Below are 456,509 nucleotides of genomic sequence, written 5' to 3'. Positions count from 1 at the left end.
GGGTATCAGTAACTAGAGCTACAGTTAGCTGATGAATTGACTCATATCTATTTGCAGTTGAATCGACTCATATCTATTTGCAGAGGCCAGCAAACCACCTTGTAACAAAATTGAGTGCATGGAATGGTAGCAATGTTGTTTGTGTCCACCAATGCCATCTTTGCATCCATTTGTGCTATGGCACCTCCTTCTGGACGCCGTTCATAGCCTCGCGGCAGTCTCTTGTCGAGCTTCTTGCATTGTTATCGGGTGTAATACACTTGTGCATATGCCATAGTGCATATGAAAGCACATGTGTCATTTGCAATGCACATAAGACATTCACCTTCACTTCTTTTGTTATGTGTGACAGAGCAAATTGTTCTAGTGCAGTTGTAATTTCTTGCCTCTCCGACGCCTAGGCACACAGCTGCTTTCATTAACCCACAAAATTTTTATTTATATACAAAGGCTTTCTACCTACTCAAATGAAAGTACTTGCAACATACTGGCATGGTAGTAATGGGCTGGTTCTGGGTGTTAAAATTTTCTTAAATGTGTAAGCATTTCTATGCTTACCAAACGTCCATCACGCAAGATAAAAATGTGGGCCGATCCCAGATATAGTGCAATACTGGGCCGACCCACGGCGGAGGTGAACAGCCTTCAAGCACCCAACAAAGTGAAAAGCGCATACAATATAGATAGAGCATGCAGCAGCGAGTGGCTTTACCTTTGTTCTGCCTGTCGCTACCACGAGATCGAAGCAGCGCTCGCAAATCTCTCAGCACACACCGCACCCTGCACCTTTCGCAGATCGCTTTCAAGATATGGGCCCGCTCTTCAAGGCAAAGCGACGAGAACACGGAGTTCAAGATATGGTCCACGCGGCGCATAATGGTTTGACGTGGGTGGATAAGGCACTAAAGAGCAGTATCAGCTTATAATGATCAGAACGTCATCAGCACACCTGGCGCCGCCGTCTGCAGCAGTCCGTGTTGCTGCGACGCTGCTGTTTATACCAGTCATATTAACTTCCATAACCCTAAAGAGCCCAGGAGGCATAGGGGTGGGGGATGTTACGATTGGCCAGCGGGGATAGTGACCTTCTGGCTTCACTGCAATGAATCGCTTCGTGAAGCCAACAACACGCCCCCTTCGAATAGCCCTTCGGAGCCCGTAAGGCTAGACACGTTTGGCGGACAGGATTGTTAGCTGGTTCGCTGTCACCTTCAGGGACCAATTGGAGCAAGAAAACTCCTGGAAATGTTTGTTCTATGGCATTCCCCCATGTACTCTGGTAATAGTCACGGTCATGACAGATTCAGCAGCAAACTGCAGAGTCAGCTCAGGAACGACATGCCAGCTTGAGTCAAGCGTGACAACACCTGTCTATGAGGCCTCACTGGTTTTGGTGTGTTCAGTAAAACAAAAGTGCAAGAGAGTGTGTGAACCTTCGCCCTCAAAGGCGGGTACTTCGACGACTTTGGACGCTTTGATTGGATGAAGGTTGGATGGCAGCTTTCCCTGGCTTAGGGATCTAGTAAGGACAGAGAGTGTTTAAGCAGACATTTTCGGCTGTTCAGTGTGCATTTCAGTCATGCTAGACTGATCAGATGTAATGTTCTCCACCCTTCATGTAGATATTGTAAATAAATCCCCTACTCCTCATTCCTCCCTTCAACAACATCCTTAGCATGAATGAGTCGGACGATGGTATGGGCCAGGTACCCTTTTCATGGCAGACACCATCTCTTACAGGGATTACAATGAAAGGAGCAAAACATACCAAAAGTACACAACTAAACAAGAAATATGAATTGGAACAACATGAATTAGTGCAAAAAAACGGCTTATTACAGGGTATATACAATGTGTGAAAAAACATAGTAATGACAAGGTTCAAGGTTCCTAAAATACTTGACTTATCACAATGAGCTGTTTTACATTACAAAACAATGGAAAAAAATTTAAGTATACATTACTAAACAGGAAAGCAAAATTGCATATTAAATAAGAACATCAAGAAATGCAACTGGAACGGAACAGCAGGGTAAGAGGTAGTTCAGATTTCTAGGAACTTCAAATTATGTACAAATGAGTCATGACAAATAGCGAGGAGAAGAGGTGAGTGGAAAAACGGATTAGTGTGGGTGAAGATGGGTGCGATTTTAAGTTGGTGATCAAGCCGTCAAGACACTTGTCACAAGCTAGTCTGATATTTAGAGTCACGTGGGACAACCGATTGGAGTAAAGTTTATGAAAGAAGGACAATAGTGTCAGAAGCCTGCGTATATTGAGAGGAGCTAAATTAATCTAATATTTGATTTCCGTAACTAGATGTATGCGAGTAGTTTCTTGTGATGAAGCGAGCAACATTATTTTGCAGAGACTCTAGTTTGTGTTCGAGGTAGGCCTCATGTGTGGATTCCAAATTAAGAAGGCATATTCGATTTTAGAGCATACTAAGGTGGTGTAAGCCAGAAATTTGGTCTCTGAGTTAGACGAGTGCAAATAGTGCCTTATGAAGCCAAGTGATCTGGTTGCTTTAGTAGAGTGTTCTAGTTTGCCGTTTTTACACTCGGCTAAGCAGCTGAGCGGAGCGAAAGCGTGAATGCACATGCGCCCTCCGCTTAGCTGCAAGCAGGCTGGTGGAGTCAGAAACACGGTCCGCTTACAAGCTGCCTGAGCAGAAGGTTGCTGCCATTTTTTTCTAGCAAGGGTGGTCGATGCACACACCCACTCTGGCACGTGCATCGAGGCACCTTGCCTGCCTTGTTCTTTACAAGACAGATTTGCACAGACGAAGACTTATGTCTGCTAGAAGGTGCGCATGCTGACCCATTTGAAAACCTCGCAGCGCGGGAGTATGTGATGCATGCTGTGCAACATGTTGGCATCAGATTGGATGCAAAATGCAAGCTCGCTGGCTATCACGTGGCATTTCCCCAAGATGGGGCTTTATTTTCCACTGGATAAAATGGACCAGTAATGCATTACAAGTTCACGTTTAGATGCTTTATGGACAAATAAGCTATATGTATTCATTTTACTTATAAAAGCTTTACTTATAAGTTTTACTTATAGGTGCTTTTATTTTGTTTCATTACCCTGAATTCGGCCAGAAGGCACTGCAAATACGAAAGGAACATCAAGCGGAAAGCCAGAGGCGCCGAGATAATCTCGTGGCTGGCAGCAATGGAAAATAAACCTGCTATGAGTAACTACTGAAGAGGAAATAACAATATCGGGAAAGAAACAATCTATTATAACTCAAAGGGAAGCTTATTACTTTCTGAAATGAGCTCGGGATGCCTTAGAACACGCACTTATACAGCAAGATATAAGAAGGAAGAAGCATGTGCTTGCTGCGGTAAAGCTAGGGAAACAATAGAGCATGCTTTACTAGAATGTGAAATATCTCCCCAGCAGTAGATTTAGGCACCACTGGCCTATATACCATTAATAAAATATATCCAGAGAGGGAGATTAAGATGGACTGCAATGATTGTAATGGCATCATTGGAATCAGACATATGCTGGCGGAGTGTCCCGCGACTCTCCCCAAACTCGTTGAAGAATGGACACAGTGGGAGAAAAAGATTCAAAGCCCATTGTTTCAGGACCAACTAAGGGCAGTCCAGGGGGCCCATGATGTCGCTGAAAGGCTTGGCCTGACAGTGCCAACGTGGGAGCCTTGGCTTGAGAAGTCTAGCCTTCGGACATCATTACAATAAAAGTTTTCACACACATACACCACTGGCCTGCTTGAAGCACTTGGGTTCAGCAAGAGCAGAGGGACAGTAAAAATGTATGCAGCAAAGATTGGTAAGCAGCAAATGGAAGATTGGTGGACAAAAAGTAGGGAAACGTCAAACAACACAGGCTTTCAAAGACAAAGTTCAGAAAGTTTGGTTATGGGAAGTCATCGTGGGTTTTTTTTTCTTTGTTAACATAGGTAGAACATTAGGCAATACAAGAGCTTCATGGCGCAACCCACACATCTCTCCAAAGGGGACACTCGTAGCACCTATCCATCCGTCCCTCTGCTCCGCTAGGCTAGACATACAACTAAAACATGCAATCACCCACCACTCCACCATGTGGCTTAGCGGGGCAACTTGGAGCGGGGTGGACCGTAATGACACTAAACTAAAACACTCTAGTGAAAATCACATCTACGCAAATGTTCCACGACAGATCGGATGACAAATGAACACCCAGATATCGTGAATACCGAGGCTACGGGCATGTTTTATAATTATGCAATTGCATAACACGGGTTTAGCTGTAGTCCCGAATCTGATAGCTTTTGTTATATTAATGTTGATTTCCGCTTGCTTACTGCCCCACTTACGGAGATTGTCTAAGTAAGATGGAAGGTAGCAGGTGTCCTCAGGGTTAGTAGATCACGCAATCATCAGCAAATAGTCTATGAAACGCCTACCATTACTAATATCGTTAATATAATCTAAAAACAAAATAGGCCTGAGCATGGAACCTTGCGGTACTCCAGATTTGACATGATTTAATGGAGACAAATGGTCATTGATGAAAACTGATTGCTACCGGTTAGTTAAAAAGATGGTAGTCCACCTAGTTATCCTCACATGTTAAGATCTGTCAGTTTATGAATAAGCCAGAATTGAGGAACCTTGTCAGAAGCCTTCGCGAAGTCTAGAGATATTACATCGATTCAATAAAAAGAATGAGTGGAATTATGCAAGTCATTAATTCAAATCAATCATGTAAAAGTCCATGCCGACTGATAAAGAAAAAGTTATGTTCTGTAAGAAACTTCATTAGAGCAGATGAAATGATGTGTTCGAGAAGTTTGCAGCACATGCTGGTTAAAGAAATTGGTCTGTAATTTGATGGGTTAGACGAATCACCATATTTAAATATGAGAATTATGCAAGCTGCCTTCCAATCATTTGGGACGCATCCCGTGTCAATACATTGCTGAAAAAGCTTGGCTAAAATGCGACATATTGCAGGTTTGGATATCTTAAGAAGTTTAGGGCAGATGCCATCACGACCAGGAGCAGAGTTAGTTGGAAGACAATCGATACAGGACTGTACTACTTCAGAAGCGATATTAATGTTGTGCATGCTTGAATGCAAAATAGGGGCCTGAAAGCTACTAGGTACAGGAGTCTCATCCGTGAAAATGGATGAAAAAAAACTTGTTGAATTCAATAGCAACACGTGCCAGAGAAAGAATGTTACCATCCTTAGATAACGGTACCGTCAAGTTCGATAATTTGGGTTTCCTAAATTTTTGTGTCATTGCTAAGCATGTCTGAAATGTCATGGTTGAAAAATTTATCTTTGGCTGTTGTTGTTACGGTCCTGCATAAGTGTGCGTGCTCACGATAGGGCCTCCAATCTTCCACAGATGCTCATAGTTCAGCTCTGCAATATATAGGTTTCACATGCGTCGCAAACCAAGTGCTTTCTGTGCAGGCTGTTATTTTGAATTTTGGAATATGCTTTTCTTTTTAAGTGTGATCAGCCCATTATGAAGAAAAACACAGTTTGTGTTTATGTTGCAATGAGGGAATGACTGCAAGAAGCCAACAGAAAAGGTGGAAAGGTCACTAACAAGCCCGCTGACATTCACGCGGGTGTAATCAAATATTAATTTCTTTCTATTTTCATGTTTCTTTAGGGCACCTATGAATTCACAATGCAAGATATTGTGGCCACTGATACCATCCAATACATTTTCCGTAACATTATTTGGTTCTGTGGCTGGTATGAGGTCAGAGTGAATCACCATGAGTGGGAACAGAAACAATTTGATGCAAATTGAAAGTTGAGACAGGAAAATATTGGCATTGACGTTTTTCTTGTGCCATACAGGGGTCGGCATCAATGCCATTCATATTGTGTCGATAAATCGCCGACAAGAAATATTGGTGATGTCGGGTACTTGTTCTAGACAAAACTTAAAGACTTGTTTAGATAATCCGGAAAGTAGTGGGATGGATCACGTGGACGATAGCAGACTCCAATGACAGAGGTAGAATGTGTAGGCAGACAGAGAGCAACCCTTACAATTTTGAGGCAGGAATTAGTTTCAATAACGCAAGCTTCCAAACTAGATTTTACTGCGATTAACACACCGCCACCTCTCGATTCAGTTTTATGTTTTCTAAATAATGAAAACTGACGAGACAAGGACGATCCAAAATGTCGAATGACAACCAGGTTTTGGTGCCTAGAACGTCTACTGAACAGGATTCAAGATAAGAACAGAGGTGATCTTGCTTACGAAATAAGCTGCGGAAGTTTGACACAAGAATTGACACACATGCATCACACCGTTCATTTTTTACATCACTGGGTTTTCACGAGGACGTGACGTTTCGTGAGGGCACTTACTTCATTAGTGGTATGGTCAAAGACAAATCGTGTTGTTTAGTAGAAGCTTGTCAAACAGAAGCTTGAACCTTTCAGCGGGCTTCTGTTTGGAACGTCTGAAATCTCGGAGTTTCTGGACTGCATCCTCATTGAAAAATCCTTATCAATCCACATGAGACGATTCAAACCCTTTTTTGTTTAAATGCATTTTTCAGTATGTGTTTTCTTTTTTTAAGTTTAGGAATTTCACAATTATCAGCCAAGTATAGCCTTGTCTTTTCTGTCCTATTCTATGGGCACGTTCAATTTCACCAGCTGCAATGCCTAAATATTTAGAAACTAACTCAGTTACAAGCCCTTCCTTTTCCTGCCACGTCTCTGAGTCTTGCTCAATGACTGCTTTAAAGATAAGGTTGTTGTGACGCAATCTGTTACTGAGGTCGTCTACCACCAAACTTGTGTTGCAATTGTCCTGATTTTATGCTTTCCAGTTTGTCCTGGGTGTCAAGCATATGAATTACCTCGTGACGCCAGAGGTTCCTTCCATTTAGGAAAGGAGTTCAGTAACATTCGTTTGGACGTCTTTTACTTTCCCTAGGATGTCTTTCTGAAATTTTCCATTACAGGCTGCCGTATCCTTGAAAATGGGTTGATAATGACATTGGGCTGCGTGGAGATGAGCAAGTGATACAATGCTTAAGCGTACTTAAGTCCCAGAGGAGTTTCTGCATGAATTTTTCAATTGTTTATGAAGGTTTCTTACCTATTCAAAGAAAAGTGTTTGCAACATACTGACGTGGTACTAATTGGCTGCTGCTGGCTGTTGGCCTTGGTGTCTTCCTTTGCTGTTGAGCAGCATTTAGTGAGTGCACAGTAATAATGAGCTGCACCAAATGGCTACACATTACTGCTGTACTACTCGAACTATTCCAAAAGGGCCAATTTTTCTGCTCCAACATGCACCATGACTACTTATTTCCTAGCCCAAATCCTTAACTGGCTAGGCCACCGCTGCATGCTGACACACCACCCACTGTGGGTGTGGGCTGTATTAGCCAAGTCTCAGTAAGACAAAAATAGCTGTGGCACTGTTCTTTTTGAGCTTTGTTATTTAATGAAAAGGCTTTGAATTCAGGCCACCAGTGCCACAATAAAGTATTCCTATTCCAGCCGCACTACTTGTTAGAGCTGCATGCCACCTGCATTACTAGCTGGGCCAGTCACTTGAAATCTGTGGACTATAAGGTTAGAGTAGAATCAAACAGAAGACATTTTTTTGATATACTGGCTTTGGACGTGCCCAAATTTTTGGGATGGGCCTGCTATAAATTTTACGTATTCATAACACGGGAAGGTTATGACGACATGTAACCCAGGCAGGCAATGCTTTTGGAAACGAACTTTAAACTTTGCCACTCCGACAGTGGTGAATAGAGTGATCTGTTGTCATGTTGAGCAGTACTGCTCAACATCTGACCGCTGGATGTATTGTGTCACTGTTCATTATTTATTACATGTGCTTATAACATGTGCTCCAAAAAGATGTTCCAATCATTGATGCAATCTACTAATACCAGCTACTTTCGCAATGTCTCTGTAGGCATCTCTTTAAATCTTTTTATGTCTAACACGATACACGAGGACTCCCCTGCAATCACTGACACAGAAATAGTACAGTGTAGTTCTAAAACAAATGTGCTTAACTCATATTGGTGACAACAAATAGTTTAACATTGGTGCTGTCATAGGTCTGGTTTGCGATTACAGCCGATGTCTTGTGGTTGATTATAGGAGTTCTTTAACAGCAAGGTCCAGCATTACTAGAGCTTTGTTTAAAGGGCAGCCACTTGGACAGTGGTACGCTTGGACTCGGGTGTAAGTAGTTTAATATTGATGCATAGGCTTTGAGGTGACCAGGGTCAGGCTAGTGTATATAATTTTTATCCTGTTCTATTTTCTTTCGCATCTCTCGCACTTCATTCAGTGTTACTGCATAGATGGTGTGTTGAACGATAGGAAGGAAATAGAATCATATGTATAATCTTGGCCAAGATGGCCTTGGAGTATGTTTAAGCCCAACTTTAGGCACACATGATTCCCAGCTTGGGTGAGCATACCGAGATAACTGTCCAGGTTGAGGTTCATTCCGATATGCTGTTAACGCTTCTTTGAGTAATCGTATAAACATGACTGAACAAAAATCTCTGTGGTTTTTAAAAACCCATCAAAGCCAGAGACTCAGACTGGTGGTCATGATACGGGCATTTCATGATACCTTGTGAAGCATAACTTCCAGACCGGTGACAGACGAAGTAGAAATGCTTCTTTTTCAGGTGGCCGCAAGTCTCTGTACCTGTCCTTGCAATGAAGTGACTGCGTGTGTCTTTCTCCACCTTTTCCTTCTATGACTTGAAAGCTGATCAGGATAATAAAATAAAGCAAATGTTACATGTATGCAGTGTGTCAAGGGGAATCAGTTTATTGTAAGCCCACGTTGGCTGTGCAGAATATCTTATGGGGTAATTTAGAAGAAGAAAGAAGATTAAGTACCCTGGACACTTGTATGTTCAGTCTGCATTTCAGGGTGTGTAATGCACAGAACTAGCGTTACAAAGTTGAATCGTAGACATGTTGAGGAACTCAGTAGTTATGAAGAAGAGGTTCAGTGACTTCTTTTCTCTTTTCCTTATGAGGATCAAGCATTTGTTTTTCTCAGGGCAAAATTTTGGAGCGAAGCGTAATGGAATTGAAGAAAAAGAAGATATAAAAAAGTGACAAGAATGATGTTGCTCCTTGTACATTTTTAAACTATGCTTTGTTTGAGTACATTTTGCAGCTTTCATACAGAGATCAAACTCCTGCGAAGACAGTATGTATAGAAACTGTAAGCTAATTTGCTTTATTAATTTGAGGTTGACACTGTGACATGGCGTCTAATTATAGCAGCACAAAGTGACTGACATCAAAATTTTTTTCGTGAGCAACGCCAAGAACTGCATGAAATGACAACTGAAAATGACAACTCTACATCTCACAAATTTCCGTTCTGAACGAGAAAGAAAATACAGAGAATCATACCTTATCTATAAGTTCAAGGCATTGCAACAAATAGGCATAAACATTTCAAAAGGAGCTTTATAATCTATCTGCTATGCTAAATTTCAAGCTATAGGCAACAACACTTAGTTTGGTTTCTTGGCGTATCCTTCTTTTTTTCTTTCCTCTTCTTTTTCTCAGCCGGCGTGTCAGACGCCGTTGGCATGCCGGCTAACACGCGTGCGTTGGCACGTGGTTGACACCATGTTTTCCCCGTGTTTTAACTGAACAATTAGTAGATTTAAATTTTTTGCACATTGGGGATTCAGGAAATATAAAACTTCGACAGGAGCTATCATTAGAACTAGTGTACAGTACTTCTAGCACTTCTTTAATCAAACAATGCAAAATTTGCGCTTTGGTTGACTCAGCTTTTACTTATTGTGTTAAGATTGATATGAAGTGCTACTTTGTTTTTTCTGCTGTGTGTACATGTTTTTAGACGCAATCCTTTCCATTGTATGGAGTTCTCGCTCACACAAAGCCATGTACTCGATTGCAGATCGACCTTAGGAAGAAGTGCAATCTCATACCTGTGCACTTGCCTCTATTCATTAGTGTGCAATACCGCGCAAGCCTGTGCATAACTATACGACGACTGTAAAGCATATGAAAGCTCCAGCACCAGTTTAAGGCACAAGATTAGACCAGATTTCTTGAACAGAAAAGCTGATTTAACACATTATTAATATACAAGGAGGCTTGTCCATGCTACCTAACCTGACAACTATTGCTTCTAGACCCTAAAGAATGCAGTAAAAAAAAAAAAAGTAGGTGCTTGCTGCAATGGGGAGAAACAAATTTTTCCTGTACCATACTATAGGTGCTTACCCATTTCCAAGTTTGCAAAGCGAGTGCTTTCCTGCATGGCATGGCCACCACTATGGCTAATATTCATGCTACCAAATCTGCATATATTGTATCGCATGGTTTACCTTACAGAAGTTGGGAACTAGAAGCAGGGTTCATACTTTGTATATTTGTTTTCTTTCTTTCATTAGTTAAAGTAAAAATAGCAAATCATTAACTTCATTCATGCTCCTCCAGTCACTTTTCTTTTATAGAATGTATTCTAGGGTTTTATGCGCTAAAACCACGATTTGATTATGAGGCATGCCATAGTGGCGCAGTCCGGATTAATTTTGACCACGAGGGGATCTTTAAAGGGACACTAAAGCGAAACAATAAATCAGTTTAGACTAATGAAGCATTGTTTGAGAACCCTGCAAGCAGTGATTTCAAAAAAATAGTTTGATTATTAGATGAGAAAATGAAGGTCCAAGTATCAGTATTTGAATTTCGCGCCGAAACCCCAGCACCGGTACGTTAGCGTGACGTCAGGGATTCCAAAGTATGTTTTCGCATTTGGGCCGCGTTGGCTGAATAAAGGTTCCTGAAACTTGCCATGTTTAATATTTGGTTCCTTTAGAACTCAATATAGTCAATCTGTACCGCTATATATAATTAGTAGGCCCTAGAAGATGCCATCAAAATCCACGACGTCACAGCCCCCAGGTGCAGGAACTCAAGTAGGCGTCGCCACCCGTATTTCGTTCTTGCGCTTTTTCTGGCTTACCAAACGTCTTATCATTGTAACAGTGGTGTTTTTGGTGTTGTAGAACGGTAATTTACTGATGCAGAAGAAATAATTTTTCACTTTAGTGTCCCTTTAACGTGCCACACAGGCGTTTCTTGCATTTCGCTCCCACCTAAATGCGGCCACCGCGGCGGGTACATTTTTTTAAACTTAAATATGCGATTCCTAAAAAAGATCCATCAGCAATGATTCTGTGTTGCTTCGATTCAAAACAGCAATGATAAGCATGCAATTTAATGAATGATGGTATAAGTTGCAGCTAGTGCATGGTCAGATAAAATGTTAAGCATGAAAGCACCATAAATGAGCACATTTCAAGCAATAAGTGAACAAGTGAATCGTTCACTCTGCAAGCCCGTAATGCAAAAATAACAGGTGCAGCGGTAATCACGCGTTGCTTTGAGAGAATAAGCAAGTGTCTTACCTGGCATTGTCAGAAAGTGATACCTCTCATATTCCGGCTCGAAGAAATGCACGCTGATATGGCGGTACTCTAGTTCTTTCAAAGTCAGGGCTACTTCACACTCGTCGCAGTTGTACTTCGGGTGAGTGATTTTGTGCACAAGTTTTATGTGCCTCTGCAGACTGCGATTGTTCGCTAACCGCCAGTCGCAGTACTGACATTCAAAGGAAGCAACTTTCGCCATTGCGAGACCGCGAAGAGAAGCATGGGGTTTCCTAAAAACCGATTACGTAACTATGCTCAGTGCGTGCAAGCGGGCCTTTTATATCTGCGGGTGCTCTGACCATGGAGGAAAGAAAAAGCTGAGAGATGCTGACGTCACTCTTTGCGAAGCATGAGTGACGTCGGAAGGCGTGGCAGATATCCTCTCTTGTGCATATCTCTCTCCTCCGGCCCGCAACCACGCACGAACTGCGTGGGCTGCACGGGCGCGCCTGTAGCAATCCGAAAGCATCTACTATTCTGACAAAAGATGCAATCGCGATGTAACATTGGCGAAGTCTGAGTATTCTGCCCTGGCATTGAAACAAGTTTAAAATAAACTCCTCACATTAGACCGTCATGTTGGACTCCGCAAAAGTTGCGGGATTTTGTGAAAAGCAATATGGTTTATTGGTCCAGCCAACTGAAACTGTCCTGATGGCTTTTAGACCCACCATGTTGTATTAGTGGTTTTGGCGTTGCGCTGCGAAAGTTAGGTTGTGGGATCACATCTCGGTCGTGGAGGCCGCATTTCGACGGCGTTCGACGAAGTAAAAATGCAATGCCCGTGTACCGTACGTTGAATACATGTTAACGAATCCCGCGCGGTGAAAATTAATCCGCAGTTCACCGCTACGGTGTGCCTCATTATCAGTTCTCGGCTTTGGCACGTGAAGTGTCAAAATTTGAATGTTTGATTAACCGCAGGTACGGTGGCTGCCTAGTTCCTGCGTCATTTTAGATTACCTTTATCGTTCATTTCTACCTTCGTTTCCTCTGTTTGGGCTGCCTGGGGCTAGACCATAGTGGTTATGGCTAAACGCGGCGATGAAAAAATCAACGAGTCTAGAAGTTCAGGACAACATTCATTTGGGCTAGATGGTGCATACTTGATTTAGAAAGGAACAGCGCCAACGAAGACGTTCACAAGCGGGGAGAACGACACAGGACAAGCACCATGTTAAAATTGGCTTCAAGGCGCTGTCAATACAGGTTAAGAAAATGTTATTAAGCACCGGGGCTACGCAGGATCCAATACAAATCCCTTGTCTTTGTCGATAAAACTTGTTCTCGAAAGAGATTAACGTCACATCAAGGTAAAATTCTAGCATTTTCATAAAATTATATATTGACACGCCAGAGGAGTTTTGGAACTCCACTGCACCGTTACTTTCTATAGCATCTCTGACAGAACGAAATAAGGCATCGTGGGGCACAGAGTAAAACAAGTCTTCAACATCTACTGAAAACACATAACCATTGGAAGTACATTCCTCAAGAAACCTAACAACATCTTTTGAACTCTTTGTGGCGTACGGACCTTGAACTTTAAGGGATGTAAGGTGCTTTTGAAGAAACTTGCTTAACACAATCAGCCAAGTTCCATTTTCGCTGACCACTGTTCTGAATGGCACGGACAGTTTGTGCGTTTTGGCCGTAAAGAACATGGAAAGGGCATTGCTTTTGCTGTTACCAATGTCATTGGCCAGCGTGCTCAGATCTAATTCTTTGCACATCGCAGCCGCCTTGCCTCTCACTCGCGTCGCACTAGCTTTCAGAGGGATGAAGTTCTTTGCAATTGCTTCGCCGGCTCTTTTTTGAAACTCTTCCTCGGTGAGCACCACAAACCCACCATCCTTGTCAGCTTGAAGAAGCCGGAGTCTATTCTTCCTGAAATACGACACGACTTTTCCCATAGAATCTTTGCTAGTCAACGTGTTAGTGCTGGTCGTAGATCTTATAAGCGTATCCACACCATCCAGAAGGCATCTTTCACGGTTTTCTTCCAACGCCTTTCCTGCTATGCGCCTATTAAGCGCCAGGAACTCATGTGCTTCTATCCGTGGCTCGTGGCTGAATTTCGGACCTTTGTTCAACACATGCCTGACATCGTTGGGAAGATCAACGTCTCCGATGACCGTCACCAGCCTTTCCGGGGGCTTCTTGTCCTTCTTCAGAGAAGACGACTGTAAACACTGGTTCAGTGTCTGAGCCCATCAAAATATATATGTATATATATATATTATAGAGAGAGAGAGAGAAAGAACAGCGCATTAGTAACTCCCAGTTATGGATATCCATACATTTGTTCCCGCGCGCAGGCATCATGTAATGAATGATTGTAGACCAAAAAATATTTCGCGTTTCTTTCCGGATAAATACATGAACATTAATAATGCCTTGGTTTTCATACTTATTAGGAAGTAAAGGAACATTACAGGTAGCGATTGCATTAGATAAATTGTTAGCCTTTTTGGCACGAGCCATCTATCCTGGCTGTAGTCCCGACAGTGATTTTACAAGTGAAGAGACTTTGTTAGAGGAAAAAAATATGAATAGAGTAAAGGAAAGCCATACAGATCTGGCAGTTTGAAATCGCGTTAAATTTGGTGAAAAGTGGTGATGTTGTGTGGAGGTATGGAACGTTAGCAATAATTCCGACGTGCACGTTTCTGAAGAAAAAGCTTGTGTTAGTGTTCACAGTGGTGCCCCACACATGCATGCAGTAGTTAATATGAGACGCAAATAGTGCCTGGTAAATTTGTAATTTCAACTGTTCTGGAAAGAAATAATATTTTTAAGGCCGTTGTGGCTGGACCATCCCAATGAAGTGGAAAGGAGCGTGTTCGCTTTAGGAATGACATCGCAAGCCTCCAGACCAGAGACAAACAGGCTGGTATCATCCACATATAGAATGGTTGTTGCCTCGCTTTCTGCAAGGGTTCATCGAGCAATAAGGTTCCCAAAGAGCTCCAGCCGCACGGGAAGGTGCGAGGTGAAATCCGGCAACACTCATGCAGGCGGCTGTTCCCCCACTCTCCATTCCCCCCAGCCGCACTTTGCTTCGCTGCACCGCTCATTCTTGGCTCAGCAGCCATCCGATATGGAGGTTCCCATTGTTGATCGCGCCAAGTACGAGATTTGTTCCGCAATTCGCTTTTTGCACGCCAAGGGGACTCCCCCGTGGATATTCATCATCAGTTGACAGAGGTGTATGGCGACAAGTGCATGTCCGTTCAACACGTCCGAAAGTGGTTTAGGGAGTTTAGTGCCGGTTGAAAGAAAGTCCACGATGAAGAACGGAGTGGAAGACCATCAGTTTCGAAGGTGGTTATCAAGATGGCCCAACGCAAAGTGCTTCGGAAGAGGAGGATCAACATCTGTGAACTTATTGCTCAGATTCCTGGAAGTTCTTACGGTACAGTGGAAAGAGCTTTGACTAAAGTATTGGGGTATCAGAAGTGTTGTGCTCAATGGATACCGCGGCTATTGACATCAGACTACAAGGAGAAACGCCTTGACTGTGCTCGCCAGTTTCTTCAAAATTGTCAAGAAGATAAGGAAGGATTGTTGGACTCCATTTTTATGGGAGACAAAAAGTGGGTGTTTCATTTCACTCCTGATATGAAATAAAAATCCCAAGAGTGGCGTCACCCAGAGTCACCAGTCGCAAAGAAGTTCAAACTCCTTCTGCTGGCAAAGTCATGGCCACTGTTTTTTGGGATCGTAAGGGAGTACTGCTGATCGATTTAATGGAACGTGGGACAACAATCAACTCTGAGAGTTATTGTGCAACACTATGAAAACTCAGGCAAGCTATTCAGAACTGCCGGCGAGGACAACTGGCAGCCAGTGTAACACTGCTTCACGACAACGCCCGACCTGACGTCTCCTGTCAAACCCAGGAACTTTTGACAAACTTTGGGTCGACTGTCATGCCCCACCCACCGTACAGTCCGGACCTTGCACCTAGTGATTATCACTTGTTCCCCAAGTTAAAGGAACATTTGAGTAGCCAACGCTTCCGGAGCGATGAAGTCGAAGAGGTGAAATGCTTCCTCAATGGGTCGGCGGCAGACTTCTACGACACTGGGATACAGAAATTGGAGCACTGTATACAAAAATGCATAGAAAAAGATGGCGATTATGTAAGTTTCATCTTTCCAATAATGTAAATTTCTATGAGAATAAACAATGTTCTCTACTTCTAAAATTGATGGGAGCCTTATTTCTGGATCAACCCTCGTATGTCTATCATGTCATTAACGTAAATGTCGAAGGGGACCTAAAATGCTGCCCCGTGGGACACCTAACAATATTGCCGTCCGAGGAAATACTATTTCCAATGACAACGCATTGCCTGCAATCAAGCAGATACGAACACAACAAAATATGTCATTCCATGTACACCGTTGGCAGTCAACTCTGTTAATAGAATCTTGTGTTGCTGACTGTCAAAATCCTTGCTGTAGTCAATAAATATCCGGACTACTAGGTTTCATTTTTCTAGCTTCTTGATTAACACCTGCTGAACAAGCAGTGCAGTTTCGGTAGAGCAGGTCATCAAAGCTGTTTCTCCATCGCCAGGGTTTGTGTCATGCTCTCCAACCATGATTCCTCGCTCCTTTGTGCCCTCCAGAGGGGCACGGTCATGGCCCCCCAAACAAGGGGCTTAAATCACCACAGCAATGAAATTGCCATTTTTCGCTTTTAATATGCTTCAGTGCAATACATTGCATAAGCTTCCCTGCTTAACTCAACTGTAATGCGGCAGAGGTGACTTTAGGAACACTTTCTAGACATGCCAAACAATATGTGCATTCTGGTCAGAACTACACCTGACTTAACATTCCGACACGTCGGCATATGGATGGCCCTTGTGCAGTTTAAGAGCACGAATACGCATGCTGGTTGTGGCTTGAGGAAATGTGATTTCTTAAACAAGTTTCAATGCCAATGCCCTAGACTGAGCTTCACCGCAATGCAGTTGTGTTATGCACTGGAGCTTCTGTAATGTATTGCGGTCCATCACTGCAGCAACGTCAGAACCAGCTTTGAATGGGTGTCATGTGAGTTATTAGATGTCTCGGTGCTCATACTGTGACAGATGATGGCACATGTGCGCATGTATAGTCGGGAACATGTGCAAGGCTGTGTTGCAGTCTCGTATATGGAGCTTGCAAGATGGGCGAAGCAAGGACCCAAATCACCACAACCCTGCCGGAAATAGCTCTAAATCCCTGCCTGTACACTTCTTAAGGGTTTCGGTGCTTTTACCGTAACCGGAGATTGCACATATAATACTATATTTTCAAAACTGAGCTCATTGGAACATCTTCCTGTTCATGCTATGCACACAAAAATGAGGAATAAGGGAAAAATTATGCAGATCCCACACCCTGTGGGAATTGATGTAAGTGAAGCTTTCCATGCTGGATGCTCTGATTGACGATAATTAGCAGTGTTGACGGCTAAAGCTTAATTTCTTCAACATTTAGGCTAACACGAGATTGGCGAATTGATGTTAAACGTTACCTTGTGGGCACCACTGCTGTTTGTCTGCGTAATAGGCAGAACACACAGGGAGAGGTGCTTGCATGAGGCATTGTTGTGGGCCATATCTTATAACCTGAGAGGGTTGAAAGTTGTTATTTCCTCATATGGCACATCGCGTTATGGCAGAAGTTTTAAACTTGAATTGGATTATGGGGCTGTACGTGCCAAAACGACACTCAGATTATGAAGCACGGCATAGTGGCAGACTCCAGATTAATTTTGACACCGTGATGTTCTTTAATGTGTCCCAAAATCTAAGTGCACATGGGTTTTCTATTTCGCCCCGGTCGAAATGTGGCTCCTGCGATTGGGATCAAATCCATGACCTCTCGCAATGCCATAGCAGCAGAGCTAATGCAGCGGGCACAGAAGTGTTGATTTGACGGTCAACCACTTCTGTAGTGTTTCCTGGACGCTGCAGTGTGCTTTAATGCGGCTCTGCTTCTGCACGCCCTGTGTGAATTGCCCGCTTGACATATTTTCATTGTGTTTATTTTTTCAGAAATAGCAGCAACGTATTGTATTGTGCCTTGAACATAAGCACACCGCAACCGCTGTTGTATGTTAGTGGAGTTTCCTTGCCTTCTCATGTCACTTCCCCCATCTTATATGGGAACTGCCTCTTCTCCTCCCTCTTCTTCTCTCTACAGTTCTATCTGTGTCCCCTCTCGCCTCGCACATAAGCGCTGCAGTTTCTTCAGTGCTTCTGAGGGGAGTCACGGATAATTGCAGCTGTCAGGTGGCTAATGTGACAACGGCCAGGGAGCTCCAGAGGGCATTGTGCACATTCGATGCGGTGGGGTGAAAGCAAGCTTCTCCCATCTCCTTTCCTCTCTTACTTGTGCCTGTCATGTATATACAGACTCTGAACACCCCCCCCTCCCCCCCGACGTGGTGTGTGTGACATCAGCAGCAGTCCACAGCAGCAGCTGGAGTGGGAAAGTCAAAGGAAGAGACAAAGAAAGCTTCACTTTAAAACAAAATGTGTAAAGGTTTCTATGCTTACCCAATGAGGAAACCCGTCCGTCACGTAAGATGATTGCTTTCAAGATAAGGCCCGCATGAGCGAGCGAATTGTAAGATCGGGCCTGCGCAGCCGTGCCATAAGCAGCGGCCGCTGATGTACAGTTGATAATGGTTTGCATCGAGAGGAGGCAGCATCATTGACCACATCTACTTATGACGTCTACCTAACGTGACACTGTTCAATTATGTCACGTAGAACAGCACGCATTGGCCAATGCTCATCTTCCATGAAGCAGCAACATCATCCAAATGCACCATGATATAAAAGGAGTGAACAGTGCTACTACTGGCCTCTGCTTCATACTCATGCTGGTCTCAGTTTAACATTTCGGTGTTGCAAATGCGCTTCTCCATTTCATGATTTTTTTCGTGGCGTTTCTCGCAATTATATGAAACGCAGCAGCATATGACGACAAAACAGTAGGTGATCAGTCGCAAATGCTTATGCATCATTTAGATAACTCCCACAGGATACTCTGCATGTAATTTTATCTTTTTCCACTTTCAGTATGCTTCAGCGCTATGGTATGCTTGACCGCGTAACCTTGCTATGTCCAGTGTTTGTGACCCCTTCCCACTGTTGGTATACTTCATCACAATGCTAAGTGCATGGTTGAATGCGTAACACCACTGTATTGGGATGAAGTTAACTTATTGGTCTGACATTACAGTTTTAATTTAGCGTACGCAACTATAGCGTATGCTATACGCTAAAGTATATATAGCGTATGCTAAGCAGCACACATTTCTTTAGGTTGAGTTGGCCTGTGAGATGTTCAGATCTTAGAGGCCATGTGCCGTCATTGCGGCTATCTCCCGACTGTAGCTATAGGTGGTGCTAACATGTCGGATGTTTCTTTCGTTAGGTTTCAACTCACTCGAAACGAGAAGCGATCTCGAAAACACCACAAGGTTATCCATAATACTCTGTCGTCGTAGCAGCCTGAGACTAAGCGAAAGCCATTTACACAGTCAGTTGCAAAGAACGAAGTCCATTTTACAAAAGCAACGCCAAATTCAATTCGAAGCTGGCAGCCGGGGCCGCCGCCATGTTTCACGCAAATTCCACAAACCACGCAAAGACACTAATGCTAAATCTGAGAAATAGTGCGCGTACGCTATACGCAATGGGTCGTTTAGCGTTCTGCGCATGCGCAGTGATGACCCACTATTTTATAGCGTACGCTAAACTAAAACTGTCTATTATGCAGCACATTTTAGATGCTTGCTGGTTTTAAAGTCCGAAAGCTGAGATAGTACAACAGCGTCGCACACTATCACATGAGGAAAACGAACTGCTGCATGCAGCAAGTAGCGTCAGCATAAGCACTAGATTACAGTTGAACAGCTCTACAATGAAGACCACAATTAATTTGCCTGTAAAACAAAGAAACTTATGCGTCCCTGACGGCTGATTTACGTTTATAAAACGAATGCCGCACCAGTGCCACCACTGCCCCGCGAAGATGTCACCAGGGTAAGCTGTGCGCTAGCGCTAACAGCAGTGTATTTGAAGAGCGTGCTGATATTACTAGTTCTGTTGCCTTGCTCCAGGATTCACTCACCTCGTATGCTACTTGTTGTGACGGATCAACGGCTGACGAATGCATGGATAGGCCGCGAATGTCAACGAAGGCGACCAAAAATTTTGCAGCAAGGGAGGCTTAGGGGCACTAGACAATCGGGGGCTTTGCTTTGCATGGTTCCTGCATTTGGTTGGAGAGCAAGCTGGGAACCTCAATGGAGCATAGGGTGGCTACAGTAGAACGTGCTGTCAGGGATATTTTGCAGAGAAAAATTAGCGGTCTATTTCATTAAGTCTCCCTTGAATTCTTGTTAAAGATTTTCTTTTGTTGAAAGTGCTTAGCTATTGTGAGCAGTGAGCTGCGCAACCTTTAAAACAAAGTGACCTGCATAGCAAAGGATTTTGAAGGTGCGAGCACTTTGTTAAAAAGGCGTTTGACTACATAGATACATTCAGAGCAGCGCTTTCTACCCTTTAGCCCATGCAGAATTTGTAGGTCCTATTTGCGCCACCAGGATCTGCCGATGTACTGCAGTGAAGCCTTTAATATGTGTCCCAATGTCCAATGCTACGGAGTTCAACATATCCATTTAATGTCTGAGCAAGTTTGATGTATGAAGTTTCATATACATGTAATTCTCGTGGTGATTCACCACCTGTTATTTAAGCAGTAATTCTATTTATAATTGTTTCATATAACAAGGTTTAATTGTAATGAATTATTGCTATACGACATTCTTTCCATTACTATAACTAATACTCTCAAGCTTGGAATCTCCCAGCTTCCTCATACAGTTGGCCAATGTGACAGTGCACCTGACACAACAAGCCATGTTGTACACTTACTCTGTGCATATTCACAGCCCATGCAAGCTTGTGCTGAAAGCTTGTTGCTGCTTGCAGAGGTAAACGTTTCACTTGACTGTTGTAATGATCTCGCTGACTATGTGATGGAATAAACAGTTACTCCACAATAAAACATAGTATGAGGCCATTTTGTAAACATGAGCTTGAAGTAAAACTGTGCCATGCATCGTCGAAAAAGGAAAACAACATTACAGGGATAAGCATACTTATCGTGGGCTTGTCTCTATAGCTTTTATGTCTTGCTTTGTCCACATTATGCTGCACAGTTTTAGTTGAAGTGGTTATTGGCTGGCAGACGTCTTCCCATCATGTTACTACGAGTTTTGATGAAAGCAGTCTTGGCCAGCCTCTCTACCCCTGGTTCTCTGGCTTAGGTGCTGGTGCCTCCAGTAGTTCAGATTTGAATGGGTGCAAATTAATTTTCCCTCTCAGTGAAATCATACCAACTTTCCCAGGTTACCGGGCTTCTACAATTCCTCCTAAGTTGAACTTGTTCAACAGCTTTACCGAGTACTTTAAGTAGGCAGTGTATTCTATGTCGTAGGGCAAACAGAAAATTAGCATAAGCACTCTTGCTTTCAGGCTGCCATAGACTTCGAGTTAAAAGTGCAGTCGAGATCAACATGTCCAACCTTGATCCCTCCAGCCAATGTGCCAGCCTTCCCTATGAGCCACTACTTGCGAAGGTGAACATACCTTCTTTGTTCCATGCAAAACGTTTTGTTAACTGTTTCCAGGAAAAAGTAGTTCAAGCATAAATGGCCAACGCATGCTCTTCATACCAGGTTGCCATGGATAATGGAGACGATAGGAAAGTACAGGCCAGCGTCGCTGTCCCAGATCCATCCGGCAGCTTTTCTGTCACAGGTCCATGTGTCCTAACTGCTGGTCTTCAATGGGAGTTGACAATGTCTCCTTCTATAGCGGGCATTTTCTGACATGCTCTTCTGTGGGAGAATGCCCCATTCATAAAAAGAAACAACAAAGATTGGACACAAAATGGTGCAGCTCATTAAAAAAAAATTACTTGCTGGGTTCGCCACTGGGCCGTATGCGTCGGCGCTCGTGACTCGACAAAAAGCAGCCGCAGTGGCACGCGCAAGCTCAGGCTTCACATAGTTTCGCGCCCATCGCAAGAGGGGCACCTCACGGCTACATTCGGATATCGCCGGCGCACAAGGAGGAAGTGCAGAAACATGCACGCTTGCAGTCTCAGAGGGACGCGCATGCGTGCAAACTCGATACCATGGGTGCACAGCTAGAAGGGAAGAAGGGTCGTTTTGCCACACGCTTGCGCACCCTGTAACATTTTGTGGGCGAGTGTACATGCTAGACATGTTGTCTGTAGTGCTTATTTTTGAAATGTGATCCTTTGGGATGTATAATACATATAATATGCATCTTAGCTTTGTTGTGCATTAAGAAGAATTTATTTTATAAATACTATATAATTATCTGAAAAGATGAATGTTTCTTTAGATTTCACACATTTCTTTTGCTACATTGTAAATGTATATCCTAATAGATTAGTGTTTCGTATGTTATACGTTTGCCGATAGGAGACTTACTGCAGCCATGCGAGGGCCTTCAGGCACATTAAAGCTGTATGTTGCAGCTTTTCACCTGGAGGACACCCAACAAAGTTTGTTGGAAATAAAACCATTTCTGGTATGGTAAGTCGAAAATTCTATTTCAAGTCGCTGCCTCTAGACCCTTCGTGCCAACCGCCATATTGGCAAGGCTGTGTGATGTCTGGGAATAAGGCTGCTTCGATGGATTTCAAGACCAGATAGCAGCCTTCCTTCACACACTCTGGCACCAAAAAGGGCAGCACAGGTGTCAGTGTTACTTGTGCTACAATTCCTTCACTTGTGCTATAAATAGCAGCAGCAAACTGCCAAGATGCAAAAGCAAAACAATGAATGAGGGCCATAACGTATTTCCCAGCTCCTGAAATCAGTTCCAGTTTTTGCAGTAGACAAAAGCATGACCTTCAAGATCAGCTTCGATTACCAGTGGGAACAGTTTCCGAGGGTGCCAATTCATTTCATCAAGACTCGGTGTTGCCACACTGCTTTTGATTGAAGTGTGAGAAAAAAATATTGAAGTGAACGTTTTCTAACACATTGAATGCAGTCAAATTTTCTTTCTGTTATGCTTTCCTTTTATTTCAAAGCAAAAAAAACCAAAAATCTAAGAAAGCAAGAAGCAAAACAGAAAGAAAAATATCTCAGTATAGGGCATCATTGCACAGTGTTGTGAAACCAGATGTGCACGCCTGTGAGGGTGATGATTGGCCAAGTGTGTGCACTATACATTCAGTGATGCTACAGGCATGCACTCTGCTGTTTGCGTTTCATTTGACGCTGATAGTACATCCACACAATGTAGCCACAGGGACAAGCAAGCAGTCAAGTGAAGCTTTTTGAGATCATGTTTAGTTGGATCATGCAAATAAAATGCATTAATTAATCATATGCCATGGAAGATACAAGCACAAGTACACAAATTACTGTGCATGACAGGAGTGGCTGCGAAGATGTATAAGGCTCACACAAAGGCCGGACAGCAGACAAAGGACGATGATATTTAACTAATTTCGCCAGGAAAAATGACTTCGAAGTTTGTGCATTAAGTACGAAGAAAATCCGAGGATACCTAAGCACTTCTTATGAGTTGTGAATACTTTAATGTCCAACTGAACGCCACTGAGCAGTCAGAGTTATGAACTCCTCGCGGGCAAGCGGGCACGTTAAGACGCTTGGCACATATTGATTTAGCCTCACCGAGGCGCAGTTAGAACACACACAAGAGCTTGAGTAGACAAGGAACAGGTGGTAACACAGGCTTGCGAGAGGGAAGGTGATGTTTTGTCGTAGCAATGCACTCTCCCCTCGCGAAGTAGCGCAGCAGCAGATGTTCCCCTTCACTCGCTTTCCTCTGCTGAGACACGAGCCAGCAAGTGCAAGCTAGTGTCATGAGCGCGCCTCGTGTGCTCACATGGCGTCACAGTCAACGGGAAATTAGGCACCGTTTTGCTGCTACAGGTGCTGCTGGCTTTTTCACTGAAGGAACCATTTAACATTCTTGCATAAAAACCTGTCACTGACCACATAATAAACAGCAATAAAGAAATTCCGTTAAAAGTATTGCATCAAACGAGCTCAGAGCACGAAAGATTGACCAAAGCTGTCAGGCTTGGCTGCTGAAAATTAATGTCTTGTAGCAAGGTTTAACGAGCAAAAATGATATGCAAGAATACTCAGAATGATGCGAATGCTCAGATGCTAAGCTCTGCTCTTGTGCAGGAGCTTGGCAATGCAGCTGGCATAAATGCCAGTCTTCTGACTACTCTGGTTTCATGAAAAGTAGGTTATTCTGGCAAGAGTATCACTGCAACATCACTGCAGTGCATTTTTACTTCACAGTGAGTAAGTACACTTTTACTTCACTGTGTGAGATAAACAAGTCGACAGACGTTTGAAGTGGTTCAACCACGATTCGCAGCTGGAGAACAGGATAGCAACCATAGAATTTGGCGAGATGATTAGACAACAGGCAAAGGAGAGTGGACAAAAGTTGGAGGTGAAAGCTGTTCTGTTTGACTGTGACGAGGTGTAATGGAGTCGTCAAGCAACAGGCAATGACGATGGCGCTACCTAGCGTGCTGATATTGTTCTGGCAGCAAGGCACATAATGGTGATTACTGCATTTTATAGTGTCCCATTTTTCTTTAGATTACAAAGTATTTAAATTTGTGTATTGGTTACATTTGCAGTGACATCCAAAATCTAGATTTGTACTTGGCAAAGACAATACTTAAAAATTAAGTTCAGTGGTTTTACATGCCAAAATCACTAAATGATGATGAGGGATGCAATAATGAGAAACTCTGGATTAATTCTGACTACCTGGGTTTAACATGCACCCAATGCAAGGCGCACAGCATTTTTTGCATTTTGCCCCGATCGAAATGTGGCCGCAGGGGCTTGGATTTGATCGCACGGCCTTGGGCTTAGCAGCCAACACCAAAGCCACAGCACCAGTAACATTAAAACAAAGCAGTGATTTGATAAAGCGTGTAAGAGCACAACGGTTTTTAAGCATTGCTTCATGCTAAGGTCTAAGTTCGGTACTGTCACACAACAACCACAATAATGAGATGAACAACGGGGGTAAAATGCTAAATTAAGCTGCAAAATTATGAAGCAAAAGCCTTTGAAGCTGTGAAGTTCTTTAGGAACTTGCAAGGTGTGGACATTTGGACATGCAAAGGATGTAGCCTTTGGAAACAACTTGCCAAGTTAATTAGTTGTTTTTTACTAAAGCAATACTTCATCACAAAGCAAATAGCTATAATTTCAGTATGCTCCAAGACTGAATGCCCTATGATGAAAATTTCTATTGCATTTCTAGCAAGTTATATGGAGCAACCAAAGGTAAGAGACATTTGATGCTAGTATTCAATAAATTTCAGTTATTAGACAGCACTCGTCCAGTGCCCTTCCGTGTGTCTTCCATTGTTTCCGCACTGATTAGTAAGTATGATGCTAGTGACTGCAATAGAATACGCGAAGGCCGAGAAAATAGCAATGGCAATGAAGAGCTATTGCTTGAACAAAAAAAAAAAAAGCATAGGTGTAGTGGAAGAAGAAGAAGAAGCCGTGGAGTGCGGATGCACATCGCGTCAGCTCCGCATTTTCTTATGATTCTCGGCGGAAAATCGCATTTTGTGGAGAAATCCATTGATCTTCACAAGAACAGGTGCCAAGGAGTCCAAAGACACCATTCTCTACCAGGTGGGCCCGTTTTTCGGCAGTCAATCGTTCCTTCCTCTCGCTACGCGTGACGGGAGATCTACACCTAACTAGAACGCCTCGACACCTCGAACGGCTCCGCCGCAGCGGTGGCTGAGAGAGGTCGGCCTACCGACGGAGATACCCAGGCCCTGCTCCATTATGGAAGTCGTGAGCGTGGAAGGCGAAGAAATGCAACCGGAGGAGTTCGGAAAAGAATCAGGTTGGTGCGAAGTTAGAAGAGGCACAAAGAAGCGATGCAGCGGTGGGGCCGGATCGGCGGGACACGAGCAGCAGGGAAGAACCTTCGTCGGGGAAGCAAAAAATAGAAACAAATGGAAGAACGAACGCAAGGTGCGACAAATCATCAAAGCAAGTAGGCTGCCTAACCTGCCAAAAGAAGACTACAGGGTTATCGTGCGTCCACGTGGCGGACTTAAGGTATCAGACTACAAGCTGGATCGCATTTACTACTGTCTGCGCAACGCTGCCGGGGTCGGCCGAGAGACAGCGGAGGAAGACAGCATATGCATAAACAGCAAACAAAATATAGTGGTGCTCAGCACACCTTCCGAGGAACGGGCCAGGAAATATGGGGCTATCAATAAGCTACGCCTTGGAGAACAAGAATTTGAAGCAAGTGCTTACAGAGCAGCTCCTGATAATACATCCAAGGGTCTCATCAGAGGAATATCCCAGGAGGAGAGTCCGGAGGACATAGTGACCAGTCTGGTCACGCCACGCAATCCTGGAGTCTTGCACGCCAAGAGAATGGGTAACACAGACAACGTGATCATTTTATTTGAAGGTTTTCACGTCCCCAGATATGTGAGGTATGGAGCGATGCTTATCCAATGCTCCTTGTATAAAAAACACATCGACATATGCTATGGATGCGGAAGAACAGGGCACAGGGCTGACGTGTGCCCCAACCCTGAAGACAAGATTTGCCGGGGGTGTGGGTGCAAGAATCCTCAGCAGGATCACAACTGCGACGCGGAGTGCCAACTGTGCGGCAAAAACCACCTCACGGGAGACAAGAAGTGCCAAGCAAGATACAAGATACCGTACCTGGTCAGGAGACGCCGCTGGGAGCGACGGAGGAGGGAAGAAGAAGAGGCCGAAGAGGAAGAGTACTCCTACCACAACTACAAAGAAACCAGAGGGAGCAACAACAATCATAAGACTGTAGCGAGCAAGCAGCCCTCAACCGACAGAGAAGAAACAAGCAGGAAAAACTATGGAAGACACCGCTCTGGTTCCTTCCCGAGACTGCCAGGGGAAGCCGGTCGCGAACGCTCCAGGTCCAGGACCAGATCGTGGACGAGATCAAGGTCGAGGTCCAGTTCGAGAACTAATCGAGGGGGAGACGGGAGCAAAGCACAGGTGAGCTGGGCAAGCGCGGTCTCCGGCACTGCTACTCAATCGCCTAAAGTTAAAGGGTCCGCCCTAGAACAGGAAATGACACAGATTAGAAACATGTTAGAACAGATTACCCGAGAGAATGCAACGCTTAAAGATGAGATCAAGCAGCTTAGGGCAGAAAACGCGAAGCTTCAGCAACAAAAGAATGTCAACGCACCCTCCGCCAGTACGACGTCGACGTGTAGTCGGGCTCCAACGCCCGTTCCCACGCAAGCGAACGGAGAAGCACCACCACACAAAAGGAGGGCGCAAGAAACGGCTGAAGAAAAGAGTGTATTTGCAATCAGCGAGGTTATGGGAACGTTTAAAGGAATGTTCGATGGTTTACAGCAACAAATCACAAACATGTATGTAGAGATTAAACAACGATTCGATGGATTAGAGAATAGAGTAGCGGCACTAGAAAGCACACCAAAGGATATTAGGCCGGCAGGCGCAGGACCGGTTAAAAGCAAACCGTATAGCAGGCCGAATGCGGTAGAAAATAGCAAGGCCACCGGGGAAGAACAGATAAATCAACATGGCGCCGCGTAACCAATACGCGATTTGGCAATGGAACTGCCGCGGGTATCGTCGCAAGCGAGGAAACCTGCAGCAGTTCGTAACAAGTAAGGAGGCGCCAGATGTCATTGCCCTGCAGGAAACCGGGGGGATCGCAAAATTATCGGGGTATAAATCGTACAGTGCTTCCGGCGAGAAGGCAACCGTCACGACGCTGATACACAGAAACCTCTCGGCTGTCGAGCACGATACTGGTGTGCGCGGCATAGACCACGTCCTGATTGAAATAATCCCCTCCCGTAAAGAAGAGGGAAGTCTATTTATTCTGAACATATATAGTCCACCCCGGCACAAGCCCAAATTCGGCCCACTCTTCCGCAAAGTGTTGAGCGTAGCGCAGAAGCAGGCACTAGTCGTGGTCGGCGATTTTAACGCCCCACACGCAGCTTGGGGATACAGGATAGAGAACATTAAGGGCCGAAGCCTATGGGCAGACGCTCAGCACGAAGGACTAACGCTCATAACTGACCCTCAGACACCAACCAGAATAGGAAACAGCGTAACCAACGACACGACACCAGATCTAACATTTACGAAGAATCTAACAGTTTCTCAATGGACAAACATGCAGGAAAGCTTAGGTAGTGACCACTACATCGTCGTCACAACGGTACAAGCAGGCCCAAGGAAAAAGAGGGGGAGAGAACTCAAGCTAGTAGAATGGGACTCTTTCCGCAAAATCCGACAAGATGATGCGGAAGACACTATAACGGACATTGAGAAATGGGCAGAGAAACTGCAAGAAAACATTAAACGAGCTACCAAAACTGTTCCAGAGGAGGCAGGTATAGAGGAGATGGATAGCAGATTATTGCACATGTGGGAAGCGAAAGGTAGCATGCTGAAAAGATGGAAAAAGCAAAAACATAATCGGAAATTAAGGAAGAGAATTGTGGAATTAAACAAGGAAATCGAGATATATGCAAACAGGTTAACCCAACAGAAGTGGGAAGCCACGTGCGACTTGATGGAAAGGCAGATAGGAATGTCCAAGACCTGGAACATTCTCCGATGTCTCTTGGACCCCGGAAGTACAAAAACCATACAAAGACACAATCTACAGAAGGTTATACACAGCTACAACGGTACAGAAGAAGAGCTCTTTCGAGAGCTCCAAAAGATGTACGTTGGAGATGCGGAGAGAGAACTACTTCCGGATTACCTAGGTAACGAGAATCCTGATCTTGATACCCCTATTACGGAGGCAGAAGTCAGATATGAACTCGCCACGCTCAACTCGAAATCTGCACCAGGACCTGATGGGATAAGCAACAAAACACTCAGGAACCTCGACAATGTATCCATCCGAGCTCTCACGGACTACATGAATAACTGCTGGGAGCAAGGCAGCATTCCAAGTCAATGGAAATCAGCCCAAATCATTTTTATACCAAAGCCTGGAAAGAAACCACAACTGACGAACTTAAGGCCGATATCACTGACATCCTGCGTCGGTAAACTCATGGAACATGTGGTTCTCACACGTCTCACGAGATACATGGATGATGGAGGACTTTACCCACATACCATGGTTGGATTTCGACCAAAGTTATCGACGCAGGATGTTATGCTCAAACTAAAACATCAGATCATAGATGCGGGTGAGAAAAGTCTAGACACTAAGGCAATACTAGGTCTCGATCTAACTAAGGCCTTTGACACCGTCACGCACAAGGCCATACTACAAAATCTCCAAAAGCTGGATGTAGGACGTAAAACATACGCGTACATCATAGACTTCTTGACAGATCGTACCGCAAAGATTTCAATTGGAAAATCCAAATCGGACGCGCTCAAGCTAGGTAATAGGGGTACCCCGCAGGGTTCAGTCCTATCTCCCTTTCTATTCAACGTGGCAATGATCGGTCTTCCTGCGAGACTTGACAAGATAGAAGGACTCGGACACAGCCTCTACGCGGACGACATCACCCTTTGGGTGGCGGGTGGAAGCGATGGTCATGTGGAAGAGATCCTTCAAACAGCAGTAAACACGGTGGAAGACTACATCAAAGACAAGGGACTGAGATGCTCCTCACAAAAATCAGAACTTCTGCTCTATAGGCCCACATGCCGGGGTCGAAAAAGCATTAGGGAAAGGCCGGGCATTGTGGTCACAGTAGAAGGCACCACGATACCGATAGTGGAGAGCCTGAGAATACTGGGACTCCGCATATCCGAAAACGGCCATAAAGGAGAAACCATTAGACTACTTGACAATAGTGTTCAACAAACAATCAGACTAATAAAGCGGATATCCAACAGGCACTATGGCATGAAAGAGCACAATCTCATCCGATTAATAGAAACATTCGTAATCAGTCGCATTGTATATGTGGTTCCTTACCTCAAGCTCTACGCTGCGGAGAAAACCAAGATAGACTGCATTATTAGAAGGGCGTATAAGCAAGCCTTGGGACTTCCGGCAAATACGTCAAACGAGAAATTCTTGGCGCTCGGCGTGCACAACACATTAGACGAACTTATTGAGGCCCAGAGAGTAGCGCAGTATGAAAGGCTTACACAGAGTTTGACGGGGAGACACATCTTAGATGACATCGGAATAACCTACGAAGCACAGCACGGAGTGCGGAGAGACATCCCAAGGAAAATAAGGGAACATCTATCAATACCCCCACTCCCCAGAAACATGCACCCGGAGTTTCACCAAGATCGAAGAAACGCACGAGCGAGAGCTCTCCACAAAAGATTCCGTAGTGCCAGGGACGTGGTCTATGTGGACGCAGCGGAGTACGCAAATGGACATAGTATGTCCATAGTTGCTACGAGTCTAGAGGGTGACTGCAGAGTTAGTGGGACGGTAAAAACATGGAAGGCAGAGGTGGCGGAGGAAGCTGCCTTAGCACTGGCAATAGCCTCCACGGAAGCTAACATCGTAGTAAGCGACTGCAAGACAGCCGTCAAGAACTATGCAAAGGGAAGAATCTCGCCGGAGCACTGAGAATTTTAAACAACTTTCGTGAAGATCGCGACATCCACATTATTTGGGCACCCGCACACTCCTCCCTTCCCGGGAACGAAATAGCGCACAACCTGGCTCGAGAACTGACAGGCCGAGCAGGTGACACGCAACAAATACTGGGAACGGAGAGAGACCGGATGACCAGCTTTAACGAGATCACCAAACACTATAAATTGGGAAGGGCCCATTTCCCCCCGGCACACTCCTCGTTAAATAGACGGCAAGCGACGGCATGGCGCCTCTTACAAACAGATACATATCCGAACCCGGTGGCCTACCTCCGCTACTACCCGGACCTTTACACGGATAGATGTAGATTCTGTGAAGAAAGGGTGGACCTACAACATATTGTTTGGGCTTGTCCTCGTACACCCATACAGAATAAAATAATTAGGACCAGAGAGCAGTGGGAGACCGCGTTGCTCAGCTGTGCACCGGAAGACCAACTCAAGGCAATCCAGCAGGCCGAAGATGCCGCCAGGGCCCAAGGGCTCGAGGCCGTCATTTAGGTAGAGGCCTAGGTCTCAAATCTGCTGTGCACAAATAAAGTTTATTCCTCCTCCTCCTCTTCCTCCATAGGTGTAGTGCCAAAGCAGAAAGGAGAACATGAACGAAAAGTATGTGCAAAGTCATACATGACAAGAGAAAGCAGCAGGCAAGATGTGGTGAGCAGGGGGGTGGGGGGTGGGAAGGAGTATTCTGTAAGAGCCCACCTAGTGGACTGTCCATTTCGGCCGCTACTGATTGGCTAGGGCTGCTCGTCTCCTCCTCTCACAGCTGAATCCAATCGGCAGTGGCCGAAATGGACAGCCCACTAGGTGTACTCTTACAGAATACCCCCCCCCCCCCCAGGAGAAAATGATGAGATGGATTCTTGCCTTGTGAAGTGCAGCAACTGTTCTTCTTTTTTTTTTCTGTTCAGAGCGAACGTGAGTGAGACTGGAGATGTAATGGTGATATGAGGATTTGATGTGGAGATAAGCTGTGGTCTGGGATGAAGCACGATTTTGGTTTCCAGCTGTGGATGAATTTCCAGGAGACCCTGCAGATAAAAGTTTTTTTAGCAATTAATAATTCACGTATCTGGCGAAGGAAATCATTACAGTGAACATGCGGCATAAGCAATCGACAGCCAGGCACATATAGCAAAAGACAGTGCCACTGTAGAGGAATGGCGACAGGGAAGAGCAACAAAAAGTGATCAAGCATGTGCAGGGAGAAGGGTACAGAAAAACTACAAGGGATCACACAAAGGAGATCAGTTTGACAGTGACGACAAGAGCAGCACTTATGAGCACAAATTTCAGAAGAAAGTAGCAAATTAATTGGGTCATCAGTTGCCAAAGAGCAAGCACTTTCTGTCACGAATGCTACTGATGCCAAGCATCAGTCCTGGCGCTGTTAAGGAAGTGACGGCGCAGTTGTGGCAAGGGATAGCAGCAGGTGTCTCATAAAAATGGCAGTACCGGGCAGTACTGGGCTACAGTGAGCCAAGTGTACCAGCCTGTGCTTCTTGAAATCTGTCACCTATGTTGAGTTGAAATGTACTGCTAAAGTGGGTGTACGTCGGAAAGACTTTCTCGCCCGTGCGGCGCTCGTGCCGAGTTGGTGATGGCGGATTATTGATTTAATGAGCCATCTTTCGTCTCATTAAAGATGTTTTGGGTCTCTTCCCGGGGGAGGAATAGGGGCCATAGTGTAGACCAGGCATGCTCTCCTGGAGCAGTACCTTCGCTCGTGCAACGCTTTTTGTACGCTGCTCTCTGACTTTTAAATGGAATATTTGAATGGTCCCCTTCGATATATATAAAGGTTCTTCAGCAAAACCATGTGCAATAAATCGGTAAGCGGGAGCCGCAGAGCTAGCGAAACGGAAGCAAAGCAGTCAAGTCGGACGTACATTTAAATTAAATTATGGGGTTTTACGTGCCAAAACCACTTTCTGATTATGAGGCACGCCGTAGTGGAGGACTCCGGAAATTTCGGCCACCTGGGGTTCTTTAACATGCACCTAAACCTAAGCACACGGGTGTTTTCGCATTTCGCCCCCATCGAAATGCGGCCGCCGTGGCCGGGATCGGATGTACATTTAGACAGAGCGTTATTATAAGCTCAGGTGCTCTCGTGAGGGCTCCGTTTGCCGGTGACGTATGCCGTCCTGTCGCAGTACTGGTAAAAATCCATTATATCGTCGGGACGAAAAAAGCACCCCGCCACTTCTATAACACCAGTCGGAACACTGCGGCCGCCATCACGTTTCAGAGTGGTCTACGGCCATAAATTGCATAACGACTTTCGCTTTTCCCAGCTACAGGGTGCTAAATGTGTTTCGACATGCAGACATGCATGTTCACGCGTATCTCTTGAAGGGTGCAGTATGCGCCGATAACCAACACATGATGGACACGGCGTAATGCTTTGGCATTACGCCGTGGCATTAAGTTATCCGTTTGGTCCTCAATATCACAGGTTCACTGATCCCGTCGCACGTTCCGTATGTTACCAAAAAGCGCAACAAACCTACCGGCAACATCCAAGGAGACGCAGGAGGAACACTTATGCACGACGCACGGCACGCACGGCTTCGTCAAGAAAGGAGACATTGATTTGAAGGATCGCCAGCCGACACACGGCAAAATGCGCGCCTAGGGACAAACGCATACGAAACAAGCAAATCGGCTTCTCCTCCGTAGTACCTAGGCAAAGGGAGAAATTTCAGGCGCAAACGCCCCCAGATTTTCTCTCTCGCACCCGCTGAAACGACTGGCCAATCCCGTGAACTGGCGTTTCCTCTAATGAGGAAATGAACAGTTACTGCGCTGCACTTAATCCCATATCTTCCCATCTCCTACTTTAGAATCTCTCTTTTTTCCTCTAATGACCGTCTCGTCGGGTCACCCTAGCGTTGTTGCGGGGTTTGCGGAGCTTGCGGGAAACATGGCGGCGGTCCCGGCTGCCCGCTTCGAATTGAATTTGGCGTTGCTTTTGTAAAATGCACTTCGTTCGTAGCAAATGACTGTGTAAACGGCTTTCGCTTAGTCTCAGGCCGCTTCGACGACAGAGTATTATGGATAACCTCGTGGTGTTTTTGACATCGCTTCTCGTTTCGAACGAGTCGAAGCCTAACGAAACAAACATTCGAGATGTCAGCGCCACCTGTCACTAATGGCGCGAAATAGCCGCAACAACGGCATATGGCCTCCGAGATTCGAAGATATCGCCGGTCAACTAAAATTGTAGAGAACGTGCGCTGCTTAGCGTACGCTATATTATAGCGTATAGCGTACGCTATAGTTGCTGACGCTAAACTAAAGCTGTCTAATATGTAACACATTGCTTAACGTGGCCGTTAAGCGAAGGCTAGACTGCCTTGAACATGGCAAGCTAGCAGCACTGCGCCGCCGCGACGAGACGCGCGGCTACGCGCGGCCACTCGTGCATCGTTTGGGTGCGCGCCCTCTTCCTCCGTCGGGCGCCACGCGACGTCGAGTCAGCGCGGCGTGTGCGGACGCATTGGAACGCGTACGTCTGGTTGAGCCTTAACTCCTCCGTAGTGCCTAGGTATAGTCGTACAGGCAAGAACGGCACCGCGAGCGGCGCTGCTGCACCGGCGTTGAGAGCGCCGCATGCGGGGCGAAGTTCAACTAGCGTGTGTTACGCCTCTCCCATCTCTCGTTCGCACCGCCTTGATCATAGAGGCCTTGATTGCCTCTGCACTGCGCGTGTTTGGGCACGTTTCGTACCGTGCGCGGTGTGTGCCTACGTGTGCGTGCGTGGACGTTTTATTCGAAGGACGATGTACAGTCTGTTTCACACTTAGGGGGAAACTCGGAGCGCATTGCATCGCGATGCGGCGAGCGCTTGAGTCAGGCGGTGGCGGCAGCTCGCGCGGGCGCAGGTGCTCCAGGGGCGGGTTCTTGAAGGCGTCGTATGCTACGGCGGCGCGCGCTGGCCGCATTGTCGGGAAGCGTTCTACTGTCAGTTGCAGCGCGCAGATCTCATCGTTACTGCGTGCGCCGCTGTAGCAGACGACGCAGATCACGACTCCGCCCTGTAGGAGTCAAGGAGGACGTCGGGATGAAAAACTTGGGAGGTTTATTTACATTATTTACAGTGAGAGTCAATTAACAGTCGTAGAGTCATTACGGGCCGGCAGCAACTCGGACGCTGCGGCCCGTGGCTCGAAAGAGATGAATCAAGGGATGCTCTAGGAATGCTGCTCCCGGCCTGCGTCTTTTGAGCCCTTCGGTGTCTCGAAGGCACGCCATGTTCGGCCAACGGGAGAGCCCGCTCAGGTGCCGCCATTTTCGGCCAATGGTAGGCGCCCGTGCGATGGAGTCACACCCGGCGAATAGAGTCGCTGTTCGTGTGTTTGTCCGAGGGTTTTCTTCTCCCTGCGGTCTTGCCTTGCTGACTTGTAATGCGCCGTCATCATAGATGGATGGGGCGACGCCGCCAGGTTGTCACGGCGCATTACAGCCGTCATGCTTCGGGACCCACTCTACCCGCGAGAGCCTGGCACAGGCTCTCGCTTTACTTTCGGGAAGAGGCAAGCAGTGAATAGCTCCACCGGCTACACACGAAGTGGGGTCCGCCAACTTGTTTGCACGTGCCGTGCCTCAGAAATGTGGTATCCGTGCTTCTGCGCTCCTCAATTAGCTGTGGTGCGATTCGATGTGGTCTGGGGAACTCGAGGTAGGCTCAGGAAACGGTCCCGTATCTAACAGCCCCTAGAGCGTCTGCGCCTGCTCGAGCTGCCGCCGCCGCACGACTCCATTGCTTGCCCCATCGCGAAGCAGTACGTTCCGAGTTTTCCCCTAAGTGTGAAACAGACTGTACACGCTTCTATTCGCCTTTAAGAAGATCGGTACGCTTGACGATTATCTTAACGCGACAGCGTTAAGGAGCTCGTGTCGCAGAAAAGCCGGTGTGTCGGTGTCGGCGGCGTTGGCCGTGAGCGATAAATCCCAGAAGGCACTTCATAAATAAAAACATTTTGCAAGATGGGCTGGTGGGAATCGAACCAGGGTCTCCGGAGTGTGAGACGGAGACGCTACCACTCAGCCACGAGTTCGTTCCTTCAAAACGGGACAAAATCGCCTCTAGTGAATGCGGTGTTCCCTTAGAAACGTGCCGTAGAAAGTTATACTGCGGTGTATATTGGTAATTACGACTATGTAATTTACAGAAGTCGCAGTTTCACGAGTAGCGAAGTACGTTTCCGTTACATTTCTTCTGCGCTCTGCGCACACGCAGAGTCATCTTGCGGCAAACCCAGAAGACCCCCTTCTCGCTATGTACGGCGGTGCCCCGACACGTGGCGCGCCACTCGCCCCGCGATTAATCATTTAAAAGTACCGCCAGGCTTTGATCCAGCCGACAACGCCTGCGATAGGCTGATCGGTGACATGTGACCTTGCTCCGCCCCTTTGCCGCCATGAAAGTTCCTGCGCGCCGTGCGAAGAGCGCGCGTTTCGCCTGTTGTGCTTTGCACATCGCTGCGATAATTTCGTTCCGGGAGGTCCGAAATGCCTTGTTGCTGTGCGGTTGGGTGCCGAAACCGGACGAAGGATGGCAAGAAGTTATTTTGCATCGCGCGCGGCAACCAGAACCTAACCAGACGAAAAGTATGTTTACACAGAATTGCACGGACGGACTTTGAACCGTCGGTAACAGCACGACTATACGAGGCAAGTAACATACAACGATACAAAGGTGCCATAGAAAGTATACACGTGCGTGTGTCGAGCGGTGATAGTATTTCACTCGCGTGCATGAATGTTGGCCGAAGTTTGTGGAGATTATTTATTTTAGTTCGCTGTGAGCCCGCTGAATAGATCGGCATGACCTAGGATGCGAAGGACCGAAATGCCTTGTTGCTGTGCGGATGGGTGCCGAGATCAGACGGAGGACGACAAGAAGTTATTTTGCATCCCGCGCAGCAAACAAAACCTAACCAGAAGGTAATTCTGGTTGCATAAAAATGGACGGAAAGACTGAACCGTCGGTAACTGCACGACTATGCGAGGAAAGTAACGTAGAGCGATACGAAGGTGCGAGAGAAAGTATACACCTGTGTGTGCAGAGCTGCAGTATTATTTCATTCGCGCGCATGAATGTTGACGGCCGAAGTTCGTGGAGATTACTGATTTTAGTGCATTACGAGCCCGTTGACTTAGCAAGTGCAGTATGACCTAGCATGCAAGTAAATAGTGGGGCAGAAACGCATTAGCTCGCTGACAAATATCCGCATTGCGTTACGTGCGATAAAAAATAAAATTCAGCAGCGAATTCTACTTTTACACTTTCCTGTGTTTGTGCGCGCGTTGTTAACTGCGCTTTACAACATGTCCAAAATGTAATTTCCAATATCCTAATCGTATTTTGTGCATTGCATATGTGAATAAATATATTGCTAAGTGCCTGCATTACTCTGTTTTTAAAAACGAATACTGCATAGCCACAGCTACTGGCCGTCAAATAATAAAGCGTAATACAGTATATCAAAGTACATTACATACAGCTGCGAGCTCGTTCCTTCCAAGTTTCCCTTACACTCGAAGATGATTCAGTAATCGGCAATGCTATTTTACTGATGAAAAACACACAACTGCAAATGAACATAAGAAAAACGCCACAAGCGATGCGCGGATTGCCAGCAAAACACAGTGCAGTAATAGCTGGGTCAATCCGCGTGCGTTTCGTATAAGGGCCCTCTAATTCTTACGGGGCTTTAGCGGTGCACGGAGGCGAAAAGGGATAAACACAACAATGCGCGTCATGATTCGAGTTTACGCGGCGACGTCGCACGGTTCACGAGAACAGTCAACCACATTCACACACGCGCACACACTACGCTCGATGTTGGTGTGCCGCGAGATAAGATCGCGCTGGCAGCCCGAACACGATCGAGGAGACACGCTGTCACGATCCATACCACCTCTTCATCATGTCATGACAGTTGCACTGGCTCGTAGCATTGAACCACAAGACACAGCAGTCGTAGTGTAATCGCTACACGACAGACACACTCAGCGACAAGAAGACTGTTGGCGCACTCGTTTCCACAAACACACAGGATGTTGTTCAGTTGCCGTGAGGGTCGCGCGCTTTGAGAATCGCACGTTTGAGCGACGTTATGTCGAAAGTTTTCCGGTCCAAGCGACTGTCAGCCTTCATTTTTACACGACTTCTTCGTTCAATGCAAGCGCTATGTGTACGCAGCACACTTACATGCAAAAGATTTCACAGAGCATACGGGATTAAGCGTAAGCAATCACCAAGGCTCGCGCGGCGATTGAGCGCAAACGAACGAAATGTAAACACGCGGAATCGAGGCGATCAAGCCCTCATTACGCTCTCTTGAGCTATTTTCTTGGAGCACTTATTTGAAATTAAAGGACTAAATTTAGCAGTTCGGGTCCTTCTTTCGTTTTTCGCCACAGTCAGGCACCAGAAGGTTTTATTTCCGCGCGTATGCAGATATTTTTTCACCTCACGAATGCCGCGGCGCCGCGGTTTAGCGTGGGCGCCGTCTGCTACAGGAACTTCCTAGGTGGCGCGCGCGGCAGATGGCGCTACCTTAGAAATTATAGAGGGACCTTACCCGCGATCGCGTCCGCCTTCATGGCGTGTCGGGGCCCGGCTATCTGTGCCGATCGCGACGTTTGGCTGGCGACGCGCGTTTGAGTAGGCGGTGCGAACGGGGTGCGATAACGCTATCGCGTTCCACTCTTGAAGGCGAAGCTTAAGCGTCCTCCAATTTTTCATGGCTGCAATGCGGCGAAAGGGCAGCGTCTGCTTAGTCATGTAAGTGACGCTGAGCAGGTAATTGGAAACGACATCATATGTGCCGCCGGAAAAATCGTTGGCACATACGATGCGGCACATACATATGCCCCATACGAGCTAAAATCATTTTTGGAGTTTCTCACAAAATATTTGCTACAAATCCGTGTTGTCTCTGATGGTGACAACGGGATTCCATCGACAATGTGCGGAAATAAACAAAATATATCGCTGCATAGCACAAGTACGACATGTGCACACAACTTTAACTAGTACGTCTCCTACAATATAGAATAGAGGCAGCAATGTAAATAGCTTGGCCATTTTTGCTCAAGAGACGGAAGTTGAAAGTATCAGTAATCGTTTCTGCTTCAGCAATGCCGGCGCGACCAAGACGCGGGCGTGTATCGTCCAGTAACTCGATCGATCGATGCAGTGGTGGTGCAGGAATGAACTCCGGTCATGTTCAATGCATCGTGCACATATTCAATTTCTCGGCACGCGTGAACTTCGGCCACTGCCAGTGCATACAACAGAAGTGGTTTCCATTCTTGGGCAGCGCACACACAAACGAAACATGAGAAAGAAGACAGTACAAGCGCTGGTCGAACAATTGAAAGATTTTATATGAATAAAAGGATTATATTAACTATTAAATTCATGTGGGTTAAATACAGAAACCGTCATACACTCAGGAGCGATCAATGAACGAGCTCGCTTCGTTTGCCAGTTGTTTACTTCGTTCGGCGCACCGCAGTAATCCATGTCTGTCGTCTGCTTTTTTCGTATCATTTTCTTATGAATCGGCAGAATTTCACTGGTGGCATCAACCCTTTCGTATTTACATTGCTGTCGTGACAGTTAACAACACAATAATCATTTCCGGTCATCCGAAGAGGCGCCGTCGCAAACAAGAAACGTTTCGCGCGCAGCGCGAACTGAACGCGGGCGCGATCGCGAAGGAAAGCGGCGGCGGAAACCTACACCCGTTGGAGGGGAAATCGTTCCGCCAGGGGAGAAACGAGCGCTGGCGTCTAGGATGAAATAGAGTTACTGTATTTGGTAGCATATACAGTAACTCTAGGATGAAATAGTGTGCCTGTATATGCTCCGGAGCCTGCGGGAGCATATCCAGGAACACTAGGATGAAACTTGGCGTGCGGACGTTCATATTCAAGGAGCAAAAGTCCCCACATTTCCTCTCTCGCAACCCGGTCTTACTCGCTCATGCGCGAAAACGTCCGTCATCTCCGCAAGTGCCACGCCCCGCTGTACCTACTAGGAAATAGGCGAGCGGGTGCTCGGGAGGGCTCGTCGTCGCTGTCATCGCACATGGTCGCATCAGCGGTAGCTTCACTCTCCATGCCTGAGCTTTGTTGATCCTTTTCGAAGTTCAGATACCCGGCGAAGCCGACGCGCCGGATTCGCCATCCTCTGCGCAGAGTGCATACTCGGCGCCTTCTTCATCAAGTGCACATGAATAGGCTTTACTTCGAGAAGCCAGTGTGTTCGAAACACCGCATAACGAAAGTGGGTTCCACTTGCTTCCTTACATACACAATAATACATATGGCCCCGAGGAGGTCGATGGAGTTCTCCTTGCCGTTGTCGTAGCAAAGGAGCATGCGCTTGAGCATGTGGAGGCAGTAAATCTTCCTCGTGTGGTGAATGACGCCTTTGTTCATTGGCTGCGAGATCGACGTGGTGTTCGGTGGAAGAAATACCATCCTGACAGCTTTCAGGTGTGGAATGTCGCCATACGCCGGGCAATTATCAATTATTACATTCCTGCCTGTGGCCGCGAACTTGCGGTCAAGCTGCCGAGCGTAATCTTCAAATATTGCGCCTGCGTCCCAGGCTTTCTTGTTGTGCCGGTAGATAAGCTCATCCCTTGGCGGCAGCCGTGCATTTTTAAAGCAGCGAGGCTTCCCACTCTTTCCAACTACGAGTAGCGGCAGCTTGTGCTTACCGCACATGTTCGCGCCGAACAGAACGGTAATTCTTTCATTGCCCTACTTTTGACCCTTGACCGCGGTGTCCTTCGCTGCGAACGTTTCTGTGGACAGCATCTTGTAAAAAAGGGCTGCCTCGTCAGGGTTGTGCACATCGTCTACTCGCTAAGCAACGGAGCCAATGAATGAATGTGTGGTGGTGCAAGGGCCAGGTATGGCCAAGGAGCGCCAACGGAGCCAACGTGTTTGTTCCAGTCGTCGACGACGCTCTCGCTGCCGCTCTCGCCACAGACGGCTACGAAGGTCCAACTCTTGGTGCCCAAGTTGTAGAGCCAAGTCGTTGGCCTTCTCCCGCAGTATCGTTCCATTGACGGGAAGGTGGGCTGCGTTTGCTTTCTGCAGCCAGCGAAGTAAAGCTGATTCCACATCTTGGTACGTGGGAGCCCGTACTCACGACCGCTTCGAAAAATATGTCTTGCTGTAGGCCTCCAGTACCTTCGACTGTACCTTCAATATTGTGGACGTCGAGAGGGGCACGCTGTGCCTTTCAGCCAACTCGGTCTTGGAACACGTGTTTTTACCCGCTTCTTGGATCAAGCAGAACTTCTGCTGCAGCGTCAAATTCTTGGCATCTTCGCATACAGGCACTTCTGCACAGTTCAGAAAAAAAAAAACACCGCTAGCTGCAACACCCCTAACCACCGCACACAACTGGCGTTGTGCGCACACACGTCGCCGCAGGCGTGGAGAGAGAATGGGTATAGTGTACTAGAATATATAGAATGGGCGAACGGCAGCCAGCGGCACGGAACACGCGCTGGCGCTGCGACCGCTGCGACTGCGAGGAGCGTGAGGAATGGGGAACGAGAGCACGTGACGAAAACCGGTATGCCCGCTGCGTTGAAGTGAAGCACGTCTTCCCCTCTGCAGGCGCGCGTTTCGGCGGTGCGCGGGGCCATCGCGGGGCGTACCGTGGACTGATTTTTGTGCTAGCAGTACTACTGGTCAGGCGCTTCGTCTATAAAAAATCGCGATTGATATGTGGCGTCGCCTCACGGCTCCGAATGGCCGTCGTTTCGTCGGGTTTGCGGTGAAATGGGGATCGGGAATTGCCGCATAGCATCCCAAATCTTCGAATTAACCGGCTTGGTCTAGGCCGCCGGTTCGAATTATCCGGTCAAATTTACATTAGAAAATACGGGACCGCAGAAAGCATTCAAATTATCCGAAATTTCGAATTAACCGAGTTCGAATTAACGAGGTTTTACTGTATTCACAAAATGACTGTTAACAATTCGGCTGCCATTACACATTGGTTGCGATTGATTATACCTTATTTTGTTATAGCGCAAGCTTGACAAGGACAACAGAAGGCACATCTGACACACACAGCGCAGTGTGTGTCAGATGTGCCTTCTGTTGTCCTTGTCAAGCTTGCGCTAAACAAAATAAGATATGCCGTACCAACAGCCCCTATTGCTATCCTCATTGATTATACCTGTTGATCTTGCTTCTGTAACAGCAGTATAAGAGCATAACAGCAGTAACAGAGTATAATCAAGAGGTCCAAAAAAAGCCATAAAGTAATCACTCAACTGTACTTGTCTTATTTCAAATAGTTTTTGCCCTAAACTATGTGCAAATGAGAAAAAAAGCATCAAAGTATTTGTGTCAATAAGACAATCGTAACCAAGCACTAAAAATTAGGCATTTTGCTATAACATCATTAGAATTGGTAGGTATGCTGCTAGAACAGGAAATAAGTGAGCTATGGCGAGAACAAAGGCTCAATACACCAGGTGTGAATGCAAAAGTTGTTTGGCGATGCCAATGGGGAGTTTTTGCACTGGCTATCTGTGATGTTGCAGATGGTGGCTGTGCCTCAGTGAAGGCAGTTAACTCATTATTATGAAACCCTGTTATAGTGAAGTTACTTTTAACACAACAATGCCTTTGTTATATCCGGTATTTGTTATGAGCATGTATTCAGTCGTCCTTAAATTAGCTAGAAAAAAGAATGAGTTCATAATATACAGTTTGACTGTATATATAAAGTGATTATATTTTGAAAGTCTGCAAAAGCAGAAGCTAGCAAAATTTTGCTGACTTTTTCTGCACCTCATGATGCAGAAAAATACCATGATGTCATTTAATATCATCAACATTGCCATTTGAACGCAAAAGGAAAGGGTATCTGTCATCATTTCTATTGCTAATTGGTCATTGGTATTTATCTACAGTGTATGAAACGTTTTCTGTGAAAGGAATAACACGGCTAGATAAGCTTGCTGGTATGTACTTGGGAGCAAGCAGCACTGAACACATGACTAAGAATGGGAAGCATCACACCTTGTATCCTCTCGTTTTTTGTCCTGTATTTAGCACTGTTTGCCTTTAGAGCACTCTACCAGTTCAGCCTGACTGAGCACTTAAAATTTCACTGAGTGATCAGTGCAATTTAAACCAGTGACCTTATTTACGTATTCACAATATCTTATAGGCCCATTGAAGGGCATTGAGTAAAGGGGGTAACACATTCCACAAAACAGAAAAAAAATGTTATCAAATACAAAGGTAACATATCTAGCACATACAATGGTTATAAGCAGAACTATAATACACTGAAACGTTATTATAGAATATTATTGTGACTTTCAGCGCACAGATTAGCTACAACAATGCAAAGGGATAGAACAAATTAAATGTGCGAGTAGCACATGACCAGATTAGATTTTTAATGCGATAAGCATTTTTGGACTACTAACCCCACTTTGGTGCGCCGCTACCTAACCGGTATTGCATGACTCTCTTTAAAAAAGAATATGTTGGGTGCTTTCGTCAGAAACCCAATCCACTCAGCATAGCAGCCCAATGCTGTACCCATCAGACCATGGACTCGCACCTAGCAATTCCACAGAACACCCTTTCTATGCTTCAAACGTGCAAGCCAGCGCTTTGAGACACTTCGCACATGAGAAGCGTTACACTGCAATGACTAATGATGAAAGTGAGAATGTGCACTGTTCTAGGTGCAATAAAACGAAAATAATAAAAAAAAGGTCGATGCAATCGCGCCATGGTTAATTGCAAGTGAGATATGCTGAACCCCAATCCTATAATGCCAGTGGGACAAAAACTGGCTGCAGCTGGGAGGCCGCACATAGTGAAGTTTTCTTTGTGGTGTCCGAAGATTCGGGCAGGGTCACCCAGCACAAGTTACAACAGCTGCACATTGTCCCTGCTATGATGTCATTAGCACAAATTACAACAGCTGCACGTTGTCCCCGCTATGATGTCATTAGGATGAACTGCAGCAGAACTGATAGTTGGGCGAGTTGGTGCGAATTCATAGTGAAATATTTAGCGCGCACAATTGACAAGGACACAGTGAAGGGGACACACGAGCGCTTACTCACAACTGTTTTATTTTCGGAAAGATACAGAACATATGTACCCCAGCTACCAGCGCTGAGCATGAGCAACAAAAGTTGACGACTCTTGTTGCACATGCTCAGCGCTGGTAGCTGGGGTACATATGTTCTGTATCTTTCCGAAAATAAAACAGTTGTGAGTAAGCGCTCGTGTGTCCCCTTCACTGTGTCCTTGTCGATTGCGCGCGCTAAATATTTCACTATGAATGTCATTAGAGTTTTAGAAGAGGGGCCTCAATAGTTTGGGGCCCCAAGGAGCTTTGCGGGTGTTAGCGTTGGGGCTCTTCGTTCTATGGTTGGGGCACGCAGGAGTGAAGAGCTTTAGAATAGGGTTTTACGTTTGCGGTAGCTGGATGGATGGATGGATGTTATGAGCGTCCCCTTTGGAACGGGGCGGTGGGTTGCGCCACCAAGCTCTTGCTATTATACTGTCTAATCTCCTACCAAGGTTAAACAACAAAAAGAAAAAAAAAACACTATGGACTACCATACCTAAATTTTCTGATACCCTTTTGCGAACTGTGCTTTTGTACGTTTCCGTTTTTTGTCGTTTCCCTACTTTTCTTCAACCAATTCTCCAATCGCCTCTTACTAATGCCTACTGCGGACATGTTTACTTTTCCACTGCTCCCGCTGAATCCAAGGGCTTCAAGGAGGCCAGTGGTGCCTAAATCGACCGCTGGGTAGACGTCTTCACATTCTAATAAAACATGCTCCATAGTTTCCCTAGCTTTACCGCAGCAAGCACATGGTTCTTCTTCCTTCTTATGTCTCGCTTTATAGGTGCTTGTTCTAAGGCATCCCAATCTCGCTTCGAAAAGTAGTGAGCTTCCCTTTGAGTTATCATAAATTGTTTCTTTCCTGATTTCGTTTTTTCCTCTTAAGTAGTTACTCATGGCAGGTTTCTTTTCTTTATACCGGTCGGTCACCATGCCCCAAAGTCCGTGAGCTGCCGTTGCTGTCTACGAGTGTAGGTCGATCTCACCGCTGCCATCCAGTTGTAGGAGTTGTGGTCTGGGTTGTAGGGAGGACCTGGCTCTTCGTTGGGACTAGGCGTACAGGATTTATTTACATATTTACATTAGAACAAGGGATACATTCGACAGTCTAGCGTGACTCCCAAATGGAGCACGCAAGACGAAGAATACAGCATACGAGCACGAAGCTCCAAACACACTGCCTCTCAAGCACGAGCACACCTCTCACGAGCACAATTTAGCAGCCGACAACAGCTGCTTATAAACACTCTGTCCTCCTTAGATTCCTAGGTGAGGGAAAAACGGCAGTTCACCGCCGATTCGTAGCCTCCAACGTCATCGTAGTCGACCCACCTTTTAGGGGAGGGTTACACACACCTCCAAACATGTTTTACTGACCACGTCGAGAAGAGTGGGTTCTCGTGATCACGGTGCTTGACCCGAGCAAGCGCCTCTTAATCCTCGAGCTGACCTCGTACAGCGGCCGCCTCGGCTGTCCATTGTCTGGCGTCTTCAAAGGCTCATGAGAAGGCACCGCAAAGCATCTCCTTCTAGGAATTACCCTGCTTCTGTCGAACCGTGAAGGCGTTGGCGATTTCACTAAACTAGTTGGTCCGCCGATCGCGTTTATAGTCATAGCGGCGCCGAGGGGGAGTTGACGCGGCACATCGTCGTCCCAACGAAACGAGTCACCGCGGCAGGTGGTGGAGGCTTCCATGGTCTCTTCGGGGAAGCTCGCCACGCTCGCAGCTGCAGCTGGCTGAGAAAACTTTGCATGTCGGCACCTCTACAGGCCGTTCCTAACAACATTTCGACGAAGACGCCGATAACCAAATCCACACTGACGACAGTAGCCTAGGCCTCGGTGCCGTGCTAGTCCAGAAGAAAGACGGCCATGAACGGGTGATATCATGCTAGCCAGTCGCTGTCAAAAGCGGAAGGCAATTATGCTACGACTGAAAAGGAATGCCTCGCCATCATTTGGACTACGGCAAAATTCCGCCCTTACCTTATGGCAGGCCATTCAAAGTCGTCAGCGACCATCACGCGTTGTGTTGGCTAGCTAACTTAAACGACCCTTCAGGATGGCTGGCGAGGTGGAGCCTCAGACTGCAAGAATATGACGTCACGGTAATCTATAAGTCCGGACGAAAACACTCTGACGCCGACTTCCTATCATGCACCCCATCGATCCCCCGCCGCAGGACGACGAGGACGACGACGCCTTCCTCGGAATAATAAGCGCGGAAGAACAAGCTGTGACAGCTTGTTCCAGACCCGCAAGGCCGCGCTCGGTTCTCCGCCCCGGTGTGCCTAAGATGGAACTTGGTGGTTTGGCTGAGTTTTGGGTGGATTTGACCTAGTGCTTTCTTTATCTTACTTTTGTAGGACTTATCCGTGATTGAAACAACGCTGATGTCTAAAAACTCTCCTGGGCAAGGGCCCAGCCCTTGGTCAGCCTCCCTTTCTCCTGATGATTTGCCTTTGCAATCTTTCTTCCGCATCGGTGTTGCACTGGTGCCCTCGAACGGTGGATTCATCCGGATGAACCCACAAGCTGTTCAGGCCGAGCTCCAGGCCATGACGCGTCATTTCCAGACGATAAGCGATGTCCGACAATTTGGAAGAGGTGGGATAGTTTGTAGGTCATCAGATTTGACCTGTGTTGCAGACCTCCTAAAGTGTAAGACTTTCGCATTTGTCCCGGTGAGTGCGTTTATTGCTCCTCATCTAGCATGCACTAAAGGCATCGTCCGGTGCGTACACTCACGACTGAGCCCAACTGAGACTCTGGAGAAACTGTCCGATGCTGGCGTCATAGCTGTATACCGATGTAACCGAGAGGTAAACGGGGAAAAAGTTGCCACAAAATCAGTTATTGCTATGTTTGCTGGCATGTCCTGCCCTTCTGAACTGAAAGTGTGGCCACTTATTTTTAGAGTGGAACCGCTCGCTTCCCGTCCACTTCAGTGTCGGAACTGTTGGCGTTTTGGCCATAGTGCAGGAGGCAGCAAATCAAATGGACGCTGTCGCGCCTGTGGTGACGATCAGTCTTCCGATGAGTGCACAGCTGAAGCCGAAACGTGCTGCCTATGAGGAGGAAACCATGCGGCTGACTATGGAAACTGCTCGGCTAGAGCTAACGAAATACTGGTACTCGAAGTGCAGGCGACGATGCTCGCGGCGAGAAGCTATTGCAGTCGTCAAGGAAAGAGCTTTTGGATACGCTGGCGTCACTGCGAGGCAATCTACTTTACATGAAGACAACTTGTCGAAACTTATTGAATCGGCCGTAGAAAAAGCAATGACAAAGGCTAAGCAACATATTGTCACAAGTGTTACCGAATGTCTTTCCCAAGTGTTTACTGCGCAGATGACACAGCCGTTGCAAACAGCTGCAACACCAATCGCCAAATCGCTTGCTTGTGCTGCAGAACAGGTAGCAGTTCAGTCCTAGTGCCGAGTACCACATCGGACCCAACATTTGTTGAATCCGATCCTTGTTCTTCGCGTCAGTCAGACTCACAGGTCGACATAGAAACGGGTCATGATGCCAGGCCGCAAAAGCGAACTGGGTCTCCAGTAACTGCTTCTTGTCCATATACCAAAAACAAAAAGGGTAATCCAATTTCTCATTCTGGCATCCAAGAAAGTTCATTGCGACGGTAGTCGCTGAAGTAATTATATCAATTAGATCATCACCATAGCTTCTTTAAAAGTGCTACAGTGGAACTGTCGTTCCTTGTTTTGTGCTTCAACAGACTTAAATTGCTTAACAACTCATCTTAATCCTGACGTCATAATCTTACAAGAAACCTGGCTTACTCCTGAGAAAAATTTTATTTTAAAGATTTTCGATCTTTTCGATTAGATCGCCTTCACTAGGAGGTGGTGTAATGATTTTGTTGTCATCTAAATTCTGTCATAAGGCGAAAATAGCTTTCAAGTTAATGTCTCCGGAATGTGAAATTTTGGTAGTGCACTTTGGCATCCCAGGCTACCGTTCATTCTAGATTATAGATGCTTATTTCCCTACGGGCATGCACAGTACATACCAATAGGATAGTGCACTTGCCAGCTGCAAAAATCCTTACTGCAAGTCATCCTTACTGGTGGCTTCAACTAGCATCATGTGTCATGGGGTTACAAAACAGATGCATGTGGGACACGTCTGTGGGACTGGACCATAGATAAAAATCTTTCATGCCTTGACTTGCACGTCAAGAAGGTTCAGATGAGTGGGCAACGTCAGGAGAGGATTTGGCGGCGTAGGGAGCAATGCAGCGTCACCTCGAGGCGCTGCATCGTCTAGTTTTCCGGCTGGGAGCGGCGTCCGAAGGGAGTCGGAGAATAGGAGCGACGGGGCTGGGGGGAGCGAGATTGTCGTCGTGGGGGCGAAGGCGAACGAGAATAGGGGCGGTTCGGCGCAGGATAATCGGTGGCGGCATTATCTGAGCGGGCAGCATAGGTACAGTGGCTAGAAAGGAGAAGTGTGATTATCCCCGAGCGGCCACTATGGGAGTCGCTGACGCTGCCTAGCGATGCCACCACCAGATGGCGCTCGATCCTGTTTACACGTCGTCGTCGAGTTGAGCGCTTTAAAAGCGGGTGACTGCGAGTTTCCTACACGTGTTGTCGGAATTTTTTCCGACAACACGTGGAGAGGTACTTGAGAGGTGACTTAGAGGTATTGGTACTTGAGAGGAGAGGTACTTGAGAGGTACTGGAGAGGTGACTTGGAGAGATACCAAAGTACTTCTCCAAGTCAGTTCCGAAGAAAAGAAAGCCTAAAGAGAGGTCAAGCTTGCATTCCCCAGTGCCATCAAAAAGGCGTCGAAAGGATGGGCCGCTGCAACCACCTTCGCAAAACGACGTTGATCACCTTGATCTACCTGTGCCTTCCGACAATGAAGACACACATCACTATAAGAATGTCCGTCTTCCGTCCAGCCGGTGGGGAAAGCACATTCTCAGTGAAGAACCGTTAAAGGTAGCTTACCGTTATATTTGCTAACTTCCCGCCTGAGCCAGGATCCCATAGAGAAGTTGTTTGGCATAATTCGCCAGTTTTCGGGATGAAATGATCATCCAACCTAAGCACAGTTCCTTACTGCTGTTAACTGTCTGAGCTTCAATAATTTAGTAAAAGCTCTAGACACAGGCAACTGCTCAGGTGGCGCAATCGTGTCATTTGTCGGACCAGCTGAGGCAGCCGACCAAGTGGACAACTTGATTGGTGCAGGAAGAATTGACGAAGCCTCCAGCGTGCTTGAAACATCATCCTTGTGCACTGATCATCCTTATCCGGAGAAGCATAGTGATGCAAGGCTGGTATTTTATTTGGCTGGCTATGTGGCCCGACGGAAAATACTAACAACGAAATGTCGGGACTGCTTTGAGCAGCTGCTGACATCGGTTGAGAATTCAGATGAAGCTCTCTCATCTTTCACCCAGTTTTGTGATAAAGGAGGGCTTCTGTATCCTTCAAGACAACTTTTTTCATTCGTGGAAGCTTTGGAGGATAGCTTAATTCACAATGTGGTTCAGTTGGAAGAAAGTCCAAAGAGATAGCGCCACTGATATTTTGCATTGTATGCAACACGTGCCTTCCATTGGTTGTGATGCCCACAAAGAAGCACTGTCAAGCAATATAGTGAAGTTCTTTATCTTGACACGACTTCACATTTACATCAAGTCTTTGAACAAAGAAAGAATATCAACGCGAGAAAAAAAGAAACATCTGTAGATGCGCCGCACTGCATAACCAAACATAACAATGCGGATGCTCACTTTGCCTAATCTTCACTTGCTGAATAAAACTGATAAAAATTAAGAAGCTTGTGTGGATCTCAGTTATCTTTTATTTTCATACACAGTGCTATGGTGTCTGTTTGTTAGGAATTAGTAGTCAACACCAGCATTCCAGCAATTTTGAATCTCCAGTAATGCAGGTCATCTCACAATGTGAACCGATTAACTAACTCAGACCTCACGGGTTAATGAGGAGCAAGATCGGCAGGCGGGCACGAAGGCAGTTACAATAAGGTCATTTTCGCAGTATTATTTAGGAGCTAATGCCGCGGTCGTGATAAATTAGTTTCGGATATAGGTCAGCCATGGCGCCGTTCAAAAGATCAGCGTCGCTTGTCGAATGGATAAACGCAGATCTCGGCACTAATACGCTCTCTGTTTAGTCTAGTAAACATGTGAAACTGCGATCGCGTGGCCTCCGCTGTAGAATCAACGCCACTAGACGCATGTACGGAATAGGCAGCTGTAGATGCATTTTGGACCGGCTTTTGCAACAGCGCAAAGCGAAGTGCGGAGGCCATGCGATCGTAGCTGCCTCAGATATGGCTTCATTATGACTGCAGCTAATCTAAAAAAAGGAGTGTAGAACACCAAGCTGCCTCAGTGCCGCGGCTGGAATGCCACAGTGCCTACAGCAGACCGCCGCCTCCGAGCGACGTGTAAGCGACTGCGAGCGCCACCTGAGCGGAACATCCGAGAAGCCCACGCGAGAGGCGGTGCCTTGCGCACACTTCCCCTATTCTAGCCACTGTAGCATAGGGACGAGAAAGGCCACCTGGAGGGCGAGAGTAGGCAGTATATGTAGACTGGTTCGGGGAACTCCAGCGACTGCGACAGTGCCGAGAAATGTGCCCAATTCGATGGCAGTGAAAACAAATTGGCTTGTCGTCTGCAGTGCGCCATTCAGAGGGGTTGCGGAAACGTGGCGGGTAAGAAGGTGCGGGACGGGGTGGAATCGAAGAAGCCGGGTGGGTATCGGGGCGATGGGCCGAGCAGATGGTGTGAATACCCATATTGGCGAACTCCTGGCGGACAACTGCCTGGATCAGGGAAACAGTGACTGAAGGTGCATTGGAGGGGCTGGAGTCGAAGGCAGCCGGATAGGCGGCCTCGATCTCACGCCGGACAATCCTGGTAACATCGCCAGTGTTGTTGGGACGAGGAGCGTCGGCACAGGAAGATGTCGCTAGGGTGTTGGGCAGACGGGCAAACTGTTGGTCGATACGTCGGCTTTTAGCGAGTTCCAGGCGGCGGCACTCTTTTATAACTGCATCCACCATCGCCACGTTGTTAAATACGAGCAAGTTGAAGGCGTCATCGGCAATGCCTTTCAGGATGTGGAAGACCTTGTCGGACTCAGTCGTGTGTGCGTCAACGTTGCGGCACAGAGCCAAGACGTCCTGAATGTACCTGACGTAGGGCTCCATTGACGTCTGCACACGACCGGAAAGCGCCTTCTGCGCGGCAAGTTGGTGACCGTAGGGGTTGCCGAACAAGTCTTGGAGCTTTTGCTTAAGCGAATCCTAACTGGTGAGCTCATCTTCCTGCGTCCGATACCAAACTCGAGGTGTGCCGCCGAAGACTACGTTGGCGAGCATGATAGTAGGGTCCCACCGGTTATTGCGGCTGACGTGTTCGTACAGGCTGATCCAGTCCTCGACGTCTTCCCCATCTTTTCCCGAGAATACGCCAGGATCACGGGGAGCGGGGAGAGTGATGTAGGTCGTCGAAGTGGCAGCAGGTGTCGGAGCCGGCGGAGTCGAGTTGTCGTCGCCGGGAGCCATGAAGGAAGGCTCGACGTACCGTCCACTGCGAAGCTCCGTGACCAGGTACAGGGAACGTCCACCTCCACCAGATGTGTTACGTAGGAAGACACCGACGAAAAGCTATTTACAAGTATATTTACAAGGCAATACGCCGCAGTTGGCCAAGAGGCAACAGCCCGCGCTAGCTTCTAATCGTCGTCGTCGTCTTACTGCTCGGCTCTTCGTCATTGGAAATACTATCCCGTAGCAATATCAGACCACCTACATTCCGTGGACAATCTCGCTCAGTGTTAGATTTGACGTTTTCTAGCACAAGTGTCGCTGTGACATCTTGGACAACGATTGATTTCTGTACAAACAGTGATCATCTCCCGGTATACATTAAAACTACATGCCCTTTAACATCAGTTGAACGACAAGGCAGAATATTTGTGAATTGCAAAAAACTTAAAGACTGCTTGCGCTCCACCATTGCGTCACTAACTAATAGTAATGACGAAGAAATTGGCTTGTATATTTGTTCAGCGTTACAGATGTCCCTACAAAAGTTTGAATTTGTAATTCAGACATCCAAGCGTTCCTCATCTAGTCCCTGGTGGAACAGAGTGCACACGAGTTTATAGAAGGAAAGCTGGTTGGAAAAAACTTCTACATAAGCAGAGCCCACAAAACTGGAAAGATTATCAATTTATTTCGGCAACTTTCAAACGTACCATTAAACATGCAAAAGATGAGTACGATAAAAACCATTTTGATTATCTATCTAAATCCAAAAACAAACGGGCTTTATTTAATTACCCTTGTTTTAGAAACAAACTCCCGATGAGCGTTAATGTAAACTCAATCATCTGTACCTCACAGGAAATGCAGCAGTCCTTAGAACTACTGGCTAAAGGACTGGAGAGCCGGTTCGCAACGCGCCTTCAAACTTCTGTTTTTTCTCCTGCATTCTCGGGCTACAAGGAGATATCCTATTCGGAAGTAGCACTTACAGTTGCCAACTACAGCGCCTGACCCGGACGGCATAACAAATGCAATGTTAAAGATTCTCTTTGAAGAAGCTCCACGTGAGCTTCTGAAGTTGCTAAACTACTCTGTTAGTAATGCATCGATTCCACAAGAATGGAAGATCGCCAAAATTATTCCGTTACTTAAACAAGGGGCAGGCTATACTACCGACAACATCAGACCAATTGCGTTGACATCAAACATAGTTAAACTTATTGAAAGAGTGCTTCTCGGACATATAATAGAGTTTATTGACGACAATCAATTGTTGAGTCCGCGTCAAATTGGATTTCGATCTGGATATTCAATATGGCACGCGCATGTAGACCTTGAAAGTCTCATTAACATCGCCAGACAGAAAAAACAATACGCGGCTCTAGTTACCTTTTTAGGTATATGTAAATTTTTCGTCGAGAACATCCTGCTGCGACATGCCCCAGAAGTCCTCATCACCGACAGAGGAACAACCTTTACAGCAGAGCTCACCCAAGCCATTCTGCAATACAGCCGTACAAGCCACAGGAGGACAACTGCCTACCATCTGCAAACGAATGGTCTCACGGAGCGCCTGAACAACACCCTCGCCGACGTGCTAGCAATGTACTACGTCGACGTCGAACACAAGATCTCCTGCCGTACGTAACCTTCGCTTACAACACGGCGGTGCAAGAAACAACACAGATCGCGCCGTTGAAGCTGGTTCACGGCAGGAATCCGACGACTATACTCTAGACGCCATGCTGCCGCGCGTCTGCGACGAAAATAATCTTGACGTCGCCCTCTATCTCCAGCGCGCCGAAGAAGCCCGACAGCTCGCCCGCCTGCGGATCAAGAACCAGCAGATCCGACCCGACAGCCGACACTACAACCTTCGACGACGCTACGTAGGCTACGTCGAGTACCAGCCCGGCGACCGTGTTTGGGTTTGGATCCCTATACGCCGACGAGGACTGAGCGGGAAAATTTTACGCCGCTATTTCGGACCATACAAGATCATCCGATGCATTGGCGCACTCGACTATGAGGTCGTGCCAGACGGCATTTCGCTATCACAGCGGCGCCGCTCACGACCTGAGGTAGTTCATGTTGTGCGACTTAAGCCGTTCCACCAGCGCTAATGAACTTTGGGGACGTCGCATAGCTGAACTTTAGCCTTTTTTTTTTGACTGTGTCACCTTATACTTTGTTTCTTTGTTGTTTTGTTACTATGTTAAACAAGTGTCCTTTTTTGTTTCACCTCCCGTTATGTTTGTAGCATTGGGACGATGCCTTTTGAGAGGGGGGACTTGGCACGTGAACTCGTTTATCTTTTACGGGTGAGCGCGTTTACCGTCTAAGAAATGTTATTGCTCAGCGCAGGACGCATCTACATGTATCGGAAGTTTCTAGAATGTTATCGATGCTTCTATCCGCTGTCTGTTGTCGCCGAACCTTGTGTAATCTGATTACATGCATGCGCGACGCGAATGGCGTATAACTTTGTGGAAGGCACGCGGGTTCCAGCGATTATTCTGAAACATTCGACGACTGATCTATAAAAGCCGACGCGCTTGACTAGCTGATCAAATTTTCGACGATCGCCGAGTGTGTTTGCCGCTATCGTTGTTCTTTTGAGTGTAGCTTGCTTTTGAGGGCACAAGTTCGCCCAATAAAACGCTAGTTTCGTTAATCACAGTTTTGCTGCCTTCTTCACCGTCATTACTACGCGTACATTTGGAACAGTAGATATTGAGTTACTAATATTAGTTATATCAAAAAAGTATTCCTACTATAGTGTCCCTTATGTTTTCTAGCACTAGGCGTGCGGCAATATGAATTTTTGTTGCGCGGATATTTTTCTCGTTTCTGCAAATGATGAACAATGAATTTAATTTATCTTCAGAAGTAAATGGCCTATTGGAAAAAGAATGACATATTTAAAATCAGCACGAAAATCTTAATAAAGTTCGAAGTTTCATTAATATTGGTGAAAAAATGAATATTATGTTAATAGCAGTGTCCCCCCTCAAAAGGACTGTCGTCGCATTGTTAGTGTGGAGAGATAGCGAATGTCCTAGGCAGCTTTTCAAGCAGCTGCAAAGCGGAGGCAGCGAGGAAATCCCCATCCCAATTATTCCCCTGGAGCCTAATTCTGAGCCATTGGTAGGGCCCGGGCGGACAGCTCGGGCGCGCTCTTCAGCGGCACCTGCGTCTTCCGCTCAAACCAGATGACAAGCAGACGACACGGACGTTCGCTTCAGCGGGCACGCCGTAACGTTGTGTTTGTGCGCCCTTACAAGTCAAACACCAGCAGTTCTTGTCGGTGTCTGTTAGAGGACCATAATACTAACAGCGATGCTACGCGCAAATGCCCTTCTTCAGAATTTGCTAGTGTAAGGATGGGACGTTAAGTGTTTTGTTGAAAACTGCAAAACCGAGTACAACTATTGGAGGGAAAGGTTAGCATAATCAAAGCTCCAAATGGCCTTGAAAGTCGGCAACCAAGGGCTGCGGCGATTCCTGGGGACGGCCGCCAGCTCACATGGAGAGATTACGTCTGTGAAAGCACTTCACGAGCAATGTGTGATGATGAGACAGGATAAATACTACGGCGAGTTTAGAGGCGAGGTAATCCTGGACTGCGTCCAGAGGCTGTTCCCTGCATCTTTCTTCCGTCTCCAGCATCTTTGACATCCCCAAAAAAGAAGAGGACTCACCGGGAAGCATCATCAAATATCAGTCATGCTACCGTTAAAAGATCAAGAATGAGCGTAAGCTATAAGCCAGGAACATCAACGGCGGTGAACGTCAGCGATGTTCACACAGTATGCGAGGCCCAGGAGCTTGACGAAAATCAGCCTGACAATACGCTAAAAAAAATCGAAGGCATGTTTCCCTTCGACGAATGCCAGCAGCGCTTACAGCCGTCCAGTCAAAGTCATCGCGTGGGTGAAACAACAGGGCCGTGTACAGCCGCAAGCTACTAGGTTACCTAATTATAGCGGTCAGCGAAAAGAATGCGTTTTATTTTTTTATTGAGCTCAAATGGTTGAGGCGTAGCACCAATCGCTGTCTAGGCTGCCAGCGCTGAAGAGGCGCGCGTGACTGCCCTACCCTCAGTAGAACTTGTGCCAGGCACGCGTGGGCCGAACGCAAGCAACACGCGCGACCGGTTGCCTTGGCAACCGAACCGGTGGTAATTTCTTTCTCGGCCGCCAGGTACCGCCAGCATGATAGTGGCTCCGCGGGCTTGTGACCTTTTCTGGTCGCCGCAAACAGCGGAGTTTCCACTCCTAAATTTTTCTTGCTCCGTGCTCCAAGCCTCGCAGCACAAAGCGAGCACGTCCTGGATATAAGCAACGTATAATTCTGTGAATGTTTGCACACGAGTCACTAGGTCTTTCTTAGCAGCGTTCTTCTGCCCGAATGAATGGCCAAACAAGTCCTTCAGCTTCTGCTTACAAGTTTCCCAGTCCATAAGCTCATCTTTGTGGTTGTCAAACCACAGTCTCGCCATGCCTTGCAAGTAGAACATCAAGTTGGCCAACATTACAGTGGCATCCCACCTGTTGTGGGTACTCACACGCTCATAGATGGCGATCCAATCTTCCATGTCGACGTTATCAGTGCCACAGAACATTTCTGGATTTTTCAGATATGCAAGGACAGTGGTTGAGGTTGTCGCCACTGGCGCAGGTCCTGCCTCCTCTGTCATGACGTTAACACCGAGGCGACGACTGCTGCGGAGCTCCGTAGTCTCTTGGGAGTACGCAGCACCTCCACCAAAATGCCACGGAACAAATAGTCAAATGAAGGTGCATTTACAGGTATCCACAAATTGCAGCAATGCTGGATACACAAGATGGCTGCCCGAAACAGCAGCACACTTGCTTCGCCAAATCGTCCTTTGTTCATAGCAACAGAACTGGAACATAGGTGGGACACAGCATCTTCAATTCTTATTTTCCAAAAGTCAGCGTATATTTCCAAATTTTTTATTTCCACCCCAAAATTATTAGGTTTTATTTTTTTCTCACTGGCTGTTTTTTTTTTCTGTTCTGGTGGATAGTTTAATTCTTTTTTTTTTGCATTCAGATTATTGTTTACTTGTGTTTTTGTTCACACTGGGGGGGGGGGGGGGATCATACTGTAAGTGACCATTAGGTGTCCACATTTTAGCGCACATTGATAAATTAGAGCTTCAGAGTTTGCAATTACATTTGGTGCCTGCCCCACTGGATCCAAACGATATTCAATCAGTGTGCAAGGAAATGGACAGTACACTTAGTGGACACTTTATGGCATTTTTCACTGGTCGATTCGGAGCAGGATTTCTTCCTCCGCGGCAACGAATCCGAATTTCACTGGTCGATCTGGAGCGGGTTCGCGCGTTCCACTGGTCGTTTCGGATCAACTCGCTCCGCGCTGGATCACTCTCACTTGCTCCGCCGCCGATGCGCGGATTCGGGCGGAAATAGCTCGCATCACTTCCGTCTTCAAGCGAAATCGGTACCCGGTTGGTACGCACAACATTGTGTTGCTTCGCAAAATGGCTGCGTTCGGTGCTGCTGCAGCGCTCGCGTTTAGCGATGAGAGCTCGGACGACAGCGATTACGAAGTGACGCAGGTGCTGTAGGAAGCCTTCTATGCACGTTGTCCATGCACAATCCTTGCGGGCGCGACAAGGAAATGACGGACTATGCCACTGCCACGGTCAAATTACACACGGGGGACGGCGAGTTTGATTGCCGTGGAAACGTACAGAACGGAAGTCGGGCATGGTTTTCGGAACCAGTTCGAGCGACGCGTTCGACGTGTACGCAGACTTCCTGTGTGATCCGCCGCGGAACGTTTTTGCGCTCCGCTGGCCGATTCGGATTTGTGAAACCCGCGCGCTCGCTCGAGGATTTCGGCGGCCGCTCCAGATCGACCAGTGAAAAACGCCAGAATTTCCCTCACCCCCATCCCCCTCATTGTGTTTATGGTGAAATGTGCTGCATAGCTGAAGATCTTGCTCTTCAATACAGTAGTTACAAATACGAAGAACAATGAAGTTTTCGAGATGCAGTCTAGCAAAGGCACAGTGCCATGTAGCAATGTCTATATGCTTGGGAGACGTGGGCCTCCAGCAATACCATTATTATTGCTGCTAGAGGAATGAAATTTGTAGGTAATATGTAATTTAATGTGCTTGATGCAAATATGAAATTATTTTTTCTCTGTATAATGAGATAACTATTTTATACAATTTTTCCTGTTCCCATGTTTCGGGATAACTGGCAGTAAATGTTTTGCAGGAAGAAATGTAAAAGTTATGTGAAAATATTCCTAAATGCTCAAGGAGTGCAATAAGCAGTCTCATGTTTCTACCTCTGTTCTATCCAAAATTACAAAAGTTCAAAGTTGTAACTTGACATGCAATATATATTCTTTTTTTACTTTCCTCAAAATTTCAATATGTTTCAAGATGCAGAAATGTCGTATTGTAGACTTATTGCACTCCTGGGAGCCTAGCTATCAGATAAAGGAAAAATTATTCAAATTGGATGGTTAGGCAAGTAACTATGCCTCCCGGAAAATTGCTGATTACCAAAAAATTCGTGTTGAGAAAAGCGGAAAAAACTAGCCACCATGTGAAAAAAGCATTTTATTCTCCTGGATGCATGAAATTGTCATAGCCAATGGTACGCTACCCGGGCGTCTGTTGTTTTTTTCCCCCGATATGGCTTGCATGACGCGCCGCAAGGCGCCGCCACAGCATGCGCACCCGTCGGCGTATGCCATTTTTGCGACTTTATCTGGTCGCCCGCGTGCGCCCTCACTCATGGGAGTTTGAACTCCTACAGATTCTTCCTCCGTGGCTTGGAGTGACCTATGTGAGTCGGAAAAAGTCGGACATGTTCTGAAGGGCATCACTGACAATGCTTTCAATTTGCTTACGTGTAAGAATTGTGCGACAGTCGGCGATACTATCAAGGAGTGCCAACACTTTGAGCAGGCAAAGAGCTGCCGCATTGCAACATTGCCAACGTCATTCGCCTGCTTGCTGAACACAGCTCCGACTTCCTCATCCGAGGACAGCAGAACGCAGTGACCATCGGCTTCAGAAGACGCGACAAAAATTGTTTGGCACGAAATTGAAGCAATGTCACCTGCTACCCTTTGTCCACGCATCGGTGATCTCAATAGCCTGCCCACTTGTTCAAGCAATAGTCCTCGAAGAACTCCAAAATCTCAGAGTTCATTCCATTTGCTGTATTGCAAACCTACGACTCGCTGATAGACCTTATCCTCCACCTAGCCAGCAGTATGCTCCAGGTTATCAAAACCCTGCCAAATGCCGAACTGCCGATAATCGACTAGTCTGTTTTGCCTCACGTTGAATTGGTCACATTGCCTGCCATTGCCGCAACCATATCACTGCTTCACTTCTGCGTCTGACCTTTGGTTACTACTGTTCCAGACAGAGCCCACGCTATCTCCAGCCTTCATTTGACAAGGAACTACGCAACACTGATGGTAATGCTACATGGTACAGTTCCTCGTTGTCATTCCAGCGTCACCAGTCCCGTTTGCCACCACCTCGTTGCCCGTCGTCCCGATCGCCTCAGGCTCATCGCCCGCCTTCCCCATGAGCCTCCAACGCCCTTCCCCGGAAAACTAACTGCTGCAGCACCCGGAGGTGATGCTGCACTGGCGACTCAACTTAAAAATTCTCTGCTCACTTTACTGACCAGACAAAACTTGATTGATATTAGAGTCAACGGTGTAAACATTCCGGCATTGATCGACACTGGTGCACAACTATCTGTGGTGAGTGCCCAATTGCGGTGCCGCTCAAACAAAGTGTTCACACCTGTCGCATCATGAACCCTTTGCATCGCCGATGGAGGAACGTCCACCATGCTCGGAATGTGCACTGCTCGTGTCAGCATCGCAGGGCACCTTACCACTGTTTTGTTTGCAGTTTTGAAATGCTGCCCTCACGACATTATCCTAAGATTAGACTTCTTACCATCTCATTCTGCCCTCTTTGCCTGCGCGTCTGGTGTGATTAAACTTCAACTGCCCCATAGCTGCGGCATTCCACAGGAGACACAACTGTGCTTATGTTCCCTCGATGACATCTGCCTGCCACTGCAAGCCACCGGGACTTCATTCCCACCTGTTCCTGACAGCATCTATGTGGTGTCCAACTGTTCATGTAATGCTTGAAAGGAACGTCACCTTTCCACACACCCTACTCACCGTGGCTGACACTCGGACCACACTCCTTCTCCTTAACTGGAACTGCTTTGCACAGGTTATCCCGAGAGGCATGTCACTGGCCAATATCTCGCCAATAGAGATATTTCTATTAGACATGGAAGTTCCACCATCATCCGCAGTTCCATGAATCCGATCCTACGCCAGACGGCCTAAGCAAGATGACTGCACCTGACCTTCTTCCTGTGCAAGCTGCTGACATGCAGTCTTGGAGGCTTATCGCAACATTGTTTATTTTGATGGCCATCCTTTAGGCCAGACATCAGTGGTCGCTCACAGGGTACATACCGGAGATGCCAATCCCATACGCAGACATCTGTAATGCGTTTCACATGCCAAAAGTCAAGTTATATAGCATGAGGTGGACAAAATGCTGACTACAAATATCATCGAACATTTATGTAGTGCATGGGCATCCCCAGTTGTCTTTGTTAAGAAGAAGGATGGCAGCTGGCGCCTTTGCATCTATTACAAACACCTGAATAAGATCACGCACAAAGATGTCTACCTGCTGCCATGTATTGATGACACCTTGGATTGCCTGCATGGAGCCAAGAATTTCTCATCCATAGACCTTCGCTCTGGGTATTGGCAGGTCTCTGTAGATAACATGGACCACAAAAAGACCACTTTGGTAACACCGGACAGCCGTTATCAACTCAAGGTTATGCCATTCAGCCTTTGTAAGGCCCCAGCAACTTTTGAGCAAATGATAGTTTCTCTAATTCACGGCTATAAATGGTCCACTTGTCTGTTATTTAGATGACGCGATAGTTTTTTCACCCAAGTTTGCGAATCACCTGACAAGTCTGTCAGCCATTCTTGACATTTTCCGATGTGCCGGCTTGCAACTCAACTCGTCCAGGTGCCACTTTGGATGTTGCCAGATTATTGTTCTCAGCCACCTTGTCAGTGCCGCAGGAGTTCAACCCGACCCTGACAAGATTTGCGCTGTTCAAAACCTTCCTGTGCTGCATCCACAGGAGATGTTGGAAGTTTTGTTGGACTGTGCCTCTTATTTCTGTTGCATCATCAATAACTTTACTGACACCGCTCGCCCACTCACTGACCTACTCAAAAAAAGGTGTTTCCTTCTCAGGCGGCCCTGCGCAAGCCGAAGCCTGCGTCACCCTCGTCCACTTGCTAATGGCTCCCCTTTTGCTTGCTCACTACGACCCATCTGCTGCTACTGAAATTCACACAGATGCTAGTGGTCATGGAATGGGAGCTGTTCTTGTTCAACATCAGAACAATGCACAGCGTGTAATTGTATATGCTAGCCGCTTTTTCTCGCCTACAGAATGGAAGCTTCCTATCATGGAATGCGATCGCCTGGCGTTGGTTTGGGCAGTAGCGAAGCTCTGCCCTTCCTTATTTGGTCACCCATTTTTCGTTATCATTGATCACCATGCCCTGTGCTGGCTCTCATTGCTCAAAGACCCTACTGGACGGGTTGGTGGGCACTGTGGTCGCAAGAATGCACTTTTACTGTTCTACACTAATCTGGCTATTTACACAAGGACATCGACTGTCTATCCCTTCACCCGGTCGCCAGTCTAGGCTATGATGCCCACGATACTGATGCTTGTGTCCTGGCCATTTCAAACTTGCATGACATTCGCAATGCACAATGCCGTGATGACTCTTTGCATGTCTTCATCAATCGCGTAGCTTCTGTGCATCCTAAACCCGCTGTCAGCACATTCGTAATTCGCAACGGCATTCTGCTCCAACGCAATTTTCCCTCTGACGGCCTGGAACATTTGCTCATCCTACCAAGTCATCGTCGGGCAGCAGTTCTTGAGCAGCTACATGATGCAACCACAGCTGGCCACCTCGGCGTCTCCCGTACCTATGATCACGTACGATGCTGCTTTTACTGGCCCAGCCTGTACCACTCTGTGTGCCGCTACGTTGCTGGATGCCTGCTTTGTCAGCTCTGTAAATGACCTTCCATATTACCCGCTGGACGTCTGCACCCCATCAATGTCCCTGCTGAACCATTCTTTTGTGCCAGCGCCTATATCCTAGGCCCTTTTCCAACGTCTAAAACCGGCAAGAAGTGGGTCGCTGTTATGACTGACTACACGGTGTGTTATGCCATCATGCGAACATTGCCAAAAAGCTGTGCTACGGACATTGCAGATTTCCTTCTGTATGACATCATTCTATATCACGGCGTACCGAGGCAGCTGCTCACTGATCACGGCCGCATCTTCTGATGCCACGTTCTCGAAGGTCTTCTTTCTGCCATGCACCGCATATCACCCGCTGACTAATGGACTAACTGAGCAGCGCAGCCTGACGTTGACGGAGATGCTATCCATGTACATTTCTCTGGATCATAGCTACTGAGATTACACATTACTGTGCATATAGCATTTGCATATAACTCGTCCCATCACGAGAGACCACTGATTTTTCTCCATTTTATCTGCCGTTTGGCGGCCACCCAACTTTGCCCTTCGACACACTCTTCGACGAACATTCCAACTGAGTATGGCTGTGACATCTTCGCCAGGGCTCACAAAACTCGCCAGATTGTCCACTCACGGCTCACTGCCTCATAGGTTGCACAGAAGACGAGGTATGACAGCCACCACTGGGACGTTCATTCTCCCCTGGGTCTTTAGTTCTTCTATGGACACCATGCCGCCGCATCGGATTTTCCAAAAAAACTTATCCCGCTCTACACAGGGCCTTACAGGATCCTATGCCAGCTCAGCGATATGAACTACGAAGTCTCCATGCTCGACTATTGATCCCCTGGCCCCTGTGCCCACCGATATTGACCACGTGTCTAGGTAGAAGCATTATGCCACCACAACTTCGCTCCTTGCAAGCGCCAAGACGGCGGCTTTCCAACTGGGCCGTCATGTTACGGAGCAGTGGGGCATAGTGTTACTGTGAACAAAGACGATTATTTGACGAAGCGAGCGTGCGGCTGTTCCGGGCAGCCATCCTGTGTATGCAGCATTGCTGTAATTTTTATATACCTGTAAATACACCTTCACTTGACTATTTCTACCCCATGGCAATATTAATTCCCGAATGTTGTGGAGGAATGCATTGGCGTTCCAGTTACTTTCTTAACAAAATGTCGTTTTATGCACGGAAGCACAAAAGTAACCGGAACGCCAATGTATTTCTCCGCAAACTTTGGGAATCAATATCTCAAAACTGGTGTCCCCCTGAGAATTCGTTCGAAGCGGATCCGCCTCGTGAACTCCACAGCTGGAATTTGTAAATTACAATATGGGCCATAAGGTAATTAGTTAATTTGTTGTTAATTAGTTGATTACGTATTTCAATTTGTTGTGCAAGTAGTGTCTGCTACTTCGAGTTGACCACCTCATGAACTAGAATTGTCCTATCTGCCAAGGCAGCCTTAAAGGGACACTAAACGGAAAAACGGTTTCTTCTGCATCAGTAAATTACCATTCTACAACACCAAAAACACCACTCTTACAACGATAAGACGTTTGGTGGCATCTTGATGGCATCTTCTAGGGTCTACTAATTTTATATAGCGGTACAGGTTGACTACATTGTGTTCTAAAGGAACCAATCATTAAACACGGCAAGTTTCGGGAACCTTTACTCAGCCAGTGCGGCCCAAATGCGAAAACATACTTTGGAATCCCTGACGTCACACTGACATAGCGGCGTCGGGGTTTCGGCGCGAAATTCAAATACTGATACTTGGACCTTCATTTCCTCATCTAATAACCAAACTATTTTTTTGAAATTACTGCCTGCAGGGTTCTCAAACAATGCTTCATTAGTCTAAACTGATTTATTGTTTCGCTTTAGTGTCCCTTTAAAATATTTTTTAAAGTGTTCGCTGAAACACCTTATATACAGTTACATGAAATGCAGTGCTCAAGGAATATACGCCTCTACAATAAATATGTCTACAACGAAATGACCTGTGTAACGAAGGATAAATTCTTTCCCAGTTCTATTGCGAGCGTTACTGTGTGCGACCTTTTGTAACAAATGAAACTGGAGGCTCCAAGCACTTCGTTACAAAGGTGCTTGACTATACAATACTTGGCAGTAGCACAGCTACCCACAATCAGGCAGAGCTATAGGCGCCGTGCACGCCGACGGACGCGCCACTGGTGGCGGCCTTGCGCAGAACACGCGGGAGAGGAGCATGGCGCGCGCCGTAGATTGTTGTGTCGTGCTTCTCTGTCTTATTCACGTTTTCAGAGCAAGATAGGCAACGCCATTCGCACCTGTGGAGTGGCCAAAGCTTCAGGGAATGTCGAAGAATTGTTGCAAGGTGGGGGGCTTAATTAAATACCGGTGAAAACGTGCCGGCGATACGGTTCTAATCATTCCCGGCAAAGCCTCATCAGCGGGAGCAATGGTAGCAAAAATGGATCGTCGCTTCGAAGGGAAATTTCTTGTTCTCATCCTTTCCTTTGTCTCGTCGGTGTTTTTTTCCACTCGATCATAGTTAGACGCGTGAGCAACGAAGTTCGTCTGCAGTGCAGCATGAGGTTTAAAGGCATTTCGCTAAAGTTCGGAATGCTTTTGCCGCTTATATTGTTTTCCGCTTCTTTACCGCGTTGCGCTAGCTACGCAGCACGACTGCACGAGCGCATTGCGTTGTATGTTAAAGCTACTGAGGTTTGCAAGAACTGAAATTGTTGGTTTCATGTGGCGCGGTAAATCCTCGCACCAGCTGTCGCGCACTTCATGTTTTTACATCTATTTTATGCGTGGCTTCGCACATGTTTAACTGTTGCTAGTTGCTCCATGCATAACTCTTGTCGATTCTTTTGAGCTGCGAAGTTTTCACCCTGCCTTGTTTGTAAAGGGTATAAATCACGCTGTGTCTTATCGGAATGATACCAACGAAGTGCCTCTTTAACAGTTTTATTCTTTTCGCCCGAGGGCATCTTAGATATTCTTTGCGTTTTTGGAAATGTGTTTCGAAAATAGGCAGTTGAGGGCGAGAATTGCTAATAGCTGCTGCATATGGTATTTTTGTTCCATTTCTCGCTGAAAAGTTCGTGTCCCGTTTGGGAAGTCATCACACCTCGATGCTGCCTGAGCAAACTTAACACGCCGAGTGAGTTGTTTGTTTCACAACGTAGTCCCTTCTTGCATGTGAGTTTTGTACTCAACTGAATTCTTTCTTATACTTACGCTGCAGACGACTAAACCGGGCCTTGCCGCCAGCGCTCATCTACTTTGACTGGCGCTGCTCTGCCTTTAAATATATCATGTGGCACCTCTCTCTAGTAATATAAAAAAGTACTGAGAGGCTAGTCAGTCTCTAGCTTTGTACGTTTCCAAGCAGCTCCCTTGGGGAATTTAAAATTGCACAAACTGCAGCGGGAACCGTAGTTCATCGGCGTATGCAGCAGAATTGCATCGGCGGTACAGCACCAACACGCGCTTTTATTAACCCGTGTGTTTGGTGACTTCGTTGGCTAGTGTACGCGTTTCCATCAATAAATTGGCAATTACTCTTCTTGAGGCGACTTCGACAGCAGTTATTCGGCGATGTCAACTATATTCATTGGCAAAAAAATTCACAACGGCATATGCAGAGATTGCACCGTGCGGATTTGTTTGATATAAGTCAGCACTATCGACGGGTGCTTATTATTCAGGTACAGAAGCAGCATTGCGGCAAGGGTAGAATAAAAAGAAACCATCGAGAGATCGCATCACTCAACAAAATTTATCGGCTAGTCAACATGAGCTCCACGTCATGTAAATGGGGTTCATGGAGTTTGTCTGCGGGACCCACCTTGCACGTATGGGGACCATGTTGTCCCAAACACCGGTAACATCGTGTTCATATCCGTTCGCACAGAGGTCAGCATCTTCCCTACAGCTGTCACCGCAGAAGCAGCAGCCTGGCACCCGAACAAAGGAGAAATCGCAGCCGCGAATTTCAGCCGTCCTTGCTGCAAAGGGCTGTCGTCTGCTACTGCTCCCGCGTGTACTGTTGGAAGCGTCCGCTAGGTGGCTTTCAGTGGCGCCTCTATAGGCGGTGCACGAGGCGTATAGTGTATAGCTATAGTGACAAAGCTATAGAGATATAGTGTTACCACACTTGAATAGCACTGGGCAATTTTAGTTTACCGCTAAAATATTTGAAGAAAAAAGAAAAACAAAAAAATAAGGATTCTGCACCATTGTTTTTGAAGCTGCAGGAAAATTTTCCCAGTTCTGACTCTACCGCAGTGTGTTCCATTGAAATGTAGACAGCACACAGAAGTGTTGTGTGCTGCGACTAGCTCAGCTCGACGAACCTTGCTTGTGCCACATATACCAGCCAATCCATGCATGCTGGCAGTATGCATACACGGCATTAGGACATTGCTAGCAAAAATTTGGGACACCTCTGCATGACACCATGATGCCCGACCTTTGCAATGGCAAAAAGCCATCTTGCCAGCCACCGAGTAACAACAAAATGTTGTAATATGTCTAAAGATGGTTTCAGACAGTTAAAACAAATTCTCCAAACTGTATCTGTTAGAGTATATAAATTGGACAAATCTGATAGTGCATGAATTTACAGCTTATTTAAAAATGTTCCAAAGTTTACAAATATATTGCAAAAGTCCTACTCACAAATTAGTGGTATACAGTAGAGCACCTCTACAATGAAATGATTTGTAGAACAAAGGAATAATTCTGTCCTGGTTCCACTGCGAGCTCTGCAGTACACGAAATTTACGATACCTGTGTGAGAAATTATTTCGGACGCTCGAAGCACTTCATGAAAAATGCATTCCACTGTATTTCAGAACAGTGTATTATACATCAATTTTGCCTGCTTTAGATGTGTTGTTAGGTGCAGTTCATATAATTCTGATATAATTTTATGTACTGATGAGTTGTAAATGTGATGCCCTAGCTTGTTCAATTATGCAGTTTTCAACAATTACTGTTAAAAGACTTATGAAATAAATAAAAAGTCCACTTCTTACAGTCACTAGATATTGCTTTTCTTTAACTGCAACACGCCTCCTCAAATTTGGTGCAATTGTTGCCAAAAAAATTATTTAATCGTTTCCATGTATTTTGATGGGAACCCGCAAGATAAGGCTTCTTGCATGTTAAGCTTTCTTACTGCTTGCTGAAAATGACAGGCGTGACATATTCAGGACATGTTCAGAGCCACACCTGAACATACCCAAATCATACCTGATGCCACTGAGATTGTTGCTAACAAGATCGTCCTGATGATTTGTTAACTCATTTTAGCACCAACTAACACATTTAATAAATGGAACAGTTTTGACAGCACTGGCCCAAATGGGCAAACTAAATTCTGACTTGTTACTTTGCAAAGCATTTAATTGGTGTGAGCCATGGGGTTTATTTGTAGAGAGCATTTCTGAAGATTTATCATTCCCTGTGCACATAGTATTTCTGTTTGTTTAGCTTTATTTTGCCCATCATGATCATTTATTTTCATTGTTATTCACCAATATTTCCCTTACTTGATACCCCCCCCCCCCAGCATGGGCTCTTTTTAGTCTTGTGGTATTTTAGTAATTAAGTTCCATTCATCCTGGAAGAACTCATGAACGCTACGTTTTAAAAGGCTCGAGCAACTTACCTGCACATCACTCTCACTTGTACAGTCAGCCACAAAAGTTTGCAGACTGTGGTATCTGTAAAAAAGCTGAATGTCATAGCAGCCTCAGAACAGCCATTTGGATTTCCAGATTGCAGTGGTATATATATGAACAACATGGTGCTGTACTGCTTTAGTGGCTATGGTGGCAAACTACTTGTAAAATTTTCTCAGATCTGTAAACTTTTACGGTTGACTGTACACACTGTGCACTGGCGCCTTCCATCGGATCCGTCCTCTGAGAAGCTGTCACGGGAAGCACTGAAAGCAACTGCCTTGTGTACATCATTACAGGCCAACCTTATTTTTCGACAGACATTGTGTGAAACTAGGGGCAGGGGCTGACTCTTAATCGTGGCCAAACAAGGTTGGTTTACAATCAAGATTGAACATGTCAAGTGTCATTTAAAGTACAAATCCTCCCACAGCCACCGCTAAATGTGACTCGTCTCTTTGCTATAAACCACTACAAGCTTTTACCCTCACTCAGCCTTCTTCAAGGACATGACAAAGCATTTGATGATGAATGGAGCTTAGATGGTGGCACTACCTCCGATAATCATTTGTGAAGTTTGGGCAAATAAACAGCTAAATATGAGGCATTTCTTCAAAATATTATCTATTGTCCTAAAAATAAGTCGTCCAATGTCTGAATATTTATTCTTTTTACTTCAACATGAGGCTCTGTAACTTATGAGACTGACCAACATTCATCATTAAATTGATTGAATAAATACTGCCTGTTGCTGCCCTGATAGTGAGCAATTTCAAACGCACCTCAGCAAAACCAGATGCATGCGCCAACTATTGCTATTGGTGTGATATCAAGGCTAGCTCTTGTCATTCACGCAGTTCAATGCTTAGTAAAACAATATGCCTTGTCTGGTGGAAGCTGAACAGGAAGAAAAAGTGGCTAAATAACTGACAGCAACTAGGACTGGTGAGCACGGCTATTCTTTTATTAGCATCACAGTTTCAGCTGGTACAAGACCGTAATGAACACTTAAGAACAGCATGTCTGCTTTTTTGTTTACAAAGTTTCTTCTTCCAAAGGAGAGTCAACAAAATGCAGTCAAGATTCCCACATCGAAAAGTGGCACTACCAAAGAGATTCCTAACCAACGCTGTACAAAAAATGCTAAAATAAGATTGAGCAAAATGCTGGCAAGACAACACCTGCCACTGAGCAGCAGCCACTGGATGAAGCCAGGCTTCTCCATCATGTTAATCACTTCAGGTGCCATGTACTGCCTTCACCCAAAACAATAGATGGAGCTGGTGATTATTCTGGCCATCATTCGTGCCCTCTGAAAGGATCAATGGAAGCAAAGCACGCTCTCTCCAGACCTGAGCTCAACAGCAGATGTTAAGCACGCTTGCCGAACATGAATGGCACCTGCCTGGCATTTGCAAATTGAACCAGCAGTGCTCTGGTGTCAATAGGGTAACGATCGCTGCCACACTGTTGCCACTACGACTGCCACTTTTGTTCAGGGCAAGAAAATCATAGGCACATGCTGGTAATATTCCCGGAGCAATGCTTTTGTGGTGCTCTCGACTGACCACTTTCGTGGACATCACTTTTAGTGGATGACCAAGCAAACAGTACGCCCGTTGCTATAGTGAGACATTATGCAAAAAAGTGCAAGTACCCATGAAGGTGATCAAACAAGAATACAGATCTGCGATTTCTCTGTTTCCCCTAAATGTTGACTGCAAAATGCTCTCAAGCAATGCTTCACCAGCTGGAAATGGCCTCACCGACTTCCATTTCATGTACTACAATGGTTTATTGGCAAAAGAGATGAAGTTAGGTCACTGTCATGTGACTGGCTCACCTTAGAATTCTAGGTTGACAGTTCTAGATTGTCCAGAAATGCTCTGAATGTGGCAGAGTGTAATGCGTGCCACAATGATAGCTTCGGGGCCACATGAACGAGTTTCACAGAGCAAACAAGATTGTGCCTAAAAAAGTACAGGCACAGTGACAAGCAAGCACACATAAAGTTGCTTCAAACAGTGGCACTGTGAGCTGATACCATGAGTCGTATGTAGGAACAGTTTAATGGCCAGCCATGGTAGCCACTCAATGAATGCTAAGGCAAAGATAGCCTCAGGCTAGCATATGACGTGCCATGGGTGTTTAAAGCATCAAAGCTGGTGGCTGTTGTGAATGGCAGCACCAGAATAGTCATAGACAGCATAGGTAGCCAATGTCGTCACTTAAGGGCATTTTCTGCACCCTTCCCTATTTTAACAGGATATTTACGGTGGCAGCAATAGTGGCTACAAGGCTTTTCACCTTATCAATACATGAAAATGACCTGCCTCCATTCTAGGGCACCTACAAAAGAAATCAGTGTGGTCACCTCATTCAAGTTTCTCTTGTCCCAACAGTGAAACATTTCCTATATGGCCATAACAGACAAATGCAAATGCAAACACAAAAGCACAAAGTAACAGCTATAAAAAAAATTTTAAAGTTGACTGCAGATGGAGTCACAAACAAAGCACCATTGGCCAGTCAGATCAGCATGTAGTCATTCCAGAAAATAGAATAGCTGCTGCACGTTCAGATCAATACACATAGTAACAAAATCAGACCGTCAAAATAGATGAGCTTGCTTAAAACTGAAAACATGGTCTTAAATCGCCAGTGCAGCTAAGTGCACCATACATTGCTCATGAGCTGTGTTTAAAATTCCCTGCCACAGTTAACAAACGCAGATAAAGAAAATAACGTCTGCAGACCATCTTGTGGGGGCATGAGCTCTGGTGGCATGCGTATGCCGCACATCAGCAGTGGTGTATGCGTCCTCCGTGAATGTCACCACCATCATAACTGCATATAACTGCTGTGGTGCTATAGGCACATCAATGGGTACCTCTGGCCATGGTGAGGCCAGAATTTAAATGCTTAAGATGATGATACCCAACTATACAAAGTAAGGCTGCGTGTTCTTTCCACATATCTGCTCCTGTAGAATGCTGTCAAGTTGATCTGACGCAGCTGTTCAGCTTCAAGCTGCAATATAGTGGGGCGTGTCAAATGTTTGTCATCACCGAGCTAATTTTCCACATCCGAGGGAAGCATTCTTGGTGGTCACGTCAGCCAAGCAGATGTGTTACACCTGGAGGGAGACATCTGTGGCTGGTGCAGTGGCGATGCGGATGACACAGTCTCAGCAAAGGTCTGGAGGTCAGACAGGCTTGTAGTGGCCGTGAGGTGTGTACCAGATCTGGCCAGTGAGCAGGCGGCGCATGATCTCGTGCCTCAGTAGACCCAACTCTTTGGAGAGCTTCTGCAGCAGACTGTTGTTCTCAATGGCCCGCCGGGACAGGTATGGCATTACCTCATCGATGGGGCCATATGGGACATACTTGTACACCGAGTAGCCAGCCTGGCCTGCAAGCAAAAGTTGGGTAACTTCTAGGCATGCTCAGAAATTTAGCCCTGCACATGGCCTGTCCTTGCGTCGCACAATTTCCCAGTGTGACAAACCTAACCAGACCAAGCTACTGCCTTGGTCAAACTGTTTGCCAAGTACACAATAGTCAATCCAGGCTGCACTGATTAAACATCCTTAGGCATGGCAATGCTGTGGTGTATCTCTTAACACTGCAATGCAGATCACCAGGCATGGATGTAGCAGGTTCTGAACACGGTGAGCAGGTAGTACATTCCGCGGATTCACTATCCTGTAGCAACTCTACACCCTTGAGGTTTATCCAAAAGCTGACATCCACTTAAGCCTGCAGATATAGATAATGGGGCTAACCAGAAGCACATGTACCTCGAGGCAGAGAACTTCCATATGAAATGTTTATGAAATGTTTTGTCAGTAAATATGATGCTGCTTTCTTGCTCCTCTGTGCAGAATGTAAAACTTCATTTACAGCCAGAAACCCACGAAAGAGCCTCATTCTCCACAGCTAAGCGAAGCTGTGTGAAGGCTTCTGCTTCTTCAGAGCCATCTATGGTCATAACAGAAAGTATTATATAAGGAAGAGTGGCAGCAATAATGTGCAGTGTATGCATAGACTGTTTTTCTTCAAGCTTATCTACTTGATTTCGTTTGCTTTGATTAAGACTGCCTGCAATAAACTTTAAGTGCGCTGCTTGTCTTGAATTTCGTTTTCTTTTGCTAATGCATAAGTTATCTGCATTGATGTTCTTATTTCCACCTAGCTACTGTTATAACAGTAACCTACTTCTTTATAAGATATGAATTGTTTGTCCAGGTGCAATCCATGACTCAGGAACATTCATTTTTATGAGGGATGGAGCAAAAACTGTAAGGCACGGAGGAAAGTATGTACACACACACAGAGCCCTCCCCCCATAGCAACAGGATTCATACTTCACTGCATGTTAAATTCCAGATGCAAATGCTTCACTAACTTGCCCAAGCTTCAACATTAGCAATGTATCTCTGAGCTTTATTGGGTGTTTCTTATGTAGTGTCACTCTTACTGCAACGAAAGCATTGGTTTACTTTTGGCCAGTGATTGCTCTCAGTAAAGTACCACTGTTATTGTGTTATTGCTCTTGCACAAGTTGCACTTGCTGTACTGGACCATTCATGAACATTCTTAAAGCGACCTAGGTGTCATCGACTGCTCTGGAATGCAAAATGACGAATGTATACATAACAGAAGGACTCAAACAATCTGGTTTGATTCAATGATCACCAAAAGTGCTCATCACTATCACTGTGCGCTTAAATGTTGATTTGCTTTCATGGCACAAGTCTGCATAAGAAACAGTTCTGTTCTTTTTAAACTCCTTGGCAACAGTCACATGACCTTTATAACAAAATCCAAGTTCAAAATAAAAAAAATGATGCCAGAGAGATTGGCAGAGGGTGTATACTGTCACACTGTACTGATGATGGAGTATTAAACAATGCCACAAGTATGGATTAAGAATGTAACACTTTCTTGGATTAGGAACCTACCTACATAACAAGGGTCTCGAATCTGGCAACATTGATGCTTTCAGGTAGCATATGTGGGCTTACTGATCAGTTGGTTTCACCCAAAAAGATCATGTACTCGTGACGCCTGCAGCAGAAAGGATGTTCTACATCTGTTGCCAAGGTTTGCGAATGGTGGTGCTGGCTAACACTCCCACGGTTGGTTATAGTAGTAACACATAAATATTCCAAAAAGTGGATGGGAAGACAGCGCTGCGGTAGCTCAATTGGTAGAGCATCACACACGTAATGCAAAGATGTGGAATCGTTCCCCACCTGCGGCAAGTTGTTTTTTCATCCACTTTCCATTCCATTAATTTATCATTTCTTAATTTCAATTAGTCAGTACAAGCAATTTCCCCTTGTGTTGTCCTTGGTGTCTTTGTTTGTTGGCTTCTTATGATACGTATCATTAATAAAAATCAGGCGCCTCGCTTAACCCCCTTTCCTCTCGTTTATTGGACTAGCTCGTTCCCAAGAAGAGAGGCAATACTCAAATCACAATGTTGGCAGCGAGCACAGTTGTCAGTTGTTGAATCTGATCTCACAGGTGGAGTTCATCTGCTATTTATACACGTCTCACTATATATTTCAGAGTAATTGCTAGTGTTCACATAGGTTTGAGAGTGTACAACACTATTTGTGATATGCGCTGAATCTGATCAGAACTTGTTCGTTATAGAATAAGTGACACCTTCTTCACTACAGAATAGACGACAAAATTAAAGAAATTTTCAAAACATTAGGCGCACCTAGTGCTGAGCAATCTACAGTAGAATTTCGTTGATACGATACTGTTACGTACGAGTTCTCGGCGGCAAAGTTCGCAATTGAGAATGCAAAAAACGACCCATTACAGTTAAGCTTATTTCTTTACCAAGTGATAAGTTCCTGGAAAACCCGATCTTTCAGCACCAACATTCAGTAGATTGCCAAAGTGTGATCGTACAATATATTTTCTGGCCACCAGATCCCATGTAAACAAGAAGAAATTGCAGTTTCGCTCGAAAGACAAAGCATCGATTGCGATAGCAAATTAGTGGGCAGCTCTAACAAGTAAGGATAGTAGTTTCATCGGCTGTATAAACTTGTAAACATAGGCACACTAATTGAATTAACAAGCATGGTGCCACGCGCGCACAAGCAAACACGAATACATCTCACTCGATGACCGCGAAAATTCGCTGCCAGAATGCTGGAGTGAAGAAGTGCGGCAGGAGCAGTGAGCAAATTGATCTTCATGCTGCATCTCGCATCAACACGAAATAAGCCTCAAAAACACAGCGTGCGGCGGACTTTGTCACCGTCGCAGATGGCGTTCAAAATACAGCGGCCCGGGCGGGCGCGCGCAGCGGCGCGGGCTGCCCGGCGTAGAACGCACCTCCTTCCTACCCTTTCCCCAGAGCCTTGTGCACGACGAAAGACAGTGCACTTCCTCCTCGCTTTCCTCCCTCACGTGCACAAGACTGAGCCACGATCACCGGCTTTCACTCACACATACAGCGTGCGGTGGTGATTTTATACGGACTTAATATGGAACCCCACGGTGATGGCGATGGCAGAAATGTGCCTGGAGTGTCCATATAATTGCTACCGCAATAAAAGTGTTAGGCGTGCGCAATCGAGAACAGTAGCCGCCCGCCACAGCAGCTTCCCCGCAATACTCGCCTGCCAGTCTCACATGAAAACGCTGGCACGCTAAGTTTCTAATTCCGGTACCAACAATTCTCCCGGTTCATCGCACACCACATTCATAGCTATCGCTGCCAACCCTATTGCAATAAGCACCTTCACTTATCTCTTTCACAGCGTGTGGGCCATAGTGCGGTTGGAAAAGTAGTATGCACGCTTTAACCTGAATGCACCACCGATCGCTGCTGCAAGCAGCGCAAAAGGAGCATAATGTATTGCTCTGGTGATATTGTAGGCATCCTATTTCAGTGTAAAACACTATGCAATAGGAAAACAGCAGCGTGTGTCTTGGGTAGCTTGGGCCCTACCAGCTCGATGTGTGTCCGTGTCTCATGCCGCAATGATTTGATTCATGCCGAGTGGACACGTTAAACCTTTCTACCAAAATGCCCTGCTTGAAGAAGCTGCTGACCCAGGCGGAACTTGAGGAGCACAAACATACACTTGCCTAAGCCGTAAAAATGACAACGCGCATCTTGGGTCACTCGAGCCCTGCCAGCTCGGTGTCTCTTGCTGCAATGATTCGGGCAACACTTTGCATTCAGTAGACGTCAGCTACAGTTGAGTCTGTCAATTCTTTTTAGTGTCTCCTCATTGCAAGTTTTTTTTCAGTTCGTATGTTTTTTTCTCGCTTCCTTTTTTCCAAAACGCATGAACGAGGTTCTGCTGTACAATGATGCTGTATGGTAATGACGGTGATAATCAGGTGAAGACAAACACTATCAAAAAAGTAAGACAATGACACATGGCAATACTAACCCAGAGGAAAGCTGACCTGGTCGCACATTCCCAACAGCTGGCCAAAGCAGACGACTCTGTCATCAGGCCGGATACCCAGCTCCTGCATCCTGCACAGCATGCGGCAGGATGATCAGGCACGGTGGTCAAACGTCCACTATAGTGTGTGGCCAGGCTAAGGCGCTTCCTTCATCATTTACACAACAGAGAAACCTTTATGTGATGAATGTTCATTTAAAACAAAATAAATATAAAATGCTTCTCACCAATATCATTTTATGTGAGTATATGATGAAAATAATTATGCCTCTGGTTTTTTTATGTTGTTTGTAGCTTGTCTGACAAGGTGTCACATGTTGTGATATGTGGGCTGACTATTTTTGTTGATGTTCTTCTGAATATTGGCAAACTACCATAAAAACCGGACTATAGGTCGGACCGGAATATGGGTCGATCCCCCAACTAACGAATTCTAAAAATGAAAAAAATCTTTTTCAATGGCAAAAGTACCGAAAGACACCCTTACCCTGAAACAAATGTGACTCATGCACAATAGTGACAGTATTTATTTAAATGCTGCTCGCATGTGCACCCGGCCAATTTTTAACAGTATCACGCGACCATCGACCCGCGTGCTTGTCAGCACCTTATTAACGGTGCTGAGCGGCGAAACAAACGAGATACGTGCATGTCTATGCATGTAACTTTCACTATCTCGCCGCTCTGTGGCGTGATGATAAGGAGCTGACAAACACGCTGGTCGATGGTCGCGCGATACTGTTAAAAATTGGCCGGGTGTACAGTACACAGAAGGGCACGAAGTGCACGAAGTGCGCAAGCGCTACTCCGAATCAAAGCAATGTTTTTGATCAGAGCCGTCCGAACTAAAGTCGGATGATGAGTGCTTCTCGCTGCCCAGTCCAGAGGCGCGCGCAATCTCTACCGCTTTCGAACGGATGCATTCCGCTGTCATAGGCAGCGATCTTACACACAGCTCCCGGACGAACTCCGCAACCTTGTCTTCCAGTTCTGCGGTCCGCACACGAAATGACGTTTTCTGTTGGTTCGCTGCTTCTGCCTCCGCCAGTACCGAATGCTTTTTTCGGATACTCCAAATTCGTGCTGTGCCGCGAGGTTGCCGTGGGCTTCCGCGCACTCAATCGCCTTTTTCTTGAAGGTGACGGTGAATTGCTGTCGGCTTCCGCTCATTTTGAAACAAAATGTGAAAAAACAGCCTTTAACCAATATAACTTTGTAAATAAATAAATAAATAAATAAACTTTGTGACAATGTAAACGCAAATTGGCGGTGCCACAATGTCGCCACGTCGCGCTGCTGCTGGTGGCGATGGCAGCGCTTTACTTCATCCGCCCATTCTTGCAACACTTCCGTAGTTTTTCCGCCAATGTCCGGTATATAAGACGAGGGTCGACTTTTCGCAATGGTTTTTTTAAAAATGTTCAACTTATATTCCGGTTTTACGGTACAGTATATTGCAACTATGTGGTCCAGTCTTCTTTCTTCCTAATATTTTATTTTTCTCTTTACATGTATGAATTCACTTACGTTGTACCAATGCCTATTTTCTGTATCAAGCACGTACCTAAGGGCCCCCCCCCCCCACCTCGAAATTAAGATGCATAGCAACCCCCCTTCCCCACCCACGCCACCACTTCACACACACATTCCTAAAGCGCCGCCAAATCAATGTTGAGACTTGACAGCTATTCAGCGGTCAACATTATGCTGCCTTTTTCCCTCCTTTTGGGTGGCGGTAGTTATCGGCGTCTCCTGGGATGTGAAGGTTGGTTTCCTCATCAATTCGGTGTCTGCACGATTAACTCAAGATGCACTCAGTTGTCACCGTCTATACAACGGTCATGCGCATCGTTGTTGCTTCGTTAGTTCAACCTTCTTCGTTTAGACTGATCCAGGGACCAGGAAAGGGATTCAGTCCATGGTCAGTTCGTCTGTATGCATGTGGAACGAGTTGCGGCCAGAGAAAATGCCAATTGCGCTTAAGTTTTCTTTTTGTTTCATTATTTCCTCTAGCGACGGCTCGCCGCAACGCTGACAGATCCTCAGAACCACATACCCGTGATATGGGTTAGATAAGGCGGAAAATAAAATAATGCGAGACAGTGTCCATCATCAAACAATGCAATAACCCTTAAACTCATGGGCAATATGACTGTAACCCATTAACTCGTCTGGTTTTTCCCTAATTGTACAGCTCTTTTCGTGCAAAATTGCCAACTGGGAACTAGAGTCGCAAGGATCTGAGAAATTACGCGATCTACTAAGGGAGAGAGCCAAGGCAACAGCCAAACAGCAAGGAAAAGTGAAAAATAACAAATATAACTGTTTTTTACGAAAATATTTATGGATCACCATCTTGTTTAAACAGGAAGTAGAGAAAACGCCGCTGGACGTGGAGGACAATTCCGTGTGTTCTCAATGACGCTTCTACAGTTATCATTAGAGCCGCCTAACATAGCCACTTCTCTGCTGTGCTTATATAGGTGTTTTTCTAGCCTTCCGCAGTTGTAGGGGACTGGCGGCCATGCATTGTTACGTAACTTCACAAATAACAATACGAGTCGGTTGTGGCACTTGTTAGAGCAGTAAACGAGGGATGCAAAAGAACTGTGATTGTTCCGCAAATATATATTTCTGTATAATTCTTCCAGAACTAATTAAAAAAACGCTACCATAGTCGGATACAACTTAAGTCTGCAATGAAGCCCCGTCCACGTCCTCATAACCGCCAGTCACTGTTCCTCCGCGAGGCTGCAAATAATTCGTACTTAAAACTTTTTCTGTTACCCAAATAAGCCGGTAACTACAAAAATAAAATTATTAGCGCGTAACTTTATACATTTTCCCTCGCCTGTTATAGTGGAATGGCGAATGCCTAATTCTTTATTGAACTAAAATAACATGCTTGCTTTGCTACAACTATTTGTTGTGAAGTTTCACTTCAGTTGGCAGTGAAGTTTCATGAGTAAAACGGGTGCAGCAGTGAAATGAACTGCACCGCAGACTTTTGAAGACTCCATACATTTTGTCCATGTCTGTTGCACGCCTCATTGATGAAAAGACTTTTCAAGAACAGCAGACGCTCCGGAGGTATCAAGTACAACGCCATTTTGAAAAGGCCGCATGACGACGATTTTGTTTGCTTCTGTAATTGGCTGGCACAGTAGCCCAACTCCGTGCGGTCCGTGTGCCTTTGTTGCCAACTGCTGTTCTATTAAGTTCTATTCTACTAAAGTAATCTTTATTTTACACTTTTGCTTGTTTACTTGTTCTTGGCAGTGTTCTTTCTGCGCTTCTTTCCTGCGTGAGTGCATTTGGCGTAGTTCTTTGTTTGCCAAGTAAAGGAGAGGTGTATCGCAGAGGCGTACCTGTAAAATACACCTTATTTCATTTCTCTTTTGCGGGTTTACGTGTATTTATGGCGAATGGTAGGTGTTATTCACATTTGTACTAGTAAAGATACCCCCCCCCTCATTTGCATAGAAAGGTTACCTTGAGTTGCGCCCTCCCCCCCCCCACCCCGAAAGAAAATCCTGGGAACGTGCCTGATCTGTATTCGATTTCTCCTCCTGTACGAGCCTGAAAAGGCTTACAGTATTTAAATAAAATTTTTTAATGCTTATAATAAATATTGGATATAACAAACATAATTTTGTGTTCGGTCCAACTTCATTTTAACAAGGTCCTGCTGTATTTAATTAATTCAGCAGCAATTTAATGTGGATCAGTTGGCTGGACACAGCTTTAGAATTTACTAGATCAAAGAGAACACGGACAAGAAGACACATTACAGCACTAAGGTGGCCACTTGAAGCTGTGATTTAGTTCTGGTAAAATCTTGGAGGGACACATGCACGAGTCAAGCTTGCGATCCCAATCATATATCAATGTTACACAAAAGTGTCACCTTACTGACTGCAGGATGGGCGGTGCACTAATACACATGCTAGTACTTCATGTTATATCCTTTCCTTAGCTCGTGTATAGTAAAATATTAGCAATCTATCATATAAACGAAGTGGGGCAGGAAGTGTACCAGCATGCCATTTGAAAGTCGGTGGTGCACGGTTGAAACCATGATGTGATTGAAAGATACCAAAATTAACAAAGAGAAATGCTTTATAAGCCAACAAAAACAGTGTGGCAAGTATGACTGGAGTAATGAAACAGATGTGTACTATGATCCACTAAAGTAGTGCTGGCATACGCAAGCAAGGAATGCATCAAACACTCATGCAGAGCCAGCTATCTTGAGCTCAAATCACTGTGATTGACCATCACAACTGAAAGTGAACTTACTGTAAACTATGTTTAGGTATTCACTTATAACTAATACACAGTGGGAGCAACAATGTGCTTTTCAGCAGTCGAGGAAGATAAGTGGACATGATGCACTGGCAAAACTCCCTTTCATGACAGGTAGCTGTGTTACACCGTGTGACCTCATCTAGTGGAGCCCTGCGACACCTTTTGACGAAGTTACTAAGTGTGTTTGACGTTAAAGGGCATCACAGCAAAAATCTAGCTCCAGCAAAAAAAGATTTTCAATATTTTGTGAGAAAGCAGGGTTCACATCAGCAATCAAAAATACACTTTCAACTCCATTGTGGAGCTCCCCATTTAACACCTTGCACAATTGAGTGGAGTGGTGCCTGTATAATGCTCTGCCGTGCTTGTAATGCTGTGCCTGGTATAAATAACCCCGCTGAAATGTTTTCATGGCGGTAGTCATTCTACATATCCCAAATCGATCTTCGTTTGGTTGGCATATCGGCCAGTTGTCAGTGAGCAGAAAAAGATGAGCCCCTGTCTCCCAGTGAGGTTCTAACTTGCAACCTTTCTGTTGTGAGCCAAGTGCCCAAACTACTGCGCCAAAGCAGTTCCAGCGACGTGACAGAATAGAAAGGACACGTTATGCGGCTCTACACATGCGCAGTGAGGTGATTATATTTGCACCATTTTGTGCTTCCATCATGAAGAACCAGAGCCCAGCATTAAAAGCACTGGAATGCTATATTATGCAACAGTGAAAATGCAGGCGCAATGAGATGTTGGTTGTGCTTTGCAAAGGAATAGCGTCTCACACTGGAAAGACTAGAATGCTATGTGTTACAGTGAAAAGGCACATTTATTAGTGCAAAAGCATTACATACCCCATTATGCAAAAATCTGGCGTTGTAGTCAGTAGCGTGAACAAATGATGGTACCAAAAATTGGCGACGGCAAAGAGTAAAACCACATAGAAACATACTCGAATTGATGTCAATTTCTCAGGGAGGTTCCTGTAAACAAAGTAAATTAATGCCTTTGAAAAGAAAATTAGGTGAATTTCCTTCTGGGTAGGAATTGAGCCCATACATACGGGGTGCGAGACGAACACCCTTCCCTGATGCCACGGCGGCTCCATGGTTCTGGCTGACTAAATGTGTGGCCCAGAGCTTGCACCGTTGGGCAGGTGATGGTGCAGCCAATAGGGAGGCGCCACGTCATGAGTGTATAAAATGAGTGTACAAAATAAAAAGCATTAATATCAAACTGAATGCTGATGAGTGGTCCTTCAAGTTATGAATTCTTCGCAGGCAAGCGAGTGGATTTAGATGCTTGGTGCAACTTCATTTGGCCTTACCGAGGCGCAGCTGGAACGCAGGTGAGAGCTTGCGTGGACAAGAAATGTGCAGAAGAAAAAAAAGATTTCACCAAAGCAACTACAATGCCTTCCCACACGTAAGCAGTCTTAAGTGTCTCTGCCAATTTTTTCTGTGTTCCTAGATACGTTTCTCGTGATGAATATAGCCTGACAGGCTTCTCAGAGGAAATGCCAGTGGGAAAGTTGCCTTGACACATTGTACAGTTTAATGTCAGTGTAATCGGTGCAATCTAATATTTGTTATATGCATAATTCATTACACTATAATATTGCCAAGAAAACATTTAGATTTTCTTTGTCGTACCCACTACTTCGTTATATCTGTGTTAGTTACATCAATGTTCAACTGTAATGTGGGTGCAACATACTGTAAATTATATACAGTAGAACCTCGTTCATACAGTTTGGAAAAAACTGCAAGATAAAACGTAGTAACCGGGGAAACGTATGATCCAAAATAACTAAAAAATTCAACAGGCTTAACTATTGTTGACATCTTTGTAATGCGAAATGTCCCGCGGATCGTTACGGCACGAGACACCAACGCACGTCGCACTGGTGATGCACTTGCGGCGCGTGACTCGTTCTGTTGTTTTCGTATTGCGTGATGTTTTAAACAGGCGACGGGAAACTGAAATGAAATCGAGCTAGTGGGCGACGCCGGATGCCGCTGAAGCGAAACATGATGCCCACATCGAGCTTGCCTACACAGGGAATGGCAGCGCGTTTGGATTATTGCCTGCTAAAGGCGTGCAGTATGGTATACCAATGGCACTACGCTTCACACACTGTAAAGCAGATAGGTGAAGATGCTTATTGCAATAGCTTTGGCGGTAATAGCTGTGAATGCGGTGTGTGCCGACCTGGGTGGAGGTTTGCTGATACTAAAATGAGAAACTGAGTGCGTGTTTTTACGTGACACAGGCGGGCGAGTGCTGCAGTGAAGCTGCTGTGATGGGTACCTATATACTGATCTCGATCGCACGTGCCTCGCGCATTTTCTTGTTTACATGGGATTGTTAGCAGCCGCAAAACATATCATACGATCACAGTTTGGCAATGTACTGAACGTTGATGCTGGAAAATAGTGTTTTCCAGGAATGTATGAACTGGTGCAAAATGAGCGTGACTCTACTGGGTCATTTTTTGTGTTCTCGGTTGCAAATGTTGGAGCCAGAGAAACGTACGTAATGGGAACGTATCAATGAGGTTCTACTGTATACATGTTGTGAAGTGCTTGTGGAAATGCCTTTATTGGAGGAAACATAAGTTCCCCTTGGCTACTGCTGTTACATCTTGTTCATCGTTAGAGGGAAACGGCGTAGGAATCTGAGAAAAACATCAATCAGAATGAAGTCTTCATCAGATTCCTGCACTCTTTCCCTGTAATGATGAACCACCAACGAGTCCAACTTAAAGCACTGCTCAACATCTTGCTAGCTCTCAAAAATAAAAGGTCTCATAGGTTTGCGCAGATATATCCACATGTGCATGCATGTACAAGTGAGTGTGCGTGTATGTGTTTCTGATTTAATAGGAAGACTACACAGGTGTGCGGTCTCCATTTGCAAGTTATGAAAGAAGGAGATATTTTATTTATTTCAAGTTACACTTTGTGTTACTGGGAAAGGTGAAAGAAGCAGTGCCAATGCATTGTGCCAGTGAACAGAAAGGAGCCAGTACTATAGTATTAGCCATGAAAGGCCTGCTGTCCCTCAAACATATGCAAACTTGCCAGACAGGAAAAATGTGCACACATTTGGCACTTATGTTTAAAGGGACACTAAAGGCAAATATATGTCAACGTGGACTGTTAAAATACTATCTCACAAACCACGCAGCCCAGTATTTGTTTCAAGAAAAGACTTAGTTTAAGACAAAATCGCATCTGAAGGGTTTGCATTCCTCTAGCACAATTAAAACCACCCACCCACGAGCAAGGACTTGTGATGTTGCGTACGCCATTACTGCTCTTTACTGCGGTCGGTTAGTAACATGCCGTCCAACAGCCAGCGCAATGATTTCTTTTTCTTCCTTTTTTTTCTTGTGTAATACGCAAAAGCACAACCAAAAACTGAGCGATGACACAGCCGACAGCATGCCAAGGCATCACATGGATGCAGAACTTTCTGCTGCTTGCACAAATTTTGCCCGCCTGTTTCTACACGATTGTGCGACAGCAGCAACCAGTGCACATGCCTCGATCCGAATTCGATCTTGCCACTTGCTCCCCTCCGTAAGTGACAGCAAGCAATAAACGGTAAAATCAGCCTTAGCTTTGTCTGATCTCACACCGAGTGCAAAGCGTTCAAGACCACCTGTGCAGCACAGCCTCGGAGGCCATAGAGCCACGAAAGTGTTTTGATTCATAGCTGTCAGGTGGCACCATATCATTTACCACTGGCGGCATGGAGTGCAATTTTACTGGCTATGACAGCACATTTAAACTAGATCTAGTACCTTCTGGTTAAAATGTCGGCTCCACAGCATGTATCAGATTTTTTTATGGCCATGCTATTATTTTCAGGCAACAATGAAATTTTGTCGCTACATTTAAAAATGTTTCCTTGATGTACGTAGTTCTGCCACAGCAGGGGGAGAGAGAAAAGCCGACAGGTCGGGCCCGAACCAGCTGCTCGGCACTGGGGGAAGAGGAAAGGGTTCAGGGTGGTGCACACTCCAAGACTCTCCAAGGTCTCTTGTCCATAGCAAGACACAAGAGTGCGACAGGGTCCACCAGTCACGTTGCTTGAATATTGCATGCATGTGGTTGCACCTTTATTACGAGCTTCGTGAGCCAGGAAAACAAGCACAGCACTAGTTAACACATGTACACAAACTACCAAAACATGAGAGTGCAGGTGGTGTGGAATCGAGTGGAAACAACCTTTTGACTACCCGCTGCATTGTTGTCAAGGGTACCATCAATCAGTTTTCTTTTTTTGAGAATCGAATAGCAGTAGACAAGCAGCATTTTTATCTGTGTTATAATGCAATGCAGTCATCTTTTTATTATCAGTGGTTGAGTACAAGTGACGAAATTATAATGAGGAGTTTCTATCTCATCGGACTAGTGTAGGATGTCCAAATGGAGCCTCAAACCTACATTGTGGGGATGCGAGACTCTCACGCATCCCCTGATATGCTGTTTTCCCGCACGGCTCGCGTGGCCTGGCGCCCGCGGCGGTCGGCGTGGTACAAGCGCGGTGCGAGAGATGGCGCGACCGTCGCGCCGCGGCGGGGTTACTCGGGCGCCGAGGGACAAGGAGCGGCTTTTTGCCGGCGGGTCGGCGAAGAGCGTGGACATTCCGCGCGCGCTGCGACCATGCTTCTGCGAGACCGCCTCGCGTGGCCGCCTTCGAACGCACGACCGTTGGCGTGACCGAACACGCGAACGACCAGGGTTGGGATCCAGCAGGGGGCGAACATATTCGCTCGCTTTGCGGTCGTGGTGAGTCGGACTTCTAGATTTGTCGCGCGCCCATCGGCATGTTTTGGGGATAGCAACTCGGCTAGCTGGCATTGATCTATGAAAGGTGCAATAAGTGCCCTTGTGACTGTTTGCACTACTGTGTTGTCGTTCCTTTGCCCCCAAGAGTACGGAGGAGAAACCCCGTATCTCCCACATCTGGCGCCCAACGTGGGGCTCTTGGGGCATCGGACGATAGATTTAACAGTTTTGCTTCGTTCAAGACCTTTGTTTGAACCGAAGCGTAGGCCTAGCGTGAATTTTGATCGCTAGCATCAGCGGCGTGCTTTCTTGAGCGAGGCGACGGAGGCTGTAGTGTGTTTGAACATGTCAACATGCTAAGCCTTTTCGCAAGTGTTTTTCTTTAATGGCATTAGTTGGTACGAGAGCCACGTGGTCTGCATCCTGGGAGAGCGAGGCTGAGCGCCCGCGGAGCAGTGGCAAGCCTGAAGCGAGTGAGTACGGAAGCCTCGTGGGTGGTCCGAATTTCTTATGTAAATAGCTTCTTCTATCTCTTTGACTCGGATGAAGTTGCGGCTCAGGGAGCCGGGTGGCCGCGGGCCACGGGTGCCACGACGGGCTGACTGGTATTGCGGCCTGGCACCGGGCGCTCCGACACTGTCTGGGACGGTGGGCGCCGTCAACTCGGATGCTGTGTGCACCGAGCGGAGTAGGACCACCTCACAGAGCTAACGTCTCCTCGCGGCTGCCTGTTTTGCGCCCATTTTGGGTGTTGTTTTTGGATGCCGGTTGTTGTCAGGGTAGCGACGCTTTAGGCCTAAGGCTTTACGAAGCTGCCTGTCGCACATGGAGGGACACAACCTGGTGGACCGTGGCGTTGAGGTGTTGCAAGTTGCTTCCCTCATTCTAGTTTAGCCTCGCACGAATTGAAATTATTCGTTCGGCTCAAGGAAGCGAGCTTCGTTCACGCGGACTTAGCATCTGAGTAGCTGCCCAATCTTTTGCTAGCCGAGTTGAACATCGTACCACGTGGGCGATGCGCATGCAGAATTCCTCTCCCTTGCACTACTTTAGTGTTTGCCGAGTGTGTTGAGTCTACGCAGCGTCACTGGAGTCACCCCGGGCGATGGTGATGCTGTGGCCAGTTCGGCGCAGCGACTTCGGCGGCGGACAAAGGAGCCAGCGGTCACCGACAGCTACGGCGGCTCTTGCCAGCAAGGCGCGTCGGCGCGAGCGACGCTTGCTCGGACCGACTACTGCGTCGTCGTTTCCGGAGTCCTGGCCTGGAATCGTGCCGTCGAGTCTGCAAAGCTGCTGCTGTGACCGGCGGACGGCAGCGGTATACCCAAGGACAATGTCGGCTCGCATGCTATGGACAGCGTGTGGACATTTCCTCAGCGCGACCACTGTTGCATGTACTATCTTGTTCGCGAAGCACGGGTTAATGTTAGACCGTGTCACATGTTTCGCCGGAATAAGAAGTGATTTAAGGTTGGGGGGATGTGGGGATGCGAGACTCTCACGCATCCCCTGATATGCTGTTTTCCCGCACGGCTCGCGTGGCCTGGCGCCCGCGGCGGTCGGCGTGGTACAAGCGCGGTGCGAGAGATGGCGCGACCGTCGCGCCGCGGCGGGGTTACTCGGGCGCCGAGGGACAAGGTGCGGCTTTTTCCCGGCGGGTCGGCGAAGAGCGTGGACATTCCGCGCGCGCTGCGACCATGCTTCTGCGAGACCGCCTCGCGTGGCCGCCTTCGAACGCACGACCGTTGGCGTGACCGAACACGCGAACGACCAGGCGTTGGGATCCAGCATGGGGCGAACATATTCGCTCGCTTTGCGGTCGTGGTGAGTCGGACTTCTAGATTTGTCGCGCGCCCATCGGCATGTTTTGGGGATAGCAACTCGGCTAGCTGGCATTGATCTATGAAAGGTGCAATAAGTGCCCTTGTGACTGTTTGCACTACTGTGTTGTCGTTCCTTTGCCCCCAAGAGTACGGAGGAGAAACCCCGTATCTCCCATAACATTTACCTCAATTTCTCAATTAGTAATGCCTTAGAAATTCTTGAGCATTAACTACCTTTAGCTTGACTGAATATTTGCCTTTAGAGTTCTTGTAAAAGCAAACCACACTGTACACAGCCTACCATTAGTGCCATGAATGGTGTGTGTGACATGAGTGTAGTACCATTCATGCCTCACCACAGTCATGTTTGCGCTAGATCCAAAAAGTGGTAACCAGCGATGTGCTGCAAAGGAGCAATGCGTCAGCTACAGCTATGCAGCATTGTTAACCTGTCCTAACCAGATGAGACGAAGAAGCACTGTATGGTAACTCGTCCTTTGCTTTTCTTCCTATGTTCTGTCTGTTTAACGCTACTTAACAATGTCACATAATTAAAATGACCAACTAGCCCAGCTTTCCTGTTCAATTCACCTTCGTGCTGTATCGCGTATTGTAAGCAGCCACTATCATACCATAGACAATATCTTAAATATTCTTGATAGCAATCATATTTCTGTAAGGAAAGTATAACAAGAAAAATCACTTCTAAGCATGCTTCATCTGCTTTATAGTGTTTAATAATTTCAGTAACACAAAGGCTAAGTTCCTTTAAGTGTTTAGCTGAATGTATGTATGAATTTCTGATGGATCACCAATTCCCTGATACACCGATGTCACTAATGCATTCTGTTGGAGTGTGTTACAAATTATTACTCACAAATATGCTTTTTCTCAGTCGCAAATTAAGTGAGTGCACCTATCGGCATCCTTATCTTTTTTTTCTTTGTGTTCTTATTGTTTTATTGTTCTATTTTGATGGGGTGGCAACACTGATTGTAATTCATGCAGGTAAACCTACAAACCTACGCATGCTCATGTACGGCTCTTATGTGCAAAAGTGGAGCGGAGTGGCTCTCAAGCTTATTGTAAAAGAAAAAAAAAGCCACTTGACTCTGGTACCACAATCAGAAATTCCTTTGGAAATATACAGCACAAATCAACAAAGGAAGCAGAAGACTCAATTAAATGTGGCCTTTGATTTGTATCCTTTGACATGAGTCAGCACCTCCTTTGGTTGGTGCAATTTGTTTCCATGTTCAACTCGTCCAGCTTGCCATTCTGATCACTGCCACGTAGGTCAGGGATGGGTCACAGCAGCTATTCCCTCTGTGTGTCTGTTCAAGGCTTTTCTGAAGTGCGCAAGCAACATCTGTGCCAGAAATAAAAGAAGAGAGGAAAAATTCGTGTTGCGTCTGCTCCAGTGCACTGTGTCGCCACCTCAGCACCTTGAGGAAGTTTCAAAGGAGCACAAATCCTGGGTGACTCACCTACGAGCCATGCACACCAGACAAATGTGACAAGTAACCCACAGATGGGTCAGCACGCAAAGGAATGAAGACATTAAAAGATGCTGCTGCAGCAAACATGTTAAATATGGTATTATAGTCAATGGCTCACTTGTTGACGGCGAAACGAATGGTGTCCTCATTGTGTGAGGCCACCATGATAGCAATGGAGCGCCGCTCCTTGCTTTCCACCACCTGTCTCAGGCACTCGGTGAGGGTGCGGTAGTACGTGGCATTGGTGTCCTCGTACGTGGCATTGACGGGGTCCTCATAGCCAAGGGTGCGCGCCCGCAGTCGCTCCTGCTCCAGGTAGGCACCGCGCACCAGCTTGGCGCCAAAGAAGAAGCCTTGGCGCCGGGCAAGTTCCAGGTCGCGCACCACGTGGTCATATGTGGCGCGCAAGTAGCACTGGTATGTGTTGAACACTATGGCCTTCTCCCGGTTGTACTTGCGCATCAGCTCCATGGTGATGCGGCTAATGGCCGGCTGGAAGTAACTCTGCTCTGCGTCTATCATCACCCGCACGTCGCGTGCCCGGGCTGCCTGCACCAACGTATTCCGTACACTACTTCAGAAGGCCCGACTGTGAGGCTAGTTGGTCTATCGTGCTGACGGGAAAAGTTAGCGCAAAAAAAAAAAAAAATTGGAGACAGACACAGGGAACAGATGAAGATGAATGCTGCGACCAACAGTTTATTTCTATAAACACACCCACCGATATGTAGCTCATTCAAGCACATGCATCATGCCACTTCTTCATACGAAAGCATGAATGTATATCAGAAAGGGCTGCCGCATGTGTCAGATACAAGCACTCAAGAACTCAAGCTCAGCATTGTGCATTGCAGTTGACGCCTTGCTTATAGAGATAATGGAATACCTGTTAATAAAGAAAGCTTTCCAAGCCAACTGAGCCACGTTACTTGCAGACCTGCCTAAAATCCTGGTTTCACTAAACTGTGCCTCGCATCCCCATGCCATAATATGGGTGACCAAATGAGCATACTTTTCATCTTTCCTTTCAATTTTTAGACCATGCTCTCCAATTTACCACGCTAAGTTTTCCAGTCAATATTTCAAATATAACAAACAAAAAGGAACACATGGCTGTGCACTTGTAGTACAAAGAACTGAAGGCTTCTCAAGAATGTCTAAGCAGATAGAAGTCATCATAACAGCCTGTTTGGTCCAGCACAAATGCTGAAAAGCACCTAGAGACAGCACCTAGATGTAATTAAAGCCTAATTGATCATGGATTAGTGATTCAAAAGAGTCTGCTAGGTTACTGGTGTCAGAGCGGTAACCACCGCAACATGATTCATGCCTCCTATTCTCATAACAAAGCTTTTGAACCATGAACTCCAAGGGCTGAGAGTAAAGTGCCCTTCAAGTGTCCACAGTTTCCTTACTTTCTTGATAAAGAGCACCCCCCCCCCCAACCCCCCTTAAGTTTTTTGCATTAGCATGACTAAGATTGTGCCCAGATGAGCAAAAAAATGATACATCATGTCCTTTAATCACCGCCACACTCAATTTCATGTCCCCTGGTAAAATTCCAACAGTTCTGTTCTACTTGGGAATGCCCGTTTCATGCAGCCATTCCTGCAATCCCTTCTTTCTATTCATATTACGCATAAAAGAGAGAGTTAAATAATTTAATACCGGTTTTTTTACTTCTATTTCAATCTGTATTATGTATTAGTAACACATTCACGTCTGACAGCTGGGCTTGCCCTTCCTGCCGGTTTTCTCAGCAAATGTGACGGTGGCCCAGCCAAGGAAAGCCTCAAGGCAGCACATCTTGTAAAGACCATACCATCATGTGCATTAATATTTAATCAATGACAAAGTGTGCATACTTCAACTTTTCCGTATGACACCATCTAGGTACTCGTAGCAGAACTGATAGTCGGGACTGATAGTCCTTGTCTAATGTGCGCACTACAAATTTCACCATGAATAGGTACTTGTTTTTTATCAGAAGACATGCTGCTGCATTCGATGCAACTCTGATGCTATCATATGGCATTACCATTCCTACAATATTGTTATTTTAATACCTAGCATCACAGTAAACAGAACACTTCCATTTGATTCTGGGTGAAACAGGAAGGTTATGCACATAAACATAGCATTAAACAGCATGGTCTGCAAAATGTTGCTTTTGTGAAAAATTTGAGCGCGAATGGGCTTAGTTGAAAGGGTCACATATACATGGTGCTGTTATTTACATAGCATTCAGCACTAATGCAAGCACGGTTTTTCGAGAGCTTGGAAAGTTTTACCTACATTATTGCAATTATCACATGAACTAACAATGTAAGCGACTGAGGTGGTTGGTACTTCATGACCGCCAAACCTGCATAGCATTCATTTTTTTTTTTACATAAGGACCATAGCATTTTGTTTACAACTTCATGCATTTATTAAGCAGCAGTATTTACTAACTCACAGTGAAAGACATGACGTATATATAGATACCATAGAAACATATCTGTAAACGTTGCAAATAATGTAACTCATTGTGGCCCACTATTTACAGAAATATTCTGCGCATGCATGAGAGATGTATTTTTTAATAAAATACTTTTGTCCACGGACTTGCAGTGCAAAGTATTGTCCCCATTCAACAGCATCACCATTGCTACCCCAGACCCTTCTGCTCTGCGAGGGTTTGGCAGTGGTAAGAGCTGTTGAATGGCAACAATACATTCCCTTTCGGTGGCTAGGTGCAGTGTATGAGGCAACCACAAGGACAAGAAATTTTCAGAGAAATTCTAGAAAACCCTTTGTGCTGGTGCTTGTTCCCTAGTGGGATCACATTCAGAGGGAGGAATGCAGCCTGCATATAAGAATTTTCGGTTAGCAAACAGCCGTGAAAGGCAGCAAACTTGAATTTTTGCAAATGACCTATAAACGTCTGCCATCTACCCCATTTCCGTGAAAGGAAAAGGGATGCCATCTCCTTCAATAATTATTTGATGCAGATAAATAAGAAAAGAAAGGGTGAAGGAAAAAACAAGGTACAAAGCAAAAAGTGATCCTGTTACAGCCCAGGTAACAATGATGGAGATAAGTGTTGTTTTTCAATCAGGCCTTCTAGTAAGGTGTTGAGCCACGGTTACGGAGGAGAGCACACACTATTTGGCAAGTCACCTATTACTCAAGAGTGCTTCCTGCATTGTGCACATGCTACGTTGTTCTACATTTAAAATACAGTGATAAAGCTTTGTGCCAGAACAGTGGTAGTATCAAATGATGAAAGTTCCACTCACCTTCAGTGACCTACTGCCTGACTTGGCCTCCTGCTCTGCTCAAGAGATGTTTGTATAGAATTTGAAATCATGGCTTTGTGGTCAGTAAATACTCACTGTAATCCTCATATTGTGACACATATCATTATATGATATGAGGCAGACAGTTTAAACTTCAAAGCAGGGCTACTTTTTGAGTTTGAAGGAGCCTTTGTCAGCCAAAAGTCGACCCCGAAGATTAGGTCATGAGGGCAACTGGTCAGCATGGTGAACAGGACTAGAACTTGGCAGCCCGCAATTCCTATGCGAGCAGTGCACATACCTCTGACGACAACAGTGGCGTCATTGGCGACGCGCACGGCTCGATTGATGGCAGGTGTAAGAACTTTTTTTGAGGCAACGACATAGGTTAGCGCTCATTATGGACACTTCGGCTCCGGTATCAATTAATGCTGTCAAAGGACACCATCTACGTCTACTTCAATTAGGTTCGTGTTGGTGAGGAGCGTCAATGAAGGATCTGGACAGGACGAATGGGATGCAGCAATATTATGATATGTCATCATGCATACTTCACAATGATGTTGGTACGAAACAGCTGCCACAGTGTGGCTGCGCTGAAGAGGAGGAAGACGACGTGTTCCCAATTGATAAAGGGTCGCCATCTTGGCCACCGTTGGCCTATGTGTAAATATATTGTAAATAGCCTTGTGCATCGGCTACATGCAACATTATTTGGAGGAGGTCGTCGTTCCCCGTACCTGCCATGGAGCTTCGCAGCGGTCATAATGCTGACAATGCAACTTTGGCTCCTGCTTGTGGCACTTCATCTACGCAAGCCTCTACACCCGAATCCACGACCTAAATCACAATTGGCCCCCCTCGCGTTGCTGGTGTATCCACCGGAGTTGGTAGTCCTAATGCTAACAACTGGCTCCACTTGTACGAACGTGTCAGCAACAGTCACAGGTGGGATCGGATTATTATGCTCACAAATGCTCTTTCTACCTCGACGGCTCTCCACTGGCATCGTTTCAGACTCTTGAAGAGGAGGTTACTTCACTTCACTTCACTTTATTACCTTAAAGGCCCCGGGGTTGGGGGTGTTACATAAGGGGTGGGTTACATGTATAAATCATATAATAAACAAAGAAAACACGTAATGAACATAAATTATTCGCTGTTAAATACAGTAGCTATATAATTCAGAAATTTAGATGTACAGGTGATTGCGGCGATGTCGTGTGGAAGGCCATTCCAGTCCTGGGCTGAGCGCGGAAAGAATGAAGATGCGAATGTAGCAATGCGCATACGAGGCCGTGCAACTTGAAGGGGATGACCAATGCGGGGGGAATACGTGCCGGCGGATTGATGTAGGGCGGATGACGAAGTGAACTGTAATAAAGTTTATGAAACAAGCACATACTAGTAATACGACGTCTACAAGCTAGAGATGTTAAACCTGCGTCTGCTTTTAATGATGATATACTAACATTATATGAATAGCACGAATATATGAATTTTGTGGCTCGACCTTGTAATGATTCTAGGGAAATTGTTAGATAATTTTGGTTAGGGCTCCAAATAGCAGAGGCGTATTCTAATTTAGGACGGACAAGTGATTTGTAGGCAAGTAATTTTAGGTTTTGTGGGGCATGTCGTACATGACGTTTTAAGAATCCAAGGGTTCTGTTAGTGGATGATATGATTTTTGTGACATGTGCGTTCCAGGTTAGATCATTGCGCAATGTTATGCCGAGGTATTTATAAGTGTGGGTTAATTCTACCGTGACGTGCGAGATTTTGTATGAGAAGAGGAGAGGATTACGTTTTCGGTTAAAAGACACAAGTTTACATTTATTGGGGTTTAGTTCCATGAGCCATTGGTTACACCAGTCCTGTAGGCTGTTTAAGTCATTCTGGAGGGCGAGCTGATCAGGGGTGTTATTGATTGTGCGATAAATGACACAGTCATCGGCAAAAATACGGATGTTACAAGAGACATGCGTTGGTAGGTCATTAATGTATATTAAAAATAATAACGAGCTGGGACCTCTTCAAAGAGAACCTCCATGACCTTTTTGGCAATCCATTTGGTCACCAACTCAATACAAAGAAGGCTCTTACTGCACGCATACAGGTGCCGACTGAATCCTACATGTCATACGTGCTCAACATCTTGGCCCTTTGTAGCAAAGTCGACCCGAACATGCCGGATAAGGTTAGTCACATCCTCAAAGGCATCGCTGATGACACCTTCAATCTGCTGGTGTTTAACAACGTCCCCAGCATCATTACGATCCTCAGGAATGCTGCTGTCTCGAGCATGCTAAAAGCCACTGAGTATCCCAACACATCACCCACCTTCCGAACTCAGCTGCTACGTCATCTTGTGATGACTTCTTCCACCAGCCTTCACGATGTAACAACAGCCTTCACGATGTAACAACTTAACCCACATCATTCATTGTGAGGTTCAAGCAGCACAGCAGGTGGCCACTTCATTCCCGTCATCTGATCCTTCTCCAGTGATGATCTCCTTGATACAGGCAGTCATACCCCAAGAATTGTCAAACATCAGCCTTCACTCCATTTGCCCCGCATGCTCTGAACATTTTTATCCACCCATGTTCCCATCTCACTCCTCTTACTACTCTTATGGACAACACAACCAGTCCGAATGGCACACCATTGATGACAAGCCGATACATTTCAACTGCCGACGCATTGAGCAGATTGCTCACCACTGCCATAGCTGCTGGCCTTTTCCAACACGTTATTCTTCTGCCAACCACCCTCGTCGCTCTAGTTTGTCATATTCATTTGCTCTCGCTATGCCCAACCCATCAACTGACCCTGCGACACCTCTGACAAGACCCCACTACGCCCGGTCACCTGCCCCCTCTCGCCATCAATCTCGTTCGCCTCAGTCCCGCTGTCCTCCTTCTCTGACATATTCACTGCACCTCCTACTGGAAAACTAGACAGTGCAGCTTCTGGAGGTGCATTGATGACTTAGGCACAAAATCCTCGCTTGACTGTACCCACGAACCACAATCTTTTAGACATTCTTGTTGACAATGCTCCTTTGCGTGGGTTGATTGACCGATTCTAGCCATTATGCTTACACATGGTGTTACTGTTCAGCACACTGTGCTGAAAATTACTGGCAACCGCACCTCCCTTCTCCTTGTCAATTTCGCACTAATTGCACAAGTCCTGGCACAAGGGATCTCAGTGGCTAAAATTAGTGCTCTGCAGGATGATCAGGTCGAGCCCTTCACAGTCAAAGCTTGTTGCAGCTCAGCCTGTGACGTCATCCCATGATAGTGGCATTGACATTAAGAAGATGGTTTCCTCCGACCTTACAGCTCCTCAAAATGAAGCCCTTTGCCACGTTCTTGAAGGCTATCACGATATCTTTTACTTTGACAATCGACCCTTAGGCCAAACGTCTGTCGTGGCCCATCGCATAAATACTGGCGATGCAAGCCCTATTCACCAACGTCCATATCATGTTTCTGCATTGGGATGAGCAGGTATCCAACAAGAAGTAAAAAAGATGCTTGCAAAGGACATTATCGAGCCTTCCTGTAGTCCCTGGCCCTCTCCCGTCGTACTTGTCAAAAAGAAGAATGGAATGTGGTGCTTCTGTGTAGATTATCGCCACCTGAACAAAATCACCAAAAACGATACTAAATTTTCTACCTTCCAACACTCATAGCACAGAGCGCTCCAAGAGGGCGTAACCAGCTTCCTTGGTAGAGAAACTTGTCTTCAGCTGCCGTCGTCGTCAACTCTCCTCTTCCATCGAAGATGGGACGCCATAGACATTTGCACTAGGAGAATAGACTTTATGTACACAATATTTACATCAACAGCTACTTACAGTGGGTCTGACGTATCAACTTGACATAGCCAATAGTGCATAGCACCGTTCGTACGTCAAAACCCTTTGGTTACACTGGGACCAGCGCCTTAACTCGGCAGAGCCGAAAGTGCAGAGCACCTTTCCTGCACCCGGAACCCCCGTGAGAGGTCGGGAGCCAGGTTTTAACCCTTCAGTTGCTCCTCCCGAATCCCCTCACGGCAAATCACGACACCCCAGTGACCTGATTGGGTCAGCTGGGCTGTCACTCATTGGATACTCTCTCACCCTCTCCCTGCATTCCTCGGAACATTCAGAGAGATAGAGGGAGAGAAAGGAACCACTAAACAACAATTAAACTAACAACATCCCAACCGTCCTGCTCTGCGACAAGTATGGGAAAGTCTCCTGACACTTTGAAGAACACTTACGGGGAACGAACATCTGCGTCACCCCGTTTTCGCACCTTACTTAAAACCATCGCGCACTGCATGCCGCAAAGGGCACCCCTGCAGAAGCGCACCCACCGATTCACCATGCTGTCTTGTGCATGGTTCGTCTCCTCCGGCGGGCCCATAAAACTAAGTGCAGAGATGGATTGTGTCTCCGGTGCCAGCCTCTTTCAAGAGACCGTGCATCGGGTCACCAATCCTTCTGGCTTTAAGTTGCCCCTTCGTACCCCAGGTATGCCCATTGACGCCCTAATGATGCTTTGCCCATGGTACGTCCCAGGCAGGGCGCCTTCGTCCGCGCTTCGGGGCCAAAGAGCCCCCAGCATCACACCCTTTCCCACATTTCCAGACAGCACGTGCGACAGGTTAACATGTCCAGAGATGGCGATGTGGGCTCTCTGCCGCCAAAGAGTGCCTCCTGACTCACTAACCAAGCGCCCAGCTGGTTTTGCTCTCTGCGATCTCCCATAATTCTGGGGCGAAAACATCTCTCAGCCTCCATACCGTTTGTCAACATCCTTTACAATGATCTTTACCCTCTGCTACGTACTGCCGATGCTCTAAACTGCCTGTACAATGCCACCTATTTTTCTTCTATTGACCTACAGTCCCGGCTACTGGCAGATTGCTGTCAACAACATGGACTGAGACTGCATTTGTTACCCCTGATGGTCTTTATCAGTTCAAGGTGATGCCTTTCGGTGTCTGTAACGAGCCGGCCACCTTTGAATGAATGATGGACTCTGCTTCAGGGGTTCAAGTGGTCCACCTGCTTGTGCTATCTGGACGGCTCGATTGTTTTCTCGCCTACATTCGACACGCATCTCGATCATCTCTGAGTGATTCTTGACATGTTCCGACGGGCTTCTCACCGGTTGAACTCTTCAAAATGTCATTTTGCTCGCTGCCAAATCACCGTCCTTGGACACCTTGTGGATGCAAGAGGCATGCGATCTGATCAAGAGAAAATTCATGCCATTATGAACTTTCCTGTCCCAAAGTCTACAAAGGGCATTCGTAGTTTTGTAGGGCTGTGCTCTAATTTCTGGTGCTTTGTAAAGAATTTTGCGACCATTGCATGTCCTCTTACTGACCTCTTGAAGAAAGACATCCCGTTTTCTTGGGTTCCTGATCATGCCGCATCTTTTTCGCAGCTCACTAATCTCCTTACCACGCCTCCAATCCTGGCCCACTCTGACCCATCTGCCTCAACGGAAGTTCGAACTGATGCCAGTGGTCATAGCAAGCAGCAGTGTTAGTACAACGCCAGCGCGGATGCGATCGCGTTATAGCCTATGCCAGCCGACTTCTATCACCCGCCGAGCGCAATTATTCAGTCACAGAGTGCGAGTGCCTCGTTCTTGTGTGGGCAGTTGCGAAGTTTTGTCCATGCTTGTACGGACGCCTATTCTGTGTCATCACTGATCACCACACTCTCTGCTGGCTAACCTGGCTCAAGAACCGCATGGGATGACTCACTCGCTTGTACAAGGATGAAGATTGTTTGTCCTGCTACACCATGGAAGAACCAGCCGATGCGGACACCATCGCTTTCGCTTTCTCAGAGTCACAGTTGCTTCAAATTGGTAACAAGCAATGCCACGATCCTTCATCAGGAGCCCTCATCGACCGGCTGGAGTCAACGCCCGGTGATGCCTCTCTCTGGATATTTCTCCTCAAGGAAGAGGCATCATACCGATGTAATTCTGATTCCCACAGCCTTGACCTTCTGCTCGTCATCCCATCACACCTGCATTCAACTGTTCTCCACCAACTTCATGACGGTCTCTTGGCTGGGCACTTGGGCACCTCTTGCACAAACGATTGTGTATGCCGTCGCTTCTTTTGGCCAAGTCTCAGCCACTCCGTGCGTAATTACATTGCTGCTCGTAAGCCCTGTCAGTGCAAGAAGAAGCCCTCCGCGTTTCCAGCTGCATGTCACCAGCCAATCAACGTACCACTCAAACCCTTTTTCCGAGTTGGTCTAGACCTTCTTAGGCCATTTCCTTTCTCGGGCTTCGGAAATAAATGGGCCGCCGTCACTACGTGGTACGCCATCACAAGAACCCTTCCAACAAGTTGCACTACTGACGTTGCTGACTTCATACTCTTCAAGATATTTTAGTGCACGGTGCTCTGCATCAATTACTAAATGACCGTGGCCATAGCTTTCTCTCAGCAGTCGTTGGAGACATTCTCTGCTCCTGCTTGACAAAGCACAAATTCAGCATGTCATACCACACACAGACCAACGGCCTCACGGAGTGCTTCAACGGAACCATCACCAACATGTTTTCAAAGTACACTGCGGCTCACCACCATGAGTGGAATTTTCATATACCATTGTGACGTTCGCATATCATTCGTCGCATCATGACACTGCCAGCTGTTCATCATACTATCTTCTATATGGCCGAGAACCAACGTTGCCCTTGGACACCTTGCTGCACTCGCCTGCACGTTCTGCCACTGAATATGCCCACAACGCGACTGCATGCGCCGGCCATGCGTGGCAGCTTGCCTGCACATGTCTAGAGGCCTCACAGAGCATCAGAGACGCCTCCACGGTTACCGCCTACGCTATGTGCTCTTTTCTCCGGGTCCTCTGGTGCTTCTATGATCACCATTCCACCATGTGGGCCTTTCCAAAAAGCTGCTGTCACGTTACACTGGTCCATGCTGTGTGATTTGAAAAGTGACCGATGTCACATAAGAAATCATCCCCCTGGACCCTTCAGCATTGTCGCCAGCTGCAAGTGAGATCGTTCACATAGCGAGACTAAAGCCCTATCACACACCTTTCACCACGGATGTGTTGCTTAAGCACCTGGATGGTGCTTCTACTGCCGGGGGTGGTGATATGGAACAGCTGCCACAGAGTAGCTGTGCTGAAGGGGAGGAAGACGACGTGTTCCCGATTGCTATAGGGTGGCAATCTTGGTCACCATTCATTATCATCACCATCATCATCAGCCTGCCTACGCCCACTGCAGGGCAAAGGCCTCTCCCATACTTCTCGAACTACCACGGTCATGTACTAATTGTGGACATGTTGTCCCTGCAAACTTCTTAATCTCATCCATCCACCTAACTGTCTCCCGCCGCCTGCTACGCTTCCCTTTTCTTGGAATCCAGTCCGTCCTCCTTAACAACCATCGGTTATCTTCCCTCCTCATTACGTGTCCTGCCCATGCCCATTTCTTTTTCTTGATTTCAACTAAGATGTCATTAACTCGCATCTGTTGCCTCACCCAATCTGCTCTTTTCTCATCCCTTAACATTACACCCATCATTCTTCTTTCCATAGCTCACTGTGTCGTCCTCAATTTAAGTAGAACCCTTTTCGTAAGCCTCCAGGTTTCTGCCCCGTACGTGAGTACTGGTAAGACACACCTGTTATACACTTTTCTCTTGAGGGATAATGGCAACCTGCTGTTCATGATCTGCGAATGCCTACCAAACGCACCCCAGCCCATTCTTATTCTTCTGATTATTTCAGTCTCATAATTCGGATCCGCAGTCACTACCTGCCCTAAGTAGATGTATTCCTTTACCACTTCTAGTGCGTCGCTACCTATTGTAAACTGCTGTTCTCTTCCGAGACTGTTAAACATTACTTTAGTCTTCTGCAGATTAATATTTAGACCCACCCTTCTGCTTTACCTCTCCAGGTCAGTGAGCATGCGTTGCAATTGGTCCCCTGAGTTACTAAGCAAGGCAATATCATCAGCGAATCACAAGTTACTAAGGTACTCTCCATTACCTCTTATCCCTAATTCTTCCCAACCCAGGCTCTGAATACCTCCTGCAAACACGCTGTGAATAGCATTGGAGAGATCACATCTCCCTGCCTGACGCCTTTCTTTATAGGGATTTTGTTGCTTTCTTTATGGAGGACTACAGTGGCTGTGGAGCCGCTATAGATATCTTTCAGTATTTTTACGTACGGCTCGTCTACACCCTGATTCCGCAGTGCCTCCATGACTGCTGTGGTTTCGACTGAATCAAATGCTTTCTCATAATCAATGAAAGCTATATATAATGGTTGGTTATATTCCGCACATTTCTCTATCACCTGATTGATAGTGTGAATATGATCTATTGTTGAGTAGCCCTTACGGAATCCTGCCTGGTCCTTGGGTTGACAGAAGTCTAAGGTGTTCCTGATTCTATTTGCGATTACCTTAGTAAATACTTTGTAGGCAACGGACAGTAAGCTGGTCAGTCTATAATTTTTCAAATCTTTGGCATCCCCTTTCTTATAAATTAAGATTATGTTGGTGTTCTTCCAAGATTCCGGTACGCTCGAGGTCACAAGGCATTGCGTATACAGGGTGGCCAGTTTTCTAGAACAATCTGCCCACCATGCTTCAACATATCTGCTGTTACCTGATCCTCCCCAGCTGCCTTCCCCCTTTGCATAACTCCCAAGGCTTTCTTTACTTCTTCCGGCGTTACTTGTGGGATGTCAAATTCCTCTAGACTATTCCCTCTTCCATTATCGTCGTGGGGGCCACTGGTACTGTATAAATCTCTATAGAACTCCTCAGCCACTTGAACTGTCTCATCCATATTAGCAATGATATTGCCGGCTTTGTCTCTTAATGCATACATCTGATTTTTGCCTATTCCTAGCTTCTTCTTCACTGCTTTTAGGCTTCCTCTGTTCCTGAGAGTATGTTCAATTCTATCAATATTATACTTCCTTATGTCAGCTGTCTTACGCTTGTTGATTAACTTGGAAAGTTCTGCCAGTTCTATTCTAGCTGTAGGGCCAGAGGCTTTCATACATTGGCGTTTCTTAATCAGATCTTTCGTCTCCTGCGATAGCTTACTGGTATCCTGTCTAACGAAGCTACCACTGACTTCTATTGCACACTTCTTAATGATGCCCATAAGATTGTCGTTCATTGCTTCAACACTAAGGTCCTCTTCCTGAATTAAAACCGAATACTTGTTCTGTAGCTTGATCTGGAATTTCTCTATTTTCCCTCTTACCGCTAACTTGATAGGGTGTGGTTTCAATATTGAAACCACACCCTATCTTGCTCCCAGGCAGGCTAGAAATGTCAGATCAAGCAATCATTGCATGTTCTCAATTCCAAAAGCATATCTGGACATGTACGCTTATTCATTTTTTCCACGAACGATTAAGAAATGGAACAGTTTGCCGGCATCTGTTTTGTAGTCGAGTAGCATTAAAATCTTTGAGAACGCGTTAAAACCTTTATGAAATTGAATCTTAGTGGTGCCGTGCAAACATTGTCACACTATTCTAGAAATACATACAATAGTCTTTCTTTTGTGCTGCTTCCAATATCCCTGTCACAATGTTAGAAACATGTATTTCTTAGCCAAACTATTGTATTTGTATTTCGTTATTTGTTTTGCATTGTATTTCCAACATTCATTGCTTCATGTCCTATTTACGTTTGTGAAGTGTTTACATTTTTTACGCTATGTGCAAACCTGCTGTACTCACCCTGTTATGGCCAAGATGGCCAACAGTATTTGAAAATAATGAAAATAATAATAATAATAAGCTCATTGATTGGCTTCTTATGTACCAGTTTCTTCCGTTCCCTCCTCAAGTCTAGGCTAATTCGAGATCTTACCATACTATGGTCACTGCTGCGCACCTTGCCGAGCACGTCCACATCTTGTATGATGCCAGGGTTAGCGCAGAGTATGAAGTCTATTTCATTTCTAGTCTCGCCATTCGGGCTCCTCCACGTCCACTTTCGTCTAACCCGCTTGCGGAAGAAAGTATTCATTATCCGCTGATTATTCCGTTCTGCAAACTCTACTAATAACTCTCCCCTGCTATTCCTAGCCCCTAGACCTATTTCTATCTATCTGGTCACTGTTTGCCTACAGTAAATATATTGGAAATAGCCTGGTGCATCGGCTACATGAAACAATATAAAGGCTAGCAGTTGTCAGAGATTTCAAAGCATTCTGTTTCTTGACACTTGCTCCTGGCCGATGCTACGGCTGTTCTGAAAACTACAGAGATGCTTTTTAGGACACGCTCTATAGTAGCAAACTGTGCTGACAAACACAATTTTCACCCTGGTGGGGGCGATGCGGGAGGAGCCTTTGCTAGGCACAAATGCTTCCCATCGGTCTCTGTCATTGTCCTCATGAATGGTTTTGATTGCTCAAACTGTGGCCGTTCCCCACTCGTCGCATGTTTCCTCTATTTTTCTCCCCAGAAGCAGCACACGCTTTGCGGCCATTTGGCGATATGAGTGTCCCATGATGAGACAGGCAAAAACACTGAGGAAGCGATCATCCCCAATGGCCCTCCCCCCAACCTTGGGGCAGCCAGTGCATGAAGCGCTATGTTCAAAGTAGTGATAAGCAGCAGTGAAGATGGCAAAAAGGTTGTTACATAAGGAGTTGAGTAGGTCTGGCAAAAATATGCAGCCACAGAATTAATGCCCCTGACACTGGGTTGATCAACGTAGATGCACCTTTGCTGCAAAATCTGCTTTCTGAAGAATGGTTTCAATTGCTGAATTAAGAAGTGAATTTTTTTTTATGCTACTAGTCATATGCACGGATGCCAACAAACACACACGCGCACAAATTGTAATGGACATACATGCAAATACAGCAATAACTGTGCTTCTATCTTTTAAAACAACATCAAGCCAGTGCTTCCAAGGGAACCCCGCACTCACAATACATGCCCTGATGACAGGCAGCGGACAGATACCAGTAACTGTACATCAACCCCCGCACCCAGTATAGTATGCAACAATAGCATATGTACACGATGCAGAATAGCCTACTCACTTTGGCAATGGTGTGCACCCGGCGCATCATGTTGCGGAACATCTCCTCTTCTTCCTCAGTCAGCGCTGAAACAATCGGTTCCATGCGCCCCGTCTGCAGTGTGGCACAAAGAAAAATAAGAAACGGACGGGAAGAGAAGAAAAATCCAAAAGCTGATTGGTCACCGTAAATCATAACAGCAGTAACAGAGCGATTCCAATGAAAAAGAACATTATTTAAAAACATTTTGTGCACAAACAGACAGGGACAAAGAAGAGGGGCAACACAAGGACGAGTGCTTTCTAACAACTGGTTTTATTTTCGAAGAACTTCCTGCTTGAATACCCACAGATGTGCGCGATCTAGTCAAACAGAGCACGCCTATAGCGCACATAACTCTCGAGATAAAATGCCGTGGACCAAATCCACCCGGTCAACATAAAAACATCAAGGCGCATGTAACAAGCACTTACGATGAAAATATGTTATAGATGTGATGACAACAGCGAATTTTATTTATGCAGCAATGAAATAGAAGGATGGCTGATGCATTGTTCCTTTTGTTTTTAAATCCAGTGCGCTTCCACAATTTCTCTCGCGGTTTGATTCGTATGCCTATACAAAATTACGGTGCTACTAAGACACGGTGAGCAATCGTGCTCTTGACAATGCATAGCCAAATGCGTACCAGGCCGACCTTTCAGGCTAGATAAGTGTTCCCTTAGTCTCGCATTGATGCATCTAGAAGTCTGCCCTACGTATACCTGACCACATGTCATAGGAATCTGATAAACAACGTTTTTCATGCAATCAACAAATTGGTTCTTACACGCATGTCTATTCTTTACATTCATTCTTTGCATCATACTTTCTTTCGAACATATTTTTAACCTTAGAACAGACACTACCTATTTTGTTTTTTGCCGAAAAACCATTTGCCATTTGTTCACATTCTTGCAGCCACTGTCTACACTTGGGTGTTGGTTGAGTAATAGGATGCTGAGAGGCAGGCTTAGTTGGTTGAAATTCTTTGCAAGTGCTTTAAAGTGCAACAAGAACAGAGTGACAGATTGTTACTTTTGCTTTGCATACCTATTAATCAACGTGAAAACGATCTTCAAGGGGAGTACGGTAGCGCGATTAAAAGACGGGACAAAAGAAGACACATAGGGACACACACAGCGCTAAACTTCCAACAATGTTTATTATCGAAAACCAGGTCGTACTTATACACTCAGCCAGTATGAGTCACAGCCACGTGAACAGATTAACAATAAGAGCGATACATTTTGTGATATGTTAAGCCATGCCCAAAAATTTCAGTTCTTTTTCAGAGAGAGCCAATGATGCTTTGCTGATACATGAATCCCCTAGGGCATCAATCTGCTCGGCTTCCATTATAAGTTTACTGAGTTCGCACTTATTTCTACCGGTAATGATTGTTGATTCGAAGAGAGGGGAGCACTTATGTTGCTTACAATGAAGGGAGAGAAACCCATCTGATACAAGTTTGTCGACTTTATTTTTGTGTTCGCGCAGTCTATCATTAATGCATCTGCCCGACTGTCCGACGTAATACTTCCCACACGATAAGGGCATACGATATATAATTGAAGTCTTACATTCTCGAAACTTCTTCCTGTGTTTAACTTGGCAGCTAGGGCCACTTTCTTTCTTTTCTGGTCTTGTTTTCCTGCACAGGCTGATTAGTTTGTTGGGTGCTGAAAAAACCAAATCAGTGTTACCTCGGCGGGCAATTTTCTTTAGGTTGTGCGACAACCGGTGGATATAAGGTATCACTGTTGCTCTTTTTTTCTCTCGGTTACTATTTCCTTCCGCTCGTTCAGCAGTCCCTGATTGCTGCACTTGCCTAAGTATTCCCTCTGCAACTGATGTCAATACATGATTGGGATAGCCTGCTTCATGTAGCCGCATGGCCTGTTGTGCGAATGCTTCGTCAGTGCAATGATGGCATGATTTAGTAAGTGCGTTAGTAAAACACATTTTCGCAATTCCTCTTTTTACTAGTTTAGAATAGGCTGAATGATATGACAACAACGGTTTATTTGTCCTGGGACTGCAACACCAGCAAGTTAGATCATCACCAAAGGTAAATTTAACATCCAGAAACTTGATCTTTTGTTCTATAGGCACTTCGAACGTAACTTCTAGTGGACAAAGGCACTCGCGTATAATATTACTAACAGCTGAACACTCTGTGTCAAAGATGTCTAGCTTAACATTGACAAACACCAAAAAATCATCAACAAATCTAAATATTTTAACAACTTTTGTATCATTGATGTGCGAGCACAGGTCCCTGTCTAGCTTGGCTAAGTACAGATTGCTTAAAACAGACGCTAAGCAGGATCCTATACGGATCCCTTGCAGCAGGATCCCTTGTTTTTGAAGGTACGCAATGTCATTTCTTTGGACAAATGTTGACTTCATGTACAAGTCTAAAAGTTCTACATGCGGCTACATGAAGCAGGGGCTACATGAAGCAGGCTAGCCCAAACATGTACTGGCATCAGTTGCAGAGGGAATACTTGGGCAAGTGCAGCAATCAGGGACTGCTGAACGAGCGGAAGGAAATAGTAACCGAGAGAAAAAAAGAGCAACAGTGATACCTTATATCCACCGGTTGTCGCACAACCTAAAGAAAATTACCCGCCGAGGTAACACTGATTTGGTTTTTTTCAGCACCCAACAAACTAATCAGCCTGTGCAGAAAAACAAGACCAGAAAAGAAAGAAAGTGGCCCTAGCTGCCAAGTTAAACACAGGAAGAAGTTTCGAGGATGTAAGACTTCAATTATATATCGTATGCCCTTATCGTGTGGGAAGTATTACGTCGGACAGTCGGGCAGATGCATTAATGATAGACTGCGCGAACACAAAAATAATGTCGACAAACTTGTATCAGATGGGTTTCTCTCCCTTCATTGTAAGCAACATAGGTGCTCCCCTCTCTTCGAATCAACAATCATTACCGGTAGAAATAAGTGCGAACTCACTAGACTTATAATGGAAGCCGAGCAGATTGATGCCCTAGGGGATTCATGTATCAGCAAAGCATCATTGGCTCTCTCTGAAAAAGAACTGAAATTTTTGCGCATGGCTTAACATATCACAAAATGTATCGCTCTTATTGTTAATCTGTTCGCATGGCTGTGACTCATACTGGCTGAGTGTATAAGTACGACCTGGTTTTCGATAATAAACATTGTTGGAAGTTTAGTGCTGTGTGTGTCCCTATGCGTCTTCTTTTGTCCCGTCTTTTAATCGCGCTACTGTACTCCCCTTGAATATGCATTACCAACAAGCCTACATTGCAACCCTCGTGAAAACAATGGAAGACACAGAGTTAGAAGAACACAAGATGAGCAATGCTTTTCTTTCTATGAGCAGTGACAATAGACTCCTATAAAAACGAACCTGGTTCAGTCAAATTTTCAAATGTGAGGAACAACATATGAACATTTGGTTGGCTTCTTAAAAACCCAATGCAAAAAAAGAGAAAGTTTGGTTAACATGAGTTGCAAACTTAGTCGAAATTTCGCAGCCACCACTGATGCCTACACTTCAGCTCAGTGGATATTGGTAGACCTGGAATAGCTAGGAGACTTGGAAGAGATGACAAGCATAGACAACTGTTGGAGCTTCGATGGGGCGGCTGGACAGACGACCTGTGGCATGAGGCCTAAACGGCCGGGGTGCGTAGCGTCGCAATAAAGAGCCGGACTGCTCAAGTCGGGGACCAGGCAAAGAATGAGTTTATTTCAGCGAGGGGAAATGCAGCAGGCAACTTACAGCGTTTGGCGCTGAGTGGTGCCTTGACGTAAATGACCCAAAACCAAAACCGGAAGCCAACACAGGATACCACATCACCTCTCCCTTGATGAAAATGCACTACTCGCTCTCCTCGCAACAAAAGCAACTCGTGAGTTACAGAAGAACACACATGTTAGCACTGTGACATGCGTGTTTGGTGATGACATCTTTATGCAATAGAAAATGACATCTTTGGCTTCCCCATTTTAAGAGAAATGCACAACATGAATACTGAAAATAAACATGATTGCCTTACAGTTCTGAAGAGTTTCAGTACCTGTCTTGGGAAGACGACGAGATGCACACTCGCACACACAGATCACACATGAAAAAGAGTTCACCGAGTACAAGTAGACAATGCGAACACCTGTGTGCCCTCTGGGACAGCACTCCACCTTGAAATTCTTAATGGTAGCTGTCCAGGACCCTTTGAAGATAGCAATGCGACTAGAGCTTGGTGATCACTTCGTAGAGTGAACTGTCGACCCCACAAGTAAACATGCCAGTGTTCACACACAAACAGACAAGCCAATGCTTCCCGTTCGCCTATGGAATACCGTCGTTCTGCGGAAGATAACGTACGAGAAGCAAAAGCTACTGTAAAGAGCTCATTTCTGCATTTTTGCTGCAGAACGGCTCCTATGCCAACGTCAGAAGCATGAACCATCAAAAGAATAGGAAGATGCGGTTGAAACATGCGTACCACTGGGCATGATGCAAGTACGTCTTTATTCACCTGAAAGCTGTATTCAATATCCCGATCTCAGACAAAGGCTTGTCCTTGCCTTAGGAGTTTCCTTAGTGGTTCCACTACGTTGGCATACTGAGGAATAAATTTAGCCTAATATCCCGTGAGGCCCAGAAATTAATGTAGAGTCTTTTTGTCCTTAGGCTGTGGTGCCTCCACGTTTGCCTGAATTTTGCTATCCATTGGCGAAATGCCGTTTGCAGAAATTTTATGTGCTAGGAAAGTTAATTCTGGGACACTGAATATGCACTTGTGGTCAAGCTGCATGCCTGCATTACTTATTCTAGACAGGACAGTTTGCAAATTTCTGTTGTGGTCACTTTGAGTGTTGAGGCATTGGATTGCTAATCGAATGAGCTTTGCCTGCGTGGGTTCCATCCTAGAATCCCATCCTCGTCGCCAGTTTGTTGTAGTTTCGACGGGGCGGCCGGACAGAGGACCTACGGCATGAGGCCTAAACGGCCAGTGCACGGACCGCCGCAATATACAGCCGGACTGCTCAAGTCGGGGACCAGGCAAAGAATTATTTTATTTCAGTGAGGGGAAACGCAGCAGGCAACTTACAGCGTTTGGCGCTGGGTGGCGCCCTGACCCAAAACCGAAACCGGAAGCCAACACAGGATACCACAACAACCTGTAAGCCTAGACAACTATGGAAAAACCTGCAGGGCTGACACCTTATTGAGCAGAATCCCATTGAGCAGGTCCTCAAGATGCCTTCTGTAGGTTGGTAATGTTAATGAGCACACTGCTCAGGAGCCACAAGAACCAGGGGCCATTTTCTGAAACGATCCACTTCGGTGATACTATCGCCTCGGCAATACTATCGCTTTGGCAATAGTCACGTCCAATAAATCAACCAGCTGCTTAGCCATGACGACAGCATGCACTACCAACACACACTCTTGAACGCTTCACAACACATGAGAGAGCGCCCTGTGCGAGTGCAGAGAGGCTAGGGTGTGTTGTTTTTAAGTGTAATGGCCGCAGTACAGATTCTGCGCACTGACTACGGTTGGCTACAGCGCTTCAGGTAAAATAAATTGAAAAGTGTGAGATGTTTTATTTCAATGAACAAATTGTGCTACAACTCATGCAGTTGCGAAACACAATTTTGATCATAGTATTATAAAGCTGTTACTGTATGCCTGTGTCAGCTACCATTCACCGCCAGAGCGGCATCGTATTATTTGTCTCTACTACATTTAACCACCAACCAGTGAACACCAACCAGTGAACACCAACCATGCAAGCACATTTTTCATGGTGCCACTGCCAGCAGTTCCATGACACCGTCAACAAAAATTGTCACTTACACAAGGCAACACAGTGCAGTATAGTCGATCAACAGTCAACAACTATCGCTGTGCAAAACTACGCATAAATTGCCATCAAAATATACTATATACTGCCAATGCTCTTGTCTCTACTGCACTACACCACCAAGCGAACGCGAAAAGGCCTGTTTGTTTACGCAATATATGTTGGGAGCACCTAGCAACACTCTGACGTCAAACTGACGCAGGCCAGAACTACTAGATGGCACTATTTATTTTCTGGTTTTGCGAAAACAGCCAATCAGCATGCGACAATGGTGGAGGCATGGCCAAGGCTACAGTATCCTCGAAGTAGATCGTCTCAGAATGCAGCCCCAGAAGGGTGAACCCGTAACTTCCTTACTACTGTGCTGAATTTTACTCAATGTATGAGGACACTGAAGGATGTTTTAACAAGCTAGGTGAAATTCAAAAGTTTTACGTTTTGGGCAAGTTGGTTGTACATGGTTCTTATTAGACTTTTGTGCGCGTTCGACGCCCTGTCTTTGTGTGCACAAAAGTTTAATAAGAACTAGGTGAAATGTCAGCATTTGTGACAGTGCACACATTTTGAAGAATGCCTACAAGCAACGATTACACAATAGCTTTAACCAGGCTGCACAAAGCAATACTCTGTATAATGCAAATAAAATAAATGTAACTTTACATCTGCCATATTGTTTTAGTGCTGTTTCATTCACTGCTTTGTGTCGTGAATATCTAGGCACACGAGGAATAGCCCATTTTTAGCTTTGTGGATCAATTCCACAAAGATGAATTTCTGATAAGACGAACATTTTTTCCCATACCTTCGAGTTCATCTTCACACAAGCTTGCTGAATTCGCTATTGGTGCATACCAAATGTTGTACCAATAAAAGCACGAAGTATGCATCATCCTTCCAGTTAAACCACTGGCTCTTTTACATTCGAAGTTTGCACAGCTCAAGGTACATTTTGGTGTGCTACTTGCTTGTTTTGTCCAGAATAAGCAAAACATGTGCATTGTCTGTGGCGATGCCCGACAAAAAAAATTAAAAAATTGCTGGAACAGTAGAATGGCACCTTCAGCAAAGCAAGGCGTATGCCATAGTTCACCGTGACAATGACGGATGGTGCCACTGTTCCAACAAAGGAGCCAGAATAGTTTCTTCAAGTTCTTAATAGTTTCCAGTCAATTCAGACAAATCAGGGTCATTTTTACAAGTGTGACATACCCTGTTTTGCCTAAAAAACATGGTGAGCATGCATTACGGCGCAAGCATTACGCAGAATGCATTATGGCATGCATTTTGCAGCAAGCGGCGAACATGCACGAGAAGAATATCGGCATCTCTATAAAATGCTTGTTTCAATAAAATAATGTCGGTTGATAGACAGTAGATCACTGTGTCATTTTGTGTCTCTCCTTCGTATTTGTATTTTACGCTGTAATAATTATGAATCAATACCAGCTAGTCCAAATCATAATTCTCTTAGTGCCAACCTTCAAATGATACTCCACACCTCAGTGAAGGAACCACATGAAGGGAACTCACCTTAAGATTGGGCACCTTGAACAAGTCCGAGATGAAATAGTTGGTGTCCACAAGGCCACTCCATGAGAAGATGTTCATCAGCCTAGAGGAGAGCGGCACGTCGAACTCTGTCATGCTTGCTCAAATGCACAGCTCTGAGGATCACGCTCAATATGGAGCTACTGCGAATTTGAATAAGTTACAAGTAACCATTTCATCAAAGCCATGGCCACTTACACTACCATGCATCCTCCTGCAATGATCTTGAGTTTACCAGGAGATTCAAGTCACTCTGCTATACGAAACTTGAAATGCTAGTTAAAATCAGCTTACGGAACAGCTTACCTATGTGCACATCGGTTGAGCTCTGATTGCGTCACCACTTCGGTGCTACTTTCAATGAACGTGCAAATGTTAAAATCTGGGCACCTATTACTTACTAAGAGAAAGTCTCTATCTCTATCATAAGAGATGAATGCTGGCACAGTACTGGCCTCTGAAGGCATGAACATGAAGAAGTGACAGAAGTAGAGTAATAAAAAAAGGGTTGAAAAAACAAAAGCGCCTTTTTGGAGAAAGAGCAGGCATCACCACTGGGGAAGGACAAGCCTTGAGACAGAGTCAGCTCGTATTCAGCTCGAATGTGTCAGTTTGTATTCAAATTTCCTTTTTTCTGTCTCATTCTCATGCACCGCATTCTGTGTGGTAAGCATGCTCCTCAGAACCTCTTCTCCTTTACGTCCATGCACCATCCCATGTAGCAGACGACGCTACCACAATACTTGAAACAGATGTTTCAACAAGGATCAAATGATCGAATGACTGAAACATCTTCAAATATGGTCATCTGCTGCATAGCGCACAGAAATATTTTGCTACTTGCATTAGCAAAAACATGAGCACCTGGCCCCAGCCTTCCTTTCCTTCATAATGTATTGTACCAAAAGTAATGCAAAAGTTGGCATAACTTTTTTTTATTACTGCCATATGTTTTTTGTATTCTACATGTTTGTAGAGTGAATATAATTTCCCATAATAGCCCTTCTTTTTTACTGCAGGTAACTAATGGGTTCAAAGCAGAAGCAAAGAGCTGTCATTCAGCTTTTGACCAAGGATGAGTGCAGGCTGTCTGACATTCATAGAAGGCTACTGAATGTTTAGGGATATGACACAATTGACAAGAGCAATGTGCAAAGATGGATAAAAAAGTTTAAAAAGAAGTAAATGAGCATGAACGACAAATCACACAGTGGGAGACCATCAACCATGACCACTGACATGAATCATCAGCGAGTGGACGAATTGATTCGTGCACACCCGAATTTTTTTCAAAGAGCATTCAAGCACTTGATTAAACACTGGCACAAATGCATCTCATGTGACGGAGACTACATTATGAAGTATCATTGTATTGAGAAAAAGTTGCTCTACAAGCGTGTAAAATTTGAACAATGTATGTCAGTAATGAAAAAGTTATGCTAACTTTTGCAGTAATTTTGGTACAGCCCTCGTAATACTGAGAATGTTGAATCATGGCTATTGCAACAGCTGTTATTTACATGTTAAAAATTTCTTCCATTAAGATGTTTTAGGATGCATGCAATATATGTTTGCTGCATCAGTGTTGGTGCATGCTTTCTGTGAATAATGGGAGTTCCCATAGGGGAGTGCAACCTATCTGGTACACTCAGTGGGCAGTAAGCGTAGAAGCAAAGCACTGCTTGTAGCCACACTTAATCATTGTGTGGGGCATCCCCAACCCACAGCGCAAATAAAGTACAACCACGGTGGATTTGGGTGAATAAAGCAAACCAATGGCATACATGTGAGACAATATTTATTGCTCTGGCAACATGAATCGGCCTTAAGCAGAGGGGCATCCTCTCCATAAATGATGGAAGCGAAGGGGTCGGCTCACCTCTCATAGGGCATGGTTGGGAGATGCGCTCATTTGCGGGGCAAGAAATCCATCAGAAGGATCCGACAGCAAGCGAAGTGCATCCCTGTTCGAGTCTCATATCCTTCATTCAGCAAGAGGCCCACCTTCCTCACCAAGGGGACTGCCCTCTTTCCCGTGAACCTGGTGCAAATGCACGCCACGGTGTCGCGAAACAAGTATCCTCTCCACATTCCCACAGGCATCCTGTGTACGTCGTCTGGTGCAATCGTGCACTGACTTGGTGCATTTCGGTAGCAGGCCATGCATGCAACCCTGCAACGTCCGCTTCGATATTATTCAGTTACGCTGCTAAAACTTTAGCCTTTAGTTCCTAACACATGAAAAAAAATTTCACCACATATGAAAATGAATATGTGTATAGTTGTAGCAAATCTCCACCTATAGTGATTTCCCTCCTTTCTTGACCAAAGGAAAGGACAGCCAGGAGGTTAGCTCAGCAGAGGAGAAAGACAAACTCTTCCTAAAGGAACATTCACAAGGCAGATGTGAATGCAGAGTGTTCAGCAACATGACAATAAATATGCAAACTGTCTCAATGTTAGCGCAACCAACTTAGTTTCAGAGTACTACCACAAGGGTGGCCCAAGTGGTAATCACACGAACTAGCAGCACCGAACCCAAGCCTCAGTTCTAGTTGGAGAGAGTTGCATAATTCCAGTGTGCTGATGAGGTGATGGTGTAATGAAAAATCAGAGGCCAGTGATGTGTGGAAAGAGCCATGTGTGGAAAAATTGTGTGAGGGTGCTCCGAGCGAACTGGACTGGGGTGGAGACGTGCTCCACAGCATATTCAACATGCTTTCGCTACGGGCATTGAGGCCGACTGCCCATTGTATGCTCTTAAAATAGTGCTTTATTTAAACTACAAATTTATATTTACACCAATCTGCCAAACATATATATCTGAGTCATGAATTATATAACTCAATGTTTTCAATTTTGCTGTCATTATGAAGTGCATCATCTGCCAGCGAGCACGCATTCTTTGCACCCTGTTTTTATTGTAGAGAGACAGTGCATTTTTTTTTAAGTCTTCATTTGCTTTGGTGGGCCCATGGCTCTTGTTGGCTGTTACCAATTGTAATTTTAGCCCAGTGAACTGCTGTCTTCAACACAGATTTATAAAAACAACACGTAATTTTGTCACAGCAGCCACCAATCTGCAACATGAAGCTACTTCAGAAAATTTCATTGTGTTGTATCACGCCCGTTTCTTGTTGGTGGAGTATTAAATAGCACAGACAATAATCAAAGAAAACAATATCGTAGCGAAATAAACTAAGTTTATTAAGTGCGTGATGCAAAGAAGAGAAGCGGTTGACGAAACTTCTCGATAAATCATATGGTACATATTCATGACATCTATATATAATAGAAAAATTATCAAATACTCTAAATACAGTAAATGAAAAATTGAGGACTCTCGACTGGAATGAGCTAGTTTGCAGTAACAAACGTGGCATCACCATACCTTTCTTCATGGTGGTGCCGCGTTCATAGGAGCGCGTACGGCAGATTCGAGCAATGGCCTGTGGCTGGAGCCTTGTCACGGATGGAACTAGAGTGTACAATTCTCGTACATTCTAGATGGAACTGACCCCAGGTATATCAACGGGCCTTCTGAGAGAAGGAATCATGTCAATGATTGGATGCTAATATAAACAACTGTGTTAGAGAATGGATATTACCTACATATACTCAGACTGAATTGGGGTGCCTGGGACGTAAAGACCAACATAATCTCCATGCTTGGTCTGGCAATCTTCTTCAATGTGCCAGCAGATGAAATCAAGTAGGAACATACAAGTCTCATCGAATGCTATTTCCTATATTCAGATCTTATGTGATTCCTGAATCCCCTATTAGATATGATCGAATAGTTGTTTTTGTTATAATGTAATGCATAACAGCACTTTGAATTCTTGAGGGCATGTCCGATACAAGTGAGGACTGTTCCGAATGATTTCGCTGCTGGCGCGTCACGGATGTTGCGCAGAGGCCCAACAGTTCCTGAGCGAATTAATGCATGCTGTTTGATAACTTATTTTTCTTTTTTTGATAACTTAACTTTGAAAGCTTAATCGTACACTAAGATCCAAAATCACGCTTCTTAACAAGGAGATTGAAACCTATTCGGCCCAGCTCACCCGGCAGCAATGGGATGAGACGTGTACCGAAACGGACGGGCGTATGTGAAGAGGTAGCAAGTGGAGCTTATTGAAAAGTCTCCTCAACGATAAACAGTCGAAGGACACCCTTAGCCTTGCAACGGATAGGCTCATTAAGAAGCAAATTGCAATCAGTCCCGCCGATATGGAATTGGCCAACAACTTAGCACATACTTATCTCCTCCTCGCTAAAGATGCGGATCGCCCGGTAGAGCGTGTGAACTACATGGGATTTTCGGCACCTGATCTAGACGAACCTTTCACCGTGTCAGGGATCAGACACATTCCCTTCAATCTAAACGGCAGGTCAGCCCCGGAACCTGATGGAATAACGAACAAACTCCTCAGGAACCTAGATGATAGGGCAATCGAGATAGTCACGGCCAAAATAAATGAGGTATGAAAAAGTGGAGAGGTCCCGATAGAATGGCGTACCGCAAAAGTGGTACTCATACCCAAACCAGGAAAACCCCCACATATAAATAATCTGCGGCCTATTTCCCTTACATCATTCATCGCCAAGGCTGCAGAGCACGCGATACATAACAGGATAACTGAACACATTGAAAACAAGGAGCTCTTTAGACACAACCTAATCGGCTTTAGACAGGCGCTGTGCACACAGGACGCTATGCTTTTGCTTAAGAAAGCAATCTTTGATAATCCGACTCGCGACGTGAGAGGGATCCTCGCAGTGGACCTCTCCAAGGCCTTCGACAGGGTCGCGCATAAACACATACTGACGGAGATTTCGTTTCTCAACCTGGGCCAGCGGTTTCATGATTACACTGGATCTTTCCTCGCAGATCGCAAGGCACACCTCCGATTAGGCATGGTCACACGAGGACCCTGCGAACTAGGCACCTGCGGCACCCCGCAGCGCTCAGTCCGCTCCCCACTCTTGTTTAATATAGCCATGCACAAGCTCTCCACTCGCCTCGCTGCAATCCCAAACATTGGTCACGCCATTAATGCGGATGATATCGACACGTGTACTTGTCTTTATCGGACGATACATTTCACCGCCTAACAAATGTTATCACACAGCGCAGGATGCGCTTGCATGTGTGGGAAGTTTCTGGAATGTTATCGACGCTTCCATCCACTGTCTGTGACCGAACCTTGTGTAATCTGATAGCATGTGTGCACCTCGCGAATAATGTAGAACTTTGTGGAAGGCACGCAGGTCCCAGCGATTACTCTAGAACAATCGACGACGCTTGTATAAAAGCTGACGCGCTTGACCCACAGATCAGATTTTCGCCGATCGCCGACTGTGTTCGCCGCTATCACCGTTCTTTGAGTGTAGCCTGTCTTTAAGGGCACAAGTTCGCCCAATAAAACACTAGTTTCGTCTTTCCCAGTTTGGCTGCTTTCTTCACAGTCACTACTACGTGACATCTGGTGGAAGTGCTTTGCGTTCATGTACTGGACGCCCCCACAAAGCCGTGACCCAAGCCCGAATGCGGAAGACATCACCCACGTCAACAAGAACCAGCGCGGTAGCCGCAGGCTGCAAGGACTGCCCCCAGAGCACGGACTTTTGCCTGAGACAAGCAGGAAGATTGCCACCAAGTCAACCCCAATGGCAGCCTGAGTGTCCCCCATCGTGCTGCAGCAGCACAGGGAGCCTCCGACGTTCCGCGGTTCAACGTTCGAGGACCCGGAAAGCTGGCTTGAGACGTATGAGAGAGTCGCTACATTTAACAGCTGGAACAGCGACGACAAACTGCAACATGTCTTCTTCGCATTGGAAGACGCTGCCAGGACGTGGTTCGAGAACCGAGAAGCCATTTTAATGACCTAGGACCTGTTCAGAAGCGGCTTCCTGCAGACATTCGCAAGCGTCGTACGCTGAGAACGAGCTCAAGCGCTATTAGAAACCCGGGTGCAGCTACCTAATGAAACAACCGCGATCTTCACAGAGGAAATGAGCCGTCTATTCTGCCATGTCGACCCTGAAATGCCCGAGGAGAAGAAACTCTGCCAACTCATGCGTGGTGTGAACAGGAAACTTTTTGCTGGTATGGTACGAAGCCCACCAAAGACAATCGACGAGTTTCTTCGCGAGGCCACCAGCATCAAGAAGACACTCGAGATGCGAAACCGGCAATTCGACCGCCACACGAACTCGACAAGCTACGCGGGGATTCAGTCACTGGCCACCAACGACCTGCGTGAGACTATCTGAGCGGTCGTGCGGGAGGAGCTGCAGAAGCCGTTCCCGTCATCACAGCCTCAAGTGACTTCGATTGTCGACGCCGTACGTGAGGAGCTCCAACAACAACTCAAAGTAGCCCCTGAATCGCCGCAGCCTCAGCCGCAAGCGATGACATACGCCGCTGTAGCCCGCCGTCACGTTCCCCCTCTGCGCCCACGGCCGGGCCCAGCGACAACACAGTTCCGTCGTCCACCACCAACCCCGCCGCCAGCACGCCAACCTGTCAACCCACGCAGGATTCCAAGGAAGACTGACGTTTGGCGTTCCCCCGACCACCGTCCACTTTGCTATCACTGCGGAGAAGCCGGGCACATCTACCGCCGAGGCCCATACCGGGAGATGGGACTCCGAGGGTTCGCCATTACTGTGCCGCGACCACAGACTGGCGAATGACCTCGTGATATCGCCGACTACCTCGCCGCCACTCAGTGGAGCCCTCGATGACCGTCCCGCTCGCCGTCACCAGGCCGCTACCTGTCGTCGCAGCACCGACCATACACCGGCCCAGCCCGGGGTCGCTCTGCGAGCCCATATCCGGAAAATTAAAAGCAGCAACTGATGGAGGTGCGGTTGCTGTTCGTCGAACTGACGAAGATGCTCCACCGCCGCCGAAGACGCCGAAGAAACTACCTCGACGACATAACGACACGCCGCCGTCCCGACGAAGTCTGGGAGCAAAGAATACGACGACGAAAGACAACCTGACGACGCGACGTTCCAGCTTCAGTTCAACACGACGCAGCCGTGATCCGACGCCAAGACCTAACTGCAACGCCAGACAAAGAAGCACCGACCTCGACGTGCTTCTCGACGGCCACGCAGTTACCGCCTTAGTGGACACAGGGGCCGATTACTCCGTAATGAGTGGACATGAACACGTGATAGCTTACGCTAGCCAGTCGTTGTCAAAAGCAGAAGGCAATTATTCTACAACCGAAAAGGAATGCCTCGCCATTGTTTGGGCTACAGCGAAATTTCGCCCTTACCTATATGGCAGGCCATTCAAAGTCGTCAGCGACCATCACGCCTTGTGTTGGCTAGCAAATTTAAAGGATCCTTCAGGACGGCTGGCACGGTGGAGGTTAAGACTGCAAGAATATGATATCACTGTAACCTATAAGTCCGGACGAAAACACTCTGATGCCGATTGCCTATCACGCGCCCCCATTGACTCGCCGCCGCAAGATGACGACGCCTTCCTTGGCATTTTAAGCACGGAAGACTTCGCTGAACAGCAGCGAGCAGACCCGGAGTTGAAAAACCTCGTCGAGTATTTGGAAGGGCACACTGACGTTGTCCCTAGGGCATTTAAGCGAGGATTGTTTTCTTTCTCTCTTCAAAATAACCTACTCGTAAAGAAGAACTTCTCACCAGTGCGCGACAACTACCTTCTTGTTGTCCCGTCAGGACTGCGTCCAGAAGTATTGCACGCCCTACATGATGATCCGACCGCTGGACACCTAGGATTTTCTCGGACACTATCGAGCATACAAGAAAGGTATTATTGGCCGTGCCGGACCGCCGACGTCGCCAGTTATGTCAGAACATGCCGAGACTGTCAGCGACGCAAGACACCACCGACAAGGCCAGCCGGATTACTGCAGCCAATCGAGCCTCCATGCCGACCATTCTAGAAGATCGGGATGGACTTGTTGGGACCCCTTCCGACGTCAACAACCGGAAATAAGTGGATCGTCGTGGCGATGGACTACCTCACCCGCTTCGCTGAAAATAAAGCACTGCCGAAAGGCAGCGCAACCGAAGTGGCGAAATTCTTTGTCCAAAACATCCTGCTGTGACATGGCGCCCCAGAAGTCCTCATCACCGACAGAGGAACGGCCTTTACAGCGGAGCTCACCCAAGCCATTCTGCAATATAGTCAGACAAGGCACTGTAGTGTTATCGGTTATCTGATCTGACTTAGCACTCATGTGCACAGGCTGTGATGTCATTGAGCAAAAGGGATAAAAAGCAGCTGTCTAATAAACACAGGGCTTTTTGGGTTCGTGGCTACATCGGAGTGGCGTCAGTCTTTTGCTTGCATCACCGCTCCGGCAGCGGACACGACAAGGTGTCAGAAGCGGGATCGACCCCCCCATCCTAGTTGCCTTTGCGGCGCTCACCCGGCGTTCTATCTGCGCGATGACGGCTCCGCCACCGGCAGCCACTGACACCCTTCAACTTCAACCGGACTTCTGTATGGCCAGAATGGATTATGTCATTCGATGAATACCGCTACACGTCGGGGCTCAACGACAGAACGGAGGAGGCCCAGGTGCGAACGCTTTTGTACACCAGGGCAGGCAGGCAAGAAAAATTTTTCAGACATTCGGCCTTACCGAAGAGGAGCCTCGAAGCTACGAGACAGTGAAGAAAAAGTTTGCCGCCCATTTTATGGCCACGAAGAACATAGTCTATGAAAGCGCAAATTTCCATCGACGAAAGCAAGAACCCGGGGAAAGTGCGGACAACTTTGTGACAGCCCTGCACGAGCTTGCAGACCGCTGTGAATTTGCAGAATTCCGGGATCGAATGATCCGCGACAGATTTGTGGTTGGCCTCGAGGACGCGCAGCTGTTGGAAGCGCTCCAGATGGATGCCACCCTTATGCTAGCGACCGCTCTGGCGAGGGCCAGGCTAAAGGAAACAGTTCACCGACAGCAAATGGAACTCCGGGCCATCAGCAATGTGGCGAATACAGGCGAACCTAACGTAGTCCGACGAACAACGAGGAAGCCGTCCAACCACTGGGAGCCTGGCTGGCGCCACACCACAGCGGCGAACGCAGGCGTGCCAGTTCTGCAGACGGTCGAGCCACCCGAGAGCCCGGTGCCCTGCACGTTCAGCGCGGTGTGACCACTGTGGTATCAAGGGTCACAAGAGAACAGAAAACAACCAGGTGGGCGTGTCTATGCTAGAAGGCGATGGACAAAACTTTTTTGTTGGGACACTCAACAGCTCAAATGCCAGATACGCGGAAGTGTCTATCAATGGTGTACGCGTAAGTGCAAAAATTGATTCAGGAGCCGAAGTCACTGTTGTCCCGGCCGATTTCCCCGGTGTACCGCCTCGTATAGACAGGTCACAAGCGGTGTTGAGAAGCGCTGCGAATCAGCGCCTCGAAGTGAATGGTTGTTTTTCAGCAGATATTGTTTGGAAAGGCAAAACAACGCGACAAACACTGTACGTTGTAGAGTCGCTGCAGTGTGTCCTATTAGGGCTCCCAGCCATTGAAGCACTTGGTGTAGTCAAATTTCTTGATGTGGTTGACGATAAACAGTACGAGCACATGTATCTGCAGCTCTTCTCTGGACTGGGCATGATGTCAGGCGAATACACCATTCGCTTGAAAGAGGGTGCCGTCCCCTTTGCAATTTTTGTGCCGCGACGGGTACCCATCCCGTTAAAGAACCCCATCAAACTAGAGTTGGCCAAAATGGTCAAAAGCAATGTCATTCGTAAGGTAGATGGCCCAACTACATGGTGTGCAGGAATGGTTCCAGTAGTCAAACCAAGTGGGGAAGTTCGAATCTGTGTGGATCTAACCCAGCTGAACAAGAGCGTCCTATAAGAACGGTTTGTCTTGCCGACTGTAGACGATGCACTGGGGCAATTGGTGGGAGCCACATACTTTTCGAAATTAGATGCCAATTCAGGATTTCACCAGGTTAAATTGGCGAAAGAAAGTCAAGAACTAACAACATTTATCACCCCCTTTGGTAGGTACTGCTTCCAGCGACTGCCGTTCGGTATCACCTCGGCCCCGGAATACTTTCAAAAGCGAATGGCGGAAATCTTAGATGGCCTTCAAGGAGTAATGAACCTGATGGACGACGTTCTGGATTACGGAGTTACTAAGCGTGAACATGATGAACGGCTGCACGCAGTGCTCAAAAGGTTGGTTGCAGCGGGGATAACACTCAATCGGGCAAAATGTTCTTTTTGTGTCAGCAGAGTAGCGTTTTTAGGCTACGTGGTCGATGCGGCGGGAATCACGCCGAATCCCAAGAAAGTTTGAGCCATAAACGAAATGGCTACGCCATCAAATGTTGCTGATGTCCGCAGGTTTTTGGGCATGATAAACTATCTGGCAAGGTTTGTGAACAACCTTGCCGACATGTCAGCACCGCTCCGTAGTCTTCTCTTGAAAGGCCGTGAGTGGCACTGGGGCCTGCCTCAGCAAAAATCATTCGAGACTCTGAAAGAATTGATCACCTCGGCGCAATGCGTCGCAAAATTCGACCCTAAGCTGCACACTATTGTGTCCGCCGACGCGTCGTCATTCGGTCTCGGCTGTGTGCTCATGCAAGTGCAATCAGATGGGGAAAGGCGGCCGGTTGCGTACCACTCTCGTTCATTAACGCCAACAGAACAACGGTACGCGCAGATAGAAAAGGAAGCACTTGCGCTGACGTGGGCGGCAGAAAGGCTGGAAGGGATTTTGATAGGGCTGGAATTTCAATTTGAGACAGATCACAAACCGCTCGTATCGCTACTCGGTCAGTCACCCCTTGATGTGCTTCCCCCTAGAATACAAAGATTTCGATTGAGGCTCATGCGATATCGCTTTTCAGTCTCCTATGTCCCAGGAAAACAGATTGGCACCGCCGACGCCCTTTCTCGGGCACCTTGCACGGAAGCGGATGTAGAGATAGGGGAACTGGATTGCTGTGAAGTATCGAGCCATGCACAAGGCTGCATCAGCGAACTGAAATTTTCAGCCCATTGAAACAAAATAAAGTTCGCGCAAGAAAAAGACTCAACCTGCCAACAACTTCGGTTGTATTGTAAGCAGGGCTGGCCTCGTCTCGCTAAAGTAAGCAGTTGGCTAAGCCCTTACTGGTCGAAGAGAGCAAACCTTACAATATGTGACGGTGTGCTTCTGCATGGGTCTCGTCTTGCGGTGCCTCAGAACCTAAGAAGTGAAATACTTTGTTCATTGCATGTTGGTCACCAGGGCATTGTGAAATGTTGTGCAAGGGCCCGCGAATCTGTGTGGTGGCCCGGTCTCAGCGCTGAGCTAGGAGCTCTGGTAAACAGTTGTCGAGAGTGCGCGAGACTGCGCGTTCAGAAAGCCGAGCCCATGATGCCATCAGAGTCCCCTAGCTTGCCTTGGCTGAAGGTAGGAGCTGACCTTTTCCATTTGCATGGTAGATCGTATCTCGTGGTCGTAGACTATTTTTTGCGCTATCCAGAGCTTGCCCTTTTATCTTCCATGAGCTCGGCGGCGGTTATTGAGCAAATCAAGAGTATATTTGCTAGGCACGGGATTCCAGAACTTGTCGTAACAGACAACGGTCCTCAATTCGCTTCCGCAGAATTTGCATTGTTTGCGACTAGTTATGGCTTCCATCACGTCATGTCCAGCCCCAGGTACCCACAGTCAAACGGAGCTGCCGAACGTACAGTGCAGACGGTAAAACGGATGTTGGAAAAAGCGGTTGACCCATACCTGGCCCTCCTAGCTTATAGGGACTCCCCAGGTCCTTTGTGTACAAGCCCAGCCCAGCTATTGATGGGCCGACGGTTGTGCTCTACGCTTCCCGTGCACCCGAAAAAGCTAGTACCGTCAATGACGAGTGGTCTCAGGAGCCTCCGATACAAAGACAAGAAAGCGTGGATTAAGCAAAAATTCGACTACGACCGTCGCCATGTGGTAACGCAGCTACCGCTGCTCGCCCCGGGAAACCAGGTATAGATAAAAGACAGCAAAATTCCAGCAAAAGTGTTGAGTCGAGATATGCGACCTCGGTCTTATTGGGTGCGGAGAGATGACGGGGTTGAACTAGAGAGAAACAGACGCGCGTTGGTCCAGTACAGCGAGCGAACCGGCGTGCATGACCCATCCTATGAGTTTCCTGTGACTACGGACGCTGCAGGCCAATCCGAGGAAAACAAGGCCTCAGCAGAGCATTCTGCGCTTAATTCAACGCTGGCTGCTGCCTCATATGAGGACGGGAGACCCGGTGGTTATATGGCACGCTACGGTCGAGAAATAAGGCCGCCACAGCGATATGGCTACACTTGAGTGCCGTATACTCATCCTATTTGTATCTTTCATACTGTTTGGTTGTTTTGTGGTTCATTTGTTTTCTATGTGTTGTGTAAAAAAAAAAGGTAGATGCAGTGTTATCGGTTACCTGATCTGACTCAGCACTCATGTGCACAGGCTGTGACGTCATTGAGCAAAAGGGATAAAAAGCGGCTGTCTAATAAACACGGGGATTTTTGGGTTCGTGGCTACATCGGAGTGGCGTCAGTCTTTTGCTTGCATCACTGCTCTGGCAGCGGACACGACAGGCACAGGAGGACAACGGCCTACCACCCACAGACGAATGGTCTTACGGAGCGGCTGAATAAGACCGTCGCCGACATGCTAGCAATGTACGTCGACGTCGTACACAAGACCTGGAATGCCGTCCTGCCATACGTAACATTCACTTACAACACGGCTGTGCAAGAAACAACACAGATCACGCCGTTCAAGCTGGTTTACGGCAGGAACCCGACGACGACGCTCAAAGCCATGCTGCCGCACATCACTGACAAGGAGAATCTCGACGTCGCTACGTATCTCCAGCACGCCGAAGAAGCCCGACAGCTCGCCCGCCTGCGGATCAAGAACCAGCAGAGGACCGACAGCCGACACTACAGCCTCCGACGACGCTTCGTCGAGTGCCAGCCCGGCGACAATATCCGATCTGGGCGCCGGGCAGATCGCTTGCCATGCTCGAACACTCGTTACAAAGTGCGTTGGAGGCTACTGAAGACTTCCTTTCAAACACGGGCTTCGAACTCTCCCCCGCTAAATCAGAGCTACTGTTATACCGCCAGTCCAGACAGGGGGGTGAGAAACCTTGCGCTTCTGGAAACTCTGCCGATAGAAATTCGAGCTAGAAATGGGCATCCCATACCGAGGATGGACTCGGTCAAGATTCTAGGTCTCCTCATTGATGCCAAGGGCTGTAATTGATGGCCGTCAACAAGCTCACTGGACAGGCTAGTAATGTCCTAAGGCTTTTAGCCCGCGTTTCAAATCGGAGAGGCGGTCTCAAAGAGGACAATTTGCTCAGAGCTTATCAAGCATTCTTCCTGAGTCATGCTATGTACATTGCGCCGTACCTTAATTGGGGTAAAGCGGAAAAGGCCAAGCTCGACTCCTTAATCAGAAGTGGCCTCAAGCGCGTGCTCGGCCTTCCGCAGTCCACAAGCACTGAGAAGCTGCTGGAGCTAGGACTCCATAACATCATCAATGAGCTAATAGAAGCTCACACAGCGGGTCAAATAATGTGACTTTCATCCACTAAGCAAGGGATCAAGATTTTAGAAGAAGCGGGAATCGAACCCAGACATGAACAGGCGACCAAAGTTAGCTTGACCCGGGAAACCAGAACTCGCATCATGGTTGACCCCGTTCCGTGAAACATCCACCCAGTGCATAACGAGGGTTAGGAGATTCGCGAGAGCCAAGTCCATTCTTAAAAAGATAAATCAGCAAAAACTAGATGCCTTCTTTGTCGATGCTGCCAGATATGACAGTGGGGATAAGTTCGCTGTCTCGGTGGTAGACGCGGCAGGCAACCTGGTCAATGCAGCCTCTGTATATACGAAGTTTGCCCACGTGGCGGAGGAAGCGGCGATTGCTATGGCTTTTCACAGCTCGCAAGTTCCCGCTATCGTCTTCTCGGACTCGTGCACTTCGGTTAGATCCTTCTCGTCCGGTCTCTTATCTGAACAGGCGAACAGTATTTTGATTAAAGCACTTCAAAGGACTATGGAAGCAGCGAAGGAGGATACCACATCTCGTGGTTCCCAGCCCATCTGGATAGCTCAATTAACCCGCATGGATGTAATCCTAACGAGCAGGCCCCCAAGAGAGCGCGCCTGAAGCGAAAAATAGGAAGACAAAGGAAAGTAAAAAATCGTGGAAAGATATCTAACCTATCAGCACAGCTTCGAATAAAGCTTAGGCAAGCAAAAAAGAAATACTACGAGGAAACCCTTCCTAACTTCATGGCATCTTCTCCGCAAAAGTTTTGGCGTCACTTGTCGCAAACCACTCAAAGCCAATACAGCATTGTTGTTAACAATGAAATCATAACTGACTGTTCAACAATTGCGTCTTACCATAACCAGTTCTTCCAGTCTGTCTTTTCAAATGTTTCTAATTCTACTGCTCCAACTACAGTAACATCATTTTCAGACGTGTCAGATATGCCAGATGTATGAATTAGCTATGAAGGATTACTATCGCTGCTGCTAAATATCAGAGAGCATAAATCTGTAGGTCCGGATGGAATTCCAAATGCCTTTTTGCGAAGATACGCTGAATGGGTTGCTAGATACCTAGAAGTTATCTTTAATGCATCCTTGCAACAAAAACAGGTCCCAGACGACTGGCTTGTTGCGAAAGTTATCCCGATACACAAAACTGGTGACAAGCAGAAAATTGAAAATTATCGACCAATTTCTTTAACCTGCGTCTGCTGCAAACTCCTCGAACATATAATATCGAAAGCAATATATAAGTACCTAGAAGATAAGAAAGCACTACATTCGAACCAACATGGCTTCCGGCAAAAACTGTCAACTATCACACAGCTGGTTGAAACCATCCACGACTTTTCAAAAGCAATAGATAACGGAAAACAGGTTGATGCAATATGCCTTGATTTCTCAAAAGCTTTTGATAGGGTCCCTCATAATGAATTAATTATCAAATTGAAACAGCTTGGAATAAATAACAATAGAGTGGAATGAGTCAGGTCATATCTATCAGGTAGGACGCAGTACGTGGACGTAAACGGCTACCAGTCCGATCGTTTATTTGTCACTTCAGGCGTTCCTCAAGGGTCTGTCCTTGGACCGATATTATTTCTCGCTTATATTAATGATATTTGTTCAGATATTAATGAAAACGTAACTGTGCGACTGTTCGCCAACGACTGTTTAATTTATCGCGAGATATGTAACCACAAGGATAAAAAAATGCTCAGCGAGGCACTGGCGTCTGTTGAAGAATGGTGTGAAACATGGAAAATGCAAGTAAATAAAGAAAAAACTGTTGTTTTATGTGTTACAAACAAGGTTAAGCCTGTCCTAAATTTTGATTATCAACTAAGTTCCACTGTGCTAACTACCGTTAACAAATGTAAATACTTAGGAGTAACAATATCTGAAGACCTCAACTGGACTCAACATATCACTAATATTTGCTCTACCGCTGAAAAAAAGTTATGGTTCTTACGTCGCAAATTAAAACTCGCTCCAGCCCCCGTAAAGCTAACAGCGTATTTAACAATAGTAAGGCCTACAGTGGAATATGCAAGCATCATATGGGACCCCTACCAAAAAGGATTAATTCATAAAATTGAGCGAGTGCAAAGAAGGGCGGCTAGATTTATTCTTTCAAGGTGCTCCCGTACTGATTCTGTGACAGAGATGGTGCAAGAACTAAATTTACCCCCCCCTCTTGGAAAGCTGTCGCGTAGCCAGACTTAAATTCTTGTTTTTGCTTTCTTAAAATTTATTTAACTTTGATGCAGCGCAGTACCTAATTCCGCGACAAGTCCGGAGCCTACGAGGTGACCACCACAGCAACTTTCTAGTATGTCAATCTCGTGTTAATACATACACATACTCTTTTTTCCCTAGAACCATAAGAGACTGGAATGATTTACCGAACGCCATATGTGATTCTCAAACTGTAGAACATTTTGAAACTGATGTTACAAAATATTTTCTACATGGATCCTCATGATCTAACATTTCTCATGTAACTTGTAGAATCTAGTATTGTTATATGTATAATGTTGCTATGTATGTGATGTAATATGTATCATGTAGTTGTAGTATGTAGTACGTGATGCATTTTTCGGCTACACATTGCTGCTTTGTTTCACATAACGGTTGTTAAGTTAGATTTTGTATTATATTTATGTATAATGGCACGCTGTGATTAAGTATTAGCTATACAGTGCTGCTTTATGTAAGCCGTGATGCGTTTTGTGCCATATTTGTACCCCACCCTTGTAACGGCCCAATCGGCCAACAGTACCTGCAAATAAATAAATAAATAAAATTTCATGTACCGCGCTGTCGCGGGTAGCCAGGCTTGTAACGAGGTCAACATCCACAAAGATCCATTGTGTACTTTGCACGAAATTGTTTCCCATTATCGACTGGGCAGGAGGACATTTCCACCCCCTCACCCTAAATTGAACAAACCTCAGTCTAGCACACTCAGACTTCTGCAAACCCGTTCGTATCCCACTCCTCGGTCTGTTAACAGGATAGATCCTGCCCACTCACAGTCGTGCCCCAAATGTGGTCATGACTCATGCTCTTTTGAACACATGCTCTGGCTGTGCCCAGCCCTTAACGCCTCTCCACCCATAACGAAAGAACAATGGTAGGAATCTCTCAAGAGCAGCAATCTCCACATTCAACTACAGGCTGTCCAGAGGGCCCACGATATTGCGGCGGAACTTCATCTCCCGGTCCCATTGTGGGCGGCGCCACCGACTTGATCTTTGAGAGCCTTCGGTTTTAGCTCCCCAAGATCACAGTCCCTCAGGACTCAAATAAAGTTCTTGTCATGTCATGTCATGCTTGATAACTTCTGCTTAAAATGTCCCTAGCTGTCAGTCAACATTGTGACAGAGGTGAGATGTAGGCGAAGGATGCATTTACAAGATATTTACATAGAAAGCTAGGGCAAGGGAAGATATCTGATCTGACCCACGTGTAAGCAACCTCATCGTCATCTTCATCACTCTGCCAAACCTTGCATTTATCCATGTATTGATCGCTCCGTAACATCACCCTCCGGTGGCAAAAGCGCCATCCTCGCACTTGCTACGAAGGTGAGGAGCGAGAAGGGCAATAGGGCTTCAGCCGGGAAATGTGAACATCATCAGTTGGTAGTGAGCAAGTCGAATAAGCAGTGCCCAGGGGTGTAATCTCGTAATTGATGTCACCGAGTTGATGCAGCGCCTTGTAGGGCCCGGTGTAATGTGGAAGGAGCTGCTCTGATAGGCCAACGCAGCGACATGGCGACCATAGGAGGACCAGAGAGCCAGGCATGAAGAGCACACTTCTGTGTTGGCTGTTCTAATGGAACGTTTGGGAGTCTTGCGGAGCACACAGTCAGTTGTGGGCAAGTTGATGAGCTGCACAGGCTCGACCAACAATGCCAGTGGCGTATTCAGTAGGCGAGTGAGGAGCCGATGGAAGGGAAGTCTCGAATGGCAATGCAGGATGTCAACCAAACAGTAAATAAAATGGTGAATATTCAGCGGTGTCATGCTGCAATGAATTGGACGCAAAGGTAACAAATGGTAACATGCTGTCGCAGTCATGGTGATCAGGTGGCAAGCATCTCAGCGTTTGGTTCAGGAGCTCGGTCAGTCCATACGTCTGTGGATGATCAGCGGTGGTGAGTTTATGTTCAGTGGAGCAAGCACGAAGGATATCATCTACCACTTATGAGAGGAAGTACCTCCTGAGATCGGCAAGGACCTGCCGAGGGGTGCCATGATGTAGAATTATGTCGTGGAGGAGAAAGTCGGTGATGTCTATAGAACAGCTTGTCAGCAATGCCCTGGTGATTGCGAAGTGCGTGGCATAGTATGCCAACATCGCAACCCATTTATTCTCCAAGATGGACGTAGGGAAAAGGCCTGGAAGGTCAAGGCCAATGCGGAAGAATGGCTCTGCAGGGATATCAATACGTTGTACCAGGCCTGCAGGCAATGCTGAAGGACGCTTGCGGTGTTGGCAGTGTTCACAAGCAGCGATAATAACTGAAGGGTGCGCTCGACCATTCTGCCAGAGCCCTTATCGAGTTTCGACACGAGAACGTGAAGCTATTAGGCAACAAGTTGACGAAATGCTGCGCGACGACATCATCCAGCTGTCGAAAAGCCCGTGGACATCTCCTGTAGTCCTGGTGAAGAAAAAGGACGGAACCCTACACTTCTGCGTCAATTATCATCGACTGAATAAGATCACGAAGGACGTGTACCCCCTTCCACGGATAGACGACGCATTGTATCGGCTCTGCAACACTAAATACTTCTCGTCGATGGACCTCAAGTCTGGCTACTGGCAAATAGAAGTCGACGAGAGAGATCGCGAAAAGACTGCCTTCATCACGCCAGACGGCCTCTACGAGTTCAAGGTCATGCCATTCGGACTGTGCTCGGCGCCTGCAACGTTTCAGCGCGTCATGGACACGGTGTTAGCAGGATTGAAGTGGCAGACGTTAAAAGGCGGAGATATCGATGGCACATAAGCAAGATGGTTCGCAAATGTAGTTTTTTCTGTTACCAACGAAGTGGCGGCTGCAGATTCTTGAATTTTCGCTTAGTTACCATGGTCCTCCGTCAGGGCTACGCAACACGATTACAGAAGAACAAAATTGTCGCACTTTCTCATGCGAGCCGCTGTGTTGGGGGGGATGCAAGTAATCCGATTACCCAAAAGGTTGAACGGCCTGTATCCAGAGCTCTCACCTTTCCCCTTCATACGATCGCAATGGAAAGTTTCTGGAATATTATCGATGGTTCCATCCTCTGTTTGTGACCGAACCTTGTGTAATCTGGTTGCATGTGTGCGCGACGCGAATAATGTAGAACTTTGTGGAAGGCACGCGGGTCCCAGCGATTACGCTGGAACATTCGACGACTGATGTATAAAAGACGACGTGCTTGACCTGCTCCTCAGATTTTCGCCGATCGCCGACCGTGTTCGCCACTATCGTTGTGCTATAAGTGTAGCCTATTCTTGTGGGCACAGGTTTACCCAATAAAAGTTAGTTTTGTCTTTCACAGTACAGCTACTGTGTTCTTAAACGTCACCACCACGTGACAATACATTCTAAAGTTGCTGGGGTATTACACAGTCCGAACGGCATGACCCTGAATTTGTACAGGCCATCTGGCATAATAAATGCAGTTTTTTCGCAGTCCATAGGGTCGACTGAAATTTGCCAATAGCCAGACCGAAGGTCCATGGACGACAAATATTGGGCTCCATGAAGGCAGTCGAGGGTGCCATCAATGTGAGGCAAAGGGTAGACATCTTTATGGGTTGCTTTGTTCAAACTCCGATAATCAAATGCAGAAACGCCAGCTGCCATCCTTCTTCTTCATGACAATGACAGGGGAAGCCCATGGGCTAAACGAAATTTTGATAACGTCTTTTGTAATAATTTTGTTGACGTCATTCTGGATGACTTGACGTTCATGATGTGATAGGCGATATGGATGCCAGCGTGGGTTCGCATCACCAAGGTTGATTTGATGGGTCAAGACAGATGTTTGGCCTAGAAGGCTACCATCAAAATCAAAGATGTCATGACAGGACACCAGAGCACGGTAGAGATCTTGAGCTTGCACCTGGCTCAGATCGGGATCAATCATCTTGTTAATGTTGTCGAGAGACGAAGGAGTGAAGTTGGCGGAGCAAGAAGGCGGTGAAACATCTGCATCCAAAGCGGCAATTTTGCAGGGACCAAGCACGGAAATGGTGGCCAGCAACATGCCTTGCGGGGTAATCTTAGTCAACAGGCTCATGTTGAAAAGGGGAATGACCACTGTATTGTCAGCAATGGAAACAATGGCACGAGTAAAGGCGACATCACGGGCTAACAGAACATCGATAATCAGAGACAAGACATAGTCGCCATCGGGAATATCACGTGAAGATGTCAAAGTAACGTATGTAGCAGCTTGAGGTGGCAAGTGAACGTGATGGTGGAAACATAAGTGCGGTGGTATGTTAACTGTAATATCGGGAAGATGGGGCACCTCAAGCTGAAGAGCACCGGTTGCACAATCAATGAGGGCAGAATGACTGGACAAAAAATCTAATCCAAGGATTAGGTTATGGGGGCACTTCTCAATGACGGCAAATTGGGTGGAAGTGGGATGATAGCAATGCAGACATGGGTGACACACACTCCAAGAACGGCAGGATCAAGTCCCTCCATAAGTGAGGTCGAAAATGCGGGAGGCGGTAGGTGTGAGCCCTTTATGAAGGCGACGATGAAGGTCTGCACTCATCACAGAGATGTGCGCCCCAGTGTCGATGAGCACAGAAATAGTAACACCATCAATGTCAACGTCTAACAAGCTTCGTCTCTTCGTTAGCGTCAGAAGAGGATTTGTGGTGGGAGTCGTCAATGCAGCATCACCTCCGGGCCCTGCACTGCTTAGTTTTCCTGACAGGCATGTGCAGGGCTAAAGGGGGACAACGGGCAGCGAGTCTGCGGTGAGTAAGACGACGGGCTTGAAGGCGAGCATGATTGGTGACCATGTGGCAACGGGGAGTGACTATTTATCCTTGTGGGAGCATCAGCATTGGGGAAATACGACTGGGCTGAAAGTGGGAGGCGGTTGCTGTCCAGACGGCGGTAAGGGGTAGATGGCATTCAAGGTGGCAAGGACCAGCGGCTGGTGCAGTAACGGATGACGTGGCTGATAGAGTGACAAGTAAAATATATCGATCGTCAGGAGTTCTCCACGCAGCAGCGCTGCAAGATTCCGTAGCGAATCGCTGCTCTCGATAGTATGAGGGCAGATGCCATGAAGTTTGTGTTGGGCTGGACGTGGCTGATACGGTGACAAGTAAAGCATATCAGTCGATCGTCAAGAGTTCTCCATGCAGCAGCATCACAAGATTGTGTAGCGAATCACTGCTCTCGGTAGTATGAGGGCAGATGCCATGAAGTTTGTGTTGGGCTGGCCATGGTGCACACAGAGTGAATGCAATGTTGGCAAGTTCCTGCCGGACAATGGCTTAGACGAATGGAGTCGTAATCGAGCTCGAGTCACCGGCGTGAACTGGGACAGGGGTGATGACCTCAAGTTTACGGTGTATTATCCGTGTCAGCTGATCTGGTGGAACTCACAGCTGTGCTGCCGTGTGGTCTTCACAAGACGACGTTGCCGCTGTGTTGGGAAGACAGGCAAATGCATGGCCAATGCGCCGGCTTTTAGCCTGCTCAAAGTGCTGGCATTCCTTTGCAATAGCGACGACTGTAGATAAATTTTAGCAGGTTAAAAGGTTGAAAGCGTTGTCGGTGATCCCTTTCAAGATATGCCCAACCTTGTCCTCCTCTTGCATCTCGGCATTTACCTTTCATCATAGCATCATACATCTTCAATGTATGAGACGCAACATTCTGTAGACATCTGCGCATGTGACACGAGCATCTTTTTCACGGCGATCTTCTGGCCAATGGGCTTCCCAAACAAGTTTCTTAGTTTTTCTTTGCAGGTGTCCCAGCTCCCGATCTCAGCTTCGTGGTTATCGAACTATACTTTTGCAGTGCCTCTGAGGTAGAAAAATAATATTTGCCAACATCAAGGTAGGGTCCCATCGGTTGTTAGCACTCACGCGTTCGTACTCCATCAACCAGTCTTCAACGTCTGCTTCAACAGAACTGCAGGACATGCCAGGATCCCAGTGTTGCACCAGCACGACTGTTGAAGTAGTGAGAGCTGCTGATGTAGGTGCCGTGTCTTCCACCACTGCAGACAGATATCCAACATGACGGCCACTGTGAAGTTCCGTTGTGAGGCATGATGACCCCGCACTTACACCAAAGTGTGACGGAGGCGAGAAGTAGGTAAAGGATATATTTACGAAATATTACAAAGAAAGCTAGGGCAAGAAAAGATGTCTGATCTAGCCCACGTGCAAATGAACTCATCATCGTCTTCATTGCTCTGCCGAACCTCGTGTTCATCTATGTATCAATCACTCCGTAACAATATAAACGTCCTGTTTTGGGGCAGCTTGTAAATCTGCTAACTCGATTCAGGCAAGAAAAGCTTTTTTTGACAGTCTCACCATGTTTTCATCCCATTAAAACAGAGTGGTGCAAGTTTTAGCACACTTATCTCCTTCAACGCACGAAGCAAGTCTGCATATACATTTACGTGTATGTGAGGCATGCCATTCATTTCAATGCTCCACTATTGTCGTTATGATAGTGCATAGAATACCTGAAAGCGGTCATTTGTATATACAAGCTGCTCAGTTGAGCTGACGTGCAGTTGGGAACAACATTAGATCCAGGTTTGAAATATAACTTAAGAGGAAGCTTTAGCTCGGGCCGAACTCCGACGCGGCCTATTCAAATACATGTAAAAACGCAAAAACGTTTTTCTGAGATAACCCCTGGACCGACTTCAATGAAATTCGTTGCATTTGAGAGAGAAAGTTAAATTCTAGTGACTGTTGGAAGCGGAATTTTGATTTAGGGCTTGAATTTTGTTATAAGGATTTTCAAAAATTCAGACGTTTGAAAAAAATAGAAGCACGAACTTTACAAACTAATAGCTCTGCATAAAGAACAGGTATCGCGATTCTGTAAACGGCATCCATTAGACCATTCAAAGCGGACAAATTTGATATGTCAGTTTACATCTTACGTGAATTTGTTACGTTGCTTACGAGGGTTCTGCAAAAGTTCTAATTGCACATTACTCCATTTTTTGAGGTTCATGTGTAACATATAAATTTTGTCCGCTTTAGATGTGCTATAAGGTACAATTCACAGAATTGCGATATCATTTTTCGTTGCTGAGTTACGGAGTTGTAAACTTGATAGTTTCGTTTTCTGAAAATTTGCAATCTTTGCCAAATTTTTATAAAAAATTGACGACCTAAATCGAAAATTCGAAACCAACAGTCACTAGATTTTAAGTTTTTCTTTTAAATGCAGCAAACCCCGTCATATTTGGTGCAGTGGCTGCCGAGAAAAACGAATTCTCCTTTTACATGTATTTAGATAGGAGCACCCGAGCTAAAGCTTCCTCTTAAGCATAACCTGTTTTTCTGCAGACTCGAAAATAATTTCATTTTGATTAAACCCCTCGAAAAGAACAGAAGGACAGAGCTTCCTTCCTTTCTTTAAATAAACAAGTTCTGGGGTTTCATTGGCAAAACAGCGATATACGATTATGAGGCACCTGCGGCATTTGAGTTTTCACCACGTAGGGTTCCTTATCATGCACATAAATAGAAGTACACGTGTGCCTTTCCATTTCGTCCCCATCGAAATTCCGCAGCCTGGATAGAACCTGTGAGCTCCAGTTTAGAAGCCCAATGCCATTACCACTATTGCCACTAATAAGGCTACAGTGCCGGCTTCTTTTTGGGGGGGGGGGGCATGAAGGGGCAAAAAAAGATATGTAACGTGGCTTACAGGTTAAAGATTAGTCTACAGAATAGTTAAATAAAACTTTTTGGCGCCCAAGGTCCAACCCAATAAATATACCCATACCAATTACTATGCATTCTGTTATGTGAGGAAGCACTTGGTATTACTGGTCCTGCCTTAACTCTATTAAAAAGATACTTGTTGGATAGGCAGTACGTGGTTTCTGTATTGGGTGCCCTTTCTCAAACTAAAATAATTAACTTAGATGTACCCCAAGGGTCCATTCTCGGTCCATTACTATTTATCATTTACATTAATGACCTACCCGACCTTTTACATTCATCTCACTGCGTTTTATGTGTCGACGACACCACCTTATCATTATCAGACACGTCGTTAATCTCAATAACATCAAAGTTAGATGCTGTGCTAACTGACGTTATAGAATGGTGTCACAGTAATTACCAAATTATTAATCCCAAGAAAACTAAATATATAATATTCAATAGTGGTCACAGGGTACTAACTTCTCCACTAGCGTTAACACTTGGTGCTCATCAAATTCCAGTCGGTGACTTGGTTCTATGCCTTGGTGTTCTCCTGGATGCTAATCTCAAATTTTACCCCCACATTAACAATATTAAGAAAGAAACGGCATTTGGCATTCACGCTCTAATAAGAGCACATGCCTTCTTTTCACACAAAGCTCTTTTATCGCTTTACTTTGCTTTTATTCATAGTCATATTAACTATGGAATTGCTGCCTGGAGTAACACGTACAATTGCCACCTGTCATCAGTTCAGCATTTACAAAATCAAGCCATTCGTATCATTACTAGCAGTCCTCACCAGTCAAATGCATCCATTTTGCTCCTTCAAAACCTCATTTTAACGACCGTGAACTTGTTTCAATATAATTTAGCAACCTTATTTTTCAAGTTATTTAAAAATCAATTGCTTTACGAATTCATTGACTTAAATGATTTACATAACTACAACAGAATTAGGTTTGCCTTTAACAGAAATTTTTTACTGCCTCATGTTTGTACTAATTATGGTAAACTAACATCATGTTTTGCTGGCATATCTTTATGGAATCACTTACCATTAAACATAAAATCACTCACTTCGTTCAATGCCTTCTAAAAATCCCTTAAAGATTTCCTTTTGATGCACTGATGCAATTATGGTTCCGAATATATTATTTATTTATTCTTATCACTGTTTTTCTTATCTTTTGCTATTCACACGCTTCCCATTGCCTTTAGTCGTTTTGTTTATAAATGCTTCTTTTTATGCATTCTCTTGCTTTTAATGTCTGTGGAAATATTTTATACGTATATTTTTAGCACACTGATATCTTTATGTTCATTTGGGTCTGATGATTCTATTTTTCTCTATTTTGTACTGTTCCTTCTTAACATAATTTAAAGGCTCTGTTCTATGCCGAATTTTTTAAAAATTTTTTTTTATTGTAATACTGTACATTGTAGTCCTAATTACGTTTCTGCTGTTGCACTTCACCTCTTTGTTTCTCACAGTGTACATTTTGTAAATTTTATTTCTGTCCTGCCACCTTTGTAATTTTTTTCTAATAATTACCCACCAAGGGTCCCGGTTACAGTCTTTGACTTTGGGAGCTTCATCTGTAAAACAAAAATGTAACCGCTTCCTTTTTTTGTAATGAATAAACTTGATTGATTTGATTTGACACAAACATGACCGGAATGTTGCGCTGGATTTTTCTTTTTCTCTCGGTATACTTCACGTAAGTCTGAGGACAGGGCCACAGGCAACTGAACGAGGTAGATATGTTTTATTTGTTCAAAGTGGCAAGCAACAAGTTTACAGTCAATTTTTTTTTTTCATCTGCGTTTCGCAAAAACTGCTGATGGAAAACTAAATGCGCAAGAATATACACGAGAGACACCTGCTGCTTGTAGAACAAGCAAAATAAGTGCCCTCCAAGGCAACTACGATAACAGCAGAGTTAAAGCCGACAGTATGGCTGCAATGCATGTGCAAACACGTGGGAAATATGACTACAGAAAGGAATTTATTCTTAGACTTAAATACATGTCACCTGTAATTAAAAACACAATCTGAGCGGTCTGATCACAAACAGCAGCACGCAAAGCAGTACAAATGACCCCGCCAAACAGAATCGCCAGCAGTTTCCAACTGCACGACCTTGCCCAATTCACTCTGATTGCAGCACCACAACAATATCTTTAGTAGTTGGGCGCCTCACTGCAAAGCATGCACTGCTCAGGCTGCTCGTCCCACTCAACCATATTCTAGCACACTCTATTCTCGACCAAATGCAGTATCCTGTATTACAGAAACATGGCTTGACCCAAAGCTCATTCTGACTCACAAGTAAGTCACGAAGAACCTGATGATTTCACACCAAGAAAGCTAACCTATTGCTGCTTTTCTTTCTTTTTTTTAAATGCAATTAGCATTCTTTGGATACTTCACTCCCTTTACAGTATCTATACATGTCCAAGTGTATTCCTTTCCCACCAATTGGCATCACCGAGTATGCGCCACTTGGCATGCTCAAGTGGGTATGTGCTGCTCTTCATAATAATAATCATCATCATAACTTACACAACATACCATCATGGATTAAACACCCATCATAAGATAGATTGGTAATCATATTAACATTGCCAATCATACCCATAGGATGAATGAGCTGCTAACCTTTTTTTTTTCACAGTACTCGAGAGGAGCTTCCATAAACATTGGAACATAGTAGTGTGAAAAGATTGATAGTGCACAGAAAGACTACAGAACACAACATCTTTGCCGATGCAGGTTGTCCCCATTCACACGTCTCACCTGGCAGACAATGTGCATCGCCACCTCAGATGATGAGGAGCTAGAAACCAAGAGCTGACTGCAGAGCTGTAAATTCAAATGCTAAAAAATTCTAACTTTGGGCAGTTGGTACATGTTAAATGGTATAACACTGCAAAGGACAGGATGAACAGAAGGAAACGAACAGAAAGAATAGTACAGCAGCACTTTGTCCATTTCTTTTCATTCTCTCCTGTCCCTTGCGGTGTTATCCCATTTAAATTCCGCAGTGCAATTACCCACTGCTTGCGCTTTTGTTGCACTTACAGCGTACGAAGCAGTGAAAGTGAATTGGTTCTAGTAGCACTGGTCTAGCTTCAGTGAACACTTGTACTGCAGACGATAGTGCAGGTGCATGAAGGAAATTCAATGGCACATTTCATAAGAAGAAATGCCCACTTGAGCTTTATGTGTTCACTGGTACTTCTATCATTTGCGATTGCTAGCGTTGGTTAGCAAGTGGCATGTAAGCATTTTTCGTGCACTCTCTTAAAGGATCCCTGAAACGATTCAAACAAATTTTGTAGATGCGTAGGGTAGAACTACAGCAAAACATCCGCGCTGCAATGTAAGTGAAGCGTCTCATATTAAGAGAGCTACGAATGATTCCAAGTTACCCTATTCCCTAGTCATACTTTTTCTTCTCAACTCATTTGCTGAGGTCAGGGCTAAGCTCCACCTTCACTGGCTCTGCGTCATGATGTGACATCACATCGTCTACTTCTGGTTGTATTGGAGCCAGCGCGAAGCCTCTCCAACTTCTCCGCTAGCCGCCTGGCCGTCAATCACAAGCAAGAGCGATCCAAGCAGCATGCATTGCGATCCTTCTGTCACAGCGCCGAGCCCATCTGGTATTCCGGTAATCACAGGGTAGTTGGGCGTTTTGACGGATGGGCGGAGGCATAAACTCAAGCGCCTGCCTCCATACTACTGCTGTATGGAAGGAGCTTTAGCGTAGATGTATGTGAGCCCTGATCGGCATGCGTGGTCCAGACACCTGGTGGCGCAGAGCTTAGCCAGCCAAACACAAAGCTAATATTTTTGTGACCAAGTCTAAAACATTTTAAGCATGTAAAAGACAATGTGTTCCTGATTACGTTCTTGGCAAAAATTTACACTAGCAGCAAAGTAGAATACACTTGGTTACTGCTATATTAGCTCTGTGTTTGGTTGAGCTCTGTGCCACCAAGTCGCTGCACCATGCAGACTGTTCGCGTTTGCACCTTCGTTTATTCCATAAAATGCCCAGTCCACTTGCACTTGCATTTACCTGAATACTGGACACGCTAAACTTTATTGTGGTAGTAATACTCCAGCGTGAAGAGATGGCTGCAAATGCCAAGATTCTGGTGCCAATCAAATATCAACAGTCCAATGTGTTGCAACCACTCCACTCATCTCTGCTGCCTTGCAGAGGGACACACTGTCATCGCTTGGCATATGGCCAATCACTACGTTTGTAGCCTACAACACAACAAGGGTGAACCATGGTGCTCGCGAGATCAACATTGACTGCGCAGCTTGCCTCAACACGGAGCATGTTGTAACACAAACTGACAAAACTTGCTGTGTGCAGGAAGTGCTTGAGTGTAGTGATAAGTTGTCGTTGCGCATTCCCTCTCTGTTGCTTTTTCTTCTATACAAACAAATTAACCAACATTCCAACTACTAGGAACAATATTTGTTCACCCTAATGTTGGAAAGATTATTGATGACGTGACCTGGGTAGCCAATCGGATAGCTCGCCCCACGTCAGACGGACAACATGCGTCAATAGGGGCAGGGTGGCTGAAAACTCAGGGGAGCACCGCCACTGCAATTGGTAGCAATAGACATTTTTAAAACCTTATAATAATTTACATGCTTTATGAGGAGCACTTACATGCGTCACTTAATGATCAGAAGAACCTACCCTAATGACTCAGTACCTTGTACAAAATCATCAAAATTGTTTCAGGTTCCCTTTAAGGCTGACATGTATGGAGTGTTTTTTTTTTTTTTTCAAGCAAAATCACACTATGTGCCCCACAAACAGTGCCGCTGCCACTGGGTGCAGTGTCCACATGTAGCCAATGACAGTGCAGCATGATATGTGATTCTGCTATGGCTGCTGCTCACCACAAAAGTAATCTTGATGAAAAAAACAAACCATAGTAATAAAAGATCATTAATTCTGTGTGGAAAAATTATGCAAATGGTTACCCTCAGGCTGCAGCCGTGAAGTCACAGTGTTTTCACTGCCATGCTAAGCCTAGAACAAGGGCCGAGGCATGCTTTGCATCAGGTTGCTGGATTCGAGTGAACTGCATTCCACTTTGTTTTAAAGCAAGCAAGGTATGTTGGGCACCTCCAACATTGCGCAAAATTGTGGCTCCACTGCAGTAACCTCTTCATCACCCATCACTATGTCGACGATTTCTGCATCCGTGGCAGTAGTAAAAGGAGAAGCATCGACGTCGGCAAGCGCATATGATGTGAAATAGTCTTTAGTGCTAACATATGGGGCAGAGACTTGGAGACTGACAAAGAAGCTTGAGAAGAAGTTAAGGACCATGCAAAGAGTGATGGAACGAAGAATGCTAGGCATAACTTTAAGAGACAGAAAGAGAGCGGTTTGGATCAGAGAGCAAACGGGTACAGACAACATTCTAATAGACATTAAGGGAAAAAAAAAGGCATTGGGCAGGTCATGTAATGTGTAGATTAGATAACCGTTGGACCATTAGGGTGACAGAATGGGTACTAAGAGAAGGGAAGCGCAGTAGAGGACGGCAGAAGACTAGGTGGTGCGACGAAATTAGAAAATTTGCGGGTGCTAGTTGGAATCAGTTGGCGCAGGACAGGGGTAATTGGAGATCGCAGGGAGAGGCCTTCGTCCTGCAGTGGACATAATATAGGCTGGTGATGGTGATGATGAGTCTTTAGTGTATTTGTCACCAACATGGTGTAGATGATTGTACAGCTAACTACGGCTGCGGATTTTGTACTCTCCCTCTGTGTCATGTAGGGTACTTTATGATGATCACTCACAAAGTTTCATTGATGACTGACTTGGCAGGTGCACAGCTCCAAGATGGTAAATGACGAAGCATTTATATTCATTGTAGCTATGAGCCTATGCTCATAGCCTATGACTCTATGCTACACTGACTGGTCATGTGTAAATTTCCCATTTCATGCTAAGTAGAATGCAGTGCCGCTGCACTTTGAACAATCTGGCTTCATATGCATGCACTGCAACTGGAACTACAGAAACCTTCAAGTGATTTCATTGTAACCAGAGTTTTCTGTACATTTATGCACATAATGCACAGTCATGCTTTGAGTAGGGCATCACCATTTTATGTTCACCGACATGGACCAGACAGAGAAAGATGCAACAAAGTGCAAATCAGCTACTGATGTTAAAAAACATTTAACAAATAAAAAGAAATAAATACCATGCCTGTTAGGATGTAAGTTACTAAAAGAGCCTGTTACATATTGCTATGGGGAGAACAGAGGTTTAAAATATATTAACAGGTGTTGGAACCGGACCGCTGGCACGAGTTGTTGGTATCTCAGTGCTGACGCCCGTTGTTGCAAATGGGTCGCAAGCCCCAAGGGTAGCGTTGGCCTGGCGGCCTGGGGCACAACTGGAAGCATCCGAAGGTCCCGGCAAAGCATGAGTCGACTGGTAACAGAACAACTGGTTTATTCTAACATCGCAAAAGAGCGGGCGGTCAGGTCGACCGAAGTGAGAGACGGGAGAGCACGTAACTCGACAGAAGAAATCGGAGCCTCTCTCCTGGCGTCCGGGGGCAGCTGCTCTTATACTTTCGCAGTTGAGGGCAAGAAGGAAGGCCTTGTGACGAGACCACGTGACAGCGGGTACGGACAGACTGAGAGACACGTTGAGACGAGTGTAGTGACGCATCGCCAAGCTGGCGCCTGTCAGACCTCCTCGCTTCACACTTGGGGAGCTCCTCTCCCCGGCTGCCGCGCTTTGACAAGCGTGGGCACACACACACACACGCACACACGAAGACACGTGGCACTGAAACACGCCTGGACGCGCTTGGCGGGGAGACTGCGGGAGCTCCGAACGGGCCAAAATGTCCGCCGCTTTGAACGAAGCTCCGGCGTCCGTTGCATCCGCGCCGGCTATACCGCGCGTTGTAGGCGAAACGTAACAGACCGCCCCGCCGGGGGAAGGAGATCCCGATGGTCAGGGGACTGCATCCGCTGTCCGGAGGGATGTCGCTCGATGATGCTCATAACCGAAGTCGGGCGTCCTTCGGCGTTTCTTGAGCGCAGCGCACAGAGAAGGCCTCGTTCTCTCGTTCAGGTTCACCCAGGACACTGCAAAGTGACTTCGGGAGAGTTGACATTTTTGTTCTCGTTCCCGGCAAGCGTTAGAACTACGCCGAAACTCAACCGCTCAGTCAGCAAGCACGGCACAACCCTCACTAAGCCCTGCCAGGCTCTTTCCCCTTTTATACTACTGCCTAGTTCCTTACAGTAGTTTAGCAGCACTCAGAACACGTCCACAAATCGGAAAATTGCACTAGAAAGCACATCATCACTTTGAAACACTACACAAAAGCAATATGTTAAAAATCCTGCCTCAGGAAGAAAAACATCAGTAACAAGCAATTTTGAGGCTGATTCCCACGTTAGGGGCTTCGACTTAAGCCATCGGCGTTACCGTTGAGACTCCCCTTTTTGTAACGCACCTCAAAGGAATAGTGTTGCAAAGCGAGGCTCCAGCGCAGGAGGCGGCCATTTGTGGAAGAGATAGTCTGCAGCCATTGGAGAGGGCAGTGATCCGTCTCGAAGCAAGCGAAGCGGAGAACGCAGCGAGCGACCGTACACTAGCTCAGCTGGCGAAAACCCCGTAGCCGCATGCGGCGCGGTCTTTAATGCCAACGTCACCCCAGGCAGACACAGCTCCCAGTCAGTTTGTTGTTCAAACCACAATGCTCTCAACACGCGCTTCATGACGGAGTGGAGCTTCTCAACGGAATTCGACTGTGGGTGGTACACTGAGCTGTGTAACAGCTTTACCCCGCACCTTTCGAGAAAGGCTGTCGTCAAAGCGCTAGTAAACACTGTGCCCTGATCTGATTGGATTGCCGCAGGAAAACCAACTCGCGCAAATATGGACAGTAGTGCATTGATTATCTCAACTGAGCTGAGTTCTTTAAGCGGCACTGCTTCAGGGAACTTTGTCGCTGGGCAGATCACAGTCTGAATGTGTCTGTACCCCGTGGCTGTTACCGGCAGAGGTCCCACTGTATCAATAACGAGCCGTCTAAAAGGCTCCGTAATGATAGGTACCAACTTCAACGGCGCCCTCGATTTGTCCCCTGGTTTGCCCACCCGCTGACAGGTGTCACATGTCCTCACAAAGTGGTCTGCGTCCCGAAAACACCCTGGCCAATAGTACTCTTGCAAGAGACTGTCCTTAGTTTTCTTAACTCCTAGGTGTCCGGACCACGAACCCCCATGCGACAAGCGCAACAGATCCTGACGATAGCATTGAGGCACGATCAGCTGATCGAACTCCACTCCCATGCGGTCTAGATACTTCCGGTACAGGACCCCACCTCTTTCCACAAAGCGAGCATTTTTCTTGGCGACACCTTCCTTGACAATGCAGCGTATGTTTTCTAGGCTGCCATCCTTCTTTTGCTCGGCTATCAAAGCCGCCCGGCTGACTTTTAGCAACCTATTAAGTCCGTCTGACGTAGGCGCGATGAGCAAATCTGCAGATAGCTCTTCTAACTTTCCCGCATCGGGAATTTCCTCTCCAGTATCTGGTGCCTTTAACGCTACAGGCTCAATTTTATTCAGTTCGGGCGTGCTCTGAATATCAGCTTGCTGCGCTTCTGACTCTTTCTCATTGTTCGACAACGTCGGCCCCGCAACTACTGCCTTTGCAGCGAGCTCCCGAACTTTCGATCTGGTTAAGGCCTGAACGCTAGCCTCACCAAACAAAAGCCCCTTCTCGCGCAGGAGGTGATCGGACCTGTTCGAAAATAGGTACGGGTACTGGGGGGGGCAGCATAGATGACACTGCCGCCTCCGTCTCAAGCGCTCCGAAAGGTCCTTCAATCAGCACTTTTGCTACGGGCAGACACACGCTGTGAGCTTCCACGGCTTGCTTGATCCATGCGCACTCGCCCGTGAACATATCGGCTTCTACGTAGGAGGGGTGAACTACATCCATCGTAGCTGCGGAATCGCGAAGCACTCGGCACTCTTTCCCGTTCACAAGGAGGTCTCGCATGTAAGGCTCGAGAAGCTTCATGTTCTCGTCAGTGCTGCATAAGGACAAAAACACGACTTTTGTTTTTGTTTCTGGACACTGCGCCGAAAAGTGACCCGGCTTCTGGCACGTATAACAAACGCGCGCTTGCCTTATCTCGAACCGCTTTCTGCGTTCGGCTTCGGGTGCCGCCGTCTCCTTACGTTCGGTCGGACTGCTTTCACTCGCATCCGCACTACGTGTGTCCCCCTTTGCTCTCATGGGCGTGAACTTCGGCCTCTCAAACTTGGAGCCAAATTCACCCTTTTGACCGTCCTTAGCTCCGCGAGCCCGACGCGTCACAAACTCCTCGGCTAGCTCGGCGGCTCTAGCCACCGTACTAACGTCTGGCCTATCCAAGACCCAGTACCGCACGTTCTCAGGTAACCGACTATAAAACTGTTCTAGCCCGAAACACTGCAGAACTTTCTCGTGGTCACCAAACGCTTTCTCTTCTTTGAGCCACTCCTGCATGTTTGACATTAGCCTGTAGGCAAACTCTGTATATGACTCACTTTTGCCTTTCTCATTTTCCCGAAACTTCCGACGGAACGCCTCCGCGGACAGCCTGTACTTTTTTAGCAGACTCGATTTCACTTGGTCGAAATCCTCTGCCTCCTCTCTCTTCAAGCGAGCGACTACGTCGGCCGCCTCGCCGGGTAACAAAGTGAGCAAGCGCTGTGGCCACGTTTCCCGAGAGAACCCCTGCTTCTCGCACGTTCGCTCAAAGTTAACCAGGAACAAACCAATGTCCTCTCCAAGCTTAAACGGCCGCATCAGGTCAGTCATTTTGAACGATACTCGTTCTCCTGCACCGTGTGCCTGACTTCCATTACGAGCGCGTTCCATCTCTACCTCGAGACGCTTCATTTCCAAAGCGTGTTCGCGCTCTTCTTTTTCTTTCTGTTCTTTTCGTTCACGCTCATCTTTCTCTTTCTGTTCTTTTCGTTCGCGCTCCTGTCTTTTTGCCGTCTCCCTCTCCTCAATGGTCTCAAGGCATTCCGACAGCTCGTCATCCTCAGCTTCTAACTCAAGCATAGCCCTTAGCAGTTCTGGTTTTCTGAGTTTGTCTGAGACATCCAGACCCAACTCTCTTGCAAGCTCCAGCAATTTCGGTTTGCGCAACGACTTCAAATCCATGGCTGCTCTGAACGCTGCTTTCTCTACTGCCTACTATTGTCTTGCCGCAAACTAACCTGGCAGCAACGACAACCACAATTACCAGCTCTGTTTCTGACACTAACAAAAGCCTGGCAAAACTCAGAAGAAGAAAGTCCCGCACTCACCAAACCTCGCAGCCAAGACTTCAGCGCAGTCGTTCCGCTGCAGGCAACCAGTCATCACACAGGGCTCGTTGCACTGCTCCCGGATGGCCGTTGTGCTGCTCAGCATACAGTCAACCGCATATCTTCGCTGCTGGCCTCCGTTGTCGCGATCTCACCGCTGGCAACCAGCTGTTGGAACCGGACCGCTGGCACGAGTTGTTGGTATCTCAGTGCTGACGCCCGTTGTTGCAAATGGGTCGCAAGCCCCAAGGGTAGCGTTGGCCTGGCGGCCTGGGGCACAACTGGAAGCATCCGAAGGTCCCGGCAAAGCATGAGTCGACTGGTAACAGAACAACTGGTTTATTCTAACATCGCAAAAGAGCGGGCGGTCAGGTCGACCGAAGTGAGAGACGGGAGAGCACGTAACTCGACAGAAGAAATCGGAGCCTCTCTCCTGGCGTCCAGGGGCAGCTGCTCTTATACTTTCGCAGTTGAGGGCAAGAAGGAAGGCCTCGTGACGAGACCACGTGACGGCGGGTACGGACAGACTGAGAGACACGTTGAGACGAGTGTAGTGACGCATCGCCAAGCTGGCGCCTGTCAGACCTCCTCGCTTCACACTTGGGGAGCTCCTCTCCCCGGCTGCCGCGCTTTGACAAGTGTGGGCACACACACACACACGCACACACGAAGACACGTGGCACTGAAACACGCCTGGACGCGCTTGGCGGGGAGACTGCGGGAGCTCCGAACGGGCCAAAATGTCCGCCGCTTTGAACGAAGCTCCGGCGTTTGTTGCATCCGCGCCGGCTATACCGCGCGTTGTAGGCGAAACGTAACACAGGGTATTTACAATGCATCCACTGGCATACAAGGCATAAATCTTGTCCGCTCTATCATTGTAGCATCAAGTGCGCGGCCGGTATTCATCGGTGTTGGAAGCAACCGTCGGCGAGGAAGGCAGGCAGCGTGACGACGACAGTACGCCGGTGACGTCACGTCCACCAGGGAAGCGCCTGCTACAAAAAGGGCCGCGCTTTCACCGAGGAATCACTTGGCAGCAGCAAGGGCAGCCTGACGAGACCATCTAAATCTTGTCCGCTATCATTGCAGGTTAGAACGTTTTCCATACAATGAAGTGCCATTTCTGTCCTTTCTGCCCAAACTGCTGCCAACGCCGTTGCTTGTGTGCACTCTTTTGTTGCATTTGAGATGAGTGAATCTGCTGAACTTAGGAAGGAAATGTGCGAATTTCAATCTAAACTTGAATGGGATCTAAGAAAAGACCTAAGGGAAGTCAAGGCAAGTCTCGAATTTTTCAATAAAGAATTCGAGGACAGAAAGAAAGAACGTGATGAGCTGGCAAAAGTAAACAAAGAGCTCCAAGCGGCTAATGAAAAGTTATTAGAAGAATGCCAAGCACTCAGAAGGCAAGTTTTACAGCTCGAGGATCGAGTGACTTTCTCGGAGCAGTATTCAAGGAATCGGAACCTTGAGATTAAAGGGATCCCTTTCTCTGAAGATGAAAACCTTCCTGATGCTCTTGATAAAATAGGGGAGGCTTTAAAGGAGCCTATTGCGAAAAGCCACATTGAAATTAGTCATCGCGTCCCTGCAAAAAAACCCAACACTGTACCGAATATCGCTGTACAATTCAAAAGCTGTCCCAAGCGAGACGCTGTGCTCCAAAAAGCACGTAAAATGCGCCTATCAACTGAGGACCTGGGTTTTTCACCAAACTCGCCCCTGTTCATCACCTATGCCCAGCACTAAAACGAGTACTTGGCATGGCTATTGAACAAAAGAAAGCAAAAGGGTGGAAATTTGTCTGGACAAGCAATGGTAGGGTTCTTGCACGGAAGGATGAATCGTCATCGATTCTGTACCTTCGCAATGCTCAAGACGTGGAAAAAATGGTTTAAGTGTCTTCACTTTTTTATATTTTGCATCTCGCCTGTAAAATGGCTCAGTCTCCGCACGACATAAACACCACATTTAATACATCGAGGAAAATCGGCTTGAGCTCTTTTCATCTGAATATTAGATCAGCGAGGCATAAAGAAGACGAGCTTTCTATTCTTCTAAATGAATTTGTTTTTGACTTCGATGTAATAATGTTGACTGAAACGTGGTATTCATCGGATACAGAGGTTTACAGGCGTGATGGATATAATAGTTTCTTCCTAAACAGACCTAATAAACAAGGTGGTGGAATTGAAATCCTCATCAAAAATAATCTAGAATGTGAAATAATTCCTGAACTGTCTCTATTGACTGAAAATTTTGAATGCCTATGCTTGAAATAGAGAAAATACATCTACTGTGTGATCTACCGACCGCCAAACGGTCAATTCAATCAATTCATTTCCCACATTGAATTGCTATTCAACTATGTGAATGTAAATAATTTGGAATTACTACTTGCGGGTGATTTCAACATTGATGTGCTAAAACCTTGCCCTGTGCAAGAGACCTTTCTTTTGGCAGTAGAAGCAAATGGTCATGCTATCACTACTAAAACTGCAACACGTGTTACAATGTACACACAGACTTTGATAGACCTTTTTATCACCAACATTGATGTAAAAAATGTAATATCAGGAGTTGTATGTAATGGCGTAAGTGACCACTTTTCGATATACCTTTTTGTTGAATGTGAAGATAAAAGAACACATGCACAAACTTCGATGACAGTAAATATCCAGAACATCACCCCTGTAACTTTGGAATCTTTCTACTCGAGTCGTGTGAATGAAAACTGGGATGGTGTATTCCATTGTGACACTGCAGATGAGGCGTATGAAACATTCATATCCATTTTTAAGCGCATTTACTGTGAAGAATTTAGAGAAATTATTTTAAAGCCACATCATAACAACCGAAAGCCCTGGATCAGCCGTGAGTGTTTAAAACGAATAAAAAAGAAGGGTAGATTATATAAAAAGTTTGTCAAAACGAAGTCACTTTTAGATTTGAAAATATTTAAGCAATATAGAAATAAGCTGAATTCCTTCATGAGAAATGAGAAGCGGCGCTTCCTGCAGCATCAGTTCCAACAGGAATCCTGTAAGGATAGTGCAGACGTGTGGAAAAAACTAAACAAGTTGCTAAACAGAACCCCATCGTTGCCAGTTATCAAAGATCTCGTTTTTCAGGGCCGCCACATACATGGCACAGAGCTTGCCGAAGAATTTAACACATTTTTTAAAGATGTTGTCAGCAGTTCTCAAAACCCTCAATCTCTGAGCAGCACTATTCCTAGGAATAATCGCAGCATTTATTTTGATCCGACAGATGAACGCGAGGTATGTAATATCTTCAACTCGTTGAAAAATAGCAAATCACGCGATATTGATGGCATACAAATTATTCCAGTTAAATATGTGCTGAATGTTATTGCCCCCCTACTGACTTATATATATAATCTGGCGTTATCAACAGGTTGCTTCCCCAAATTAATGCAAATCTCCAAAGTAATTGTACTTTTCAAGAGTGGCGATAAAAACGATATGTCCAACTATCGACCTATTTCTATTCTGCCGATTTTTTCTAAGGGCCTAGAAAGAGTAATTCATAAAAGACTCATGAACTTTTGCAATAAGCTTAACCTCATTAATCCGTCACAACATGGTTTCCGCCCAAACAGGTCCACTGAAACAGCCTTACTAATGCAAAAAGAGATAATCCTCGAGGCACTTGAAAACAGGGAGATATGCAAAGGTGTGTTTGTGGATTTCTCGAAGGCTTTTGATCGCCTAAACCATCAAATACTACTCACTAAGCTAGAAAGATATGGAATCCGTGGCACTGCAGCTTGTCTACTAAAGTCCTACCTACAGCATCGATATCAATGTGTAACAATAGATCAGCATGTTTCAACCCTTCAACCAATAACCACTGGAGTTCCACAAGGAAGTATCTTAGGACCGCTACTGTTTATTATATACATAAACGACATAACAGATATCAGCAACCTTCCAAAATATCTTCTGTATGCAGACGATACGAGTCTCTTGTTTAGGGGTAATAACATTCCATTGCTCATTTCAAGCATAAACAGCGTATTAGAAAAGTTGAAATCATGGAGCGCAGCAAATTCCTTGATAATAAATAGTAAGAAAACAAAAGCGGTACTTTTTCATTACCGGCAGAGCATCATTACATCAGACATTAGGCTAAAAATAGACAATTCTATTATAGAGGTAGTAGACACAGTAAAAACACTAGGAATTTTCGTTAACAAGAACATGAGCTGGGACCCTCATATTAGCTCCACTTTAACCAATTTATCAAAAAGCGTCGGAATGCTCGCGAAAGTTCGCTCCTATCTACCTGTGTCGATTAAATTAATATTATACAACACATTATTCATGTCATATGTTAACTACTGTTTCCTTGTTTGGGGCACTACTACTCAAACTAACCTGCACAAACTACACATGCTGCAAAAGAAAGCAGTACGTTACATGGCAAATGTTGACTACCTCGCACACACCGAACAATTGTTTAAGCGATTCAAAATCATACCCGTTCATAAGCTATACGAATTTTTCTTAGCCGTAAGATATAAAAAATCCATTTTTCACAATGACAACTTCTTGATAGCATTGTCATCCCTCGAAGCAAACTCAACGCCATACTCGTGTCGAAAACACGAACGTTGGACCATTCCCTTTTGCCGTACAGAACATGGTCGACAGATGATGCGTCATGCAGTTCCAAGGTTACTAAATAAATTCATATTTGAACGTTTTTCTCTTGAAACATCTAGTACACAAACTCTAAGAAATCATTTTTTGTAAGCCGCTGTATTCCCTTTGCATTAAAGTCTGACACGAATGACATTTGCATCTCTGTTAACACCTATGCATTGTGTATTAATGAGCATGTACGACGAGTTTATATCCATTGTTCTGAATTTCACTAATAACAATTTTTCCGAATTGTTCCGCTGTATTCCCTTTGCGTTAAAGTGTGATGGGAAGGACATTTTCATCTCTGTGAACACCTATGCATTGTGTATTAATGAGCATGTACCAAGAGTTTATATCGACTGTTCTGAATTTCTTGTATTATATTCTGTTATGTAGTGTGTGTGGAATTTGTACTTTATTTTAAAACTTTTGACCTTGCTGTATGCCATGTAGGGGGGCTCGGGCTTCCTCAAGCGAAAATCGTTCGCTTTTTGCCTGAGCCTACCCACATCATAATGATGTAAATAAAACTGACTTGACTTGACCTGACTTGACAAGATGGAAGACAGTCTGTGCACCATAAGCGAGTGTCATTGTCTTCTGTATTAATTCCTCAGCTTCATCTCTAGAAGTGTTTGGTAACATGACCCTCGGCGGCAAAGGAGCTGTCCCGGTGTTTGCTAGATCGTCCGAGATAGCGATAGCTTGAGGCAGGTTATGTGGACAATGTCGGTGGAAGGTCAAGACCTGGTGGAATCGAGAGGCGTGATTTCATATGTGACGTTGGAGATTTGGGGCAAGACACGGTACGGGCCATAGTAATGCGACATCAACTTTTCGCAAAGGCCAACTCGCCGTGACGCTGTCCAAAGATGGACCACATCACCAGGGTTGAAGTGGGCATCACAGTGGCAGGCATCATGGAAGCGTCGTTGCTTTTCCTGTGAAGCAGCGGTAAGGAGCAGACGTGCAATTTAGTGCACCTCTACAGATCTGAAGATGGCGTCACAGGCGTATTCTGATGACGTGTCAAGAACAGTGGGAAGAAGTGTGTCAAATGGCAGCATGGGATTTCTTCCGCACAAGAGATAAAATGGAGAAACACCCACAGAGTCATGTCGGGAGGAATTATAGGAAAATTTTACGAAGGGCAGAGCAGCGTCCCAGTCATGATGGTGGGCAGAAACTGTGGAGATGGGTTTGCGTAAGGCTCACCCTACGAGCGACGGTCAGGGAAGGGCCCGACGCTCCTTCACTCCGCAACACACAAAGGTGCTATGGCGGGGTTCGTCGACTCTCCGACATGGCGAAGAGAAGGCTCCAGAGTCAGATCGCCAACAAATGCAGGGTTTATTCACCCAAGATACTGCACAGTGCAACAGTCACAGCACTTACTGGCAAAGGCCATCAGGCAAGACCGATCGAGCATGCGCGCCCGCTGCGCTAGGGCTAACCAGTAAGTGGACCACCAAGCATGAGAAAGAGAAGTCGCGGGAGCAACGGTCCCATGTAGCGAACTTGTTGCAGACCTGTGAGCATCTGCCGCGGCAATGAAGCGCTCAGCGGAAGAGAGCTTGGGTGGAGAGGGCACCCGGGGTCCGCCACTCGGCAGGCCAATCAGGGCGCGTCCCAGTGACACTTGCTCATGCAGTGATTCTAGCTGGGGAGATAGAAGCACGGTTCGTGCTGAAGATTAGCTCCAGTGCGCTAGCCGCATCTGCCATGTTGCTGCTACAGCGGCGGTTCCCGGAGATCAAGCTAAGCACAACGAGCGAGCTGGCGGACGAGGTCAGGGAGGCACAAAACATACATAGCAAGCATGTCGTTAATGGCTCCAGTAAGATGCTCTGTGAGGCCATTGGTCTGAGGGTGGTACGCTGTTGTCGACTTGTGCTTTGTGGCACAGGAGTGCAAGAAGTCCTGGACAATCTTTCATATCAAATAGCAGCCCTGGCCTGTGAGGAGCTGTCTAGGAGAGCTGTGCTGTAGTATAATGCCTTCGAGGAGCAAGTCTGCCACGCCAGTTGCACAGCTGGTTGGGAGAGCCCGAGTGATCACGTACCGAGTTGTGTAGTCAGTAGCGACTGCTATCCACAAAGGGCCAAGAAGGTCAAGACCAACCCTAAAAAATGGCTCCGATGGTACGTGAAGCGGTTGAAGGTGGCCAGCTGGGAATACTGCTGTTTTTTTGTGCTGCTGGCATTGCTCACAGGAAGAAACGTAATGGCAGACGGAACGGTAAATGCTGGGTCGAAAGAAATGATGCCGCACACGGTCACACGTCCAAGAGACTCCGAGGTGACCCGCGATAGGAACATCATGTAGCTGTGCAAGGACAGTTCGATGCATACGTGTGGGGATAACCAAGAGCAGTTCAGGACACTCAGGGTGCATGTTGTAGCGATACAAGACACCATCCTGCAGCACAAACATACGCAGAGAAGGGGAAGGTGTCTCAGAAGTCAGCCGAAGAATGAGGTCTCGCAAGTAGGGGTCACGACGTTGCTCATCTCTGATGTTCTGAAGCACAGTAAGCGACAGCACGCAGGTAGACTCGCAGCTGTTAGGAATCTCTGGTGGGGCTACTGGATGGCACAAAACAAACAATCAGCATCTTCATGCAACCGGCTGCTCTTGTGCACAACTGTGTTGTGCACAACTCTCGGAGTCATAGAACCCACCGAATGAGATGTCCAGTAGGATCCTTTAGGGAGGAAACCCAGCATAAGACATGGCGGTTGTTGATAACTGTGAATTACCAGCCAAACAAGTAGGAGCGAAACTTATCTAAACGAGGGCAAGGCACTCGCATTCAGTAATGGAGTACAGTGCAGTCCCCTTATAACAATATCAAGAAGAACCAAAAATCTGATCATTATAACCGATCATCGCTATATCTGGATGCCCTAAAAAAAGAAAAAAAAATAAAGCTGCCAAACATACCTTCGTAGCTCTGAGACCAAATTTGCCACTTACGATAAGGAATTGACATTGTAGAAAGAAGGCTGTGAAAAATGAAACGTTTATTTATACCTCTAAACAGTATGTCAAGCGTTAGGCGCACTGGAATAGTCAGAAGTCTGCACTTGCTTTCATGGAAGTTTCAAGTTCACAACCATGGTGTGCATCGCATCCAGTGGCTGCGCGAACACTGGCAGCTACAACTTGGCCTACATGAAATCAATGAGCAACTCTATTGATGACAGCACACTTTGCATGAGCATTGGGGTTGGTGTCAAAGACGGGCCACTGTCAATCTCGTCGCCTCTATTGCACAACTCTGCCATCTGTCGCGACAATGATCACGCCACCGGAGATTCTTCGCAGAATGAGACAGCGCTATGTGAACTCAGAAACTCCTCCATTGAAGCACCACCTATTTTATCGCCAGTAGTGACGTGCTCCCAGAGTTCAGTAATGTCAGCGGCTGCCACCATGTTGGTTTTACACATGGGGGTTTTGCCCTGGTGCGCAAAACCTGCCGTCTCCATTCATCGGCATGGTCACTGGTTCTAGCCTTCATAATTGTGGTGCTCACGGTTTTCAGAATCTTTGATCTCATCGGCTGAGCATGCTGATACTTTGAGTCTTGTAAAATTTGCAGCTTCGTCTCAAGCTACAAAGTTTGCACTTTGTCGGGGCACCTACCGCTGCTTCCGCGGCGCATTTCCACGCTCACTGAGGAAAAGAAGGAGATGGTAGAAAGGGAGCGCAGGTGCGGTTCACTTCTTGCTTCCCCCCCTCCCCTCTCTGGACGCTCACCGGCGACACAGACGTGAAGCAGCTGGCGCCATCTTGTGGTACGCTGCACCAACTTGTGATGCTCTCTGTGGCTTTCGCAATCAGCACGCTGGTGGGACACGCGTGTGGTAATGGTGGCAGATACGAACTCGCGTAGGCAAGCTTATCGCCCCGTCTCGGTTAAGAGGAACTTAAGCAAAGCAAATTTCATGACTATTCTGCATGGCAAATGCCACCCAAAAGGCAGAATTTCAATCGTAATATCCGATATGCAGTGAATAACATATCGTTATATATGTTTTTTTTTCTTGTTGCCCTAACGCGTAAGTTGATACCATGAAATCAACTCATCGTTATAACCGATATATCGTTACATGTGGTATCATTATAAGTGGACTGCACTGTAATTGTGCTCCGCTTGGGACAGAAGATGGCTAGTATACAAAATAACACAGTCTCAACCTTGCTGGTGCTGAGTCAAAACTGCGCCACTTCTATGACCGCTGGCATCAGTTCGAACTTAACATTAGAGCGGTACTGCCGAAATGGGCGAGAACTGATGGTGAAGTGAGCAGCACGGTATAAGCACAGCGAACGCAGCAGCTTGTTTAGGACCCTGGACAAAAGCTGCATCTTTCTTGAGATCTGTGAGAGGACGTGCAACGTTAGCGAAATTGCGCACGAACCGACGGAAGTATGAGCAGAGGCTCACAAAGCTTTGAACGTCATTGGCACAAGTCGGCACGGGAAAATCCTTGACGTTGCGAACTTTCACGGGATCGGGGCAGATGCCGGGAGAATCGGTGAGGTTTCAAAGCACACTAAGTTATCGGTGCCCGAAGTGACATTTTGATGAATTGAGCTGAAGCATAGCCTTGCAGAAAACAAAAAGAATTGTCGAAAGACACTCAAGGTGTGTGGCAAAAGTTGATGAAATGACAATTACATCATCGAGGTAGCACAGATACAATGACCACTTAAAGGCATGAAGGAGAGCGTCCATCACATTCAAATATAGCCAGAGCATTACATAACTCAAACAGCATCACTTTAAACTGACAGAGGCCATCAGGTGCAACAAAGGTGGCCTTTTCACAGTCCATGTCGTCAACTGCAATCTGCCAGTACCCAGAGCAAACGTTTATTGAAGAAAACTATTTTGCACCATGTAAACAATCGAGGGTATCATTTATCCCCGGGAGCAGATAGACATCTTCTTTTTGTTATTTTGTTGAGATGGCGATAGTCGACACATAAGCGACAGCTGTTATCCTTCCTTCTCGCGAGGACGACCAAGTAAGCCCAAGGGCTACAAGAAGGCTCAATGATATCTTGGGCAAGCATCTCGTCGACTTCCTTCTGTGTCACTTGGCACTCAGCAGGGGAGACGCGTTAAGGCTGTCGGTGAATCAGGCTGTGCATATCTGATGTTTCGCAATGGATGTTTGACCCAGTGGCCAGTCATCAAGATCGAAAATAAACTGGTACGAGGCAAGAAGGCAATGAAGTGCGTCCACATAGTGGGCAGGAAGGTCAGGAGCGATCATTGTCGTGAGAAGTTCTAACACTCAACTTGTAGGGCCCGAACCAGCAGAGGTAGGCGACCGAGTGTCACCATTTAAGGCAGAAATATGGTAGCCGGAAGCTGGGGCCATGGTTGCAAGAGATATGCCCTGAGGTAGCACTTGAGGACAGGGGCTGAAATTCACCACAGGAAGACAGGTGGCATTGTCTTTTATGCAGACGACACTGTGGGGAAATGGGACATTCTGCGACAGAAGGACGGTGGCTTTGGGTGACATGACGTAATCGCCGTTGGTGACAGGTGGATCAGGTGAAGCGGCAATATAGGTTATGGCTTCGTAAGGTAGGTGAACATAACCAGCGGAACATAGTCGACTCGGCATAGAATCAGGAGGGTCAACGGCAAGGCGAGTTCGACAACACCCGCAAAGCAGTCAATAACAACCGAATGTGCCGACAGAAAATCCGGGCTTAAGGTGATTTTGTGCGAGCACTGCTCAAGGACATAAAACAAAACAGAACTATGGTGTCCGGCTACAGTGACACGGGTGGCAGACATCCCAGTGACAGGTGGAGTTTCACCATCGGCAATGCGGATGACAGCGAGCGGGGCAGAAGTTAGAACTTTCTTTAGCTGCGTACGGAGGTTCGAGTTCGAGCTATGCCCGTTAGCTTTCCGAGGAGTGGTGGGAGTAAGAAGGAGACGGAGAGCAACGAGGCAGAGGTGAGCCGGAAAGACGTGGGCATGGTGAAGGGGAGCTTTTTGGTTGCATGGGCAGAAATGTTGGAGCGGTATTTTCTTCGATAGGTGTCGGCGGGCGAGGACTACCAGACGGACGCTGGGTATTTCGATAGGTCGGCCAAGGCTGAGAGTTCCAAGAGCTGCACCATAGGCAAGAAATATGTCCAACACGTCCACAGCAGAAGCAGATAGGCCTGTCATCAGAAGTGTGCCATTCATCTGGGTTTCGATAACGAGGATGAGCGTACAAACTTCGTGGTAGATCAGGTATATTGGGTGAGCGGTAGTTGGGTCTGTTGATTGGGCAAAGTGACTGGAGTTCAACTTTGACCAATTATTGCCGTACAATAGTCTGAATGAGGAATATTGTTGCGTGGAAATCATCCGGGGCGCAGACCTGGGGAGGAACTGGAGAGGCAGCTTCAATCTCCCATTGGACGATGTACACAACACTGTTGGATGCAGCTGGCACGGGTGGGAGACGGAGGTTCTCGCAGGTAGATGTGGCAGCCATGTCAGGAAGGCGAGAAAAGTAGTGGGCAATAAGACAGCTTTTGGCTTCTTCGAAGAGGCGGCATTTAGCAATGATGCCTTGCGCTGTCAAAGAGTCCAGTGAACTCTCGTTAAAATGAACTCAGTTAAGCCAAATTCTCACATATAACGAACAACATGGGAACGTTTGTTTGGTTTTCCATAAACTCAATGCAAAAAGAATCCACTTAAGATGAACCACCTCAGATGTGCTCTCCGGTTAATACGAACATTAGGAGTGACCGCCACCGCTACCAATCCTAAAGGCTAGGGTGCCTCGATGCATCACGCCTGAGGGCGCGTGCATCCAGGCACCCTACTGGAGGCAAACACAAGAGGCAAAAACAAGAGGAGGAAACAAAAAGAGACAGTGACGTTTCCCTTCGTGAACGTGGGTGACATGCAAGCGTATGGGTGCTACAGTGCATAGGAAGCAATCGGTCCTCGGTGCACTGTCTGCATTGCAGATTGTATTCAAGATAGGGCTTGCGTGGCCATACCCTACATTGCAGCCACTGGAGTAGAATGCCACCTTGTAAATATTCGCTTACTAACTAAATTCACAGGCATGGTGTTAGCACGCACAGGCAAACATGATCACATCACACTCAATAACCGCGGACGCTCGCTGTCAAAACGCTGGAATGAGGAATCGCGGCAACAGCAGCAAGCGAAGTGACCTTCGCACTGTTTATAGCTTCAATGCAAACTGAGCAGCGAGAACACAGAGCATGCAAAGCTACAAGCCATCGGCCCACCTAGACTGAGCCCCCAAAGCAGATTGTGTTCAAGATAAAGCTTGTACGACCACACGCGGCCGAAGTACAACACCCCCCTCTTTTCCCTTCTTGGTGCCATGCACACGACAGAAGACAGTGTACTTGCCCCCCTCCTTTCCACCATTGTAGACGTGCCGCCATTGTCGGCTCATCATAACACACTTAACACTCACACAGGCAGCATATAGCATGCAAGGACGATGTTATCATGAGACGAGCCCGGCATGTCCGTATTGCAAACAAAACCTGTGGCCACTGCCTGAGGACGTCAACCCAGCATGCATTCGCCTACCTATCTCCTCCACGACACTTCGCCTTGTTTCTCCCTCCCCACTTTGCTCAATGTCACCTAGAGTTTCTTCTAGGTTGCAGTGCTTTGCCATGCAGTCAGCGCGCTCCTGCATGCTTTCGCTAGCTCGGAGCCTGCACTGATGACCTCTGAGGGAGCAGATGCCTGCTTTAACTCCCTAGTGAGATTTTTTTTCAGCAGCACAAAGGCACAGAAGGATTATTAAAATTATAAGGTGAGATGACATTGTTTGTAGTTGCTTGCTGATTTGCACAGAACATCCATCACGGACTGGATGAAACCAAGCAAGAGTACCACTTGAAAACAGTTTTTTATTAAGTTCAGCTAAATATATGTAATTTATGTCATCTTTAACCCATTTTATGTCTACTTCATTTACCGCTGTAAAGTAAGATAATTGGATGCACCTGGTCACGTTGCCAATTACTCTTCTGATAAGACGAACAAATTTTCATGGTCCCTTTGAGTTTTTCCTAAAGGGAGTCTACTGTGCTTGAAGACGAGGAGCATAAATGCATTGTCCACAATCTCTTTGCAGATATGTGCGACATTTTCCACTTCCGGCATCTTCTCGTCAACCTTGTAACAAAGCGCAATCACCACACATTCACCAAAATGTTACAGTGAGAAGAGAGGTTTAAAAATATATTTACAGGGTATTTACAACGCTTCCACTGGGATACAACACGGAAGACAGTCCACGCGCCATCAGTGAGCATCGTCGTCTTCTGTACTGTCCTCAGCTTCGTCTCTGGCCATGCATGGTAACAATATTTAGGGTGCCTTACAAGGACATGTTATAAGAATTCTTAGCAAAATGTAGACATCTGTTAAGACTGCAATTATGTAGTAAAAGAAATTCAAACCCTAGAGAATGTTTTTTCTTTACTCAATTACAGCAAAGAGCAGTCTGAAACTTGGAATAAGTATGCAAACTGCACTGAGTGTTGGATAAATAAGAGTTCCAGGAATACCGTATTTACTCGATTCTAATGTGCCCTCATCTGTAATGCACACCCGTTTTCAGTGACCAAAAGAAAGGAAAAAAACTGCCCTCGATTGTAACGCACACCCATTTGCCATGACCTAAAAAAAAGAAGTCTTTTACAGTGGCATGATTAAAGATTTGACAACTTTCTTAAACATTTTGGGGGGTTTGGAGCACACCTGTGTAATAGTGTGCTTTGCTTTTGATCTGTGTCGACTAGGCCACTATTTTGTACGCATTCGAAAAGCAAATGTTTGGTTTCGTCTCACCCGACTGTCCTGGCTAGGCCAATATTGTTGCTTAGGTCAACCTAGGTAAATCGTGTAAGGCAAAACCGAACGTCAGCCTTTCGAACGCGCACAAGATAGCGGCCCTGATAAACAGGCATGCTTGCAAAGAATATACTTTACTTTAAAGTCGCACTTGCCCTGCCTGGAGTTCCTTCTTGTGTCCTCGTATTTTTGTGCTTCAAGTCAAGTATGAATTCCTACAAACTCACTCAAATTTCAGTTACTGTTACAGTTCAGTGGAACGATTGCATCTGGTTTGGCATTTTATTGTTATACCCATAATGGGTAATAGACACCAGGTTAGCGTCAAACCTAACGAACTAAAAATACAAATAATTTTCATTATCTGCACACTTCTTTAGACCAGAGATTTTCCTGAAAAGGAAAGGAAACAGCAGCAGCAAACGAGAAGCTAACTTCAAGAGTACATTGTGTAAAGCAAAGAAAGAAATGTTTGGAGCTGAATTCTGGTCATAAGGAGATGTTCTAATATTCCTTATTAACATCTTATGTGGTTGCAGCATGCCAAAATTACAATAGTTTATTTTATTAGTCGTTGGCGAGCACTCATCGAAACAGAAAGCGGCAGCTTCAGAGCCGCGGCTGCACACAGCTACATCTTTCCACTTGCAATGGCAAACAAGAACACGATGGGTACACAATATACGTTTCGCTCTTTACTGCTTTTTCGCTTTCCACCTCTCTTGAAGAAAAAGGGACACATGCGCGTCATCAAACTTTTTTAACGACACGAGAGTGAAAGTGATGGTCAATGGTTCACTCTCTTAATGGCTCGTGATAGAGAACAGGCAACGATGAGGCATGCCACAGTGGTTAAATAATTTGATTAGTATGGAACACATAGAGTGGTTTGAAGAAACTGAACAAACTGTGCGTCGGGAGAAATGTGCATCAAGGAAAGGGTTCGTAGTGCCCACCGACGCCACAGAGCAGATATGTTAAGGTCAGCAGTGTCAGCCGGCACCTAGATGCCAGTTGCGAAAGACAAGAAAAATAAAGATGGCCAGTGCACGCTTGATGTGCAAGCATAGCATGTGCAGTGTTGTTCTAGAAACCTACTGTGCTGGTCCTCTTAGTCGGGCGCTCCGCCACGACTTCTCGGTACTTGACAGTGGTGGCCCGAGTGAATGCACCTTTCACCGAGCGACGCGCTGCCACGGCTAGCTGGCGGGAGCCCCAGTTCAGTGCACCACTGCCACCATTTCGGTTCCGCTATGTCGACGCATGGTTCATGCAGTTTGAGGGGGCTCTGGAGCTGAACAACATTTTGATCCACGATTTAAAGTATGAGGCACTCCTCTACGTCCAACTCTGCCTCGTCGTTCCATCGCCTGGTGGAGTGACGAGCTACGACAGGCTGTGCTGAACTTCTATGGTGCTAGGTACTGCCCTCTTCCCAAGATCGACCGCACAGTATGCAACTCATCTCTGCCAACACCCTTATAGCCAGCACCGAGCGCATCTCTTGCTGCCCCCGTATACCATCATCATCAGGCCAGCTTTCTTCCCACGACCTGCCATGATACCACCTCATCGACCAACATGTGTGCTACCGCACAGTCACCAGCCTCGGATTTTCACCAGAGGTCTCTTTACTGCAAAGTATGTGCACAAGTATGTGCAAAGTAGGTGCAGCGGTGGCGTAGAGGTAGAACACCCGCCTCGCGTGCAAGAGGTCCGTGGTTCGAATCCCGGTGCCGCGCAATTTTCCACCGGATAAAAAAAAATAATAATAATAAATCCGCGTGTTGATAAAATTGCATAAACAGGCCTGGAGTGTGGCCTGATGCCGGTGACCAGAACCGGTAACGCACTCCCTCACCAGAGCAGGATTGGCCACCCTGGTGCAGTACTTGGCCACAACCTCCTATATGAACACTACAATCAAACCCCGGCCCTCAGTCCCCAGCAGCTGTGAAGCAACTGACCACGGCGGCGGTCAGACCTGCGACGCTGCAGAGGGTGCTAAGAATCCCTGGCTCCGGACAGGCCGCCATTGGAATATGAACCTGGCAACGTTTAACGCAAGAACATTATCTAGTGAGGCGAGTCTAGCAGTGCTATTGGAAGAATTAGAGGGCAGTAAATGGGATATAATAGGGCTCAGTGAAGTTAGGAGGCCAAAAGAAGCATATACAGTGTTAAGAAGCGGGCACGTCCTGTGCTACCGGGGCTTAGCGGAGAGACGAGAACTAGGAGTCGGATTCCTGATTAATAAGAGTATAGCTGGTAACATACAGGAATTCTATAGCATTAACGAGAGGGTGGCATGTCTTGTTGTGAAACTTAATAAGAGGTACAAAATGAAGGTTGTACAGGTCTACGCCCCTACATCCAGTCATGATGACCAGGAAGTCGAAAGCTTCTATGAAGACGTGGAATCGGCGATGGGTAGAGTGAAAACAAAATACACTATACTGATGGGCGATTTCAATGCCAAGGTAGGCAAGAAGCATGCTGGAGACAAGGCAGTGGGGGAATATGGCATAGGCACTAGGAATAGCAGGGGAGAGTTATTAGTAGAGTTTGCAGAACAGAATAATATGCGGATAATGAATACCTTCTTCCGCAAGCGGTATAGCCGAAAGTGGACATGGAGGAGCCCGAACGGCGAGACTAGAAATGAAATAGATTTCATACTCTGCGCTAACCCTGGCATCATACAAGATGTGGACGTGCTCGGTAAGGTGCGCTGCAGTGACCACAGGATGGTAAGAACTCGGATTAGCCTAGACCTGAGGAGGGAACGGAAGAAACTGGTACATAAGAAGCCGATCAATGAGTTAGCGCTAAGAGGGAAAATAGAGGAATTCCAGATCAAGCTACAGAACAGGTATTCGGCTTTAAGTCACGAAGAGGACCTTAGTGTTGAAGCAATGAACGACAATCTTGTGGGCATCATTAAGGAGTGTGCAATAGAAGTCGGTGGTAACTCCGTTAGACAGGATACCAGTAAGCTATCGCAGGAGACGAAAGATCTGATCAAGAAACGCCAATGTATGAAAGCCTCTAACCCTACAGCTAGAATAGAACTGGCAGAACTTTCGAAGTTAATCAACAAGCGTAAGACAGCTGACATAAGGAAGCATAACATGGATAGAATTGAACAAGCTCTCAGGAACGGAGGAAGCCTAAAAGCAGTGAAGAAGAAACTAGGAATTGGCAAGAATCAGATGTATGCGTTAAGAGACAAAGCCGGCAATATCATTACTAATATGGATGAGATAGTTCAAGTGGCTGAGGAGTTCTATAGAGATTTATACAGTACGAGTGGCACCCACGATGATAATGGAAGAGAGAATAATCTAGAGGAATTCGATATCCCAGAAGTAACGCCGGAAGAAGTAAAGAAAGCCTTGGGAGCTATGCAAAGGGGGAAGGCAGCTGGGGAGGATCAGGTAACAGCAGATTTGCTGAAGGATGGTGGGCAGATTGTCCTAGAAAAACTGGCCACCCTGTATACACAATGCCTCAAGACCTCGAGCGTACCGGAATCTTGGAAGAACGCTAACATAATCCTAATCCATAAGAAAGGCGACGCCAAAGACTTGAAAAATTATAGACCGATCAGCTTACTGTCTGTTGCCTACAAAGTATTTACTAAGGTAATTGCAAATAGAATCCGGAACACCTTAGACTTCCGTCAACCAAAGGACCAGGCAGGATTCCGTAAAGGCTTCTCAACAATAGATCATATTCACACTATCAATCAGGTGATAGAGAAATGTGCGGAATATAACCAACCATTATATATTGCTTTCATTGATTACGAGAAAGCGTTTGATTCAGTCGAAACCTCAGCAGTCATGGAGGCATTGCGGAATCAGGGTGTAGACGAGCCGTATGTAAAAATACTGAAAGATATCTATAGCGGTTCCACAGCCACTGTACTCCTCCAAAAAGAAAGCAACAAAATCCCAATAAAGAAAGGCGTCAGGCAGGGAGATACGATCTCTCCAATGCTATTCACAGCGTGTTTACAGGAGGTATTCAGAGACATGGATTGGGAAGAATTGGGGATAAGAGTAAATGGAGAATACCTTAGTAACTTGCGCTTCGCTGATGATATTGCTTTGCTTAGTAACTCAGGGGACCAACTGCAATGCATGCTCACTGATCTGGAGAGGCAGAGCAGAAGGGTGGGACTAAAAATGAATCTGCAGAAAACTAAAGTAATGTTTAACAGTCTTGGAAGGGAACAGCAGTTTACGATAGGTAGCGAGGCACTGGAAGTGGTAAGAGAATACATCTACTTAGGACAGTTAGTGACTGCTGATCCAGATCATGAGAGTGAAATAATCAGAAGAATAAGAATGGGCTGGGGTGCGTTTGGCAGGCATTCGCAGATCATGAACAGCAGGTTGCCATTATCCCTCAAGAGAAAAGTGTATAACAGCTGTGTCTTACCAGTACTCACGTACGGGGCAGAAACCTGGAGGCTTACGAAAAGGGTTCTACTTAAATTGAGGACGACGCAACGAGCTATGGAAAGAAGAATGATAGGTGTAACGTTAAGGGATAAGAAAAGAGCAGATTGGGTGAGGGAACAAACGCGCGTTAATGACATCTTAGTTGAAATCAAGAAAAAGAAATGGGCATGGGCAGGACATGTAATGAGGAGGGAAGATAACCGATGGTCATTAAGGGTTACCGACTGGATTCCGAGGGAAGGGAAGCGTAGCAGGGGGCGACAGAAAGTTAGGTGGGCAGATGAGATTAGGAAGTTTGGAGGATCAACATGGCCACAATTAGTACATGACCGGGGTAGTTGGAGGAGTATGGGAGAGGCCTTTGCCCTGCAGTGGGCGTAATCAGGCTGATGATGATGATGATGATGATGTGCACAATGTTCTCGTCAAGGGTATCAGTACGACAATGACAATAACCGTCATACCTTGCTGGTGAAGCAGCGCACTGACACGGTCACGGTGGAGACACACAAGACGATACTCGCTGCACTCCCAACTATCTTAGTCTTGCGAGTGCAGCGAGTGTCGTCTGGTGTGTCTTCACTGTGTACGTGTCAGTGCGCTGCTTCACCAGCAAGGTATGATGATTACTCACCAACTAGCCCAACTTTCCACATTACTGAATGACACTAACCATTTCAGTGCTCTTCTGGCCACCAACGCTGGCACATGACAGTGGTGACATCGCCAATAAACACTGGCTCCCATTCCACACGCCATCGGGTATGTCTAAAACAGCATTGCACCTGCCACTCAGCCCCCAACCAACCTTCCACCCAATACGTCCACGCCATCCACTGAGCCAGCCTCCGAGTTGGCATGTGAGCTCTGCCCTTTGCCGATTCCGCTGCCTTCGACCATGCCAACTATTGCCACTGTGGACACAAGCCGCGATTTTCTGCGACCCTCGAGATTGAATAAGCCAGCGGTCAGCAACGTCCCTATAAGGTCTAAGTACAATGAGATCCTATCATCCCCTTGTGCACTGTATGCTTTCAGTACGAGGGCGAGCCAAGAAGGATGGTGGCTTGATGAGCGTCATCTTCCCGCACAAGCAAGGGAGCGAGATTGCAGTCAAGCAGGTGCCCGCAGGGGGAGGGGGGCCTCTTCTGGCCCCGCTGTGGCTGTGCATGGCTGTCAGTGGTGGCTCAGCACATACGCATAGTGTGTGCCTTGCTTTAGAGGTAAGCTGCCACGTGTACCGCGTTTAATGCCGGTGGTTGTGTAATCTCGACTTTCGGAAACGCACTGAAGCAAGAGGCAGACGAAGCATTTACGCCTTGCTGCTGGCACTTTTCCTGGTAGCATCATCCCCCTGCAGGTGACAATATCATCTGCAGGAAAGCAGCTGCTGCGGACAGGAAAGCGTAGCTGGCTTCGCTTTGTACCGCTGATGTGAAGATATCGTCAACACCGCATGACACCGTATCTTTCATTGCTGACTCTCCAATTAAACAAAATAAGTTCTTTTGTCATCCAAATTTAGTTTTTCTGATTGTCTTATGATGCGGACAAATTTACAGCCCCTCCCATGTAAGGAAAATTCATCAGCGAAGCCCCTCCCATGTAAGGAAAATTCATCAGCGACTGTACTTATTTCCATAAAAGGTTGAATTTCAATATAAAGAAATTTCAATATAACACAGCAAATTGCAGATTTTACTGACTTCGCTATATCGTTGTTCCATTGTCGTGTTTGCATATCTACATATGGTCACATCAGAATATGTGCATAATTTTAATGGGGCATCAGTGCACAAAAGAGAATGTGTTCATGACTGTGCACATTCAGTGTGGTTCCTTCTTTGTTCCTTTTCTTTTTTACGCTAATTTTCTCATTGGTGAGTACATGCATGCATGCTTGATGTCAAGCATACTGAATTTCCCTTGATGGCTAGTTTATTGCTGTTTCCACTGCCCTGACAGTGGTATTCATTTACAGTGTGAATACCTCAGTGTGGATTTGAGTAGTATTCATTCTCAACAAAAGTATCTATCTATTAGCTCAGTCCCAGCTTCAATGACATTCCATTTTAAAAAACAACGTTGAATAAATCTGTTTTAACAACATGCCCTGTCTATGCATGTAGTAGTGCCATGTTCTGTGAATAATAATATACTGAAAATCTGAAGGGACTGTTGGTATTTTGTCAGCGTTCTGGTGCAGCTACGATGCATGCTACTTGCTCCGTTGCTCTTGGCATCGTTACCTTTTATGGCTACTTATATTTTCCCAAATCATCTATGTTATAGTTAGTATTTTACAAAAGTTGTTGCAACAAGCGTTAGGCAGCTGTTGATGAAATGCTTTCATTGTCGTAATAAATTAAGGTCTTTGAAGTGCTTGTAAACACGCATTCCAATGGAGTTTGCATTGAAGGTACTGTATAAAGTGGAATGTAAGTCAACCCCTGACCTTGAGTTGACCAGACAACTTCCAATATGCTAAAGACTGCTATAGTATAAGATGAGGTGGAACATTATTTGGTTTCTCTTTCTTTTTTTTTGTAAGATATAGACCTACATTGCGGTTTATATGGTATTTATACCGTGGATATACTTGCACTTGAAAGATATACCAGGTTTGAAATGGCTATAGCTTTGTTTTACAAGCTTTTCTAAAATGCGTGAGGGACTTCCTCACGAAATCAGCGCTTTATAACTGTACTGCCTAATGATGAATTAAATTGGGAACTTCTTGGGCCGGGACAAAGCCGGTAAACTCTATCGGCCATCGCTGCTACCAACAGCATCACCGCACACTGCCTACATCAACAACTGCAGTGGGTCTACAGCACTCAGCAACATACTCAATTTTATCTTTCTGTAGTATATAAGATGTTATTGCTTTCTTTTCCCCAGCTTAAACTAACAAGAATGAGAAATGTGGGACTTTACTCAGGAGCACTCTTACTTGCATGTGCTTTGCCTTTGTAGCTTCTCCTTCATTAGCACAGAAACTGGTCCTCACATATATCGACATTATCACTACTGATAGTTCTAGCAACTATAGAGGAAAGATTCTGTATCAAATTTTTTCATTCATCTTTCAGGGTGACTGCAGGGATAAGCTTTTTGTTGCGCTATAGAAAAAAAGGGCTCAACATGCAGATTGTCAGTTCCCTTTATATTTAGAATCCTCAGTTACCAACTGGTCAGCATCATAGAGAGGCACCCTGGGTAAATTTTGGCTCCCAGCGATTCCTTAATGTGCACCAAAGTGTCAGTGCCTAAGGGCCTTTTCTTTCCTCCTGCACCAAAATGCAGAAACCGCAACCAAGAATAAAGCCTTAGCTGACAAACCACCACAGCAGGTAGCAGCTGTGTGGTTAACAGAAAGCTAGGTGGCAAATGTAACAATGGCTCCTCCTCACACTGCCAAGCATGCCATGAGGTCCCAATGAATGCACACTGCAGTAGCCGGCAACGTACCCTTTGCGGTCATAGTCCATGCGCTCGAGCCATCGTTTGAAGGATTCCTGGTCCGCAGGTGACACATTCAACTTCTGGCCAATGGTTGATGGAGTGACGCAGGACAGAGCCATGGCCTTGTCGGCACCGGTCACCTCCTGGAAGAACTGCCGCGTGTGCACCACCACCTCGCTCAGCTGCATCTGCGTGAACAATGTTGCCAGTGTGAGCTTGCATCACAGCTCCCACAGGCAGACATTGGTACTACCACTGATGGTGAGCAAGCCTAAAGAATGACCATATGCAACAAAATCATGCAAACAAGGTAGTGCAAACAGCTAAGAAGAAAAAAGAAAGGAGGGTGTTTTGTCTCAGTTCTCAATGACTGACATTTGCGAATGGTCATTTGCAAAATGCGTGTAATAGACATTTAATGGTTCTGGTCATTAGGGAGATTTTCTTAGCATTGCTGTTAATTGGAACATTAGTCTCATTGAAAAGAATATTCTCTATAAGCAATTTCTGTTAGCCGAAATTCTACTGTAGCTCATCAACACCCTGTTTGCGTAACGTGTTACAATAAACAGCCTTACCGAGTTTCTGTCCCATGACATCAGTTGTACAAGAATGAAAGAGCCACCTCACATATCACGCAACTGACATTCATCTTACATTCTGTTCTATGAAATATGTCCTGCAGGAGGCAGTTCTCTTTGTGGCAGATGGCCTGTCAATCAGACACTGCTCATTTTTGCACTTACCAGTAGCTGTGGTCTGCCCAGGGCTGTGAGCTTAATGGCTGCCAGACCTGTACCTTCAGTGGCACCTACAACAAGAGAGGCAGGCTGCATTGCTACAGCTAGCTTACATTACAATGCACACGAATGTCGTACTGATATGGAAAACATTATTTCTAGACTGAAAGACATCAGACAGTATTCAGTAGTGTGCTACAAATAAAGGACAGTCTTTCTCTTTTTTTCTTTCCGGGGGGGGGGCATTGCACTGGCCTGAGAAAGGAAGCCAACACTGAGCGTTGCACAACATTCTGTAAGCACACTTCCTGTACACCTGCTAAGTGTACAGGCGCCTGGCTGATGAGGACATGTGTATGAATTGTAGCTGGCATTAGTTTTGCTCTCAGTCTCGAACTTTAATTTGTAGTGGTTAGCAAACGGTGATGATGAAAGTCGTCAATGGACACAGCCACATGCAGTAAAAGCTTGTTAATTTGAATTCCGCAGGGATGCTACAAAAATTCGAATTACACAAAATTCAAACTAACAAAAGTCGGAGAAAAAAGTCACTCGGTTAAGGCACGTACACAGTCCGACATGGCATGAGCACGCGCGCACACACACTACATCTCGTTGCTGTAAACAACACCTATACTTTGAATCACTGGCACAGACAACTTAACCAGACGTGGCCAACATGGCCGACGTCGAGACGGCTCTTGCTCCATGCGCACGTTCGTCGCGCTGAGTGGCGCAGAGAAGAAAAAAAATGCCGCAGTTTCACCAGAAAAGTGAAGCATCAATTGCGATAGCTAACTAGTGGACAGCTATACGAAATAAGGATAGTGGTTTTATCGGCCATATAAACTTGTAAACATTCACTTGCTAACTAAATTAGCAAATACGGTGTCATGTGCCCACAGGTAAGCACGAATACATCTTGCCTGATGACCGCAGACGCTAGCTGAAAAACGCTGGAGTGAGGAAACGTGGCAGTAGCAGCGAGCGAATTGATTTTTGTAGAGCTCTTGCTTCAACGCGAACGAAACGTAGAAAGCACATTGCATACAAAGCTACCGGCACTGCGCGCACTCTGCAAACATCACAGATCACTTTCAAGGTACGGCGCCCGCATGGCCGCGCAGTAAGCAGCAGCCGCCGGAGAAGAACATCCCCCCTTCCCTCACCCCCATGCATCGCATGCGACAGAAGAGGGCGCACCCCGCCTTCCTTGCTTTGAGATTGAGCCACGCATTCGCTGGCTCGCCCTCGCATGCTTTCACTCGTACACAAAGAACATGGCACATGGTGCTGTCGTCCTTGCCACTGATGGAAAAAGCAAAGCTGTGCGGCCCCCGCAGTGATGGCAGTGTCGTCCACATGCTCCTATGCACTAGCACTCTCCCCATTCACGATGGTGCGGAGTTCGAATCATCGGTGGCGGTGCGGATTTGCAGTGTGAATTGGCGGGATGTGTTACATATGGCTTTCAATACGTTGTTGGACGGATCGCGGCTGCTACTTCGAATGATCCGAAATTTCGAATTAACGAGTTGCCAATTAAGAAGCTTTTACTGTATTAGCAGTGTGTGAGTAGATCGCTTCGATTATCAGTCCCTGACAGTCCTGGACTACTTGGGACTGCTGTCCCACATTCGATTTTCTTCAACTGCTTCAGAAGCTCCACCCACTAGACCGAGAGCTGCTAGAATCGTATTCATTTTTCATAGACTGGAAGCCATGAACTGTCTGCCGACTCCCGGAGCTGTCGACTGATATTTGTTCAAGCATGCACAAGCAGCTGGCAGATGTGGCTGTCTTAAAAGAATGTGCGCGGCATCTGACGCAATGTTGTGAAAGATGCCGTGTGCTCCTGCATACTTTGAGCTTTCCAGACAGCAAATATTGTGCATGCGAGTGCTTCCATTACATCGGTGCTTTGTGTGCCATCATGCGAGTTTTTCACGGGCAGTCTAATTGCTGCAGCTTTAGTCTTCTTGTTTTTTAAGAGAGAAGCACAGCGGTCAGGTGCACATGCTTGCTTTTCTTGGATGTATTTCACGAAATCTGTCATGCTCATTCCTATACGCATAGCAAACAGGTAGATTTCGCTTTTCAGGTGATTTTAATTGCATGTGGCTATTTCGTGCTGGCAACTGGGGTGGTGTATGATTGGAGCTTTGCCAATTGCTGTTGAAATATATGTTGATCCCTTCTGTTACCAAGTTCTAGCATTTGAGACAAATGAGACAGAAAATGCAGTCAAAGATAAAGTTGTTAAGGATGTATTTCATGAAAAATTGAATGTACAGTGTAATTCTGTCAGTCGGATTCACAGATTAGGAAAGCAAGGTGACAAGCGACCGGTAATTCTGTATCTTCAGAATTTTAATGAAAAGAAAGAAATACTGCAAGATGCAAAAAAACTGAAGGGAACTACTATTTTCATTCAGAACGATTACTCACAATCTACCTTAAAGAAGCGCAAGCTTCTGTGGGAAAGTGCAAGAAGTGATAAACTTCAAGGAAAGAAGGTGTCACTTATACAGGACAAGCTCAAAGTAGACAGGTATGTTTTCTTTTGGGACGAATCGCAAAACAAACAGGTACAGGTTGCAGATTGTCGCTCTTGGCAAACACAGTCGTGAAACAATGAACCTTCAAGGAATAAGCAACTACGATTATTAAATATTAATACTAGAAGTATTGTAAATAAAACAGATTCCTTAGAAATACTGTTGCTTCAACAGGACCCTCACATTACTGTTATTGCTGAAACATGGCTTCGCGAGGATATTAATGACCAAAACATCCTAAACTATTTATCACGTGGATAGGTATTCTAGGGGAGGAGGTGTGGCGGTCCTAATTAAGGATCCAATAGAGGCTGTCGTTCTGGACATAATACCTACGTTGGAATGTTTTTGCATTAAGGTATCTCTTTGGGGTTATACCCTCGTTATATTCGAAATCTACAGACCTCCTGATTCCGCTCCTGAATTTTTGCATGAATTACCGTCTTGTGTGAATAAATATTTACACGGTAAGATTATCCTACTAGGTGATTTTAATTTGCCCAGTGTAGACTCGATGCGCCTTCAGCCTGGGCCACATCAGAGTCAGGATATTAATGTACTCTTTGATGTCATGTTAACACATGCTCTCAGACAAGTTTTTACTGAGCCAACATGTGTGCAAGGTTCTTCATCTTCAGTTTTGGACTATGTTTTCTTAGCTCGGAAATTCGCTGAATTCACAGTGGTGATTGAGCAGGGTCTATCTGACCACTATCTTGTTTGTGTTTGCTTACAGCTTGTTTCCTGTGCTAAAACTAAAAAATCATCTGTCCATTTTGTCAAATATTATTCTCGTGCGAACGACGCATGCGTGATTGATTACTTGGAAAATTGTCTAACGGATTCTGATGAAAATAATGTTAACTTACTTTGGACCTGCTTTAAGGACATGTGTCATTTTTGCCTTGACAAATTCATACCAAATAAGAAAAAACAAGTTCACAAGCAAACACCATGGATCAATCGCAACATCATTCACATGAAATGTAAAATTAAGAGATTAAAGAAGCCCCGTATGCAGTCAAACTTAATTTCTGAAGTACAAGACAAGCTTGCACTTGCCGTGCATAGATCAAAGGATTATTATTTTAAGTCATCTCTTCCTAATTTTATTACAAACGATCCAAGTAAATTTTGGAAATACACTGTCGAGAAGAAGAAACCAATATCCCAAATGACAATAAATGGACAGATGGTTACGGAGAAGGCCGAACTTGCTCATCACTTTAATACGTTTTTTCACAGTGTCTTCTCGAATCCCAGTGATTCTTCACGTGACTGCCCAGTGTACCAACCGTTTGATGTGAATTTTATATTGTATGCTGGTGTACTCTCTATGGTGCTGAACTTAAAACCAAAATGTTCAAGTGGGCCTGATAATATCACTAATTTGTTTCTTCGTAGATATGCTGTAACCTTATCAAAGTTTCTTGTTATAATATTCCACACTTCATTATTGTCGTCTGCATTCTGAATTGGTTCAGAAGAGGTTATTCAACTGTGACACAGCTGGTCACTGTAGTTAATTCCTTTGCATCAACCTTTGCATCAACCTTTGACAAGAACGGACAAATGGACATAATTTTCCTTGACTTCCGTAAGGCATTCGATGTAGTCCCTCATGATAAATTAATTATAAAACTTCAAAACGCAGGAATCCCTCAGATGTTTAATTCTTGGGTTTCTGCTTATTTGTCTAACAAGAAACAATTCGTTGAGATAAATGGCAAAAAATTGGGCTGCCTTCCGGTCACATCGGGTGTACCCCAGGGCAGTGTGCTCGGTCCTCTTCTCTTTGTTCTATATATTAATGATGTTGTTAACACGGTTGAAGGTAGTGCACAGACTCGATTATTTGCCAACGATTGTGTGCTCTTTAAAGATATTGTTTCTCTCCTTGAACAAACTAGTTAATATTGTAGTTTAAATAATACTCATGCATGGTGCAGGTGCTGGGGAATGACACTAAACACAGATAAAAGCGTACTACTGCGAATGACACATGTATAAAACTAACGAGACACGAAGAAACCAGACAAAGAGCTATTCATTGTTCCAACTTCTTCTTCTCCTCACAGTGCCCGCCTGCTCCGTTTATTCGTCTTTCTCAACACACTCCCACCCCCCAGTAGTGTTGTCCAATTCAAGCTTGTACAATTTCTGCACTGGCCTTCTTATAAGCTTGCCATCTTGAGCTTTCACACGGCAGGCTCGGATTATTCCATCTTGACCAGGGAAGATGTCCACGACTCGTCCCAGTGGCCAAATACCTCTAGAGATGTTAAGATCCTCGATGAGTACTACATCATCTACTTCTAGACTGCTACTAGGATGCGATGGGTAGAGGTGAAGTGACCGCAGCTCGAGGAGGTATTCTTTCTTCCACCAGATCCACAGGTGGTCCACTAGCTTCTGGCGGTATCACAACTTCTTGCTGACGTCACGTCGCGTAGCCTGTGCACTTCGAGCTTCGTCGTCACTGTTGGTTCGCTCTGGAGAGGCAAGAAATGAGCTCCCAACCAGAAAATGAGCAGGACATAGTGGAGAGGACTCTCTAGCGTCCGTATAGGTTAGGGGTCTTGGATTGATAACCGCCTCTACCTCCAGCAGTACAGTCTCAGTTTGTTCGCTGTTGAGCGGGCTCTTTCCCAGCACTTTGCGTAAAGATGACTTGACTGATCGGATAAGTCTCTCTCACCAGCTGCCGCCCCACCAAGGCGCACCTGGCATAATAAATTTCCATTCTATGTGATGCGTCAAGAGCAAAGATGCAAATGGAGAGCTCTTCATGGTGTTCCGAATGTCCCATAGGTCTCGCGATGCTCTCTTAAATGCGAGAGCATTATCGGAATACAGTGTTGCGTGAACTCCTCTACGCGCCAAAAACCTATGGAACGCTAGTAAGAAGGAGCTTGTAGAGATTTCACTCGTCAATTCAAGGTGTACAGCTCTCGTGGTCGCACATGTGAACAACAGAATATAAGCTTTGTATGTAACTCCATCAGTCTCATGTTGCCTTAAATATAGTGGGCCTGTAAAGTCTAATCCCACAACTTCAAACGGCCATGATGTGAGAAGCCTGTCTTCAGTCATTGGCGCAAATTGCACCTTTACAGGTTTGCCGTTGTGTTTTTTGCAAAGAAAGCAAGCATTGATGATTCGTTTAACTTCTTGTCGAGCACGTATAACCCAGTAACGCTGTCAAATCTGCATCATAGTGCTTGCCACACCACCATGTAAAACTCTGCAGTGAGTCTCAGTAACAACTAAGGCCGTGAAGGGATGCCTTTGCAGTGAATAACTGGGTGCGGTAGAATAACTGGGTGCCGCTGTGATTAAGGTAAGGGTGGAGATCGTGCAGTATGGAGTGTTTCTGGACAGTGTCTCTAAGCCGAAGGTGTTCAATGTCATTCTTGAATACTTCGAGCTGGACACGACAGATCCTGAACATTTCAGCCTTGTTTAGCTCTTCTGTCGAAATAGTTCCACCAAGCGACGTTTGAATACGACGACATCGATCCACAAATCAAAATACCCAAGCGGTGATGCGCATGAGCTTCTGTAGTTTGCCAAACTACCTTAAGTCAATCAGGGTGTCCGCTATTCTCGGCGCTTGGAGAAGTACATATTGCGTGTCCCACTCTGACTCGTCGTAGATCGGTGCGCTCATGTCCGAGTCTGTAGGCCAGGTTGATCTTGGCTGGGATAACCATTCAGGTCCCCTCAACCAGCTGCGACATGTACGTAGAATCTTTAAACATACGCTCCTAGTCAATAAATCTGACGGGTCGTCTTCTCCTGGACAGTAATGCCATAGCAGTGGGTCAGCAATTGCTGTGATTTCAGTCACTCTGTGCTTTACAAACTGACCCCACTTGTTACTATCACCCCGGATCCAGCTCAGTGTGATCGTTGAGTCTGTCCACATGACGCAGGGAAAATGCGTTAAATCCCACGATGAGCGGTATTTTAATAATCTGGCTCCTACTACCGCAGCCATAAGCTCGAGCTTTGGCAGTGTTAAATTCTTGGTAGGTGCTACTAGAGACTTCGCTACTATTAGTGATGCAGCTGTATTTCCGCCGTCATCAACTGTTCTCAAATAAGCACATGCTCCATAAGCCTTCAGGCTGGCGTCAACGAATATATGCAGCTCTGCCTTCTCGACCGCTCCATATAGCACATCTCTCACGCAGCGCGGAATCTTGATGATGCCAAACCGGATTGTGTCTGCGCACTATGCTGTCCACGTCGTCTTGATCTCCTCTGGTAACTGGTCATCCCAAGACTGGCCTAAAACCCACAGTCATTGAAACAAAAGCTTCGCAGTGATGGTGAAAGGCAAGAGAATACCAAGAGGGTCGAAAATTCGGGAAGCAGCCTTGAGAAGTGTACGTTTTGTGTCCAGCTGCACAGAGGCTAAGTATTGGGCTATAGATTTGGAAGAAAATTTGAAGTAATCAGTTTCGGTATCCCATTGCATTCCCAAAACTGCAGTTGGTTCCCTTGATACACCTTCCACTTGCTCCTCCTGGCTGTCGAAAATGCTTTGTAGTTGCTGATTATTGGTCTTCCATTATCTGAGACTCATGCTTGCATCTCTGCCTTCGATAGCTTATATATGCTCAGACCATCTTCGAATACACCCACCAGTAAATCATCTACATAAAAGGACTTCTTCAAAATAAAAGCAAGCACTTTGTCCTCACAAGCGGTGTCCAAGTGGTGATGAATAGTCGCCATGAGCAAGAAAGGACTTGATGTTGATCCAAACGGTACCCGGGTCACGCGCCATTCGACAATGTTACTGTTTTGGGTGACGGGAATAGCATCAAACCAGAGAAACCGGAATGCATCTTGGTCGATCTCCTGTATATCAATTTGTAAGAATGCCTTCTCGATGTCCAAGTTGATGGCGACCGGAAACCACCGAAAGCGAAGCAGTACTTCTAGTAACTCTAGGTTGAGGTTCACTTCTTTATCCAGGCAGTCGTTGAGTGATGGAAAGCTTTGCGCATGTGACGATGCATCAAACACACCCGGAACTTGGTGGTCAGCGATTCCTCTTGTATAACTTTCCGATGTGGCATATAATAGGTGGCCCGATCAATAGGAACACTCTTGGGTACCACTTCAGCGTGTCCTAGCTCCAGGTATTGTCGGATGACTGCATTGTATCACTCCAATAATCCTTCATTCGTTGATAGCCACTTTGCTAGTTTTTGTAGACATGCAAGCGCGGTATCAAGGTTGCTTCCAAGTAGTTGTTTCTGATCTTCTTTCCAAGGCAGCACCACGGTGTATCTGCCATTTTTCTTGTGAACTGTTCCTCGGAACCGTGCAATGGCCTCAGGAGAGGGAGGTTCACCAGAATCTGTGATGCCCATTACTTCGAGCTGCCAAAATGACTGTAGAACCTGCGAGCTTGTGTCATCGTCAGTAATTGTTTCCACTCGCAAAACGCAGAATGCATAACGTTAGTGTCGCAGTCAAGAAAGGCTTTTTGGCGATTCGGTCCTTGCAGTGTCCATCCGAATGCCGTGTTGATTGCGACCAGTCCTGGAATTTCTATGCTCCTTGCAACTTCTGCCGTTATGATTTCCCAAGAATGGTCAGCTCCAATCAACAAGTTGAGGCTGTTCTCAGAATACACTTCAAGAAAATTCTTGTCGTCAGCAAGACATTTGCTCTCACATCGCAGCTTCCGAATGAAGTTGTTATCAGCTGTCGGCGCAACAATGTTGCGACAGATAACTGGAACTATAATTGCTTGAACAATATGGATGTCGCAACAGTGCTGACTACGCAGTGGTACTTCAATAACCTTTCGTATTTCAGCAGAACTTGGGGATGCGTTGCCAAACGTGTTGAATGAAATTCTGGTTTCTCCCGGTACCTGCAGTTGTAGTTTTACAGCCAGATCTTCTGTGATAAATGACCTCTGGCTGCCTCCATCCATAATCCCTCTGATGTATCTGGACCTGCTATTTTTAACGACAAAAGCGCAAAAAGTCTGCAGGTACACTTCTCTGTCCGTCTTTGCGCAAGCGTTTATGGAATCTCTGTCGCAAAGCATTACTGATTGGGACGAGACTATCCCTGCCGTGCTACCTGAAGCCACCGCTGGTCTCGAAGTTTCTGCTGTAGTATCTTCCTTTCTGTAGTTCGGGTCACACATACTCGAGGCGTGTCTTCCGTGACAAGCTGAGCACGTGAGTTTGACATGGCAAGACCATGCCTGGTGACCTCGTGATGTACATCTATAACAGCGAATATCCTTAGCTAGCTTCTCTTTTTTGGAAACAAGAGATAGGTTGGTGTTCGCAGGCACATGTACCGTGATTCTTAGATCAACAGAAGAAACACTCGTTCCAGCTGTATGATGCACTGTGCAGTATGGAAGCGGTGCTGCTCCCTCGAGTTCTCTCAGCATGGTCATTGACAGATCGTTGTGACGATATGTTGCACTGCTCTCGGCTTTCTAACTGAACACGTGTGAACATGAGCAGCTCTTTTAACTCCGCTTCCGATGTTGCAGCTGCCAGTGCTGGCTCCGAGAGGTTCGTATCAGGCCCGTGTTGACGTAAAGTCTGACTTCACACTTTACTTGCGTATATGCAAGAACAATCTCGTATGGCAATGCCTTCTGTAGAATATCTATCAGCATTGCATAAAAACTGAGAGCGGGTACTTTTAGTGCAGTAAGACAGCGGATATTTAGTTGCGCGGCATCATACAGCTGCGTCAGGCTGCGTACGTCGCTTTCAGATTTTACACGAGGTAGATGGCAAAGCGCTGTCAGGTGGTGCTGCACTATCCTTTGACGATCGCCAAAACGTTCTCTGAGAAGTTCTACGGCATCTGAGTAGCAAGCTTCAGTGGTTGGTAAACCGGCAATGGCTGCTGCCGCTTCCTTGGCAAGATAATGCCATAAATAGAAAAACTTCGTCGTTGTCGATATAGAATTATTGAGATGAACAGTCTGATCGAACTGCTCCCAGAAAGGTGCCCATTTGTGAATGTCGCCTTTAAATGTTGGCATATTAAGATTCGGTAGCCTTGGGCCAATTCTGGTCATAGCGTCAGGAACTGTCGGGGTTGCGTTCCGAGGAGCAGACTCCGCTGTACTGTCCACACGTCCCAAAGCGTCAATCGTGCACCGAATCTCGGCAAGCATGCTGATAGCTTGATCGTTATATTCTGCAGCTGTCATGTATTCTGCTTCGAGCTCATCATCGGCAATGTGCTCTTCAAGTGCATCGTTAAGTTTCGAGAGCTCGTTGTTGCTAGCAGATAGACGGTCAAAAATACCTGAAAGCTTGGGCTTGTCCACGGTAGGATCTGTAAGTAGCAACTGTGCTTCCTGCAGAATCTTCGTATTCTGTGCTCGTCGAGCCAACTGCTTAGTCTTGAGGTGATCCATCCGATTAGCTCTTGATAGATATCTGGTCTCCACGCCGAACACAACGATGCATTATCCGGTCATTCCTCACCGCTCGCAGCGCGAAGCGGTGGAGTAGAAGGCCCTTGGAGACATGTGACGAAGGTAACGAGTCCGCACAGAGGTTTTTGGCACGAAAAAATGTATAAAACTAACGAGACGTGAAGAAATCAGACAAAGAACTACTCATTGTTCCAACTTCTTCTCTTCGCAGTGCCTGCCTGCTCCATTTATTCGTCTTTTTTCTACAACACATATGAAATCACCCCTGCTTTATACATATAAGTTAGGTCCATCACCTCTTCATGAAGTCACTAGCTATAAATACCTAGGACTACCTATAAATACCAATACACTATCTTGGAATGATCACATCACTAACAGTTGCGCTTCAGCCTTCAGAAAACTATGCCTGTTGAGACACAAACTTAAGAAAGCCCCATCTAACGTTAAAATGCCATGCTACATCTCCTTAATTAGACCTAAGCTGGAATATGCTTGCACAGTTTGGGATCCATAAATAAAACTAATATCAATAGTCTTGAGAGAATTCAGAGAAAAGCGGTCAGATTTATATTTAACAAATTTTCCAGATGTGATTCCCCCACCGAACTTATGGAAATTAACAACCTTGAACCACTCGAACTTAGAAGAAAGAAATGGAGACTTCAATTCCTTAAACTACTTCACACCAACAATTTATCCCTTGAACCATCAGAACATTTATCGCAGTTATCGACCAGAACTACACGCCACCGCAGACATGATGCATTAACCCCTTACTTGGCAAGGACAAACACACATAAGTTTTCTTTTTTTTTTCTTGAACTGTAACCAAATAGAATTGTATTGAATCCACTTCTTAATCTTGCAATTTCATGGTTCTGTTTGTTTTGTCACTCTGATTTTCATTCTATGTACCATATGTCGCCCTCCCTGCTTGGACCATGTGTCCACAGTATTTAATAAATAAATAAATAAATAAATAAATAAATAAATAAATAAATAAATAAATAAATAAATAAATAAATAAATAAATAAATTTGCTTTTGGACGTGCAGGATTAGCAGACTGTGTACATGCACTCTGTCTTAGACACACAGAAGGCCTTTAGTAGACGGTGTCATGAGCTTTGACGATACTGGCAGGTGCTTTCTGCAGGAACAGCGACAGGGCACAACCACGATCTTGCTTATGTCCAAGTGGGAATTTCACTTAAATTTTACATGCAATAAGCTAGCTTGAATAAAGTGGTTAAGGGTCACGAAGATCGAGAGCACGACATAAACTGCGTTTCGCGAACACATTCTATGCTTTCAAGCTGCGATTCCACCGTGCAAGCTTTATTGGTTGTGTCAGCGACGTGGCCTCTTGAGACTCCACCATTTCAGAGGCTACACTACTGAATTTGCTGGGCTATTGACGAGTAGTTAAGAGCAGACAACAGCAGCCAGGAGAGTGACTCAGTCACGGTGCTTTTGAACGAAACCTTGGACAGAGCTGGACAGATCAAGTGACTGTGATACACTCTTCTGCCAGGGCAATGCCTCCTTTACTAGATGCCTGCCGCGTCGCTAGTCTTCCCATTGGAGCAGAGGTCCCCACAGTTCAGGGTAGTCGTGGAGAGACGGCGCTCACAGCTGACCCACTTCCTGTTGCGGAGGAAGTGACAATTACTAGGCTAGCGTGTACTCGACCAATGGCGTGACGACAGACCACGAGTCCTGCCTCCGGGATCGAAAACAGACGCTGCTAAAATCTCGGAGGCAGGGCTAGGTGATTTATGTTTGGAGCGGCCACCGCAGCTAGCGCTCGCAGCCAACCCGGGTTAACCCGGGTGGGGAAGAGTAAAGAGGAGAGGGGCAGGAACCAGCTTCTCGGCTTACGCGGCAGGCATCTAGTAAAGGAGGCATTGGCCAGGGCTAGCCAGACCAGAAGTCGCAGACAGTTTGCGGACAGCCTGGGACTGCATTATCGAAGGGGCCCAGTGTGATATGCAATGATGACATGGCACGCATGCAAGCAGTGGCAGGAAGAGAACAACAAAAGTAGAAAGAAAAAAGTTAGGGCTATATAATTTCTGATTCAAACTAGGTGACGGCAGAATCTGAGGCTGGTGATAGCCGTAGGAAAAAATTTCAAGTTGTCCCACCCCCAAATTTAAGTTGGCCCAGTCCAAAATTTCAAGTTGGCCGACCCGTACTTTTCAAGTTTGCCCAACCCCAAATTTCAGTTGGCTCACCCCTGAATGTCAAGTTGGTCCATTTTCAAATTTCAGTTGGGCCAACCCTAAATTTCAAGTTGGCCCACCGACAAATTTCATGTTGGCTCACCCAGAAATTTCAGTCGGCCCAATCCTACTATAGGCTTCCCCATGCATTTTCTAAGGGGCCCTATGTATCCCTATGGGTATGCATAAATCTGATCATATGGTGTTCTCTCTGATCAATATTTTTCTTTTAAATTCTTCCTTTTCACTTATAAAGCTACCAATCATCTACATTTACACTTATAACGATTAAATGTCTTTGCAAGTTATGTATTTTTGCGCAGGTACAAGGCATATCTATAGGTATATCTATAGCGGCCCCACAGCCACCGTAGTCCTCCATAAAGAAAGCGACAAAATCCCAATAAAGAAAGGCGTCAGGCAGGGAGATACGATCCTTCCAATGCTATTCACAGAGTGTTCACAGGAGGTATTCAGAGACCTGGATTTGGAAGAATTGGGGATAAAAGTTTATGGAGAATACCTGGAGAACGGAGAATTATGGAGAATGGAGAAGGGTGGGTCTAAAAATTAATCTGCAGAAAACTAAAGTTATTTTTAACAGTCTCGGAAGAGAACAGCAGTTTACGATGGGTAGTGAGGCACTGGAAATGGTAAAGGAATACATCTGCTTAGGGCAGGTAGTGACTGCGGATCCGGATTATGAGACTGAAATAATCAGAAGAATAAGAATGGGCTGGGGTGCGTTTGGCAGGCATTCTCAGATCATGAACAGCAGGTTGCCATTATCCCTCAAGAGAAAAGTGTATAACAGCTATGTCGTACCAGTACTCACGTACGGGGCAGAAACCTGGAGGCTTACGAAAAGAGTTCTACTTAAGCTGAGGACAACGCAACGATCTATGGAAAGAAGAATGATTGGTGTAACGTTAAGGGATAAGAAAAGAGCAGATTGGGTGAGGGAACAAACGCGAGTTAATGACATCTTAGTTGAAATCAAGAAAAAGAAATGGGCATGGGTAGGACATGTAATGAGGAGGGAACTTAACCGATGGCCATTAAGGGTTACGGACTGGATTCCAGGGAAGGGAAGTGTAGCAGGGGACGGCAGAAATTTAGGTGGGCGGATGAGATTAAGAAGTTTGACGGGACAACATGGCCACAATTAGTACATGACCGGGGTAGTTGGAGAAGTATGGGAGAGGCCTTTGCCCTGCAGTGGGTGTAACCAGGCTGATGATGATGATGATGACAAGGCATTAAACCTTTTGCGTGATGGGCAGATTTTGCTGGGGTATTCAGCAAAGAATGCTTACGCATTAAAATGAACGTAATAATCAGAAGGTGTGAGCAAGAGGTTGGCAGTCCCAGCCTACATGACTAGTGCAGTCATAGCTATTCTTGCTTGTTTTGAACGCTGTCTGCTTGACGCTTCCGTTGGTGGTAGTATTAACCAGCTCGCTCTTTAGAGCTCTTTGCCATTTCTGTAGCACCTTCTCACAACAGATTCACAGCATTTGTGCTATGAAACACCATTAAACCAGAATATGTATAGAAGCACTCTAATGCATTCCGGCATTTGTAAATGTCAGTGAGCATTTCAATCATCTCAAGACATGAGCTCCCGTGAGCAAAGGAGAGCTGAAAGTGTGAGAATTGTTCATTGCGTTCCATGCCTGTATATGTAAATGTTCTGTAGTAGTACTGAGCCTTGGGCTAGCTGGTGCATATTCGAAACGGATCCAGTGAATATACAAGGACGTAAAGATGCATAGTGGAGCTTGTAGCGCACATTCTAACCATTTTGATGACTGTATGTAAAACAAGAAACATGTTTTTTTATGTCCTTGTTTACTGTGTGCCATTGCACTTATTAAGATCAATCGTACTGGTGCATTCACGTATTTGTATTTGTCAATGAGTGCTTCAATCTTTTCAAGGCCCAAGCTACCCCGAATGAAAGAGTGCATAAGCTCATGGAGCCATGCCAATTTAAGTCAGTAATGTGGCAAGCTGCCAGAATGTTACCATAGGCTAGGCCTTCACGCCTCGACACCAATAACTAATCTCAAGAAAACTGCCATGGTCTTTGCTGTCGAAGTGAAGTGAAAGGTAATGAAAGTCTAGAACAACATGCACTTCCTGTGAAAGGGGAAAATGGGTCAAAAATAGCTACGCATTTGGCCTGAAGAAAGCAGGCCGGGCGCTGCCATGTCAGTACATGGCATAGTTTTTGTTTCGTTCCTATACCAGAAGTCTGTGCAAGAAGAAGCGCTTATGTAAGAGTGATTGCGCAGAGAGAAAGAAACACAGAAGGCACAGAGGCAAGTCAATGAACAGCATTTGTAGCATGTTGCAAGCATAAAAAAAAAGCAGAGCACGAGGCCCAGCAGGATGCTCACTACTTATAGTAGCTGGCTCGATGCAATAAGAAGAGCGCTTGACGAGCAGGGTTCTCAAGACAGCTCTCAAGAATGAGCACACAAAGAGAGCAGTAAAATTAAGTGAGAAGAAAGTGTTCAGACGGCACGCTTAGAGCACCAGGATGAAGCTCAAACTCCTTGAACAACAGACAAGAAGCACAGAAGGAGTTGTCCTACACATAACAAACCTAGCCATTGCTAATGAGCTACAGTGCATGGAAGGTAAAAGGTGCTGTCCATGCTCATGTCACGTAAGCCCATTTATGGGTGGCGATAAGGGGGTAAATGAGGATGCTGGGTGCGAGGTACCAGTGTTACCAGAACATGTACAGCCTTCATCAAAAGTATACTCCATGCATTCACCATTGTACATGTCATTCGGCTGTGTAGTCCTGTTACCCTTGTTCTACTGATGCTCCAGACCTCTGGATGGTGAGTACAAGAGTTCTTTTCACTCCCCACGGTGTTGAAATTTACGGTATAACCACAGGTACTGTATACCGTAAAAGTGTAATGGTACACAGTGGTACTGTATACCGTAAAAGTATAACCACACTTTGTCGAAGAGGAGAAATGCATTTGAAGATTAAAGAGGCCATTTCAGAAATACTTTGCCGTAAAAAGCACTTCAATACGTTCAGAAAAAGTCGAGTTATTGGCAATAAAACACCCTCTTCGCTGTGCTCCCATTCCTTCTTCAATGCCTTGCACTGCGAAGGCTATGGCGGGGTGGGGCGTGCTCCACCTTATAAATGCCACCGTGTTGCACAGTTCAAATTTGCTTTTGGATGCTGACATAGACACCCCTATTTCCGATTTTAGCGCCTACGACATGCCAAATTTAAGTCAAATGTGGTTGTCCTAACCGAGCCACAGCGTGCTTAGTGAGTGGACTTCTGGCGGCACACCACAGCGGTCGCAGTATCTACGCAACGTAGAAGACTGCAACTACATGCAACCGTAGTGCTTACTTCTCTCCACCTTCCAGGTTTCCGCAGAACTATTATGCCAAACTCTTGCCTTTGCTTCGAGTTGTTGATGAATTCGACTTCGCCCTGCCATCTGCTAGCCGCCTGGTTAGCTCAGATGGTAGAGTGGCTGCTCCGGAAAGGCGGCGGTCTCGGGTTCGAGTCCCGGAGCAGGACGAATTTTTCTTCAACTGCACGGCTTTTCTTTAGAGGAACCTGTGTAAGTTTTCGATTGTAGCAACTGCTACGAGTGGGCGGATGTCTCATTTTCCCTTTATTAACTGTAGTGCATATGGGAAGTGTTTGCTTTGTGCATGACAGGGCTAGAGTGCATGCTTGCACTCATATGCTACAGCCTGACCATGCTACGTGGTGCGAACCAGCTTTGTCCTTCACCACCTTAACCAACGAATAGTAGAAACATCCAATTTGTGCATTTTTCAAGCACTATCAATTAGTATGCCAAGGCGTCCAACCAGCCAGGAGTGAGCATGCGCTGGCAGGAATGTGTGTGTCTAACCTTAAGTTTTGCGTGGTTCGAGACTAGTTCAGGGTTCAAAACTAGTCAAAATTAGCAAGACCTGCCAGCTACGACACCGATAAGCAGGATGGCCAAAGTTTAATTTCTACACGGGCAGCAGCGGCCGAGCGTACGTGAGCAGACAATAGTTGGCTTCTTGCGGGAGTATGTAATTATTATCAACATTTAGAAGCACATTTTTGCTTACTTCAGCCTGTTTATTGAACTTCGTCAACGTATACACACAGTAACAGTAGGAAAAAGAACACTGATCCAAACAACCTTCTTGATTGACATCAGCTATTGGCTAATAGCAGCTGCGTATGGAAATCTGCCTTATTACAAAACAAAGCATCCAGAAAAGAATGATGAGTAGGCTTCTGTTGAAAACAGAGCATTTGAGAGAAAGGTGACTTCGCCCTCCGCTTGCAAGCTCCATGTGCTGCGTACGACAGCAAAACTTGGATGAGATGTTCATAGCAGCATATCATATCTTCAGACTATGTTTTTTCACCGAGCCCGAGCAGTGGTTCAGGACCCCTTTAAACAGCCTGCAGTCGGACTGTTGGTTGCAAGCGACGTAGCCCATAAACTTTTGACAAATAGTGTACATATTTTCCTTGGCTGTTGTCGGAAAAACACAGCATAAGACTTGCTACAGGTGTAATGTCATTTTAGACCTCGGAAGGTTCACCTTGATGTGATATTTGTACACACAGCTCAGTTATGGCCTCACAGCATGTAAGGTGGAGGCAGAAACAGAATAGTCGCTGCCTCTACCGCTTACCAACCGGTACGCAGGGTTGCAGTGCAAAGCCAACACAATCACTGCCGTGCCCCACCTGCCACAGCATCGATGCACTCGAGGAAGATGTCCATGTTCTTCTCACATTGTGCCTCATTCAAGTAGAAGTAAGTGCGCGCCATGACGTGCGGGTGTCGCCGGTCAGCAAATTGCTCGCTAGGCTGGAACTGACGAAGGTGGCCTCCTGCACAGTGCGGTGACATTAGACATTGGGTTGATGAAAAAGTAATATCCATTTGTGTGAAAAAAGAACATGGTTTACTTACACTAATTTCAGTTTAACGAGAAAATGGGATGAAGTGAAGACAACCACCATTTCTAACTTGCTTTCTTTAATGAAGAAATATGCACGAATTTAAGTATTGAACAAATATAGAAGGATTCTATAAAGAAGAGCACTACTGGCAGCTACTGTATTAGAAATTTTTCTTGAGTGTAACAGAAAAACCAGCAGTACTGTGCACAATGTAACACACTATATTGAAGTCAAGTCTAACATGCGCAACGCAGATGTGCCTCTGTTCAAGAAATGTCTATTTAACAGGCTCCTGCCAAAGGTGCAGAGCAGCAGATGAGCCTAAGCCGTAATAAAGACTGTATCAACAGTCAAAGCTACTTTGGACAAACCATGACTGTGTTTCACATTTTCAGGAAGTATTATACTAGTAATTCATTTTATTTACTACAAAGGACAAAACAGAGGAAACAAGAAAGAAGTTGTCCCCTGAACTGTACAGAGACCACGGAAAAGAAGACAAGGTAAAGAAATAGAGAAATAGGAGAGGAAAGCTACAATGTAAGAGATGTGAAAAAATAAGAAAACTTAAGTGAATACAGGGGCACGATCAGAGATCTTTGTTGGATACGCGTTCTGTTCGGTTGCTGCAATGTCACAAAGTGGCAGTATGCGAAATTTGTGAGAACAGGACAGAGATAGCAGCCAATCGGCAAGCGGTGAACTACCCGGAAGTTAACTTCCCTCGTTTGTCGTCTGCTTGCAGACAGTAAACTACAAAACGAAATGTTTTTCGTCTTCCAGTGAATGAAATCTTTACCTAAAAAATCTTTACCTTTACTAGGCAAAGCCTCCTCGACGGCGTCATCCAGCGACGCCTTGTCGCAGATCGCAACATTGTCCTTGGCCTCCACGTACTCGGCGAAGGTCGTGGTGAGGTTTAAACCCTTGAAATCGTCGTCGGCAAAGCCTGCATCGGCCTCGAGTGGTATCGAGGTTGTTGTGTCCCCAGCAGAGGAGGCAGTCTCTCGCGTAAAGCCACAGTGCTTGAACGAGTTAGCGATTGTGCTTCGGGACACTGGATTCCATGAACTGGCAATAAAATGTATGGCGTTGAGCACAGTGATCTTTTTTTCTGACTCGCTGTGCTCCATAGCCGCCAGCCAACGCTGCACTAACCACTTCTGGTACCCTTGCTTGACGCACTTAATGATGCTGGCATCCAGCGGCTGCAGCCGGCTTGTGAAGTTGGGCGGGGAAAAAAAACCTTTATGTTCCTCAGGCTGGACATATTGGGTGGGTGTCATGGTGCGTTGTCCATGAAAAGCAATATTTTCCTCGCCTTAGCACCCATTTTGTTATCCAGCTCCTGCAAAAAATTGCTGAAGAGCGAAGACGTCATCCATGCCTTCTTGTTGAAGTTGTAGCTGCACGGCAGCATCTTCAAGTTCTTAAAGCACCCTGGCTTTACAAACTTTCCAACAACGAGCACAAGCAGCCTCTCGCAACCGCCCTCGTTAGCACAGAATAGTGCTGTCACATGCTCTTTACTACGTTTGCCACCATGACAGCTGTCACCCTTAAACGGAAGGGTTTGGTCGGGCTGCATATGCTAAAATATACTGCTCTCGCCGGCGTTGAAAACGTCGCAAGGCTTGTATGCAGCAATCATCTCCGGCAGTGACTCCATACACTTGTTCACCGTTGAAATGTCCACGGAAGTGCTTTCTCTGCAGGAGCAGCTGTACACAATCCTGTTTCGTTTTTTAAAGCAATCCAGCCAATCGTTCGATGCCTGAAAGTTGTCGATACCCAGACACAATGCCACAAGGTCCGCCTTTTCTTTTAGAATGGCGCCGTCAACGTTGATCGCAGAGCTCCGTGCTTGATGCAGCCAGTTGAGGAGAACTTTTTCTAACTTCTCATGCTGTCCTTCTTTTGCTGCTTTCCGCTTGAGCCCAAACTTGTTGGCATTCTGCAATATCACCGCTTTGTTTGCCAGGATCGTCTTAAGCGAAGATTCGGGTATCTTAAGGTACTAGGCAATGCTGGCTTTCGTGGCTCCATGCTGCTTTTCTGCTTCCTCGATAATATTCAGTTTATCGCTGAGCGACAGTCTGCTTTCGGGACATTGTGCGTCGCGTTGCTCCACACAACTCAAGACCTCCGCTGAATGCTCGTCGCTAGGATTACGACGAAGAACACGTGCGATAAACCTAGGTGCTACCTTGTCGGCGATCTGCTGCTGGGAAACTGGAAGGAGAGAAATGCTTCCCCAATGTGACGAGAGGCGATGCCACCAAGAAGAGAGTGAAAAAGTGATTGTGGAGATGAAAAGGTGCTATTTCAGCACAGTGGGTGTCACGGGCGGCTGCTGGTGGAGGAGAAACGAACGATGAGACGAGGCAGGGAAGAAAGCTGCACTGAAGCGAACTGGTCCAGCGGTGCCAAGCGCTCCGCGTGTGGAGAGACGGAGCGAGGAAAGAGACTCGCAGCACTTTTCTTTCGTATTAAAGTGGAAAGTTGGGCGAGTTGGTGTACATCCATAATGAGAACAGTGCGAACAAGATCATGACGGAGTGCAGTCCGATGGCCTGTGTGCTTTCACTCCGTCGTCGTCTTGTTTGCGCTGTTCCCATTATGAACTTTTCTTTCATCCACTATTCTGTCCCGCGCTTCGTAAGGATCGTCGTATAACGTGGGTCAGGCGTAAAATTGCATTGGATAACCGGGGTTTTTAATGCATTGCTTTTACGGGGATTTCGTCGTGCTAATGCGTCGTAAAACACGGGTCGTCGCAAAACCGTAGGACGTATAACCAGGGTTCCACTGTACTTTTTTCTTCTGAAGCTTAAACACATTCTCAAATAGTAATACGTGTGACTACTACAATTTATAACTATTAGTTTCTCTGCGTCGTCCCTAGGTGGTGTCATGTACAGTGAGGAAAAAGAAAGGAAAAGAAACGACAGGAGCAGTGGCGCACTTTTCAAGAGGCAATAGCAGCATTCCAGTGGCTCACTGCCACCCGATGATGGGCCGAGTTCGCCACACAACCAACGCACGATTTGTTTCAAGAAACGAAAGCGAAGCTGAAATTTGCTTTCTGCTGTTTCTTCAAACACGTTTTGCACCTCCAATGCTCTCGTTCCTCCTCAAGCAACGCCAATGCAACAACTGAAGTTCCCATTGCAAGCGCCATTTTCTCGAATTAAACTATGGATTGGATTTGAATGTGCCATTCCGAGGCCAAAGCCGCCGCTTGGATCCAATGCATGGATCCAAGAGACGCAAGCATGCAGACGCAAGCATGGTGTGTCTGGTGTACCACAACATGCGCCATGCGAAGCCGGTCGCGTAACAAGCGTATGATCCCTCCAAACTTCCCAACTCCTGTTGGGTTTGGTGCCTAGCAGATGACTTGCTCAGTTGCAAAATGATTGACAGGAGCGTGTCCTCATTTTGACGTCGCCAAAAACGTGGCTGCACCCCGCGGCTGGTGATGTCGGTGCGAAGTAGGTCAATAGTGCGCGCTAGTAACCGAATGAATGCGCCGAACAATGATCTCTGATCGCACCCCAGAAGGGCATAGCTATAAGTAATGAGAAACTACCACAAAAATAAAAAACATACATGCAGACAGCACTCCCAGTTATTAAATTAATACAGACACATGTCCACATGCACACAGAAGCATGCACCAATACACAGAAATAGAAAAGTAAATGTTCAATGAACTCAGCTTGTCTTCAATTCGGAAAAGGTTAAACACCATGAAATGTAGTTCATTTGTTCATTTAGACAATATTTTATGGGAACACCACTATGATCAGCGACAGCAAAGCCATTGGTGAAAGAGGTGGAAAAGGAAGAACGCGCAAGCAGTGGTGTGAGCCATAGCTGGGTGATCTAGGTGCCGCATGCCAGGACTGGAGCCTGCTGGCATGTACGGTGGAACTAAGTCATTCCCACATTGGTACCTGCAACGTGGGGCCCCAGCTGCAACAGACCATGGCCGTGGGGGAAGGCAGCCAGCACCTGTTCCACAGCTAGTAGCGTCTCGTACCCCAGCCTGGTGTACCTCTGGTGTTTGATGAGGGGCGCCTCTCTTTCGCCATCATCGGGCCTGGCGTGGGACCCAGGAGCAGCGTGGTCTCCTACGTGCTGCTGCAGCTGCCGTTGGAAAGGACACTGCCAGTGCGGGTGACGTCATCAACGAGATGGCTTCGACACCACCTCTGGGAACACCTGTGTCCCTTAACGGTGCAGGGTGCAGACTTCTATGCAGTCGCTTTTGCGCACCTAGTGAGCAGTGTCCGATACTTCGGCGAACTTCGCCACAGTCAGCTAGGGAGCACATGGTGAGCAGTGGCTGGCGTTCCTGGACCTCAAGAAGGGAGATCTTCCCCTCCTGTTGCCTGCATGCCTAAGTGGCTGGCACTGGTCTCTGTGCGATGACATGGCTGTGAGCAGGCGACTGCACCTTCCAGCTATCTGCTGTGCGCACGTATCAGAACGAAGTTGATGAGGAAGACAAGACCAGGTGTGCATCCAGGAACGGTTGAGGACCTTCATGTTTCTGCAAGATCTCGGCAGCTTGGAGCCTGCACTATCTGGTCTGCCCCAACTTCACAAGGTGTACATCCGGGAAGCCCACCATGTTTAGGACCTTCGGGTTCCTGGAAGACTTTGGGGACCTCGACATCGCCTGCTCTGCCGATCCCAGTTTGGTGCAGCAGTCTACAAGATTTTGTCCAGCCATGTCGTCGCTGCAAACTCCTGTGAGCCAACGCCACCATTGCCTTCACAGAAGGAAGGGCAGTATGAGAATGCCGCTATGTTCAGTGACATCAAAGCCACTGATGGAAGAGGTGGAAAACTAGAAACTCGTGAGCAGTAAAACAAGCCGTGGCTGAGCCCTCTTGGGCGCAGCCGATCAGGACTGGGGCCTGCTGGCGCAGACTGCAGAACTGCGCTACTGCCACAATTTATATTGTTGCAGTGAAGAAGACGATTAACAAACTGAAACAAGGAGGACAAAGTCCTGTGTCACCAAATGACGGCTGCCGGTGTCATATTTTAAGAAGGAGTGCAGCCTTCTGAGTGGGTCGTGTTGTTCCAGCCTGTGTGAAATACTAGTGCTTGCTTCTGCCTCGTAACATTTTTTTTGGTGGAGGTGCGAGGTAACCAAACGAAGCTTCTCAGAGGACACCGTGGAAGTCCTACCATGACCGCTGATGGTGCATCCACGGACTGTCCGCCCACGGCACAGCTGACTCTGACCTCCATCATCTTGGTACAACCTGAGAACCTGTAACCTTCCATGGCACTGATAACACTGAGATTGAAAAGACTGGATTTAATGGCACGAGCGTATAAGCGATCACAACCGGTGGGAGCCAATGGTAATGTTGGCCAACATTATACTTTATCTCCAAGGAACAGCATGAGTTTGGTTCAAGGTGCTTGAAGTCGACATAACAAGCTCGGACATCTGTAAGGAAAAGCTACGAAACCATTCTGGGAAGCCCTTTGGTCACCAGCTCGCAGCTAAGAAGGAGCTTGCAGGCTATGCTCCTACGTCATTGAATCTTATGTTGCATACATTTAGGATGCCCTTGTGTTCTGTGGTAAGGTCGACATCAACACGATGAAGTCGGACAAGGTCGGCCACATATTAGAGGAGATTACACATGATGCCTTCAACCTCCTCATATGTAAGAACTGTGACTCAGTAGACACCATTATAAAAGAGTATCGTTGTTTTGTGCAAGTGAAGAGCCATCACATAGCTCATCAGTTCAGCAGGCCACCTAATAGGTGTGCAACATCTTTTTGTAATGACCTGCCATCTGTACATCACACAACCAGCCAGGAATCTTCGACACTGATTGCTATGCCTCCTGCCGGGTTTCATCTAGACTGTCTTCCGGAATAATGTGACCTCCACACCACTGACACAAGCCAATCGCCAACTTGGTTATTGCTTCCCTTCGTCCCATTCTTGCTACTACCACTATTCCAGACCCTCCAATTGCTAGCTACCTGCGCCCTAGGTTTCCTGTTTGTCGCAACCCAGCCGACTGGAGAACACAGGATGACAGCCTGGTTTGTTTTCATTTCTCTCGTGCTGGACATATCTCATGGCACTGTTGCATTCGTTGGCCATCGTCACCCCAGTATTCCGAACAACCGTTTGGAGCAAAGTCCTCACCATTTTTCTGTGCATGTTCAGCCTTCTAACAATGACTGCAGAAATACAGCTTTTAGGACAAGCTGATCACCACATTATCCTAGACCTGAGGAGGGAACGGAAGAAACTGGTCCATAAGAAACCGATCAATGAGTTAGCGGTAAGAGGGAAAATAGAGGAATTCCAGATCAAGCTACAGAACAGGTATTCGGCTTTAACTCAGGAAGAGGACCTTAGTGTTGAAGCAATGAACGACAATCTTGTGGGCATCATTAAGGACTGTGCAATGGAAGTCGGCGGCAACTCCGTTAGGCAGGATACCAGTAAACTATCGCAGGAGACGAAAGATCTGATCAAGAAACGCCAATGCATGAAAGCCTCTAACCCTACAGCTAGAATAGAACTGGCAGAACTTTCGCAGTTAATCAACAAGCGTAAGACAGCTGACATAAGGAAGTATAATATGGATAGAATTGAACATGCTCTCAGGAACGGAGGAAGCCTAAAAGCAGTGAAGAAGAAACTAGGAATTGGCAAGAATCAGATGTATGTGTTAAGAGACAAAGCCGGCAATATCATTACTAATATGGATGAGATAGTTCAAGTGGCTGAGGAGTTCTATAGAGATTTATACAGTACCAGTGGCACCCACGACGATAATGGAAGAGAAAATAGTCTAGAGGAATTCGAAATCCCACAGGTAACGCCGGATGAAGTAAAGAAAGCCTTGGGAGCTATGCAAAGGGGGAAAGCAGCTGGGGAGGATCAGATAACAGCAGATTTGTTGCCTCATGACCTCGAGCGTACCTGAATCTTGGAAGAACGCTAGCATAATCCTAATCCATAAGAAAGGGGACGCCAAAGACTTGAAAAATTATAGACCGATCAGCTTACTCTCAGTCGCCTACAAACTATTTACTAAGGTAATCGCAAATAGAATGAGGAACACCTTAGACTTCTGTCAAGCAAAGGACCAGGCAGGATTCCGTAAAGGCTACTCAACAATAGACCATATTCACACTATCAATCAGGTGATAGAGGAATGTGCGGAATATAACCAACCCTTATATATAGCTTTCATTGATTACGAGAAAGCGTTTGATTCAGTCGAAACCTCAGCAGTCATGGAGGCATTACGGAATCATGGCGTAGACGAACCCTACGTAAAAATACTGAAAGATATCTATAGCGGCTCCACAGCCACCGTAGTCCTCGATAAAGAAAGCAGCAAAATTCCAATAAAGAAAGGCGTCAGGCAGGGAGATACGATCTCTCCAATGCTATTCACAGCGTGTTTACAGGAGGTATTCAGAGACCTGGATTGGGAAGAATTGGGGATAAGAGTTAATGGAGAATACCTTAGTAACTTGCGATTCGCTGATGATATTGCCTTGCTTAGTAACTCAGGGGACCAATTGCAATGCATGCTCACTGACCTGGAGAGGCAAAGCAGAAGAGTGGGTCTAAAAATTAATCTGTAGAAAAATTAAAGTACTGTTTAACAGTCTCGGAAGAGAACAGAAATTTACAATAGGTAGCGAGGCGCTGGGAGTGGTAAGGGAATACATCTACTTAGGGCAGGTGGTGACGGCGAATCCGGATCATGAGATGGAAATAATCAGAGGAATAAGAATGGGCTGGGGTGCGTTTGGCAGGCATTCACAGATCATGAACAGCAGGTTGCCATTATCCTTCAAGAGAAAAGTGTATAACAGCTGTGCCATACCAGTACTCATGTACGGGGCAGAAACCTGGAGGCTTACGAAAAGGGTTCTACTTAAATTGAGGACCACGCAACGAGCTATGGAAAGAATAATGGTGGGTGTAACGTTAAGGGATAAGAAGAGAGCAAATTGGGTGAGGGAAGAAAGCGATTTAATTACATCTTAGTTGAAATCAAGAAAAAGAAATGGGCATGGGCAGGATATGTAATGAGGAGGGAAGATAACTGATGGTCATTAAGGGTTACGGACTGGATTCCAAGGGAAGGGAAACGTAGCAGGGGACTGCAGAAAGTTAGGTGGGCGGATGACATTAAGACGTTTGCAGGGACAACATGGCCACAATTAGCACATGACCGGGGTAGTTGGAGAAGTATGGGAGAGGCCTTTGCCCTGCAGTGGGCGTAGTCAGGCTGATGATGATGATGATGATGCCAACGACAAGATCCTCACCTGATGGCTGTCTGTCTTCCTTCACTGGTGCTTGTGAGCTGCATGCCCTGCAAAGCCACACATTGATTTTGTTATGCCATAGTTCACAGATCACAGGACTTTTCTGCAAATTCTGTACAACTGAGGGACGTGCAGCAGGCCAGAAGTGTGGTAGCCCCTTTTGTGTGACTCGCACCTTGACATCTCACACTACAGTAAAACGCAGCTGATTCTCAATATACTACAAACCCCAATCTAACAGAATATGCTAGCTGCATTGAATGCAACATGTATGTTGCTGTAACTTGCAATTTTGCGTGGCCATTCTGATATAATTAAGTCCACGCATATGTATTGCAAGAAAACACAGAGATATTTGGAAACAAAGTTTTAAAAAAAGGAAAGAATAGGAAAACTGCAGCGAAAGAATTCACCATTTGCAATGTTTCTATGTACAAATGTTGCCAGCAAGCACAGCCAAGCAAGGAGCTCATGAGTGTTGGGTAAAATAGTGTTGCTGCTTACTGAGTGTTTAGGCTGCAACTATAACTTTATAGAAAATAGAATATTTGAAACAAAATGATTTTCATATTGTAATGTTCACAGATTAACTTCTCAGTTATAAATTTAGGGAGCTTGCTGTAATTGTAGAATTGATGTGAGCCAGTTTTAAAGCATAACTATTTGCTAGAAACTGTGCCAGCATATATTTTGAATAATGTAGACTCAAGGTACATTAAACTCCCATTAAGACAAACTCAAAGGTACTGTGAAAATCACTTTATTGTATCAGATGTTTATCTTAATAGAATAAATTTTCAAAACGAAAGTTGGGCTCTGCTGCAGCCTAATATTCACGGCACAAAACAATGAATAAAACAGCATTAAAACCAAAAGGCAGACGTTAAAAAAGACATACTGATTTGCGTGATACAAAGCATCATTTTATGCACTCTTGTTTAGGCTACGAAGTAAGTATTTCTTGGTGGCACTCTGAAAACCTGTGCATTGGCCAAAACACCGACATTTCACCTAGCTTGCTGAAAATTCTTCACTGTCTTTGTGTTGCTGACAAAACGCATGAAAGCACCGTACTTCTACAACTCTAGGCTGATCCCTGAAATTTGTAAGGTTGGAAAGTAAATGAAACTTTCCTCGCATGTAAGGTGAACAAGAAAAAAAAAAGGCATTTGACTGTAAAAATAACATGCAACATCATGCAACATCATAGAGAAGTTTATTTTGCTATAATAGCAGCTTGGGGGCTTGTTGGTTTTCCATTTTGGTGTTAACAGCGCGAAATGTAGATGAGACATGAGACGAGAAGACGACACCACAAGCGCTGTGGGAAGTTGAGAGTAAAACATTGAAAGGGGCCCGAGATATAAGAAATGTATTTCGCTAGGAGAGCAGCTTGAGCTTGTTGGTTTTCCATCGTGGTGTTAACAGCGTAAAATGTAGACTGGACACGAGACGAGAAGATGACACCACAAGCGCAGCCCTCATTGCCCTCATTGTGAACACTGTCTGCTGACCGAGAAGTGGTAACAGCATTGAGATGTAGCATCTTTAAAATGCTCACATAATCCAATAAGTCAGCATTTCATCCTACACCACTGCTGGTGTAGGATGAGGATGTAGCATCCAGCTGTCCCTATTCACTACCTGACTAAGCAAACAAGACAAGTTGAAGTAGACAGGAGTCAAAACTTGAGATCAATACTTTGTTTGTCTGCAACATTCTTCCCCTTCTCCTGCATGATCACCCTCATTACAAACATTCCCGCTTCTCTGTGTCCTGATAAAATTAGCAACATGTTTTTTCCACCTCAGAGTATCGACTTTTCTTCAGCAGGTCTGGCAGTTGCAACCAAACTGCATTCTCGAATCTAAACAAGCCCACAACTGTCGTACATTATTTTTAAAGAAAAGTGTTGGCCTATACTTGACACCATTTAACCCACTTCTGTTCATAATGCAGGAATTCGTTTGTGCTATCTCCTGTGTGCTGTTCCCCGTTCTTCTGGGCTCTGCATCAGCCATCCACGAGAGGTGCCCTTTCCCGGCAAGGCTGGTCACCGTGGACAACCAGCGCCTACTTCCAGCATTGGCAACTGCGGTTTCTGCGATGCCGGAACCTGGAAACTGGTTGCTCGAAAGGGAATTCAAGGCCATACCGTCATCGACTTGATCAGGCGCACTGTGTGTAAATCCTCGCCAGCTGAACATGCTCTGTGGGCTCGGTGGCTGTGCCACGACACGGTTTAACCCACTGCTGTTCATCATGCAGGTCAGTAACCAGTATCCCCTTTTTGCTAAAAAATCTAGCAATTCATGCCTTATTCAGCTACTGAGCCCTCAGTGCTGTGTTTGTATCAAGTCTGATTGTATGAACATTGTTTGTTCTTTGCTACTGATGTTATCCAGAGACATTGAAACTAACCCAGGACCCCCCACCCTAAATGAAATACTAATGAACTGATAGGCTTCCAGTCAAGCTCAGCTCATTGGTAACGTGCTGAGCCTAAAAAGCCAGCTCTCAAGCACCGATAAAACCATTTCCGAACTAGGCAAAAGAATCGACAGTTTAGAATCCCACTACCATCAGCTTCAAATGCTCCGAACGGAGTTAGACACTGTTGCAATCACCACCTCCCAGACTGCTCGACAGGTTTCGGTATTGGAGACTCGGCTGGACGACATGGAGAACCACTCCCGATGAAACAGCTTGTTGTTTTACGGCATAGTGGACGACACGCCATCCGAGACTAACGCTCAGTCTGAGGAGCTAGTCACTGCATTCTGCAGGGACCGTTTCAAAGTATCTATTGAATCAAAGGAAATAGAGCATGCCCACCGTCTTGGTCACCACTTGCGAGACCGGTGCTGCCCCATAATAGTAAAATTTAATTCTTTCAAAGCCAAGGAAATTGTTCTTGCTAATGGTCTTCAACTTAAACATACAGATTTTAGCATTGGGGAAGATTTCTCGCCTCATGCCCAGAACACACGGAAGCACCTTCATGCCTTTGCTAAAGAAAAATCTGGTCCTTTTATTTATGGTATAAAACATTATCTATGGGCTCCAAAAGTTACGTATTCGACGATGCCACTGAAACTGTAGAAGAAAAATTGTAGCTACCCCCTTCCCACCCCAGATCATTAAATGGTTCTGTTCTTGGTCACAAAGCTAATCTTTCTTTTCAATTATTTTCGCAAACATTCGCAGCTTTCTTTCTAAACGCGACCACGTGTCGAACCTTGTATCTTCATCCAGTAGCAATTTACTTATACTAACTGAAAGGTGGTCAACTTCTGACGTCATCGACGGTGAAGTTTTATCCGACTTGCCCAACTTTAATCTTTTTAGAAACGATCGTCCTGGCACACGTAGCGGGGGCGTTCTCATTGCTGCAAACAAAAACTTTCATGCTCTGCTATAAAAATATCCTCCTACCTTGAAATATTATGGTTGATCTGTCGTTCCGCACCACAGTCGGTGCTCTTAGGTTTTTGCCGCAGGCCTCTAGAAGTAGTCCAGAGTTTTCACGCGAACTTTATAGTATTTTAACCAAACTTTCGACCAAATACCCAACTGCTTGTGTTGTTCTCTTTGGAGACTAACTTTCCGAACATCGATTGAATGAACCTAACCTCGTCAGAACCCAATGCAAAAGAAGCTAACGAATTTTTTTACGTCTGCCTAAACTTTAATCTCAATCAGCTGATATCACAACCTACACGAGTCACTCGTGATACCGCCAATATTCTTGACATAATTTTAACAACGGATCCAGGCAGCCTGTCTTCTATAACATTACTAAATGAAATAAGTGACCACAAAGTAATTCCCGCTAATTTTGCATTTGTTCCAAAAGTATGTCAAGCTTGCAGTAAAGCAATGAGACTATATAACAAGGGGAACTATGCGGCCATCATTCGTGAACTTGATGCCTTTCTTCCATTGTTTCAGGACAATTTTTGGGAGTGACCTATTAGCGAAAACTGGTTACTCTTCAAAAACAAAATCAATCGGTTAGCTGATGAATTCATCCCTAAGGTAATTTTCCGTCCCACCCGCCAAGAACCTTGGTTTTCTAAGTCATTACAATCACTTGAAAACAAGAAGAAACGCCTTTTTCGTGTCACGAAGACTAGAAACAGTGTTTGCGCATGGGACAAATACAACATTGCAGAAAAAGCATATTTAAGAGAAGCGAACAACGCCAAGTACTCATTTTTTCACAATGAGCTGCCAAAAATCCCTGCTGATTCACCCAAATGTTCCTGGCAAATTCTAAACCTACATGACACCCCTCCCATTATCCTTACTAATCAATCTGGTCAAGAAGCAAGTTGTTCAGAAAGTGATATGAAGTGCTGTGCCACACGTGTCAAACATGATTGGTTCTTTTTATGTTACGTCATAGGCAAGCAGGCTATATATATAGTTCGCTGTCACTGAAATAAAACAGTGCGGTACGTGCTCTTGGATCGTCTCCGTCACTCTGCCACCCGCTGCAACAGTGGCGACGAGGGTGACCACCCCGCAGAACCCCCGCCACAAACAGTGGCGTCTCGGAAGCGCTGCGAGTCTTGCTGGGTACTGAAAGCAATCGAGTCTATGGAGCATCGGCGGTCATGGCCCTGGCTACGAACCTCGGTACCCCAAGTTTCGACGAAAATCAAGATAAGTGGGATATTTACTTGACTCGACTGGAGGCATTTTTTGAAGCAAATGATATTGACAGATGATAAGAAAAGGGCGCTCTTGGTTTCGACACTGTCAACGAAGATGGTAGGCGTTCTTGCTGGACACTGCGCCCTCCAGAAAGTAAATGGCTTGAGTTACAAGGACGCACTTACCATCCTAAATAACCACTATGCGCCGAAGACTAATGAGGTTGCTGCAAGTTACAAGTTCTTTACAAGGGATCAGGCTGCAAGCGAATCTGTCCGGGACTATGTTGTTGAGCTACGCAAGCTTGCGGATAATTGTCACTTCGGCACCAGTTTGGACCGTATGTTCAAGACCGCATTGTTTGTGGCATCCGGAATCGGGCAGTGCAGCAGACGCAGCTTGAAAAAACTGAGCTCACACTTGCCCAAGCTGAAACGATTGCCATAGCAGCAGAGACAGCCGCATTCGAAGTAAGCGCCATGACTCGACCTGATAATGAGGCAGCGGTGTGCACTATAGCGAGTAAATCGCGCCGATATCAGACCTTCACCAAAAATAAGCAAAACCATACTGATTGCGCACGCTGCGGAAACTACGATCACGAAGCAAGCGACTGTCCGCACAAAAAGGATCAGTGTTTTCGCTGTCGGAAGACAATTCGCAAGAAAATGCCGCTCCCAGTCGGGGCTCCGGGCTGGTCGTAGGCGCGATGGCATCGCTAACGCAGTTCATTATGAGAGCGCTGTATCCGAAACGAAGGAAGGCGATATTTCATCAGTCTTCACATTGCAGGAATCACGGGAAAAGAAATCTTTGGTCCAGGCTTTCCGCAGAGTTATCCACTGGGGTGGCGTGCCCTTGAACATGATTATTGACACGGGATCACCGTTTTCTATCATTCCGCAGGAGGTGTATCTAAAGCACCGTCTGAGTTGGCCACGCTTATCGAAATGCAAACACACGCTCAGCTGTTACTTGGGCAAGCTACCCATTGTCGGTGAACTGCACCTTGAAGCCCATTTTGCGGGGAAGACTGTACCTGCCACATTGATAGTTACAGGTTGCTCGGGTCCCAGCCTTTGCGGAAGGGACTTAATCCAAGCGTTCTCGCTTTTGCCGTCCGGATTTCTCGCTAGGGTTCAATCGACGTCAGCAGATCCCGACAGCCTCAAGACCGAGTTTCCTGCCCTTTTTGAGCCAGGACTGGGAAACATTCAGGGGCCACCTGTGAAATTCCACATTCGAGAAGGCGCCCAACCGAAGTTCCACAAGGCGCGGTCAATTCCTTATGCTCTTCGTGAAAAAGTGGAAACTGAGCTGGACCGTTTAGCAGAGCAAGGCATATTATCGCCCATAGCACATTCTGAGTGGTTGAATGGGCTCTGTTTCTAAGCCAATATAGCTACCGCATAGACTACAAGGCCGGCAAGGAAAACGCCAATGCGGACGCACTCAGCCGCTTGCCCGTGCCGATAACAGACGTTTGTCGATCGGGCACCTTACCAGAATACGTGTTGTCTTCAGAGACCCTTGACAGCTTGTTCGTGCCAGCGGATGCCATACGGGTGCTGACGAACGGAGATGAAAACCTTAGCGTTGTGCAGCACTTTGTACTGAATGGATGGCCTAAACGCATGTCACCGTGTCACAATCACTTTCAACCTTATTTTTGCAGAAGACTGGAGCTGTCAAGCGTAGAAGGCCTGCTCTACTGGGGTCATCGCATCGTCGTACCCCGCAAAGCGCGAGTCTCCATGCTCGCTGAGCTACATCGGTCACACCAGGGTGCATCTGCGATGAAAAGACTGGCTCGGACGCTGTTCTGGTGGCCTGGGTTGGATGGTGAGATCGAAAGCCTTGCACGTTCGTGCATCTCATGTGTACAAGCTCAGCCAATGCCCCATCGACAGGTTCCTATCTGTTGGCCAGAAACGGGCACCAAATGGTCAAGGCTTCACATTGATTACGCCGGACCGATAGAGGGACGCATGCTGTTGATAGTCGTCGACTCGCATACTAAATGGATTGAGGCACTTCCCGTCAAGTCGGCGACCACAGAAGTCACAATCGCGCGGCTTCGAGAATTGTTTGTGCGTTTTGGCTAGCCGCAAACAGTTGTATCAGATAACGGGCCTCAGTTTGCAAGTCAGCAGTTTTCCCAATTCATGACTGTCAACAACATAACTCATCTACATAGTGCGCCGTACCACCCACAATCTAATGGTCTGGCGGAGCGTGCGGTCCACACAATAAAGGATGGCCTTCTTAAGCACTCGATGGTGAACGATCTCGAAACAAAACTAGCGCGAGTGCTCCTAGGCTATCGACGTACCCCACTACCGTGCGGCAAGTCTCCTTCAGAGATGCTGCTGAACTACCAAATTCGTTCGCGCTTGGATACTTGCGTCCCGTCTCTACCTCGAAGTTACTCGCAGCCTCCCAGATTCCAGTCCGACGACCAGGTGTGGGTGCGCAACTTTGGCCAAGGGAAGCGTTGGCGTCCAGGCATCGTCAAGAGCACAGAGGGTTCACGCCTTGTAAAGGTCGACACTCCAGATGGCCTAGCCAGATGTCACTTCGACCAAATTTTCCGTCGCGTGCCTGTGTCACCCGTGACCCCAAAAGAGGAGGCTCCCGACTCCCTTCAACCCAGCCCGGACAACAAGAATCGGCCCACGTCCACGCCAGAAGGCCGGTGCAGCCTGGCCACTCCAGAAGCAACTGGCGCCGCGCCTGTTCCTTTGACAACACCTCCAACGTCCCTCCCAGCCGAACAGGCTCTCTGTCCCCCAAGTCCGCCGGTCTTACGGAGGTCTACCCGACAACGAAGACCCGTGCAAAGACTGAAGTTTTAAAAGAAAGGGAGAAGTGATATGAAGTGCTGTGCCACACGCGTCAAACATGATTCGTTCTTTTTATGTTACGTCATAGGCAAGCAGCCTATATATATAATTTGCTGTCACTGAAATAAAACAGTGCGGTACGTGCTTTTGGATCGTCTCCGTCACTCTGCCACCCGCTACAACAGAAAGTGCCAGTATATTTAATGCAGCCTTTTCGTCTGTCTTTATGGAAGAACCTAACTCTACTGAAACAGAACTGTTTTCTGTTGGTCTACCTGAAATGCCACCCATAAGCATAAGTTCAATTAATTATGGGGTTTTATGTGCCAAAACCACTTTCTGATTATGAGGCATGCCCTAGTGGAGGACTCCGGAAATTTCGACCACCTGGGGTTCTTTAACGTGCACCTAAATCTAAGTACACGGGTGTTTTCGCATTTCACCCCCATTGAAATGCGGCCGCCGTGCGCGGGATTTGATCCCGCGACCTTGTGCTCAGCAGCCTAACACCATAGCCACTGAGCAACCACGGCGGGTGATAAGCATAAGTTTCTCTCGTATCCTGTCCTTAATTGAAAAAATGAAGTTGTCAATTTCTACTGGTACGGATGAAATAAATTCCAAGCTCTTAAAGACACTAAGTACATATCTGCCAAATTTTCACTATTGCTGTTTTCCCAGTCACTCTACTCAGGAATTTTCCCTTACAACTTGAAGTGTGGGAAGGTCATTCCAGTTCACAAAGCAGGCAACAGAGACTGTCCGCTAAATTACCGCCCCATATCACTAAACTTGCAAACTCATGGAACATATCATATACTCTCAAATCATGCAGTTCCTGGATTCTAACAGCTTTTTTAATCCCTCTCAAATTGGATTTCGAAAAGGCCCCTCATGTGAATTCCAACTAGCCTTTTTTCTTCACGACCTGAATGCTAACCTCGACACTAACCTACAAACAGATGCTATTTTTCTTGACTTCACCAAGGCTTTAGATAAAGTATCCCACAAGCGTTTACTAATGAAGCTTTCTCAACTAAATCTGCCACCTGACATTCTAAACTGGATCGCCCAATTTCTGACTAACCACTCTCAGTTTGTTTCCCTTAACAATGTTAAGTCTAACTCACTCCCTGTAACGTCAGGCGTGCCGCAGGGATCTGTCCTCGGCCCGCTTTTATTTCTAATATATATCAACGACTTGCCTAACAATTTATTATGCAACATCTGCATGTTCGCTGACGGCTGTGTTATCTACCGCAAAATAACTAACACATCTGAACAAATAGCCCTACAGAATGACCTTCATAAAGTGTTCGACTAGTGTAACTGCGACTAATGACCCTTAATCCTAACAAATGTAATTTAGTTTCCTTCCACTGCCACAAAAATCCGCTCCAGTTTCCCTACGAAATCGCTAATATACCAGTTGAAACAAGTGAATCCTATAAATGCCTTGGTGTAACACTAACTCCTGATCTTTCCTGGCGCATGCATGTCACGAATATCATTTCATCGGCTAACCGCTCATTCGGATTTCTAAAACGTCATCCGTGTCACTCACCCTACCACATAAGACATTTGGCTTACCAATCGCTCATTCGGCCCAAACTTGAGCACGCATCACCCATCTGGTGACCTCACCAATTTTATTTGATTAACGCTATTGAAGCAGTGCAAAATTGTGCTGTTCGCTTCATTCATTCTTCTTATTGATATGATATCAGGGTGTCATCCCTAAAAAATGAATCTGGTCTGCCCACTCTTTAGTGTCGCCGCAGGATCGCCACACTATCACTTTACCACAAGTCTTATCACAGTTCTTTCAGCCATCCACCTTACATCGCTCCCGCCGCGCGCACTTCCCCCCCGCATGCACAATCCACTTCAAGTCACCCGACCCCGTTCTGGCACCACAACTTTTTCTGCATCATTTTTTTGCCGCGCAGCTTCAGAATGGAATGGCCTTCCCCATGACATTGTTTCAACCACCTGTCCATCATGTTTTATTCAAAGTGTATCCATGCACCCGTCTTGTTAACCTGTGGCATTTGTAACATCTCTCTATAACCCACCCCTTATGTAACACCCCCTTGTGGAGTCCGTCCTTAAGGAAATAAAGTGAAGTATTAGAAGCATTACCAGCTGCATCATGTCAGTACTGCTGGGTCCTGTAGCTCATGAACAGTGTGCTCACCAACACAATGAGCCTGCAGGGGCTGATAGCAGCGCTCTGTGCACCTCTTTGCCACCTACCATGTCCCCTCTTTTGTACTGTGTCATTCAAAGATGTTGCCTTACCAACTAGCTCAAAATCAGACTTTACTGTAGAATCATCTCGAGGACCTCCTAAATTATTGTTTCTATGGTGTCAGTTCTGCGTATTTCCCCATAATTGTTGACGTTGGCATAGTTGTTTAGGTCCAAAGAAAGGCCATTTATCGTATTTACTCTAATCTAATGCGCACCTTTTTTCTGATAAAACGGGTCCGAAAATTGCATGCGCGTTAGAATCGAGTATGACCATAGAGTTTCTAAATAAATACCCTAGAGGAAAATGTGGCGCTAATGTCTACAGGGGCTCTCCTGAGCGTTGCCTCAACCTACATGGGAATGATGGGGAAGTACAGGCTTCAGGCTGACTTCGATCTTTAGACTAGCGGCGTTTGCTTGTGGCGCAGTAAACGAAGCTATACTCAAATATTATTGCGTAAAATCTAATTTTATTTCTGCAGTATGTTATATAATGTACAACACATTACATAAACTTTGTATGACTTTAAGATGGAAGCACGGTTTACTATGGTTTATCACCAGGGCACACCAGGGTATGCATTCTTGTGCAATTCTGTTCCTGATTTAACGCCAGTGAATCATTCATTATTTATTTATTTTTACAACAAGTGTCTACTACGACGCCTGCTCGCTGCAAACACGAGACTTTTCTTGCAGACGACCGGCACTTGCGAACTCTCTCGCTCTTTAGAAGGGCTGCGTTGGCTGTCACGATTGCTGAACGTCTTCAAGTACTTTTAAGCACATCTGCTGCAGTACTAGCTAGGACGCTAGTGGCCTCCTACGAGTATGCTTCATTATATTTTATATTGACATACCACTTGTGCAGCATTATGGTGTGGCTTTGCACTTACACATTTTGTGGCACTAGACTACAGCCAGGAGGCAGCAACCTTTCCTACCACAAGTAAGTTTCTGTTCTCAAAGTCCTAAAACACGCATTTCAATGAGCACATAAACGAGCAATGCATATAAAGCCCTCAATGAAATTTGATTGTTAAGCCACTAGAAGTACAACTGTATATGTCTTGTATCAGTAATGCCTTCTTTTTCCTATTCTGAAGTTTCATAAAGCACATAACGCTACAGCGCCAACCTAACACACTTAACAAACCAAGGCCCAAACGGTCAAAAAATGTTCTTTCAACGTTTACGGTGCCGTCACTTTCTCGTCAGGGCTTCGACACCACACCACGACACAAACATTGTCCCAACCGCTGGCCTAGCACGGTATCGCCACTTCGAGCAGCATAACAAAGGCAGAGAGCTTTGCGTTGCACTGTCCCACTGCAGGTTATAGCAATTGCACTTGGAGCGAAACCAAAACTAGAGTGTACTAGAATGGAGGAGTGGGTGCAACGGAGACCTCGGCAAGCAGTAAGAGTGAAGCAAAATATGTTGAAATTTGTGGCGGCACTGCAGTCGCCTTCTTCTTAACGCTCCTCCTTTTTCTGACGTTCCGGCCAATCCGGTGCCTCAGCGGCGCGGCGAAACCATGCCTACCGACGGTGGTTACGGCGGCGCCAAGCTGTCGTCTGCTCGACGCACCACCATTTACTGAGCACACTGTTGTTCTTTTGTTTGTTTCGTCAATTTTTGTTCCTAGTATGTGCAAAAAAAATAAGAATACAATAAAATTACTGCTTTGCCATGAATTGAGGTTCCTCACTTCCGTCAAACGATGCCGTCTGCACGATGTTTACGCGCGCAGACGGCCCTCGCATATGTCTATAGTTTGTCTCATAACTCGGCGATTTGGCAGAGTGAATGAGAGGATGAGCACACCTCGGCGAAAGAACTACTGTTGTGTAGTGTGTTGCATAACCATATACAGTAGATCGAAAGGACAGGCCAAACACTCGTGCTTCGGAGTCCCTAAAGATGAAGAAAGGCGACGCGTGCGGGAGCTCAATCTTCACCGCACCGATCGGTCCTTTGGAAGTCACTGATTCCATTTATGAGCTGCACTCTGATGTAAAGTACGTACTGAGGCATTATGTGCATATCATTGAACGCCAGAAAGTATCTACACAGCATGGAAAGCCTGCGCTTCGGTCTGATGTGGTACCCACAACTTTTTGCCGTATTTTCTGGAGTATCTCTATGAGCAGCCTACACCCGAGCAACCTACACAAAAAAGAATGGCCTCACATGCAACAGATGAAGGCTGGTCATCAAAGAGAACCCTCCCGCTGTCAGTTGAACCGTCACTGACATTGGAGGCACGTGACAATGGAAATCTGCACGAGCTCGAAGACATAGACAACCGATAACATGCTTCCTAATCTAAGCAAATATAAAAAAATGTGTTTTTCTTTATTCACCCAGGGGATCTAGAAAACCAACTATATCTCAGGCGTATGATGCATAAAAATAGGTAAGAAAGCGGCTATTCCGTAAATATCTTCAAAACACACAATGAACCTACAAAAAAAAAAGTGCTGCACGTAATGAATAATGTGACCCACATGCTCCCTAAATGTCAAATTGCTGCCGTTATTCAGGCATCAGGGAAATTTTGTTAGCGTTCAATATATTACATCTTGAAGGGGCAGCGCAAAAAGACGATGACAGAAGGTAGGAACACACAGGACAGCGCTGAACTCACAACTAACTTTATTCGAAGGCATACATACACTTAAGTACACAACCCTAGCCACGTGCTCTCCCATCTATGGCGTCATTATCAGTGCGCAGGCAAAAAACACGCAAAAGCATTTAATCTAATGCTACGCTATGAAGCGGGAAAAAAATTCAAATTCACTATCATGCAAATTTATCGATGGCATGCTTACACAGAGCGACCTTTTTTCTGATATAGAAGGCCTCAATAATCTCCCTCATAGTCTGATTTTTTTGCGTGGAAAGTATTGTGGTGTTCTTATATATTGGAGTGCACCCATGCTCAGAGCAATGCCGCGCGACATGCGAGTAGGCATTACCCGTTAGTGAGCGCCTATGTTCAGACAATCTAATATTGAGGCAACAACCTGTTTGACCGATATATATGTGACCGCAGGAAAATGGAAGTTCGTAAACAACTCCCATTCTACAGTGCACAAACGGGGACGTATGCTTAACAGTCAAGCCTTTCCCAGCATGAGTGGTGGCAGCCTGGGCCAATTTCCTATCGATCTTACCACAAATATTGATCAACTTGTTAGGGGCAGAAAAAACAACCTTTATATCAAATCTGCCAGCTACATTCCTGAGATTATGTGATAGTTTATGCAGATATGGAATTACAACCAGTTTTTTCTTCCTGTCAGCAGGCTCTGGGTTATTCATTCTTGAGGGTGCTCCTAATTTCACACGTTTAACAAGCTTCTGTACTATCATGCGGATAGCATCCTCTCGAAAACCTGCCGCTCTCAAACGCTCCAGTTGTGTTAAGAAACTCTTAGACGTCTTGTGAAAACACGATTTCGAAAGTTCGGAAAATAAAACCGAAAACGCAATGCCGTTTTTTACAACCTTGGAATGTGCGGAGTGAAAATTTAAAATTGGTTTTTCTGACCTTGGGCAATACATCCAGCACACATGCGTATCAGTTAAGTTGAGCCTCATATCTAAAAATTGTTACGCATGTGTGCTGGATGTATTGCCCACAAAAATCAGACTACGAGGGAGATTATTGAGGCCTTCTATATCAGAAAAAAAGGGTCGCTCTGTGTAAGCATGCCATCGATAAATTTGCATGATAGTGAATTTGAATTTTTAAGCCGCTTCATAGCGTAGCATTAGATTAAATGCTTTTGCATGTTTTTTGCTTGCGCACTGATAATGACGCCATAGATGGGAGAGCACGTGGCTATGGGTTGTGTACTTAAGTGTATGTATGCCTTCGAATAAAGTTAGTTGAGAGTTCAGCGCTGTCCTGTGCGTTCCTGCCTTGTGTCTTCGTCTTTTTGCGCTGCCCCTTCAAGATGTTCAACCAGTACCAACTCGCCCAAATGTCGATCCTTCTTCAATATATCGCTTTGAGAAAGGAAGAAAACAAAGGTTTACCAATTTTTATTTAACCCCTAATTATGCCATACAGTTCATTTATTCCTGTACGTCATCCGATTACTGCACATGATCGCCATTTCTTCGGAATATGAGCTCTGCATTTCGTTATCTCATTACACAATGAAACACGCACATAAGGATTAAAAAGTAAATCAAACTGCAAACACGATCTATCTGACTGTGTGGCTCCGGCTAATCTAGGCACGGTCATCGTCGAACGCAACTGCAACACTGCGCTTGACCGCGGCCGTGCTTTTATTCGGCACGCTCTGACGCTGCCGACCTGCGCCTCCACCGCGCGTGGGGGCGTGGCGTCCAGAAGAAGGCGATGGTGGCGCCATCTGGATTTTCAATAAAAAATGCCTCAGCGCGGAGCCCTTGTTGGACCCACTCTGCCAATCTAGTACACTCTACCAAAACTGACAAAAAATACTTGTAGACTAGTTCGCCAGTCAACAGAATGCCAATCCGAAGCCTGTGCTTCCCATTATTCCCATGATGGTTGAATAATCGCAGTGCCAGATTTCCCTCTAGTTATACTGTGAGTATTCGTAAGCAAATGTGATCAATTTCTCTCAAGTGTACGCACTCCTGTATGCAGAAGCGAACCCGCAAATGACTTAGGCGACCGTATTAGGTATGGGCAAACACTCGCTCAGTATTCTTGTGCGGTAAGAATGTTTTCATTCCTCTGCGTATCTCCATCAAGAAGCAGCTGCTTGTAGCAATAAATGCCCTTTTTTGTATGTTCACACTGCTCTGTGCTGAGTCATTTGTTGCCAAGAGCATGCTCAATCCCAATATCATGTGGTTCTATGTAAAGGAACTCCACTAAAAATTTTAGCTACTACTCACGTATGATTTCTTCTACATATTCATTCAGCAGCATTATGCGTAAGTGGCCAGCACTGAATACATGTCAAGAAATAGCTAAACTTACTTTAAGCACTGCTTAATTAATTTATGCATTTGCAAACAACTTCACTATTTTATTCTATTGAGCTGTGCTTCGTCATAATCTCTATGCAGGACTGTAGCCGAATAGGCCCTTAAACAAAATGGTAATGCATATGGACAATAGCTGACTGAACACAAATATTGCGTGAAACACGTAAATTGTGTTTTTTTTCAGCTTCAGTAGAAAAATATTCTTGGGGAGAAAAGACATCAAGGCTTCATTCTACTGTCCTACAAGACAATTCCAAAATCGTACTGAACTTCTTGCAATTTGCGTTTATTCCGCTAAACTTGAGTCACTCTGTAGCATTGAGCAATGTGCGCCACTGAACATTTGGGAGTCTGTGCACCATGTTGACTGGTAATCACCCAAATAACCTTTCACATGTGGCTCCTCCTGTGCTTACGTCTATCTGTGCTTATACTATACATTCAATATGAGCTGCAATGCACCAGCCGTGGCCACGAGGGTGCTCTTGAGAAAAAGAGGAAAGGGATTTTCCATTCGAGCAATGTCGTCCTTCATCTGCTTTCTTCGTGGAGCAATAATACACTGGCCCTGTGAGCAGCACAGACGTCCTTAGGCACAGCATGCGTCGCCGTGGCGCACCCTTGCTTTAGATTCGCAACTATTCTCTGTTTTCCTCTCTCTACTTTTTTTTTTTCATAATAAAGCAATAGCTGCATGGTGGGCCAGTGTATTATTCCTCCACAAGGAAAGCAGATGACCAACAGCAATGTGTTGCCGCTCATACTGAACGGGAGAGTACACATGTTTGTCAGCTGCACTCGCTGCTGCAATGACTCTCTTCAGGTGCAACTGGAGGGAGCAATCTCACCCCTTGAATTTTCCTCCTCATGGCCCATCAATCCAAGTGAGTGGAAGTCTGCATTTTTCAATATCAGCCCTGTGCTCCTACGCTCTCTCATCCTCTCTAGGTGACATTCTTTCCCTATTTGTCCCTGATCATACTGTGTCCTAAGTGGGAACCAAGTTCCCCAGCAAACACCAGCATTCGCAGGTCAATGCACGCAGAGGTTGGCCATCACGTACGCCATCTCAGCCTCTCTGGCCTCCTGCTCGGAGAGGTCCTCCTCGGCACTGTAGTCGAGGATGGCCTTGACGCCAAAGGACTGGAGGCGCTGCAGGAGGGGCTGGATGGATGATGCCGACTCGCCACCCACAAAGTGGCCGTAGAAGGTGTTCCGCATTAGTGCCCGAAACATCCGGCGGCCTAGCACACGTTGGCCTAGCCGGAGGAGCTGCACAAGTGAGAAACGACAGCAATATATTGCAATGCACGTTCTTTCGCAGAACATAATGTTCGTTACCTTGGTGAATTCATGCATGGTACAACACTACCTGTGATAGACTGACCCCTGCAACCGAACGCTTGGTAGACAGGCTTTCAAAAACAAAATGGGCATAAAAGCAGGGGTGGCGTCAGAATTTTTTGACAGGGAGGGCACCCATGACAAGCGAGTTCCTTCGGGGGAGCAGGGAGGCGTTGGAGGCGAGCAGGGAGGGGAACTTAGGCGTTGTGTTTGGCTATGTGTAACTGGGCTGAAGGCCTTCTAAACCCACCAGTGTGAATAAGCTATTCCAGCATCACAGTAAGATTTAAATAAAAATTTAGCATATTTACACAGCAGGGCTTCTGCTAAGAAAATGAAAATTTATGTGATACATGGCACAGCACTTACATAAAAAACAGAATTAAAGAAAAGAACAGGTACTCAGCAAAAATAAAATACCATCAGTTAACTAGATCACAATATAGCTTCAGCAGAGTAATTTCACAACAGGAGAGAGAACTAACACCACTAAGCAATGTGCCTATCAATTCCAACTTCGGTGAAGATGCGCTAGATTACTAAAAAAAATTATACACTTTTGTGGCGCTGATTGGCAATCCTAAGCACTGGAAATGGGAAAAAGAATAACGAAAAGGGTACATGGGAAAAGAATAACAAAAACAAATAGAAGGGAGGAGAGAACTGCAAAAATTGAGCACACAATAGGCATTTCAGTCAATGTGACATTTGGCCATACAGTACAGCAGGTTTCACAAATGCATATAACAGCTCTCAGACTATTAGACTGTTCACTACACAAGCTATGCCACCGACATGGCCTGGAACAGCACCCTATAAGGAGTGTCTTTCAGAGTGATGACAGGGAAGGTTTCGTCACAACCACAGATGCCAATGCCTGCGCTGTGACAGTATTTATTTATTCGATGGTAAAGCGGGTGTTCTAATACTGGTATAGGTGTCGGTCCTATGCCCGTGCCGCAGAGATACAATGGGGTATCACTATACCGGCATACTAGTGCAGACGCATATGTCGATTAGAGGTGCGCAGCATCAAACATGTCGACAGTACACTGAAGATCTATCTTATTGGCAAGAGATCACTCGACTGCAAGCACAGCTAAGTCACTCAGACGGTTATTCGTCATCTTGCTGCCAAGATAAGTCTTCAATCTTCGAAGGCCCGAAAACATGTGCTCGCAAGATGATGATGACGCCAGTATCGTCAGGGCGATAACACCTAGCTTGTGCAGTTCTTCGAAGGTTAGCTTATATTCTCCCAAGACAGTCACCAGTTGCAGCAGTGTCTCAATCTTGCACTTCCTTTTGGCTTCTATGCGCCGAAGAAGCTCCGTTTTCACAGCTTGCACTTTACTTCAATGCTTTCGATGTCGCATGCATAGTGCTTGGCAAAAAGCTTGAGCCAGGAGATGTCCATAAAATTCTCACTCCGGAGGTGGGGCAGGCGGAAATTTGGAGGGGGGGCTCCTTGTGCCCCCCCCCCCCCCCCCTGGCGCCGCCCTTGCATAGAAGCACCGTGAGATACCACCCAGCATTACGTCTTATGTGCCGTTTACGTTCATGTTGACAGACATATTTGCTGCAAATAAGACAAACACACACAAAGGAAGACACAATGACACAATTGCCGCCCGTGTCCTCTTCCTCTGTGTCAATGAGTCTTCCATTGTGCATGTGTCTTATTTGTGCCAAACATGTCTTTCAGCAAATACCAAATAGGCCAAGAAGCAGTTCTCTCGAATTTAGGTCCATGTCATTGTGCACGCACTACAACATATTAGAAGAAGACTCGCCAACAACCCAATACAGCCACTGTCATCGTCAGCATGTACAACCACTGCAATTATTCATGCCAGCCCCCATACGCAGAGAAGGGTTGGAAACTAAACGATGGCCATAGTTTCGTTTTGCACAACCGCATATGTGTGCACGCAGAGGGGTTGTTGGTGCCAGGGGGTAACACTGGCCATCTCTCTTCAACCCTTGAAGGGGTCCCTCACAGCCTCTAGAGCTACCATGTGACCTGCATCTACTACAGCAAGCTGAATGGAGTGTGTGCACTTTCTCTGGAACGTCGACAAGACTTCAAACTAAATAGCCTGACTCTACTACACATACAGTACTTCGTTTTTTTTTTTACATTTTACACGCTTCATTTTCCATGCTCTTTTGCTAACTGTTGCAGCACATATCTGCCATCGAAGACCATCTTTCCACCTAAACTGACACGCCGTTTCTTCAATATGTGCCCACCCCTCATGTGATGTCCTGTTCAGGGACCTTTGAGGTATAATAAATAAATAAATAAAATCTCATTTCTGCTTCGTGCTATGCTTGGTTTTATGCTTTTGTCATCAAATAACAGCACTTATGCTGTACACCTTAAATGTTGCTGTTGCCTTGTCACCTACGCTTCCTATAGAATGTCGAAAAATGGCAGCCTAACTCCTTAAGTTCATATTTTATGCACTGGACCCTTTTGCACCATTTTAATCAGCAGACGTGTCGTCCCTCTTGAGTATTTATCTTGTCATCCGCATTTTTTTCTTTGCTCTAGAATGTCGATTTTAACCCAGTCAGCTCAACTGGGTACACACGTGCAGATGACTGTGGACACGGGCGCACCTGTATTGCTTTCTACTTTCGACACAAATACCGGACGCGTGTTTGTCTAAAGCTGGCTTCTCTGCACTCAAAGGCACAGTGGGGGGAAGCCCACTTTTATAAAGCGGTTTTGTGACCCGTTCACTGCGCAGACAGTACATCGTAAATGCTTGCAACAGAGAATTCGTCACGAGGCCAGCAGTAGGCAATGCTTTTTTAATTAATTGTTTAAAAAGGCGAATAAATAAATAATAAATAAATTTGCTTCATCTGTAATAAGAAGAGCTCGCCTCCCTGTCCATCGTGCCGGGTGGCGTATTTAGAATTGCTCGTAGGTACAACGGGGCGTGCCACTTTTGACGGAGCTCGACGTTTCTGCGCAGGCGCGAGTAAGAGCGGGCGCGAGAGAGAAAATCTGGAGGCTTTTGCTCCTTGAATATATGACTCAGCCTAGGCACTACGGAGGAGGTTTCTTAGACTGCGTTGTATTCGTTTGTCCCCTGACATGCCGGCATTGCGGAGTTCGGTCGAGTTGGTTTATACGCTCCGCCGCTGGCTGCCCGCGCGGTGAGGCAGTGGGCGCGGACGCCGCTTGGTGATCGCTGTGTCTGAAGGGACAATGTTCTGACTGGTGTTTTATAAGTCGCGGGTCGAATTTTTCGTCGCGACGATAGATCGGATTTTTTACAAGCACTGCTCCAGGAGGGCACATGTAACCGGCAAACGGAGGCCTCAGGAGAGCACCTGAGGTTATATTAAAGCAGGCGGCGCAGGATCTCCGGGGCACCCAAGCGGTAGCGGGGGGATCAAAGCTGGAAGCCGGGCGGCCCGTGGGTTGGGGCCGCAGAGGCCGAAGCGTGCCTGGGGGTGTTCGCATAAAACATTGGCTGTCCGCGATAGCGGACAGCCGATCTTATACTCCCCTGGCACGCGCAGGCCTCTGCGAGCCCCAACCCACGGACCAGTCCGGCTTCTAGCTTTGATATCCCCGTTGCCGCTTTGGCGTCCTGGAGGCGCCGCCAATAATGCGAAATAATGACACGTTGTTTTCATTAGTAAAAACATGATCGATTAAATATGATTGCGTCGAGCCGCCAACTTGCGATGCTAAGTTCAGCACAACCGCGCCCCGCGACTTCTGCCGGCACGGCGCGCCTAGGGACAAGCGCATACACCGCGCCCCAAGGGACTCCTCCGTAGTACCTAGGCAGAGTCGTATTTTCAAGAATCAAAACTCCCCACATTTCCTCTCTCGCACCCGCTCTCACTCGCGCATGCGCGCAAACGTCCGTCGTCTCCGCAAGTTCCACGCCCCGTTGTACCTACGAGCAGTTGGAAATACGCTGCCGGGTGTGCTGCCGCTGCTATCATGAACGAGGGAAGCACGTGGCTGGCGTAAATCGAGCAGCCGACGCCTTCGTGAAGTGGCAGCACGTCCTGCTACATGCTACGTTCGTTTGTATGCGGACAGTTTGGGAGTGCTGCCATCACGTCGCGCAAGCACGTATGTCACGTGGTACTTTTTTCTTTTATTTCGCGGGCATGCGCAGCAAGCTGAAGAAGTGTCACACTTAATAGATAGAAAGTTAGCAACTGTCTAATCGGACGTTCTCCAAAGCACTCTACAACTTACTAATAAGAATTATTTGCCTAAGTTCGTTGCTTCAGAAGCTGGTTAATTAATCTTGACTAATTATCTAATTCAGCAAAATCAAAAATATAGTCTGACGCACTACATACAAAAGTGAGCAACATGCATTTGGTGGCGTCGTCCTAGATCCCATCGGCATATTTTTAAACTCTGGCTAAAGTTACCTGAAACACTCTGTATACTAGTAAATGTTTTACACGCTCTAATAAAGTATTTTAATAGCACTTTGCCTCTTACCAGGAATTATGGGGCACAAATGTAGGTACGCGTGTCCAGCCTCGTTTCTGCCTTCTTGAATAAAAGGAAAATGTGTACGCTGGAGGGTCTCGAATTAGGGTCCCCCAGATGTTCTACACATTCGGCCACAGATATGAAAAGAGTGGATAATCATTCAACCTCACCGCGACTCCTAACGGCACCTTTGAGTTGACTGGCCTGTGCGTAACGTTGCAGCGCATCGGCGCGCACGCGCGAGTGGTCCGAGGCGAGAAACTGGGTTGGATGCTCCGAGCGTCTCCTTTGGAACGGAGCGGTGGGTTGAGCCATCAAGCTCTTGCTATTACACTGCTTAATGTCCTGCATAGGTTAAAAAAAAAAAAAATACACTATGAACTCCCACAACCAAATTTTGCTTTTGTACGTCTCCGTTTTTTTTTTTTGTCATTTCATTACTTCCACCAATCTTCCAATTACCTCCACCGCGGACATGTTTACCTTCCCCTTGCTCTAGCTGAACCCAAGGGCTTCAAGGGCGCCAGTGGTGCCTAAATCGACTGCTGGGCAGATATCTTCACATTCTAATAAAACATGCTCCATCATTTCCCTAGCTTTACCGCAGCAACCACATGCTTCTTCTTCCTTCTTATATCTCGCTTTATAGGTGCGTTTTCTAAGGAATCCCGATCTCGCTTCGAAAAGTAATGAGCTTTCCTTTGAGTTATCATGAATTGTTTCTTTCCTGATTTCGTTTTTTCCTCTTAAGTAGTTACTCGTGGCAGGTTTCCAGTATTTGAACCATATACTTTTTCTCCCGGTATATTTCCCATTTACTGGCTACTTCATCTTGTGGCAGCTGCGCCTTCTTTGTCTCCCTGCGCTCTCGGGATGCTTTCTGTCGTTCGGCGATCCCTTCTCGTATCTCCATGTTCCACCAGCTATTCGGTTTCTTTTTTCTCCTCCAACGAAGATGTTTCTCTTTCCATATTTCTGTCGTTATTACACTTAGACGCTCACTATATTCCCACTCTTTACTTGGCCATTTGCCAAGCTTTCTCGACTCTAGTGACTATATTTCTTATTTGTTCAGTGTTCAAATTTGGACTGGCCATTTTGCACTACTTACTCTCTTTTCCAACTACATATGCCATTTTCGAAATGATGCGTTTATGGTCACTCCCTATGCTCTTATACCCTTCCTCATCAATGACCATTTCTCCCAACTTATGAATTCCTCCTGTCATCAGAGAGTAATCAATGGTTGATTGCCGGTTTCCCACTTCCCACGTGATCTGCCCTTCACACTTATACCCTGTATTCACAATAACGAGGTTATGTTGCTCACAAAGGTCTAGCATCGACTTCCCGTTCTTCTCGGTATAGCCATCTAAATGCTGCATGTAGGCATTCATGTCAACTAATAGAATAATTTCAGCATCATTCTCGAAGCCCTTAATATCAGCACTTATGCATTCCACTAACTCTTTATTCTTTTCTGTGCAATTATTTCCGGTCCACAAATATGTAACGCCCAGCCAAGTTTTTTTCCCACTCATTGTACCTGATAACCAAAGATGCTCCTGACATTTGGATTTACTCTTTTCCATTTGCCAGCCTGATGAATGAGCATTCCTCTCCCTCCCTTTCTTTCCGACTTAGTTCTGTTGCACCCTTCCCAAACATAATTCTCAATCACTGGCGGCTCTTCCAAGTCTCTAAGGTGCGTTTCTGTAACCGCATACACTCCTATTTGTTCTCTATTTAACTGCTCCTCAATCTCTGCCCACTTTTCCTTTCTTCTGCCGCCCTGCATGTTTCTGTAGCCTATTGCATGGCGACCTCTCTTTCCCTTTTTCCTCCTTTTTCTGTTATTGACGGCGATGCTATGGGCGTCTTGCGCTGGAGTTTGAGGTATAGTTGCGGCGCCTGGTGGCGGCGCGGGAAACGACATTTGGGTCGTACCAGCTTGGGTCGTATTGAGCCCTGGCTGTGGCGAAGCACGTTTCTAGGCCGAGTTTTGCGCCGATTCGCACTTTTTTCTGCCCTGTTGCGAGTGCGAAAAGGCTCGTCACTTGTCACAGACCACATCGACCACGCTGCGAGCTGGTCGCAGCCTATATTTTAACGAAAACGGACTATCCGTGTGTCGTGGGACGTAATGCTGGAAGCAGAAGGAATCGGCGACGCCGATCTGGAGGGACCTAGCTAAGCATCGAAAAAAGCGTCACCGTCGATACTGCTGCGTCGTGGGCTCCCATGAACCAGAAGGCCTGAATCCCAACATCCGATTCTATCGTTTCCCTTCGAGGCCTCACGAAGCGGCCGGAGCGTCGGGTGCGCTGTATAACTGCAGTTCGTCGCGCTGGGTAAGCGAAACTTCGCGCCATGCTGACTGCTTCACCTGTCTTGAAGCTTGCTTGATTATAGATCTGCGTTCTAAAATTCGGTCTTTTGCACCTACAGTCCCGACGGCAGACCGACATAGCAGCAGGCATGGCTGGTGATTCACGATTCGAAACCCGGCCACAGCAACAATTAACAATTCGACCGGTGCGAAGTGGTGAAGTGCCCAGGTGTGTGCAAATGACCACAAATGGCCGGGTTGATTCGGTGATAATTCACTACCCCACTACGAGCAGCACAGGTTAGAGAGTTAAATGCGCTCATACTTGACCTCAAGCCAGCATGTTGAGGCAGCGCAGCAAGATAGTATTGATTACAGCAGATCGATTTTCGAGCGTTGTCATTAAAAGTTACATCAAGCGAGCAGCGCACGAGCTCGCGCTGCGCGATTCGCACGTACGTGCGAGCTCATATGCATTGCATCAGTTATTACCAGTTACTAAAAGCGACAGATGGCCGCTACTACAACGCAGGCCTAACTACTTGTTTAGCGGCATGCAGTCAACAAAGATTGTAGGAGACCCGCCGTTTCGCGGCGTGTCGAAAGACCGCTGCCGTCGCGGCGCGTACCGTCGTGTGCTCGAGCAGTTCCGTACACATGATGTCTGCTTATCGCTGCTGTGGATTCATTTATAGAAAGCATTTCCTCGCGTTTGTGCGCCTGAATCTAGCAGCGTGCAAGCCTTACCTGAAGTTCCACTTCGTACGCGACTTGCTTCACTTGCGATTGACACCGCGCTAAAGCTTCGCCGCTTAATTCTTGAACGGCATACACGTATTCGGCACTGCATAATTTCTTGCCTTTACGCAGCGTGCCACTCCTGAAAAAATATTCGGCGCCCGATATTCACTGCAGGCCGTGATACAACACAACCGAAAGTGGCGGGTCCATATTGTAAACGTGCTTTCCGAAGCAGACGACCGAGCTTGGTACGACCCATTTTAGGACAGAGGGCGCTTTTTAGCACCTTTTTCGCAGCGCCCCCTGGGCAATGCAAGAGCTCCCCTAGGGGACCTACTTCATTACTATCTACTCTGGCCTCCTGAGCGCCCGTGGTAGGGTGGCTAGCCACCCTACCCGTGGGCCCCCTAAAAAAGCAACAGCGCGACCAGCAAGTTGCCAGCCCACTTCTCGTGTAAGCCTGTAATTGAAGTGGATCGCATCTCGTTGAAAACCACCAAACCTTCTCACTTCCCTGTTTACTTCGACAACCTCGAAGCCTTTCTCTCGGCTCATTTTCCATATCACCTCATTAGCAACCACTACGGCTCTTTGTACGTGACTGTCACGCACAGGCACATCCGGCACCGTGCACACCACGATCTGCATTTGAGGGGATAAGTCACGCAAGTCGTCCACCCCTTTCGCCAAGCGCTGGGCTGACACACGGGCACTCTAAAGTCCTTTAGGTAAGGGGACATCTACCGGAAAGGCGTTCAAGTGCAGTGACACACGACAAAGGAGCATCTCCTTTACGGCAAAGTTCCTTTTCGGGAAAGGAGATCGCGCAACTACTTTTCGAGCGGAAAAGGAGTTACTCTCGCACACAGCGTGCACAACTCGTCAATAGAAGGAAACCTGCCACACAACTACGGTGCCCATAGGTATTTTTTTTACCTTGCGAAAATCTTTTAATTGTTAGCGGTGATACAATTTGTCGAATAGTGAAGATTTCCTCTAGCTATACTCTCAAACACTCGCATAACGTCGCTAGTGCCACCATGTTGAATTCCGGCAGTGTCGTCGTCGTTTGCTGCGCGCATGTGGTGTGTTCGCGTCGCGAGATGGAGACTGCACAATCAGCGCCCGCAGGAAATACCCAGAAGAAACCACAGTTGTTGGAGTAACATATTGAATAAAACGCGTTACGCCTGCGCGCACAAAGGAAGGGACGACAAAGACGTGAAAAAGGATGACAGAAACGTGGGCATCGCCAGAATAAACAGCAGGCACAGCAAAACACCGGCTGCACATAGCTGCTGGACCAAGTTAAATGGCTGCTAACAACGCAAAAACGCGAATAAAATAAACGACTGTAAGCATTATTAGCCATCACCAATGAAAAAAGAAAATATTTTTAGGATCTACAGTAGCTAAGTGTAATTAAATACGCAGTTTTTTAAGAATGTTTGCTCTCTTGCGGCTTTAACAGCCAGCGCTATTTTTCTTGCGGCGTTCATCTGAGGAACTACCTAAAGAAGTTCAGTGCGTTGCCGTGTGTCATCGGCGTAACTCCTTTCTGCAAAGGGTCCTTCAGAGTAGCAGAAGGGGTTTGCTGGAAAGGACTTTAGTTTTGCCCGTGTGTCAGGGTATTAACGCCCCTCCATACACGTTTCCGCCGGCAGCGGCGGTGGCGCGTGGATGCAGGGGCTTTAGGCTAGCCTAGAGTTACTGTATATGCTACCACAGGTAGCACCTGTGGCAGCATATACAGTAACTCTAGGCTAGTCCAGTCCCTTTCCTGTTTAGGACGTCAGTTATACCCCTGTCACACGGCAAATCTAATGTCATTTCCAACAAATGACATTTGTTGCGATTAATGTCATTATCACAGCGCGCTGTCACACGGCGAAAACTAATGTCATTTGAAAATGATGACAATGACGATAGTAAAAAAGGAAGACACGTCTCAAACCCACTTTTGTCCAATAATTATTTTCCAATATGCTAAATTCCACTAGAATATGTGATCGTTGCCTTCAAACCGTAGCGTTCGATCACTAACTTGTCGACATTGCCAACGAAGTCGAGTCGAGCCAAGCCAAGCCAAAGCTAAGGCAAGCAACAGCGCGAAGAGAACGATAGGCGCGTCCGCTACATCTGCTGAAGTGGTATGAGAAGGGCAGTTGCATGTCATCGCCGTTCTGATGTGCATGCAGCCCACCTGCTACTACGACAAGGTTGCGCATGTGGGCATTTTCCGCGAGCTTTTCTTTTGCTCGCTCCATGACAGAACCCAGTGTCCGCCCCGGAAATGTCCCTACCCGCAACTACTCATCAAGCGATGCATGCCGCACAGTGTGTTCGAGTTGCGCATCTTTCTTTGCTCTTCTGTTAAACTGCCGACGTACTTGTAGTTTGCATACTGGCTTTTGCTTTCTTTCTCTTCATTCTCTACACACATATTTTCGCTCTTGTTTGCCAGTAGGTGACGCGTTTCCTCGATGTAGGTCTCAGTTTTAGTGCAGCTAAGTCCGGTGGGATGTTTTTCAACGATACAACTGATCAGGAGCTTACAATACAAGGCCACGAAATACCCCGAGTGGCCGAATACAAGTATCTCGGGGTTTGGATAAACAAAGGGCACATGTACACGGAAAAGCACGAACAGTCTCTAATAGCAAAAGGGCGAAGAGATGCCGGGATAATGAAACATAAGGCATTGTGGGGTTACAACAGGTATGAGGTACTGAGAGGCATTTGGAAGGGAGTAATGGTGCCGGGGCTTACTTTCGGGAATGCGGTCCTGTGTTTAAGGGCAGACGTTCAGTCGAGACTAGAGGTAAATCAGAGAGCTGTGGGAAGGTTAGCACTAGGTGCCCACGGGAAAACCACAAACGAAGCAGTACAGGGTATGGGCTGGGCGTCATTCGAAGCACGGGAAGCTCAGAGTAAAATCCTATACGAAAAACGTCTGAGGAAATTGGATGATAACAGGTGGGCAGCTAAGGTGTTTAAATACCTATACAGAAAGAGCGTTGACTCACAATAGCGGAAAAGAACTAGAAAGCTAACCAGTAAGTATGCCAGACACGAGAACGAAGAAAGACAGAACATTAAACGACAGGTTAAAAACGCGGAAGGTAAAAATTGGATAAATTCAATGGAAAAGAAGCATAGTGTTGAACTATATCGAGACTGGACACAGCAGATCAGGAAGGAAGCGTTTTAGTATAACTCAAGAGGCAGTGCCCTACTCTTTGAAGCTAGATCAGGATGTCTTAGAACGCGGAGCTATAAAAAGAAATTTAACGAAGAAGAAGACACATGCACTGTGTGTGGTAAATATGTAGAAACAATGGAACACCTCATACTAAAATGTGATGGTATCAACCCCGATGTCGATGCGGCCACAGTCACCCTTCCTGAGGCCCTAGGGTTCAGAGATAATGATAGTCATGTAAATAAAGGTGCGGTGGAAATTAGCAAAAGGCGATTGGAGGATTGGTGGCTCAAAAGCAGAGAGGTGACATAAGGTTAAAAGGGTAGGAAGATGTATTTAAAGAAAATCGAGAAATTCAATAACACACAACACAGATAAAAATAAAAGGCAAAATAACAATCTGAGCATGGTGGCAACTGCCATCGCCCCGTTTCAAAGGGGACGCTCCTACCTTCCTTCCTTCCTTCCAAACAATAAATGGATGGATGAATGTTATGAGCGTCCCCTTTGGAACGAGGCGGTGGGTTGTGCCACCAAGCTCTTGTTATTATACTGCCCAATGTCCTACCTAGGTTAAAAAAGAAAATAAAAAAAAAACACACAATGAATTCCCAAAACCAAATTTTCTGACCCCCTATCCTGAACTTCGTTTTTGTATGTCTCTGTCTTTTGTCGTTTCCCTACTTCCACCAATTTTCCAATCGCCTCTTACTAATCACTATTGCGGACATGTTTGCTTTCCCCCTGCTCTCGCTGATCCCAAGCGCTTCAAGGAGGCCAGAGGAGCTTAAACCGACCGCCGGGCAGATGTCTTCACATTCTAATAAAACGTGCTCCATCGTTTCCCTATAATTTTACAGCAGCATGCACATGGCTGTTATGACTTGTTCTACCTCACTTTACAAGTACGCGTTCTAAGGCATCCTGATCTCGCTGCGAAAAGTAAAGGGCTTCCCTATTTCAGTTATAAATTGTTTCTTTCCTGATTCCCTTTTTTCCTCTTATTAACTTACGCATAGAAGGTTTATTTTCCATTGCCACCGCCCAAGAGATCGTCTCAGCATCTGTCTCACATTGCGTTTGACGTTCTTTGTTGCGGTGTTGCTGACCATACCGGTCGCATAGTTGCTGGTAAGGTTCCAAGTTCTTTTCCTCCGCTGTGAGTCAATATTTTTTTTCTGTACAACACTTGAACACCCTCGCAACCCATTTACTTTCTTTCATATTCCTCAGTCGTTCTTCAAAATCAATTTTATTCTCAGCTTCCCTAGCTCACTTCAAAACTTGTCCAGCCCTTATTACCCTGCAAAGCTTAATTCGTAATGTTCCCGTGAGCGCCCAACGCGAGGCGCCCCACTGACCTCTGGTTCCCATCGAGTCCTAATCGTAGCCTTGACTTCAAGCAAACAACCGCATTTCCAAATGTAAGCCTTATAACTATTACATCTTTCCACATACCCCGGAGCACCTCGTACCTATTGTATCCCCATAGCGACCAATGGGCCATTATGGCCGCATTTCTTCGTCCAGACTGTGGGGAGGCGTACTGCTCCTTGTCCCATATGCTCTGGCAATGCCCTGCGTTACGCAACTCATCGCTAACCACTCTAACCGACTGGAAGGCAGCCCTTAAGAGCGGCGACCTCTCAGAGCAACTACGGGCTGTCCAGAGGGCCTGCGACAGGGCGGAGGACCACGATCTTCCGACCCCGACGTGGGTGCGGCCCGCGACGGCTACGGGGACTCCCTGAAAAGGGAGGTACCCTAACGCCGGTTCCTCAGGACCATTAATAAAGTTCCTTGTCTGTCTGTCTGTCTCTTCCCTTTTGCTATCATTGTTTTTTTCTTCTTGTATTTACATATATTTATTGCCTTCGTTTATCCATACACCAAGATATCTGTATTCGTTTACCCGAGGCATTTTCTGGCCCCCTACTGACACTGTCTGTTCACTGTTTTCATTGAATGCCATAACCGGATTTTTAATGCTAAATTTTAATCCTAAATTCTCGCATTCCTGTCCACAGATATTAGCCAGACGTCGCATATTAACTTTTGATGTTCGCAGTACGTGCTGCCTCGGATCGCTCTGCCGCCGCTACCCTGTCGGCGCCACTGACGCCACGCCAGCAACAGAAGTTGCGCGTCAAAGGGGCATATAATTTGCCCCTTTGACTTTTGCAGCACTTGTTCGTTTTTCGTGTGCTTCACGATAAAGCCTGATACCTCCTTTTACACAATTTTCACTGGAGAACCTCCCGCTCGTGACTGGGCGAAGCAAACTCGGCGTGAGCCCGGGCGGCACATACTGTAAAGATCGCCTCCCTTGCGGATTACCCGATTGCCACTGCAATAAAAAAGGCTTTAGAATGCGTCAGTGAAAGTTATCTCTGTCACTGACAAATCTGATTTTCAATCGCACATTAAGAATCATTAGTCTAGTGTTGCCAATATTTTCTGAAGCCACTGAAGTGAGACAAAAAAGTCACTAAAATTCTAGCTAAAACTGTAAACTAAAAACACTTCAATTTAAGCCAACGTGAAGTAAATCATTTACCTAGCCGTTCATATTGGTCCATGCAGCTGAAGCAAAACAGTAAATTTACCAGCAGGGTATGGAGGGCTTTAGCTATACTAACATATTTGCTATAGGGTGGGCGAATATTTGAAGGTTCGGAAACGAATAGTTGGTGTGTTGTATTTTCTTCCGTGTACTATTCCGTATTTTTTAAATATCAAGACTCATAAACTATTTCACAACAGGCGGCTGTTAAAATCGGCTTACTGTTCTCCACCTGCTGAACAAAGTATCGGAAATTATAATCATCAGAAGTAAAACAGCGACCAAGCTTTTGACACAATGCAGGAACAAGAGCACTAAAGCAAGCTTTGTTTTCGGTGTTGCGGTGGAAGTGTGGCGCGGGTTAACTCTCCTTGGGTTAGATCTTGTACACGTACATAAATACCGGAGAATGCACGGACGTGGGAAATGCTGGCACGCAGTAGCACATATGGTAGTGCAACGCGCGCGGAATTCGGAGGTTGTGGTTTCGGCTCTCAACATCAGCCCCCATGTTTGTTTTTTCCTCCATTTCCCCTTAGCTTCTCATTTTTAGACCAAAATAAATATTCCTGCTGCAAATACGTGCATCTGCGTTTGTCTATTCGATATTCCATACTTAGTATTCGTATTCGATTTGTACTTGAAAAAGTCGATATTCGATCATCTACCTCTAATATTTACATACTGAATTATGACAGCTTAAAATTTTCATTACCTTCAGACTAGAAGTTTGCAAATACAGCACGATTCAAAAGAACACAAGCAACATAGTTTTCCTAGCATGAAAATGCATTTAGTCTGCAGACAGCATTATCCCTACATTTCTTGTGCTCCCCGACATTCATGGGAGCAGAACTAGATTCTGTGGAACGTGCTTGGCCGCATGTTGCTAACGAAAATGACAATTACTCGAGCTTCGTACAGGTTAAATACCATGTTTCCGCCCTTGATCGAGCTGAAAGCCGCCGTGAAGTACTGAATGGTCCAGAAGGCGTGAGAAACGGAAGCAATTTCTTCAGTCGTGCGCGAACGAGCTAAGCTGTTCCAATATTTACGGCTTTTTTACGCAGTCCGTATGTCTTATTCGTCTGCTGTGTTCTACATCTGAACAGAAAATTCATTCCATTTCGTTTCGGCAAATTGTTTGCGTCTGACATGCGTGCGCACGTCCACCAATTGAATGGACACCGCTGAGACCACAGCGTTTAAATGCATTCGAATAGGTTTTGTAGATAATAAGGAAGTGACTACAGTGATGGGGCCAGGCACTTTAGCATCCACACTGCAGTGACGGGGCCAGGCTGCAGTGAAGCTTCATTCTGTTATGCTCCATTTAGTTAAACAAAAGTGTGCATTAAGAATCACGATGCGCTCGAGAACCGATACACCTGCAGCAGGCCACTATTCAATCAACTAAACGTATTTCCATTCGATCTGACGCGTGAGTATAAAACAGCTAGCTACATAAACAGTGTTGTTAAACGTAATCATCATTTTCCTGTTTCAGTCGTCGTCGGAAGGCAGCACTCATAATAGAAAGATGTGCTCCTGTATCGATAAGTGCCGTGACAGGATAGCCGTCAACGTCAAGAAGGTTTCGGTTAGTAGGCAACGTGAGCAGAGGATTTGAGGGCAGGGTCGACACGCAGCTTCACCTCCAGAAGCTGCAGTGCCTAGTTTTCCGGCTGGGCCCGGGAGGCGATAGGCGGCGAAGAGAAGCGGCGGGGTTGGGGCGAACGAGACTGATGGCGTCGAGGTGAGGGCGAGCGGCTGTAGCTGAGGTTAGGAGCAGGGGCATGAGCGGTAGTGGGTTCATGGCGGGTGGCATAGGGTACAGAAGGTCCAAAAGTGCGGCAATAAGTGGCGGCGTAAGTCCGAGGAGGTGGTGGCCATCGGTTGCGGCAGAGACGGGCGACGTGACCGATGCGACAACAGTGGAAGCAGATCGGCCTGTCATCAGGGGTACGCCATTCGGACGGGTTTCGGCGAGATGTGGCAAGGATCGCGTTATTGCTTATGCGAGCCGCCTCCTAGCACCATCGGAGCGCAACTATTCCATTACGGAACGCGAATGCCTTGCTGTTGTCTGGGCGGTTGCAAAGTTCCGTCCTTACCTTTACGGTCGCCCTTTTTCCGTAGTCACTGACCATCATGCTCTTTGCTGGCTCTCATCGCTAAAAGATCCTACAGGCCGGCTTGGTCGATGGGCTTTGAGGCTACAGGAATTTTCATATTCCGTGGTGTACAAGTCTGGCCGCCTGCACCAAGACGCTGACAGTTTGTCGCGTTTCCCTGTTGACGACTCTGACTCCTCCAATATTGCCAGTGCTTCTTGCGTATTCTCGGTATCCCAGCTGCTTCATTTCGCCGACGAGCAACGCCGTGACGCCTACATCAGAGCACTCATCGACCGTTTTGAACACACTCCAGCCGATGCTGCTCTACGCCTCTTCGTCCTCCGCGATGGTACTCTGTACTGTCGTAACCTTCATCCGGACGGTTCTGAGTTCCTGCTTGTAGTACCTAAACACCTCCGCTCCACCGTTCTAGAAGAGCTTCACGACGCACTAACGGCAGGACACCTCGGCGTATCTCGAACATATGACCGTGTACGTCGCCGTTTTTTCTGGCCGGTCCTTGCCCGTTCCGTACCACGTTACGTCGCCGCTTGTGAACTTTGCCAACGACGCAAGAAGCCTTCCCAGCTCCCCACTGGTTACCTGCAGCCGCTCGACATCCATGCCGAGCCCTTCCATCGTGTCGGCTTGGACCTTCTCGGCCCATTTCCGGAATCTACATCAGGAAACAAGTGGGTTGCAGTCGCGGCGGACTACGACACCCGCTACGCCGTAACCCGTGCTCTTCCGACCAGTTGCGCAACTGATGTTGCGGTCTTCCTCCTACATGATATCATTTTGATGCATAGTGCTCCGCGTCAATTGCTTACAGACCGCTGCCGCACCTTTTTGGCCAAAGTCATTGACGACATCATGCGTGCCTGCTCAATACAGCATAAATTTAACACCTCCTACCACCCCCAAACGAACGGCCTCACTGAGCGTTTGAACCGCATCCTTACAGACATGCTATCCAAATAAGTTTCAGACGACCACCGTGACTGGGACCTGGCTCTACCTTACATTACCTTTGCATACAACTCTTCCCGTCTCGGAACTGCTGGCTTTTCCCCGTTTTACCTCTTGTATGGCAGCGAACCAACGCTACCACTGGACACTGTGCTTCCACCCACCACAGCTTTAACTAGCGATTACGCCCGTGATGCAATCGCCCATGCTGACCATGCTCGCCAACTTGCGCGCGCTCGTCTACAAGTGTCTCAAGACAAGCAGAAACAACGCTACGACCTCCGTCACCGCGTGATGTCCATCTTGTGCCCGGCGCCCTCGCGTTGCTTTGGTCACCATCGCGGAAAGTCGGCCTTTGTGAAAAACTGCTTTCCTGTTACACAAGTCCATATCGCGTGATAGGCAAAGTGACCAATGTCACCTATGAAATCGTTCTAGCCACGCCCACTACGTCCTCCATTGTGACAACCAGTGACATTGTCCACGTTGCCCGACTCAAGCCCTACAACTCTCCATGCACCTTGGATATTTAACAGCACCGTGACGGTGCTTTTGCCGCCGGGGGATAATATTACGATATCATTGAGCGATGCTCAAGAGACGAGCCGCCGCGTGAACGACGAAGAGGTTGGTCGATGCCCTTGGCACGAGCGAGTGTCAGCCTGGCTGCCTGGCTCCAGTGTAAATAGCGTGTAAATAGCATCTTTCGTCTGTGTCTTTCCACACGTAACAATATTGTTTTTATCATCACGTGCTACCAGAAGTACTGCGGCGGGAAATTTCGACCTGCCTCCTATACATAATGTAAATGGCAAAAGACTACTTGAATCTGTTGGGAGTTAAGACATGGAACAACATATCTTTCCAAATAAAAAAAAAACACAAAATTTCAGCAAAGCACTATTTATTAGCTATAACTCACTGATTTTGTGCCTGTATTCTTGCTTGGCGTTCTAGTTGTTTGGGGTTTGATAATTTATGTAACTGGCGAGAATTTTTATGCATGCGCCGTAAAAAAATCTATTTTTTTCTGTTTTTAATGTGCTAATGTGTTGCATTCATTCCCTGTATTGATCTCCTTATGCTTGTCATCATCATCATCACCATCATCATCATCACCACCAGCCTGTTTACGCTCACTGCAGGGCAAAGGCCTCTCCCATACTTCTCCAACTACCCCGGTCATGTACTACTTGTGGCCGTCTTGTCCCTGCAAACTTCTTAATCTCATCCGCCCACCTAGCTTTCTACCGCCCCCTGCTACGCTTTCCTTCCCTTGCAATCCAGTCCGTAACCCTTAATGACCATCGGTTATCTTCCCTCCTCATTACGTGTCCTGCCCATGCCCATTTCTTTTTCTTGATTTCAACTAAGATGTCATTAACTCGCGTTTGTTCCCTCACCCAATCTGCTCTTTTCTTATCCCTTAACGTTACACCAATCATTCTTCTTTCCATAGATCGTTGCGTTGTCCTCAGCTTAAGTAGAACTCTTTTCGTAAGCCTCCAGGTTTCTGCCCCGTACGTGAGTACTGGTACGACATAGCTGTTATACACTTTTCTCCTGAGGGATAATGGCAACCTGCTGTTCATGATCTAAGAATGCCTGCCAAATGCACCCCAGCCCATTCTTATTCTTCTGATTATTTCAGTCTCATGATCCGGATGCGCGGTCACTACCTGTCCTAAGTAGATGTATTCCCTTACCACTTCCAATCCCTCGCTGCCTATCTTAAACTGCTGTTCTCTTCCGCGACTGTTAAATCTTACTTTAGTTTTCTGCAGATTGATTTTTAGACCCACCCTTCTGCTTTGCCTCTCCAGGTCAGTGAGCATGCATTGCAGTTGGTCCCCTGAGTTACTAAGCAAGGTAATATCATCAGCGAATCGCAAGTTACTAAGGTATTCTCCATTAACTCTTATCCCCAATTCTTCCCAATCCAGGTCTCTGAATACCTCCTGTAAACACTCTGTGAATAGAATTGGAGAGATCGTATCTCCCCACCTGCCGCCTTTCTTTATTGGAATTTTGTTGCTTTCTTTATCGAGGACTACGGTGGCTGTGGAGCCGCTATAGATATCTTTCAGTATATTTACATAGGGTTCTTCTACGCCATGATTCCGTAATATTTCCATGACTGCTGAGGTTTCGACTGAATCAAACGCTTTCTCGTAATCAATGAAATCTATATATAAGGGTTGGTTATATATTCTGTACATTTCTTTATGACCTGATTGATAGTGTGGATATGGTCTATTGTTGAGTTGAGTTGAGAGGCAACAGAAAGTAAGCTGATCGGTCTATAATTTTTCAAGCATTTGGCGTCTCCTTTCTTATGGATTAGGATTATGTTAGCGTTCTTCCCACATTCCGGTACGCTCGAAGTCATGAGGCATTGCGTATACAGGGTGGCCAGTTTTTCTAGAACAATCTGCCCACCATCCTTAAACAAATCTGCTGTTACCTGATCCTCCCCAGCTGCCTTCCCCCTTTGCATAGCTCCCAAGGCTTTCTTTACTTCTTCCAGCGTTACTTGTGGGAATTCAAATTCCTCTAGACTATTCCTCTAGAACACTAAGGTCCTCTTCCTGAGTTAACGCCGAATACCTGTTCTGTAGCTTGATCTGGAATTCTTCTATTTTCTCTCTTACCGTTAACTCATTGATCGGCTTCTTATGTACCAGTTTCTTCCTGTTCCCTCCTCAGGTCTAGGCTAATTCGAGTTTTTACCATCCTATGGTCACTGCAGCGCACCTTGCCGAGCACGTCCACATCTTGTATGATGCCAGGGTTAGCGTAGAGTATAAAGTCTATCTTACTATTAGTCTCGCCATTCGGGCTCCTCCACGTCCACTTTCGGCTATCCCGCTTGTGGAAGAAGGTATTCTTTATCCGCATATTATTCTGTTCTGCAAAGTTTACCAATAACTCTCCCCTGCTATTCCTAGAGCCTATGCCATATTCCCCCACTGACTTGTCTCCAGCCTGCTTCTTGCCTACTTTGGCCTTGAAGTCGCCCATCAGTATAGTGTATTTTGTTTTGACTTTATCCATCGCCGAAACCAGGTCTTCATAGAAGCTTTCGACTTCCTGGTCATTATGACTGGATGTAGGGGCGTAGACCTGTACGACCTTCAATTTGTACCTGTCATTAAGTTTCACAACAAGATCTGCCACCCTCTCGTTAATGCTATAGAATTCCTGTATGTTACCAGCTATACTCTTATTAATCAGGAATCCGACTCCTAGTTCTCGTCTCTCCGATAAGCCCCGGTAGCACAGGACGTGCCCGCTTTCTAGCACTGTATATGTATCTTTCGTCCTCCTAACTTCACTGAGCCCTATTATATTCCATTTACTGCCCTCTAATTCCTCCAGTAGCACTCCTAGACTCGCCTCACTAGACAACGTTCTAGCGTTAAACGTTGCCAGGTTCAGATTCCAATGGCAGCCTGTCCGGAGCCAGGGTTTCTTAGCACCCTCTGCTGCGTCGCAGGTCTGACCGGCGCCGTGGTCAGTTGCTTCGCAGCTACTGGGGACTGAGGGCCGGGGGTTTGATTGTTGTGCTCATATAGACGATTGTGGCCAAGTAGTGCACCAGGGTGGCCAATCCTGCTCTTGTGAGGGAGTGCGTTACTGATTCTGGTCACCGCGATCTGGCCACACTCCAGGCCTGTTTTATGTAATTTTATCAACACGCGAATTTTTTTTTAATCCGGTGGAAAATTGCGCGGCACCGGGATTCGAACCACGGTCCTCTTGCACGCGAGGCGGGTGTTCTACCTCTACGCCACCGCTGCCGCTTATGCTTCTACCGAATGTCTATTAGATTTGGCATATTCGGACTCATCCACTAGCCTGCGGCTATTGGGTCCAACAGTGTTTTGTGAATGCACTAGTGTAACACCTATGATGATAATAATAGAGAAAAGAAGTTCACTAGAATTCTGATTCTGGTTCCGCATGGAAAGGGAACGGTAAAAAGCTCATTTAAAAGAAAGCATGGACTATGTTCATACTTGTGTAACACCAGACAACGAATATTGTATTGGATTAAGAAGTAGCTGGCAATTGCATGCTCGCCGATAAACCGATAAAGACCAATAAACATACAGTGCGATGCAACTTGAGAAATAATTATATTGAAGCTTCGAAGACTTTAGAAGAAAAGAAAAAGAAAATAGTAAATCGTCGCGACGGTACATCGCAATTATTACTAAGTCGCCGTAGGCGTCGAAGCCTAGCTATAACAAAATTATTTTTGAACAGCTCTGAAAGTGTCCATGTAACAATGGTTACTTGCGTACTGTCAAATGCTCATATACTGCGACATAAAGCTCATGGCACGGTGCGAAAACGCGCTCGCAGCGAAAGCGAAAATTGTCTGCGAACATGCATGCAGACGCGCAGTCGGCCACCGCGAACCTGCGCGATCGCTGCATTGAAGCTTCACTCTGCTTGGCTCCATTTGGTTACACAGACAGCTCACTATAAGAACATATTGCACATAGTTTTTTTCTTCTCACCGATTGCCTAGCTCTCACGCAAGAAACCGCTTCGGAGGAATCGATTGCGGCGACCGCGCAGTGTCCCAGCTTACTGCACGTAGTAGGTAAAGAGATAGCGTCTGTAAACCATTCTGTGCTTTCTTTGTCCAAGATTATTATTTTAAAGGTGAAATACTTCTGTCCTTTCGAGAGTACTTGCAAAAATGTCCAGGAGGGCTCCCGCGTAGTATCTTTATTTAGCGTCGATAGCCAAACCTATGCGGAGCATGCCGCGTTATCCCTCAGACTACGCAAGTAGGTTTGTTAGTAGTCCTTTTAACACAGGGCAGGCGTTTTAGGTGCCACAGGAAAATAAAGTTTTTTGCTGTCTCTCACAGTTCTGTTTTTTTTTTCGTGTACTGTAGAGTTTCACCACAATTTCGCATAACTATCTATGAGCACTCCCCCCCCCCCCCCCCCCCCTCGTTCGGCGTTCCGCAGACAATGCTGCGCCAAGACGAGCCGCGTCAAGCCAAGTTCGGCGTCGTCAGTGGCATGGCGGCGCATGGGTGTTGTCTCGTAGCTCTCGTAGCCTGCAGCCAGCCTACAGCCAACGCTTTGGCTACGGTCGCATGGGTAGATCTAGCTCGGCTCCACCAGGCATAGAGTTTCCTACAAAAATTTTTGTAGCAAACTCTATGCCACCAGGTGTTCTGTGGCTCCACTCAGCACTCTGCGCAGCTGTCGTCTATGCATCGGTGTTCAAGAGGTGGCGTGCCGGTGTGTGAGGTTGGCAAAGGGGGTGTGTTGGGGGTTAACCCAGCCGGTCTGCTTTCGGTTTCTCTGCAGAGCCGTTCCAACAGCAGCAATAGGCTCTTCGTTGACTGGATCCGATCGATTTGTGACTCGTCCATTTGACCGGACAGGCCCAAGAGTTCAGTCAAACTTGGCGGTGCTCGGAGTTTATCATGCAGGCGTGGGCAGACTTGCAACACGTGGGCAACTGTTTGGCACGAACGGTCCAAACTGTTCACTTGCAACTTGCAACACGTGGGCAACACGTGTTGCAACAACAGTTGACTTGTAGACTTGCAACACGTGGGCAACACGTGGGCACGAAGGGTCCGAGTCGAACAGTTCGTGTCGTCGTTGGTGAGTGGCCAAAGATCATGTGCGAGCTTGGAAGAGTAGTGCGCTCGGTCTGTCCCCCCTGTAGTATGGGGTTCACTGCCAGGTTCCAGCTTATGTTTCGCATAGCATGATAGACTGTCTTTTTTTTTTTTTTTTGCGGTCGCTGTGCGCCAGATGTCTGTCCTTGTCTGTGTTATCCATTTGTTCACTTCTTTACTCCATTCACTTTCACTTTTGCTTTCTTGGAGCTTTGGGTTAGGGCCGAATTTTGTTTCGATAGAGGCGAGTCGTTGCATCCAGAGGGTCTTTATGCCCTTATACCGCAGGTGTAAGTATATTCGGCGGCTGTAATTGGCTTCGGGCATGAATTTCAGCCTACCCACGTATTGTAATTTTGACCTTGCATCTCGAATTTCATACGGTGACCAGCTCATTTCGCCTGTTATTGCGGCACTGGCTGTGAAGATGTTTCCTCACAGCAGCCATCGTCCAAGTTTGTTCTGGTGCCGGTTTAGGCATTTTATTGTCTGTGTCGAATACGTTAGTGTGTCAGTTGCGTATGTTGTTGCTGGGACTGCGAGTGAGGCGCTTCCGACAGATGGCGTCTCCGTAAATCCTCGCCCCCATAGTTGTATGAAACTCTATGCTCGCTCCCAATACGACATCGTTATAGTGACGTCGCCGTCGCTACAATGTTGTTAAAGTGACGGGCCCCGTCACTGTAGTGCTCATGTTAAAGTACCGGGCCCCGACACTGTCATCATCATCATCATCATCATCAGCCTGGTTATGCCCACTGCAGGGCAAAGGCCTCTCCCATACTTCTCCAACTACCCCGGTCATGTACTAATTGTGGCCATGTTGTCCCTGCAAACTTCTTAATCTCATCCGCCCACCTAACTTTGTACCGCCCCCTGCTACGCTTCCCTTCCATTGCAATCCAGTCCATAACCCTTAATGACCATCGGTTATCTTCCCTCCTCATTACGTGTCCTGCCCATGCCCATTTCTTTTTCTTGATTTCAACTAAGATGTCATTAACTCGCGTTTGTTCCCTCACCCAATCTGCTCTTTTCTTGTCCCTTAACGTTACACCAATCATTCTTCTTTCCATAGATTGTTGCGTTGTCCTCAGCTTAAGTAGAACTCTTTTCGTAAGCCTCCAGGTTTCTGCCCCGTACGTGAGTACTGGTACGACATAGCTGTTATACACTTTTCTCCTGAGGGATAATGGCAACCTGCTGTTCATGATCTAAGAATGCCTGCCAAATGCACCCCAGCCCATTCTTATTCTTCTCATTATTTCAGTCTCATGATCCGGATGCGCGGTCACTACCTGTCCTAAGTAGATGTATTCCCTTACCACTTCCAATGCCTCGCTGCCTATCTTAAACTGCTGTTCTCTTCCGCGACTGTTAAATCTTACTTTAGTTTTCTGCAGATTAATTTTTAGACCCACCCTTCTGCTTTGCCTCTCCAGGTCAGTGAGCATGCATTGCAGTTGGTCCCCTGAGTTACTAAGCAAGGCAATATCATCAGCGAATCGCAAGTTACTAAGGTATTCTCCATTAACTCTTATCCCCAATTCTTCCCAATCCAGGTCTCTGAATAGCTACTGTAAACACGCTGTGAACAGCGTTGGAGAGATCGTATCTCCCTGCCCGACCCCTTTCTTTATTGAGATTTTGTTGCTTTCTTTATGGAGGACTATGGTGGCTGTGGAGCTGCTGTAGATATCTTTCAGTATTTTTACATACGGCTCGTGTGCACCCTGATTTCGTAATGCCCCCATCACTGCTGAGGTTTCGACTTATTCAAACGCTTTCTCGTAATCAATGAAAGCTATATATAAGGCTGTTCGCGAAGTTAGGCTGCTTTAGTTATGTTTGGGTATTGGTGTTTGAGAGCCTCCGGTTTAATTCTGCGTAAACCTTAACTCTTGTGCAGCGCGACGGTCGGGTTTGGTCGAACTCAAGAGGAACGTGAACGCTCGCTTTGGCGGCACGAAATTTTGGGGCAAAATGTGGGGATTCCCAGTTGAGTGACATACACTGAAATTTTGATAGAAAGCCTGGTGGGTTAACAGCTGATTCCGGGCGTTTGCACGCTGAGTGGTATTGTGTTGCCGGGTCGACTCTTCTGTGCCAGTTGTTGTGAGATAGTTGATGGCATTCCAAGTGCGCAGGGGTTGCAGAGAGCAAAGCCATCGTCTTGATCGCCAGCCATTCTCTTCCTGCCCAGCGGTTGCCAGCACTGGACAGTCGACATTTTCCGGGCCATGGAGGCGCTGTTAAGAACGGCCAGCTGCAGTGCAAGTTTGCCAGCCATTTACGCCAGCGGTGGTAACCTCATCTTGGAAAACCGCCACCGTTACGCTCTAGCCTGCCTCGTCGCCGTTGCGAGTGAAGGAGTTTGACGAAGCAGGCTTTGTGCGCAATACGACAACGCCGCCCTGTTCTGCTATGAGTGGGGGAGTTGCCGCGGTAACGCCGACAGGGGCTCCTTCCCGCGTTCCGACCAAGACGCCAGACAATGTGCTACCCGGAACGGCTCAAAGTTCTACGAAGCCCCTCTGACGTCGGCTCCGGACCATTACACCTGTGTGTATGTGCGGCACGTGTATGTCCGCCCTCATCCTCCTCCAAAAGGGCTGGTCTACGGTGACGTCAAACGATGACTGGACGAACGTTTCCATCCGCTTGGAATCAAGGCGGGACCAAGTGCGTATAAGCAGCGATTGTCGGCTGCTAGAGCGTGCTCGTCGTCGTGAGCTGTGTGCTCGTTGTCGTGCTCGAGATGTACTAGTGAGCTGTGTGCTCGTAAGCTGTTTGCTGTACACGTCGTCTCGCGTGCTCCATTTGGGAATCACGCTACATTGTCGATGTATGTCTTGTCTAAGACGTAAATAATGTAAATAAATCCGGTTCACCGAGTTTCTCTCTACGACCTTCAACTCCTTCAAATGGTGGCAGCGGCGAGATCGTCCGACGACTCCTACATCTGGTTGACAGCGTTGGGATCGTCCGACAAGTCTTACACCGGCAAGAGGCATGCGAGTTCCTCAAAGGGCCGGTTGAGGACTTCTGCTGCAACATGCCACTAGCCCGTCTTGACGCAATGTGCTATTAGCAAGACGGGGCCCAAGCCCACAGTTGCCGTCAAGCACGAGCTTGACTTCATGCTCCCAGAGCAATGGATAGAGAGAAACGGGCCAGTCCTGTGGCCGGCAACGTCACCCGACCTCAACCCTTTTGACTTTTTCTTGTGGGGCTATATTAAGGATCACGTATACACGACGGAAACGACGACTCCATCAGAAGCCTTACAGGAGAACTGAAGTCTGCCACAGCATTTCGCCGACGGCGCTCGAGGCAGCGAGAGAAGATCCCAGCATTGCATCGCTGCAGAAGGCGACCTCTTCGAGCGCTTGCTGTGAAAGCGCATGAAAAATAAACGTAAATTCAGTGAAACACTGCGTCTGGCGATTTAGGATACTCTTCTTCTACCATTTTCAGCCTTCTGAAAACTGATTTTCTTTAATTTAGAGATGTTCAATTTGCTGACAGCTATCGCGAAATGATGGACCTGTTGCTTCTGGCAGCATAAACGATAACCGCTGCGTCTGCTTATCGCTATAACGAACTTTCGCGAGGGTAGCACATGGCTGGCGTAAATGGCACAGCCAATTAACGTCGCTGCCCTGTCGCCTTTTAAGCGGCAGCGCTCCATGGCTGTTTGCGCGCGGAATGCTTGGAAGCAGTGCAATCACGACGCACATGTCACGTGGTGTTGTATTTTGCGGGCATCATCAGTAAGCTGAAATACACGAATACTTAATAAACAGAATGACAGAAACTGTTTATTCGGACGTTTTGCAAATCACTCTGCAACTTTCTAATCGAAATTTTTTCTCTAGCTTCGTTACTTCAGAAGTTGGTTAATTAATCTTGACTAAAAATCTTATTAAGCAAAATACAAAAATAGCGTGACGCACTACATACAAAAGTGAGCAATATGCATTTGGTCGCGTCGTCTTAGAGCGCATCGGCATATCTTTAAACTCGGGCTAAAGTTAGCTGAAACACCCTGTATTCAGTGACTTTTGCTTAGATACGTAGATTTAAATATCTTGTTGCGAGGTTTCGTGGATATATGCAGTGAACTTTGTTTCCAGTGACACTTTTCTTGCTCTTTATCAAGCTTTATCTTCGCATTGTGTATTCCATTGTATCTTCGCATTTCTAACGTATATTTTGCAGAACTCTTGCTTTTTATATGTGATCTCTGTTGCGACTATAATTTAAGTGCAATTACAATACACGACCGGTGACAGCCGCGCCTGCGCAATACATTGGAACGAAGGACAGCGTCATTGAGATTTTCCCCTGGCCGTTGCATGTTCTCAGGATTGGGGGCTCAATCCCATCGCTCGTAACCTGTTGTCAAGATTGGAGTCCGGCATGAATTAGAAGGTAGCTGGCCCATGCCATCGTCCAACTTATCCACGCTGAGGACGTTGATGAAGGGAAGGACTGCTTCTCATCGAGAACAAGGAATTTGAGTTTATTTACAGTATTTACATGCAGTTCATCAGTCTAGCATGACTGCGAGAGAAAGTACGTCAGTCTAACATGACTGTTTGAGTGAGAGTGTATCAGTCTAACATGACTACCCGCCGTGGCTGCTCAGTGGCTATGGTGTTGGGCAGCTGAGCACGAGGTCGCGGGATCGAATCCCGGCCACGGCGGCCGCATTACGATGGGGGCGAAATGCGAAAACACCCGTGTACTTAGATTTAGGTGCACGTTAAAGAACCCCAGGCGGTCGAAATTTCCGGAGTCCTCCACTACGGCGTGCCTCACAATCAGAAAGTGGTTTTGGCACGTAAAACCTCATAATTAAATTAATTTAATTCTAACATGACTGCTTGAGAGAGTGTCGAACATGGCTAGAGGCTTGCGGCGACGCTCCGGGAAAAGTTGACGCCCGCTGCCGCAACTGGCCGGCAAAACTTGTATCTCAGCAGGCCGTTCTTAACAATATGTACAAAAATGCAAACAGGGTTGTTGAATGACAAAGTTTCATTAAAATATTTCTCCTCAACTTGTTCATTTCACGTCCTTTACATTTATCATATCAGCGGCACGCAGTGCTTTGCTTGTTTCGAACTGATATAGTTGTAAAGTTCATGTGATATTTTCTTTGCTTATTAAATAGACAAAATATATGGAAGCATTGATGTCACTTATTTCTGGTGCAATTTTCGGGACATATGTATATATTCTCTTATGAAAAAAATACATACTTGTCTTGACAGTGTGTAGCGTCCGAGAATTCGCTTGCAGTATCTTTGGCAATGGCGATGCAGTTATCATTCATGTATTTGATCCCTCGACAAATTCTGTAAGGAGGAGGCCGAGCTCCAACGACGGGGCCCGAGAGGCACACAAAGCGCTCCCTATCTGCCCCTCGCTTATTGTCCCATAGTCTGCGCTGTTGCCTCGAAATTTACAGCCTTATCAACTAGCTCAGATTACGCAGTTGGTACCTGCGATGATGTATAATAAACCTGTCCGATTCGACGCAGCAACACTGAATCACCACAATCAACACAAAAATAAGACCACGGCGTAGAGCGCGAAGAGTTCGGGCGTCCTCGTCCCGTCACGAGACACATATGAAACAACTTGAAGGGAAGAAGTGCGGGGCCTTGGAAATTTCCGCGCGTCACATAGTGTTCCTTCGGAGTCCCGACGTACAAACTCCCTCTGCATGCATGTTTCACCGAGCAAAGTCGTTCTCTTCGCTGCGTTGCGGCAACCACCACGCGCGTCTGTTAACAGCGCAGGCTCTCGCTGCGACGCCGTCCGCAGGCAGCGTGCACGCGGCGGCGGTCGGTCGCGTCACTCTTTTACACCGAGGAGCATAACTGCCATGGACTCGGAGCAATTAATCGCCAGAAACTACAAAAATCTTGAATCTTTGGGGTTTGCGCGCCAAAACCATCATTTGATTATGAATGGTGTGGGCACGGCGGACCAAGCATAGGCGTGTGGCCCAACACGCGTTTCCTCTGCTTCACGCAAGTCAGTGATTATTACTCCACAATTGTGAGCGATTACGCTGTCTCTTGGTTCTGCCGTGCCCACGTCAGTGCATTTCTATTATTTGTCAAGTGTTTAGTGCGTGCAAGCTCATGCTCTGCGGGGACGTTGAGTTAAATCCCGGTCCGAATACGGGAGACCCCAGTACAAAAGATCTACTAAGGCAGTTGCTGGCTGGCCAGAATAAACTTACAGGCGAGGTTGCAGCTTCGGGTACAACAGACAAACATGGAAAAACTGATGTCTGATTTCACCTCCAAGTTTGCCGACTTGGAAAGCCGTATAGCAAGAATAGAGGGCATTGCACATTCATACACTTCAGGCGAAAGTCATCAGTTTAGAGAAGGAAGCGCTCGAACTTGATGGTTTTCGGTTTGTCCGATTACGCGGGTGAAACTGCGCTGGAACTAAAACAAAAAGTTGTCGATACATTTACTGAAAAGCTTAGCATCACGTGCGAATCAATCGGAGGAATTCACCGGGTTGGAAAACCTGGAAAGCAAGGACCAGTTATAGTATTCTTCCAAAACTGCAATGAAAAACAGGAAATTATGAAAAACGCTTCCGAACTTAAAGGACCGGACTTATCGGTTCAACACGATTACTCACGCGAGACGCAAGCGAAAGCTTCTTTGGGCTAGCGTCAAGCGGGAGAAAAAAAGACGGAAAGCGGAAACTGGACGCGTGGGACGACGCCACGTGTGCGAGGGTCAAACTGCCCGGACGTCAGTCCAGTTCAGGCAGTGACTGACGTCAGGCTTCCAGCGACAAGGAGCTACGCCTACTGAACCTTAATGCCCGTAGTATAGCTAATAAAAGCGACCAACTTGAGGCTCTAATCTTAGATTATAATCTGCATGTTGTGGTAATCACCGAAACTTGCCTCAAAGATGAAATACATGACGAAGACGTTTTTACTCCGTTGTATAACGCGTTTCGTTGCGACAGACAATCAAGGGGTGTAGCTGTGTCGGTGAAGCAGGGTATCCAAGCTTTTGTTTTACCGCATCTTATTCTTCACGAGAGCGTCTCTTTAAAACTGTGCTGCTGGGGCTGGTCTTTGCTTTTATTTGCGGTTCACCGACCACCCGATTCACCTCAAACGTCTTTTCACTACTTGGCTGATGACATGCCTAAGTACATTAACGATAAAATAATTCTTGCTGGCGATTTCAACCTGCCTGGATTGGAATTGTCCTGTTTCTGGTTCTACCCCTGGCACGCATTACATTTTCGATATTATGTTACAACACAACCTTCAACAGATAGTTACGCAACCCACGCGCGTCCAGGGTACTTGTGCTTCCATACTTGACCTGGTGTTTATCAGCCGATCGACTGAAAATGTTCGTGTCTCGGTGGAAAACGGCCTCTCCGATCACAATATGGTGTATTTTTCATGCAGCGTCCAAAATCCCAACTCTCCACCTACAAAGCCTGTCTCTGTAAGAGGCTTTTCGCGTGCCAGGGACGAAAGCGGGCTTGATTACCTTGATCTACGCTTGAGCGATTTTAAAGGAAATGGTGTGCATATACTATCGGATAAGTTTAAAGAAATCTGCACGTACTGCATAAAACATTTTATTCCTAATAGAATAAAGAAAACGCAAAGAAAGAATCCCTGGATCTCGCGTAGCGTCTTGCATTTAAAACGAAATCTAAAGCGATTGAAACGTACACGTGTCTGCCGAAACGCTATAGCAGCTGCACGACTTCCACTGCGTCAAGCTGTGAGCCAATCAAAACGTCATAACTTTGAACACACGCTGCCGAGCTTTATTCAAAACGCTCCGCAGAATATTTGGAGACACTTGTCCAGGAAGAACAAGCCTATCGACCAAATTATGCACAATGACGTTCTTGTCACCGATAAAGCAAGCATTGCTGAACATTTTAATACATATTTTTACAGTGTTTTCTCGAAATCCAAATCCCAAATACGACAAACAGCTCCATCACGCCCTCCCAAACCAAGCATTGTATCTTCTGCAGGCGTGTTATGCGTGTTGTTAAATCTGAAAACAAAAGTGTCTCCTGGTCCTGACGGGATTCGAAATATGTTCTTGCAGCGTTATAGTTAAATGATATCCAAATTTCTTGTCATAATTTTCCGTGCAAGCCTATCAACTAGCAGCGTTCCTTCGGATTGGAGAGTTGCACGGATTGTGCCAATACTTAAGAAAGGTACCGCATCATCTGTTAAAATTTTCGTCCAATATCGCTTACATCTTCTTGTAAACTTCTTGAGCACATTGTAGCCACTTATATAACTACCTTTCTAAGTGACAGAGACATTCTATCTCCACTTCAACACGGATTAAGAAAGGGACTTTCAACAGTCACCCAACTAACATCTGTCGTGCATAGCTTTGCTGATACACTAAACGGGTCCGGCCAGATTGACGTTATTTTTCTAGATTTTAAGAAAGCGCTTGACCTTGTTCCACATGACAAACTAATATGTAAGCTTGAATCTACTGGGCTTCCTTCTTTCATAATTAACTGGGTGTATGCTCCCCTTTCTAACCGCACACAGTTCGTCACTATTGATCCTCATTGTTCCAGCCACCTCCCAGTCACTTCTGGCGTGCCGCAGGGAAGTGTGCTGGGACCATTACTCTTCTTAATATACATAAATGACATTGTTGATATGATTAGTGAACCAGTGCAGATTAGCCTTTTTGCCGACGACTGTGTGTTGTTTAATGATATGAGGTCTACTGAAGATCAAGTCATCCTTAATTCTAACCTTCGGAACATTCATTCTTGGTGCAATCGATGGGACATGAAGCTTAAGAATGACAAAACAGTCTTCATGAAAGTTACCAATTAAAGGGCAGCCTCATATAACCTTCCATCCCACCCGCTCGAGGAAGTTAATGAATACACTTACCTAGGTGTTACTATAACCAATATTCTTAGTTGGAATAAACATATATCAAACATAAGCACGTCAGCTTTTAAGAAACTTTGCTTCCTAAGGCACAAATTAAAAGCTGCCCCTACTAGCGCAAAGCTCTTAGCCTACACCTCAATCATCAGACCTAAACTCGAATATGCATGCACCGTCTGGGGCCCTTACACAAAACATAACATTGAGGCATTGGAAATGATCCAGCGAAAATCTGCCCGATTTATTTTTAACAAATATCACTTTACTGACTCGCCCACTACTCTCATGGCACAACATAACATACAGACACTGCAAATACGAAGAAAAATTCAAACATTGAAGTTACTTTTCTTAATCAAACATAACGAACTCTCCAGGAGTCCTGGTCCATTTATAAAGTCCACCACAACACGCCTAACAAGAAATCATCACGCGGAATCCCTAACACCGTACAACGCTAGAGTCAATGTTCTTAAATATTTTCTTTCCGCGCACAATGACTAAATGAAATTTACTCCCGACTGATCTACTAACCAGTATTGATGCCTTTGACAAAATTACTTATTGAGAGTTGCAGTGTTGTTTTCTGTTCCTGCTATGTGTCATTGTTTATATATTCTTTACTGCAATGTAATTTGCTGTGCTTTTTGCAGTTGTTATTGTCGTTCTCTTTTTGTTTTTGCTCCTCCTGCTAGGACCCATTTAGGGTCTGCAGTATACTGTAAACAAAAGCAAGCCGCAGTGGGGGGGGGGGGGGGGGGCGGCGGCTCCGGAATAATTTGGACCACCTGGGGTTCTTTAACGCGCACCTAAACGGGCGCACTTCGCCCCCGTCGAAATGCGGCCACCGTGGCCGGGATTCGATCCCGCGACCTCGTGCTTGGCGGCCCAACACCAAAGCAATCGCGGCGGGTAATCATCACGATGAGCAAAATGAATTACGTGGGTTCCTTTCCTGGGGCGCGAAAATTAAGAGGGCACACATTCTTCCGAGCATACCGAGGGATTAAAAAAAGGAAACACGATCGAGCCAGCGGACTTGTGCGACCATGCGGACTGTTTCTTTCGAGCACTCTGCATCAAGTATCACCCCAATATGAGTCACCAATACGTTCGACCCGTTCCTTTAAAACGTTACCGACGTATAATGCTTCGGAGCATTTGTGAGTATACCGAGGGATTAAAGGAAGAAACACGAGCCAGCAGACTTGTGCGACCATGCGAACTGTTTCTTTCGAGCACTTTGCATCAAGTATCGCCCCAATATGAGTCACCAATACGTTCGACCCATTCCTTTAAAACGTTACCGACGTATAATGCTTCGGAGCATTTGTGAGTATACCGAGGGATTAAAGGAAGAAACACGAGCCAGCAGACTTGTGCGACCATGCGGACTGTTTCTTTCGAGCACTTTGCATCAAGTATCGCCCCAATATGAGTCACCAATACGTTCGACCCATTCCTTTAAAACGTTACCGACGTATAATGCTTCGGAGCATTTGTGAGTATACCGAGGGATTAAAGGAAGAAACACGAGCCAGCAGACTTGTGCGACCATGCGGACTGTTTCTTTCGAGCACTTTGCATCAAGTATCGCCCCAATATGAGTCACCAATACGTTCGACCCGTTCCTTTAAAACGTTACCGACGTATAATGCTTCGGAGCATTTGTGAGTATACCGAGGGATTAAAGGAAGAAACACGAGCCAGCAGACTTGTGCGACCATGCGGACTGTTTCTTTCGAGCACTTTGCATCAAGTATCGCCCCAATATGAGTCACCAATACGTTCGACCCATTCCTTTAAAACGTTACCGACGTATAATGCTTCGGAGCATTTGTGAGTATACCGAGGGATTAAAGGAAGAAACACGAGCCAGCAGACTTGTGCGACCATGCGGACTGTTTGTTTCGAGCACTTTGCATCAAATATCGCCCCGATATGTGTCACCAATACGTTTGACCCGTTCCTTTAAAACGTTACCGACGTATAATGCTTCGGAGCATTTGTGAGTATACCGAGGGATTAAAGGAAGAAACACGAGCCAGCAGACTTGTGCGACCATGCGGACTGTTTCTTTCGAGCACTTTGCATCAAGTATCGCCCCAATATGAGTCACCAATACGTGTGACCCGTTCCTTTAAAACGTTACCGACGTATAATGCTTCGAAGCATTTGTGAGTATACCGAGGGATTAAAGGAAGAAACACGAGCCAGCAGACTTGTGCGACCATGCGGACTGTTTCTTTCGAGCACTCTGCATCAAGTATCGCCCCGATATGAGTCACCAATACGTGTGACCCGTTCCTTTAAAACGTTACCGACGTATAATGCTTCGGAGCATTTGTGAGTATACCGAGGGATTAAAGGAAGAAACACGAGCCAGCAGACTTGTGCGACCATGCGGACTGTTTCTTTCGAGCACTTTGCATCAAATATCGCCCCGATATGAGTCACCAATACGTGTGACCCGTTTCTTTAAAACGTTACCGACGTATAATGCTTCGGAGCATTTGTGAGTATACCGAGGGATTAAAGGAAGAAACACGAGCCAGCAGACTTGTGCGACCATGCGGACTGTTTCTTTCGAGCACTTTGCATCAAGTATCGCCCCAATATGAGTCACCAATACGTGTGACCCGTTCCTTTAAAACGTTACCGACGTATAATGCTTCGGAGCATTTGTGAGTATACCGAGGGATTAAAGGAAGAAACACGAGCCAGCAGACTTGTGCGACCATGCGGACTGTTTCTTTCGAGCACTCTGCATCAAGTATCGCCCCGATATGAGTCACCAATACGTGTGACCCGTTCCTTTAAAACGTTACCGACGTATAATGCTTCGGAGCATTTGTGAGTATACCGAGGGATTAAAGGAAGAAACACGAGCCAGCAGACTTGTGCGACCATGCGGACTGTTTCTTTCGAGCACTTTGCATCAAATATCGCCCCGATATGAGTCACCAATACGTGTGACCCGTTCCTTTAAAACGTTACCGAGGTATAATGCTTCGGAGCATTTGTGAGTATACCGAGGGATTAAAGGAAGAAACACGAGCCAGCAGACTTGTGCGACCATGCGGACTGTTTCTTTCGAGCACTTTGCATCAAATATCGCCCCAATATGAGTCACCAATACGTGTGACCCGTTCCTTTAAAACGTTACCGACGTATAATGCTTCGGAGCATTTGTGAGTATACCGAGGGATTAAAGGAAGAAACACGAGCCAGCAGACTTGTGCGACCATGCGGAGTGTTTCTTTCGAGCACTCTGCATCAAGTATCGCCCCAATATGAGTCACCAATACGTGTGACCCGTTCTTTTAAAACGTTACCGACGTATAATGCTTCGGAGCATTTGTGAGTATACCGAGGGATTAAAGGAAGAAACACGAGCCAGCAGACTTGTGCGACCATGCGGACTGTTTCTTTCGAGCACTTTGCATCAAGTATCGCCCCAATATGAGTCACCAATACGTTCGACCCATTCCTTTAAAACGTTACCGACGTATAATGCTTCGGAGCATTTGTGAGTATACCGAGGGATTAAAGGAAGAAACACGAGCCAGCAGACTTGTGCGACCATGCGGACTGTTTCTTTCGAGCACTTTGCATCAAATATCGCCCCGATATGAGTCACCAATACGTTTGACCCGTTCCTTTAAAACGTTACCGACGTATAATGCTTCGGAGCATTTGTGAGTATACCGAGGGATTAAAGGAAGAAACACGAGCCAGCAGACTTGTGCGACCATGCGGACTGTTTCTTTCGAGCACTCTGCATCAAGTATCGCCCCAATATGAGTCACCAATACGTGTGACCCGTTCCTTTAAAACGTTACCGACGTATAATGCTTCGGAGCATTTGTGAGTATACCGAGGGATTAAAGGAAGAAACACGAGCCAGCAGACTTGTGCGACCATGCGGACTGTTTCTTTCGAGCACTTTGCATCAAGTATCGCCCCAATATGAGTCACCAATACGTGTGACCCGTTCCTTTAAAACGTTACCGACGTATAATGCTTCGGAGCATTTGTGAGTATACCGAGGGATTAAAGGAAGAAACACGAGCCAGCAGACTTGTGCGACCATGCGGACTGTTTCTTTCGAGCACTTTGCATCAAATATCGCCCCGATATGAGTCACCAATACGTTTGACCCGTTCCTTTAAAACGTTACCGACGTATAATGCTTCGGAGCATTTGTGAGTATACCGAGGGATTAAAGGAAGAAACACGAGCCAGCAGACTTGTGCGACCATGCGGACTGTTTCTTTCGAGCACTCTGCATCAAGTATCGCCCCAATATGAGTCACCAATACGTTCGACCCATTCCTTTAAAACGTTACCGACGTATAATGCTTCGGAGCATTTGTGAGTATACCGAGGGATTAAAGGAAGAAACACGAGCCAGCAGACTTGTGCGACCATGCGGACTGTTTCTTTCGAGCACTTTGCATCAAGTATCGCCCCAATATGAGTCACCAATACGTTCGACCCATTCCTTTAAAACGTTACCGACGTATAATGCTTCGGAGCATTTGTGAGTATACCGAGGGATTAAAGGAAGAAACACGAGCCAGCAGACTTGTGCGACCATGCGGACTGTTTCTTTCGAGCACTTTGCATCAAATATCGCCCCGATATGAGTCACCAATACGTTTGACCCGTTCCTTTAAAACGTTACCGACGTATAATGCTTCGGAGCATTTGTGAGTATACCGAGGGATTAAAGGAAGAAACACGAGCCAGCAGACTTGTGCGACCATGCGGACTGTTTCTTTCGAGCACTCTGCATCAAGTATCGCCCCAATATGAGTCACCAATACGTTCGACCCATTCCTTTAAAACGTTACCGACGTATAATGCTTCGGAGCATTTGTGAGTATACCGAGGGATTAAAGGAAGAAACACGAGCCAGCAGACTTGTGCGACCATGCGGACTGTTTCTTTCGAGCACTTTGCATCAAGTATCGCCCCAATATGAGTCACCAATACGTTCGACCCATTCCTTTAAAACGTTACCGACGTATAATGCTTCGGAGCATTTGTGAGTATACCGAGGGATTAAAGGAAGAAACACGAGCCAGCAGACTTGTGCGACCATGCGGACTGTTTCTTTCGAGCACTTTGCATCAAGTATCGCCCCAATATGAGTCACCAATACGTTCGACCCATTCCTTTAAAACGTTACCGACGTATAATGCTTCGGAGCATTTGTGAGTATACCGAGGGATTAAAGGAAGAAACACGAGCCAGCAGACTTGTGCGACCATGCGGACTGTTTCTTTCGAGCACTTTGCATCAAGTATCGCCCCAATATGAGTCACCAATACGTTCGACCCATTCCTTTAAAACGTTACCGACGTATAATGCTTCGGAGCATTTGTGAGTATACCGAGGGATTAAAGGAAGAAACACGAGCCAGCAGACTTGTGCGACCATGCGGACTGTTTCTTTCGAGCACTTTGCATCAAGTATCGCCCCAATATGAGTCACCAATACGTTCGACCCGTTCCTTTAAAACGTTACCGACGTATAATGCTTCGGAGCATTTGTGAGTATACCGAGGGATTAAAGGAAGAAACACGAGCCAGCAGACTTGTGCGACCATGCGGACTGTTTCTTTCGAGCACTTTGCATCAAATATCGCCCCGATATGAGTCACCAATACGTGTGACCCGTTCCTTTAAAACGTTACCGACGTATAATGCTTCGGAGCATTTGTGAGTATACCGAGGGATTAAAGGAAGAAACACGAGCCAGCAGACTTGTGCGACCATGCGGACTGTTTCTTTCGAGCACTCTGCATCAAGTATCGCCCCAATATGAGTCACCAATACGTGTGACCCGTTCCTTTAAAACGTTACCGACGTATAATGCTTCGGAGCATTTGTGAGTATACCGAGGGATTAAAGGAAGAAACACGAGCCAGCAGACTTGTGCGACCATGCGGACTGTTTCTTTCGAGCACTTTGCATCAAATATCGCCCCGATATGAGTCACCAATACGTTTGACCCGTTCCTTTAAAACGTTACCGACGTATAATGCTTCGGAGCATTTGTGAGTATACCGAGGGATTAAAGGAAGAAACACGAGCCAGCAGACTTGTGCGACCATGCGGACTGTTTCTTTCGAGCACTCTGCATCAAGTATCGCCCCAATATGAGTCACCAATACGTGTGACCCGTTCCTTTAAAACGTTACCGACGTATAATGCTTCGGAGCATTTGTGAGTATACCGAGGGATTAAAGGAAGAAACACGAGCCAGCAGACTTGTGCGACCATGCGGACTGTTTCTTTCGAGCACTTTGCATCAAGTATCGCCCCAATATGAGTCACCAATACGTGTGACCCGTTCCTTTAAAACGTTACCGACGTATAATGCTTCGGAGCATTTGTGAGTATACCGAGGGATTAAAGGAAGAAACACGAGCCAGCAGACTTGTGCGACCATGCGGACTGTTTCTTTCGAGCACTTTGCATCAAGTATCGCCCCAATATGAGTCACCAATACGTTCGACCCATTCCTTTAAAACGTTACCGACGTATAATGCTTCGGAGCATTTGTGAGTATACCGAGGGATTAAAGGAAGAAACACGAGCCAGCAGACTTGTGCGACCATGCGGACTGTTTCTTTCGAGCACTCTGCATCAAGTATCGCCCCAATATGAGTCACCAATACGTGTGACCCGTTCCTTTAAAACGTTACCGACGTATAATGCTTCGGAGCATTTGTGAGTATACCGAGGGATTAAAGGAAGAAACACGAGCCAGCAGACTTGTGCGACCATGCGGACTGTTTCTTTCGAGCACTTTGCATCAAATATCGCCCCGATATGAGTCACCAATACGTGTGACCCGTTCCTTTAAAACGTTACCGACGTATAATGCTTCGGAGCATTTGTGAGTATACCGAGGGATTAAAGGAAGAAACACGAGCCAGCAGACTTGTGCGACCATGCGGACTGTTTCTTTCGAGCACTTTGCATCAAGTATCGCCCCAATATGAGTCACCAATACGTGTGACCCGTTCCTTTAAAACGTTACCGACGTATAATGCTTCGAAGCATTTGTGAGTATACCGAGGGATTAAAGGAAGAAACACGAGCCAGCAGACTTGTGCGACCATGCGGACTGTTTCTTTCGAGCACTCTGCATCAAGTATCGCCCCGATATGAGTCACCAATACGTGTGACCCGTTCCTTTAAAACGTTACCGACGTATAATGCTTCGGAGCATTTGTGAGTATACCGAGGGATTAAAGGAAGAAACACGAGCCAGCAGACTTGTGCGACCATGCGGACTGTTTCTTTCGAGCACTTTGCATCAAATATCGCCCCGATATGAGTCACCAATACGTGTGACCCGTTCCTTTAAAACGTTACCGACGTATAATGCTTCGGAGCATTTGTGAGTATACCGAGGGATTAAAGGAAGAAACACGAGCCAGCAGACTTGTGCGACCATGCGGACTGTTTCTTTCGAGCACTTTGCATCAAGTATCGCCCCAATATGAGTCACAAATACGTGTGACCCGTTCCTTTAAAACGTTACCGACGTATAATGCTTCGGAGCATTTGTGAGTATACCGAGGGATTAAAGGAAGAAACACGAGCCAGCAGACTTGTGCGACCATGCGGACTGTTTCTTTCGAGCACTCTGCATCAAGTATCGCCCCGATATGAGTCACCAATACGTGTGACCCGTTCCTTTAAAACGTTACCGACGTATAATGCTTCGGAGCATTTGTGAGTATACCGAGGGATTAAAGGAAGAAACACGAGCCAGCAGACTTGTGCGACCATGCGGACTGTTTCTTTCGAGCACTTTGCATCAAATATCGCCCCGATATGAGTCACCAATACGTGTGACCCGTTCCTTTAAAACGTTACCGACGTATAATGCTTCGGAGCATTTGTGAGTATACCGAGGGATTAAAGGAAGAAACACGAGCCAGCAGACTTGTGCGACCATGCGGACTGTTTCTTTCGAGCACTTTGCATCAAATATCGCCCCAATATGAGTCACCAATACGTGTGACCCGTTCCTTTAAAACGTTACCGACGTATAATGCTTCGGAGCATTTGTGAGTATACCGAGGGATTAAAGGAAGAAACACGAGCCAGCAGACTTGTGCGACCATGCGGACTGTTTCTTTCGAGCACTCTGCATCAAGTATCGCCCCAATATGAGTCACCAATACGTGTGACCCGTTCCTTTAAAACGTTACCGACGTATAATGCTTCGGAGCATTTGTGAGTATACCGAGGGATTAAAGGAAGAAACACGAGCCAGCAGACTTGTGCGACCATGCGGACTGTTTCTTTCGAGCACTTTGCATCAAGTATCGCCCCAATATGAGTCACCAATACGTTCGACCCATTCCTTTAAAACGTTACCGACGTATAATGCTTCGGAGCATTTGTGAGTATACCGAGGGATTAAAGGAAGAAACACGAGCCAGCAGACTTGTGCGACCATGCGGACTGTTTCTTTCGAGCACTTTGCATCAAATATCGCCCCGATATGAGTCACCAATACGTTTGACCCGTTCCTTTAAAACGTTACCGACGTATAATGCTTCGGAGCATTTGTGAGTATACCGAGGGATTAAAGGAAGAAACACGAGCCAGCAGACTTGTGCGACCATGCGGACTGTTTCTTTCGAGCACTCTGCATCAAGTATCGCCCCAATATGAGTCACCAATACGTTCGACCCATTCCTTTAAAACGTTACCGACGTATAATGCTTCGGAGCATTTGTGAGTATACCGAGGGATTAAAGGAAGAAACACGAGCCAGCAGACTTGTGCGACCATGCGGACTGTTTCTTTCGAGCACTTTGCATCAAGTATCGCCCCAATATGAGTCACCAATACGTTCGACCCATTCCTTTAAAACGTTACCGACGTATAATGCTTCGGAGCATTTGTGAGTATACCGAGGGATTAAAGGAAGAAACACGAGCCAGCAGACTTGTGCGACCATGCGGACTGTTTCTTTCGAGCACTTTGCATCAAGTATCGCCCCAATATGAGTCACCAATACGTTCGACCCATTCCTTTAAAACGTTACCGACGTATAATGCTTCGGAGCATTTGTGAGTATACCGAGGGATTAAAGGAAGAAACACGAGCCAGCAGACTTGTGCGACCATGCGGACTGTTTCTTTCGAGCACTTTGCATCAAGTATCGCCCCAATATGAGTCACCAATACGTTCGACCCATTCCTTTAAAACGTTACCGACGTATAATGCTTCGGAGCATTTGTGAGTATACCGAGGGATTAAAGGAAGAAACACGAGCCAGCAGACTTGTGCGACCATGCGGACTGTTTCTTTCGAGCACTTTGCATCAAGTATCGCCCCAATATGAGTCACCAATACGTTCGACCCGTTCCTTTAAAACGTTACCGACGTATAATGCTTCGGAGCATTTGTGAGTATACCGAGGGATTAAAGGAAGAAACACGAGCCAGCAGACTTGTGCGACCATGCGGACTGTTTCTTTCGAGCACTTTGCATCAAATATCGCCCCGATATGAGTCACCAATACGTGTGACCCGTTCCTTTAAAACGTTACCGACGTATAATGCTTCGGAGCATTTGTGAGTATACCGAGGGATTAAAGGAAGAAACACGAGCCAGCAGACTTGTGCGACCATGCGGACTGTTTCTTTCGAGCACTCTGCATCAAGTATCGCCCCAATATGAGTCACCAATACGTGTGACCCGTTCCTTTAAAACGTTACCGACGTATAATGCTTCGGAGCATTTGTGAGTATACCGAGGGATTAAAGGAAGAAACACGAGCCAGCAGACTTGTGCGACCATGCGGACTGTTTCTTTCGAGCACTCTGCATCAAGTATCGCCCCAATATGAGTCACCAATACGTGTGACCCGTTCCTTTAAAACGTTACTGACGTATAATGCTTCGGAGCATTTGCGAGTATACCGAGGGATTAAAGGAAGAAACACGAGCCAGCAGACTTGTGCGACCATGCGGACTGTTTCTTTCGAGCACTTTGCATCAAGTATCGCCCCGATATGAGTCACCAATACGTTTGACCCGTTCCTTTAAAACGTTACCGACGTATAATGCTTCGGAGCATTTGTGAGTATACCGAGGGATTAAAGGAAGAAACACGAGCCAGCAGACTTGTGCGACCATGCGGACTGTTTCTTTCGAGCACTCTGCATCAAGTATCGCCCCAATATGAGTCACCAATACGTGTGACCCGTTCCTTTAAAACGTTACCGACGTATAATGCTTCGGAGCATTTGTGAGTATACCGAGGGATTAAAGGAAGAAACACGAGCCAGCAGACTTGTGCGACCATGCGGACTGTTTCTTTCGAGCACTTTGCATCAAGTATCGCCCCAATATGAGTCACCAATACGTGTGACCCGTTCCTTTAAAACGTTACCGACGTATAATGCTTCGGAGCATTTGTGAGTATACCGAGGGATTAAAGGAAGAAACACGAGCCAGCAGACTTGTGCGACCATGCGGACTGTTTCTTTCGAGCACTTTGCATCAAATATCGCCCCGATATGAGTCACCAATACGTTTGACCCGTTCCTTTAAAACGTTACCGACGTATAATGCTTCGGAGCATTTGTGAGTATACCGAGGGATTAAAGGAAGAAACACGAGCCAGCAGACTTGTGCGACCATGCGGACTGTTTCTTTCGAGCACTCTGCATCAAGTATCGCCCCAATATGAGTCACCAATACGTTCGACCCATTCCTTTAAAACGTTACCGACGTATAATGCTTCGGAGCATTTGTGAGTATACCGAGGGATTAAAGGAAGAAACACGAGCCAGCAGACTTGTGCGACCATGCGGACTGTTTCTTTCGAGCACTTTGCATCAAGTATCGCCCCTATATGAGTCACCAATACGTGTGACCCGTTCCTTTAAAACGTTACCGACGTATAATGCTTTGGAGCATTTGTGAGTATACCGAGGGATTAAAGGAAGAAACACGAGCCAGCAGACTTGTGCGACCATGCGGACTGTTTCTTTCGAGCACTTTGCATCAAATATCGCCCCGATATGAGTCACCAATACGTTTGACCCGTTCCTTTAAAACGTTACCGACGTATAATGCTTCGGAGCATTTGTGAGTATACCGAGGGATTAAAGGAAGAAACACGAGCCAGCAGACTTGTGCGACCATGCGGACTGTTTCTTTCGAGCACTCTGCATCAAGTATCGCCCCAATATGAGTCACCAATACGTTCGACCCATTCCTTTAAAACGTTACCGACGTATAATGCTTCGGAGCATTTGTGAGTATACCGAGGGATTAAAGGAAGAAACACGAGCCAGCAGACTTGTGCGACCATGCGGACTGTTTCTTTCGAGCACTTTGCATCAAGTATCGCCCCAATATGAGTCACCAATACGTTCGACCCATTCCTTTAAAACGTTACCGACGTATAATGCTTCGGAGCATTTGTGAGTATACCGAGGGATTAAAGGAAGAAACACGAGCCAGCAGACTTGTGCGACCATGCGGACTGTTTCTTTCGAGCACTTTGCATCAAGTATCGCCCCAATATGAGTCACCAATACGTTCGACCCATTCCTTTAAAACGTTACCGACGTATAATGCTTCGGAGCATTTGTGAGTATACCGAGGGATTAAAGGAAGAAACACGAGCCAGCAGACTTGTGCGACCATGCGGACTGTTTCTTTCGAGCACTTTGCATCAAGTATCGCCCCAATATGAGTCACCAATACGTTCGACCCATTCCTTTAAAACGTTACCGACGTATAATGCTTCGGAGCATTTGTGAGTATACCGAGGGATTAAAGGAAGAAACACGAGCCAGCAGACTTGTGCGACCATGCGGACTGTTTCTTTCGAGCACTTTGCATCAAGTATCGCCCCAATATGAGTCACCAATACGTTCGACCCGTTCCTTTAAAACGTTACCGACGTATAATGCTTCGGAGCATTTGTGAGTATACCGAGGGATTAAAGGAAGAAACACGAGCCAGCAGACTTGTGCGACCATGCGGACTGTTTCTTTCGAGCACTTTGCATCAAGTATCGCCCCAATATGAGTCACCAATACGTTCGACCCATTCCTTTAAAACGTTACCGACGTATAATGCTTCGGAGCATTTGTGAGTATACCGAGGGATTAAAGGAAGAAACACGAGCCAGCAGACTTGTGCGACCATGCGGACTGTTTCTTTCGAGCACTTTGCATCAAATATCGCCCCGATATGAGTCACCAATACGTTTGACCCGTTCCTTTAAAACGTTACCGACGTATAATGCTTCGGAGCATTTGTGAGTATACCGAGGGATTAAAGGAAGAAACACGAGCCAGCAGACTTGTGCGACCATGCGGACTGTTTCTTTCGAGCACTCTGCATCAAGTATCGCCCCAATATGAGTCACCAATACGTGTGACCCGTTCCTTTAAAACGTTACCGACGTATAATGCTTCGGAGCATTTGTGAGTATACCGAGGGATTAAAGGAAGAAACACGAGCCAGCAGACTTGTGCGACCATGCGGACTGTTTCTTTCGAGCACTTTGCATCAAGTATCGCCCCAATATGAGTCACCAATACGTGTGACCCGTTCCTTTAAAACGTTACCGACGTATAATGCTTCGGAGCATTTGTGAGTATACCGAGGGATTAAAGGAAGAAACACGAGCCAGCAGACTTGTGCGACCATGCGGACTGTTTCTTTCGAGCACTTTGCATCAAATATCGCCCCGATATGAGTCACCAATACGTTTGACCCGTTCCTTTAAAACGTTACCGACGTATAATGCTTCGGAGCATTTGTGAGTATACCGAGGGATTAAAGGAAGAAACACGAGCCAGCAGACTTGTGCGACCATGCGGACTGTTTCTTTCGAGCACTCTGCATCAAGTATCGCCCCAATATGAGTCACCAATACGTTCGACCCATTCCTTTAAAACGTTACCGACGTATAATGCTTCGGAGCATTTGTGAGTATACCGAGGGATTAAAGGAAGAAACACGAGCCAGCAGACTTGTGCGACCATGCGGACTGTTTCTTTCGAGCACTTTGCATCAAGTATCGCCCCAATATGAGTCACCAATACGTGTGACCCGTTCCTTTAAAACGTTACCGACGTATAATGCTTCGGAGCATTTGTGAGTATACCGAGGGATTAAAGGAAGAAACACGAGCCAGCAGACTTGTGCGACCATGCGGACTGTTTCTTTCGAGCACTTTGCATCAAATATCGCCCCGATATGAGTCACCAATACGTTTGACCCGTTCCTTTAAAACGTTACCGACGTATAATGCTTCGGAGCATTTGTGAGTATACCGAGGGATTAAAGGAAGAAACACGAGCCAGCAGACTTCTGCGACCATGCGGACTGTTTCTTTCGAGCACTCTGCATCAAGTATCGCCCCAATATGAGTCACCAATACGTTCGACCCATTCCTTTAAAACGTTACCGACGTATAATGCTTCGGAGCATTTGTGAGTATACCGAGGGATTAAAGGAAGAAACACGAGCCAGCAGACTTGTGCGACCATGCGGACTGTTTCTTTCGAGCACTTTGCATCAAGTATCGCCCCAATATGAGTCACCAATACGTTGGACCCATTCCTTTAAAACGTTACCGACGTATAATGCTTCGGAGCATTTGTGAGTATACCGAGGGATTAAAGGAAGAAACACGAGCCAGCAGACTTGTGCGACCATGCGGACTGTTTCTTTCGAGCACTTTGCATCAAGTATCGCCCCAATATGAGTCACCAATACGTTCGACCTATTCCTTTAAAACGTTACCGACGTATAATGCTTCGGAGCATTTGTGAGTATACCGAGGGATTAAAGGAAGAAACACGAGCCAGCAGACTTGTGCGACCATGCGGACTGTTTCTTTCGAGCACTTTGCATCAAGTATCGCCCCAATATGAGTCACCAATACGTTCGACCCATTCCTTTAAAACGTTACCGACGTATAATGCTTCGGAGCATTTGTGAGTATACCGAGGGATTAAAGGAAGAAACACGAGCCAGCAGACTTGTGCGACCATGCGGACTGTTTCTTTCGAGCACTTTGCATCAAGTATCGCCCCAATATGAGTCACCAATACGTTCGACCCGTTCCTTTAAAACGTTACCGACGTATAATGCTTCGGAGCATTTGTGAGTATACCGAGGGATTAAAGGAAGAAACACGAGCCAGCAGACTTGTGCGACCATGCGGACTGTTTCTTTCGAGCACTTTGCATCAAGTATCGCCCCAATATGAGTCACCAATACGTTCGACCCATTCCTTTAAAACGTTACCGACGTATAATGCTTCGGAGCATTTGTGAGTATACCGAGGGATTAAAGGAAGAAACACGAGCCAGCAGACTTGTGCGACCATGCGGACTGTTTGTTTCGAGCACTTTGCATCAAATATCGCCCCGATATGTGTCACCAATACGTTTGACCCGTTCCTTTAAAACGTTACCGACGTATAATGCTTCGGAGCATTTGTGAGTATACCGAGGGATTAAAGGAAGAAACACGAGCCAGCAGACTTGTGCGACCATGCGGACTGTTTCTTTCGAGCACTCTGCATCAAGTATCGCCCCAATATGAGTCACCAATACGTGTGACCCGTTCCTTTAAAACGTTACCGACGTATAATGCTTCGGAGCATTTGTGAGTATACCGAGGGATTAAAGGAAGAAACACGAGCCAGCAGACTTGTGCGACCATGCGGACTGTTTCTTTCGAGCACTTTGCATCAAGTATCGCCCCAATATGAGTCACCAATACGTGTGACCCGTTCCTTTAAAACGTTACCGACGTATAATGCTTCGGAGCATTTGTGAGTATACCGAGGGATTAAAGGAAGAAACACGAGCCAGCAGACTTGTGCGACCATGCGGACTGTTTCTTTCGAGCACTTTGCATCAAATATCGCCCCGATATGAGTCACCAATACGTTTGACCCGTTCCTTTAAAACGTTACCGACGTATAATGCTTCGGAGCATTTGTGAGTATACCGAGGGATTAAAGGAAGAAACACGAGCCAGCAGACTTGTGCGACCATGCGGACTGTTTCTTTCGAGCACTCTGCATCAAGTATCGCCCCAATATGAGTCACCAATACGTTCGACCCGTTCCTTTAGAACGTTACCGACGTATAATGCTTCGGAGCATTTGTGAGTACACCGAGGGATTAAAGGAAGAAACACGAGCCAGCAGACTTCTGCGACCATGCGGACTGTTTCTTTCGAGCACTTTGCATCAAGTATCGCCCCAATATGAGTCACCAATACGTGTGACCCGTTCCTTTAAAACGTTACCGACGTATAATGCTTCGGAGCATTTGTGAGTATACCGAGGGATTAAAGGAAGAAACACGAGCCAGCAGACTTGTGCGACCACGCGGACTGTTTCTTTCGAGCACTCTGCATCAAGTATCGCCCCAATATGAGTCACCAATACGTTCGACCCGTTCCTTTAGAACGTTACCGACGTATAATGCTTCGGAGCATTTGTGAGTACACCGAGGGATTAAAGGAAGAAACACGAGCCAGCAGACTTCTGCGACCATGCGGACTGTTTCTTTCGAGCACTTTGCATCAAGTATCGCCCCAATATGAGTCACCAATACGTGTGACCCGTTCCTTTAAAACGTTACCGACGTATAATGCTTCGGAGCATTTGTGAGTATACCGAGGGATTAAAGGAAGAAACACGAGCCAGCAGACTTCTGCGACCATGCGGACTGTTTCTTTCGAGCACTTTGCATCAAGTATCGCCCCAATATGAGTCACCAATACGTGTGACCCGTTCCTTTAAAACGTTACCGACGTATAATGCTTCGGAGCATTTGTGAGTACACCGAGGGATTAAAGGAAGAAACACGAGCCAGCAGACTTCTGCGACCATGCGGACTGTTTCTTTCGAGCACTCTGCATCAAGTATCGCCCCAATATGAGTCACCAATACGTTCGACCCGTTCCTTTAGAACGTTACCGACGTATAATGCTTCGGAGCATTTGTGAGTACACCGAGGGATTAAAGGAAGAAACACGAGCCAGCAGACTTCTGCGACCATGCGGACTGTTTCTTTCGAGCACTTTGCATCAAGTATCGCCCCAATATGAGTCACCAATACGTGTGACCCGTTCCTTTAAAACGTTACCGACGTATAATGCTTCGGAGCATTTGTGAGTATACCGAGGGATTAAAGGAAGAAACACGAGCCAGCAGACTTGTGCGACCATGCGGACTGTTTCTTTCGAGCACTCTGCATCAAGTATCGCCCCAATATGAGTCACCAATACGTTCGACCCGTTCCTTTAGAACGTTACCGACGTATAATGCTTCGGAGCATTTGTGAGTATACCGAGGGATTAAAGGAAGAAACAGGAGCCAGCCGACTTGTGCGACCATGCGGACTGTTTCTTTCGAGCACTTTGCATCAAGTATCGCCCCAATATGAGTCACCAATACATTTGACCCGTTCCTTTAAAACGTTACCGACGTATAATGCTTCGGAGCATTTGTTGCAGGAACTTTTCAGCAAAAGCCGCGATTCACTGGGGCGCGATCGGAGATCTTTGTTCGATACGCGTTCTGCTCGGTTGCTGCAACGTCACAAAGTGGCAGCATGCACATTTTGTGAGAATGGGGCGGAGAGTGCAGCCAATGGGCAAACGGTGAGCTCCCCGGAAGTTTACTTCCCTCGTTTGTCGTCTGCTTGCCGACAGTATACTACAAAACGAAATGTTTCTGGTCTACCAATGAATGAAATCTTTATCGTAAACAATTTTTTTTTTCTTCTCAAACTTAAACACGTTTTGGAATATTAATACGTGTGAGTGCTACAATTTATAACTATTAGTTTCTCTGTGTCGTCCCTAGGCGGTGTCGCGCACAACGAGAAACAAAAGAAAAGAAAAAAGAAACGACGGGAATAGTGACGCACTCTTCAAGAGGCAACAACAACATTCCAGTGGCTCGCTGCCACCCGATGATGGAGTCGAGTTCGCCGCACAACCAAAGCACCGTTTGTTTCGAGAAGCGAAAACGACGCCGGAATTGGCATTTCTTCAAACGCGTTTCACACCTCCACTGATCTTGTTCTTCCTCAAGCAACGCCAATGCAACAACCCAAGTTTCCATCGCAAAAATCATTTTCTAGAATTAAACTATGGACTGGAGCCGCCGTTTGGATCCAATCCACCAGACGCGCCATGATAAGTCGCTCTTGTAACGAGCGCTCCAAACTTCCCAACTCCCGTCGCGTTCGGCGCCTAGCAGACGACGTGCTCGATTGCAAGATAAGTGACAGGAGCGTGTAGTCATTTAGACGTCACCAAAAACGTGGCCCAACGAAGGGGCCGAAAAAGGGTCTCCGATCGCACCCATGTTTAACTTGGCACGCACACTAATGTTCCCTCCATTTTAAGCAAACTTTATTTAGGTGGTTGTTATACTTGTTCCATTACTCTGCGGCATTCGTAAAGCACGCTCACTGACACTGCTGGGGCTCTCGAATAAGTAATCCGCTGCGCTCACACGCACGTCGCCCGCCACCTTGAACACCCGTGGACTCTGGCGACCGTGGGACCGTGATACGTGGGAAAACGGCTGTCATTATTTGCAAGCGCTCAAGCCGGGAACGTAAACCTTTTTCCATACGCATAACACGACTCCCATTCAACCGAGTGTGAACTTTGGGTGACGTAGTCCTCTAGGGACATCGCGCGATGCATGATGCTGGACGACGCGACACATGCGAGCGCTCGGCGAAGGAGGCCCGTCATTTAAGAGGTGGCCAACGGATTTCGCTACCCAATTACGCGTAAAACGCAGATAATGCTTTTGTGAGACAATTGCTGGACAGATTTCAATCGAAGTTGTTGCACTTGAGAGAGAAAGTTGGAATTCTTGAGAAGGCAGGAAAAAATATTTATGTACGGCCTGGAATTTTTACACAGACGATCTAAAATTGGTAATATTCAAAAAAAAAAAAAAGGTAACGCAAGGTTTCCACGTATGCAGCTATTGTGCGATAACCATAGTTCGTAGTTTTGGAAACTGTCTCTGTCAGAACATATAAAGCGCAGAAATATAGGCGAATATAGGTTACAGCTTCGTAACGCACTAACCGTACAGAAATACCCTTTACAAATAATTGACGATGCCCTTAAACGGGCCGACTACCTCGACCGGAAAGAACTGATCTGCACGGACAAGCGATCGGTGCCGATTTCACGAACTAACCTTATCCTAACACACTCTGCATCTATGCCTAATGTGTCGCACATTTTCAGGGAGCATTATAACTCACTGACAAAGAGCGACCGTCTTAAAAACATTTTCACGGAATCGCCAAGAGTGGTCTATCGTCGCTCTAGGAATCTGCGTGACACAGTAACGTCTTCCAAGACTAAAGCGATTGCTCCTGCTGGTTGTCATCCCTGCAATAAGCCCCGTTGTAAAGTTTGTACACATATGACCACATCAAAGGCTGCTAGAAGCACAACATCTAATTTTTCTGTTAATATCAACGGTGACTTCACTTGCGACAGTACTAACATCATCTATCTGCTTGAATGTTCAGTGTGTCATATGCAGTATATATGTCGGTCAGACCGAAACATCTTTTCGTATCGGATTTAACAACCACAAAGCACACGCTAACAGCTTGCCGCACCTTCCAATATCTAAACATGTTCGACTGCTAAGTCATACCTTTGACAACAGCACAATAACAGTAATACAATCAGGTTTCAAGTCGCACCATGATCGAGAAGTACGAGAATCCTTTCTCATTCATAAACTTAACACTGTGTCATCCGGTATCCACGAGAGCGTAGGAAAAATGTCGTGCCTTTCTGCCATATCTTGATGTGTATATTCTTGTACACATCAGGAGGAGGAAGAGAAAGAAGTGCCCTGAGCTCACTGGTGTTCTGGGCCTCTCGCGGTTATGCATTTTTTACGTTCTTGTCATTTTCGTGAGAGTCATTTCATCAAGGATGAGCAAGAAGATGTTCCCACGACCACCTGAACAAGGTCAGTCGTCTACTTCATCGCTCATTTTTGGACGAAGTGCCTTTGGAAGCTCGGACCAGCTCGATTCCTGGGAGAGCTGAACGCCAGAAGCCATGGACTCTGACAGCGAGTACACCGTAGTCATGGGCCGCCGTATGAAGAAGATGCGCCGTATGTCGACTGAAGCGACTTCATCGTATCAGAGTGAGCAAGAATCCTTCATGGTTTCTTTCGTGCCGCTCTCGACGTCACACAGCATGAACTCCCTCAGCAGGCAGTTTCTAACCGAATATTTTGAAAGTGTGGCCCCTGGGCAAATTAACGAGATCAGGATCAACGCTCGCAAGAACATCCTGACAATAGATGTGAAAAATTCCGCAATACTTGAGAAGTTAAAGAACATTCCACAGTTAAGCACAATCCCCGTCCGCTCCTTTATTACTTACGGGAAGGAGACAACTGGAGTGATTTCCGACGTAGAGCTTGAAATCAAGCATGCGGACCTCAAGGGTCTTTTGAGGTCAACGGCGTCTACTGATACTTCAAGGTCGACGAGAGCACGCGGCAAACATTCACCTCCACCGGCTGATACATACACGGAATGGCCTTTGCTGCCCTCTAGGCCCACGGCCATACCAGCGAGCACTAGCGGTCCTCTGCGCCATGAAGCCAAGAATTATAGGGCCAATGAAACCGGTGACACTACGGGCAAGCAAAGAGATGAACACAATGAGGAGAGTGTACAAAAAATGCTGAAGCACCTAGTAGAATCAATGCGCGTGATTCTCGGTGGTCTCGAGACTCCGGCCGCTAAAAGTGCCCTACAAGTGCTCGCCGTGCTAGAGCCCCTTATCGCAGCTCTTTATATGCTATAAATATTGTGTTTGGCGCTTGTGCTCTTCATGCAGGGGAGTCCCACACCAGCTTCGTCCTAACGCCTCTATTTTTATGTTCACTCAAATTGGTGACTACAAACTTGATGAGAAACCTGATTGTGGCTTCGTGGATGACATTTGTGAATGTTTATCATCAGAGTTTTGAACTTGCTTTCGCCTTAGCGCATCCCTCTTGCTATGTCATCATCATCCCTCATCACATCTTTATGTCCCCGTTCCCCCTCCCCCTGTGCAGAGTAGCAGGCTAGAGAACCTTAGCTCAGGCCGACCTCTCTGCCTTCTTTCAATTAAATTATCTCTCTCTATCTATCTTGTACAGAACTGACAAACCATGCCAAATCAATTTGTTCCTAGTTTTGCCGTGTCGCAATCGATATTATTCTGTAACTTCATGTACCATCACCGTGATACATTAATGATATATCATACATATCATTTATCGTGCTTAAGTTATACTTTCTGGTGTACTTTTTCTGTTATTATTTGCAAGTGCTCACGTGCATGTACTGCTGATTATGCCCACGTGTGCATGCCCATAAAAGCGCGTGCGCACTTGTGTCTGTGTGCATTCTGACGAAGGCCATGCCACGGCCGAAACGTTAAAACAGAAGGCAATTTTCGTAAGTATTATTCAATTAACTATGCACCAGACTTACAGAACTTTTCCTTGAATGATATATATATATATATATATATATATTTAGCGTGAACTTTTTTACAACGTTTACAAGGGTTTTTCAAAAGCCATTCTCACCAATTTCAGATATATTTCAGAACGGTATATAATTAGTGCATCCATTTTGTCCGCCTTACATGTACATTTGGTGCAGCTTACAGAATTGTGTTATCGTCCTTTATTAATGAATTACAGAATTCTAAACTTGATCCACGAGCTTTTTCTTATTACGCAATTTTTCTAAAATACATGTCCAAAAATGCACATGAAAATTTTGTGCAGAAGCCATAGAGGACGATTGTCAAAAGCGAATAGCCGAACGCTTCAAGATCCGCTTTATTAAAGGAACGTCGCCGCGAAGAACGACAGAAAGCTGAGCTAGTTGGTAAAGATTCATTATGCCAAAAAAAAAAAAAAGAGGTGAGGCGTGCAGAAAGGACACAAGAGTAGACAAGTGGACAACAGGAACGCCGACTATCAACTGAAGGGAGCACTGAGGCGAAAAAAGAAAGGAGACACGAAACTCATCTGCGCAAGCTCAGGAATGGTAACACCACGTGTCAGTCGGGTACACGTGCCGGTCTACGTGAGATATAACTGTTAAGGCACTTAATCTCTTCCTTATGTAAAGTAATCGAAGGCTGACTCACGCAGGCACTTCCACCATTATAGATATGCCATGCCTCTACCATAAGGCGTGTATCTTCATTCTTATGCCTGTACAATATCGCGCATTCATCTAGCTCTGGCGCGCAGTTACAATCTTGGAAATGTAGGGAAAGATTAGAAGGCGATCCACCGGTTAACGAACCTTTACGTTCCATTAGCCTCTGATTGATACACCGTCCCGTTTGCCCTACGTAGAACTGGCCACAGCTATAAGGGGAATTTTATAAACTACACCCATACGACAGTAAGTAATGCTGTTGTGTCCTTATTGTGCTTCACTGGACAAATATCTTTTCTTTTTTTGCCTTTTACTTGCTCCTTTTTCCTCTGTACGGCAGCGCATATCTTACATAGCTTATTGGGAGCAGTGAAAGCAACATTAACATCATATCTACTTGCAACTTTTTTAAGCCTGTGTGACACTGAATGAATGTATGGAATAGCCACTACTCTTTTTTTGCTATTACTGCTTTCTGTAATCACGGCCGTCCCCCTCGAAACTGACTTCTTTAGGCGTTCATCCACAGTGGCCACTGCTACACTGATTTTCTGCAATAGGGAAGAATTCGATTCCGCTGCTACCTCAGTAAGTGAGCAATTTAAACTTTATGGAGGAGGATTAAAGTTTACCAAGGAATTTCCTCAGCGACGCGTAATTAAGTTTCTTGACATTTCCTTGGTCTTCGAACAAAATCACGTTTGTTGGCAGTACTCCCCAAGATCTTCGAAGACGTTGTTAAAATTTAAATCCAAGCATTCCAAAGTAGTAAAAAACGGAATTGCCATGTCGTGCCTTAAGTCTTCTCTCACCAGATTCTGCATGCACAAAATGAGCACCAGTTTTAAAGCGCAGGTCCGGCGCCTATAGGAAGCAGGTTATCCTAGTGTAGCCGTGGCCACTGTGGCTCAGCGCCTAAAGAAGCCGGTTTCGATGGTGACGAAGGTGATTACAGAAAGCAGTAATAGCAAAAAAAAAAAAAAAGAGTAGTGGCTATTCCGTACATTCATTCAGTGTCGCACAGGCTTAAAAAAGTTGCAAGTAGATATGATGTCAATGTTGCTTTCACTCCTCCCACTAAGCTAGGTAAGATATGCGCTGCCGTGCAGAGGAAAAAGGAGCAAGTAAAAGGCAAAAAAAAGAAAAGATATTTGTCCAGTGAAGCACAATAAGAACAACAGCTTTACTGACTGTCGTATGGGTGTGGTTTATAAAATTCCCCTTATAGCTGTGGCCAGTTCTACGTAGTGTAAACGGGACGGTGTATCAATCAGAGGCTAATGGAACGTAAAAGGTCGTTAACCAGTGGATTGCCTTCCAATATTTCCCTACATTGCCAAGATTGTAACTGCACGCTAGAGTTAGATGAATGCGCGATATTGTACAGGCATAAGAATGAAGATACACGCCTTATGGTAGAGGCATGGGATATCTATAATGGTGGAAGTGCCTGCGTGAGTCAGCCTTCGATTACTTTACATAAGGAAGAGATTAAGTGCCTTAACAGTTATATCTCACGTAGACCGGCACGTGTACCCGACTGACACGTGGTGTTACCATTCCTGAGCTTGCGCAGATGAGTTTCGTGTCTTTTTTTCTTTTTTCGCCTCAGTGCTCCCTTCAGTTGATAGTCGGCGCTCGTGTTGTCCACTTGTGTCCTTTCTGCACGCCTCACCTCTTTTTTGCATAATGCCGCCGCGAAGACGCATCCAGTGCGGGCGTCGCAAAGCCGACCACGAAAAAGGGCAGGGGGGCGAAAGAGCTTTAAAGGTCATAAAATTCGCCGCAGCGCATGGTTGCCGAGAAAAACTATTTCTGGATTCACACGTATTTAGACAGGAGCCCCGAGCCTTCCTCTGGAGATCGCGGGCGGCGGATAACGTAGGAGGAGAGAGTAAATGCATTCCTCCGGCCAAGTTTACCCGCAAGCGTCTTATTTCACGACAGGGTGCCTCACTACCACGTGGCATCGAGACACCCTATTTCACTATGAGCTTGGCAGCGCACCCTTGTTTACAAACACCACCGACAACGCAGAGAGTGCGTGTCACGGAAAAAGAAGCAAGCGGTCCCCGCTTCGTGGCTCATTTTTTTCTCTATTTAAAGTGCATTTTGCGGCGGGACTAAATTCACCCAAAGCCGCGTCACGTGGACCGTCGCCAGGTAAACAGCTGCGACACCTGCCAGCTGCGGCCGCCAACTTGCCACACGAAGCTGCGAGAGGGAACACGGTCTCCACAGCCGCCGGCTGCGCCGTGATCGGCACCCGAATCGCGAATTCGTTTCAACGCGCTTTACCAATCACGTGAGGTGCGGAGAAAGCGTTTTTACAGATTGCGTACACATCAGAACGGGTTCCCCACTGACGGGACTGCTTTCTGCGGAACGCCGACTGAACGGACCATACGGGCGACAGAACACGGCCAATTTTTCATTACTCGCTGGTTCGGAGTCTGTGGCGCGCAATTGGCGAGACGCACCAACAGCGCAAGTTTCCTACACGGCAGCATTTCCAGCGAGGGCGCAGGCAAGCACACGCATGGTATAAGTAGCCCTGCGCCGAGGGCGCCGCGCAAGACCTTGCGTTTTTCTCGGTTCCACCAACGTGCCGCGTCGAAGGTCGCCGTTCCCAATGTCCAGTCGAGCAGCCGTGTGCAGCGAATCGGTCGGGACTCACGGCGCTTTCTTTCTTTCTTTACGCGAGCGCCGTGTGCCTTTGTCCTAGTGTTGGGCTATAATAGGCCCCAATACGACTGACCGACAAGCCCGCATCGCCACCCTCGTCAACTTGGGTCCTGTTGGCACGTACAGCGTTGCGCGTACAAAGGCCGCGAGAAAGCACGGGGCTCAATTTTATTTCGGATAGAACCTTTTGTGCCGAGAAATATCTGTACACTCAAAATGGCCACCTTCTTCTAATTTGGAGATCGAGCGCGCCATCTCTGCAGGCACCGACCGTCGCGTGACGCACGCGATGCGCGGCTCAATTGTTTCCCTCTTTCTTGCGGCCGTCATTTTTCGCAACTTCGCCAGTTTATCGGGGGCAGAGAACAACACGTTGGGCGTCCTTCTTTAAATTGTGCGATGCCCTGCGAAGGGATAACCGCGTAGTCTTTTTCTGTGTGGGCTGGACGTACAAAGGTAGCTCTTGTGACCTTGAGGCCAGAGAAATAGGATACCCGTGAAACGTATCGCGCAACACTTGGCGGACCACGTGTATTGCAAGCCGATAAAGAGGGCGGTTTCGCACTCTTGAAATCCGGCACGCTTGGCTATAAGGCCAGACAGGCTGTTTCTGTTTACTAGCCATGAGAGCATATTCTTGCAAAAATTGAAATGCGAAGCAAAGAATACATGCACACGACTAAATCTTCCTACACCCCGGAAAAGCATGGAAAAGAGCACTAATGATCACCTAAATGTGCTTTTTAACGTGAAAACACATAAAATTGGCGCGCTCCTGAGGCTTGTAGTTTCCTAGCGCGACACTTGGCAGAAGCCTTGCTTTTACAGGAACATCTAAAGCTCCTATTTGTAAATGACCTATTTATTATAAAGAATTCATACGACGTTTTACACTTCGTAAGCTCGCATCCAGAAAAGATTTTTAAAGAATTTACAATCGACATTACCGCTCTTCACTACTTTTCAGCTCATGACGTCATTCCTCTCTGCGTAGAAAGCGCTACTGACGAATTCGGAGTGCCAGACTTCCAATGCGAGGTCGGACTTGCGTGCGGAAATTTTGTTTGAGCTTCTTGAATTTTACCTTACATCAGCATTCATTACGTGGGAGGACAGCTACTTTTCACAAAAGATGGCAGCATGTATAGGGTCATGTATAGCACACATACTAAGCAATCTATTACTATCACACCTGAACAGCACTCTTTGCTACCGAACTACTAACAACAGAGGTGTGCAAAGGTTTTATCGTGGTAGCAAGTATGTGCACACACCAAGCGAATTTCTGCCGTCGGCGTGATGTTCCGTATAAAGAACAAGGGCGACAACGCCGCGCGCCCTACGCCGTGTGTGCGAGCGTGCGACGGGAGTCGACGATCGCAGCTCGACTGCGCGAAATGGACGAAGATGTCTGCGGAAGCTCTTCTCTCGCGGCTGCAACTGCGCGTGTAAGCTGTTTCACATGGCGCGATTGGGGCGAAAAAAATTGGCTGAAGGCTTAGCTTGGTTAAGCCTGGAAGATTGCGAAAGCAATACCCTTGGCTGCGCCTTGGTTCGGCTGATGGTGTGGACATGGTTGCCCTTTGTTAAACTTATGCCTATACATCATCCGACATAGCGCAAGGCAGCGCGCCGACCACTGCGAGGAGCCAAGCTGTAGCCCCATTTATCCTCCTAGCGTGACGTCACACCAGCGAGCGCCCTCTCTCGGTAGCGCCGCAGCAGCGGCGCGCAAGGCTTCGCCTCCACCATCAATGCCGCGAGCTGGGGCAACACCACCTAGATAGCACAAGGCCTGTTCACTTCTATCCATGACGTCATGCTACCTGGCCCGACTGCCATAGAATCTAATGGGGATGATCCCGAGTAAGCAACAGCGGCTTTGACGTCGCCCCTTTCGTCACGCCAGCCTTGGCAATGGAAATTTCGGGCCAAGTAGCATGACGTCATGGAGCGTAGTGAACAGGCCTTGTGCTATCTAGGTGGTGTTGGCTGGGGCCCCGTCTCTCGGTCTGGCGTGACGTCACACCAGCGAGCGCCCTCTCTCGGTAGCGCCGCAGCAGCGGCGCGCAAGGCTTCGCCTCACGGAGGAAGGAAACTAAGGAGAGGCCCTGACGTCACCCTTTGTGAAGCTAAAGTGAAGCCGGAAGTTGGCGTTGCTCATGGCGTTGCTCCGCCTATCGGGCCAGATCTCCTCTCTTTACATTTCTCGCGAAACCACGCCACGCTGCGCGCAACCGTGCTGCTCGGACCCGCGCGCTCCACAGCAATACTAAGCAATCGTTAGCACGTTAGCATGATTCCACGAAAGAGGGAAACATTTCCCGCGGATATTCCTTCGTCCGTAGCCATTGCCGTGGCGCGGTACATTGCGTACAGCGTTGCATGCGCGTTCATTTCACGAACTTTAGTGCCTCCTGTCCCACCTGGCCACAGCAACATCCGGTAGAGCACGGTCCAGATAACGCAGCGCAACAAAAAACAGAGACCAACGAAAACCTGCCCTCACGGCGCCTTTGCCACGGTACGAAACCTACGGAGCAACACGTGTGAGCGCACAGAACCATAACAAAGCCGCCATTGTGGCCCGATAGGCGTGGCCGCTACAGCAAAGAAATAAAAAAACAGCAGAAAAGAGGAGAACCTACTACGTCATTTCCTCCACATTTTTCTCCTAGCGCGCGGAGGGGGTAGGGCCTCTCCTCAGTTTCCTTCCTCCATGCTTCGCCTCCACCATCGATGCCGCGAGCTGGAGCCCCGTCTCTCGGTCTGGCGTGACGTCACACGGTCACGTGACGCGCAGCTGTGTAAGGAGGCGCCACGACCTCCGATGGGCCGAAAGTGCGAGCAGTATTGCTTTCGCAATAAAAATCGTTCTGCAGCGCCCGTCGCAGAGCGATTTTCGCTGACAGCTTTCACATGCGTTTGCGGCAGCGCGATGTCCGTCGCAGCGATGCGCACCTGCTCACGAAGTATCCATGGCCGCATCGTAAAATACGAACATGGAAAGTAGCCAAATATTCGAACTTTCCTATTATTATTCTATAATGGAATGAGTAGACAATTTTTAACGTTTAAAAGCGTTGAGACTACGACAGGTTGCAGATGCGGTGAGTGAGACGCTGCACAACACCGCAAGTATGAGCGTGCGGCTTGTGCGGCGTCGGTGGTTCCGTTGAGTACACTCTAGTTTCGTTGCTACTATGGAAGCACAGCGTTTTTCCTGGATGAGTATTTGCTTTTGCAGAAGAACAAGCTACCATTGATTGTGCGCGTATAAGCACCTGGCACAACTTGTAGCGATGAAGAGGTTGACTACGGTGGCGCTCAAGTGGGTACGTGCCTTGTGTCGGTCTATCTCCCAACCTGGATAGCGAGCAGCTTCTCCTTTAAAACGAATTTCGTAAGCGAAAGAAAAAAAAATGTTTACCAAGCTCCTAAGCCGCTTGTGGGTAAGCCCTATTAAAACATAGCTAAAGGTGGCGCGCGACATTGCTCCACAGAGTTGCCAACACGCAGTAAAACAGGAAAGCGCCTGTTTTGACGGCGCTTTGTTTCGTCACACACATTTGCCCCTCCCTTTGGAATGCAGTCGCGGAGAGCCCACGGCGGCCGCTGAGCTGCGTCGCTCAACAGCCTGGCGGCTGCGCGCGGTGGTCGCGTCTCGAGAACGATCCGCGTTGGGGGTCGAGTAGAAAAAAAAAAGCCGACGCATCCACCAATGGGCGCACGGACTGACGTCACGAGCCGGACGGCCGGTGATCACAAAGAAGATGGCCGCCCGCGCTTTAAAACCACACGCGGTGCGCCTGTCCTACGAGGGCAGACGCGCAGGAATCGCGCGCGTCTTCATCTTGGGCGTCATTTTGAGCGTACGCGAAGGAAGTGGAAGCTTGTGCACCGACGTCACGTGGGCCGCATGTACACTTCCGGCGGTTTGAAAAGGTTGAAAAAAGTTTCAGAATCGTACGGATACATCGGGAGTAGCTGCTGGTTTCGTGTCGCTAGAGCACAGAGGCTATGGACGCGATCAACAACGAAGCGCTGATCGCCTGCGTTGAGGCTCGACCTGCGCTTTGGTGGAAGGCGACACACAAGCGCCACAAGAACAAGCACATGGCGAGGTGCTCGTGGATCGTCGTGCCCAACGCAACAGGTGACTGCTCGGAATTTTATACGGGCGTCATACCGGAGCAGTTTCAATCGCGATCGAGCCCGATCGGGGTTGGGTTTTGTGATCACGATTGCCTGTACTGCGCAATCTGCGTAGAACCGATAGAGAAAATAGAGAACGATAGAGAAAGCCTGTGCGACACCGCTATAAGCTGCCTCTCTCATCAGCCGACTCGTAGATGCCGAAAATGCGTTTCATCTTTGCAGATGACGTTATCACAGCGCTGCAGAAGTGATGCAAGCCCTTGGGGAATAAATTACGGCGCCTTGGAAGACGCTACAGAAAGAAAAGAGTCGCGCCGTGCCAGACGACGTTCAGCACGACGTCACCTGGCTGTTTTTCGACCAGATGATGTTCCTGCGCTACAGAATAGAGTGTAGACCATAAGTGATTTTGAAGTTTCCATCTTAGCCCCCGTGTTAAAAATGAAACACGGGATTCTAGTGACTTCCCTTTACCAATGTCGACCGGCGATGCCGTATGTTTGTATTGTAGCTGGCAATGCGCCGTATTTATGGGGATCGACTCAAAATTGTGCTTATACAAGTAAATCGACGCGCAGTATGCATTATATTCAGCTTTGTCTAATTCGCGATAAATGATTTGTGCGGCATCGTTGCTCCGAATTTCGCATATTTCGTTAAATGTGATCCGGTAAGGGGACATATAAGCAGCACAAGGATAGCTTTGCATATTTATTTATTTAGATACCCACAGAGCCAGTTTGGCTTTGCAGTGGGGAGCAGAGAAAGCAGAAATACAGGTACAAAGTAACAAGTAAAATAGCACATAAAACTTAACAATAAAGCATAAGAAAGAAGTACAGAGAATATCACATACAAACTAGCAGGATGAATAAAAAGGACTTGCATGATGCACACACAAAAACAAAACACAAAAGATGCAAATAGTTTCTTTTGATTCTGTGCACTGATCCTAGAAGGCAGCATGCAAGTCAATGGGCAGTATTTAGCCGAGTATTCAATGTTGCTATATTCACATGTGTCTTGGGCACTGCAATGAAGAGCTTTAATTTTGCATTTTGTTGCGTTCCAGCAGTCTGCAAATGTGTGCTTCGTCACAGACCCTCAAATTTTACCTAGCTTGCTCAAGGATTCATTCAGTGCCATCATGCTGTAGGAATAAATGCACCATAGTACTGACGACATTGTCAGCTGTGTAATTGATAATGCTTGTTTTTGTGTCTGCTCAGCAGTGTCCTTACCTAATTATCAGCCTGAGGTTATTCTGCAGATCCGAAGTGCTGTGGTTACTGGTTTAAGCGAAGCTTTCACAATGTTTGTGGAGAACGCTGTTCCTGCTTAGCAAACTTTCGAAGAAAAGACTGGATGATCCAGTTAAACACATTTTCACTGTGCAAAAATGATGATTGAAATTTTACATGCCAAAACCGCGATCTAGTTACATTATTATATTCGGTATTTGCACTATGTCCGGCACTGGTCACTCGTGCAAGACAGCAGCCAGTAGTCAGCTGGGATGACAATGGTTCAATGACGACATTAATATCAGTATGAGGCATTCAGTAAGAGCTATTTGGCAAGACAGTAGCAGCAGTGGTGGGAAAGTCCAGCGAAGACGCAAAAAAAGTTTTAAGAAGCATTCTGGAAGGGTTTGCTCACTAAGATCAGCTTTACTAGGCCAAAACACTCTTTACAAGGCAGATGGCAAGATGACAAGCATGATTATACGTAACTTCCTAAATACAAACAACTAATGCACTGACTACTACGTACACAGCTTCACACTGTGTTTAGGCATACATTCAGGTAAGAAAAACAGTTTAGAATGAGATGGACTTTAAAAACAAATGAAAGGAAAATAAAGTTACAAGCCAAGAATGTTTGAAGTAGAAAAACTGGAACAGGAGAGAGCCCTTATGCTAAAGCAATACCTAACAATACTACTACTCTATGTTTAGAAAGTGCAAGCATAGGTCTTTCAACATGAAATTTATTAAGTGTTATTACTGATTACGTGTAGTGGAATGCTTGCTGCTAATTATTTCAAAACTGAAACATTCCAAATATCATGCACTGTTTTGAGTAGAAGTTATCACTAAGCTTTAGGCTTGCAGATCTCATCATCATCAGCCTGGTTATGCCCACTGCAGGGCAAAGGCCTCTCCCATACTTCTCCAACTACCCCGGTCATGTACTAATTGTGGCCATATTGTCCCTGCAAACTTCTTAATCTCAACCGCGCACCTAACTTTCTGCCGCCCCCTGCTACGCTTCCCTTCCCTTGTTTAAATGCATCTGTTTAAATGCCACTGCTTAAATGCATCAGAAGCAAAAACAGAAAAAGATACAAAAGCTACACTTAAGCGCATGCAGAAACTGTTCATTCTGGTTGTGTAGGCAAGCCACTTTTGTCCCTACAAAACTGACTCAGAGCTTCGGCGTTCTCTAATAAAATCACACATTAAAACAAATGTGGATGGATTTGAGCTTTCATATACTTTTGCATTCAGACTGGCACATTATATACACGTTGACAATATGTGCAAACCTTATTACGCTCACATGCAGGATGTCCGCCAACCTTCCACCAGTGCCCCCATTGAGTGAGGAGGGAAGTGCTGCAGACATCTTAACGAAAAATGTGCCAGTTTTCTGATCTGGCAACACTTGAAGTGCCATCACCGTCAAGTGAAGAGTCACAAGCGCCAGCATCGACTCTGTCTTCGGCGTCGCATAAGTCTGTGGAGTCTCAGGACATTTTGGAATCTCTTGAATCACCGATGTTCCGAGAAGTTCTGGTTCCTGAGGCTTCTGAGGCACACCACAGCAGGCCGCAGTCACAAGTATCGCTGGCTTCAGCAGGCAGTCGCAGGCTGGATACGTTGGGAAGCATTGCTTCCGAAGCAACGTCAAGAGGGAGGAAAAGGAAAAAGAAAGGTGAGAGTCAGTTAATATTAGAGGAATTAGGCAATGTTTCAAGTGCAATCAAAAGATGCAAACCACAGGATGACCTCAAACTTTTGCCGTCTCTCTGCTCAAAACACATGAGAGGGGTCAGTGAGGATAAGCATCTTGATATAAAAATTAAATTGATGCAAGTAGTAAAGTAATTCAAAGATTAATGTATACTTTTTGTATAATAAAGCCAAGAGACAATGAAACAAAAGGAAATCGTTGATGAATTTAATTACTTTATATCGAAATGGAGAAATAATGAGGAAAATGAAAGCATATGAAAAGGTAACATGATCTTGGATTGTAGCGCGAAGTGAAACGGACACAGAAAGGAGCAGACAGGACGAGCGCTAACTCTCAACTAAATTTTTATTAAAACGAAGAACAAATATCTATAGGTGATTGCAAAAACCGCAGCATAAGAATGTGACAAGGTAAAAAACATCAGTTAAACCTATCAGGAGGTATGGAAGTCAAAGAAGGAAACAACACAAAAAAAAAAGATTACTTCAGATTAATACACATATTGTGAAGATACTTAAATTCGCATTCTAACAGAGACAAAGATGCATGGCTAACGCAAGTGTCTCCTAATCTTTTGATGTAGAATGCCTCGATTATTTCCCGTGTGGTTTGGCATTTGTGTCTGGAAAGGATTTTGGTGTCTTCAACGAAAGGTTTACAACCACAATTGAAACAATGTGACACTAGATGTGATGCATTAGGGTTGTTTAGTGAATGTTTGTGTTCGTTTAGTCTAATATTAATGCACCTGCCACTCTGTCCAATGTAAGTTTTCCCGCACTTGAGTGGAATCTGATAAACTATACCAGTGTTACAAGGCACTAAAGGGGACACTCAAGTGACACTCAGACACAAATGCCAAACCACACGGGAAATAATCGAGGCATTCCACATCAAAAGATTAGGAGACAGTTGCGTTAGCCATGCATCTTTGTCTCTGTTAGAATGCGAATTTCAGTATCTTCACAATACGTGCATTAATCTGAAGTAATCTTTTTTTGTGTTGTTTCCTTCTTTGACTTCCATACCTCCTGATATGTTTAACTGATGTTTTTTACCTTGTCACATTCTTATGCTGCGGTTTTTGCAATCACCTATAGATATTTGTTCTTCGTTTTAGTAAAAAATTAGTTGAGAGTTAGCGCTCATCCTGTCTGCGCCTTTCTGTGTCCGTGTCACTTCGCGCTACAATCCAAGATCATGTTACCGTACCAACTCGTCCAACTTTCTACCCTTTTGCATTATGAAAAGGTAACTTCCCATTGATGGGAGACGAACCCACAACCTTTGAATTATGCTTGCATTGCTTTACCAGTAGAACTGCAGCAATGGCTATCCCTCTGCAAACTTTCTTGAGCCTGTATGTGCATGTACTAGATCTCACCCTGGTAATGTTAGCCAGCGTTACTCGTGCAACGACACTCCAAGAGCCTAATCTAGCACAGATGAACATTCTAAGAAATTGATGGTGGAATAGCCTCCAGCTCAATTGGTTTTGGGTTTAGCTCCCACCAGTGACAAGTTATATTTTGTCCACTTTCATTTCCCTTCTCCTTGTGATGTCTACATTACGAATAAAACGACAGTTATTTTCCTTTATGCTTTACTATGTTTCCTTGTCTGTTGTCCTATCAAAGCCCCTCAGCTGTTCCTTTTTGTTCATTTTACATTGTTTTTACATTTTACATACATATTTTTGTGCGGTATTATTCTAGAATTTCATAAAGTTGATATCTGTGGGCCTGGCTGGTTGGCCATTGCTGCTGTAGAGATGTGTGAACATGTTTTAGCAACACACCTACGATAGAGAAGCAAGCACTGACTTGCAACTAAAGGTTTGTTGTTGCAAGACAGATATTTATCGCTTTCATCTGTCTTTACTCATTCAGCCTGTCTTGCAGCAATGAACCTTTTTGAGTTCACCACCTGTGCATGTGGAGTTTGTGCATGCATCTAGAGATGCCTGTACATGCCTGTAAATAAAAAGAAATGTAATGGACCTTCAACCAGTCCCCACTGAAAATTTCGGTTATATGCTGCAAGTTGTAAAGCCTGTTAGGGCGTTCTAGAAGCTCAAGCATGTTTCAAATTGTTTTATTATTATTAGAAGAGGTAGTAGAAAGGGAAAAGTCTTGCCACCACATAGCCAGGAGGCGAGGTTCACTACCAACATAGACAACCTCTACCTCTCCCACAACTATCATCCACAAGCCACATTCCTTGCAATTTTCTTTTTATGCGAAGCATATTAACGTAGGTTTTGGGCCTTTGCGCGACGCCCGGCGGTGGCCACCATTGACCCTGAAGTGGGGTCACGTGACATGACGTCACGTGATGACGTCACACCGGCTGCAGATGGGGCCTCATATCGCGCCGTCGGACGTCGCCCGGCGGAGGCCTCTACGCTTCGGTTCGCGCCGTCGCGCGCGACGCGGCGGCGGCGCCACCATCGCTGCATCACGTGATATGTGACGTCACGCGAGGGATGAAGCGGCGCGCGCCCGCCGTCGCGTCAGTCTCTGTGCCCGCAACCGCGCCAGCGTCTTTGCGCCGGGCGTGTATGCGGTCAACATGCCTCCAAACGCTAAGGACGTTAATAATAGGAATGCAAAACGAAGGCTGCAGCGTGCTACGGAAACCGATGAAGAACGCGAAGAACGCCTAGCCATTGAAGTCCACGACTCAGTGGGGAAACAGTTTAGACTTGGTGTTGTGCAGAAATGCTCAAAGACAATACAGAATAAGTGACGTGCAAACCAAGAGTCATGCATTTACGGACCATAAGAGTGTGTTTGTCGGGCTGCAAAGAATAAAGTACGACGATTAACGTAAAACCACGCCTCCGTTACTTAGCCCCATCCGCACTGAGGCAGCTGCTTAACATGCTTCGCATCCACTGGGCTTAACCTTGATAAGCCTCCAATTTTTTTTTGATGTTGTGTGGCTCAGTACCAGAGTTGGCTTTGCATGTTCTGCATTGGATGTTTGGCCAAAGTCTTTGTACGTAATCAGTGACATTGAAGGCAGTGCGTAAATGAGACATTTATACGTATGACCCTGCTTCTCTGGCAGGAAGCAGGGCTACCGACGGGAGTCGTCAAAAGCATGTGAGCTTTAAAAAAATCCTTAAGCTGAAAAAACTGTAAGGAATTCCTGCAGCTGTCGTGCTGTTCTGCAGTTGTTTAATACTTTGCAGGCACGATCGCCGCAATACGACTGACACGCCACTGCAGAGTCTAGCCGCCTCAAGGCCCACACAGTAAGCCAAGGCAACGTCTTTTATGTTTGGCCCGGATGCCAAGTAGCTTGAATGCAAGTTGAAAAAAAATTAGTACCCATGTCTCAATTGTTTGCACACTAATTATGATGACATGACTTTTCTTTACAATGATCTCCATGGCTGTGGGGGCCCTTTTTGGGTGACATATGATCAAAATTCATTTCTGTAGGTTAGCTACTACCTTTGTTTAATACTACATGTACAAGCATTCCTCAGTGCATGTTTCACAGGTTGCACAAGGTCAAAAGCACTGAGGTAACTTTTGTGCGATGCCATTCGATGGCAGTTCTTTTATTAAGTTAGCCATAACTTCTACACTGGTGATGCACTAAGTTGAAGCTTTGTCTCTGTGATCATATTTTTTCTGGTATTTCTTTTCATGCGCATTGTCGGTAACTTCATTACTATTTCTCGTTTTGTATCAGCATTTTATGTCCCATTTTTTATCTGTTTATGAGTTAATAAATATTTACTTGTGTATAATGAACTAGATTATGTATTAGTATTTTTTATGCTCTCATTGTCAGTCGTTTCATTCTTCTTTTTGTTTTGGTTCAATGTTTTGTGACCCCTTCCTGATTTGGCTGCCAAAAGGCGGCAGGCAGTATTATGTAAATAAAATAAAATAAATCATACATTAAATGACAAAGAAACGCTGTTCTTCTGTATTCCTGCAATCGCACATGATTACTCTAGGGGCAACTATCCTTTACAAACCTCAATGCTACAGCAAGTCGTTCTCCAGGCTCCAGGGGTTTCTCGAATGTGGTACTGCCATGTGAGGTCCTCTGCGACAAAGCTCAATAGCTTGTCAAAGAGCTGTGGCGTCTTGCGAAAGAACTTGTAGAAAAATTCGTGGTCATCCTGACATATTCGTTGCATCTGTAAAAAAATTGAGCATTATTACCTGGCAGAAGGGCCGTGCCCTGCCCACATACATGCGCAGGTACCGTGAGCTGTACACTTTTCACTGACACACACGCATAACCACTAGCCATGATTAACTTTACCCCCTGCTTTGTTTTATGCTTGAATACAAACAGTGTGTCGGCAAAACAGGAGAGCCAGTCAACGGTATATTAGAGAAAAATCGTGCGGCAACTGCCACGAAACTTCCGAAATTAGTTGCACAACATTTAAACCTGCCAGGTCACAATTTAATTACATTACACTTCATATTCTACAGTTACACTTCTGAGAGACAGAAAATATGGGAAATTGTATCTCATCCACAAGCTTCATATAGGACAACTAACAAGTGTAAAAAGGTGTTCTTGAATCTACGTGCTATACTAATGGCACAAATATAACTAGCAGTCCTTAACTTTTTGTAGGGGTGTGCTAATACCAAAAAGTAGATTTAGAATCGAATATAAAATGAAATGAAGAAAAAATAAGCTGGATATCAAATAAAATATCGAATAGCAGAAAATGTATTACAAAAGTTAATCCTACAAATTTTGTGCAAGAAGGTGCTACACAAGACCTGTATAAACAGTATGGTCTACAGTTAATAATGGAGAAAGCTCCAAATTAGTATTACAGATCGTCTGTTAAATAGAATCAAGTGCTTCTTCCCCTCTGAAGCTGAAGAATTAGTGACGGTATGTTCTACTGCATACACGGGTTAGACAGACGGCCGTTGAAACGTCGTGAGGTGTCGTCCCCACGTATCCAATGTACGATCTGTGTGCCTCCGGCGGCTAATCAGCCCAAACTTCGCCTGTGCGTTCGCGCCTTCAGAACTACACCCTGCTCTTGTCGTTCCCTCCGTTCGCGTACGTCACGTTATCGATCCGTTATCGATCACGTTTCGATTGGTGCTGTCAACCTGGACGAACCTTGTCCCGACGACGCGATGCTGTTCTGTGAAATTGGGCGTTCGCGCACTGCGAGTACGATCCCCGCATTGCTACTTTAACCCTTTCACCTATGCCTCCTATACGCGCGCACTTAGAAACGCTGATAAGTAATTGCTGTCCCGACGAAGATAAGTCTCCGTGTCCAAACACTGGCTCCTACTACCACTGTGGATCATCGAAAGGAAAGAAGTTACTCACAGCCGTTAAGTCCTTTTCTTTACGCAGTTGAAAGACTGGCCGGACCCTCCAACGTCGCCGCAGACGCTTTTTGCGCTCCCGCCGCCTTAGCCAGAGCAGCAAAAGCTTCTTTCTCGTGTGGTACATTGCGGGAAGAGAACGCTGACGCCGGCGAAGGAAGCGGCTAAGCAAAAGCTCGACAGCAACGTCATGTGTGGTCGCGCGCAGATGTCAGCTGCAGCCGTGGGCAAGCAGACGCTATCGCGCGTTGATCATTGATGTAGCTTTTTTTGCCATAAGGATGTGTCAATAAAAACGGCGTGCACTTATCAACTTAAAAACAATGCACTAGCTCTAATATTGATAAATAAAAATGGCTGGCCATAATGAAATTAAGGATAAACTTTTCCCAAAAACGAACGTCTGTCAGCCCTGTGCTACGCGTATCGTGTGGCTGGCCGCCCTTCATCGCACGCGTATCCCGTGTGTGGTTGGTGCGAGGCACCGGCTGCGTCCTGAGAGCCTGCAGGTTGCGCCGCTTGGTGCGTGCTCAGTTGCACGAAGGTGCTCGCTGCCGCTCACGACAGCGTTTACCGTGCTTGTTAACTTAGTCAGCAAGCTAATGTTTAAAAGTGCCGAAAAAGTGCAATCCTACTTCGTATGGCTGTCTGCTAATTTGCTATCGCAATCGATGCTTCGCCTTTCTGGGGAATTTGCGACATTTTTTTACAGATGTCCTGCAGCGAAACCGTCGATGATGGGCCAGAATTGACAATAACTCTCACTACAGATATCCCACGCAAAAAGCAGGCCCTTGTCGCACTTTCGGTTTGCCCTCAACACACGATCCTTGTGACAGAAAAACAAGCCTTAAAGGACTTGCGCACGCTCAGAAATATTTAGAAAGACGTTGTGCTCGATTGAACAATTAACGTGCAACATACCAGAACTTGTCCAGCATTTCATAATTGCTAAAATAAATGAGACCGCCTTGGCCAGCTGATCTCGTCATTCGTGCAGCAGAACAGGAATCGATTGAGGGTGTTCACGTAAGAAGAGAAATACAGCTGTCGCGAACATACTTTCGTTCTTGAATGAATGTTTTGTTAGATAAAATGTCCACACCAAGGAATCCCCTTTATGGTCCGCGAGAAATTAGGAAAATCTTCAGAACTTTCTTTTTTACGTGCCTTTCCCTGCCCATCTCACATTCATGGCAGCTACCCCGAAGAAGAGGCACACGCCAGCAAATGAACAAAGCCACTGGCGGCTTGCGCACAGACTGCGATCTTCAAGAAGAAATGGAGGCTTTTTTGTGCTTGCTTGGTTGACTTCAGGTACTGATTTACATTTCCTGCTTCTCATTTCCAGCTCCTCTGATGGCCCAAGACCATGTTCATGTTCTTCAAATACAGTACAACTGAAAACTGACCTTCTTGCGCTTTTTTTCTTTTTTCAAAAGCTATGCCGGGTATTCATGTAACTTTTACAACAATGCTGCACAACACAGAAGGAGTCGCACACACGAGCACATGTAGCAATCGCTATTGTTATGATTCCTTCCGTGTATTTATGTCGCATTACTTTATCACGTTTTCATTAATCATTAAAGCTGCTGTACAGCACAGCAACCACACAAATTTATTACGGTGTCATTAAAATCACATTATCTCAGAGGTGAGATCCCTCATGCGCCAGTTACGGTTCCGACCCTGAACTAGCATGTTACATTTATATAACCGTTTGCCCATTGCACGGTATTGACAATGTCGGTATGTAACTACGGCTTCAAAAGTTTTCGTTCGTGGTACCGCAATGGCAATGTTGGGAGGTACTAAGGCTTCAATGGTAGTTTCTTGCGGTACGGCATTTGTAATGTTGGTAAATAAGTACGGCTTCAGATGTTTTTTCTTGTGGTACGGGATTGGTAATGTTAAAGAGGACTACGGCTTCAAAAGTAGTTTCTTGAGTTACGGCATCGGTAATGTTGGTAACTACGGCTGCATAATGTATCATTACGGGAACTTCCTGGCGTCAAGAGTTTGCAGCTTGTTATACTGTAACGTGACGGCACATTTTTAACAGTGCACGAGGAGCACCCAGGCTCAACATCGCGTTATCACGTAGAACGAGATTAGGAATCTGCCAATTTAATATCACTGTTTCGTTTGTAAAGTAAAGCAAATTACAGCGAAAACAAGATTTGCTTCACGTCCACGGTTGCTAAGCAACCACTGAATATCCCGCCTTACATACCAGGAATAGGTGACTGCTTAACAGCAAAGCACTGCTGGCTGCAGCTGTGCTAACCAGCGGATGGATGGATGGATGGATGGCGGCTACACCCTTTGTGACGGGCGGCGGCTGGCGCCGCCTAGCCTTTTTCTCCCCCTCTTATTTTCTTTCTTCATATCCCCTTCTCCTTAAACTAGTTTTCACTCCCCTCCTCCCCCAAAATAATTTTTTTAAATAGTATAGAAAACATTGGCGCCCCGATTTATGGCATTATCTCTCCCTTGACTTCCTCCACCAATCCTCTAGCCTCCCCTTCGTTACTGCCACTCTTTTCTCCTCTATTTGCCCTCGTTCCCCGGGAACACCTAATGCCCCTTCCATATCTGCCACTGTTCCCTCTGCCAGGGTCGGGCGAAGGTCTGTGCATCTCAGCACTATATGCTCAGTGGTCTCCAGTTCGGCTCCGCAAGCTGTGCACCGAAGGTCCACGTCTTCAAATTTAGCCCTGTATGTTTTCGTTCTCAAAACCCCCGTCCTAGCTTCGAATAATAGTGAGCTGCCCCGCGAGTTATCAAATAAGAGCTCCCTCTTTATCTCCTGTTTTTGTGTCCTATACATAGATAGCGCTGGCTTTCCGAGCATTCTTCCTTCACATATTTTTCTTTCCGTCTCCTTCACCTCCTTTCCGACACTCGAACCACGTAGGACCCCCTCCCTCGGCTGTAGGTATCTAATCCTCAGAGTTCTGAGTGTCCACTTCGTGTTCAAACTTTTCACGTATAGATGTTTGTATACTTTTCCCGCCCACCTTTCTTCCCCCAGTGCTGCGAGTCTCTGTTCATATTTTAGCTTACTTATTGCCTCTCTACCTTCGAATGACGTCCATCCCATGTCCCCCTGCACTCCCTCATTAGGGGTGTGCCCGTGCGGTCCTAAGGCCAACCTGCCTACACTTCTCTGTCTTGTTTCCATGCACGCCTGAACTTCCGATTTCATGCAGAGTACTGAATTTCCGAATGTGAGGCCGGGTACCGTAACCCCTTTCCATACCCCTCTAACCACCTCGTACCTATTATAGTTCCATAGTGCCTTGTGTTCCATTACAGCCGAGTTCCTTTTCACTTTTTCTGTCATAATTTTTTCATGTTCTTCCAAATACTTTTTGCCCTCGTTTAGCCATATGCCCAAATACTTGTATGTTTCAACATGATCAATCTTAGTGCCTTGTATTTCCAATGGTTCCCCCTTTCTTCATTGTATACTATTATCCCAGACTTATCTCTACTGAATTGCAGTCCCAATTTTTCTCCCTCGTCTCCCCATATCCTCATCAGTTCCTGTAGCCCTACTCGGGTGTCAGCAAGCAGTACACTATCATCTGCATACAGCAGTCCGGCAGCCTTCTGCCCTTCCAGCATATAGCTTATGTCGGTTCCTATTGTGCTCTGTTCTAGCCTCTTTTCCATTTGGCTCATGTAAATCATAAAAAGCTGGGGCGACAAGCGACCCGCGCATTGATCGACCCAGAGCGACCCGCGCATTGATGTTTACTTCATATACAGGCCAGCCGTGTACAGTACACTCCAACACTCGCAATAACGCTGATGTTCAAATGTCCAATATCAAAAGCTATTCGGATCGCAATTGATACGTTCCTAATATTGGCACGTGCATTAGCACGTGTGGTGCTAGGATCTGTGAATGTTTGGTTGCACATGTTTATTTGCCTTGTTTGACGCATTATATATAATGACTTTTTCTTAGACACGTATATTTATTGGAGACTTATACGTATATTTAAATATCTTGTTGCGAGCTTTTGTGTATACGTGCACTGAAGTTTCTTTCCAGTGACACTTTTTTATTTCGTTTATTTACATCATACTGCAGGCCGTGTGGCCCAAGCAGGAGGGGCAAATATTTCATAAAAAATACGCGTAGAAAAGGCAGAATTGCAAGGTATAAAACTTAGGAAATGAAACAATATAGCAAAAACAGCAATTTTGCTTAGGAAATACTAATGAGTCTGAATTGATTCAGGGGAGTTCAGAAGATCGAAAGGGATGAGGTTCCATTCTTCTATAGTTCGAGGAAAGAATAAAATTTGAAGAGGTTTGTCCTGGCAACGGCCCCTCTATCACTTTATCAAGCTGTATCTTCGCGTTTGTGTATTTCATTGTGTCTTCGCATTTATAATGTCCGATAGCGAGCCAAATGAAAGTGAGCCAACCCACTCCGCGCAATAATGGTTCGGTTCATTATGTGCGAGGCATGCGCGTAGCACACGGGCATCTCTCATTTACAAAAGTGACACACAGGTTTGAGGATAAAGGTTGGTTAATGCTCTCATACACTGTGCTGAACATGGTTGCGTGACATAATGGACACTACAAAAGTTGAACAGCGTGATGTCTTGAGGTTATTGACAGCTGAAGGTGTTTCCCAAAAAGAAATTAGTTGTCGTATGTCTGCCAAGTACGTTGAGCATTGCATATTATTGGCCACTGTGAAGCGTTGGAGCAAACGGTTCGAAGATGGATGTGAAAGTTGCAAAGACGCTCCAAGACCGGGCCAAAGCAATCGTGCAATCACCCCCAGCAAAATTGCAAAGGTTCATGAGTTGATGAGACAAAAATGGAAGATAAGCATAGATGAACTTGCAGAGCGTGTAAACATCAGTCACGGTTCGGTTCACGCCAGCATTCATGAATATCTCGGTTATCGGCTCTTGTGTGCGCAATGAATGCCCAAGATTTTGAACCACCGCCAGAAAACGGAGAAGTTCGGCGCTGCCTTGACCAATCTGATCCGGTATCACAATGAGGCTGACTTCTTCTTGTCTGCAATTGTGATTGCGGAGGAACCATGGTGCCACTACTGCGAGCCTGACACACGACGGCAACGCTTACAGTGGAAACATTCCAATTCACCGCGCCCACAGAAAGCAAAAGCCGTCATTTCCGCCGGAAAGCTGTTGTTGACTTTTTTTTTCGATCATCAGGGGCCATTACTGATAGAAATTGCTAAATCTTGAGAGTCTATCAATTGTTTCCGATATGGTGAAACGCCGGAACGGCTGCGTGTCGCAATCAGGAACAAACGATGTAGAAAATTGAGTAATGGAGTCATCTTGCTCCACGACAATGCCCGTACCCACGTCGCTGATCTGGTTAATATAAGACTGGTAAAGTTCAAGTGAGAAACGGTGCAGCAACCGCCATGCAGCTCAGAACTGTTGCTTTGCGACTTCCACATTTTGGGGCAACCGAAAATACAGCTCAAGGGAACCAGATTCGTGTGGGGACGATGACTTGAAAGAGAGTCAGTTGTAGACTTTTTGAAGCAGCAACCCAAGGAGTTTTATGAGACGGGAATGAAGCGACTGGTTAATCAATGGGACAAACGTCTAAATGCTCATGGAGACTACTTTTAAATAAAGTACCCCATTTCTCATATATTAGCATTGGCTCACTTTCACTTGACTTGCTCTCGTATATTTTGCAGAACTCCTGCTTTTTATGCGTGCTCTCTGTTGCGACTATAATTTCGGTGCAATTACTCACGATACACGATTGGTGACAGCTGCTCCTGCGTAATACTTTGGAACAAATGACAGCGTCATTGAGATTTTTCATTGGCCGTTGTATATGTACAAGAATCTAAACACGATTCTTGAATGGCAGTTTCAATAACATATGTGTCCTCAAGTGCATTTTATGGCCTTAACATTTTTCATATCAACGGCATGTACTGCTTTGCTGGTTTCGAACTGATATAGTTCTAAAGTTCGTATGATGTTTTCTTTATTTATTAAATAGACAAAAACATGGAAGCATTGATATCAGTTATCTCGGGCAAAATTTTTGGCACATACGTGTATATTATTTTATGAAAAAATACATATTTTACTTGTTTGGACAGTGCGTAGCGTTCAAGAATTCATTTGCAGTATCTTTGGCAATGGCAATTCAATTCATGTATTTGATGCATCGACAAATTGTTTAAGAGGAAGCATTAGCTCGGCCCAACTGTAACGCGGCCTACTCAAATACATGTAAAACGCAGAAACGCTTTTCTGAGATAACCCCTGGATCGTTTTTAATGAAATTTGTTGTATTTGAGAGACAAAGTGAAATTCTAGTGTCAGTTGGAAGGGGAATTTCGATTTAGGGCCTGAATCTCGTTTAAAATATTTCGAAAAATTCCAAAGCTCGAAAAAAATAGAAGCACGACATTTACAACAATCTAATGGCTCTGTATCAAGAACAGATATCGCGGTTCTGTAAACGGCGCCTAATATAACCGTCAAAGCGGACAAATTTGGTACGTTCAATTTGTATCTTACGTGAATTGGTTACGTTGTGTACAAGGGTTCAGCAAAAGCCGTATTTCCATAATACTATATATTTTTTTTTAGCTTCGTGTGTAACATATCAATTTTGCACGCTATAGATGTACTATTAGATCCAACTCACAGAATTATGATATCATTTTTCATTGTTGAGTTACAGAGTTCTAAACTTGATAGTTTTGTTTTCTGAACATTTGCGATTTTGGCCAATTTTTTTATAAAGGATTGACAGCGTCAATGAAAAATTCGAAGCCAGCAGTCACTACAATTTGTTTTTTCTTTCAAATGCAACAAATATCGTGAAGTTTGGTTCAGCGGTTGCCGAGAAAAACGAATTCTCCTTCTACAAGTATTTTCCGAGATGTGAGCCCCCCCCCCCCCCCCCTGCACCCCCCAACGAAATGTGTGGCTACGCCACTGCCTCATACCTGTTGTAAACACCACAACACCTTATGTTTCATTATCCCGGCATCTCTTCGCCCTTTAGCTATGAGAGACTGTTCGTGCTTTTCCTTGTACATCTGCCCTTTGTTTATCCATACCCCGAGATATTTGTATTCGGCCACTCGGGGTATTTCATGGCCTTGAATGGTAAGCTCCTGATCAGTTGTATCGTTGAAAAACATCCAACCGGACTTAGCTGCACTAAAACTGAAACCTAGACTGTCTCCTTCGTTTCCACAGTAAATAACCAGAGTTTGCAAATCTTCCTGCCTATCTGCTAACAGTACAATATCGTCCGCATACATTAAACCCGGCAGTCGTTGCTATACAGCCTTTTCGCCTAATCTGTACGACAGATTATACCCTAGACTGCTTTCTTGTAGCCTTCTTTCCATACTTATGATAGAAAGCATGAACATCAGCGGTGATAGGGGACAACCTTGCCTTAATCCTTTGCGTACCTCGACAGTTGTCGTACTCTTAATTCCTTCTCATGTTATTTCAACATTATTTTCTCGATATATTTCCTGTAGAAAATCGATTACCTCATGACCGATACTTTCATCTTTCAATAAGTTCCACAGGAGTTCCCTGTTCACGTTGTCGTATGCACCACTTATGTCCAGGAAGGCTAAATACAGAGGTCTATTTTGCGCCTTAGCTATTTCTATGCACTGGGTAAGCACGAACAGGCTATTATCTAAGCGCCTACCACTTCTGAACCCGTTCTGAAGTTCTCCGAGTATTCTATTACTTTCTACCCTTGACTGCATTTTTAATTTCACCGCCTGCATCGCTAGCCCATATATAACTGATGTCATCGTAATTGGTCAGAGGGATCTTATGTTCGTCTTATCGCCTTTCCCTTTATAAATCAAATTCATTTTACTCTGTTTCCAGCTGTGCGGAATTCGCTTATTTGTTATGATTGCCTCCAATGCTTTTATCAGCGTTTCCTTGATTCTTGGGCCAAGTTCATTAAGTTGATTGGAATTTCGTCTATCCCTGCGGACGTGCATTTTGGAACATTTGCTTCCGCCTTTTTCCAGTTAAGATATTGGTCAGTTCTAAGCTGTCTTCTATTGTGCTATACTGTGTTGCTCCCTCATTTGGGGCGATTACCCTATCGTCTTTCCTAAATGACTCTGCTGTAATTGAACCAATTTAGTTCACAGCGTCATCTCCCTCTAAACGATTTCCCTCGGCATCGTGTATCTGTTCCTGCTTTCTGTGATTCGCTTTACCGAGCCAGCTTATATGGTTCCAGAATTTTTTTGACCCCCCTTTACTTGCATCGGGAACTTCAGGCAGCCAACGATCAGAGGACTGCTTTATTTTAGCCTGGACGAGGACCTGCACTTGTTTCTTTTGTCGATAATATTCCCATTTTTTGGCCTAATTCCTCTTCAGATAACTGCGCCCTCTTTGCTTCTCTGTGTTCCCGAGATGCCCACCGTCGTTGTTCGATGGCCTCTCTAATTTCCTTATTCCACCAACTTCGTGGCTTCCTCTTTTCTCTCCAGCAGTTTACTCCTTTTACTTCTTTTATTTTTGTGCTAATGAGTAGTTCTAACTGATTATAATCTCACTTTTCCATGGGATGTTTCTCTATTGCTTCCTCTATGCCGGCCGCTATTTGCGCTATTTGTTCGTCATTTAATATTGCGTACTCTTTTTGACTTCTCTGGATTTCTCTTTTGAGCAGGGTTCCCAACTGTAGACTAATACACTTATGATCACTTCCGAGGCTGTACTTCCCCTCTTCGTCTATTTCCATTATTGCGAGCTTGCTATACATCCCCTGCGGCATTAAGCAGTAGTGTTAACAACAGCCAGCTGCAGTGCAAGTTCTGCCGGCCAGTTGCGACAGTGGCCGCATCTTTCCTGGAGCGCTGCCACCGTTACGCTCTAGCCTCGTCGCCGTTCTGATTGAGTTTGGCGGGCCAACTATTGTTACCGAACCCACCAACACGGACCTGATCTGCTATGAGTGGAAGAGTTGCCGCGGAAACGTCGTCGGAGACCTCTTCCCACGCGCCGACCAAGACGTAGGACAATGGCAACCCGGGCGCACTGCGAGGGTCCGCTCCGAGTTATACGAAATCCGTGTTATGTCGGTTTCGGACCATGAACCTGCGTGTGTGTGTGTGCGTGTGTGTGTGTGTAAACCGCCCCGCGGAGAGGCGGCGTGTTTACGATGCCTGGACGAACGTTTCCGCCACCTTGGAATCGCGGGAGGACCGAGTGCTTATAAACGGCTGTTGTGCGGATGCTCGATACAATTTCTTAAGCAGTCATGTTAGACTGAGGCACTCTCTCAAGCAGTCGTGTTAGACTGACGTACTTTCTCTCGAAGTCATGCTAGACTGATTAACTGCATGTAAATACTGTAAATAAACCGATATTCCTCGTTCTCGATGAGGAGCAGTCCTTCCCTTCATCAACGTCCTCAGCGTGGATAAGTTGGACGACGGCATGGGCCAGCTACCTTCTAATTCATGCCGGACTCCAATCTTGACAACTGATTACGAGCGATGGGATTGAGCCCCAATCCTAACAGTAGTCAATGGTCGTTTGCCTGTTACAGGATTCCCACGTGATTTGTCCCTCACAGTTAGTTTTTCTATTTACTATAACTAGGTTGTGTCGCTCACAGAAGTCTAGCATCAACTGTCCGTTACAATCTGTGTATCCATCCAGATCCTCGATGTGGCCATTCATGTCACCCAGCAGACAAATATCGGCACCTTCTCCAAACTGCTTTATATCGTCATTGAGACACTTCACTAGATCTTTGTTCTCTTGCATGCATTTGTCCCCAGTCCCTAAATAAGCTACTCCTAGCCATGTCTTTTTACCGGCAATCGTACCTGATGCCCAGACGTGTTCTTTGCAAGTTGACTTTATTTTTGCCAATTTGTTCCTTGATGTATCAGCATACCTACTCCCACTCCCTTCCTCTCCGTTGTTGTTCTATTGCTCCCTTCCCAGACGTACCCCTCAATAAACGGTGGGTCTTCTAGATCCCCGAGATGTGTTTCGCATAGCGAGTATACACCTACTTCTTCGTCATTTAACTGCTGTTCTATTTCTAACCACTTCGCTCTCTTTCTACCGCCTTGCATGTTTATGTACCTGATCGTGGTGTTAAATTTCTTTTTTGTAGTTTTCTTCCTGGACCTCCTAGTGGCCATTTTATTGGCGTCAGCCTCTATTGTTGCGCTCTATTCTACATTGTTTCTACCTACCCCTACGCCCTGAGGCGCAGTGGACCCCCTAAAAAAGCTACTGCCCGACCTGCCAGGCGCCAGCCGATCTCGGCTCCTAGCCTTCCATTAAAGTGGATGCCATCTCGTGTAAAGCCTCTGCCAAAGCCTGCTCTATGCACTTCTCTGTTTATGTCTGCCACTTCAAATCCTCTCCTGGCTTAGCTTTCTTATCTCACAATTAACAGCCACGACATCTTTGGCAATTGCTGCGTTCCTTCCTTGCACCTCCGGCACTGTGCATACCACGATCTGGACTTGCTGTGCTATCGCCCTTAAAAATCGTCAACAGCCTCCGCTAATGTTTCCACTACTTTTGCTGCTTCACTATTTAAGACATCATTTAGCCCCGCCGCTACCACTACCAAATTGCGCTCTGCAACATTCTCAGAAAGCTCGCTTTTTGTTTCTCTCAGTACTGCGTCCATTGTCCTGCCTGGGAATGTCCCGACTGCTACCCGCTTATCACCCTTTGCACGCTCCATTATAGCTCTTTTGCACCTCCTCATATTTGAATCATACGTACTACTAGGGCATTCTTTCCCTCCCTCCTAACTTCCAGGTTATGCTTATCATTGGCTATGAGCTCATTCCTTGGGGTTAGCTTGTTCCCCTCCCCTCCTCGCGCTCGCTGGCGCCCCTGTGGCTGCAGCGTCGCCTCATTCGGGGCGTGTTGCGCTGCTTCACTATAACTATGCCGATTCACCGGCGGCGAGCTGACTCCCGCTTGCTCTGGCTCCCTGCCTCCCACAGGCGCAGTTAAGAACGGTCCAGCTGACGTGCAAGTTTTGCCAGCCAGTTGCGAAGGCGGGCGTCAACTTTCTAGGAACGCCATTGTTACGCTCTAGCCTCGGCGCCGTTGTGACTGAATGCGTTCGGAGGACCAACTATTGTTACCGAACCCACCAACGCCGACCTGTTCTGCTATGAGCGGGGGAGTTGCCGCAGGAACGTCTACGAAGGCCCCTTCCCACGCGCCGTCCAAGACGCAAGACAATGGGCACCCGGCCGCGCTGCAGCGGTCAGCTCAGGGAATAAAAGGCACCTTTCCTGACACAAGCCCCGAGTTCTACGAAGTCCGTCCGACGTCGGCTCCGGACCGCGAACCTCGCGCAAGGAAGTGTGTGTGTGAGTGTGTGTGTGTAAACCGTCCCGCAGAGAGGCGACTTGTTTACGATGACTGGACGGCCGTTTCCGTCACCTGGGTATCGGGGGAGGACCGAGTGTTTATAAAGCGCTGTTGTGCGGCTGCTCAGTGCACTTTCTCAAGCAGTCACGTTAGACTGATGCACTTTCTCAAGCAGTCATGTTAGACTGATGCACTTTCTCAAGGAGTCATGTTATACTCATGTACTTTTCTCTCGCAGTCATGCTAGACTAATGAACTGCACGTAGATACTGTAAATAAGCCCATATTCCTCGTTCTCGATGAGAAGCAGTCCTTTCCTTCATCAACGTCCTCAGGCTGGGTAAGTTGGACGACGGCATGGGCCAGCTACCTTCTAATTCATGCCCGACTCCAATCTTGACAACGGGTTACGAGCGATGAGATTGAGCCCCCAATCCTAACACTACCCGCTTATCACCCTTTACACGCTCCATTATAGCTCGTTTGCACCTGCCCATATTTGAGTAACCACCGATAATTACTAGGGTATTCCTTTCCTCCCTCCTAACTTCCAGATTATGCTGCCATTGTCTATGACCTCATTCCTTGGGGTTAGCTTGTTGCCCTCCTCTCTTTGTGCTCGCTGGCGCCCCTGTGGCTGCAGCGTCACCTCACTCGGGGCGTGTTGCGCTGCTTCACTATAACTATGACGATTCACCGGCGGCGAGCCGACGACCGCTTGCTCTGCCTCCCACTTCGCCTGTAGGGTCTACCCTACTTTCTGGGCTTTTGCCACCGGCTTGGTGTCCCGACCCATCATTCACCGCTGCCCGCGTCTCAAGCGCATCGAGCCGCCTTTCCAGTTCGGCGCTCCTTTCCCTCTCTTCCCCAAGCTCGGTCACGGTCCTTACTAATTGCGCGGCCTGGACCGTTTCCACCTTGACCAAATCGTCGACCTTTGCCTGCAACGTGTTACCCGCTTCTCCCTCAGGTCTGCTTTAAGCTCTTCGAACTTGGCTGCCCAAGTTCCTTCCAGATTTTGGACTGCTTCCCTGACACCCTCGCGCGACCTGCACGTGAATCTAGATCCCTCCGCGTTTGCTGAACTCTGGAAACAGGTCTCGTTGAGGAAGCACCAGCGCAGGCACTCGTCGCACTGCACTTGCTCCCCGTCCACCGCGGCCTTCCCTTTCTTCGGTTTCATCGCTAGGCGTACGTCCCTAGGCTCAAACGAGCAAGTCCACCAAATCACTTGAGCAAAGCCGACCTCGACCGCTATCCCAAACAAAAATAAAAAAATTAGCACTCCCTACTCCATGTAAGAATCACTTCGAAGAGCTAGCTGAGAGAATTAAATAAGCCTATTAAATAGGTCCCGCCTACCACCTAGGCCTAGACCTAGACAAAACCGGTACGTTTACTATTCTTAACAAGAATTCAAAATTTGCGCCCCTGCTCCATGCAAAAGAAAACACCAGGAAAACACTAGCTAATAAAAAGGAAAGAGCACTTAGCTACGAACAACGTCGCTGAAGCCTCAACACAGGAGCGTCCGCCACATTCACGCTAAAAGCGACCATGTATCGCCATGTAAATAGGAACGAATGTAGCGACCATGCAAATGGGAATGCGGCAGCGCCCTCTGCCGGCGTAAAGTGTCCACAGGAATCGATAATTCGTGCAATCTTTTCCTGTAGAAAAATTTGCGAAAGCGCTTCTTGGTACGCGCGCTTACGAAGTAGCTAACACGAAGTTCATTCCGGTGAGCCTGAATTCACCCCTCGGTTTTGTTGGACGAACCACCTGAAGCGGCGGGATCCGAATCTGCTGACCAACATTTTAATTGCAGAGAGTCGCTCTCGTCCGCCTCCGTCAGGACAGCAATTTCTGCTGCAAAAGAATTTATCCTGGATGATACCGAGAAAGAGGAAAAGTGCGCCATTTGCGAGGCGAGCGTGGCATCGGACTTGTTTTGCAGCTGAAGACTGGACTTGCCAAGAAAATAGACGCGCTGAATGCTAATGAGTGGAACTACAAACGCATACTTTTCCTTTCAGTTTATGTTCGTTGGACACTTTCCATCCGCGCGAACAAAACAGACAAGCAAAGCCAGCGTTAAATTGAAAACAACGACGAGGACACGACATAGCACACTCTATGGTCAACCGTTTATTTTTTATCCCCATTCACTCGGGATTCGCAACTCTTTCGAAAGTTGGCGACGCTCCCATTCGGAAGTCGCAATTATGGCACGGGCGCAATTATGGCCCCCAATTCTTTCGGGTTCCGAATGAACGCGCGCCGCCGCTGAACGTCGGCGCGCTTTCCTTGCTTCCACAGCACAGCCGCTTCTATGTGGGGCTCCCAGACAGCGCATGCACATCCCGAAACATTCTCGTCTCTACGAGCACGGTGACAACGCACTCCGTTATCCGTCAGTTACCGCCACAAGGTTAGGGATTTGTTTCTGAGCGTGTTAAACCAAGCGACAGCACTCTCGCTTCGGGATTTTCTTTATACGGCGCCTTTCGTATTTGGCCGGTGGACTTTTAAAGATTCCTGTCCGCAAAGTACTCGTCAAATCGAGAGCAAACACCACCCACAGGGTAGCATATTGTAGTCTAAGTTGATTGAGATGCACTTGCCTGCATTTTGTAGAATGAAGCAGAAACTGCTTTCGGCTACGAGCACCGATTTTGCAGACGGGAGCCAAGCTGCTGATCCGATAGCTTGCGCCATCTCGCGGACGAACTGCATCTGCTGCTGCTTCGAAGCAAGCGCGCTTCTCTCCTATCCCTTCAGCCGAGAAGTTGTTTTCCTCGCCGTCCACCAAATGGCCCAACCTGTCGGACAGGCCGCCATTGGAGTCTGAACCTGGCAACGTTTAACGCTATAACGTTATCTAGTGAGGCGAGTCTAGCAGTACTATTGGAGGAACTAGAGGGCAGTAAATGGGATATAATAGGGCTCAGTGAAGTTAAGAGGACGAAAGAAGCATATATGGCTCAGTCACACCGGCGACTTGAGAAGGTCGCGCGACCATTTGCGACTCGCGATCAAAAAGCGACCGAAGGCGACTGATGTTCACACCGTCAAGCTCGGCTGAGCGCGACCCGCAAGTCGCAATCCCGGAGATTATCGTTCTCAGCGAGAACTCTCGGAATCTACGCGGAATTTAAACGCGACGCGGGAGGAGGCCGGATGTAGACACACGAAAAATCCCTTCCGGTGCGCCGCTGATTGGTTTATTAGTTTTGCCACCACAGTTGCGCGACTGAAAAATCGCGCAGAGAGCGAATGGCCCAAAACGGTCGCTTTTCGAGAAAAGCGACCGTTTGCGACTGGTCGCTTTGCAACCAACTTGGTCGCGCGACCACTGTCAGTCGCCGGTGTGAATGAGCCCATACAGTGCTGAAAAGCGGGCACGTCCTGTGCTACCGGGGCTTAGCGGAGAGACGAGAATTAGGAGTCGGATTACTGATTAATAATGATATAGCTGGTAACATACAGGAATTCTATAGCATTAACGAGAGGGTGGCAGGTCTTGTTGCGAAACTTAATAAGAGATACAAATTGAAGGTCGTACAGGTCTACGCCTCTACATCCAGCCATGATGATCAGGAAGTCGAAAGCTTCTATGAAAACGTGGTTTCGGCGATGGATAAAGTCAAAACAAAATACACTATACTGATGGGCGACTTCAAGGCCAAAGTAGGCAAGAAGCAGGCTGGAGACAAGTCAGTGGGGGAATATGGCATAGGCTCTAGGAATAGCAGGGGAGAGTTATTGGTAGACTTTGCAGAACAGAATAATATGCGGATAATGAATACCTTCTTCCGCAAGCGGGATAGCCGAAAGTGGACGTGGAGGAGCCCGAATGGCGAGACTAAAAGTAATATAGACTTTATACTTTGCGCTAACCCTGGCATCATACAAGATGTGGACGTGCTCGGCAAGGTGCGCTGCAGTGACCATAGGATGGTAAGACCCTGAATTAGCCTAGACTTGAGGAGGGAACTGAAGAAACTGGTACATAAGAAGCCGATGAATGAGTTAGCGGTAAGAGAGAAAATAGAGGAATTCCAGATCAAGCTACAGAACAGGTATTCGGTTTCAAATCAGGAAGCGCACCTTAGAATTGAAGCAATGAACGACAATCTTATGGACATCATTAAGGAGTGTGCAATAGAAGTCGGTGGTAACTCCGTTAGACAGGATACCAGCAAGCTATAGCAGGAGACGAAAGATCTGATCAAGAAACGCCAATGTATGAAAGCCTCTATCCCTACAGCTAGAATAGAACTGGCAGAACTTTCCAAGTTAATCAACAAGCGTAAGACAGCTGACATAAGGAAGTATAATATGGATAGAATTGAACATGCTCTCAGGAACGGAGGAAGCCAAAAAGCAGTGAAGAAGAAACTAAGAATAGGCAAGAATCAGATGTATGCGGTAAGGGACAAAGCCGGCAATATCATTACTAATATGGATGAGATCGTTCAAGTGGCTGAGGAGTTCTATACAGATTTATACAGGATCAGTGGCACTCACGACGATAATTATAGGAAGAGAGAATAGTCTAGACGAATTTGAAATCCCACAAGTAACGCCGGAAGAAGTAAAGAAAGCCTTGGGAGCTATGCAAAGGGGGAAGGCAGCTGGGGAGGATCAGGTAACAGCAGATTTGTTGAAGGATGGTGGGCAGATTGTTCTAGAAAATCTGGCCAGCCGGTATACGCAATGCCTAATGACTTCGAGCGTACCGGAATCTTGGAAGAACGCTAACATAATCCTAATCCATAAGAAAGGGGACTCCAAAGACTTAAAAGATTATAGACCGATCAGCTTACTGTCCGTTGCCTACAAAGTATTTATCAAGGTAATTGCAAATAGAATCAGGAACACCTTAAACTTCCGTCAACCAAAGGACCAGGCAGGATTCCGTAAAGGATACTCAACAACAGACCATATTCACACTATTAATCAGGTGATAGAGAAATGTGCGGCATATAACCAACCCTTATATATAGCTTTCATTGATTACGAGAAAGCGTTTGATTAAGTCGAAACCTCAGCAGTGATGGGGGCATTACGGAATCAGGGTGCAGACGAGCCGCATGTAAAAATACTGAAAGATATCTATAGCGGCTCCACAGCCACCGTAGTCCTACATAAAGAAAGCAACAAAATCCCTATAAAGAAAGGCGTCAGGCAGGAATATACGATATCTCCAATGCTATTCACGTATTTACAGGAGGTATTCAGATACCTGGATGGGGAAGAATTGGGGATAAGAGTCAATGGAGAATACCTTAGTACCTTTTGATTCGCTGATATTGCCTTGCTTAGTAACTCAGGGGACCAACTGCAATGCATGCTCACTGACCTGGAGAGGCAAAGCAGAAGGGTGGGTCCAAAAATTAATCTGCAGGAAACTAAAGTAATGTTTAACAGTATTGGAAGAGAACAGCAGCTTACGATAGGTAGCGAGGCACTAGAAGTGGTAAAGGAATACATCTACTTAGGACAGGTAGTGACGGCGGATCCGGATCATGAGACTGAAATAATCAGAAGAATAACAATGGGCTGTGGTGCGTTTGGCAGGCATTCTCAGATCATGAAAAGCAGGTTGCCATTATCCCTCAAGAGAAAACTGTATAACAGCTGTGTCTTACCAGTACTCACTTACGGGGCAGGAACCTGGAGGCTTACGAAAAGGGTTCTACTCAAATTGAGGACCAACCAACGAGCTATGGAAAGAAGAATGATGGGTGCAACGTTAAGGAGGGATAAAAAGAGAGCAGATTGGGTGAGGGAACAAACGCGAGTTAATGACATCTTAGTTGAAATCAAGAAAAAAAAATGGGCATGGGCAGGACATGTAATGAGGAGGGAAGATAACCGGTGGTCATTAAAGGTTACGGACTGGATTCCAAGGGAAGCGAAGCATAGCAGGGGGCGGCAGAAAGTTAGGTGGGCGGATGAGATTAAGAAGTTTGCAGGGACAACATGTCCACAATTAGTACATGACCGGGGTAGTTGGAGAAGTATGGGTGAGGCCTATGCCCTGCAGTGGGCGTAACCAGGCTGATGATGATGACATCTCAAACAACTTAGACTACAATGTGCTACCCTGTGAGCGATGTTTGCTTTCGATTAGACGAGAACTTTGTGGACAGGAATTTTTAAAAGTCCACCAGCCAAATACGGAGACGTTGTACTTGGCGTAGTTCGAGTATACCAGTTCATCTATGCCTTACGAGGAAGCCCTATAGCACCAGCTAGGCAGACACACGCAAGTGATGCCTTATCGCCCTGCTGGTCCCCTAATTTTGCCGCTAGGCCTTCTCGTTTGCTGAGCCGGCTGTGTTAGAGCAATCTCGCCCAAGCGGCAGGTGTGCGGTGGTAGGCGCTGACGCACGCCGTAGCGGACCACCGATCCCATGTTCTAGGCAAAAGTGGTGGAGGCTGTACAAAGGAAACATAAGCCACACTGTGCAGCAAGTAAGTGTGGTCAACTATGTCCAAAGCTGGTATAACGTAGCGATTTCATTCCAACTCTTTTTTCTTTTCGCACTTCCTCGGTGGTTCGAGCAGCGCTCCGGCCACGTTATCAGCCGGGTCCGCCGGTCGAGAACAGTGCATGATAAGAAACGAATACAATGGAGCGATAGGAATGTTTACATTAGAGAGTTTTAGAATAGCGTTTGCAACCAAACGTAAATACATTACGTACGTAAACGAGTACTGTTGTCATCACTACGCATGCTGCGAACGTGATTGGGTTTCTGTGGTTTACGTGCGCTATGATAACGTACTTTATTTGACGAGTTTGACGTTCTTAATGTTTACGTCCACTAAGAAATCGCGTTTTCGAACATGGCGGTTCCCATGGCACCCACTTCAGCGTGAACTTTTATGATGGCTACGTTCTCGCTCTCGTTGACCGCCAGCTACATTTAAAATGAGCTTTCGCTGCCGCTAATATCACCTGAAACGTCAGTTATGAGCGCATATAGCAGGTCGAATTTCTGAGACAGTTCGGCGATCCCGCCGTCCGTAGGCCTAAATGAGACGCGTCCGCATAGCAACAACAGGATGGTTGCTAATGAATTGCCTTGGCTTGGATACGTTTGGCACAAGGCACCAGACGGCGCCCTGTCTAAGGTCTTCACGTACAAAGAGCCGTAATGGCTGCCAATGAGGCAATATGGAAAATGAGCCGAGAGAAAGGCTTCGAGGTTGTCGAAGTAAACAGGGAAGTGAGAAGTTGTGGTGGTTTTAAACGAGATGGGATCCACTTCAATTACAGGCTAGCACGAGAAGTGGGCTGGCGACTTGGGGGTCGCGCTGTTGCTTTTTTAGGGGGCCCGCGGGCGCTCAGGAGGTCAGAGTAGGTAGTAATGAAAAAGCTCCCCTAGGGGAACATCAGCTGAGCATCGCCGTCGATAATAGAAAAAGGAGTAAAGCAAGAACAAGAGCTCGCCATGCAATAGGCTACATAAACATGCAGGGCGGCAGAAGAAAGGAAAAGTGGGCAGAGATTGAGGAGCAGTTACATAGAGAACAAATAGGGGTGCATGCGGTTACAGAAACGCACCTTAGAGATTTGGAAGAGCCGCCAGTGATTGAGAATTATGTTTGGGAAGGGTGCAACAGAACTAAGTCGGAAAGAAAGGGAGGGAGAGGAATGCTTATTCATCAGGCTGACAAATGGAAAAGAGTAAATCCAAATGTCAGGAGCATCTTTGGTTATCAGGTACAATGAGTGGGAAAAAAACTTGGCTGGGCGTTACATATTTGTGGACCGGAAATAATTGCACAGAAAAGAATAAAGAGTTAATGGAATGCATAAGTGCTGATATTAAGGGCTTCGAGAATGATGCTGAAATTATTCTATTAGTTGACATGAATGCCTACATGCAGCATTTAGATGGCTATACCGACAATAAGGGGAAGTCAATGCTAGACCTTTGCGAGCAACATAACCTCGTGATCGTGAATACAGGGGCTAAGTGTGAAGGACAGATCACGTGGGAAGTAGGCAACCGGCAATCGACCATTGATTACTGTCTGATGACAGAAGGAATTCATGATAAGTTGAGAGAAATGGTCATCGATGAGGAAGGGTTTAACAGCATAGGGAGTGACCATAAATGCATCATTTTGAAAATGGGATATGTAGTTGGGAAAGAGAGCAAGGAAAGCACAATGGCCAGTCCAAATTTGAACGCTGAACAAATAGCAAATATAGTCACTAGAGTTGAGGAAGAACTTGGCAAGTGGCCAAGTAAGGAGTGGGAATATGGTGAGCTTCTAAGTGTAATAACGACAGAAATACGGAAAGAGAAACAACATGTTCGTTGGAAAGGAAAAAAAGAAACCGAAAAGCTGGTGGAACAAGGAGATACGAGAAGCGATCGCCGAACGACAGAAAGCATCTCGAGAGCACAGGCAGGCAAAGAAGGCGCAGTTGCCACAGGATGAAGTAACCAGTAAATGGGAAATATACCGGGAGAAATAGTCTGTGGTTCAAATACTGGTGCAAGCAAAATTAAAAGTTGAAAGTGAACGTTGGTTGTCAGAAATATGTGAGAAAAACAAGGCCGCAGCTAGAATATTTTGGAATCACATAAAATTATTAGGCAGTAACTCAATAACAATACAACAACCTATCCTAGACGAAGATGAAAACAGACTGGAAGGAGAAGCGGCAATAAATTACATCCAAAAAGTAACAACCGGATCTTTCCAAGGCAAGGACGAGGTTGTATTTGAAGAAAAAAAGAGCATGAAAGAGACCCAAGTGGAAAAGGAGCTGGTGCTGACAAATTTAGACTGGAAGAAAGCGGAAGAGAAAATTCCTAAGCGCACAGCCACAGGGCTAGACGAGGTTCCCGTTAGGCTGATAAATGAATTGGGACCAAAAAGTAAGGAAGCTCTGGTGAAAGCAGTGGAAAAAACTTTAAAAGATATTAATTTATAAAGGTAAAGGGGAGAAAGACAGAATTCACTCGTATGGACCGTTGACCATTACATCGGTAATATACGGGCTAGTAATGCAGGCAATCAAATTAAAGCTTCAAGCATGGGCAGAGAATAATGGCATTTTGGGAGAGCTTCAGAATGGCTTCAGAATAGGTAGGCGTTTGGATGATAACTTGTTTGCTCTTACTCAGTGTATTGAAATATCAAAAGCAGAAAGCAGACCATTGTATGTGGCCTTTTTAGACATTACAGGAGCCTAAGGCAACTTAGACCGCAACATTTTGTGGGATATTCTGGAAGAGGAAGGATTAGATAACGAATGTCTACAGCTTTTGAGAGAGATCTGCCTAGAAAATGCTGTTTGTGTTGAATGGGAAGGGATGAGGAGCGAGGAGAACGTTCATATCAACAAGGGACTCAGGCAGGGATGCCCTTTATCCCCGCTGCTGTTTATGATGTACATGGTGAGGATGGAGAGGGCGCTAGAAGGAAGTAATATCGGGTTTAATCTCTCATACAAACAGGCGGGTACAGTAATAGAGCAGCAACTCCCAGGTTTATGTTATGCGGTCGACATTGTGTTGCTAGCGAACAAGCAAAGTGATTTGCAACGTCTGGCTAATATCTGTGGACAGGAAGGCAACAATTACGGAAACATAAACGTAAAGAAAACGTTATAAAACAGGGCGCCAGTCTGGTGCCTCGGGCCATAACGCATCCAAGAAAAGAGGATCCATTAGCAACCATCCTGCTGCTGCATGTGGACGCGTCTCCTTAGGCATACGGGCTCCAGAATCGCCGAACGATCTCAGAAAATGGACGCGCTATGTGCTCATAACTAACCTTTCAGGCGAGTTAATTTAGAGAAAGCGAAATCTCATTACAATAGTTACTGGCCATCAACGCGAGTGAGACCGCAGCCATCACGAGTATTCACGCTGAAGCAGGAATCATGGGTGCCGCCATGTTCGACAACGGTATTTAGCGTCCGTAAGCATTACGGCAGTTAAACGCGCCAAATAACGTACGTTATCATAGCTCGCGTAAACCGCAGAAACCCAAAAGCGTTACGAGCATGCGCAATGAGGACGACGCTATTTCTTTACGTACGTAATGCTTTTACGTTCGGTTGCAAACGCTAAACCGTAACGTCCCGCAGTAGACAATAGACAGTTTTAGTTACACGTACGTAGAGGCTTCACGTACGCAAACGTGAAAAGCCTACGTACCTTACGTGCACGCCATCTGAAACGCTTTTAGCTACACGTACGCGACGCACGCCAATAGGGACCCCGTAGCCACATCTATCGGGAAATGTGAACACGGCGGTAGCCAATTCAATCCTGTCGCCGTGTTTCGATGCAAGCCGTCTGCGCGCGCGCGGCCCGCTATCGCTTGTTCGTGATCTCGCGGAACTCCCACGCGAAGCTGTCTACGTGCGCAAGAAACGCACGCAAAGAATTGAATCTCACGTACAGCTTCGCGTGGGAGTTCCGCGAGATCACGAACAAGCGATAGCGGGCCGCGCGCGCGCAGACGGCTTGCATCGAAACACGGCGACAGGATTGAATTGGCTACCGCCGTGTTCACATTTCCCGATAGATGTGGCTACGGGGTCCCTATTGGCGTGCGTCGCGTACGTGTAGCTAAAAGCGTTTCAGATGGCGTGCACGTAAGGTACGTAGGCTTTTCACGTTTGCGTACGTGAAGCCTCTACGTACGTGTAACTAAAACTGTCTAATATAAGTGCTTGCGTTTAATGTACATAAGGTGACAAACGCTATTCTAAAACTGTCTATTATATCGGACCTGCACTATGTGTAATCACATAACGTACGAAAGAATGCTGACAGCCACGAAAGCCATCAGCAGAGAGGAACGCCTATACTGCGACCAGGACAGTGAGAGCCACACCATTATATTGACACACACAGCGCAGCGAAGTGCGCATTTTTATCGGCGGTATAAGCTGCAATTAAAATTGGCTTACTAATTAGGTTAATAAACATGGTATCACGCGCGCACAGGCAAACATGAACAGATCTTACTCGATGACCACGAGCATAGAGTTTCCTACAAAAATTACTAGAGGGAACTCTGGCGCTGCAGTCGTTGCCCTACCACGGGAATGATGGGAAGTACATGGATTTGTCTGATCTTCGTGCTTATGGATTCAGACGTTCTTGTGGCTTTGTATATTACGCTATATAAATCTTATTGTCGTATATTTCATCGCAATCTATATTCTTCGAAGTGCAGAACACGCCGGCAACGCGTACAATTGCTATTAATTGCAACGATTGAGCTTGTCCAGGTGGCCAAATCGAAACGCGCCAAGCGTCTCAAGGCACTGGCATGCCCGCGATAAATTCATAAGGGCGTTTCCTTCGATGCGCCCGTGGCTTAATGGTTTCAATATCAGGCTACTGTGCTAGTCCCTGTGTAAAATCCTGCCGTCGGGCAATTTTAATGATGTTTATTTAATTATTTATTACGCAATACACTGTTCAACATGAGTTTACAAAGTCACAAAGCCGTTTGAAGCCAAACGGACGAAGTTTAGGCAAATCCATGTACTTCCCATAATTCCCATGCTGGGACAACCGCTCCCATTGCAGCTCCCGTAGACACTAGCGCCAGAGTTCCTTCTAGTAATTTTTGTAGGAAACTCTATGACCACGAGCTCTCGCATGAATTTCGACCAGCGTGTGCTCGCACCCGCCCTGTGCCATGACATGTTGAGTTGCCGCCACGTTGCTGCAGACGAGCACCGCTGTGCCATTCTCCGTGGGGTTCGTGTAGTAAAAAAGAAAGATGGGTCCTGGAGGTATTGGTGTCGACTACCGGCGTCTCGAGTCTGTGAGAAAAAGCATGTGTATCCACTTCCCAGATCGATGACGTTATCGACTGCCTTCATTCCGCATCCTGTACTTCTCCTCTGTAGACCGATCGGGCTACTGGCAAATAGCCATGCATTCAGCTGACAAAGAGAAAACTGCTTTTGTGAGCCCAGACGGCTTGTTTGAATTCAACGTCATGCCAATTGGTTTATGCAACATGGCTGCAACATTTGAAAGGTTTGTGGACACGGTACTGCGCGGTCTGAAATTAGAGGTTTGTTTGCGTTATCTAGACGACACGAGGGTTGCAATGTGGGCTTGTTGGTAATGCATCTTCAAGGGGTGCACGGTAGCGCAATTAAAAGACAGGACAAAAGAAAACACAGGGACACACACAGCGCCAACTTCCAACAGTGTTTATTATTGAAAACCAGGTCGTACTTACACACTCAGTCAACATGAGTCACAGCCACGTAAATAGATAAAAAATCAAAGCGAAACATTTTTGTAAATGATATGTTAAGCAATGCGCAAAATTTTCAGTTCTTTTTCAGAGAGAGCCAATGACGATTTGCTGATACGTGAATAGGGCATCAATCTGTTTGGCTTTATTATAAGTCTAGTGAGTTCGCACTCATTTCTACCAGTAATGGTTGTTGATTCGAAGAGAGCGGAGCAGTAAAACACGTTGTAGGGCTAGTTGGTGCTTAGCTTTCAATAGATGAAGCGCCAATAGTGACGGCACACAGGATAGTGACGGCGCACCTGTCTGTATTCCTTCCTGTGTGTCGCCACTATCGGCGCTTCATCCAGTGAAAGAGGGGAGCACTTATGTTGCTTACAATGATGAGAGAGAAACCCATCTGATACAACTTTGTCGACTGTATTTTTGTGTTCGCGCAGTCTATCCTTAATGCACCTGCCCGACTGTCCGACGTAATACTTCCCACACGATAAGGGTATACGATATATAATTGATGTCTTACAATCTCCAAACTTCTTCCTGTGTTTAACTTGGCCGCTAGGAGCACTTTCTTTCTTTTATCGTCTTGTATTCTTGCACAAGCTGATTAGTTAGGTGCAGAAAAAAACACATCAGTGTTACCTCGGCGGGCAATCTTCTTAGGTTGTGAGACAACCGCGGTGGATATAAGGTATCACTGTTGGTCTTTTTTTCTCACGGTAACTATTTCCTTCCGCATGTCCCTGATTGCTGCACTTGCCTAAGTATTTCCTCTGCAACTGATGCCAGAACATGATTGGGATAACCTGCTTCATGTAGCCGCATGGCCTGTTGTGTGAACGCTTCGTCAGTGCAATGATGGCATGATTTAGTAAGTGCGTTAGTAAAACATATTTTTGCGATTCCTCCGCGTTCTGCAAAAATGTTTCACTCTGATTGTTTATCTGTTCATGTTGCTGTGACTCATGTTGGCTGAGTGCATAAGTACTACCTGGTTTTCGATAATAAACATTGTTGGAAGTTAGCGCTGTGTCTCCCTGTGTGTCTTCTGTTGTCCCGTTTATCAATTGTGCTACTGTACACCCCTTAAAGATCTAGACGACGTCGTGATTATAGACCACACTTTTGCAGAGCACAACCATCAACTGGACGTTGTTCTGACGTGCCTTGAACAAGCTGCCCTTACCCTCAACTCTAAGAAATGTCACTTGGGCCAACGAGAGGCGCTAGTACTTGGACATCTAGTGGACAAACAAGGGGGTACGACCAGACCCACAGAAGGTCGCTGCAGTTAGCGGCTTTAACCAACCGCAGTCACAACGCAAGCTGAGGAGTTTCTTGGGTCTTTGCCCGTATTTTTGACGTTTTGTGTCCAACGTTGCTGATACTGCCTATCCTCTGACTTTATTGCTGCTCAAGGATAACCCTTTCATCTGAACAGCAGATTGTGATTCCTCGTTTCATCAACTGAAGTTCTTGCTCTCTTCTGGACCCATACTTCGCCATTTTGACCCCTCTGCCACAACAGAATTGCACACCGACGCAAGTGGAATCGGCCTCGGCGCCGTCCTCGTCCAGCGTTTTGGTGACGCCGACCATGCCACTGCCTATGCCAGCCGTTCGTTGAGCAAGGCCGAACAGAATTACACCGTCACTGAGCAAAAGTGCCACGCTGTCGTCTTTGCAGTCCAGAAGTTCCACCCATATCTCTACAGGGCGCCGCTTCACGATCGTTATTGATCCCCATTCACTATGTTGGTTGGTTGGTCTTTGCGACCCGTCTGGCTGCCTTGCTCAATGGGCGCTACGTTTGGAGGAATTTGACTTCGCAGTTCGTTACAAGAGTGGCCGACATCATGCGGACACCGACTGTCTTTCGAGGCTCCCTCTACCAACAAGTGCATGTGACGCCGACAATTTCGCTGAGTTTCTGGCCGCCATCGACGACATTCTTTTTCCCGACCTGGCCACTTTCAGGGAAGAGCAGCGTGACGACCGCAGCCTGGATGCCCTCTTCGCCTCAGCTGCTCAACCAACAGGTGAAAATCGCTTTGTCATCCAAGATGGCCTGCTCTACAGGAAGAATTATGCGGCTGATGGCACCCACTTCCTCTTAGTGGTCCCTAAAAATTTGAGAACCCACGTGCTCCGTGCTATGCACGACAACTCGACCGCTGGGCACCTAGGTTTCAGGAGAACATACCACCACATCCAGGGCCGATTCTACTGGGATATTATGCGACGGGATATAGAAAAGTATGTGGCCAGTTGTAACAAGTGCCAGCAATTCAAGCGCCCTAATACTGCTCCGGTCAAGCTCCTTCACCCTGTGGCGTCACCACCATCTGCTTTTGAAATGGTTGGAGTGGACCTTCTCGGCCCATTCCCTCGCTCAACAAACGACAACCATTGGATTATGGTCTGCGTCGACCAACTGATGCGTTATGCTGAAACCGCAACGATGCCGATGCCCATGGCTCTTGATGTTTCGAGCTTCCTCCTGTCCTCCGTTATACTGCGTCGTGGATCCCCTCGTGTTATTGTGAGCGATCGTGGTCGCCAGTTCGTGGCCAACGTAGTTGAAGAGCTGTTGTGTCTCTGTGCTTGCCAGTTCCGCCACGCAACCCCATATCACCCACAGACAAATGGTCTCGTCGAGCGCACTAACAGAACTTTCACCAACATGCTTTCGATGTACGTCGATTCAAGGCACAAAAATTGGGATGACATCTTGCATTTTATCACGTACGCCTACAACACTGCAAAGCATGAAAATACCGGCTGCAGCCCTTTCTATCTTCTTTAAGTCAGACCGCCCCGCAGCTTCCTTGATATCATTCTACCTTTTACTCTTCATGCGGACTCTTCTATTGCCCGGACTCTCTGCCGCGCTGAGGAAGCACGCCGCATAGCTCACCTCAGTATACGTTCGCATCCCAGGACCACTCCAAGATCAGTTACGATTCACACTATAAGAATGTGTCGTACGACATAGGGGACACCGCTTCGCAAGCGCAGCCTTTGCCCTAAGTGTCTGGCTCGTTACACCGGGCCTTTCATAATCACTAATCGCCAAGTAATATGACCTATTCGATTGCTCGTCTCGTTTCTAATGTCTACCGGTAAAGAAGACGTGGCTTGTTCCCGTCGCCCTCCTGAAACGCTGTCATCCTCGTGACAACGAGTGGACGTGACAGTTGCTCGCCCAGCGGGCTTCGTCTGTGAAGGGAGCATATCCAGCTTTTCTGGACACGAGGGGTTAGTTCGCGTGAGTGCCACCACGTGGTGTACTGACCTTAAACAATTCAAACTTCCCGCGGTGACGCATGATGACGTCAACAAAAGGAAAATAAATTAATTAAAAGCTATCCCTGCTCACTGAACTTTGCCACAATTCCCTCCAGCGTTATCAGTGTTCTTGATAAAGCGTAGCCGCTTGTTGCCTGGAAATGACTTATCATCCTAAGAGCGTTTAGTCGCGACGAGCGATAATGGATTCTGGGCTTTTGATACGGTTCTATTTTTTCTTTTTCTTTTTTTCTTTTTGATGCTACGGAGTAAACAGGCTAGGCTAACTGTCAGAAGCACTGCGTGACAGCCTTTCTTCATTCGGCACACATTGTTAACGTTCGAACATCACACAGCGTCTATGAGAGACGCCATCGTGGACGGCTTTTGATTTTGACCTATCGATTTCGTTAAGGTGCCCCCAATTATTTTGCTAGCGACTTTGCTGTCCGCACTCACGGGCTACCGCCACAGCTGCAAATCGAGATGTGCTTAAGTATTAAGACATATACATGGATATGTTGGTTTTGCACCTTGACGCAAAAGTCACGACACAAGAATTGAGCAAACTGTCTCTGTGTCATTGTCTGTAGGCATGCAATGGCCGAAGCTGCTCGTGATCATAATCATCATCATAATAAGCCTGGCTACGCCCACTGCAGAGCAAAGGCCTCTCGCACACTTCTCCAACTACCGCAGTCGTACTAATTGTGGCCATCTCGTCTCTGCAAACTTCTTAATCTCATCTGCACACCTAACTTTCTGCCGCCCCCTGCTACGCTTCCCTTCCCTTGGAATCCAGTCCGTAACCCTTAACGACCATCAGTTATCTTCCCTCCTCGTTACATGTCCTGCCCATGCCCATTTCTTTTTCTTGATTTCAACTAAGATGTCATTAACTTGCGTTTGTTCCCTCACCCAATCTGCTCTCTTTTTTTTCCCTCCTTAACGTTACACCCATCATTCTTCTTTCCATAGCTCATTGCATCGTCCTCAATTTAAGTAGCTCCCTTTTTGTAAGCCTCCAGGTTTCTGCCCCTTACGTGAGTACTGGTAAGACACAGCTATTATACACTTTTCTCTTGAGGGATAATGGCAACCTGCTGTTCATGATCTGAGAATGCCTGCCAAACGCACCACAGCCCATTGTTATTCTTCTGGTTATTTCAGTCTCATGATCCGGATCCGCGGTCACTACCTGGCCTAAGTAGATGTATTCCCTTACCACTTGCAGTGCCTGGCTACCTATTGTAAATTGCCGTTCTCTTCCGAGACTGTTAAACATTACTTCAGTTTTCTGCAGATTATTTTTAGACCCACTCTTCTGCTTTGCCTCTCCAGGTCAGTGAGCATGCATTGCAATTGGTCGCCTCAGTTAATAAGCAAGGCAATATCATCAGCAAATCGCAAGTTACTAAAGTATTCTCCATTAACTCTTATCCCCAATTCTTCCCAATCCAGGTCTCTGAATACCTCCTGTAAACACGCTGTGAATAGCATTAGAGAGATCGTATCTCCCTGCCTGACGCCTTTCTTTATTGGGATTTTGTTGCTTTCTTTACGGAGGACTACGGTAGCTGTGGAGCCACTATAGATATCTTTCAATATTTTTACATACGGCTTGTCTACACCCCGATTCCATAATGCCTCCATGACTGCTGAGGTTTCGACTTAATCAAACGCTTTCTCGCAATCAATCAAAGCTATATATAAGGGTTGGTTATATTCCACATATTTCTCTATCACCTGATTGATAGTGTGGATATGGTCTATTGTTGAGTAGCCTTTACGGAATCCTGCCTGGTCTTTTGCTTGACAAAAATCGGAGGTGTGCCTGATTCTATTTGCGATTACCTTAGTAAATACTTTGTAGGCAACGGACAGTAAGCTGATCGGTCTATAATTTTTCAAGTCTTTGGCGTCCCCTTTCTTATGGATTAGGATTATGTTAGTGTTCTTCCAAGATTCCGGTACGCTCGAAGTCATGAGGCATTGCGTATACAGGGTGGCCAGTTTTTCTAGAACAATCTGCCCACCATCCTTCAACAAATCTGCTGTTACCTGCTGCTGGCGTAGGTGTAGAGCATCCGCCTCACGTGCGAGAGGACCTTGGTTCGAATCCTGGTGGCGCGCAATTTTCCACCGGATTAAAAAAAAATCAGCGTGTTGATAAAATTGCATAAACAAGGCCTGGAGTGTGGCCTGATCCCGGTGACCAGAACCGGTAACACACTCCTTCACCAGAGCAGGATTGGCCACCCTGGTGCAGTAGTTGGGCACAACCTCCCTGCTCGCAATATTACGTCACATTTACTGGCCACCAGGCCAGGTACACCCTTGGGTATGAAATATACAGTACTTGCAGTTAGTTTCCATGGTAGTCTCCTAAGACGGTTATGCACCTGCGTGAAGGAAGACCACTATCTGAAATAATTGTGCAGTAATATATGCGGGATATGTATGCTCTCCATATTGTCTACCATGTTGCCGTTCCGCCTTTATAATATAGCTGCAATGTAGACTAGCATTTATCGAACGCCATAAAGGCTACTGACATACTCAAAGACCTCGCGCACACCTCCAGACAATTAATTGTATTGAAGAGTTGTGCGAATGCCAAGGACATCCTTAACAAATGTTACATAACACATTATGAGGTTTTACATGCCAAAAGTATGATCTCATTATAAGGCACGCCATAGTGGGGAATTCGAGAATAACTTAGACCACTTGGGGTTGTTTAACATGTGCCTAACCTTAAGTACACGGGTGTTTTCGCATTTCACACCCATCGAAATACGGCTGCCGTGGCTGGGATTCTATCCCGAGACCTCGTGATTAGCAGCCAAACCCAATAAAAAAATAAGCAACTACGGAGGGAAAGGAATGTTGGCAGTTCGGGGAAGGTGACAGTTGGCACGTGAGACAATTTGTTCCCATCCTCATTGCACGAGCATCGGTACTAGCCGTCGAAGAATGACACCGTAGAATGCAGTGTATATAATATGATGGAATCCGCATCCAATATTTGACCTCTTTTCAACACTTGCCGCCATTCTCTCCTTATTTTGCACCATCGGGTTTCACCTGAACTGCTTCAACAGCCCATTTATTTTTGCCAAAATTTGGCCACCCTGTCAACATAATGGTTTCTTATTTTTAGGTCATTTTCTACATTTACGCTAATGCTGTCCTTAGATTTCCAGCGGTTTCACCTTTCCCAAAATGCCCGCATTATTGTCGGCCTCTGTTCAGATTTTGGTTTTTAATCGACACTGAAACCACTGCATGGCCCCCTGACCACGCTGCTCAATACGTCATTTTATTTCCCTGAGGTCTTGTGGAAGTTTCTGCCTTCTTGCCGTTCATCAACCTCCGGGTTTCCCTGTCACTTGTATCCCATTTTGACTACAATCCCAAGGAAGTTGGCAACGATATAATGTCCATGGCATTAAAGCCATTTAAATCAATTCTACCATGGAGACGACAGCTGCTTTTGCTCACTCTGAATGCAAATATTGCATTAATGAGCGCCATACTTAAGCATATAAATTGATAGTCTAAAAAGTTATGCGGATGTCACGTATGTGCGAATTGATGTAAACAAATGTTTCTGTGTTATTTGTTGTCATTGTCGTACGTAATCTCCACAGAGTAGTCAGGCACCCTCTAATGAAGTCCTGTCAATGTTTGCCTGATTACGGCCACCATTGTGATGCAAATAAATGTAACTTCAACTCATTTTCTTAGAAATAAATGCTGAATGAAACGCTGACGCCATCCTGAACAAGACCATCAAGCGCCGTAGTGCTCGATCTTATGATGCCCCTATTGGCAAGTTTATGTTCGTGTTTATTTTTTTTGGGGGGGGGGGGGGGGATGTGCTCTTGTATCGTAGAAACGTACCTTGGACGTCTCTAATGTGCTCGTTTTTATTCTCAAGCACCCAATGAAAATAGTCATTGCTGCAACTTCAAGATGTCCTGGTGGCAGGCCACCATGGCGTGTCGCGCAAGTATGACCAGGCTGATTCGTTTGGGTTGGCATATGCTATTTTATGCATCATACTTTGCCACATTCATTTTTCAAACTATGCCGGAGCTCGAAAAGGCTGGCCAACTCACTAGGTCCCTTTCCTCTGTTTACTGCCACAAAGTATGCATCTATCACTGTGGTTACCAAATATGCCCAACGGTATGCTATTACTCAAGCCTTTCTGGTGACCTGAGCAACTGAAGTCGCAGGCTTTCTTCAACCGGCGTCGACGTTCAATATGGCTATCCTCAAGTACTTTTCACGGACTTCGCTCACCGCCTTCTCTCCAGTGTCATCTCTTACACTACTCGCTCCTGCTAGACAAAACGCAAACACGCAACGACCTTAATGAAGTATCAATTACACGCTAGCTGACATGCTGTCGATGTACCTTTCCGCTGAGCACCGGGATCGGAGCATGGTCCTGTCTATGGGGACATTATCGGTCTACAGCCTCGCTCAACAACACTGCTCGTTAGTCATCACTTTTTTTTTTGTCGACAGCAGCATACTGTATTTCCTCTGAATATGCTTTCGGCTTTAGGTGTGACTTTGCACGCCCGCTTATTCTGTTACTTTGACGGCGACCGTTGTCGTCAGGCTGCCGCCTCATTTTGAGCTTCGCCCTCACCAGAGAGCACGGAAAGTTGTTTTCACAAATAAACCACCGGGATTCGAGCCCATGTATTCGCAGCATCCTCCATTTCGGAGCTGGGCGCGCTAACCATTTCGCTACTACCTCCCTCCACAATGGCCAGCAGCGCGGCGTGCAATTTTCGGTGGGTGTCCAGACAGTATATCAAGCGCCTTCTCTGCCACATCCACATTTAGCGCTCTGCTCCGTGAGCTACTATTAGCCGCTAGCACGCAGTACGAAATGAAACCTATCTGGGCTGGTTGGGGGCAGCTGATTTCGGATTCGTGGTGCGTCGATTTAAAATATATATTTCTTATCTAAGCCTAAATGACAGTAATATAGGCGATGTGAGTTACGGTAGCTTGTTGGTTTGGACTAACGATGCTCTTCATGCAGCACTTTCGTCTTACGCCTGTTTTCGAATAGGAATGAAAGGCAGGAGGGTAACACGCCTTCCTGAAATGAAACATTCGGAATAACTTTTTTTGACGGTTGGACATATGTCAAGGGCCCCCGATATGAACCACCTGCAAGTCGGTATCAGCTCGCGAAGGGGAACTCACATGAAACGTTGTCAAGCGGATAGGCTTTTAATTATCACAAGGATATCTTTATTGAAATTCCTTAACATGAGGTGAAAGCCGACTAATAAGCATTTAAATTTTCTGTGTTATGAAGACCTCATGTTAATATTAGGTTGCTGTCTTTTACAGCCTCCTAAATTAAAAAGTGAGTTATGACTAACAAATTGTTGCGGTAAATGTGTAACCGCAGACGCCAAGAAGAGTCCTAGTCCGTTTCCCGGTATTCCCTCAGTAAAGATGGAGAACGTCTATACTCTCACCCGTTGTAGTGATGTGAAGAACAGAACACTTTCAAAAGCGTGAGTAACGAATATAACATATTATAAAAGGTGAGCTTGCGCTGGAAAACACTCAAAGCACAACGATGGCTGCGCGCATAGTAGTGCTTCCTCTGGATCTGATCTACGGACGAAGACATCGGTTCATCAGATTGGAATGCCCGTACATTGCAGCGTAATCTCGGGTCCTCAAATGTGATGGAAATGTACACCAGTATTCGCTTCACGCGCACAATTTGATAAGATAACGCTCCTTCGCTATTGAATCCGCGACAACATACTGGATATTAGAAACACATGCAGGTGCGTCTTGAGCTAACCTATAACTTTGGAACAGTGATTGGACGCTAAACAAAGCTGCCCCTCAAAGAAGAAGAAAAGAATACAGCTGCTTTTATTATTTATTATCTGAAGCTGTAAGGATTGGGGGCTCAATCCCACCGTTCGTAACCAGTTGTCAAGATTGAAGTCGGGCATGAATTAGATGGTAGCTGGCCCATGCCGTCGTCCAACTTATCCAAGCTCAGGACGTTGATGAAGGGAAGGACTGCTTCTCATCGAGAACAAGGAATATGGGTTTATTTACAGTATGTACATAAGGACGTTGCAGTTCATTAGTCTAGCATGACTGCGAGAGAAAGTAAAGAGCAGCCACACAACAGCGGTTTATAAACACTCGGTCCTCCCTCGATCCCAAGGTGAGGGAAACGTTCGACCAGTCATCGTCAACAAGTCGCCTCTCTGCGCGAGGGATTCCACACACACACACTTCTTTGCACGAGGTTCACGGTCCTCAACCGAGGTCAGTCGGTCTTCGCCGAACTCGGGGCTCACGTCAGGAAAGGTACCCTTTATTCCCTGAGCTGACCCCCGCAGCGCGGCCGGTTGCCCATTGTCTTGCATTTCGAACGGCGTGTGGGAAGGGGCCTCGAACTACGTTCCCTCGGGGACTCCCTCATTCACAGCAGACCAGGTTGGCGGTGGCGGGCTCAGGCACAAAGCCTGCTTCGTCGCACTCATCTTGGCTCCAGCGACAGAGAGTCGAGGCGCGCACCATTCTCCACACATAGTCGACTTAGTCACGCAATGGCTAGAGGTTTGCAGCAGCTCTCCAGGAAAAGTTGACGCCCGCTGTCACAACTGGCCGGCAAAACTTGCACGTCAGTGGGCCATTTTTAACAAAGCATAGTGCTTGTGGTAAAAAGGACCCCCAAGGACTGCACAGCAGCGCCGACATGCAGAAAATTCAAAAGTTAAACACTTTCCAATTACTGGTATTTATCAAACCAGCATTTCGTGGTTCAATGTAGCCCTGTAGTCCAGGGGCCAGTTCCACCACGCGTACTGTGTCGGAGCTCATATTTCATGTCAGCATTAATTGTCACAAAATCACAGCATTTTTTTTCTTTATATCTTAACATTAGACAGCCAAAATACATGCAGCGAAACCGTCATCTTTATGCTTCAGTACTTTTCGTTCTAACGTACATGTCCGCACTGATCCATATGTTACAAAGTACTGAAAATGTTTCCAATGCTTTATCCCAGGCGCGATTCCTGGTGATGGCACGAAACCGAGCCTGATGCCACCAGCGCTCAGAAATCTAAACAAGAGCGTGGACAATGTTCTCGCACACCCTGTATGATGTACCGTAGCGCTGAGAATAGTCCATTGTAAAGGCTGAAGTGAATGGTTGCGCACATGTACTTAAGAGGAAGCTTTATCTCAGATGCTCCTGTCTAAATACATGTAAAAGCGGAATTCGCTTTTCTCGGCATCCACTGCACCAAATTTCACGAGGTCTGTTGCATTTAAAAGAAAGACTTAATATCTAGTGACTGGTGGCTTCGAATTTTTGATTGAGGTCGCCAATTTTTTATTCAAAATTGGCAAAATCGAGAATTTTCAGAAAACGAGGTTATCAATTTACAACTCCGTAACTCAGCAATGAAACATGACATCACAATTCTGTGAATTGCATCGAATAGTAGATCTAAAGCGGACAAGATTGATACGTTACACATGAACCTCAAGAAATTCAGTAATATGGAAATACACATTTTGCAGAACCCTCATACACAACGTAACAAATTTGCGTAAAATTTAAATTGACATAGAGAACTTGTCCGCTTTGAATGATCTAATGGATGCTGTTTACAGAACCACGGTATCTGTTCTTGATGCAGATCTATTAATTTATAAACTTCACGCATCTATTATTTTCGAAATTCTGAATTTTTAAAAATTATTTTCACAAAATTCAGACCCTAAATCAAAATTCCGCTTCCAACCGTCCCTAGAATTGAACTTACTCTCTCATATGCAACAATATTCATTATAATTGGTCCAGGGGTAATCTCAGAAAAATGTTTTTGCGTTTTACGTGTACATGAATAGGCCACGTCGAAGTTGGGCCCGACCTAAAGCTTCCTCTTAAGCTCATGAAGTTAATTTGCGCCAAGATAACCAGTCCACACTTTCATACTTACTTTATAAGAAGCCTACCGCACCACTAATATTCCGGCTGCTTCTAACTGCACCAAACAAAACTATTAAACAAATACAAGCAATGGTGACATTTTATCATGCGAGTGTTCGGACTGGTAACATTTTGATGCGGGGTAAGTTGAGAAATTGTGTGCATAATTAACAAGGCTACATTAATTAACTTTTCAGTAATTTATCTTACATGGCTAAAGAAAATGAGCAGCTTGCAGCCCGTCCTCGAGATTATGCAGCCAAGCAAAGAAATTATGATTAAACATGCTTCTGTAAGAGGCATGCGAACAAAAATTGTCTAAGTAAACGCTCTCGGAAGGCCTAACTGATGCAGGAAAAGAACATATGTAAAGTCACAGAACAGCACTTCAAGATGGGAGACAAAGGAGGAACCACACACAAACTGCGCTAACAACTTCAAGCGCTGTTCTTTCTGTGATAATGAAGCAACTAGCCCGTCAGTCATTACTTGCAAACCTGTAAAGCCAACCTGACCGCACCTAGCCTTTTGTGATGCTGTCATCAATAGTATGGCCCCATGAGCATGTTCTTTGTTGCTGGCCAGTCCGCTTTTGATTTTTATTCACGCTGTTATTTCGAAGGGAAGCAGTTTAAATTGTTATTGTCAATATAGCAGCGAACGCCTGCCGCCGAAAGCTTGCTTGGTCGCAGAAGCGATGCATGACGCAATGATCGTGCAGATATAGTGCGTCGCTGCCATCAAGACAATGCGCTGTCACCAAGGAAAGGAATATAACAAAAGTGAACAGCTTGGTAGCTGCTCACGGAGCCGTGCCGATGGTGACGGTGCCATCGCAACGAAATCTGGGGCGGCGGTATTGACGACTGAAGCATTTATTCTCTTTATTTTTATTTTTTTTTATATAGCGAAGCCGTTAAGAGGAAGTTCTAATTCGGGCCCAACTCTGGCGCGGCCTATTCAAATAGATGTAAAACGCCGAAACGCTTTTCTGAGATAACCCCTGGACCGATTTTTCTGAAATTCGCTGGATTCTAGAGAGAAAGGTAAATTCTAGTGACTTTTGGAAGCGGACTTTCCATTTAGGGCCTGAATGTTGTTAGAAGAATTTTAGAGATTCGAAAGTGCGAAAAAGTTAGAAGCGCGAAGTTTACAAATTAATAGCTCCGCATCAAGGATAGATGTCACGGTTCTGTAAACAACATCTATTAGATCGTTCAAAGCAGACAAATTCGATATGTCGATTTATATCTTAAGTGAATTCGTTATGTTGTGTACAGGGTTCTGCAAAAGCTGTATTTCCATATTACTAATTTTCTTTTGAGATTCATGTGTAATATATTGCATGTGTAATATATCGTAATAAATTTGTGATTTTTGCCAATTTTCAATAAACAAATGATGACCTAAATCAAAAATTCGAAACCAACAGTGATTAGATTTCACGTTTTTCTTTAAAGTGCAACAAACCTTGTCAAATATTGTGCAGTGGTTGCCGAGAAAAACGAATTCTCCTTTTACATATATTTAGATAAAATCACCCGAGCTAAAGCTTCCTCTTAAAGGCGATTTTCTCCACTATCGTGTCCGCACGTAGAACAAAATCCCGAAGATAGTACAATGCCGGACTGACCCACGGCAACGGTGAAGCAGGCGTTAAGCACTCCCCATAAGTAGGCCGATCCCGAAGATAGTGCAAAACCAACCCGACCCGCGGCGGAGGTGAAGCAGGCGTTAAGCACTCCCCATACGTGGGCCGATGACAAAGATAGTGCAGCACCAGCACTCCCCAAAAGTGGGCCAATCCCGAAGATAGTTAAATGGCGGGCCGACCCGCGGCGGAGGGGCAGTCCGCCATTAAGGGGCACGCCCAGCCCCTGCGCGTACTTATATCTGCATTTACATGGGTTCGTGGTAGTGATAGCGACCAAAGCTCTCCTTTTTCTGCGCGCTCTAGCGATTGTGAAACTAAGGATGTGGTTAGCATGCCCAGCCATGAATGCAAATTGTAGCAGTTACGAGTGGTGGAATCCTGCTGGGGCTGATTGTGAAGAAAGCTTCTTTTCTATGTCCGCTCTCGTGATGGTGAAGCTAAAAATGAGGAGGAGGCCCGACGGACACAACGTTGATCGTCACCATAACATAATGGATGGACGACCTGCGGAAAGGGAAAGGCACATCGCGTTTTTAGCACTTCACTTGTCCTACAGTAAAGCGTTACAATGGCTAGTATGCCCGCATGGGTATGGTCGACCGAACTGCTTCTCAGTGCTAACACTGGACTGATAATAAGAAAATGCTCCGTTCGCAGACACCTCGCTACACTGAAATTAGCAAAACAATATGAGTTTATAAAGTCATCATCATCATCATCATCATCAGCCTAGTTACGCCCACTGCAGGGCAAAGGCCTCTCCCATACTTCTCCAACTGCCCCGGTCATGTGCTAATTGTGGCCATGTTGTCCCTGCAAACGTCTTAATGTCATCTGCCCACCTAACTTTCTGCCGCCCCCTGCTACGCTTCCCTTCTCTTGGAATCCAGTCCGTAGCTCTTAGTGACCATCGGTTATCTTCCCTCCTCATTACATGTCCGGCCCATGCCCATTTCTTTTTCTTGATTTCAACTAAGATGTCGTTTACCCGCGTTTGTTGCCTCACCCAATCTGCTCTTTTCTTATCCCTTAACGTTACACCCATCATTCTTCTTTCCATAGCTCGTTGCGTCGTTCTCAATTTCAGCAGAACCCTTTTCGTAAGCCTCCAGGTTTCTGCCCCATATGTGAGTACTGGTAACACACAGCTGTTGTACACTTTCCTTTTGAGGGATAGTGGCAACCTACTGTTCATGATTTGAGAATGCCTGCCAAACGCACCCCAACCCATTCTTATTCTTCTGGTTATTTCAGTCTCATGATCCGGATCCGTGGTCACTACCTGCCCTAAGTAGATGTATTCCCTTACCACTTCCAGTGTTTCGCTACCTATCGTAAACTGCTGTTCTCTTCCGAGACTGTTAAACAGTACTTTAGTTTTCTGCAGATTAATTTTCAGACCCACCCTTCTGCTTTGTCTCTCCAGGTCAGTGAGCATGCATTGCAATTGGTCTCCTGAGTTACTAAGCAAGGCAATATCATCAGCGAATCGCAAGTTGCTAAGGTATTCTCCATCAACTTTTATCCCCAATTCTTCCCACTCCAGGCCTCTGAATACCTCCTGTAAACATGCTGTGAATAGCATTGGAGATATCGTATCTCCCTGTCTGACGCCTTTCTTTATAGGGATTTTGTTGCTTTCTTTGTGGAGGACTACGGTGGCTGTGGAGCCGCTATAGATATCTTCCAGTATTTTTACATATGGCTCATCTACACCCTGATTCCGTAATGCCTCCATGACTGCTGAGGTTTCGACTGAATCAAACGCTTTCTCGTAATCAATGAAAGCTATATATAAGGGTTGGTTATATTCTGCACATTTCTCTATCACTTGATTGATAGTGTGAATATGGTCTATTGTTGAGTAGCCTTTACGGAATCCTGCCTGGTCCTTTGGTTGACAGAAGTCTAAGGTGTTCCTGATTCTATTTGCGATTACCTTAGTAAATACTTTGTAGGCAACGGACAGTAAGCTGATCGGTCTATAATTTTTCAAGTCTTTGGCGTCCCCTTTCTTATGGATTAGGATTATGTTAGCGTTCTTCCAAGATTCCGGTACGCTCGAGGTTATGAGGCATTGCGTATACAGGGTGGCCAGTTTCTCTAGAACAATCTGACCACCATCCTTCAACAAATCTGCTGTTACCTGATCCTCCCCAGCTGCCTTCCCCCTTTGCATAGCTCCTAAGGCTTTCTTTACTTCTTCTGGCGTTACCTGTGGGATTTCGAATTCCTCTAGGCTATTCTCTCTTCCACTATCGTCGTGGGTGCCACTGGTACTGTATAAATCTCTATAGAACTCCTCAGCCACTTGAACTATCTCGTCCATATTAGTAACGATATTGCCGGCTTTGTCTCTTAACGCACACATCTGATTCTTGCCTATTCCTAGTTTCTTCTTCACTGTTTTTAGGCTTCCTCCTTTCCTGAGAGCCTGTTCAATTCTATCCATATTATAGTTCCTGATGTCCGCTGTCTTACGCTTGTTGATTAACTTAGAAAGTTCTGCCAGTTCTCTTCTAGCTGTAGGATTAGAGGCTTTCATACATTGGCGTTTCTTGATCAGATCTTTCGTCTCTTGCGATAGCTTACTGGTTTCCTGTCTAACGGCGTTACCACCGACTTCTATTGCGCACTCCTTGATGATGCCCATGAGATTGTCGTTCATTGCTTCAACACTAAGGTCCTCTTCCTGAGTTAAAGCCGAATACCTGTTCTGTAGTTTGATCCGGAATTCCTCTAGTTTCCCTCTTACCGCTAACTCATTGATTGGCTTCTTGTGTACCAGTTTCTTTCGTTCCCTCCTCAAGTCTAGGCTAATTCGAGTTCTTACCATCCTGTGGTCACTGCAGCGTACCTTGCCGAGCACGTCTACATCTTGAATGATGCCAGGGTTCGCGCAGAGTATGAAGTCTATTTCATTTCTAGTCTCACCATTCGGGCTCCTCCACGTGCACTTTCGGCTAACCCGCTTGCGGAAAAAGGTATTCATTATACGCATATTATTCTGTTCTGCAAACTCTACTAATAATTCTCCTCTGCTATTCCTAGAGCCTATGCCATATTCCCCCACTGACTTGTCTCCAGCCTGCTTCTTGCCTACCCTGGCATTGAAGTCGCCCATCAGTATAGTGTATTTTGTTTTGACTTTACCCATCGCCGATTCTACGTCTTCATAAAAGCTTTCGACTTCCTGGTCATCATGACTAGATGTAGGAGCGTAGACCTGTACAACCTTCATTTTGCACCTCTTATTAAGTTTCACAACAAGACATGCCACCCTCTCGTTAATGCTATAGAATTCCTGTATGTTACCAGCTATTTCCTTATTAAGCGTGTGCCAATTACCTGGTGTCCTTCTTTTGTGTGTGGAAGGCATAAAGGTCCTGCCAATGAAACGGCAGTATCGACGTTTTTGCTGCAGTTGCACACAAACAAAATTCGTTGAAGCGATCGCACTGCAATCTGCCAACCGAGAAGACCAACCCGCAAATTTAAAAATAAAATCGTTGGTTTCCGATCTGCCAAAGTACTTTGCGCCTAGCTACCAAACGTAATATTTTTCTTTCTGCGCTCTTATGAAGAGGAAAACTCCACATTACTTCAATATCAGCAGCAGTACACAAAATAGACTGGCTTTGAAGCTTTGACCACGCACCGAACTTTTGTACATTTAGCCAATGTAGTATTGGGGCAACACGTTTGAGCAAAATGTTTTCGGTCAAAGCGCTGTGACAGGCGGGAAGAAATCGTTGTCATGCCCGGTCGAAACAATACTATCTGAAATCTTATTTACTTATATATTTTTTTTTTGAAAAATCACTATAACCCTTTATAGATTTGCTTCGTATGAGTTATACGCTAGCTTGCCTCGTCAATCTCAAATATGTATTCTCGTTGCGGGAGAAGGCCTTCGTGAAAAACCATGCAACATAACAGTAAAACAACCAGCAAGGTTCCTATCCAGATGATTGGCGAAATTGTGCACTGAGAGTGTGTCGACTAGCGTGCGATTGAGAGTTGAATTATGATCGTTGTAAGCTTGTGTTGCGTCTAGCACGAGCAAGCAGTGTTAGCGATGACACAGATGTGAAAATGGTCAGCTCGGTCTGCGATAAGTTCTTGTGGATCTCCACATCGAACATTGCAGTCGTCACGATGAAAGCACTCCTGTGACATTATTAGCCCAGTGAGCTGGAAGGCTCGAGTGGTAGCTCACCTTGAGGGGTATTGGCTAACAATTATTAATATACGTACTTTGCGATGATGAAAAGGATGCAGAAACACCACTGGTGTCGTCTAAATATTCGTAAACAGGCCCCCAAATTTCATGTTGGCACACCCTCAAATTTAAGTTAGCCACCCCCAAATTTAAAGTTGGCCACGCCCGGTTTTCATTTTGCGAAGCCTTAAACTTCAAGTTGGCCCAATCCCACATTTCAATTGGACCACTCCTAATTTAGGAGTTGGTGCAGCCACTAATTTCAATAAATCGCCCCCAAACTTCGAGTCGACGCACCCCACAATTTAGGTTGGCCCACCCCCATATCGCCCCCAAATTCAGATTGGCCGACCCCGTGATTGCCCCCACATTTAGGTAGGACCAACTCCATATCACCCCCAAATACAGATTGGCCCGCCTCCAAGAACAACCAAATTTAGATTGGCCCACTCCAATACCACTTGCAAATCTAGGTTGCCCCACCCCTATATTAGCCACAAACTAACGCTGGCCCACCCCTCGATCACCTCAAATTTAGGATGGCCCACCGCAAATCACCTCCCAATTAAGGTTACTCCACCCATATATCACCCTGCAATGCATGCTCACTGACCTGGAGAGGCAAAGCAGAAGGGTGGTGTAAGGTCGTTGTGAATGTTCGGCTTGGTGAAGCTCATATGTGCATTATTTTTGTTGCTTAAGTGCGTGCTTCCCCGACTTCTCCGAGGCCCACTCTGTTTTTGTGTATGTGTTTCATGGCAATGTTGTTCTGTTGGCTCGCACCCTGGCCGCTTCCAGAGAGCACCTGCTTTGGGAAGGCGGTGGCCAGACGCTGTTCGGCGAAAAAGGGAGCGGCAGGGGTTCTCCCGCACTGGTTCTGGCGAGGGCCATAAATCGCGCAGCGAGCCGCTGTAGCGGCATCTGGAGAAGGGAGTAATTGGGGAGTGTTTTGTGTCGGGCCGAGGCGCCGCGGGGGGCTCGAGCGGCGGCCACCGCCGGTGCGAGTTACGCAGCCCGAGGACATGGTCCCGCGGCTGGCTGGGGGGTGATAATGGGCGCGGCTGAGCGGGCAGTGTGAGCTGAGGCCTGAGAGACGAAGGACCGTTCTCATCAGGTGCCTGATCGGAGCGACGGACTGCTCCGAGGCCTTGCTCAGCCGCATTCGTAAATGTGAAGCCGCTTTCCTTGTTTGCTTGTAACTCCTTGTACTCCATATACTCCTCGTAACCGTTACTATCTGCCTGTAAATAAATCAGTTCGAATGATTGACATCAAGCATCGTTAGTGCCGAGATACCGAAGCAGAGAGCAGGGAATCGGCTCAGGAAGAGCCGAGAGCGAACAACAACCACAAAGAAGGAAGAACCCGGCGGAAGAGGACGATAAGAACAACTTTACTGGTGGGTCTAAAAATTAATCTGCAGGAAACTAAAGTAATGTTTAACAGTCTCGGAAGAGAACAGCAGTTTACGATAGGTAGCGAGGCACTGGAACTGGTAACGGAATACATCTACTTAGGACAGGTAGTGACTGCGGATCCGGATCATGAGACGGAAATAATCAGAACAATAAGAATGGGTTGGGGTGCGTTTGGCAGGCATTCTCAGATCATGAACGGGAGGTTGCCATTATCCCTCAAGAGAAAAGTGTATAACAGCTGTGTCTTACCAGTACTCACGTACGGGGCAGAAACCTGGAGGCTTACGAAAAGGGTTCTACTTAAATTGAGGACGACGCAACGAGCTATGGAAAGAAGAATGATAGGTGTAACATTAAGGGATAAGAAAATAGCAGATTGGGTGAGGGAACAAACGCGAGTTAATGACATCTTAGTTGAAATCAAGAAAAAGAAATGGGCACGGGCAGGACATGTAATGAGGAGGGAAGATAACCGATGGTCATTAAGGGTTACGGACTGGATTCCAAGGGAAGCGAAGCGTAGCAGGGGGGCGGCAGAAGGTTAGGTGGGCGGATGTGATTAAAAAGTTTGCAGGGACAACATGGCCACAATTAGTACATGACCGGGGTGTTGTAGCGGCGGGTGCCGCCCAAGCACACGAACTGGCGAAGTCTCTTCCGGCTCACAGCCGGGCACTGGTGGCATAGGCGGCTGCTTCGCAGCAGCCACAGCTGAAGTTCCGGTTGGCGCTTCTGAAACGGGTCTCTCCAAGGTAGGCGGTGAGCTGCTTTTCCTAGCGGTGTCATTTGTGTCACTCCTTTGCCCCCACCCACAGATAGATGCAGAAGCTTGTGGCATCCTTGACAACTTTGAAGCGTTCCACGTTTTTCCATCATTAAGTTGGAAAGACGATTGCCCCTGCTTTCTTATCACTTTTCTTGGGCGGCTAAAAGCCAGGTCACCTTTAAAAGCAGTTGTTTGTCTGCGTACTCGTACAAGGTCACCAACATTCACTTTGGTTTCCCTTGCGGCCCTGCGAGCGTCTGTGTATAGTTTACTGGATTGCTGCTTTTGTTTCACCCGTTCGCGTAGGCGGTGGAGCTCTGAAGTAGGGTCGGTTGCAAATATTGCTGACGGATACCCAACAACATCGAGCCGAGTCCTTGGCAGACGTCCATGCAGGAGAAGTGCTGGAGCAACTGCAGTTGTGGCATGCGGTGTACAATGGTAAATGCCCAACTATTCTGTTACCGTTTGGCGTAAGGGACGCTGCTCGAGTGTGGCCACTTGAACAAAGCTTTTAAAAACTCTGTTGAACCATTCTACCTGTCCGTTTGCTTGCGGGTAGTATACGGACGAATGCCGCAAGTGGATGCCGCGATCCTGCAGAAAAGCTTGGAACTCTCGAGATGCAAACTGTGGCCCGTTATCGCAAACAATATCCTCTGGGTAACCTTCACGTGCGAACACTGACACCAAGAAGCCTGTTGCTGTGCGTGTTGTGGCTTGGTTGCAAAAGTATACTTCGGGCCACTTAGAAAAGTAGTCGACCAGCGCGATCGGATATCGACAATCGTGTGGTGCTCTCTCAAATGGGCCAACAATGTCCATGCCAAGCTTTAGCCACGGTTCCTTTGGTAAGGGGACCGGGTTCAATGGTGCAGCCATAACCTTCGTGCTCTTGTCCGCTGCCTGGCATATACTACACGTTTGAATAGCTAGCTCGACTTGCCTGTCCATGGCTGGCCACCAAAATTTTCCTCGCAGACGTGCTTTCGTTCGTACAATTCCAGGGTGAGCCTCATGAGCAGCGGTAATTATCCGCGCTGTAAGTGATGCGGGAACCACAAGGCGTTCGCCACGCAAAATCAAATTGTCCACTACTGACAGTTCATCGCGAAGTTTGAGGAAAGGTTGAAGCTCACCCGGCAGAGATTTTTGCGCAGGCCAGGACGATTCAATGTAGGCCTTGGTTCGTTGCAGCGTGCTGTCTTCCGATTGGGCCTGTTCAAGCTCTTCCCTGGTAATGCAAGAAGATATAAGGGCAACTGATACAGTTTCATCTGGAAAAGTCTCTTCTTCCTGAGGAGGTGACGTAGGGAGACGAGAGAGCGCATCTGCTGCTCGATTTTGCGAACCCTTCCGGTACTTTACTGTATAGTTGTACTGCAGTAGGCGCTCTGCCCACCGTGCTATCCGCAAAGGACGCCTTCCTGGCCCTTGAGTAGACAGCAATGCGACCAAGGCTTGATGGTCAGTAAGCAATGTGAAATGGCGTCCCCACAAGTAAACATGCCACTTCTCGCACGCCCAAACACACGCAAGTGCTTCGCGTTCTCCTACTGAATATCTCCTCTCTGCAGATGAAAGCGCTCGAGAAGCAAAGGCGACCGTGTGTAGTTTCTCTCCCTCCACCTGTTGGAGAACCGCTCCAAGCCCACAGTCTGAAGCGTCAGTGGAAACAACAACTGGAAGAGATGCATCGAACATCCGCAGGACTATGTTGGACGCAAGTGCCTCTTTGATCTTTCGAAAACTGGAGTCTACCTCGCCAGACCAAACAAATGGTTGCCCCTTTCGAAGCAGAACGCGCATCGGTTCAACCATATCGGCAAAGTTGGGAACGAACCTAGAGTAGTATTCGACCAGTCCCAGGAACGATCGAAGGCTGGCTGTATTGGTGGGTGCCGGTGTATCCTTGATGGAAGCAACCTTTTCCTCCAGCGGAACAATACCACTTGCTGTGATCCTGTGACCCAAAAATGAAAGTTCCTGCGTATCGAAGATACATTTGATGTTCAGTTTGAGTCCTGCCTCTTTAATGCGTTGAAGTACTGCTGCAAGGTTATCTATGTGCTCCTGCCGGCCCCGCCCGAAGACTATAATGTCATCTATATAGAAGAGCACGCCCTTACATCCTTGCAGGACTTTGGACATCATACTCTGAAATGCAGAAGGCGCAGAAGCCAGTCCGAAGCACACTTGTTTAAAACGAAAGAGGCCTTCGTGAGTTATAAATGCGGTCAAATTGCGACTCGCAGGGTGAAGCATGACCTGGTGGTAAGCTGATGCGAGGTCTAGCGTAGAAAAATTTGCAGCCCCCACTAAACTATGCAATAGCTCTTCTGTATGAGGACGGGGAAAGCTGTCTATTACGACAGCTTTGTTTGCTTGTCGAAGGTCTACACAGAGGCGAATACCTCCCTCTTTCTTCTTAACGACCACAATGGGTGACACCCATTCAGATGCCTCCACCCTCTCTATCACGTCCAGATTTTCCAACTGATGGAGCTCTTCCGAGAACAATGGTCGTAGCGAGAGCGGAAGGCGCCGAAGTTTGGATTGCACTGGCTGCACCGTGGATCGCGTTTTGACATGATGCACAAAACCTTTCGCGAGGCCAAGGCCTGGATCGAAAAGAGATCCAAACTTGCCAACTAATTCCTTTGGGAGGTTAATATCCTGCACGGCTTTCGTCGGGTCAGGGCGCTGTTCCCTTCGAGAATTAGAAGTTAGCGTCGTTTCAAGGCATTGCAGAGATGACCCATCAATCTGTAGACCGAGGGCCTTGATGGCATCGATACCCAAGAGTGAGGTGCCTTGTTCTACGACGTAGAGAAGAAGGCTTGTTGTGCTAGCTTTGTACGTAACGTCAGCGAAGAAACAGCCACGAACCGGAATTGGCTGTTTTGAATAGTCCAGTAACCGAACAGTCGGGGCCAAAAGTACTTGGCCTTCCAAATACTGCTTAAAAAGATCGTGTGCAACAATGGAAACTGACGACTTAGAATCTACAAGGAAAGTTATGTCCGCACGGCCAATCGAAACTGTGACGTGAACAGCGGAGCGAGCGGCCGTCGTCACAGCCAGAACGCTCAAAACTTCCTCGCTCGGAGAGTCTTGGCTGTCTACCTCACGCACCGGAGCGGAGCCTCGTTTCTGGCAAACAGAGCGGAAGTGACCCATGACACCGCAATGGTGACAACGCTTGCTTTTGGCTGGACAGCGAACTGATGCTGCATTGTGCTGGGATGAAACGCAGGGGTAACAATGACACTGGCGGTTGTGCGACCGCTTCGAGCTCTCGTCGGATTCTGGCGTACGCGTAGGCATATTTCCACGAGTATTTATGCGTCCAACATCTACAGAAGGAAATTCTTGCAGATCATTGTACGCCTGCTCAAACTGCCTTGCCAGTAGTACTGCTCTAGCGAATGAGAGAGACGATCCTTCAAGCAGAAGACGCTCGCGCAAGCTCCGAGACGAAATACCAGCAACGAACTGGTCACGCAGCGAATCTTCTTCGACGGGAAAAGAGCATGTAGCAGAAAGCTCCCGCAATGCAGTGATGTACTCATTCACTGATTCACCAGCTTGCTGAACTCGCCTACTGAAACGATGCCATTTGGCAACAACATTGCTTGTTGCCGAAAAATGAGCGTGCAGAGCGGCGACTGCGATATCGTACGACGATACTTCAGGCCTTGTGTCGCCTGTGCCCTTGCTATCTTCCGACGTTTTCTCAGTAGCAGTTTGCTCACCGAGCTTGACGTTGTCCAACGATGGAAGTGGTAATGTATAAAATATGCGCTGACCTTCTACGCCGAGGTTGTGAAGAAGTAGTGCTTTGCGACGATCCAGCGTGCAGTCAGAGGCCCATGAAGCAAGCAGGTAGTTCTCGAAGATGCGGAACCATTGCGGCCACGCAACAGCAGGTCGACCAGGCACAGGCAGGAACGGGGGGGGGGGGGGGGGGGGGGGGGCGGCGCGAGTCCAGAAATGCTCATGGCGCCGGAAAGCAAGCGGCGAAAGTCACGCCCCCCGAAATGATCCCATCCTCGTCGCCAACGTTGTAGCGGCGGGTGCCGCCCAAGTACACGAACTGCTAGCAACCAAACAATCCCCCGTTTATTGCCACATACAGTCATGTATATACACATAGCGACACTGGTGCCTCTGGCGGCAGGTGATCCCCAAACCGTAACCGAAACCACATATACAACACGGGGTAGTTGGGAAAATATGGGAGAGGCTTTTGCCCTGCAGTGGGGGTAACCAGGCTGATGATGATGATGATATCACCCCCCAATTCAGCTTGGCCCAGCTGCACATCACCCCCATGGTTAGGCTAGCCCATCCCCATGTCACCCCCAAATTTAGGTTGGCCCACCCCTGTATCATCCCCAAATCCAGGTCGGCCTACATGATTAAACGGAGATTGTACGAGCTGTTCTTCGACTGTCCGTTTGTCCTTTCCATGTCTTCCGCACCCCCATATCAGCTCCAAACTTAGCCTGGCTCACACCTCTATCACCTCAAATTTAGGATAGCCCACCGAAAATCACTGCCCAATTTAGGTTAGCCCACCCCCATATCACCCTCGATTCAGCTTGGCCCAGCCCCATATCACCCCCATGGTTAGGGTGGCCTCCCCCCATATCACCCCCAAATTTAGGTTCTCACACCCCCATATCATCCCCAAATCCAGGCTGGCCCACCTCCCATATTCCCCCAACCTTAGGCTTACCCACCCCTATACCACCTCAAATTTCAGTTGGGCCACCCCCATATGAGCCTCAAATTCAGCTTGGCTCAGTACCATATCACCCCAAATTTTTCAGCTTGGCCCATCCCATCCCCAAAATTCAGCTTGGCCCATCCCTATATCACGCTCAAATTTATGCTGATGCCACTTCCAATTTCAAGTTGGCCCCCCAACCCTTTTTATGAAGACCTATGCATGTATATGGGAAATGCGTCAAGTTTTTTGGCGTTACAGACACGATTTTGCTACCAAATTGCTCGGGTACTCGACAAAAAATGCTGCGCATTAAAAGCAAATACACCGAACGAGGGTCGCCATATGTTGATCCTAAATACTGACGGATAGCCAAGCTAGCTTCTTTGTAGAGCGACCGGGGCAGACACAGCACGGGACATTTATTCAAATGGTTTTTTTTACGGCCACACCTACGGATTCATACCACTTGGCTGTAGGGAACACATTAACAGTAGCTATTAATCCACACGCTCACATCTTCTCCTAGTTGGTGCATTTCTTATTTGGATGAATCTTTAGAAATAATTAACGTTCGGGCAGCGACTCAGCCTAGCAGACCATTTGTTCCACACGAATGTCGCATAGGAATGGCACTGGCCACCGGGTGGCATTGTGGCTTAGGTGGACCTGATTCGCTCGGAGTGTGCCATTAAGGACAGCTGAAAGGCGAAGAAAACGGACCTTCCAGAAGAACGCAATAAGAATAGCCATTTTGTTCTCCCAGGTTCCAGGCTACAAAGCACGAACGTTTTTTTTTTTTTTTTTGCATAACACAAAGCCGAGTGCAAGTTTCTAGTTATGATGTCCAGTGAATAAAATCTTTCTAAAATGGATGACCTAACAAATGAACACGACAATGCTACGTTTTAGGAAGGAAATATAGAAAACATAATATTTCAAGAGCACCACTGGAAAACCAGAACTGAAAGCAAATCTTGAGTTTTGTGTTTCTGCCATTGGTGGGAGACTATAAAACTAAGTCCTATGCGGCTTTAAAAAAAACTGCGCCGCTGAAAAACCAGGACCGAAAGCAAATCTTGAGTTTTGTGTTTCTGCCATCTAGTGAAAGACTACAAAAGTAGGCCTATGCGGCTTAAAAAAAAGTGCGAAGCGGAAATCGAACCGCGGCCACCGTGCGCGATTCTAACACTCGGCCACGGCTTCCGAGGCTCCGCCAATCGGTACGCTTATGTTTTTATAGATACCACGTGAATTTTCACGACAGTGTTACAAAAATCACTTTTGGGAACAGTGTTACGCGATGTGTGGAGAGTCGAGATAGGTATCAATCGAAAGCCGAGTCTCCGGACCACATACGCTGCACTGGGTATTACGATAGACGCCGTAGTTTTATCACAAGCATCGTTCTTGCCTCGAAAATCTAGTACAAATTTTCGTCGTTTCCATAAGCTTCCATTGCGAAATCTTTAACCGCTGTGGGAACAAAATTCTTACGTGCCATAGCGTGATCACTGCATTTGGCTCGTGTGGATTGTCTTCCAGAACACGTCTGTCAGCTGCCTTTTTCAATAATCGACCTGCAGCTTTTGTTATTCCCGAAAAAAACGCTTGTTCCGTTGAAAACGCGCTAGCTTCGTACCGGGCCAGCTTGGGCTTTTTTTCTCAGGGGGGGGGGGGGGGGGGGGGGGGCAACCCAACGTAACTTTTCTATACAAACGAGGGGGGGGGGGGTACCTTACTAGTACAAATTTGAATAACGCCCACCATTCGCCATAAAAACGCGTAAGCCCACAAAACAGAAATGAAATAAGGTGTTTTTTTACAGGTACGCCTGTGCGATACACCTCTCCATTACTTAACAAAGAACCACGTCAAATGGACTCGCGCAGGAAAGAAGCGCAGGAAGAACACTGCCAAGAACAAGTAAAGAAGCGCAAGGGTAAAATAAAGATTACTTCAGTGGAATAGAACTTCAAAGAACAGCAGTTGGCAACCAAGGCACACGGACCGCGCGGAGTTAGGCTACTGCGCCAGCCAATCACAGAAGCAAACAACATCGTCATCATGCGGCCTTTTCAAAATGGCGTCGTACTTGATACCTCCGGAGCGTCTGCTGCTCCTGAGTCTTTCTATCGGCGGAAGCAATGAGGTGTACAACAGACATGGACAAAATGTATGGAATCTGAGCATTTCACTCTTCAAAAGCCTGCGGTGCAGTTCATTTCACTGCTGAACCCGTTTTACTCATGAAACTTCACTGCCAACTGAAGTGAAACTTCACAAAATAGTTGTAGCGAAGCAAGCATGTTATTTCAGTTCAATAAAGAATTAGGCATTCGCCATTCCACTATAACGGGCGAGGGAAAATGTATAAAATTACGCGCTAATAATTTTATTTTTGTAGCTACCACCTTATTATGTAACAGAAAAAAGTTTGAAGTGCAAATTATTTGCAGCCTCGCTGAGGAACAGTGGCTGGCGGTTATGAGGGCGTGGACGAGGCTTGATTGTAGACTTAAGTTGTATCCGACTATAGCAGCGTTTTTTAAATTATCTCTGGAAGAATTATACAGAAATATATATTTGCGGAACAATCACAGTTCTTTTGGATCCCTCGTATACTGCGCTAACAAGTGCCACAACCGACTCGTATTGTTATTTGGGAAGTTACGTAACGATGCGTGGCCGCCAGTCCCCTACAACTGCGTATGGCGCACGAAGCTTTGGTTCTAGACGTCTTGCACACACTGCGGAAGGCTAGAAAAACACCGACACAAGCACAGCAGAGATAACTGTAGAAGCGTCATTCAGAACACACGGAATTGTCCTCCACTTTCGGCGGCGTTTTCTCTACTTCCTATTTAAATAAAAAGATGTTGATCCATAAATATTTTCGTAAACGACGGTTAAATTTGTTAATTTTCGTTTTTCCTTTCTGTTTGGCTGTGGCCTCGATCTGCTCTTTTCCTTAGTAGATCGCTTAATTTCTAAATTCCTTGCGACTCTTGTTTCCAGCTGCTAATCTTGCACGAAAAGTTGTGTACAATTAGGGAAAAACCAGACAAGGTAACGGATTACAGTCATGTTGCTTATGGATTTAACGATTATTGCGGGGTTTGATGATGGACACTGTATCGCATTATTTTATTTTCCGCCTTATCTAACTCATATCACGGGTATGTGGTTCTGAGGATCTGTCAGCGTTGCGGCGAGCCGTCGCTAGAGGAAATAATGAAACAAAAAGAAAAGTTAAGCGCAATTGGCATTTTCTCTGGCCGCAACTCGTTCCACATGCATACAGACGAACTGACCACGAACTGAATCCCTTTCCTGGTCCCTGGATCAGTCTAAACGAAGAAGGTTGAACTAACGAAGCAACAACGATGCGCATGACCATTGTATAGACGGTGACAACTGAGTGCATCTTGAGTTAATCGCGCGGGCACCGAGTCGATGAGAAAACTGGGCTTCGCACCCCAGGAGACGCCATAACTACCGCCATCCTAAAGTGAAAAAAGCAGCGAAATGCTAACCACCGATTAGCTATCAGGTCTCAACATTGATTTGGCGGCGCTGTGTGAGAAGTGGTGGCGTGGGCGGGGATATGCGTCTTAATTTCGGGGGGGGGGGGGGGGAGTGCTTCAATGGGGGCCCCCCCGGAATTGGGTACGAGCGTGGGAGGAGTGTTAGGCTAAAGCTACATGAAGAACGGAGGAAGAGGAGAACGAAGTGCGCTTGTCCTTGCAGCGGCTCGGTGTCGGCGCGGCCCCGTTACATCAATTGATCTTTAAATAAAAGCACCACATCGCAAGAATATATTTTTTTTAATGTTTTCAAAGGCCACTAATGCCAACTCTATTTAGTCTTTAACAAATAAGAGATTACTCTTTACCAACCATTATACACTTCTAACTTGGTTCCGCCTCTCAAACATTAATGTCAATGGATAAAAAAGGCCTGCATCAAATGCGATCAATCGCTGAAACTAAGCGAACAAAAAAAGAACACGCCGTCCGGCTGCCGAAGCCAGAGCGGACCGTGCGCTCCTCGTTTCGGGCCACGTGCGGGCTCGTCGAGGCGCGGGGGGTTCTGCGCCACCTGCAAAACGATTCGCGTAGCTTCGACTCCGACAGCGCGTGGGTAAGCAACGTGACGCCCTTCCGGGGGTCGTCGCGGGCAGAGATGCAACATTCGGATCGGGCACAGCAGATTGAGTGCAAGGTGTGCAGAGAGACGCCGTCCCTCGGCAACGCAGGTCGCCACTGGCGCACAGAGGAGAATCGACGCGAGTGCCCGGATGAAAAGGGGAGCGTGCGCAATGACAGAACGAGCGAAAACTACGTCTAATGAAGTCTCGTCATTTAAATTTCACTCGTTCTGACCCAAGTCATCGTTAAATAGAGAAACACGTGCATGCAGGCAAGAATTGCCTACGTGTTCCTTGCTCCGATCTTTACTCGCCCACATATTTATTTATTTATTTATTTAAAATACCTTACAGGCCCGGGCATTGTGTAAGGGGGGTCACAAAATCAAAAGCATAAAAAAAGACTAAGCAGCCTTCTGTTGACGTCTGGTGCAAGATACGTCCCAATGCAGGGCTAAACATTACTAGAAAGAGGAAAACATGAAAAAGGAAAAAAAAAAAAGTCAAGTGATAAAATGCCACAAAGGCACATTTCAAGGAAAAAACACGAGTAAAATTAACGTGTGGCACTAATACTAGAAAGTACAATACAGGAAAAATGAACAGACCAAGCAATACAATGCTTCGAGGGATATTTCGGGGAGAAGACTCAAAACAGCAATAATATATACAGGGCATACAAGTGAACACGTGACGCAGCATAAAATACCAATTGATAAGAGCGAGGTAACAATGCATCAATAGAAATAAAAACATTGCAACAAGTTCCAAGCACATTGCGAAGTACAAGAAACAAGATAAAGTGATTTGTCAGTGCCATCATGAAAAATGCTCATGTAGGAGACGACGAATCTGACTCGAAAGCAGGAAGATTGTACCGCAAGCGAACGGCCGTCGGGAGTGCGGAAAAGTTAAAAGCACGTGTCGCGGCGTACATGCGCGCGAAACTTAAGCGGTTATTTAGTCGGCGAGATGTGTGCGATCTAGATATGCAGTGTGGATTCTGTGGCATTATAAGCATATTTGTGAAACAAGGATAACAGAGCGATATTACGGCGAAGAACCAAAGGCTGGAAGGCATGATCGAGTTTGATTTGCGTTACGCTGGAGTGGCGGCTATAATTACGCGAGATGAAACGGGGAGCTCGGTTCTGGACTGTTTCAAGCATGTCGATTAAGTGGGTAGCATGTCGGGACCAAATGGATTATGCATACTCGAGCTGTGGACAAACGAATGTCTGACAGGGCAATTTGCGGATGCTGGAAGGTGAATTACCTAGATTACGACGTAGGTAACCTAATGTCCTTGAAGCTTTTTCGCAGATGGCTGCAATGTGGTCTGCCCAGGAGAGGTTTTCGTTTAGGTGAACACCCAATTATTTATATGATAGTGTACGTAACAATTCTTTATGATTGACGGTGTATGAAAAAATGTGAGTGTCACGCTTACGACTAAAAAAATTACCTGGCATTTTGATGCATTTACAGCCATTAACCAGGTCTTACACCAATTATGAATTAGGGTAAGATCATTTTGAAGGGCCAGGTGGTCGTCAGTACCGTTAATTGATCTGTAAACAATGCAGTCGTCAGCGAAAATACGTAAGCGAGAAGAAACATTAAGTGGCAAATCATTTATCTAAATTAGGAAGAGTAAAGGGCCCAGAACGCTGCCATGAGACGCACCATAAGTAATGTAAGGAGACGAAGCAATATTGTTAACTACTATTTGACGTAGTAGTTCTGCTGTTGGCATTCCGCCGACGGTCCAAAGGGGCCCACGCAGACAAGCCTCGAGTGGGACGGCGATGTTGTGGCGCCGTGCTGGTTAGAGACGCCGCAGAGGGGAACGCGTTGCGCGTACGGTCCGTCCGGCCGGCAACCACGTGTGTTTTGAGAAGAGCCCGCGAGGTGTCGAGTGACAACCTGCAGTGCGCGCCGTAGATAGAGGCGCGGCGCGGAGATCGCGTTCGGAGAACGTCGTCTCGAGAACACCGCGTCCGGACGCCGCCAACGGTCATTATCTTTTCCACGCGGAAAAACCTTGAGGCGGGACTGCGGTACGCGGCGTTGTGACACCAGCGCCCCCTGCTGGCTAGAAATGCCGCTGAGGTTCGAGATGGCCTCAATAAATCGTGCGTGCCTGGCGTGTTTGCTAAGGCCGTCACTGACCCCGTGGAAATAGGAGAGTGAAACGAAGTTGTGGGAAAAAGGAAAACAGGGTTGTTTTCCAATACATTTACCTCTCAGAGTAAGGCCATCCCTTAGGGTTGCGGCTTAAGCAAACTTTCAAATCCCACTGGCAACTGCTTCTGCGGGATGGGCTACCGCCCTTTGTCTCACCTATCACAATCGAGACGAGGTGCTTGTTCCTCAGTCTAGACCGTAATCACTAAACCTGATAGATCAGTAAGACTCCGTACGACGCAACGCTAGTCTGGGCCGTAACCACTTAGTGGTAGAACAGTGAGACTCGGTTGGTAGTGACAGTTGACCTAGGCCTTTCTGCGAGGCTATAAAGTTTGTTTCTTACAGTTTTACGTCTTTTTCTTTCTTTAGCCGTTTGGCATGCGGACGTCTTGTGTGACGCAAAAGTGCTACTTCTTGGGCGAGTACTGTATACCCAGCACACACGATATGTGTCTACGGACACGCGAAATAATCTCGACGAAACTTGAGTTGCCAATGTGTGCATGCCTCACTCTGACATATTCTTTAGCACACTCCCTGCACAGCGTCACGTATTTAGCGGACCTTTCAAGTTTTTAAGCACTGACGCTTCCAAAAGATTAAAACGCTGCTGCACGTCGACGCTATGTTTTCATCCCACATTTTCCCTCTTGCGTACGTGTGCTGGTTGCACGCTTAAGCGTTCAGGTGAGCAAACACTGCCCAGCAAACAATCGACGCGACTTTGAGGAAAATTCTACGAGGCAACCACGTAACGGTGCCAGGAATACACGTTGCCGAGTGCGTAACCATCCCGGCAATGACAGCAAGCAGTCTGGCAACATCGCGCGGAGGCTGACGGGAACGGCCCACGAAGCGCGTGGCTCTCGCAAAGCACGCCGTTCTCGGGACGATCCGCTGAGCCATCAGGTTTGTCGCAGCGGTGGATTGGCTTACAACAGACTTGCCGATGCCTGCCATCGCCGGTAATAACGCGTCGTCAGAAAATAAGTAACGCACTCATTGCACTGACTTGGAAATTGGTTACATTCGTAGGAGACGAATAGGAGGCTTCCTTTTCCCGCGTGGGCAAAAGGAAGCCTCCTATTCGAATTCGAAAATTACGAATTTGAACGAGTGAGATTGCGGCGCCTAGCACTCGTTGCAGTGCGCTCTTGCTATGTCACGAAAACCGACTTCCGTTACAGGTTGTGACCGTATGTACGTATACTACAAGACGCCTCTTTATTTTCAAAGAAAAAAGCAAAAATAAGACATTGTCCGACACGCCTGGCAATGTACATAAATTAAACAAATGCAACTAGCCTTCCTATGAAGAAGCGAAACCTTTATTAATCACCGCATATGAAACTAAATCAAGCATGCTTGGAACACCACAAACACAAAATGAGGTAAACGCCAATCCGAAGTGCAAGCCGGGAGCTTTTTCAGCAGCAGAGGAGTACGGCGACAAGATAGCACTGGCGTTCTAGACGGAAGTGATTAGTTTACTGAACTGAATGATGGGCTTTTACGTACCAAAACTACGATTTTATTATGATACACGCTATAGTGGGGGACTCGGGAAGAGTTTTAACCACCTGGGGTTTCTTAATGTGCCCCAATGCAGGGAAAGGGCGTTTTTGCATTTCGCCCCATCGAAATGCGGCCGGGACTCGATCCCGCGACCTCCTGCTACCATGGCGGGTGCGATCAGTTTACTATGTGCTTCACACTTTCTAGGAAAACTAAGCGGCCGCTCGAAGCGGGCTAAAGGCTAAACCCCATTAACGCGATTTTGTGCGCGACAGCGACGACTTCGAGCGACGGATCGGGCCGTCGCGTGAACAGATCGCTCGGTCTTGTCGCGCGATCGCTGGGTTCTGCAAATCTAGAATTCGTCGCTCGTAGCCCGGAAGTGCTATGAGCGACAAGCCAATAGCGCGAAGCCGGAACTGGATGTACTTAACTCAAGTCTTCCGATTCTCGCACGGAACGAGCTAACGATTGAATTTTTATACGTGCAAGTATAAGAACCTACTGCAAGACTTTCAGAAATAGATTATGCTGCTTTTTACAGCAAAACACATCAACTGAAGTTAATAAAGCACACGTCACGCTAGTTTCGCCGCATATATTGCTGCCCTCATACCGGCAACACTGGGGAGACGTCGCTCAAAGTCGTCGCTCGCACGGGGTACGACTTGTAGGAGACGAGCGAACGCGACAGCCATCTCCATCGCGTCGCTGTCGCGTGCAAGATCGCTTGCATGGGGTTTATACTTAAATGTCGGCTGGAAGGCCGTCCTTGAAAGGACGCGCCGATTGTGCGAAGAGCTGGTGCCAAAAGCTGTACATTCAAGTGCGGCGAACCGGGCCCGGAGACCTTGAGGCGTCCATCAGAATGCCCACCTGCAACAGGGCACAGGCTGTTGCATCTGGGGGCGATCCCACCGCTGCCACCAGTTGTAGGAGTTGAGGAGGACTTCGAGATGAAAAACTTGCGAGGTTTATTTACATTATTTACAGTGGGAGTCAATTAACAGTCGTAGAGTCATTACGGGCCGGCAGAAACTCGGACGCTGCGGCCCGTCGCAAGAAGTTCGAGAGAGATGAACCAAGGGATGCTCTAGGAATGCTCTGCAGCTCCCGGGTTGCGTCTTTTAAGCTCTTCGGTGTCGCGAAGACACGTCACGTTCGGCCGATAGGAGAGCCCGCTCAGGGCCATTTTCGGCCAATCGGCGAGCCCGCTCGGGTGTCGTCATTTTAGGCCAATGGTAGGCGCCCGTGCGATGGAGTCACACCCGGCGAAGAGAGTCGCTCCTTGGTCCCCCTGCGGTCTTGCCTTGCTGACTTGCAATGCGCCGTCACCATAGCCCCCTATGGTGACGACGCCGCCAGGTTGTCACGGCGCATTACAGCCGTCTTGCTTCTGGACCCACGTTACCTGGAACAGTGCCTGGCTCTCTCTTCGCTTTCGGAAAGAGCCAAGCAGTGAATAGCTCCACCGGCTGCACACGAAGTGGGGTCCGCCAACTTGTTTGCACGTGCCGCGCCTAGGGAATGTGACATCCGTGCTTCTTCGCTCCTCAATTAGCTGTGGTGCGATTCGATGATGTCTGGGGAACTCGAAGTAGGCTAAGGAAACGGTCCCGTATCTAACAAGGCTTGGTGTTTGTTTTCGCGTGGTCTTTTTAGTGTGACGTGGCTACGTGGTTCTGCGAGACGTCGGTGTGGCCGGACTTTCTGCTGGCGTTGAGGCGGACGCAGCGCGATGTGTGCGCGCCCAAGTCTCGGAGATCCATTTCTGAAAGTTCCATTCACAAATGTTGCAGCATTGTTCTAAGCTGCGGTTTAGGAGCAATGAAACATACGCGACGATCGTAACAGCCTGCGTACCGTTCTGCTACGATAGTCCTCAGCTGTGCTGTTATAATGTGACAAGCGTTCAAACTGTTAGCTGTAGATTAAATTGCGTGACTACTTGGTTCGGTGGACGAGGTTTCCACCCATGAATAAAATAGCTTTGGTTAGTAACAGCAGCATACTTCACAGCGTGTATCGAGCTTGTTCAGCAAAGGGACCGTTTACGAACTGCGCGAGCGTCCTAAGATGTGGTAGGTGGTGGATTACAGATACCTGTTCTATATAACGCATGTCCAAGCATGCGGCATCAACGTTTATAGATCTATAAAAGTTGTGCGGCATGGACCATGCATGGTCTTATTGCGGCGTTGGCCCGTTTTCTCTATTTCTTTTCGATAAAAGGGATGACATCCTATTTCTTTTTTCGGTTTTGTTCGTCCCGTTCTCTACGACGCAATTAAGGAAATTTTGTCCTCACAAATAGCCGTCTTTTTATGCGATCCTTATCGGACATTACGGCTTCACAGGGCAAAAAAAAAAAAAAAAGAGAGGCAATGCCGAAGCACATATACATAATGCTGGTTCACCAACCGCAGTGATCGCTGTGTTGAGCAGCTCCATCGACCTCATACAGGAGGCTAGCGTAGACTTGAAATGTCTCAATAAAATCTTTCTAGTCTACTAGACTTGAAATGCATGAGAACGATGCCGGTGTATCTCAAATATTTGATAGCGCCTGGCGCTCAGCTGTTGCCTTAGGTTGGCCGTAGATGAGCTTGCGCTCATGTTTTATTTCCTACGCCAAGCGATCAGATTGTCAGCAGATTTTGCGTTTCCTCGCAATACACAGACGCCGGTTCTCTTTGTTGGATTCAAACCGATACACCCAAAATAGTTCACAACACATACACACACCACGGCTGATGATACGCGTCACAAGTTTGCGCTTCCGTGAGGTATTTACACATATTGTAGTTACCGATGCACCCAAGGGCTACACAGTGGTTGCCTGACGACCTTGTATGAACTGACACTGCGTAAATTTCACAAAACGCGAGCTAAAACATCTTCGAATCGTTCAGCAGCACGCGACAGCAATATTATAGAGTTTCAGGTTAGGGGACGCAAGCCGCTTGCGTCCTAAAGGAGGTTCTTAAAGGGCCCCTCACCAGGTCTGGCTATTCTGAGCTGACAAGCGCTGAGCATACATTGTGCGATAGCAATCGCGTCTGCAAAGTATTACATCGCTACGCGCCGCGGAAAGACCTGAAATTCCAATCCGAACGCCCTTTCCCTCTTCACTCGCGGCCGCCGCGCTCCGTGCCGGACGATGACGTCAGCGTGCCCCTGCGCCTACGTAATCGTGTCCGCAGTGTTACGTCGCTCGTGGTGACACGTGACTTCAATAATTATTCAAGACAACATCTGTTATCTATGCTAATATCTGTTATCTATCTATCTATAATAAAACACACAAACTGAAGGTCTGCGTGTTTTTGTTTTGTTTTACTTCGCACCGACGCAAGAGAGATGTACTTCCGCTTCGTCAGCTTGCTCCCACAGTCGTGCGGTCACGTGCGCAGGTACCGAAACTATGCCATTTTCAACCGTGTTCAAGCGCGTGATCCCGCTCTGCGATCCGCTTGTTCTGCCTCAGTATTCATGTAGCACTGAACTGTACCGCTAGTCATGTTTCCTTTCGCACAGCGCGCAAAATCGTGCGCTGCGCGAACGAGACAACAGCTCGGGCGCGACGCCGTCGGCGGAAGTGTTGCGTCGAATAAAAAGCGAGCAATATGAAGGCGGGGCCTGTGACGTATGCGTCACGCGATCCTCGAGTTCCGGTATGAGAGAACGCAGGGAAGGAATTTCGCTTGCGCTGGCTAGACGGGGTGAGTGGAGAGAGCATCTTGCTTGGCGGTGGAGCCTGCCTGCTGAAATCATGGGGTCGCGGCACTGAAATATTTCTATCTCGGCTATTAAAGAATCGATTTGAAAAATTTTGGCGGCAGAACGCTCCCTAAAGGACACGTTATGACTTCCAGCGTATAAGCAAAATTTGCTACGGGGCCCTTTAAAGGAGGGTTGTGAAGAGTGAGGCGCAGTCTCTCAGTCAAGCCGGATCGCACAAGCGGGAGAGGCCGAAAGGCTCGCCGCGCGCTCTTTTTTCCTCGCCCGATGAAGGACAGGAGGACATGAACGACATCAGTCCACTCGCCGCTCGTCATCAGGTCGCAGAGACGGTTACGGCAACAGCTGTCACTATTAAGTGGCGAAACCTAGTCCTACATGTGCCGGTGTCTGCCGTTCCTTTGCTTTCGTTTTTTTCGACTGAAGCGCATCAGCATTCGAATGTTAACGTGGGCAGAGACCGAGAGATGTGCTCTTGACATCGCTCTAGCACCGGGAATCGCCCGGTGCAGTTCACCGGGGGCAAAAATTACTGCGAGGTTGCCGGGGCTTCGGCATCATTAATCGTGTCTTTCCGCGCTGTCTGGCAGAAGGTAAAACGAACGGACGGTTCGGCGAAACAGGAGGTTGGCCCGCGTCGACCACGCCTCTCCGAGCAGCCGCCGGGCGGGCGCGCAAGGGAGCGGACAGATCCTCCTCGCCCACAACCCTCGCTGGGGGAGAGTGCCGCCGTTTTCTCGGAGAAGGCCCCGCCATCGTCGGGCGAGGTCAGACCATTGAACCCATGCGGGGCCGCCGGAGGCTCGCGCCTCTGCTCGGCGCGCTCGTGGCGGGACTGCTGCTCGCCGCGCTCCTGCTGCTGCTGCGCGGCACGGCGGCGGTCGGCCCGGGGCACCGCGACGGCGACGACGCGGCCGAGCAGCGGCGCCGGCAGCGGCGGCTTCGCGCCGCCTGCCGCTCCCAGGGAGACCCGGCCGCCCTGGAGGACCTGCCGGAGGGCCGCCTCGACCACCTGCTGGTGGACGACGAGCACGCGCTGCTCTACTGCGCCGTGCCCAAGGTGGCCTCGACCAACTGGCGCCGCGTGCTGCTGGCGCTGCGCTCGAGCCGGCCGGACCCCGCGCGCATACCGGCCAACCGGAGCCACGAGCCGAGCGCCTTCCGCAGCCTGGCGCACATGCGGCGCCAGGAGCAGCGCCGCCGACTCGCCACCCACCTCAAGTTCCTGTTCGCGCGACACCCGCTCGAGCGGCTGCTGTCCGCCTACCGGAACAAGTTCGAGCGCGCGTGGAGCGACTACTTCCCGCTCCGCTACGGCCGCCACATCGTGCGCCAGCAGCGCGGCGTCAACGCCTCGCGCCAGGCCCTGGAGACGGGTCGCGGCGTCACCTTCGACGAGTTCCTGCGCTACGTGGCCTCGCTGGAGCCGGGCGACCACGCGGCCGCCTTCAACGAGCACTGGCGGCCGCTCGGCGACCTCTGCTTCCCGTGCCAGCTGCGCTACGACGTGCTCGGCTCGTACGACACACTGGAGCGCGACTCGCGGGTCGTGCTGCGCCGCGCGGGCCTCGAGGGCCGCGTGGCGCTGCCCAGCCGCCGGCGCACGTACTCGTCCGAGCCGACGGCGGCGCTCATGCAGCGCTACTACGCCAACGTGAGCGCGTCGCTCATGGCCCGGCTGCGCCGCGTCTACCGCGCCGACATGGCGCTGTTCCGCTACGAGAGGAGCTACCCGCACTTCGGGTGAAGTTTCGACCGAAAGCGAATGACCTCGAGTGAGTGCTACACGCAATGCTGTGCCGCGTAGAAAGTATGCGCCACAGTCGCAGTGCTTTGTCCGAGATGGCCACGAACACTTGGCCTTGACCGGGAACGCACACGGTGCTTTTCGTGCGACATAAGCGCGAGTGTCGAAATTCGCAATGGCCGGTCGTCGATTTGTGGACATGTCCCATGCGATAACGGCCATGCAGTGAACGGAAAACGACCACGAGGTTTGTTTCGCGTACGACGCTGTGGCCATCCATTTTAACGATCGATCCTTTGCGGGAAGACACGTGACTAAATAAAGCACTCGGCGGACGCATTTCTTGTCGGCGTTGTCGTGTTCCGTCTTGCTCCTTGAACGGAAAACGCTTATTTCGGAAGGGCTGCAGCGTCGACAGAGTAGCGTCAACACATCGCTACACGAATCCCACCTACCTCACGACAGGCTGCGCCAAAAATGATCCATCAGGAATTCGAGCACGGCGACCGTGTGGGCGACATTTGGTGCTGCAAAGTAGCTGACCGGAAATCACGCCGTGTGGCGCCCGAAGTATCCTGCACGATTCGGTGCGCATTCATTTCCAGCTGCGGCGGCTTCCCTCTTTCGTCCTTGAACCGAGTTGTGCCGTCGCGGTGCCTCCCTCGAGCAGACACGCGCGATTCACGTAAGTGCGTGTTTCCCAGTGCATAAAAATTTTATATCGCGACACTTTGCAGAATGCCTCTCGCGAACTCTACAGATGGTTTGCCAGCTACCACGTGTAATTCTTATTATTATTTGGCATTCTAAACAACTATTCTTGTTGGTAATGTTTCAAGTTGTACACTATGTAGAAATTGGAAGCTAAGTGAGAATAATCACCGTCACGCTACTAAGGCGCAATAGCAAAATCAGCTTCGAAAACGTTCACATAATTCGGCATCGTCGTAGGTACAGCAAAAAGAAAACTTTAGGCAAATCTACGGACTATCCGTAATATTAGCGCTGGCGGGGCGCACAGACACTATAGCATCGCATTTTCATTCGTAATGTTAGCGTGGAACTCGGGTTCAATAACCTCGCATTAAAGCAGAGGGGTCAACTGCTAGGACTGTAAGGTATTTCACGAAAGTCGCCGCCTTTGCGCAAGCTTCTACCGAGGACGCGCGTTGCGCTGAAAGCCGTACTGTTCCACCAGTTTATTTTTCTCAAAAACATTTCCGACATTGTGTACGCAGTCTCCGAAGTCGCGGCTAAAGGCGAAACGAGGCCCGACAAAAGCCGCACGGCGCCGAAAATAACACTGAAGTGGGCCGACAGCAGAAACAATTGACTCCACCACTGAATTAGGCGCACAACTGACGCCAGTGGAGCGACGAGCGCTTCTCGGTCGGAAGGATTGAAGCGAACACACATTCCGTGAAGGTGGATGACCAGTGAAGCTGTTTAACGCACGACACGCAGGTGACCCAGAATATTGAACAATATGTGCTCAGCGTGGCGATACAGGTACGCACACACATTCGCCTATCACCTCTGTTTATTAAATGCCAGGTAAGACAACGAACGGCAATTGTACGCTGGAATGATGGGCGGGGGCAACGGAGCAGCCGGCTGTGGAAGAAGACGACGCTCGATCCACTGCTGATGCTTTCGTGCATAACGGAGGCAGCTGTGCAAGACGAACGCGCGATCAGTGGCACTAGCGCGGTTGGCGCCGTGAATTTGTTAAATGTTTTAGAAATGGTTGTAGGCGCAAAAAATAAGACACGGACACGCGCACTTTTATCTGTTGTGCGTGTCTTATTTTTTGCGCCTAAAACCGTTTCTAAAGCCTGTACCAAGTACCCTTCCAGCAGACGTTACTAAACTATTCTTCAGTCATTTTTTTAAAGAAATTGCACAAAACGATCTTGTTTTGTTTTTTTTTTGCAAGAACATCTGTTCTTACCCTTGTACCTAGGACCTCTTGGGTCCCACGTGTGACAGTCGTAGTTCAAGGGCGCGCTACAGGTCCCCAGCCCACAGGGGTATCTGCCTTAGAGCTTGGACCCTTTCTTCACTATCACCAAGATCGGCACACATGATGATCCGTTTTCGACAACATCTCGGACACATTCTTTACCATATCCCATAGGCAGCTTCACTGTAAAGGAATTCGGCAGAGACTCTATGGAAATGCGAAAGCATCGCAGTCGTCTGTTGCTGCGCTCTAACCGCGCCAAACGAAAACTCGAGGGTAACCCGAACGAGCGGCGTTCGAGCTTGGCCTCCAGCCTCGCCGCCACCCCCGGTTCGACCCCCCTTCGCTGACCGCAGGCATCTCGCTCCGCCTCGAGCCGCGCGTCTTACGACCCTGGCGATGTAGCCTGTGTCGTTCGGGGGGAGTAAAGTTGCGTTTCAAAGAGAACGGTTGTGTGTCTGTTTGCTCCCCCGAGTTCGCGAGGCGCCCTTTTTTTGCGTGGGAGCCGCTTGGGACGAGTGTACGCGTGTGCCTTACTTTGCGTCGCGTGTTTCTGGTGCACAGTGGCACATTCGCGGGCCGCTGTCGACCAGAGCTTGTTTCTTTAACCCTTTCGCTGTCACGGACGTACCGGTACGTCATCGCGCTTCCCTCCCCCCCCCCCCCCCCCCCCCCCACGGTGTCACTGACGTACCGGTACGTTCTCTATCGTGCGTTCAAAATTTCGCGCCTGAGCGCAAAGTTGGCGCTCCTAAATTGGCCGCGCCATCTGTTGACTCTTTCTACAAGTTCGTATATTCTCCCCGACCTGTGTTATCCCATGTATTGAAGAGTACGGTGCGACTGCCACTCCCCACTTTCTCTTTGCTGAGTGGCGCGGTGGCTCCGCGTTCGCTGGATCATGCGTCGCGCGCGTGTGGTTATGGGTTCAAGGGTTGTTCTGCCATCTCCACTGGTTTGAAGGTTTTTATTTTTCTTCTGTTGGTGTGTCGGCTACGCCGCGTCAAGTTCAGGCGCACGTGCCGTGCCGTTGCCTCTCCGAAAAGGGTGACTCGATTGCTGCTTTCGCTCTCTCGCCGCACCCTCGCTTCCGACTTGCAGCAGTAAACGTAAAGCCCTTCGAACTTTGTTTAGCCTTTTTCCATCTCCCTCTGTCTTCTTGATCACGCAAGGTCCCATTTCTCTCCGTTGTGCGGGCGACTGAAAGCGCATCCTCCCAGCGCGCGGTTACTTTCGGATGGCTGAGCGCGCGGGACCTTCGTCTGCTCATTGGTGTGGTGGCTCAATTCCGATTTAGAATACGAGCCGAGCTCGGATTCGGACTCGGACGGAGTCGCATGCGAGGAAGAGGGTTCCGCATCGTCAGATTCGGATGTTGAACAGGTTTTATAGTCAGGCTGATGATGATGATGTTTACTAACAGCAGCTGCAGAACACTGAAATGTGCATATAGCATTGACTACGTTATTTGTATACCAATCATAATCAAAAATAAATTGCTACGTTCATTCCCTGTTATGCTCGTTCCCTGAAACCAAGCCGACACTGGGGGTGCGTCACGGCCAGAAAGGTCCGACAGCGAAAGGGTTCACCAAGTGCGCGGTTAGCTAGCTGAGTCCGCGGCAGAGTCCGCGGCAGACAACCTTTTTTTACTTGTTGTTTACACTCAGAAGTGGGATAATCCCAACAAGCCCGACAAGATGAGTCAGGACGGCGAACATCCGTACAACACACGTCTTGCTGCCCAGTCGCGCGCTGCTGAGGAGGTGACGAGCGCCACCGAGACACCAGGCAACGCAATGATCGCGGCGCAACAGACCAGCTCCAAGAAACAGTCGCCCAGCTTTCGCGACTGCAGGAGGACATTGGGAGCTCGGAGGCTCTACTTCTGCTCCCCCAACACCGTCGTTCCAGCCGGATCAAGGCCCGAGCAACGCCATCTTGGGACAGCTCACCGATGCCGTCTCTGCAATGGCCCGCATGAGGGAGGATGAATCCGCCCTCGACAGCGACAACTGTTCATGTGAGTCCGGACCCCTGTACCGCAATCACAAGCTTTAACGGAGACAGCGCCCAGATCAGTGTCGAAGACTGGCTGGAAACATTCTCGCGCATTGCGGACTTAGCCAACTGGTCTGAACAACAACGCTTTACTGCAATTCTCCTCAAGCTGCAGGGCCCCGCTAAGGATTGGCTGATCTCGTCAGCAGCAAGGCGTCAGTCATGGCAAGAGTTCCTAACTGCATTTAAATGTGCCTTCGTGAATAAAGAAAGCTTCCCGGATTTATGGAGAAGAATGGCCGATAGAGTTCAGAGTCGTGACGAGTAGGTGGCGAAGTACATTCGATAAAAGGAAAGAACGTGCGCCAGTGTCAAGCTAAATCTGCCGGACACAATTACAGAGATTGTCAGAAGCCTCTGGTCGACTAAAATGAGTTTTGCGCTGCGGGACAGAAGCTACAGAAGTGTGGACGAGCTGCTTCAAGCCATCAAAGCGTATGCAAATTTTACAGAAAGCCGAGAAAAACAATTCACATCGGCACAAAGATTCAGCAGCCGAAGCTGACCGAGCAGTGGCCACCAGCCATTTCCTTCGTCAACACAAGTAGACGATGACGTAGTAGTTCTGCGGAAAGCCGCAAGGTGGAGAGAAGTAACGAATAAAGGGAAAAATCAGACATCCACCCGTTCGTAGCAATTGCTACAAAGGAAACCCATACGGGTTCCTCGAAAGAAAAGCCTAATATTTTTTTTCTTCAACTATGAGGCTTTTCTTTCGAGGAACTTTTGGATGGTTCCTCGAAAGAAAAGCCTCATAGTTTTTTTCTTCAACTATGAGGCTTTTCTTTCGAGGAACCCGTATGGGCTTCCTTTGTAGCAATTGCTACGAAGGGGTGGATGTCTGATTTTCCCTTTATTCATTACAAGTAGACGATGCTGTACGCAGCAGTACCGTGCGAGAAGGAGTGCGACACGCGGACGGAGTACGTTGTTACAACTGCCAAAAAAAACGGGCCACCTGTCGCGTCAGTGTTCTGAGCCACGGCGCCCACTTGACTGCACGAAGTGTAATTGCGATGGGCACAGCGCGAAATTTCGTCCGAATCAGGGCCGCTCAGAGAACGTGACCAATATTGTACGCACCACGCCTTCAAAAAGGTCGCACAAAAGCGTTTGCAATGACGGCGAATGGATGGTCGCTCTTCTCGATACGGGTGCCGATGTGAGCTTGATCAAGCTGGCGCGTGCCGTGCAGCTGAACAGGGAGCTTACGGCGCCTCCCGGGGCGGCCATACGCGGTGGACAGCAGTCATCAATCGGCGAACTAGACTTAAAGGCGCGCGTCGACGACGTTGATCTTCCGGCCGTCGTCTTCGACATAGTCAGCGACGACGCCTTTGTTGGACCGGACGTCATCATTGGCATTGACATGATCGACTTGCCCGATCTGCTCGTGGTCCGTAGTACGGGGTGCACCCATTTGCTGAATCAAGGGCAAGCACAAGAGCTGACACGTCTTGTTGCAGAATTGCAGGGACCGAGAGAAGTCGTCACGTGTCGCGAGAACGTTGAGGTTCCCCCGCGAACGATTTTGTTTGTGTCAGGAACGCCTTCCCTTGGTGCAACCGATGTGGTCAGCGTCCCCGTTACAAGCTACAGCAACGTCACGTTGCAGCTGAAGCAAGGACCGATACTCATGCGTCCACCGGCTTCTTGCAACATATCAAAGCAAGTCCCACTGGCCGTCAACGAGGAGGCCTCAGCGCCGCAACCAATTAACCGAGGCGATATTGATGTTGCCTCGATCGTCTCTGACGAAGAGAAAACACAGCTCTGCGCGTTACTCAACAAGCGTAGCAATTGCTTCGCTCTCAAAATGGAAGAATTAGGGTGCACCGGCATCGCTGAAATGAAAATCGTGGAGCTCCTTGGAAGCAAGCCGGTTTTCCAGCCACCATACCGCAGCTTTTACTATGAAAGGCGAGTACTGAAGGACATTATACTGATGAGCTGAAATCATGTGGATTCATCCGTGACAGTACTTCCCAGTACAGCAGCCATGTTCTTCTCGCGCAGAAGACAGGATTGCGCATACAAGAGGGTGATCGACTACCGCCGCCCCCGCGGCCACAAACAGTTAAGGACACAGGACAGTCCACGAAGACGCAATCTAAACACAGAGGCCCGCACATAGTTACAGAGGTGCTGCCCGCCGACACATATCGCATCTCGAAGCTACGAATATCGAAGGGATCGACGCGGCCAGACTACGCCACGAGAGCCCATGCAAGCCAGATGAAACAACTTCAGTTGGCGTCGGACTGACGAGACTCTCTCGGGACGAGATCGTGCAGGATGGCCGAGTGTAAGCAACGAACACCGGCGCCGTCACTACCAGGTCCTGTTTTTCTCAGAAATCGAGGTGCCTCGAACACATTGAGGAGACAGTACCGCAAGCGGCGGCCTGCATGCCTGCAGCCTCGCCGCCACCCCCGGTTCGACCTCCCTTCGCTGACCGCAGGCATCCGCCTCGAGCCCCGCGTCTTACGACCTTGGCGGTGTACTGTAACCTGTGTCGTTCGGGGAGAGTAAAGTTGCGTTTCAGAGAAAGGTTGTGTGTCTCTTTGCTCCCCGAGTTCGCGAGGCGCCCTTTTTTTTGCGTGGGAGCCGCTTGGGACGGGTGTACGCGTGTGACTTACTTTGCGTCGCGTGTTTCTGGTCCACAGTGGCACATTCGCGGGCCGCTGTCGACCAGAGCTAGTTTTTTTTTTTTTAACCAAGTGCGCGGTTAGCTAGCTGAGTCCGCGGTAGACAACTATTTTTTACTTTTTGTTTACAGATGTGGTTTTACTATTTGCCGTCGGCCATGTTTGGTACCATTATTCGGTCACGCCGCTGACAACAACGCCAGATTTTTGCGTAACGGGGCATATAATTCTTTCGCACTAAAGATACGGGCTTTTACGCGCCAAAACGACGATTACGAGGCACGCATCTCGAATAATTTGGCCCCCCGGCCCAAGCGCGGCCGCCGGAGCAGCGAGTGAGCGTCAGTCGACACCGCGTGTCCTCGAGGCGCCGAAGACGCCATCCGAGCAAGCATGCAAATCACAGTCCAGAACCCGTCACGCAATCTGCGTAACACAAACGGCCCAGCGGCGCGTCGGTGTCTACGCGTCTCCTTTCTCGCAGTCGTGAGCAGCAAACTCTTGCCGAATCCACACGTAATCGTGTTGGGTTTCGACAAAAGCTCGTGGCGCCCGCAAGGCAATTAAACGGCTATAGTTCTCACCGCAAGTCCCGCAGCAACGCACAGTGTGCGTGTCACTTGTGATCGCTGTGCATGATTGCGCCTAACAAGAGCTTCGCGCCTGCGAGCACCAACGGCCAGGATCGGTTCGTTCGTTCGTTTCCTTTTTCCGTGCACTGCTTCCAGGCGCACGATGTGCTCCGCCAAGTATACAATTAAGCCCCTGACAGAGAGCAGCGTAGTCGCAGCTGCGCGTCTACAGTTGTACTCAGCCGCTGAAAGAAAATATTAAGTCGAGCAAGATTAAAGGATTAGGCTTCTCTTACAGCGAGTTCGTAGCGAGAACACATCTTTTGTAGGCTAGAAAATGGAAAATCGTACTGGCGCCACCTGTTGTAGACTATCATGCGGCGTCAGCACTTGCTTATTCACAGACAGCGGCATAGGGGGAGGTCAAGCGGAGATTACGTCACTCGTCCCTTTTGGCGCGGGCATTTCAAATTGAGCGGCGGCGGGACCGCCGGGGCAATTTTCTACGCAGCAAATTAAGTGTCAAAAAAAAAAAAAAAAAAAACGATGACAGCCTTCTCGATCGTCTCTGACGGAAGAGAAGGCTGCGCGTTAACACAGCTCTGCGCGTTACTCAACAAGCATAGCAATTGCTGAGCGAAGAATCTCTAGATCCAGATCGCTTAACCGGTGCTGATACAAGCCGATTAAACAACCGCGAGAAGAGCCTGCCGATTTCCAGCAGCACAGAGAGGATGAAAAATGACGTCACGGTCCTCCCGCGTACCCTTTCACCTTTGTTGCTGCTGCAGCATAAATGAAAAGGCGACGTGTACACCCCCCACCGAAGGTTGGACCTGGCGACAAAAGGGCCGAAGGCGTGAGGAACGATGCTGGAGCAAAATGCATCTGCGATTGTACAAATGTGGTGTGCCGTGACCACGTATTATACGCGTTGCACGAGAATCCCTGTACACCGCATGAGAGAACAAAACGAATAAAAACAGAAATCCTCCATTCTTCTGTACATAATGCAGCATTATACGCCAAGATTCAGCAGGCACCGCTTTCGAGCGTCCGGCGACGCCAGCTTTGCCCTCCCTTCTGCGGCGAGGAGAACAGCAGCTTGGTCCACCGCCCTGTCTGACTGCTGCAGCGGTGTACCGCAATCCGCTGCACATTCATCGTCGTCACATGTTTACTGCAACACGAAAGCCTCTCCCAGCAGTCTCCAGGTGTAGCCATGCCGAGTGACAGCAGACTCCCCATCGTGCCTGTAATTTTCTTAATCTCAGCATATCACCAAATCACCTCCCCGCTGCGTTGCTTGTGCTTGTTGCTCAACCGCCAGCACAGATTACGCCAGGTGGGTAAGGAGGCATGTAATGCCGTCTATTTCGCTGGCTGCAGTTGCGCAAACAAGAATGTTAAACCTCGTCAGAGCGGCCGCGATAGAATGCTCGCTCGCCGTTCTGTTGCGTCGGCTTTCCCCGCGGCGCTCTTCCCTGTCCCCGTCAGGTGAACCCCTGCAGTCCGAAATTCCACAAGTGTCCCGGCGGAAAGTTCGTCCCGTTCTGTTTCAGCGGGGTGTCACGTGATACAAACAAGAGGGCACGCGTGCGCACACAAATGTCCACTGCTCTTCGAGTATACTCGTCCCGCACTGGCCGATGCGGTGCTTCCAGCCAATGAGCGTTGCGTGTCTGGGCAGTCAGCGGGGAATTCCGGGACGACAAATGCGAGACACACGCTAGTGACAGCTTACATCACCTTTCCGCGTGACAAGGACTTATTTGCTTGCTCTCTTACAAATATATAGGGTCATGTCGGGTCGTTCTACAGGTGGGGCATGGAACGGTACGTTAGGTTGTCTCCATTATTAGATTTGTCGGACGATCCCACCGCTGTCAAACAGATGTAGGAGTCGTCGGGCGATCTCGCCGCTGCCACCATTTGAAGGAGTTGACGGTCGTACAGAGGAACTCGGTGAACAGGATTTATTTACATTATTTACATCTTCGACAAGACATACCTCGACAGTCTAGCGTGACTCCCAAATGGGGCCCGCAAGACTAACATAAAGCAAACAGCTTCCGAGCACACAGCTCACGAGTACATTTCTAGCACGACAACGAGCACTCAGCTCACTATGACGAGCACACAACGAGCACACTCTCGCAGCCGACAACCGCTGCTTTTAAGCACATGTCCCCCCCTTGATTCCAAGCGAACGGAAACGAACGGAACGGACCTCGCCGAAGATGACCCGCCCTTTTGGAGGAGGCGGGCTCACATACTCGTGTTGCACACACGCACAGGTGTAAAGGTCCGGAGTCGACGTCAGAGGGGCTTCGTAGAACTCTGCTCCGTCCCGGGTGGCGCGGCCGGGTACCACATTCCTGAGCTGACCCCGCGCCACGTGGCTGCCGGTTATCCGCAGTTCTCTGAAGTGCGCCCCGTCTGGTTGGATTGGAACACGTGCAGCGGGCTGAAATAGCTGGCACCCCATACGGCCATTCCTAACACCATGCGTTGCATCCAACAACACTGGCCGTTTCTGCATACAGTGTGCAATCTTCGCGTACCCAACAAGTTTGTTAAAAGTAAGGTCATCCGCGTTTCATTCCAAAAACTCAAAATTTCAAAGTGACACCACTGATCTCTGCCCTGACTCGCGTGTGGCACGTCTAAGAACCTAGGAGTCCCAAAGTCGTTATCACTGCATCGGCACGAGCATCTGCAAACTCGATTACCTTTCATCGATTAGTTCAAACCACTCAAACAGAATCTCACCCTATTGGGCAACCACCACAAAACGGAGACAATATAGTAATCGTCAAAATAGCGAGGAGTCGTATAAAAAGGTAAGCCGGCAGAACGAAGCGCGTTACGCAAGTTACGCGCTTCGTAACGTAACGGAGTTGCGTAACGAAGTTACGCAACAGCGAGTGATGACTCCGTGAATGAACTATCAACCCGTAGCAAAAACTATAAATATTTCGTTTAAAACGTCGCTAGAATTCAGCATAACATTAGCTTTATAAGTTTGTTCACAAGTTTATCCTGCATTAAGTGTACTATCGCGCTCAATATAAATCCCAACAAGGGAGCCCGTTACTGAAGGGGCTGCGATAGAGCTGCGAGAGTGAAGGGCAGCGCCTACACACTGTTGGGATGTGCGACTCTCATGCGTCCCCTGATATGTTTTCCCGCGTAGCTCCCGTCGCCTGAATTCCGGCTTCGCCGCGTGGCTTTACGGCGGCGGTCTGTATGCTTGCAGGGTAGCACGAGAGATGGCGCGAGTGTTGCTCTGCTAACGTCACCTAACGGCGGGCTTCATCGTCATCAGCCTGGTTACGCCCACTGCAGGGCAAAGGCCTCCCCAAACTTTTCCAACTACCTCAATCATGCACTAATTGTGGCCATGTTGTCCCTGCAAACTTCTTAATCTCATCTGCCCACCTAACTTTCGCCGCCCCCTGCTACGCTTCCCTTCCCTTGGAATCCAGTCCGTAACCTTTAATGACCACCACCCGCCGTGGTAGCTCAGTGGCTATGGTGTTTGGCTGCTGAGCACGAGGTCGCGGGATCGAATCCCGGCCACGGCGGCCGAATTTCGATAGGGGCGAAATGCGAAAACACCCGTGTACTTATATTTAGGTGCACGTTAAAGATCCCCAGGTGGTCGAAATTTCCGGAGTCCTCCACTACGGCGTGCCTCATAATCAGAAAGTGGTTTTGGCACGTTAAACCCCATATTTAACCTTTAATGACCATCGGTTATCTTCCCTCCTCGTTACATGTCCTGCCCATGCCCATTTCTTTTGATTTCAACTAAGATGTCATTAACTCGCGTTTGTTCCCTCACCCTCTCTGCTCTCTTCTTATCCCTCCTTAACGTTACACCCATCATTCTTCTTTCCATAGCTCGTTGGTTCGTCCTCAATTTCAGTAGAACCCTTTTCGTAAGCCTCCAGGTTTCTGCCCCGTAGGTGAGTACTGGTAAGACACAGCTGTTATACACTTTTCTCTTGAGGGATAATTAGCAATTCTCACCCTGAACTACCTATTTTCTAAACACATTTTCAAAAACACAAACAATATCTAAGATGCCCTCGGGCGCAAAGAATAAAGCTGTTAAAGAAGCACTTCCTTGGTGTCATTCCGATAAGACACAGCGTGATTTATACCCTTTACAAACAAGGCAGGGTGAAAACTTCGCAGCTGAAAAGAATCGACAAGAGTTATGCATAGAGCAACTAGCAACAGTTGAAAATGTGCGAAGCCACGCATAAAATAGATGTAAAAACATGAAGTGCGCGACAGCTGGTGCGAGGATTTACCGCGCCACATGAAACCAACAATTTCAGTTCTTACAAACTTCAGTAGCTTTAACATACAACACAATGCGCTCGTGCAGTCGTGCTGCCTAGCTAGCGCAACGCGGTGAAGAATCGGAAAGCAATATAAGCGGCAAACAGCATTCCGAACTTTAGCGAAATGCCTTTAAACCTCATGCTGCACTGCAAACGAACGTCGTTGCTGACGCGTCTACCTATGATCGAGTGGAAAAAACACCGACGAGACAAAGGAAAGGATGAGAGCAAGAAATTTCCCTTCGAAGTGACAATCCATTTTTGCTACCGTTGCTCCCTCTCATGAGGCTTTGCCGGGAATGATTAGAACCGTATCGGTACGTTTTCACCGGTATTTGAGCCCCCCACCCTGCAACAATTCTTCTTCGACATTCCCTGAAGCTTTGGCCACCCCACACGCGCGAATGGTGTTGCCTATCTTGCTCTGAAAACGTGAATAAGAGAGAGAGAGAAGCACGATCAACGACACAACAAACTACGGCGCGCGTCAGGCTCCTCTCCCGCGTGTTCTGCGCAAGGCAGCCACCAGTGGCGCGTCCGTCGGCGTGCACGGCGCGTATAGAGGCGCCACTGATAGCCACCTAGCGGGCGCTTCCAACAGTGCGCGCGGGAGCAGTAGAAGACGACAACCCTATGCAGCAAGGATGGCTGAAGTTCGCTGCTGCGATTTCTCCTTTGTTCGGGCGCCAAACTGCTTCTTCTGCGGTGACAGCTGTAGGGAAGACGCTGACCTCTGTGGGAGCGGGTATGAACACGATGTTACCGGTGTTTGGGACAACATGGTCCTCATATATGTCAGGTGTGTCCCGCAGACAAATACCATGAATTCCATAATGAAAAGATTTTGCGCCAAAAAACAACACACACAAGAAAGACGACGATACCACGGGCGCTACTTCAACTGTTTAATGAGGGTGAAAGCACTCGACATATATAGCCCTCCACAACACCGCGCATGCGTACAAGGCAACATGGAGTACAAGGTTTTATCAGAGTAGGCGCGATAGAAACTTCAGCTCAGCCTCGTAAAGAAAAACCGACGTATCACTAACACAGATGGGACCCGTTTTTCTTTACGATGCTGAGCTGAAGTTTCTATCGCGCCTACTCTGATAAAACCTTGTACTCCATGTTGCCTTGTACGCATGCGCGGTGTTGTGGAGGGCTATATACGTCGAGTGGTTTCACCCTCATTAAACAGTTGAAGTAGCGCCCGTGGTGTCGTCGTCTTTCTTGTGTGTGTAAATATTTTGGCGCAAAATCTTTTCAGTATGCAAGATCACACTCTAGGCCAGCACTTAACTCTTCTAAACCATGAATTCTATTTACATGAAGTGGAATTTGTGTTAACTAGCCGATAAATTTTGTTGAGTAATGTGATGTCGCGATCGTTTTTTTTTTTAATTCTAACCTTGCCGTAACGCTGCTCTGTACCCCAATAATAAGCACCCGTCGTCAGTGCAGACTTATATCAAACAAATCCACACGTTGCGATGTATGCATATGGCGTTGTGATTTTTCTGCCGATGAATACACGTGACATCACCGAGTAACCGCAGTCGGCTCAAGAAGAGTAATTGCGAATTTATTGATGGAAACGTGCACACTAGTCAGCGAAGTGACCAAATGCACGGGTTAATAAAAGCGCGTGTTAGCGCTGTACCGCCGATGCAACTCTACTGCCTAAGCCGATGAACTGCCGTTCCCGGTGCAGTTTTTGCAATTTTAAATTCCCGAAGGGAGCTGCTTGGAAACGTACAAAGCTAAAGTCTGACTATCTTTTCAGTACTTTATTTTTAATGTCACTAGAGAGGTGCCACATGATACATTTAAAGGCAGAGCAGCGCTGGTCAAAGTAGATGAGCGCTGGCGGCAGGCCGAATCTAGTCCTCTGCGGCGTAAGCATAATAAGAAAGAATTCAGTTGAGTACAAAATTCACGTGCAAGAAGGGGCTACATTGTGAAATAAAGAAATCACTCGGCGTGTTAAGTCTGCTCAGACAGCATCGAGGTGTGATGACTTCCGAAACGTGACGCAAACTTTTCAGCGAAAATTGGAACAAAAATACCATATCCAGCAACTATTAGCAATTGTCGCCCTGAACTACCTATTTTCTAAACACATTTCCCCCAAAACCACAATATCTAAGATGCCCTCGGGCGAAAATAATAAAGCTATTAAAGAAGCACTTGCTTGGTATCATTCCGATAAGACATGTGCACAGCGTGATTTTGACCCTTTACAAACGAGGCAGGGTGAAAACCTCGCAGCTCAAAAGAATCAACAAGAGTTACGCATGAAGCAACTAGCAACAGTCAAACATAAGCGAAGCCACTCATTTCCGACAGCTGGTGCGAAGATTTACCAGACCACATAAAACCAACAATTTCAGTTCTTGCAAACTTCAGTAGCTTTAACATACAACACAATGCGCTCGTGCAGTCGTGCTGCCTAGCTAGCGCAACGCGGTAAAGAAGCGGAAAACAATATAAACGGCAAACGGCATTCCGAACTTTACCAAAATGTCTTTAAACCGCATGCTGCACTGCAGACGAACTTCGTCGCTTACGCGTCTGTGATCGAGTGGAAAAAACACCGACGCGACAAAGGAAAGGATGAGAACAAGAAATTTCACGCCGAAGCGACGATTCATTGCTACCGTTGCTCCCGCTGATGAGGCTTTGCGGGGAATGATTAGAACCGTATCGCCGGCATGTTTTCGCCGGTATATGGGTCCCCCACCCTGACAATTATTCTTGGACATTCTTTGAAGCTCTGGCCAACTCACACATGCGAAGGGTGTTGCATATTTTGCTCTGAAAACGTGAATAAGACAGAGAAGCACTATCAACGACACAACAAACTAGGGCGCGCGCCTGACTCCTCTCCTGTGTGTTCCGCGCAAGCCCGCCACCAGTGGCGCGTCCATCGGCACGCACTCGCGCACTACGCGCGCACCAGAATGGACGAGTACGATCGTTCGAACGCACCACAGTTCGCGTGACCGTACGCGCGAACGACCAGGCGTTGGTGTCCAGCATGGGGCTATCATATTCGCCCCATGCTGGACATCATAGTCTTTTTCACCAATACGCCGTTGTCCTCTTGGAGGGCGCACGAACCTGCGCCCGTTGTTTGAAGATGGTTTCTGCCTTGCATCAATATAGGAAGAAGCAAGCGGACACGAGATAAAAAGATCATTTTTGGCAGCCGCGGCTCACGTACAACCAGCTACAAGAAATTATGCGATAGCTCAAATAGACTTGTTGTTTAACAAAATGCCAAATTTCTTATGTAGTCTCTTTACCGCGCGCGCTGCATGAAATTGCAATGTTCAAGTCGGGCAGTCAAGCCATATCCACTAAGCATAAATTCCGACAAACATACCGGTTTCCAGATACATATACATATTGTTACGCTTCCCTTCCTTTGGAATCCAGTACGTAACCCTTATTGACCATCGGTTATCTCTCCTCACTACATGTCCTACCCATGCCTATTTCCTTTTCTTGATTTCAACTAAGATGTCATTACCTCGCGTTTGGTCCCTCACCCCCCAATCTGATCTATTCTTATCCCCCTTAACATTACACCCATCATTCTTCTTTCCACAGCTCGTTGCGTCGTCCTCAATTTAAGTAGAACCCTTTTCGTAAGCCTCCAGGTTTCTGCCCCGTAGGTGAGTACTGGTAAGACACAGCTATTATACACTTTTCCCTTGAGGGATAATGGCAACCAGCTGTTCATGATCTGAGAATGCCTGCCGAACGCACCCCAGCCCATTCTTATTTTTCTGATTACTTCAGTCTCATGGTCCGGATCCGTGGTCACTACCTGCCCTAAGTAGATGTATTCCCTTCCCACTTCCAGTGCCTCGCTACCTATCGTAAACTGCTGTTCTCTTCCGAGACTGTTAAACATTATTTTCTGCAGATTAATTTTTGGACCCACCCTTCTGCTTTCCCTCTCCAGGTCAGTGAGCACGCGTTGCAATTGGTCCTCTCAGTTACTAAGCAAGGCAATATCATCAGTGAATCGCAAGTTACTGAGGTTTTCTCCATTAACTCTTATCCCCAATTCTTCCCAATCCAGGTCTCTGAATACCTACTGTAAACACGCTGTGAATGGCGTTGGAGAGATCGTATCTCCCTGCCCGACGCCTTTCTTTATTGAGATTTTGTTCCTTTCTTTATGGAGGACTATGGTGGCTGTGGAGCCGCTATAGATATCTTTCAGTATTTTTACATACGGCTCGTCTACACCCCGATTCCGTAATGCCTCCATGACTGCTGAGGTTCCGACTGAATCAAACGCTTTCTCGTAATCAATGAAAGCTATATATAAGCGTTAGTTATATTCCGCACATTTCTCTATCACCTGATCGATAGTGTGAATATGGTCTATTGCTCACCATTGCCTATTCCACAAGGTTTATCACTCTAACCACGTGCTCGAGAATAAACTTATGACCCCACCTTTCCACGTTTCATCCCGTTCTGACCACAGATATAAAGTTGCCGTCCCATCCTCCCGAACGAACAAGTATCACGATTCTTTTTTACCCCGCACAAGTGTCGACTGGAACCACCTACCTGCTTCCATCATTCAGATCACAGATATATCTTCATTCAAAACAGCAGTCTACCACGCTGTCACTTAACGTTGTCTGCCTATCATTGCCGGCCTTTTGGCAACACAATAAACCCACCTTCCTTATCTGACTGCAACAGCATGAGCTCATTATGTTTGAAGTACTTCACGACACCTAAGCTCTTTTTTAACATGAACGTCTGTGGCCCTGCTTGAACACTTTGTGGAGATGTGTTGCTCCTATTTTGTGCGACATCTTTTGTCTTTTGTTGATAATCTTTGGAGCACGTTCTTAATGGAGGTCAGGTTTTAAAAGTATTTCAATTCATTTCATTTATTTACCTTAAGGACCCCACTAGGGGGTTTTACATAAGGGGTGGGTGCACATAAAGAATAAATAAAACACTCAAATTTGCGACAACAGGCACTCAGTCACATTGGCAGAAAAAGATGATGGACAGGTGAAAGCGACGATATTGCGAGAAAGGCCGTTCCAGTCTGGCTGCACGAAGAAAAAAAGATGCTGAAATATTAACAGTTCTCACACGTGTACGGGAAACTTGCAGTTGGTGACCAGTGCGAGGAGATATGTATGCGGGCGGTGTGACATAAGGAGCACTGTTAAGTGATGAACAGCAAAGCTTATAGAATAGGCAAAGTGTCGCTACGCGTCGGCAGAGGGATAAAGCTTGCAGCCCAGATTACGCTTTCAGGGCGGTAAGACTGACTTCGTGACAATAAGATGAATGAACGAATCTGGCAGCACGATTTTGTACCGCTTCAAGGTCATCTACGAGGCATACTTGATGCGGGGACCATATGCCTGGCGCATACTCTAGTTTTGAACAGATAAGTGACTAATAGGCTAGTAAATTAATGTGTTGGGGTGCGTTACGAAGGTGACGTCTCAGAAAACCGAGAGTTCTATTTGCTGATGATACGACGTTTGTAGTATGTGCATGCCATGACAGATCACTGGACAAAGTAACGCCTAAGTATTTGAACGATGTTACTGCTTGTATAGCTTCGTTAGCAATTATGTACGGGAATGTAGCGGGGCGCTTTTGGCTAGTAATGGAAAAAAGTTTACATTTAGTCGGGTTAAGTGTCATTAGCCACCGGTCGCACCATTCCTGAACACGGTCTAGATCATGCTGAAGTTTTGCTGCGTAGCAATGGTTAGAAACTGATCGGTAAATTACAGTCGTCAGCGAACATTCGGATTTGGTGTTGAGGCAAGTCGTTAATATATATTAGAAATAGAAGAGGACCGAGAACAGAACCCTGGGGTACACCAGATGTTACAGGAACAGGGTCAGAGATATGATCATTAACAAGGACGTGTTGGGATCGGCTAGACAAGAATTCCTTGATCCAAATAAGAACGTTGTGGTCCAGGCTTAACTGGTTTAGTTTTAAAAGTAATCGTTGATGCGGCACTTTACGCAAAAGCGTTTGAATATCTAAGAAAATGGCATCAGTTTTTATGTTGGTGTAGAGGTTAACATGCAAGTCATGAATGAAAATGGCCAGTTGTGTCTCGCATGAGAAGCCCTTTCGAAAGTCATGCTGAGATGGATGAAAAAAAAAAGCTATTTTTATTGAGAAATGCCATATGAGAATACATTACATGCTCCATGATTTTGTACGGGACACTTGTTAATGACATGGGGCGGTAACTTGGGGAATCTTTTGTACCAGATTTGTGGACAGGAACAACCTTCCCCACTTTCCAGTCATTTGGTATGTGACCTACAGAGAGCGAATGAGAAAAGAAAATACACAGATACGCAGTAATGGTATCTCTGGTGTTCTTTAACAGCTTGGAATTAATTTCGTCGACGCCTGTCGATGAAGAAAGCTTAATGTTATCTAGCAAATATAAAATTCCATCATGAGTTATGATAGCAGGCATAGTAGACATAATTCTAGCCGGTGTCGTAGGCAAAGATGTGCTGGATTCTTTGGTGAAAACTGTGCCAAAAGCAATGTTAAAGGTGTTAGCGCATTCGAGGTCCCCGACGGTTTCTCCCAATTCGCTGGTCAGTGATAGCACGTGATTCGATAGGGTTGATTACCTTCCAAAATTTTCTCGGGTTATTGCTTACCAATTTTGTCAAATCGTTGTTGAAAAATGTGTACTTAGCATTTCGCACAGCAATCAGGTAGGCATTCTCGGCAGCATAATAGCACTGCCACGCATTAGACGAGGCTCTCACCTTATCAGCACGAAAAAAGCGCTTTTTTAGAAATGAATTTGTTGGCCAAGTCCTGTATTTTGCATTTGAATACCTCCCAGCTCTCCTGGAGAGGCATGCTGTAAAATTGGGCTTCCAATAAAGGGAAAAAATTTCTTGGCTAATTGTTAATTGCGTCATAGTTACCTTTTTCATATAGAAGGATTGTTACGTTTTTGCGCCGTTCAAGGCAGAACGAAAACTCGGCGTGGTAACTTTGTGATCACTAATTTCTTGAAGGAAGGTAAGTGATATGCGATAAGCTCTCAGGATTCGTAGTTTGTATAAGATCCAAAATATTAGCACTGACGCCAGCAACACGCGTTGTTTCCCCTACTAACTGAGTGAGACTGGCATTCGAACATACTTCTATAAAATCTTTTAATTATCTGTGGTTCGCACATGAGGGAGCTGGTTTCTGCTAGTCGACATCGGGATAATTGAAATCTCCGAATAGCAATATATGTGAATTTGGATGTGCAGTACCGATATCACTCAGAATATTGTTCAGCTCACTTGAAAAGTTAGGTGAAGTATGCGGAGCGCTGTAGCAAATACCAAGTAAAACGGATTGCGTCAATGAACGAAAAATTAGCCATAACATTTCTAGATCAGAGACGATGTCTATTGGTGTGCACGATAAATTAGTGCCCACGGCTATCAAGACATTCACCGCCCCCTCAAGTGCATCTGCGGTCATTTCTGAAAACTTGAAAATCTGCCAAGTCAGCAGGTACTTCTGTGTCAGTGACATTAGGGGTAAGCCACGTTTCGGTTAGTATAAGTATGTTGCTGTTTGAAGAAAGCATGATGTTAGACACGAGTTCACACTTAGGTAGGTAACTGAGAATATGACAGATAATGAAAGATTATTTCTGGACGTGGTTCGGGGGCGGGTAATCACATTTTTCCTGGCGGACGATTGCTATGACACTTCTCTTACAGTTTGAGATGCACTATCAAACACGTAGCGCTTCTGTCCGATGTGCAGGGTTTTGTAGCGCAGATTAAATGGGGCAGATTGCTTTCTTGCAAATGCAACGAGGTGGCTGCGAGGAATTCGAACTGCATGAGAAAAATCTTCGCCAACACTATAATTGGTTCCTTTTAGTTTCCAGGCGCTCGACAGGACAGTTTTTGTTCTGAAAAATGTGAATTTTGCTATTATTGGCCGGTTTGTCACTCGAATGACGTCCGTGACGATGGGCGCTAAATGCTCGCGGCAATGTCTAATGACAAGTTGTTCTGATTGTGCGTACGATTCAGGTGTAGTTTCAGGGAGTCCGTAGAATGCCAAGTTGTTCGGTCGCGTTCGGTTTTCGGCATCATGAAAACGTGCCTCTAGTTTTGAAATTAAGCGATATCTTAAGTTGCGTCGGCGCGGATAACTTCTGTATCTGTTTTAAGTGTTAGAAGGCTTTCGTAATGGCTCTCAAGTTCAGCCATACGTTTGCCGAGGTCAGATACATTTCTGTCTGTCGCTAATAACTGAGATTTTAGATCTTGAACTTCAGAAATAAGCTTGGACTGGCTAGCATATATCGTCTTTAGCTCAGCGAGGATAGCTGCAGTATCCGGACCGGGGTTAGTTCCTGTATCATAGGAAAGTAGGAGTAGCAGGGAAAAAAACGACATGAAAAGAATCAGCAACAGCGTTAATGCACTGTAGACTTGGCAGCTGTACTAAGAAGTAGTTATTAGACTTTTGGCAAGGAGGCTGAAACGTTCACCAACCTGCATTACGAAGACGAAAGGATTAGTGGCCAGCGCAGTGGCAAAGCCGCCAAGCCCACAAAGTGCCACAGGTGGCTGCTCCTGTATTATAGCTGGCCCTAGTAGTGATGTCGGATGCGATGGCGCTTTCCATTCTGCTGCGAGGGATGGGTAATCCGAGGACGAGTGTGCCGTTGTTTCAAAGACGGGTGAAGCGTTGGCAGTGGCTCGTTGACGGGCGCCTGACATATCTACGCTGAGAAGGGTTGGCAAACTTGAAAGTGCGGTTTCCCTAATTCGCAGTTATTTACATGATCGAAAACATGTCGTCTCTATTTCTGATACTCATTCTCGTACCAAACTAACTAACATAAGGGTTCCACAAGGCTTAATACTTGGACCAATTTTATTTCTCGTGTACACCAATCACCTTCCAGAATACATTACACATTCTGAATGTATTTTATATGCTGACAACACAACAATTTATTCTTCTAACACTTGCTTGGAATCACTAATATCTTACCTTAATGCAGACGTGGCTAAAATCATTAATTGGTGCAGAGATAATATGCTCAATATTTATGCTACTAAATCGAAATTTGCAATTTTTTCATCCCCGCCAAAAAGTGTACAGGAGAAGCCAAGCATTAACATTGGTCCGACTTCGCTTGAGGCTGTTGACCACGGTGTTAGAAGTAAGTACTTCTAACACCGTGCTGTTGACCATGCAACATTTCTTGCAGTTGAACTCGACAATCACTTGAAATTTACAACTCGCATATCTTTATTAACCCGTAAAGCGGCATAGGGTATCAGAATACTAATCAAAGTCCACCCCTATTTTCCTGTACGTACGTTAATTTCACTCTATAATTATAGTACGCATTTCTTCACAGCCACACATCTCTTGCTGCATTTCCTCTTGGGGAAAATACCTGCGCAACTCACTTGGCGCCGCTGCAGCGCACACGGAACCAAGCCTTGAGAATAATCCCTTACAGCCATTTTTCATCCATGCTCTGCCATTACTGCGCACATGTAATATTTTGTCAGTAGTGGATTTAAATAAATGTTCTCTTAGTGTCCTGACGTATAAATTTTGTCGAGGAGAATTACCAATTTTGTTGATAACAAAGGACCAAACCCCACATTTCACTGGCACTCAATTTTCACACCATAATAACTCATCATCATCATAATCATCAGCCTGGTTACGCCCACTGCAGGACAAAGGCCTCTCCCATACTTCTCCAACAACCCCGGTCATGTACTAATTGTGGCCATGTTGTCCCTGCAAACTTCTTAATGTCATCCGCCCGCCTAACTTTTTGCCGCCCCCTGCTACGCTTCCCTTGGAATCCAGTGCGTAACCTTTAATGACCATCGGTTATCTTCCCTCCTCATTACATGTCCTGCCCATGCCCATTTCTTTTTCTTGATTTGAACTAAGATGTCATTAACTCGGGTTTGTTCCCTCACCCAATCGGCTCTTTTCTTATCCCTTAACGTTACACCCATCATTTTCCTTTCCATAGCTCGTTGCGTCGTCCTCACTTTAAGTAGAACCCTTTTCGTAAGCCTCCAGATTTCTGCCCAGTAGGTGAGGACTGGTAAGACACAGACCCATAATAACCTTTCCCTACTGAAACCAAGGGCAAACTACGGCAAATTTACTGCGAACTTTTCGGCAACATCAATATGGAATTCACTACCGCCCTCCATTAAATCATCTCCTTCCATTCATTTATTTAAGAGGAACCTTTGCCACCACTTGTTGGGAAAGTGATTGTTTTTTTTTTTACGCTTCTGTATGTGGAATAATACTCCTATCTGCCTTTTGTGTTTACACTTTATTGTTATTACTATGACGACTTTGTTTGTTAATACTTTCTTTTCCATAGGATTGCTACTGCTGTTGTTAACCGTATTAAGTGTACTTTTTCTATGTACTTATTGTTGGAGGTCCCTCCCCAGTCTTTGACTATGGGACCTCCTAGAGTTACTTTTTCTGTAAAAGATGAATAAACTGAAACTGAAACTAAACTGAAACAATTAACGAAAGTAGAGCTTCCAAATTCGGGAGTTTTTTTTTTTTTTTGCGACTCTCCAAAGGGAGACTACGCGTGACTGATCCAAGACTTCTTAAATACGGAAAGCGTCGGTGTACTACCATCACTGGAGTCCTGGAATAAGCAAAAAAAGAAAAAAAAAGAGCCGCAACCACGAAACACAGCTTCCAAGTTCCCGCTCTAGCTCCTGGTCATCTTCATATTATTTGGACAGCGTCCTGTGAAAATATAAACAAAGATAACCTTGCATTAAAAAAAAAACTGCATATTAAGCCTAATTAGCTTTGAGAACTTTTTTCTGGACTAAAACGGTCAAAACACGCAAGAATGTACTTTGAAGTCCCGCACTGGCACTAGAGTTCCCGCGAGAAATTCAAAGTCGGGGTATATAACCTTGCCCTTCGTATTCTGCGAGCCGCCTTCAGCAGAGCAAACTAAAATGCCCGTTCGCTAGTTCAACGAACAAAAGAAGAAAGCTTTCCAGGAGCTCGCCGATAGCACGGCGCGGGAAACGCACGCCGATGCATTCGAGGACTGCAGGCGCGTGGTTGGCGCCCACACTCGGCGCCGCGACAAACGAAGCGTGTGCACGGCGCACTGCAGCTTCCGGGAGCCGACCGCAGCTGAGGAAATAAAAGAAAGAATCTCTGTATCCTTTATTTTTCTTTTTACATCACGGGGAAAGCGGGTAAAAGGCGCAAAATTTCCTGGTGCGTCCGCTACATGTACAGGGCCTCGTATGAAATATTGCAGCTGACAAATGTCACCTAGATGTAGCATCCTCGTACGTGCTCGCTGGATTGTAGCATTTGGTAGGCTGCCAAATGTTCCGCAAGAGGTCGAACATGTGGCAACTCTTCGGTACGTTTCGGTGCAATAAATGTTCAATGTGCAAATGGCTTTGATCGAAGCCAAGCAACACTGTACACAAAGAGTGCTGCAGTACCAAGGATGGCATCGCCGCTAATATAATCATCCTTGTTTTGTCAAGTACGGCGAGGATTAAATATTTGTTTTCATGTATTCCATAAAATTAAAGTACATATATATATATATATATACTTGGTACAAGCGATTCGGCTTCAGGCACGACGTCGTTTTCTTGGGGAAGAAAGAAACGTACAGTGCCCGTCCTACGTGACAACACTTCACGTATAAAGCTGGCCAAAAGCACCTGCTGTGTACGTACGGGCAGGCCATTTTATGCATTTAAATTTCATTGAATTAGAAATTTGTATGGTCGCATACAAAGTAAAATAAGCGGGGGATGCAAACACAATGCGCATGCTTACGAATAACAAACGACATCCTTCACAAAGTAGGCAAATCAGCCTAAAACATAGTTGAGTAGTTGCACTGGAGCCTCATTGATGATTTAGAGACAAACCAAAGCAACAACAAGCGATAGAATGAAGTACTGTATTCAACAAAAGCCAAATAAAACGGACAAACCAAAAAATTTCAGTTACGTATACAGAAGTAGGCAAATACAGAGCGTAAGACGCATTTCTGGCAGTAGCAAAATGTGTATACAAAAAATTCTGGTAGAACTCATTCACGATGATTATTCAAGCAGGCTAAGAGAATTTTCTTGCGAAGGAAGGAAACGACGTTTTTAAAATTGACGCTTTTATACTTCCTTTAACCCACGGATGCACGCCGTAAACGAGTTTCGGCCTAGACTTTGAGACTATATTCAGGATGGGCCCAGAAAACGACAGCCGCGGACAAGACTGGTCCGACGGAGGTTAGGACGCGGGGCGGCGCTCGAAGCACGAGCGACACTTGTCGCGGGTTCTAAGAGCAAGCAGACTTTTAACGAGGAGCCCCTCACTAGTAGCAAGTATCAGTGTTCTTTCTAATCTTTTTGTGCAACTGTGACATAGCTTGCTTATTTAACAGGGATAGGCAGGCCAGTTGGTGGTCGATATTGGATGTATCATGTAAACGCGCGCAAACAACAAAGGACAAAGAAGGAAACACACAGGACAGGCGCGGAACTTCAACAGTTGAAGTTCCGCGCCTGTCCTGTGTGTTTCCTTCTTTGTCCTTTGTTGTTTGCGCGGTTACATGATGCATTCCAACATAGCTTGCAAGGGTTATTACAAGTCCTGCCCTCAGATTAGCGATACAACCCAGACTTGCGTATAATACATTAATGTTCTCCGCTTCAGATGTATTATTAGGGCCAGTTTACAGATATCGTTATTAGTGGTGAGTTACACAGTCGAAAACTTGGTACTTAGGTTGTTTTCGTTCTTCTTCTTTTCGTTTTGAATTTTCAACATAGCTTTTTTAATTGGCAGTCTAAATAAAAATCTTTCTTACACGCACTAGATATGCGCTTCTTGCTTTAAGATACAAAACAAAACAAATTCAACTGATCGAACTCTGGGCTTTCACGTGTCAAAACCCCTATCTCATCACGAGGCACGCCGGCGGGTTCCGGATTAATTCCGATGGGTTCTTTAAACGTGCGCCTAAGCCTCCCGAGAGTTTTTGCATTTCATCGAAATGCGGTCGCACCCTCAACGTCAAGCTCAGCAGCGGTCGTCCGGGACGAATGGCCGACGGTGCGAGCCGTGCGGCGCCCCACGGCGGCGCTGGGACGCTGCGGGCCGAGCACGCGGCTTCTTCTTTCGTGGCAAGAGCGCGGCGCAGAAAAGGCCAGAGGCAGCGTGACCTCGACAGTGAACAAAAGCCCGCATGCTGTGGTGGGAAACATTCGCAGAGCGTAGGGAACATTCCGCTGGGATCCAGAGCTGATGGAAGCATTTACTCGTCGGTGGTCGAGATGACCAACAGACGTGGAAGTAGGGAAGCGATCGATAGAACCGAGGCCGTTACAGGCATATGTACAACACAGAGGTCGACGCTTTCGTGAAGAGAGAAAATATCACGGAGAGATAAACAAAACGCTGGACAGCAATAGGGGCGGTAGTACTTAAAACCGGATTAAACCGAGCAGGTGACCAGTTGCCGCCGCCCCGTTTCAAAGGAGACGCCAATCAATTATCATCAGGGCTTCTGTAAGAAAACTCCCGTAATCGAGAGTAGATGTAGGCATGAAATGGAAACCGGCAAATCAGATTAGTTAGAGGTGATTACTAGCCACAATCTTAAAATGCACTGGCGCTCCAGTTAATTTGTTAACAAGACGTCGTTTTGTGTATGAAAGCACACAGGTAACTGGAACGCCGATAAATTCCTCCGCAAAGTTCAGGAATTAGTATCTCGAAACTGGTGTCATCCTCAGAATTCGTTTTAAATGCATCCGCCTTGCGAACCCAGCGGCTCCAATTTGTAAATTTCAATATGCGCCATAAGGTATTCTTTTTTTTTTTATCAGGAAAGTGTTCTATGCCGGGGTACACGCTTGACTTTCTTTAATAGATGTGACCAAGGAGTAAAATAGCTCGCTGGCTGGTTGCAGCACCGCGGAAGCTACACGAATTCTTAGCCAATAGGAAGGCCCTCGAGATGTGCTCATCCGCGCCGCGTCGTCTGCTCAGCGTCTGCTCGCCATCCTGTTACACACTCCATGGTTGGTGGATTGACGCGAAACATGTTTTGACGCCGTGACCATTAGCTGCGTTTACATGCATGCGACAGCACGGCTTCGCTTTGGCTGTACGCTTTCTCTGCACTTATTTGGCAACCTTCTTAGCAAGTAGTACGGGCGTACGCCCTCACAAATGTTCACCTGCGCCACAGCGTGCGCTCCGCGTCTACTTGGTGTTTGCTCGCTAGCGTCATCACGTACGTAATTAATGAAGCGGTAAACAATTAGGCTTTTATTGCGTTCCGCATCGTCAACGTATTATCAAAGCTAATACTGTAGCGCCATCTGCTAACCAGAAATCAAGCCAGTTTTACGGCTCGTTGCCGTGTCTGTAGTCCTAGCAGCGTGAACACGAACAACCGATCTCAATAATTACGACAAAACATACCTAATGATTTGACCTCAGCTTCAGATGAGGCCTAGCGATGACGGATTTTGCCGCTTGTTTCTTGCTGACAGGGCGGAGAGCCAGTGACAAGTGCGAATTCGAATCGATGCGGGTGGTCGGCGCTGTATGGGCGGTGCCATGTTGCTATATAGTTGATAACGGTTGGGGTGGCTATTACTGTTACCGGCAGTACCTGCCATAGTAGTTCTCGGTATACGACGTGCATGCGCAAACGTCTTGTCACGTGGCACTGTACCGTATCATGTAGCGCTATCAAAAATAAAACTCACTAGTGTATACCCAATAATCAGCCAGTTACGCCCGGAACTATACACCGCTGCGTAAGGATATTACCTGTGTACGCCTCGTACTTCCCGCAGTGCTGCAACCAGCTTGCGAGAGGGAGACAGCAGTGGTGAAGCATCGTCACACTAAAGCCAACGCGGAGCCTGGGGTCGGCACTTGCAGCACATGGTTTGTCCTTCGCGTCGGATCAGCCTGTGGCGCCTCGTCGCCCGCGGAGCGCAGCTGCATCGGCAGTGCTTACAACGATGGCGAATCCCGCGTCGGTCCGCCGAGAGACGCGCGAAGCAGAACGCGCTCGCGGCCCACGCTGCGGACTCGCTTTCCTGAAGCGACGCGACTGGCTGTCGGAGACACAACGGACCAAAACGCTCGTACCGTCGCGATCTTGTGCGCCTTTCCCTGCCGCTGGTTCACAAAGCAAACATGCAACAGCTTCTGCGAAGACGCGTTTCATTTTCGCGTTTTACCTATGAAAGAGGGATCAGCCCTAAATTTTAGTCGATTACGCATTTTTTGTGCAAGCAGTGAACAATGCAGTACAGCCGAACCAAACACCAGCTTGGGAGCCGCTGCTGCGAGCACAAGCGAACGAACGATGGCGGCGCCGTGGCGTGCGATATCAGCGCTTGCGTGCACGGAGCGCACTGGCTGCGGTTGGCCCTAACCCGACGCCTGGCTCAACAGACGACCGCCGCCATCGCTGGGGTGTCGATGGGGGCGAAACGCCGGGGACATTTGAAGAACACAATCTGCGCAAGGCGGCGGCCCGCGCACAACGGACTCCTTGAAACACACACACACACACACACACACACACACACACACACACACACACACACACACACACACACACACACACACACACATATATATATATATATATATATATATATATATATATATATATATATAGAGAGAGAGAGAGAGAGAGATGCAAATGAGGGAAAGTTAAAACCTCCGGTTTGCTACCCTGCACTAGGGGAAGGAAAATGGGAAGTAAAGACGGAAATAAGAGCGTGACAAAAATAAAAGCGTGAGAAAAAAATATTACATGGGACGGAATGGGGTCATTATAGTCTTTCTAATAGGTCAATGTCATGTAAAAAGGTCAACAAAGCTGCTTTCGCTGCGATGACAGTTCCTGTCGGCATTCCATGACTGTTTTGAAACATAGCTTCTCACTATAACACTTGGAGGGAAATCTGGCGCAACCGTCTATGGGAGTTTCCTAAGGGGCGCTGTGCCGTCATGGGAATGACGGTATATGTATCTGCGAGGCTTGTGTTGGCTGGTGTTGTAAGAGGCTTCGTCTAAAACGTGGATATGGCTACACAAATATCGCGTTCTTAAAGTAAAATCTTCATAAAAGGTGTTCATTCACGCATATTACATCTTTCAGTGAAGTTTACTCACCTACAATGCATAAACAAGCGAAGAAAAGCAAGAACAGACGACAAACTGTTCGAAAACAAACACGAATCTCGTCGTCTGTCCTCCAACTTTAGCGGCCCGCTGATACTTTTTACGTTTCATATATTTGTACATGCAATAACAAGTTCTCATAGTTAAACAAAACATGTGTTTGTGTAATAATAATGTTAAAACACCTTTTTACATGCTGTTTTAGCAGAAAATTAACCATTGTGACAGATGGAACGGTGCTTGCCTAGCTCTTCGAGGACGATGCCAATCCGAAGTCACAATATACCGGCATTCCCATGCATACCACAGCGCAGCAGCGCCAGATTTCCCTCTAGGTGATAATAGTGAGAAACTCTATGCCTTGAAAGCAGTAGAAAGCCCCCAGAAAAGGTACTTGGCCTGATGACAAGTCGCAACAGACGACTCCACCGAAAAACTGTAGCACTGCAGAATGAACACGCGGGTGGCGCTGGCAACTGCGCAGCTCCGGGGTGTATATGTGGAAGGGTTTAATGTATCCAGGACTTACATTTGGAAATGCGGTTGTTTGCTTCAAGTAAGGGGTACAATCAGGACTCGATGAAAACCGAAGATCAGCGGTACGCCTCGCATAAGGCGCTCACGGAAAGACTGCAAACGAAAGCTGCGCAGGGTGACATGGGCTGGACAAGTTTTTGAGTGAGGGAAGCTCTAAGTAAAATTGATTATGAAGACCGACTGGGTAATATGGAAGAATGTAAGTGCGTTGCGAGAGTGTTCAAATATTTGTGCAGGAAAAATACTGATTCACATTGGAGGAAAAGAACTAGGATGCTTACTAGCAAGTATGGGTCCGGTGTGGTGAGCAACATATGACAAAAAAGAACGCTAACCCGAAAGTGAGAGAGGCTGAGATAATGGATGGCGGCAATAGAAAAGAAACCTGCTTTGATTGACTACTTAACACGAAAAAACAAGATCATGAAATAAAAAAATTAGAATAACTCGAAGAGAAGCTCATTACTTTTCGAAGCCAGGTCAGGGTGCCTTAGAACACGCACTCATAAAGCGAGATACAACAAGGAAGAAGCATGTGCATGCTGCGGTAAAGCTAAAGAAACGATGGAGCATGTTTTATCAGAATGTGTAGATCGGTAAACCGATCGGCCAGCGGTCGGTTTAGGCATCACTGGCCTCCTTGAAGCCCTTGGGTTCAGCGAGAGCGGGGGGAAAGTAAACACGTCCGCAATAGAGATTATCAAGAGGCGGTTGGATTGGTAGAAGTAGGGAAACGACAAACGGAACCGTACAAAAAAATAAAGTTCACAGTCACCATCATCATCAGCCTGGCTACAGCCACTGCAGGGCAAAGGCCTCTTCCATACTTCTCCAACTACCCCGGTCATGTGCTAATTGTGGCCATGTTGTCCCTGCAAACTTATTAATCTCATCTGCCCACGCTACGCTTCCCTTCCCTTGGAATCCAGCCCGTAACCCTTAATGACCCTCGGTTATTTTCCCTCCTCATCACATGTCCTGCCCATGCCCATTTGTTTTTCTTGGTTTCAACTCAGATGTCATTAACTCGCGTTTGTTCCCTCACCCAATCTGCTCTCTTTTTATCCCTCCTTAACGTTACACCCATCATTCTTCTTTCCATAGCTAGTTGGTTCGTCCTCAATTTCAGTAGAACCCTTTTCGTAAGCCTCCAGGTTTCTGCCCCGTACGTGAGTACTGGTAAGACACAGCTGTTATACACTTTTCCCTTGAGGGATAATGGCAACCTGCTTTTCATGATCTGAGAATGCCTGCCAAACGCACCCCAGCCCATCCTTCTGATTATTTCCGTCTCATGATCCGGATCCACGGTCACCAGCCGCCCTAAGTAGATGTATTCCCTTATCACTTCCAGTGCTTCGCTACCTATCGTAAACTGTTGTTCTTTTCCGAGACTGTTAAACATTACTTTAGTTTTCTGCAGATTAATTTTCAGACCCACCCTTCTGCGTTGTCTCTCCAGGTCAGTGAGCATGCATTGCAGTTGGTCCCCTGAGTTACTAAGCAAGGCAATATCAGCGAATCACAAGTTACTAAGGTATTCTCCATTGACTCTTATCCCCAATTTTTCCCAATCCAGGTCTCTGAATACATCCTGTAAACGCGCTATTAAGAGCATTGGAGAGATCGTATCTCCCTGCTTGACGCCCTTCTTTATTTGGATTTTGTTGCTTTCTTTATGGAGGACTACAGTGGCTGTGGAGCCGCTATACATATCTTTCAGTATTCTTACATACGGCTCGTCTACACCCTGATTCCGCAATGCCTGCATGACTGCTGAGGTTTCGACTGAATCAAACGCTTTCTCGTGATCAATGAAAGCTACATATAAAGGTTGGATATATTCCACACATTTCTCTATCACCTGATTGATAGTGTGAATATGGTCTATTGTTGAGTAGCCTTTACGAAATCCTGCCTTGGTCCTTTGGTGTCAGTAGGGGTTCACAATAGGGGTTCAGAAACCTTGGTCATGAGAATTCATCGTGTTTTTTTTTTTCTTTCTCTCCTTTTTTTTCTCTTTTTAACACAGGTAAGACATTAGGCGATAAGAAGAGCTTGATGGCGCAACCACCCACCCCGTTTTATAGGGGACGCTCATAGCATCCGTCCATCCATCCACTTACCCACCCACCCATCAACTCATGCATCGGTCCATCCATCCATCCGTCCGTCCTTCCATCCGTCCATCTATCCGTCCGTCCATCCATCCATCCGTCTGCCCATCGATCCGTTCATCGGTTCATCCATCCGTCCATCTAACCATCCGTCCGTCCTTCCATCTATCCATCCATCCATCCGTCCGTCCATCCATCTATCCGTCCATCTACCCGTCCGTCCGTCTATCCATCCATCCATCCGACCGTCCGTCCATCAGTCTATCCATCCATCAATCCATCCGTCCGTCCATCCATCCGTCAATCCATCAATCCGTCCGTCCGTCTATCGGTCCATCCATCCATCTGTCCATCCATTATTGCGCCCATCCATCAATCCATCCGTCCGTCCATCCATCCATCTGTCCGTCCATACACCCTTCGGCCATCCATCCATTCTCAGGCAGCTGCGATTGCGATGATAAGCACCCGCCCGCACGCCTCAGGACATGCCTGCGCAACCCCGAATCAGTCGGCAAGAACGGACGGTACTGCTCAAGCAAGATGACAAGAAAGCTGCCATGGAGCAGATTACTCATAACCGCAACCCAATCGGGATACCCGGAAAGCCCAAATTCTCTTCATCGGGGTGAGAGCTGCGGTAACAAAAAACATTCCAGAATGGCAGCGGCAGGAACAGAAAGCACCAGATCACAAAGGCGAAGAGAGCGCCCAGCGCAAGTCCATCGGCTGGCGCTCCTGCGTTACACAGTCGCACATTAACCATCTCGTGTGGGAATGTCCGGGGCCTGAAGGAGTGCGCCGCGGATACACAAACTTGCAGAGGGCTCCATTCACAACTGCATCTGCCCGCCCGCACACCTGAACGCCCGGGCTATTATCGGCTCCCTCTGGCAGTTGGTGAAAGCTGCGCACCTTCAGTGCAATCCCCACGCAGCCCCGTGTGCCAGCTGTTAGAATCTGGGTCGCAAGCCCCAAGGGTAGCGTTGGCCTGGCGGCCTGGGGCACAACTGGAAGCATCCGAAGGTCCCGGCAAAGCATGAGCCGACTGGTAACAGAACAACTTGTTTATTCTAACATCGCAAAAGAGCGGGCGGTCAGGTCGACCGAAGTGGAGAGACGGGAGAGCACGTTACTCAACAGAAGAAATCGGAGCCTCTCCCGGCGTCCGGGGGCAGCTGCTCTTATACTCTCGGAGTTGAGGGCAAGAGGAAGGCCTCGTGACGAGACCACGTGACGGCGGGGCACGGACGAGCTGAGAGACAAGTTGAGACGAGTGTAGTGACGCATCCGCCTTGCCGGCGCCGGACAGACCTCCTCGCTTCACACTTGTAAAGCTCCTCTCCCCGGCTGCCGCGCTTTGACAAGCGTGGGCACACACACACACACGCACACACGAAGACACGTGGCACTGAAACAAGCCTGGACGCGCTTGGCGGGGAGGCTTTGCGGCAGCTCCGAACGGGCCAAAATGTCCGCCGCTTTGAACGAAGCCCCGGCGTCCGTTGCATCCGCGCCGGCTATACCGCGCGTCGTAGGCGAAACGTAACACAGCCCATAATATTTTCCTCACTCACGATCCCCATGACAACGCGCGCCTGGGACATCGAACTTGAAGCAAGCCGCGGCGTTTGCATCGGACATCCGAGAAAGGCAACTACCGTCATTCCTGCACCCAGCTCAACGTACTCCAGTGGAAAAAGTTGAAACCCACCGAGGCAGCGCACGAAGGCGGGTGATGATGAACGACGTAGTGCAATGGCGACCAGCCGAGTTTCTTAAACGCGCACTGAAGTGTGAGTGTGATGGCGACGGAGTGCGCGTTTCTTGCACTCTGTCGCCATCGCCGGAATCCGGACGCCGAGGCCAGGGATCGAAACAGCGACCTCGCGCTCAGCAGCACAACGCCGCAGCCACTGAGGGGCTCGGCGGGGGTGCTGCACGCACAAAGCAACAGCGGGAGACGCAAAGGCGAACAGAGAATAAGCACGCTGGAGACGGGCGCGCGTGAGAAGCACTCTCAAGTAACAGGTGCACCTTATTCAAACGCCGCCACTCATTACATTGCACGGTTCCTGGATGACGGTGCCTGTATATACGCTCCTTCTCCGCGTCTTTTGCGAAGGGGCTTTCGACGGCCTTCTCCTCTGCTCAGCGAACCTGTCATTGCGACGGAAGCGCTCGACACGTGCGTGTTTTCGCGCTGTCCCGGGAGAGCTAGATCATTCGCGGAGTTTATTATATTCAGAGGGAACTTTGCCAGCATCTTAGGGGTGATGTTCGGGAAGCTTTTGAGGTGTGCCGGTTAAGCAAGGGCTAAACGAATATCGCTAAAGCCTCCTTTTTGACCCGTTTAGAGATGTTATATATGCAATGCTCACAAAGTTTCCACGTTATCCTGGGAGAATAAACAGTAGTAGAAATGTATTCGCGGAGAACGGGGATATGCTCTGGGTGGCCTGAACCGAGACCTTGAAATGCGTAGCTCAAGCATGGGCTTGAAAATAAAATTATTACCAAGCATTCGTGTTGTTGCTTCTGTATTCTTTTCAAATTTGCGTGCGTTCTACTACAGGCGAGTAGTTGGCTTTCCCGGTCACCTGGGTGAAGTAAACAAGGTATAAACAAGGTAGTAAACAAGTAAACAGGTTTAAACAAGTTATACGGCCGATGCAGGAAAGACGTTGTGGAGCGGCCCCGGCGTTCTGGCCGTCCAGCCGAGGCACCGTTCAAACAGAGTTTGAACGACGTAGGTTAAAATTGCAACATTTGCGTACGCAACAAAAGGTGAAGGAAGTTCGCCAAGTGTCCTGAACGAACTGGAGGTGCCAAAAAGTTGACATTTGTAGGGAATTTTGGAATTTTTAGGAAACATCTTATGGGTGATTTGTGAGCGATAACTTTGAAGGGCGTCAGTAAATTACAGCAATACCTTGGTTTGGGCGAGTTGTTTCGGTTTTCATAAGAACGCCGCTAAAGACGAAAGGAACACATACGACTTGGACGCGTTTATATAGGACACACCGGCCAGTGCTTCAATGACCGGACAAGACAGCACAATAAGGACGCCAAAAAAGGATACGGTAGTCACTTGGCCGAACACAATGCGCATGCGAAACGACTTTGAGGAAAGAAAACAAAAACAGAGCGCGAAATAGTTCAAGCATATAGTTAAGCAGTCGACAAGTGCATCAGCTGTCCGTCTTTGGTTTCGCAAGAGCAAGAAGTGACGTTTCTTTCGAGGTATCTAAGCACACGAACTGATTGGCCACACAATAGTGTGTATGACATGATTGACTTATACCATCTATTGTGTGTACGAGGTGCATGATGTACCTGATGCGCAAAGCATAAATAGATGATCATTCGAAATAAACGCCAGTTGGAGGTAACGCCAGTCCTGTCGTATGTGTTCCTTTCGTCTTCGTCTTTAGCGCGTTTCTATGAAAACTGTTAAATTACAGCCCTTGCAAAAAAATTCCTTGAATCCACTCAGTGCTTGAAAGTGCTACTTTGCGGCTGTTACCCGCAACGTTTCTCAGTGCCCCAAGAAAACTCTGTCACACCGAGTTCGCGTTCGGTGAAAATGGAATACACATTAACTGTAATGTGTGGTAAAACTTTAGCGTTTGTGGACTAATTATAAGACTTGCAAATAATTACAGAGTACTCGTTTTCTCCCTATTCTCAAGCTTTATACAAGGTTCGTAGCAAGTTCCCCCGGTGTCCTTCGTGAAATAAGAGGCCGTGTTTGTTCGTGGCATTTATGGTTAGTTTACACGAATGACGTTGTTGGATCTCGAGGACAATCCCAATTGCTGTCCCCCAGATTTTCGACCTTCCCGTTGGGTGCGGGAGTTAGCCGAGGTTGAGGAGGACTTTGAGATGAAAACTGGAGGTTTATTTACATTATTTACAGTGAGAGGACCAAAAAATTAAGTCACAGAGTCATTACGGGCCGGCAGCAACTCGGACACTGCGGCCAATGGCAAGAAGCTCGAAAGAGATGAATGAAGCAATGCTGTCTTGCTGCTCCCGGTCTGTGTCTTTTAAGCCCTTCGGTGTCTCGAAGTAACGTCACGTTCGGCCAATCGGCGAGCCCGCGCAGGTGACGCCATTTTCGGCCAATCGGCGAGCCCGCTCAGGTGTCGTCATTTTCGGCCAATGGTAGGCGCACGTGCGATTGTGTCACACCCAGCGCACAGGGTCGCTCCTTGGGCCCCAATTGTCCGAGGGCTTACTTCTCTCTGCGCTATTGCCTTCCCGGTCTGCAACTGCCTTCACAAAGGCGGATGGGGGGATTGCTGCCAGGGCTTCACGGTGCATTAAAGCCGTCTTGCCTCGGGACCCACGTTACCTGGAACAGTGCCAGGCTCTCGCTACACTTTCGGGAAGAGTCAAGCAGTGAATAGCTCCACCTGCGGCGCACGAGGTGGGGGACGCCAACTCGTTTGCACGTGCCGCGCCTCGGGAACGGGGTAGATGTGCTTCTGCGCTCCTTAATTAGCTGTGGCGCGATTCGATGTGGTCTGGTGAACTCGAAGGAGGCTCAGGAAAAGGTCCCGTATCTAACAACGTGCAGCGGAAGCTTGTCAGGCCTACGCTGCCCGTGTGTCTTCAATGCACCCGACAGCTTTCTACAACGGACGCCGTGATTATTAGGCATTCGATATGATGAATGTCACGTTTATGGAGAGCTAGAAAATGGCAACGATTCGGCCAAACGCCAGCAGTTAACACCTGAAGCCACAGCGGCGTAATTATATCTCGCTGACTGAGCAACCTTGCGGTAATCTTGGTGACAACAATTCGTCCAAGGAGGCGGAACGAGCACGCAGAGGAATAGTTTTCGCAAATGCCATCTAGCGCTCTATAGATGTCTGTAGCTAGTACACGGTCGTGTTGGTCTTTCCGACATTTTTAGTTATTGCATAAGGTATGCCACGGTTTCTCAACAGCGTTTGGCATCATCTCGAGAAAAAAAAGATACATGCACAAATTGTGAACAAGTCTAATTTGTTACCGCTTGCCTTTGGTTTAATTATACTGCTTTCTTATTGTTTCTCTGTGTGCTTGTTGCTATCCGCCTCCGCGCAGTGTACCCGGGGTGTCTTCATCGGGCATGCGCTTTTAACCTCTTCACGCCAGACTATCACTCGCCGTGGTTGCTTAGTGGCTATGGTGTTGGGCTGCTAAGCGCGAGATCGCGGGGTCGAATCCCGGCCACATTTCCATGGGGGCGAAAACAGCCGTGTAGTTAGATTTAGGCGCACGTTTCAGAAACTCAGGTGGTCGAAATTTTCGGAGTCACCCACTACGGCGTGCCTCATAATCAGAAAGTGGTTTTGGCACGTAAAAAAAAAAACAATTTAAGTAAGCGCAGACGATAAATAAACAAATTTAGAAATAAAACAACAACCGAAAAGGAAATTTCTCGGAATGTTTACAGTTTGAAAGAGCAATCATAAGGCATCCTCAGAACAAGCGAGGCGGATAGGAAAAAGAAGGAAAACGGCGCAGGAAGTGGCCACGTACTGCCCATTCGGGAACTTGCAGTGCCGACACAAGAAGGACCCGCGGCTCGAGCAACTTGAGGCGCACGTCCTGCTTCCTCCTTCGCAGACGACACACCGCGCGCGAGAAAGCGGACAAGTGGGGATCGCATCGAGCGTCGCCGTTGCAAACCTCATCGTCCGCAAGTTCCTGGTTCAACGTGTGCATATACACCATACATATATAGTTCTTTTTTTAAACCACACGCGCGCGCGTTCAGGACGGCAAACGTCGTGCTGCACACAGCGCCGCCCCCTCGTTCGTTTCGCAGACGCAGCGTGGTCTGTCTCAAAACACGCAGCGCAAGTGTCGATCGTATTTTGCTCTTTATTGAAAGTGCGTGCCAATCGAAGGTGACAAATTCACAATTCTGCAATTGTACATTTGCGGCGTATACATACATAACTGTTTTAGATCTTCCTCAAAACTAATAGTTTACGCGTTATCGTACGTTCACACGTACAGTGTAGAGAAAACCGCGGGACCAAAATTTCAGTTTACAGTGCTCACTACTGCGCAACATGTGACCGACCGCAGCCTCCATTCGACAAACGCGCGGAAATCGTCGCACTAATACAGCGGCCACAATTACCACCAAGCTGCGCCACGTGACGCGAGATCAGCAACAAATCGAACGCTTGCAAGTCAACGAAACTCGAAGCCGCGCAGTCATCACGGAACGGCCGCTCCGCCGCTCAACATAGGCCGCGCGCAAATGTTGAAGGTTCCTGCGCAGAGCTGGGAAAGCCGCGCGTACACGTGTCGCGAGGCTTGGGGCAACATCGCGATTGATGATGTGCCTCCGGCAACCACTGGCGTTGATATAGCCCATGTTCTTCTTTCCCCCCGTTTTTAGAGCACTAGAGAATTTCCACATTTCGCCTGTGGCAGAGATGTAGCGTAATTCTAGCCCTCAATAGAGCTTTACTACCCGCAAAGGCAGATTCCACTTGCACGAAAAATAGTAATGCATAATCGAGTAATCAACAAAAGTTCGCACATTAAGCGCTTCACTAATTACTTTGCGGTGGCAAGTTTACGATTCTAACCGACGAGTTCGCAAGACGCATGCACTTGGAATGAATTCACAGGATGACACCAGTATCAAGATATTCATTCCCAAAGTGTGCGACGAAATACGTTGGCTTTAAAGCTAAAAGTCTGCGTCAGTGCATAAAACGCCGTTTTGTTAAAAAATTACGTAGGCCAACGGCACATTTTTAGCGCAAGTTTAACGGAGCATATCTCGAAACAGCAGCCATCTTAACAATTATTTCCCACTGCATACGCCTTATAAACTCGCCGGCTACGTATGGACAGCTGGGCTAGTTGGTTGTTGGTTGGCTAGTTGTTGGCTAGTTGGGCTGGGCTAGATCGCCGGCTACAATTGGTAAATCGGTACTCCTACTAAATACCCCCTTCGGCAACACAGAAACTTGGTCCCTAAAACGAGGACAAATTACGGCAAACAAAAGCTCGATTACCAGATTCCAGTCGTTCTCAATAACCCATCTTTAAGTGTCATGTTTGATCTCCCTCAGAACTAATTTTAAAAAAAAGACAAAAAAGTTACTAATCAGCATTGACTCCACATAATCTCAGTTTTTTACTTAGCGAAGCATCTCTTGTTTTCGTGTCAAGTTGTTTGTGTGTGTGTTTTCTTTAGCGACATCATGCCATGTTCATCACTGCCTTTGATTTATGGTGCAATGTCATTGTACCAAAAGTAATATTTATCACGGTAATACTGTCGCTTGATGCAATGTATTTTGTTCACTGTCGTACTACGTTAATGTTTATTTCTGCGTTGCTCACAGCTGTATCGACCGTCTTGGGGAACTGTGACGTCGTCAGGCTTGACCGCCTTTTGTCGCAGTTCCCTATTTCATCTTTGAAGGAAAATAAACCTCAAGCTCAAATTGTACTATATGCCGAAAAGCCTTTAGCTAACAACTTAATTAGTAAGATTCCTTTGATTAGTCAACTTAGAGTCCAAATTTAATGCGCAAATAATGTCCGCCTTTTCTAGCAGTAATGCCGCTCAGGCATTAAAATTATACTATCGGCCACAGGACATATACATTCTTTTTTAATTCTGAATATAGCCGAAAAATTATGCGCATCCCACCCACTGTGGCAATCGATGTAAGCGAAGCTTTCTGTGCTGTTTGCTTCAATTGACGACAATTGGCGGTGATGTTGACGGCGAATGTTCAATTTCTTCAACGCTTAGTCTAACACGAGAGTGTCGAGTTGATGTTAAACGTTACCTTGCGTGCACCATTGCTGTCTGTCTGCGTAGTACACCGAACACACAGGGAGAGGTGCTTGCTTGAGGCGTTGTGCACCATTACTTCATAACCTCTGAGAGGGTTGAGCCCTGCACTGCCATTGTCTCACATATGGCACATCGTATCGGGGCAGAAGTATTAAACTTGAGTTATGGGGCTGTAGGTGCCAAACCACAATCTGGATATGAGGCACGCCGTAATGGCGGACTGCTTTTGTAACCGTGGTGTTCTTTAACGTGTCCCTAAATCTAAGTGCACGAACGTATTATTTTGTTTTATTTTATCTAGCCCTGTCCAAATGCGGCTACCGCGGTTGGGATCAAACCCGTGACCTCGAGCAATGCCATAGCCGCAAAGGTACCGCGGTGGGCAGAGAAGTGTTGATCTGACCGCTTCTGAATACAGCGTCGCCTAGAGCCTACGGTGCGCTTTAATGCGGCTCTGCTCTTGCACGCCCTGTGTAAGTTGTCCCCTTGACAGATCTGCATGATTTTTATTGTTCAGAGATTTATCCCATTTTGTTGGCAACCGCTGTCGTGTCTATAGTAGTAGCGTTTCCTTGCCTTCTCACGTCACCTTTTCCCTCTCCCCATGTACGGAAACTGCGAGCGAAGAGTGGCAAGGTTGTTATTCACTCGTTTTGTGACTGCGTCGGTTCTACCCATTCTCTGCGTGAGGCAGAGAATGGGTAGAACTCCTCCTCTACCCCTCCTCTCTACCATTCCATCTAGGTGCGCAGAGGACTTGCGCGTTAGTCGAAAGGTAAGTGCTGCAATTTCTGCAATGCTTTTGCTAGGGGTCACGGATAATTAAAGATGTCAAGAGGCTAATGTGGTGACGTCCAGGGAGGTCCAGAGGGCATTGTGCACATTCGACGTAGTGCAAAGGCCCAAACGAGTTTCGTCGCCGCTCTTCTCTGACGCGCTCCTATCATGCATACACAGGCTCTGAACGCCCCCCGCCCCGCCCCCCCTCCGACGCGGTGTGCCGGACAACAGCAGCAGTGGGAAAGTCGAAGGAAGAGGCAAAGAAAGTTTCGCTTTAAAAAACGTGTGGTTTCGCGAAAGGTGCATTATTGCAATGTGACCCGACCGGTGGAAACGCCGCAGACAAGACGGAACCCAAACAGTGCCGCCGCGGCTGTCTGACGGGGAGACACTTATCGGAGGTCAAGGCCACGCGCGCCAGGCGGTGAAGCGGCCGTAAAGCAACGCCCGTAACGCAGATAAGCCCCCCCGAGGCAGACAACCACGCCCACAGCCCCCGGGAGGCTACAGCTGGCGATCCGCCACGAAGGCAGCGCGGACTTGTGATTTACGCCTCGACGCCGAGTGCCCTGCTTTCCGTGTGGAAACGCAGGTAACTGATCGAGGGAGTGGATACATTGGTGTGAACAGATACACCTTCGCGGCGTACGGACAAGTGACATTTTCGGCTGTTCATTGCTTGTCTCAATTGAACGGCCTGGGCCTCTCAACCCTAGGAAATCATGCTCGCGACCTTCGGAGCGCCCTCAATTTAATATAGCACCTTTCCTACGGACCGTTTCGGTATCGTTTCTCGGAAGGTTACTGCTGTGTCGTGACGTCATTGCGCCAAAAGGTGGTTACGCGGGAGCGGGACAAATGACCAATCCATGTTTTGCATGGAGGAAGGAAAAACTAAGGAGAGGCCCTGACGTCACTCTCTGTGAAGCTCAGGCACGCACATGGTCACGCACGAAGTTGGCGTAGCCATCTTGTCGAGGTGGATTCTTGCTCGCATTTCTCGGCGCGCAACGACACCAGGCGTCTGAGCAACGGATCCAATCGCGGTGCATCGATACCGTTGCCCGAGTCCGTCCGAGTACTGTGATCTGTAGCGTTGAAAGGAGTTCGTAATGAACTCCGCAAGTTTGGCTGCCAGGCCGGTCCCCTGCTGCATTTCACCGGCTTTTGCGAAAATAAATCTGCATTCTTACTGCACTGCAAGAATATACAGGCGATGGTCGGCAGCACGCTTTACGCTCGTCACGACCTTTAGCTAGCCCATCTGCAGTTTGTGAGAACAAGCACGGCTTTGCAGGAATCGTTCATGCGGCAAGTTTCGAGCGGACACGCACCGCGGGGGAGAACGTCGCGACGCGTTTAATACACGCTGCGTGCGCGCGGTTCTCACGGTGACTGAAGTTTCGCGGAAACAAAGTTCCGAACCGTTCAAGATAGGACATTTCGCTATTGAAGAGGGTGACGCAAGTATCACTATCACAGTCTTTTCCTCTCTTCTTTATATGGAATGCTTCCAAAAACTCACGTGCCTTTGTATCTTTGCTTCCGCCAAGAATCTCTCGGAACCGTGGTTCACACTTCTTGCAGTAAAGGCATTGTTTCCGTGGCGAATATTCTGCCGCTCGGTCACACGCAGTGCAAGTTGCGCAATGTTGCGAAAGACGCGCCCTTCGTTCTTTAAGCGACCGCACATGTTCAGCTGCACGGTCATTCACGCATCTACCCGTTTGACCCACATAGGTTTTCTCGCAGGTCAAAGGTATTTCATATACCACACTGGTGCAGCACTTTACAAACTGCTTTCCATGTTTTTTTGGTGCAGCTGCTCCTCGTACCCTCGCTCGCGACGCAGAGCTGTGCTTGTTTCCGAGGGGCCGAAAACACGACAGGGTATCTGTTTGCCACCTTTTTCATATTGTGGGCTATCCAATGTACAGTCCCGTTCATAAATTTGGAGACCATGCGAGCCCGTGGCGGCGTGCATGCGCGCGCCGTCTGGCGGCTCGGTGCCTGCTGTCGAGCGTATCGCAGTGCGCATGCGCGTCCATCCTATCTCGCTGGCCTGCGTGCTCGCTCGCTGCGCACCGGCGCGCGGGCCAATTATGGTAATCTGCGTTCGTTGCCACCAGGGGCGCGATCGGAGACCTTTGTTCGTTTCGCGTTCTGTCCAGCTGCTGCAACGTCACAAAGCGGCAAAATGTCAAATTTCTGAGAAGGAAGTGAGAGAGCTGCCAATCGGCAAGCAGTGAGGGAAGGTTGTCGTTGTTCTTGGTGACGTCAAAATGACGACAGGTTCTTGTTCAACATTATGATTACGAGCACGTCGTCTGTTGGGAGCAGAACGCGACTAGAGATTTGAAGTTCGAGCGGTAATCTGCTCGCTACGAGACCGGCTTCGCATGGCACGTATGGTTCACCGCCTGCTGATTGGCTGCACTCTCACACCCGTTCTCACAAATTTTGTATACTGCCACTTTGTGACGTTGCAGCAACTGAACAGAGCTCGTCGAGATCGTCAAAAACGGCGCCGAGATCGAGCGCGTCGACAACCGCGCCGAGATCGGACCAAGGGGATCGAAGATGCCGCGCCGCTGTTTCGCGAACACTACTGGCGGCAGCGGCCGCAAATTCCTGTGAACGGTGCGCTCGCGGGTACGCAGCTAACGAACGAGCAGGCCAGCGAGATAGCATGGACGCGCATGCGCGCTGCGACACTCTCGACAGCAGGCACCGAGCCGCCAGACGGCGCGCGCATAAACACGGCCACGGGGTCGTATGGTCTCCAAATTTGTGAGCACGACTGCGCATACGGAACCACTTCTGGCTTTCGTATGCACTCTATGCCCAAATGAATGCTGTCCTGAACCATTCTTTGTTGCTGTGTTGCCCACCTTACAGGCCGCATACTTGCTGGTAAGCTTGCTAGTCCTGTTCCTCCACTGTGAATCAATGTTTTATCCTGTACAGATACCTCAACACTCTCCCAGCCCATTTACTTTCTTCCATATTCCTCAGTCGTTCTTCATACTCAATTTTACTGCGAGCTTCCCTCACTTCAAAACTAGTCTAGCCCATATCACCCTGCACAGCTCCATTTGTAGTCTTCCCATGAGCGCCCAATGCGAGGCGACCCACTGACCTCTGGTTCCCATCGAGTCCTGTGTACCCCTGATTTAAAACAAACAACCGCATTTCCAAAAATAAGTCCTGGAACCATTACACATTTCCACATACCTCGGAGCACCTCGTACCTATTGTATCCCCATAGCGCTCTGTGCTTCATTATGGCTGCATTTCTCTACCCCTTCACTGTTATTGTTTTTCCTGTGTTTCCATATATCTATTGCCTTCGTTTATCCATATACCAAGGTATTTATATTCTGTTACCCGAGGTATTTGCTGGCCCTGTATCGCCACTGTCTGTTCACTGTTTTCATTGAATACCATAAAACCTGATTTTCTAACACTAAATTTAAAACCTAAATTGTGGCCTTCCTGTCCACAGATATTAGCCAGACGTTACAAATCACTTTGCTTGTTAGCTAGCAACACAATGTCGTCCGCATAAAATAAACCTGCAAGCTACTGCTCTACTACTGTACCCGCCTGTTGGTACGAGAGATAAAACCGAGATTACTTCCTTCTAACGCCCTCTCCATCCTCCCATGTACATCATAAACAGCAGTGGGGAAAAAGGCGATCCTGCCTCAGTCCCTTGTTGATATCAACTTTCTCCTCGCTCCTCATCCCTTCCCATTCAACGCAAACGCTATTTTCTAGGTAAATAGACAGTTTTAGTTACACGTACGTAGAGGCTTTGCGTACGTAGATCTTCTACGTGTCAGCAGTGCGCATGCGTAGAACGTAGCGGGCACGCGCGCGTCTCACGGACGTGCGTGAGATTCAATTCTTTGCGTGCGTTTCTTGCGCACGTAGACAGCTTCGCGAGGGAGTTCCGCGAGATCACGAACAAGCGATAGCGGGCCGCGCGCGCGCAGACAGCTTGCATGGAAACACGGCGACAGGATTGAATTGGCTATCGCCGTGTTCACATTTCCCGATAGATGTGGCTCTTGGCGTGCGTCGCGTTTAGCGTCGAGTACGTGTAGCTAAAATCGTTTCAGATGGCGTGCACGTAAGGTACGTAGGCTTTTCACGTTTGCGTACGTGAAGCCTCTACGTACGTGTAACTAAAGCTGTCTAATATCTCTCAAAGGCTCTAGACAATCGTAACCTGAGCCTTCTCCTACCAAAGCTTTCGCTTATTACGGCTCCTCTAGCGGGAGATATTGGAACTAACGAAGGCATCCCTAGGTGTTTCTACTATGCTGGTTTTATTAGCAGCGGCGCGCGGTCGATTTTTCGCCCTCTGTGGCCATTTGTTGAACTTGCGAGTGTGCTACCCCTGGTTATGGTGTAGTGGAATGGGGTAGTGTGTCGTCCGTACGGCAAAAAAATGGGAGAACTGGGAACGCTTCTGCGATGACGCCACCAGTATGGCAATGCGATCAATCGGCGTGCCTAGTGCGCGAAATTTAAACATTTTGTGCAAGACTTTCTGCATTTATGAACTAAAACGATTTCAAAATATTAGGATACATCAAAACGGCGTATAAGCTTGCACGTTTCCAACCACAGATCATGCATTATGCCTGATCGTCTGCTCAGCGCTTCGGTTGCAGAATACAATCAAATACTCGCCTACTCGTTCTATTCGGTAAGCACGCATACGTTTTTTAGTATGCGTTTTTTAGTTTTTTAGTTTTTAGTATTTCAAAACACACGACGACAAGAAGCCCGGAAGGAGCACCTGCACTGTGCTTGGTGGGTTGCATGCGATTCCTTTCATGTTAGGTCAGCCGGGAAGACGGTCGAAAGGTTTCACTGAAGAAAACAAACACGCAAACGCGCGCACACACAGACAAAAAGATATTTAGAAATCCAGCGCCTCCCGTGCACATAAAGAATGTGCGAACGCGGCAGGGAAAACCACAGCAAGCAATAAGCGAGCTCTGCACGTACATGCATGACCTCCGCGACAACCATAACTACCAATCCCGGAGGCTCTGTGTTGCACCATAAGTTTTCCTTTTGCAAGCATTGACTCCGAGCTGCAGCGACAGGCGGCGCTGCAGTAGACCGGCGTGAATAGCGAACAAATAGGAGTGTATTCGCTGACAGAAACGCACCTTAGAGACTCAGAAGAGCCGCGAGTGATTGATAGTTATGTTTGGGAAGGGTGCAACAGAACTAAGTCGGAAAGACAGGGAGGGGGAGTCGGAACGCTGATTCATTAGGGAGCCAAATGGAAAAGAGTAAATTCAAAATGTCAAGAGCATCTTTGGTTATCAGGTACAATGAGCGGAAAAAAACTTGGCTAGGCGTTAGGTATTTGCGGACCGGAAATAATTGCAGAGAAGCATAAAGAGTTAGTGCAATGCATAAGCGCTGATATTAAGGGTTTCGGGAATGGTGCTGAAATTATCCTATTAGGTGACATGAATGCCCACATACAGGATTTACATGGCTATACTGACCACAACGGGAAGCCAATGCTAGACCTTTGTGAGCAACAAAACCTCGTTATCGTGAATACAGGGCCTAAGTGTGAAGGACAGATCACGCGGGAAGTGCGAAACCGGCAATCAACCATTGAGTACTGTCTCATGACAGAAGGAATTATTGATAAGTTGAGAGAAATGGTCATTGATGAGGAAAGGTATAGCAGCATAGGGAGTGACCGTAAACGCATCATTTTGAAAATGGGATATGTGGTTGGGAAAGAGAGCAAGGAGTGCAAAATGGTCAGTCCAAATTTGAACGCTGAACAAATAACAAATATAGTCACTAGAGTCGAGGAAGAACTTGGCAAATGGCCAAATAAAGAGTGGGAATCTAGTGAGCTTCTAAGTGTAATAACGATAGAAATACGAAAGAGAAACAACATGTCCGTTCGAAAGGAAAAAAGAAACCAAAAAGCTGGTGGAACAGGGAGACACGAGCAGCGATCGCCGAACGACAGAAAGCATCTTGCGAGCACAGGCAAGCAAAGAAGGCGCAGTTGCCGCAGGATGAAGTAGTGTCAGGATCGGCCTGCAGGGGTACTGCCCTGCAAAGCTATTTCAGCCCGCCGCAGGTGCGCCGATCGATCCGCGGTGGTGGCGCCCTTCAGAGAACCAGCGAGAACGACAGCGCTAACCAGCCATGAACTACCTTTGGAGAACTTGACTACGGCGGCGTTAATCCACCATGCGCCTCGTACGGGGAATCGGCGACTACAGGAGAAAGGCAGCTCTGGAATTTAGAGGCGCCGGACAAGGGACAACCGGCGGTCACGCGGCTGGGGACGGGCGTGACCACCTGGCTACGGGGACGCAAGACAATGGACACCACGACGGCCGCGTTGCGAAGGTCAGCTCCGATTGCTGCGAATGTTGTCTGCCCTCGTAGGGGGGGGGGGGGCAGTGAAAGTGTGTACGTGTGTGTGTGAGCCTCCTCCTCCAAAAAGGCGGGTAGTCTACGATGACGTCGAACGGAGTGTTTATAAGCAGCTGTTTGTCGTTGCTACAGTGTGCTCGTCGTCGTGCTCTGTGCTCGTCAATGTACTCGTGGGCTGTGTGCTCGCATGCTGTATGCTTCGTTTTGCGGGCCCCATTTGGGAGTCACGCTAGACTGCGTAAATGTATCTCTTGTTTAAAATGTAAATACTGTAAATAAATCCTGCTCGCCTAAGTCCTGATGAAGAGTCAAAGTCCTCCCTACAACCACGACCGCCAAATCTTACAGTAGCCAGTAAATGGGAAATATACCGGGAGAAAAAGTCTATGGTTCAAATACTGGTGCAAGCAAAATTAAAAAGTGAAAGTGAACGTTGGTTGTCAGAAATACGTGAGAAAAAGAAGGCCGCACCTAGAATATTTAGAAACTGCATAAAATTATTAGGCAGGACGTCAACAACAATACAACATATCCTAGACGAAGACGAAAACAGACTGGAAGGAGAATCGGCAATAAATTACATCCGAAAAGTAACAGCCGAATCTTTCCAAGGCACTGACGAGGTTGTATTTGAAGAAAAAGAGAGCATGAAAGAGACCCAAGTGGAAAAGGAGCTGGTGCTGACAAATTTAAACTGGAAGAAAGCGGAAGAAAAAATTCCTTAGCGCACAGCCACAGGGCTAGACGAGGTTCCCGTTAGGCTGATTAATGAACTAGGACCAAAAAGTAAGGAAGCTCTGGTGAAAGCAGTGGAAAAAACTTTAAAAGATGGACGAATACCAGACAGTTGGCGACAAAGTAGAATGAATTTAATTTATAAAGGTAAGGGGGAGGAAGATAGCATTCACTCGTATAGACCGTTGACCATTACATCGGTAATATACAGGCCAGCAATGCAGGCAATCAAACTAAAGCTTCAAGCATGGGCAGAGAATAATGGCATTTTGGGAGAACTTCAGAATGGATTCAGAATAGGTAGGCGTTTAGATGATAACTTATTTGTACGGGTGTGCGAATATTGCAATTTTCGAATACGAATCGAATACGAATAAGGCAAAAAAACTGTCTTCGAATATCGAATCGAATATCGAATATGTACGTAGTATGAAAAAGTTGCAAAATGTGGTAACAGTAGCTTTACAACCCTTGCTAAAAATAATAGTGCATTTTACAAGGCTGCTGCACGTTAAAAAGACACTCATTACAAATAATGCGCTCAGGCAATGACAGGTAATGCTCTCAGTCAAGTAATGCACCTTTTTAGTGATTTTCATGAAGGAAAATTAGCTGCTCAACATGTTCAGAAAGTAAACGCCCTGTATGCACTGTGACATTTCAAACGGTAGTAAATACTTTCACTTGGAACTGAGGTGGCAGCGAAGGCGATGTACTTAAAAGCGGGTACGTGAAGCGGCCAATGGACTGCCACCCCTCACAAGGAACCTTGCCCCTTTCGAGAAGATGCTTTCCCCTATAGTCTGTAACTTCCCTCTCCTTGTTCATCACTAGACCGTCAAAAGCTTTCGATACAGTGGATACCACCAGCGGACACGAACTAGAAGCTGGCATGGCAGTGTCCTCACCGGGTTCTGTGCCAGCTGCGTGGAGCTCCTTTGTTACAATGTCTTTTAGCCAGATCATCTAACCAGACGCCTGATGAGCTGTGTCCTTAAAGCGTGGATCAAGAAACATGGCCAGGTTGGCCACTTCGTCAAATTCGCACTCAGCAAAACGAGTCTTCACACATTTTGCAAAATTGTTAGCAAACGCTGAGTTGCCTTTGCAATCTTCGAGGCAATGCAGCATTCCAAAAATAATTGGAATTTGACAGGACAATGAGGGGTACTTTCCAGCACTGAAGATCACAGTTGCGTCAAATAAGGTATTCAATGCCTCCAAAAACTCCACTGCATCTCTTCACTTTGCAGAGTTAAAGGTATCTAAGCTCGTGTCCGAAAGGGTGAGCTCAAGTCTTATGGACTCTTAGAGTTCAAGAAGCCTTGAGAGCATGAGGTACTGACTGTTCCATCTTGTGTGAACATCCTGCACAACATAGAGCACGTCTTTGTTCAGCTACGTCTGCAGATCGCTCAGCCTTTTCCTTGCGCTACGGCTATGCTTGTAGTGCCCTACGATCGCTTTCGCCTTCTTGGAGAGTCTGTTGATTGCCGGAGTACACGACATTTCATTGCTGATCACTAGGTGCAGAGTGTGCGCAAAACAGGCTCGTTGGAACCAAGGCAGTCTCCTGGCAGCCGCTCGGATATTGCGGTCGCTGTTCGTCACGATGTACTTCCCGCAGTCGATTGGTATCTCCCAGTCGGTGCATAGCTGTTCCAATGACGCAGCTATGTTCACAGCCGTGTGACTCTCCGGCATATGTCGCGCGTTCAAAGTGAACTTTTTCATGTCGAACTTCACCGCAGGAAAATGACGCGTGAGGCTTGCAAAACCCTCGTTGGCACGCGACGTCCAGATATCGCTCGTAATAGCGAGAGTGCTTGTTCCGTGTTCAAGTGCTTTTCGCAGCTCGTGTCGTACCTTTGCTCTTGTCTCGTTGTACATGCGCGGGACGAGCACACGCGACAATTTTGTTCGAGATGGCTGACCGTAGCACGACAGTACAGCTGCTTCGACCAGTGCTTTGAACTGATGTGGCAGAAATGGTGGAGAAATTCCACATTCCACATGGTGGCTTCCACATTCTGGTGACGTGCGTTTTCTTTCTGCTGAGACAATGAGTGGTGTATCCGCTTAAGTATATCCTCCAGTGTCGGTTGATTCTTCAACGGGGCGTTTGCGGCGGCCTCGTTTTTGTACTCTTCCATCAAGAAAGGGTGCTGTTTCATGTGATTTTGAGTAGTAGTGGTAATTACCGTTTGCATTTTAAGAGCACGTTCGCACGACTTGCACCGAGCTGTCGACGGCGAGAGCTTTGTGTAGTGCCGCCGAAGGAGTCTTCTTCCGGCTTTCTTTTCTTGCTTGCTCGGTGGCTCGTCATCTGCATTTGATGCCATTCTTGCAGAACACGCCTGATCGAGGGCTGTATCAGCACTGAGATAGTTGCAAATAGCGCAGTGGCGAAGTTAGCATGTTTTGCGTTTGTCTCACGGGGAAGCAGCGCAGCAGGTTGCAAAGAGCCGGTGATTACGAGAAAAGCGGGAACACAAGGCGGGAGCCGTCGATGGCGATGTAACGCTCTCCTCGGACATAATTTTTTTTTCTTTTCTGATTTCCGAACATCTAAAGATTGTCCAGGTAACACTTTTGGGATACATATTTTATCGCATATAGTTACAGAGCCCTAAAGGACATCACATATGGTTATGAATGAGCCATAGAATAAAGCTTGGAAAAAGAAACAAACTGATCGTGTCTCACGGGCGTCATGCAGATAGACTGACACAGCATACAAATAATCAGCCGGTTATGCGAAGTTCTCAGTGAATAAACATGTTCTGAGGAGAATGCGCAGCAAGCATATATTTCGTTACTTGCTCAATTATTCTGTCTATGAGAATATTCGCCGTTTCTACCGTTATTCGGCCCTCTTCAAATATTCGGGAATTTCCGGATATGCATTTCTCGAATCGAATACGCTTCGAATAAGGAAAATATTCGATTCGTATTCGAAATTTCGAATATTCGCACACCCCTACTTATTTGTTCTTACTAAGTGTATTGAAATATCAAAAGTAGAAAGCAGACCGTTATATGTAGCCTTTTTAGAGATTACTGGAGCCTATGACAACGTCGACCGATACATCTTGTGGGTATTCTGGAAGGGGAAGGCTTAGGTGACGATTGTCTACAGATTTTGAGAGAGATTTACCTAGAAAATACCGTTTGCGTTGAATTGGAAGGAATGAGGAGCGAGGAGAAAGTTCATATCAACAAGGGACTGAGGCAGGGGTGCCCTCTACCCCCACTGCTGTTTATGATGCACATGGTGAGGATGGAGTGGGCGCTAGAAGGAATTAATATCGGTTTTAATCTCTCATAAAAACAGGCGGGTACAGTAGTAGAGCAGCAGCTTCCAGGTTTATTTTATGCGGACGACATTGTGTTTCTAGCTAACAAGTAAAGTGATTTACAACGTCTAGCTAATATCTGTGGACAGGAAGGCCACAATCTAGGTTTGAAATTTAGTGCTAGAAAATCAGGTGTTATGGTATTCAACGAAAACAGTGAACAGACAGTGGCGATACAGGGCCAGGAAATATCTCGGGTAACAGAATATAAATACCTTGGTATATAGATAAACGAAGCCAATAGATATATGGAAACACAGGAAAAATAATAACAGTGGAGGGGTAGAGAAATGCAGCCATAATGAAGCACAGAGCGCTATGGGGATACAATAGGTACGAGGTGCTCCGAGGTATGTGGAAAGGTGTAATGGTTCCAGGACTTACTTTTGGAAATGCGGTTGTTTGCTTTAAATCGGGGGTACAATCAGGACTCGATGGTAACCAGAGGTCAGTGGATCGCCTCGCATTGGGCGCTCACGGGAAGACTACAAATGAAGCTGTGCAGGGTGATATGGGCTAGACTAGTTTTGAAGTGAGGGAAGCTCGCAGTAAAATTGAGTATGAAGAACGACTGAGGAATATGGAAGAAAGTAAATGAGCTGGTAGAGTGTTGAGGTATCTGTACAGGATAAAACATTGAATCACAGAGGAGAAACAAGACTATAGTCGTATACAACTTTAGAAAAAAGGGGAGGCCCCGCCCAGATGACCGAAGCGCGACAGCCGATTGCCTCCGCGACTAAAATAGTCCCGCTCGAAAAATCGTGCTCCTGAAACGCGCAAGTCTCGGTATAAATAAAGACTTTTGTATTTTGATGACTGGTTTAGTAGAGCTCTCATGTGCTACAGCACATGCCGGATAGCGACAGAAAAATAACCCCGTGCCTTCTAGAACGCTGCCCGTCGTCTGCACCTTAGCTTCACTGCAAGTGACAAAAGTAAAAAGAGCAGCTCTGCATGGCTTCTGCGCTTGTTCGCATGTACATGGCGAATCTACTGCTCATTCTCCAAGTTTAAAATGAATCAGTTGCTATTGAAAAAGTACTTCTATAAAACAATACATTTATCGCTGAAGCACACAGCTGACGCGACTTGGCCCGGTTCGAAGCGCGGGCGGCCATCTTCTTCGTCGGCGGGGTCACCGGCCGTCCGGTTCATGACGTCAGTCCAGAGTGCGCGCCCATTGGTGGATGCTCGTGTGCATCCGCGTCGGAGGAGTAAACGCCCCCTTTTTTCTAAAGTTGTATCCGACTGTAGCAAGCTTACCAGCAAGTATGCGGCCTGTAGGGTGGGCAACACAGCAACAAAGAAGGTCAGGCGGAAAGTCAGAGAGGCCGAAATAATCTCATGGGTGGCGGTAATGGAAAAGAAACCTGCCATGAGTAATTACTTAATAGGAAAGAACGAAATCAGGAAAGAAACAATTGACGATAACTCAAAGGGAAGCTCATTACTTTTCGAAGCGATATCGGGATGCCTTAGAATACGCACCTATAAAACGAGATATAAGAAGGAAGAAGAAGCATGTGCTTGCTGCGGTAAAGCTAGGGAAACGGTGGAGCATGTTTTCTTAGAATGTGAAGACGTCTGGCCAGCGGCCGATTTAGGCGCCACTGGCCTCCTTGAAGCCCTTGGGTTCAGCGAGAGCAGTGGAAAAGTAAACATGTCCACAGTAGGGATTACTAAGAGGCGATTGGAAGATTGGTGGAATAAAAGTAGGGAAACGACAATAAACGGAGAGGTACAATAGCACAGTTCGCAATAGGGGATCAGAAAATTTGGTTGTGTGAGTTCATAGCTTTTTTTTCTTTTTTATTGTTTAACCTAGGTAGGACATTATTTATTTATTTATTTATCATACCCTCAGGGCCATTACGGCATTATAGAGGGGAGTGGTTACAAGCAAAACGGGTAAATTCAACAAACAGGAGTTACTTGTGCAGAAAATTATGTATACAAATATGTATAAACAAAACTATTTAACAAATGGCACCTAGATATACAATGTTAGCTAAGGCATTTGTGAGTACAGGTTGAACAATATGAAAAAAATAGGTTCCTAGTTATACAGTTATATGGCATTCTTGAATAATTGGTGATCTGCGATAGTGGCTATCGAGGCGGGGAGGTGAATATACTCATTGGAAGTGCGTGGTACAAATGACTGCAAAAAAGCGTTGGATCTGCAAAATGAAATGCCGACCTTATGAGTGTGGTCTAGTCTGGGTGATACATACGGAGGCGGAGAAATAAGTTTGTTGCGTAGCAGCGGGTGATGAAATAATTTATGAAAAAGGCACAAACGGAACAATGTATAATATAGTATAATATAGTATAGTATATAGGCAGTATAATAGCAAGAGCTTGGTGGCGCAACCCACCACGCCGTTCCAAAGGGGACGCTCATAACATCCATCCATCCGTGCTCCAGCACCCCCGGCCGTCATCGCAAAAAGAGGCACGTTCTCGCCGCCGGACGACACATTGCCCTATTCCAGTACACCATACTCTGGCAGAGGACGAGACGTTCATTTGAGGGATCGCCAGCCGTTTGTGCGCAGGCGCGAGTAAGAGCGGGCGCGATAGGGAAAATCACGTGGGCCCTCACGCATTGCATCAGCGCCATTTTTGCTCGAGAAGCGTCTACGGAGGGGCGAGAAGCTTATGTTGGCGCAATTGCTACACTCGAGCAGTGTAAGCGGCGCCAGGGTCGAGGAGGGAGCATGAAAGAGAGAAACGAGAAGTGAAGGCGGAGGAGGAGAGTGCCGCTACTTTACAAAGTTTTTAAGGCGCTTTAGATCGGTCTACACGGTCCAGCCACCTGGCGGCGCAGAGCTTAAACAGTCAAACAAAGAGCTAATACTGCTCTAACCAAATGTAAAACATTTCAAACATTTACAAAAATAACGATCCTGCGAAATATTTACACCCGCAGCAAAGAAAAATACACTTCGTTACTGCTGCTGTGTTTGGTTGAGCACTGTGCCACCAGGTGGCTGCACCGTGCAGACCATTCACGTTTGCGCTTCCGCTCATCCCCTGAAACGACACACAAGGGGACACGGTCAGGCCCTGTCCCCTTGCGCTTATGTTTACCCGAATACCGGACTCGCGAAACGCTATTGTGGTAGTAATCCTCCGGTATAAAGTGACAGCCGCAAACGCGCAAATCCTGGCGCCGATCGGATAGCAACAGTCCGATGCGCTGGAGCCACTCCATTCGTCTGCTGCCTTGCAGAGGGACACGATGTCGCAGCTTGACATATTGCAAGTCGCTACGTTTGCAGCCCACAACGCAACAAAGCCGAGTCATGGTGAAACGAAGCACTTTGTAACACAAGCAGACGACACTTGCTGTGTGCCGGAAGTGATTAAGTGTACTGAGAAAATGTTCTTGTGCATTCTCTTTCTGTCAGTTTCTTTTTATAGAAAGAAATTAACTCACATTCCAACTATTACGAACATTTGTTCACCATAAAGTTTGAAAAATTATGATAACGCGCTCTGGGCAGCCAATCGGATAGCTCGCGCTACTGACGTCAATTGGGTGAATGACGTCAAATGGGTAGGGGCGGCTGAAAATTCAGCCGCGCAGTGTGCTGCGATCGGCAACGATGTACACTTTTAAAACCTTATAATAAATTACACGCTTTACGCGGAGCACTTAAACGCGTCAATTAATGATCAGAAGGACCTACTCTAACGACTCAGTACATTTGTAGGAAATCGTCAAAATCGTACGACAGAAAGCTGAGCTAGTTGGTAAGGATTCATAATGCAAAAAAGAGGTGAGGCGTGGAGACAGGGCACATGAGTAGAGAAGTGGACAACACGAACGCCGTGTTGTCCGCGTTCGTGTTGTGCACTTCTCTACTCTTGTGTCCTGTCTGCATGCCTCACCTCTTTTTTGCATTATGTCAAAATCGTTTCAGGATCCCTTTAACTGTCATGCGCCAAGATCTTAAAAAAACGCGTTACTCGAAGAAAACCTAGTGCGTATTGTTTCCAGTACAATGGAGTAGCTGCCAGTATATTGTCATTGAGATTTAATTAGGTAAGTGTAATTAATTATCTAACTCGAGACGTGCTATCATAATTATCAAAGTGTCAATGAGGCATTTGTAGGCACAGCCAAGGGACATCTAACTGCGGTATTTTCAGCGATATACTGATTGCGTACTAATTTTTTCCGACTGATAAATAAACCCTGCGAAATATGGCGAATACCACGTGACTGCGCTCCCACCCGCATCATAAAGCAGCGCCCTCGAACAGGCTCCTTCTGAGATAGCCAGAACAAAATGAAGGAAATAAAGAAAAAAATCACCTCCCAAGCACTCCGTACAGATGGTTAACCAGCAAAGCTGAAACGTGCAGCCCCGGTGTTTATCACTGGATTAATCCCGACGGTTCATTAAGCGACGGCTTGGTAGGTTGCCGGATCTTCGGTACGCAGTTGCTACTTGCGCTCGGCTGCACGAGCTTGTTCTTGTGCCCGGGCTGCAGCATCGGGACGGCGTAGACGAGCTCGTTCCCGGTTCTGCTCGCGGCGTTGCTAATCGAAAGCTGCCTGCTCCTCAAGAGTGCGTATGACGCGTGGCCTACACCTGTCGGAGCCTGAGAGAAACTGCTGCGCACCCGCTTGGCTGCAACGGAGAGCAACGACGTCGCTGCTGGTGCAGCCAATCGCGTGCCTCTCTTTCGCTTTTTTTTTTTTTCGTGCATTCGCGTGGGGATGCGCCGGAGGTGTTCTCGGCGTACAGGCGACAGACGGACGGACGAATCGGCTACCCATGTACAGCTTCGCTTTAAAACATCGCAATCCAGCTAGTGCCTCATCTGCCGCGCCTCGGCCAAAGTAACACGTTGCGTTTGGTGTTAGTTGAAAACAAGCCCTGATAGCTGTTTTCTATAGCGCACGGATGGTTCTTTTGCCACAAAACCTATCACCACAAAAGTGAATTGACAACGTCAGTGCAAACGTTTAAAGGTGCGTTTTGTTTCGTCCCAGTCGTCATTCCATTCTCTAATTAGCAGAAGGTAAAAATTATCCTTGCCTTGGGAGCTGCGAATGACAACAAGAAGAAGGCCGCAAATATATATCAGTCATGGAAGTGTGGCGGTAGACCAAACGTATCGACTATCACCAGAAATGACGAAAAGCTGAAACAAAACAGCAGCTTCAAGAAATAGCAGCGTAGGACTCCATCTTTGAGTCCTACGCACGGATGTTCTACCATTTATTGCCCCAAACCCTCATGCTAGCGTGCGGGACGTGGGCGCCCAGGTAGCCATTTGCAGGTCATCAATTTGGAGGATTCTAAACGACGGCCTTTCACCCGTACCACCTTAACCAGCACCAATGTTTGAAAGATAGGGACCTGTAGAATCGTCTAGATTTCTCGCATTGGGTCCTCCAAAAAGCCGATGAGCCACCGGACTTTTTGAGCAACATCACGTGCACAGATGAAGCCAATTTTCACGGAAACGCCCAGGTAAATTTGCATAATGCGCATTATTGGAGTGACTACAATGCACACTGGGTAAAGTGTAATCGGCACCAGTACCAGTGCTCGTTCAATGTGGGGTGCGGAGTTTACACCGGTGCTAGAATCAGTCCCATCTTCTTCGATAACACACTGACTGGACAGCGTTACGTGAACGAATTTCTTGAAGGAGTGGTGAATGAGCTTCTCTGCGAAGTCCCGCCCTCACGCCTTCCACTTCTACGGTATCAGCAAGATGGAGCACCATGCACACAGCAGCAGCCGAGCACGAAACTAGCTGGATGCGACTTTTCATGCACAATATATTGGATGGGACGGGCCTGTAAATTGGCCGGCTAGGTCACCTGACCTCTCTCCAATGGATTTCTTTCTTTGGGGTTATGTGACAAATTTATTATTTATTATTGTTATTATAAATACCTACAGCGTCCGAGTTGGGAGTTATCGCACTGGGGTTAATTACAAACGCAAAGGTCAAAGATTGAACTTCGCGAAAAACAGATAATGCTTACATGATCAAGACGGACGTCAGATTACCTCAAGACAAAAATAACGGATGTCTGCCGTAGAATTCAAGTGTCGGTCATCAAGAAAGCCACTGAAGATGTGATAAAGCGGACTCAGTACTGCGTAGCTGCAGAAGGAGACCTATCCGAACACGTCCTCTAGGCAGCAGCTCGTGTTCAACGGCGCTTACGAATTAATAGATAATAAGGGCACACTGAATTTGATGTTTATTTTCTTGTTTTTTGTGCAGGCGTCCCAATTGCTAATTCGGCTCATTTAGAAGTGGTTATTTTCTTTCTTGAACGCACCGGTTTAGCCTTTTCACATCACGTGGGTCGTTTCCCGGTCTATCTATTTCGCTTTTATTTGATGTCATGAACTTATTTTTGCAGCGCGTATAAACTGTCATAAAAACTAAAACCGTCACTTTAATTTGGCTTTGGTCCAAAGCAAGTTTCTGGCGCGAAATATAGCTTCGCGCGCACTCTGTCGATGCGGTGCGAGCAAAGCCGGGCTGTTGAATCATGATATGCCTACGACATTGCTTTTAGCATATCGTGCATGGTCAAAACGGCGCTTCGGCCCCGTTATCAACGAGCTTTCGTTATCGATGTGATCAGTCGTCCTTGAGAGACGAATAATAAGTGTGACGTAGAGATAGCAACAATAGCAACAATTGTCAAGGCGATGCGCCACCTCTTCGAATTTGCGACAGGCAATGCAGTTACTTTCAATCAGCTTATCTGAGGCCATAGGTTTATTGTGCGGGTAGGAGAGCAGTCACAACGGCATTTTTCATATTTCGTGAAGTTTGTTTGCCAGTCGAAAAAAATTGCACGCTGAAAACACAGCAGTTAGATGCCATTTGGGGGTGCCTGTGGGTGGCTGCAAATATGCCTCATTGACACTTTGACAATTAGGACAGTACTTCTCGAATTAGTTCATCATCATCATCATCGACCTACTTTGTGTCCACAGCAGGACGAAAGCCTCTCCCTGCGATCTCCAATTACCTCTGTCCTGCGCCAACCGATTCAAACTAGCACCCGCAAATTTCCGAATTTCGTCGCAGCACCTAGTCTTCTGCCGTCCTCTACTGCGCTTCCCTTCTCTTGGTACCCATTCTGTCACCCTAATGGTCCAACGGTTATCTAATCTGCGCATTACATGACCTGCCCAGCGCCATTTTTTTCTCTTACTGTCTATTAGAATATCGTCTTTACCCGTTTGCTCTCTGATCCAAACCGCTCTCTTTATGTCTCTTAAAGTTATGCCTATAGCATTCTTCGTTCCATCGCTCTTTGCGCGGCCCTTAACTTGTTCTCAAGGTTCTTTGTCAGTCTCCAAGTCTCTGCCCCATATGTCAGCACCGCTAAAATGCACCGATTGTATACTTCTTTTTCAATGATAATGGTAAGCTTCCAGTCAAAAGCTCACGATGTCTACCGTATGCGATCCAAACGATTTTTATTCTTCTGTGAATTTCCTTCTCATGGTCAGGGTTCCCTGAGATTAGTTGACCTAGGTAAACGTACTCCTTCACAGACTCTAGAGGCTGACCGGCGATCATAAACTCTTGTTCCCTTGCCCGGTTATTCATCATTATATTTGTCTTCTGCATATTAATCTTCAGCCCCACTCTTACACTCTCCCTGTTAAGGTCCTCAATCATTTGTTCTAACTCGTCCGCAGTGTTGCTGAACAGAACAAGGTCATCGGCAAACCGAAGGTTGCTGAGGTATTCGCCGTCGATCCTCACTCCTAAACCTTCCCAGTTTAATAGCTTGAATACTTCCAACCACGCAGTGAATAGTATTGGAGAGATTGTGTCTCCTTGTCTGACCCCCTTTTGATTAGTTAAATAATTGCAATTGTCGAATTAAATTTCATGAAACAAGGAATTACTGGCGGCTACTCCACTTTATTGGAAACAATATACACTAGGTTTGCTTCGAATAACGCAATTGCTCTTCTTTAAGTCTTGGTGCGTGATAGTCGGGGCACCCTGTAAGTTCACTCGAAATCAGAATCAGCAGCAGTCATGCGCAGGAGCGCTTATACTCGGACTCACAGAAAAAGAAAAAAAAATAAGACAGAGAGGCTGCAGTTTCGCCGGAAAGGCGAAGCAGTATCAGTGATAGCGAAGCATACGACAATTGCACGAAGGAAGATTACGCCACCGAGAGACGCCAGATTCTTGGTTGTGGGAGAGGACTGAGGCTGTGAAATTGAACTCGCTCCTCTATGAGGTCTTGTAAATTCTCATATGAGGCCATGAATTCAGTGAACAGCTCTTCAAGGACACACGAAGTTTCTCCGAAAAACCATGTGTGTGTGATTTTAACACGCACACATTGGAAAAATGAAAACTCTCCGCCCATGCCCTCGTGAATGAGTGAAGGTTGACCATGTTTCTTACATAAGGGTACAAAATGCATGCGTCTTTGTTATAACCAGCATACATACTGCTCAACTAAGAAATGAGAGTTACTGGTAACCTTAAGAAACCAAGGTCAATCTTCACTCATCCACGAACGGGTACGTGGATTCTATATAACGGCAGCTATATATTATACATATACGAGCGTGTCTCACTGAGCGCGAGCTATACTGGTCACCGCCATGTGAGGGCCCTCCCCCCCCCCCCCCTTCACTCCAGGGAGACTTTAAGCCCTGCAGGGTAAAAAACACGCGTAGGGAATGAGACCTGTGTCTGCTGCAGAATAAATCCGGAGACAATCCGGGCACATTATTTTAATGTAATGCGTAGACATACATCCAGAACAGGAGAGAATCAACGGCAAAAGCGGCATACAGCTGCAATCAACGAAACAAAGCGGCATACCCCCCCCCCCCCCCCCCCCCCCAGGGGCGTAGCCAGGGGGGGGGCTTATGGGGCTTCAGCCCCCCCCCCCCGAAATTTTTTCGTGCTGTCCATGCACCGTCGACCAAAGAACCCCCGGCGCCGGAAATAATTATGGATTTTGTCTTGAATGTCTTTTTCACGCTCGAAAAGACATTTCACCGCGAACATTGCGAACTCGGGCTGGATTTCGAGGCAACGCCCATGCCCCGAGAGTCACATAACGCCAGGAGCCCAATCCGAGCACACATTTTCAAAAGAGTTTTGATGGCAAACGGGCTCACCGCGGAATCAACGGAGCGCGTGGATTTAAATTCCGAAACTTTATGGGCATAAAGTTCTCATAAACTTTTGATGCGAAACGTGCATTGACATTTCCAAAGTTGTGCTTCAGATATTCAAGTGCGAAAGTTTGTAGGTTTAATGTTGTTATAAACATTTGACGCCAAAGGTGCATTGACTTTTCTAAAGTCTTAGATCGGAACATACAACGAGACAAGCCAAATCAACACACTATCAGACAAGTTGACAAAACACGTAGCGAGATCCGATGAGACGAAGAGTTGTGGTGGGTTATTTGCGCCGTCATGTCGCACAAAAAATACCTTTTTTTTTTCACCTCGCCATAGCATCCATGTCAAGACACTAACGCCAGCCAAGGTAACTACGTTATTTATTTTTTCTACTTTGACTTTTATTCGTGAGGCCACATTGAGCCTCCTAAACCTTTTTTTGTACTCGCTACCCTACCCGCAGGCTGCCAGGACCATCTAGAGCGCATGCGTTTTTCTCGTGTTGCCCCGACCACCGCGCGGCGCACTTCGGTGCGCGTTTGCTTTTCTCTGGCCTTCTGGCTAGCAGACAAGAAAAAGAAACAGTGGTCGCTCAACGCCATCACTGTGAAGACTCGACGGATTGCACCGCGTTCGCTTGAGCGCAACCTCTCCAGAAAGTCTTGTCTCGCCGGTGTAGAATACCGAGCACTATGCGTATGGTTCTCGGTGGACCAAGCGTCTCACGTTTTCTTCGATATTTATTCGGTAGCCACATTAGGTGCCCAAAGTAGGCATTGGATTGTGGCGAACATATTCTCCTTTGCGTTTTTTTTTTCATTTCGGTGCCCTCGCCCCACAAATAAAAAAAGAATACATTGTTGCGGCGCAGTGAATTGTCGCATGGTGACAGTTTGTTACTTCTTTTGCGGAAAGTAATCGGCCACGGCACGCTTCAGTTGCCGGATACTATTATTATATTATTGCGATAGCAATTATATGAACACTCCAGGCGCATTGCTGCTGTCACCGTCGCCCTCATGTTTCGTATGAAGTCTAAGGGCGATAACGTCGGGACCGCGCGCCGCATGCTTTGTGCAAGTGAAAGAATAGGGGGGGGGGGGGGGGGGGGTGGAATGGCTGAGCCGATGATGGTGGCTCAGTCTTGTGTGCTCAAAGGAAAAAAGCAGGAGCAAGCGCGTCGCCTTCCGTCGCGCGCAATACATCGGGGGGAGTGGATGGAATGGGGCTGGGATCTAGAATCCTGTGAATCTGATTGGGCAGCATGTTTATTTTCCTTATTTGACGCATTATATACAGTGACTTTTTTTAGATACGTAAATTTATTGGAGACTTATACGTATATTTAAATATCTTGTTGCAAGGTTTTGCGTATACGTGCAGAGAACTTTCTTTCCAGTGACACTTTTTTGGCCCTTTATCAAGGGTTTGTATATTTCATTGTATCTTCGAATTGCTAATGAACGAGGGTGAGTCAAATGAAAGTGAGCCTACCCACCTCGCGCAATAATGGTTCGGTTCATTATGTGTGCTACGCATGCGCGTAGCACACAGGCACCTCGCATTTACAAAAGTAACACGCAGGTGTGAGGGTTAGTGTTCTTTAATTCTCTCATATACTGGGTTGAACATGGTTGCGTGACGTAATGGACGCTTCAGAAGTTGAGCAGCGTAGTGCCGTGAGGTTTTTGACAGCTGAAGGTGTTTCCCAAAAAAGAAATAAGTCGCCGTATGGCTGCCGTGTACGTTGAACATTGTATCTCATTGGCCACTGTGAAGCGTTGCAGCAAACGGTTGAAAGAAGGAGGTGAGAGTTGCAAAGGTAATCCAAGACCGGGCCAAAGCCACCGTGGAATCACCCCCAACAAAATTGCAAAGGTTGATGAGCTGGTGAGACAAAAACGGAAAATAAGAATAGATGAACTGGCAGAGCGTGTGAACATCAGTCACGGTTCGGTTCACGCCATAGTTCATGAACATCTCGGTCATCGGCTCTTGTGTGCGCAATGGATGCCGAAGATTTTGAACCACCGCCAGAAGCAGGTTCTGCGCTGCCTTGACTCATCTGATCTGGTATCACAACGAGTGTGACGACCTTTTGTCTGCAATTGTCATCTAGGAGGAACCATGGTGACACTACTACGAGCCTGAAACACAACGGCAAAGCTTACAATGGAAACATTCAGAATTTACCACCCCCAAAGAAAGCATGTGCCGTCATTTCCACCGGAAAGGTGTTGTTGACTTTTTTTTTTCGATCGTCAGGGGCCATTATTGATGGAATTTGCTAAAGTCGGAGAGACTATCAATCGTTTCGATAATGTGAAACGATGGATCGGCTGCGTGCCGCAATCAAGAACAAACGACGTGGAAAATTGACTATGTGTTGGGCTGCTCAGCACAAGGTCGCGGAATCGAATCCCCGCCACGGCGGCCGCATTCCAGTGTGAGCGAAATGAGAAAGCACCCGTGTACTTAGATTTAAGTGCATGTTAAAGAACCCCAGGTGGCCGAAATTTCCAGAGTCCTCCACTACGGCGTGCCTCATAATCAGAAACTGGTTTTGGTACGTAAAACCCCATAATTTAATTTAATTTTTCTTCCACGACAATGCCCGTCCCCACGTGGCTGATGTGGTTGTTACAAAACTAGTAAAGTTCAAGTGGGAAACTCTGCAACATCCGCCATACAGCTGAAACCTGTCGCCTTGCGACTTCCACATTTTGGGACAAATGAAAAAACAGCTCAAGGGAAATAGATTCGTGTCGGACGATGACGTGAAAGAGTCAGTTGCAGATTTTTTGGAGCAGCAATCCAAGCAGCTTCATGAGACGGGTATCACCAGACTCGTTAGTCAATAGGACAAATGTCGAAATGCTTATGGAGACTGCTGTTAAATAAAGTACCCAGTTTGTCATATATTCGCATTGGCTCACTTTCATTCGACTCGCCCTGGTATATTTTGCAGAACGGCTGTATGTATATACGTGCTCTCAGTTGGGACAATAATTTCGGTGCAACTACTCCCGATACACGACTGGTGACAGCTGCTCCTGCATAGTACACTGGAATAAATGAAAGCGTCATTGAGATTTTTCACTGGCCGTTGCATATGTACAAAAAAGCAAACAAGGTTCATCAATGACAAAGTTTCATTAACATATTTGTCCTCAACTTGTTAATTTCGTGGCCTTTACATTTTTCATATCAGTGGCATGCACTGGTTTGCTGGTTTCGAACTGCTTTAGCTCGGGCCCAACTCCTACGCGGCCTATTCAAATACATGTAAAACGTAGAAATGCCTTTCTGAGATAACCCCTGGATTGCTTTTAATGAAATTTGTTGCAGTTGAGAGAGAAAGTTAAATTCTAGTGTCTGTTGGAAACGTAATTTCGATTTAGGGCCAGAATGTTTTTTAAAGATCTTGAAAAATTCGAAAGTGAGAAAAAAAATAGAAGCACGACGTTTAGAAACTTATAGCTCTGCATCAAGAAAAGATATCGCGATTCTTCAAACGGCATCTATTATAATAATCGAAGTGGCCAAATATGGTATGTCAATTTGTACCTTACGTGAATTGGTTACGTGGTGTACAAGGGTTCTGCAAAAGCCGTATGTCGATAATACTAAACTTTTTTTTAGATTCATTAGTAACATATCGATTTCGTCCGCTGTAGATGTACTATTAGATGCGATACACGGAATTGTGATATTATTTTTCATTGTTGAGTTACAGCGGTTTGAACATAACAGTTTCGCTTTCCGGAAATTTGCGATTTCTGCCATTTTTAATAAAAATTGACAAATAAATGATAAATTCGAAACCAGAAGTCAGTAGAGCTTAAGTTTTTTTTTTTAATGACAACAAACTTCGTCAAATTTGGTGCAGTGGTTGCCGAGAAAAATGTATTCACCTTCTACATGTATGAGCACCCGAGGTGAAGATTCCTCTTGAGGAGGAGGCCAAGCTGCAACTTGAGCCCCCCCCCCCCCCCCCCCGAACGAAATTTCTGGCTACGCCACTGCTGGCAGCCACGCATCGTTACGCAACTTCCCAAATAACAATACCAGTCGGTTTGGGCACTTGGTAAGCAGTAAACCAGGGATCCAAAAGAACGGGGATTGTTCCGCAAATATGTATTTCTCTGTATTTCTTCCGAGCTAATTTTAAAGAACGCTACTAGAAATCGTTATTTTACGCTTTCGCTTGTTTACTTGTTCTTGGCAGTGTTCTTCCTGCGCGAACCTATTTGATGTGGTTCCTTGTTTGTCAATTGAGAGTTCTATCTCACAGGCGTATACCTGCGAGGCACACCTTATTTTATTTCTCTCTTGCGGGATTGTGCGTTCTTATGGCGAACGGTGGGCATTATTCACATTCACACTAGTAAATTTACTAGTGTAAGTGGGGGGGAGGTATTTTAAGGTACCTCTCCCCCTTATTTGCGCACAAAAGATGCCTTGGGTTGCCCCCCCCCCCCCCCCCCCCCTGAAAAAAAAATCCTGCGTACGTGCCTGGTAGGGGGGGGGGGGGGCAGGCGAGGGATGCGGACGAAGTCGACACGCGCATTGCCAGTTCAGGTATCGGTAGAATACAAGATAGAGCAGTCATCCTCGAAGACGCCAATACAGCAATCAGAGTGAGTTATGTGAGTAACGCGGCGAGTGTCTAATGTTACCTGCCAGCTTCGAAGAAATCGAACGCCGCCTTGAATCCTCCAGTTCGTTAGCGTACCGCTAATTCGTGGCAAATAAGCACCAGCCGAGACACAACGCAAATGCGTAGACACAGCACAGCGTCCACGTCTTCCTTCTTCGTTTTCAACGCGCTGTTGCTCATTTGTCCTTGTGTCAATACCAACGAGCCCAGAGTGTTCCAACCCCCGCTGGTGTCCGCCTTTTTTTTTTTTTTGTCACCGTTATAACAGCGCATTCATTATGCAGTACGACTGCAAGAGGCGAGTTGCACTGAGCAGTCACCTCTAGCGCCCATTTTTAACAACTACGTTCCCCGAATCGGTTTGTTTGTTTTTTCCACTCCGAACGAATGCACGGGATCAGCGCGCTGCGAAAACGCCAACAGCGCCGCATAGAGTGCGGCCTACAAGGCATGGTGCTTACGCAGTCTCTTGAAATGTCAGCTCGTCAATCGTGGTTGACGGCCAGAGCGCATCAGACGTCGGTTGGCCTTGCGGCCGATCAACAGCGGTGCTATGCGTATAAGCACGATGCAGACACCGTACACCTGGAGCAAGGTTTTCCAGGTTATATTAGCTTCTTGTGCATACTTGAAAGGGATAGTTGAAAGAACAGTCATTGGAAATGTTTTAGTAAATTACCCTCCTAGAATAAAAAAAAAAGCCTGGTGAGAAGAGGCTCCTTGGTAAACCATAAAAGATGCAAAAACGAAAGTCCGGTGGCCCCTTACACTGCCTTGAAGTTCCTACACCTCGTCGCGACAACATGCGTCACGTGACGCCTAACGAAGCCAAAGACTGAACCTTGCATGTTTCAGAAACTTTACTGGACAGCCAAAATGTGAGAAAAAGAAGAAAAAATGTTGAAACACGTGACGTCACATTGACGCACCAATGCGAAATTCAATAAATGGCACTTGGAGCTTCCTTTACTCTTCCAATACTCAACCAATTATTGCACGGTCAACGAAAATAGTTTCGAAGGAACTCTTTATTTTTATAAATTGACTTAAAATTGCTCTTTAGTATACCTTTAAGCAAGCAGCCAACTCGCTGTTAGAAATATCAGCCCCCGATAGAAACGCTAACTCGGCCGTCCTCGAAATCTCCAAAACAAGAACGCTACATCAGTTCAGAATTGTTAAATATTCTTTCAAAACTACCTTTTCATTCATATGGCAGCAACGGCTCGATCATTGATGGAGAAAATAAAATACAATGTCTCAACTTGTCTAAAGCTGCCCCTCAATGTCTAAATGTCAGTGTTTTCACTTTAGCCTTCTTTATTCCTTCTTATAGTGTAACCCCTCCAAGTATGATGCAATTGCAGATAAGTGTTATTAGCAAGTTTTGGATGTCCGATGAAATTGTGCTACATGACCATGCAAAGTATAGCTTATATTCAATTTACAACGAAGAGACAGCATGAAGTTGCAGAATATAGATGAGATAATTACAATAGTAGCAGTATATAGCTATATATATAGCATATATATATATAGCTATACATATAGCTATATAGCAGTAGTAGAAGTTGTTAGTTCAAGTAGTAGTACATCAGCTTCATTCATTTCTTAACAGCTACTTACTCAAATAAAGCAGTGTCTTCAAATAAAGCATTGTATGTGTAATTGGGCAACATCATAAATTAGCAGGTTACTAAAGTTGTGTGTTGGCCCTGCAGCGTGGTCTCGTCTCTCAACATACAGCCAACAACTGCTATGACCGCAGTACTACCAGTCCACAAAAATGACTTCGAGTATTATCACGATTAGTCACACATGATAGCTTGAGTCACTGTAACCAAATTTTATGTAAAGGGTGATTTTAGCATTCACTACATGAGAGTTTTACTGATGAAAATGTATGCAGATTAGTTGAAGCCATTTACAATAATAATAAACAAAAACGTTGCTGCATTGATGTATTCCCATTGTAGAAGACGTACTTAAACAGAAAAGCAATACTAGCTTCCACCCAATTTTTAACTAAGAATGGATGTTATCTGTTCTCAGAGTAAATGTTCCATGAGCCAAATAAATGTATTTCACAACATGTCATGTTCCGTTTGCATATTTGAGAAATGCGGAGAGAGCTCTGCAACTCAAAACAGGAAGTGTTGCTCATTCAGCTCTGTTAAATATTTGTACGAGCTTGTTGGCTACAGGCTGACTGGACAATGCAATTTGTGGCTTTCAAAATGTGTTTAGTAAGCACACTCCATTTATTCATTTAAAGATAGTGTGAGACAATGCTCACACTAAGGAAGGGCTCCATTGCAATGTAATTGGAAATGACAGAGAGATGAGAGATGCTTTGTTTAATGACGAAAATGTGAAGAAATCAACAGCAAGAAAAGCATTCATCAACTTACGTAGCAAAATCATTCGCCACAAGAGTATTGACAGTAAGTAAATTCCAATCTGCAATGGTATTTGAAAATAAACTAATTTAAAGCTATTTGCATTCAAGGAAATATAGGAGCCGATGAACGGTGAGCACCTCTGACAAATCCTTTCCGTTGTGAGTGGATGGACATAATTAGGCAGTTTTAATTTAATTTTTCTCAAACAAACACTTGTGAAAAAAGAGATAATTATCCATGAGTTTCAAATGAATTAATAACATCTTTATAAGCCAATACCTTAACTTTTATATTTAACAAGCATGAACATCACTGTTTTGCGATTAACACACTCCAGTTGCTCCAATAATTTTATGACAAACGCGTCCCTCACTACTCTATGTTTGAAATAACAGAGGTGTTACAAGCTAACATTTTGGCACTGAGCATCTGACACTGCTTTTTCCAGCATCACTGTTTTCCAGTCTCAGTGCCCTGAAAGCTTCCATGCCCTGGGAGAATGAGTACAGCATATTTAAGCTTTTCCAATGCACAAGTAGGAGCTTGAATTCTTTCCATTGTCAGTCACTGGTAGTAAACATGCATTCAGTAAAAACCAAAACACAGCCTAAAGTGTGAGCCACTCTTACAATTGTCAATAAAATTTCTAGGCGTAGCTGTGGGTGTGCCATAGAACCAGGGCCAGATTAAGCTACGGACTAAAGAAGGCAGCAGCCCTGGGCCCCGCTGACTGCCAGGGATTCCCCTGAAAAGTAGTTACTTGACTGGCCTCTCTACAATTTTAAAAGGCCTCTCACTAAGGCCATGTCAAAATTTTCGTTACAGAATAGCAGTTGTAAAGCATCCAGGGAGCGTTCGACCACAAGAATTTTTAAAAATATTTTAGGCGTAGCCGATATAGAAGCAAACAATGTGTGGTGCAAGGAGGAACCCTCTCCTTCCTGCACAAGGGCTCTCTTTCTTTTGCTCAACCAACGTCCGCAAGCAACCTTCCTCTTCTGTCTTTGCCAACATAAGTGACGAGGGTTCCCCTCCTACTGCATGTGTTTTCTCATATTTGCCAAGGTTGTATGTCACATATGCACAGCAACATAAAGTGTCCGTGTACAAGTTAAATGCTTTTTAATTTACAACACGCAGTTCTCTTTTTTCTGGGTGATGGTGAGCAAGCAGTTTGTGGATCTGTGACTAACTTCAGGTTTAATAATAGCAACATGCCTGTTAGACAATAAGCCTTACATAATGGCCCAACAGAAGAAACATTTTCTCAAGGCTGAAATGTAGCAATCGTTATATCAAGATGCCCTGGTGTGTGTTCATAGGTATTTAACCTTGTATCCAAGCATAAGCTTGAAAACAGCGGGCAAAACCTGTAGCGGTCTGAATATTTTGCATCCTAACCAATAATTATGATCATCATCATAATCACTGGGCCATTAAGCAAACTTAGACCCAAGCCCCAAAACTTCTTAAACAGGCACTTCATGGAACTTCTATGAAACAAGTGGCACTGTCTGTCTGATACCTTGACAGTCACGCTATGAAACAAGTGGCACTGTCTGTCTGATACCTTGACAGTCACGATAGTGTGAGTGGTGTTAATCAAGATGCATTAAGAGTACGCATGTGGGTTAGTTGGTTCATGATTACGAGCAGTAAAACAGTGCTAAACAACAAGACGAGAAGAGGGACGCAGACACCGGTGCTGACTAACAACCAAGTGTCTTTATTCTTTCAGTCAACACATATATACTCCGCCGCTATCTCAAAGCACAGAATCAACAGAATTCTGCATGCGCAGGGGGCGAAAATGCAATTAATGCAATAGGAAGGCAATCTCCTTCAGAAGGAGGGAAATAGAGGGAAGGCTTACACATGCTTCACCGCTAATATGAATGTGGAAAGCTTCGGAAATAAGACGTGCGCAGTCATCGCGGTATTTTGACAGGTAGGTCACATCTTTAAAAGACGGCTTGCAACCGCATTCGTTATAATGCAGTGATAACTGGTTAACTCTGGCTCGTTTTCGAACTTTGTTTGAGTGTTCGCGCATGCGGTCATTGATGCACCGCCCTGTTTGACCGATATAAAAACGCTTGCATGAAAGAGGAATCTTATAAACCACACAGTCAGAACAGCCACCAACAAACCTCTGGCTGTGCTGCTTTTTACAACTTTTTTGCTGTTCTTGACTTGATGGAACTTGACAATTGACTTGATGGCACAGGCTACCTTACTTCTGGCAGTGAACAGCAACCTGACGCCTGCCCTGCTAACAACCTTTTTGAGATTATGCGCAACCTAGTGCACATATGGGATAACCGCAACCATTTGCCGTGAGCGATTCTCAGATTGAGTGACTGCCGATTGTTTTCTTTTCAGGCTTGTTGTACTTTCTCGAGAAGGCATTCTAGCATTGGTGTTAAAACTGGATACCAAAAAATCTTGTGGCCCCGATGAGATACCAAATGAGTTTTTAAGGCGTTATTGTGAATGGATATCACATTTTTTGTCTAGGATTTTTGCAATGTCATTTCGTATCGGAGGTGTGCCAGAAGATTGGCTCCTTGTACGCATCGTACCTATATTTAAAGCGGGCAATAAGTTATTGGCGGAAAACTATCGGCCAATTTCCATTACATGCTCCGCATGTAAAATGTTAGAACACATAATATCGAAACATCTGGTCGAATATATAGAAAATAACAACTTATTCTATAGTAAACAGCATGGCTTTCGCCAATGTCTGTCAACAATGACGCAGCTTTTTGAGGTGTCTCATGCTTTCGGCGTCGCAGTTAACAACAACAAACAAATTGATGTTACATCAATTGATTTTTCGAAGGCTTTTGACCAGGTGTGTCACACAAAACTTATTGAGAAAATGTATAAACTTGGAGTTAATACACAAATTGTGAAATGGATCCATGCGTACCTTACAAATACAAAGCAATATGTTCAAATAGCAGGCGAAAGATCATCCTCCTTACCTGTTTTATCTGGTGTGCCACAGGGTTCGGTTTTAGGACCAATTTTGTTTCTGTTATATGTAAATGACATTGCTAATGACTTGCATCCTAACACTGAACTGTGTCTATTTGCAGGTGATTGCCTTATGTACTGTTGCGTTAAGAATGTCCAGGATCAAGTGTTGTTGAAAGAATGCTTGCAAAGAATTTATTAGTGGTGTGTTACGTGGGACATGAAAATTAATTTCGATAAAACAGCTTACATGACTGTATCTAACAAGAAAACCCCGTTGCTTTTTTCTTACAGAATAAATAATAGCCCACTTCAACATGTTAGTAAGCTTAAGTATCTTGGTCACAATCACGCACAATTTGAAATGGAATGCACACATTCAAAACATTTGTGGTTCTGCTCAACGCAAACTCGGTCTGTTAAGGCAAAAGTTGAAAGATGCTACACCCGAGGTAAAGCTCAAGGCGTACAAAACAGTTGTACGGCCCACACTGGAATACACATGTATAGTCTGGGATCTGCACCAAGTGGGCTTGATATATAAACTGGAACGAATTCAAAGACTAGCCGCACGGTTTATCTTTAATGCTTATCAAAGGATGCAGTCTGTAACTGCGTTATTATCTCGTGCCAGTTTGCCCGAACTTGCAATGCGCAGAAAAATAGCCAGGTTGAAATTCTTGTACCAACTGTATAACAATAAATTCAATTTGGACTCCAGACTATACCTGCGTCCCCCTGGATGAGTGTCCTCACGTACAGGTCACCCTCATGCTGTAATGCCCTATGTGCCGCGCGTTGATACCTTCAAATTTTCTTTTCTTGTGAAAACTATAGTCGATTGGAACAAACTTGACGCATATGTATTTATTGAAATGCACACAACTGAATCATTTGAGCGTAAATTGTTTGTTTATTGCGGAACTGGTGTTACGTGTTAATGGAAAATCCTTTTTTCCCCCCTCCTGTAACAGCCTGCAAAGGCTAACAATATTGGAAATAAAATAAATAAATAAAAGCGGTACCGGGAAACCTGCGAGCTTCTGCGTGGCTACTTGCTTTTCGAAGCTTGCATCCACTTGGTGGATGCAAGGATGCACTTGGTGGATCCACTTCATTTTAGCGGCGAAGCATGTGTAAGCCTTCCCTCTATTTCCCTCCTTCCGAAGGAGATTGCCTTCCTATCGCATTAATTGCATTTTTGCCCCCTGCGCATGCTGAATTCTATTGTTTCTGTGCTTTGATATAGCAGCGGAGTATATATATGCTGACTGAAAGAATAAGGACACTTGGTTGTTAGCACTGGTGTCTGTGTCCCTCTCCTCATCCTGTTGTTTAGCACTGTTTTACTGTTCGTAATCAAGATGCATTCCTAACTGTTAAAGCCACAGCGTGTGACTAGACTGTTTATTGCTGGTTCCTCAGGGTGCAGTACTGTTTCAATGCATGTTCTGTGAGTTGTCTGATGCATATGTGATGACATTTATTGTTCATTGACTGTAAAATGAGAGCAGTAAATTTTATGGCAGAAGCCTCACACAGTCTGCTAGCTGAAGAATATGAGTTCTCACAATGTCTAAAATTCTCTCTGGTGCTGTACTTGCACTGTTTCCTGTATTTGCACTGCTGCCAGGGTGCCATGGCCAAGTCAGGCATTTGCTCAGCCTTTAGCCATGTCTCCCAAGGCTATTTTGTACCAAATGTGCCTTGAATAAGCAAAGAAATAAAGAAAGAAAGAAAATTTCATATGGCAAAATTGAAAGATGTGACACAAGCACAACCAAGCAAAGTCAAAAGGCATTCTTTAAGCTGACAATAACGCTTACGGCCTTTCTTGGTGCTCAGTGAATATAGCCAACTTGAAAAAAATGGGCTGATCGTGTTTATATTTCGTGGCGGTGTGTTGACACGCAATACAAGGTAAGCATGCAGCGATTTCTCAAGGACAGCAAATTGGATATGCGGGACGGCATGAAGGGCCTCGGATATAAATTTGAGAGGCCTGGCTTTTCTTTTTTATTTAACACGGATCAAAAAGTATAATCGTGTTCTGCATTCCTCCCCGATCGCAATACAGCCGGGAGCCGAACCCTCGACCTTGTCGCATTAGAATGCCGAGCCACCGTGGCGGCTACATACACGACTGACCAACCCATTAATACGCAACTTTTCCTTTTTCGTTGCGATTTCTTTATTTTATTTATTTATGCGTGCTGCGGCAACGGGTATCCCATCCAGGGAGAATTAGGATACGAAGCGCAGGTTATTAAAGCGGCTGGTGCGAAGTCTTTCTCTCCAGCGGAATGACCGCGTCAGCTGCACCCAGAAACATTACATTTGCCACTCTGCGTTTTCTCCGTCGGAACCACGCCGAGTCCGCCTGCCTACCGGTCTTAACAAACAACACCGAGCGCACGTATGAATGATGAACGGCACTGACCTCTTGGTGGTTGTTGACGATCCAGTTGCTGGAGCTGAGCTTGAGCACGACGTACGCTCTGAGTAGCTCGCCAGTCGACTTGCTTTTGTAGGCTGCCCGGGCGTCGTTAAAGCTCAGGTCCAGCGGGTCTCGCTGCGGCGGCAACTCGGTGCTCACTGGCCGATCGAGTGCTGCCGGGGATGCGCTGGACTTGAGCCGCCGGCCGGTCGTCAACGCTGGCGACGATGCGGTGCGCAGCACATGGCAGCCGAGGAAACTGCATCGTCCCGGTATCGACCTACAGCCGATGTGGAACTCGGAGAATAGTCGGAGGGCAGCCATAAAAGCCAACGCCGCGCCAGGCTACTGGCCAAGTGCTCACCGATCGTCAGCTACTCGGTGCACCGAGAACCCGACGCAACCAGCGCGATTCTAGCCACGCCGTGGCTTGCTTCGTAAACGACGCTGCAGTACGCAGGTAGTAGAACGACGTACCCCCTTTTCGTTGAACCATGACGTCATGTTAACGACACGCAGTTTCAGTTTCGATTTGCGTCGTATCTACCTGCGTATGCATCTCTATCACTGAGCATGGCTCTCGAGAGCTGTCGTCCCATCACAGAATCTTAGAGCGTGGCCTCAGAAATCATAGAGTTTCTCACTATAACACCTAGAGGGTAATCTGGCGCCACCGTCTAAGGGAGTTTCTTAAGGGGGCACCATGCCGTCATGGGAATGACGGTATACGCACGGAGGAAGGAAAGTAAGGAGAGGCCCTGACGTCACTCTTTGTGAAGCAAAAGTGAAGCCGGAATTTGGCGTTGCTCATGGCGATGCTCCGCCTTTTGGGCCACCCTCCTCTCTTGTTTACATCTTTCGCGAAACCACGCCGCGCTGCGCGTGGTGTCGCGCACGCTCGCGCAACATCTGGCAGAGCACGGTGCAGGTAACACAGCGCAACAAGACACGGTGACTAACGCAAACTCGCCCACTCAGCGCCTTTGCCACGGCCCGAAACCTACCAGAGCAACACGTGTGAGCGCTCAAAACCATAACAACGCCGCCATTGTGGCCCAAAAAGCGTGGCCATACAACAACAAAAAAAAAATAAAAAAGCAGCAAAAAAAATGAGAACCTATACGTCATTTCCGCCACACTTTTTTCCTAGCGCGCGGAGGGGGTAGGGCCTCTTCTTAGTTTCCTTCCTCCGTGCGGTATATGTGTCTGCGAGGCTCCTGTTGGCTGGTGTTGTAAGAGGCTTCGTCTAAAACGTGGATATGGCTACGCAAATAACGCGTTCTCACAGTAAAATCTTCATAAAATGTTTCCATTCACGCATAATACATTTTTACTCACCCATGATGCATGACCAAGCGAAGAAAAGCCAGAACAGATGACCAACTGTTTCAAAGTGAGCGCAAACCTTGTCGTCTGTCCTCTAACTTTAGCGGCCCGCTGATACTTTTTACGTAACATGTAGTCGTACACACAATAACAAGTTCTTATAGTTAAACAAAACATGCTTTCGCGTAATAATAAAGCTAAAACAGCTTTTTACGTGCTGTTCTAGTAGAAAATGAATCATTGTGACAGACGGAACGGTACTTGCCAAGCGCGTCTTCAAGGTGTCCTGTCTCTACGAGAACGATGCCAATCCGAATCCACAATATACCGGCATTCCCATGCATAGAGTTTCTCACTACATTACTGTCATAGTGAGAAACTCTATGTTCCCATGCATACCACAGCGCAGCAGCGCCAGATTTCCCTCTAGGTAATGTAGTGAGAAACTCTGTCAGAAATTGTATTTGCACTTTAGGAGGCCACGCTTGGAGTGAAAAAGTCTTTTGATATGAACGTAGATAGATAATTAGAGAGGTGACTACAAGCGTCCCTTTTTGCTATAAAGATAAATTAACATCCTTGCGCCGTGGCCGGAGTGCTGCGTGGCTTTGCCATTTTAAAATTGTAGAAGTGCAGGCCAGTTGGGGAACTAGTGGTAAGAATAAAACAGCGCAATACAAAGGACGGGCACATAGAGTTTCTAAATACATACCCTAGAGGGAAATGTGGCGCTAGTGTCTACGGGGGTTTCCACATAGAGTTGGTAGAACAACTCTAGAGGAAAAGCTTGGCCGGAAAGGTGGGAACTCACCCGAACATCGCCCCCGAGGGCTCCGTGATCGCTGCGCATGCGTGAGTTGAGAGAAGGTGAGAAAGGAGAACAACTCTTTTTCGCAGGGTGCACGGAGGAAGGAAACTAATAGCGTCCTCGATCACCCGCACCGGTGCGCACCGGGGCGCCTTGGTGCTCACTTTCATCCTCGATCAACCGCACCGGTGCGCACTGACCATCCTCGATCACTGGAAGCGCACCCTGTTGGAGCGGTTTTCCGTTGCCCCGTCTCGCACCGAGAAAATCGGCGGTGCGCCGGAGTGCAATCCCAGCAAGCACTGCGGGACGCGCGACGTGCGCGCGTAATGCCGACTACAGAACCGCGGACGCTCTGGCCCGATAGCTGCGGTACGTTGCAACGGAGTTGACGGAGTTAGCTAGTGGATTTGTCCGCAATGAGAAAGGAAGCGCTGCTAGTTGCCGCAATCGATGAGCATTCTTCAAGTTCGTCTGACAGCGAAGACGACATGCTGCTCGACCTCGTCCAAAAACAGTGCGGTGAAGAGCGCCCGAAAGTGGACAGGTTCATTGAACGGGTCGTCAGGATTAATTATAAAATCCATTGGTCTTTGCTTGCAACCAGGTATGTCGGAGCACGCAGTTTGACAAGGTTCGAGCGCTTGCCGCAGATGCTCAGCATCTGCAAACAATAAAATATGCGCGCGCACGTTTTGCGCGCCAGGGGCAAAGTAGCGCTGCATGCAAGCACCCTGCACAGGGTGCAGTTTTGTCCTCGATGTTGACCCTCCGCAGAGCGGCACCACGGCGGGGCAAAGCGCACCATTCTGGTTTCGGAGCAACCCCGGGGCAAGGTGATAAGAGGACGCTATTAGTTTGTTTCCTCCGTGGCAGAATGTGACATCACATTGTTGCTTGTTTTTACTTTTTTGAAAGAGCTACTCTCGAACGTAGATTAGCCATTGCCGTCGTGTCGGCTACAAGACGTTCTGCGCGCGCTTGGCGCGCTTTTGTGCGTGTCGAAAGCGTATAACGTGCGCGATATTCGCGCGAGCGCAGTTTGACTTGAGCAATCGTGGGCTTGGACTCCGTGACATTTGCTTTCGTCATATGCGAGTTAGGGGCTTGCCGACAGGTAAACCGCCGCTGTACTTAGGTGAATACCTTGTTTTTCGTGGTCCTGAAATGAATAGCGCGTCGCTGCGATGGCGAGTTCAATCGAGTGCGGTAATTGCTGCGCATTACGGGCGATTTAATTGCACAATACTCTGCATTATCGGTGCAGATGGAGAAAACTTATCCTGTGAGCCTTACTTCCGTCAGTCAGTCGGTTAGATGTTTCGCTCTTATCCAGTGCACGTTTCTTGATATCCACTAACGATCTGCTTCAAATGTCGACGAAGTGTCTATTGATCGTGCAGATGTTTTTTTTTTTTTTATTCACACAACTGGCGATGGGCAGCAGCGTACGGCCGTGAGTTTTCCTTTCGAGCAAACCTTTTCAAATTGAAGTTTTCGCTCATGTTCGCGAGATAGCAAATTTAAGTGTTACGCCCGCTGCTGTATTTTTCGATTCCATGTGACCTAGATTTAAGCTGCCTGAGGTTGTATTGACGCGCGCAGAGGCTTTTCGAAAAATAGTTGTCACCTGAGAAATCAATGCAGTGCGCCAGTTCTTTTGGAATGGTGCTATTTGTGAAATTGATTATATTTCCCCTAGTCGATCATGCTCAACTACTTACTGGTCAGATGCTTGAACTTCCGAAGAAGTATTTGCAAAGTTTCCCTTCCAACTCAGCATTGTAACCGACGCATCTCGGAAGTATGAGTGGTATTTGCCCCTGCAACACTGCCATGAGTTCAAGTTCAAATTGTGCCCACCGACTGTCTATCCGTGTGCCACTAGAAAGTAAAGAACTCATTTCTCAATTGTCGCAACCTTTCTTTTTCATTCCATCTTCAAGAAATTTGTTCACTTCTTTTCCTGGTCATTGTGGACTTGCACACATTGAAGTTTTGGATAGTTTGGCAAAAGCATTGCATAGTGTGCCTGTAGTTTTTTTTTTGTATTTAGTGCATTGCCCTTCTGACTGGACAAATTAAGTAACTGCATTACAAATATTTCACTTCCTTGGAATGTCTGTTCCATGTGCCTCATGACAGTACACGGTTGAATTTGGCACATGCACCTTCATATTACCAAGTGTAGGTTTGTATTGCAATGGAAATAAGAACATGAGTGCTTCTTCAATTGTCTTCATCAGATTGCTGATGCCTTCAATGTGTGAAAATGGCTTGTAACAATATTGCCGTGTTTCATGTGAGGATATGGAATAGAATAACTTTCTTCTTTTATGCTGACGGTATTCACCCCTTTTGCCTGTTGGGCTTCAAATCTTGTAGAAAATGGTGTGAGCAGCCTGGGGTGTGCCTGAAGAGCAATGCTAGTTTGTGCATGATCATATTGTTGCTGCTGGGAAGATGACATCTTAGGCACATTTTTTTCATACAATGAACACAAATGTTTCCATATTTCCCCTTGTGGCTCAATCGTAGTATACCCGTTTGTTTTTCAGTTACTTTGTTGTTTATTTTTCTTACATATCAGTATTATGTACTATCAAGTTAGTGGGAATATAAAGCTATTTGATGTATTCATGGGGAATCCTAGCCGATCCCTCGTCATGGGTATGTGCCATATGTCACAGGCAACAGTCATTCTAGTCTCTCTTCTTGTGGTAAAAGTATCCCAAAGCCTATTTTGTATGCTTGCAGATGAGTTGAGATTTACACATCAATGCCAGCTCACAAAGCATCTAATACGGCAATCAGCCAGCCACCTCCGCAGATGGAGAATTCTGCAGTTTCCAATCATACTGTTTCTGTTGTCCTTGGCAGAGATGTTGATTGTACACAGAGGGAATATATTGTAGGACAATAAAAATAACTTGTCATAACAATGCCCATATATGGTAGAAATTATAGTAGACCATGACCAGCATTAGCGCAAGCCCTGCGGTATCTAAAATATGAGTAAAGTGCTGGTTTTCATATGCTATAGCTGCTGTGTGCATTAAACTCAAAACTCCCTTCTTGGCAACATCACCCAGGAATGCCCACTCCAAACACTCTGTCACATGCACTTTGACAGCATCTGCTTTGATCTACCTAATTGCATATCAGTAAAGATGGGTCTAGTTCACTAAAGACTGACAATGCTGCATTCGAATGGAACCAAACTGTTCTTGAAAAGTTCTTGAAACCAGTCAAGCAGGTTTTTGAGAACTTTTAATCTGACAAAATGAAAGTTATTTGAAATAAGTGATGCAATGCTGATGAGGTTTGGGCATGCATTTCAAGGTGCTTGGCCTTCATTATCTCTAATAATAGTGAACCTGCCAAATTGGCAAAGATATTGAATGAATTCTTCACTAGGCCCAACTATTTTGTTGCTGCCCTATATTGTCTCTATAGGAAGAGCGCACAACAAAAATCTTGTGGCTTCCTGTTCCATAACGCCCTATAACTTCCTTAGATGTAGGGCCATTTGATATTCACCAATAAATACTTACACAGGATTTAAATGATGCCTTTAAAGATGTGTCCCTCATGCTTACATGTAAAGGAGCACTGACATTAAACTTTTGGACTGAATTTTTTATAATAATGTCACGTGGTGGTGACGTTGAATAACACAGTAGCAATACTGTGAACGACAAAACTAACTTTTATTGGGCGAACCTGTGCCCACAAAACAGGCTACACTTATAGCACAACGATAGCGGCGAACACGCTCGGCGATCGTCGAAAATCTGATCAGCGGGTCAAGCGCGTCGGCTTTTATACAACAGTCGTCGAATGTTCCAGACTAATAGTTGGGACCCGCATGCCTTCCACAAAGCTCTATAACATTCGAGTCACGCGATGAAATCAGATAACACAAGGTTCGGCGACAACAGACAGCGGATAGAAGCATCGATAACTTTCCAGAAACTTCGGATACATGCAGACGCGTCCCGCGCTGTGCGATAACATTTGTTAGGCGGCGAAACGTGGTTGCCTGTTAAATATAAGTACACGTGTCAATACCCCCCTCTTAAAAAAGCATCGACCCGATGCTGCATACAAATGAAAGCAATAAAGAAAAACACCCGTAGCAAATATTCTTGCCGTCTGAGGCTCCACCGCGCCAGCCATCCTGAAGGGTCATTTAAGTTAGCTAGCCAACACAACGCGTGATGGTCGCTGACGACTTTGCGTAGAATAATTGCCTTCCGCTTTTGACAGCGACCGGCTAACATAAGATATCACCCGTTCAAGTCCGTCTTTCCTCTGGATTAGGACGGCACCAAGGCCTAGGCTACTGGCGTCAGTGTGGATTTCGGTATCGGCGTCCTCGTCGAAGTGTGCAAGTACCGGCGGCGACTGCATGCGTCGTTTGAGTTCTTGAAATGCCTTCGCCTGCGGCGTTTTCACACTTGAACGCGACATCACATTTGGTTAGATGTGTTAGCGGCTCCGCAATGCGTGAGAAGTCCTTGACAAAGCGCCTATAGTAGGCACACATGCCAAGGAATCTGCGCACTGCCTTCTTGTCGGTTGGCTGCGGGAATTTCGCGATGGCAGCTGTCTTCTGTGGGTCGGGGTGTACTCCTGATTTGCTGATCACGTGGCCTAGGAACAAAAGCTCATCGTAAGCGAAGCGGCACTTTTCCGGCTTCAGAGTGAGCGCTGATGACTTGATGGCTTCTAACACTGTCGCAAGCCGCCTAAGGTGATCGTCGAAATTTCCGGCGAAGACAACGACGTCATCCAGGTAAACAAGGCACGTCTGCCACTTCAGTCCGGCTAACACCGTGTCCATGACGCGCTGAAACGTTGCAGGCGCCGAGCACAGTCCGAATGGCATGACCTTGAACTCGTAGAGGCCGTCTGGCGTGATGAAGGTAGTCTTTTCGCGATCTCTCTCGTCGACTTCTATTTGCCAGTAGCCAGACTTGAGGTCCATCGACGAGAAGTATTTAGCGTTGCAGAGCCGATCCAATGCGTCGTCTATCCGTGGAAGGGGGTACACATCCTTCTTCGTGATCTTGTTCAGTCGACGATAATCGACGCAGAAGCGTAGGGTTCCGTCCTTTTTCTTTACCAGGACTACAGGAGAGGCCCACGGGCTTTTCGACGGCTGGATGATGTCGTCGCGCAGCATTTCGTCGACTTGTTGCCTAATAGCTTCACGTTCTCGCGTCGAAACTCGGTAAGGGCTCGGGTGGAGTGGTCGAGCGCTCTCTTCGGTTATTATGCGATGCTTTGCAACTGGTGTTTGTCGAATCCTCGATGACGTCGAAAAGCAGTCTTTGTATCGTCGGAGAAGACTTCTGATCTGTTGCTGCTTACTCATAAAAAGACTTGGATTTACGTCGAAGTCTGGTTCGGGGACTATGCTCATCGGGGTAGATGCGGAAGAATCCGAGAGGACAAAGGCATTTCTGGTTTCCACAATTTCCTCGATGTACGTGTTTGTCATGCCCTTGTTGATGTGCTTGAACTCTTGGCTGAAGTTGGTTAGCATAACTTCCACTTGCCCTCCGTGGAGTCGAGCGATCCCTCTTGCGACGCAAATTTCACGGTCGAGCAGTAGATGTTGGTCGCCCTCGATGACGCCTTCTACGTCAGCGGGTGTTTCAGTGCCGACGGAAATAACGCTGGCGCGCGGCGGGATGCTCACTTGATCTTCGAGCACACTCAAGGCGTGGTGACTACGACAGCTCTCCGGCGGTATCGCTTGATCTTGTGACAGCGTTATCGATTTCGACTTCAGGTCGATGAATGCGCCATGTTGTTTCAGGAAGTCCATGCCGAGAATGACGTCTCGTGAACACTGTTGGAGGACAACGAAGGTGGCAGGGTAAGCCCGGTCATGAACGGTAATTCTTGCCGTGCAGATCCCAGTCGGCGTAATCAGGTGTCCTCCAGCGGTCCGAATTTGAGGGCCTTCCCATGCAGTCTTAACTTTCCTCAACTGGGAGGCGATGGGTCCACTCATGACGGAGTAATCGGCTCCTGTGTCTACTAAGGCGGTGACTGCGTGGCCGTCGAGAAGCACGTCGAGGTCGGTGGTTCTTTGTCTTGCGTTACAGTTAGGTCTCGGCGTCGGATCACGGCTGCGTCGTGTTGAACTGAAGCTGGAACGTCGCGTCGTCAAGTCGTCTTTCGTTGGTGTAGTCTTGGCTTCCTGACTTCCTCGGGAAGGCGGCGTGTCGTCATTAGGTCGTTGAGATGGTTTCTTCGTCGTCTTCGTCGGCGGCGGAGGATCTTCGTCAGTTCGACGAACAGCAACCGCACCTCCATCGGTTGCTACTTTTAGTTTTCCGGATACGGGCTCGCTGACCGGCCCCGGGCTGGGCCAGTGTATGGTCGGCGCTGCGGCGACAGGTAGCGGCCTGGTGATGGCGAACGCGACGGCCGTCGAGAGCTCCACTGAGTAGCGGCGAGGTAGTCGGCGATATCGCGAGGGCGTTCACCTCGCTGCGGGCGGGGAGCATTGACGGCGAAACCTCGCAGTCCCATCTCCCGGTATGGGCATCGGCGATACACATGGCCGGCTTCTCTGCAGTGATAGCAGAGCGGACGGTGGTCGGGGGCTCGCCAAATGTCCGTCTTCCTCGCGTAGGTGCGCTGGGCGACAGGTGGGCGCGTTGGCGGCGGCGGACGACGGAATTGCGTCGTTGCAGGGCCCTGGCGTGGTCGCGGAGGGGGACCCTGACGGCGTGCGACGGCGGCGTATGTCATCGCTTTTGGCTGGGGCTGCGGTAATTGAGGTTGCACCTCAGGAACCCCAAGCGATCGCTGAACCCCATCTTTCACGATGTCAGCGATCGAAGCTACTTGAGGCTGCGACGAAGGCAGGACCTTGCACAGTTCTTCGCGCACAATGGCCCTGATGGTCTCTTGAAGGTCGTCCAAACCCAGTCCTTGGATGGCATACTGCGGCGTGTGCCCCTGGCGGTTATATTGCCGGGTGCGCATCTCCAGAGTTTTCTCGATCATCGATGCCTCTGCAGAAAACTCAGCCACAGTTTTCGGTGGGTTACGAATAAGTCCGGCGAAAAGGTCTTGCTTGACGCCGCGCATCAGGAAGCGAACTTTTTTCTCCTCCCACATTTCCGGGTCGGCGTGCCGGAAAAGACGGGCCATCTCCTCCGTGAAGATCGCGATCGTCTCGTTTGGCAGCTGCACTCTGGTTTCTAGTAGAGCTTGGGCTCGCTCTTTTCGCACGACACTTGTAAACGTGTGCAAGAAGCCGCTTCGGAACAGGTCCCACGTCGTTAAGGTGGCTTCCCGATTCTCGAACCACGTCCTGGCGGCGTCTTCCAATGCGAAATAGACATGCCGCAGCTTGTCGTCGCTGTCCCAACTGTTAAACTTAGCGACCCTCTCATACGTCTCCAGCCAGCTTTCCGGGTCCTCAAATGTGGAACCGCGGAACGTCGGTGGCTCCCTGGGCTGCTGCAGAACTATTGGGGCTGCTCCGGCTGCCATTGGGGCTGTCTTCTTGGTCGTCTCTGGACGAACTTCTCTGACGCTCTTCTTGGTCGTCTCTGGTAGAATTCCGTGTTCCGGGGGCAGCTGCTGTAGCCGGCGGCTTGCTCGATGTTCCGGGACGGCGCTGGTGTTGTCTTTGCGGTCCGGGCTTGAATTACGGCTTGTCGGGGGCGTCCGGTACATGAACGTAAACCACCTCCACCAGATGTCACGTGGTGGTGACGTTGAATAACACAGTAGCAATACTGTGAACGACAAAACTAACTTTTATTGGGCGAACCTGTGCCCACAAAACAGGCTACACTTATAGCACAACGATAGCGGCGAACACGCTCGGCGATCGTCGAAAATCTGATCAGCGGGTCAAGCGCGTCGGCTTTTATACAACAGTCGTCGAATGTTCCAGACTAATAGTTGGGACCCGCATGCCTTCCACAAAGTTCTACAACATTCGAGTCACGCGATGAAATCAGTTAACACAAGGTTCGGCGACAACAGACAGCGGATAGAAGCATCGATAACTTTCCAGAAACTTCGGATACATGCAGACGCGTCCCGCGCTGTGCGATAACATTTGTTAGGCGGCGAAACGTGGTTGCCTGTTAAATATAAGTACACGTGTCAATAATCTGGTTCAACATGGCAGCTTTTATGACCACACCATGCCACTGAAAGCTGCATGTGCTTTGAGCGATTCTTAAGGTGTGCTAAGACTTGCTTCACTAAATAAATTTTATGACTCTTCTCAAACATCTAAATTAAAATTAATTTAATTCTAGTGTTCTATAAGTCACAACCACGATACGATTACGAGGCATGCCATAGTTGCGGACTCCAGCTTAACTTTAATCGCCTGAGGTTTCTAACATGCACCCACTCCACAGTGTGCACCAAGACAGAAAGACCAATGTTGTGCTGCATAGTGGTCCTAACATGCTCAGTTTTCAATTACCTAATAATGGCGTGGCTTACTCATGAACAATTGCAGCATGCATCATTTGTTTGTGACCTACCATGCAATGTTGTCACCAGATTATGGGGCCACACTGCCTTTGGCACATGTTTAAATGTTTGCGTTAAGGATATATTTGTTGCGCATAGAAGGAATTTGAAGTTTTGTACTGTAGTTAACTGAATGACAGCTACACACGCATAAAAAAATTGTGCGAGGACTACTTAAACTCTGCAGTGTTTGAGTTTGACCAATTCTTGCGATTTTACACATTTCTGATGACTGCAGGTCATTCATTACAGTTATACCAGCTTTCGTACTTTTTAGACACGCTGTTTGCCCCGGTTTTATACAGTGATCATAGACAGCCACATGACACCATGTTGGAAGAAGAATTCAGAATTTTAGTAAAATGGGGTTGCTCCATGTTGAGGTGCACCAGCATGTCATAGTATATGGAAGCCAGAAGCAGCAGCATTTTAAGGTATTGTGCCGCACCATGTAAAGTCAAATTATTGGGCCCCCCTCCACTCTCGCTGGCAAAACCTGCTGGTGAAGCATTGTGAGGAAGCTTTCGAGGTACGCTGTGCTCTTTCCAAAACAGCGTCCGAGGCAGCCATCTATTTTGCCTACAGGACGAAAAGTCCCTGGCCAGGAGTGCATCGAACATACGGAAATAGTTGTCAACTGTGCTGCTGAACTTCTAGAGATTTATAGTTTTGACCTCAGGTTGCAGAACACAGCAATGCTATAGCAAGCAGTGTGGTGAAAGCTGTTTCAGGGCTCTACCACGGCATAGCCAGCACTGCATGTACATACTATACACAAGGATGATGTTTTAGCAGCAATACTTAACAGTAAGTTGTATTTGTACAACTTCACTCTGTCTTTAACACTGCCAGGCTTTAAAACACATGAGAAGAGGTCACTGTCTTTCATTTGATGTGTTTATACAAAAAAAGTGTGTGCATGGAAGGGGTTAAGGCTCCTTTGTCAAGCCAAAATGCTTCCTAGCATGATAAAGTGAAGCCTTGTGCATTTCAGTCTGCAGTTGCTCACTGCACTTTCAAAAGCGCAATCAGCACAGAGAGCACAGGAAAACACACAAGCAATAGTTCAGCAATTTATTTTAAAGAAATGCAACGTTATTTTACAGAAAGACCCCATTCCAAAAAAGCAACCACATGCTATGCAGACAATACAGCCAACTTATGTTAATTGTACATATGTTAACATGCCCTGCCTTTATATGTGGAAATGTTTCAAGTCTCAAGTCTCACTCCTTAATGATGCCCATAAGATTGTCGTTCCTATCTTCAACACTAAGGTCCTCTTCCTGAGTTAAAGCCGCATACCTCTTCTGTAGCTTGATCCGAAATTCCTCTATTTTCCCTCTTACTGCTAACTCATTGATCGGCTTCTAATGTACCAGTTCTTTCTATTCCCTCCTCAAGTCTAGGCTAATTAGAGATCTTACCATCCTATGGTCACTGCAGCGCACCTTGTCGAGCACGTCCACATCTTGTATGATGCCAGGGTTAGCGCAGGGTATGAGGTCTATTTCATTTCTAGTCTCGCCATTCGGGCTCCTCCATGTCCACTTTCGGTTATCCCGCTTGCGGAAGAAGGTATTCATTGTCCGCAAATTATTCCGTTCTGCAATCTCTACTAATAACTCTCCCCTACTATTCCTAGAACCTTTGCCATATTCCCCCACTGGCTTTTCTCCAACCTGCTTCTTGCCTACCCTGGCATTGAAGTCGTCCATCAGTATAGTGTATTTTGTGTTCACTTTACCTATCACCAATTCCACATCTTCATAGAAGCTTTCGACTTCCTGGTTATCATGACTAGATGTAGGGGCGTAGACCTGTACGACCTTCAATTTGTACCTCTTATTAAGTTTCGCAACAAGACCTGCCACCCTCTCTTTAATGCTACACAATTCCTGTATGTTACCAGTTATATCCTTATTAAACAGGAATCCGACTCCTAGTTCTCGTCTCTCCGCTAAGCCCTGGTGGCACAGGATGTGCCCGCTTTTTAGCACTGTATATGCTTCATTTGTCCTCCCAACCTCACTGAGCTCTATTATATCCCATTTAATGCCCACTAATTCCTCCAACAGCACTGTTAGACTCTCCTCACTAGAAAACGTTCTAGCATTAAACATTGCCAGGTTCAGATTCCAATGGTGGCCTGTCTGGATCCAGAGATTCTTAGCACCCTCTGCTGCGTCACAGGTCTGACCGCCGCAATGGTCAGTTGCTTTGTAGCTGCTGGGGACTGAGGGCCGGGGTTTGATTGTTCTATTCATATAGAAGGTTGTGGCCAAGTACTGCACCAAGGTGGCCAATGCTGCTCTGGGGAGGGAGTGCATTACCGGTTCTGGTCACCGGGGTCAGGCCACCAGGCCTGTTTATACAGCTGTATCAACATGTGGATTTTTTTTATCCATGTGGAAAATTGCGTGGCACCGGGATTTGAACCACAGTCCTTTCGCAGGTGAGGCAGATGCTCTACCTCTACGCTATTGCTGCATCGGGGCGCAAGTAGTAAGTAATTATACAGAAAGCGTTTTATTTAGTGTAATTGGAGGATTGGAATAGATTAGTTCGACCACTCAAGGAGTGGGAATGGTTCAACTGTCAGAACTCCGACGAATTAAAAGGACTGGAATCACATAAATCACAACTCTGAAGGAATGAAGTGGGAATAGAATGGAGCGCCCCAACTCTGCAATTCTGCACCATGCCGATATATCCTGTTCTTGGGCAATGCCAGCGCAGCTCTAGAACCACAAAGACGACCGCACTACCAGGGCGAAACACATCGAAGGCCCGTCAGCTGCTGCATGAGCACGTGCTGCCAACGAGCAATCCTGCACAACATATATATATATATATATATATATATATATATATATATATATATATATATATATATATACACACGCAGTGCACAGACTGGTACCCTAGGTAGGGGCTAGGACTCGCAAGAACTATAGTGTTCTCCACAAATGTGACGAGTACCAGGCCACCGAACTCTTTGCCCTGTGCACGTTGCTGTCTATCTTCATCAGCCTAGATCCTGATGCAACCACTGGTGCCACGCTGCTATTTTTAAAGGCCACCACTAGGTGAAGCGCCAGGAACCGCCCATGCCAGGGGACATCGGCTTGGTCCGATACACAAACGACAGTAAACTTCAAATTGACAGGACTACGAATTGGATTAGTACGTTCTTAACTAACCGGTACCAATTTGTAACTACTAATTAACTTTCTTCTCAGCGATCGCTAGTAAGATCTGGTGTGCCACAAAGCTCTGTATTGGGACCAAATTTATTCCACCACAAACATGGCTTCACACAATAGTTTTGTTTGAAAACATATGTGAGTGCATATGCTTGTATCGGACAGCGAGAGTAATTAAGAGTCAGTAAGCAATGTCAAATACATGCAATCTGGCTTACAAAACAAAAGAAACTGGTCACTATTTAGTAATAGTTTTCCTTTGTGTGAAACAACTTCACCCTTGAAAAGTTCATTATTCTACAAAGGTTTATATAGTGAAATATAGAAATATTTGGATGTATTTGAGTTATCACCTGGCCCAAGGAACTTCTAGTGGCAGCCTGTCTCGATCTCGCTATTCCTGGCACTCCCCAATATACAGCATGCCTGACTGCTGCAGTGGTCAAGTGCTCTGCAGCTGTAGGAAACCGAGGGATAAGGAAGGGTTGATTGCACAATTTATGGCATTTCCAAATTTTTAACTTAGTACCATCTCTATACTATGTCGACACTATGCCACTAGACCATTGCTGTGCTGCAGTCATCATAATATTAATTACTCATCGTATACACAAGCTATACAACTGTATAGGCAAAATTTTAAACTGCGCGAGGAAGACAGGACATGAACTGAAACATAGACGCACACAAAGCACAGGCTTCCAACTGGTTTTATTTCGTGAGAGCAAAGAACATATAAGGTACTTCAATATAGCAAAACAAGGAGCACTTGCAAATAATTTGTGCACGAGGCATTGACGAAAAATATCAAGGCCATGTATACATTAAGAGTGCAGGAGAGTCTTAATGTGCCTCATCTAAGACTTTAATTCTTTCCTTGAGAATCTCCTCTTGCAGTGCAGGAGCTGCGACAGCAAAAGCTGCCTGCTTTATCTGGAACAGAATAAATTCCTTTCGAAGGCAAACTCAAGAACAGAAAGAGAAGTCATCAAGGCATTCCACATCGCTAAAAGGTGTGACAACTAAGTTAGCTCACCTTCTTGATCCCTATCAAGGAAAGAAATAGAATTCTTAGATGGGCACATTGGGACTCTACTGCGCTCTTAATGCACAGGTGGCCTTCCTATTTTTCGTCACTGCCTCGTGCACAATTTCTTTGCGAATATTCTTTATTTTGCCATTTTGAAGAACCTTATAAACTCTCTGCCTTCACCAAACAAAGCCAGCCGGAAGTCTACACTTTGTGCATGCATCTACGTTTTTGTTCATGTCCTGTCTTCCTCGCAGTGTTTAAAATTTTGCTGAAGCTACGAGCTGACTAGACCAAAACATGCCTTACTTCAGTGTACAGCTGGGCTTGTTGGTAAAGCTACAGAATGCCAGCTCAAGTCACCGCCGTGTGTGTCTGCTCTTCCGTGTTCTCATGATGTGGCTCAGAATTGAGTGCATGTTTAGTTTCAATACTGGCTACTATATTTTAACGACTAATATAATTTCTATCATCAACTTCCAGCCAGACAGAGTACCCCATACTACATTCTGAATATTGCTGCAGTTTAGCAGGATTTCTGTCTAATGCACTGGCTTCTACCACCAAATGCCTGAGAAATTAAAAAAAAGTATGTAGATTCCAAGCACAGTGGGGATTTATGTTACAGGAGGCATACTGCAGGTAAATGGCTACATAGTGTTGGTTCGGGTTCTTCCAAACATTGCAGTGTTGACCAATGTGTTTGTGTATCGTGAGTGATTGCATATATGACACAAGCTTTGTGAGGAAAGTACGAATGCAAAGGCATGGTTTCTTTTCCCCTTTCCTAACACTTTGTGGTGGCTGCTGTTTTGATGAGTGGAAAACTTGGCTTATGCAGTATGCGCAAATGGGTTCGAGACTTTTAAGACCAATTTCCTTGAGGCAAAGTTTAGCATGGAGCCAGTTTTGTCACAAGGAAGTTATTCCTACTCACACATGCCTGTTTTGTTTTTTGTTTCTTTTTTCATTTAGTTTCAGGTCCACCTAAATTATTGCCGTCATGACAGCCGTCACATATAATATGGTAGCATCAATCTTTGTATTAATCATTCGAGTATTGAAATCTAAAAGTTTGCAGAGGACAAGGGAAGAGAGGAGAAGTATCACGTTTTAACATTAGTGGGTTGCAGTGTAACAGAAATAGGCAAGCACTAATTGAGCGACAAGACCACTGGACACAGGAAAAGCAGATTTAGCTGAAACACAGCAGCCTGTAAGGAAGAGACGGAACATTAATTCTTTGTGAAGCTTAGTCTGCATCCCTGTTTTATATACCATCGGAGATCATGAACATGCCAGAGGCAAAGCATACTGTTACGGGGATGTTGGGAGTATAGAAAGACTGTATTTACAATATATATACAAAATGAGGCAGAGTAGTTAAGATGGCTGACCACCAACAGCACGCAGCAGCCAGCGTCCTGCGGTCTTCTTCCTCTCTTTTTTCATCCTTCCGTAACAGGAGCCCCGGGTGGTGAAGCGCCGTCTCGGCTCATGGTAGGCAAAGAATCGCGAGCGAAGTATGGCTTCAGCCGCGAAAGATGCACGACGTCAGCAGGCGTCAGACTTGAGGATGGATCAAACTGAAGTGGCGAAATCTCGTAATGTACGTCGTTAACTTGACTTAGGACTTCATAAGGCCCTGTGTAGCGAGAGAGAAGCTTCTGGGAGAGGCCAACCCGACGACATGGTGACCAAAGGAGCATCCAAGCACCTGGTGCAAGCTTAACATCGCGATGGCATCAGTCATAACTCTTTTGGTATATGCTGCGGGGCTAATAAACGAGATCGGGCGACTTGACATCCCCTGTGAGCGCGATCGATGACTTCATGAGTATGGTTAGTTGCAACACGTGGCACAGAAGGGATGATGATGTCAAAGGGCAAAGTGGGGTTGCAATCATACAAAAGACAAAAGGGTGAATATCCTGCAGTGTCACGTCGGGACAAGTTATACACAAACGGCACGTAGGCCAGCGTGGTGTCCCAGTCGCGGTGATCGCTGGAGACCTACATCGACAGCATCTGTGAGATTGTTCGGTTGAGACATTCCATAAGACCATTTGTTTGTGGGTGGTAGGCGGTGGACAGCTTGTGCTCAGTGGCACAAGAGCGGACGAGGTTGTCGACAACTAGAAACAAGAATGAGCAGCTGCGGTCTGTAATAACTGTCGAGGTGCACCATGGTGGAGAATGACGTCGTGGAGGAGAAAATCGACGACGTCTGTTGCACAACTAGTCGGCAACGCCTTTGTTATCGCATAGCGTGTCACGTAATCAGTAGCGACGGCAATCGACTTGTTAGCTCTAGTCGTCGTCGGAAAAGTGCCAGGTAAGTCAAGGCCTAAGCGAGAGAACAGTTCACAGGGAACTTCAACTGGATGGAGTCATCCGACAGGTGGCTGGGGAGGTTTCTTCCGGCACTGAGACAATTCGCAAGTTGCGACATAACAGTGCACAAAGCAGTAGAGACCTGGCCAGAAGAACCAGCGTTGTACGTGATCGTATGTACGCAAAATTCCAAGGTGTCCCACCGTCGGTGCATCATGAAGTTGTTCAAGAGCAACGGATTGCAGATGACGAGGAAGGCCAAGGAGCAACTCAGGGCCATCAGTGTTCATATTGCGGTGGTAGAGGATGCCGTTGTGCGGCAAGAACATGCGGCATGTGCCGTCAGTGCTGCCGGAGTGATTGCACTCCGGCAATGATGGACTGTAAGGACTCGTCGCGTTGTTGTTTGGTGCGCATGTCAGTCATGTCAATGAAAGCCATCACGCAGGTCACCGGATCATGCACAGAAGGATCAAGTGGATCCACGGGGTGACGAGAGACAGTTAGTGTCCTTGTGGAGGCATCCAGTCTTGTAACTGACAATAAATGAAAATTCCTGGAGCCACAAAGCCCAACGACCAAGCCGTCCTGTCGGGTCCCGGAGGGAAGACAGCCGGCAGAGTGCGTGGTGGTCTGTAACGACCGAAAATGTACGGCCGTACAAATATGGCCGGAACTTGACGACAGCCCAAACTAAAGCGAAGCACTCCCACTCGGTGATAGGTTAATTTCTCTCGGCAGGTGACAGCAGGCGGCTGGCGTAAGCTATCATGCACTCCGTACCATTCTGTTGTTGATCGAGAACAGCGCCGATGCCATGGCCGCTTGCGCCACTGTGGACTTCGGTTGGTGCAGATGGATCAAAGTGGGCAAGTATGGGAGGGGTGGTCAGAAACCTGATGAGAGCGGCAAACGCATGAGCCTGCTCCGGGCCCCATGAGAATGGCGTGTTCTCCTTTTGATCTGTCAAAGGCCGAGCAATGTTGGCAAGGTTTTTGATGAAACGATGAAAGTAAGAACACAGGCCGACCAAGCAGCGCACGTCAGAAGCAGAATGTGGCACAGGGAAACTGCGTATGGCATGAAGTTTTTCCGAATCTGGTTGGACACCGGATGCGTCAATAAGGTGCCCCAACACGGTAATCTGACGGCGTCCAAATTGACACTTCGTGGTGTTGGAGGCCGGCTTTTCAGAAGACCGCAATAATGGCAGTGAGTCGGGTAAGGTGGCTGCCGAACATGGGAGAAAAAACAGCTTCGTCAAGGTAACAAAGACAGGTGGTCCATTTGTAGCATCGCAGAAGAGAGCCCATCACAAGTTCAAATGTCGCAGGAGCATTGCATAGGCAAAAGGGCATGACTTTGAATTGATATAAGCCATCCGGTGTGATGAAGGCTGTCTTCTCCAACCATTTCACCAACCGAAATCTGCCAGTAGCTGGATCGAAGGTCGATGGACGATAAGTATTTAGCTCTGTGCAAGCAGTCCAAGGCGTCATCGACGCATGGTAGTGGGTAGACGTCCTTGCGCGTGATCTTGTTTAAGTGGCGATAATGGACGCAAAAAAGCCAGGTACCATCTTTGTTTTTCACAAGGACGACAGGCGAAGCCCAAGGGCTGGCTGATGGCTCGATGACCCCTTTGCGGAACGTTTTGCCCACCTCTGATTGGATGACTCGACGTTCAGCATGCGATGCATGATAGGGACACTGACAAATAGGATTTGTGTCTCCAGTGTTTTTAAGGCAGTGAACAACAGATGTTCAGCCTAAAGGCCGGTTGCCGAAATCAAAGATTCCACTGTACGATTCAAGCAGGAGACGTATGTCCCTGGCCTGTGCAGAGGCGAGGTTAAGTGCAGTCATTTTCGCAAAGTCGTCCGTTAAGGAACCAGAGTTGGGAGCTGCGATTGGCACTAATAAACCACTCTCAGAATTCAGACTCTCAATATCAAATTCAGAACCACTAGAAACGCTGTCGAAGAACATGCTGGCCGGAATCACTTGAGGGCACAGGCTGAAATTCAGAAGCGGTAAAATGATGTCATTATTAGTAACTGTGACCGGTTCAAAGCACATCGATGATGGGACGAAGCACATATTCACCATCAGGAACCTGTGGCTGGGCGGTCAAAGTGACGTAAGTAACTTCTTCGGGTGACAGACGCACATCACGAAGCGAGCACAAGTGCGGTGGGGCGGTGCTGCTACGAGAATTAGCTGCTACGAGAAAACCAATCAGATTAATCTGGCGCGCTATGCATGCATCTTTAGCCTAATGGATAAAGAATTGGGCTGCTGCACTAAGGACCCAGATTAACGAACAACCATCAGGCACATTACTAACTATTATTGACCCTATCGTACTGGATGTACGAAGAATCCAGGAGACAGCTCATGATAATGCTTTGCATAAGAGACAACGAAGCTGAACCCACGTTTTCTGCCTTGTGCTTGCAATGCTCTACCAAGTAAGCTTCAACGGCAGTTGTCCCAATGTCAATTTTCTTGGATAGCTGCGCATATGTACTAAGCATAGCCCTGGGAGTGCTAGGCAGCAGCACTCACAGTTATGATGGCAGATGTGTAGTATCCTTGAAAACACCCACATTACAAAGCACATGATCTTAGAAGCTGGCAACTGGCTAATAAACACTCGTTTTCTACCATGAGGCCCCAAGGCAGCCGAAATCAAAACATTTGTATCTTATGAGCGAGAAAAATCAGGGGAATCATGCAGCTCAATTTTTTGTTTATAACAAGCGTGTGATGGCAACAGACAATGAAGTAACAGTGACTATATGGAAAAATGGGTTAGAGCTGACGACAATCATTGGCAGCTCACACTACAATGCTTTCTCTACAATTTATTGTCTCAAGACATCTGGCAGCAAATCCTCTGGATTCTTCTTCTACTATGTCATTTGCAACTGAAATTTTAAATGTGTGTAATACTTCATGGCAACTTAGAACACTTAAATGGTTAAGCGTCTCCATACCTTAAATTTGTGGACCAGCTTTGTCACCTTTCTAGAACAATAACTCTCTGGTGTCATACATCACTCAAACCAACTAATTCTCACTCAAACCACTACTAATTAAATCTACCTTTAGATGAGCAGTACCTGCATTAGACGCAGCAGCATACCCTTTTAGCAAATGGATATACATACCACGCTCAGACTGAGCAAACCAACAGCAACCAGTACTTGTGTCCATTTGTCTTCAACGAGGCAGAGACAGGCCAGGTCTCAATAAACACAACAAATATAAGGTGCAGTCAGAGGAAATAAGCAGAAGCTGTAAAAACAGCAGCAAAGTGAAACAAATTAGACAAGGTTGCACACAGTCAGCGATCTGGGCCGAGGACAAGTCACAACGTTACTGCCACAATTAGAAGCAAATGCTCCTCATGTAACAAGAAAAAACACGTTTTAGCTGTAAACAGTACGACTGCGCGGAGTTGGTTGATATTATAAAAACAGCACAGACAACAATTAAAGCAGGCACATTACTTGTGTCATCTGTCTTCTTGCTGTTTTTACAATATCGGTCACGGTTGCAGAGCTACGCACGTGATCTATGAACGAAAGCAACGGATGTGCATATAAAGCTTGGTGAGCCGATTCATACTAATATATGTTTAATTTTGAAAGTTCTCGTAAAAGCGATAGTAGCAGCAGCAGTAAAGTAGGTTCGTTTACCAGCTCGCTCACAACGTACGCATTGCATGATTAAACTCCACGGCTGGCAAAGGAGCTACTAAGAAGCTTTGCTTTAAGTGAAGGAAATGCGCTTTAATTATCTCACTGCAACGAATGAAAGCCTCTGGCGCCCATACCACGGTCAGCTGTGAGAAAGGTAATTAAATGCAGCCATGCGCTGCATGGGTAAATAAGAAGGGCATAGCGTAGTCATCCTATAGAGATGGAGAAAAATAGACTTAAGAACGCGATAAACATCACAGGACGACATCCACGCTAGTTGAGTGCATGCATTTCTGGCGCGTGGAAAATGTCACTGTTTTTTTGTTCTTTTTTTACATCGGTGCAACGCGTAGGAACTGCAGTGTTGAAGGCACGAACGAATAAATTATCCTGCGATCACTGCGGGACCTGCGACAACCGTTTCGTGTTCCTTCGAATTTCGAGATCACATCGACCACAGCTCGAATGCGCAACCGGTTTTTTACGTGTCAGCAAGGGAACGGGTAATCGCACGACACTTATCGTTGCTCCAAGTACGTCGCGGTAGCACCAGCAGCTGGGCAACAAATGTCATCAAGCCCTGGCCCGCCACAGGCGTGCGTCTATTTGTCGTACAAAAATCCCTCACGTGACCTGATCCTAGGTGCCTAGGGACAGCATCATTTAGGGATTTTTGAGAACGCGCGATGCTGGCGCCGAGCGACGCCGTGGCGTGTTCGTCCTCGGCGTGATCGTTCTCTGGACCGCGCGTTGTTCAACATTGCTCATGTAATCGTGCGTGCGTTGCTTGTGTGTTGGTTGTAGGTTCTGTGTTACTTGGCGGAGAGCCGTGAGTAGTGGCGGTGCGGCAATGCGGCTTTGGCCTCGATGAGCTCTGGCACTACAGAATCTGCGTTGTGTGACCCGTGCTTTCTTGAGAACCCGGCGGTGGTGACAATAGAAATATCGAAGTTATCTAGCCACCATATCGAAGTGGCCTAGCGCCTCGGCAGCGAAGTTCTGCGAACCGCGATGTGGCGTCGCCGTGTCCGACTTTGCTCAACGGACATCGAGGCATGTGCTGCTCGCTGCAAGTCATGTAAATGCAACTGCGTCGACCGCCCACTGTTCCGCGCTGAATGTGTGTTTAGTGTGCTGTGCTTGAAACGATTGATGCAGCGGGAGTGGCGGAGGAGCAGAGTGGCTTAGGGTTTGCGCGTTCACAGACATGTGCTCCCGTCTTGGTCTCATTAGCGGCTGTCGCGGGATTGTGGTGTGCTAGCTCCTTGCCTAGTATGAAGTTTGCGACGCTAACACACAGCATGTTCACGTTTTTCCGCGCTATATGTCATTTGCATGACGGCCGAGTTGAAAACGAGACATATAGTGTTCTTTGCGTTTGTGTGTTGTAAATTACTTTCTATTGTGGAAGTTCTGGGAGTCTTATTACGCAAGGAGTGCGAACGTAAACATGAACACATATGTGTGTCTGAAATTTTGAATTACCCATAATACCCTTTACAACTGAGAAGTGGGCTACACGGCCTGTGTGAATCAGCTACCGTGTATTGCGACGCTCTTCCGTGTGGTAGACTGATGCATGGTGCGCGTTTATTTCTTACTGTTGTAAAAACCACTTGTTTATTCACTCAACACAAATGTACGGCTTCTTCGCCGCAGTACATTTTAGTTACGCGGTGAAGCATACTTAAAGTGGGAGGGGGCCGTTATCAGCCAGCATAGTATGTCCACTTAGGTGACCTGAGAGGCGGCGGGTGCGCGAGTGTGTAATTAAAGAAGTCTTATTATGGCCAGTGATAGTGGCCCCTTTTCAGTTTTAGTATGCTTCACTGCAGTACATTGCTTAGGCTTCACCGCGAAATAATAGTGTATTGCGAGAAAGATAATCGTAAAAAGCCTAATTATGCAACGTTTCTTTTGTAGCTTGCTACACCGCAATACAGGGGTGTAAATAAGCATCGTGCAGTAAAGCATACTAAGAGTGGAAAGGGCACATAGGTTTACACTGTGCTCATTACTTTCAATTGTGACATAATTTGCAAGTGCATCTGTGCTCGTGGTAAGCTTCATTGACAATTCTTTGTACATTACAAATTAATATTGCAATGAAGCTTACTAAAGCACATTCGCCATTATGGTACGTGTTATTCACCTTCAATGCAGGAGCACAATGCGGATTCTTGCCCCTGCTTTTGACTGGACTGCACATGCTCTTTGAGAATTGATTCGTTGTTCATAAGCGCACTGGTACTTTACTCTAAACTGGAGGGCTCAAGTTGATATGAAAGCACAACTTTTATTAAGGGGACAAGATGTTGCCAAGATGGTTGCAGCACAGCTTTTTTTTTTCTTCCAGGCACCTTTTCTACTTGAAGCTTCCATTGCAGTGTTTCGAACCTCTTTGAACCAGCACATAGTGTATATAAATATTGGACACTGATTGGGAACATCACCTAAGTTCATGCCTATATATAGTAAAAAGATGTAGCACGACCAGACAAAATAAAAGAAGGGGGTGGACTGTAGCAATACTAAGTGTTAAATGGTGCTTTATCCTTTACCTTGAGTTTTCTGTTTTTGTGCTTTTTATGAATCCTCCGCAGTAACCATGCGAGTGCTGAGCTTGAGCTTGTTGGTTTCAAGTCTCATGGTTGTTACTAACAGAACAGTGTGATAAACGAACAAGGGCTTGGAGGAATCCATTCACCTTGCTTGCCTCAAGGTGCTGCTTCATAAGCACAGTGAGCATCCAGGCCAACTAGGAAGGGAGGTTTGTTGCAATTGCTTCTGAAATTTATTGCCACCAAACCAACAGTGCTCTCAATGACAGCTTTTGGACAGTAGAATGCTTGCACCCAGCAAAGTCTTAAGAAGAAAGCATTCAGGATGTGCAAAATAGGCTTTTGAAGCTGGCAGCATTACTGAAGGGGCTTTGCCCATCTGCCCTCTTTATGGATACACAAAGATGATTTCCTCTTTAAGAGGGATTGTTTCAGAGGTCGTTACATGGCAACATTGTTGGGTGTTTAGTAGCTTGTCTTTGCCCACTGTTAATAACCTGTTCCTTCTCTAGTGCCCCTGTGAAGTGCCTACTTTTTGGACACAATGTGCTCTTCATGCATTCATGCATTTTTAGCTTGTAAAGACGTCTATTACCCCTTGCCTCAAGCTGGTCTTTGCTGATGTCACCCAAGAAGGCATTGGGGAGTATGGCAATGTACGCTTACAAAACACCGTCGATACCAGTGAAACTAAATTAATGGAGCTGCTGTTCTTTTTTTGTCCACTCCATCCTTCTTAGTTACAATGAGCAATGTCCGAACAGAAGGCATATGTAGTTGGTCGTGCATAGCCTGCGCACTAAGACTTGTTGGCATGTTATGACCTTAGCACAGTGTTTATATGTAAAAACCTTCTGATGTGTTGATGACTTCCTTCTCTTTATCATACTTTGCCTGGTGGAGCCAGCAAGTGGGTCAACCAGATGTTCAACAGGCTTCCCACTAGTTTTCCCAGAGTCTCCTTACCAGGGTGCTGCTCATAGATATCTGTTTTCTTGACCTTGCACTGCACTTCGACCATGGCCACACCTGCTAAACCTATAGCATGCGATCAAAGAAGTGCTATAGATCATGTTGCTCCAAACTCGTAACATGTGCTACAAGGCCTTGAGGAACACCCTCATTTATTTACGCCCTCATCATACTGTATGAAGATTCACATGATAAGTGCGACAATTAACATCTGCTGGTTTTTCAGTGTTATTTCTGTCCAGGTTGCTGAAAGCTATCCTGAGTGTTTCAAAAAGCAAACGACCGCTGCTAGACAAGAAGTGCTTAAAACAAGGGTCGCTATAACCACATATGTCACACGAAATGAAGGCCACTGAGTATACAGGCGGTTTACTTCATATCTGACAAGCTTGGTTCTCCCTTTGCTAGTAAGTGAACTCAACTTGCCCCGAATACATGGCCTGTGACAAACTATGTGCCAGATGCTGTGTCCCCTGCAAAGCTGAAGATGTGTATGAGATCCTGACACCCTGCAGCGGCTTCTACACTGGGCAAACAGGCTACTATAAAAACGACTGCCTTTACTAATATGCTAATAACATGAAAACGGGCAGAAATTTGGCTATTCATTGGACCCAGCTGCAGGTGCAAGCCACCCTTCCACCAGATGTGTGTTGTTCACAGAAACTGGAGCTATACAAATGCAGACAAAAACAATGATGTTTGAAAGTAGTAGAGCTGCACTATATTCTGCACAAGCAGTGCTATCTGCAGCGCTGGTACCTTATAGCCACAATTCATGGCTGTACCACCATGCAAAGGCACTATTCTTGAATTATTAACTTCTATTATATTTATGGTGGCCATATATTGCAATTCCATATCATCCACATTGTGTGCAATATGGTTAAATGTCAATTATGATAGCCATTCCTGATCTGAAATGCAACAAAAGAGCAAATATAGGCAACAAATTACAATTCAAAGAGACAAAACGCAACCAGTGCACAGGATAAGTGACAGACTTCCTTTTATTGAAAAAGAAACGTGACATGTGTCATGCCACCACCAGTGGGTAGCAATCTTTCAAGCTTGGGTGACAGAGGCAAAACTTAGCAAAATGCTACAATCGCGCTGTAAAACGGCCTTGGACACAAAAAACCGACATCATATTGTACAGAATGAAAGGGCAAGACTTCATCTAAGAACAGTCTATGGCACCACATACTTGAAATGGTGTAAAAAATGTTGACATGCCCTACCCATAAAGAAAAAGCAACAAACACAGAAAACATGCCTTAAAATGCAATGTGCAGACTCTGAAACCAAAAAAAAAACCAACCCGAAAAAGTTTCGCTAAGACTTTCAATGATTAAAATTGTCAAACTGTATCATTACTTCTTAGTGAACCTGCACAGCTGAAAAGGAAGGAAGGAAAGCTCAATAGCAGGGCTGCAGAAAATGTCACCGAATAAATATACTTTGCTTACCAACGATACCTGTGGTTTAGTTGTGGTCTGTGTATAAACTAATTGTGTATAAATTTTTCTTGTTTAGAATGGCTGAGCGGATAGGGAAAAAATGACCATAAGAGCACCAGGTGTATGCATAGTCTACGCACAAAAAGCCACTGCTTTCCTACTTCTTTTTTCTCTGTATTACTATTCATGGGAGTATTTAGGTGCCTTATTAGCACTGCTAACATCCCACTGCAAAACACAAAATTGGGCAAGTTGTGGCATAAAGAAAATTGCAGTTTCACTCATAATGTGAAACAATGATGCAGTAGCTGGTGAAATATGCACAGGAAGCTTACTTCATGCAGTGTTTGCTGAAGTGAACACTTGCCAATGCAAGTCGGTGATCTCCTTAAAAAAGTAAAATAAGTAAGAGTCCTATTTATTTGTGGGAGTTGTGCCTCAGTGGAAAGACTCGGCTTTCCTTCCTCCTCGTTCATATCCGGACTTAGCCACTGATCTACACCAAAACAACCCTTTAGCTTCTTACTGCTGAATTCGTGTTGGTTTTCTCAAATCTATATTTGGGCTACGCATTGCTATGTCTCGCGCTTTGCTTGAGGAAAACAAGACACCAACAGCTCCATCCAGTAAATCTGAGAAGCCAAGCACTAGAAGAAGATTAATGAAGCAGATGCACCCAATCATTGTCATCACATGCAAGAAGAAAACTTGACATAGGACTGCCTTCACAAGTGGGAAGGTGATGTGCAAGAACTTAAAGGTGTGGATGCCAGCTCTATATACAATATGCAGACATTGAGCTGGTGTTAGCCAATCTAGGCACCTGTTGGCTAGATCACGCTCTCCGGGATCAGTATTCACCACGACTGTACCTTCAGCAGAGTGGCTGAAATGTAGAATTGTGGATTGCCACTCTTTTGATCGTGTGTTTGAATCCTCGCAGCACAACGAGAACTTTATTTGCAATATTCTAGCAAGAAATTCGGGAATTCCAGTGACAACACCAGTAGACATCAGAACAACCAGGGGTGTTAGCCCATAGACAAGAACGGCACCGAGAGCGGCGCTGCTGCGCCGGCGTTGAGAGCGCCGCATGCGAAGCAAAATTCTATTAGCGGGTGGTACCCCTCTCCCATCTCTCGTTCTTGCCGCCTTGACTGCCTCCTGCACTGCGCGTGTTTTGGCACGTTTCGCGCCGCGCGCGGTGTGTGCCTACGTGTGTGCGCGTGGAGATTTCGTTCGAAGGGCGGTGTACAGTCTGTTTCACATTTAGGGGAAAACTCGCAGCGCATTGCATCGCGATGCGGCGAGCGCTTGAGTCAGGCGGCGGCAGCAGCTCGCGCAGGTGCTCGAGGGGCGGGATCTTGAACGGCGTCGTCTGCTACGGCGGCGCGCGCTGGCCGCATTGTCGGGAAACGTTCTACTATCAGTTGCAGGGCGCCGATCTCATCGCTACGGCGTGAAATGAGCCGGTATTCTTTACTATGCGTTGTGCGACGCCAACTGATTCGCCTCGAAGGTAAGTTCATCGCTGCAGGGCAGTCATAGACGACGTACTGATTCCATACATTCTTGACAGCCCGTTTCTGGAAGGCGACTATATATTCTGACGCGATAGGTCGCCGATCCACACTGCTCGTGTGGTGCAACAACTGCTAGAAGAGCGCGCAGTCACTCTCTTGGAGTGGCCGCCTCAATCCCCGGGCGCCAACATCATTTAAAATGTCTGGGGCTCGTTGAAAGTATCGCTGGCGCACCGTCCCCTCTATCAGTCGCCCGAGGATAGGCTTCGATCCACCATCGTCAGTGACTGAGACGTGCTGCGAATGAACACATCCCTGATCAAGTCATTCTGCACTTCACTGCCTTCCAGGATGAGCGCTGTCATCGCTGCCGCTGGGGACATGACGAGATACTAACTGAAGTTCCGAGCGTGACGTGTCCATTTCCCCGCCGGCGGGCAGAGTCTGTCTGGTGTAGCGAATGATTGTCGAGAAAAACCATTTCCAGCTCATTGTCTGAACCTAAAACATTCATTTAATCGTATCCGTTTGTTTCATCGTGTTCGACTCCCATAGTTATCATTGTTGAGTGCTTTGTTTTCCTTTCGAGTCAAACAAAGACTGAACACGTTGCGCGCACATCTTGGTGCGTCTTGTCGCTGCTTATTACGGTAGCACACACAGTGAAGAAATATACGTACACTGCCCCTGACAGTAGCACGCTTCCCGACAATGCGGCCAGCGCGCGCCGCCGTAGCAGACGACGCAGATCACGACTCCGCCCCTCGAGCGTCTGCGCCTGCTCGAGCTGCTGCCACCGCACGACTGCATTGCTTGCCGCAACGCGATGCAATACGTTCCCAGTTTTCCCCTAAGTGTGAAACAGACTGTACACGCTTCTATTTGCCTTTAAGAAGATCGGTAGGCTTGACGATTATTTTTATGGCTGCAATGCGGCGAAAGGGCAGCGTCTGCTTAACCATGTAAGTGACGCTGAGCAGGGATTGGAAACGACATCGTATGTACCGCCGGAAAAATCGTCAGCACATACGATGCGGCACATACGATGCGGCACATACGAGCTAAAGTCATTTTTGCAGTTTCTCACAATATGTTTGCTACAAATCCGTGTTGTCTCTGATGGCGACAACGGTCTTCCATCGACACTGTGCGGAAATAAACAAAATATATCGCTGCATAGCACAAGTACGACATGCGCACACAACTTTAACTAGTGCGTCCCCTACAATATGGAATAGAAGCAGCAATGTAGACAGCTTGGCAATTTTTTAACAGTGCTCAAGAGACGGAAGTTGAAAGTATTAGTAATCATTCCTGCTTCAGCAATGCCGGCGCGACCAAGACGCGGGCCGCGTATTGTCCAGTAACTCGATCGATCGGTGCAGTGGTGAAGCGGGAATGAACTCCGGTCATGTTCAATGCATCGTGCACATATTCAATTTCTCGGCACGCGTGAACTTCGGCCACTGCTAGCGCATACAACAGAAGTGGTTTCCATTCTTGGGCAGCGCACACGTAAACGAAACACGAGAAAGAAGACAGGACAAGCGCTCGTCGAACAAAGGTTTTTATATGAATAAAAGGATTATGTACCGAGTAATTATTAAATTCATGTGGGTTACATATAAAAACCGTCATACACTCAGGAGTGATCAATGAACGAGCTCGCTTCGTTTGCCAGTTGTTTACTTCGCTCGGCGCACCGCAGTAATCCATGTGTGTCGTCTGCTTTTTTCGTACCATTTTCTTGTGAATCGGCAGAATTTCACTGGTGGCATCAACCATTTCGTGTTTACATTGCTGTCGTGACAGTTAACAACACAATAATAATTTCCGGTCATCCGAAGAGGCGCCCTCGCAAACAAGAGACGTCTCGCGCGCAGCGCGAACTGAACGCGGGCGCGACCGCTAAGGGAAGCGGCGGCGGAAACCTACACCCGTTGGAGATGAAATCGTTCCGCCAGGGGAGAAACGAGCGCTGGCGTCTAGGATGAAACTTGGCGTGCGGTCGTCCATAGCAGCTATTGCTGTAAAATATAAGACTGGCATAAGCACAAGAATTGAGATGGGCATACTACATGCCTTTGTTCTGGTAGTGGTCCACTACTTTGGTGCTACAGTTAATGATCTCCACTGTTACTGGACATAATAAGAGTTCTTAAATTATACACTCGCGCACCCGCCGCCTCTCAGGTCACCTAAGTGGACATACATGCTGGCTGATAGCGGCCCCCTCCCACTTTAAGTATGCTTCACCGCGTAACTAAACTGTACTGCGGCGAAGAAGCCGTACATTTGTATTGAGTGAATAAACAAATGGTTTTTATAACAGTACAGAAATAAACGCGCACCATGCATCATTCTACCACACGAAAGAGCGTCGCAACATACGGTAGCTGATTCACACAGGCCATGTAGCCCACTTAACAGTCGTAAAGGGTATTATGGGTAATTCAAAATTTCAGACACACATATGTGTTTATGTTTACGTTCGCACTCCTTGCGTAATAGGACTCCCAGAACTTCCACAATAGAAAGTAATTTACAACACACAAACGCAAAGAACACTATATGTCTCGTTTTCAACTCGGCCGTCATGCTAATGACATATAGCGCGGAAAAACGTGAACATGCTGTGTGTTAGCATCGTAAACTTCATACTAGGCAAGGAGCTAGCACACCACAATCCCGCGACAGCCGCTAATGAGACCAAGACGGAAGCACATGTCTGTGAACGCGCAAACCCTAAGCCACTCTGCTCCTCCGCCACCCCCGCTGCACGGCTGCACCACTCGTTTCAAGCACAGCACACCAAACACACATTCAGCGCTGAACAGCGGGCGGTCGACGCAGTTGCATTTACATGACTTGCAGCGAGCAGCACATGCCTCGATGTCCGTTAAGCAAAGTCGGACACGGCGACGCCACATCGCGGTTCGCAGAACTTCGCTGCCGAGGCGCTAGGCCACTTCGATATTACAATTGTCACCACCGCCGGGTTCTCAAGAAAGTACGGGTCACACAACGCAGATTCTGTAGTGCCAGGGCTCATCGAGGCCAAAGCCGCATTGCCGCACCGCCGCTACTCACGGCTTTCCGCCAAGTAATACAGAACCTACAACCAACACACAAGCAACGCACGCACGATTACATGAGCAATGTTGAACAACGCGCGGTCCAGAGAACGATCACGCCGAGGACGAACACGCCACGGCGTCGCTCGGCGCCAGCATCGCGCCTTCTCAAAAATCCCTAAACGATGCTCTCCCTAGGCACCTAGGATCAGGTCACGTGAGGGATTTTTGTACGACAAATAGACGCACGCCCACCGCAGTGTCCGCAACTTGAAGCTTCTAAGCATTCGCCAAAAACAAAAAGCGGACCACATTCATACGTACGCGCGCGAACGAGACGCGAGTCTGTGTTCGAGAGTAGTTATTTCATAAAAACAAAAACAAACAACAATGTGACGTCACATTTGGTCAAGCCAACTTGTCCTCCTTTCTTACCTTCTCTCACCTGACGCATGCGCAGCGACCACTAGCCCTCGGGGGCGATGTTCAGGTGGCCCCGCACACTCTCAAGTTCTAGCGATCGCCACAGAGGGCGAAAAATCAATCGCGGCGCGTTCCAGCATAAGTGCGTAAGTGGAGCTACTGTATCGCATACTTTAATTTGTATCTTTTCTGCTAGGGTCGCTCATCGCGGCTCGATATTTGATCTATAAATGCACACATAATAATCGTCAAACATAGTTAACATGTAACTTTCTGCAAGATAAACAGACAATTGTTTTCATTAAACTTACGTTATTAAAGCCTGTGCTTTATTACTTGAGTAAAGGTTTTGAGACCTCACTGACGTGTGATAAGCAGCAGCCCACTGGTATCGATTGCAGTCCGTGCTGTTTATCGATTCAAATAGTACGGCGGTTATATTTGCGACGGGTTGGTTCTTGCCTTTGTGCAGTATCACGCAGGTTCGTCTTAATTAGCCAGCAATAATATCTCAGCCAGTTTATGCATCCGAAATTCTATAGCCGCTACCAGACGATCGTGCTTTAAAGCCTGTTTCACATGATGCGATTTTCGTCGCACCGGAAGTGCGATTTCCGTCGTTTGCGATGAAAATCGCAGTCGCAGTGCCGACCCCCCGATTTTCGGCTGCGACCAACCGGTTGGTCGCACAGTCGCACCGTCGCACCGATCGCTGCGATTTTCCGTCGAAATTGCGCGGAGAGCTGTCAACGGAGCTATTTCGCCGGTTTGTTTTGGAAAATGGCGTCTCGTACGACAAGTGCAATGCGCGGAGACGTGGATCGTCGAATTCGGTACGTACGCGAAGGGAGAATAAAAAAAACTTGTACCGCAGATTGCATTCTCCGATTGCTATGCGTTTGTTGACACGCTACACAGCAAATGAAGTGCATTTTCACGTTTGCTTCGTACGCCTTTGCGAGTTGTCAGTGCTAACAGGTGTTCGATCCCCAGCAGACGACGAGGTCGTCACAATTTTCTTTTGTTGAGTAGCATGCAAAAATCGCGCTTACGGAGCAGCTTGTATTATTTCAACCTCGGCAAGGGCAAATGACAAGACAGCAAAGTACCCGAAGTTTCAACGTTGCGCTGAACGCGGTACCGTTCAGTTGCATTTTCAGTTGCATCTTGAAAGCTTATCTTGCCTCTTATTAAATTTGACAGAGCAAAAGTGTAGGCTATCGTAATGAATTTGCTACGATAGCATTAAATCCGTGGCTTGAATAAAATATTACATGCACGTTAAGTTGCACCTCTTCTCTGGAGAATTTTTTTTTCTTGCACAGAAACCAATAAACATACACTATGTTGCGGACTTTGTATCCTTACTGCATCTGTATGAACACTTGCTCTGCAAGGTCTGTACATTAATTAAATTGCTTGCTATAGTGGCAAAGTGACAACGTACCCTCCTGCACAATTATGTAGAACTCGTGCAACAATGCGAAAAGCAGGCAAACGTCCTGTTCTTGTGGGAATAAAACAGTATAAAACGACACGCTGAAGAAAAGTAAATCAAAACTGTGCAGTGAAGTCAGCCAGTACAAGCAGTTCTTGCACGTTCACAGCTGATCAAGTGTGCAGAAACATTCATGCCTTGCATGTTTCTAGTAAGTTTCTAATAAGTTTGTGATCACACACATTAGTGTGTAAACCCATATAACGATATCCGCTGCGATTACTATCTTTATGAGTAATGAAATACCATGCTACTTGCAAGAACATATATCACCCGAGGATTTTAGAACAAATTTCGGCATTTCAACTATACACAATATGTGGTTTATTCAATAAAAGACCACAAACTGGTTTTTTTTGCAATGACAAACTTATTCCAAACTTTACTTACATACAGGGAAGAAAAAAAATTATAGACAGAAATATTGTTCTTCAATTTGTTCACCTGCCACTGTGGCTATAGAAATCTGCTGCTAACACAAGGCGAGGGGTTGATTTGCCAGCCATGGAAGTCGCATTTCGGTGGGAGTCATAGGTGAGAAAAAAATCTCTTGCACTTAGATTTAGTTCATCGCCTTTTATTGAACCCTTACACTTCAAAATACTATTGCATAGGGGGGCATGCTTATGCAAAATCTAACACCAATAGAAAGCAAAGGGCAGAATTGTAAAACAACCATCTTTCGTGATAATTCGAGTGTGTAAATATTCATTGCATCAATATGTACTATTCAACAGCACTGCACAAATAAGCACGATCAAGTATAGCAAGTACTCTCTCAGGAAGCTGGTTCTACAGATGTATAAATGTCAAGGCATGAATGCTCATACTACGTCGCACACATAGCACAAAAAAAAACCTTTTTCAAGAGTTGTCCCTTCTGGCAGATATGAGTGGGCCATAAGCAGCAGAAACTTTATTGCAGGACATTGTGTAATACCGCTTATGAAAGAATGAAGAGAGTGAAGAGGCTTTTAACAGCAGTACCTCATGCTGCTCTAATAAGAGGAACGATGAGCAAAAACATTTCTGGTAGAGCACTTAAACAGTAACTTTCTGAAAGACAGAAAATTCCAGGTGAGCGTTGGAGGTACATTAGGCCCACACACACCAACAACACGGGCATACTACAAGAAACACTACAGCCTATGGTGTATTACAGTCTATGGGAAAGCTATCTTATACAGAAATCAAGAATGATGCAACAAGCCCTCAACAACTTTCTTGGCCAGTCTGGCCTCTCGCTTTCTGATAAGTCAGCTCATATCGACGTCGGAAAAAAAAGAAAGACTAGAATCAAGAACTACCCCAGATTTCACATTGTGATCCACATAGCTGGACAAATATGCCCGCAAGTCAACATCCACATATCCTCAGCTAGTGTAAGCCCATGACGGCAGAGCCAGCACGTGGGTGAAACAATTATGCAATGCCTGGACGCAACTTCCACACCTGGTGAAAAGAATAATCTCGAAATAATGGGGGTGGACGAGTGGATACTATAGAAAATCGCAGATGCTGTGCTTGTGTCCAAGGTATGGTACGGTATGAATTACCAGCAGCACACAAAAAAGACAACTCATCGAATACAGGCATCGGGTAGTAATAACAGGTCTTTCCAACTGTACCATGCTTGAAGACCTCTATGAGAAAGAGCTAACGAACAAGCACCTAGACAGAGTAGAGTTGCAGCCTGCAGCACAAATTCTTTGTCTCAAGAGCTCAGAACCTCGTCCCAAGATACTATGCCAGCTAGCATATGAGATGCAAAGACGACTACTTAGAAGTTAGCATACCCTGTTCTTACTGCTTCACACTGTACATTCTTGCTACATTGGCCAAATAAAAGATTTTATAAGGTATCATGAGGGCCATTAAAGTGACTTGTTGCAGTCTAAAAAAAATGAATAGCCTGGCTGCAAATGGCACCAGAGAACACATAGGACAAACAAGAAAACCAAGATGATCTAACAACAAAAAGTTTTATGTACACATTGAGTAAATGCTCGCTGACAAGCAATAGACTGAACATACACAAAAAGGAGAAGCAAAAATTCATGTGCGTTTCCTGACAGGAAATGCATCCATTTCTAACGGAGGCCGTGCTGACAAGATTAACCCAGCATTTTTAGATTTACAGCTTCCGTAATTTCTCTAGGCAGCCGATCTGCACAGAATGCTAGCTTCTTCCTCTACAATGCACGCTCAGATGTGGAGAGTGCATTGTAGAGGAAGAAGCCAGCATTCTGTGGAGATCGGCTGCCTAGAGAAATTATGGATGCTGTAGGTGCAAATACACTGGGAGAATCTTGTGTCAGCATGGCCGCTGTTACACTTTCAGATATGGATGCGTTTCCTGTTGGGATCTGTATGGACACACATCAGATCTTGCTTCTGCTTTTTGTGTAAATTCTATTTATTGCTTGTCGAACAGCATTTACTCGGCATGTTCAATAAACTTTCATTTGTTAATACACTTCATGATTGTCTTGGTCTCTAGCAGAAAGGCGTTCATTCTTTTTACAGTGAAGCTGTATATGCCTAGGCGAAACACTCATGGTCCGATCCCAAAAACCCTAGTGTAGGGGTATGAGCCATTGTTTAAGGGGGTGTGAGCCATTGCCTTCGTCTTGCATGATGGACGGAGACATTTCTTGTTGGGCAGACATAGAAATGCTTATGCATTACAAACATACATTTATCTGCGTATTATTGCAGGGAAGGGACACAGAGGGGGATGGGGTTAAGACAAGATCATGATGTCATTATTATCTCACAGCAAAGGTGTGGTGGGCCATTGGCTAGACCGATAGTGACGTCGTTTCTCTCTAGCAGCAGAGCGCGCATGCAGCAGTCTCTCAGACTTCCCAATAGGTTCGAAAATGTGTCCCTGTATTTAACTAAATGAAATGTGCAGCCCCGGTGTGTCACTTCGTAACTACAGTGCATAACTGAGTCATAAACATTATGATTAACACATTACAAAACACAAGCGCATAACATAATTCAGAAAGACTTTGATGGACCCGCTGGATTAACACAATGAACCACTCATTGCACTTTCCATGATGGTGATATTGCAAAGTGCAATGTGTGGCATTCCAAATAAACAGTGTGATAAATCCAAGCCAAACATGTGCATAACCTCATTAAGAAACACAGACATAACCAATAATATAGAAAGACTTGAATAAACCATTGGAATTAACCCAGTGATAAACATCGGGGCCGCACATTTCAGCTTCGCTGGTTTACCGTCTCTACAGGGTGCATGGGCAGTAACTTTTTCTGTTATTGTTTGTTAAGTATTGTATAATGTTGTGCCAGTAAAACACGTTGGGCTAGTTGGTGCAATGTATTGGTACTGCTTTTCTTGCTGTTTTTTTTTCTTAATGTTGTGCCCTTCTTCCTTTTGTAACAACTTTTTTATTCCCCCTTGCATAATACTCCAACCTTGCAGCCTGCGAGGTATATAAATAAATAAGTACATAAGCACGTCATTCATTCATTTTGTTCATGGAACAAAAATGCATTGATAAGCTTAGACATATAGTCATTGCTTCACGCTTTTGAAATGAATAATTATAGCTTGCTATCGACACTGAAGCAGCCTTTCGACAGCAAGAAAACGAATCAGTTTTTCCAGCTCTGAACATTGAATTGCAGGAAATGCAAGCAGGCATAAAATTCTGCCAATATAATCTGTTTAGGAATACCAAATTGGAATAAACATTGAGGCTTGCATTTGTGCTTTCTCTGGCTGAGCAATCTAGTTTGAAATGACTCCCATAAGCATGTTGTAACAATGTTGATCTAATACAGGTTAAATGCATGAATAGCTTAAGAAATGTGGATGATTGCTATAAATTACAGTGAAGAAACTATAATATCTAATAACATTAATAATATAATAATAATATTTATTTCCACAAAACAGGCTAACTTTGAGAGGCGTGCGAGGCTGAGCAGAAAGCTGAAAAATTCTACGGCAAGTGCGCCTGCCGTGGGCCTACGATCCTGCATTATGAATAGCGCGTATTGATATGGTCTTCTTGTTAGAAGTTCCGAGTATACTACCAGCGCGAGACACGGGACAGCAAAGTGGACGAGAAGCGTGTCTTTTAGAATGCTATGTTACGACGTACAGGTTTCTACAAAAGTGACGGTAACTGCTCGAAACATTTGATGCGTCGGCTTTTGCGCCTTTAGAAATATTTAGAGAGGGCTCCCATATATATATTCGCAGCGCAAGCACGGCGATGGACGAACCAGGCTAGCGCTAAGGTTGAATTTCACAACACAATTTTCATTCCACGTCGTAATCCCACAGATCGTTTGAGGCTTCGTTCAGGGGCACACGCGGGCGTTCGGGTTGATGCTTCTTGTTGCGTTTGGCGTAAGAATATGGCTAGGAGCAGGCACCACATATGCGCAATTACGGGCAATATACACGCATAATTTCTCCAGAAGCTGACGCCGAGCACGGGTAGCGCGAGGATCTTGTTGGGCTGACACGACAACTTCGTGGCAGCCGAATTCCGAATACTGCATATGCGGTGAGGGTAGCTATATGAACTTGTCGATAGGTCATGTTGTAGATTGTTGTAGCGCAGGCAGAACGAAACGGTAATAGAAGGTAGATAAGACAACACACAGCGCTGAACCATAGAATAAAGAACCGCTGAACCACCTGCGAACAGCTGTTTACGTGCGCGATGTCGCACTGAACTACAGAAACCGCCGTCGCGCACCCCAAGACAAATCTTAACTAACGTTTTTAAATTAGTAAACGTACATATTATTTGCTTCTAATCAAGAGAAGTCAATAATATTATAGTTTAAACGTTTTATTCACTACAATAAAAGAATTATGCAGCGTGTGCCACGAAACCTGTCAGTAAGCAACCCTGGGCGTCGCACCAGTCGCATTGTTGAAATCGCAATCATGTGAAATGAGCACTCTAAAAATCGCATTGCGACGCGTGCGACAGCACCGATTTTCGTCGTTGCAGTCGCAGCATGTGAAACAGCCTTAAGACGGTGAATTTTATCAGCTGCGGCGTTTCACTGGCGTAATGGGTACATACACGGTGTTTCAGTGGCTGCCTGGTCATTGCGGTATCTCCGGCAACGACCTCGCTGACGAAGCTGCTAGAAAAGCACACGAAGGAACAACCCTTGTTTCAATACCTTTATCGTGGACCGACGCAGCTCAACACTTAGGCAAGCTAGCGCACTCTGGCATTGGAGAAGTGGCACACACCTGAATTCACTCAACATCGCTTGCATTCCCTCGATCTCTCTATGCAACTGCGGCTGTTACCAGGTCTTCCGCGAAATGAGGAAACAGTGCTGTGCCGCTTACGTTTGGGCGTCGCATTCACCAATGCTTATGCATTTCTGATTTTAATGGCTGATAGCGCCGAGTGCAATGCCTGCGGTGTCGAGGAAACCATAGAACACATACTGTGCTACTGCCCATCTTTTGAAAATGAAAGGCAAGACCTCTGCACAGCTCTCAATCAACTAGATGGAAGGCCGTTCACCTTGAACAAGATCTTGGGACCGTGGCCTCGCATATCGCAGCTACAAAAGGCCACAAAAGCGCTGCTGCGATATTTGAAAGCGACCGGATTGAGTCAGCGTCTGTGATCCGGACTGAGTGACCGACTGATTTCTCCAGTGGACTTTCTCTTCTTTTAATCTTTCCGTCCCCCTTTCCCCAGTGTAGGGTAGCCAACCGGGCTCAGTCTTGGTTAACCTCCCTACCTTTCATTTATCATTTTCCCTCTCTCTATCGTCAGTGGTCTGCCGCGTCTAGCCGCGTAATGACGGGTTGCTTGAAAAAAATGTGCTAGCTAGCGTGAAAACTCGTCGGCTGGACCGAGCACAGTCTGTCTGGAAACTACACAAGGAAGCGGACTAACCTTGCAGCTTCTCGGTGTGTGCACCGGTGAGTCAAAAAACAGTGCTTCGCATTTTCAACTTTCAATTTCTTCGGGTGCAATGCGTGTAAAACAGATTCCTGTAGTCATTTTTTTTTTCAATGTGGAAAATAATGATAGTAAAGTTTTTGCTCTTCAAAGGCAATTCAAACAAGGCTCTTGTAATTTTGCCACGTTGCTAAAATTCCTAACACGGAGTACAGTGTAAAAATAAATAGTTTTGGCTGTGTATGCATGAATGATACACTGCGATAAATTCGCAGCAAATTAGTGCAAGTGTACTTCCGGTGATACAGTTGGATTAATATCATTTGATACATAATAAAATTACTGTGTGTATTACCTAGTAGCTGGCAAAAACATTAATCGAGGCTTCGCAAAGCACAGCCCGCACAAGGGCACTATTGAAAGAAATGCACACTCAAAACTGTGGTGTGTGTGTGTTTTCTGTCATGGAGCGTTTTGTGCATTGTTTTTAGTCATACATGAATAACAAACTCACCCACGCTTCCACCATAGTAACTGAGGCTTTCTTCTTTTGCCTCCAGCCTCCAAGATGCTGCTCATATTTGATCACCACTTTGGACTCTATTGTCTCTGGACGTACAAGTCACCAGTGAATGTATCACCACAGGGGCAGAATCCTCGCAAGGTATGTTTCTGAACACTTCAACTAGAACTGTGATTTGTTCATTTATTGGACAAACTTTTGTTTCACTATTCTTTGCGTGCATGTTTGTCATGGCTTCATGATTTTTCTTTTCAGGAAGAAGGACAAAAGAGATTATTGGTTTGCAAGCTGCCCACGCCAAGCCATAAGATGCTCAACGGACACCATAATAACAGCAGGTCCTCTTGAACTACGTGCCTCACCATGAAATGTTTGCAAGTTTACCAGATAGAGGGCTGTGAGCCCTATCAGGAAAGCAACAGTCTACAGTTTTGTATCGTACTGAGCGAGAATGCTAAAGTTTGACATACAAGCTTGCTTGATTTTAAGGGCATTTTATGACAATCGGAGAAGTAACAAGTTGAGTCCCAACTTGTTTCTTTTCTCGTCATGTAGCAAGCTCCTACTTGGTAATGCACAAATTCTGTCATTTGCTATTTGAAAATTATTTGAATTGGCGGGCATCACCAACGAGTATCACATGCTCCTTCACAGCGTTAATTTTTTACATGAAACTCCAAAGAATTTTAAAGTTTTCAAAACCACTCAGTGCAATTTTGAGGAAATGATGCTTCATGTTCACTGAAACTCTGGCAGTCACTCTTCACATTATTATTCTATTTTTATTTAAAGTACGCTCGGGGCCGTATGCCATTAAAGAGGGGAGTAGTTACAAAGCAGTAGAGTAAAACAAACAAACAAGAGCAGTGAGTTTTGGTAATACAATGATTCTCCTGATTATACAATGTTGGCTAATGTAGTGCAAAAAAAAGTTTGTTATCGGGGATGGCTACGACACTTGAGAGAAGGTGGTTCCATTCCTGAGGTGTACGGGGGATGAAAGATTGAAAGAAAGACTTCGTGTAGCAAGAATCAATTCCTGCGTTACTGCGATGATCGATGCAGTTTGAAATGTACTTGAGGCCATGTATGAAGTCGTCGTGAAGTGTGGTATAACGGAAAATTTTATGAAATAGCGAAACATGGCGACTAGCTAGGGGAATAAGTGCTGGTTAGCTTCATTAAGGTTATACTCACGGTTATGTTATAATTAGGAAGAATGATACGAGCAGAGTTATATTGTGCTAGTTCAAGTGAAGTAGTAAGACTAACGCGACTGGGATACCATATTGCAGATGCATATTCAAGTTTGGAGCGTATTAGCGTCTTGTAAAGGTGTAGTTTTAATGTAGACAGCGCTTTGGAAAAGTTGCACTGTAAGTACCCGAGCAGGTGAATTGCATTGTTAATGACGTACTCTATATTGGTCCAATTTAATTTATTTGTAATGTGTACACCAATATATTTATAGTACATGATGAAATCTAAGGGAGCATTGTAAGACGGTAAGTGATAGGGTAAAAACTAGATCTGGATAATGCATTTTTCATTTGCAAAAATCAGTAGCTAGGCTCCTGCACCGCAAGAAATGGCTAGCACAGGCAACTTCATACAACTGGCCTGAAACATGACGAACCAATAAAATCAATTTTTCTTTCTCTTCAAACAGCACATGACATACCTGAGGACAATGTGTTCACAAAAAGTTTTTGAAGTATACTTTAAGTTTGGCTTAACATTCAGCCAATCAACAGTGGACAAGCGAGGGAAGCATCAGCGTGGGAACTTAGCTTCGTCACCGCCCTCACAAATATGTTTGATTTTTCAAACGTTGGCTACCGGCTTAGGCTTCCCTTGCTCACCTCTGTTACTCAAGTAACGTGTTCATCTCCTTGTCACCTTTTTGCATTGTTTGAACACACAAAACGAGATGTTTTTCAACATGAAACCTTAAATTGCATTTTACAAGAATCCGTGAGCATTAATTGGGCATACTTATATTGTCACGTGGTAGTGACGTTAAAGAACACAGTAGCAGTACTGTGAAAGACAAAACTAGCTTTTATTGGGCGAACCTGGGCCCACAAAACAGGCTACACTTAAAGTACAACGATAGCGGCGAACACAGTCGGCGATCGTCGAAAATCTGATCAGCGGGTCAAGCGCGTCGGCTTTTATAGAGCAGTCATCGAATGTTCCAGACTAATCGTTGGGACCCGCGTGCCTTCCACAAAGTTCTACACCATTCGCGTCAGGTGATGAAATCAGATAACATAAGGTTCGGCGACAACAGACAGCGGATAGAAGCATCGATAACTTTCCAGAAACTTCGGATACATGCAGGCGCGTCCCGCGCTGTGCGATAACATTTGTTAGGCGGCGAAACGTGGTCGGCCGATAAAGATAAGTACACGTGTCAGTATAGTCCAAAATAAATTCCGGGGTTTAATGCGCAAAGCACACTACAATCTAATTATTAAGCGTGCAGTAAAGGGAGGAGGGGCACTTGAATAATTCTGACCATGTGGGGTTTTATAAACGGCAACAACACGGGTATTTTTGCAATTTGCCACCATGAAAATGCAGCCAGCGAGACCGTTATTTAATTCAACGCCCTCGTGCTTACAAGCACAACGCCGAAGTCGCTACGCACTTTTGTGTCATTCGTGATAAGCACGTGACTTAAATTGAGTAAATATAGCTGCATAGAAGCAAAACATGCTCATATATACTGGCTTTCAAGCAGTAGGTGAGCAAAAATAAGCTCGGTGAATTGCCAGCTGGCACATGCGATGCGACATGCTATACTGATGGGCGACTTCAATGCCAAGGTAGACAAGAAGCAGGCTGGCGACAAGGCAGTGGGAGAATATGGCATAGGCACTAGGAATAGCAGGGGAGAGTTATTAGTAGAGTTTGCGGAACAGAATAATATGCGGATAATGAATACCTTCTTCCGCAAGCGAGATAGCCGAAAGTGGACGTGGAGGAGCCCGAACGGCGAGACTAGAAATGAAATAGACTTCATACTCTGCGCTAACCCTGGCATCATACAAGACGTGGACGTGCTCAGCAAGGTGCGCTGCAGTGACCATAGGATGGTACGGACTCGAATTAGCCTAGACCTGAGGAGGGAAAGGAAGCAACTCGTACATAAGAAGTCGATCAATGAGTTAGCGGTAAGAGGGAAAATAGAGGAATTCCAGATCAAGCTACAGAACAGGTATACGGCTTTAACTCAGAAAGAGGAACTTATTGTTGAAGCAATGAACGACAATCTTGTGGGCATCATTAAGGAGTGTGCATTAGAAGTCGGTGGTAACTCCGTTAGACAGGATACCAGTAAGCTATCGCAGGAGACGAAAGATCTGATCAAGAAACGCCAATGTATGAAAGCCTCTCACCCTACAGCTAGAATAGAACTGGCAGAACTTTCGAAGTTAATCAACAAGCGTAAGACAGCTGACATAATGAAGTATAATACGGATAGAATTGAACATGCTTTCAGGAACGGAGGAAGCCTAAAAACAGTGAAGAAGAAACTAGGAATTGGCAAGAATCAGATGTACGCGTTAAGAGACAAAGCCGGCAATATCATTACTAATATGGATGAGATAGTTCAAGTGGCTGAGGAGTTCTATAGAGATTTATACAGTACCAGTGGCACCCACGACGATAATGGAAGAGAAAATAGTCTAGAGGAATTGGAAATCCCACAAGTAACGCCGAAAGAAGTAAAGAAAGCCTTGGGAGCTATGTAAAGAGGGAAGGCAGCTGGGGAGGATCAGGTAACAGCAGATTTGTTGAAGGATGGTGGGCAGATTGTTCTAGAAAAACTGGCCACCCTGTATACACAATGCCTCATGACCTCGAGCGTACCGGAATCTTGGAAGAACGCTAGCATAATCCTAATCGATAAGAAAGGGGACGCCAAAGACTTGAAAAATTATAGACCGATCAGCTTACTGTCCGTTGCCTACAAAGTATTTACTAAGGTAATTGCAAATAGAATCAGGAACACCTTAGACTTCCGTCAACCAAAGGACCAGGCAGGATTCCGTAAAGGCTACTCAACAATAGATCATATTCACACTATCAATCAGGTGATAGAAAAATGTGCGGAATATAACCAACCTTTATATATAGCTTTCATTGATTACGAGAAAGCGTTTGATTCAGTCGAAACCTCAGCAGTCATGGAGGCATTGCGGAATCAGGGTGTAGACGAGCCGTATGTAAAAATACTGAAAGATATCTATAGCCGCTCCACAGCCACCGTAGTCCTCCATAAAGAAAGCAACAAAATCCCAATAAAGAAAGGCGTCAGGCAGGGACATACGATCTCTCCGATGCTATTCCATGCGTGTTTACAGGAGGTATTCAGAGACCTGGATTGGGAAGAATTGGGGACAAGAGTTAATGGAGAATACCTTAGTACCTTGCGATTCGCTGATGATATTGCCTTGCTCAGTAACTCAGGGGTCCAACTGCAATGCATGCTCACTGACCTGGAGAGGCAAAGCCGAAGGGTGGGTCTAAAAATTAATCTGCAGAAAACTAAAGTAATGTTTAACAGGCTCGGAAGGGAACAGCAGTTTACAATAGGTAGTGAGGCACTGGAAGTTGTAAGGGAATACATCTACTTAGGACAGGTAGTGACTGCGGATCCGGATCATGAGACTGAAATAATCAGAAGAATAAGAATGGGCTGGGGTGCGTTTGGCAGGCATTCTGAGATCATGAACAGCAGGTTGCCATTATCCCTCAAGAGAAAAGTTTATAACAGCTGTGTCTTACCAGTACTCACATACGGGGCAGAAACCTGGAGGCTTACGAAAAGGGTTCGACTTAAATTGAAGACGACGCAACGAGCTATGGAAAGAAAAATGATACGTGTAACGTTAAGGGATAAGAAAAGAGCAGATTGGGTGAGGGAACAAATGCGAGTTAATGATATCTTAGTTGAAATCAAGAAAAAGAAATGGGCATGGGCAGGACACGTAATGAGGAGGGACGATAACCGATGGTCATTAGAGATACGGAATAGATTCCAAGGCAAGGGAAGCGTAGCAGAGGGCGGCAGAAAGTTAGGTGGGCGGATGAGATTAAGAAGTTCGCAGGGACAATATGGCCACAATTAGCACATGACCGGGGTAGTTGGAGAAATATGGGAGAGGCCTTTGCCCTGCAGTGGGCATAACCAGGCTGATGATGATGACATGCGATGCCACGAGCGTAATGAAAGTGCCGGACTTCGCTAGCAGACGAAGTTGTCAATGCTACAGTATCGATGTGGCCTTCAAGAACTTCCTTTACACAATACTTTCTTAAATACAATCGTTGTCTGTCATAACGAAATAATCATGTCCGTAAGAAACGCTTAGAAACGCGGACCGCCTCAGAAGTAGCGATTATGAGAGCAGCAGGTCTGCTAGAAAAGGTTGCAGTGGCGACACCTGGTGGCGTCAACGGATAGGGGCACGCGCGCTCCTTCCCGGTCGCGTCACTAGGACATTATTCTAGTATACTCTAAGATGACTATCGATACCTTTATTATATCGCCAGGTGACCGAGAGACCTGAACTGGCAAAAAAACACGTCAGACAAGTAAGCTTACATTCTTTATTGTCAATCATCAATGAAGCAGTACATGACCACAATTCTCGTACAGGTCAGGTGGAGCTAATGCTGTCAGTTACTGAGTTTACAACATACAGAAGCACATATAGTAATCTATTTAACGGAATTGAAAGCTGAATTCGAGCGAAGCTTTCTCATTGCGTTTGGCGTGCCGCTAGAGCAAGGACAACGATATTGTGCTCGCCTACACTCGTACTTGGGTTGGATACAGTGCTGTTTGACGTGTTCCATACTATATGTATGTTGTCTGCCTTCGACAATTTCAGCTAGATTAAAAAAAGAAACATAAGTGCTCAGCAAACGTACTGTCAGTAAGGTAAGCTCGAGTTGCAATGTCGCATTGTTTTCATAACACATTGGCGATAGGCGCGAAAGCTAGAGGGAAAAAAACGTTATGCTAAATTTTTGATCACATATTGTGTGTTCTTGATATTTATACTGAGGGAAAAAAACGTTATGCTAAATTTTAGATCACATATTGTGTGTTCTTGATATTTCTACTGCACATTTAGTGTTCAGCTGCACCAGTAAAGGCTTTGTCACAAGTGGAGTACTCGTAGCAAGGCGAGGAACGTTATGGAGACGACAGTGCTTACACGGACCTCTGCCAATATTGTCTGTAAACAAGGACACTAAATAAACATATTGACACGTGTACTTATCTTTATCGGCCGACCACGTTTCGCCGCCTAACAAATTGCGGGAGGGGGGGGGGGGCACATACAAACTCAAAATGTTCCCCGAAATTTGAGCTCCTAAGAAATGCGCCATCCGCCGCATCTTCAGCACATACTGTTAGAGCGACTCTTGGAAGAAAGCCAGGTTGGTGCTTTTTCTTTTATTCACAATGGAAATGGCACAGCTATAAAGGAACCCTAAATTGCACCTTCCCTAGACACCGCGCATCTAATCACAGTATAACTATTACTGTTAAGACACAACTAAAAACACTCTGCAGCATGGAGTTCTAGGTACAACGACTGAGCTTAATATATTTCGATGCCTGGCGCCTTCTTTCATTACACTTATTCACGCTCTTTGTGAAGAAATGTAGCCTGGTTGTTATGTAGAAGGCAGTGAGTTCTGCTGTCATAGATTCGCAGTGATCAGAGAAGCCAAGCTGATGCTGCCGCCTTGCTTTAACAACATCTAAAACATCTAAAACACTGTCTGCGTGCAACTCAAGAAGACTAAAACAAGTTGTGAAGTCTTTCTCCAAGTTGCGCACAAGCTGGTACAGAGGGGAGGCAGGACATAACAAACCACCGTTGTCTTTCATATGGGTAAACTCTGCAAGCCTCAAGTTTCCTGCTGCCTCTTTGGTGATCAGTAGCAAGTTCAGGCAGGCTTCACAGCCTGTCTTTAAAACGAACACTGCCGATTTAGGAGCACCCGGATAACCACTGTGGCAGCCCGGAGCGTAGCAATGGGAGTCCGTCTTTGTTTTTTGCATCGTGCCTCCTGTGGTGCAGTACATGCAGAGAGACGCCTTCTTTTTCAAAACATCCATTGTTTTTCACCAGAATGACCACGTCGAACGTAACACAGCTCGGCAAACACACGGAGCAAACAGCCGCAGAGCGTGTTTGAGGCAGCCCGACCGCGCACCGGCAGCTAAAAAAAGGCGTAGCAGCGCCACCGGCGGCGGCTACTAGCATTTGCTTCAACCGGCTCATTGCCTCTCCGTCTTGCTCGCGCCACTAGGACATTATTCTAGTACACTATACCAGCGCTGGATAGGCGGCGCGCCGAAAAGAGTGCGTTGCACGCCGCCCTGGCGACGAAACGCGGCGTATACCAGCCGCTCGACCAGACGACACACACGTGCGCGGCCGTATTATAGTTCGTATGTTTCCGTTTTCGCGCCGCTTCAAGTCGACAGTTTTCGTAAAGAAGCTAGCGCCATCCGGTGAAGAAATGACGAAAGAAGCTTTTTAAGCTTTATATGTTTTTCACAGTGTATCGCGGCGAGCACGTGTGTTTCTTTAACGGTTGCGCCGTGTGCCGTTGCCGTGCTCAACGTTACTAGACTAGCTTCAGTTGTAAAACTCCCCGCCCGCGCGCTTACAGCCGCTGTCGCCACTTCTTTGACAGCCGCCAGAGGGCAACGCTGTTCCATCGGGCTCCACTGCAGACGCCTCTTCACAGCCTTGAGCTCGTGCGGACGGGCAGTTTGCGCGTGTTTCACGCTCGCTGGCGTCCTTCCTTGTCCGAATTAGTGATACCACGAGAAAGCGGTATCCACCTACAGCAATAAGATTTATCGCGCCAGTTCGTTAATACTGAAAGAAGGGTAAACTGCACGAAGGGAAGAAACGCATACAGCGAAGCGCAGAAGCTGCGTTTCTAAATTATACGAGGAAAATGCCAGCAAACTTGAGTAGAAAAAAATCAAGAGGCAGACATAGACAAAGAGACAGGAAGGTGGTTTGTCACCACCTTCCTGGTCACCACCAGCCACCTTCCTGTCTCTTTGTCTATGTCTGCCTCTTGATTTTTTCTACTCTCAAGTTTGCTGGCATTTTCCTAGTATAACCATGTACCAACTAGCCCAACAAGCCACTCTCATGAGCGTTTCTAAATGTCGTGTGTTTCTTCGTGTCGTCTTAGCGTTTCGCGCAGTTTAGGTTCACGAGCCAGAATATCTGGCCAAAGTGCGTGATTGTAGGATGATCTTCATCCCCACCGAAGCTTCTCACCAAGCCAAAGAAGCGCTACGAAAAGCAAGATGACGTCGGTCTTTCTATACACAAGCCACACACACAAAAAAAAAGAAAAAAAAGGAAGTCGGATTTTTCATTCCGTGAAGATGCTTAATCAGCGAAACTGAAACGTGCGGCCCCTGTGTTTATCACTTGGTTTTAATCCCGAGGGTTCATTAAAGTATTTCTTAGTTATGAGGTTACACACAATCGGCTGCGACGGACAGAACGACGTCACTGACGGTATGCCCGCAGTCCGCAGTTGTCGCTTGCGTTCGATGTCTCGAGTTTGCTCGGCGGGTGGTTAGCAGCCTTCGCCTGCGATTTGCCGCTTGTGATTCTTCGAAATTAAATTTCTTCAAAATTAAATCTTTCTGTTACGTAAGACCATGAGTGGCTCATACCCCCGTAAACGGGGCCTCCCCATTACGACGACGACAGAAGTGAAGTGAAATTCTACGCTGGAAAGATGAACGCCACGCAGCCAGCTGTGGAAGACGACGAACCACAGAATACACCAACGCTGCACCGCGTACTTAGTCCGGCCCGCCTGCGTAGCCGGCCAGTGAGGAAGTGAAGCCGGGCGCGACTGTAGCGCCACGAAGGCGCGAGCGGGTGGCGGTTCCGCGCAACGGCGCCGAGTTTTAAAACTGAAGCTAGTCTAGTAACGTTGGCCGTGCTTGCGTGGCAGCCTGCCTCGCAAATCTAGCAGCTATGGCTAAGGTCGTGCTGCGCTATGGTTTCGGAAGTATTAGTTGGCCTGAAGACATTCCATATTTCTCTGGCTAGACATAAAAAATTCTGATGTTACTTCGCCACAGCAGTCAATGGAATGAATGAATGAATAAAGCCTTTATTTTAAGGAAGGGGACGGCTCTAGGCCGCTGATGGGGATTAGGAGGGAAGGGAATGTGGGTACCCAGACTGTTGGCTGAAACACTTCATCTCAGTCTGGGATCTTCCGCTTTATGCAGGCTCAGGTGCATGTTCAGGACCGCCGCTCTCACATGGGCTGATCGACCCCTTCTACACTACTCGAAACAGGCCACTTTGTCTGCCATATGTCGCAATGGCTTTCTGTGTTTCCGGGTTAGTTTGTATTGCAATTCCTAGTGTTCTAATGTCTCCGTGTAGTAGATGCTGAATGTTGGATCTCCCTTGTGAAAAAGCTGCACAGCTCCGCGATCGCAGCGCCCCCCCCAGTCAATGGAGAAGAAAGCTTTATCGCATCAGCTGACTCGCGCAAGCAAAGGTTTGAGTGCTCTGCTGCTGGATCCGTAAAAACGCTGGCTACATTTAGCACTAATTACATAAAGTTACCGGATGCATCTCAGCGCCGAGTCCTCATCCGCATGCGCATTTTTAAAAACACATAGGTGGCTTAGTCGCGCGTGCGCCGGCAGTATGCGCACACAGCTCGTATTACAAGGCAGCTTCCCTCCCACATAATTCTTGGCAATGAATGGATAATATTTACCTTTCGTATCGTTCGCTTGGGGCGGTGGCGTTGGAACGGGCTTGGCGGTGGTATGGCGATGGAAATGTGGTTGGTACATATGCCGGATGGTGCATGCTATTGCTCATTTTGTTTCCGACGAAATGCCGGCTGCAGATTCTGCTGTTTGGTACTGTCTGCCATGGCTGACCGTCTTCACTAACGAATAAACCAAGCACACACGCGGAATTCGATTTAGAAACCAGCCTGACACCGCTTGACAGATCGACGAGACGGGAACTTACTCCGCTCGCCTGACTTCTTGGACCCAACGCCACCTCCGTTCTTGTTCGTAGGGTTTAGATGGAAAGACGCAGAAGGATACATCCTTCCTCATCCCGACGTAGTTGTGGCACTTGTATACGCAACAGTATCGTCGGCGTCCCTTTGTTTTCCTTCGACTTTCAGGGCACGCAACGCCACTACCAGTAGCAATTTTCGTCCGCGGGAGCGGCTGCATTGTGCGCGTTCTGACCGCCAGGGCGGCGCTGCAGGCATCGTGAAAATAAAGTCCCTTGATAGTTTGAAAGTAGCGACACGCTTTGATCTCTGCCGCCGCCGCGCGACCTCCTCGCCCCTTGTGCGTTCCCCCGGCGGCAACCAGTTTTGCCCCCGTTTTTCTGCACGACGATGGGTGTCCCTGCCGTTGCCCTTGGAAACGCGCGGATCTTGAGTTTTGCTTGTGTTTTTCTTTTTCGTTCGCGCCATTTTCCTCCTGAGCACGGCTGGCTCGGCGCTTTAGCTCGGCGTAGCGAACGTTGTACGCTGTGTTTCCTGCTCTATGTGCTAGCGCTATGTCGTGCTTTTGCACATATAACTGCAGCAAAAAGCCTTTGCCGTTTTTATGATTCCACAAGGAAAGCATGACGGCTTGCGCAGGAAGCAGTGGCTGCATGCCATTGGCCGAAAGAACTCTGTTCCGACAGAGAACAGCGTTGTTTGCGATCTGAGGCTTCTTTCTTATAGCTCGTAGCAAAGCATCCCGTAATGCTGCATTTTTTTTCATTCTTCCGGCCTGCTCACCAGCGTTTCTTATTGCGGTTGTCCTCAGTATGCTTAATATTCTGGGGCGGCTCCATCACCTCGCACGTCGCTGTTGTTATTCAGTTGGAAGTGCAGCATTATAGATTCTGCTTCGCGCCCTGAAAAATTTAGTGGCAAGTATACCCGTGGTATTGCAGGTGATGAGCGTTAGCTTGTCAACATTGAATTTCTTTTTTATGTTTTAAGGCGAAAGCCTTTAGATCTCTGTGTGTCAAGGTCGCGTTGTAAACTGGAAGTTTCACGTGACCCAAGGAAGGCCAGAGGAGACCCAAAGCATGTGCACCCCTGTATAAGAGAATGATTACCCAAGTTAATTAATGAATCATTAGTGATTGACATAAGGTGGATTAGGGAGGATTAGGGTTGATTAGAGTGCATTAAGAAAGATTAAGATGCATGAATAAAGGTTAAGGTTGGTGGAGGAGGACTAAGGCAGATTATGGTGGATTAAGGTGAAGGGTTGATGAAAGGGTATTAAAACCGATTAGGGTGGATTAGGGTGCATGAACGAGGATTAGGGA

General features: G+C 46.6%; 2 protein-coding genes across 2 annotated transcripts; one reads left to right on the top strand and one right to left on the bottom strand.

Annotated features, from left to right (window-relative positions):
- Window positions 1–67,751: 67,751 nt before the first annotated feature.
- slgA (proline dehydrogenase slgA) lies at window positions 67,752–406,793 on the bottom strand. Its single transcript, XM_050183796.3, has 11 exons — window positions 406,207–406,793; window positions 206,014–206,222; window positions 190,194–190,240; window positions 181,629–181,775; window positions 164,653–164,717; window positions 163,913–164,094; window positions 108,473–108,554; window positions 101,060–101,152; window positions 86,797–87,227; window positions 74,241–74,329; window positions 67,752–70,219 (listed from the first exon to the last, which is right to left on the bottom strand). The coding sequence occupies exons 1-11, from the start codon at window positions 406,525–406,527 to the stop codon at window positions 70,014–70,016; spliced, it is 1,872 nt and encodes a 623-aa protein (XP_050039753.1). The 5' UTR covers window positions 406,528–406,793; the 3' UTR covers window positions 67,752–70,013.
- Window positions 333,870–335,210, top strand: LOC129385863 (carbohydrate sulfotransferase 11-like). Its single transcript, XM_055073034.2, has one exon. The coding sequence runs from the start codon at window positions 333,906–333,908 to the stop codon at window positions 334,866–334,868; it is 963 nt and encodes a 320-aa protein (XP_054929009.1). The 5' UTR covers window positions 333,870–333,905; the 3' UTR covers window positions 334,869–335,210.
- Window positions 406,794–456,509: the final 49,716 nt, after the last annotated feature.

Source organism: Dermacentor andersoni, chromosome 3 (genome assembly GCF_023375885.2).
Source record: "Dermacentor andersoni chromosome 3, qqDerAnde1_hic_scaffold, whole genome shotgun sequence".
Taxonomy (NCBI): Eukaryota; Metazoa; Arthropoda; class Arachnida; order Ixodida; family Ixodidae; genus Dermacentor; species Dermacentor andersoni.
Note: the sequence above shows the minus strand (reverse complement) of the source record. Positions and strands in the feature narration are given on the sequence as shown.

What these genes read in the sequence shown, in the direction of transcription:
- slgA (XM_050183796.3), bottom strand. Translation starts at nt 406,527, where the DNA reads ATGGCTGCCCTCCGACTATTCTCCGAGTTCCACATCGGCTGTAGGTCG. An exon ending in GTGCATCGATGCTGTGGCAG is followed by an intron (nt 164,718 to 181,628) that starts GTGGGGCACGGC and finishes CTCTTGTTGTAG; the next exon opens with GTGCCACTGAAGGTACAGGT. An exon ending in TCAAGGTGCCCAATCTTAAG is followed by an intron (nt 101,153 to 108,472) that starts GTGAGTTCCCTT and finishes GCCACACTGCAG; the next exon opens with ACGGGGCGCATGGAACCGAT.
- LOC129385863 (XM_055073034.2), top strand. Translation starts at nt 333,906, where the DNA reads ATGCGGGGCCGCCGGAGGCTCGCGCCTCTGCTCGGCGCGCTCGTGGCG.